General features: G+C 46.0%; 1 protein-coding gene across 2 annotated transcripts; it reads left to right on the top strand.

Annotated features, from left to right (window-relative positions):
- The first annotated feature begins 261,153 nt into the window (after positions 1 to 261,153).
- MYOD1 (myogenic differentiation 1) lies at positions 261,154 to 575,470 on the top strand. 2 transcript variants are annotated; one of them, XM_077281843.1, is made up of 4 exons: positions 261,154 to 261,740; positions 432,901 to 432,979; positions 493,808 to 494,100; positions 575,445 to 575,470. In XM_077281843.1, the coding sequence occupies exons 1-3, from the start codon at positions 261,192 to 261,194 to the stop codon at positions 494,050 to 494,052; spliced, it is 873 nt and encodes a 290-aa protein (XP_077137958.1). In that variant the 5' UTR covers positions 261,154 to 261,191; the 3' UTR covers positions 494,053 to 494,100; positions 575,445 to 575,470. The 2 variants fall into 2 exon arrangements, with proteins under 2 accessions (XP_077137958.1, XP_077137957.1); XM_077281842.1 differs by lacking the exon at positions 575,445 to 575,470 and having other exon boundaries at positions 493,808 to 494,664.
- Positions 575,471 to 576,716: the final 1,246 nt, after the last annotated feature.

Below are 576,716 nucleotides of genomic sequence, written 5' to 3'. Positions count from 1 at the left end.
TTCCAGTTTCGAGTTATGCCATTCAGGATGAAGAATGCCCCGGCGACCTTCCAGAGGCTGGCTGACCGACTTCTGGATGGTCTCCAGGACTATGCTTGTGCCTACCTGGATGACATCGCCATCTACAGCGCGACATGGGAAGAGCATCTAAATCACCTAGAGACAGTATTAGACAGGATCCACAAGGCCGGAATCACCCTGAACCCAAACAAGTGTCACGTGGGCAAAGCAGAGGTTCAGTATTTAGGGCATTGGTTGGGAAGTGGGAAACAGAGACCAGAACCAGCCAAGATTGAGGCCATAGCCAAATGGCCCACCCCACGCACTAAAACCCAGGTCATGGCGTTTCTAGGGACAGCGGGGTATTACAGGAAATTCGTCCTCAATTACAGCAGCGTAGCCAAGCCCCTCACTGATCTGACCCGTAAGAACCAACCCCGCCAGGTAACCTGGACCCCAGAGTGTGAGGAAGCCTTCCGCCAGCTAAAGGACGCCCTCACCAATACCCCTGTATTGGCCGCACCCGATCCAACTAAACATTTCCTGGTTCACACAGACGCTTCTATGTTTGGATTGGGGGCAGTACTGAGCCAAGTAGGGCCGGATGGCCAAGAACACCCGGTAGCTTACCTGAGTCGGAAACTACTGCCCCGTGAAGTAAGCTATGCGGCCATCGAGAAGGAGTGCCTGGCAGTAGTATGGGCACTCAAAAAGTTACAACTATATTTGTATGGACGACAGTTTTCCCTCCTAACGGACCATAATCCCCTAGTCTGGCTTAATCGGGTCTCCGGAGACAACGCCAGCTTACTGCGGTGGAGTTTAGCCCTACAACCTCTGGACTTCACCATCCACTACAGACCCGGCAAACAAAACGGTAACGCCGATGGACTAAGTCGACAAACGGAACTTGTACCAACCCCATAAACTTCGGTCATCCCAAAACCGATCCGTTAAGGATCAGACTGTGTATGCCGATCGCGTCGCTGAAAGGGGGAGCCATGTTACAGAATCCCCCAGCACCCAGAATATGTTATGCGGTATATGTATGTATAATAGGTTCCATGTGAGATATATGTCCCTAATGCATCAGCCCACAGGCTGCGCCCCTGGGCAGAGGAGACAAGATATCCCCCTTCTGACCTCCCTCACCTTTGTAATTCCCACAGTAAATATCAGCAGGCTCCGGCCACCTGCGGCTATTGTAATGTATGTCTGGCCTGCCGCTTTTGAATGGGCCTGCCCTCTGTATCTGTTGTGATATATATTCTGTGTTCTGTGAATAAAGTGTTGTGAGACTGGAAATACGTGGAGAAGCAGTCAGCTTTTATATGCTCTCATGTAATCAAGGAATTCCAGCCAGCGTCCTTCATTCAGACTCCAGCCAAAGACAAAGTGGACCTCCTGAAACACGGAGTGGTACTGAAAGAGGTACCCCAGCTTGGTAGACCCCGTTACAGCAGTGTTCGTGACAAGACTGACCCCATCGACGGACATCTCCAGACCGCCAATCCAGAACAGGTTCGTGGAGGCGCAGCCACGGAAGACCTAGAAGGAATGGTGGAGAAAGATTCGGTAACACATAGAATGTAATTTTCTCCCTGTGGAGTGCTCCGAATAGAAGCTCCACCTTTTCGGTGATACCGATAATGGCATCTTTCAGGGGTCTACCATCTACGGAGGCGATGCGCCAGTACTGCTGCAGTGGAACAATTGGAATCCCGAACTGCCTGGCCACAGCTTGCTGGATGAAATTTCCACCAGATCCAGAGTCCAGATAGGCCGTCTCGGAGAACCGCACCTTCCCAAAGATCACCTGTATGGATATGGTTAGCGGGAGAGAAGAGTCATTCTCACCAAGGGAGGTCTCCCTTACCTGTCCTAGGCGGAAGAGTTCTTCTGACCTCTCAGTTCCACTGCATTGACCGGAAGTGGAGCGTCCACCATAACAATATAGATTCTTAGTGGAAATCTCCTTTTGCTGATTCCTCTTCACCTTCACGCTCCATGGGCTCATCCTCAAAGACCAGAGCAGGACAAAGCGGAAACCGAGGTTTCGGTGAAGAAGACGCTGGATGAGGAAATTGCTTCTCGAGAAGCCTCTCTCTGGAGCGCTGCTGAAGACGCAGGTCAATCCGAATTGGGAGGGATATGAGATCATCTAGGGTCTCAGGTAGGTCCCTGCCTGCCAATTCGTCCTTGACTCTTCCAGACAACCCTCGCCGGAAGACTCTGACCAGGGGCTCATTGGTCCACTGGAGCTACGAAGCTAAGGTGCGGAAACGGATGGCATACTGACCGACAGAGAGAGAGCCCTGTTGCAAATCAAAGAGAGACTCCTGTTGTGAATTCTGCTTTTGGGCTCCCTCCGGTGGTTGTAGGTGGTAATGCAGTTGCCCCTGAGTTGCAGCCCTGGTCAGGTGTATCTGCTGATTGCAGTTCTGACTGGGGTATTTAGGCGTGCAGGATTCATTTGTCCTTGCCAGTTGTCAATTGTTCTTGGGAGGCTATGGACCTCTGCCTGGTTCCTCCTGCCTTTCTGCCAAATCAGCAAAGATAAGTGTCTGGGTTTTTTTTCCTGTGGCACACATGCAGTGTGCTTCACAATTCAGTGCTATTCTTTGTGTTTTCTTGTCCAGCTTCGATTGTGTCAGTATTTTCTCAGTCTTGCTGGATTCTCTGGAGTGGCAGATATACATTCCATGTCTTTAGTTAGATTGTGGAACTTTTTGTATTATCTGCTGTGGATATTTTTGGAAGGGTTTTAATACTGACCGCCTAGTAATCTGTCCTATCTTTTCCTATTTAGCTAGAGTGGCCTCTTTTGCTAAATCCTGTTTCTACCTGCGTGTGTCTATTCTTCTCCTACTCACAGTCATTATTCATGGGGGGCTGCCTATCCTTTGGGGGGTCTGCTCTGAGGCAAGGTAGCATTCCTATTTACCTCTATAGGGGTATTTAGTCCTCCGGCTGTGTCGAGGTGTCTAGGTTCGTGTTAGGCACACCCCACGGCTACTTCTAGTTGCGGTGTTAGTTCAGGATTGCGGTCAGTACAGGTTCCACCGACTCCAGAGAAAGTTTCATGCGGCTCCAAGGTCACCGGATCATAACAGTACAACTGGCCAATAATGAGTTAAATGCATCTCAGAAGAAGGGAAGAAAGGTGTTGAGCCATTTTTTTTTCTGCAGTCTGTTTTGTCTTTTTTTCCCTCTTTATCTATGGGTGGCTGAGGAGTCTTGTGCCAGCATGGATGTTCAGGAACTAGCTTCTCGTGTAGATCAGCTTGCTGCTAGGGTACAGGGTATTTCTGATTATTTTGTTCAGACTCCTGCTTTAGAGCCGAAGATTCCTACCCCTGATTTGTTTTTTGGTGATAGGTCCAAATTTTTGGGTTTTAAAAACAATTGTAAACTGTTTTTTGCTCTGAGACCGCGATCCTCCGGTGATTCTATTCAGCAGGTTAAAATTGTCATCTCCCTGCTGCGTGGCGATCCTCAGGATTGGGCATTTTCCCTGGAATCTGGGAATCCTTCCTTGCTTAATGTAGATTCCTTTTTTCAGGCTTTAGGATTATTATATGAGGAACTGAATTCTATGGATCAAGCGGAGAAAACCTTGTTGGCCCTGTCTCAGGGTCAAGAGGCGGCAGAATTGTATTGTCAGAAATTTAGAAAATGGTCTGTGTTGACTAAATGGAATGATGATGCTTTGGCGGCAATTTTCAGAAAGGGTCTTTCTAAATCCATTAAAGATGTTATGGTGGGGTTTCCCACACCTTCCGGTCTGAGTGATTCTATGTCTCTGGCCATTCAGATTGATCGGCACTTGCGGGAGCGTCAAACTGTGCGCGCTGTGGCGTCGTCCTTAGAGCAAGGTCCTGAGCCAATGCAGTGTGATAGGATTTTGTCTAGAACGGAACGACAAGGATTCAGACGTCAGAATAGGTTGTGTTATTATTGTGGCGACGCTTCTCATGTCATTTCAGTCTGCCCTAAGCGGACAAAAAGGATCGCTAGTTCATTTACTATCAGTACTGTACAACCTAAATTTTTGTTATCGGTGTCCTTGATCTGCTCTTTGTCATCGTTTTCTGTCATGGCGTTTGTGGATTCAGGCGCCGCCTTGAACTTAATGGATTTTGAGTTTGCCAGGCGTTGTGGTTTTCCCTTGCAGCCTTTGCAGAACCCTATCCCTTTAAGGGGGATTGATGCTACACCTTTGGCTAAAAATAAGCCTCAGTTTTGGAAACAGGTGACCATGCACATGGCGCCAGCCCATCAGGAAGATTGTCGATTTCTGGTACTGCATAATTTGCATGATGTTATCGTGCTGGATTTCCCGTGGTTGCAGGTACATAATCCTGTGTTAAATTGGAAATCTATGTCTGTGACTAGTTGGGGTTGTCAGGGGGTTCATAATGATGTTCCTTTGATGTCAATCTCCTCTTCTTCCTCTTTTGAAATTCCAGAGTTTTTGTCTGATTTTCAGGATGTATTCGATGAGCCCAAGTCCAGTTCTCTTCCACCGCACAGGGACTGTGATTGTGCGATAGACTTGATTCCAGGCAGTAAGTTTCCTAAGGGCCGACTTTTCAACCTGTCTGTGCCTGAACATACCACCATGCGGAGTTATGTTAAGGGTCTTTGGAGAAAGGGCATATTCGGCCATCTTCTTCACCGTTGGGAGCGGGTTTTTTCTTTGTTGCTAAAAAGGATGGCTCCTTGAGACCTTGTATTGATTATCGCCTCTTGAATAAGATCACGGTCAAGTTTCAATACCCTTTACCTTTGCTTTCCGATTTGTTTGCTAGGATTAAGGGGGCTAGTTGGTTTACGAAGATTGACCTTCGGGGGGCATATAATCTTGTTCGTATTAAGCAGGGTGATGAATGGAAAACTGCGTTTAATATGCCCGAAGGCCATTTTGAATACCTTGTGATGCCATTCGGGCTCACTAACGCTCCATCTGTTTTTCAATCCTTCATGCATGATATCTTCCGGACTTATATTGATAAATTCTTGATTGTATATTTGGACGATATTTTGATTTTTTCCGATGATTGGAAGTCTCATGTGGAACAGGTCAGGATGGTATTTCAGATCCTTTGTGACAATGCTTTGTTTGTGAAAGGGTCTAAGTGTCTCTTTGGGGTGCAGAAGGTTTCTTTTTGGGGCTTTATTTTTTCTCCCTCATCTATGGAGATGGATCCTGTTAAGGTTCAGGCCATTCATGATTGGATTCAACCCACATCCGTGAAGAGCCTTCAGAAATTTTTGGGTTTTGCAAATTTGTATCGCCATTTCATTGCTAACTTCTCCAGCGTGGTTAAACCCTTGACTGATTTGACGAAAAAAGGCGCTGATGTGGCGAATTGGTCCACTGCGGCTGTCTCTGCCTTTCAGGAGCTTAAACGCCAATTTACTTCTGCTCCGATGTTGCGCCAACCAGATGTTTCTCTTCCGTTTCAGGTTGAGGTTGACGCTTCTGAGATTGGGGCATGGGCCGTTTTGTCTCAGAGGGATTCTGTTGGGTCTTTGATGAAACCGTGTGCCTTCTTCTCCCGCAAGTTTTCGCCTGCTGAACGCAATTATGATGTCGGCAATCGGGAGTTGTTGGCTATGAAGTGAGCGTTTGAGGAGTGGCGACATTGGCTTGAGGGAGCTAAGCACCGTATTGTGGTCCTGACCGATCATAAGAATTTGATTTACCTCGAGTCTGCCAAATGGCTGAGTCCTAGACAAGCTCGATGGTCCTTGTTTTTTTCCCGTTTTGATTTCGTGGTTTCGTATCTTCCGGGTTCTAAGAAAATTAAGGCTGATGCCCTTTCTAGGAGTTTTTTGCCTGATTCTCCTGAGGTCCTTGAACCGGTCGGCATTCTGAAAGAAGGGGTGGTACTTTCTGCCATTTCCCCTGATTTACGGCGGGTTCTTCAGGAATTTCAGGCTGATAGACCTGACCGCTGTCCTGTGGGGAAATTGTTTGTTCCTGACAGATGGACTAGTAGAGTTATTTCTGAGGTTCACTGTTCTGTGTTGGCTGGTCATCCTGGTATTTTGTATTTTTGGTACCAGAGATTTGGTTGGTAGGTCCTTTTTGGTGGCCTTCGTTGTCACGTGATGTGCGTTCTTTTGTGCAGTCCTGTGGGACTTGTGCGCGGGCCAAACCTTGCTGTTCCCGTGCTAGTGGGTTACTTTTGCCATTGCCGGTCCCTGAGAGGCCCTGGACGCATATTTCTATGGATTTTATTTCTGATCTTCCGGTTTCCCAGAGGATGTCGGTTATCTGGGTTGTTTGTGACCGGTTTTCTAAGATGGTTCATTTGGTGCCTTTGCCTAAATTGCCTTCCTCTTCAGAGTTGGTTCCTTTGTTTTTTCAGCATGTGGTTCGTTTGCATGGTATTCCGGAGAATATTGTGTCCGACAGAGGTTCCCAGTTTGTTTCTAGGTTTTGGCGGGCCTTTTGTGCTAGGCTGGGCATTGATTTGTCTTTTTCTTCTGCATTTCATCCTCAGACAAATGGCCAGACCGAGCGAACTAATCAGACTTTGGAGAGCTATTTGAGATGCTTTGTGTCTGCCGATCAGGATGATTGGGTGGCCTTTTTGCCATTGGCCGAGTTTGCCCTTAATAATCGGGCTAGTTCGGCTACTTTGGTTTCGCCTTTTTTTTGTAATTTTGGTTTTCATCCTCGTTTTTCTTCTGGGCAGGTTGAGCCTTCCGACTGTCCTGGTGTGGATTCTGTGGTTGACAGGTTGCAGCAGATTTGGGCTCATGTGGTGGACAATTTGGTGTTGTCTCAGGAGGAGGCTCAACATTTTGCTAACCGTCGTCGGTGTGTTGGTTCCCGGCTTCAGGTTGGGGATTTGGTTTGGTTGTCTTCCCGTCATGTTCCTATGAAGGTCTCTTCCCCTAAGTTTAAGCCTCGGTTTATTGGTCCTTATAGGATTTCTGAGATTATTAATCCGGTGTCTTTTCGATTGGCGCTTCCGGCCTCTTTTGCTATCCATAATGTCTTCCATAGATCTTTATTGCGGAAATATGTGGTGCCCGTTGTTCCCTCTGTTGATCCTCCGGCCCCTGTTTTGGTTGATGGGGAGTTGGAGTATGTGGTTGAGAAGATTTTGGATTCTCGTTTTTCGAGGCGGAGTGTCATGGTTCTCAATGGCAAGAGAACATAGTAAAGAATACAAAAAGGACTAGCTCTTGGAAGATGGGAACTCGAGCTGACTGTGAGCTAAACCTACCGCACAACTAACAGTGGCCGGGTAGCGTGCCTACGTTTTATCCCTAGACACCCAGCGCCAGCTGGAGAACTGACTGACCCTAGCAGAGGAAAATACAGACCTGGCTTACCTCTAGAGAAATTTTCCCCAAAAGGCAGACAGTAGCCCCCACATATATTGTCGGTGATTTCAGAGGAAATTGACATACGAAGTATGAAGATAGGTTTAGCAAATTGAGGTCCGCTTACTAGATAGTAGGAAGACAGAAAAGGAAACTTCACAGTCAGCTGAAAACCCTTTCAAAACACCATCCTGAAATTACTTTAAGACTCTAATATCAACTCATGACACCAGAGTGGCAATTTCAGCTCACAAGAGCTTCCAGCCTCAGAAATAATCAATCACAGAGAACTGGAACAAAAATGCAAAACAAACTTAGGACTACAAGTCCAACTTAGCTGATAGTAGTCTAGGAGCAGGAACATGCAACAGAAAGGCTTCTGGTAACATTGTTGGCCAGCATAGAAATGACTGAGGAGCAAGGTTAAATAGAAAACTCCCACATCCTGATGGAAACAGGTGAACAGAGGAGATGAAGCACACAAGTGCAGTACCACCAGAAACCACCGGGGGAGCCCAGAAACCAAATTCACAACAGTACCCCCCCTCAAGGAGGGGGCACCGAACCCTCACCAGAACCACCAGGGCGATCAGGATGAGCCCTATGAAAGGCACGGACCAAATCGGAGGCATGAACATCAGAGGCTGTCACCCAAGAGTTATCCTCCTGACCGTAGCCCTTCCACTTGACCAGATACTGAAGTCTCCATCTGGAAACACGGGAGTCCAAGATCTTCTCGACAACGTACTCCAACTCACCCTCAACCAACACCGGAGCAGGAGGCTCAACGGAAGGCACAACCGGTACCTCATACCTGCGCAACAATGACCGATGGAAGACATTATGAATAGAAAAAGATGCAGGGAGGTCCAAACGAAAGGACACAGGGTTAAGAATCTCCAATATCTTGTACCGGCCGATGAACCGAGGCTTAAACTTAGGAGAAGAAACCTTCATAGGGACAAAACGAGAAGATAACCACACCAAGTCCCCAACACAAAGACGAGGACCAACACGACGACGGCGGTTGGCAAAATGCTGAGTCTTCTCCTGGGACAACTTCAAATTGTCCACCACATGCCCCCAAATCTGATGCAACCTCTCCACCACAGCATCCACTCCAGGACAATCCGAAGACTCCACCTGACCGGAAGAGAAACGAGGATGAAACCCCGAATTACAGAAGAAAGGAGAAACCAAGGTGGCAGAACTAGCCCGATTATTGAGGGCAAACTCCGCCAAGGGCAAAAAGGCAACCCAATCATCCTGATCCGCAGACACAAAACACCTCAAATAAGTCTCCAAGGTCTGATTAGTTCGCTCGGTCTGGCCATTAGTCTGAGGGTGGAAAGCAGACGAAAAAGACAAATCAATGCCCATCCTAGCACAGAACGCTCGCCAAAATCTAGACACGAATTGGGTTCCCCTGTCAGAAACGATATTCTCCGGAATACCATGCAAGCGCACCACATTTTGAAAAAACAGAGGAACCAGCTCGGATGAGGAAGGCAATTTAGGCAAGGGAACCAAATGGACCATCTTAGAGAAACGGTCACACACCACCCAGATGACAGACATCTTCTGAGAAACAGGGAGATCAGAAATAAAATCCATGGAGATGTGAGTCCAAGGCCTCTTCGGAATAGGCAAGGATAACAACAATCCACTAGCCCGAGAACAACAAGGCTTGGCCCGAGCACAAACATCACAAGACTGCACAAAACCTCGCACATCTCGCGACAGGGAAGGCCACCAGAAGGACCTAGCCACCAAATCCCTGGTACCAAAGATTCCAGGATGACCTGCTAACGCAGAAGAATGGACCTCCGAGATGACTCTACTGGTCCAATCATCAGGAACAAACAATCTACCAGGCGGGCAACGATCAGGTCTATCCGCCTGAAACTCCTGCAAGACCCGTCGCAAATCTGGGGAAACAGCAGATAATATCACTCCATCCTTAAGGATACCTGTAGGTTCAGAATTACCAGGGGAATCAGGCTCAAAACTCCTAGAAAGGGCATCCGCCTTCTCATTTTTAGAACCCGGTAGGTAAGAAACCACAAAATTAAACCGAGAGAAAAATAACGACCAGCGCGCCTGTCTAGGATTCAGGCGTCTGGCGGACTCAAGATAAATCAAATTCTTGTGGTCGGTCAATACCACCACCTGATGTCTAGCCCCCTCAAGCCAATGACGCCACTCCTCAAAAGCCCACTTCATAGCCAAGAGCTCCCGATTACCAATATCATAATTTCGCTCAGCGGGCGAAAACTTACGAGAAAAGAACGCACAAGGTCTCATCACGGAGCAGTCGGAACTTTTCTGCGACAAAACCGCCCCAGCTCCGATTTCTGAAGCGTCGACCTCAATCTGAAAAGGAAGAGTAACATCAGGCTGACGCAATACAGGGGCGGAAGAAAAGCGGCGCTTAAGCTCCCGAAAGGCCTCCACAGCAGCAGGGGACCACTCAGCAACATCAGCACCCTTCTTAGTCAAATCAGTCAACGGTTTAGCGACATCAGAAAAACCAGTTATAAATCGACGATAAAAATTAGCAAAGCCCAAAAACTTCTGAAGGCTCTTAAGAGAAGAGGGTTGCGTCCAATCACAAATAGCCTGAACCTTGACAGGGTCCATCTCAATGGAAGAGGGGGAAAAAATGTACCCCAAAAACGAAATCTTTTGAACCCCAAAAACGCACTTAGAACCCTTTACACACAAGGAATTAGAGCGCAAAACCTGAAAAACCCTCCTGACCTGTTGGACATGAGAGTCCCAGTCATCCGAAAAAATCAAAATATCATCCAGATACACAATCAAAAATGTATCCAAATATTCACGGAAAATGTCATGCATAAAGGACTGAAAGACTGAAGGGGCATTTGAAAGACCAAAAGGCATTACTAAATACTCAAAATGGCCCTCAGGCGTATTAAATGCGGTTTTCCACTCATCCCCCTGCTTAATTCGCACTAAATTATACGCCCCACGAAGATCAATCTTAGAGAACCACTTGGCCCCCTTTATTCAAGCAAACAAATCAGTAAGCAGTGGCAAAGGATACTGATATTTAACCGTGATTTTATTCAAAAGCCGATAATCAATACACGGCCTCAAAGAGCCATCTTTTTTAGATACAAAGAAAAAACCGGCTCCTAAGGGAGATGACGAAGGACGAATATGTCCCTTTTCCAAGGACTCCTTAATATATTCCCGCATAGCAGCATGTTCAGGCACAGATAGATTAAATAAACGACCCTTTGGAAACTTACTGCCCGGAATCAGATCTATAGTACAATCGCACTCTCTGTGCGGAGGTAGTGAACCAATTTTAGGTTCCTCAAAAACGTCACGATAATCAGATAAAAATTCCGGAATCTCAGAGGGAATAGATGACGAAATGGAAACCAAAGGTACGTCCCCATGAGTCCCCTGACATCCCCAGCTTAACACAGACATTGCTTTCCAGTCGAGGACTGGGTTTTGAGATTGCAGCCATGGCAATCCAAGCACCAACACATCATGTAGATTATACAACACAAGGAAGCGAATAATCTCCTGGTGATCCGGATTAATACGCATATTTACTTGTGTCCAGTATTGTGGTTTACTACTAGCCAATGGCGTGGAGTCAATACCCTTCAGAGGTATAGGAACTTCCAGAGGCTCTAAATCAAACCCACAGCGTTTGGCAAAGGACCAATCCATAAGACTCAAAGCGGCGCCAGAGTCGACATAGGCGTCCGCGGTAATAGACGATAAAGAGCAAATCAGGGTCACAGATAGAATAAACTTAGACTGTAAAGTGCCAATTGAAACAGACTTATCAACCTTCTTAGTACGTTTAGAGCATGCTGATATAACATGAGTTGAATCACCACAATAGAAGCATAACCCATTTTTTCGCCTAAAATTCTGTCGTTCGCTTCTGGACAGAATTCTATCACATTGCATAATCTCTGGCGCCTTCTCAGTAGACACCGCCAAATGGTGCACAGGTTTGCGCTCCCGCAAACGCCGATCAATCTGAATAGCCATTGTCATGGACTCATTCAGACCTGTAGGCACAGGGAACCCCACCATAACATCCTTAATGGCATCAGAGAGACCCTCTCTGAAATTCGCCGCCAGGGCGCACTCATTCCACTGAGTAAGCACAGACCACTTACGAAATTTTTGGCAGTATATTTCAGCCTCATCTTGCCCTTGAGACAGGGCCATTAAGGCTTTTTCAGCCTGAATCTCTAAATGAGGTTCCTCATAAAGCAACCCCAAAGCCAGGAAAAACGCATCCACATTGAGCAACGCAGGATCCCCTGGTGCCAAAGCAAATGCCCAGTCCTGAGGGTCGCCCCGGAGCAAGGAAATTACAATCCTGACCTGCTGTGCAGGATCTCCAGCGGAGCGAGATCTCAGAGACAAAAATAATTTACAATTATGTTTGAAATTCTGGAAGCGAGATCCATCCCCGGAGAAAAATTCAGGTAAAGGAATTCTAGGTTCAGATATAGGAGCATGAATAACAAAATCCTGTAACCTTTGAACCTTCACAGTGAGATTATCCAAACCTGTAGCTAAACTCTGAGGATCCATATTAATCAGGTGAAATCAGAACCATTCAAGGATTAGAAGGAGAGAGAGACGAAGGCTGCAGTAAGCAGAGATGCAAGTGAATAAACTAATGAGCAAACTCAGGAAAAAAAAAAAAAAATTCTCTGCAGAGTTCTTTTCTCTCCTTTCTTCTGCCAATTATTTTAACCCTTGGCCGGCCAAACTGTCATGGTTCTCAATGGCAAGAGAACATAGTAAAGAATACAAAAAGGACTAGCTCTTGGAAGATGGGAACTCGAGCTGACTGTGAGCTAAACCTACCGCACAACTAACAGTGGCCGGGTAGCGTGCCTACGTTTTATCCCTAGACGCCCAGCGCCAGCCGGAGAACTGACTGACCCTAGCAGAGGAAAATACAGACCTGGCTTACCTCTAGAGAAATTTTCCCCAAAAGGCAGACAGTAGCCCCCACATATATTGTCGGTGATTTCAGAGGAAATTGACATACGAAGTATGAAGATAGGTTTAGCAAATTGAGGTCCGCTTACTAGATAGTAGGAAGACAGAAAAGGAAACTTCACAGTCAGCTGAAAACCCTTTCAAAACACCATCCTGAAATTACTTTAAGACTCTAATATCAACTCAGGACACCAGAGTGGCAATTTCAGCTCACAAGAGCTTCCAGCCTCAGAAATAATCAATCACAGAGAACTGGAACAAAAATGCAAAACAAACTTAGGACTACAAGTCCAACTTAGCTGATAGTAGTCTAGGAGCAGGAACATGCAACAGAAAGGCTTCTGGTAACATTGTTGGCCGGCATAGAAATGACTGAGGAGCAAGGCTAAATAGAAAACTCCCACATACTGATGGAAACAGGTGAACAGAGGAGATGAAGCACACAAGTGCAGTACCACCAGAAACCACCGGGGGAGCCCAGAAACCAAATTCACAACAGCGGAGGCTTCAGTACCTTGTCAAATGGAAGGGTTATGGCCAGGAGGATAATTCTTGGGTTTTTGCTTCTGATGTCCATGCTGCTGATTTGGTTCGTGCCTTTCATCTGGCTCATCCTGATCGGCCGGGGGGCGCTGGTGAGGGTTTGGTGACCCCTCCTCAAGGGGGGGGTACTGTTGTGAATTCTGCTTTTGGGCTCCCTCCGGTGGTTGTAGGTGGTAATGCAGTTGCCCCTGAGTTGCAGCCCTGGTCAGGTGTATCTGCTGATTGCAGTTCTGACTGGGGTATTTAGGCGTGCAGGATTCATTTGTCCTTGCCAGTTGTCAATTGTTCTTGGGAGGCTATGGACCTCTGCCTGGTTCCTCCTGCCTTTCTGCCAAATCAGCAAAGATAAGTGTCTGGGTTTTTTTTCCTGTGGCACACATGCAGTGTGCTTCACAATTCAGTGCTATTCTTTGTGTTTTCTTGTCCAGCTTCGATTGTGTCAGTATTTTCTCAGTCTTGCTGGATTCTCTGGAGTGGCAGATATACATTCCATGTCTTTAGTTAGATTGTGGAACTTTTTGTATTATCTGCTGTGGATATTTTTGGAAGGGTTTTAATACTGACCGCCTAGTAATCTGTCCTATCCTTTCCTATTTAGCTAGAGTGGCCTCTTTTGCTAAATCCTGTTTCTACCTGCGTGTGTCTATTCTTCTCCTACTCACAGTCATTATTCGTGGGGGGCTGCCTATCCTTTGGGGGTCTGCTCTGAGGCAAGGTAGCATTCCTATTTCCCTCTATAGGGGTATTTAGTCCTCCGGCTGTGTCGAGGTGTCTAGGTTTGTGTTAGGCACACCCCACGGCTACTTCTAGTTGCGGTGTTAGTTCAGGATTGCGGTCAGTACAGGTTCCACCGACTCCAGAGAAAGTTTCATGCGGCTCCAAGGTCACCGGATCATAACAGACTCCATGGCAGATGTGGCACGACCAGGCTCATCAAATATCTTGCGGAACGTGTCCAAGAATACCTGCAGATTAAACATGATGGGATCATTCCGCTCCATTAGGGGGTTGAACCAAGCTAAAGCCTCTCCCTCCAGATGAGAGGCAAGGAAAGCCACCTTGGCCATGTCTGTCTGAAAATGCTGAGGCAAAAAATGAAAATGCAGCAAGCATAGGTTGAGAAATCCTCTGCACAACTTGGGGTCATCATAGTAACGAGGAGGCTTGCAGAGACGAGGAAGACAGGGTCTCGTGGTGGGCTCAACCGTCGGATGCTGTACCTTAGTTAACCGGTCATCCACAGAGGTCATGTAGTCCAACAAGCGGGTCTGTGTCTCATGTTGGCGATTGAATTCCAGACAGAGCTCTGCTAGCTGGGTCACGTTGGTGGACTCGGCAGCCTGTAGAGTAGATAAGCGGGTATCCAGAGTTTGCATGAAGGCAACTAGCTGATCCTGGCTTTAACAAAGCACAGCTAGCTCTCTCTGGACTGAGAATCGAGTATCAGCAGAGTCCATGGCCTGGGCAAACTGTTACGCCCACAGGGTGTGACAAGGTAAAGTGGACTCCCTAGACCACTGATGGTGCAGTGGCGGCTGTATACCCGATACTCAAAAGACAGGAGAGTGGATCTCATAAACCAAAAGATATTTATTAACAAAGTAAAAACAAAAAGGAAACAGGTGTCAGAGGGAAAGAACCTCTGGATCACAACACTGTACCACGTAGTAGAGCACGGGGCAAGGTGTACCCCTATACAGGGATTCCCCCGTCACAACACCAGGTGGCCTGAATGCTACGAATCCAGGACCAGAGAACTCAGTAGAATACTTGGGCCTGCTGGTGGAGACAATCCCAGAAGCTCCATGAAATCCAGCAAGGTTGATCCCACTGGTAGCAGGGTCTGGAGGATTCCGTGAGGAGAGGCAAGACAACTTGGAGTGGGAACCGGAGAGACCAGAGGAGTCCAGAATGGGATTCGCCAGAAGAGGACTCTGTGAAAATAGAGACATAAGTAAAGTGCAGAGCACAGCAGACCGTGACCTGAAGCTGAGGCAACAATCCAAAGAATTAACACATTGCCCAGGCACCTCCCTTAAGGGGAGGGTGCTTTTTATGCACAGAGCATCATAACACAGACAGCCCTAATAGCGAACAGGTGTCCTGCTGTTTCAAGTATGTGCAGGAAGCGGGGCGCGGCTCCTAAGAGCATTTCCAGGAGACCTGCCAAGAGGATGCAGGTTCTTAGCAGAGAAAGAAGCCACTGATCGTCTGGAGCCACAGACAGGGTAAGTAAGGCTGTGTGATAGGCTCCGGTCTCCCTGCACAGCGGAGACCGGACCTGCGGCTGAGGGCATGACACCTGTCCTGGGCTCTCTGACTGCCTGGGCAATTTGGCAGGTGGTGAAGAGACAGATGGGTGCTCTTCAGTGCTCTGTGCCTGAGAGGATGTGGCACTAATTGAAGTCGATGCGTTAGCTGTCATCCATCCGACAACGGCTTCAAATTGTTAGTCCCGCAGCAGCGGGGCACGGCGAGCTTCTTCAAAGCTGCGCATGAAGGACTGTTCCCTGCTAAAACTGGGGGATGATGAGTCACCGGTGCCCGCAGCAGGTACAGAATCCCCACGTCCTCTCCCTGCTCCACCTCCACGCCCACGTGCCTTACTCCCTGCCTTCTTCATCTTGGTAGACTGATAAAGATAGGCAGAAAAGTACTAAGGGCTTAGTGTGCTTATTCCTGAACAGCTGCTAACAGGTATAAGGAACACTAATTTTATCAAGTGTGGACTAGACTTTAATATGAGCTAATGTGGCCTACACAACTCTAAAGTGGAGTGTTTGGTGAACTTTATAAACTGTTTGTTTTTTCCACAGAACAGACTACAGAGTGAGCTGCACTCACACAGAGACCGTGCAGACAGCCGTTAACAGCGCTGCAAGGCCAAAAAAAGCTCCTCTATGTAATCCTATATAGTGTTTTTCCACAATCTAGCAGGATACGGATGGAAAGCTACCTGCCATGTTTTGTCGACTTGGGCTACCAAAGGAGATCCTTACGGATCAGTGGACTCCTTTTATGTCCAAGGTGACCAAGGATCTATGCAAGCTGCTCCAGATCAAACAGCTACGCATGTCGGTGTACCACCCACAAACTAACAGGTTGGTAGAAAGGTTTAACAAGACTGTTGTGAATTTGGATTCTGGGCTCCCCCGGTGGCTACTGGTGGAATTGAACTGGTGTCTTCATCTTCTTTGTTCACCTGTTCCCATCAAGATGTGGGAGTCGCTATATAACCTTGCTGCTCTGTTAGTTTCTTGCCGGTCATCAATGTTATCAGAAGCCTCTCTGTGCTTGTTCCTGCTCCTAGACAACTACTAGATAAGTTGGACTCTTGTCCATGTTTGTTTTTGCATTTTTGTTCCAGTTCACAGCTGTAGTTTCGTTACTGTGTCTGGAAAGCTCTTGTGAACAGGAATTGCCACTCTGGTGTTATGAGTTAATGCCAGAGTTTTAAAGTAATTCCTGGATGGTGTTTTTGATAGGGTTTTCAGCTGACCATGAAAGTGTCCTTTCTGTCTTCTGCTATGTAGTAAGTGGACCTCAAATTTGCTAAACCTATTTTCATACTACGTTTGTTATTTCATCTCAACTCACCGCCAATACATGTGGGGGGCCTCTGTCTCCTTTCGGGGTATTTCTCTAGAGGTGAGCTAGGACTAATATTTTCCTCTGCTAGCTTTATTTAGTCCTCCGGCTGGTGCTGGGCATCTAGAATCAACGTAGGCATGCTACCCGGCCACTGCTAGTTGTGCGTTAGGTTTAGTTCATGGTCAGCTCAGTTCCCATCTTCCAAGAGCTAGTTCCTATATATGCTTATGCTATGTTCTCTTGCCATTGAGATCATGACAGTTTGACCGGCCCACAAAGTGTTAATTGTTTGGGCTGAAGCAGGAGAAAAAGAAGTGTTGAAGGGAAATTTTTTTTTTTTTTTTTTTTCCCTCAGAGTTTTGCTGCCTAGCCCTTAATTGCTGTCTAGCTGCTTCTTACCTCCTCTTAACCCTTGAATGGCTCTGTGTCCACCTGTTGTAATGGATCTTCAGAGTGTAACTGCAGGTTTGAATAATCTCGCCACGAAGGTGCAGAATTTGCAGGATTTTGTTTGTCATGCACCTGTATCTGAGCCGAGAATTCCTTTGCCGGAATTTTTCTCGGGGAATAGATCCGGGTTTCAGAATTTTCGAAATAATTGCAAATTATTTTTGTCCCTGAAATCTCGCTCTGCCGGAGACCCTGCACAGCAGGTCAGGATTGTGATTTCCTTGCTCCGGGGCGACCCTCAAGACTGGGCTTTTTCATTGACGCCAGGGGATCCTGCGTTGCTCGATGTGGATGCGTTTTTTCTGGCCTTGGGGTTGCTTTATGACGAACCTCATTTGGAGCTTCAGGCAGAAAAAACTTTGATGTCCCTATCTCAGGGGCAAGATGAAGCGGAAATTTACTGCCAAGGATTCCGTAAATGGTCTGTGCTTACTCAGTGGAATGAGTGCGCCCTGGCGGCGACTTTCAGAGAGGGTCTCTCTGATGCCATTAAGGATGTTATGGTGGGGTTCCCTGTGCCTGCGGGTCTGAATGAGTCCATGACAATGGCTATTCAGATCGATAGGCGTTTGCGGGAGCGCAAACCAGTGCACCATCTGGCGGTGTCCACTGAGAAGTCGCCAGAGAGTATGCAGTGTGATAGAATTCTGTCCCGAAGCGAGCGGCAGAATTTTAGACGGAAAAATGGGTTGTGTTTCTATTGTGGTGATTCTACTCATGTTATATCAGCATGCTCTAAGCGCACTAAAAAGCTTGGTAAATCTGTTTCCATTTGCACCTTACCGTCTAAATTTATTCTATCTGTGACCCTGATTTGCTCTTTGTCATCTATTACCACGGACGCCTATGTCGACTCTGGCGCCGCTTTGAGTCTTATGGATTGGTCCTTTGCCAAACGCTGTGGGTATGATTTAGAGCCTTTGGAGACTCCTATTCCTCTGAAGGGGATTGACTCCACCCCATTGGCTAATAATAAACCACAATACTGGACACAAGTAACTATGCGTATTAATCCGGATCACCAGGAGATTATTCGCTTTCTGGTGCTGTATAATCTACATGATGATTTGGTGCTAGGATTGCCTTGGCTGCAATCTCACAACCCAGTCCTCGACTGGAGAGCTATGTCTGTGTTGAGCTGGGGATGTGAGGGGGCTCATGGGGATGTACCTGTGGTTTCCATTTTATCATCCATTCCCTCTGAAATTCCTGAGTTCCTGTCTGACTATCGTGACGTCTTTGAAGAATCCAACCTTGGTTCGTTACCTCCGCACCGAGAGTGCGATTGTGCCATAGATTTAATTCCGGGTAGTAAATACCCAAAGGGTCGTTTATTTAATCTGTCTGTGCCTGAACATGCTGCTATGCGAGAATATATAAAGGAGTCCTTGGAAAAGGGACATATTCGTCCATCGTCATCTCCCTTAGGAGCCGGTTTTTTCTTTGTGTCAAAAAAAGACGGCTCTTTGAGACCATGTATTGATTATCGGCTTTTGAATAAAATCACTGTTAAATATCAATACCCATTGCCGTTGCTGACTGATTTGTTTGCTCGCATAAAGGGGGCCAAGTGGTTCTCTAAGATTGACCTTCGTGGGGCGTATAATTTGGTGCGAATCAGGCAGGGGGATGAGTGGAAAACCGCATTTAATACGCCCGAGGGCCACTTTGAGTATTTAGTGATGCCTTTTGGTCTTTCTAATGCTCCGTCAGTTTTCCAGTCCTTTATGCATGATATTTTTCGCGATTATTTGGATAAATTTATGATTGTGTATCTGGATGATATTCTGATTTTTTCGGATGACTGGGACTCTCATGTCCAGCAAGTCAGGAGGGTTTTTCAGGTTTTGCGGTCTAATTCTTTGTGTGTGAAGGGTTCTAAGTGTGTTTTTGGGGTACAGAGGATTTCCTTTTTGGGATATATTTTTTCCCCTTCTTCCATTGAAATGGATCTTGTCAAGGTTCAAGCTATTTGTGATTGGACGCAGCCCTCTTCTCTTAAGAGTCTTCAGAAATTTTTGGGCTTTGCTAACTTTTATCGTCGATTTATTGCTGGTTTTTCGGATATTGCTAAGCCATTGACCGATTTGACTAAGAAGGGTGCTGATGTTGCTGATTGGTCCCCTGATGCTGTGGAGGCCTTTCGGGAGCTTAAGCGCCGTTTTTCCTCTGCCCCTGTGTTGCGTCAGCCTGATGTTGCTCTACCTTTTCAGGTTGAGGTCGACGCTTCTGAGATCGGAGCTGGGGCAGTGTTGTCGCAGAAAAGTTCTGACTGCTCCGTGATGAGGCCTTGTGCCTTCTTTTCCCGTAAATTTTCGCCCGCTGAGCGGAATTATGATGTTGGGAATCGGGAGCTTTTGGCCATGAAGTGGGCTTTTGAGGAGTGGCGCCATTGGCTTGAGGGGGCCAGACATCAGGTGATGGTATTGACTGACCACAAAAATTTGATTTATCTTGAGACCGCCAGGCGCCTGAATCCTAGACAGGCGCGCTGGTCATTATTTTTCTCTCGGTTTAATTTTGTGGTGTCATACCTACCGGGTTCTAAGAATGTTAAGGCGGATGCCCTTTCTAGGAGTTTTGAGCCTGACTCGCCTGGTAACTCTGAGCCCACAGGTATCCTTAAGGATGGAGTGGTATTGTCAGCCGTTTCTCCAGACCTGCGGCGGGCCTTGCAGGAGTTTCAGGCGGATAGACCTGATCGTTGCCCACCTGATAAACTGTTTGTTCCTGATGATTGGACCAGTAGAGTCATCTCTGAGGTTCATTCTTCTGCGTTGGCAGGTCATCCTGGCATTTTTGGTACCAGGGATTTGGTGGCAAGGTCCTTCTGGTGGCCTTCCCTGTCACGAGATGTGCGAGGCTTTGTGCAGTCTTGTGACGTTTGTGCTCGGGCCAAGCCTTGTTGTTCTCGGGCTAGTGGATTATTGTTGCCCTTGCCTATTCCTAAGAGGCCTTGGACGCACATCTCGATGGATTTTATTTCAGATCTGCCTGTTTCTCAGAAGATGTCTGTCATCTGGGTGGTGTGTGACCGTTTTTCTAAGATGGTCCATTTGGTTCCTCTGCCCAAGTTACCTTCGTCTTCCGAGTTGGTTCCTCTGTTTTTTCAAAATGTTGTTCGTTTGCATGGTATTCCTGAGAATATCGTTTCTGACAGAGGGACCCAATTCGTGTCTAGATTTTGGCGGGCATTCTGTGCTAGGATGGGCATAGATTTATCTTTTTCGTCCGCTTTCCATCCTCAGACGAATGGCCAGACCGAGCGGATTAATCAGACCCTGGAGACATATCTGAGGTGTTTTGTGTCTGCTGACCAGGATGATTGGGTTGCTTTTTTGCCATTGGCGGAGTTCGCTCTCAATAATCGGGCCAGCTCTGCCACTTTGGTGTCCCCGTTTTTCTGTAATTCGGGGTTTCATCCTCGATTTTCCTCTGGTCAGGTGGAATCTTCGGATTGTCCTGGAGTGGATGCTGTGGTGGAGAGATTGCATCAGATCTGGGGGCAGGTGGTGGACAATTTGAGGTTGTCCCAGGAGAAGACTCAGCTTTTTGCCAACCGCAACCGTCGTGTTGGTCCTCGGCTTTCTGTTGGGGATTTGGTGTGGTTGTCTTCTCGTTTTGTCCCTATGAGGGTCTCTTCTCCTAAGTTTAAGCCTCGGTTTATCGGCCCGTATAAGATATTGGAGATTCTTAACCCTGTTTCCTTCCGTTTGGACCTCCCTGCATCCTTTTCTATTCATAACGTTTTTCATCGGTCATTATTGCGCAGGTATGAGGTACCGGTTGTGCCTTCCGTTGAGCCTCCTGCTCCGGTGTTGGTTGAGGGTGAGTTGGAGTACGTTGTGGAGAAAATCTTAGACTCTCGTGTTTCCAGACGGAGACTCCAGTATCTGGTCAAGTGGAAGGGATACGGCCAGGAGGATAATTCTTGGGTGAATGCATCTGATGTTCATGCCTCCGATCTGGTTCGTGCCTTTCATAGGGCCCATCCTGATCGCCCTGGTGGTTCTGGTGAGGGTTCGGTGCCCCCTCCTTGAGGGGGGGGTACTGTTGTGAATTTGGATTCTGGGCTCCCCCGGTGGCTACTGGTGGAATTGAACTGGTGTCTTCATCTTCTTTGTTCACCTGTTCCCATCAAGATGTGGGAGTCGCTATATAACCTTGCTGCTCTGTTAGTTTCTTGCCGGTCATCAATGTTATCAGAAGCCTCTCTGTGCTTGTTCCTGCTCCTAGACAACTACTAGATAAGTTGGACTCTTGTCCATGTTTGTTTTTGCATTTTTGTTCCAGTTCACAGCTGTAGTTTCGTTACTGTGTCTGGAAAGCTCTTGTGAACAGGAATTGCCACTCTGGTGTTATGAGTTAATGCCAGAGTTTTAAAGTAATTCCTGGATGGTGTTTTTGATAGGGTTTTCAGCTGACCATGAAAGTGTCCTTTCTGTCTTCTGCTATGTAGTAAGTGGACCTCAAATTTGCTAAACCTATTTTCATACTACGTTTGTTATTTCATCTCAACTCACCGCCAATACATGTGGGGGGCCTCTGTCTCCTTTCGGGGTATTTCTCTAGAGGTGAGCTAGGACTAATATTTTCCTCTGCTAGCTTTATTTAGTCCTCCGGCTGGTGCTGGGCATCTAGAATCAACGTAGGCATGCTACCCGGCCACTGCTAGTTGTGCGTTAGGTTTAGTTCATGGTCAGCTCAGTTCCCATCTTCCAAGAGCTAGTTCCTATATATGCTTATGCTATGTTCTCTTGCCATTGAGATCATGACACAAGACCCTCAAAGCCATGCTCAAGAAGCTGGTAGCCAAGAATGGGAGGGATTGGGACATGTTATTGCTCTATCTGATGTTTGCTACTCATGAGGTACCACAGGCGTCCACAGGTTTTTCTCTGTTTGAGCTATTGTTTGGCAGACATCCGAGGGGACTGCCTGACGTAGCTAAGAAGACGTGGAAACAGGAGCCAACTCCACATAGGAGCGTAACCGAGCATGAGGTGAGCATGCAGGACCAGATTGCTGCAGTACAGTCCATAGTAAAAGAGCATCTAATGGATGGCCAGGCCGTGCAGAGCAGCACGTACAATAAAAGAGACACAATCAGGACCTTTAAAGAAGGGGACCGGGTGTTGGTACTAGTGCCCACCCCAGAGATTAAACTCAAGGCCAAGTGGCAAGGGCCATATGAGATATGGGGGAAGGTGGGAGAAGTGAATTATAGAGTGTACCAACCCTGGAAAAGGAAACCCGAGCAACTATACCATGTCAACCTGCTAAAAGCCTGGAAAGACCAGGAATGTTTGGTCACGGAGGTGACTCCGGTCATACCAACAGGGATCCCTCTGGCACCGGCCAAGGACACAGCAGGTGGTCAGGTTAAAATAAATGATGCTCTCACCAAACAGCAGCGGCAGAAGGCACAGGCTCTGGTGCAGCAGAGTACAGAGGTATTCTCAGAGCTGCCGGGGTGGACCTCTGTGATACAACATTGTTACCGAGCCCCGGGTAGGGGTACGGATGAAACCGTACTAAGTGCCAGAGGCCGAAGGCAAGCCATCGCTGCTGAGGTGAAACAAATACTCCAGTTGGGAGTCATTGAGGAGTCCCGAAGTGAGTGGGCCAGCCCCGTTGTCCTAATTCCAAAACCAGATGTGTCATTACGCTTAGGGTTAAAATTTGACCTCTATCCCATGCCATGGGTGGACGAGCTAATTGAGAGACTTGGGGAGGCCCAGTACTTCACCACGCTCGACCTCACAAAAGGTTACTGGCAGGTCCAATTAGCAGAGTCAGCGAAAGAAAAGACCGCTTTTATAACACCAGAGGGTATCTATCAATATGTCGTCTTGCCTTTTGGGTTACATGGGGCTCCGGCTACATTCCAGAGTCTGATGGACATAGTGTTAGAACCCCATCGGAAATACGCATTGGCATATTTAGATGACAGTCATCTTTAGTGCAGGTTGGAACACCCACCTGTCCCAGGTACAAGCAGTACTGGAGTCTTCCTGGATCGCGGGGTTAACAGTGAACCCAAAGAAATGCACGGCAGGACTCACGGAAGCCCGGTACTTAGGTTACATGATCTGCCGTGGGGTTATCAAACCCCAGTTAAACAAGATCGAGGCCATCCAAAACTGGCTCAAGCCACTGAGTAACAAACAGTTGAGGGCATTTCTCAGCATCATTGGGTACTATTGCCAGTTTATACCCAAGACATAGGCACCCCTAACTGACCTGCTAAAAGGTAAGAAGTCAGTTATGGTCCGCTGGAATCCTCAAGTGGAAAAAGCATTCCAGTCCTTGAAGTCGGCGTTGTGTGGACAGCCGGTCCTCATCAGCTCCAACTTCAAGGAAATGTTTATTGTGCAGATGCCTCAGAGGTAGGTCTAGGAGTGGTGCTATCGCAAGAGGTGAATGGGGATTTGCATCCAGTCACCTACTTGAGCAGGAAACTGAACCCGGCGGAGAAAAATGATAGTGTAGTGGAGAAGGAGTGTTTGGCGATTAAATGGGCCTTGGAGTCCCTACGCTACTATTTACTTGGGCATCAATTTCGTTTTGTAACAGACCATTCACCCCTCGTCTTTATGAGAAATGCAAAAAAGAGGAATGCTCGAGTCACCAGATGGTTCATGTTCCTACAAAATTTTAGTTTCTCAGTAGAACATTGTGTGGGGAAGTCACAGGGAAATGCAGATGCCCTGTCATGGGCCCCTGTATGGTGACAAATGTTCAACCCCACAAGTTTGAACAGAGGGGGATATACAGTATGAGGCATTGACCGGTGTTATATGTGAGGGTCGCTATGTATCCCCCAGGATGTGCAAAGAAGCATATGGAGGCTGTGGGAGTGCATTGCAGTCACAGGCAAAGGTCACATGGACGGATTATTACATCTGATATCAGAAAGGGATTAATGGACGGTCCTAGGGAGATATAAGAAAACCTGTTCTGGGCTTTTTTCTGCGCTATCTGTCCCCCAGGATAAAGAATGTGTAAAGAATCATATGGAGGCCGTGGAAGTGCATTGCAATCACAGGCACAGCTCTGATTGCAATGCAATATAAAAGTGAGTATTGGTCTTGAGCATGCTATGTGTCCAGGGCAGATATAAGAAAACCTATTCTGGGCTTTTATTTTTGAAACGGACTACAGGATGGCAGTGGGGCAGTCCGTTTCCTTCGCGGCCCTGGGTTTTCCATGTGGCCGATGGCCACAGGTTCTTTTGTAAAAAACCCTGCAGCAGAGGGTTGGGAGTGTCAGTGTGGAGTTTGCAACAACCAGAGCAGACGGCTCTGCAAAAACTCAGCCTGTGTGAGGAAACACAGAGCCAAGCGGAGTGAACTCCTGGCACCCTGCTGTGTGATACAGTGGTGCAGTCACCCTCGGCAACTGGACGCACTTCTGGACTGTCTTGTTTCCCGTCTGCGTTTTGGATGATACCGTATGCTGTGCAGTGTGTGAGTTTGGACATTAAACACGTTTTGCTTTGAACTTTACTGGTAGTAGTGGTAATATCACTGCACAGCATGGATACCGCCGCACTACAAATGATAAAGCATTGTTTTTTGCCTTTTTTTATGGCGTTCACTAAAGGGGTTAACTAGTGGGACAGTTTTATAGGTCTGGTCGTTGTGGACAAAGCGATACCAAATATGTGTACTTTTATTGTTTTTTGTTTTTTTTTCATTCAAATATTTATTTGCAGATACAGTATCTTTTGATTTATTATTATTATTAGATTTTTTTTATATTTTTACAATTATTTAAAAATAATTTTTTAACTTTTTTTACGTTGTCCCACTATGGGACAATCATTTTTTGCAGGCTGGTCGCTTCTACAGCATGAAGATGAAACAGCATCTGCATGCTACAGAAACTGTCAGCTCTGCACTGACAATGAGACTTGCTGATCATGCATTGCACATGATCAGCATGTTTCCTAGCTCTGGTGACGTGGATGTCACCATGGCAATGATCAGGAGCCATTTGCCGGCACTCGGAATGCTGCGATCATGTTTGATCACAGCATTTCGAGGGTTAAAGTGTTGGGAGCGGTCTGTGACTGCTTCTGGCATTTAGTGCTGGGTGTCAGCTGTCAGAATCAGCTGACACCCAGCGGTGATTGCCTGCACACCACCTCTGCGAGCGGGTGATCACGCAGACTTAATTATCCATCCGTGGTCAAGTAGGTCACATGGACGGATTATTACATCTGATATCAGAAAGGGATTAATGGACGGTCCTAGGGAGGCAGTTTTGGTGTCATCGGATCTGACCGGGCCCCTGCTGTTCATTCAGACTTAACACAGCTTTGCTGTCTGGATCCTACTAGCCATTCTATGTATTTTCCCACCCTGGGGTGCTAGAAAGGAACAAGACCCTGGAAGGCATTCGGCCCATTCCAGAGATCTTGAAAATGTAACGGATGTGTGACTAGGAAGTACAATAAGTCCACGTTCTCCTTATGAAATCCTAGCTATCTGAACAAAGCAGTTACACTGCATAGAATCCATATTGCAAGCAAGCCTTTTGTCCTGAGCAAAGCTGCCTCAATGTGTGAGATTTGTCACTCACAGCCTTTTGAGGCTTGACCACTTGCGGAGCTAAGTGTCCTATTGCAGCTGCACAAAGGGAGGGGCTTTTACAATCCCATGCCAAATAGGATACCAATGATTGACATGAAATTATATCTCCAAAATTCTTCACATTGTCCCTCATGCCCACCCTCAATCCATAATTATTCGCTGTAACCCATCCCCCACCATCAATACATCAACATTTGCTGTCCCCAGTCCCCCACCATCAATTCATCATCATTTGCTCCTCATACAATATTTATTTGATAACAAAAAAAAGTTATGCATACTCACCTCTGATATGATACCCTGCAGCTCCACCTCTGGTATCCCCCTGGCGAGTGGCATCATTGCGTACACGCTGTCACTAGAGATGAGCGAGTATACTCGTTGCTCGGGTTTTCCCGAGCAAGCTCGGGTGGTTTCCAAGTGTTTGTAAGTAGGGTTGAGCGACTTTTACTTTTTCAGGATCGAGTCGGGTTTCGCGAAACCCGACTTTGTCAAAAGTCGGGTCGGGTGAAATCGGCCGATTATTGCGAAAAGACGGGGATCCGACTGAAACACGAAACCCAATGCAAGTCAATGGAGAATCAAAGTCGGCAGTGAGTGGAGGACTGGAAAACACCAACAGAGCCCATTTTAATGCCAAAAACATCAATTCTTGTTACTTAAGCTTGTCAATCTTAATTTACCTTATAATAATAGTTAGCCATTGAAAATTTGGGGGTCATTTGGCTAAAGTTGTGGGGGGTAGGGCTGGCTCAAGTTTTTCGTGGGCCCAGGAAACGCGGACTACTGTTGTGGATTCTGTTTGTGGGCCCCCTCTGGTGGTTACTGCTGGTACTGGGTGACTTTGGTGGGTTGCGGCCTTTGGTTTCCACCTGTCCATCAGAGGCTGGGTGTTTCCTATTTTACCTGGCCTTTCTGTCATTCCCTTGCCGGCTATCAATGTATTCAGATGTGCTCTGTTTGGTTCCTGCCTACCTGCTCCCAGATCTTTCAGGATAAGCTAAGTGCTGATTTTCAGTTGTTTGGTTTTTTGTCCAGCTTGCTTATTATGTCTCTATGCTAGCTGGTAGCTCTAGTGGACTGAGGTTCTCCCCATGTGCCATGAGTTGGCACATGGGTTCTTGTAATCTCAGGATGGTTTTTTTTGATTAGGGTTTTTTGCTGACCGCTCAGTCCCCTTTTGTATCGTTCTGCTTTCTAGTTTACAGCGGGCCTCAATTTGCTAAATCTATATATATCATCTCTATGTGTGTGCCTTCCTCTCATTTCACCGTCAATACATGTGAGGGGGCAACTATATCTTTTGGGGTTCATTCCTCTGGAGGCAAGTGAGGTCTTTATTTTCTCTGCAGTACTAGTTAGCTCTTAGGCTGGTGCGTGGCGTCTAGAACCAACGTAGGCACGCTCCCTGGCTATCTCTAGTTGCGTTTGTCAGGCGTAGGGCAGCGGTCAGCCCAGGTTCCATCACCCTAGAGCTCGTCCGTTATTTATTTGTACCTTGCTTGTCCTGTGCTATCCCTAGCCATTGGGGATTCATGACAGACTACGTCACGGCGGTGGAGCAGGGAGAGGTAAGTATTTCAACTTTTCAAGTGCTGTGATCATGAGCAAGCAGGGGGGGCACACTCGTTCGCATTGCCACTGGCACAGGGCCCCTCAAAGTACGGCGTTGTGATTGACGGCGGGGGCGCCTCCCACCGGCAGAGACACTTTTGCGTACTATGAGGGGCCCTTTGCCAGTGACGTCGCCAATGAGTATGCCCCCCCCCACCTGTTGAAGGAACCTGCACTTTCATCTGCACCTTCCTCTTTGTCCCCATGTAAGGTGGTATAATATGCGGGAAGGGGAACCTGAGTTTCAGCAGGGTCAAATTCAGGCTGTGTAGAGTGCAAGGGGAATGTAGTGGTCTGTGTCAATGTACCAGCAGACTCATCTAGCAGTGGCTGGGCAATGGGCAGGAATGAGGAGGAAACACAGATATAGGCCCAAAATAAAAAAGTAGGATAAAAGCTGTTAAAAATTGGCAACAGGAGTAAACAGGCGGCATTGGTTTGTTCAGTGGAGGAGAACAACAATCAGTGGCAGACACCGTTAGTAGGCCCAACCAAACAAGTAGGCCAAATGCAGTTTCATATTCTAAATATAGGCCGAAAGACTGAAGATTGAAGCTCAGCTTTGTGTAGTAGAGGAAAACAAGAGGCAGCAGCAGACAACGTTACTAGGCCCAAACCAAGAACTAGGCCAAATGTAGTTTCATATTGTTGTTACAGGCCGAAAGCCTGAAGCTTCAAGCTCAGCTTTGTTTAGTAGAGGAAAACAAGAGGCGGTAGCAGACAATGTTAGTAGGCCCAACCCAACAAGTAGGCCAAATGCAGTTTAATATAAAAAATATTTAAACGAAAGCCTGAAGATTGAAGCGCAAGAAAAATAAACCAGGAGAACACCAAGGAGCGGCAGACACCGTTAGTAGGCCCCAACCCAACAAGTAGGCCAAATGCAGTTTAATATTTGAAACGGGACAACAGTTGAAGTTCAGCTTTGTTCAGTGAAGGAAAAAAAAGAAGCAGCGGCATACACCGTTATTACGCCCAAATAATAAAGACAGTGGTAGTAGGCGCAAAGTATTAAATGGAGGCCAGGGCCCATGTATATTTTAACTATCATCTATCATTTCAAATAATTCGTATTGGCAGTGCCATTTAAGGTTTTAACCACACAGACTACACAGTGGTGGAGCTGGGAGAGGTAGTATTGCAAGTGGTAGAGCACTGTTCAAGCTGGGGGGGGGGGAACACTCTCTCGTGGGCGGCGGTACTGGCACAGGGCCCCTCATATTACGACGGTGTAATATGAGTTGTGGTTCAGTGTCTCCCCCAAAAAAATGAGGAAGTCTGGTGGAAGAGGCCGTGGGCGGGGGTTGCCAGCTGGTACTGATGGTGCTGGTGGTGCTGCATCTCGTGGTAGTGGCAAAAGCACAGTAGCACCTAAGGCTGAAGGTGTTCAGCCTGCGTCATCGTCTGGCTACACAAGGCCTCGAAGGCTCCCTTACCTGGGAGTAGGAAAACAGCTTTTAACCCCTTAATCCCATATGACGTACTATCCCGTCGAGGTGGGGTGGGCCTTAATTCCCACCGACTGGATAGTATGTCATAGCGATCGGCCACGCTCACGGGGGGAGCCTATCGCAGCTGACATCCGGCACTATGTGCCAGGAGCGGTCACGGACTGCCCCCGGCACATTAACCCCCGGCACACTGCGATCATGTTTGATCGCAGTGTGCCGGGGGTTAATGTGCCGGCGGTACAGGGAAGCATCGCGCAGGGAGGGGGCTCCCTGCGTGCTTCCCTGAGACGATCGGTACAAGGGAATGTACTCACCTTGTACCGAGCGTCTCCTCCCTGCAGGCCCCGGATCCAAAATGGCCACGGGGCTGCATCCGGGTCCTGGAGGGAGTACTTCCGGGTGCCGTACAGGCGCTGGTAACCCTGCAGCGATGTGAGTGAGATCGCCGATCTGATAGAGTGCTATGCAAACTATCAGATCGGCGATCTGTGATGTCCCCCCCTGGGACAAAGTAAAAAAGTAAAAAAAAAAATTTCCACATGTGTAAAAAAAAAAAAAAAAATCCTAAATAAAGAAGAAAAAAAAATATTATTCCCATAAATACATTTCTTTATAAAAAAAACCCAAAAAACAATAAAAGTACACATATTTAGTATCGCCGCGTCCGTAACGACCCAACCTATAAAACTGTCCCACTAGTTAACCCCTTCAGTGAACACCGTAAGAAAAAAAAAAACGAGCCAAAAAACAACGCTTTATTATCATACCGCCGAACAAAAAGTGGAATAACACTCGATCAAAAAGATGGGTATAAATAACCATGGTACTGCTGAAAACGTCATCTTGTCTCGCAAAAAACGAGCTGCCATATAGCATCATAACCAAAAAAATAAAAAAGTTATAGTCCTCAGAATAAAGCGATGCCAAAATAATTATTTTTTCTATAAAATAGCTTTTATCGTATAAAAGCGCCAAAACATAAAAAAATGATGTAAATGAGATATCGTTGTAATCGTACTGACCCGAGGAATAAAACTGCTTTATCAATTTTACCAACGAGGAACGGTATAAACGCCTCCCCCAAAAGAAATTCATGAATAGCTGGTTTTTGGTCATTCTGCCTCACAAAAATCGGAATAAAAAGTGATCAAAAACTGTCACATGTCCGAAAATGTTACCAATAAAAACGTCAACTCGTCCCGCAAAAAACAAGGCCTCAGATGACTCTGTGGACCAAAATACGGAAAAATTATAGGTCTCAAAATCTGGAGATGCAAAAACTTTTTTGCTATAAAAAGCGTCTTTTAGTGTGTGACAGCTGCCAATCATAAAAATCCGACATAAAAACGCTATAAAAGTAAATCAAACCCCCCTTCATCACCCCCTTAGTTAGGGAAAAATAATAAAATTAAAAAAATGTATTTATTTCCATTTTCCCATTGAGGCTAGGGTAAGGGTTAGGGTTAGGGCTAGGGTTAGGGCTAGGGTTAGGGCTAGGGTTAGGGTTAGGGCTAGGGTTAGAGCTAGGGTGAGGGCTAGGGTTAGGGCTAGGGTTAGAACTAGGGCTAGGGTTAGGGCTAGGATTAGGGCTAGGGTTAGGGTTAGGGCTAGGGTTAGGGCTAGGGTTGGAGCTAGGGTTGGAGCTAAAGTTAGGGTTGGGGCTAAAGTTAGGGATAGGGTTGGGGCTAAAGTTAGGGTTAGGGTTGGGGATAAAGTTAGGGTTAGGGTTGGCGATAAAGTTAGGGTTTGGATTACATTTACGGATGGGATTAGGCTTGGGAGTAGAATTAGGGGTGTGTCAGGGTTAGGGGTGTGGTTAGGGTTACAGTTGGGATTAGGGTTAGGGGTGTGTTTGGATTAGTTTCAGGTAGAATTGGGGAGTTTCCACTGTTCAGGCACATCAGGGGCTCTCCAAACGCGACATGGCGTCCGATCTCAATTCCAGACAATTCTGCGTTGAAAAAGTAAAACAGTGCTCCTTCCCTTCCAAGCTCTCCCGTGCGCCCAAACAGGGGTTTACCCCAACATATGGGATATCAGCGTACTCGGGACAAATTGGAAAACAACTTTTGGGGTCCAAGTTCTCTTGTTATCCTTGGGAAAATAAAAATTTGGGGGGCTAAAAATCATTTTTGTAGGAAAAAAAGGATTTTTTATTTTCACGGCACTGCATTGTAAACTGTAGTGAAACACTTGGGGGTTCAAAGTTCTCACAACACATCTAGATAAGTTCCTTGGGAGGTCTAGTTTCCAATATGGGGTCACTTGTGGGGAGTTTCTACTGTTTGGGTACATCAGGGGCTCTGCAAATGCAACGTGACGCCTGCAGACCAATCCATCTAAGTCTGCATTCCAAATGGCGCTCCTTCCTTTCCGAGCTCTGCCATGCGCCCAAACAGTGGTTCCCCCCCACATATGGGGTATCAGCGTACTCAGGACAAATTGGACAACAACTTTTGGAGTCCAATTTATCCTGTTACTCTTGAGAAAATACAAAACTGGGGGCTAAAAAATCATTTTTCTGAAAAAAAAATAATTTTAGTTTCACGGCTCTGCGTTATAAACTGTAGTGAAACACTTGGGGGTTCAAAGCTCTCAAAACACATCTATATAAGTTCCTTGGGAGGTCTAGTTTCCAATATGGGGTCACTTGTGGGGGGGTTGTACTGTTTGGGTACATCAGGGGCTCTGCAAATGCAACGTGACGCCTGCAGACCAATCCATCTAAGTCTGCATTCCAAATGGCGCTCCTTCACTTCCGAGCTCTGCCATGCGCCCAAACAGTGGTTCCCCCCCACATATGGGGTATCAGTGTACTCAGGACAAATTGGACAACAACTTTTGGGGTCCAAGTTCTCTTGTTATCCTTGGGAAAATAAAAATTTGGGGGGCTAAAAATCATTTTTGTGGGAAAAAAATGATTTTTTATTTTCACGGCACTGCGTTGTATACTGTAGTGAAACACTTGGGGGTTCAAAGTTCTCACAATCCATCTAGATAAGTTCATTGGGAGGTCTAGTTTCCAATATGGGGTCACTTGTGGGGGGTTTCTACTGTTTGGGTACATCAGGGGCTCTGCAAATGCAACGTGACGCCTGCAGACCAATCCATCTAAGTCTGCATTCCAAATGGCGCTCCTTCCTTTCCGAGCTCTGCCATGCGCCCAAACAGTGGTTCCCCCCACATATGGGGTATCAGCGTACTCAGGACAAATTGGACAACAACTTTTGGGGTCCAATTTATCCTGTTACCATTGTGAAAATACAAAACTGGGGGCTAAAAAATCATTTTTCTGAAAAAAAAAATAATTTTTAGTTTCACGGCTCTGCGTTATAAACTGTAGTGAAACACTTAGGGGTTCAAAGCTCTCAAAACACATCTAGATAAGTTCCTTGGGAGGTCTAGTTTCCAATATGGGGTCACTTGTGGGGGGGTTGTACTGTTTGGGTACATCAGGGGCTCTGCAAATGCAACGTGACGCCTGCAGACCAATCCACCTAAGTCTGCATTCCAAATGGCTCTCCTTCCCTTCCGAGCTCTGCCATGCGCCCAAACAGTAGTTCCCCCCCCACATATGGGGTATCAGCGTACTCAGGACAAATTGGACAACAACTTTTGGAGTCCAATTTATCCTGTTACCCTTGTGAAAATACAAAACTGGGGGCTAAAAAATCATTTTTCTAAAAAAAAAAAGGATTTTTATTTTCATGGCTCTGCGTTATAAACTGTAGTGAAACACTTGGGGGTTCAAAGCTCTCAAAACACATCAAGATAAGTTCCTTGGGAGGTCTAGTTTCCAATATGGGGTCACTTGTGGGGGGTTGTACTGTTTGGGTACATCAGGGGCTCTGCAAATGCAACGTGACACCTGCAGACCAATCCATCTAAGTCTGCATTCCAAATGGCGCTCCTTCCCTTCCGAGCTCTGCCATGTGCCCAAACAGTGGTTCCCCCCCACATATGGGGTATCAGCATACTCAGGACAAATTGGACAACAACGTTTGGAGTCCAATTTATCCTGTTGTGATAGAAATATATATATCATGTAGATCTCACTTGCATGTATACTCCTCTATAATCAAATATATACTTATATGCTCACAGCAAATATATACATTATAATCAATGGTTTAAAATGGCTGACATGAACTGAACTGATATAAGCCTGATATAACCCAGACAGATCATATGGGGTTTTCCACCCCTAAAAGCAGAACAGAGTCAGATGTTTGGTGACTGCTGGTCAGGTGTCTCCACTTTGTCCTAGACAGAGAACTCGAGTTTAGTTGCTTGATCAGCAGTCATATGAGCATTAATCACAATATTCCATATATGTTTAGATAACCAATGACAGAGGAGCTAGACAATATGATAATTAACTAACCACCCCTGACAACCCCTAACCACTCCTTTCTATGTGAAAATATAAAACTATGTATGTACAATAAAGTATCAGTATTGATGGAATGTTGTTCTGTCACAGTTGTGTACAGTCCATTCTTGATGAGCGCTCAAAATACTCAGTCTAATTGGGAGCGGCCACAGCACACACAGGGATATATTTATCCAACCCTAATATTTCCATAACAGAATGGCGCCCAACGGCTCGGATGAAACGCACGGGATCCTTCTAACCGGAGATACGGAAGTTGTAGCGTGGCCTGGCACAGGGGCAGGAGACTGCGCAGCTCCATAAGTAAGGTAAGAAAATGGTATCATCTTACCTGAAAGTCCCCTGTGCCCAGTCCTTGTCTATGCCTCTTGCCGGTCAGATGTGGTCACGAATTCCCAGGTAGTGTAAAAAATCCGTAGCCACGAATCCACCCTGGGAGGTGTCTGCTGTGGACCGTGTATATGTTTTGTGTAAAATCCGAGAGAGGAAGGAAAAGTGACTTTTGTTTGTGATTGCTGAGAAACAGACCGCAGGAGGTCAAATCGCTCGATAAGTTATTGCAGGATTCCCGTGCATAGGAGGAACACGCAGAGTTCCGGGGCAGGTAGTCCCATGTTCCAGGCACGGGTAGTGATAACTTAAGAGGGCTACTGCAGATTCCCGTAGTGCCGGCGATCCAGTCAGGACGTCCAGACCGGGGTGGTAGATTTCCCGCTTGTTGTGCTTCTCAAGCACTCAGGTGGCCCGGGCGCAGGTGCGTCCAGTGCGATTGGCAGTAGTCTGTTCCCAGCGCAACCTGCATGTGTCACAGAATTTAAAAGGGCATCTCTCGGATTGTCTATCTGTCTGTTTGTGTCATGTACTATTGCCGCTTTAAGAAGCAGAAATAGTTCTCTTGTCCGAACTTCCTCTTTCTCCGTGCTGTTTAGCAGAGAGATATGCATTGTAAATCAAACTGTCACATTTTTTTTTCCGGACTGTTTTCAGCTGCAATGCTGGGTATGTGTAGTTTTTTTTGTGAAGAAGTGAAATTTAAGTTGTATCTATCATTTTTTGATGTGACCTACGTGTTTTCAGAAAACGTGATTTTAGTGACATTTGATATTATTGCAATGGCATACGGAGTAAAAGAGGAAGTGTGTCTCTGACTGCATTTGAGCGCAGAGATTCTAAAGGAAAAAAAAAAAAAGAGAAAAGCCGTTTTAATTTTTAGTTTTTTTTACTCTCTTAAAGGGTCTTTCTTTTTGCGGCATTTTAAAGTTTTTTAATTAAGTTTTCCTCAATCTTCAATCTCTTTACCTTTTTATTTTTTATTTATTTATTTTTGAAAAAAGTTTTTTTTTCCTCTTGTATCAAAGTTTGGAGTTTTTGGTTGTGAACTAAGTTTTTGACGGTTTTTCTTATCGTTTTGGGTTTTTCTTAGAGTTTTATATACTCGTTTTTAGAAGTTTTTTTTTTAGTACTGTTTTCTTTTTTTTCATTTTTGTGTGTTTTTCATTTTCATTTTTTGCTTTTGCCATGGGGAATAGAGTGGCCGAGCAACAGGAAAGTCTTTTTACTTCCTGATGAGAAAACAGCCCCTAGATAGTGGCAGGACACGAAGGTATTAAGTATGTGAAGATTTTTGGAAGGTATAAAGTACGTGAAATTCATTAGAATGGCAGATTTCAAGCTGCGGAATGGCATAACGTAGAAAGGAAAATAAGGGAAGTTACAGTAGCTGATGTTAGATTGCTGAATACTAATACATGGTATGAAGTGGCAGCAGAGCTTACATCGTTTAGGTGGTACAGAAAGTTATGTGAGCAAACCAGGAAGTGATTTTTGTGGGTATGAGACGGGAGAATCTGCACAGTCTGCTTTTAGCAGAATCCATGGTGTAGGTAGTTATTTTTGCACAGTATGTGGTGCGCCCCGTCTCTCCCTACAGGGAGAAGGCATAATTGCTCCTCTCTATTATTCTTGTTGTTCTCATCTATCCTCTTTTTTTTTTTCTCTCTGTCAGTCTTTTTCTCTCCGCATTCTCTCTCCTTTCTCTCTCCTCTCTCTCCACATTCTCTCTCTCTCTCTCTTCCCCTCTCTATCTCTCTCCTCCATACCCTCCATCTTCTCCTCCCTCCTTCTCCACTCCCCCACACCTTTCTCCTTCTTTTCCTTCTCCACACCCATCTCTACTCCCTCTTCTCCTCACCCTCTTTCTCCCCTCCTTCCCACTCCTCTCTTCTCCTCCCTCTCTCTCCACATTCTCTCTCTCTCTCTCTCCCTTCCTACTATTCCTTTGTCTCACTCCTCAACCCCTCCCCCTTCTTCTTCCTCTTTTTTCCTCCATGTTGCCGGCTGGGCCAACGCCCAATTCAAACAATATGGTGCTTACAGCACAAGGTGTCCCTGGCACAGTCCAGCCATTGCCAGTTGTGATATCGGGGAAAGAAGGTGAAAGCCCCCCCTACAGTGGGCAGCCCCAGACATATCAGGCAGCAGTCAGCTCAGCCCTGGGTGCAGAGGGGGGAGGAATGATATCAGAACGAGCTCACTGACAGATCCTCCGTTACCTCATTTCACAGTCAACAATATTGTAACCCTTAAGGTTTTACATGAACTTTGATATCACCATGTATTGATAATGTACAGCTTCAGCACCGGTCAGAGCTGCCTACATCCACATTCACACCAACATGAAACTATAAGCCTAATCCATCATAGCTTCAGCAAGGGGGGAGACATCCTCACATAAAAAAGCAACTTCTAAGTCCAAAATCAGTCAGTGTATGACCCCAGTACATAGTAACATAGTAACATAGTAACATAGTTAGTACAAGCTATCACAACTATTCTTCTGATGAAGATGAAGAGGGAACATCATACATGCTGTCTAGTACTAGAAAAGAAACCCACAGGCACCAAGAATGCAAGGGCAGATAGAGGCACCGCCATTACACTATGTGCACTGCACTTCAAGTCAGGTGACAATCTTCCAGACCCAGGGATGCATCCCATGCCATTTTACCGAAGAAAGTAGCAGAAGCAGTAAACATATGCAGCCACCTGGAATGATCTCTGGGCCATGAATGAAAATAGAAGCAGGTGATGCACTCTGGCCAATCATGAAGGAACAATTCAAACTTCCAGCAGAATCAGACGTACATGCTTGGAAGTCAGGGCCACAGCTAATTGAACAACTCAGAGAGTGGGCCAAAGGCAGGCTGGCCGGACAGGCCCTCAGCTTACATGACATGAGCCAAGAAAAGACAGAGTCTGTAAAGAAGTTTCATTGCAGAGTAATGCAAGTATTCCAAGACTTGGGCTTCACCATTCATGACCAGATACACAGGCCTTTGGGCATGGACTGAGACAGCCAATCAGGAAACCACTGATAGTGGCTAGGCCTAGGAACAGGTCAATAGCAGTGGACTGACCCAGAAAAAATGTTTTATGTGCGCCTAGGAGACTGTTTATTGCCGATTGTCACCAAAACTGCCGCCATTATAGCACCACAAAGAGCGCGAAGAAGGAAACGGGTGCCGTGCTGCTGAGAACGCTGGAAGGGGAGCCAGAGGTGAAGACGCTGCAAAGTGCCGACCAACACACCAGAAGAACCGCTGCAGACTCCATAGAGGAGACACCGACCTCAATAAGGTTAGCAAAGGGGAGAAGCTATGTCAGACCAGGGGTAAGAAGTGACGGCAGATGCAGCCGCAGCCCCTGTAATGCCCCAAGACCTTGGGTTGGATGCAGCCGCCGGTCTCATGGCACCCCGGGCCTCGTCACGAATGCACCTGCAGGCCCCGTCTTACCACCGCAGCTTCAATCAGCAGGCCGGACCCCGCTGCCGCTACAGTACCCATCATGCCATTGTCCACAGTAGCCAAAAGGATTGAGTCTCAACCAGGGGTGCAGAAGACAGCCCCTCTCATGGTGACCACTGACCTGGAAGATCAACCACCCTACAAAGACAGAAGAAGTGTCAAGGGTTACATCTGTGGCAAGTTTGGCCATTTCCAGAACCAGTGCAAGGCACTCACGCCCCCGAAGAGACTGGACCCATGCAACTCAAGAGTTGGTCCAGAGAAACAGGTCAAGGAGGAAGTGCAGAAAGTAGTGAAGTACCCCGTCCATAGGACAGAGGCAAGCAAGCCAGGTCCGCAAGACACTACGCTCCTGACATGTAAAACTTCATCTGCAGGACCAATACCTCAAATTACCCTTAAAGTGGATGGCGTTGTCAGATCCAACGTGGTGCAGCCAGAAGTGTGATGACACCTGTGGAACTCGCTGATCCCACCTGCCTATCAGAATCCTCTGTGTCTCGCATGGGCATTGGTGGTCAAGTCAGACATTCTCAGCTTACAAAGCCACTGAGCGTGTGCACTCAGCCAGGACACTCTATCCTGTCCCAGTTTGTGGTGTAAAGGACCTGCCACTCAACCTGCTGGGAGCGAACCTACTGCAGAAGCTGAAGGCAACCACAGTGTTCCAGGAAGATGGGACAGTGACATTTTCTTCATCCCTGACCCGAGAAGAGTCATGCTGGCGGCCCTACAAGAACATTAAACAATCGATGAGGCCTACCCAAGGAGGTACTGGATGTAGTACCAGAAAGTCTATGGTCTAAGGGACCCCAGCACGTGAGAAAACCTCAAGTTGCCCCAGTACGGGTGTCACTCAAGCCATGTACCCCGTACCCTCGTAAGGCCCAGGCCAGGCCTAGAGTCAAGCTGCCTCTGACCAACTGAAGGTCTACCTGGAAATAGGAATCATTGTTCCTCGCACATCGCCTTGCAATACCCCACTTTTCCCCATCAAGAAAAAGACTGTAAAAGGAGAGCCAGCCAAGTTCAGAATGGTATATGACCTGAGAGCTGTGAATGACGCCACGGTGTTTGAAACTGCAATTATGCCGAATCCACACACTCTGCTCTCAAATGTGCCTGCCACAGCAAAAGTGTTCACAGTGAACAACCTGGCAAACATTTTCTCCAGTGTTCCAGTTCATCCGGAAGACCAGTTCCTGTTTGCCTTAATGCACCAGGGGGGACAACACACATGGACAGTGATGCCACAGTGGGCCCAGAACAGCCCTTCACGGTTCACCAAAGCAATGTCCACAGTCCTCACCAACTGGGTCGCAGAACATGCAGAAGTGACCCTGCTACAATACATGGACAATCTACTCCTTTGTGCAATTGACTTTGACACGTGTAAAGCCCATTCCTTGTATCTCCTACTCTACCTGGCGGAGCAGCACTGCAAGATCTCAAAGAACAAAGTCCAGTGGTGTCTGAAGCAAGTTACGTTCCAGAGACACTGTATTGCTCACCAGGCGAAACACCTGACAGATGACCGGAAGACCGCAGTGGAGAAGATGGTCCCTCCGACAACTCCAAAGGTGCTACAGGCCTTCCTTGGTCTAGTTTCATATTGCAGAGCCTGGATCCCTGATGCTTCCGTCCTAATGCAGCCTCTGTGTGAATACGTCAGCGTGACCCCTGTTCCTCCAGAGAGATGTGGCCTTCAGTTCGTTCAAGAAGTTAAAAGGCTCTGTAGTCTCTGCCAGCACTAGGCCTATCTGACTACGAGAAGCCATTCCGTCTCTACTTGATGAGAAAAGAAGGCCTTGCTACTGGAGTCCTGACACAGCTTCAGGGGGGAAAGCAGAGACTTTCGGACTACTTTTCAGCTTGCCTGGATCCAGTTGCAAGGGAAGCCTCTTCCTCCCGCATGAGAGCAGCAGTTGCAGCACACGCCCTCCTGGACAGGACTACTGACATCAGTGGAAAAACCATTGGAAATCCTGGCTCTGCATGACATCTCAGCAATCATCAACCAAACCCAGCTAAAACATCTCTCCACCGCCAGGCATCTTCGCCTCCAGTGCTCTCTACTCCTGCCCAACAATGTCACCATCTCCAGATGCACAGTCCTCAATCCGCCCACTCTACTCCCACTCCCAAGGGGGGATACAGATACGGATCCTCAGATAAAAAGTCTGATCAAAATCTGCATGATACCTTCTGCAGGGATCTGAATTTGCTCCGGACGGATGACCATGATTGCTTCAGCATCATGCAACAGGAAACAGCAGGACTACCCAAGGTGGCAGAAGAGCCACTGACCAACCCAGAGTTGATCCTCTATGTGGATGGCTCCAGATTTGCAGATGATGAAGGAAGATTCCACACGGGAGGTGCAGCGACCAGCAATCAAGAGATCCTGTGGTCCAGAAGTCTGCCGCCCAGTCTGTCAGCCCAGGAAGCAGAACTGATAGCGCTGATGAAGGCCTACCAGATGGCAGAAGACAAGACTGAGAAAATGTTTACCGATTCAAGGTACTTGCATGGCATAGCACACGACTTCGGACCCATCTGGGCTGCAAGGGACTTCCTCACAGCAAGCGGAACAACCGTGAAGCATCAATGGAGCCATTAAGGACCTGCTGAACACACTTCAACTTCCAAAAGTGGTGACAATGCTAAAAGTCAAAGCGCATGGAAAACTGAACACAGTAGGGGCACGAGGCAACAACATGGCGGATATGGCAGCCAAAGAAACAGTCAAGGAAAGACAATATGGACAAGTGGAAGAGGTCGTAGAGCCGGACGGCTACTACAGGACGGCTGAAGACAGGAAACCTGACAAGATGACATCCTGGGATCTGCTCAAAAAAGTTGCAAGAGCAAGCCCCAAAGGACAAGAAGGAATGCTGGATGCAGAAGTGAGCAACACATGAAGAAGGAAGGGTATACTAAATGGACTACAAACCCTGTTTACCCCGAAGCATGTACCCTATGGTGGTCCAGTGGGCACATGGGCCCACACACAGATTAAAGACACAGATGAATGATCCGATTGGTGCTTACTGGTTCACTCCAGAAATCTCCACCCTAAAAGCCAAGTTCATAAACAGCTGTCTGACCTGTGGCAAATGCAACCCTGGGAGAATGAAGAAAGTTCCCACACATCGTCTTGCCAGACCACTGTACCCCCTTCCAGAGGATCCAGATAGACCACATCCAGATGCCGCCAAGTGGAGGATTCGAATATGCCCTTGTGGTCGCGGACGTGTTCTCAGGATGGCCAGAAGCTTTCCCAGTGAGGAACCAGTCAGCAAAGACTACTGCAAAGAAGCTACTCTCAGAGACGAGATATGCAGCTATGGGGTCCCAGAAGTGATAGAGAGTGACCAGGGACCCACATTCACAGCAAACCTCACATGAGAGATCTAGTCAGCAGTAGGGTCAGACTTAGGCCTACACACTCCCAATCACACTACTCAGTGTTAGGCACACTTCCAGAGGCCCAGCAAAGCTGTCACTATATGAAATTTTGTTTGTGTCTAGTCCCAGGTTAGGGGTATCCTTTCCCTCAGCAGCTGATTATGTAATATGATACTTTGTCTGCTTTTGTAATTGAAATCACCAAGAAACTTGCTAACATCCATTCTCGAGTTTTTTTCTTCATTGCCAGATCCAGATTCAGTGTCCGGTATGCACTCCTAGAAGCCAGGAGACTGGGTGTTGGTGAAAAAGCTTGTAAGGAGAACACCACTCGATCCCAGATTTGATGATCCTGCTCAAGTGCTGCTGATGACACCAAACTCTGTGAAACTGGATGGAAGACCCACTTGGATCCACTCATCGCATGGCAAGAAAGCTCCCCTACCAGAAGATGACACCCAAGCCAGAATGATGTCGTGGATGCCCTGCCTGACCGAAGAGATGACCTACCTGATAAAGACTGCACATCGCTCACTACACATGCTATTGACTAAGAGACTGATTGCAACGAACCCCCGTTAGGGACAGATCTCCTGACCGCCCATTTGCGAAAAGTCTGTATGGAGTGGGGCACAGGCGTTAGGCTTGTGTCAGTTCGCCAACAGCACAAAAGAGTTGCAGCGCTTTGGGACAGGAGGCTAGGATTAGGGCAAGTGATATCTAAGGGGGGCTTGTGATAGAAATATATATATCATGTAGATCTCACTTGCATGTATACTCCTCTATAATCAAATATATACTTATATGCTCACAGCAAATATATACATTATAATCAATGGTTTAAAATGGCTGACACGAACTGAACTGATATAAGCCTGATATAACCCAGACAGATCATATGGGGTTTTCCACCCCTAAAAGCAGAACAGAGTCAGATGTTTGGTGACTGCTGGTCAGGTGTCTCCACTTTGTCCTAGACAGAGAACTCGAGTTTAGTTGCTTGATCAGCAGTCATATGAGCATTAATCACAATATTCCATATATGTTTAGATAACCAATGACAGAGGAGCTAGACAATATGATAATTAACTAACCACCCCTGACAACCCCTAACCACTCCTTTCTATGTGAAAATATAAAACTATGTATGTACAATAAAGTATCAGTATTGATGGAATGTTGTTCTGTCACAGTTGTGTACAGTCCATTCTTGATGAGCGCTCAAAATACTCAGTCTAATTGGGAGCGGCCACAGCACACACAGGGATATATTTATCCAACCCTAATATTTCCATAACACTGTTACCCTTGTGAAAATACAAAACTGGGGGCTAAAAAATCATTTTTCTGAAAAAAAAAAGAATTTTTATTTTCACGGCTCTGCGTTATAAACTGTAGTGAAACACTTGGGGGTTCAAAGCTCTCAAAACACATCAAGATAAGTTCCTTAGGGGGTCTACTTTCCAAAATGGTGTCACTTGTGGGGGTTTTAATGTTTAGGCACATCAGGGGCTCTCCAAACGCGACATGGTGTCCCATCTCAATTCCAGTCAATTTTGCATTGAAAAGTCAAATGGCGCTCCTTCCCTTCCGAGCTCTGCTATGCGCCCAAACAGTGGTTTACCCCCACATATAGGGTATCGTTGTACTCAGGACAAATTGCACAACAAGTTTTGTGGTCTAATTTCTTCTCTTACCCTTGGGAAAATAAAAAATTGGGGGCGAAATATCATTTTTGTGAAAAAATATGATTTTGTATTTTTACGGCTCTGCATTATAAACTTCTGTGAAGCACTTGTTGGGTCAAAGTGCTCACCACACATCTAGATAAGTTCCTTAAGGGGTCTACTTTCCAAAATGGTGTCACTTGTGGGGGGTTTCAATGTTTAAGCACATCAGGGGCTCTCCAAACGCAACATGGCGTCCCATCTCAATTCCAGTCAATTTTGGATTGAAAAGTCAAATGGCGCTCCTTCCCTTCCGAGCTCCGCCATGCACCCAAACAATGGTTTACACCCACATATGGGGTATCAACGTACTCAGGACAAATTGCACAACAATTTTTGGGGTCCAATTTCTTCTCTTACCCTTGGGAAAACAAAAAAATTGGGGGCGAAATATCATTTTTGTGAAAAAATATGATTTTGTATTTTTACGGCTCTGCATTATAAACTTCTGTGAAGCACTTGGTGGGTCAAAGTGCTCACCACACATCTAGATAGGTTCCTTAAGGGGTCTACTTTCCAAAATGGTGTCACTTGTGGGGGGTTTCAATGTTTAAGCACATCAGGGGCTCTCCAAATGCAACATGGCGTCCCATCTCAATTCCAGTCAATTTTGCATTGAAAAGTCAAATGGCGCTCCTTCGCTTCCGAGCTCTGTCATGTGCCCAAACAGTGGTTTACCCCCACATATGGGGTATCGGCGTACTCAGGACAAATTGTACAACATCTTTTGTGGTCCATTTTCTCCTGTTACCCTTGGTAAAATAAAACAAACTGGAGCTGAAGTAAATTTTGTGTGAAAAAAAGTTAAATGTTCATTTTTATTTAAACATTCCAAAAATTCCTGTGAAACACCTGAAGGGTTAATAAACTTCTTGAATGTGGTTTTGAGCACCTTGAGGGGTGCAGTTTTTAGAATGGTGTCACACTTGGGTATTTTCTATCATATAGACCCCTCAAAATGACTTCAAATGAGATGTGGTCCCTAAAAAAAAATGGTGTTGTAAAAATGAGAAATTGCTGGTCAACTTTTAACCCTTATAACTCCCTAACAAAAAAAAATTTTGGTTCCAAAATTGTGCTGATGTAAAGTAGACATGTGGGAAATGTTACTTATTAAGTATTTTGCGTGACATATCTCTGTGATTTAAGGGCATAAAAATTCAAATTTGGAAAATTGTGAAATTTTCAAAATTTTCGCCAATTTTCCATTTTTTTCACAAATAAACGCAAGTTATATCGAATAAATTTTACCACTAACATGAAGTACAATATCTCGCGAGAAAACAATGTCAGAATCGCCAAGATCCGTTGAAACGTTCCAGAGTTATAACCTCATAAAGGGACAGTGGTCAGAATTGTAAAAATTGGCCCGGTCATTAACGTGCAAACCACCCTCGGGGCTTAAGGGGTTAAAGCCGGAGAAGCAGGAAAAAGTGTTGTCTTTCCTTGCTGACTCACCCTCTAGCTCTTTCGCCTCCTCTTCCCAAAGTTCTAAATGTAAGAGCAGCCAGTCGTCAGTGGATGCTCCCGGTCAGGAAAAAGACGTTTCCTTGTGTCCTTCTCCCAAACCAAAAGTGAAGGATGCATCAGGCGACACTACAGGTTACTCCATGGAGCTCTTTACACATACCGTGCCTGGGTTAGAAAGGGAAATTGTACACTTCCAATTACAAGAAGAATCGGACATGGAGTGCACTGATGCACAGCCACAGCTAGATTGTGATGCTGCAAAAGAATACACCAGCGCTGCCTACCAAAGTCAATGAGCAGCAGGAACCAAGACAGAACAGAGGCTAAAACTGTCAGAGAAAAGGGTACAATATAAAGAAAAACTGGATCCGCGCTACAGTGCTGTAAAAACAACTCAAAATGTGCACCAAATAATAGGCTTAGACAATGCACAGTAAATAAAACAACAAAGGGATGATTGCTGTAGTGCCCAGTGTTACACACAACACCAAATATGTACAAATACCATGACCAGCATTAGAGAAGGGCCTGGAGAGCCGGTGAAAATTGCCACACTAACCGTTATTCCAGTACCCAGTAGATGATGGTGTATACGGGTCCAATAGAAGGTGGTGTCCGTTGGGCTGGTGTGCGGGCAGATTGGGCGAATGAGCAGGCTGCCGTGTGGAAGAGCTACACAGAGCCAGGGACCACTCCGGCCGGTAGCGTCCCTGGATGCGAGCGGGAAACAACCGAGGGAGGAGCTCGCTGGCGCAAGGCTCAGCGTGTGACGTCACTGAGCTAGGAGAGAGTACGGGGTGCCACAGGAATCAAACCGACGCGTTTCGAAGGAGCGGCGTCCTTCTTCATCAGGGTTACTGATCCCTGAAAATGCCCCGCTATTTAACCCCCCCAAGGTGTCACTCAAACTGCCCGGTCCGCCCCACAAGCCCGCTCCTAGGATGGTGTGCAATGGGAATACTGGTATATAAGAAATAGTGAGGGATATAAGAGGCATGAACCGCAAAATGGACCTAATAGAAGTTATAGCCTGTATGTGTTACACATATATAGTGCAGATGTGGGACAATGCTGCTGCAATAAATTAAGTGAAATGGATAAAAACAAATCTTTAATAAATACTAAATTAATATTAATTGTACTAGAAAACTAAAAAACTGATTATACTAAAAAACTGATTAAAACCCATAAAATGGGACAAATAGAGGGGGATGCCCATAAAGCCCATTAAAACCCATTGAATGGGACAAATAGAGGGGGATGCGAAATAAAACCAACCAAGGAACATGGGGATAATGCGCTCCCTAATACGATGGGAACCCCAAAAAAGGGGGAAAGAAAACACTGGTCTAAAAAGCAAATATTTCAAGCCCATGATTAAGGCCTTTCGGTGCAAGGCTGTTAAGGGAGAAAATCCAATGGGATTCGGCCCTGGACATGGCTTTTATCAGGTTGCCTCCTCTTAAATTTTGTTTAACTTTCTGAATACCCCAAAATACAATGCCCCTAGTGGATTTATCATGCCTCTCACTAAAGTGCCGGGAAAGTGGGTGGCCCAGGAAGCCTTTATGGATATTGGTGAAATGTTCCTTTATCCGGACCATCATGGGTCTCTTGGTGCGGCCTACGTAAAGTTTTCTGCACGGGCACTCAATGGCGTATATAACCATAGAAGAAGCACATGTAATGTTGTCTCTGATGGTATACTCATTCCTGTCATCCATATCCGAAAAAGTAGAACGGCATGTTTTCTGGAAGGATGTATGCCGGCACCCGTGACAGAATCCGCATGGTGTAAATCCTGTCTTAGTGTTAGTAGGAGCCTCCGATGTTTGTTTGTACTTAGAGGATTGTCTTGTGGTGGGGGCTATAATACTGCCCAGGGATTTTGCCTTCTTAAATATGAATCTTGGTAGAGGTGGCAAGAATTCCCCTATGATTTTGTCCCCCTGAAGTATAGTCCAATGTTTGTTAATGATGGACCTAAATTTGGTGTGCCCAGCGTGGAATTGAGTGATAAAGGGTAGCTGATGGATCTGGTCCTGTATATTCGTTGGCTGGTTGATAAATTTCACTCTATGTAATATGGCATCCCTGGGTGTCTCCATGATGTCTTTCTTGGCGCGCTCCAGTAATCCTCTAGGGTAACCCTTATCCAAAAATTGTTGGGTAAGGAGGGCAGAGTCTTTATTAAAATCTTCTAAGGTGGTGCAGTTCCGTCTGATTCTTGTGTACTGGCCCTTAGGCACATTAGTGAGCCAGACTGGGAGATGGCAGCTGGTCATACCAATAAAACTGTTAGAGTCCAACTCCTTGCGATAGCATTTGGTGAATATCTGGTTGTTCTCTATGAAAATGCTGAGGTCCAGAAAGTTTATACTTGTCGTGCTAGTAGTGGGTGTGAATTCCAACCCAAAGGTGTTGTTATTCAGATTAGATATGAAAAGATCCAGCTCGGCCTTAGGACCATTCCAGATGAAGAGCACGTCGTCAATAAAACGCCGCCAAAGAACCAGACCTGTACGGAGGTTACCGGATGGAAAAATACAGGACTCCTCCCACTTGGCTACAAAGAGGTTGGCATACGCGGGAGCAAACCGTGTACCCATTGCAGTACCACAGGTTTGCAGGAAGAAGTCACCTTCATACCAAAAATAGTTATGCTGTAAGATGAATTGGATGCACTCTTCAATAAAGGTGACCTGGGTACTCGGATATGTATCCAGAGTTTGAAGGTACTGCCCTGCAATTTGACAACCCATTTTTTGGTCGATCACTGTATAGAGTGATTTTATATCCAGGGTGCCTAGAAAGTAGTGAGGTTCCCATTTGACTTTTTCAAGGGTGCGAAGAATGTGGCCCGTATCCTTAAGGTAGGCCGGTATGAGTTGCATGCACTTCTGTAAGTGCATGTCCACATACCGGGACAGATTTGCTGTTAAGCTGTTAATCCCTGAAATAATAGGCCTACCCGGTGGGCATGTAGCATTCTTGTGAATCTTGGGGATATGGTAAAAGATGGCCAAACTGGGATCTTTATTGAATACAAAACCAAATTCCTTCTTGTTAAGTATGCCCAGAGATTGGCCTTTTAGACACAGCGATTTAAGTTTGTTAATAAACTGCGGTGTAGGGTCACCTTTCAGTTTCCTGTAGGTGGTAGTATCACTGAGTAGACGAATTGATTCATCGTGATACATGGCTTGATCCATAATAACAATACCTCCTCCCTTATCCGCAGGGCGAATAATAATGCTGTTATTACTCTGTATGTCTTTAATTGCTTTCTTCTCAGCATTGGTTAGGTTGCAAGGAACAAATCTGGGCTTCACTCTTTGTAATTTCCTGATGTCATTCGTGACCAGTTTGTCAAAAGTTGAAAATGCCTCAGAATGCTCATGTATAGGATTAAAGGAAGAGGGATTAGCCAGTGTAGTATGATTGTACGTATCAGGAATAGGGTTGGTGTTTCCTGTGGATATTTTTTCCTTTTTGAGGAAGAATTTTTTTTATAGCTAAATTCCTCAGATATTTTTTCATGCTTATATAGAGAGAAAAAGGTTTCCCCACAGAAGTAGGGGCGTATTTCAAACCTTTTTGGAGAAGGGATGTCTCATTATTAGTTAGTTTGTGGGAACTTAAATTAAATATTTTTTGTGGGTACTTGACCATAGGACTTATTTCAGTTTTGGTGAGTTTCCTCCCCCTCCTGCCCCTCTTAGTTTTGTAGACCTTACCCGGAAAAAATCCTGATTCACCGGTGGGAGGGTCTTAGACTTTGCGTGATGTTTCAATGTCGTGCCAGCACCCCTATTTCTGTTAAGGAGCGTAGACTTCTGTCCATTTTTAGAGGTAATGTTCCTAGTGGGTCCAGAGGACGAGTTGCCGGGCGTACTACCACTAGGTAAAGTGGTTGGACCCCCAGATTGTTTCTCTGCAGGTCTCATTTGAGTAGATGTAGATGTAACTCGATGGATGGCCTGTCGGGAGGTACGTTGATGTTCACCGTTATGCAAATTCTTGTGCATGGTACCAGAAGCTACGTCTCCTCCATTTGAAGATAGTGGGGAAAACCTGTTGGAAATACGTACGGGGGTGATAGGCCGTGAATAAATCTCATCATGCATATTGGAATTCCCATAGGTGGGTGTGATGGGGTATACCGAAACTTCCAAAGTATTGTCCTGGGTATGGGTTATGGCCTCTATTGACTCCGAAGGGAGCTTATTCCTAATTGACACTGGTGTATATTGTGTAGAGTTGGAATCCGCATATGTGGAAAATACCAGTGATATGTCTGCCATGTCCTGCTCGGTAGATAGATTGTATTCATCTATTACTACCAGTTCGTCGGGTTTTTGAGTGTCATTATTGAGTGTATCACCCAAACTTGCGTCCGGATGTTGGTTTATATAGAGTTCTTCTGGAATTCCATCCCTTTGGAATTTCCTGATCTTCTTGTCAATAATCTCTCTTTCTTTTTCTTTTAGTCTATATAAAATACTGTCAGATAGAGCTTGTATATCCTCACTAAGAATGCAATTGTTTAATTGCTCGAATGTCTGTTCAATAAGACGGCTTGTCTTGTTTATATTGGATAGCCGTTTGTCAATCACAAATTGCAGGATTTTTAAAGAAAAGGAGTTAAACATGCTGTCCCATTCACCCAGTGTGGCTGGATCACCAAAATCCCCCGCTAGTGTTTTATAAACAGTAAGGCCTTTTGGGACCAAGCGGGCTAGGGCATATTTTTCAAGGGAGGCCACCTCCCACATATCCCGCATTTCAGAAAGGAGTCATTTTTCCATGGACTTAAGTAAATCCCTAGCTCTAAGGGAATCGCTGCCTGAAGGGCCTTTAAATGAAAATCTCTCCCTAATAAACAATAACCTATGATCCCTATCCGTGCGTAGAGCATGGATAGCCATTGAGGAGCTGCTGTAGTGTATAAGCCCCTAGACAAAACAGAAGATAATGCAAAAGAATACACCAGCGCTGCCTACCAAAATTACCTCTAAAAATGGACAGAAGTCTACGCTCCTTAACAGAAATAGGGGTGCTGGCACGACATTGAAACATCACGCAAAGTCTAAGACCCTCCCACCGGTGAATCAGGATTTTTTCCGGGTAAGGTCTACAAAACTAAGAGGGGCAGGAGGGGGAGGAAACTCACCAAAACTGAAATAAGTCCTATGGTCAAGTACCCACAAAAAATATTTAATTTAAGTTCCCACAAACTAACTAATAATGAGACATCCCTTCTTCAAAAAGGTTTGAAATACGCCCCTACTTCTGTGGGGAAACCTTTTTCTCTCTATATAAGCATGAAAAAATATCTGAGGAATTTAGCTATAAAAAAATTCTTTCTCAAAAAGGAAAAAATATCCACAGGAAACACCAACCCTATTCCTGATACGTACAATCATACTACACTGGCTAATCCCTCTTCCTTTAATCCTATACATGAGCATTCTGAGGCATTTTCAACTTTTGACAAACTGGTCACGAATGACATCAGGAAATTACAAAGAGTGAAGCCCAGATTTGTTCCTTGCAACCTAACCAATGCTGAGAAGAAAGCAATTAAAGACATACAGAGTAATAACAGCATTATTATTCGCCCTGCGGATAAGGGAGGAGGTATTGTTATTATGGATCAAGCCATGTATCACGATGAATCAATTCGTCTACTCAGTGATACTACCACCTACAGGAAACTGAAAGGTGACCCTACACCGCAGTTTATTAACAAACTTAAATCGCTGTGTCTAAAAGGCCAATCTCTGGGCATACTTAACAAGAAGGAATTTGGTTTTGTATTCAATAAAGATCCCAGTTTGGCCATCTTTTACCATATCCCCAAGATTCACAAGAATGCTACATGCCCACCGGGTAGGCCTATTATCTCAGGGATTAACAGCTTAACAGCAAATCTGTCCCGGTATGTGGACATGCACTTACAGAAGTGCATGCAACTCATACCGGCCTACCTTAAGGATACGGGCCACATTCTTCGCACCCTTGAAAAAGTCAAATGGGAACCTCACTACTTTCTAGGCACCCTGGATATAAAATCACTCTATACAGTGATCGACCAAAAAATGGGTTGTCAAATTGCAGGGCAGTACCTTCAAACTCTGGATACATATCCGAGTACCCAGGTCACCTTTATTGAAGAGTGCATCCAATTCATCTTACAGCATAACTATTTTTGGTATGAAGGTGACTTCTTCCTGCAAACCTGTGGTACTGCAATGGGTACACGGTTTGCTCCCGCGTATGCCAACCTCTTTGTAGCCAAGTGGGAGGAGTCCTGTATTTTTCCATCCGGTAACCTCCGTACAGGTCTGGTTCTTTGGCGGCGTTTTATTGACGACGTGCTCTTCATCTGGAATGGTCCTAAGGCCGAGCTGGATCTTTTCATATCTAATCTGAATAACAACACCTTTGGGTTGGAATTCACACCCACTACTAGCACGACAAGTATAAACTTTCTGGACCTCAGCATTTTCATAGAGAACAACCAGTTATTCACCAAATGCTATCGCAAGGAGTTGGACTCTAACAGTTTTATTGGTATGACCAGCTGCCATCTCCCAGTCTGGCTCACTAATGTGCCTAAGGGCCAGTACACAAGAATCAGACGGAACTGCACCACCTTAGAAGATTTTAATAAAGACTCTGCCCTCCTTACCCAACAATTTTTGGATAAGGGTTACCCTAGAGGATTACTGGAGCGCGCCAAGAAAGACATCATGGAGACACCCAGGGATGCCATATTACATAGAGTGAAATTTATCAACCAGCCAACGAATATACAGGACCAGATCCATCAGCTACCCTTTATCACTCAATTCCACGCTGGGCACACCAAATTTAGGTCCATCATTAACAAACATTGGACTATACTTCAGGGGGACAAAATCATAGGGGAATTCTTGCCACCTCTACCAAGATTCATATTTAAGAAGGCAAAATCCCTGGGCAGTATTATAGCCCCCACCACAAGACAATCCTCTAAGTACAAACAAACATCGGAGGCTCCTACTAACACTAAGACAGGATTTACACCATGCGGATTCTGTCACGGGTGCCGGCATACATCCTTCCAGAAAACATGCCGTTCTACTTTTTCGGATATGGATGACAGGAATGAGTATACCATCAGAGACAACATTACATGTGCTTCTTCTATGGTTATATACGCCATTGAGTGCCCGTGCAGAAAACTTTACGTAGGCCGCACCAAGAGACCCATGATGGTCCGGATAAAGGAACATTTCACCAATATCCATAAAGGCTTCCTGGGCCACCCACTTTCCCGGCACTTTAGTGAGAGGCATGATAAATCCACTAGGGGCATTGTATTTTGGGGTATTCAGAAAGTTAAACAAAATTTAAGAGGAGGCAACCTGATAAAAGCCATGTCCAGGGCCGAATCCCATTGGATTTTCTCCCTTAACAGCCTTGCACCGAAAGGCCTTAATCATGGGCTTGAAATATTTGCTTTTTAGACCAGTGTTTTCTTTCCCCCTTTTTTGGGGTTCCCATCGTATTAGGGAGCGCATTATCCCCATGTTCCTTGGTTGGTTTTATTTCGCATCCCCCTCTATTTGTCCCATTCAATGGGTTTTAATGGGCTTTATGGGCATCCCCCTCTATTTGTCCCATTTTATGGGTTTTAATCAGTTTTTTAGTATAATCAGTTTTTTAGTTTTCTAGTACAATTAATTTTAATTTAGTATTTATTAAAGATTTGTTTTTATCCATTTCACTTAATTTATTGCAGCAGCATTGTCCCACATCTGCACTATATATGTGTAACACATACAGGCTATAACTTCTATTAGGTCCATTTTGCGGTTCATGCCTCTTATATCCCTCACTATTTCTTATATACCAGTATTCCCATTGCACACCATCCTAGGAGCGGGCTTGTGGGGCGGACCGGGCAGTTTGAGTGACACCTTGGGGGGGTTAAATAGCGGGGCATTTTCAGGGATCAGTAACCCTGATGAAGAAGGACGCCGCTCCTTCGAAACGCGTCGGTTTGATTCCTGTGGCACCCCGTACTCTCTCCTAGCTCAGTGACGTCACACGCTGAGCCTTGCGCCAGCGAGCTCCTCCCTCGGTTGTTTCCCGCTCGCATCCAGGGACGCTACCGGCCGGAGTGGTCCCTGGCTCTGTGTAGCTCTTCCACACGGCAGCCTGCTCATTCGCCCAATCTGCCCGCACACCAGCCCAACGGACACCACCTTCTATTGGACCCGTATACACAGGGCCGGCTCCAGGTTTTTGAGGGCCCCGGGCGAAAAAGTCTCAGTGGCCCCCCCCTTTAACACACACCACAATTCATGATGCACAGATACAGCAGAGAAATATAGGTATAGTACAATGCCAGAATTCACTTCTTACATGAATGATAGCTATTGTAAATTCTATAAAACCATACAGCAGAGGGGCTTTATATAAGTCAGCCCCTTATACATACCTCCCAACTTTTGAAGATGGGAAAGAGGGACAAAGTTTGCGGCGCGCGAAGCGCGTCGCGGCAAATTTTAGGCCACGCCTCTGACCACACCCATTCATAATTAGTCACACCCATATCCACGTCCCAAGCACACCCATTTAGCACTGCTGATCACACTGTTTCATATACAATAGTTATAAACAAAAAAATATGGCCACACAGTGCTCCATACTGTATAATGACCACACATGATGCCCCATACTGTATAATGGTCACACATGACGCTCCATACTGTATAATGAACACACATGACGCTCCATACTGTATAATGACCGCATGCATACTGTATAATGGCCGCACATGATGCTCCATACTGTATAATGACCGCACATGATGCTCCATACTGTATAATGACCGCACATGATGCTCCATATTGTATAATGACCGCACATGATGCTCCATACTGTATAATGACCGCACACACTCACACATATATACAAATACATATGATATATACACAGTAACACATATGTACACTCACCGGCCACTTTATTAGGTACACCTGTCCAACTTCTTGTTAACACTTAATTTCTAATCAGCCAATCACATGGTGGCAACTCAGTGCATTTAGGCATGTAGACATGGTCAAGACAATCTCCTGCAGTTCAAACCGAGCATCAGTATGGGGAAGAAAGGTGATTTGAGTGCCTTTGAACGTGGCATGGTTGTTGGTGCCAGAAGGGCTGGTCTGAGTATTTCAGAAACTGCTGATCTACTGGGATTTTCACGCACAACCATCTCTAGGGTTTACAGAGAATGGTCCAAAAAAGAAAAAAAATCCAGTGAGCGGCAGTTCTGTGGGCGGAAATGCCTTGTTGATGCCAGAGGTCAGAGGAGAATGGGCAGACTGGTTCGAGCTGATAGAAAGGCAACAGTGACTCAAATCGCCACCCGTTACAACCAAGGTAGGCCTAAGAGCATCTCTGAACGCACAGTGCGTCGAACTTTGAGGCAGATGGGCTACAGCAGCAGAAGACCACACCGGGTACCACTCCTTTCAGCTAAGAACAGGAAACTGAGGCTACAATTTGTACAAGCTCATCGAAATTGGACAGTAGAAGATTGGAAAAACGTTGCTTGGTCTGATGAGTCTCGATTTCTGCTGCGACATTCGGATGGTAGGGTCAGAATTTGGCGTAAACAACATGAAAGCATGGATCCATCCTGCCTTGTATGGAGCATCTTTGGGATGTGCAGCCGACAAATCTGCGGCAACTGTGTGATGCCATCATGTCAATATGGACCAAAATCTCTGAGGAATGCTTCCAGCACCTTGTTGAATCTATGCCACAAAGAATTGAGGCAGTTCTGAAGGCAAAAGGGGGTCCAACCCGTTACTAGCATGGTGTACCTAATAAAGTGGCCGGTGAGTGTATATACATAGTGGACGTTAATTGAGTACTTACTGGCTGCTGTCTGCTGGTTCTGGCGGGCAGGTGTGGTGACAGTGGTGTGCAGCGGGCCAGCGGCGGTGAACCTGCCGATACGAGGGGAGATGGGGAGATCGAGATGGGCAAGTGGACGGCCGACGGCCGTGGTCTGGAGCCGGTGGCTCTGTGACTGTGACACAGACAGAGCCACCTGTGTCCTGCGAGCCGGCGGGTTCTGCGTCCGGAATTCCGCCGGGGTGCAGCAGTGGCTCGCTTCCGGGTCCAGCAAGCAACGGCTGAAGGACGTTCCGCGTGGAGGGGCCGGGCAACATATGGCTGGGCGGGGCTTTCAGCGGGGACTCCGTCTCCTCCGTCCCCTCTGTCTCTGGATCGGCGAGTCGGCAGCCAGTCCCAAGTAAGAAAAAAAAAATAAAAAAAAATTGCCGTCGGATCCTGGGGGCCGGGGGGCACCCAGAAGTCAGGGGGCCCCGGCATCTGCCCGACCCTGCCGTCCGCTGACGCCGGCCCTGCGTATACACCATCATCTACTGGGTACTGGAATAACGGTTAGTGTGGCAATTTTCACCGGCTCTCCAGGCCCTTCTCTAATGCTGGTCATGGTATTTGTACATATTTGGTGTTGTGTGTAACACTGGGCACTACAGCAATCATCCCTTTGTTGTTTTATTTACTGTGCATTGTCTAAGCCTATTATTTGGTGCACATTTTGAGTTGTTTTTACAGCACTGTAGCGCGGATCCAGTTTTTCTTTAGATTGTGATGCTGTTCCATTGACTCTGATCATTACATTGCCCTCGCAGTTTACTGAGCCAGAAGGTGACCCAGATGAGACTATGGTGCCCTGTCCTGAATGCTATAGCACCTTACACGGTGACACTGAGGAAGGTGCACATGACATTGAGGAGGAGGTGATAGATGACCCAGTTGTTGACCCAGATTGGCAGCCATTGGGGGAAGAGGGTGCCGCTGCCACTAGCTCAGAAGCAGAGGAGGATGATCTGCAGCAGCCATCTACATTGCAACAGCTGTCATCTGGCAGGCCCGTATGAGGCCAAAAATGTTTGCGAAAAACAAAAACAGTTTTAGGAGAGCGTGGCCATTCGGTGAAAGTAGCACAGCGCACAATGCCTGAAAAGGTTTTCGATAGTAGGAAGAGTGTAGTGGGGCAATTTTTTAACCAAGATCCGAATGATCAGTCAAAAGTTATCTGTAAGAAATGCTCAAAGACCTTTAGCAGAGAGAAGAATCTTCAAAATTTAAATACAACGTGCATGCTTAGACATCTAACCAGCATGCACTTGCAAGCCTGGACTAACTACCAAACGTCCCATACCGTTGGTGCACCTGCTCGGAATGAAGGTAGTCAGCAATACTCCATTGCTTCCCTCACTGTAAGCCCACCGGTTAGGACACCAGCAGCATCAAATGTGGAGGTATCGTCGTAAGGCCAAAGCAGTCAGGGAATCACAAGGTTATTGGTAGGAAAGACTGTATGTAGGCCAACAACAAGAATACCATAACAAACTCTCTCTCAATCCTCCATGTCCACCACCACCACCGCTAGTTCCACCATATGCAGCTCTCCAGTCCAGCTCACCCTACAAGAGACTCTCGTTAGGAAAAGAAAGTACTCATCCTCTCATCCACGTACACAGGATTTGAACGCCCACATTGCTATACTAATCTCATTAGAGATGATGCCCTACCGTTTGGTTGAAAGTGAAGCTTTCAAAGACCTGATGGCCCACGCAGTACCACGCTATGACCTACCAAGTCGCCACTTCTTTGCGATAAAAGCCATCCCAGCCCTCCACCAGCATGTCAAAGACCGCATTGTCCATGCCTTGAGGCAATCAGTCAGTGGAAAGGTGCACCTCACAACAGATGCATGAACCAGTAGGCATGGTCGGGGACGTTACGTGTCCATCACGGCGCACTGGGTTAATGTGTAGGATGCAGGGTCCACAGGGGGCAGCCATAGTGGGACAGTTCAGCCTATCCCACAGTCTAAGGAAACAGTTGGCATAAGGCGTTCGCCACTCCTCCTCCTCCTCCAGAAGCGAAAGCTCGTGCACAGAGCGCAGTCGCCCTACCACTCCATCCGCAGCTGCCAGTGTTGCACACGGGGTGGCCCATTATCGAACAGCTAGTGGTAAGCGTCAGCAGGCTGTGTTTCAAATGAAGTGTTTGGGCGACAACAGACACACCGCGGAAGTACTGGTGGAGTACTTGCAGCAACAAACTCAGTCATGGCTGGGCAGTGTACATCTTGAGGCAGGCAAGGTATTCAGTGATAACGGAAGGAATTTTATGGCTGCCATAGCCCTTTCAGAACTGAAACACATACCTTGCCTGGCTCACACCTTTAACCTGGTGGTGCAGGGCTTCCTCAAAAATTATCCAAAGATACCAGACCTGCTCCTGAAGGTGCGAAGACTTTGTTCGCACATCTGCCGGATGCCCATACACTCCAGCCGTATGCTGAACCATCAGCGATTGCTGAATCTTCCCCAGCACCGCCTAATAATCGACGTTGCAACAAGGTGGAACTCCACACTGCACATGATTCAGAGGCTGTGCGAACAGAGGCGTGCTGTAATTAATTTGTGGGAGGATACACGGGCAGGCACTTGGATGGCAGACATGGAGTTGTCTGGTGTGCAGTGGTCGACGCCATCATAAACATTAACATCCCACTTATGCGTCTGCTGATGCAAAGTTTGATGCACATTAAGGAGCAGGCATCTGCAGCCGAGGAGGAGGGAAGCCTTGATGACAGTCAGCCATTGTCTGCTCAGTGAACTGTCCAGGACGAATTGGCGGACGAAGAGGATGAGGAGGAGGATGATGGGGATGAATATGTATGGGAGGAGGATGATTCTCAGGTGGCAATAGAAACTGGTGGCATTGCAAGGTCTGGTACAGGTTCATTGCAGGACACTTGTGATGTTGATTTGCAAGAAAGTGGTCCTCACCCCAGCAGAAACAGTTAATTGACACCTGGAACATTGGCCCACATGGCTGAGTATGCCTTGCGTATCCTAAAAAGGGACCCCCGCATTGTTAAAATGATGACCGATGACGACTAGGGTTGAGCGAAACCAGTCGTTCATTTTCAAAAGTCGCCGACTTTTGGCAAAGTCGACGTCTCATGAAACCGAGCCGATCCCAGCGTTGCATTGGCCATGCGGTACGCGACTTTCGCGCCAAAGTCGCGTTTCAATGACGCGAAAAGCGCCATTTCTCAGCCAATGAAGGTGAACGCAGAGTGTGGGCAGCGTGATGACATAGTGCCTGGTCCCCACCATCTTAGAGAAGGGCATTGCAGTGATTGGCTTGCTGTCTGCGGCGTCACAGGGGCTATAAAGGGGCGTTCCCGCCGACCGCCATCTCACTGCTGCTGATCTGAGCTTAGGGAGAGGTTGCTGCCGCTTCGTCACAAGCAGGGAGAGCGTTAGGCAGGGTCCATAAACCACCAAACCGCTTGTGCTGTAGCGATTTCCACTGTCCAACACCACCTTCGGTGTGCAGGGACAGTGGAAGCTACATTTTTTTATTTTTTCTCTCAGCGCTGTAGCTCATTGGGCTGCCCTAGAAGGCTCCCTGATAGCTGTATTGCTGTGTGTACGCCACTGTGGAAACCAACTGCTTTTTTCAAAGCACATATCCTCTTGTTCCTTCCTTTCTGCACAGCTATCTTTTTTGTTTGTCCACACTTTTTATTTAATTTGTGCATCAGTCCACTCCTTATTGCTGCCTGCCATACCTGGCTGAGATTACTGCAGGGAGATAGTAATTGTAGGACAGTCCCTGTTTTTTTTTTTTTTTTTTTTGGAGATTAAGATTGGCATTTCTGCTAGAGTGCCATCCGTGTGTGTGCCATCTCTCACTGAGTGGGCCATAGAAAGCCTATTTATTTTTTTCCATGATTTGGGTTCTAAAATCTACCTGAAAAAAAAACACTACATCAATCAGTGGTAGAAAAATATTGGCCTCAGTCAGGGCTTGTGTGCCACTCCTGACTCCTGTGTGTGCCATCTCTCACTCAGTGGGCCATAGAAAGCCTTTTTTTTTTTTTTATTATTATTATTTGGTTTCTAAAGTCTCCCTGAAAAAAAAAAAAAAATTAAAAAAACAGTGGGAGATTAATATTGCCCTTTCAGCTTGTGTGCCAGTCTTGACTCCTGGGTGTGCCACCTCTCTCTCTCAAATTGTGGGCCATAGAAAGCATATTTATTTTTTTGCTTGATTTGGGTTCTAAAATCTACCTTTAAAAAAATCACTACATCAATCAGTGGGAGAAAAATATTGGCCTCAGTCAGGGCTTGTGTGCCACTCCTGACCCCTGTGTGTGCCATCTCTCACTCAGTGGGCCATAGAAAGCCTATTTATTTTTTTGCTTGATTTGGGTTCTAAAATCTACCTGAAAAAAAATAAAACATCAATCAGTGGGAGATTAATATTGGCCTCAGGGCTTGTGTGCCACTCCTGACTCCTGTGTGTGCCATCTCTCACTCAGTGGGCCATAGAAAGCCTATTTATTTTTTTGCTTAATTTGGGTTCTAAAATCTACCAGAAAAAAATAAAACATCAATCAGTGGGGGATTAATATTGGCCTCAGGGCTTGTGTGCCACTCCTGACTCCTGTGTGTGCTATCTCTCACTCAGTGGGCCATAGAAAGCCTATTTATTTTTTTGCTTGATTTGGGTTCTAAAATCTACCTGAAAAAAAAAAAAAACATCAATCAGTGGGAGATTAATATTGGCCTCAGGGCTTGTGTGCCACTCCTGACTCCTGTGTGTGCCATCTCTCACTCAGTGGGCCATAGAAAGCCTATTTATTTTTTTGCTTGATTTGGGTTCTAAAATCTACCTGAAAAAAAAAAAAAAACATCAATCAGTGGGAGATTAATATTGGCCTCAGGGCTTGTGTGCCACTCCTGACTCATGTGTGTGCCATCTCTCACTCAGTGGGCCATAGAAAGCCTATTTATTTTTTTGCTTGATTTGGGTCCTAAAATCTACCAGAAAAAAAAATAAAACATCAATCAGTGGGAGATTAATATTGGCCTCAGGGCTTGTGTGCCACTCCTGACTCCTGTGTGTGCCATCTCTCACTCAGTGGGCCCTAGAAAGTCTTTTTATCTTTTTAGTATTTGGTTTCTAAATTGTCCCTGAAAGAAATCATTTGATCTTATTTGGTTTCTAAAGTCTCCCTGAGAAAAAAAAAAAAATTAAAAAAACAGTGGGAGATTAATATTGCCCTTTCAGCTTGTGTGCCAGTCTTGACTCCTGGGTGTGCCACCTCTCTCTCTCAAATTGTGGGCCATAGAAAGCCTATTTATTTTTTTGCTTGATTTGGGTTCTAAAATCTACCTGAAAAAAAAAATCACTACATCAATCAGTGGGAGAAAAATATTGGCCTCAGTCAGTGCTTGTGTGCCACTCCTGACTCCTGTGTGTGCCATCTCTCACTCAGTGGGCCATAGAAAGCTTATTATTTTTTTTTTATTATTATTTGGTTTCTAAAGTCTCCCTGAAAAAAAAAACAAAAAAAAAAACAGTGGGAGATTAATATTGCCCTTTCAGCTTGTGTGCCAGTCTTGACTCCTGGGTGTGCCACCTCTCTCTCTCAAATTGTGGGCCATAGAAAGCCTATTTATTTTTTTGCTTGATTTGGGTTCTAAAATCTACCTTTAAAAAAATCACTACATCAATTAGTGGGAGAAAAATATTGGCCTCAGTCAGGGCTTGTGTGCCACTCCTGACTCCTGTGTGTGCCATCTCTCACTCAGTGGGCCATAGAAAGCCTATTTATTTTTTTGCTTGATTTGGGTTCTAAAATCTACCAGAAAAAAAAATAAAACATCAATCAGTGGGAGATTAATATTGGCCTAAGGGCTTGTGTGCCACTCCTGACTCCTGTGTGTGCTATCTCTCACTCAGTGGGCCATAGAAAGCCTATTTATTTTTTTGCTTGATTTGGGTTCTAAAATCTACCTTTAAAAAAATCACTACATCAATCAGTGGTAGAAAAATATTGGCCTCAGTCAGGGCTTGTGTGCCACTCCTGACTCCTGTGTGTGCCATCTCTCACTCAGTGGGCCATAGAAAGCCTATTTATTTTTTTGCTTGATTTGGGTTCTAAAATCTACCAGAAAAAAAAATAAAACATCAATCAGTGGGAGATTAATATTGGCCTCAGGGCTTGTGTGCCACTCCTGACTCCTGTGTGTGCTATCTCTCACTCAGTGGGCCATAGAAAGCCTATTTATTTTTTTGGTTGATTTGGGTTCTAAAATCTACCTGAAAAAAAAAAAAACATCAATCAGTGGGAGATTAATATTGGCCTCACGGCTTGTGTGCCACTCCTGACTCCTGTGTGTGCCATCTCTCACTCAGTGGGCCATAGAAAGCCTATTTATTTTTTTGCTTGATTTGGGTTCTAAAATCTACCAGAAAAAAAAATAAAACATCAATCAGTGGGAGATTAATATTGGCCTCAGGGCTTGTGTGCCACTCCTGACTCCTGTGTGTGCTATCTCTCACTCAGTGGGCCATAGAAAGCCTATTTATTTTTTTGCTTGATTTGGGTTCTAAAATCTACCTTTAAAAAAATCACTACATCAATCAGTGGTAGAAAAATATTGGCCTCAGTCAGGGCTTGTGTGCCACTCCTGACTCCTGTGTGTGCCATCTCTCACTCAGTGGGCCATAGAAAGCCTATTTATTTTTTTGCTTGATTTGGGTTCTAAAATCTACCTGAAAAAAAAAAAAACATCAATCAGTGGGAGATTAATATTGGCCTCAGGGCTTGTGTGCCACTCCTGACTCCTGTGTGTGCCATCTCTCACTCAGTGGGCCATAGAAAGCCTATTTATTTTTTTGCTTGATTTGGGTTCTAAAATCTACCAGAAAAAAAAATAAAACATCAATCAGTGGGAGATTAATATTGGCCTCAGGGCTTGTGTGCCACTCCTGACTCCTGTGTGTGCTATCTCTCACTCAGTGGGCCATAGAAAGCCTATTTATTTTTGTGCTTGATTTGGGTTCTAAAATCTACCTGAAAAAAAAAAAAACATCAATCAGTGGGAGATTAATATTGGCCTCAGGGCTTGTGTGCCACTCCTGACTCCTGTGTGTGCCATCTCTCACTCAGTGGGCCATAGAAAGCCTATTTATTTTTTTGCTTGATTTGGGTTCTAAAATCTACCAGAAAAAAAAATAAAACATCAATCAGTGGGAGATTAATATTGGCCTCAGGGCTTGTGTGCCACTCCTGACTCCTGTGTGTGCCATCTCTCACTCAGTGGGCCCTAGAAAGTCTTTTTATTTTTTTAGTATTTGGTTTCTAAATTGTCCCTGAAAGAAATCATTTGATCTTATTTGGTTTCTAAAGTCTCCCTGAGAAAAAAAAAAAAAAAAAAGGTGTGAGATTAATATTGACATTTGTGCTTGAGTGACAGTCCTGCGCGTGTGGCATCTCTGTGATTTGGTGCCATAGAAAACAGTGTGTGTAACATTGTGCCTGATTTTCCTTGTGGTCTCAACAACCTGTTAAGGGATATTGAAATCATACTGAAGTTATAGCTCACCGTGTAAGTTGTTTGACAGCAACAAATAAAGTTACTTTGGTTACGTTTTTAAAACAATGAGGAAGTCTGGTGCAAGAGGTCGTGGCCGTGGGCGTTCATTGTCAGCTGGTAATGATGGTAGTGGTAGTGGAGCATCAGGTGGGCGTGGGGATAAAAATATTCCACCTAAGTCTGGAGCTGTGGAGCCAGTTTCGTCGTCTGGCTACACAAGGCCTCGAAAGCTCTCTTTTCTGGGAGTAGGAAAACCGCTTTTAAAGCCGGAGCACCAACAGCAAGTTTTGGCTTACATTGCAGACTCAGCCTCTAGCTCTTTTGCCTCCTCTTCTGAAACTGGTAAATGTAAAAGCAGCGCGTCGCTTGTGGATGTTCACGGTCAGGGACAAGTCGCTTCCTTGTCCTCTTCAGCAAAAACAACAACAAGAGAGAAGGATGCAGCAGGCGACACAACGGGTTACTCCATGGAGCTCTTTACACATACCATCCCTGGTTTAGAAAGTGAAACACTTAACAGGCCATGCCCATTACAAGTAGATTCTGACATGGAGTGCACTGATGCACAGCCACAGCCAGAGTACTATGCTGCTCCTTTGACTCAGACCACAACATTGCCCTCTCAGGGTACTGATCCGCAATCAGACCCTGATGAGACTATGTTGCCCCGCCACGAGCGCTATACCACCGACCGACACAGTGACACAGACGAAGTTGCACACGAGCTCGAAGAGGAGGTAATAGATGACCCAGTTGTTGACCCCGATTGGCAGCCATTGGGGGAACAGAGTGCAGGCGGCAGTAGTTCAGAAGCGGAGGTGGAGGAGGGGCCGCAGCAGGCATCAACATCGCAACAGGTTCCATCTGCCGGGCCCGTATCTGGCCCAAAACGCGTGTCAAAGCCAAAACCTGTTGGAGGACAGCGTGGCCATCCGGTTAAAGCTCAGTCTGCAATCCCTGAAAAGGGATCCGATGCTAGGAAGAGTGCAGTCTGGCATTTTTTTAAACAACATCCAATTGATCAGCGCAAAGTCATCTGTCAAAAATGTTCAACTAGCTTAAGCAGAGGTCAGAATCTGAAAAGTCTCAATACTAGTTGCATGCATAGACACTTAACCACCATGCATTTTCAAGCCTGGACTAACTACCAAACGTCCCTTAAGGTTGTAGCACCCTCGGCCAATGAAGCTAGTCAGCAACGCAACATCCCTTCCGTCACTGTAAGGCCACCATTTTCCGCACCACCGGCAGTATCTGTGCAGGTTTCTTTGCCAGCCAAAAGCAGTCAGGGTCAGGGAATCACCAGTTTTGTAGGAGGAAATATTGCATCTAGGGCACCGGCGGAAACAATACCGTCTCCAACCGTCTCTCAGTCTGCCATGTCCACTGGCACACCCGCAAGTTCCACGTTCTCCATCTCTCCAGTTCAGCTCACACTACATGAGACTCTGGTTAGGAAAAGGAAGTACTTATCCTCGCATCCGCGTACACAGGGTTTTAACGCCCACATAGCTAGACTAATCTCGTTAGAGATGATGCCCTACCGGTTAGTTGAAAGCGAAGCTTTCAAAGCCCTGATGGAGTACGCTGAACCACGATACGAGCTACCCAGTCGACACTTTTTTTCAAGAAAAGCCATCCCAGCCCTGCACCAGCATGTTAAACAGCGCATCGTCCATGCACTCAGGCAATCTGTGAGTACAAAGGTGCACCTGACTACAGATGCATGGACCAGTAGGCATGGCCAGGGACGTTATGTGTCCATCACGGCACACTGGGTGAATGTGGTGGATGCAGGGTCCACAGGGGACATCAATTTCGGGACAGTTGTGCCTAGCCCACGGTCTAGGAAACAGTTGGCTGTAGGCGTTCACACCCCCTCCTCCTCCTCGTCCTCCTGCAGAAGCTACAGCTCTTCCACAGACCGCAGTCGGCCAACCACTCCATCGGCAGATTACACTGTTGCACACCAGTTGTCCCATTATGGGCCAGCTACTGGCAAGCGTCAGCAGGCTGTATTGGCTATGAAGTGTTTGGGCAACAACAGACACACCGCGGAAGTTCTGTCCGAGTTCTTGCAACAAGAAACGCAGTCGTGGATGGGCACAGTAGATCTTGAGGCAGGCAAGGTAGTGAGTGATAACGGAAGGAATTTCATGGCTGCCATCTCCCTTTCCCAACTGAAACACATTCCTTGCCTGGCTCACACCTTAAACCTGGTGGTGCAGTGCTTATTGAAAACTTATCCTGGGTTCTCCGACCTGCTCCTCAAAGTGCGTGGACTTTGCTCACATATCCGACGTTCGCCTGTACACTCCAGCCGTATGCAGACCTATCAGCGGTCTTTGAACCTTCCCCAGCATCGCCTAATCATAGACGTTGCAACAAGGTGGAACTCAACACTGCACATGCTTCAGAGACTGCGCCAACAGAGGCGGGCTGTTATGTTTTTTGTGGGAGGATACACATACACGGGCAGGCAGTAGGATGGCAGACATGGAGTTGTCAGGTGTGCAGTGGTCCAAGATACAAGACATGTGTCAAGTCCTTCAGTGTTTTGAGGAATGCACACGGCTGGTTAGTGCAGACAACGCCGTAATAAGCATGAGCATCCCCCTAATGCGTCTGCTGATGCAAAGTTTGACGCACATAAAGGATCAGGCGTCTGCACCAGAGGAAGAGGAAAGCCTTGATGACAGTCAGCCATTGTCTGGTCAGGGCAGTGTACAGGACGAGGTAGCGGGCGAAGAGGAGGTGGAGGACGAGGAGGATGATGGGGATGAGTATATTTTTAATGCGGAAGCTTTCCCTGGGGCACTGGAAATTGGTTGCTTGGCAAGGCCGGGTTCTGGTTTTTTGAGGGACACAAGTGACGTAGATTTGCCTGAAACTGCCCCTCAACCAATCACAACCGGAGATTTGACAACTGGAACTTTGGCCCACATGGCGGATTATGCCTTACGTATCCTAAAAAGGGACACACGCATTACGAAAATGATGAACGATGACGATTACTGGTTGGCCTGCCTCCTTGATCCACGCTATAAAGGCAAATTGCAAAATATAATGCCACATGAGAACTTGGAACTAATATTAGCAACCAAACAATCAACTCTTGTTGACCGTTTGCTTCAGGCATTCCCAGCACACAGCGCACGTGATCGTTCTCACACGAGCTCCAGGGGGCAGCAGACTAGGAGTGTTAGGGGTGCACAGATCAGAAGTGACGTTGGACAGAGGGGTTTTCTGACCAGGTTGTGGAGTGATTTCGCAATGACCGCAGACAGGACAGGTACTGCTGCATCAATTGAAAGTGACAGGAGACAACATTTGTCCAGTATGGTTACTAACTATTTTTCATCCCTTATCGATGTTCTCCCTCAACCGTCATTCCCATTTGATTACTGGGCATCAAAATTAGACACCTGGCCAGAATTGGCAGAATATGCATTGCAGGAGCTTGCTTGCCCGGCAGCAAGTGTCCTATCAGAAAGAGTATTCAGTGCTGCAGGTTCAATATTAACCGAAAAAAGGACTCGTCTGGCTACCCAAAATGTTGACGATCTAACATTCATTAAAATGAACCACAACTGGATTTCAAAATCTTTTGCCCGGCCGACACCTAGCTTTCCTATGAAAAGCTCTTGCCTGTGAATTACTTTTCTAATGTCTAATTTGCTGCAGCTGATTGTACAGCATACGACATGTTTACACCTCCCTAAATGGCCAAACTCACCACACGGGGCCGTGGTATCGCGACTTGGCGCAAGCACCCGTGAGACTGCTGTTTGTCTGAAGAGGTGGGTGTGCTCGCTTTTGGTTGACGGCATTGCTACTGGGTCCCTCATAGTACAATGTAGTGTCTCTGGCGGTGGTGGTGCGCACCCAACGTCAGACACACCGTGGTATCATGAGGGGCCCTGGGGCGGTCCCGCCGGCCACAAGAGAGTTCCCCCCCCCAGCTCAAACTGTGCTCTACCACGTGCAAAATTATGTCGCACAGCTCCACCAATGTTTAGTCTATTCGCTGACATCATTCAATGTCTGGCACTGACAATACAAATTTGTAGACATCTATGATGCAACTTAAAGTAGTCTGTGTCAGTGTCCTATATTGGCACCATTAAATAGTTACTGCCAAATTACTATGTCAGAAACTCAGCAGATGAGCCCACCCCTGTACCTAAGTATGCCACCTTTTTTTTTTTTTTTTGGGTTGTTTTGCGAGACATTAACATCTATTTATATTTTGGGAGTACTGGGACAGACACTCCTTGCAATACTCCTCCACTGACCACAATGCTGCCTGTGTAACCATGTAACCGATGTAAAACTGCCATGAGCCTATTGTTTGCTATTTTAGGCCTTTGATAGCCTGTCTGCGGTCCCTACTTTAAATACTCCTCCATTGACAACAATGCTGCCTGTGTATCCATGTAACCTATTTTAAACTGCCTTGAGCCTATGTTTTGTTATTTTAGGCCTTTGATAGCCTGTCTGCGGTCCCTACTTTAAATACTCCTCCACTGACCACCAAGCTGCCTGTGTATCCATGTAACCGATGTAAAACTGCCATGAGCCTATTGTTTGCTATTTTAGGCCTTTGATAGCCTGTCTGCGGTCCCTACTTTAAATACTCCTCCACTGACCACCAAGCTGCCTGTGTATCCATGTAACCGATGTAAAACTGCCATGAGCCTATTGTTTGCTATTTTAGGCCTTTGATAGCCTGTCTGCGGTCCCTACTTTAAATACTCCTCCATTGACAACAATGCTGCCTGTGTATCCATGTAACCGATGTAAAACTGCCATGAGCCTATTGTTTGCTATTTTAGGCCTTTGATAGCCTGTCTGCGGTCCCTACTTTAAATACTCCTCCATTGACAACAATGCTGCCTGTGTATCCATGTAACCTATTTTAAACTGCCTTGAGCCTATGTTTTGTTATTTTAGGCCTTTGATAGCCTGTCTGCGGTCCCTACTTTAAATACTCCTCCACTGACCACCAAGCTGCCTGTGTATCCATGTAACCGATGTAAAACTGCCATAAGCCTATTTTTAGGTATTTTAGGCCTAGGAAGCCTGTCTGCAGTCCCTAATTCAAGTTGTCCTCAAATGAATAAAGCTGAGCTTCTACCTTCTGCCTCTCATTAACTGCTGTTTTTTTTAAAAAAAAAATGGTGTTTAGGGCCTACTAACGGTTTCTGCCCCTCCCTGGTGTTGCCCTCAACTGAATACAGCTGAGCTTCAACCTTCTGCCTCTCATTAACTGGTGTTTTTTTAAAATACAAAATGGTGTTTACGGCCTACTAACGGTTTCTGCCGCTCCCTGGTGTTGTCCTCAACTGTATAAAGCTGAGCTTCAGTCTTTAGGCTTTTGGCCTATAGTAGCAGATATTAAACTGCATTTGGCCTACTAGTGTGGTTGGGCCCTTAAAACAATGTCTGCTGCTCCTGGGTTTGCTACTCCACTGAACAAAGCAATGCCGCCTGTTTAGTCCTGTTACCAATTTTGAACTGCATTTAGCCCACTTTATTCTTTGGGCCCATATCTGTTTCCCCCTCATCCTGCCCACTGCCCAGCCAGTGATAGATGAGTCTGCTGGTACATTGACCCATAATGCAACATTCCCCGTGCACGCTACACTGCAAGATTGTGACCCTGCTGAAAGTCAGGTCCCCCTTCCCGCATAAAATACCACCTTACACGGGGACAAAGAGGAAGGTGCAGATGAAGGTGCAGGTTCCTTCATCAGGTGGGGGGAGGAATACTCGTTGGTGACGTCACTGCCACAGGGCCCCTCATAGTACGCAAAAGTGTTGCTACCGGTGGGAGGCGCCCCCGCCGTGCAAACACACCGCTGTACTTTGATCGGTGACTACCCAGATAACGGTGCAGCTACGACACTTAAGTAAGCCCACCACGAAGTCCATCCCAACCATCTCCCAGGGCCTGTCTGCCACTGGCAGGGGGTAAAGTAGCCCAGCAGGCCGTTGCCGAGTAGACCGATTCTTGGCGCAGGAGACACATGCCCGAATATTATCCCCGACATCACGAGCCATATGCGGCCACCAGTATGTTCTCGCCAGAAGCTCAAATGTCCTCTTGATCCCGAAATGTGTACCCTCCTTGGACAAAGGAGCCCAACAGAGAAACTCCGGTCGCAAATTTGATGGTACAAAAGGCTTGCCCGGGGGAACAGACTCTAGTGAATCCGGAGCCACGGTTCTCAGGCTCTCAGAAGGGACAATAAGCCAAGGCTCCTCCTCCTCTGATGACACTACGGAGCGGGAGAGAGCGTCGGCACGAATGTTCTTCAACCTGGAGAAAAAAGTTAGGGTGAAATGGAACCGGGAGAAGAACAGGGACCATCTGGCCTGGCGAGAATTTTGCCGCTGGGCTGTCTGTTAGTACACAAAATTTTTTGGGTCTGTAAAAACTTTAGGAGGTGTCTCCACTCTGAGAAAGCCAACTTCATGGCTAGCAACTCCCTGTCCACGATGGAATAATTCCTCTCCGCTGGTGAGAAGGTCTTGGAGAAGAAGCAAGGATGCTTCCGACCTTGAGCATCCTTTTGGAAGAGGACTGCTCCAGCACCAACGGATGAGGCATCCACCTCTATTATAAATGCCTTATCTACATCGGGGCGATGTAGGATGGGAGCGCTAGCGAAGTGTGACTTAATAGTGAGTAGGGCCTTGGAGACCTCCTCCGACCACAACTTGGGATTTGCTCCCTTCTTGGTGAGGGCAACCAAGGGAGCTACCAAAGATGAGAAGTGTGGGATGAACTGGCGATAGTAATTAATGAACCTCATAAAGCGCTGCACTGCTTTAAGAGAATGGGGTTCTTGCCAGTCCATTACAGCCTGTAGCTTGGCAGGATCCATAGCCAATCCCTGGTCAGAGATGATATAGCCAAGGAAAGGCAAAGACTCCTGCTCAAACACACACTTCAGTTTGCCCGTAAGAGGTCAAAAACTTTGCAAACATCTCTCTGATTGGAGTCAATATCTGGAGAGTAGATGAGAATATCATCCAGATAGACTACGACCGAGGTGGTGAGCATCACCCGGAAGATGTCGTTCACAAAGTCTTGGAAAACGGCTGGGGCATTACAGAGTCTATCAAAGAGCTCAGATATCAAGGGCAAAGGATACTTATTCTTAAGTGATGGCGTTAAGACCCCAGTAGTCTATGCATGGACGTAGTTCTCCCCATATTGACAGCAGCATCAGAGGGGCTAAACGCCCACGATCAATGCTAGCAGGGCGTCACCTCTGATATTGAGTTGACACCCACATTTGATCGTGACGGTGCTTTGTGTGAGCTCATATGATCCCACAGCACTGTACATATATGGCGCATGTTGGGAAGGGGTTAAGAAAGAAGTGTGTAAAGACAGAAGACACAACCTTCAAAGAAATCATGCATTTTGGAAATTAAGAAAAGTAAACACTGAATCAGAAGGCAAACATTTTAATAAAATTCACAATACTAATAACAATACCACACACAATACAATACAACCACTCACCGATTCATCAAACCTACATACTAAAGATGACCTGCTAATAGTTGTTATCACATTTTACTGTCTTTATAAGTATAACAGCAGCTCTAGAATGTTGTCTTTATGTTGTTTTTTTATCTATTTTGAAACACTACTGCTTTTGACAGAACAAACTTGACATTTAAGTCTGTCTTAAAATATTGTGCACAGGGCAACAAGCTCAGAGTACAAAACCAGCACTAAAACTACATATAAATTATGCAAAAGGAATCAATGAAGAAAGTAATGCAATAAAAGGAACAAATAATGTCATGTCAAATGCATACAGGTTGCTGGGGAGAGGATGTATGCCTACAAAAAAGTGCTAAATGATTGCCCACTGTCCTTAAAAGGTGATGATACCTATGGTGATAATTACAATCAGTTCCTTCTATAAAATCTTGCAATGGCTTTAAAATATAACACATTAAGTAGCAATGAAGAAAGTGTTTAAGTAGGAAAGATGGATATGCTTCTTAGACCAGCTAATTTTCCTTACTGCCCAGTTCACAGATCTGGGGGTATGACCTAGAATAATGGCCCAACAGACGGAACTTGATAACATTTCACCTGAGAAGAGCTGAGCTGACAAGTGTCCATTCAGTTTTTATTATATATAACAGTAAAGGCATAACAATCATTTCCAAACCATTAAATCTTTGAGATCTCTTAGAGCCACAATTACAAAAAATATATAATGTGACTCATTAGAAACACATATATAAGACACTTTATAAGCGTGTCCCGAGGAACACTCCGGTATAAAACATCAGAAAATATAAAAATAAGTATTTTGCTTATAAAAAAGAAAATACTGGAGAGATATCAAATGCAGACATTTTAACATTAAAAACAAAAACACATACAACAAAAAACTGGTACAGTACAAAAATTGGTCACCAGCTACAAAAACTTTCTCCTGCAAGTAGTTAACTGAAAGGTTTTTTTCAGTTGAAAACACAGATATGGCATCCACCGAGTGTTGTCCTGTCGCGTCTTCTTTATATTATTGCCAAGAAGCTGCAACTGAATAAAGCTGTGCTTCAACCTTATGGCTTTCGGCTTATAGTATCAGATATTAAACTGCATTTGGCCTTCAACGTTGGTTCCGGCCTACTAACGGTGTCTGCCCCTGCCTGGTGTTGTCCTCAACTGAATAAAGCTGAGCTTCCACCTTCTGGCTCTGATTAACTGCTGTTTTTTTAAAAATTGGCTGTTCTGGCCTACTAACGGTGTCTGCCCCTGCCTGGTGTTGTCCTCAACTGAATAAAGCTGAGCTTCCACCTTCTGGCTCTGATTAACTGCTGTTTTTTTAACCCCTTCATGACCCAGCCTATTTTGGCCTTAATGACCTTGCCGTTTTTTGAAATTCTGACCAGTGTCCCTTTATGAGGTAATAACTCAGGAACGCTTCAACGGATCCTAGCGATTCTGAGATTGTTTTTTCGTGACATATTGGGCTTCATGTTAGTGGTAAATTTAGGTCGATAATTTCTGAGTTTATTTGTGAAAAAAACGGAAATTTGGCAAAAAATTTGAAAATTTCGCAATTTTCACATTTTGAATTTTTATTCTGTTAAACCAGAGAGTTATGTGACACAAAATAGTTAATAAATAACGTTTCCCACATGTCTACTTTACATCAGCACAATTTTGGAAACATTTTTTTTTTTTGCTAGGAAGTTATAAGGGTTAAAATTTGACCAGTGATTTCTTATTTTTACAACAAAATTTACAAAACCATTTTTTTTAGGGACCACCTCACATTTGAAGTCATTTTGAGGGTTCTATATGGCTGAAAATACCCAAAAGTGACACCATTCTAAAAACTGCACCCCTCAAGGTGCTCAAAACCACATTCAAGAAGTTTATTAACCCTTCAGGTGTTTCACAGCAGCAGAAGCAACATGGAAGTAAAAAATGAACATTTAACTTTTTAGTCACAAAAATGATCTTTTAGCAACAATTTTTTTATTTTCCCAGCGGTAAAAGGAGAAACTGGACCACGGACGTTGTTGTCCAATTTGTCCTGAGTACGCTGATACCTCATATGTGGGGGTAAACCACTGTTTGGGCGCACGGCAGGGCTTGGAAGGGAAGGAGCGCCATTTGACTTTTTGAATGAAAAATTGGCTCCAATCTTTAGCCCACACCATGTCACGTTTGGAGAGCCCCTGTGTGCCTAAACATTGGAGCTCCCCCACAAGTGACCCCATTTTGGAAACTAGACCCCCCAAGGAACTTATCTAGAAGCATAGTGAGCACTTTAAGCCCCCAGGTGCTTCACAAATTGATCCGTAAAAATGAAAAAGTACTTTTTTTTCACAAAAAAATTATTTTAGCCTCAATTTTTTCATTTTCACATGGGCAACAGGATAAAATGGATCCTAAATTTTGTTGGGCAATTTCTCCTGAGTACACCAATACCTCACATGTGGGGGTAAACCACTGTTTGGGCACATGGTAAGGCTCGGAAGGGAAGGAGCGCCATTTGACTTTTTGAATGAAAAATTATCTCCATCGTTAGCGGACACCATGTCGCGTTTGGAAAGCCCCTGTGTGCCTAAACATTGGAGCTCCTCCACAAGTGACCCCATTTTGGAAACTAGACCCCCCAAGGAACTCATCTAGAGGCATAGTGAGCACTTTAAACCCCCAGGTGCTTCACAAATTGATCCGCAAAAATGAAAAAGTACTTTTTTTTCACACAAAATTTCTTTTAGCCTCAATTCTTTCATTTTCACATGGGCAACAGGATAAAATGGATCCTAAAATTTGTTGGGCAATTTCTCCTGAGTATGCCGATACCTCATATGTGGGGGTAAACCACTGTTTGGGTGCACGGCAAGGCTCGGAAAGGGAGGCGTGCCATTTGACTTTTTGAATGGAAAATTAGCTCCAATCGTTAGCGGACACCATGTCGCGTTTGGAGAGCCCCTGTGTGCCTAAACATTGGAGCTCCCCTACAAGTGACCCCATTTTAGAAACTAGACCCCCCAAGGAACTTATCTAGATGCATAGTGAGCACTTATAACCTCCAGGTGCTTCACAGAAGTTTATAACGCAGAGCCGTGAAAATAAAAAAATAATTTTTCTTTCCTCAAAAATGATTTTTAGCCCAGAATTTTTTATTTTCCCAAGGGTAATAGGAGAAATTGGATCCCAAATGTTGTTGTCCAGTTTGTCCTGAGTACGATGATACCCCATATGTGGGGGTAAACCACTGTTTGGGCGCACGGCAGGGCTCGGAAGGGAAGGCACGCCATTTGGCTTTTTGAATGGAAAATTAGCTCCAATCATTAGCGGACACCATGTCGCGTTTGGAGAGCCCCTGTGTGCCTAAACATTGGAGCTCCCGCACAAGTGACCCCATTTTGGAAACTAGACCTCCCAAGGAACTAATCTAGATGTGTGGTGAGCACTTTGAACCCCCAAGTGCTTCACAGAAGTTTATAACGCAGAGCCGTGAAAATAAAAAATGTGTTTCCTTTCCTCAAAAATATTTTTTTAGCCCAGAATTTTTTTATTTTTGCAAGAGTAACAGGAGAAATTGGACCCCAAAAGTTGTTGTCCAGTTTCTCCTGAGTACGCTGATACCCCATATGTGGGGGTAAACCACTGTTTTGGCACACGTCGGGGTTCGGAAGGGAAGTAGTGACGTTTTGAAATGCAGACTTTGATGGAATGCTCTGCGGGCATCATGTTGCGTTTGCAGAGCCCCTGATGTGCCTAAACAGTAGGAACTCCCCACAAGTGACTCCATTTTGGAAACTAGACCCCCAAGGGAACTTATCTAGATGTGTGGTGAGCACTTTGAACCCCCAAGTGCTTCACAGAAGTTTATAATGCAGAGCCGTGAAAATAATAAATGTGTTTCCTTTCCTCAAAAATATTTTTTTAGCCCAGAATTTTTTATTTTTGCAAGAGTAACAGGAGAAATTGGACCCCAAAAGTTGTTGTCCAGTTTCTCCTGAGTACGCTGATACCCCATATGTGGGGGTAAACCACTGTTTGGGCACATGCCGGGGCTCGGAAGGGAAGTAGTGACGTTTTGGAATGCAGACTTTGATGGAATGGTCTGCGGGCATCATGTTACGTTTGCAGAGCCCCTGATATGCCTAAACAGTAGAAACCCCCCACAAGTGACCCCATTTTGGAAACTAGACCCCCGAAGGAACTTATCTAGATGTGTGGTGAGCACTTTCAACCCCCAAGTGCTTCACAGAAGTTTATAACGCAGAGCCGTGAAAATAAAAAATAATTGTTCTTTCCTCAAAAATTATGTTTTAGCAAGTAATTTTTTATTTTTGCAAGGGTAACAGGAGAAATTGGACCCCAACAGTTGTTGCCCAGTTTGTCCTGAGTACGCTGGTACCCCAAATGTGGGGGTAAACCACTGTTTGGGCGCACGTCGGGGCTTGGAAGGGCGGGAGCACCATTTGACTTTTTGAACGCAAGATTGGCTGGAATCAATGGTGGCGCCATGTTGCGTTTGGCGACCCCTGATGTGCCTAAACAGTGGAAACCCCTCAATTCTAACTTCAACACTAACCCCAACACACCCCTAATCCTAATCCCAACTGTAGCCATAACCCTAATCACAACCCTAACCCCAACACACCCCTAACCACAACCCTAACCGCAACACACCCGTAACCCTAATTCCAACCCTAATCCTAACCCTAATCCCAACCGTAACCCTAATCCCAACCCTAACCACAACTGTAACCCCAACACACCCCTAACCCTATCCGTAACCCTAACCACAAGCCTAATCTTAACCCTATTTCAAACCCTAGCCCTAATTCCAACCCTAACTCTAATTCCAACCCTAACCCTAAGGCTATGTGCCCACGTTGCGGATTCGTGTGAGATTTTTCCGCACGATTTTTGAAAAATCTGCAGGTAAAAGGCACTGCGTTTTACCTGCGGATTTACAGCAGATTTCCAGTGTTTTTTTGTGCGGATTTCACCTGCGGATTCCTATTGAGGAACAGGTGTAAAACGCTGCGGAATCCGCACAAAGAATTGACATGCTGCGGAAAATACAACGCAGCGTTTCTGCACGGAATTTTCCGCACCATGGGCACAGCGGATTTGGTTTTCCTTAGGTGTACATGGTACTGTAAACCTGATGGAAAACTGCTTCGAATTCGCAGCGGCCAATCCGCTGCGGATCCGCGGCCAATCCGCTGCGGATCCGCGGCCAATCCGCTGCGGATCCGCTGCCAATCCGCTGCGGATCCGCGGCCAATCCGCTGCCAATCCGCTGCGGATCCGCGGCCAATCCGCTGCCAATCCGCTGCCGATCCGCTGCGGATCCGCTGCGGATCCGCGGCCGATCCGCTGCGGATCCGCGGCCGATCCGCTCTGTGTGCACATGCCATAACCCTACCCCTAACCCTACCCGTAACCCTAACCCTACCCCTAACCCTACCCCTAGTTCTAACCCTAGTTCTAACCCTAACCCTAGTGGGAAAAAAAAAAAAAAAAAATTCTTTATTTTATTATTGTCCCTATGGGGGTGATAAAGGGGGGGGGGGTTTATTTATTATTTTTTTATTTTGATCGCTGTGATAGAACCTACCACAGCGATCAAAATGTACCTGTAAGGAATCTGCCGACTGGCAGATTCGGCGGGCGCACTGAGCATGCGCCCGCCATTTTCCAAGATGGCGGCGCCCAGGGAGGAGACGGCCAGACACCGGGAGGATCGGTAAGTATGAAGGGGTGGTGGGGGGGTGGATCGGAGCACAGGGGGGGTGATCGGAGCACAGGGGGGGGGATCTGAGCAAGGAGGGAGCGGACAGCAGGACGGGGGAGCCGGCAGGCGGACGGAGGGGACCGGAGGACTAACGGAGCACTGGGGGGGCGATCGGTGGGTGTGGGGGGGGGGCACTTTAGTATTTCCAGCCATGGCCGATGTTATTGCAGCATCGGCCATGGCTGGATTGTAATATTTCACCAGTTTTTTAGGTGAAATATTACAAATCGCTCTGATTGGCAGTTTCACTTTCAACAGCCAATCAGAGCGATCGTAGCCACGGGGGGGTGAAGCCACCCCCCCTGGGCTGAAGCACCACTCCCCCTCTCCCTGCAGATCGGGTAAAATAGGAGTTAACCCCTTCACCCGATCTGCAGGGACGCGATCATTCCATGACGCATACGCTGCGTCATAGGTCGTTTTGGCACCGACTTTCATGACGCAGCGTATGCGTCAAAGGTCGTTAAGGGGTTAAAAATTGGCTGTTCCGGCCTACTAACGGTGTCTGCCCCTGCCTGGTGTTGTCCTCAACTGAATAAAGCTGAGCTTCCACCTTCTGGCTCTGATTAACTGCTGTTTTTTTAAAACTTTGGTTCCGGCCTACTAACGGTGTCTGCCCCTGCCTGGTGTTGTCCTCAACTGAATAAAGCTGAGCTTCCACCTTCTGGCTCTGATTAACTGCTGTTTTTTTAAAACTTTGGTTCCGGCCTACTAACGGTGTCTGCCCCTGCCTGGTGTTGTCCTCAACTGAATAAAGCTGAGCTTCCACCTTCTGGCTCTGATTAACTGCTGTTTTTTTAAAACTTTGGTTCCGGCCAACTAACGGTGTCTGCCCCTGCCTGGTGTTGTCCTCAACTGAATAAAGCTGAGCTTCCACCTTCTGGCTCTGATTAACTGCTGTTTTTTTAAAAATTGGCTGTTCCGGCCTACTAACGGTGTGTGCCCCTCCCTGGTGTTGTCCTTAACTGAATAAAGCTGGGCTTCAACCTTCTGGCTCTTATTAACTGCTGTTTTTTAAAAAATTGGCTGTTCCGGCCTACTAACGGTGTCTGCCCCTGCCTGGTGTTGTCCTCAACTGAATAAAGCTGAGCTTCCACCTTCTGGCTCTGATTAACTGCTGTTTTTTTAAAACTTTGGTTCCGGCCTACTAACGGTGTCTGCCCCTGCCTGGTGTTGTCCTCAACTGAATAAAGCTGAGCTTCCACCTTCTGGCTCTGATTAACTGCTGTTTTTTTAAAAATTGGCTGTTCCGGCCTACTAACGGTGTGTGCCCCTCCCTGGTGTTGTCCTCAACTGAATAAAGCTGGGCTTCAACCTTCTGGCTCTTATTAACTGCTGTTTTTTAAAAAATTGGCTGTTCCGGCCTACTAACGGTGTCTGCCCCTGCCTGGTGTTGTCCTCAACTGAATAAAGCTGAGCTTCCACCTTCTGGCTCTGATTAACTGCTGTTTTTTTAAAACTTTGGTTCCGGCCTACTAACGGTGTCTGCCCCTGCCTGGTGTTGTCCTCAACTGAATAAAGCTGAGCTTCCACCTTCTGGCTCTGATTAACTGCTGTTTTTTTAAAAATTGGCTGTTCCGGCCTACTAACGGTGTCTGCCCCTGCCTGGTGTTGTCCTCAACTGAATAAAGCTGAGCTTCCACCTTCTGGCTCTGATTAACTGCTGTTTTTTTAAAAATTGGCTGTTCCGGCCTACTAACGGTGTCTGCCCCTGCCTGGTGTTGTCCTCAACTGAATAAAGCTGAGCTTCCACCTTCTGGCTCTGATTAACTGCTGTTTTTTAAAAAATTGGCTGTTCCGGCCTACTAACGGTGTCTGCCCCTGCCTGGTGTTGTCCTCAACTGAATAAAGCTGAGCTTCCACCTTCTGGCTCTGATTAACTGCTGTTTTTTTAAAACTTTGGTTCCGGCCTACTAACGGTGTCTGCCCCTGCCTGTTGTTGTCCTCAACTGAATAAAGCTGAGCTTCCACCTTCTGGCTCTGATTAACTGCTGTTTTTTTAAAACTTTGGTTCCGGCCTACTAACGGTGTCTGCCCCTCCCTGGTGTTGTCCTCAACTGAATAAAGCTGGGCTTCAACCTTCTGGCTCTTATTAACTGCTGTTTTTTTAAAAAATGGCTGTTCCGGCCTACTAACGGTGTGTGCCCCTGCCTGGTGTTGTCCTCAACTGAACAAAGCTGAGCTTCCACATTCTGGCTTTCGGCCTATACTATCAGATATTAAACTGCATTTGGCCTACTAGTGTGGTTAGGCCCTTGAAACAGTGTCTGCTGCTCTTGGGTTTGCTACTCCACTGAACAAAGCAATGCCGCCTGTTTAGTCCTGTTACCAATTTTGAACTGCATTTAGCCTACTTTATTCTTTGGCCCTATATCTGTTTCCTCCTCATCCTGCCCATTGCCCAGCCACTGCTAGATGAGTCTGCTGGTACATTGACCTAGACCACTACATTCCCCTTGCACTCTACACAGCCAGAATCTGACCCTGCTGAAAGTAAGGTTCCCCTTCCCGCATGTTATACCACCCTACACAGGGACAAAGAGGAAGGTGCAGATGAAAGTGCAGGTTACTTCATCAGGTGGGGGGGGCATACTCGTTGGCGACGTCACTGGCACAGGGCCCCTCAGAGTACGCAAAAGTGTCGCTGCTGGTGGGAGGCGCCCCCGCCATGCAAACACACCGCCGTACTTTGAGGGGCCCTGTGCCAGTGCCAATGCGAACGAGTGGGGCCCCCCTGCTTGCTCAGGATCACAGCACTTGCAACGTTGAAATACTTACCTCTCCCTGCTCCACCACCGTGACGTAGTCCGCATTTCCTGGGCCCACGAAAAACTTGAGCCAGCCCTACTCCCCCCACAACTTTAGCCAAATGACCCCCAATTTCCTATGCCCAACTATTATTATAAAGTTAATTAAGATTGACAAGCTTCAGAAACAAGAATGGATGTTTTTGGCATTAAAATGGGCACTGTAGGTGTTTTCCTGGCCTCCACTCACTGCCGACTATGCTTCCCCATTGACTTGCATTGGGTTTCGTGTTTCGGTCGATCCCCGACTTTTAGCGATAATCGGCCGACTGCACTCGACTCGACTCTGGACAAAGTCGGGTTTCACAAAACCCGACTCGATCTTAAAAAAATGAAAGTCGCTCAACCCTAATGACGACAACTGGTTGGCCTGCCTCATGGATACAAGATATAAAGGAAAACTGCAAAATATCATGCCACATGAGAACCTAGATCAAATATTGGCTACCAAACAAGCAACTATTGTAGACCGTTTGGTTCAGGCATTCTCAGCACACAGCGGCGGTGATGGTTCTCACACAAGCTGCAGGGGGCAACATGGCAGAGGTGCTAGAGATGCAGAAATCCGAAGTGGCGTTGGACAGAGGGGTTTTATGACAAGGTTGTGGAATGATTTCGCAATGACCGCTGACACGACAGGGACAGCTGCATCGATTCAAAGTGACAGGAGACAGCATTTGTCCAGTATGGTTACAAACTACTTTTCCACCCTTATCGATGTTCTCCCTCACAGGTCATTCCCCTTTGATTACTGGGCATCTAAACTAGACACCTGGCCTGAATTGCCAGAATATGGATTACAGGACCTCGATTGCCCTGCTGTCAGTGTGCTTTCAGAAAGAGTGTTCAGTGCTGCTGGTTCAATACTGACCGAAAAAAGGACACGTCTAGCTACCAAAAATGTTGATTAGCTAACCTTCATTTAAATTAACCAATCATGGATTTCACATTCTTTTGCCCCACCTTCCCCTGCTGACACGTAGCTTGCCTGAAAGATGACTTGCTTTTGGGGGGAGACACTGAACCCCAACTCTGGCCCTGTGGTATAACACAACACTATGAATGTGGAAGAAAGTGTCTGCCTGATATACGACACACTAGCAGTACAGCAGAATATAAACTGTGTGAGAAATACTATCTCACTTTTGGGGGGAGACACTGAACCCCAACTCTGGCACAGTGGTATAACACAACACTATGAACGTGGCAGAAAGTGGCTGCCTGATATACGACGCACTAGCAGTACAGCTGAATATACACTGTGTGAGAATTTGAATCTCCATTTTTTGTGGGGAGACACAGAACCCTAACTCTGGCCCTGTGGTATAACACAACACTATGAACGTGGCAGAAAGTGGCTGCCTGATATACGACGCACTAGCAGTACAGCTGAATATACACTGTGTGAGAATTTGAATCTCCATATTTTGGGGGGAGACACAGAACCCTAACTCTGGCCCAGTGGTATAACACAACACTATGAACGTGGCAGAAAGTGGCTGCCTGATATACGACACACTAGCAGTACAGCAGAATATAAACTGTGTGAGAAATACTATCTCACTTTTGGGGGGGAGACACTGAACCACAACTCTGGCCCAGTGGTATAACACAACACTATGAACGTGGCAGAAAGTGGCTGCCTGATATACGACGCACTAGCAGTACAGCTGAATATAAACTGTGTGAGAATTACTATCTCACTTTTGGGGTGAGACACTGAACCACAACTCTGGCACAGTGGTATAACACAACACTATGAACGTGGCAGAAAGTGGCTGTAATTATTATAAAAAAAAAATAAAAAAAAATTACTGCAATAACACGCTCCCTAGTCCCTACAATGATCTCAGGACAAGTATGGCAGCAATAAAAAGGACTTCAGAACAAAAAAGTGTGGACAAATAAACAAGACAGGTAACTGTGCAGAAAGGAGCAACAGGAATTTTGCTTTGAAAAAAGCAGTTGGTTTGCCCAGCACTGTGCACACAGCTATGCAGCTGCTGCACTAAAATACGACCTCCACTGTCCCTGCACAAAAAGGTGGTGTGGGACAGTGAAAATCGCTCCAGCACAAGCGGTTTGGGGGTTTATAGTTCCTCCCTAACTCTGTCCCTGCTTCTGACTAACTGCAGCAACCTCTCCCTATGCTCAGATCGGCAGAAGTAAGATGGCGGTCGGCGTGCACGCCCCTTTACAGTATAGTCCCTGTGACGCCGCAGACAGCAAGCAAATCACTGCCATGCCCTTCTCTAAGATGGTGGGGACAGAGACCTATGTCATCACGCTGCCCACACTCTGCGTCCTCCTTCATTGGATGAAAAACGGCGGTGACAGCGTCATACGAAACGCGACTTTGGCGCTCTGATCGTGTACCGCATGGCCGATCCCACACTAGGATCGGTTCGGGTTTCATGAAACCCGACTTTGCCTAAAAGTCGGCGATTTCTGAAAATGACCGATCCGTTTCGCTCAACCCTATTTGTAAGTGCTTGGAGATTTAGTTTTTGCTGATGCAGCTGCATGATTTACAGCTGCTAGCCAGCCTGAGTACATGTGGGGGTTGCCTGGTTGCTAGGGAATCCCCACGTGTATTCAAGCTGTCCAGCAGTTGTAAATCATGCAGCTGAGGTGAGGAAAACTAAATCTCTGAGCACTCACAAATACTTGGAGATCACCAGAGCATGCTCGGTAAAACCCGAGCAACGAGTATACTCGCTCATCACTAGCTGTCACCAGTGTGTCCCATAAGAGGTGGGAGGACTCCCTTGGACTGCATGGCTGTTCTGAAGAGCTCTGGGAAGCCTCCCTGCGCGAGCCACGCAGACTGCATTATTATACCCTGGGGCCCAGTGGGCCGAGGTACATTATACTCTCTCCTCCACCCCCCCTCTTTACTCTGTCTCAATGGGCCCATACAACAGTAAGGGCAATAATGCTCTGATTGTGGCCTTGCCGGCCATACTTGTAATATAGTTCTCCAGAGGGGACAGAAAACATGAAAAGGATTCTTGCTGCCTGGACTGTAGTACTGAGCTGGGTTGTGGTGCTGTAACGTGAAGCAGTGGAGATAGAGAACGAATGACTAACAAGAAAGGAATTGGAACTGTCTGTTGAAAATGCTCCGTTTTCTGAAGGAAACATTCATAAACTTCTGTGCTCCCTATGTACTGTTTATAATCCCCACCAAATTGTCGGTCAGTAAAAAGTTTATTTTTGGCTGGTGGTCTCTCTCATTGAACTGTTAAACATCTGGGCCTGGCCAACCCAAGTCATTAGTTACATGTGGTCTGCACAGGCTTGGCATCACCATAGACCAAGTCCACACACCCAGCAAGGATCCCTACTCTTATGTAACATGCCAGGGACATGTAATTAGTACCTTGCACATGGATACTTACAAATCCATACAGGGGGACAAGGCGTCCTGACACACATGGTCTTTGCAATAGCAGGAGGCCTCTTGGATACACACAGTCCCGGTCTCAGGCGAGAGCTACAGACCTATCTGGACTGAGTTGCTGGAGCAAAGTCCAGTTCCTGGCATGTTGCATGCACTTGGCCTCTGGTCTGTAATACATTGCTCACTGTGCACGGTTAATCCCTGTAGAAGATAATTTGTGGTGCAGCTGTCATGATCCGAGAACTTGGTCAGATGCAAGAACAAACATGATTTGCAAATGAAAATACAAGATGTTAAATCACAGCCTCGTGGCTTGTTGGGGGGTTGGTATGGGGCACATGTGAGTTCAGTGACTGCCATTGTTCACTTTATTACATGGCTGTGTAGAGACCGCAGATAAAGAAGGATGCAGGGACAAAGAGGAGTCAGAAAGCAAATAACGTTTTTTTTTAACTTTCCTTTAACTTCCAACCCAACAAAGAATAACAACAGTTTTCCACGCAGGGAACTTAGGTACACGATCACAATTTCACAGTAAATTCTATCTACTATATAGGCGCCCTGAACTAAGCCCGCGAAACACGACAGCGCCTCACTAGTGACCCACTAACAAGAACAAGTCAACCAAGTTCACTTATCAGCGTTGTTTCAACGATGCAGTCCTGATGGTGAAGCTCCGTCAGCGGCGTAGTCCTGATGGTGAAGCTCCGTCAGCGACGTAGTCCTGATGGCGGGGGAAGGAGGTGTCCTCCGTTGACGGGCCCAGGTGTAGATTCGAGTCCAGAATGTCTTTTGCGGTGCTGCGTTACCTCCCACAGGCGGACGTTGATCCGGGGTAACAGTTTCCACGTCCAGAGAGGGGTCTTTTTGAGAAGAATTAACAGAATAATCGGTATCAGTAACAGCTAAGAAAAACCCAGGAGGGCCCGGAGCACTCTGTGGCAAGATGCTCCCGGGGAGCACGGTAATATTGTCCCTGAGCTGATCAGCGCTACCCCTCTGCCTGGGGGGTCGCTGACGACGAGTGCGCCTCTTTTTGGGGGCTCTGGTAATTGCCCGCAGTGTCTGTTGCACGTTCTCCCCCTGCTTCCAGCAAGTCTCACTGCGGCCTGCACACACACAACAACTGCGCTGCAGTTTCCTCTCCTCAGAGATTTCCTGCGCTTCTCTGTCCCTGCTTTCGCGCATTTTGCTTTTTATCCTCTCCTCTCCCTGCGTCACTCTGCCTCCTGTCACATGAGCCTGGCTTCCCATGCGCCCCTCAAATCCGTCCCCCGGAACCCCGACTCCCGGCAACAATGGTTCCACCCGTCTGCACAGCTCACCAGGTCCCTGTCCCCTACAGCTGCATGTGGGGATTTACTGTGTGACTGATGGCCAAGTGCTCTCACCATGCCATTGTAAGGGAAGAATAAGTGACACGTGCTGAGGTTCTGGTTCATGGAGCGGCTAATGTTCAGCTGCTAGAGGAGGATTATAAACTGCCATCCACAATACACAGGTCCAGTTGACATCTCACTTGTCGGTATTTCAAGGGTCAATCTATACATACAGTTATGGTTCCTACACAGAAGTAACACACCTCATTAACCGTAGCCTAGAAAGCCTCTAAGTCCCATGACATGTGTCATGCCATGAGATATATGGCACAATTTTGGCAAATATAGAGGATTTCACATGTGTGGATGAGGCTTATCATAGCTAAGAAACACAACATGGGATGAGGAGCAGCTATGAATCAGGTCAAATGGTTCCATACTCTGCATAATGTGAAGTTCCCCTTCTAGCATTACCATCACAGTTATAAAGGCATGGCTCTATAGAAGAGTAGGAGCAAGGAGAGACATCATGTCCCGCGGTGCTGGATCTTATCCTAGAGTGATGTTCAGCACCCCAGAGTCCTGGTCGTTGCAGTTCTGATGCTCCGCCGCTCAGGGGGGCTATGGTACGTCTGATGGCACTGAAGGAGTTCACCTGACCAGGTATCACAGACACCAATACACTTCACAGTCTGGCCTCCAGGGGGAGCTAAGGGCGCTATGTATTAGGCCACTCCTCACAGTCTGGTAAAACTGGGGGTTGGATAGGAAGTTAGAGAGAAAGCTGACTGGGTTGGAACCAGGCAACATCCTGTGGCAGAGGGTGTTGCAGGGGAAGATTCAGGGGGGTCCCTGTCAGGGGTGGGATCCTGACAGAGGCCTAGCGAACAGAGAGAACGTTACGGGACCGCGCCTGCACGATATAGCGGCGGTACCCCAAGAAAAGACAAGAAGCGAGGTTTATTGTGCTGATGCTGAGTGAGAAACGAGATCAACGCAACAAGGAGAAACACCAGTAGGAGTCGTGCTGTAAGACGAGGCAACATCCTACTGAGGCGCGCAGCCGGTGGCCGGAACGCCAAGGAAGTATAGAGCTCCAGGCCTAACTTCAAACCTACGGCAGGACAGTTATAGGTGGGCTGTCTCACCCAAATCACCTAAGAAGACATAGGGGGCAACAACAGGAGAGGGGCGACACTAGGGTCCAGGAAGAGCTCCGAGCCTACCCGTCATACGGGTGCGTCCTAGCCATATCATCTGGGGGACGAAGAAGAACATCATAATCGAGTTGTGAGGGAACTTCAGAAACAGACACAACAGTTGTGGGGACTATCCCGTAAGCACAGCAGGGGAGGACCACAACACACAAGCGCTAGAAGGTACACAAGCGCTAGAAGGTAGGCACAGATTTCCACCTGCAAAGGGAACTCTGGAGGTGCCATCGGACCGGCCGGACTTGCGCAGCCCGGTTAACTGTATTCCGGACTGAGGATCCTGAGGCCTTCAGTAAAGAGGTAAAGAGACTGCAACCTGGTGTTCTCGTTATTTACTGCGACCTGCATCGCACCATAACATCATCACCACCCACACCTTTCATTGGGCGCCCCTCAGCTGGGTCACGGACCGGGTCTAGCCACTGTGACAACCCCAGGACAGAGACTCAGAGGCCCGGTACTGGGTACCCCTCGGCCCTGCGGCAGTGGGGGCGCTACAACTTGGCGTCACGAACAGGATCTACTTAAGCCTGAAGAATCAGGTCATGTATGCCTTGGAATTGTGATTTATTGTGCTTGGACTGTGACTTGTTGCAAAGACTGTGGATTGCCATTTGCCGCCAAAACCAGCCGCCATTACAGCGCTGAGGAGAGCGCAGGAGGAGAAGAGGGGCGTGGAGTAGGCGTAGACAAGCTGAAGAGCGCGAAAGACAATGGCCGCCCAGTCTAAACATTTTTGCATTCTGAGGACGTGTCCGTCAGCAGCCGAGGTCCGCCTTCTCATCCTCTTTGGAGGGTGGAGACCATGAAGACGGGGCCGCCCACGGAAAAGACCGCGGGAAGAAGACACTGGAGAGGAAGCAAAGATGGCGACGCCGGGAGCACCGCGTGAGGACGACCCGACCCAGCATGAGGCTGCACCACCCAACACAGCCCCAGACGCGCCATCGTTGCAGGGACTGGCCCTTACGGAGCCACCGACGGGCGGACCCAACTGGCCGCCGTCTGAGGAGTGTGTGACCGCAGCCGAGGCCCGGCAGATAGCATGCCGCCGGGAGGCCGATGCTCGTGTGACCGCTCGGCTGGGCCAGCCCACGGAGGTCCGCCTAACTCCGGTGTCCCCTGCTTCCTCCACCCCGGCCGCAGCAGAGTGCGAGCTGCAGGCGCAGGGCCTGAGGATCCTGCCGGAGGCAGAACATCTGTGGCGCCTGATGACGGCATGGAGGAATAGACCCCAACCTGCGGCCCAGATCGATATGACGGAAGTCGAGGAGGTTCCCCCGTCACATTGGGGTGTGGTGGTGTTCTTCAACTCCCGGGAAGGACGGGGAGTTATACAAGAAATTGGAGAGCCACTGCGGGTCCGTGTGGATCGGGAAGAGGTGGAGCCCTGCGGGGGAAGGTACGGTCGCGACTTGGAGCCCGGAGACGCAGTGACTTACACTCGGTGGAGGAGGGAGGTTGGCTGGATAGCTCGGGGGGTCCAGCGGTGCGTCGCACTCCAGGCCGCTGCTGGAACGTCAGAAGACGAGTCTCCTGCAGGGAAGGTGCCGGAACCTGCCCCCGTGGAACCCCAGGGAATTCAGACCCACCGTGTCGCTACGGGTTGTGCGCACCCACGAATGAGGAAGGTGTCCCAACGAGGGATCCTATCGTTACTGGGACCGGTCTTTGCTACACCATCGCGACCCGTTTGTCCGGTGCGGCCCGGGAGGAGGCCGCCTCCTGCTCAGCCAGAAACTGAGTAAGCAAGAATGCTTCATAACATGTAAATAGTTAACTGTTTGTCCTTTTTGTGTTTTCTCTGCTGCTACAACCCGGCTAGGGTTAACTCTTAAAGGGATTCCTTCATTTACCCGGGATCCCTTCAGCTGCTTTTGTTTTTGTTTCTCATTTTATCATTGTTGAAAGAACTGCTGGATCATGAACACTGCATGATTACAAACTCATTGTAAATAGTTTGCACCTTCTTAAAGGTGCCCTCTACTGGTTTTACAAAAGAAAGGACTCTTTGCGAAGAAACTGTTCCTGGAAACAGCACCGGAGTCAGGGCCGTATTTGCCACTAGGCACTTGAGGGCACGTGCCTAGGGAGGTAAGATGCGGGGGGGCGGCACCTGAGCAAGGCAAGGTTTTTTTTCTTTTTTTTTTTTTTTTTAAATTGTCCGGGTCCGCCCTCCCTTCTCCCGCCCTCCCTTCTCCCTTCTCCCGCCCTCCTAAGTCTTATGGCTGCTGCGGGGGTGTCAGATACAGCGCGCCGCCCTCTTGTGTGCTGCACAGGGATCCGGAAACAAGTCACAGTGCAAGCCCTACCCCCTCCTCGCTGAGGCGCCAAGTTCAGTTTCTGCCTCATAGTCCTGTGTCGGGCCGCCCACCCACCTGTCTTCCGGCTGCTGTGGGAGTATCGGATCCCACCAGGGGCAGGCTGGGCTGGGGCGCAGGGTTCAGATGCCCCTGGGACGGTCCCCCAGCTTCTGGCTGCTTGCTGGGTTAAAGGCTGGGTGTCGGCAGCTGCATCCCTGCACTACAGACATGCCCACTCTGTGTGCAGTCAGTGTCTGCCGAACTCACCTGACTGGAAGGAGGAGATCCAGAGCGGCACAGCGCCCCCAGTCCAGATCGCAGCTGGCTAGGACGGTCCTGGGATCTGACAGGTAAGTGGAGAACACTGGGCCAGAGCGAGGCCTCGGTTTGAAGTGAGGCACTCATGCCGGCAAACTGCTGCGGGGTTATCCTGCTGAGGCTCTGCTCTACTGCTCACTGGAGACTGCTGGGCACTGGTGGCACTGGCTTGTGATGGGTGTGTGCAGTCTGTGTGTGTGCCTACTGTGTCCCCCTGTGCAGTCTGTGTGTGTGTGCCTACTGTGCCCCCCTGTGCAGTCTGTGTGTGTGCCTACTGTGCCCCACTGTGCAGTCTGTGTGTGTGCCTACTGTGCCCCCCTGTGCAGTCTGTGTGTGCGTACTGTGTCCCCCTGTGCAGTCTGTGTGTGCCTACTGTGTCCCCCTGTGCAGTCTGTGTGTGCCTACTGTGTCCCCCTGTGCAGTCTGTGTGTGTGCCTACTGTGTCCCCCTGTGCAGTCTGTGTGTGTGCCTACTGTGTCCCCCTGTGCAGTCTGTGTGTGCCTACTGTGTCCCCCTGTGCAGTCTGTGTGTGCCTACTGTGTCCCCCTGTGCAGTCTGTGTGTGCCTACTGTGTCCCCCTGTGCAGTCTGTGTGCCTACTGTGTCCCCCTGTGCAGTCTGTGTGTGCCTACTGTGTCCCCCTGTGCAGTCTGTGTGTGCCTACTGTGTCCCCCTGTGCAGTCTGTGTGCCTACTGTGTCCCCCTGTGCAGTCTGTGTGCCTACTGTGTCCCCCTGTGCAGTCTGTGTGCCTACTGTGTCCCCCTGTGCAGTCTGTGTGCCTACTGTGTCCCCCTGTGCAGTCTGTGTGTGTGTGTGCGCCTACTGTGCCCCCCCTGTGCAGTCTGTGTGCCTACTGTGTCCCCCTGTGCAGTCTGTGTGTGCCTACTGTGTCCCCCTGTGCAGTCTGTGTGTGCCTACTGTGTCCCCCTGTGCAGTCTGTGTGTGCCTACTGTGTCCCCCTGTGCAGTCTGTGTGTGCCTACTGTGTCCCCCTGTGCAGTCTGTGTGTGCCTACTGTGTCCCCCTGTGCAGTCTGTGTGTGCCTACTGTGTCCCCCTGTGCAGTCTGTGTGTGCGCCTACTGTGCCCCCCCTGTGCAGTCTGTGTGCCTACTGTGTCCCCCTGTGCAGTCTGTGTGTGCCTACTGTGCCCCCCTGTGCAGTCTGTGTGTGTGCCTACTGTGCCCCACTGTGCAGTCTGTGTGTGTGCCTACTATGCCCCCCTGTGCAGTCTGTGTGTGCCTACTGTGCCCCCCTGTGCAGTCTGTGTGTGCCTACTGTGTCCCCCTGTGCAGTCTGTGTGCCTACTGTGTCCCCCTGTGCAGTCTGTGTGTGTGTGCCTACTGTGTCCCCCTGTGCAGTCTGTGTGTGTGTGCCTACTGTGCCCCCCTGTGCAGTCTGTGTGTGCCTACTATGCCCCCCTGTGCAGTCTGTGTGTGCCTACTGTGTCCCCCTGTGCAGTCTGTGTGTGCGCCTACTGTGTCCCCCTGTGCAGTCTGTGTGTGTGTGCCTACTGTGCCCCCCTGTGCAGTCTGTGTGTGCCTACTGTGCCCCCCTGTGCAGTCTGTGTGTGCCTACTGTGTCCCCCTGTGCAGTCTGTGTGCCTACTGTGTCCCCCTGTGCAGTCTGTGTGCCTACTGTGTCCCCCTGTGCAGTCTGTGTGTGCCTACTGTGCCCCCCTGTGCAGTCTATGTGTGCCTACTGTGCCCCCCTGTGCAGTCTGTGTGCCTACTGTGTCCCCCTGTGCAGTCTGTGTGTGCGCCTACTGTGTCCCCCTGTGCAGTCTGTGTGTGTGTGCCTACTGTGCCCCCCTGTGCAGTCTGTGTGCCTACTGTGTCCCCCTGTGCAGTCTGTGTGCGCCTACTGTGTCCCCCTGTGCAGTCTGTGTGTGTGTGCCTACTGTGCCCCCCTGTGCAGTCTGTGTGCCTACTGTGTCCCCCTGTGCAGTCTGTGTGTGCCTACTGTGTCCCCCTGTGCAGTCTGTGTGTGCCTACTGTGTCCCCCTGTGCAGTCTGTGTGTGCGTACTGTGTCCCCCTGTGCAGTCTGTGTGTGCCTACTGTGTCCCCCTGTGCAGTCTGTGTGTGCCTACTGTGTCCCCCTGTGCAGTCTGTGTGTGTGTGTGTGTGCCTACTGTGCCCCCCTGTGCAGTCTGTGTGTGCCTACTGTGTCCCCCTGTGCAGTCTGTGTGTGTGTGTGCCTACTGTGCCCCCCTGTGCAGTCTGTGTGTGCCTACTGTGTCCCCCTGTGCAGTCTGTGTGTGCCTACTGTGTCCCCCTGTGCAGTCTGTGTGTGTGTGTGCCTACTGTGTCCCCCTGTGCAGTCTGTGTGTGTGTGCCTACTGTGTCCCCCTGTGCAGTCTGTGTGTGTGTGCCTACTGTGTCCCCCTGTGCAGTCTGTGTGTGCCTACTGTGTCCCCCTGTGCAGTCTGTGTGTGCCTACTGTGTCCCCCTGTGCAGTCTGTGTGTGCCTACTGTGTCCCCCTGTGCAGTCTGTGTGTGCCTACTGTGTCCCCCTGTGCAGTCTGTGTGTGTGCCTACTGTGTCCCCCTGTGCAGTCTGTGTGTGCCTACTGTGTCCCCCTGTGCAGTCTGTGTGTGCCTACTGTGTCCCCCTGTGCAGTCTGTGTGCGCCTACTGTGTCCCCCTGTGCAGTCTGTGTGTGTGTGCCTACTGTGCCCCCCTGTGCAGTCTGTGTGCCTACTGTGTCCCCCTGTGCAGTCTGTGTGTGCCTACTGTGTCCCCCTGTGCAGTCTGTGTGTGCCTACTGTGTCCCCCTGTGCAGTCTGTGTGTGCGTACTGTGTCCCCCTGTGCAGTCTGTGTGTGCCTACTGTGTCCCCCTGTGCAGTCTGTGTGTGCCTACTGTGTCCCCCTGTGCAGTCTGTGTGTGTGTGTGTGTGCCTACTGTGCCCCCCTGTGCAGTCTGTGTGTGCCTACTGTGTCCCCCTGTGCAGTCTGTGTGTGTGTGTGCCTACTGTGCCCCCCTGTGCAGTCTGTGTGTGCCTACTGTGTCCCCCTGTGCAGTCTGTGTGTGCCTACTGTGTCCCCCTGTGCAGTCTGTGTGTGTGTGTGCCTACTGTGTCCCCCTGTGCAGTCTGTGTGTGTGTGCCTACTGTGTCCCCCTGTGCAGTCTGTGTGTGTGTGCCTACTGTGTCCCCCTGTGCAGTCTGTGTGTGCCTACTGTGTCCCCCTGTGCAGTCTGTGTGTGCCTACTGTGTCCCCCTGTGCAGTCTGTGTGTGCCTACTGTGTCCCCCTGTGCAGTCTGTGTGTGCCTACTGTGTCCCCCTGTGCAGTCTGTGTGTGTGCACATACATACACATGACCCTGCCCTGTAATAGCGTCCCCGATCCAGTAATAGCGGTCTCCCGCCTTGTAAACAGGATCACAGGAGGCAGAGTCCCTTCCTCTGGAAGTCTGCAGTGGCAGAAGTGGAACAATGCAGCGGGCCCTGAATGGGAGGAGGGGGTGTCACATCCGTGCAATGCTGCGGGCCCAATGTTGGCGGTAAGAGCTAAGTGGAGTGCATTGCTTTCCTGCCGGCCATATTTCTGAAGCTGTGGGCCACCGAAGGTGGAGATTCGGATCTTGGTCCAGATGCGATCTTGGTCCAGATGCGATCTCAGTCTGCACATGCGCCGCCTGTGGCGGCCGTCTTCCTGAATCCCTCCACAGGGAAAACAATGCACTTACGCCGTAGCCTGGAGCCCTCATTATCGTAGGAATGTCAGTTAATAAATTGTTTTTCTAAGCTTTATAGTGTAGTTTTAGGTCAGAGAGGGATGCTAGGGATGAGCTAGCAAGGTGCAGGGTCAGGTAGTGATGTCTACTTGCGGACATGTGCGGCACTTGTGGTGATACAAAAAACACTGCTAGCAACTTTTCTTTCCATTGCTGCAAGTACCGCATTTTCCGGATCGCAAGTGCTGCACATGTCTGCAGGGCCATATTTAGAGTTTATGCTGCCCTAGGCACTTTTCGTGGTGCCTCCCCCATTGGTGAGTATGACTAATGCAGACCCTGTCGGCAGTGACTAAGGCTACTTTCACACTAGCGCCGTGCACTGCACGTCGCTATGCGTCGTTTTGCAGAAAAAACGCATCCTGCAAAAGTGCTTGCAGGATGCGTTTTTTCTCCATTGACTTGCATTAGTGACGCAGTGCGACGGTTGCGTCGCCACCAAAAAACGTTGCATGTAACGTTTTTTGGTGCGTCGAGAACATCTTTTCCGACCGGCCATGCGCGGCCGGAACTCTGCCCCTGCCTCCCCGCACCTCACAATTGGCCAGCGGATGCGATGAAAAACAGCATCCGCTGCCCCCGTTGTGCTGCGCTTTCAACGCTAGCGTCGGTGCGCCGCAACGACGCATAGCGACGTGCAGTGCACGACGCTAGTGTGAAAGTAGCCTTAGGCTACTTTCACATCAGCGATTTTTGCCATTTGCGGAAGATCTGGCAGTTTTTCTGCATCTGCCACATAGCAGATCACTTACGGCAACACTGTGTTCGGCCTCATTCATTCCCTATGGGACTTGCAGACATGTGCAGCACTTGCGATCCGGAAAATGCGGTACTTGCAGCAATGGAAAGAAAAGTTGCTAGCAGTGTTTTTTGTATCACCACAAGTGCCGCACATGTCCGCAAGTAGACATCACTACCTGACCCTGCACCTTGCTAGCTCATCCCTAGCATCCCTCTCTGACCTAAAACTACACTATAAAGCTTAGAAAAACAATTTATTAACTGACATTCCTACGATAATGAGGGCTCCAGGCTACGGCGTAAGTGCATTGTTTTCCCTGTGGAGGGATTCAGGAAGACGGCCGCCACAGGCGGCGCATGTGCAGACTGAGATCGCATCTGGACCAAGATCGCATCTGGACCAAGATCCGAATCTCCACCTTCGGTGGCCCACAGCTTCAGAAATATGGCCGGCAGGAAAGCAATGCACTTCACTTAGCTCTTACCGCCAACATTGGGCCCGCAGCATTGCACGGATGTGACACCCCCTCCTCCCATTCAGGGCCCGCTGCATTGTTCCACTTCTGCCACTGCAGACTTCCAGAGGAAGGGACTCTGCCTCCTGTGATCCTGTTTACAAGGCGGGAGACCGCTATTACTGGATCGGGGACGCTAATACAGGGCAGGGTCATGTGTATGTATGTGCACACACACAGACTGCACAGGGGGACACAGTAGGCACACACAGACTGCACAGGGGGACACAGTAGGCACACACACACAGACTGCACAGGGGGACACAGTAGGCACACACAGACTGCACAGGGGGACACAGTAGGCACACACAGACTGCACAGGGGGACACAGTAGGCACACACAGACTGCACAGGGGGACACAGTAGGCACACACAGACTGCACAGGGGGACACAGTAGGCACACACACACAGACTGCACAGGGGGACACAGTAGGCACACACACACAGACTGCACAGGGGGACAGAGTAGGCACACACACACACAGACTGCACAGGGGGACACAGTAGGCACACACAGACTGCACAGGGGGACACAGTAGGCACACACAGACTGCACAGGGGGGCACAGTAGGCACACACACACACAGACTGCACAGGGGGACACAGTAGGCACACACAGACTGCACAGGGGGGCACAGTAGGCACACACACACACACAGACTGCACAGGGGGACACAGTAGGCACACACAGACTGCACAGGGGGACACAGTAGGCACACACAGACTGCACAGGGGGACACAGTACGCACACACAGACTGCACAGGGGGACACAGTAGGCACACACAGACTGCACAGGGGGACACAGTAGGCACACACAGACTGCACAGGGGGACACAGTAGGCACACAGACTGCACAGGGGGGCACAGTAGGCACACACACACAGACTGCACAGGGGGACACAGTAGGCGCACACACAGACTGCACAGGGGGACACAGTAGGCACACAGACTGCACAGGGGGGCACAGTAGGCACACACACACAGACTGCACAGGGGGACACAGTAGGCGCACACACAGACTGCACAGGGGGACACAGTAGGCACACAGACTGCACAGGGGGGCACAGTAGGCACACACAGACTGCACAGGGGGGCACAGTAGGCACACACAGACTGCACAGGGGGACACAATAGGCACACAGACTGCACAGGGGGACACAGTAGGCACACAGACTGCACAGGGGGACACAGTAGGCACACACAGACTGCACAGGGGGGCACAGTAGGCACACACAGACTGCACAGGGGGGCACAGTAGGCACACACACACAGACTGCACAGGGGGACACAGTAGGCACACACACAGACTGCACAGGGGGACACAGTAGGCACACACAGACTGCACAGGGGGGCACAGTAGGCACACACAGACTGCACAGGGGGGCACAGTAGGCACACACACACAGACTGCACAGGGGGACACAGTAGGCACACACACACAGACTGCACAGGGGGACACAGTAGGCACACAGACTGCACAGGGGGACACAGTAGGCACACACAGACTGCACAGGGGGGCACAGTAGGCACACACAGACTGCACAGGGGGGCATAGTAGGCACACACACAGACTGCACAGTGGGGCACAGTAGGCACACACACAGACTGCACAGGGGGGCACAGTAGGCACACACAGACTGCACAGGGGGACACAGTAGGCACACACAGACTGCACAGGGGGACACAGTAGGCACACACAGACTGCATAGGGGGACACAGTAGGCACACACAGACTGCACAGGGGGACACAGTAGGCACACACAGACTGCACAGGGGGGCACAGTAGGCACACACACAGACTGCACAGTGCCGCTCTGGATCTCCTCCTTCCAGTCAGGTGAGTTCGGCAGACACTGACTGCACACAGAGTGGGCGTGTCTGTAGTGCAGGGATGCAGCTGCCGACACCCAGCCTTTAACCCAGCAAGCAGCCAGAAGCTGGGGGACCGTCCCAGGGGCATCTGAACCCTGCGCCCCAGCCCAGCCTGCCCCTGGTGGGATCCGATACTCCCACAGCAGCCGGAAGACAGGTGGGTGGGCGGCCCGACACAGGACTATGAGGCAGAAACTGAACTTGGCGCCTCAGCGAGGAGGGGGTAGGGCTTGCACTGTGACTTGTTTCCGGATCCCTGTGCAGCACACAAGAGGGCGGCGCGCTGTATCTGACACCCCCGCAGCAGCCATAAGACTTAGGAGGGCGGGAGAAGGGAGAAGGGAGGGCGGGAGAAGGGAGGGCGGACCCGGACAATTTAAAAAAAAAAAAAAAAAGAAAAAAAACCTTGCCTTGCTCAGGTGCCGCCCCCCCGCATCTTACCTCCCTAGGCACGTGCCCTCAAGTGCCTAGTGGCAAATACGGCCCTGCATGTCTGCAAGTCCCATAGGGAATGAATGAGGCCGAACACAGTGTTGCCGTAAGTGATCTGCTATGTGGCAGATGCAGAAAAACTGCCAGATCTTCCGCAAATGGCAAAAATCGCTGATGTGAAAGTAGCCTAAGGCTACTTTCACACTAGCGTCGTGCACTGCACGTCGCTATGCGTCGTTGCGGCGCACCGACGCTAGCGTTGAAAGCGCAGCACAACGGGGGCAGCGGATGCTGTTTTTCATCGCATCCGCTGGCCAATTGTGAGGTGCGGGGAGGCAGGGGCGGAGTTCCGGCCGCGCATGGCCGGTCGGAAAAGATGTTCTCGACGCACCAAAAAACGTTACATGCAACGTTTTTTGGTGGCGACGCAACCGTCGCACTGCGTCACTAATGCAAGTCAATGGAGAAAAAACGCATCCTGCAAGCACTTTTGCAGGATGCGTTTTTTCTGCAAAACGACGCATAGCGACGTGCAGTGCACGGCGCTAGTGTGAAAGTAGCCTTAGTCACTGCCGACAGGGTCTGCATTAGTCATACTCACCAATGGGGGAGGCACCACGAAAAGTGCCTAGGGCAGCATAAACTCTAAATATGGCCCTGACCGGAGTCCTTACTGCATACGGACTTGCAGCTTGAGAAATTGCACTACCTCATAGAGACTTGGTCCCTTCTTGAAGGGGACGTTCATTAATAGCACTTAGAGTATAATGATGCTTTAAAAGGAAGTATGGTACATCTGATGGCACTGAAGGAGTTCACCTGACCAGGTATCACAGACACCAATACACTTCACAGTCTGGCCTCCAGGGGGAGCTAAGGGCGCTATGTATTAGGCCACTCCTCACAGTCTGGTAAAACTGGGGGTTGGATAGGAAGAGAGAAAGCTGACTGGGTTGGAACCAGGCAACATCCTGTGGCAGAGGGTGTTGCAGGGGAAGATTCAGGGGGGGTCCCTGTCAGGGGTGGCATCCTGACAGAGGCCTAGCGAACAGAGAGAACGCCTGCACCTGATCGCGGCGGTACCCTAAGAAAGGACAAGAAGCGAGGTTTATTGTGCTGAGTGAGAAACAAGATCAACGCAACAAGGAGAAACACCAGTAGGAGTCGTGCTGTAAGACGAGGCAACATCCTACTGAGGCGCGCAGCCGGTGGCCGGAACGCCGAGGAAGTATAGAGCTCCAGGCCTAACTTCAAACCTATGGCAGGACAGTCAGTTATAGGTGGGCTGTCTCACCCAAATCACCTAAGAAGACATAGGGGGCAACAACAGGAGAGGGGCGACACTAGGGTCCAGGAAGAGCTCCGAGCCTACCCGTCATACGGGTGCGTCCTAGCCATATCATCTGGGGGACGAAGAAGAACATCATAATCGAGTTGTGAGGGAACTTCAGAAACAGACACAACAGTTGTGGGGACTATCCCGTAAGCACAGCAGGGGAGGACCACAACACACAAGCGCTAGAAGGTAGGCACAGATTTCCACCTGCAAAGGGAACTCTGGAGGTGCCATCGGACCGGCCGGACTTGCGCAGCCCGGTTAACCGTATTCCGGACTGAGGATCCTGAGGCCTTCAGTAAAGAGGTAAAGAGACTGCAACCTGGTGTCCTCGTTATTTACTGCGACCTGCACCGCACCATAACATCATCACCACCCACACCTTTCATTGGGCGCCCCTCAGCAGGGTCACGGACCGGGTCTAGTCACCGTGACAACCCCAGGACAGAGACTCAGAGGCCCGGTACCGGGTACCCCTCGGCCCTGCGGCAGTGGGGGCGCTACAGATGCAACATGCAACAGGGAGCAAAGTCAAAGAGCAAACCCGGATGACTGCCAACCACAAATCTGAACGTCAGCCTACAATTGAGAGAGAGGAGAATTCTGCTCCATGCTGACACTACCATGGGCTTACAATTTACAATGGCCACATGCACATTGGTCTTCTGCTGCTTAGGCTGTGTGCCCACCAGGAGTTTTATAAAGGCTGCATATAGCAGTTTCAGCAGAGTTGATGGATTTATCGAGATCTCTGCCCACTGCACTTCTTTTTTACTTATGATAAACTGACCTGCACTTTCCAAGTCCGCAACATGTCAGTTTCTTTTGCAGTTATGCTGACTGTTATGTGCAGATTTCTCTCATAGACTTGCATTAGATGCGGAATATCCGCAGGTACAAAAATGCAGATGAATCTGTAGGGGACGGGGATCTGTCGAGCCGTACAGACGGGTGGAACCATTGTTGCCGGGAGTCGGGGTTCCGGGGGACGGATTTGAAGGGCGGAGGAGAAGCCAGGCTGAGGTGACAGGAGACAGAGTGACGCAGGGAGAGGGAGGGATAAAAAGTAAAGCGCGCGAAAGCAGGGGCAGAGAAGCGCGGGAAAACTCTGAGGAGAGGGAACTGCAGCGCAGTTGTCGTGTGTGTGCAGGCCGCAGAGAGACTTGTTGGAAGCAGGGGGAGAACGTGCAGCAGACGCTGCGGGCAATTACCAGAGCCCCCAGAAAGCGGCGGATCCGTCGTCAGCGACCCCCAAAGCAGAGGGGTTGTGCTGATCATCTCAGAGACAGTATCACCGCGCTCCCTGGGAGTATCTTGCCAGAAAGTGCTCCGGTTCCTCCTGGGTTTGTCACAGCTGTCACTGATACGGATTACTCCGCCAATTCTCCTCGAAAAGACTCCTCTTTGGACTTGGAAACTGTTACCCCGGATCAACGTCCGCCTGCAGGGAGTGACGCAGCACCGCAACAGACATTCTGGACTCGAATTTGCACCTGGGCTCGTCGACAGAGGACACCTCCTTCCCCCGCCATCAGGACTACGTCGCTGACGGAGCCTCCCCATCAGGACTGCATCGCTGAAACAGCGCTGATAAGTGAACTTTGTTGACTTTTTACTGTTAGGGGGTCACTAGTGAAGCGCTGTCGCGTTCCGCGGGTATAGTTCAGGGCGCCTATATAGTAGATAGGATTTACTGTGAAATTGTGATCTTGTATTTAAGTTCCCTGCGTGGAAAACTGTTGTTATCTTTGTTGGGTTGGAAGTTAAAGGAAAGTTAAAAACGTTACTTGCTTTCTGGCTCCTTTTTGTCCCTGCATCCTTCTTTACCTGCGGTCTCTATATTTGGCGTAGTCGGCAGGATGCAGGATCCAAAGAGGGAGCCAGAAGATACGGAGGATGGGGCTGGGCCGAGAGCGTCTCTCTCATTGGGGGCCATGTTAAATAATCTGCCCAAGTTTAATGGGAGCAACATGTTGTTGTGGAGCTGGACTGAAAGGATGCGGGGGCTGCTGAGAATGCATCCTATGACCCCGGCCCTGGAAGCAGAGGTGGCCATTATGGCCTTAGACGGAGAGGCCCGGGATTCAGTGATGTTGAGACCCCCCACAGAGCGGAATACTTTTACCCGGGTGTTAAATGTGTTAGAGGGGACGCACGGGGATCCCACCGACGTGGGAGAGCTGCGGGCCCGGTTGTTTAGACGGCGACAAAAAGTGGGCGAGACTGTCACTCAGTACATGAATGCTCTGCAAGAGCTAAACATTGCAATCGTGCGGAAAGATGGTATGGGGATGGGACATGTTGACGTGACCCTGCGCGACCAGCTGGTGACGGGACTGAGAGATGAGTTGACCAAACAGGCTCTACGTGAACGAGTGCGGGTCGACCCGCGCCTGACTTTCTCCGACATAGGCAATGAGGCCCGCACCCGGGAGCAAGAGAGGGGGGTGACGGTCCCGACAGGAGAGACTCGGGTTATCCAGACCGCCGCCGCAGGAGAGGGTGAGCCGTCGTGGGTCCAAGAGATGCGGCAGGAGCTAAAACAAATCAGAGATGAACTGGCTGAAGTTAAAAAGGATGCGCGAAGCCCAAGGGAGTTACCCCGGGGGCAAGGGTCTGGGAGTCCAGCTCGTGGCGCTCATCCAGGATATTATCCGGTCCCCGGTGTTTGCTATGGTTGCGGGGAGGCCGGACATTTCGCACGGGAGTGCCCCCGGAGAGGGAGGGCCTCGTCTCTTCGGGCGTTAAACTAGAGGGCTCCGAGCTAAGGGGACGACGCTCGGAGCCAGAGTCCCCGCGGATGGGTGGTGAAAGTCCCGGAAATTTGGTTGCCAGCTGCCCCCTGGTTTGGGCAGAGTTTGAAGGGCGGGCTGTACGTTGTCTGGTGGACACCGGGTCCCAAGTCACGACTATGCCCGAGGCTTATTTTAGAAAACACTTTCCTTTGACAGTCAGACCCCAATGGGGTCCCGTAATTCGGTTACAGGCCACCAATCAGCTGCCCATCCCAGTGGAAGGGGTCACCTGGATGCAAATATCTTTATGTGGGAAGGACCTGGGCCGCCGGGGGGTTGTGTTAACACGGGGAGATCCCAGCCCACAACATACTGTGACCTTGGGGATGAACGTATTGAAAGATTTTGGCAGTTTTCTGTTAGGGGAGACTACGCAAGAGACACTCAATCAGTGGGGGACCAGTACACCTCAAGGCTCCGTGTTCAGACAGTTAGTGAGGGAAGTCCGGGTACAAGAGACCTGTCAGGAGGGAGACATACTAGGGAGAGTAATTACTTCCCCGACAGCAAAGGTGACGTTCCCCCCAGGACAGACTGTTATATCCCTGCCCATACGAGCTCGCATCCCTCTAGAAGGAGTACAAGTACAGATTGAGCCCACCTTTACATCCCCTTTGCCCACAGGACTGCTGGTGGCCCGATCTCTGGCTACTGTTAAAAATGGGGCCGTACCAGTGCGATGTGTGAACGTGGACGAACACGATGTCGTGCTACGGGTCCGAAGTGAGATGGCCAAAGTGTTACGACTAGGGTTGAGCAAAACGGGTCGATTATTTTCAAAAGTCGCTGACTTTTGGCTAAGTCGGCGTCTCATGAAACCCGATCCGACCCCTGTGCTTGTCGGCCATGCGGTACGCGACTTTCGCGCCAAAGTCGCGTTTCAATGACGCGAAAAGCGCCATTTCTCAGCCAATGAAGGTGAACGCAGAGTGTGGGCAGCGTGATGACATAGATCCTGGTCCCCACCATCTTAGAGAAGGGCATTGCAGTGATTGGCTTGCTGTCTGCGGCGTCACAGGGGCTATAAAGGGGCGTTCCCGCCGACCGCCATCTCACTGCTGCTGATCTGAGCTTAGGGAGAGGTTGCTGCCGCTTCGTCAGAAGCAGGGAGAGCGTTAGGCAGGGTCCACTAACCACCAAACCGCTTGTGCTGTAGCGATTTCCACTGTCCAACACCACCTTCGGTGTGCAGGGACTGTGGAAGCTATTTTTATTTTTTTTTCCCTCAGCGCTGTAGCTCATTGGGCTGCCCTAGAAGGCTCCGTGATAGCTGTATTGCTGTGTGTACGCCACTGTGCAAACCAACTGCTTTTTTCAAAGCACATATCCTCTTGTTCCTTCCTTTCTGCACAGCTATCTTTTTTGTTTGTCCACACTTTTTATTTAATTTGTGCATCAGTCCACTCCTATTGCTGCCTGCCATACCTGGCTTAGATTACTGCAGGGAGATAGTAATTGTAGGACAGTCCCTGTTTTTTTTTTTTTTTTTTTGTGGGAGATTAAGATTGGCATTTCTGCTACAGTGCCATCCCTGTGTGTGCCATCTCTCACTGAGTGGGCCATAGAAAGCCTATTTATTTTTTCCGTGATTTGTGTTCTAAATTCTACCTCAACACAAAAACACTACATCAATCAGTGGGAGAAAAATATTGGCCTCAGTCAGGGCTTGTGTGCCACTGCTGTGTGTGCTATCTCTTATTCAGTGGGCTATAGAAAGCCTATTTATTTATTTTTTTTTTTCTTATTATTTGGTTTCTAAAGTCTCCCTGAAAAAAAAAAAAATAAATAAAAAAACAGTGGGAGAGTAATATTGCCCTTTCAGCTTGTGTGCCAGTCTTGACTCCTGGGTGTGCCACCTCTCTCTCTAATTGTGGGCCATAGAAAGCCTATTTATTTATTTATTTTTTTTCTTATTATTTGGTTTCTAAAGTCTCCCTGAAAAAAAAAAAAATAAATAAAAAAACAGTGGGAGAGTAATATTGCCCTTTCAGCTTGTGTGCCAGTCTTGACTCCTGGGTGTGCCACCTCTCTCTCTCATTCAGTGGGCCATAGAAAGCCTTTTTTTTTTTTTTTTTTTAAATATTATTGGGTTTCTAAAGTCTCCCTTAAAAAACAAAAAATACATAAAAAAACAGTGGGAGAGTAATATTGCCCTTTCAGCTTGTGTGCCAGTCTTGACTCCTGGGTGTGCCACCTCTCTCTCTCATTCAGTGGGCCATAGAAAGGCTATTTATTTTTTTGGTTTTTTTAATATTATTTGGTTTCTAAAGTCTCCCTGAAAAAAAAAAAAACATAAAAAAACAGTGGGAGAGTAATATTGCCCTTTCAGCTTGTGTGCCAGTCTTGACTCCTGGGTGTGCCACCTCTCTCTCTCATTCAGTGGGCCATAGAAAGGCTATTTATTTTTTTGGTTTTTTTAATATTATTTGGTTTCTAAAGTCTCCCTGAAAAAAAAAAAAACATAAAAAAACAGTGGGAGAGTAATATTGCCCTTTCAGCTTGTGTGCCAGTCTTGACTCCTGGGTGTGCCACCTCTCTCTCTCATTCAGTGGGCCATAGAAAGGCTATTTATATATTTTTTTTTTTTAATATTATTTGGTTTCTAAAGTCTCCCTGAAAATAATAAAAAAAAAACTTAAAAAAACAGTGGGAGAGTAATATTGCCCTTTCAGCTTGTGCGCCAGTCTTGACTCCTGGGTGTGCCACCTCTCTCTCATTCAGTGGGCCATAGAAAGCCTTTTTTTTTTTTTTTTTTTTTTTTAATATTATTTGGTTTCTAAAGTCTCCCTTAAAAAACAAAAAATACATAAAAAAACAGTGGGAGAGTAATATTGCCCTTTCAGCTTGTGTGCCAGTCTTGACTCCTGGGTGTGCCACCTCTCTCTCTCAAATTGTGGGCCATAGAAAGGCTATTTATTTTTTTGGTTTTTTTAATATTATTTGGTTTCTAAAGTCTCCCTGAAAATAAAAAAAAAAAACTTAAAAAAACAGTGGGAGAGTAATATTGCCCTTTCAGCTTGTGTGCCAGTCTTGACTCCTGGGTGTGCCACCTCTCTCTCTCATTCAGTGGGCCATAGAAAGGCTATTTATTTTTTTGTTTTTTTTAATATTATTTGGTTTCTAAAGTCTCCCTGAAAACAATAAAAAAAAAACTTAAAAAAACAGTGGGAGAGTAATATTGCCCTTTCAGCTTGTGCGCCAGTCTTGACTCCTGGGTGTGCCACCTCTCTCTCTAATTGTGGGCCATAGAAAGCCTTTTTTTTTTTTTTTTTTTTAAATATTATTGGGTTTCTAAAGTCTCCCTTAGAAAACAAAAAATACATAAAAAAACAGTGGGAGAGTAATATTGCCCTTTCAGCTTGTGTGCCAGTCTTGACTCCTGGGTGTGCCACCTCTCTCTCTCATTCAGTGGGCCATAGAAAGGCTATTTATTTTTTTGGTTTTTTTAATATTATTTGGTTTCTAAAGTCTCCCTGAAAAAAAAAAAAAACATAAAAAAACAGTGGGAGAGTAATATTGCCCTTTCAGCTTGTGTGCCAGTCTTGACTCCTGGGTGTGCCACCTCTCTCTCTCATTCAGTGGGCCATAGAAAGGCTATTTATTTTTTTGGTTTTTTTAATATTATTTGGTTTCTAAAGTCTCCCTGAAAATAATAAAAAAAAAACTTAAAAAAACAGTGGGAGAGTAATATTGCCCTTTCAGCTTGTGCGCCAGTCTTGACTCCTGGGTGTGCCACCTCTCTCTCATTCAGTGGGCCATAGAAAGCCTTTTTTTTTTTTTTTTTTTTTTAATATTATTTGGTTTCTAAAGTCTCCCTGAAAATAATAAAAAAAAAACTTAAAAAAACAGTGGGAGAGTAATATTGCCCTTTCAGCTTGTGCGCCAGTCTTGACTCCTGGGTGTGCCACCTCTCTCTCATTCAGTGGGCCATAGAAAGCCTTTTTTTTTTTTTTTTTTTTTTTAATATTATTTGGTTTCTAAAGTCTCCCTTAAAAAACAAAAAATACATAAAAAAACAGTGGGAGAGTAATATTGCCCTTTCAGCTTGTGTGCCAGTCTTGACTCCTGGGTGTGCCACCTCTCTCCCTCTCATTCAGTGGGCCATAGAAAGCCTTTTTTTTTTTTTTTTTTTTAAATATTATTGGGTTTCTAAAGTCTCCCTTAAAAAACAAAAAATACATAAAAAAACAGTGGGAGAGTAATATTGCCCTTTCAGCTTGTGTGCCAGTCTTGACTCCTGGGTGTGCCACCTCTCTCTCTCATTCAGTGGGCCATAGAAAGGCTATTTATTTTTTTGGTTTTTTTAATATTATTTGGTTTCTAAAGTCTCCCTGAAAATAAAAAAAAAAAACTTAAAAAAACAGTGGGAGAGTAATATTGCCCTTTCAGCTTGTGCGCCAGTCTTGACTCCTGGGTGTGCCACCTCTCTCTCTCATTCAGTGGGCCATAGAAAGCCTTTTTTTTTTTTTTTTTTTAAATATTATTGGGTTTCTAAAGTCTCCCTTAAAAAACAAAAAATACATAAAAAAACAGTGGGAGAGTAATATTGCCCTTTCAGCTTGTGTGCCAGTCTTGACTCCTGGGTGTGCCACCTCTCTCTCTCATTCAGTGGGCCATAGAAAGCCTTTTTTTTTTTTTTTTTTTAAATATTATTGGGTTTCTAAAGTCTCCCTTAAAAAACAAAAAATACATAAAAAAACAGTGGGAGAGTAATATTGCCCTTTCAGCTTGTGTGCCAGTCTTGACTCCTGGGTGTGCCACCTCTCTCTCTCATTCAGTGGGCCATAGAAAGGCTATTTATTTTTTTGGTTTTTTTAATATTATTTGGTTTCTAAAGTCTCCCTGAAAATAAAAAAAAAAAAACTTAAAAAAACAGTGGGAGAGTAATATTGCCCTTTCAGCTTGTGCGCCAGTCTTGACTCCTGGGTGTGCCACCTCTCTCTCTCTAATTGTGGGCCATAGAAAGCCTTTTTTTTGTTGTTTTTTTTTTGTTTTTTTTTTTATATTATTTGGTTTCTAAAGTCTCCCTGAGAAAAAAAAAAAAATAAATTAGGTGGGAGATTAATATTGACATTAGTGCTTGAGTGACAGTCCTGCGTGTGTGTCATCTCTGTGATTTTGTGCCACAGAAAACAGAGTGTGTAACATTGTGCCTGATTTTCCTTGTGGTCTCACCAACCTGTTAAGGGATATTGAAATCATACTGAAGTTATAGCTCACCGTGTAAGTTGTTTGACAGCAACAAATAAAGTTACTTTGGTTAAGATTTTAAAACAATGAGGAAGTCTGGTGCAAGAGGTCGTCGTGGGCGTTCATTGTCAGCTGGTAATGATGGTAGTGGTAGTGGAGCATCAGGTGGTCGTGGGGATAAAAATATTCCACCTAAGTCTGGAGCTGTGGAGCCAGTTTCGTCGTCAGGCTACACAAGGCCTCGAACGCTCTCTTTTCTGGGAGTAGGAAAACCGCTTTTAAAGGCGGAGCAGCAACAGCAAGTTTTGGCTTACATTGCAGACTCAGCCTCTAGCTCTTTTGCCTCCTCTTCCGAAACTGGTAAATGTAAAAGCAGCGCGTCGCTTGTGGATGTTCACGGTCAGGGACAAGTCGCTTCCTTGTCCTCCTCAGCAAAAACTACAACAAGAGAGAAGGATGCAGCAGGCGACACAATGGGTCACTCCATGGAGCTCTTTACACATACCGTCCCTGGCTTAGAAAGTGAAACATTTAACAGGCCATGCCCATTACAAGTATATTCTGACATGGAGTGCACTGATGCACAGCCACAGCCAGAGTACTATGCTGCTCCTTTGACTCAGACCACCACATTGCCCTCTCAGGGTACAGATCCACAATCAGACCCTGATGAGACTATGTTGCCCCGCCACGAACGCTATACCACCGACCGACACAGTGACACAGACGAAGTTGCACACGAGCTCGAAGAGGAGGTAATAGATGACCCAGTTATTGACCCCGATTGGCAGCCATTGGGGGAACAGGGTGCAGGCGGCAGTAGTTCAGAAGCGGAGGTGGAGGAGGGGCCGCAGCAGGCATCAACATCGCAACAGGTTCCATCTGCCGGGCCCGTATCTGGCCCAAAACGCGTGTCAAAGCCAAAACCTGTTGGAGGACAGCGTGGCCATCCGGTTAAAGCTCAGTCTGCAATCCCTGAAAAGGGATCCGAGTCTAGGAAGAGTGCAGTCTGGCATTTTTTTAAACAACATCCAACTGATCAGCGCAAAGTCATCTGTCAAAAATGTTCAACTAGCTTAAGCAGAGGTCAGAATCTGAAAAGTCTAAATACTAGTTGCATGCATAGACACTTAACCACCATGCATTTTCAAGCCTGGACTAACTACCAAACGTCCCTTAAGGTTGTAGCACCCTCGGCCAATGAAGCTAGTCAGCAATGCAACATCCCTTCCGTCACTGTAAGGCCACCATTTTCCGCACCACCGGCAGTATCTGTGCAGGTTTCTTTGCCAGCCAAAAGCAGTCAGGGTCAGGGAACCACCAGTTTTGTAGGAGGAAATATTGCATCTAGGGCACCGGCGGAAACAATACCGTCTCCAACCGTCTCTCAGTCTGCCATGTACACCGGCACACCCGAAAGTTCCACGATCTCCAGCTCTCCAGTCCAGCTCACCCTACATGAGACTCTGGTTAGAAAAAGGAAGTACTTATCCTCGCATCCGCGTACACAGGGTTTTAACGCCCACATAGCTAGACTAATCTCGTTAGAGATGATGCCCTACCGGTTAGTTGAAAGCGAAGCTTTCAAAGCCCTGATGGAGTACGCTGAACCACGATACGAGCTACCCAGTCGACACTTTTTTTCCAGAAAAGCCATCCCAGCCCTGCACCAGCATGTTAAACAGCGCATCGTCCATGCACTCAGGCAATCTGTGAGTACAAAGGTGCACCTGACTACAGATGCATGGACCAGTAGGCATGGCCAGGGACGTTATGTGTCCATCACGGCACACTGGGTGAATGTGGTGGATGCAGGGTCCACAGGCGACATCAATTTAGGGACAGTTGTGCCTAGCCCACGGTCTAGGAAACAGTTGGCTGTAGGCGTTCGCACCCCCTCCTCCTCCTCCTCCTCGTCCTCCTGCAGAAGCTACAGCTCTTCCACAGAACGCAGTCTGCCAACCACTCCATCGGCAGATGACACTGTTGCACACCAGTTGTCCCATTATGGGCCAGCTACTGCCAAGCGTCAGCAGGCTGTATTGGCTATGAAGTGTTTGGGCGACAACAGACACACCGCGGAAGTTCTGTCCGAGTTCTTGCAACAAGAAACGCAGTCGTGGCTGGGCACAGTAGATCTTGAGGCAGGCAAGGTAGTGAGTGATAACGGAAGGAATTTCATGGCTGCCATCTCCCTTTCCCAACTGAAACACATTCCTTGCCTGGCTCACACCTTAAACCTGGTGGTGCAGTGCTTATTGAAAACTTATCCTGGGTTCTCCGACCTGCTCCTCAAAGTGCGTGCACTTTGCTCACATATCCGACGTTCGCCTGTACACGCCAGCCGTATGCAGACCTATCAGCGGTCTTTGAACCTTCCCCAGCATCGCCTCATCATAGATGTTGCAACAAGGTGGAACTCAACACTGCACATGCTTCAGAGACTGTGCGAACAGAGGCGTGCTGTTATTTATTTGTGGGAGGATACACGGGCAGGCAGTAGGATGGCAGACATGGAGATGTCAGGTGTGCAGTGGTCTAAGATACAAGACATGTGTCAAGTCCTTCAGTGTTTTGAGGAATGCACACGGCTGGTTAGTGCAGACAACGCCGTAATAAGCATGAGCATCCCCCTAATGCGTCTGCTGATGCAAAGTTTGACGCACATAAAGGAGCAGGCGTCTGCACCAGAGGAAGAGGAAAGCCTTGATGACAGTCAGCCATTGTCTGGTCAGGGCAGTGTACAGGACGAGGTAGCGGGCGAAGAGGAGGTGGAGGACGAGGAGGATGATGGGGATGAGTATATTTTTAATGCCGAACCTTTCCCGGGGGCACAGGAAATTGGTTGCGTGTCACGGCCGGGTTCTGGTTTTTTGAGGGACACAAGTGACGTAGATTTGCCTGCAACTGCCCCTCAACCAATCACAACCGGAGATTTGACAACTGGAACTTTGGCCCACATGGCGGATTATGCCTTACGTATCCTAAAAAAGGACACACGCATTACGAAAATGATGAACGATGACGATTACTGGTTGGCCTGCCTCCTTGATCCACGCTATAAAGGCAAATTGCAAAATATTATGCCACATGAGAACTTGGAACTAATATTAGCAACCAAACAATCAACTCTTGTTGACCGTTTGCTTCAGGCATTCCCAGCACACAGCGCACGTGATCGTTCTCACACGAGCTCCAGGGGGCAGCAGACTAGGAGTGTTAGGGGTGCACACATCAGAAGTGGCGTTGGACAGAGGGGTTTTCTGACCAGGTTGTGGAGTGATTTTGCTATGACCGCAGACAGGACAGGTACTGCTGCATCAATTGAAAGTGACAGGAGACAACATTTGTCCAGTATGGTTACTAACTATTTTTCATCCCTTATCGATGTTCTCCCTCAACCGTCATTCCCATTTGATTACTGGGCCTCCAAATTAGACACCTGGCCAGAATTGGCAGAATATGCATTGCAGGAGCTTGCTTGCCCGGCAGCAAGTGTCCTATCAGAAAGAGTATTCAGTGCTGCAGGTTCAATATTAACCGAAAAAACGACTCGTCTGGCTACCCAAAATGTTGACGATCTAACATTCATTAAAATGAACCACAACTGGATTTCGAAATCTTTTGCCCCACCTTGCCCGGCCGACACCTAGCTTTCCTATGAAAAGCTCTTGCCTGTGAATTACTTTTCTAATGTCTAATTTGCTGCAGCTGATTGTACAGCATACGACATGTTTACACCTCCCTAAATGGCCAAACTCCCCACACGGGGCCGTGGTATCGCGACTTGGCGCAAGCACCCGTGAGACTGCTGTTTGTCTGAAGAGGTGGGTGTGCTCGCTTTTGGTTGACGGCATTGCTACTGGGTCCCTCATAGTACAATGTAGTGTCTCTGGCGGTGGCAGTGCGCACCCAACGTCAGACACACCGTTGTAACATGAGGGGCCCTGGGGCGGTCCCGCCGGCCTCAAGAGAGTTCCCCCCTACCCCAGCTCAAAATGTGCTCTACCACGTGCAAAATTATGTCGCACAGCTCCACCAATCTTTAGTCTATTCGCTGACATCATTCAATGTCTGGCACTGACAATACAAATTTGTAGACATCTATGATGCAACTTAAAGTAGTCTGTGTCTGTGTCCTATATTGGCACCATTAAATAGTTACTGCCAAATTACTATGTCAGAAACTCAGTAGATGAGCCCACCCCTGTACCTAAGTATGCCACCTTTTTTTTTGTTTTGGTTGTTTTGCGAGACATTAACATCTATTTATATTTTGGGAGTACTGGGACAGACACTCCTTGCACTACTCCTCCACTCACCACCAAGCTGCCTGTGTATCCATGTAACCGCTGTAAAACTGCCATGAGCCTATTGTTTGTTATTTTAGGCCTTTGATAGCCTGTCTGCGGTCCCTACTTTAAATACTCCTCCACTCATCACCAGCTGCCTGCCCGTGTATCCATGTAACCGCTGAAAAACTGCCATGAGCCTATTGTTTGTTATTTTAGGCCTTTGATAGCCTGTCTGCGGCCCCTACTTTAAATACTCCTCCACTCACCACCAAGCTGCCTGTGTATCCATGTAACCGCTGTAAAACTGCCATGAGCCTATTGTTTGTTATTTTAGGCCTTTGATAGCCTGTCTGCGGTCCCTACTTTAAATACTCCTCCACTCACCACCAAGCTGCCTGTGTATCCATGTAACCGCTGTAAAACTGCCATGAGCCTATTGTTTGTTATTTTAGGCCTTTGATAGCCTGTCTGCGGTCCCTACTTTAAATACTCCTCCACTCACCACCAAGCTGCCTGTGTATCCATGTAACCGCTGTAAAACTGCCATGAGCCTATTGTTTGTTATTTTAGGCCTTTGATAGCCTGTCTGCGGTCCCTACTTTAAATACTCCTCCACTCATCACCAGCTGCCTGCCCGTGTATCCATGTAACCGCTGTAAAACTGCCATGAGCCTATTGTTTGTTATTTTAGGCCTTTGATAGCCTGTCTGCGGTCCCTACTTTAAATACTCCTCCACTCATCACCAAGCTGCCTGTGTATCCATGTAACCGCTGTAAAACTGCCATGAGCCTATTGTTTGTTATTTTAGGCCTTTGATAGCCTGTCTGCGGTCCCTACTTTAAATACTCCTCCACTCATCACCAGCTGCCTGCCCGTGTATCCATGTAACCGCTGTAAAACTGCCATGAGCCTATTGTTTGTTATTTTAGGCCTTTGATAGCCTGTCTGCGGTCCCTACTTTAAATACTCCTCCACTCACCACCAAGCTGCCTGTGTATCCATGTAACCGCTGTAAAACTGCCATGAGCCTATTGTTTGTTATTTTAGGCCTTTGATAGCCTGTCTGCGGTCCCTACTTTAAATACTCCTCCACTCATCACCAGCTGCCTGCCCGTGTATCCATGTAACCGCTGTAAAACTGCCATGAGCCTATTGTTTGTTATTTTAGGCCTTTGATAGCCTGTCTGCGGTCCCTACTTTAAATACTCCTCCACTCATCACCAGCTGCCCGTGTATCCATGTAACCGCTGTAAAACTGCCATGAGCCTATTGTTTGTTATTTTAGGCCTTTGATAGCCTGTCTGCGGTCCCTACTTTAAATACTCCTCCACTCATCACCAAGCTGCCTGTGTATCCATGTAACCGCTGTAAAGCTGCCATGAGCCTATTGTTTGTTATTTTAGGCCTTTGATAGCCTGTCTGCGGTCCCTACTTTAAATACTCCTCCACTCACCACCAAGCTGCCTGTGTATCCATGTAACCGCTGTAAAACTGCCATGAGCCTATTGTTTGTTATTTTAGGCCTTTGATAGCCTGTCTGCGGTCCCTACTTTAAATACTCCTCCACTCATCACCAGCTGCCTGCCCGTGTATCCATGTAACCGCTGTAAAACTGCCATGAGCCTATTGTTTGTTATTTTAGGCCTTTGATAGCCTGTCTGCGGTCCCTACTTTAAATACTCCTCCACTCATCACCAGCTGCCTGCCCGTGTATCCATGTAACCGCTGTAAAACTGCCATGAGCCTATTGTTTGTTATTTTAGGCCTTTGATAGCCTGTCTGCGGTCCCTACTTTAAATACTCCTCCACTCATCACCAGCTGCCTGCCCGTGTATCCATGTAACCGCTGTAAAACTGCCATGAGCCTATTGTTTGTTATTTTAGGCCTTTGATAGCCTGTCTGCGGTCCCTACTTTAAATACTCCTCCACTCATCACCAGCTGCCTGCCCGTGTATCCATGTAACCGCTGTAAAACTGCCATGAGCCTATTGTTTGTTATTTTAGGCCTTTGATAGCCTGTCTGCGGTCCCTACTTTAAATACTCCTCCACTCATCACCAGCTGCCTGCCCGTGTATCCATGTAACCGCTGTAAAACTGCCATGAGCCTATTGTTTGTTATTTTAGGCCTTTGATAGCCTGTCTGCGGTCCCTACTTTAAATACTCCTCCACTCACCACCAAGCTGCCTGTGTATCCATGTAACCGCTGTAAAACTGCCATGAGCCTATTGTTTGTTATTTTAGGCCTTTGATAGCCTGTCTGCGGTCCCTACTTTAAATACTCCTCCACTCATCACCAGCTGCCTGTGTATCCATGTAACCGCTGTAAAACTGCCATGAGCCTATTGTTTGTTATTTTAGGCCTTTGATAGCCTGTCTGCGGTCCCTACTTTAAATACTCCTCCACTCATCACCAGCTGCCTGTGTATCCATGTAACCGCTGTAAAGCTGCCATGAGCCTATTGTTTGTTATTTTAGGCCTTTGATAGCCTGTCTGCGGTCCCTACTTTAAATACTCCTCCACTCATCACCAGCTGCCTGTGTATCCATGTAACCGCTGTAAAACTGCCATGAGCCTATTGTTTGTTATTTTAGGCCTTTGATAGCCTGTCTGCGGTCCCTACTTTAAATACTCCTCCACTCACCACCAAGCTGCCTGTGTATCCATGTAACCGCTGTAAAACTGCCATGAGCCTATTGTTTGTTATTTTAGGCCTTTGATAGCCTGTCTGCGGTCCCTACTTTAAATACTCCTCCACTCACCACCAAGCTGCCTGTGTATCCATGTAACCGCTGTAAAACTGCCATGAGCCTATTGTTTGTTATTTTAGGCCTTTGATAGCCTGTCTGCGGTCCCTACTTTAAATACTCCTCCACTCACCACCAAGCTGCCTGTGTATCCATGTAACCGCTGTAAAACTGCCATGAGCCTATTGTTTGTTATTTTAGGCCTTTGATAGCCTGTCTGCGGTCCCTACTTTAAATACTCCTCCACTCATCACCAGCTGCCTGCCCGTGTATCCATGTAACCGCTGTAAAACTGCCATGAGCCTATTGTTTGTTATTTTAGGCCTTTGATAGCCTGTCTGCGGTCCCTACTTTAAATACTCCTCCACTCATCACCAGCTGCCTGTGTATCCATGTAACCGCTGTAAAACTGCCATGAGCCTATTGTTTGTTATTTTAGGCCTTTGATAGCCTGTCTGCGGTCCCTACTTTAAATACTCCTCCACTGACCACCAAGCTGCCTGCCCGTGTATCCATGTAACCGCTGTAAAACTGCCATGAGCCTATTGTTTGTTATTTTAGGCCTTTGATAGCCTGTCTGCGGTCCCTACTTTAAATACTCCTCCACTCATCACCAGCTGCCTGTGTATCCATGTAACCGCTGTAAAACTGCCATGAGCCTATTGTTTGTTATTTTAGGCCTTTGATAGCCTGTCTGCGGTCCCTACTTTAAATACTCCTCCACTCATCACCAGCTGCCTGCCCGTGTATCCATGTAACCGCTGTAAAACTGCCATGAGCCTATTGTTTGTTATTTTAGGCCTTTGATAGCCTGTCTGCGGTCCCTACTTTAAATACTCCTCCACTCATCACCAGCTGCCTGCCCGTGTATCCATGTAACCGCTGTAAAACTGCCATGAGCCTATTGTTTGTTATTTTAGGCCTTTGATAGCCTGTCTGCGGTCCCTACTTTAAATACTCCTCCACTCACCACCAAGCTGCCTGTGTATCCATGTAACCGCTGTAAAACTGCCATGAGCCTATTGTTTGTTATTTTAGGCCTTTGATAGCCTGTCTGCGGTCCCTACTTTAAATACTCCTCCACTCATCACCAGCTGCCTGCCCGTGTATCCATGTAACCGCTGTAAAACTGCCATGAGCCTATTGTTTGTTATTTTAGGCCTTTGATAGCCTGTCTGCGGTCCCTACTTTAAATACTCCTCCACTCATCACCAAGCTGCCTGTGTATCCATGTAACCGCTGTAAAACTGCCATGAGCCTATTGTTTGTTATTTTAGGCCTTTGATAGCCTGTATGCGGTCCCTACTTTAAATACTCCTCCACTCACCACCAAGCTGCCTGTGTATCCATGTAACCGCTGTAAAACTGCCATGAGCCTATTGTTTGTTATTTTAGGCCTTTGATAGCCTGTCTGCGGTCCCTACTTTAAATACTCCTCCACTCATCACCAGCTGCCTGCCCGTGTATCCATGTAACCGCTGTAAAACTGCCATGAGCCTATTGTTTGTTATTTTAGGCCTTTGATAGCCTGTCTGCGGTCCCTACTTTAAATACTCCTCCACTCATCACCAGCTGCCTGCCCGTGTATCCATGTAACCGCTGTAAAACTGCCATGAGCCTATTGTTTGTTATTTTAGGCCTTTGATAGCCTGTCTGCGGTCCCTACTTTAAATACTCCTCCACTCATCACCAGCTGCCTGCCCGTGTATCCATGTAACCGCTGTAAAGCTGCCATGAGCCTATTGTTTGTTATTTTAGGCCTTTGATAGCCTGTCTGCGGTCCCTACTTTAAATACTCCTCCACTCATCACCAGCTGCCTGCCCATGTATCCATGTAACCGCTGTAAAACTGCCATGAGCCTATTGTTTGTTATTTTAGGCCTTTGATAGCCTGTCTGCGGTCCCTACTTTAAATACTCCTCCACTCATCACCAGCTGCCTGCCCGTGTATCCATGTAACCGCTGTAAAACTGCCATGAGCCTATTGTTTGTTATTTTAGGCCTTTGATAGCCTGTCTGCGGTCCCTACTTTAAATACTCCTCCACTCACCACCAAGCTGCCTGTGTATCCATGTAACCGCTGTAAAACTGCCATGAGCCTATTGTTTGTTATTTTAGGCCTTTGATAGCCTGTCTGCGGTCCCTACTTTAAATACTCCTCCACTCATCACCAGCTGCCTGCCCGTGTATCCATGTAACCGCTGTAAAACTGCCATGAGCCTATTGTTTGTTATTTTAGGCCTTTGATAGCCTGTCTGCGGTCCCTACTTTAAATACTCCTCCACTCATCACCAGCTGCCTGTGTATCCATGTAACCGCTGTAAAACTGCCATGAGCCTATTGTTTGTTATTTTAGGCCTTTGATAGCCTGTCTGCGGTCCCTACTTTAAATACTCCTCCACTCATCACCAGCTGCCTGCCCGTGTATCCATGTAACCGCTGTAAAACTGCCATGAGCCTATTGTTTGTTATTTTAGGCCTTTGATAGCCTGTCTGCGGTCCCTACTTTAAATACTCCTCCACTCACCACCAAGCTGCCTGTGTATCCATGTAACCGCTGTAAAACTGCCATGAGCCTATTGTTTGTTATTTTAGGCCTTTGATAGCCTGTCTGCGGTCCCTACTTTAAACACTCCTCCACTCATCACCAGCTGCCTGCCCGTGTATCCATGTAACCGCTGTAAAACTGTCATGAGCCTATTGTTTGTTATTTTAGGCCTTTGATAGCCTGTCTGCGGTCCCTACTTTAAATACTCCTCCACTCATCACCAAGCTGCCTGTGTATCCATGTAACCGCTGTAAAACTGCCATGAGCCTATTGTTTGTTATTTTAGGCCTTTGATAGCCTGTCTGCGGTCCCTACTTTAAATACTCCTCCACTGACCACCAAGCTGCCTGCCCGTGTATCCATGTAACCGCTGTAAAACTGCCATGAGCCTATTGTTTGTTATTTTAGGCCTTTGATAGCCTGTCTGCGGTCCCTACTTTAAATACTCCTCCACTCATCACCAAGCTGCCTGTGTATCCATGTAACCGCTGTAAAACTGCCATGAGCCTATTGTTTGTTATTTTAGGCCTTTGATAGCCTGTCTGCGGTCCCTACTTTAAATACTCCTCCACTCACCACCAAGCTGCCTGTGTATCCATGTAACCGCTGTAAAACTGCCATGAGCCTATTGTTTGTTATTTTAGGCCTTTGATAGCCTGTCTGCGGTCCCTACTTTAAATACTCCTCCACTCATCACCAGCTGCCTGCCCGTGTATCCATGTAACCGCTGTAAAACTGCCATGAGCCTATTGTTTGTTATTTTAGGCCTTTGATAGCCTGTCTGCGGTCCCTACTTTAAATACTCCTCCACTCACCACCAAGCTGCCTGCCCGTGTATCCATGTAACCGCTGTAAAACTGCCATGAGCCTATTGTTTGTTATTTTAGGCCTTTGATAGCCTGTCTGCGGTCCCTACTTTAAATACTCCTCCACTCATCACCAGCTGCCTGCCCGTGTATCCATGTAACCGCTGTAAAACTGCCATGAGCCTATTGTTTGTTATTTTAGGCCTTTGATAGCCTGTCTGCGGTCCCTACTTTAAATACTCCTCCACTCATCACCAGCTGCCTGTGTATCTGCAGCGCCCCAGAGTTCTGGTCGTTGCAGTACTGTGGATCCGCCACTATGGGGAGCCATGGTGCGTTCGATGGCACTGAAGGAGTTCCTCCAATCAGGTATCACAGACACCAATATGTTTCACAGCTGGGCCTCCGGGGGGAGCTAAGGGTGCTATTCATTAGGCCACTCCCCACCATAGTGGGTAAACTGGGGGTCAGGCAGGAAGTTAGTGAAGAAAGCTGACTGGATCGAACGAAGCAACACCTAGTGAGAGAGGGTGTTGTGGAGGAAGAGACAGAAGGGTCTCTGCCAGGGGTGGGATCCTGGCAGAGGCTTGGCATTGAAAGAACGTAACGGGACCGTGCCTGCTCAGAATAGCGGCGGTGCCCTAAGAAAGGATTAGAAGCGAGATAGATTGTGCTGAGTGAGAAACGAAATCAAGCAGAAGGAGAATACCAGCAGGGGTTTTGTTGAAAGAGGCAGCACCTTGCTGAGGCGCATTACCGGTGGCCGGAACGCCGAGGGAGTGGAATAATATACAGCTTTAAGCCATACTCCAAACAGCGGCAGGACAGTCAGTCTCAGGCGGGCTGTCTACCACATATCACCTATGAAGTCTTGGGGGGCAATTGCGGGAGAGGGGCGTCTCTAGGGTCCCGGAAGAACTCCAGGCCTACCTGACAAACGGGTGCCGTTCTTACTGTAACATCAGGAAGGGACGGAAGATTAGCAGAAGATCAGTTAATCGAGTTGTGAGGGAACTTAAGAAACAGACACAACAGTTGTGGGGTACTTTCCGTAAGCACAGCAGGGAAGGACTACAACACAAAGCGCTAAGAAGGAAGGCACTGATTTCCACCTGTGAGGAGAACTCTGGAAGTGCCATTGGACCGGCCGGACTTGCGCAGCCTGGTGGACCGGATTCCGGACTGAGGACCGAGAGATCTCCAGTAAAGAGGTAAAGAGACTGCAACCTGGTGTCCTCGTTATTTACCGCGACCTGCACCCCACAACTGCACCGCTACACCACCGTTAACAGCACCTATTTGCAACGGACGTCCCCCACTGACAGACAGGGCCACGGACCGGGTCTAGCCACCGTGACAACCCCAGGACTGAGATCCCAGAGGCCCGGCTCCGGGTACCCCTCGGCCCTGCGGCGGTGTGGGGGCGCTCCATATCCATGTAACCGCTGTAAAACTGCCATGAGCCTATTGTTTGTTATTTTAGGCCTTTGATAGCCTGTCTGCGGTCCCTACTTTAAATACTCCTCCACTCATCACCAGCTGCGTGCCCGTGTATCCATGTAACCGCTGTAAAACTGCCATGAGCCTATTGTTTGTTATTTTAGGCCTTTGATAGCCTGTCTGCGGTCCCTACTTTAAATACTCCTCCACTCACCACCAAGCTGCCTGTGTATCCATGTAACCGCTGTAAAACTGCCATGAGCCTATTGTTTGTTATTTTAGGCCTTTGATAGCCTGTCTGCGGTCCCTACTTTAAATACTCCTCCACTCATCACCAGCTGCCTGCCCGTGTATCCATGTAACCGCTGTAAAACTGCCATGAGCCTATTCTTTGTTATTTTAGGCCTTTGATAGCCTGTCTGCGGTCCCTACTTTAAATACTCCTCCACTCATCACCAGCTGCCTGTGTATCCATGTAACCGCTGTAAAACTGCCATGAGCCTATTGTTTGTTATTTTAGGCCTTTGATAGCCTGTCTGCGGTCCCTACTTTAAATACTCCTCCACTCATCACCAGCTGCCTGCCCGTGTATCCATGTAACCGCTGTAAAACTGCCATGAGCCTATTGTTTGTTATTTTAGGCCTTTGATAGCCTGTCTGCGGTCCCTACTTTAAATACTCCTCCACTCACCACCAAGCTGCCTGTGTATCCATGTAACCGCTGTAAAACTGCCATGAGCCTATTGTTTGTTATTTTAGGCCTTTGATAGCCTGTCTGCGGTCCCTACTTTAAATACTCCTCCACTCATCACCAGCTGCCTGCCCATGTATCCATGTAACCGCTGTAAAACTGCCATGAGCCTATTGTTTGTTATTTTAGGCCTTTGATAGCCTGTCTGCGGTCCCTACTTTAAATACTCCTCCACTCATCACCAAGCTGCCTGTGTATCCATGTAACCGCTGTAAAACTGCCATGAGCCTATTGTTTGTTATTTTAGGCCTTTGATAGCCTGTCTGCGGTCCCTACTTTAAATACTCCTCCACTCATCACCAGCTGCCTGCCCGTGTATCCATGTAACCGCTGTAAAACTGCCATGAGCCTATTGTTTGTTATTTTAGGCCTTTGATAGCCTGTCTGCGGTCCCTACTTTAAATACTCCTCCACTCATCACCAGCTGCCTGTGTATCCATGTAACCGCTGTAAAACTGCCATGAGCCTATTGTTTGTTATTTTAGGCCTTTGATAGCCTGTCTGCGGTCCCTACTTTAAATACTCCTCCACTCATCACCAGCTGCCTGCCCGTGTATCCATGTAACCGCTGTAAAACTGCCATGAGCCTATTGTTTGTTATTTTAGGCCTTTGATAGCCTGTCTGCGGTCCCTACTTTAAATACTCCTCCACTCACCACCAAGCTGCCTGTGTATCCATGTAACCGCTGTAAAACTGCCATGAGCCTATTGTTTGTTATTTTAGGCCTTTGATAGCCTGTCTGCGGTCCCTACTTTAAATACTCCTCCACTCATCACCAGCTGCCTGCCCGTGTATCCATGTAACCGCTGTAAAACTGCCATGAGCCTATTGTTTGTTATTTTAGGCCTTTGATAGCCTGTCTGCGGTCCCTACTTTAAATACTCCTCCACTCATCACCAGCTGCCTGCCCGTGTATCCATGTAACCGCTGTAAAACTGCCATGAGCCTATTGTTTGTTATTTTAGGCCTTTGATAGCCTGTCTGCGGTCCCTCCTTCCACTAGGCCTCCACTGACCAGACCACTGCTGCCCGTGTACCCCTGGAACCAATTTTAAAGTGCCTACAGCCAGCCCATTTTATTGTGTTAGGCCTTCGAAGCCTGTCTGCGGTCCCTCCTTCCACTAGGCCTCCACTGACCAGACCACTGCTGCCCGTGTACCCCTGGAACCAATTTTAAAGTGCCTACAGCCAGCCCATTTTATTGAGTTAGGCCTTTGAAGCCTGTCTGCGGTCCCTCCTTCCAATAGGCCTACACTGACAAAGGTACACCTGACAACAGACACATGGACCTGTAGGCATGGCCACGGAAGGTTACGTGTCCTTTGTGGCTCAATGGGTTAATGTATTGGATGCATGGTCCACACAGGGGACAGCCTGCTAAGTCTGTATGCAGTCCCTAATTCAAGTTGTCCTCAACTGAATAAAGCTGAGCTTCTACCTTCTGGCTCTCATTAAGTGTTTTTTAAAAAACAAAATGGTGGTTCCGGCCTACTAACGGTGTCTGCCCCTGCCTGGTGTTGCCCTCAACTGAATAAAGCTGAGCTTCAACCTTCTGGCTCTCATTAAGTGTTTTTTAAAAAACAAAATGGTGGTTAGGGCCTACTAACGGCTTCTGCCCCTCCCTGGTGTTGCCCTCAACTGAATAAAGCTGAGCTTCTACCTTCCGGCTCTGATTAACTGCTGTTTTTAAACAAAATGGTGGTTCCGGCCTACTAACGGTGTCTGCCCCTGCCTGGTGTTGCCCTCAACTGAATAAAGCTGAGCTTCAACCTTCTGGCTCTCATTAAGTGTTTTTCAAAAAACAAAATGGTGGTTAGGGCCTACTAACGGCTTCTGCCCCTCCCTGGTGTTGCCCTCAACTGAATAAAGCTGAGCTTCTACCTTCCGGCTCTGATTAACTGCTGTTTTTAAACACATTGCTGGTTCCGGCCTACTAACGGTGTCTGCCCCTGCCTGGTGTTGCCCTCAACTGAATAAAGCTGAGCTTCAACCTTCTGGCTCTCATTAAGTGTTTTTTAAAAAACAAAATGGTGGTTAGGGCCTACTAACGGCTTCTGCCCCTCCCTGGTGTTGCCCTCAACTGAATAAAGCTGAGCTTCTACCTTCCGGCTCTGATTAACTGCTGTTTTTAAACAAAATGGTGGTTCCGGCCTACTAACGGTGTCTGCCCCTGCCTGGTGTTGCCCTCAACTGAATAAAGCTGAGCTTCAACCTTCTGGCTCTCATTAAGTGTTTTTTAAAAAACAAAATGGTGGTTAGGGCCTACTAACGGCTTCTGCCCCTCCCTGGTGTTGCCCTCAACTGAATAAAGCTGAGCTTCTACCTTCCGGCTCTGATTAACTGCTGTTTTTAAACACATTGCTGGTTCCGGCCTACTAACGGTGTCTGCCCCTGCCTGGTGTTGCCCTCAACTGAATAAAGCTGAGCTTCAACCTTCTGGCTCTCATTAAGTGTTTTTTAAAAAACAAAATGGTGGTTAGGGCCTACTAACGGCTTCTGCCCCTCCCTGGTGTTGCCCTCAACTGAATAAAGCTGAGCTTCTACCTTCCGGCTCTGATTAAGTGCTGTTTTTAAACACATTGCTGGTTCCGGCCTACTAACGGTGTCTGCCCCTGCCTGGTGTTGCCCTCAACTGAATAAAGCTGAGCTTCAACCTTCTGGCTCTCATTAAGTGTTTTTTAAAAAACAAAATGGTGGTTAGGGCCTACTAACGGCTTCTGCCCCTCCCTGGTGTTGCCCTCAACTGAATAAAGCTGAGCTTCTACCTTCCGGCTCTGATTAAGTGCTGTTTTTAAACACATTGCTGGTTCCGGCCTACTAACGGTGTCTGCCCCTGCCTGGTGTTGCCCTCAACTGAATAAAGCTGAGCTTCAACCTTCTGGCTCTCATTAAGTGTTTTTTAAAAAACAAAATGGTGGTTAGGGCCTACTAACGGCTTCTGCCCCTCCCTGGTGTTGCCCTCAACTGAATAAAGCTGAGCTTCTACCTTCCGGCTCTGATTAACTGCTGTTTTTAAACACATTGCTGGTTCCGGCCTACTAACGGTGTCTGCCCCTGCCTGGTGTTGCCCTCAACTGAATAAAGCTGAGCTTCAACCTTCTGGCTCTCATTAAGTGTTTTTTAAAAAACAAAATGGTGGTTCCGGCCTACTAACGGTGTCTGCCCCTGCCTGGTGTTGCCCTCAACTGAATAAAGCTGAGCTTCAACCTTCTGGCTCTCATTAAGTGTTTTTTAAAAAACAAAATGGTGGTTAGGGCCTACTAACGGCTTCTGCCCCTCCCTGGTGTTGCCCTCAACTGAATAAAGCTGAGCTTCTACCTTCCGGCTCTGATTAACTGCTGTTTTTAAACACATTGCTGGTTCCGGCCTACTAACGGTGTCTGCCCCTGCCTGGTGTTGCCCTCAACTGAATAAAGCTGAGCTTCAACCTTCTGGCTCTCATTAAGTGTTTTTTAAAAAACAAAATGGTGGTTCCGGCCTACTAACGGTGTCTGCCCCTGCCTGGTGTTGCCCTCAACTGAACAAAGCTGAGCTTCCACATTCTGGCTTTCGGCCTATACTATCAGATATTAAACTGCATTTGGCCTACTAGTGTGGTTAGGCCCTTGAAACAGTGTCTGCTGCTCTTGGGTTTGCTACTCCACTGAACAAAGCAATGCCGCCTGTTTAGTCCTGTTACCAATTTTGATCTGCATTTAGCCTACTTTATTCTTTGGCCCTATATCTGTTTCCTCATCATCCTGCCCATTGCCCAGCCACTGCTAGATGAGTCTGCTGGTACATTGACCTAGACCACTACATTCCCCTTGTACTCTACACAGCCAGAATCTGACCCTGCTGAAAGTAAGGTTCCCCTTCCCGCATATTATACCACCTTACACAGGGACAAAGAGGAAGGTGCAGATGAAAGTGCAGGTTCCTTCATCAGGTGGGGGGGGCATACTCGTTGGCGACGTCACTGGCACAGGGCCACTCAGAGTACGCAAAAGTGTCGCTGCTGGTGGGAGGCGCCCCCGCCATGCAAACACACCGCCGTACTTTGAGGGGCCCTGTGCCAGTGCCAATGCGAACGAGTGGGCCCCCCCTGCTTGCTCAGGATCACAGCACTTGCAACGTTGAAATACTTACCTCTCCCTGCTCCACCGCCATGACGTAGTCCATGTTTCCTGGGCCCACTAAAACCTTGAACCAGCCCTACCCCCACAACTTTTGCCAAATGACCCCCAATTTCCAGTGCCCAACTATTATTATAAAGTTAATTAAGATTGACAAGCTTCAGAAAACAAGAATGGATGTTTTTGGCAGTAAAATGTGCACTGTAGGTGTTTTCCTGGCCTCCACTCACTGCCGGCTATGCTTCCCCATTGACTTGCATTGGGTTTCGTGTTTCGGTCGATCCCCGACTTTTAGCGATAATCGGCCGACTTCACTCGACTCGACTCTGGACTAAATCGGGTTTCACAAAACCAGACTCGATCTTAAAAAAATGAAAGTCGCTCAACCCTAGTTACGACCTTTAGAAGTGATGCCTCCTCCAGATACTTTGCAGTTAAAGGTGGATTCCCCTGATCCCTGGATGGTCAGTGTCCGGTCTACGCAGGATCCTGAGCCGATAGCGTTTCGAAAGGGTCAAACTATTCTGGAGCACATGCGGACAGAATTATCGGGCCTGGATCCATCACAGATCTCACAAGTGCAGCGACTCCTTGGACATTATGCTAAAGTGTTCGCACAACATGAAGATGATTTTGGCTGTACCACGGCCATCGAACATGGAATTCCGACCGGGGATACAGTGCCCATCAGGGAGCGGTACAGACAGATTCCCCCACAGATGTACCAGGAAGTAAAGACGTTGTTAGGCCAGATGCTACAAAAAGGAGTGATCCGCGAGAGTCAGAGCCCGTGGGCTGCCCCGATCGTGCTGGTGCGGAAAAAGGACGGCACGCTCCGGTTCTGTGTGGACTACCGTAAGCTAAATGCATGCACCGTCCGAGACTCTTATCCACTTCCCCGTATTGAGGAGTCTCTCTCCGTGCTGGGTCGAGCCAAATATTTTTCCACCTTAGACCTAGCCAGCGGATACTGGCAGGTCCCGATGTCAGAAGCAGATCGTCCTAAGACAGCGTTTATCCTGCCCATGGGACTATTCGAGTTCAATCGAATGCCGTTTGGGCTGGCCAATGCTCCAGGCACCTTCCAACGACTAATGGAGCGGTGTCTGGGGGATTTGAACTTCGAGGCCACTCTCATTTATCTGGATGACATCATCATCTATGCCCCAACATTCGAGGAACATCTGTGCCGACTGGAGCAGGTACTAGACCGGTTACTGAAATACGGGCTTAAGGTGAAGCCCCAGAAGTGTCACTTGTTCCGGGAACAGATCGAGTACCTGGGGCATGTGGTGTCCGCCGAAGGAGTCCGGCCATCACAGGAGAAGATTGCCGCAATCCAGGAGTGGCCCACACCGGAGACCGCCAAGGATGTACGGGCGTTCTTGGGCCTCGCTGGGTACTACCGGCGCTTCGTGAAGAACTTTGCTCACCGCTCTCACAATCTACAAGTCCTGCTGAAAGGAAGCTCCCCCAAGGAACGGGGAAAGAAGATACCATGGCAGGAGCCACAAGAAGCAGCGTTCCGGGACTTGAAAACAGCTCTCATGGAGCCGCCGGTGTTGGCTTATGCGGACTTTTCGCAACCGTTCATCCTACACACCGACGGCAGCTCTCAGGGATTGGGGGCTGTGTTGTCTCAGATTCAGGATGGGCGGGAGAGAGTGATCGCCTATGCGAGTCGGTCTCTTCATGACTCTGAGTTGAACCCGGACAATTACAGTTCTTTCAAGGTGGAGCTGCTGGCCGTGGTGTGGGCTATGACGGAGCGGTTCGCTGAGTACCTGGCCGGTTCTGAGGTGCTGATACGCACGGATAACAACCCATTGGCACATCTGGAAAATGCGAAATTGGGTGCCCTGGAACAGCGCTGGGTAGCCCAGATGGCCAAGTACAGATACCGTATCCTCTACAAGTGAGGAGCGGAGAATGTGCATGCTGACGCATTATCTCGTCTGCGGAGGAACACCCCAAGAACTAACCGAGATGAGGAGCTGGAGGGAGAAGAAATCCCCTACGCCATCGGGAGCGCTGCTCGGACGGCTGTGAGCCGGGAGCAGACCGGGAACGGAACGGCTACAGGACTGTTGGTTCAGAGTCGGGACGAATGGATACGGCTGCAACAGGAAGACCAGGAACTAGCTCCATTGCGACAGTGGGTAACGAATGGTCTATTGCCCGTGAGAACTCCTGGACAAACCCTCCCGTCAGACCTGAACCTTCTTATGCGGCAATGGGAGCGCCTAACTCTTCAGGAAGGGCTCTTATGCCACTTAACCATGGCTCAGGCAGATTCCGGGCCGACGTGGCAGATGGTCTTACCAGGGCCCGTGGTGGCCGCAGTTGCTAAAGAAGCTCATGAGTCCGGGGCACACTTCGGAGTGAAGAGGACGTTTAAGTGGCTGCAAACTCGGTTCTATCATCCTCGGCTGCTCGCGGAAGTACAAACTGCCTGTAGGCAATGTCGACAATGTGAGTTAACCAAGTCACCGGAGGAAAGGGCGCCTGTGCAGAGCATCCTGACGTCTGCCCCATTTGAAGTATTGATGATAGACTACATCACCATTGGAGCAGCGCATCAAGGCTACGAACACTGCCTCGTTATGGTGGATCATTTTTCAAAGTTCGCAGTAGTCACCCCTACCCACGATCAGACAGCTGAGTCTGCGGCAAGCGCTGTCTGTAAGAACTTTATTCAAGTGTACGGCTGTCCGAGGCGAATACATTCGGATCAAGGAGCCTGTTTCTTGGGCAAAGTCATGGATGAGCTGCATCGCCTCTATGGCATTGATAAGTCACGCACCACACCGTATCACCCCCAAGGAAATGGGGCTTGTGAGCGGTTTAACCGGACTTTGCTTCAAATGTTGCGTGCGCTAGAACAAGATCAGAAAACCCGCTGGCCGGAGTATGTGTCTGACCTAGTGTGGGTCTACAACAATAGAGTTCATCAAGTCACAGGACGCACCCCGTATGAAGTGGTCTTTGGGCGCCCAGGGAAAGGCGTGACAGATCTGGAACTGTCTTCGGAGGAAGAAGGCCCCCGAGCAGGGATGGCTTCGTGGGTGCGTGATCATCGACATCGGCTGCAGACCTTACACCGGATGGTGCACACTCGAATTCGGGAAGTGGAGCATCGGAGCACCCCTACAGCAAAACCCCCAGAGTTCCGGCCAAGTGATCGAGTACTCGTTCGAGAGCAAAGACCCCAAAACAAGTTAGACCATCGTTGGGAAAAGACACCCTATCGGGTGCTTCGCCGTATAGATCCGCATGGACCTGTATATGAAGTGCGGTCTGAGGTCCCCGGAAGTACAGGTACTCGCATTCTCCATCGCAACATGCTCCGTTTGTGTCGCTCTGTTGACTCGGACACCCCGGAATCCGCAATCAGGGAAGAGCCACCTACGACTGAGTCCCCCAACAACCATTGGTGGGATGAAGAAGAAGAAGAAGAAGAACGGCGTCAAAGTACTCCCCCTATCTCGACTACTACACTACCCCTGATCAGTCGCCCCTCCGTTGACTGCATTCCCCCGACACCCCCTACACAAGGACCCGAGCTACGACGTTCTGAACGTTCTACTGCAGGTAGACCCCCAACTCGCTACAGTCCTGACTTACACGCTAGACAGACCCAAGTGTGGAACAATCCGTCAAGTGGGCGACCTGTCAGTTCGAAGACCTCGCCCAGGGACTGGCGAGCATACAGGGTGGGGGAATGTAGGGGACGGGGATCTGTCGAGCCGTACAGACGGGTGGAACCATTGTTGCCGGGAGTCGGGGTTCCGGGGGACGGATTTGAAGGGCGGAGGAGAAGCCAGGCTGAGGTGACAGGAGACAGAGTGACGCAGGGAGAGGGAGGGATAAAAAGTAAAGCGCGCGAAAGCAGGGGCAGAGAAGCGCGGGAAAACTCTGAGGAGAGGGAACTGCAGCGCAGTTGTCGTGTGTGTGCAGGCCGCAGAGAGACTTGTTGGAAGCAGGGGGAGAACGTGCAGCAGACGTTGCGGGCAATTACCAGAGCCCCCAGAAAGCGGCGGATCCGTCGTCAGCGACCCCCAAAGCAGAGGGGTTGTGCTGATCATCTCAGAGACAGTATCACCGCGCTCCCTGGGAGTATCTTGCCAGAAAGTGCTCCGGTTCCTCCTGGGTTTGTCACAGCTGTCACTGATACGGATTACTCCGCCAATTCTCCTCGAAAAGACTCCTCTTTGGACTTGGAAACTGTTACCCCGGATCAACGTCCGCCTGCAGGGAGTGACGCAGCACCGCAACAGACATTCTGGACTCGAATTTGCACCTGGGCTCGTCGACAGAGGACACCTCCTTCCCCCGCCATCAGGACTACGTCGCTGACGGAGCCTCCCCATCAGGACTGCATCGCTGAAACAGCGCTGATAAGTGAACTTTGTTGACTTTTTACTGTTAGGGGGTCACTAGTGAAGCGCTGTCGCGTTCCGCGGGTATAGTTCAGGGCGCCTATATAGTAGATAGGATTTACTGTGAAATTGTGATCTTGTATTTAAGTTCCCTGCGTGGAAAACTGTTGTTATCTTTGTTGGGTTGGAAGTTAAAGGAAAGTTAAAAACGTTACTTGCTTTCTGGCTCCTTTTTGTCCCTGCATCCTTCTTTACCTGCGGTCTCTATAAATCTTTAGTAAGTTTCCATAAAAAACACATGTAGTCCGCTAGAGCAATAACGTTTTGTCAAAGCCAAATACCAGAAAGTATCAAAAACAAAGCAGCTTTATTTAAAACATGATGACAGATCAAAAAGAGACAAAAATGTAACGTCAATAACGCAATAAAATGTATGTAAAAAATGCACACAAAAAAGCAATGAAAAAACACAAGTAACCTAATAAACTTAATAGGTGCAGAAAATCTGCAACATCAAAAACTCTCCGGAGGCTGATAGTGGGAACATAGCCTTATTTTGCTGTTATGAGAGATGCACATGTGGCGCCCCTGAGGTCCAGTCGCCACAGAGGTACTGCACCTCATCCAGAGGTGTGGGACTCCACTCTCAGTTAAGAAGGGGGGCACTGCCTGGGACCCTTACACGTGCATCCAACATCACATCACTTTAGCCTGGCAAGATGGGCAGACCCTAGAGAAAGGGGCGGGATCTCACTCAGGCAGGAGGAGTAGTGACAGTTGCAGGAAAAGTTAGTGGGGAGACGGTGAGAGGCAGTAGAAGGAGTGAGGCATGCAGAAAGGAGCCCCCAGAGAGAGGGAGCTAGGGAAAGATAAAGCTACAGAAAGAAGGGGTCCTAGGGGCACAAGTAGTGAGGAATCCATCCGTGGGGCCCACATCCACGCTGACCATCGCCAGGCGGAGGGACCAGGTCACAGTGGGGAAACGGCCCCCAAGACTAGTGGAGAACTTTACGGCTCAGCTAGCCAGCCGGAGGCTGTGGTATCTGTATGTGCCACAGCCACATCCACACACGTTCGCTGAAAAGGCAGCCACATAGGACCAGGGGACCAGAAAGATGTCGCCCGACAAGATCCGAGGCTGCTGGCTTGGGACACTGTATGTGCAGGCACAGGGCAGTAGAGGTGGGAGGCAGGGCAGCGAGACAGCCAGGAAACGAACATAAGAAGGGGGTCCTGGAAAAGTGCACCCAAATTACCGGAGAGCTGGCTGGACCACAGACCCGGAGAACACAGCACCCCGGCTGGGGACTGCATCTAAGAACTGTGACTAAAACCGTGAAAACTGCATCCTGCTGTGTCCTCTGAATTATTATTTGCGTCACCTGCCCTGCATTACTACATTCATCATCATAGACTTTAACTCCTTAACTGCCCTAGGACTAAGGCTACTTTCACACTTGCGTTTTTATCTGCATGCGTTTTTAAAAAAAACGCATGTGTGAAAAAACGCATGTAAACGCGGTAAAACGCATGCGTTTTTTAGACGCATGCGTTTTTATAGAAAAACACAAGAAAACACAAGAAAACACAAGAAAACACAAGAAAACACAAGAAAACACAAGAAAAAACAAGAAAACCCTAACCCTACCCCTACCCCTAACCCTAACCCTAAACGTGACTGAAATACGTGGCACTGAAATACGTGCAACTGAAATACGTGGTACTTAAATACGTGGCACTTAAATACGTGGCACGTGGCACTTAAATACGTGACACGTGGCACTTATATACGTGGCACGTGGCACTTAAATATGTGGTACTTAAATACGTGGCACTTAAATACGTGGCACGTGGCACTTTAATACGTGGCACGTGGCACTTAAATATGTGGCACGTGGCACTTAAATACGTGGCACGTGGCACTTTAATACGTGGCACGTGGCACTTAAATACGTGGCACGTGGCACTTTAATACGTGGCACGTGGCACTTTAATACGTGGCACTTAAATATGTGGCACGTGGCACTTAAATACGTGGCACGTGGCACTTTAATACGTGGCACGTGGCATACGTGGCACTGAAATACGTGATACGTGGCACTTAAATACGTGGCAATATGACTGTCAGAAAATGTTCATTAAACGGTTAGGGGTGAGGTTAGGGGTAGAGTTAGGGTTAGGGTTTGGATCCCTTTATCACCTTGATGGTGGTGGGTGGCTTTTCAGTGTGTTTTCTGGTTTTTTTCTATAAAAACGCATGCGTTTTTAGCGCAAACAAACGCATGTGCTTAAAAACGCATGCGTTTACATAGACAGCAATGCATTTTTTTGCCGCGAAAAAACGCATGCGTTTTTTCGCGGCAAAAAAACGCGCAAGAAAATACTGCAGGTAGCATTTTTGAAAATGAACGCATGCAGACAAAAAACGCATGCGTTTGAAAACGCGACCAAACGCATGTGCAAAAAAACGCATGCGTTTTCAATGTTAAATATAGGAAAAAAAAACGCATGCGTTTTTTGTGCAAAAAACGCTGCAGACAAAAACGCAAGTGTGAAACCAGCCTAAGGCTACGTTCACATTTGCGGTCAGCGCCGCAGCGTCGGGCGCCGCAGCGGCGCCGCATGCGTCATGCGCCCCTATACTTAACATGGGGGCGCATGGACATGCGTTGTGCTGCGTTTTGCGCCGCATGGCCGCAAGCGTTGGACGCAAGAAACGCTTCAAGTTGCATTTTTTTTGCATCCAACTTGCGGGCAAAAACGACGCATGCGGCGCAAAACGCAGCGTTTTAGCGTGCGTTTTGCCGCGTTTTTGTTTGCGTTGTGCGCTGCGGCGCCGACGCTGCGGCGCACAACGCAAATGTGAACGTAGCCTAAGCGCTACTTGTGGAGAGCTGTAACAACTCTGCTGCTTCACCATCAGCCCCAGCGGTTTCCTGAAGCAGCATACCACAGGTGGCGTCACAAATAATTCCCCTATAAATTTTAATTCCCCTTCAATTAATTGACTTTTACTGGATGCCCAAGGCCACGGACCGGGTCACTGCTGCCGTGACACATCCATGTAACCAGTTAACCCCCAAGGGTGGTTTGCACGCTAATGACCGTGCCAATTTTTACAATTCTGACCACTGTCCCTTTATGAGGTTATAACTCTGGAATGCTTCAACGGATCCTGATGATTCTGACACTGTTTTCTCGAGACTTATTGTACTTCATGATAGTGGTAAAATTTCATTACCTGCATTTATTTGAGAAAAAAAATGGAAATTTGGCGAAAATTATGAAAATTTCACAATTTTCCAACTTTGAATTTTTATGCCCTTAAATCATAGAGATATGTCACACAAAATACTTAATAAGTAACATTTCCCACATGTCTACATGTCAGCACAATCTTGTAACCAAAATTTTTTTGTTAGGGAGTTATAAGGGTTAAAAGTTGACCAGCAATTTCTCATTTTTACAACACCATTTTTTTAGGGACTACATCACATTTGAAGTAACTTTGAGGGGTCTATATGATAGAAAATACCCAAGTGTGACACCATTCTAAAAACTGCACCCCACAAGGTGCTCAAAACCACATTCAAGAAGTTTATTAACCCTTCAGGTGTTTCACAGAAATTTTTGGAATGTTTAAAAAAAAAAAAGAACATTTAACTTTTTTTCACAAAAAATTTACTTCAGCTCCAATTTGTTTTATTTTACCGAGGGTAACTGGAGAAATTGGACCCCAAAAGTTGTTGTCCAATTTGTCCTGAGTATGCTGATACCCCATATGTGGAGGTAAACCACTGTTTGGGCGTATGGCAAAGCTCGGAAGGGAAGGAGCACCGTTTGACTTTTCAATGCAAAATTTACTGGAATTGAGATAGGATGCCATGTCGCGTTTGGAGAGCCCCTGATATGCCTAAACATTGAAACCCCCCACAAGTGACACCATTTCGGAAAGTAGACCCCCTAAGGAACTTATCTAGATGTGTGGTGAGCACTTTGACCCACCAAGTGCTTCACAGAAGTTTATAATGTAGAGCTGTAAAAATAAAACATCATATTTTTTCACAAAAATGATTTTTCGCCCCCAATTTTTTATTTTCTGAAGGGTAACAGAAGAAATGGGACCTCAAAAGTTGTACAATTTGTCCTGAATGCGCTGATATCCCATATGTGGGGGTAAACCACTGTTTGGGCGCATGGCAGAGCTCGGAAGGGAAGGAGTGCTGTTTGACTTTTCAATGCAAAATTGACTAGAATTGAGATAGGACACTGTTGTGAATTAGACTTTTTTGGCTCCCTCTTGTGGTCACTAGTGATATTACTCTGGGATTGTCTTTCCTCAGTTTGGCACCCACCTGGGTCGTTAGTCCAGGGGTGTTGCTATATGAACTTCCTGAATTCTTAGTCTGGTGCCTGGCAACGTTGTAATCAGACCTTTCTGTTTCCGGGTTCTTGCAAAATTAAGCTAAGTCCTGCTTCCTTGTCTTTTGGTTATTTGCATTGCTCTTATTTTTTGTCCAGCTTGTACTAAATGTGATTCCTGATTTTGCTGGAAGCTCTAGGGGGCTGGTATTCTCCCCCCGGGCCGTTAGACGGTTCGGGAGTTCTTGAATATCCAGCGTGGATATTTTTTATAGGGTTTTTGCTGACCGTATAAGTCATCTTACTATATTCTGCTATTAGTCAGTGGGCCTCTCTTTGCTAAATACCTAGTTCATTCTTACGTTTGTCTTTTCTTCTTACCTCACCGTTATTATTTGTTGGGGGCTTGTATCCAACTTTTGGGGTCTTTTCTCTGGAGGCAAGAAAGGTCTATCTTTTCCCTTCTAGGGTTAGTTAGTTCTCCGGCTGGCGTGAGACGTCTAGAACCAACGTAGGCACGTTCCCCGGCTGCTGCTATTTGTGGTGTTAGGATTAGATATACGGTCAGCCCAGTTACCACTGCCCTATGAGCTGGTTTTTTTGTGTTTGCAGACTTGGTATTTATTTCTGAGACCCCCTGCCATTGGGGTCATAACAGTATGCCAGGCCAACATTGAATGTTTAATGCATTGCAGAAGTGGGATAATAAGAAAGGAAATTCTGAGTTTTTTTTTTTTTTTTTTTTCCTCTCTTTCTTCCTCCCCTTTACCTCTGAGTGGCTTATGCTTGCTGCAGACATGAATGTCCAGACCTTGATTACAAGTGTAGATCAGCTTGCTGCTCGTGTGCAGAGCATACAAGATTTTGTTACCAGTAGTCCAATGTCTGAACCTAAAATACCTATTCCTGAACTGTTCTCTGGAGACCGATTTAAGTTTAGGAATTTCAGGGATAATTGTAAATTGTTTCTATCTCTGAGACCCCGTTCGTCTGGAGACTCAGCTCAGCAAGTTAAAATTGTTATCTCTTTCTTGCGGGGCGACCCTCAGGATTGGGCTTTCTCGCTAGCGCCAGGAGATCCGGCATTGGCGAATATTGATGCGTTTTTTCTGGCGCTCGGATTGCTTTACGAGGAACCCAATCTTGAAATTCAGGCAGAAAAAGCCTTGCTGGCTATTTCTCAGGGCCAGGATGAAGCTGAAGTGTATTGCCAAAAATTTCGGAAATGGTCCGTGCTTACTCAGTGGAATGAGTGTGCTCTGGCCGCAAATTTCAGAAATGGCCTTTCTGAAGCCATTAAGAATGTGATGGTGGGTTTCTCCATTCCTACAAGTCTGAATGATTCCATGGCGCTGGCTATTCAAATTGATCGGCGTTTGCGGGAGCGCAAAACTGCTAATCCTCTGGTGGTGTTGTCTGAACAGACACCTGATTTAATGCAATTTGATAGAATTCAGACTAGAAATGAACGGAAAAATCATAGACGTCAGAATGGGTTGTGTTTTTACTGTGGTGATTCTACACATGTTATATCAGCATGCTCTAAACGCCTAACAAGGGTTGTTAGCCCTGTCGCCATTGGTAATTTGCAACCTAAATTTATTTTGTCTGTGACTTTAATTTGCTCATTGTCTTCCTACCCTGTTATGGCATTTGTGGATTCAGGTGCTGCCCTGAGTCTTATGGATCTGTCATTTGCCAGGCGCTGTGGTTTTGTTCTTGAGCCATTGGTAAATCCTATCCCTCTTAGAGGTATTGATGCTACGCCATTGGCGGAAAATAAACCGCAGTTTTGGACACAGGTAACCATGTGTATGACTCCTGAACATTGGGAGGTGATTCGTTTTCTTGTTCTGCATAAAATGCATGATTTGGTCGTTTTGGGTCTACCATGGTTACAGACCCATAATCCAGTCTTGGATTGGAAGGCAATGTCTGTGTCAAGTTGGGGCTGTCAGGGAATTCATGGTGATTCCCCGCCGGTGTCTATTGCTTCCTCTACTCCTTCGGAAGTTCCTGAGTATTTGTCTGATTTTCAGGATGTATTCAGCGAGTCCAGGTCCAGTGCTCTGCCTCCTCATAGGGACTGTGACTGCGCTATAGATTTGATTCCAGGTAGTAAATTTCCTAAGGGAAGACTATTTAATCTGTCTGTACCTGAGCATACCGCAATGCGTTCGTATATCAAGGAATCTCTGGAGAAGGGGCATATCCGTCCATCCTCTTCCCCTCTTGGTGCGGGATTCTTTTTTGTGGCCAAGAAGGACGGATCTTTGAGACCTTGTATTGACTATAGGCTTCTGAATAAAATCACTGTTAAATTTCAGTATCCTTTGCCTCTGTTGTCGGACTTGTTTGCCCGGATTAAAGGTGCCAAGTGGTTCACCAAGATTGATCTTCGTGGTGCATACAACCTTGTGCGCATTAAGCAGGGAGATGAATGGAAAACTGCATTTAATATGCCCGAAGGTCATTTTGAGTACTTGGTGATGCCTTTTGGGCTCTCTAATGCTCCTTCAGTGTTTCAGTCCTTTATGCATGATATTTTCCGGAAGTATCTGGATAAATTTATGATTGTTTATCTGGATGATATTCTGTTTTTTTCTGATGATTGGGACTCGCATGTAGAGCAGGTCAGGATGGTGTTTCAGGTCTTGCGTGAGAATGCTTTGTTTGTTAAGGGCTCAAAGTGTCTCTTTGGAGTACAGAAGGTTCCCTTTTTGGGTTTTATTTTTTCCCCTTCTGCGGTGGAGATGGACCCAGTCAAGGTCCGAGCTATTCATGATTGGACTCAACCCACGTCAGTTAAGAGTCTTCAGAAGTTCTTGGGTTTTGCTAACTTCTACCGTCGTTTTATCGCTAATTTTTCTAGCGTTGTTAAACCTTTGACTGATATGACCAAGAAAGGTTCTGATGTTGCTAACTGGGCTCCTGCAGCCGTGGAAGCTTTCCAAGAGTTGAAGCGCCGGTTTACTTCAGCGCCTGTTTTGTGCCAGCCTGATGTCTCACTTCCCTTTCAGGTTGAAGTGGATGCTTCTGAGATTGGGGCAGGGGCCGTTTTGTCGCAGAGAGGCCCTGGTTGCTCTGTAATGAGACCATGTGCTTTTTTCTCTAGGAAGTTTTCGCCTGCTGAGCGGAATTATGATGTTGGCAATCGGGAGTTGCTGGCCATGAAGTGGGCATTTGAGGAGTGGCGTCATTGGCTCGAGGGTGCTAAGCATCGTGTGGTGGTCTTGACTGATCACAAAAATCTGATGTATCTCGAGTCTGCTAAACGCCGGAATCCTAGACAGGCCCGTTGGTCATTGTTTTTTCCTGTTTTGACTTTGTGGTCTCGTATTTACCAGGTTCAAAGAATGTGAAGGCTGATGCTCTTTCAAGGAGCTTTGTGCCTGACTCTATTGGAGTCACAGAACCAGTTGGTATTCTTAAAGAGGGAGTAATCTTGTCAGCCATTTCTCTGGATTTGCGACGTGTGTTGCAGAGATTTCAGGCTGGTAGACCTGATTCTTGTCCACCTGACAGACTGTTTGTTCCTGATAAGTGGACCAGCAGAGTCATTTCCGAGGTTCATTCCTCGGTGTTGGCAGGGCATCCGGAAATTTTTGGCACCAGAGATTTGGTGGCTAGGTTCTTTTGGTGGCCTTCCTTGTCACGGGATGTACGGTCATTTGTGCAGTCCTGTGGGACGTGTGCTCGAGCTAAGCCTTGCTGTTCTCGTGCCAGCGGGTTGCTCTTGCCCTTGCCTGTCCCGAAGAGGCCCTGGACACACATTTCCATAGACTTCATTTCAGATCTTCCGGTGTCTCAGGGCATGTCTGTCATCTGGGTGGTATGTGATCGCTTTTCCAAGATGGTCCATTTGGTATCTTTGCCTAAGCTGCCTTCCTCTTCCAATCTGGTTCCTCTGTTCTTTCAGAATGTGGTTCGTTTGCATGGCATTCCTGAGAATATTGCAGCGCCCCAGAGTCCTGGTCGTTGCAGTACTGTGGCTCCGCCACTATGGGGAGCTATGGTGCGTCTGATGGCACTGAAGGAGTTCATCTGATCAGGTATCACAGACACCAATACATTTCACAGTCGGGCCTCCGGGGGGAGCTAAGGGTTCTATTCACTAGGCCACTCCCCACCATAGTGGGTAAACTGGGGGTCAGGCAGGAAGTTAGAGCAGAAAGCTGACTGGGTTGGAACCAGGCAACACCTTGTGGCAGAGGGTGTTGTGGGGGAAGATACAGTAGGGTCTCTGTCAGGGGTGGGATCCTGACAGAGGCTTGGCAACTTGAACGAACGTAACGGGACCGTGCCTGCTCCGGGTAGCGGCGGTGCCCAAGGAAGGATTAGAAGCGAGATAGATTGTGCTGAGTGAGAAACGAGATCACGCAAAAGGAGAAATACCAGTAGGAGTCGTGCTGTAAGACCGAAGCAACATCCTACTGAGGCTCACTACCGGTGGCCGGAACGCCGAGGGAGTATCATAACATTCAGCTTCAAGCAATACTCCAAACAGCGGCAGGACAGTCAGTCTAAGGCGGGCTGTCTAACTTAAATCACCTATGCAGTCTTGGGGGGCAACTTGTGGAGAGGGGCGACTCTAGGGTCCCGGAAGAGCTCCGAGCCTACCCGTCAAACGGGTGCCGTCCCAACCAGAACACCAGGGAGGGACGGAGGATTAGCAGAACATCATCTAATCGAGTTGTGAGGGAACTTAAGAAACAGACACAACAGTTGTGGGGACTTTCTGTAAGCACAGCAGGGAAGGACCACAACACCTAGCGCTAGAAGGAAGGCACAGATTTCCACCTGCTAGGAGAACTCCGGAGGTGCCATTGGGCCAGCCGGACTTGCGCAGCCTGGTTATCCGGATTCCGAACTGAGGACCCAGAGATCTTCAGTAAAGAGGTAAAGAGACTGCAACCTGGTGTCCTCGTTATTTACTGCACCGCACCACCACAGCCTCATCACTACCACCATCTATCATATAGTCTAAATATTTCTGCACCGTGAGGACGTGTCCTAATCCTCAATGGGGGGCGGAGACCGAGAAAACGACGCCGCCCACGAAGGAGAGAGCGGGAAAAAGACCAGGAAGTGACCCACGTGGAGGACGCTATGGCCAGCGGCTCCGAACCCGACAGTGGGGTTGAAGTGGAAATCTCCCCCAACTACCCGGATGAGCACAGAAGCCCGTTCTCCACAGACAGCACTGAACTTCTGCGGGTCGAGATGGAGAGCCTGATCGACCAACTCCTCCAACTGAGCATGAAGGCCCAGGCTCCGCACCAGGCAGCGCCGGAAGAAGGTCCTCAGGCGCCGGATCCTGTACCGTCACCGGAGCAGCCGCTGAGATCCTCGTCGACACCGCCGGAGGAATCTGCCGCAGAGGAGGCCCCTGCATCGGCTGGTGAGTCCGCCGACCCCGTCCCGCCGGCCGAGGGCTTACTAGTAGGCCCCGTTGCGGCACCCCCTCTCCCCGGGACCCATAGACTCCAACGCCTGTTACCCTGGGAGGAGGCCACGGGCATGGAACACCGCATGAAGGCCCCGATCGCGCCAACCACCCTGCTGTGTGAAGTCCGTGCAGAGCGCACAGTGTGCCGCTGGGTGAACCCAGGATCTAACCTTATGGGGTTCCCCGGGGTGAAGACCCAAGAGGGAGAGATGGTACAGGCCCTAAGCTGGGAGGAATACCGGGTCCAGCTAGAACAACAGTGGAAAGAGGAGGAGACAACATACCAGGCCGGGCTGGAGGCCCACCATCAAAGAGACTTGGCGGTCAAGGACCGGGCCCGCAAGGATCCCACTGCTCAGCAGGCCCCGCGCAGGCAGGGCACCGTCATTGACTTTAAGCTCCGTGGAGGCTGGGGCTTTATAAAGGAGCCGGGTCTATATGCCGAAGTTTTTGTTAACCGGCGGGATGTAGAGTCGCATCTTAGAGAGGGCCACCCGGGCCGGGATCTTTATCCAGGGGATGATGTCATTTACACCCGGCACCTTGGAGAGAAGGGGTGGTTTGCCCTGAACGTCCACAAGAGGCACCGTTCCATGACCCCCTTGCCTAGGGTGTCCGAAAAGTTGTCCCCCGTGGCCAGGGTGCCCCCTTGTGACCGGCCCACGGTTACCACTGAGACCACCGTGGTCACCCCAGCAGGCACAACTGTGAAAACCACGACTTGCCGCGTCATGACCTCCACCGCTGTCGTGGCCATGCAGGCACCTCCTCAGGTGAACAGCGTGTCTACTGCCCAAGGACTGAAGACCGTGGGTACACAGACCCCCAGATGGGACGACAGACCCCCTTATGCAGTACCCGGCGGATCGCAATACCCAAAGGGGTTGCCCCTGCCGGTGCTGCCTCCTGGGTGGTTTGAGTAGACGTTCTCGTATTCTGAATATGTACATAGTTTCTTAACTGTTTGTTTGTTTCCTGATTTTGCTGCTAAAACCCGTCCAGGGTTAACTCTTAAAGGGATCCCTTTGTTGACCCGGGATCCCTATTGTTTTGTTTGTTTTTCTGAGTTTTTTGTTGCACAAGTTTCTAGTTGAAAAGAACTGCCGCAATCATGAACAGTGCATGATACAAACTTTTTGTACATAGTTAGCACCTTATTAAAGGTGCTCCCTACTGGTTTTACTTCAAAAAGGACTCTTTGTGAAGATACCACACTGGAACCTTTGCTGAGTACGGACTGGTAACTTGAGAAGATATGCTAACCCATAGAGACTTGTTCCCCTCTTAAAGGGGATGTTCATCTGTTGCACTTGAATGGTGATATTGCTTTGAGACAGATAGCAATAATGTTTGATGAAAGAAAGTGATGATAATGTTTATATGAGAAAGTTTTATGTATCCAACCAGTTCATTGTAAAGAAATGCTGATGATGTTCTCTGAAAAGAAAAAGTAAAAGATAGAAGAAGGATGCAGTGGGCCCGTAGGGGTAGATGTGGTGTCCAGCATGTATGTTAGTGAGAAAGATAATGAGAAGGTTTAATGTTCGAAAAAAGAAACTGTTTTTGATAATGTTGATGGATAGTGGGGATAGAAGGTGAACCCTGAGTCCTCAGAGGAGTCAGGTAAAAAAAAAAAAAATGGCTCGGTGCTCTTAAACTGAAAGTAATGTTATGCTCTATACTGTGTATAGTAGTTGAAAAGGCAGTAGGCCCGGGCTGAACGGGGCGGTCCTGCATAGAAGGGAGAGGCAGTAGGTCTGGTGCCGTTAGGACAGGCGGTCCTGCAGATTTAAAGAAGGAGAATGAAAAAAAAAAAAAGTTAAATTACCTTATAATGTGATTATAAGAAGGTCTTTAGTGGATTCAGAGTGTATGTCCTTAAAGGCAATGTTAAATTATTGTTCAACAATTTTGCACTTAGTAGAATACCCGGTTGGGTAAGAAAAGTTATTTATAGCATGTTGCTATGATATCTAACCATGTTTGTAACGTTCAAGTGTCCTCACCTCCCATAAAGGGAAGCTCTGTTTAAGTATACTTAATGTTCTTGCACTCAACAAAACTGTATGTCTTTTTGCTAACCTGTATTGTTGTTTTCTTCTCAGTCCCGGAGTACTGTGTTTAACCAGGGGGGAGTGCAGCGCCCCAGAGTCCTGGTCGTTGCAGTACTGTGGCTCCGCCACTATGGGGAGCTATGGTGCGTCTGATGGCACTGAAGGAGTTCATCTGATCAGGTATCACAGACACCAATACATTTCACAGTCGGGCCTCCGGGGGGAGCTAAGGGTTCTATTCACTAGGCCACTCCCCACCATAGTGGGTAAACTGGGGGTCAGGCAGGAAGTTAGAGCAGAAAGCTGACTGGGTTGGAACCAGGCAACACCTTGTGGCAGAGGGTGTTGTGGGGGAAGATACAGTAGGGTCTCTGTCAGGGGTGGGATCCTGACAGAGGCTTGGCAACTTGAACGAACGTAACGGGACCGTGCCTGCTCCGGGTAGCGGCGGTGCCCAAGGAAGGATTAGAAGCGAGATAGATTGTGCTGAGTGAGAAACGAGATCACGCAACAGGAGAAATACCAGTAGGAGTCGTGCTGTAAGACCGAAGCAACATCCTACTGAGGCTCACTACCGGTGGCCGGAACGCCGAGGGAGTATCATAACATTCAGCTTCAAGCAATACTCCAAACAGCGGCAGGACAGTCAGTCTAAGGCGGGCTGTCTAACTTAAATCACCTATGCAGTCTTGGGGGGCAACTTGTGGAGAGGGGCGACTCTAGGGTCCCGGAAGAGCTCCGAGCCTACCCGTCAAACGGGTGCCGTCCCAACCAGAACACCAGGGAGGGACGGAGGATTAGCAGAACATCATCTAATCGAGTTGTGAGGGAACTTAAGAAACAGACACAACAGTTGTGGGGACTTTCTGTAAGCACAGCAGGGAAGGACCACAACACCTAGCGCTAGAAGGAAGGCACAGATTTCCACCTGCTAGGAGAACTCCGGAGGTGCCATTGGGCCAGCCGGACTTGCGCAGCCTGGTTATCCGGATTCCGGACTGAGGACCCAGAGATCTTCAGTAAAGAGGTAAAGAGACTGCAACCTGGTGTCCTCGTTATTTACTGCACCGCACCACCACAGCCTCATCACTACCACCATCTATCATATCGATCCACCACCTTTCACTGGACGCCCCTCAGCAGGGTCACGGACCGGGTCTAGCCACCGTGACAACCCCAGAGCAGAGACTCAGAGGCCCGGTATCGGGTACCCCCTCGGCCCTGCGGCAGTGGGGGCGCTCCAATATCGTGTCTGACAGAGGATCCCAGTTTGTTTCCAGGTTCTGGCGATCCTTTTGTGCTAAGATGGGCATTGATTTGTCATTTTCGTCTGCCTTTCATCCTCAGACTAATGGACAAACAGAACGAACTAATCAGACTCTGGAGGCTTATTTGAGGTGTTTTGTTTCTGCAGATCAGGATGATTGGGTGACCTTCTTGCCGTTGGCTGAGTTTGCCCTTAATAATCGGGCTAGCTCCGCTACTTTGGTTTCACCATTTTTCTGCAACTCTGGTTTCCATCCTCATTTTTCCTCGGGACATGTGGAGCCTTCTGACTGTCCTGGGGTAGATTCTGTGGTGGATAGGTTGCAGCAGATTTAGAATCATGTGGTGGACAACTTAAAGTTGTCACAGGAGAAGGCTCAGCGTTTTGCCAACCGCCGCCGCGGTGTGGGTCCCCGACTTCGTGTTGGGGATTTGGTATGGCTGTCTTCTCGATTTGTTCCTATGAAGGTTTCCTCTCCTAAATTTAAGCCTCGCTTCATCGGTCCTTACAAGATATTGGAAATCCTTAATCCTGTGTCCTTTTGCTTGGATCTTCCGGTGTCGTTTGCCATTCACAACGTGTTCCATAGGTCTTTGTTGCGGCGGTACGTTGTACCTGTGGTTCCTTCTGTTGAGCCTCCTGCTCCGGTGTTGGTTGAGGGCGAGTTGGAGTACGTGGTGGAGAAGATCTTGGATTCTCGTCTCTCCAGGCGGAGGCTTCAGTATCTGGTCAAGTGGAAGGGCTATGGTCAGGAGGATAATTCCTGGGTGGTTGCCTCTGATGTGCATGCGGCCGATTTAGTTCGTGCCTTTCACGCTGCTCATCCTGATCGCCCTGGTGGTCTTGGTGAGGGTTCGGTGACCCCTCCTTAAAGGGGGGGTACTGTTGTGAATTAGACTTTTTTGGCTCCCTCTTGTGGTCACTAGTGATATTACTCTGGGATTGTCTTTCCTCAGTTTGGCACCCATCTGGGTCGTTAGTCCAGGGGTGTTGCTATATGAACTTCCTGAATTCTTAGTCTGGTGCCTGGCAACGTTGTAATCAGACCTTTCTGTTTGCTCCAGTCTGCTGGTCCGGGTTCTTGCAAAATTAAGCTAAGTCCTGCTTCCTTGTCTTTTGGTTATTTGCATTGCTCTTATTTTTTGTCCAGCTTGTACTAAATGTGATTCCTGATTTTGCTGGAAGCTCTAGGGGGCTGGTACTCTCCCCCCGGGCCGTTAGACGGTTCGGGGGTTCTTGAATATCCAGCGTGGATATTTTTGATAGGGTTTTTGCTGACCGTATAAGTCATCTTACTATATTCTGCTATTAGTCAGTGGGCCTCTCTTTGCTAAATACCTAGTTCATTCTTACGTTTGTCTTTTCTTCTTACCTCACCATTATTATTTGTTGGGGGCTTGTATCCAACTTTTGGGGTCTTTTCTCTGGAGGCAAGAAAGGTCTATCTTTTCCCTTCTAGGGTTAGTTAGTTCTCCGGCTGGCGTGAGACGTCTAGAACCAACGTAGGCACGTTCCCCGGCTGCTGCTATTTGTGGTGTTAGGATTAGATATACGGTCAGCCCAGTTACCACTGCCCTATGAGCTGTTTTTTTTGTGTTTGCAGACTTGGTATTTATTTCTGAGACCCCCTGCCATTGGGGTCATAACAGGACACCATGTCGCGTTTGGAGAGCCCCTGGTGTGCCTAAAAATTGAAATCCCCAACAACTGACACTATTTTGGAAAGTAGACCCCCTACGGAACTTATCTAGATGTATGGTGAGCACTTTGACCCACCAAGTGCTTCACAGAAGTTTATAATGTAGAGCTAATACTCCATATGTGGGGGTAAACCACTGTTTGGGCGCATGGCAGAGCTCGGAAGGGAAGGAGTGCTGTTTGACTTTTCAATGCAAAATTGACTGGATATGAGATAGGACACCATGTCGCGTTTGGAGACCCCTGATGTGCCTAAACAAAATGCCACCATTTTGGAAAGTAGACCCCCTAAGGAACTTATCTAGATGTGTTGTGAGAACTTTGAACCCCCAAGTGTTTCACTACAGTTTATAACGTAGAGCCGTGAAAATAAAAATTATTTTTTTTCCCACAAAAATTATTTTTTAGCCCCAAATTTTTTATTTTCCCAAGGGTACGAAGAGAAATTGGACCCCAAAAGTTGTTGTCCAATTTGTCCTGAGTACACTGATACCCCATATGTGGGGGGAACCACTGTTTGGGCGCATGGCAGAGCTCGGAAGGGAAGGAGCGCCTTTTGGAATGCAGACTTAGATGGATTGGTCTGCAGGTATCACGTTGAATTTGCAGAGCCTGTGATGTACCTAAACAATAGAAACCCCCCACAAGTGACCCCATATTGGAAACTAGACCCCCCAATGAACTTATCTAGATGTGTTGTGAGAACTTTGAACCCACAAGTGTTTAGCTACATTTTATAACGCAGAGCCATGAAAATAAAAAATCATTTTTTTCCCACAAAAATGATTTTTTAGCCCTCAATTTTTTTTTTCCCAAGAGTAACAAAAGAAATTGGACCCCAAAAGTTGTTGTCCAATTTGTCCTGAGTACGCTGATATCCCATATGTTGGGGTAAACAACTGTTTGGGCGCACGGGAGAGCTCAGAAGGGAAGGAGCACTGTTTTACTTTTTCAACGCAGAATTGACTGGAATTGAGATCGGATGCCATGTCGCGTTTGGAGAGCCCCTGATGTGCCTAAACAGTGGAAACCCCTCAATTCTAACTCCAACCCTAACCCGAACACATCCCTAACCCTAATCCCAACCCTAACCATAACCCTAACCACACCCCTAACCCTAATCCCAACCCTAACCACACCCCAAACCCTAACACACCCCTAACCCCAACACGACACTAACCCTAATCCCAACCCTAACCACACCCCTAACTCTAACACACCCCTAACCCTAATCCCAACCATAACCCGAACCATACCCCTAACCCTGACACACCCCAACCCTGATCCCAACCCTAATCCCAACCGTAAATGTAATCCTAACCCTAACTTTAGCCCCAACCCTAACTCTAACTTTAGCCCCAACCCTAACTGTAGCCCCAACCCTAACTGTAGCACTAACCCTAACTTTAGCCCCAACCCTCACCCTAACTTTAGCCCCAACCCTAACTGTAGCCCTAACCCTAACTGTAGCCCCAACCGTAACTGTAGCTCCAACCCTAACTTTAGCCCCAACCCTAACTGTAGCCCTAACCCTAACTTTAGCCCCAACCCTAACCCTAACTGTAGCCCCAACCCTAAATGTAGCCCCAACCCTAACTGTAGCCCTAACCCTAACTTTAGCCCCAACCCTAACCCTAACTTTAGCCCCAACCCTAACTGTAGCCCTAACCCTAAATTTAGCCCCAACCTTAACCCTAACTTTAGCCCCAACCCTATCTTTAGCCCTAACCCTAACTTTAGCCCCAACCCTAACTGTAGCCCCAACCCTAACCCTAACTTTAGCCCCAACCCTAACCCGAACTTTAGCCCCAACCCTAACTATAGCCCCAACCCTAACCCTAACTTTAGCCCCAACCCTAACTTTAGCACTAACCCTAACTTTAGCCCCAACCCTAACTGTAGCCACAACCCTAACCCTAACTTTAGCCCCAACCCTAACCCGAACTTTAGCCCCAACCCTAACTGTAGCCCCAACCCTAACTGTAGCCCTAACCCTAACTTTAGCCTCAACCGTAACCCTAACTTTAGCCCCATCCCTAACCCTAACTGTAGCCCCAACCCCAACTGTAGCCCCAACCCTAACTGTAGCCCCAACCCTAACTTTAGCCCCAACCCTAACCCTAACTTTAGCCCCAACCCGTTTAACCCTAACTGTAGCCCCAACCCCAACTGTAGCCCCAACCCTAACTGTAGCCCCAACCCTAACTTTAGCCCCAACCCTAACGCTAACTTTAGCCCCAACCCTAACCCTTACTTTAGCCCCAACCTTAACCCAAACTTTAGCTCCAACCCTAACTGTAGCACTAACCCTAACTTTAGCCACAACCCTAACCCTAATGGGTACATTTTTAAAATGTTATTATTTTTCCCTAACTAAGGGGATGATGAAGGGGGGTTTGATTTACTATTTATAGCGAGTTTTTTTGCGGATTTTTATGATTGGCAGCTGTCACACACTAAAAGACGCTTTTTATTGCAAAAAATAGTTTTTGCGTCTCCACATTTTGAGAGCTATAATTTTTCCACATTTTGGTCCACAGAGTCATGTGAGGTCTTGTTTTTGTGGGACGAGTTGAAGTTTGTATTTGTACCATTTTCGGGCACGTGACTTTTTTGATCGCTTTTTATTCTGATTTTTGTGAGGCAGAATGTCTAAAAACCTGCAATTCATGAATTTCTTTATGGGGCGGTGGCGTTTATACCGTTCCGCGTTTAGTAAAATTGATAAAGCAGTTTTACTCTTTGGGTTAGTACGATTACAGTGATACCTCATTTATATCATTTTTTATGTTTTGGCGCTTTTATACGATAAAAACTATTTTATATAAAAAATAATTATTTTTGCATCGCTTTATTCTGAGGACTATAACTGTTTTATTTTTTCGCTGATGTTGCTGTATGGTGGCTCGTTATTTGCGGGGCAAGATGACGTTTTCAGCAGTACCATGGTTATTTATATCTGTCTTTTTGATAGCGTGTTATTCCACTTTTTGTTCGGCAGTATGATAATAAAGCGTTGTGTTTTTTTTGTTTTTTTTACGGTGTTCACTGAAGGGGTTAACTATTAACTAGTGGGACAGTTTTATAGGTCGGGTCGTTACGGCCGCGGCAATACTAAATATGTGTACTTTTATTGTTGTTTTTTTTATTTAGATAAAGAAATGTATTTATTGGAACAATATTTTTTTTCTTTATTTAGGAATTTATTTTTTTACACATGTAAATATTTTTTTTTTACTTTGTTACTTTGTCCCATGGGGGGACATCACAGTATAGTGACAGATCACTGATCTGACACTTTGCAAAGCACTGTGTCAGATCAGCGATCTGACAGGCAGTGCAGGAGGCTTGCCGGCGCCTGCTCTTAGCAGGCGCTTCCAAGCCACCTTTCTGCAGGACCTGGAAGGAGCCCCACGGCCATTTTGGATCGGGGGCCTTCAGGGAGGCGATCACATCGGGTTGTTCCGAGGGTCTCAGGGAAGCACGCAGGTAGCCCCCTCCCTGCGCGATGCTTCCCTATGCTGCCGGAACGCTGCGATCATGTTTGATCTCAGTGTTCCGGGGGTTAATGTGCCATAGTGCCTTATGTCAGCTTTAATAATCAGCTGACACCCGGCGGCGATCGGCCGCGCTCCCCCGTGACAGCGGCCGATCGCCTATGACGTACTATCCCATTTCTGGGAATTAAGTTCCAGGTCACCTCGATGGGATAATTGAGATGAGATTAAGGGGTTAAGGACCTTCCCGTTACCGAGTGTCCCCACGGCCCGGGCGGGCGCTCCACACACAACACTACAGATCATTTACAACCATTGCATGGCCAAGGGGAAATATTACAGTCTTTAAATCAGTGGCAAAATCCAAAGTAGCTGGAGGAATGAAGGGTTAATCTCTGGTAAAGGCTCAGAAACATGAGGGGCCACAGTCTGGTAACATATCACTTACTGACATCTGTTCCACCAGGCACCAGACCTAAGGCAGCCAGTACAGGGATTAAGGAAAGAAAGAACTGATGATGGCGCAGTGACAGTGTAATTATACTCTTATTCTGTGCCAGGAGGAAGAATCAACAGCTGAAGACCATCAACCATAAGGCAAGACTATGATCACTCACAAACATGACCTGGGTACATATATAACCACAGCCTAAGGACTCGTTCACATGTCAGTGTGTCTAGTACGTGTGCTGACAGTTTTCACACATAGAGGAGACACTTATACATGTAGACCCATTCAAGTGAATCGGTCTGCGCACATGTCAGTGGGTTTCCACGAACTGTGTGGCCGTGGGCAAAATACACTGACATGTCCCTTTTTTACCAGCAGCATGGGCTGCAAAACGTCCCGCACACTGATAACACATGGATGACACACGGATATATGTCATCAGTGTGACATGTATCGGAGCCTGGGAAGCAGTGGTACTGTTAGGCTTCTTTCACACTTCCGTCGGAAGGCGTCCGTCAGAATGCGTCACTGCGACGTATCGACGGATGTCTGAAAAATAGTTGAAAACAAATGCAACGCATCCTGTGTCGTGACGGATGCGTCTAATGAGAGACTGCTTGAATTTCAATGTATAAAATTCTGGAGAGAGAGAGATATTCCCCTGACTAGAAAACCCTTTCAGGCATGCTCAGAAGAGAAAAATGGGGTACGTCACTGGATTCTTGTTTTGGACGGTCAGCGACTGATCCTGCTCCTATAGGCATCCATTATAGCCGCCGACAGGAAGCGCAGGACCGTCGCTGAGTGATTTTCCAACGAGCAGAAAAAACGTTCCTTTGAACGTTTTCTCCGCCCGATGGACAGTTATTTTCCAACGGATCCAGTGCACGACGGATAAAACGGATGGCCATCCATCACAATCCGTCGCTAATACAAGTCTATGGGAAAAATCAGGATCCTGCAGAAAAATTTGCAGGATCCTGTTTTTTTCAAAGATCGACGGATTATGACGGGAGCTAAAAGACGGAAGTGTGAAAGAGGCCTTACCTGAAGACAGCTCACATCATTCTCCCCTTTTCTACGAGTGACCAGTGCGAGCAGGGGAGAATGTTGAGAGTTATATTCAACTGATAACAGCGAGAGCAGGCAACGGCTGATGGGAGTATTCATCAGCGCTATAAATGAATAAATAAATAAAAAAAGGTGTGGGTTCCACAGTATTCTTGATGACCAGCTAGGCAAAACTGACAGATGCAGTCTGCAACCCATTTTTGACAACCAGCCTTGCTAAAGCAGACAGCTGGGGCTGGTATTCTCAGACTCGTAAGGAGCCAAGGATATTGGCCCCCAGCCTAAAAATAACAGCCCTCAGCCACTAGAAAAGGCGCATCTATTAAATGTGTAAATTCTGGTGCTTTGCCCAGCTCTTCCCACTTGCCCTGTAGCGGTGGCAAGTGGAGTTCATATTTGTGGGGTTGATGTCATCTTTGCATTGTCTGGTGATATTACTCCCATGGCTTAGTCATGGAGAATCTATAAGAACTTATCCATTACTAATCTTATAGTGATATATGCCCTAACAGTAAAGATCCTCTTTATGTTGGTGGAAAAACTTTCTCTCCTCCTGACGCAGAAAATTCCCCTTGTGACCGTCACATTCCTTGGTATAAACAGATCCTCAGCAGCAGCATCTTTTACATCAACTTCTTCTTCACCTTATTCATCTTCTTCATCTTCTACCTATTATTCTTTTTTGTTACATTCTTCATATTCTTTTTATTCAACTATTATTCTTCTTCATATTCTACTTCTTCATCATATTCTTATTTGTGACAGGCATTCCTGTAGTTGTTATCTATAAAAGTTTGAAGATTACACCTTCCGTTCTGCCTGTCACAAAAGAGTTACAACAGGATTTGTCCGCGTTCAGTAAGGCCTGCAGCAGCAGGCTTTTTTCCAGGGGCACCATGAGGAGGAACGGACTCACCCCCATACACTGCTTAGTCCTCTTCTGCTTATAATTTAGATAATATCTTTTGCTCTGATATTTAGTCTTATGCTTAATGTTCTTCTGCTTTTTGTTCTGCAGCTTCTTGTTCTTCTGCTTCTCGATCTTCAGGGTCGTCGTCTCCGGGGTCGTCGTCTCCGGGGTCGTCGTCGTCTTCGGGGTGGTCTTCAGGGTCGTCGTCTCCAGGGTCTTCGTCTCAGGGGTTGTCACCTCTGAGGTCATCGTCATCTTAGGGGTGGTCTTCAGGGTCGTCGTCTTTAGGGTCTTGAACTTGGAAATGTAGCAGAAGGTACAAGAAGGCTGAGGAAATGCCGAGAACCAGCTAACAGTACTGGAACCCGGATGGCTACCCGAAGGTCCAAGAGCCAACGGAACTACCGAGGACCAGCTGACGGTACTGGAACCCGGTTACAAAGCAGGAGGTACCCGTGCCAGAAAGCACTACCAAGGACCACCTGACATTGGTGGAACTAGGATACCCAGTAGGAGGCACCTAAGCCAAAGGCTCTGCCCAGAACCAGCTGACGGTACTGGAACCAGGATGGGGAGCAGAAGGTATAAGAGCCAGAGACACTGCCGAGAACCAGCTGACGGTACTGGAACCCGGATTTGTAGCCGAAGGTACAAGAGCCAATGGAACTACCGAGGACCAGCTGACGTTACTGGAACCCAGTTACTAAGCAGGAGGTACCCATGCCAGAAAGCACTACCAAGGACCACCTGACGTTGGTGGAACACGGACACCCAGAAGGAGGCACCTAACCCAAAGGCTCTTCCCAGAACCAGCTGACGGTACTGGAACCAGGATGGGGAGCAGAAGGTACAAGAGCAAAAGACACTGCCGAGAACCAGCTGACAGTACAGGAACCCGGATGGGTTGCAGAAGGTAAAAGAGCCAATAGAACAACCGAGGACCAGCTGACGGTACTGGAACCCGGTTACTAAGCAGGAGGTACCCGTGCCAGAAAGCACTACCAAGGACCACCTGACGTTGGTGGAACTCGGATACCCAGAAGGAGGCACCTAAGCCAAAGGCTCTGCCCGGAACCAGCTGACGGTACTGGAACCAGGGGGACCTATTCAAGATTGTCTTCCTAAGAACCAGCTAATGGTGCTGGAACTCAGATAGGCAGAAGAAGGTCCACAGGAAAAACAAAAGTTGCTAGGCCGCGAGCCAGCCGTGGTTACTGAAAATCCACAGTCCTACAGGGGGAGCTTGTCCTATTGGCACTACCAAAGCAGCCTTGATTGCCAGTTCCCGCAGCCCACACAGGAAGCACTTAAACTGCAGGCACCATGGAGTCGGCTAACCCGACCTCAACCCGACAGGACAACGTATTGGAGGCCAAGTGACCTTGACACTACCCGGAAACAGCTGGTGTGCTGTAACCGGGCTGGGCAGGAGGGAGTACTTGTGCCAAAGACACTTCTGAGCAGCAACTAGCGGTGTTGGAGCCCAGGGACAGCAGGAGGAGCAGGGTAGAGTTATTGCCGTAACACAGCAGGGGCGCAGCTGGCGTTCCTGAACCCCACTAACACAGGAGCGAGCGTTTTTTTCTGTGCAGACAGCACTTCCGAGCAGCAACTAGTGGTGCTGGAGCCCAGGGACAGCAGGAGGAGCAGAGTGTAGGCCGAAGCCTGCACTCGAGGCAGTTTAATATCTGTTGTTGTGTCAGCATGGCGGTCGCAGGACACATTGCTGGATACACAGCTGGGGATCAGCTGATGTTACTGAAACCCAATAGCACGGCAGCAAGTGTTGACTGTGCAAACAGCACTTCCGAGCAGCAACTAGCGGTGTTGGAGCCCAGGGTCAGCAGGAGGAGCAGAGTGTAGGCCGAAGCCTGCACTCGAGGCAGTTTAATATCTGTTGTTGTGTCAGCGTGGCGGTCGCAGGACACATTGCCGGATACACAGCTGGGGATCAGCTGACGTTACTGAAACCCAATAACACGGCAGCAAGTGTTGACTGTGCAAACAGCACTTCCGAGCAGCAACTAGCGGTGTTGGAGCCCAGGGTCAGCAAGAGGAGCAGAGTGTAGGCCAAAGCCTGTACTTGAGGCAGTTTAATATCTGTTGTTGTGTCAGCGTGGCGGTCGCAGGACACATTGCCGGATACACAGCTGGGGATCAGCTGACGTTACTGAAACCCAATAACAGAGGAGCAACTGTTGACTGTGCAAACAGCACTTCCGAGCAGCAACTAGCGGTGTTGGAGCCCAGGGTCAGCAGGAGGAGCAGAGTGTAGGCCGAAGTCTGCACTCGAGGCAGTTTAATATCTGTTGTTGTGTCAGTGTGGCGGTCGCAGGACACATTGCCGGATACACAGCTGGGGATCAGATGACGTTACTGAACCCCAATAACAGAGAAGCAACTGTTGACTGTGCAGACAGCACTTCCGAGCAGCAACTGGTGGTGTTGGAGCCCAGGGACAGCAGGAGGAGCAGGGTAGAGTGATTGCCGCACACACAGCAGGGGAGCAGCTGGCGTTACTGAACCCCAGTAACAGAGGAGCGACTGTTGACTGTGCAGATGGAGCGGCCCCCAAGCTCAGGGCAGCGGGGTACTCGGAACCGGGTCTCTGGGTTCTGGGGATGTCACGGTGGCCTGACCCGGTCCGTGGCCCTGCTAAGGGGCGCCCAATTAAAGGTGTAGGTGAGAGTTTGTCAAGTGTTCGTGACGCCACCTGGTCCCCTTTACATAGAAGTCGGTTGTCACATCTGTTGCGGGACGGGGTCTTCACATTGTAACTGGTAAAGAAGACTTCAGTCGGCAGTCCCGGTTCCTGTATAGAGCCCCAAACCCGTTTCGGGTGAAAGGCTAGTACAGTCCCCTGTTTTACCTAGTTCTTCTTACCGCGTTCAGTCTTTAGTTCTTGTACTTTCAGTGGGTCAATTTGTTCTGTCTCTTTTCTGTTTTTCCAGTGTAGAATTAAGCATTGTTTATATTGTTCCCAAGTGAGCACAGCAATGCTGAGGCCCTCCTGCCTGGCCCCGTCTGGCCCAATCCTTGGGGTATCCCATTGGAAGATCACCCCCTCTGAGCTCACATCTAGTGGTTCCCCCATAGTTGTCGGTAACGGAGGCACCAGCTTCTCCATAGTGTCGGGGGTTATCACTACCAGCTCAGCGGCGGGGAATCGGTCATTGTCGGGGACGGGGAGCGGTCATGGGAGCAGGAGCGGTCGGTCGAGCAGGGGCGCTTGCCATACCTGCGTGTGATGTAGTTCCACTGATGCCGGTCCGTTCCATTGACAAGGACACTGGAGTCGGCAGCGGCTCGGACCTCGGTTCTTCCGATGCGACCCTCTGGGACAGCTCCAACTTCCATTGCTTCACATCGGCTGGCTCCGTGTCCAGGATAGCTTGACTCGGCTCCTCCGCCTGCGACTCCAAGAGGTTCGGATCCTCCAGCTGTGGTGGTTTCAGATCTGCCTCCGGTCGGTGGGGAGAGCCCTGGATCACTTCGCCGTCGTTCCGGGACTCGCTGGTCACCCTCGCTGTTAAGCGATCGGCAGCTGCACACACACATGGTTCCGCCATCTTCTGAGGGTGGAGCTACTTCTTGTCTTGGTTCCCGCCATTGCAAATCAGGGGGCGGTTGTCCTCTGCTTCGGGGCAGGTCGTCATCTTGCAGCAATAGTCGGAGGGGGCAGTCGCCACTTGGGTAGTTCCCTCCCATGGCACGCCCTTCTTCTTTCTCTGCGCTCCGCGTTGCGCTGTAATGGCGGCGGTTTTGGCAGGAATTTTTGGCGGCAAATAGCAATACACAGTCTTTGCAATAAATCACGGTTCAAGCGCAATTCAATCACAGTTCCAAGGCACACATGACCTGATTCTCAGGCTTAAGTAGATCCTGTTTGTGATGCCAAGTTTGGAGCGGCCCCCAAGCGCAGGGCAACAGGGTACTCGGTACTGGGTCTCTCGGTTCTGGGGATGTCACGGTGGCCTGACCCGGTCCGTGGCCCTGCTAAAAGGCGCCCAATTAAAGGTGTAGGTGAGAGTTTGTCAAGTGTTCGTGACGCCACCTGTGGTATTCGGTCAGGGTGACCGACGCTGCTAGGGGTCCGCTGGGGTGATGGAATGGCAGCTAGATGTTGTAACTTCCCACAGGTGAAGTATGTCCCCAGGGCTTCCCTTGATGAGTAGATGGTAATGGTGTAGGTCGCAGTAAATGACGAGGACACAGGGTTGCAGTCTCTTTACCTCTTTACTGAAGGCTTCAGCATCCATGATCCAGAGCACTGCTAACAGGGCTGGCTGAGACCGGCCGGTCCGAAGGCACATCCAGAGTTCCCTTTGCAGGTGGAAATCAGTAGCCTACCTACTAGCGCCTGGGTGTTGTAGTACTTCCCTGCTGAGCACCACGGGATAGTCCTCACAACTGTCGTGTATGTTTCTGTTCTTTCTCTCCGTCCCCCAGATGATATGGATAGGATGCACCAGTATGACGGGGTAGGCCTGGAGTTATTTTATAGGGACCCTAGAGATGCCCCTCTCCCACAATTGCCTCCGTTGTCTTCATTAGGTGTAAAAGGTGAGACAGCCAACCTAAAGTTAACTGCCCTGCCGTAGTTCAAAGTAATGCATAGAGTCTATTACTTCCTCGGCATTCCGGCTGCCGGCTACGCGCCTCAGAAGGATGTTGCCGATCTCGAGGCACGACTCCTTCTGGTTCTATCGCCTTTGTGCTGTGATCTTGTTTCTCACTTCTCCACAATATACTTCACTTCGTGTCCTTTCTTAAGATGCCGCCGCAATGAGGTACAGGCACGGCTCCGTAACGATCTGTCCTTTGCTAGGCCTCTGCCAGGATCCCACCCCTGACAGGGACCCCCCTGAATCCTCCCAAGTAACGCTCTCCTCTCACTAGATGTTACCTGGGCAAAACCCAGTCAACTTCTCCCTAACTTCCTATCCAACCCCAAGTTTTACCAGAGTGTGAGGAGTGGCCTAATACATAGAACCTTTTGCTCCCCCTGGTGGCCAGAGTGTGAAGTGTGAGCAGCTGGTGTTACTGAACCCCAATAACAGTGGAGCGACTGTTGACTGACCAGACAGCACTTCTGAGCAGCAACTGGCAGTGTTGGAGCCCAGGGACAGCAGGAGGCGCAGGCTAGAGTGATTGCCGCACACACAGCAGGGAAGCAGCTGGCGTTACTGAACCCCAATAACAGAGGAGTGACTGTTGACTGTGCAGACAGCACTTACGAGCAGCAACTGGCGGTGTTGGAGCCCAGGAACAGCAGGAGGAGCAGGCTAGAGTGATTGCTGCACACACAGCAGGGAAGCAGCTGGCGTTACTGAACCCCAATAACAGAAGAGCGACTGTTGACTGTGCAGACAGCACTTCCGAGCAGCAACTGGCGGTGTTGGAGCCCAGGGACAGCAGGAGGAGCAGGCTAGAGTGATTGCTGCACACACAGCAGGGGAGCAGCTGGTATTACTGAACCCCAATAACAGAGGAGAGACTGTTGACTTTGCAGACAGCACTTCCGAGCAGCAACTGGTGGTGTTGGAGCCCAGGGACAGCAGGAGGAGCAGGCTAGAGTGATTGCCGCACACACAGCAGGGGAGCATCTGGCGTTACTGAACCCCAATAACAGAGGAGCGACTGTTGACTGTGCAGACAGCACTTCCGAGCAGCAACTGGCGGTGTTGGAGCCCAGGGAATGCAGGAGGAGCAGAGTGTAGGCCGAGGCCTGCACTCGAGGCAGTTTAATATCTGATGGAGTGTCAGCGTGGCGGTCGCAGGACACATTGCCGGATACACAGCAGGGGAGCAGCTGACGTTACTGAACCCCACTAACACAGGAGCAAGTGTTTTTCTCTGTGCAAACAGCAGTTCCGGGAAGCAACTGGCGGTGTTGAAACCCAGGGAATGCAGGAGGAGCAGAGTGTAGGCCAAGGCCTAATTGGAGCAAGTTGAAAGGGAACCTTTAACCCCCCAAAGGCGTTAGTAACTGAAAGAGCCACCTTGTGCAGCACTAAGGCTGCACAGGGAAAAGGTGGCTCTTTTAATTATGCTCCTTGCAAACGCTGAAATAAACACTTATAAAATGTGTCCCCTGATACCGCGAAACCATCCCAGAGGTGGGACTTTCCTTCGTAATGAGACGCAACACAGCCGTCATTCCTACCCCCTTGGTGCCGTGCGCCGCCTCCTCATCGTTGTTTGAATCTGTCCCGGAGCCTGCGCTGTTATGTTCAACCTTGGCCATCCGCAGTTAGCGCTGTCCGTCTTCTGACATCATTTGGTGTCAGGCTGACTGTGCCTGTGCGGCCGTGCTGCCCGAGAACCCGCCTCGCAGTGTCTTCTGATTTAATCACACTGCGGGCCTGGGATTTATGGTCATGCACAGTGCATATCTTCGCCTTTCACTCATCTCCTTCCGCCTTCTTCAGACTGTGCGGCGTCACGGCCATGGCATGTGATTAGTGATTGTGATTAGTGTGGCACTAATTGAAGTCGTTGCGTTAGCTGTCATCCATCCGACAACGGCTTCAATTTGTTCGTCCCGCAGCAGCGGGGCACGGCGAGCTCCTACAAAGTTGTGCATGAAGGACTGTTCCCTGCTAAAACTGGGGGATGATGATTCACCGTTGCCCGCAGCAGGCACAGAATCCCCACGTCCTCTCCCTGCTCCACGCCCATGTGCCTTACTCCCTGCCTTCTTCATCTTGGTAGACTGATAAAGATAGGCAGAAAAGTACTAAGGGCTTAGTGTGCTTATTCCTGAACAGCTGCTAACAGGTATAAGGAACACTAATTTTATCAAGTGTGGACTAGACTTTAATATGAGCTAATGTGGCCTACACAACTGCAGCGCCCCAGAGTCCTGGTCGTTGCAGTACTGTTGATCCGCTGCTATGGGGGGCTATGGTACGTCTGATGGCACTGAAGGAGTTCATCTGACCAGGTATCACAGACACCAATACATTTCACAGTCTGGCCTCCAGGGGGAGCTAAGAGTTCTGTTGTGAATTAGACTTTTTTGGCTCCCTCTTGTGGTCACTAGTGATATGACTCTGGGATTGTCTTTCCTCAGTTTGGCACCCACCTGGGTCGTTAGTCCAGGGGTGTTGCTATATGAACTTCCTGAATTCTCAGTCTGGTGCCTGGCATCGTTGTAATCAGTTCTTTCTGTTTGCTCCTGTCTGCTGGTCTTGGTTCCTGCAAAATTAAGCTAAGTCTTGCTTCCTTGTTTTTTGGTTATTTGCATTGCTCTTATTTTCTGTCCAGCTTGTACTAAATGTGATTCCTGATTTTGCTGGAAGCTCTAGGGGGCTGGTATTCTCCCCCCGGGCCGTTAGACGGTTCGGGGGTTCTTGAATATCCAGCGTGGAAATTTCGATAGGGTTTTAGCTGACCGTATAAGTCATCTTACTATATTCTGCTATTAGTCAGTGGGCCTCTCTTTGCTAAATACCTAGTTCATTCTTACGTTTGTCTTTTCTTCTTACCTCACCGTTATTATTTGTTGGGGGCTTGTATCCAACTTTTGGGGTCTTTTCTCTGGAGGCAAGAAAGGTCTATCTTTTCCCTTCTAGGGTTAGTTAGTTCTCCGGCTGGCGCGAGACGTCTAGAACCAACGTAGGCACGTTCCCCGGCTGCTGCTATTTGTGGTGCTAGGATTAGATATACGGTCAGCCCAGTTACCACTGCCTTATGAGCTGGTTTTTTGTGTTTGCAGACTTGGTATTTATTTCTGAGACCCTCTGCCATTGGGGTCATAACAGGGTTCTATGTATTAGGCCACTCCTCACAATCTGGTAAAACTGGGGGTTAGGCAGGAAGTTAGATGAGAAAGCTGACTGGGAATCGAACAGGCAACACCCTGTGGCAGGGGGTGTTGCGGGGAGAGACTCAGAGGGGTCCCTGTCAGGGGTGGGATCCTGACAGAGGCCTAGCAACCAGAGAGAACGTTATGGGACCGCGCCTGCACGATATAGCGGCGGTACCCCAAGAAAGGATAAGAAGCGAGGTATATTGTGCTGAGTGAGAAACGAGATCAACGCAACAAGGAGAATACCAGTAGGAGTCGTGCTGTAAGACGAGGCAACATCCTACTGAGGCGCATAACCGGAGGCCGGAACCCCGAGGAAGTATTAGGCTCCAGGCAATACTTCAAACCTACGGCAGGACAGTCAGTTAGAGGTAGGCTGTCTCACCCGATTGACCCAGGAAGACACAGGGGGGGTAACAACAGGAGTGGGGCGACGCTAGAGTCCCGGAAGAGCTCCAAGCCTCCCCCGTCATACGGGTGCGTCCTAACCATAAGATCTGGGGGACGTAGAAGAACATCAGAATCGAGTTGTGAGGGAACACGAGAAACAGACACAACAGTTGTGAGGACTATCCCGTGGTGCTTAGCAGGGAAGGACTACAACACACAAGCGCTAGAAGGTAGGCACACATTTCCACTTGCAAGGGGAGCTCTGGATGTGCCATCGGACCGGCCAGGCATGCGCAGCCCGGTTAACCATATTCGGGATTGAGGATCCTGAAGCCTTCAGTAAAGAGGTAAAGACACTGCAACCTGGTGTCCTCGTTATTTACTGCAACCTGCACCGCACTACCACCACCATCCACACCTTTCATTGGGCGCCCCTCAGCAGGGTCACGGACCGGGTCTAGCCACCGTGACAACCCCAGAGCAGAGACTCAGAGGCCCGGTACCGGGTACCCCTCGGCCCTGCGGCAGTGGGGGCGCTACAATTTGGCGTCACGAACAGGATCTACTTAAGCCTGAAGAATCGGGTCATGTGTGCCTTGGAATTGTGATTTATTGTGCTTGGACTGTGACTTATTGCAAAGACTGTGTATTGCCACTTGCCGCCAGAAGTTCCCGCCAAAACCGCCGCCATTACAGTGCTAAGGAGAGCGCAGGAGAAGAAGAAGGGCATGGAGTGGGCGTAGACAAGCTGGAGAGCGCAAAAGACAATGGCCGCCCAGTCTAAATATTTCTGCCCCTTGAGGACGTGTCCGTCAGCAGCCGAGATCCGCCTCCTGATCCTCAATGGGGGGCGGAGACAATGAAAGCAAAACCGCCCACGAAGGAGAGAGCGGGAAAAGGACCAGGAAGAAGGAGTCAGCCACATGGAGGATGCCATGGCCAGCCGCCCGGAGCCGGAGCGTGGGGTCAGAGCCGAGGACTCCCCCAGCTACCCGGAGAGGCACCGCAGCCAGACCTCCACAGTTGATGCTGACCTCCTGCAGACCGGAGCGGACGAGCTGATCCACCAACTCCTGCGGACGCAGCTGAGCACTGAGGCCGGGTGGAAGAAGACCATCAACGGGAGCCTCACCAGACATCTGTCGGCAGCCTCGTCTGGTCCGGAGAAAGAAAGAAGTTCCAGCGCTCCAAAGCCAGAAAGCAGTGCCCTGCCGAAAAGCGAGATGCTGCGAACGGAGAGTACAACGCCGCAGCGCAAGGCCCTGCAACCAGCGTTCCAGATCCCAGCGGAGACGGAGCAAATCGGCACCGGAGGGACCGCATCTGAAGCAGGTATGAAGAACGACCCTGCCCCGCCAGCAGAGGACCTGCTGATAGGCCCCGTCGCGGCACCCCCTCTCCCTGGGACCTATAGACTCCGGCGCTTTACACCCTGGGATTGGGCCACGGGTATGGAGCACTTCTTAAAGGCCCCGATCTCGCCGATCACCTTGCCGAGCGAAGTCTATGCGGAGCTACGGCCGCCAGAGCGAGAGTAAACCTTGATGCCATGGATATGTAAATAGTTAACTGCTTGTTTCCCTGCTTTTTGCTGCTTTAAACCCGGCTAGGGTTAACTCTTAAAGGGATCCCTTCGTTTACCCGGGATCCCTTCTTCTGCTTTTTGTTTTTGTTTCCTGTTTATTCATCATTGAAAGAACTGCTGAATTATGAACAATGCATGATTACAAACTTTTTGTACATAGTTTGCACCTTCTTAAAGGTGCTCTCTACTGGTTTTACACAAGGAAAGGACTCTTTGTGAAGACACTGGTCTTGGAACCAGCACCGGAGTCCTTACTGCGAACAGACTTGCAGCTTGAGAAGTTGCACTACCTCATAGAGACTTGGTCCCCTCTTAAAGGGAATGTTCACATATTGCACTTATGAACAGTGTTGCCTTAAGATGGTTAAATGGCAATAATGTTTTGAAAGAAAAAGTTAAATGTAGCTAACTAGTTGATTGTAAGAAATGTTTAATGATGTTGATAGAAGAATGAGGACAGAAAGTGAACCCGTACGGGGTTAGTCAGTGAGTCCTCCTAGGAGCCATACAGAGATGGCTCAGTGATCTTGAACTGAAAGATGGATGATATGTTCTATACTGTGTATAGTAGTGGAAAGGCAGTAGGCCCGGGCGGAAAGGGGCGGTCCTGTAACAGAAAGGAGAGGCAGCAGGCCTGGAGCAGTTAGGACAGGCGGTCCTGCAGATGTAAAGAAGGAGAATGCAGAAAAGTTGATTAGCCTTATAATGTTTTATAAGAAGGTCTTTAGTGGATTCAGCGAGTACGTCCTTAAAGGCAATGTTAAATTATTGTTCAAAAATTTTGCACTTAGTAGAATACCCGGTTGGGTAAGAAAAGTATTTATAGTATGTTATTTAAAATATTTAACCATGTTTGTAATGTTCAAGTGTCCTCACCTCCCATAAAGGGAAGCTCTGTTAAAAAGTTTACTTGTACTTGCATTTTCAAAATTGTATGTCTTTTTGCTGACATGTATTGTTGTTTTCTTCCCAGTCCCGGAGTACTGGATTTAACCAGGGGGGAGTGCAGCGCCCCAGAGTCCTGGTCGTTGCAGTACTGTTGCTCCGCCGCTATGGGGGGCTATGGTACGTCTGATGGCACTGAAGGAGTTCATCTGACCAGGTATCACAGACACCAATACATTTCACAGTCTGGCCTCCAGGGGGAGCTAAGGGTTCTATGTATTAGGCCACTCATCACAATCTGGTAAAACTGGGGGTTAGGCAGGAAGTTAGATGAGAAAGCTGACTGGGAATCGAACAGGCAACACCCTGTGGCAGGGGGTGTTGCGGGGAGAGACTCAGAGGGGTCCCTGTCAGGGGTGGGATCCTGACAGAGGCCTAGCAACCAGAGAGAACGTTACGGGACCGCGCCTGCACGATATAGCGGCGGTACCCCAAGAAAGGATAAGAAGCGAGGTATATTGTGCTGAGTGAGAAACGAGATCAACGCAACAAGGAGAATACCAGTAGGAGTCGTGCTGTAAGACGAGGCAACATCCTACTGAGGCGCATAACCGGTGGCCGGAACGCCGAGGAAGTATTAGGCTCCAGGCAATACTTCAAACCTACGGCAGGACAGTCAGTTAGAGGCGGGCTGTCTCACCCGATTGACCCAGGAAGACACAGGGGGGGTAAAAACAGGAGTGGGGCGACGCTAGAGTCCCGGAAGAGCTCCGAGCCTCCCCCGTCATACGGGTGCGTCCTAACCATAAGATCTGGGGGACGTAGAAGAACATCAGAATCGAGTTGTGAGGGAACACGAGAAACAGACACAACAGTTGTGAGGACTATCCCGTGCTTAGCAGGGAAGGACTACAACACACAAGTGCTAGAAGGTAGGCACAGATTTCCACCTGCAAGGGGAGCTCTGGATGTGCCATCGGACCGGCCAGGCTTGCGCAGCCCGGTTAACCGTATTCCGGATTGAGGATCCTGAAGCCTTCAGTAAAGAGGTAAAGAGACTGCAACCTGGTGTCCTCGTTATTTACTGCAACCTGCACCGCACTACCACCACCATCCACACCTTTCATTGGGCGCCCCTCAGCAGGGTCACGGACCGGGTCTAGCCACCGTGACAACCCCAGAGCAGAGACTCAGAGGCCCGGTACCGGGTACCCCTCGGCCCTGCGGCAGTGGGGGCGCTACACAACTCTAAAGTGGAGTGTTTGGTGAACTTTATAAACTGTTTGTTTTTTCCGCAGAACAGAATACAGAGTGAGCTGCACTCACACAAAGACCGTGCAGACAGCTCTATGTAATCCTATATAGTGTTTTTCCACAATCTAGCAGGATACTGATGGAAAGCCACTAATAGGATAAATTTGAAAAAAATGTGCAGCAGGCTGCACTAATTGCAAAAAAGGACAATGGATTTAACAGTATGAGGCAGTGACGCACCCTGAGCTGACTACAACCGGCTGTGGCTGCGGACAGACTACAGAGTGAGCTGCACTCACACACACAGAGACCTTGCAGACAGCTGTGAACAGCGCTGCAAGGCAAAAGCAAGGTTCTCACACAGCGGTTGCTAAATTAGCCTGGGTAAAGCACAATGAAGCAAATCTCTATCTCTAAACTGGCCCTCAGGCAGAACACAGTGTCCTGTCCCTAACTGAATTCACTGCAGAGTGAGCCCAAAATAGCGTCGGCGACTTTTATAGTGCATCATGACATCATTTCAGCAGCCAATCACAGCCATGCCAGTAGTTGCATGCCTACCATGCAGAACAGGATGTGCCCACACTTCTAAACATTCCTCATTGGCTGAATTCTGGCTCTGAATTATGGGAACTTCCGATTCCGGTATTCGATATACTGAAAATATCGGAACTCGGTATCGGAATTCCGATACCGCAAATATCGGCCGATACCCGATACTTGCGGTATCGGAATGCTCAACACTACCCCTCAGTCATCTTTTTTCTAGACTAAATAATGCTAATCGCTCTGGGTATTGTAGTTCATCCATCCCCTTTATTAATTTTTTTACCCTCCTTTGTACTTGCTCTAGTTCCATTATATCCTTCCTGAGCACTGGTGCCCAAAACTGTACACAGTACTCCATGTGCGGTCTAACCAGGGATTTGTACAGAGGCAGTATAATGCTCTCATGATGTGTATCCAGACATCTTTTAATGCACCCCATGATCCTGTTTGCCTTGGCAGCCGCTGCCTGGCACTGGCTGCTCCAGGTAACCTTATCATTAACTAGGAACCCCAAGTCCTTCTCCATGTCAGATTTACCCAGTGGTTTCCCGTTCAGTGTGTAATGGTGATATTGATTCCTTCTTCCCATATTTGAATTAGACTTGAATTCCATGATGCATTTGGCCATTCATCACTGCTGTATTATCATCATCATAACCATCTGTATAGTCTAATCGAGTTGTTTCCTCTTTCCACAGGTATGCTTTATATTTACTCAGCTTTCCCTGGCATCTGACTGTCTATGTGCAGCGCATATAATCTTTTTCTGGTATGCTTTATATCTACTCAGCTTTCCCTGGCATCTGACTGTTTATGTGCAGCGCATATAATCTTTTTCTGGTATGCTTTATATCTACTCAGCTTTCCCTGGCATATGACTGTCTATGTGCAGCACACATAATCTTTTTATGGTATTCTTTACATCTACTCAGCTTTCCCTAGCATCTGACTGTCTAAGTGCAGGGCATATAATCTTTGTCACGTATGCTGATCCATCCTTACACCCAGAGAAAGAGAGTGAAGTACACGAAAGAGAGTGAAGTACAAGTAGTTAAGTAATTAAAAAGATGAGTACGGCTAATATAGAGGTCCTAAAAGCCTAGAGTCAAGTGCCCTATCAATATGAAGGCCTCCCAAACCCTGCGTTCCTTACCCATTTTGTGGTCTATCAGGATCCACACCATGCAGCACCAACGCGCGTTTCACGTCGGCTTCATCAGGGGGGCGGTGCACCTCTATATTAGCCATACTCACCACCCTGTCCTGGTGTTTTCTCCCATTTATTTACAAAGTACTAAGCACTTTATTGTATAATGTCATGTGGTATTTTCAGGATAACACACTGTTTTGTTTGACTTCTGCTCTTCTTGCTGAAGATGTAATTTTTTTATATTATATTTAACTTTACTCTTTGTCTGTGAGAAAATATGTAATAAACTTGCATCTTTTTAATTACTTTGGACTAGTACTCCACTCTCTTTCTCTGGGTGTAAGGATTCATCTTTTGGAGTGTCCTTATTGGTTTTGGTTGGTCTCTCGGCTATTAGCTCCCCCACTTGGTGTTGAGCATGTGTGAGAGATTACTATTTATGGTTTCCATTTTGGGTTGCCTTTATTTAGTCTGATTGATGTATCTTTCAAATTACATCTTTCAAAGTACAGATTTCGAAGTACTATACTTTGAATTAGACTTGAATTGGACTGGAATTGACTATAACGTAATGGGATAGAAAACCTCTACAATGATACGGTTTCTTTTCACTTTCACCCTCATACTACTTTACTTCTTTCAATCTCCTGCAATCCCTCCACCTTGTATAGAACTAGTCATTTCTCCTTCCATCGTCCCCAGCCATCTCACCTTCTCCTCAGAACTGTTCCTCCACACACAATCGTTTTTCTCCAGACACATACGGCCACATCATGTCCTATCCTGCTCCCTCCTTTTAATGCTCTCTCTCCTACTCTTCATTGCTGGCAACATATCCCCAAATCCTGGCCTTCCTCAACACATCCCTACTCTCATTTCTAGCTGCCTGCCATGAACCTCTACACATTTTTCGCAATGATGATAACCTCATACCCATTCATCCAGCCCCCACTCCCCCGGTCCCCCTACCTGGGGCACTATGGAATGCTCGCTCTGTCTACAACAAACTGTCTGCTATGACTGCAACCGCAGACGCGGCCTAGCTGACGCCTCCACGTCGCCAGATATGACGACGTGGGGCAAGCGTCCCTAGTTGGAACGGAATGTGGACCCACTGGACCACAAAGTGTAACCTGGACCTACTCAGACTTGGGAAGGGCAACGAGCAGTGTCTGTGGCAGCTGAGCATGTGAACAAGATGGCGATATGCAGAACTAGATTACACCGCACAACTTCAGGTATGAAGAAACAAAGTTTACTTAAATGAAAACACAGTACATAAACTAAACATAATGATGCCAGGATCCCGATTCCACACATCAAGGAAGGGTACACGTCTCAGGATAACAGACGAAGGCATGGGGCATACTAGGACGGCCTCTCTCAGGCGCAGCACAGGCTCAGCAGGAGAACAACAGACACGGACCTTGGACAGACTTCAGACGATGGCAGGGGTCATCACGGGTTGATGCAGTCCAAGGTCATCTGGCACGAGCTTACTAGGACATCTGGAGGCAGGTTGGACCTTAGGACATCGGACTCAGATTGGACATCAGGTCATCGGACACAGGCTGGTCATCTGGACAGAGGCTGGACCTCAGGATATCAGGACACAGGTTGGACATCAGAACATCGGACACACGCATGACATCAGGACACAGGCTGGACATCAGAACATCGGACAAAGGCAGGAAATCAAAACATCAGTCACAGGCAGGACATCAGGACACTGGAGGGACATCTGGGACACTGTCGTGGCAGCCCAGATCATCGGCTACATCAGGACATCAGGGATACCGGATAGACATCTGGGACACTGGCGTGACAGCCCAGGTCATCAGCTGAGACACGGATGGCACAGGACAAGGCAGCGGTGGTCATCAGGTTCCTAGCTACGGCCATCAGGCTCCGGGCATCAGACATAGGAAGGAACTCAAGCGGGATGGTGAAAGCACTGCCGGATTGGACTTGGGCCGAACAGAGTTAGCACCGCATGGCAGGCTGAGCACAGCATAGTAAAAGCTCAGCAAGAACACTGGACTCCATCTTTAAAAGATGAGAAAAGGAAGTTCACAGTCACTGGGTAAGGGGTGTCAGACACAAAAGGACTTCAGGAACATAACACCGAGGACACAGTTCAGACAGGGTCAGGTACTGGATATGCAGCCTCCAGGATAGGCGGATCTGGGTACTCTGCCCCTAGAACAGGCGAAAAACAAGATACTAACGGATCTGGGTAATCTGCCCCCAGAACAGGCAGAAAAACAGGTATCGGCTCTCCCACAACAACAGAAAAGAGAGCTGCCCCTCAACAATAGGCTGAGGAAGGCAACACAGGTGCACACGCTAGCCCTAATAAAAGCTGGGTAGGTGTGGCCACACGCATCCTAAGCACAAACAGAAACCGTTACAGCACAGTCAGCACAGGAACTGAGGCTTAGGGCACCTGGCAGCGACTGCAAGCCTGAACACATGTGGAAGTCATGCACCAGCTGTAGAGGACCTTGAAACCCGCGGATAGCTTCCACAGCAGCAGCCAGGGACCGCACATGCGGATGGTCATGCAGTGGAGCAAAGACATCACAACACATGTGCAGATACGCAGTGGAGCAGGGAACTGACAGGTAACAGACAACAGTATCCCTGCACATTAGGGGGAGAGGAGCAAGGGTTAAAGCAGAGACATGCAGAGTAATGCCGAAGAAACAAGGGGTTTATACCGGCGTTACACTGTCATATATCCATGACCTCTTTATCATTGTCACTGATCCCACCGGATACGTCAGGGATCCCAACAATCTGTCACAGTTCACAGGGAAGATACCTTTATCATCCCCACCAATTTGTCACAAACCGGGGTTGTTTGGTTACCCCTGGCTTCTTCTAAAGCGGATTTATCTATATCCCACTTCCCAGTTCCGGTTTGGAACTTGCAGCTATCTGGCACCCCCTTTACCCTCAGGTCAGTCAGGGTACTGCACCTAGGGTAATTAGTCACCAGAAAGGCTCCCTGCTATGTACTGGCTATTGGGCATGCTGCAGCGAGGGCGATATAACTACTCCCACTCAGGTGGGAACAATAATTCAATAATTATCAATGCTGCCAGTCGCTACAAAGACTCCCAGCCGCACAGTACAAATTCTGCTGCCACCAGCTCCGATTTTCCAAGTATTAACGGGTCCGGAGCCAACCCAATTCAGTAGCGTAATTCACTTCAGAGGGTGCGACAGTTCGTTATAGAACAAGGAGGGACAAGCTAGTAAATTGTATGTTTTACTCCAAAAAAAGGTAGGCAGTGTTTATGCAGCGCCCCAGAGTCCTGGTCGTTGCAGTACTGTTGCTCCGCCGCTAAGGGGGGATATGGTACGTCTGATGGCACTGAAGGAGTTCATCTGACCAGGTATCACAGACACCAATACATTTCACAGTCTGGCCTCCAGGGGGAGCTAAGGGCACAATGCATTAGGCCACTCCTCACAGTCTGGTAAAACTGGGGGTTGGATAGGAAGTTAGATCAGAAAGCTGACTGGGTTGGAACCAGGCAACACCTTGTGGCAGAGGGTGTTGTAGGGGAAGATTCGGAGGGGTCCCTGTCAGGGGTGGGATCCTGACAGAGGCCTAGCAACCAGAGAGAACGTTACGGGACCGCGCCTGCACTTGATCGCGGCGGTGCCCTAAGAAAGGACAAGAAGCGAGGTATATTGTGTTGAGTGAGAAATGAGATCAACGCAACAAGGAGAAACACCAGTAGGAGTCGTGCTGTAAGATCGAGGCAACATTCTACTGAGGCGCATAGCCGGTGGCCGGAACGCCGAGGAGGTATTAGGCTCCAAGCAATACTTCAAACCTACGGCAGGACAGTCAGCTATAGGCGGGCTGTCTCACACCAATCACCTATGAAGACATGGGGGGCACACTAGGAGAAGGGCGACACTAGGGTCCAGGAAGAGCTCCGAGCCTACCCGTCATATGGGTGCGTCCTAGCCATATCATCTGGGGGACGAAGAAGAAGAACATCAGAATCCAGTTGTGAGGGAACACGAGAAACAGACACAACAGTTGTGGGGACTATCCCGTAAGCACAGCAGGGGAGGACCACAACACACAAGCGATAGAAGGTAGGCACAGATTTCCACCTGCAAAGGGAACTCTGGAGGTGCCATCGGACCGGCCAGACTTGCGCAGCCTGGTTAACCGTATTCTGGACTGAGGATCCTGAAGCCTTCAGTAAAGAGGTAAAGAGACTGCAACCTGGTGTCCTCGTTATTGACCATGACCGGCACTACCACCACCATCCACACCTTTCATTGGGCGCCCCTCAGCAGGGTCACGGACCGGGTCTAGCCACCGTGACAACCCCAGAGCAGAGACTCAGAGGCCCGGTACCGGGTACCCCTCGGCCCTGCGGCAGTGGGGGCGCTGCAACTTGGCGTCACGAACAGGATCTACTTAAGCCTGAAGAATCAGGTCATGTGTGCCTTAGAACTGTGATTTATTGTACTTGGACTGTGACTTATTGCAAAGACTGTGTATTACCACTTGCCGCCAAAAGTTCCCGCCAAAACTGGCGCCATTCCACGCTAAGGAGAGCGCAGGAGAAGAAGAGGGGCGCGGAGTGGGCATAGACAAGCTGGAGAGCGCGAAGGACAATGGCCGCCCAGTCTAAATATTTCTGCACCGTGAGGACGTGTCCGTCAGCAGCCGAGATCCGCCTTCTGATCCTCAATGGTGGGCGGAGATAGAGAAAACGAAACCACCCACGAAGGAGAGAGCGGGAAAAAGACCAGGAAGCGACCCATGCGGAGGACGCCATGACGAGTCGCTCAGACCAGGAATGCGGGGTTGAAGCCGAAGACTCCCCCAGCCACCCGGACGAGCACAGTGGCCAGCTCTCCGTGATCGGGACCGGTCTCCTGCAAATGGAAAAGGAGGGCCTGATCGAACAACTCCTCCAGCTACGGACGGAGACGCCAGCGGAGGACCTTCTAACGCCGGACCCTACGTTGCTGCCGGAATCCCAGCCGACCGAGGAGGAAGGGCACACACCGACTGGTGAGTCCACCGACCCTGTCCCGCTGGCTGAGGGTCTGTTGATAGGCCCCGTCGCGGCACCCCCTCTCCCTGGGACCCATAGACTCCAGCGCTTGTTGCCGTGGGAGGAGGCAACAGGTATGGAACACCTCTTGAAGGCCCCGATTCTACCAATTACCCCGCTGAGTGAGGTCCCATGCGGAGCGTACAGTATGCCGCTTGGTGAACCTAGGACCCAACCTCATGGGGTTCCCCGGGGTGAAGACACAGGAAGGGGAGATGGTACAGGCCCTGAGCTGGGAGGAATACCAGGTCCAGCTGGAACAGCAGTGGGAGGAGAGAGAAAGGGCGTACCAGGTTGGGCTAGAGGCCTACCACCAAAAGGACTTGGCGGTCAAGGACCGGGCCCGCAAGGACCCCACCGCTCACCAGGCCCCGCGCAGGCAGGGCACCGTTGTCGCCTTCAAGTTCCGCGGAGGCTGGGGCTTTATCAAAGAGCCGGGCCTGTACGCCGAAGTCTTTGTTAACCGACGGGATGTGGAGTCTCATCTCAGAGAAGGCCACCCAGACCGAGATCTCTACCCGGGAGACGAAGTTATTTACACCAGGCACTTTGGGGAAAAGGGGTGGTTCGCCCTGAATGTCCACAAGAAGTAGAGCCCCGTGACACTCCCGACTAAGGTGCCAGTGAAGCTGACCCAGGCGGCGGGCAATATCCAAAGGGGTTGCCTCCGCCGGTGCTGCCCCCTGACTGGTTCAAGTAAATGTCCTGATCTTCTGAACATGTAAATAGTTAACTGTTTGTCTTTTCCTGCTACAACCCGTACGGGGTTAGTCAGTGAGTCCTCCTAGGAGCCATACAGAGATGGCTCAGTAATCCTGAACTGAAAGATGGATGATAAGTTCTATACCGTGTATAGTAGTAGAAAGGCAGTAGGCCCGGGCGGAAAGGGGCGGTCCTGTAACAGAAAGGAGAGGCAGTAGGCCTGGAGCAGATAGGACAGGCGGTCCTGCAGATGTAAAGAAGGAGAATGCAGAAAAGTTGATTAGCCTTATAATGTTTTATAAGAAGGTCTTTAGTGGATTCAGAGAGTACGTCCTTAAAGGCAAAGTTAAATTATTGTTCAAAAATTTGCACTTAGTAGAATGCCCGGTTGGGTAAAAGAAGTTATTTATAGTATGTTACTTAAATAATTAACCATGTTTGTAACGTTCAAGTGTCCTCACCTCCCATAAAGGGAAGCTCTGTTCAAGTATACTTATTGTTATTTGCATTTTCAAAATTGTATGTCTTTTTGCTGACATGTATTGTTGTTTTCTTCCCAGTCCAGGAGTACTGGATTTAACCAGGGGGGAGTGCAGCGCCCCAGAGTCCTGGTCGTTGCAGTACTGTTGCTCCGCCGCTAAGGGGGGCTATGGTACGTCTGATGGCACTGAAGGAGTTCATCTGACCAGGTATCACAGACACCAATACATTTCACAGTCTGGCCTCCATGGGGAGCTAAGGGCACTATGCATTAGGCCACTCCTCACAGTCTGGTAAAACTGGGGGTTGGATAGGAAGTTAGATCAGAAAGCTGACTGGGTTGGAACCAGGCAACACCTTGTGGCAGAGGATGTTGTAGGGGAAGATTCGGAGGGGTCCCTGTCAGGGGTGGGATCCTGACAGAGGCCTAGCAACCAGAGAGAACATTACGGGACCACGCCTGCACTTGATCGCGGCGGTGCCCTAAGAAAGGACAAGAAGCGAGGTATATTGTGTTGAGTGAGAAAAGAGATCAACGCAACAAGGAGAAACACCAGTAGGAGTCGTGCTGTAAGATCGAGGCAACATTCTACTGAGGCGCGCAGCCGGTGGCCGGAACGCCGAGGAGGTATTAGGCTCCAAGCAATACTTCAAACCTACGGCAGGACAGTCAGCTATAGGCGGGCTGTCTCACACCAATCACCTATGAAGACATGGGGGGCACACTAGGAGAAGGGCGACACTAGGGTCCAGGAAGAGCTTCGAGCCTACCCGTCATACGGGTGCGTCCTAGCCATATCATCTGGGGGACGAAGAAGAAGAACATCAGAATCCAGTTGTGAGGGAACACGAGAAACAGACACAACAGTTGTGGGGACTATCCCGTAAGCACAGCAGGGGAGGACCACAACACACAAGCGCTAGAAGGTAGGCACAGATTTCCACCTGCAAAGGGAACTCTGGAGGTGCCATCGGACCGGCCGGACTTGCGCAGCCTGGTTAACCGTATTCCGGACTGAGGATCCTGAAGCCTTCAGTAAAGAGGTAAAGAGACTGCAACCTGGTGTCCTCATTATTGACCGCGACCGGCACTACCACCACCATCCACACCTTTCATTGGGCGCCCCTCAGCAGGGTCACGGACCGGGTCTAGCCACCGTGACAACCCCAGAGCAGAGACTCAGAGGTCCGGTACCGGGTACCCCTCGGCCCTGCGGCAGTGGGGGCGCTGCATTTACAAAGTATGAAAAGATATTATAAAGAAGACAATCATGATATGTACAATACAATTACAAATATAAGTGGATTAAAGTTCAAAAAACACTTACATAGCGTTCAGATCATTTTATCTCCTGCTTGCCCATGTGCTCAGGAGACACATCAAGATGCATATCACATCTGTACAGCAGCTAGCCCCCGGACAAAAGACACTGAAGACTGCTTGCTTCACACAGTTATTCCTAGCCTAAAGCCAAAGCCTTCCCACTGTGGTGACCTCACTGAGAGGCTGAAACCTCCCATTTACTTGAATTATGAAAACTATCTTTTCCACATATCTCGCTGTAGGAACCTCGTATAAGAAAGACACGATGATCAGAATATGCACCACGTTGGGGCAATTCTTTTAGTGTAAATATGGCATAGTTATATGACCCGCTTACAGAGAAATCTACGCTTTGTACTCGTTGCGTTTAGCTTCTAGCGGTTTCAGGGGGTTATAGATCTATCGATGGACATCAGGAATATATCATCCTTATATCTCTAACCCAGATCGGTGCCCCTATATATCACTTTAATAGAACAATAGAAGCTCATGCAGTTTCGAAGTGGCTATACCAGTTTTGGCTTGCATTATTTGGGAGGAGGGAATGAATAGTTTTAGGGAGACTGGTCTGCCTGCAGCATAGAACCATAAAAATTCTTGTGGGAGGAGGGAAGAAAGAGTGGCTTAGAATTCACACACACACGGGCAGAGTAGGAAGGGGGGATTGGACAGGCCCGCAGCGTGTGTCCGAAAAGCCATGAAACTGTTAGGTGGATAATCAAACATGGCATATTCACATTATAGTGACACTAACAAACTCTCCTTCCTTGGCATCACTGAAACCTGGCTCACCCCCTCTGACTCAGCCTCACCAGCTGCACTTTCTTATGGCAGACTCAATCTCTCTCACACCCTTCACCCCAGCAACAAACGTGGTGGAGGAGTTGGCTTGATCCTATCTGATACCTGCTCCTTTACCCCAATTCCACTAGCACCTTCCGCTACTCTTCCCTCGTTTGAGGTGCACTCCGTCCACATCTACTCCCCTCCAACCTCCAGGTGGCTATCATCTACCATGCCCCAGAACTAGTCATCTCTACCTTTCTCGACCACTTCACCACCTGGCTACTTCATTTCCTTTCTGCTGACATCCCTACTATCATCACAGGTGACTTCAACATCCCCATTGACACTTCTGAGTCACCCGCCAGGGCCGTGGGGTACCGGGTCCAGTGTTTACAGGGGAATGTCACGGTGGCAACTCGCTCAGTGGCCCTGGGCGCCCGTGTAAAAGGGGAAATTGAATGAAGTTTATGTTTGTGATGCCACCTATGGTATTCGGTCAGTGGGGACTGACTCTGCTTTAAGGGGGTCCTCTGGAGTGATGTTATGGCAGCTAGATGGTATAACTTCCCACAGGTGAAGTATATCCCCAGGGCTTCCGGTGTGTAGATGGAAGATGGTGAATGGCGCAGTAAAGAACGAGGACACAGGTTTGTAGTCTCTTTGCCTGGTTTACTGAAGACTTCAGGCAGCCACAGTCCAGGGTACCAGATCACAGGGCAGGTGGGTCCGACCAGCTTGGAAGAGAATCCAGAGTCCCCTTTACCAGGTGGAGTTAAAAGCCTTCCTCTAGCGCGGTGGTGTTGTAGTAGTCCCTTACTGCCTATGGCTTCAGATAAGGTCCTCACAGTTCTCTCTGTCCCCCATATAGGATAGGACAATACCTGCATGACAGGTAACTCGAGCCTTTTTACAGGGACTCTAGCACGCCCCGGGCTCTATGTTACTGTTTCTTCAGGTGTGTGTGGCGGACAGGTAACTTGCAGTTCAGCTGTCCTGCCGGTTTCTGATGTAAGTCTCAGAGTCCCTTACAACCTCACTGGTCCGGCTACTGGTTATTTGCGCTTTGCCAGGGAGACAGTCTGCTCGCTGCTGTCCTCCCCCTGGTGTCACTCTCCTGTGCTTTGCTCTCCTGCATGCTCACTGAACAATGTTCGGCTTTCTGTATGTCCCTTTTTTAGGAGCTGTAGTACTTCAGACCACATGGCCCCTTCAGACCTTCTGACACTCTATGTTAGTCTGCTGTCTCCTGTCTCTCTGACAATCTAATCTCTCTTTCCCTCCAAACCACAATATATATAGGGGAGTCACCTAGGAATAGAATCAAAAGCTCCCCCTTGTGGCCTGGAGTGTGAACATGTTGTGTGTATTGTGATTACCTGATAAGTGTCAGGACTCTGAACATTTTTATTACCTTTTGTGCATTACTGCCCTTTTCCAAGATGGCGTCTTTGGTCTCATGCGCACTGTGTCTTCCTGCTATAAAACTCCACCCCAGCCATCAGTCTGTGCTAGAGTATTCTGCCTTGCATCCAGCTCCTGACTCTGGTGACTCCCTGGCTATATACCTGCTCCTGTGAACCTGTGTGGTGATCCTACTACTCTGCTCTGAGTTCCTGCTGCATACACCAGTTTCCAGTAATCCTCCTTCATCTGCTGCTCGTGTTTACTCCCATCTGCATTTGCTGGACATGTAAGCTGTTGCTGCTCTGCAAAAACCTGAGACTATTAACGAGGCCTCCATGGTTAAGCTAAGATATTATTTGAACTGCCTTATTAGCAGATCTATCTGTGTTTGGACTAAGACAAGGACGTGTCAAGTATCCTCAAGAATTACTGTGCTTCATAGACTTTCTGCTTGATTGCATTTTCCTCTGAAGTGTCCTATAGACTGTTAAGCTGCGTTTAATATTTACACCAAGTGTTGTGGACTTGAGTTTCTCTCTGCACCTGTTTGAATCACCGTGTGATAATATAGACTTTACCACTTATAAAACTGTGTCCTGTAGTTGTCTTGTTCCACGCAAAGAGTCTCCTGAGTTATTCCCTATAATTATTACAGGATACTCTAGCCAGAAAAGAGGAGACTGCTGGAACAATGACTGCAGAGCGCAGATTAAAGCAGGTGTTTTCCATAATTAGATCACTGCAGAAAGATGTGGAAGGTCTGCAAAAGAAGTTTGGAAGCTTTGAACACAATCAATAAGTGTTTGGACAAACTTTGCAGGACTTAAGCACCCGCATGGCAGCCCAGGAAAACAAACTTGCTGGCATAGAGTCCCAGTATGGACGGGCTTTTCAGGACATAAGCACGCAAATAGCTACACAAGTGACTTTACCCTCTGGGCAACCGCCACCAGCTAGCCCACCTAAGTTGCCCCCATTCAGATTTAATGGTGATCGCAACAAATTTCGTGGCTTTGTGAATCAATGTATGCTATATTTTGATGTGCATGCTGACCATTTTCCTACTGATAGATCCAAAGTATTGCGTGTAATAATGCTACTGACCTCACGAGCGCTCGCCTGGGCGAATCCGATGATTGAGTCTCGTGACCCACGGTTAAATAACTTGGATGATTTCTTGGCCGCTATGGCATTAATGTTTGATGATCCTAATCGCTGTGCAACTGCTGAATCTGCTTTATTGTCTTTACGCCAGGCTAAACGTTCTGTTATTGAGTATGCCACTGAATTCAGGAGATTAGCGGTAGATACCAATTGGGACAGTTATGCACAATTGCCTATTTTTAAAAGGGGTCTGTCTAATATTGTAAAAGATGAACTAGCTCGCTCTAAGTCACCACAAGAGCTAGAGACATTTATACAGCATTGTGTGCGCATAGACATTCGCCTTACTGAGCGTAGGCAGAAGTTTGCTGAATATAACCATATTTCTAACTTTTCCCTTCCTTCCAAAGAGCCTGAAGTTAAAACCTCTCGGGAGGTGGAGGAGGTGCCCATGCAAATTGATTCCGTTCAGAGGCGTGAGATTAATGAGTGCCGGGAGCATCGCCTTCGTGAAAGTCTATGTTTCTACTGCAGTCAGTCTAACCACTTTTTAATCAACTGTCCCAAGTGTCCCAAGAGGCCTAACAAGGCGCTAGCAGCGGTAGGAGAATATGACAACTGTGATGATGAATCTGACATCTCTGAATGTAGCCTGCCTTTAAACGCTGTATTCCATTCACTTTCTATGACTTCACCCCCCAAGGAGCTGAAGGAGAAGAACTCTCACTGTTCTCTCCCTATTAAGATCCTGTGTTCAGGACAGTGGATTTCCAGTGCAGCTATGATTGACTCTGGTGCAGGTGGCAACTTCATGGATATCGCATTTGCCAAGGAACATGGTATTGAAATTCTGCAAAGAGCCTCTCCAATTACCATGGAAACAGTGGATGGGTCACCTTTAATCTCTGGGCCTGTGGATCAGGAGACCGTACCCCTTGAAATTTTGTTGGAGCCTAATCATCAGGAGTAACTTTCTTTCTTGCTAATTTCTTCTCCTCATTTTCCTGTGATTTTAGGCATTCCTTGGTTGCGTTCTCAGAACCCAATTATCAACTGGGAGACCAAGGAGATTATCTTTCCAACAAGGAGCAACTCAGCGTTAACAGAAGCATTCCCTGAGTCCACGGCTACGGAACCACATGTACAGGTATTTACTTTACCTTCAGCATATAAAGAGTTCTCTGACATCTGTGACAATGCAGATCAGCTTCCTCCACACAGGCATTATGACTGTCCAATTGAGCTGCTTCCTGTGGCAGCCATTCCTTTTAGTTACGTATACCCTTTGGCGGCACCTGAGCTTCAAGCCTTAAAGGAGTATATTGATGAAAATCTGGCCAAAGGCTTCATACGTCCTTCTTCCTCACCAGCAGGGGCACCTATATTTTTTGTAAAAAAGAAGGATGGGACCCTGAAACCCTGTGTTGACTATCGGGAACTTAATAAGGTAACCATACGAAACCGTTACCCTTTGCCTCTGATTCCCGAATTACTGGAAAGAGTCTGCCATGCTAAGGTATTCTCTAAACTGGATCTTCGTGGGGCTTATAATTTGGTGCATATTCATCCAGGGGATGAGTGGAAGACAGCATTCAGATGCCGGTATGGACACTTTGAAAATCTTGTGATGCCCTTCAGGCTTTGTAACGACCCTGCAACATTTCAACACCTTGCTAATTACATTTTCAGAGATTTGTTGGACCAGTTTGTGGTGATCTATTTGGACGATATACTAATCTTTTCTGACTCTCTACAGGAACATGAAGAACATGTCAAAACTGTTTTAAGATGTCTGAAAGAGAACCATTTCTATATTAAGCCGGAGAAATGCGAGTTCCATCATTCTGAGATACAGTTCTTAGGTTATATCATCTCTCCCCAGGGGCTGAACATGGAATCTGGTAAGATTCAGGCTATACTTGACTGGCCGGTACCCAAGAACGTTAAGGAGGTCCAACGTTTTATTGGTTTTGCAAATTTCTACAGACGCTTCATTCGAAATTTTTCTGATATTGTCTGTCCCATTACTTCCTTGACAAAGAAGGAAAAGCCCTTTAAGTGGTCATCACAGGCTCAAGAAGCTTTTGATCAGCTTAAGATCTGTTTCACCTCAGCACCGCTGTTGATACCCCCAGATCCAACACTTTCTTTCATTGTGGAGGTGGATGCTTCTGATAATGCTTTGGGGGCTATTCTCTCCCAAAGAACTGGACAGATGGGTCTGCTACATCCTTGTGCTTTCTTTTCCCATAGACTAACCTCAGCAGAGAAGAATTACGACGTGGGAGACAAGGAATTGCTGGCTATTATTGCGTCTTTCAAAGAATGGAGGCATCATCTGCAAGGAGCTGCACAACAGATCATAGTGCCAACTGACCATCGCAATTTAGAGTTCCTTAGATCCGCTAGATATTTTTCTCCTCATCAGGCTCGTTGGAACTTATTTTTAAATCAATTCAACTTTGTTATCTCGTACCGTCCAGGTTCTCGTAATGGGAAGGCTGATGCTTTATCCCGAATCCATGCTGCGTATTCCGTACCTGGAGCCCCGTCCAAGACCATTCTATCTGATGCCAATTTCATCTGCGTTATCCACGATCAGGACTTGTGGAAGGAGTGCAGGGAGGCTTATGAAGGTGATGTATTTCTGGCCAACCCACCTGTGGATATTAATCTTGTCTCTAAGGGTGGCATGTGGTTCAGAGATCGACGTATCTACGTCCCTGAGGTCATCCGTCTGCAGATCCTCAAGTTGGTACATGACTCCAAGTTGGCTGGTCACAGGGGGGTACAGAAGATACAAGAGTTCCTGAGCCGATTCTTCTGGTGGCCAACTTGCCTGAAGGATATCAAGGACTATGTTCTCTCTTGCGAGGTATGTGCTCGTTACAAGACTCCTCATGTGGCACCTACTGATCTTCTACATCCATTACCTGTTCCGTCCCGCCCTTGGGGGTCTATATCAATGGACTTTATTGTGGAGCTGCCTATATCAGGGGGCATGAATACAATCATGGTGGTAGTTGATCGCCTGACTAAAGCTGCTCATTTTGTTCCGTGCACCGGCCTCCCCTCAGCTAAAGATACAGTGAACTTGGTTATACAGAATGTCTTTCGGTTGCATGGGGTCCCGGATGAGATCATCTCTGACCGTGGAGTACAGTTCACTTCAAGATTCTGGAAGGGTTTTGCTCTGCACTTAATATTAATGTCTGTCTCTCTTCCGCTTACGATCCCCAGACAAATGGTCAGACTGAGCGGACCAACCAGACGCTGGAACAATATCTAAGGTGTTATGTCAGCCATCTCCAGGATGATTGGCTGCAGTTGCTGCCGTTAGCCAAATCTTCATATAATAATTCTCAGAGCGCCTCCACTAAATTTACACCTTTCTTTGCCAATCTGGGTTATCATCCGTGTATCTTACCTAGGTCTCCAATTAATTCTCCGGTTCCGGCAGTGGAGGAAAGGCTGACTGCGATGAGGCAAAATCTGGAGGTTCTGAAGGAATCCCTGACCACAGCTCAAGAACGTTATAAGAGATCATAGTAACATAGTAACATAGTAACATAGTTAGTAAGGCCGAAAAAAGACATTTGTCCATCCAGTTCAGCCTATATTCCATCATAATAAATCCCCAGATCTACGTCCTTCTATAGAACCTAATAATTGTATGATACAATATTGTTCTGCTCCAGGAAGTCATCCAGGCCTCTCTTGAACCCCTCGACTGAGTTCGCCATCACCACCTCCTCAGGCAAGCAATTCCAGATTCTCACTGCCCTAACAGTAAAGAATCCTCTTCTATGTTGGTGGAAAAACCTTCTCTCCTCCAGACGCAAAGAATGCCCCCTTGTGCCCGTCACCTTCCTTGGTATAAACAGATCCTCAGCGAGATATTTGTATTGTCCCCTTATATACTTATACATGGTTATTAGATCGCCCCTCAGTCGTCTTTTTTCTAGACTAAATAATCCTAATTTCGCTAATCTATCTGGGTATTGTAGTTCTCCCATCCCCTTTATTAATTTTGTTGCCCTCCTTTGTACTCTCTCTAGTTCCATTATATCCTTCCTGAGCACCGGTGCCCAAAACTGGACACAGTACTCCATCGGCTGATAGATTCCATAAACCTGCACCCATGTTCAAGGTAGGAGATTCCGTGTGGTTAACAACTAAGAATCTGAAGTTAAACGTTCCTTCACAAAAACTTGGACAGAAATTCATTGGCCCTTTCAAGATCAACGGTATTGTGAGCTCTGTGGCCTGCCGGCTGAAGCTGCCTAGGACTATGAAGGTACACCCAGTTTTTCATCTATCTTTACCAAAGCCTGTATCTCCTAATACCTTCCAGGGACGTGTTGTGCCACCTCCGCAGGCTGTGGTGAGTGATGGGCAAGAACAATTTGTGGTGGAGGAAATTATTGATTCCAGTATTCACAGGAATCGGCTCCAATATCTGATAAGATGGCAGGGATATCCCCCTGAGGAAGACTCTTGGGAACCTGTGGAAAACATCAATGACCAACAGAAGATTTCTTGTTTTCATCAGAGATTCCCTGAGAAACCAGGTCCAGGATCGTCGTGAGGCCGCTTCTAAGGAGGGAGTAATGTCAGGACTCTTAACATTTTTATTACCTTTTGTGCATTACTGCCCTTTTCCAAGATGGTGTCTTTGGTCTCATGTACACTGTGTCTTCCTGCTATAAAACTCCACCCCAGCCTTCAGTCTGTGCTAGAGTATTCTACCTTGCATCCAGCTCCTGACTCTGGTGACTCCCTGGCTATATACCGTAATTTTCAGCATATAAGACGCACTTTTTCCCCCAAAAAATTGTGAGGAAAATGGGGGGTTCGTCTTATATTCGGAACGCAGGCTTACCGGCATTGTGGCGGCGACAGAGGTGCGGGCATGATGTGGCACGGTGAGCTGTATGGCGTGAGCAGGTCCCATCCATATTTGAGGTGAATCCGCGGCCCGGTATTGATGGAGAGCAGCAGCGCTGGTGAGTTACGGTATTTTCCGGTGGCGGCGGCCATCTTGCTGAGGCCGCGCGTGCGCAGATTCACTACTCTGCGTCCCAGGGCTTCAGGAAAATGGCCGTGGGAGGCCGCGCGTGCGCAGATGGAGATCGCGGCGGCCATTTTCCTGAAGCCCTGGGACGCAGAGTAGTGAATCTGCGCACGCGCGGCCTCAGCAACATGGCCACCGCCACCGGAAAATACCGTAACTCACCAGCGCTGCTGCTCTCCATCAATACTGGGCCACGGATTCACCTCAAATATGGATGTGACCTGCTCACGCCATACAGCTCACCGTGCCACATCATGCCCGCACCTCTGTCGCCGCCACAATGCCGGTAAGCCCGCCGCCACCAGGAAAACCACCCAGCTCTGCTGCTCTCCTTCACTACTGCTGTGGCGTCACCTCAAATGTGGAAGGGACCCTGGCCGCTGCCACCTGAGGAAGTGACCGCACGTCTGCCACCGCCACAGCAACCTCCCCATGGACACCAGGCCATGGCGTCGCCCACCTAAGCAGGATGGGACCCTGCTCAGGTGCACGCCGTTCCGCCCACCGCACCTCAGCATCACCTCACCTCTGCCACCACCATGCCTCCTGTGACCCTGCTCTGCCACTGCCTGCCCTCAGGTAAGAGATCTGAAATTCGGACAATAAGACGGACCCCCATCTTATAAAAAAATCTTTTTTTCTGCATTTTTCACCCCAAATTTGGGGTGCGTCTTATATTACGGTGCGTCTTATAGTCCGAAAAATACGGTACCTGCTCCTGTGAACCTGTGTGGTGATCCTGCTACTCAGCTCTGAGTTCCTGCTGCATACACCAGTTTCCAGTAATTCTCCTTCATCTGCTGCTCGTGTTTACTCCCATCTGCATTTGCTGGACATGTAAGCTGTTGCTGCTCTGCAAAAACCAGAGACTATTAACCAGGCCTCCCTGGTTGAGCTAAGATATTATTTGAACTGCCCTATAAGGATATCTATCTGTGTTTGGATTAAGACAAGGACTTATTTGTGTCAAGTATCCTCAAGAATTACTGTGCTTTATAGACTTTCTGCTTGATTGCATTTTCCTCTGAAGTGTCCTATAGATGGATAAGCTGCGTTTAATATTTACACCAAGTGTTGTGGAATTGAGTTTCTCTCTGCACCTGTTTGAATCACCGTGTGATAATATAGACTTTACCACTTATAAAACTGTGTCTTGTAGTTGTCTTGTTCCACGCAAAGAGTCTCCTGAGTTATCCCCTATAATTATTACAATAAGAGTTATCCTTCATCGTTTCCAAATGTAACATCACTCTCCCCGTGAGGAAAGCAATGCTACTGTGACGACCAGGACCCTGGAGCAGCACACTTCCTCCTCAGCTTCCTGTAAACTTTCATAACTGACTGCCTCCTTTGGTCTCATTCAGTGGTCCTCTGCGGCCTCTCACAAAGATGACCACACACTGGACTTTATCTTCACCCACCTCTGTTCGCTTACTAATGTCACTAACTCACCCTTCCCCCTGTCTGACCACAACCTACTGGCACTCTCTTCCCTCTCCTCTCCTAGTGCGCAACCCCCCACTCCACAAACTCACCCACCCTCGCAGAAATCTCAAACACCTCAATTTACAATCACTGCCTGAGTCCCTTCTCCCTCTTACAGACATAGCTTCCTTACATGACACAGATGCTGCTGCCACTTTATACAACACCACAATAAAAGCAGCACTTGATTCAGCCGCCCCCACGTACAGCAAAAATTGTACAATCAACAGGCAACCCTGGCTGATCAGTCGAGCCAAAGAATTGAGATGGGCTTCCAGGGTTGCTGAGCGGAGATGGAAGAGATCCCGTTCTGCAGAACACTTTATCACATACAAGGAGTCCCTCGCCAGCATCAAGTCCACGCTCACTGCCGCAAAACAAAATTACTTCTCATCTCTCATATTATCCCTGTCTCACAACCCTAAATAGCTTTTTAACACTTTCAATTCTCTACTCCATCCCCCAGCACCTCCTCTGTCTCCTCTCATTTCTGCTGAAGACTTTGCCTCTTTCTTTAAGCAGAAGATCGATAACATCAGAGAAAGCTTTGGCCCTCAGCCCCCGATGCCCCTCCACTTAACTGCTCAGCCCTGTTCTTTCAAAATCAGCTTCTCCACATAACAGAAGATCAGCTCTCCACCCTTCTGTCAAGATCACATCTCACCACTTGCACGCTTGACCTGCTCCCATCCCTAACCGCGCCAGTCTTCATCCCAACCCTAATAAATCTATTCAACCTTTTACTTGCAAATGGTGTCTTCCCCTAATCCTTCAAACATGCCTCAATCACACCCATCCTCAAATAGCCCTCCCTCAACCCATCCTCTGTGTCTAGCTATCATCACCCGATATCACTTCTCCATTATGCCTCAAAACTACTGGAACAACATGTACATCTTGAACTGTCCTCCCACCTCTCATCCTGCTCCCTCTTTGACCGGTTACAATCTGGCTTCCGTCCACATCACTCAGCTAAAACTGCCCTAACTACAGTAAAGCCACCAAAGACCTACTAACCGCCAAGAGCAAGCGACACTACTCTGTCCTCCTTCTCTGGGACCTGTCTTTTGCCTTTGACACTGTGGACCACTCCCTCCTGCTAAAGATTCTCTTATCTCTTGGCATCAAAGACTTGGCCCTATCATGGATCTCATCATATCTAACAGACTGGACATTCAGTGTCACCCTCTCCCACACCACCTCCTCACCTTGTCCCCTGTCTGTTGGTGTTCCCCAAGGCTCAGTCCTAGGACCCCTACTCTTCTCCATCTACACATTTGGCCTGGGACAGCTCATAGAATCCCAGGGTCTGCAATATCATCTCTACTCCGATGACACGCAGATCTACCTATCTGGACCTGACATCACCTCCTTACTGACCAAAATCCCACGTGTGTCCTCTATTTCATCTTTCTTTTCTACTCACTTTCTAAAACTGAACATGGACAAAACAGAATTCATCATCTTTCTGCCATCTCACTCTACCCCTCCACCAGACCTATCCATCAATGTTAATGGCTGCTCACTTTCCCAGTCTCGCATGCTTGGTGCCTCGGGGTGATCCTCGACTCTGCTCTCTTTCAAGCCACATATCCAAGCCCGTGCCTCCTCCTGCAGACTCCAACTCAAAAACATTTCCAGGATCCGTACATTCCTTGACCAAGAAACTACAAAAACGCTCGTGCACGCCCTCATTATCTCCCGCCTTGACTATTGCAACCTCCTACTCTCTGGCCTCCCCTCTAGCACTCTTGCACCACTCCAATCTATCCTAAACTCTGCTGCCCAACTAATCCACCTGTCTCGCCGTTATTCCCCAGCCTCTTCTCTCTGCTAAGCCCTTCAGTGGCTTCCTATTGTTCAGATTCTCCAATTCAAAACCCTAACTATGACATACAGAGTCATCCACAACCTGTCTCTTCCATACATCTGTGACATGGTCTCCCGATACTTACCTACAGGCAACCTTCGATCCTCTCAAGATCTCCTTCTCTTCTCCCCTCTAATCTCTTCTTCCCACAACTGCATACAAGACTTCTGTTGTGAATTCTGCTTTTGGGCTCCCTCCGGTGGTTGTAGGTGGTAATGCATTTGCCCCTGAGTTGCAGTCCTGGTCAGATGTATCTGCTGATTGCAGTTCTGACTGGGGTATTTAGACGTGCAGGATTCATTAGTCCTTGCCAGTTGTCAATTGTTGTTGGGAGGTGTAGGACCTCTGCCTGGTTCCTCCTGCCTTTCTGCCAAATCAGCAAAGATAAGTGTCTGTTTTTTTTCCTGTGGCACACATGTTGTGTGCTTCACAATTCAGTGCTATTCTTTGTGTTTTCTTGTCCAGCTTAGATTGTGTGAGTATTTTCTCAGTCTTCTTGGATTCTCTGGAGTGGCAGATATACATTCCATGTCTTTAGTTAGATTGTGGAACTTCTTGTATTATCTGCTGTGGATATTTTTGGAAGGGTTTTAATACTGACCGCCTAGTAATCTGTCCTATCCTTTTCTATTTATCTAGAGTGGCCTCTTTTGCTAAATCCTGTTTTCTACCTGCGTGTGTCTATTCTTCTCCTACTCACAGTCATTATTCGTGGGGGGCTGCCTATCCTTTGGGGGTCTGCTCTGAGGCAAGGTAGCATTCCTATTTCCATCTATAGGGGTATTTAGTCCTCCGGCTGTGTCGAGGTGTCTAGGGTATGTTAGGCACACCCCACAGCTACTTCTAGTTGCGGTGTTAGTTCAGGATCTGCGGTCAGTACAGGTTCCACTGACTCCAGAGAAAGTTTCATGCGGCTCCAAGGTCACCAGATCATAACAGTACAACTGGCCCATAATGAGTTAAATGCATCTCAGAAGAAGGGAACCATTTTTTTTTCTGCAGTCTGTTTTGTCTTTTTTTCCCTCTTTATTTATGGGTGGCTGAGGAGTCTTGTGCCAGCATGGATGTTCAGGAATTAGCTTTTCATGTAGAGCAGCTTGCTGCTAGGGTACAGGGTATTTCTGATTATATTGTTCAGACTCCTGCTTTGGAGCCGAAGATTCCTACTCCTGATTTGTTTTTTGGTGATAGGTCCAAATTTTTGGGTTTTAAAAATAATTGTAAACTGTTTTTTGCTCTGAGACCGAGATCCTCCGGTGATTCCATTCAGCAGGTTAAAATTGTCATCTCCCTGCTGCGTGGCGATCCACAGGATTGGGCATTTTCCCTGGAATCTGGGAATCCGGCCTTGCTTAATGTAGATTCCTTTTTTCAGGCTTTAGGATTATTCTATGATGAACCGAATTCTGTGGATCAAGCGGAGAAAACCTTGTTGGCCCTGTCTCAGGGTCAAGAGATGGCAGAATAGTTTTGTCAGAAATTTAGAAAATGGTCTGTGTTGACTAAATGGAATGATGATGCTTTGGCGGCAATTTTCAGAAAGGGTCTTTCTGAATCCATTAAAGATGTTATGGTGGGGTTTCCCACGCCTTCTGGTCTGAGTGATTCTATGTCTCTGGCCATTCAGATTGATCGGCACTTGCGGGAGCGTCAAACTGTGTGCGCTGTGGCGTCGTCCTTAGAGCAAAGTCATTGTGGCGACGCTTCGCATGTCATTTCAGTCTGCCCTAAGCGGACAAAAAGGATCGCTAGTTCATTTGCTATCAGTACTGTACAACCTAAATTTCTGTTATCGGTGTCCTTGATCTGCTCATTGTCATCATTTTCTGTCATGGCGTTTGTGGATTCAGGCGCCGCCTTGAACTTAATGGATTTTGAGTTTGCCAGGCCTTGTGGTTTTCCCTTGCAGCCTTTGCAGAACCCTATTCCTTTAAGGGGGATTGATGCTACACATTTGGCTAAAAATAAGCCCCAGTTTTGGACACAGGTGACCATGCACATGGCGCCAGCCCATCAGGAAGATTGTCGATTTCTGGTGTTGCATAATTTGCATGATGTTATCGTGCTGGGTTTTCCGTGGTTGCAGGTACATAATCCTGTGTTGGATTGGAAATCTATGTCTGTGACTAGTTGGGGTTGTCAGGTGGTTCATAATGATGTTCCTTTGATGTCAATCTCCTCTTCTTCCTCTTCTGAAATTCCAGAGTTTTTGTCTGATTTTCAGGATGTATTCGATGAGCCCAAGTCCAGTTCCCTTCCACCGCACAGGTACTGTGATTGTGCGATTGACTTGATTCCAGGCAGTAAGTTTCCTAAGGGCCGACTTTTCAACCTGTCTGTGCCTGAACATACCGCCATGCGGAGTTATGTTAAGGAGTCTTTGGAGAAAGGGCATATTCGGCCATCTTCTTCACCGTTGGGAGCAGGTTTTTTTTTGTTGCTAAGAAGGATGGCTCCTTGAGACCTTGTATTGATTATCGCCTCTTGAATAAGATCACGGTCAAGTTTCAATACCCTTTACCTTTGCTTTCCGATTTGTTTGCTAGGATTAAGGGGGCTAGTTGGTTTACGAAGATTGACCTTCGGGGGACATATAATCTTGTTCGTATTAAACAGGGTGATGAAAGGAAAACTGCGTTTAATACACCCGAAGGCCATTTTGAATACATTGTGATGCCATTCGGGCTTACTAACGCTCCATCTGTTTTTCAATCCTTCATGCATGATATCTTCCGGACTTATATTGATAAATTCTTGATTGTATATTTGGACGATATTTTGATTTTTTCCGATGATTGGAAGTCTCATGTGGAACAGGTCAGGATGGTATTTCAGATCCTTCGTGACAATGCTTTGTTTGTGAAGGGGTCTAAGTGTCTCTTTGGGGTGCAGAAGATCTCTTTTTTGGGCTTTATTACTTCTCCCTCATCTATGGAGATGGATCCTGTTAAGGTTCAGGCCATTCATGATTGGATTCAACCCACATCCGTGAAGAGCCTTCAGAAATTTTTGGGTTTTGCAAATTTTTATCGCTGTTTCATTGCTAACTTCTCCAGCGTGGTTAAACCCTTGACTGATTTGACGAAAAAAGGCGCTGATGTGGCGAATTGGTCCTCTGCGGCTGTCTTTGCCTTTCAGGAGCTTAAACGCCGATTTACTTCTGCTCCGGTGTTGCGCCAACCAGATGTTTCTCTTCCGTTTCAGGTTGAGATTGATGCTTCTGAGATTGGGGCAGGGGCCGTTTTGTCTCAGAGGGATTCTGTTTGTTCTTTGATGAAACCGTGTGCCTTCTTCTCCCGCAAGTTTTCGCCTGCTGAACGCAATTATGATGTCGGCAATCGGGAGTTGTTGGCTATGAAGTGGGCGTTTGAGGAGTGGCGACATTGGCTTGAGGGAGCTAAGCACCGTATTGTGGGCCTGACCGATCATAAGAATTTGATTTACCTCGAGTCTGCCAAACGGCTGAGTCCTAGACAGGCTTGATGGTCCTTGTTTTTTTCCCATTTTGATTTCGTGGTTTCGTATCTTCCGGGTTCTAAGAATATTAAGGCTGATGCCCTTTCTAGGAGTTTTTTGCCTTGTTATGGAAATATTAGGGTTGGATAAATATATCCCTGTGTGTGCTGTGGCCGCTCCCAATTAGACTGAGTATTTTGAGCGCTCATCAAGAATGGACTGTACACAACTGTGACAGAACAACATTCCATCAATACTGATACTTTATTGTACATACATAGTTTTATATTTTCACATAGAAAGGAGTGGTTAGGGGTTGTCAGGGGTGGTTAGTTAATTATCATATTGTCTAGCTCCTCTGTCATTGGTTATCTAAACATATATGGAATATTGTGATTAATGCTCATATGACTGCTGATCAAGCAACTAAACTCGAGTTCTCTGTCTAGGACAAAGTGGAGACACCTGACCAGCAGTCACCAAACATCTGACTCTCTTCTGCTTTTAGGGGTGGAAAACCCCATATGATCTGTCTGGGTTATATCAGGCTTATATCAGTTCAGTTCGTGTCAGCCATTTTAAACCATTGATTATAATATATATTAGCTGTGAGCATATAAGTATATATTTGATTATAGAGGAGTATACATGCAAGTGAGATCTACATGATATATATATTTCTATCACAAGCCCCCCTTAGATATCACTTGCCCTAATCCTAGCCTCCTGTCCCAAAGCGCTGCAACTCTTTTGTGCTGTTGGCGAACTGACACAAGCCTAACGCCTGTGCCCCACTCCATACAGACTTTTCGCAAATGGGCGGTCAGGAGATCTGTCCCTAACGGGGGTTCGTTGCAATCAGTCTCTTAGTCAATAGCATGTGTAGTGAGCGATGTGTAGTCTTTATCAGGTAGGTCATCTTTTCGGTCAGGCCGCAACATCATTCTGGCTTGGGTGTCATCTTCTGGTAGGGGAGCTTTCTTGCGATGCGATGAGTGGATCCAAGCGAGTCTTCCCTCCAGTTTCACAGAGTTTGGTGTCATCAGCAGCACTTGAACAGGACCATCAAATCTGGGATCGAGTGGTGTTCTCCTTACAAGCTTTTTCACCAACACCCAGTCTCCTGGCTTCTAGGAGTGCATACCGGACACTGAATCTGGATCTGGCAATGAAGAAAAAAACTCGAGAATGGATGTTAGCAAGTTTCTTGGTGATTTCAATTACATAAGCAGACAAAGTATCATATTGCATAATCAGCTGCTAAGGGAAAGGATACCCCTAACCTGGGACTAGACACAAACAAAATTTCATATGGTGACAGCTTTTCTGGGCCTCTGGGAGTGTGCCTAACACTGAGTAGTGTGATTGGGAGTGTGTAGGCCTAAGTCTGACCCTACTGCTGACTAGATCTCTCATGTGAGGTTTGCTGTGAATGTGGGTCCCTGGTCACTCTCTATCACTTCTGGGACCCCATAGCTGCATATCTCGTATCTGAGAGTAGCTTCTTTGCAGTAGTCTTTGCTGACCGGTTCTTCACTGGGAAAGCTTCTGGCTGTCATCCTGAGAACATGTCCATGGCCACAAGGGCATATTCGAATCCTCCACTTGGCGGCATCTTGATGTGGTCTATCTGGATCCTCTGGAAGGGGGTACAGTGGTCTGGCAAGTTGATGTGTGGGAACTTTCTTCATTCTTCCAGGGTTGCATTTGCCACAGGTCAGACAGCTGTTTATGAACTGGACTGTTAGGGTGGAGATTTCTGGAGTGAACCAGTAAGCACCAATCGGATCATTCATCTGTGTCTTTAATCTGTGTGTGGGCCCATGTGCCCACTGGACCACCATAGGGTACATGCTTCGGGGTAAACAGGGTTTGTAGTCCATTTAGTATACCCTTCCTTCTTCATGTGTTGCTCACTTCTGCATCCAGCATTCCTTCTTGTCCTTTGGGGCTTGCTCTTGCAACTTTTTTGAGCAGATCCCAGGATGTCATCTTGTCAGGTTTCCTGTCTTCAGCCGTCCTGTAGTAGCCGTCCGGCTCTACGACCTCTTCCACTTGTCCATATTGTCTTTCCTTGACTGTTTCTTTGGCTGCCATATCCGCCATGTTGTTGCCTCGTGCCCCTACTGTGTTCAGTTTTCCATGCGCTTTGACTTTTAGCATTGTCACCACTTTTGGAAGTTGAAGTGTGTTCAGCAGGTCCTTAATGGCTCCATTGATGCTTCACGGTTGTTCCGCTGGCTGTTATGAAGTCCCTTGCAGCCCAGATGGGTCCGAAGTCGTGTGCTATGCCATGCAAGTACCTTGAATCGGTATACATTTTCTCAGTCTTGTCTTCTGCCATCTGGTAGGCCTTCATCAGCGCTATCAGTTCTGCTTCCTGGGCTGACAGACTGAGCGGCAGACTTCTGGACCACAGGATCTCTTGATTGCTGGTCGCTGCACCTCCCGTGTGGAATCTTCCTTCATCATCTGCAAATCTGGAGCCATCCACATAGAGGATCAACTCTGGGTTGGTCAGTGGCTCTTCTGCCACCTTGGGTAGTCCTGCTGTTTCCTGTTGCATGATGCTGAAGCAATCATGGTCATCCGTCCGGAGCAAATTCAGATCCCTGCAGAAGGTATCATGCAGATTTTGATCAGACTTTTTATCTGAGGATCCGTATCTGTATCCCCCCTTGGGAGTGGGAGTAGAGTGGGCGAATTGAGGACTGTGCATTTGGAGATGGTGACATTGTTGGGCAGGAGTAGAGAGCACTGGAGGCGAAGATGCCTGGCGGTGGAGAGATGTTTTAGCTGGGTTTGGTTGAGGATTGCTGAGATGTCATGCAGAGCCAGGATTTCCAATGGTTTTTTCCACTGATGTCAGTAGTCCTGTCCAGGAGGGCGTGTGCTGCAACTGCTGCTCTCATGCGGGAGGAAGAGGCTCCCCTTGCAACTGGATCCAGGCAAGCTGAAAAGTAGTCCGAAAGTCTCTGTTTTCCCCCCTGAAGCTGTGTCAGGACTCCAGTAGCAAGGCCTTCTCTTCTCATCAAGTAGAGACGGAATGGCTTCTTGTAGTCAGATAGGCCTAGTGCTGGCGCTGAGACTACAGAGCCTTTTAACTTCTTGAACGAACTGAAGGCCACATCTGTCTGGAGGAACGGGGTCACGCTGTTTTATTCACACAGAGGCTGCATTAGGACGGAAGCATCAGGGATCCAGGCTCTGCAATATGAAACTAGACCAAGGAAGGCCTGTAGCACCTTTGGAGTTGTCGGAGGGACCATCTTCTCCACTGTGGTCTTCCGGTCATCTGTCAGGTGTTTCGCCTGGTGAGCAATACAGTGTCTCTGGAACGTAACTTGCTTCAGACACCACTGGACTTTGTTCTTTGAGATCTTGCAGTGCTGCTCCACCAGGTAGAGTAGGAGATACAAGGAATGGGCTTTACACGTGTCAAAGTCAACTGCACAAAGGAGTAGATTGTCCATGTATTGTAGCAGGGTTACTTCTGCTTGTTCTGTGACTCAGTTGGTGAGAACTGTGGACATTGCTTTGGTGAACTGTGAAGGGCTGTTCTGGGCCCACTGTGGCATCACTGTCCATGTGTGGTGTCCCCCCTGGTGCATTAAGGCAAACAGGAACTGGTCTTCCGGATGAGGGGGAACACTGAAGAAAACCTTAGCCAGGTCGGTCACTGTGAACACTTTTGCTGTGGCAGGCACATTCGAGAGCAGAGTGTGCGGATTCGGCATAATTGCAGTTTCAAACACTGTGGTGTCATTCACAGCTCTCAGGTTATATACCATTCTGAACTTGGCTGGCTCTCCTTTTACAGTCTTTTTCTTGACGGGGAAAAGTGGGGTATTGCAAGGCGATTTGCGAGGAACAATGATTCCTATTTCCAGGTAGACCTTCAGTTGGTCAGAGGCAGCTTGACTCTAGGCCTGGCCTGGGCCTTACGAGGGTACGGGGTACATGGCTTGAGTGACACCCGTACTGGGGCAACTTGAGGTTTTCTCACGTGCTGGGGTCCCTTAGACCATAGACTTTCTGGTACTATGTCCAGTACCTCCTTGAGTAGGCCTCATTGGTTGCTTAATGTTCTTGTAGGGCCGCCAGCATGACTCTTCTTGGGTCAGGGATGAAGAAAGTGTCACTGTCCCATCTTCCTGGAACACTGTGGTTGCCTTCAGCTTCTGCAGTAGGTTCGCTCCCAGCAGGTTGAGTGGCAGGTCCTTTACACCACAAACTGGGACAGGATAGAGTGTCCTGGCTGAGTGCACACGCTCAGTGGCTTTGTAAGCTGAGAATGTCTGACTTGACCATCAATGCCCATGCGAGACACAGAGGATTCTGATAGGCAGGTGGGATGAGCGAGTTCCACAGGTGTCATCACACTTCTGGCTGCACCACTTTGGATCTGACAACGCCATCCACTTTTAAAGGTAATTTGAGGTATTGGTCCTGCAGATGAAGTTTTACATGTCAGGAGCGTAGTGTCTTGCGGACCTGGCTTGCTTGCCTCTGTCCTATGGATGGGGTACTTCACTGCTTTCTGCACTTCCTCCTTGACCTGTTTCTCTGGACCAACTCTTGGGTTGCATGGGTCCAGTCTCTTCGGGGGCGTGAGTGCTTTGCACTGGTTCTGGAAATGGCCAAACTTGCCACAGATGTAACCCTTGACACTTCTTCTGTCTTTGTAGGGTGGTTGGGCTTCCAGGTCAGTGGTCACCATGAGAGGGGCTGTCTTCTGCACCCCTGGTTGTGACTCAATCCCTTGATGGGTACTGCAGCGGCAGCGGGGTCCGGCCTGCTGATTGAAGCTGCGGTGGTAAGACGGGGCCTGCAGGTGCATTCGTGACGAGGCCCGGGGTGCCATGAGACCGGCGGCTGCATCCAACCCAAGGTCTTGGGGCATTACAGGGGCTGCGGCTGCATCTGCCGTCACTTCTTACCCCTGGTCTGACATAGCTTCTCCTCTTTGCTAACCTTATTGAGGTCCGTGTCTCCTCTCTGGAGTCTGCAGCGGTTCTTCCGGTGTGTCGATCGGCACTTTGTAGCGTCTTCACCTCTGGCTCCCCTTCTGGTGTTCTCAGCAGCACGGCACCTGCTCCTTCTTCACGCTCTTTGTGGTGCTATAATAGCGGCAGTTTTGGTGACAATTGGCATTGAACAGTCTCCTAGGCGCACATAAAACATTTTTTTCTGGGTCAGTCCACTGCTATTGACCTGTTCTCAGGCCTAGCCACTATCAGTGGTTTCCTGATTGGCTGTCTCAGTCCATGCACAAAGGCCTGTGTATCTGGTCATCAATGGTGAAGCCCAAGTCTTGGAATACTTGCATTACTCTGCACTGAAACTTCTTTACAGACTCTGTCTTATCTTGGCTCATGTCATGGCTTCTCCTGCCAATCTGCCTTTGGCCCACTCTCTGAGTTGTTCAATTAGCTGTGGCCCTGACTCCCAAGCGTGTACGTCTGATTCTGCTGGAAGTTTGAATTGTTCCTTCATGATTGGCCAGAGTGCATCACCTGCTTCTATTTTCATTCATGGCCCAGAGATCATTGCAGCTGCCTGCATATGTTTGCTGCTTCTGCTACATTCTTCGGTAAAATGGCATGGGATGCATCCCTGGGTCTGGACTATTGTCACCTGACTTGAAGTGCAGTGCACATAGTGTAATGGTGGTGCCTCTATCTGCCCCTGCATTCTTGGTGCCTGTGGGTTTCTTTTCTAGTACTAGACAGCATGTATGATGTTCCCTCTTCATCTTCATCAGAGGAATAGTTGTGATAGCTTGTACTGGGGTCGTACACTGACTGATTTTGAACTTAGAAGTTGCTTTTTTATGTGAGGATGTCTCCCCCCTTGCTGAAGCTGTGATGGATTAGGATTATAGTTTCATGTTGGTGTGAATGTGGATGTAGGCAGCTCTGACCGGTGCAGAAGCTGTACATTATCAATACATGGTGATATCAAAGTTCATGTAAAACCTTAAGGGTTACAATATTGTTGACTGTGAAATGAGGTAACGGAGGATCTGTCAGTGAGCTCGTTCTGATATCATTCCTCCCCCCTCTGCACCCAGGGCTGAGCTGACTGCTGCCTGATATGTCTGGGGCTGCCCACTGTAGGGGGGGCTTTCACCTTCTTTCCCCGATATCACAACTGGCAATGGCTGGACTGTGCCAGGGACACCTTGTGCTGTAAGCACCATATTGTTTGAATTGGGCGTTGGCCCAGCCGGCAACACGGAGGAAAAAAGAGGAAGAAGAAGGGGGAGGGGTTGAGGAGTGAGACAAAGGAATAGTAGGAAGGGAGAGAGAGAGAGAGAGAGAGAGAGAGAATGCGGAGAGAAAAAGACTGACAGAGAAAAAAAAAAAAAGAAAGAGGATAGAGGAGAACAACAAGAATAATAGAGAGGAGCAATTATGCCTTCTCCCTGTAGGGAGAGACGGGGCGCACCACATACTGTGCAAAAATAACTACCTAAACCATGGATTCTGCTAAAAGCAGACTGCGCAGATTCTCCCGTCTCATACCCACAAAAATCACTTCCTGGTTTGCTCATATAACTTTCTGTACCACCTAAACGATGTAAGTTCTGCTGCCACTTCATATCATGTATTGGCATTGAGCAATCTAACATCAGCTACTGTAACTTCCCTTATTTTCCTTTCTACGTCATGCCACTCTGCAGCTTGAAATCTGCCATTCTAATGAATTTCACGTACTTTATACCTTCCAAAAATGTACACATACTTAATACCTTCGTGTTCTGTCACTATCTAGGGGCTGTTTTCTCATCAGGAAGTAAAAAGACTTTCCTGTTGCTCGGCCACTTTATTCCCCATAGCAAAAGCAAAAAAATGAAAATGAAAAACACACAAAAATGAGAAAAGAAAACAGTACTAAAAAAAACTTCTAAAAATGAGTATATAAAACACTAAGAAAAACTCAAAACGATAAGAAAAACCGTCAAAAACTTAGTTCACAACCAAAAACTCAAAACTTTGATACAAGAGAAAAAAAACTTTTTTTTTCAAAAATAAATAAATAAATAAAAAATAAAAAGGTAAAGAGATTGAAGATTGAGGAAAACTTAATTAAAAAACTTTAAAATGCCGCAAAAAGAAAAAGACCCTTTAAGAGAGTAAAAAAAAAAAAAATTAAAAATTAAAACGGCTTTTCTCTTTTTTTTTTTTTCCTTTAGAATCTCTGCGCTCAAATGCAGTCAGAGACACACTTCCTCTTAGATATCACGTATGCCATTGCAATAATATCAAATGTCACTAAAATCACATTTCTGAAAACACGTAGGTCACATCAAAAAATGATAGATACAACTTAAATTTCACTTCTTCACAAAAAAAACTACACATACCCAGCACTGCAGCTGAAAACAGTCTGGAAAAAAAAATGTGACAGTTTGATTTACAATGCATATCTCTCTGCTAAACAGCACGGAGAAAGAGGAAGTTCGGACAAGAGAACTATTTCTGCTTCTTAAAGCGGCAATAGTACATGACACAAACAGACAGATAGACAATCCGAGAGATGCCCTTTTAAATTCTGTGACACATGCAGGCTGCGCTGGGAACAGACTACTGCCAATCGCACTGGACGCACCTGCGCCCGGGCCACCTGAGTGCTTGAGAAGCACAACAAGCGGGAAATCTACCACCCCGGTCCGGACGTCCTGACTGGATCGCCGGCACTACGGGAATCTGTGGCAGCCCCTGTAATCTATCACCATCCGAGCCTGGATTCTGGAGCCACCTGCTCCGGAACTACCTGTTCCTTTCCTCTTGCACGGGAATCTGTGATAGCTTACTCAGCGATTTGACCTCCTGCGGTCTGTTTCTCAGCAACCACAAACAAAAGTCACTTTTTCCTTCTTCTCTCGGATTTTACACAAACACATACACGGTCCACAGCAGACACCTCCCAGGGTGGATTCGTGGCTACGGATTTTTTACACTACCTGGGAATTTGTGACCACATCTTACCGGCAAGAGGCATAGACAAGGACTGGGCACAGGGGACTTTCAGGTAAGATGATAACATTTTCTTACCTTACTTATGGAGCTGCGCAGTCTCCTGCCCCTGTGCCAGGCCACGCTACAGCTTCTGTATCTCCGGTTAGAAGGATCCCGTGCGTTTCATCCGAGCCGTTGGGCGCCATTCTGTTATGGAAATATTAGGGTTGGATAAATATATCCCTGTGTGTGCTGTGGCCACTCCCAATTAGACTGAGTATTTTGAGCGCTCATCAAGAATGGACTGTACACAACTGTGACAGAACAACATTCCATCAATACTGATACTTTATTGTACATACATAGTTTTATATTTTCACATAGAAAGGAGTGGTTAGGGGTTGTCAGGGGTGGTTAGTTAATTATCATATTGTCTAGCTCCTCTGTCATTGGTTATCTAAACATATATGGAATATTGTGATTAATGCTCATATGACTGCTGATCAAGCAACTAAACTCGAGTTCTCTGTCTAGGACAAAGTGGAGACACCTGACCAGCAGTCACCAAACATCTGACTCTCTTCTGCTTTTAGGGGTGGAAAACCCCATATGATCTGTCTGGGTTATATCAGGCTTATATCAGTTCAGTTCGTGTCAGCCATTTTAAACCATTGATTATAATATATATATTAGCTGTGAGCATATAAGTATATATTTGATTATAGAGGAGTATACATGCAAGTGAGATCTACATGATATATATATTTCTATCACAGCCTGATTCTCCTGAGGTCCTTGAACCGGTCGGCATTCTGAAAGAAGGGGTGGTCCTTTCTGCCATTTCCCCTGATTTATGGCGGGTTCTTCAGGAATTTCAGGCTGATAGACCTGACCGCTGTCCTGTGGGGAAATTGTTTGTTCCTGACAGATGGACTAGTAGAGTGATTTCTGAGGTTCACTGTTCTGTGTTGGCTGGTCATCCTGGTATTTTTGGTACCAGAGATTTGGTTGGTAGGTCCTTTTGGTGGCCTTCGTTGTCACGTGATGTGCGTTCTTTTGTGCAGTCCTGTGGGACTTGTGCACGGGCCAAGCCTTGTTGTTCCCGTGCTAGTGGGTTACTTTTGCCATTGCCGGTCCCTGAGAGGCCCTGGACGCATATTTCTATGGATTTTATTTCTGATCTTCCGGTTTCCCAGAGGATGTCGGTTATCTGGGTTGTTTGTGACCGGTTTTCTAAGATGGTTCATTTGGTGCCTTTGCCTAAATTGCCTTCCTCTTCAGAGTTGGTTCCGTTGTTTTTTCAGCATGTGGTTCGTTTGCATGGTATTCCGGAGAATATTGTGTCCGACAGAGGTTCCCAGTTTGTTTCTAGGTTTTGGCGGGCCTTTTGTGCTAGGCTGGGCATTGATTTGTCTTTTTCTTCTGCATTTCATCCTCAGACAAATGGCCAGACCGAGCGAACTAATCAGACTTTGGAGACTTATTTGAGATGCTTTGTGTCTGCCGATCAGGATGATTGGGTGGCCTTTTTGCCATTGGCGGAGTTTGCCCTTAATAATCGGGCTAGTTCGGCTACTTTGGTTTCGCCTTTTTTTTGTAATTTTGGTTTTAATCCTCGTTTTTCTTCTGGGCAGGTTGAGCCTTCTGACTGTCCTGGTGTGGATTCTGTGGTTGACAGGTTGCAGCAGATTTGGGCTCATGTGGTGGACAATTTGGTGTTGTCTCAGGAGGAGGCTCAACGTTTTGCTAACCGTCGTCGGTGTGTTGGTTCCCGGCTTCGGGTTGGGGATTTTGTTTGGTTGTCTTCCCATCATGTTCCTATGAAGGTTTCTTCCCCTAAGTTTAAGCCTCGGTTTATTGGTCCTTATAGGATTTCTGAGATTATTAATCCGGTGTCTTTTCGATTGGCGCTTCCTGCCTCTTTTGCTATCCATAATGTCTTCCATAGATCTTTATTACGGAAATATGTGGTGCCCGTTGTTCCCTCTGTTGATCCTCCGGCCCCTGTTTTGGTTGATGGGGAGTTGGAGTATGTGGTTGAGAAGATTTTGGATTCTCGTTTTTCGAGGCGGAGGCTTCAGTACCTTGTCAAATGGAAGGGTTATGGCCAGGAGGATAATTCTTGGGTTTTTGCTTCTGATGTCCATGCTGCTGATTTGGTTAATGCTTTTCATCTGGCTCATCCTGATCGGCCTGGGGGCTCTGGTGAGGGTTCGGTGACCCCTCCTCAAGGGGGAAGTACTGTTGTGAATTCTGCTTTTGGGCTCCCTCCGGTGGTTGTAGGTGGTAATGCAGTTGCCCCTCAGTTGCAGTCCTGGTCAGGTGTATCTGCTGATTGCAGTTCTGACTGGGGTATTTAGGCATGCAGGACTCATTTGTCCTTGCCAGTTGTCAATTGTTCTTGGGAGGCTATGGACCTCTGCCTGGTTCCTCCTGCCTTTCTGCCAAATCAGCAAAGATAAGTGTCTGGTTTTTTTTTCCTGTGGCACACATGTTGTGTGCTTCACAATTCAGTGCTATTCTTTGTGTTTTCTTGTCCAGCTTAGATTGTGTCAGTATTTTCTCAGTCTTGTTGGATTCTCTGGAGTGGCAGATATACATTCCATGTCTTTAGTTAGATTGTGGAACTTCTTGTATTATCTGCTGTGGATATTTTTGGAAGGGTTTTAATACTGACCGCCTAGTAATCTGTCCTATCCTTTCCTATTAAGCTAGAGTGGCCTCTTTTGCTAAATCCTGTTTTCTACCTGCGTGTGTCTATTCTTCTCCTACTCACAGTCATTATTCGTGGGGGGCTGCCTATCCTTTGGGGGTCTGCTCTGAGGCAAGGTAGCATTTCTTTTTCCATCTATAGGGGTATTTAGTCCTCCGGCTGTGTTGAGGTGTCTAGGGTATGTTAGGCACACCCCACGGCTACTTCTAGTTGCGGTGTTAGTTCAGGATTTGCGGTCAGTACAGGTTCCACCAACTCCAGAGAAAGTTTCATGCGGCTCCAAGGTCACCAGATCATAACATTCTCCCGTGCTTCCCCTATACTCTGGAACTCTCTACCCCAACACATCAGACGTTCGCCTACCACGGAAACTTTCAAAAGGAACCTGAAGACTCACCTCTTCCGACAAGCCTACAACCCGCAGTGATCATCAGTCTACTGAACCGCCGCACGACCAGCTCTACCCTCTCCTACTGTATCCTCACCCATCCCCTGTAGACTGTGAGCCCTCGCGGGCAGGGTCTTCTCTCCTTCTGTACTTGTGTGTGCCTTGTATTGCTCATGTTTATTGTACTTGTCTATGTATGCCCCCTTTTTTCACATGTAAAGCACCATGGAATAAATGGCACTATAAAAATGAATAAGAATAATAAATAAGAATAATGTGTATAACCTTACATTTATCATTGTTAACCCCTTCATGACCCAGCCTATTTTGGCCTTAATGACCTTGCCGTTTTTTGCAATTCTGACCAGTGTCCCTTTATGAGGTAATAACTCAGGAACGCTTCAACGGATCCTAGCGATTCTGAGATTGTTTTTTCGTGACATATTGGGCTTCATGTTAGTGGTAAATTTAGGTCGATAATTTCTGAGTTTATTTGTGAAAAAAATGGAAATTTGGCGAAAATTTTGAAAATTTCGCAATTTTCACATTTTGAATTTTTATTCTGTTAAACCAGAGAGTTATGTGACACAAAATAGTTAATAAATAACGTTTCCCACATGTCTACTTTACATCAGCACAATTTTGGAAACAATTTTTTTTTTTGCTAGGAAGTTATAAGGGTTAAAATTTGACCAGTGATTTCTCATTTTTACAACAAAATTTACAAGACCATTTTTTTTAGGGACCACCTCACATTTGAAGTCAGTTTGAGGGTTCTATATGGCTGAAAATACCCAAAAGTGACACCATTCTAAAAACTGCACCCCTCAAGGTGCTCAAAACCACATTCAAGAAGTTTATTAACCCTTCAGGTGTTTCACAGCAGCAGAAGCAACATGGAAGGAAAAAATGAACATTTAACTTTTTAGTCACAAAAATGATCTTTTAGCAACAATTTTTTTATTTTCCCAAGGGTAAAAGGAGAAACTGGACCATGGACGTTGTTGTCCAATTTGTCCTGAGTACGCTGATACCTCATATGTGGGGGTAAACCACTGTTTGGGCGCACGGCAGGGCTCGGAAGGGAAGGAGCGCCATTTGCTTTTTCAATGAAAAATTGGCTCCAATCTTTAGCGGACACCATGTCGCGTTTGGAGAGCCCCCGTGTGCCTAAACTTTGGAGCTCCCCCACAAGTGACCCCATTTTGGAAACTAGACCCCCAAAGGAACTTATCTAGAAGCATAGTGAGCACTTTAAACCCCCAGGTGCTTCACAAATTGTTCCGTAAAAATGAAAAAGTACTTTTTTTTCACAAAAAAATTATTTTAGCCTCAATTTTTTCATTTTCACATGGGCAACAGGATAAAATGGATCCTAAAATTTGTTGGACAATTTCTCCTGAGTACACCAATACCTCACATGTGGGGGTAAACCACTGTTTGGGCACATGGTAAGGCTCGGAAGGGAAGGAGCGCCATTTGACTTTTTGAATGAAAAATTATCTCCATCGTTAGCGGACACCATGTCGCGTTTGGAAAGCCCCTGTGTGCCTAAACATTGGAGCTCCTCCACAAGTGACCCCATTTTGGAAACTAGACCCCCCAAGGAACTTATCTAGAGGCATAGTGAGCACTTTAAACCCCCAGGTACTTCACAAATTGATCCGCAAAAATGAAAAAGTACTTTTTTTTCACACAAAATTTCTTTTAGCCTCAATTCTTTCATTTTCACATGGGCAACAGGATAAAATGGATCCTAAAATTTGTTGGGCAATTTCTCCTGAGTACGCCGATACCTCATATGTGGGGGTAAACCACTGTTTGGGTGCACGGCAAGGCTCGGAAGGGAAGGCGCGCCATTTGACTTTTTGAATGGAAAATTAGCTCCAATCGTTAGCGGACACCATGTCGCGTTTGGAGAGCCCCTGTGTGCCTAAACATTGGAGCTCCCCTACAAGTGACCCCATTTTGGAAACTAGACCCCCCAAGGAACTTATCTAGATGCATAGTGAGCACTTATAACCCCCAGGTGCTTCACAGAAGTTTATAACGCAGAGCCGTGAAAATAAAAAATAATTTTTCTTTCCTCAAAAATGATTTTTAGCCCAGAATTTTTTATTTTCCCAAGGGTAATAGGAGAAATTGGACCCCAAATGTTGTTGTCCAGTTTGTCCTGAGTACGATGATACCCCATATGTGGGGGTAAACCACTGTTTGGGCGCACGGCAGGGCTCGGAAGGGAAGGCACGCCATTTGGCTTTTTGAATGGAAAATTAACTCCAATCATTAGCGGACACCATGTCGCGTTTGGAGAGCCCCTGTGTGCCTAAACATTGGAGCTCCCGCACAAGTGACCCCATTTTGGAAACTAGACCTCCCAAGGAACTAATCTAGATGTGTGGTGAACACATTAAACCCCCAAGTGCTTCACAGAAGTTTATAACGCAGAGCCATGAAAATAAAAAATAATTTTTCTTTCCTCAAAAATGATTTTTTAGCCCACAATTTTTTATTTTCCCAAGGGTAACAGGAGAAATTGGACCCCAAAAGTTGTTGTCCAGTTTCTCCTGAGTATGCTGATACCCCATATGTGGGGGTAAACCACTGTTTTGGCACACGTCGGGGTTCGGAAGGGAAGTAGTGACGTTTTGAAATGCAGACTTTGATGGAATGCTCTGCGGGCGTCAGGTTGCGTTTGCAGAGCCCCTGATGTGCCTAAACAGTAGGAACTCCCCACAAGTGACTCCACTTTGGAAACTAGACCCCCAAGGGAACTTATCTAGATGTGTGGTGAGCACTTTGAACCCCCAAGTGCTTCACAGAAGTTTATAACGCAGAGCCGTGAAAATAATAAATGTGTTTCCTTTCCTCAAAAATATTTTTTAGCCCAGAATTTTTTATTTTTGCAAGAGTAACAGGAGAAATTGGACCCCAAAATTTGTTGTCCAGTTTCTCCTGAGTACGCTGATACCCCATATGTGGGGGTAAACCACTGTTTGGGCATATGCCGGGGCTCGGAAGGGAAGTAGTGACGTTTTGGAATGCAGACTTTGATGGAATGGTCTGCGGGCATCATGTTACGTTTGCAGAGCCCCTGATATGCCTAAACAGTAGAAACCCCCCACAATTGACCCCATTTAGGTAACTAGACCCCCCAAGGAACTTATCTAGATGTGTGGTGAGCACGTTCAACCCCCAAGTGCTTCACAGAAGTTTACAACGCAGAGCCATGAAAATAAAAAATCATTTTTCTTTCCTCAAAAAAGATGTTTTAGCAAGCAATTTTTTATTTTCACAAGGGTAACAGGAGAAATTGGACCCCAATATTTGTTGCCCAGTTTGTTGTGAGTACGCTGATACCCCATATGTGGGGGTAGACCACTGTTTGGGCATATGCCGGGGCTCGGAAGGGAAGTAGTGGCATTTGAAATGCAGACTTTGATGGAATGGTCTGCGGGCGTCACATTGCATTTGCAGAGCCCCTGATGTGCCTAAACAGTAGAAACACCCCACAAGTGACCCCATTTTGGAAACTAGACCCCCCAAGGAACTTATCTAGATGTGTGATGAGCACGTTCAACCCCCAAGTGCTTCACAGAAGTTTACAACGCAGAGCCGTGAAAATAAAAATTCATTTTTCTTTCCTCAAAAAAGATGTTTTAGCAAGCAATTTTTTATTTTCACAAGGGTAACAGGAGAAATTGGACCCCAATATTTGTTGCCCAGTTTGTTGTGAGTACGCTGATACCCCATATGTGGGGGTAAACCACTGTTTGGGAGCATGTCAGGGCTCGGAAGGAAGTAGTGACATTTGAAATGCAGACTTTGATGGAATGGTCTGCAGGCGTCACGTTGCATTTGCAGAGCCCCTGATGTGCCTAAACAGTAGAAACACCCCACAAGTGACCCCATTTTGGAAACTAGACCCCCGATGGAACTTATCTAGATGTGTGGTGAGCACTTTCAACCCCCAAGTGCTTCACAGAAGTTTATAACGCAGAGCCGTGAAAATAAAAAATAATTGTTCTTTCCTCAAAAATTATGTTTTAGCAAGTAATTTTTCATTTTTGCAAGGGTAACAGGAGAAATTGGACCCCAACAGTTGTTGCCCAGTTTGTCCTGAGTACGCTGGTACCCCAAATGTGGGGGTAAACCACTGTTTGGGCGCACGTTGGGGCTTGGAAGGGAGGGAGCACCATTTGACTTTTTGAACGCAAGATTGGCTGGAATCAATGGTGGCGCCATGTTGCGTTTGGAGACCCCTGATGTGCCTAAACAGTGGAAACCCCTCAATTCTAACTTCAACACTAACCCCAACACACCCCTAATCCTAATCCCAACTGTAGCCATAACCCTAATCACAACCCTAACCCCAACACACCCCTAACCACAACCCTAACCGCAACACACCCGTAACCCTAATTCCAACCCTAACCCTAATCCTAACCCTAATCCCAACCCTAACCCTAATCCCAACCCTAACCACAACTGTAACCCCAACACACCCCTAACCCTATCCGTAACCCTAACCACAAGCCTAATCTTAACCCTATTTCCAACCCTAGCCCTATTTCCAACCCTAACTCTAATTCCAACCCTAACCCTAAGGCTATGTGCCCACGTTGCGGATTCGTGTGAGATTTTTCCGCACGATTTTTGAAAAATCTGCAGGTAAAAGGCACTGCATTTTACCTGCAGATTTACAGCAGATTTACAGTGTTTTTTTGTGCGGATTTCACCTGCGGATTCTTATTGAGGAACAGGTGTAAAACGCTGCGGAATCCGCACAAAGAATTGACATGCTGCGGAAAATACAACGCAGCATTTCTGCACGGAATTTTCCGCACCATGGGCACAGCGGATTTGGTTTTCCATAGGTGTACATGGTACTGTAAACCTGATGGAAAACTGCTACGAATTCGCAGCGGCCAATCCGCAGCCAAATCCGCACTGTGTGCACATGCCGTAACCCTAACCCTACCCCTAACCCTACCCCTAACCCTACCCCTAACCCTAACCCTACCCCTAACCCTACCCCTAACCCTAACCCTACCCGTAACCCTAACCCTACCCCTAACCCTACCCCTAGTTCTAACCCTAACCCTAGTGGAGAACGAAAAAAAAAATATATATATTTTCTTTATTTTATTATTGTCCCTACCTGGGGGTGATAAAGGGGGGTTTATTTATTATTTTTTTATTTTGATCGCTGTGATAGAACCTACCACAGCGATCAAAATATACTTGTAAGGAATCTGCCGGCTGGCAGATTCGGCGGGCGCACTGAGCATGCGCCCGCCATTTTGGAAGATGGCGGCGCCCAGCGAGGAGACGTACGGACACCGGGAGGATCGGTAAGTATGAAGGGGTGGTGGGGGGGTGGATCGGAGCACAGGGGGGGTAATCGGACCACAGGGGGGTGAATCCAAACAAGGAGGGAGCGGACAGGAGGACGGGGGAGCCGGCAGGCGGACGGAGGGGACCGGACCCCATAACGGAGGACTGGGGGGGCGATCGGTGGGTGTGGGGGGGGGTGTCACTTTAGTATTTCCAGCCATGGCCGATGTTATTGCAGCATCGGCCATGGCTGGATTGTAATATTTCACCAGTTTTTTAGGTGAAATATTACAAATCGCTCTGATTGGCTGTTTCACTTTCAACAGCCAATCAGAGCGATCGTAGCCACGGGGGGGGGGGGGGTGAAGCCACCCCCCCTGGGCTGAAGCACCACTCCCCCTGTCTCTGCAGATCGGGTGAGATTGGAGTTAACCCTTTCACCCGATCTGCAGGAACGCGATCAAACCATGACGCATACGCTGCGTCATAGGTCGCATTGGCACCGACTTTCATGACGCAGCGTATGCGTCAAAGGTCGTGAAGGGGTTAAACCGCATCTGCCACCTTTCGGCCCATTCTGTACATGTAATAATCTGTACATGTAATACTGATAATCTGTACATGTAGCAATGAAGATAATCTGTACATGTACTGCTAATAATCTGTACATGTAGCAATGATAATAATCTGTACACATATTAATAATAATCTGCACATGCAATACTGATAATAGTTTGTACATGTAATACTGATAATCTGCACATGTAGTAATGATAATAATCTCTACATGTAAAAATATAGATCAGAGCAATAATAGTATTAAACAAAATCTGGCAATATTGGAAAAATTCAATATGCCAGTATGAAAGAAAAAACTCATGCAAAATTCGAATAATTTGTAGCCCAAAGAACTGTCTTCAAAGTGAATACAAAATTGCATTTATTAAATATCAATGTCACATAATATAGTGTAAAAAATATGAAAGTACAAATAGACACAAATAGAATTCAAATGGGTATCTAGAACAAGAAGGTAAATAAAGTCCAGAAAATCACACTGAAACAACAAAGTAAAGTCCGTCCAGAGAAATCAAATTCTTTAGGCTAATAGACCATCTATAATATAACATATAATATATGGGGTCCCGGACTGCCGTGTTGTGACTACCCATTTAGGTGTGTGCACTTGCACCCTATGTATACACTATGCCTATCCCTTTGTTTTAGGTTTAATAGCTAGACCATCTAAGCACAGCACTTGCACTTTATATTTACTTTTGCATTTATATGCTGGTCTAGTGTTTAATGACTAATCTGTTTAGCACAAGCACTTTTATTTTATTTATGTTTATCTAATTTATTTAGGATTTATTAGCGTCGTATTTTTACTGCCATCCTTAATATGGTGCACAGCACTTTATTTGGCATATGTATATATACATTTTTATTATTATGATGAAATTCCTTAATATTTTCTGCATAGCACTTTATGATTCAATCATGTATATGTCCATTTAATAATGTTTTTCACTTTATTATATTCATTTAAATATTTGGACTCTACACATTTTGTATTGATTAATGGTTGATGTATAGTTTGGATTTATTTACATGTTTGGTTTCACACCGTCGGCTACTCCTGTTTTTCATCTCCATTGTGCCTAAAAAGTTTTTTAAACAAATTCTTTGTTCATTATCAATAAACGTTATAAATTTTACTTTGGGCTCAGCACTTCTATTTTTTCTGGTAGGTTTTTTTATTTTTTTGAAGTTTGCCCTCACATATGTGTAGCCTCTTTTCTTGTTTCTAGGAATTATTATAATATAACGCTGGGAGCATCACTCTGTCCGAAGCCTTTATAGACTGCTCAAGCACTTGCGCAGTCTGGACCCCACCGAGTGACACAGCCCAGGAGATCGCGGTATGCGTAAGCACTGAACGCATACCGCAATCTCCGACGGAGAAGCAGGAACGTGCCAGGAGGGGATGAGTATGGTGGGGAGAGTGAGTATGCGATATTCACCTGTCCCCGGGCTCCGTCTTTTGCATCCTCTGGCTGATGTTCAGGTCAGAGGCAGAGGGTGCGATGACGTGGTTAGTGCGCGCCCCCTGCCTGAACGTCACAGCAGAGACCTGGAAGACACAGCCGTGTCCGGTGGTGGAATGGGGACAAGTGAATATTGCAAGTGCCGGGGACCTGACACCGCCAGTGTCCCCGCCTGCTCTGGCCCCCGGCACTCGGCGCCCAGCGACGAAAGATGAGTATGTCATTTTTTTTTATCGCAGCAGCAGCAAACAGGGCATATTATGCTATGGAGCATCTTATGGGGCCATTATTAACCTTTATGGAGCAGCATACAGGGCATATTATGCTATGGAGCAGCATATGGGGCATATTATGCTATGGAGCATCTTATGGGGCCATTATTAACCTTTATGGAGCAGCATACAGGGCATATTATGCTATGGAGCAGAATACGGGGCATATTATGCTATGGAGCATCTTATGGGGCCATTATTAACCTTTATGGAGCAGCATACAGGGCATATTATGACACTCAGATCTACCTCTCTGGCCCAGACGTCACCGCTCTGCTGTCCAGAATCCCAGAGTGCTTATCAGCTATATCCTCCTTCTTCTCCTCTCGCTTCCTCAAACTCAATGTGGACAAATCTGAACTCATCATCTTTCCTCCATCCCACAGATCTTCCTTACCTGACCTATCTATCGCAATCAATGACATCATGCTTTCCCCCGTACCGGAAGTCCGCTGCCTCGGAGTAACCTTCGACTCTGCCCTGTCCTTCAAACCGCACATCCAAGCTCTTTCCACCTCCTGTCGCCTCCAGCTCAAAAATATCTCCAGAATCCGTCCTTTCCTCAACCTTCAATCTACTAAAATGCTTGTGCATGCCCTCATCATCTCCTGCCTTGACTACTGCAACATCCTTTTCTGTGGCCTCCCTGCTAACACCCTTGCACCTCTCCAGTCCATCCTTAACTCTGCTGCCCGACTAATCCATCTCTCTCCTCACTACTCCTCCGCCTCCCCCCTCTGCAAATCTCTTCACTTGCTCCCATTCCCTCAGCGTATCCAGTTCAAATTACTAATACTGACCTACAAAGCCATCCACAACCTGTCTCCTCCACATATCTCTGAACTAATCTCCCGATATCTTCCCTCACGTAATCTCCGGTCCTCCCAAGACCTCCTTCTCTCCTCCACACTTATTCGCTCCTCATCCAATCGCCTCCAAGACTTCTCCCGAATATCCCCCATCCTCTGGCATTCTCTGCCCCAACACGTCCGGTTATCCACCACATTCGGATCCTTCAGACGGAACCTGAAAACTCATCTCTTCAGGAAAGTCTACAGCCTGCACTGACGCCGCTGCCTCCTCATCACCACCGAAGCTGCCGCCTCACCAACACCGGAGCTCCTGCAACCCCCAACCTATTGTCTCCTTCCCCATAATCCTGCAGAATGTAAGCCCGCAAGGGCAGGGTTCTCGCCCCTCTGTATCAGTCTGTCATTGTAAGTTTGTTTACTGTAAGTGATATCTGTAACTTGTATGTAACCCCTTCTCATGTACAGCACCATGGAATCAATGGTGCTTTATAAATAAATAATAATAATATTATGCTATGGAGCAGCATACAGGGCATATTATGCTATGGAGCATCTTATGGGGCCATTATTAACCTTTATGGAGCAGCATACGGAGCATATTATGCTATGGAGCAGCATACGGGGCATATTATGCTATGGAGCATCTTATGGGGCCATTATTAACCTTTAAGGAGCAGCATACGGAGCATATTATGCTATGGAGCAGCATACGGGGCATATTACGCAATGGAGCATCTTATGGGGCCATCAACCTTTATGGAGCAGCATGCAGAGCATATTATGCTATGGACAAGCATACGGGGCATATTATGCTATGGAGCATCTTATGGGGCCATCAACCTTTATCGAGCAGCATACGGAGCATATTATGCTATGGAGCATAATGCTAGTCTGCAGTGTGTATCCTAAAAGTGTATCATACAAGTGTGAAGATCAAAATTAATTCCAGAAGGATGTATACAGACTGTGCCCTGCTATCTGCCACCATCGCACTCTAACCAGCATGTCTATTCTCTCTACAGGTATGCTCAACCATCCAGCTTTCCTGCTTTGTCTGTCTATATGAAGTGCATATAATCCCCACCTGGTATGCTCATCCATCCAGCTTTCCTGCTTTGTCTGTCTATATGAAGTGCATATAATCCCCACCTGGTACGTCACCCAACTTTCCACACAGACTCTTACCTCTGCTTCTAGTTACTAGTATTAACATGGTATGTCTTTTAAATAACCCCTGCATTACCCCAGTGTTATTTATGACCTTGTTTACTTTGGCTTGATTATATGCATCTGGTCCACCCTTAATTCTCTGACCAAGATGAACAGAGACCACTCCTCTCTGCTTCACACCTGAATGCACTTTGTAGCACATATATTGCATAGCTCAAGTCTGCCAAGACTTTAGTCTGCAGTGTGTATCCTATAAGTGTATCATACAAGTGTGAAGATCAGAATTAATTCCAGAATTGAACCAGAAGGGAACTGAAGGTAACTGGCCAGTCACTGTAAACAATGTTTCTGTGTGTTTTCACTCTCATCCCTATAATCTTTCACTTTCTGCTAATTCCCCTAATCCCTACTCCTAGTAAGGAACTGCTCATCTCTTCCTCAGTCCTCCCCATCCATCTCACCTCCTCCTTTGAACTGTTCCTCAACATACAATCCTCTGTCTCCAAACACAGACAGCCACCTCATTCCTTCTCCTGCTCCCACCTGCTAACACTTTCTCTGCTCCTTCTCACTGCTGGTGATATCTCTCAAAATCCTGGTCCTCCTCACCACATCCCCACAGTCATTTCTACCTCCCATCCACGCTCTATCACAAATTTCCATAACCTCTCTAACGTTATACCCATTCGCCCAGCCTCCGCTTCCCAGTGCCACTAACAGGAGCTCTGTGGAACGCTCGCTCAGTTTGCAACAAGCTTTCCTATGTCCATGATCTTTTTGTTACTACCAAACTTTCCTTCCTCGCCATTACCGAAACCTGGCTCACCCCTTCTGACACAGCCTCTCCTGCTGCACTTTCGTATGGTGGATTCCACCTTTCTCACACACCCATGTGTTGTGAACTCTATTTTTGGGCTCCCTCTAGTGGTCACAAGCGGTACTGTGTAGTGTTGTCTTTCTGCAGGTTGGCAGCATCAGCTGGTTCGTTATCCTTGGTTGGTTTCCTATTTAGCTCACCTGGATACTCAGTTCCTGGCCTGCTACCAATGTATTCAGTGCTCTTCAGATTCCTTGTGACTACCTTGCTCCCAGTCTCTCCAAGACAAGCTAAGTTTTTGTTTGTTTATTTTTTGATTATCAGCATTCATCATGTTTCTTGTCCAGCTTGCTAAAATGTGATTTCCTCGCTTGCTGGTTGCTCTAGAGACTGAGTTTCTCCCCCCACACCGTTAGTTGGTGCGGGGGTTCTTGAAATCTCAGTGTGGATATTTTGTAAGGGTTTTTTACTGACCGCACAGACCCCTTTTCTATTTTCTGCTATCTAGTATTAGTGGGCCTCATTTGCTGAATCTGCTTTCACCCCTGTGTATGTGCCTTCCTCTTACCTCACCGTTATTATTTGTTGGGGGCTTCTATATCTTTGGGGATTATTTCTCTGGAGGCAAGTGAGGTCTTTCTTTCTCTCTAGGGGTAGTTAGTTCCTCAGGCTGGCTCGAGACGTCTAGGATTTTAGACACGTTCACCGGCTACCTTTAGTGTGTTGGATAGGTTCAGATTTGCGGTCAGTCCAGTTGCCACCTCTCTAGAGCTTGTCCTATGTTTGGTTACTTAGCTGGAGTATTTTGTGATCCTCAACCACTAAGGATCATAACAGTAGAGCAGGCCAAAAAGTGTTTAATGCATCGCAGAAGTGGGATAAAAAGAAGACCTGAGTACATTTTTTTTTTTTCCTCCCGCTTTTCCTTTGCTGCAGTCTGTTTAGCTTCTTTCATCCCCTTGAACTCTGGGTGGTTTTGAGCTCAGCTGCAGACATGAATGTTCAGACTCTGGCTTCTAGTGTGGATCATCTTGCTGCACGGGTGCAAAGTATTCAGGATTTTGTTATTCATAGCCCTATGTCTGAACCAAAAATACCCATCCCTGAGTTGTTTTCTGGAGATAGATCTAGGTTTCTAAATTTTAAGAATAATTGTAAGTTATTTCTATCTCTGAGACCTCGTTCCTCTGGTGATTCCGCTCAGCAGGTTAAAATTGCTATCTCCTTGTTACGTGGCGACCCTCAAGATTGGGCTTTCTCTCTGGCGCCAGGAGATCCTGCATTGCTTAATGTAGATGCATTTTTTCTGGCTCTTGGACTGCTTTATGAGGAGCCTAATCTTGAGAATCAGGCAGAAAAAGCGTTGCTGGCTATCTCTCAAGATCAGGATGAAGCAGAGGTGTATTGTCAAAAATTTCGGAAATGGTCGGTGCTTACTCAATGGAATGAGTGTGCCCTGGCTGCAAATTTCAGAGAAGGTCTTTCTGAGGCCGTTAAGAATGTTATGGTGGGGTTTCCCACCCCTACAAGTCTGAGTGATTCTATGGCTTTAGCCATTCAGGTTGATCGGCGTTTGCGGGAGCGCAAATCTGCTCATCCTTTGGCGGTATTTTCTGAACAGAGACCTGAGTCTATGCAATGTGACCGAACTCTGACCAGAATTGAGCGACAAAGTCATAGACGTCAAAATGGGTTGTGCTTTTACTGTGGTGATTCTACTCATGTTATCTCAGCATGCTCTAAACGCTTAAAAAAAATCGCTAAACCTGTCACCATTGGTACTATGCAGCCTAAATTTATTTTGTCTGTTACTTTGATTTGTTCTTTGTCGTCCTACCCGGTTATGGCTTTTGTGGATTCGGGTGCTGCCCTGAATCTGATGGATTTGTTGTTTGCCAGGCGCTGTGGTTTTGTCCTGGAGCCTTTGGAATTTCCCATTCCTCTGAGGGGAATTGATGCTACGCCATTGGCTGAGAATAAGCCTCAGTATTGGACGCAAATGACCATGTGCATGACTCCCGTACATCAGGAGATGATTCGCTTTCTTGTTCTGCATAATTTGCATGATGTTGTCGTTTTGGGTCTGCCATGGCTGCAAGCTCATAATCCAGTTTTAGATTGGAAAGCTATGTCTGTGTCAAGTTGGGGTTGTCAGGGAATTTATGGCGATGCTCCGTTGGTGTCTATTGCTTCTTCCACTCCTTCTGAGGTCCCTGAGTTTTTGTCTGACTACCAGGATGTATTTGATGAGCCCAGGTCCAGTGCCCTGCCCCCTCATAGGGATTGTGACTGTGCTATAAATTTAATTCCTGGTAGTAAATTCCCTAAGGGACGACTTTTTAATCTGTCTATACCAGAGCATGCCGCGATGCGGAGTTATATAAAGGAGTCTTTGGAGAAGGGACATATTCGCCCATCCTCTTCCCCTCTTGGTGCAGGATTTTTTTTTGTGGCCAAGAAGGACGGTTCTTTGAGACCTTGTATAGATTATCGTCTTCTGAATAAAATCACAGTCAAATTTCAGTATCCTTTACCACTATTGTCTGATTTGTTTGCTCGGATTAAGGGTGCCAGTTGGTTCACCAAGATAGATCTCCGTGGTGCGTATAACCTTGTGCGCATTAAGCAGGGAGATGAATGGAAAACAGCATTTAATACGCCCGAAGGCCATTTTGAGTACTTGGTGATGCCTTTTGGACTCTCTAATGCTCCTTCTGTGTTTCAGTCCTTCATGCATGACATCTTCCGAGAATATCTGGATAAAGTTATGATTGTTTATCTGGATGACATTTTGGTCTTTTCTGATGATTGGGAGTCCCATGTGAAGCAGGTCAGGATGGTGTTTCAGGTCCTGCGTGCTAATGCTTTATTTGTGAAGGGCTCAAAATGTCTCTTCGGAGTACAGAAGGTCTCCTTTTTGGGTTTTATTTTTTCTCCTTCTACTGTGGAGATGGACCCAGTCAAGGTCCAGGCTATTCATGACTGGACTCAGCCCACGTCTGTTAAGAGTCTTCAGAAATTCTTGGGTTTTGCTAATTTTTACCGTCGTTTCATCGCTAATTTTTCTAGCGTGGTTAAACCTTTGACGGATTTGACCAAGAAGGGTTCTGATGTTACTAATTGGTCTCCTGCGGCTGTGGAGGCCTTTCGGGAGCTGAAGCACCGGTTTTCTTCAGCTCCAGTCTTATGTCAGCCAGATGTCTCTCTCCCCTTCCAGGTCGAGGTTGATGCTTCTGAGATTGGAGCAGGGGCTGTTTTGTCGCAGAGAAGCTCTGATGGCTCTGTGATGAAGCCATGTGCTTTCTTTTCAAGAAAGTTTTCGCCTGCCGAGCGGAATTATGATGTTGGTAATCGGGAGTTGTTGGCTATGAAGTGGGCATTTGAGGAGTGGCGACATTGGCTCGAAGGAGCTAAACATCGCGTGGTGGTCTTGACTGATTACAAAAATCTGATTTACCTTGAATCTGCCAAGCGCCTGAATCCTAGACAGGCTCGTTGGTCGTTGTTTTTCTCCCGTTTCAACTTCGTGGTCTCATACCTGCCTGGTTCGAAGAACGTGAAAGCTGATGCACTTTCTTGGAGTTTTGTGCCTGACCCTCCGGGAGTTTCTGAGCCGGCTGGTATTCTCAGAGAGGGAGTGATTTTGTCTGCCATTTCCCCAGATTTGCGACGGGTGCTGCAGAAGTTTCAGGCGGATAGACCTGACCGTTGTCCACCAGAGAGACTGTTTGTCCCGGAGAGATGGACCAGCAGAGTTATTTCCGAGGTTCATTCTTCGGTGTTGGCGGGTCATCCTGGGATTTTTGGTACCAGAGATTTGGTGGCTAGGTCCTTCTGGTGGCCTTCCTTGTCGCGGGATGTGCGTTCCTTTGTGCAGTCTTGTGGGATTTGTGCTCGGGCTAAGCCTTGCTGTTCTCGTGCCAGCGGTTTGCTTTTGCCTTTGCCTATTCCGAAAAGGCCTTGGACGCACATTTCCATGGATTTTATTTCGGATCTTCCAGTATCTCAGAAAATGTCTGTCATCTGGGTGGTGTGTGATCGTTTTTCCAAGATGGTCCATTTGGTGCCCTTGCCTAAGTTGCCTTCTTCCTCCGATTTGGTTCCTCTATTTTTTCAGAATGTGGTTCGCTTGCACGGCATTCCTGAAAATATTGTGTCTGATAGAGGATCCCAGTTTGTGTCCAGGTTTTGGCGGACTTTTTGTGCTAAGATGGGCATTGATTTGTCTTTTTCGTCGGCCTTCCATCCTCAGACTAAAGGCCAAACCGAGCGAACTAATCAGACGTTGGAAACTTATTTGAGATGTTTTGTTTCTGCTGATCAGGATGATTGGGTGACTTTTTTGCCATTGGCCGAGTTTGCCCTTAATAATCGGGCTAGTTCTGCTACTTTGGTTTCGCCTTTTTTCTGCAATTCTGGTTTCCATCCTCGTTTTTCCTCGGGTCAGGTTGATCCTTCTGACTGTCCTGGGGTGGATTCTGTGGTGGATAGGTTGCAGCAGATTTGGAACCATGTGGTGGACAATTTGAGGTTGTCACAGGAGAAGGCTCAGCGCTTTGCCAACCGCCGCCGCGGTGTGGGTCCCCGACTTCGTGTTGGGGATTTGGTGTGGCTGTCTTCTCGGTATGTTCCTATGAAGGTCTCCTCTCCTAAATTCAAGCCTCGCTTCATCGGTCCTTATAAGATCTTGGAAATCCTTAACCCGGTGTCTTTTCGTTTGGATCTCCCAGCATCGTTTGCCATTCATAATGTGTTCCATAGGTCTTTGTTGCGGAGGTATGTGGTACCTGTGGTTCCTTCTGTTGAGCCTCCTGCTCCGGTGCTGGTCGAGGGCGAATTGGAGTACGTGGTGGAGAAGATTTTGGATTCTCGTATCTCTAGATGGAGGCTTCAGTATTTGGTTAAGTGGAAGGGCTATGGTCAGGAGGATAATTCCTGGGTTGTCGCCTCTGATGTTCATGCGGCCGATTTGGTTCATGCCTTCCACGCGGCTCATCCTGATCGCCCTGGGGGTCTTGATGAGGGTTCGGTGACCCCTCCTCAAGGGGGGGTACTGTTGTGAACTCTATTTTTGGGCTCCCTTTAGTGGTCACAAGCGGTACTGTGTAGTGTTGTCTTTCTGCAGGTTGGCAGCATCAGCTGGTTTGTTATCCTTGGTTGGTTTCCTATTTAGCTCACCTGGATACTCAGTTCCTGGCCTGCTACCAATGTATTCAGTGCTTTTCAGATTCCTTGTGACTACCTTGCTCCCAGTCTCTCCAAGACAAGCTAAGTTTTTGTTTGTTTATTTTTTGATTATCAGCATTCATCATGTTTCTTGTCCAGCTTGCTAAAATGTGATTTCCTCGCTTGCTGGTTGCTCTAGGGGACTGAGTTTCTCCCCCCACACCGTTAGTTGGTGCGGGGGTTCTTGAAATCTCAGTGTGGATATTTTGTAAGGGTTTTTTACTGACCGCACAGACCCCTTTTCTATTTTCTGCTATCTAGTATTAGTGGGCCTCATTTGCTGAATCTGCTTTCACCCCTGTGTATGTGCCTTCCTCTTACCTCACCGTTATTATTTGTTGGGGGCTTCTATATCTTTGGGGATTATTTCTCTGGAGGCAAGTGAGGTCTTTCTTTCTCTCTAGGGGTAGTTAGTTCCTCAGGCTGGCTCGAGATGTCTAGGATTTTAGACACGTTCACCGGCTACCTTTAGTGTGTTGGATAGGTTCAGATTTGCGGTCAGTCCAGTTGCCACCTCTCTAGAGCTTGTCCTATGTTTGGTTACTTAGCTGGAGTATTTTGTGATCCTCAACCACTAAGGATCATAACACCCATGCCCCAGCAGCAAGCATGGTGGAGGAGTTGGTTTTCTCCTGTCAGATAACTGCTCCTTCACCCCAATCCAATTAACACCCTCTATTACCCTCCCTTCCTTTGAGGTGCACTCTGTGCGCATCTACTCCCCCTCCAACTGGCTGTCATTTACCACCCCCCAGGGCCAGCCATCACCTTCTTTGACCACCTCACCACCTGGCTACTTCATTTCCTCTCTGCTGAGATCCCCACTATCATCTTGGGTGACTTCAACATCCCCATTGACACTTCCCTCTCAGCTGCCATTAAACTTCTATCTCTCACTTCCTCCTTCCACCTCACTCAATGGTCTTTTACAGCCACCTACAAAGATAACCACACACTGGACCTCATCTTCACCCACCTCTGCTCCCCATCTAACCTCTCTAACTCACCTCTTCCTCTTTCTGACAACAACCTATTCACATTCTCTTCCCTATCCACTCCTTGTCTACAATCCCCAAACCACAAACTTGCACACCCTCGCAGAAATCTTAAACACCGCGATCTACACTCACTCTCTGAATCCCTTCTCCCTCTTACAGAAATAAAATCCATACACAATGCGGATGCCGCTACCACTCTATATAACACCACAATGGCTGTAGATTTGGAATCTGTTGACCCTCTCACACATACCAAAGCTCGCAAAATCAACAGACAGCCTTGGCACACCAGCCTGACCAAAGAACTGAGGCGAGCTTCCAGGGTGGCTGAGCGGAGATGGAAAAGATCCCACTCCAACGAGCACTTCATTGCATTCAAACAGTCCCTCACTACTTTCAAGGCCACACTCGCCACAGCTAAAGAAACCTACTTCTCATCTCTCATATCCTCCCTGTCTCACAACCCTAAACAGTTATTCAACACCTTCAATTCTCTCCACAGTCCCCCAGCACCTCCTCCCACCCCACTCATCTCAGCTGAAGACTTTGCCTCATTTTTCAAGAAGAACATAGTAACATAGTAACATAGTTAGTAAGGTGTTATGACCCCAATGGCAGAGGGTCTCAGAAATAATTACTAAGTCTGCAAACACAAAAAACCAGCTCATAGGGCAGTGGTAACTGAGCTGACCATATATCTAATCCTAGCACCACAAATAGCAGCAGCCGGGGAACGTGCCTACGTTGGTTCTAGACGTCTCGCGCCAGCCGGAGAACTAACTAACCCTGGAAGGGAAAAGAAAGACCTTTCTTGCCTCCAGAGAAAAGACCCCAAAATTTGGATACAAGCCCCCAACAAATAATAACGGTGAGGTAAGAGGAAAAGACAAATGTAAGAATGAGCTAGGTATTTAGCAAAGAGAGGCCCACTAGCTAATAGCAGAATATAGTAAGATGACTTATATGGTCAGCAAAAACCCTATCAAAATATCCACGCTGGATATTCAAGAACCCCCGAACCATCTAACGGCCCGGGGGGAGAACACCAGCCCCCCTAGAGCTTCCAGCAAAGTCAGGAATCACATTTAGTACAAGCTGGACAAAAATAAGAGCAAAGCAATAACCAAAAAAACAAAGAAGCAGGACTTAGCTTAATTTTGCACGAACCAGGACAGCAGACAGGAGCAAACAGAAAGGATCTGATTACAACGATGCCAGGCACTAGACTAAGGATCCAGGAAGTTTATATAGCAACACCCCTGGGCTAACGACCCAGGTGGGTGCCAAACTGAGGAAAGACAATCCCAGAGTCATATCACTAGTAACCGCAAGAGGGAGCCAAAAGGTCTAATTCACAACAGTACCCCCCCCTTAAGGAGGGGTCACCGAACCCTCACCAAGACCACCAGGGCGATCAGGATGAGCAGCGTGAAAGGCACAAACTAAATCGGCCGCATGCACATCAGAAGCAACCACCCAGGAATTATCCTCCTGACCATAGCCCTTCCACTTGACCAGATACTGAAGCCTCCGTCTGGAGAGACAAGAATCCAAGATCTTCTCCACCACGTACTCCAACTCGCCCTCAACCAACACCGGAGCAGGAGGCTCAACAGAAGGAACCACAGGTACAACGTACCGCCGCAACAAAGACCTATGGAACACGTTGTGAATGGCAAACGACACCGGAAGATCCAAGCGAAAGGACACAGGATTAAGGATTTCCAATATCTTGTAAGGACCGATGAAGCGAGGCTTAAATTTAGGAGAGGAGACCTTTATAGGAACAAATCGAGAAGACAGCCATACCAAATCCCCAACACGAAGTCGGGGACCCACACCGCGGCGGCGGTTGGCAAAACGCTGAGCCTTCTCCTGTGACAACTTTAAGTTGTCCACCACATGATTCCAGATCTGCTGCAACCTATCCACCACAGAATCTACCCCAGGACAGTCAGAAGGCTCCACATGTCCCGAGGAAAAACGAGGATGGAAACCAGAGTTGCAGAAAAATGGCGAAACCAAAGTAGCGGAACTAGCCCGATTATTAAGGGCAAACTCAGCCAACGGCAAGAAGGTCACCCAATCATCCTGATCTGCCGAAACAAAACACCTCAAATAAGCCTCCAGAGTCTGATTAGTTCGCTCCGTTTGTCCATTAGTCTGAGGATGAAAGGCAGACGAAAACGACAAATCAATGCCCATCCTAGCACAAAAGGATCGCCAGAACCTGGAAACAAACTGGGATCCTCTGTCAGACACAATATTCTCAGGAATGCCGTGTAAACGAACCACATTCTGAAAGAACACAGGAACCAAATCGGAAGAGGAAGGCAGCTTAGGCAAAGGCACCAAATGGACCATTTTAGAAAAGCGATCACATACCACCCAGATGACAGACATGCCCTGAGACACCGGGAGATCTGAAATGAAATCCATGGAAATGTGTGTCCAAGGCCTCTTCAGGACAGGCAAGGGCAAGAGCAACCCGCTGGCACGAGAACAGCAAGGCTTAGCTCGAGCACAAGTCCCACAGGACTGCACAAATGACCGCACATCCCGTGACAAGGAAGGCCACCAAAAGGACCTAGCCACCAGATCTCTGGTGCCAAAAATTCCCGGATGCCCTGCCAACACCGAGGAATGAACCTCGGAAATGACTCTGCTGGTCCACTTATCAGGAACAAACAGTCTGTCAGGTGGACAAGAGTCAGGTCTACCAGCCTGAAATCTCTGCAACACACGTCGCAAATCAGGAGAAATGGCCGACAAGATAACTCCCTCTTTAAGAATACCAACTGGTTCTGCGACTCCAGGAGAGTCAGGCACAAAGCTCCTTGAAAGAGCATCAGCCTTCACATTCTTTGAACCTGGTAAATACGAGACCACAAAGTCAAAACGGGAGAAAAACAATGACCAGCGGGCCTGTCTAGGATTCAGGCGTTTAGCAGACTCGAGATACATCAAATTTTTGTGATCAGTCAAGACCACCACACGATGCTTAGCACCCTCGAGCCAATGACGCCACTCCTCAAATGCCCACTTCATGGCCAGCAACTCCCGATTGCCAACATCATAATTCCGCTCAGCAGGCGAAAACTTCCTAGAGAAGAAAGCACATGGTCTCATTACCGAGCAACCAGGGCCTCTCTGCGACAAAACGGCCCCTGCCCCAATCTCAGAAGCATCCACTTCGACCTGAAAGGGAAGTGAGACATCAGGCTGGCACAAAACAGGCGCCGAAGTAAACCGGCGCTTCAACTCTTGGAATGCCTCCACGGCTGCAGGAGCCCAGTTAGCAACATCAGAACCTTTCTTGGTCATATCCGTCAAAGGTTTAACAACGCTAGAAAAATTAGCGATAAAACGACGGTAGAAGTTAGCAAAACCCAAGAACTTCTGAAGACTCTTAACTGACGTGGGTTGAGTCCAATCATGAATAGCTCGTACCTTGACTGGGTCCATCTCCACAGCAGAAGGGGAAAAAATAAACCCCAAAAAGGGAACCTTCTGTACTCCAAAGAGACACTTTGAGCCCTTAACAAACAAAGCATTCGCACGCAAAACCTGAAACACCATCCTGACCTGCTCCACATGTGAGTCCCAATCTTCAGAGAAAACCAGAATATCATCCAGATAAACAATCATAAATTTATCCAGATACTTCCGGAAAATATCATGCATAAAGGACTGAAACACTGAGGGAGCATTAGAGAGCCCAAAAGGCATCACCAAGTACTCAAAATGACCTTCGGGCGTATTAAATGCTGTCTTCCATTCATCTCCTTGCTTAATGCGCACAAGGTTGTACGCACCACGAAGATCTATCTTGGTGAACCACTTGGCACCTTTAATCCGGGCAAACAAGTCCGACAATAGAGGCAAAGGATACTGAAATTTAACAGTGATTTTATTCAGAAGCCTATAGTCAATACAAGGTCTCAAAGATCCGTCCTTCTTGGCCACAAAAAAGAATCCCGCACCAAGAGGGGAAGAGGATGGACGGATATGCCCCTTCTCCAGAGACTCCTTGATATACGAACGCATTGCGGCATGCTCAGGTACAGACAGATTAAATAGTCTTCCCTTAGGAAATTTACTACCTGGAATCAAATCTATGGCGCAGTCACAGTCCCTATGAGGAGGCAGAGCACTGGACCTGGACTCGCTGAATACATCCTGATAATCAGACAAATACTCAGGAACTTCCGAAGGAGTAGAGGAAGCAATAGACACCGGGGGGAATCACCATGAATTCCCTGACAGCCCCAACTTGACACAGACATTGCCTTCCAATCCAAGACTGGATTGTGGGTCTGTAACCATGGCAGACCCAAAACGACCAAATCATGCATTTTATGCAGAACAAGAAAACGAATCACCTCCCGATGTTCAGGAGTCATGCACATGGTTACCTGCGTCCAAAACTGCGGTTTATTTTCCGCCAATGGCGTAGCATCAATACCTCTAAGAGGAATAGGATTTACCAACGGTTCAAGAACAAAACCACAGCGCTTGGCAAATGACAGATCCATAAGACTCAGGGCAGCACCTGAATCCACAAACGCCATAACAGGGTAAGAAGACAATGAGCAAATTAAAGTCACAGACAAAATAAATTTAGGTTGCAAATTACCAATGGCGACAGGACTAACAACCCTTGTTAGGCGTTTAGAGCATGCTGATATAACATGTGTAGAATCACCACAGTAAAAACACAACCCATTCTGACGTCTATGATTTTTCCGCTCATTTCTAGTCTGAATTCTATCACATTGCATTAAATCAGGTGTTTGTTCAGACAACACCACCAGAGGATTAGCGGTTTTGCGCTCCCGCAAACGCCGGTCAATTTGAATAGCCAGCGCCATGGAATCATTCAGACTTGTAGGAATGGGGAAACCCACCATCACATTCTTAATGGCTTCAGAAAGGCCATTTCTGAAATTTGCGGCCAGAGCACACTCATTCCACTGAGTAAGCACGGACCATTTCTGAAATTTTTGGCAATACACTTCAGCTTCATCCTGGCCCTGAGAAATAGCCAGCAAGGCTTTTTCTGCCTGAACTTCAAGATTGGGTTCCTCGTAAAGCAATCCGAGCGCCAGAAAAAACGCATCAATATTTGCCAATGCCGGATCTCCTGGCGCTAGCGAGAAAGCCCAATCCTGAGGGTCGCCCCGTAAAAAAGAGATAACAATTTTAACTTGCTGAGCTGAATCTCCAGATGAACGGGGTCTCAGAGATAGAAACAATTTACAATTATTCCTGAAATTCCTAAACTTAAATCGGTCTCCAGAAAACAGTTCAGGAATAGGTATTTTAGGTTCAGACATTGGACTACTGGTAACAAAATCTTGTATGCCCTGCACACGAGCAGCAAGCTGGTCTACACTTGTAATCAAGGTCTGGACATTCACGTCTGCAGCAAGCACAAGCCACTCAGAGGTAAAGGGGAGGAAGAGAGGAAAAAAACAAAACAAAAAAAACCTCAGAATTTCCTTTCTTATAATCCCACTTCTGCAATGCATTAAACATTCAATGTGGGCCTGGCATACTGTTATGACCCCAATGGCAGAGGGTCTCAGAAATAATTACTAAGTCTGCAAACACAATAAACCAGCTCATAGGGCAGTGGTAACTGAGCTGACCATATATCTAATCCTAGCACCACAAATAGCAGCAGCCGGGGAACGTGCCTACGTTGGTTCTAGACGTCTCGCGCCAGCCGGAGAACTAACTAACCCTGGAAGGGAAAAGAAAGACCTTTCTTGCCTCCAGAGAAAAGACCCCAAAATTTGGATACAAGCCCCCAACAAATAATAACGGTGAGGTAAGAGGAAAAGACAAACATAAGAATGAGCTAGGTATTTAGCAAAGAGAGGCCCACTAGCTAATAGCAGAATATAGTAAGATGACTTATATGGTCAGCAAAAACCCTATCAAAATATCCACGCTGGATATTCAAGAACCCCCGAACCGTCTAACGGCCCGGGGGGAGAACACCAGCCCCCCTAGAGCTTCCAGCAAAGTCAGGAATCACATTTAGTACAAGCTGGACAAAAATAAGAGCAAAGCAATAACCAAAAAAACAAAGAAGCAGGACTTAGCTTAATTTTGCACGAACCAGGACAGCAGACAGGAGCAAACAGAAAGGATCTGATTACAACGATGCCAGGCACTAGACTAAGGATCCAGGAAGTTTATATAGCAACACCCCTGGGCTAACGACCCAGGTGGGTGCCAAACTGAGGAAAGACAATCCCAGAGTCATATCACTAGTAACCGCAAGAGGGAGCCAAAAGGTCTAATTCACAACAGTAAGGCCGAAAAAAGACATTTGTCCATCCAGTTCAGCCTATATTCCTATATTCCATCATAATAAATCCCCAGATCTACATCCTTCTACAGAACCTAATAATTGTATGATACAATATTGTTCTGCTCCAGGAAGACATCCAGGCCTCTCTTGAACCCCTCGACTGAGTTCGCCATCACCACCTCCTCAGGCAAGCAATTCCAGATTCTCACTGCCCTAACAGTAAAGAATCCTCTTCTATGTTGGTGGAAAAACCTTTTCTCCTCCAGACGCAAAGAATGCCCCCTTGTGCCCGTCACCTTCCTTGGTATAAACAGATCCTCAGCGAGATATTTGTATTGTCCCCTTATATACTTATACATGGTTATTAGATCGCCCCTCAGTTGTCTTTTTTCTAGACTAAATAATCCTAATTTCGCTAATCTATCTGGGTATTGTAGTTCTCCCATCCCCTTTATTAACTTTGTTGCCCTCCTTTGTACTCTCTCTAGTTCCATTATATCCTTCCTGAGCACCGGTGCCCAAAACTGGACACAGTACTCCATGTGCGGTCTAACTAGGGATTTTGTACAGAGGCAGTATAATGCTCTCATCATGTGTATCCAGACCTCTTTTAATGCACACCATGATCCTGTTTGCCTTGGCAGCTGCTGCCTGGCACTGGCTGCTCCAGGTAAGTTTATCATTAACTAGGATCCCCAAGTCCTTCTCCCTGTCAGATTTACCCAGTGGTTTCCCGTTCAGTGTGTAATGGTGATATTGATTCCTTCTTCCCATGTGTATAACCTTACATTTATCATTGTTAAACCTCATCTGCCACCTTTCAGCCCAAGTTTCCAACTTATCCAGATCCATCTGTAGCAGAATACTATCTTCTCTTGTATTAACTGCTTTACATAGTTTTGTATCATCTGCAAATATCAATATTTTACTGTGTAAACCTTCTACCAGATCATTAATGAATATGTTGAAGAGAACAGGTCCCAATACCGACCCCTGCGGTACCCCACTGGTCACAGCGACCCAGTTAGAGACTATACCATTTATAACCACCCTCTGCTTTCTATCACTAAGCCAGTTACTAACCCATTTACACACATTTTCCCCCAGACCAAGCATTCTCATTTTGTGTACCAACCTCTTGTGCGGTACGGTATCAAACGCTTTGGAAAAATCGAGATATACCACGTCCAATGACTCACCGTGGTCTAGCCTATAGCTTACCTCTTCATAAAAACTGATTAGATTGGTTTGACATGAGCGATTTCTCATAAACCCATGCTGATATGGAGTTAAACAGTTATTCTCATTGAGATAATCCAGAATAACATCCTTCAGAAACCCTTCAAATATTTTACCAACAATAGAGGTTAGACTTACTGGCCTATAATTTCCAGGTTCACTTTTAGAGCCCTTTTTGAATATTGGCACCACATTTGCTATGCGCCAGTCCTGCAGAACAGACCCCGTCGCTATAGAGTCCCTAAAAATAAGAAATAATGGTTTATCTATTACATTACTTAGTTCTCTTAGTACTCGTGGGTGTATGCCATCCGGACCCGGAGATTTATCTATTTTAATCTTATTTAGCCGGTTTCGCACCTCTTCTTGGGTTAGATTGGTGACCCTTAATATAGGGTTTTCATTGTTTCTTGGGATTTCACCTAGCATTTCATTTTCCACCGTGAATACCGTGGAGAAGAAGGTGTTTAATATGTTAGCCTTTTCCTCGTCATCTACAACCATTCTTTCCTCACTATTTTTTAAGGGGCCTACATTTTCAGTTTTTATTCTTTTACTATTGATATAGCTGAAGAACAGTTTGGGATTAGTTTTACTCTCCTTAGCAATGTGCTTCTCTGTTTCCTTTTTGGCAGCTTTAATTAGTTTTTTAGATAAAGTATTTTTCTCCCTATAGTTTTTTAGAGCTTCAATGGTGCCATCCTGCTTTAGTAGTGACAATGCTTTCTTTTTACTGTTAATTGCCTGTCTTACTTCTTTGTTTAGCCACATTGGGTTTTTCCTATTTCTAGTCCTTTTATTCCCACAAGGTATAAACCGCTTACAGTGCCTATTTAGGATGTTTTTAAACATTTTCCATTTATTATCTGTATTCTTATTTCTGAGGATATTGTCCCAGTCTACCAGATTAAGGGCATCTCTAAGCTGGTCAAACTTTGCCTTCCTAAAGTTCAGTGTTTTTGTGAGTCCCTGACAAGTCCCCCTAGTGAAAGACAGGTGAAACTGTACAATATTGTGGTCGCTATTTCCTAGATGCCCGACCACCTGCAGATTCGTTATTCTGTCAGGTCTATTAGATAGGATTAGGTCTAAAAGTGCTGCTCCTCTGGTTGGATTCTGCACCAATTGTGAAAGATAATTTTTCTTGGTTATTAGCAGAAACCTGTTGCCTTTATGGGTTTCACAGGTTTCTGTTTCCCAGTTAATATCCGGGTAGTTAAAGTCCCCCATAACCAGGACCTCATTATGGGTTGCAGCTTCATCTATCTGCTTTAGAAGTAGACTTTCCATGATTTCTGTTATATTTGGGGGTTTGTAACAGACCCCAATGAGAATTTTGTTACCATTTTTCCCTCCATGAATTTCGACCCATATGGACTCGACATCCTCATTCCCTTCGCTAATATCCTCCCTTAAAGTGGACTTTAGACAAGACTTTACATAGAGACAAACCCCTCCTCCTCTCCGATTTTTACGATCCTTTCTAAACAGACTGTAACCCTGTAAGTTAACTGCCCAGTCATAGCTTTCATCTAACCATGTCTCGGTTATTCCCACTATGTCAAAGTTACCTGTAGATATTTCTGCTTCTAGTTCTTCCATCTTGTTTGTCAGGCTTCTGGCGTTTGCGAGCATGCAGTTTAGAGGATTTTGTTTTGTTCCAATCTCCTCGCTGTGGATTGTTTTAGAAATGTTCTTACCTCCCTTCTGAGTATGTTTTCCTGGGTCTTCTTTGTTCGAGTCTAATGTTTTTCTTCCCGTCCCCTCTTCTTCTAGCTTAACGCCCTCCACGTGAGCGGTCACATGAGCGGTCACGCGACCAAACACAAGCCACGACATCATCGAAGGTCCTAAACTCCTCATTCTTAGGAACGGAGGCTGCCGGTTACATCGGTAAGGTCCAGGGGCCTCCGGAGGGGTGAGTATATCCATATTTTTTATTTTAATTATTTATTTTTTACATGAATATGGATCCCGGGGCCTGAAGGAGAGTTTCCTCTCCTTCAGACCCTGGGAACCATCCAGGATACCTTCCGATACTTGTGTCCCATTGACTTGCATTGGTATCGGGTATCGGTATCGGCGATATCCGATATTTTTCGGATATCGGCTGATACCATCCGATACCGATACCTTTGAGTATCGGAAGGTATCGCTCAACACTAGTCGCAAGTGATTCTGGAGTCCAATAGCTTGTTGAATTTTATTGGGCCTTGGAGGAGTACGAGGGGGTTCATTACTTTGATGTACAGTGGTCTGATGGATATCTTTTTATTGAAACATCCGTTAAGGATAAAGGGTAAATGGATGGAAGACGTGGGTCCCTTGTCGGAGTCCCAGTGGGTGTCCAAACTTCAATACATCCCCAGGGCTTCCCTGAGTGAGGCAAAGAGGGTGTCGGGAGTTATACCTGGTGTATAGGGTGTGCAGGACCCCAGCATGGATGAGGAAGGCAGGACTGAGGGGTGACTCGGAATGCCCATGATGCGGTGAGGAAGGTGCTGATTTGCTACATATGATGTGGTCGTGTGCTCGTCTCCAACCCTTTTGGGTGAAGGTGCTTCATTTGATTCAGGAGGTGCAGGAGTAAATGTAGTGCGTAACCCACTGACGTGCCTTCTGGGCTGTATGGATGATATTGCTACGGATTAATGTGGAAGGTTGACTATTGCAAGATTTTTGTATGCTGCGAGGAAGCTTATTGCGGTGCATTGGTTAGATGAAAGACCACCAGGTAAAAAGGAATTTATTAACAAAATACATTTTATTGTCCTTATGGAAAGGAATATCTACATCAAGAGAGGTCAGAATACAAAATTTAAAAATGTGTGGTGCGGATGGATGGATTACCACCATTATGTTGGCGCTATATAAATAAAGATTATTATTATTACCAGACTTCTCCATGTACTGTTGTGCTTTTGTGAAAGCTTGGTATCATTTTTCAAGAGGTGATGTTGTCAGATGGTTTTATTGGATAATGGGGAGGAAAGATGGGAGAGGGGGGATTGGTTATGGGGTAAAGGTCCTGTTTTCGCAAAATAAAATGTATTAATAGGTTTTGTATTCATTGTACCTGTCTGGAAAATGTGTCAGACTGTGTAACTGCGTGTCATATGCTTTAATAAAAACTATTTGATTTAAAAAAGAATGTGGCGCAGGATGGGAGCAGCACATGACAGGATGGGCCTGTACAACAACAGTCGCACTCAATAAAGGAGTTTTTAGAATTTTCGTTAATCAAAAAAACGTGATTTCTTTATTGTGAACAAACACCAAAATCAGGGTATCACCGCAGTGTTTCAAAGTAGGTAACGTTTCGACCCACAGGGTCTTTCTCAAACCTTACTGAAACAAAACAAAACAAAAAGTACATGGTATCACAAAATCTGGACATAACTTATATTACAAGACATGTATTACAAAACAGTATTTACAAATACAAAGTCTCTATGTTGTAGAATTTTATGTTACGTCGCCATGGTAAAAGACAGGGCGGCAGGATTACAGGATACAATAAGTGGGATACATTGATTGGAGGTATCAAGGTTGTCGTAGGACGTAGTCTTGGCGGTGCAGCGCCCTAAGGACATCAGCGTGGCAAACTAGCCACAGACATGGGGTTCGCCATGGAAGCAATAGCATGGAGAGATATGGAGTCCCATAAAATTAGCCAGTATTTCAGATAAATAAGAACAATATCAGTTAAACAAAATCAGATAGGCAAAATGCCCTGATGCGAAATATATATATACTAGATGGCAGCCCGATTCTAAAGAATCGGGAGTCTAGAATCCATATATACTTTATTTATTCAAATGTAAGAATAATACAATTAATAAATAATAGTAAGAAAGAACAAAAAATGGCTGCACTCACCAGCTCTTGACAATTCTTGACAGTACGGCACATTTCTGATTGGTCGCTCGCGGCAGGCGGCAACCAATCAGAAAAGTGCCGCGCACCACGAAGGCATATATCTTTGTCCACCCTGAGCGGGTGTAGGACGCTGGTGACGTCACTTATCTCCGGACATTATCTCCGGACAAAGCCACGGAAGTTGGCACAAATTGCCGGAAGTAGTATTCTAGGCAATTATATATTAGATTTTAATGTTATCAGTGTTTACCTTTGAACGTTTATATTGTATTGTCCTGTCACCAGCCATGTGTACGATTATCGGCCGAAAGCCTCTCTGGAACCAATAATCACCCCATGTAAAGGTATCTTTATAAGTTAAAGATTCAGAATACTATGACTTTTATCATATCCTGAACAGTCAAGTTTTTTATGAACCGTTAAGGTTTTCTGGTTGAAGTAAAAAAAACTCTGAGTGTTTACAGTTTGAAACCATAAAATGTTGAAAAATTATGTCATTCTTGAGTATACTCAATGGTGCTCATAAACGTGTCAAATTTGATCTATAATATACTTTAATATACGTTACTTTAATCTTTAATATACTTAAGAACAGGGCCCCAGACATCACACAGGGGGTCTGAAACACCGCACAGTGGTCCAAAATATCGCTGTGCTCTGCCTGGGGCCCCATATGCTGCCTGGGGCCCCTGTGCTCTGCCTGGGGCCCCATATGCTGCCTGGGGCCCCTGTGCTCTGCCTGGGGCCCCATGTTCTGCCTGGGGCCCCTGTGCTCTGCCTGGAGCCACTGTGCTCTGCCTGGGGCCCCATATGCTGCCTGGGGCCCCTGTGCTCTGCCTGGGGCCCCTGTGCTCTGCCTGGGGCCCCATGTTCTGCCTGGGGCCACTGTGCTCTGCCTGGGGCCCCATAGGCTGCCTGGGGCCCCTGTGCTCTGCCTGGGACCACTGTGCTCTGCCTGGGGCCCCTGTGCTCTGCCTGGGGCCCCTGTGCTCTGCCTGGGGCCACTGTGCTCTGCCTGGGGCCCCATATGCTGCCTGGGGCCCCTGTGCTCTGCCTGGGGCCCCATATGCTGCCTGGGGCCCCTGTGCTCTGCCTGGGGCCCCATGTTCTGCCTGGGGCCCCTGTGCTCTGCCTGGGGCCACTGTGCTCTGCCTGGGGCCCCATGTTCTGCCTGGGGCCACTGTGCTCTGCCTGGGGCCCCATAAGCTGCCTGGGGCCCCTGTGCTCTGCCTGGGACCACTGTGCTCTGCCTGGGGCCCCATATGCTGCCTGGGGCCCCTGTGCTCTGCCTGGGGCCACTGTGCTCTGCCTGGGTCCCCATATGCTGCCTGGGGCCCCTGTGCTCTGCCTGGGGCCCCATATGCTGCCTGGGGCCCCTGTGCTCTGCCTGGGGCCCCATATGCTGCCTGGGGCCCCTGTGCTCTGCCTGGGGCCCTGTGCTCTGCCTGGGGCCCCATGTTCTGCCTGGGGCCCCTGTGCTCTGCCTGGGGCCACTGTGCTCTGCCTGGGGCCCCATATGCTGCCTGGGGCCCCTGTGCTCTGCCTGGGGCCCCATATGCTGCCTGGAGCCACTGTGCTCTGCCTGGGGCCCCATATGCTGCCTGGGGCCCCTGTGCTCTGCCTGGGGCCCCATATGCTGCCTGGGGCCCCTGTGCTCTGCCTGGGGCCCCTGTGCTCTGCCTGGGGCCCCTGTGCTCTGCCTGGGGCCCCATATTCTGCCTGGGGCCCCTGTGCTCTGCCTGGGGCCCCTGTGCTCTGCCTGGGGCCCCATATGCTGCCTGGGGCCCCTGTGCTCTGCCTGGGGCCCCCGTGCTCTGCCTGGGGCCCCATGTTCTGCCTGGGGCCCCTGTGCTCTGCCTGGGGCCACTGTGCTCTGCCTGGGGCCCCATATGCTGTCTGGGGCCCCTGTGCTCTGCCTGGGGCCACTGTGCTCTGCCTGGGGCCCCATAGGCTGCCTGGGGCCCCTGTGCTCTGCCTGGGACCACTGTGCTCTGCCTGGGGCCCCATATGTTGCCTGGGGCCCCTGTGCTCTGCCTGGGGCCACTGTGCTCTGCCTGGGGCCCCATATGCTGCCTGGGGCCCCTGTGCTCTGCCTGGGTGTAGGACACTGGTGACGTCACTTATCTCCGGACATTAGCTCCGGACATTATCTCCGGACATTAGCTCCGGACATTATCTCCGGACATTAGCTCCGGACAAAGCCACGGAAGTTGGCACAAATTGCAGGAAGTAGTATTCTAGGCAATTATATATTAGATGGGCATTTCCTGAAGGAAATACATGGTGCTTGAACAGCGCTACCAGCTTTACAGCAGCACTTTTCACACACGGGACTGGGGGGCGCGCTTACTTTTGCACCCGGGGCCGGGGGCGCGCTTACTTTTGCACCCGGGGGCGCACTTACTTTTGCACCCGGAGGCGCACTTACTTTTGCACCCGGGGGCGCACTTACTTTTGCACCCGGGGGCGCACTTACTTTTGCATCCGGGGGCGCACTTACTTTTGCACCCGGGGGCGCACTTACTTTTGCACCCGGGGGCGCACTTACTTTTGCACCCGGGGGCGCACTTACTTTTGCACCCGGGGGCACACTTACTTTTGGTGGGCGGGGCTCCTCGGCCTCCGATTCGGTTGGTGGGGCCCCTCGACCTCTGATTTGGTGGGTGGGGACCCTCGGCCTCCGATTTGGTGGGCGGGGACCCTCGGCCTCCAATTTGGTGGGCGGGGACCCTCGACCTCCGATTTGGTGGGCGGGGACCCACGGGCCTCCGCTTTGGTGGGCGGGGCCCCTCGGCCTCCGATTTGGTGGGCGGGGTCCCTCTGCCTCCGATTTGGTGGGCGGGGACCCTCGGCCTCCGCTTTGGTTGGCAGGGCCCCACGGCCTCCGATTTGGTGGGCAGGGTCCCTCTGCCTCCGCTTTGGTGGGCGGGGCCGCTCGGCCTTCGATTTGGTGGGCGGGGCTCCTCGGCCTCCGATTTGGTTGGTGGGGCCCCTCGGCCTCCGATTTGGTGGGCGGGGCCCCTTATCCTCCGATTTGGTGGGCGGGGACTCTCGGCCTCCGATTTGGTGGGCGGGGACCCTCAGCCTCCGATTTGGTGGGCGGGGACCCTCGGCCTCCGATTTGGTGGGCAGGGACCCTTGGCCTCCGATTTGGTGGTCGGGGACCCTCGGCCTCCGCTTTGGTGGGCGGGGCCCCTCGGCCTCCGATTTGGTGGGCGGGGTCCCTCTGCCTCCGATTTGGTGTGCGGGGACCCTCGGCCTCCGCTTTGGTGGGCGGGGCCCCTCGGCCTTCTATTTGGTGGGCGGGGCCCCTCGGCCTCCGATTTGGTTGGTGTGGACCCTCGGCCTCCGATTTGGTGGTCGGGGACCCTCGGCCTCCGCTTTGGTGGGCGGGGCCCCTCGGCCTCCGATTTGGTGGGCGGGGTCCCTCTGCCTCCGATTTGGTGTGCTGGGACCCTCGGCCTCCGCTTTGGTGGGCGGGGCCCCTCGGCCTCCGATTTGGTTGGTGTGGACCCTCGGCCTCCGATTTGGTGGGCGGGGACCCTCGGCCTCCGATTTGGTGGGCGGGGACCCTCGGCCTCCGATTTGGTGGGCGGGGACCCTCGGCCTCCGATGTGGTGGTCAGGGCCCCTCGGCCTCCGATGTGGTGGTCGGGGCCCCTCGGCCTCCGCTTTGGTGGGCGGGGCCGGGCCCCTCGGCCTCCGATTTGGTGGGCGGGGCCCCTCGGCCTTCGATTTGGTGGGCGGGGACCCTCGGCCTCCGATTTGGTGGGCGGGGACCCTCGGCCTCCGATTTGGTGGGCGTGGACCCTCGGCCTCCGATTTGGTGGGCGGGGACCCTCGGCCTCCGATTTGGTGGGCGGGGACCCTCGGCCTCCGATTTGGTGGGCGGGGACCCTCGGCCTCCGATGTGGTGGTCGGGGCCCCTCGGCCTCCGCTTTGGTGGGCGGGGCCGGGCCCCTCGGCCTCCGCTTTGGTGGGCGGGGCCGCTCGGCCTTCGATTTGTTGGGCGGGGCTCCTCGGCCTCCGATTTGGTTGGCGGGGCCCCTCGGCCTCCGATTTGGTTGGCGGGGCCCCTTATCCTCCGATTTGGTGGGCGGGGACTCTCGGCCTCCGATTTGGTGGGCGGGGACCCTCAGGCTCCGATTTGGTGGGCGGGGCCCCTCGGCCTCCGATTTGGTGGGCGGGGACCCTCGGCCTCCGATTTGGTGGGCGGGGACCCTCGGCCTCCGATTTGGTTGGTGGGGCCCCTCGGCCTCCGATTTGGTGGGCGGGGACCCTCGGCCTCCAATTTGGTGGGCGGGGACCCTCGGCCTCCAATTTGGTGGGCGGGGACCCTCGGCCTCCGATTTGGTGGGCGGGGACCCTCGGCCTCCGATTTGGTGGGCGGGGACCCTCGGCCTCCGATTTGGTGGGCGGGGCCCCTCTGCCTCCGATGTGGTGGGCGGGGCCCCTCGGCCTCCGCTTTGGTGGGCGGGGCCGCTCGGCCTTCGATTTGGTGGGCGGGGCTCCTCAGCCTCCGATTTGGTTGGCAAAGCCCCTCGGCCTCCGATTTGGTTGGCGGGGCCCCTCGGCCTCCGATTTGGTGGGCGGGGACTCTCGGCCTCTGATTTGGTGGGCGGGGACCCTCGGCCTCCGATTTGGTGGGCGGGGACCCTTGGCCTCCGATTTGGTGGGCAGGGACCCTCGGCCTCCGATTTGGTGGTCGGGGACCCTCGGCCTCCGCTTTGGTGGGCGGGGCCCCTCGGCCTCCGATTTGATGGGCGGGGTCCCTCTGCCTCCGATTTGGTGTGCGGGGACCCTCGGCCTCCGCTTTCGTGGGCGTGGCCCCTCGACCTTCGATTTGGTGGGCGGGGCTCCTCGGCCTCCAATTTGGTTGGTGGGGCCCCTCGGCCTCCAATTTGGTGGGCGGGGACCCTCGGCCTCCGATTTGGTGGGCGGGGACCCTCGGCCTCCGATTTGGTGGGCGGGGACCCTCGGCCTCCGCTTTGGTGGGTGGGGCCCGTCGGCCTCCGATTTGGTGGGCGGGGCCCCTCGGCCTCCGATTTGGATGGTGTGGACCCTCAGCCTCCGATTCGGTGGGCGGGGACCCTCGGCCTCCGATTTGGTGGGCGGGGACCCTCGGACTCCGATTTGGTGGGCGGGGCCCCTCGGCCTCCGATGTGGTGGGCGGGGACCCTCGGCCTCCGATTTGGTGGGCGGGGACCCTCGGCCTCCGATTTGGTGGGCGGGGCCCCTCGGCCTCTGATGTGGTGGGCGGGGCCCCTCGGCCTCCGCTTTGGTGGGCGGGGCCAGGCCCCTCGGCCTCCGCTTTGGTGGGCGGGGCCGCTCGGCCTTCGATTTGGTGGGCGGGGCTCCTCGGCCTCCGATTTGGTTGGCGAAGCCCCTCGGCCTCCGATTTGGTTGGCGGGGCCCCTCGGCCTCCAATTTGGTGGGCGGGGACCCTCGGCCTCCGATTTGGTGGTCGGGGACCCTCGGCCTCCGCTTTGGTGGGCGGGGACCCTCGGCCTCCGATTTGTTGGGCGGGGTCCCTCTGCCTCCGATTTGGTGTGCGGGGACCCTCGGCCTCTGCTTTCGTGGGTGGGGCCCCTCGACCTTCGATTTGGTGGGCGGGGCTCCTCGGCCTCCGATTTGGTTGGTGGGGCCCCTCGGCCTCCAATTTGGTGGGCGGGGACCCTCGGCCTCCGATTTGGTGGGCGGGGACCCTCGGCCTCCGATTTGGTGGGCGGGGACCCTCAGCCTCCGATTTGGTGGGCGGGGACCCTCGGCCTCCGATTTGGTGGGTGGGGCCCGTCGGCCTCCGATTTGGTGGGCGGGGCCCCTCGGCCTCCGATTTGGATGGTGTGGACCCTCGGCCTCCGATTTGGTGGGCGGGGACCCTCGGCCTCCGATTTGGTGGGCGGGGACCCTCGGCCTCCGATTTGGTGGGCGGGGCCCCTCGGCCTCCGATGTGGTGGGCGGGGCCCCTCGGCCTCCGATTTGGTGGGCGGGGACCCTCGGCCTCCGATTTGGTGGGCGGGGCCCCTCGGCCTCCGATGTGGTGGGCGGGGCCCCTCGGCCTCCGATTTGGAGGGCGGGGACCCCCGGCCTCCGATTTGGTGGGCGGGGACCCTCGGCCTCCGATTTGGTGGGCGGGGACCCTCGGCCTCCGATGTGGTGGTCGGGGCCCCTCGGCCTCCGATGTGGTGGTCAGGGCCCCTCGGCCTCCGCTTTGGTGGGCGGGGCCGGGCCCCTCGGCCTCCGCTTTGGTGGGCGGGGCCGCTCGGCCTTCGATTTGGTGGGCGGGGCTCCTCGGCCTCCGATTTGGTTGGCGGGGCCCCTCGGCCTCCGATTTGGTTGGCGGAGCCCCTCGGCCTCCGATTTGGTTGGCGGAGCCCCTCGGCCTCCGATTTGGTGTGTGCTCTGCCTGGGGCCACTGTACTCTGCCTGGGGCCACTGTGCTCTGCCTGGGGCCTCATAGGCTGCCTGGGGCCCCTGTGCTCTGCCTGGGACCACTGTGCTCTGCCTGAGGCCCCATATGCTGCCTGGGGCCCCTGTGCTCTGCTTGGGTGTAGGACACTGGTGACGTCACTTATCTCCAGACATTAGCTCCGGACATTAGCTCCTGACATTATCTCCGGACATTAGCTCCGGGCATTATCTCCGGACATTAGCTCCGGACAAAGCCACGGAAGTTGGCACAAATTGCAGGAAGTAGTATTCTAGGCAATTATATATTAGATATAAACACATGTGAGAATCTGAACTACCCAGGTGGTGGATGCTAGTAGGAGTAAGAGACTGACCTTTCAGTGGTAGATACCAAGAAGAGGGCATAAATCCCTGTAGAAATGCAGAAGTCCCGTTAGGGGCTATGAAAATTATTGTATCCTGTAATCCTGCCGCCCCGTCTTTTACCATGGCGACTAGTGTTGAGCATTCCGATACTGCAAGTATCGGGTATCGGCCGATACTTGCTGTATCGGAATTCCGATACCGAGATCCGATATTTTTGTGATATCGGGTATCGGTATCGAAACAACATTAATGTAAAAATGTGTAAAAGAGAGAATTAAAATAAAAAATATTGCTATACTCACCTCTCCGACGCAGCCTGCACCTTACCGAGGGAAGCGGCAGCGTTCTTTGTTTAAAATTCGCGCTTTTCTTTCCTTTACGTGAGTCCCGGCTTGTGATTGGTTGCGTGCCGCCCATGTGACCGGCACGCAACCAATCACAGCAAGCCGTGACGTAATTTCAGGTCCTTCAGGATTTTAAAATTACGTCCCGGCGTTGTGATTGGTTGCGTCGCAGTCACATGGGAGATGCAACCAATCACAGCAAGCCGTGACGTAATTTCAGGTCCTTAAGGATTTTAAAATTACGTCCCGGCTTTGTGATTGGTTGCGTCGCAGTCACATGGGAGACGCAACCAATCACAAGCCGTGACGTCACGGGAGGCTGGACACGCGCGCATTTTAAAATGGGCGCGTGTCCAGCCTCCCGTGACGTCCCGGCTTGTGATTGGTTGCGCCGCGGTCAACCAATCACAAGCCGGGAGGCTGGACACGCGCCCATTTTAAAATTTTAAAATGGGCGCGTGTCCAGCCTCCCGTGACGTCCCGGCTTGTGATTGGTTGCGCCGCGGTCAACCAATCACAAGCCGGGAGGCTGGACACGCGCCCATTTTAAAATTTTAAAATGCGCGCGTGTCCAGCCTCCCGGCTTGTGATTGGTTGACCGCGGCGCAACCAATCACAAGCCGGGACGTCACGGGAGGCTGGACATGCGCCCATTTTAAAAAGCGCGCGTGTCCAGCCTCCCGTGACGTCACGGCTTGTGATTGGTTAATGGCGGCCATGTTGCCGGGACGCGGACCAATCACAGCAAGCCGTGACGTAATTTCGTCACGGCTTGCTGTGATTGGTCCGCGTCCCGGCAACATGGCCGCCCTGACCAATCACAAGCCGGGACTTCACGTAACCAAGTAAAAGCGCGAATTTTAAACAAACAACGCTGCCGGTTCCCTCGCTGAGGTCCAGGCTGCGTCGGAGGGTGAGTATAGCGATATTTTTTATTTTAATTCTTTCTTTTACACATTTATACGGATCCCAGGGTCTGAAGGAGAGTTTCCTCTCCTTCAGACCCTGGGAACCATCAGGAATACCGTCCGATACTTGAGTCCCATTGACTTGTATTGGTATCGGGTATCGGATTGGATCCGATACTTTGCCGGTATCGGCCGATACTTTCCGATACCGATACTTTCAAGTATCGGACGGTATCGCTCAACACTAATGGCGACGTAACATAAAATTCTACAACATAGGGACTTTGTATTTGTAAATACTGTTTTGTAATACATGTCTTGTAATATAAGTTATGTCCAGATTTTGTGATACCATGTACTTTTTGTTTTGTTTTGTTTCAGTAAGGTTTGAGAAAGACCCTGTGGGTCGAAACGTTACCTACCTTGAAACACTGCGGTGATACCCTGATTTTGGTGTTTGTTCACAATAAAGAAATCACATTTTTTTGATTAACGAAAATTCTAAAAACTCCTTTATTGAGTGCGACTGTTGTTGTACAGGATTATAGTTTGGAGTATCCCTCCATGTTCAGTCTGCACCAGCACTAGCGAGAGTGCACGTCTTATCCTTCAACATGACAGGATGGGGGCGCAGGATGAGAGCAGCACATTACAGGATGGGGGCGCAGGATGGGAGCAGCACATTACAGGATGGGGGTGAAGGATGGGAGCAGCACATGACAGAATGGGGGTGCAGGATGGGAGCAGCACATTACAGGATGGGGGTGCAGGATGGGAGCAGCACATGAGAGGATGGGGGCGCAGGATGGGAGCAGTACATTACAGGATGGGGGCGCAGGATGGGAGCAGCACATGACAGGATGGGGGCAGCACATGACAGGATGGGAGTGCAGGATGGGAGCAGCACATGACAGGATGGGGGTGCAGGATGAGAGCAGCACATTACAGGATGGGGGCTGGGGCGCAGGATGGGAACATGTTGTGAATTTGGTTTCTGGGCTCCCCCGGTGGTTTCTGGTGGTACTGCACTTGTGTGCTTCATCTCCTCTGTTCACCTGTTTTCCATCTGGATGTGGGAGTTTTCTATTTAGCCTTGCTCCTCAGTCATTTCTATGCCGGCCAACAATGTTACCAGAAGCCTTTCTGTTGCATGTTCCTGCTCCTAGACAACTATCAGCTAAGTTGGACTTGTCCTAAGTTTGTTTTGCATTTTTGTTCCAGTTCTCTGTGATTGAATATTTCTGAGGCTGGAAGCTCTTGTGAGCTGAAATTGCCACTCTGGTGTCATGAGTTGATATTAGAGTCTTAAAGTAATTTCAGGATGGTATTTTGAAAGGGTTTTCAGCTGACCGTGAAGTTCCCTTTTCTGTCTTCCTACTATCTAGTAAGCGGACCTCAATTTGCTATACCTATCTTCATACTTCGTATGTCAATTTCCTCTAAAATCACCGCCAATATATGTGGGGGCTACTGTCTGCCTTTTGGGGAAAATTTCTCTAGAGGTAAGCCAGGTCTGTATTTTCCTCTGCTAGGGTCAGTCAGTTCTCCGGCTGGCGCTGGGCGTCTAGGGATAAAACGTAGGCACGCTACCCGGCCACTGTTAGTTGTGCGGTAGGTTTAGCTCATGGTCAGCTCGAGTTCCCATCTTCCAAGAGCTAGTCCTTTTGTATGCTTTATTACGTTCTCTTGCCATTGAGAACCATGACAGGAACAGCACATTAAAGGATGGGGGCGCAGGATGGGAGCACCACATGACAGGATGGGGGCGCAGGATGGGAGCAGCACATGACAGGATGGGGGCGCAGGATGGGATCAGCACATGACAGGATGGGGGCGCAAGATGGGAGCAGCACATTACAGGATGGGGGCGCAGGATGGGAGCAGCACATGACAGGAAGTGGGCGAAGGATGAGAGCAGTACATGATAGAATGGGGGCGCAGGATGGGAGCAGCACAAACAGGATGGGGGTGCTGGATGAGAGCGGCACATGACAGAATGGGGGCGCAGGATGGGAGCAGCACATTACAGGATGGGGTGCAGGATGGGAGCAGCACATGACAGGATGGGGGCGCAGGATGGGAGCAGCACATGACAGGAAGGGGGCGCAGGATGAGAGCAGTACATGACAGAATGGGGGCGCAGGATGGGAGCAGCACATGTCAGGATGGGGGCGCAGGATGGGAGCAGCACATGACAGGATGGGGGTGCAGGATGGGAGCAGCACATGACAGGATGGGGGTGCAGGATGAGAGCAGCACATGACAGAATGGGGGTGCAGGATGGGAGCAGCACATTACAGGATGGGGGCGCAGTATGGGAGCAGCACTTGACAGAATGGGGGCGCAGGATGGGAGCAGCACATGACAGAATGGGGGAGCAGGATGGGAGCAGCACATGACAGGATGTGGGCGCAGGATGGGTGCAGCACATTACAGAATGGGGGCGCATGATGGCTGCAGCACATGACAGAATGGGAGCGAAGGATGGGAGCACATGACAGGATTGGGGGGCAGGATGGGAGCACCACATGACAGGATTGGGGGGCAGGATGGGAGCACCACATGACAGGATGGGGGCGCAGGATGGGAGCAATGCATGACAGGATGGGGGCGCAGGATGAGAGAAGCACATGACAGGATGAGGGCGGAGGATGGGAGCAGCACATGACAGGAAGGGGGCGCAGGATGAGAGCAGTACATGACAGAATGGGGGCGCAGGATGAGAGCAGCACATGACAGAATGGGGGCACAGGATGGGAGCAGCACATGACAGGATGGGGGCAGAGGATGGGAGCAGCACATGACAGGATGGGGTGCAGGATGAGAGCAGCACATGACAGAATGGGGGTGCAGGATGGGAGCAGCACATTACAGGATGGGGCACAGGATGGGAGCAGCACATGACAGAATGGGGGCGAAGGATGGGAGCACATGACAGGATTGGTTGGCAGGATGGGAGCACCACATGACAGGATGGGGGCGCAGGATGAGAGCAGCACATGACAGGATGGGGGCGCAGGATGAGAGCAGCACATGACAGGATGGGGGCACAGGATGGGAGCAGCACATGACGGGATGTGGGTGCAGGATGGGAGCAGCACAAGACAGAATAGGGGCGCAGAATAGGAGCAGCACTTGACAGTATGGGGGTGCAGGATGGGAGCAGCATATGACAGGATGGGGGCGCAGGATGGGAGCAGCACATGACAGAATGGGGGCACAGGATGGGAGCAGCACATGACAGAATGGGGCGCAGCATGGGGTCAGCACATGACGGGATGTGGGTGGAGGATGGGAGCAGCACATGACAGAATAGGGGCGCAGAATAGGAGCAGCACATGACAGTATGGGGGTGCAGGATGGGAGCAGCACATTACAGGATGGGGCACAGGATGGGAGCAGCACATGACAGAATGGGGGTGCAGGATGGGAGCAGCACATTACAGGATGGGGGCGCAGTATGGGAGCAGCACTTGACAGAATGGGGGCGCAGGATGGGAGCAGCACATGACAGAATGGGGGAGCAGGATGGGAGCAGCACATGACAGGATGTGGGCGCAGGATGGGTGCAGCACATTACAGAATGGGGGCGCATGATGGCTGCAGCACATGACAGAATGGGAGCGAAGGATGGGAGCACATGACAGGATTGGGGGGCAGGATGGGAGCACCACATGACAGGATTGGGGGGCAGGATGGGAGCACCACATGACAGGATGGGGGCGCAGGATGGGAGCAATGCATGACAGGATGGGGGCGCAGGATGAGAGCAGTACATGACAGAATGGGGGCGCAGGATGGGAGCAGCACATGACAGGATGAGGGCGGAGGATGGGAGCAGCACATGACAGGAAGGGGGCGCAGGATGAGAGCAGTACATGACAGAATGGGGGCGCAGGATGAGAGCAGCACATGACAGAATGGGGGCACAGGATGGGAGCAGCACATGACAGGATGGGGGCAGAGGATGGGAGCAGCACATGACAGGATGGGGTGCAGGATGAGAGCAGCACATGACAGAATGGGGGTGCAGGATGGGAGCAGCACATTACAGGATGGGGCACAGGATGGGAGCAGCACATGACAGAATGGGGGCGAAGGATGGGAGCACATGACAGGATTGGTTGGCAGGATGGGAGCACCACATGACAGGATGGGGGCGCAGGATGAGAGCAGCACATGACAGGATGGGGGCGCAGGATGAGAGCAGCACATGACAGGATGGGGGCACAGGATGGGAGCAGCACATGACGGGATGTGGGTGCAGGATGGGAGCAGCACAAGACAGAATAGGGGCGCAGAATAGGAGCAGCACTTGACAGTATGGGGGTGCAGGATGGGAGCAGCATATGACAGGATGGGGGCGCAGGATGGGAGCAGCACATGACAGAATGGGGGCACAGGATGGGAGCAGCACATGACAGAATGGGGCGCAGCATGGGGTCAGCACATGACGGGATGTGGGTGGAGGATGGGAGCAGCACATGACAGAATAGGGGCGCAGAATAGGAGCAGCACGTGACAGTATGGGGGTGCAGGATGGGAGCAGCATATGACAGAATGGGGGCGCAGGATGGGAGCAGCACATGACAGAATGGGGGCACAGGATGGGAGCAGCACATGACAGAATGGGGCGCAGGATGGGGTCAGCACATGACGGGATGTGGGTGCAGGATGGGAGCAGCACATGACAGAATAGGGGCGCAGAATAGGAGCAGCACATGACAGTATGGGGGTGCAGGATGGGAGCAGCATATGACAGGATGGGGGCGCAGGATGGGAGCAGCACATGACAGAATGGGGCGCAGGATGGGAGCAGCACATAACAGGATGAAGGCACAGGAAGAGAGAAGCACATGACAAGATGGAGGTGCACAAAACAGGATGATGGCGCAGGATGGGAGCTGCACATGACAGGATGGGGGTGTAAGATGGTAGCAGCACATGACAAGATTAAGGTGCAGGATGGAAGCAGCACATACCAGGATGGAGACCATATACCAATATAAATGCTCGCCACCCGGGCGTAGAACGGGTTCAATAGCTAGTATACTATAATGTGTGTAGGTCTTTAAGAACAACTAATCAAATTGGCTAGCCAAAGATTGATCCTCACCCATATTGGTCGCACTCGCAGTGTGGAAGTGGACTGCTAGCCCCAAATAATCTGTACAGGTAGTAATGATAATAATCTGTACATATAATAATGATAACAATCTGTACATGTAGTAATGATAATAATCTGTACATGTAATAGTGATAATAATATGTACTTGTAATAGTGATAATAATCTGTACATGCAGTAATGATAATAATCTGTACATACAATCAATATCAACCAAACTAAAAGAACATGTATGACAACAAGTGTCAAACTGATTATGATTGGACCAGAACAAAAGTGGACACTCCACTAAACCTTCAACCTACAAGCACCATAGAGTACAAAAGTCCCAATGAATAAAAAATAATTATTTCTATTTCACAAGATTAATGTACTATTAATGTTTTAATGATAAACATACAGTCACAGAAAAAGCATAGGACAAGTGGCGCACGGTGTCAAAAATAAACCATTGTGCGGTTCCACACATTAAAAGTAACAGGAATGGGGTAGATCAAAACTCATTCCTAGTATTAAGTATAAAGTATCAACGTAAAGTTGCGCAGCAAAGTCAATTCAGTATACATATAAATGCACAGAAGGTAATCTCACCCATAATAGCCTCTGTGTGGTCACGTCTAACAATGGACGACAGCCCCAACGTGCGTTTCGCGTGGGCTTCCTCGGGGGGCCATGACATCATGTGTGCCCAGTCGATAATATAAAGGAGCAGATTTATCAGTTTAGTTGCCATCAGGTGTAACTTTACGGAGTAGGCAAGGAAATCGGCGCATGCGCGGTGCGAATCACCGCCACAGTGACGCTGCTTCCGTCCCTGAGTGACGTCATTTCCCGCAGGAGTCACAATCGAGCGTCGTAGGCAGCGCCAACAAACGTATGGCCACAGAGCACATGCGTCCGGCCTATACTCCATTATTGGGAAGAAACGAAGTCATGTGGTAACCTGGCAACAAGGTAAACACAGAATCGGCAAATCCTGACCACTGATACTGATAAACTATCTGACATGATCACAATCTAAATACAATAAAGTGACAGTGCAGAATGAACTCGTGTTACCAAATGGCAACTTAGCAATAAAATAAACATACTATCAGTGTCACCTAACCACTCATTTTTTTTATAAAACAGTATTACAAAATTGCAGTATACATACAATAAAGTGGCAGTGCAAATAGAAGCATATTATTTATAATAGTAAATAGTATATATTATCCCAACAGACAATAATAAATCATGAACATAAACAACAAACAAATATATAAGTGACTTAGTGACTAGGAAGAGATAAGTCATGTTATAAGTGAGAAGTTGATTTGCTGTTGCACAATACACAGTAGACTTTCTTTTCTTGTGTAATGATACAGGAATAACCGATTTTATATTCCTCTTGCTGATGAATAAACGCTCCAAAAGGATAAAAATGAAAAAAGACTAAAAAAAACAGTAAAAGACAAAAAGACACACAATGAAAATAAGGTCCAGGAGAATAGGGGCACACAAGCAGCTCAAGCACAGAAATTATAAAAAGGAGGAAAAGCTAAGTTGTTCATTTAATCCAGCTGGTGTCATAGTGCCAAGTAGAGTGATCCAACGGCACTCTAATTGCGCCAATTTTTTCTTCAGGTATCCCCCTCGAACCCCTCCTCTAATCCTATAAATCCCCCTCACTTTCAATTCTGCAGGATTGCAATGATGAAATAATTTAAAGTCGAGTGGGATTGTTTTTAATGTTGCAATATCCAAAACATCCTTTGCTGCCACTATGTCTCTGACATGCTTACGGATTCGTATCCGTAACTCCCGTGATGTGAGGCCTATGTAAATCAGATCGCAAGTACAGGTCCTTCTCAAAAAATTAGCATATAGTGTTAAATTTCATTATTTACCATAATGTAATGATTACAATTAAACTTTCATATATTATAGATTCATTATCCACCAACTGAAATTTGTCAGGTCTTTGATTGTTCTAATACTGATGATTTTGGCATACAACTCCTGATAACCCAAAAAACCTGTCTCAATAAATTAGCATATTTCACCCGACCAATCAAATAAAAGTGTTTTTTAATACCAAACAAAAAAACCATCAAATAATAATGTTCAGTTATGCACTCAATACTTGGTCGGGAATCCTTTGGCAGAAATGACTGCTTCAATGCGGCGTGGCATGGAGGCAATCAGCCTGTGACACTGCTGAGATGTTATGGAGGCCCAGGATGCTTCAATAGCGGCCTTAAGCTCATCCAGAGTGTTGGGTCTTCCGTCTCTCAACTTTCTCTTCAAACTATCCTACAGATTCTCTATGGGGTTCAGGTCAGGTTGTGGAGAAGGACCGATTCCAGACCTTGGGGAACCTGAGGAAGCAGTGGACTGAGTCTGGTGTGGAAACATCCAGAGCCACCGTGCACAGGCGTGTGCAGGAAATGGGCTACAGGTGCCGCATTCCCCAGGTAAAGCCACTTTTGAACCATAAACAGCGGCAGAAGCGCCTGACCTGGGCTACAGAGAAGCAGCACTGGACTGTTGCTAAGTGGTCCCAAGTACTTTTTTCTGATGAAAGCAAATTTTGCATGTCATTCGGAAATCAAGGTGCCAGAGTCTGGAGGAAGACTGGGGAGAAGGAAATGCCAAAATGCCTGAAGTCCAGTGTCAAGTACCCACAGTCAGTGATGGTGTGGGGTGCCATGTCAGCTGCTGGTGTTGGTCCACTGTGTTTCATCAAGGGCAGGGTCAATGCAGCTAGCTATCAGGAGATTTTGGAGCACTTCATGCTTCCATCGGCTGAAATGCTTTATGGAGATGAAGATTTCATTTTTCAGCACGACCTGGCACCTGCTCACAGTGCCAAAACCACTGGTAAATGGTTTACTGACCATGGTATTACTGTGCTCAATTGGCCTGCCAACTCTCCTGACCTGAACCCCATAGAGAATCTGTGGGATATTGTGAAGAGAAAGTTGAGAGACGCAAGACCCAACACTCTGGATGAGCTTAAGGCCGCTATTGAAGCATCCTGGGCCTCCATAACATCTCAGCAGTGTCACAGGCTGATTGCCTCCATGCCACGCCGCATTGAAGCAGTCATTTCTGCCAAAGGATTCCCGACCAAGTATTGAGTGCATAACTGAACATTATTATTTGATGGTTTTTTTGTTTGGTATTAAAAAACACTTTTATTTGATTGGTCGGGTGAAATATGCTAATTTATTGAGACAGGTTTTTTGGGTTATCAGGAGTTGTATGCCAAAATCATCAGTATTAAAACAATAAAAGACCTGACAAATTTCAGTTGGTGGATAATGAATCTATAATATATGAAAGTTTAATTGTAATCATTACATTATGGTAAATAATGAAATTTAACACTATATGCTAATTTTTTGAGAAGGACCTGTATATGTCGCATAGTACACAACATGGTCAGTACTGCACGAAATGTACTGCGTAATCTTATACTCCTTGTTGCGGTCAGATGAAAAGAAGTTGGTAGATCTTATCGTATTCCTACACGCCAAACAATCACTGCAGGGGAAAAAAAAAACATCTTTGTTGGCCTGCTCCAAAGGGGTTTCTAGATTTGCTAACATAGTGGCTATGGAAAAGGATGTCGCAGAGGTTCTTACTTCTCCTAGAGGTCATAGGGGGCACTTGGGGTAGAGACTTAGATAGAGTGGGTTCTGTGATCAGAACCGGCCAATGTCGATTAAAAATTTTACGCATTATCTCCCACTGGTGGTTATAAGTGGAGATAAAGCGTATTACATGATTTTCCTTCTTCTTATTTTTTGAAACAGCCAATAGATCAGCCCGTTTGTTCTCCTTAGCACGCTGATAACCCTTTTTAATGGATCTTTTACTATATCCCCTATCCGTTAATCTCCTCCCAAGGTCAGAGGCCTGCTGTTCAAATTCCAAATCGGATGAACAAATCCTCCTAGCTCGGGGAAATTGTCCAATTGGTATTGCTTTAATAGTAGAAGTGGGATGGGCTGAAGTGGCGTGCAACAAAGCATTAGTAGATGTCTCCTTGCGATGAAGAATTGTCTCTACATATCCATCCTCACGGACACTAAGGTGAATGTCTAAGAATGAGATCTCTTTTTGATGAAATGTATAAGTAAGATTGATGTTGGACTCATTGCGGTTCAGTGCCGACATAAATGTATATAAGTCTTGAATCGAACCTTGCCAAATAAACAAAATGTCGTCAATGTAGCGGTACCAGCCAACAATCTGGGGAGCGGAATGTGCATCCCGCTGGAAAATATCTCTCTCCCAGTACCCCATAAAGAGGTTTGCATATGAGGGCGCACATGCCGCCCCCATGGCGGTACCGCGACATTGTAGGAAAAAATGATCTTTAAACATAAAAAAATTGTGAGTCAGCACGAACCGCAACAAGACCAACACCAAATCACAGATCTCAGTCCAAATGTTACTTGGCCGTAGATAAAATGTAACAGCTTCAAGGCCAATGTCATGATCAATGGACATATACAATGACTCTAAGTCAGCAGTCACCAAGTACATATCAGATTCAAGATGTAGGCCATCCAAACGCCTCAGGACGTCCGTAGACATAGGAGGGCAATTTCTCCACCTGTGATTTCAAGTAATAATCTATGTATTTACAGACAGGATCACATAGCCCCCCATTCCAATAGACAATCAGACGCCCATGAGGTTTGGAGGCATCTTTATGTACCTTTGGGAGAAGTTAGAGGGTAGGAACCACAGGAAATTCAACAATGAGACCCTTAAAGATTTTTTTATCAATAGTCCCCTCATCTAAAGCTTTCCCCAGGATGCCTCTAAGTTCTGCTGAGAAAGCAGTTGTGGGGTTATGTGATAAAGATGTATATGTATCACGATTTTTCAATTGTCTAAAGGCCTCTTTTTCGTAGTTTTCCACCATCCAGACTACCACATTCCGCCCTTGTCTGCTGGCTTAATTACCACATCGTCCAATAGTTTAATTTCATCCAGTGCCTTCCTCAGTAAAGGGGTAAGATTATCAATCTTTCTCTTATTAATAATGGTCCGGAAATCTTCCGAGACCAATTTAGTAAATATCTGAACCTGAGGGCACAAAGACAAGGGGGGAAGGTGACACAGCGTGGAGTAATACCTGTGGAAGCTGTTTCTGACTCATTAGCCAGTTCAGGATGGGAGCAGCATATGACAGAATGGGGGCGCAGGATTGGAGCAGCATATGACAGGATGGGGGCGCAGGTTAGAGCAGCACATGACAGAATGGGGCACAGGATGGGAATTCCAAGAGTGGGTAAGTGGGGTCCTCTGCAACTTCTTCCCACGGTCTGCCTGGTCGAATTCTGGCATCTTCCTGCCGCCACCTCCACTCCAGGCAGCCTATGCCTCGGCAGCTACTGGTGCAGAAGTGCTCCATCGCTGCCAGTCCAAGATTACACGATGGTGCGGCGCAGCTGCACCCGGGTTTTCTTTCTAGGCCCCACCTATTTCCAGGTGGGAACGCCTTCGACAACTCCATCCATTTACTTGAATTCTGAAGGGGAGGGCGAGGCTTCCTTTCTTCATCTGCACCCACCAGGGGTGGACTGGGGGAATTGACAGGTGGATTTTGGCACCAATACTGTACTGAAACGCTCATGAAATGTATGGTCCAAGTTGTTGTCTTCCTCTTTGGCGCCATTTTCCACCATCTTCATGGCCGCCATCTTGGTCACATCTACATGGTCAGTCTTTTTCACAGTACAAGTCAAATCCAGTTTTTTAGTCACTTCCAGCATTTCCAAAGCATCCTCAAAATCTTCATGACTGCTTTCTCTAATCACAGCAGTTACATTAAAGTTACTTGTCATTTCCAGGGCATCCTTTCCTCTTGGATTCAAAGTTTCGGTCACGACTACGTTGTCTGCCACTTGCAGAACATCAATGCTTCTTTCTTTTGCAGTTTCAATCACATTGGCATCACCTGCTGCCTTCAACTAATCATTCACTTCTTTCTTCGTGGGTTCTCCGCATTGCGAGGTAGCCGCATACTGCTGCACTACTCCAAGTGTAAAGTTCTGGGACAGGGCTGTAGTCCTGGCCAAACACTCTGGTACATCAGTGCCCTGGCTCTTCTCACATGAAAATAATGTCTATTTGTCAGCATACCTGTGCCTTCAGGTCCAGCTCCTTCAAACTCCCTTTTCTGCTGTGGGAGATCTTCTCCAGATGAGTCAGGAGAAACTGATACACAGTCCAAGTAAACTTCAACAATAACATCTTTACTGATTCCGTTACACAGCACCTCCACAGACTTCACATTCTTGACAACGGGTTTCACAATACAACATTCCTTCTTTCCCTGCACTTCTCTCGTGATCACAAAGCGCGGGCCTGGGTTGGACCGGGACGGTCCCTCGGTATTTTCTCTTTGCAGCTCTGCTACGGGAATGCTTCCCTCGGCCTGTTTCGTCCCAGACACAAGATCATTAATCTCCGGAGTATAAAGCCATTGAAAGAGAGTACTGCCCTTCTGTTCTGCCTTCTGCCTATCACGGTTGAAGTTGAAAGTGACACTCACCGATGCGATTCTCCAGGGAAGACAGGACCTGGAGAGAGCCACAGGCTCTCAGGAACGCAGGGCAAGTGAGACTGGAGAGAGATTGCTTTAGGCCTGACAGGACCTGAATCACCAGACTGCTGGGGGGCATGGCCTAAGCTCCAGGGAGCTAGGAGCTGAAGGAAAACTCCTAGAAAGGTAACTAGAGGACAGTGCTACCAAGGGGCACAGACAGAGACATAAACAGATCAGGCTGGGGTCAGAGCACGGGATTGTGTCATGGTACCAAGGGACTAGACAGAAAGGATAGTATCTGCCAAGCAGAGGTCAATACCAAACGGACAGAGAAAGTACAGAGATGGAATCCAACAAACAGTATCCAAAGAACAGACCGAGTCAAAAACCAAGGAATCGGGCAAACCAGCACACAGCACAAAACACACTCAGGGGTCAACACACTTAGCCAAGGGTGGAAGTATCAATGACAAAGGAAACTCCCAGATGGAGGCTATAAAAAGTCCACCCAGGATCAGTGTGAGGCTACAGGAATTAACCCTAGAAGAACCAACCTAGACAAACCATAACAGTACCCCCCTCTCAATGGGGGGCCACTGGACCCCCAGGCTTACCAGGATACCTAGAATGAAATGCTCGAACCAAGCGATCTGCGAGCACCAAACAGGCCATAACCCAGGACCTGTCCTCCGGCCCATACCCCTTCCAATGAACCAGGTACTGTACCGTCTGCCGCACCAACCTGGAGTCCACGATGTGATCAATTTCATATTCCATGTGTCCCTCCACCAAAACAGGAGGAGCAGCGGACCTGGACTCCCCCCAAACTGCCTCAAAAGGTTTCAGTAGGGATTTATGGAAGATGTTAGGAATCTTGAATGAGACTCGTAGACACAACATATATGCTACTAGATTGATCTTTTCCACAATCTTGTAAGGGCCAATAAAGTTGGGGCCCAACTTGAGTGATGGAACCTTCAACTTAATGTTTCGCCTGGAGAGCCAAACTTTCTCCCCAACCCGAAACACAGGACCTGGGGTTCTTTTCCTGTCAGCGAAAAACTTATATCTCCCTTGTGACCTGGAGATATTCTGCTGGACCTCCGCCCACGTATTCTTTAATCTCTGAACAGAACCCTCAGCCCGGGACACCCAGAATCCAAACGAGAAAACTCACCGAAATGTGGAATAAATCCATAATTGATCATGAAGGGAGACATACTGGTAGCTTGGCTCACCCGACTATTGAAGGGGAACTCCGCCAACGGCAGTACATAACACCAGTCATTCTGTCTCGCAGAAGTCAGACATCTGTTCCATAGACTGATTAGTGCGTTCTGTCTGACCATTGCTCTCTGGGTGGTATGCAGATGAAAAGGACAGAGAAATCCCCAATTTCTTACAGAAATCATGCCAAAACTTTGCCACAAACTGCACCCCACGATCAGACACCACATTCAGGGGTACCCTATGCAACTGGATCACATGCTGCACAAACAATCTGGACAAAGTCTCAGCTGAGGGTAGTACAAAATGAGCCTGCTTCGAGAACCTGTCAACCACTACCCATACCACCATATTGCCCCTAGACAGGGGAAGACTGGTAATAAAGTTTGTCACAGGTTCCTTCTCCGGTACCACACAATCAACAGAGCCAGCGAAGAGTGAACAATCCCAAGACCATTATTTAGGCAAAAGTACGAAAGGTCCATATACGATCCACCACACAAAGGATAAAATATTCCAGAACACAAATGCAGTTCAGTTACAGAATAAAAGTCCAACAATCCAGCACAGAGGATAACAGTCCATATTCCCTTCTTTCTCTCTCTGATATGCTCTTCACTAGAGTTGAGCGACTTTTACTTTTTTAGGATCGAGTCGGGTTTCGCGAAACCCGACTTTCTCAAAAGTCGGGTCGGGTGAAATCGGCCGATTATTGCGTAAAGTCGGGGGCCGACCGAAACACGAAACCCAATGCAAGTCAATGGGGAATCAAAGTCGGCAGTGAGTGGAGGACAGGAAAACACCTACAGTGCCCATTTTAATGCCAAAAACAACAATTCTTGTTACTTAAGCTTGTCAATCTTAATTTACCTTATAATAATAGTTAGTCATTGAAAATTGGGGGTCATTTGGCTAAAGTTGTGGGGGGGTAGGGCTGGTTCAAGTTTTTTGTGGGCCCAGGAAACGCAGACTACGTCACGGCGGTGGAGCAGGGAGAGGTAAGTATTTAAACTTTGCAAGTGCTGTGATCCTGAGCAAGCAGGGGGGGCACTCATTCGCATTGGCACTGGCACAGGGCCCCTCAAAGTACGGCGGTGTGTTTGACGGCGGGGGCACGTCCCACCAGCAGAGACACTTTTGCATACTATGAGGGGCCCTGTGCCAGTGACGTCGCCACAAAGTATGCCCCCCCACCTGATGATGAAGGAACCTGCACTTTCATCTGCACCTTCCTCTTTGTCCCCGTGTAAGGTGGTATAGTATGCAGGAAGGGGAACCTGACTTTCAGCAGGGTCAGATTCTGGCTGTGTAGAGTGCAAGGGGAATGTAGTGGTCTGGGTCAATGTACCAGCAGACTCATCTAGCAGTGGCTGGGCAATGTGCAGAATGAGAAGGAAACACAGTTAGTAGGCCCAAATAATAAAGTAGGCTAAATGAAGTTCAAATGTGGTAACAGGACTAAACAGGCGGCATTTGATATGGACTGGTAATTTAGGAGCGACATGCGACTAGCTCTGAGCAGGTAGTAACTATACAGACCGCAGTTCCTGATCTTAACACAACACTAGCAGTAGCCGTGGGATGTTCCTGTCACTCCCTGGACACCTCGTCACAGCCGGAGAACTAGCTACCCCTAAAGGTAGAAATAGGAAAGCTATCTTGCCTCAGAGAAGATCCCCAAAGGATAGGACAGCTGTTATGATCCTAGTGGTAGAGGATCTCAGAAGTTACAGCTAAGTCCGCAAACACAAAAACCAGCTCATAGGGAGGTGGTAACTTGGCTGACCATATATCTAATCCTAGCACAACAACTAGAAGTAGCCGGGGAACGTACCTACGTTGATTCTAGACGTCTCGCACCAGCCGGAGAACTAACTAACCCTTTCAGAGAAAATAAGACCTCACTTGCCTCAAGAGAAAGGACCCCAAAGTTATAATACAAGCCCCCAACAAATAATAACGGTGAGGTAAGAAGAAAAGACAAACGTAAGAATGAACTAGATTTAGCAAAGAGAGGCCCACTAATTAATAGCAGAAAATAAGAAGGAGACTTATATGGTCAGCAAAAACCCTACAAAAATATCCACGCTGAAAATCCAAGAACCCCCGCACTGACTAACGGTGTGGGGGGAGAATATCAGCCCCCTAGAGCTTCCAGCAAAAATCAGGAATCACATTATGAACAAGCTGGAACAAAATAGAAGCAAAGCGAATAAACAAAAATAAGAAAGCAGGACTTAGCTTATCTTGCAAAGAACAGGAGACCAGGAGTCAGGAGCAAACAGACATAGACTGACTACATCGATTCCAGGCACTAGACTGAGTTTCCAGGAAGTCTAAATAGGAACACCCAAGGCCTAACGAACCAGGTGGGTACCAACCTGGAGAAAGATGATCCAAGTGTAATACCGCTAGTGACCACAAGAGGGAGCCAAGAAATATAGTTCACAACAGTACCCCCCCCTTTAAGGAGGGGTCACCGAACCCTCACCAAGACCACCTGGGCGATCAGGATGAGCAGCGTGAAAGGCACGCACCAAATCGGCCGCATGAACATCAGAGGCGACCACCCAGGAATTATCCTCCTGACCATAGCCCTTCCATTTGACCAGATACTGAAGCCTCCGTCTAGAGAGACGAGAATCCAAGATCTTCTCCACCACGTACTCCAACTCGCCCTCAACCAAGACCGGAGCCGGAGGGTCAACAGCAGGAACCACAGGCACAACGTACCGCCGTAACAGAGATCTATGGAACACATTGTGAATGGCAAATGACACCGGAAGATCCAAACGAAAAGACACCGGATTAAGGACTTCCAAAATTTTATAAGGACCAATAAAGCGAGGCTTAAACTTAGGAGAGGAAACCTTCAGAGGGACATACCGAGAAGATAACCAAACCAAATCCCCAACACGAAGTCGGGGACCCACACCGCGGCGGCGGTTGGCAAAACGCTGAGCCTTCTCCTGTGACAACTTCAAGTTGTCCACCACATGATTCCAAATCCGCTGCAACCTATCCACCACGGAATCCACCCCAGGACAGTCGGAAGGTTCAACATGACCCGAGGAAAAACGAGGATGAAAACCAGAGTTGCAGAAAAATGGCGAAACCAAAGTAGCGGAACTAGCCCGATTATTGAGGGCAAACTCAGCCAATGGCAAGAAGGTCACCCAATCAACCTGATCCGCAGAAACAAAACATCTCAAATAAGCCTCCAGCGTCTGATTGGTTCGCTCCGTTTGGCCATTAGTCTGAGGATGAAAGGCAGATGAAAACGACAAATCAATGCCCATCTTAGCACAAAAAGATCGCCAGAATCTGGACACAAACTGGGATCCTCTGTCAGACACGATATTCTCAGGAATGCCATGCAAGCGAACCACATTCTGAAAGAACAAAGGAACCAGATCAGAAGAGGAAGGCAACTTAGGCAAGGGCACCAAATGGACCATCTTGGAAAAGCGATCACACACCACCCAGATGACAGACATACCTTGAGACACCGGAAGATCTGAAATGAAATCCATGGAAATGTGTGTCCAGGGCCTCTTCGGGACGGGCAAGGGCAAAAGCAACCCGCTGGCACGAGAACAGCAAGGCTTAGCCCGAGCACAAATCCCACAGGACTGCACAAAAGAACGCACATCCCGCGACAAGGAAGGCCACCAAAAGGACCTAGCCACCAAATCTCTGGTACCAAAAATCCCAGGATGCCCCGCCAACACTGAGGAATGAACCTCGGAGATAACTCTGCTGGTCCATTTATCAGGAACAAACAGTCTATCAGGTGGGCAAGGGTCAGGTCTACCAGCCTGAAATCTCTGCAACACATGACGCAAATCAGGAGAAATGGCCGACAAGATTACTCCCTCTTTAAGAATACCAGCTGGCTCTGAGAGTCCCGGAGAGTCAGGCACAAAACTCCTAGAAAGAGCATCGGCCTTCATATTCTTCGAACCAGGCAGGTACGAGACCACAAAGTCAAAACGGGAGAAAAACAACGACCAACGAGCCTGTCTAGGATTCAGGCGCTTAGCAGACTCGAGATACATCAAATTTTTGTGATCCGTCAAGACCACCACACGATGCTTAGCTCCCTCGAGCCAATGACGCCACTCCTCAAATGCCCACTTCATGGCCAACAACTCCCGATTACCAACATCATAGTTCCGCTCCGCAGGCGAAAATTTCCTAGAAAAAAAAGCACAAGGTCTCATCACAGAGCAACCAGAGCCTTTCTGCGACAAAACAGCCCCTGCACCGATCTCAGAAGCGTCCACTTCAACCTGAAAGGGAAGTGAGACATCAGGCTGGCACAAAACAGGCGCCGAAGTAAACCGGCGCTTCAGCTCCTGGAAAGCCTCCACGGCTGCCGGAGCCCAATTAGCCACATCAGAACCTTTCTTGGTCATATCCGTCAAAGGTTTAACAACGCTAGAGAAATTAGCAATAAAACGACGGTAGAAATTAGCAAAACCCAAGAACTTCTGAAGACTCTTAACAGACGTGGGTTGAGTCCAATCATGAATAGCTCGGACCTTGACTGGGTCCATCTCTACTGTAGAAGGGGAGAAAATGAAACCCAGAAAGGAAACCTTCTGCACTCCAAAGAGACACTTTGAGCCCTTCACAAACAAAGCATTATCACGCAAAACCTGAAACACCATCCTGACCTGCTTTACATGAGAATCCCAATCATCAGAAAAAAACAGAATATCATCCAGATAAACAATCATAAATTTATCTAGATACTTCCGGAAGATGTCATGCATAAAAGACTGAAACACTGAAGGAGCATTAGAAAGCCCAAAAGGCATCACCAAGTACTCAAAATGACCTTCGGGCGTATTAAACGCAGTTTTCCATTCATCTCCCTGCTTAATGCGCACAAGGTTGTACGCACCAGGAAGATCTATCTTGGTGAACCACTTGGCACCCTTAATCCGAGCAAACAAGTCCGACAATAGTGGCAAAGGATACTGAAATTTGACCGTGATTTTATTCAGAAGCCGATAGTCTATACAAGGTCTCAAAGACCCGTCTTTCTTGGCTACAAAAAAGAATCCCGCACCAAGAGGGGAAGAGGATGGACGAATATGTCCCTTCTCCAAAGACTCCTTTATATAAGAACGCATTGTGGCATGCTCAGGTACAGACAAATTAAATAATCGTCCCTTAGGAAATTTACTACCAGGAATCAAATCTATAGCGCAGTCACAGTCCCTATGAGGAGGAAGGGCACTGGACCTGGACTCACTGAATACATCCTGATAGTCCAACAAATACTCCGGAACTTCAGAAGGAGTAGAAGAAGCAATAGACACCGACGGGGAATAGCAATGAATTCCCTGACAACCCCAACTTGACACAGACATTGCCTTCCAATCCAAAACTGGATTATGGGTCTGTAACCATGGCAGACCCAAAACGACCAAATCATGCATTTTATGCAGAACAAGAAAACGAATCACCTCCCGATGTTCAGGAGTCATACACATGGTCACTTGTGTCCAATACTGCGGTTTATTCTCCGCCAATGGCGTAGCATCAATTCCTCTAAGAGGAATAGGATTTTTCAAAGGCTCCAGGACAAAACCACAGCGCTTGGCAAACGACAAGTCCATAAGACTCAGGGCAGCACCTGAATCCACAAATGCCATTACAGGGTAGGAAGACAATGAGCAAATTAGAGTTACAGACAAAATAAACTTAGGATGCAAATTACCAATGGCGACAGGACTAACCATCTTTGTTAGGCGTTTAGAGCATGCTGAGATAACATGTGTAGAATCACCACAGTAAAAACACAACCCATTCTGACGTCTATGATTTCGTCGTTCAGTTCTAGTCTGAATTCTATCACATAGCATTGAGTCAGGTGTCCGTTCAGACAACACTGCCAGAGGATTAGCAGATTTACGCTCCCGCAAACGCCGATCTATCTGAATGGCCAGAGCCATAGAATCACTCAGATTTGTAGGAATGGGAAAACCCACCATCACATTCTTAATGGCTTCAAAAAGGCCATTTCTGAAATTTGCGGCCAGAGCACACTCATTCCATTGAGTAAGCACGGACCATTTCCGAAATTTTTGGCAATACACTTCAGCCTCATCTTGGCCCTGAGAGATAGCCAGCAACGCTTTTTCTGCCTGAATTTCAAGATTGGGCTCCTCATAAAGCAATCCGAGCGCCAGAAAAAACGCATCAATATTTGCCAATGCCGGATCTCCTGGCGCCAATGAAAAAGCCCAATCCTGAGGGTCGCCACGCAAGAAAGAGATAACAATTTTAACTTGCTGAGCTGAGTCTCCAGATGAACGCGGTCTCAAAGATAGAAACAATTTACAATTATTCCTAAAATTCCCAAATTTAAATCGATCACCAGAGAAAAGCTCAGGAATAGGTATCTTAGGCTCTGACATAGGACTACTAATAACAAAATCCTGAATGCCCTGCACTCGTGCAGCAAGCTGATCCACACTAGTAATCAGAGTCTGAACATTCATGTCTGCAGCAGAGCTTCAAGCCACTCAGAGGAAAAAGGGGAAGAAGAAAAAAAAAACAAAAAAAAAAACTCAGAACTTCTTTTCTTTTAATCCCGCTTCTGCAATGCAATAAATATTCACTTTCGGCCTGGAATACTGTTATGATCCTAGTGGTAGAGGATCTCAGAAGTTCCAGCTAAGTCCGCAAACACAAAAACCAGCTCATAGGGAGGCGGTAACTTGGCTGACCGTATATCTAATCCTAGCACAACAACTAGAAGTAGCCGGGGAACGTACCTACGTTGATTCTAGACGTCTCGCACCAGCCAGAGAACTAACTAACCCTTTCAGAGAAAATAAGACCTCACTTGCCTCAAGAGAAAGGACCCCAAAGTTATAATACAAGCCCCCAACAAATAATAACGGTGAGGTAAGAAGAAAAGACAAACGTAAGAATGAACTAGATTTAGCAAAGAGAGGCCCACTAATTAATAGCAGAAAATAGGAAGGAGACTTATACGGTCAGCAAAAACCCTACAAAAATATCCACGCTGAAAATCCAAGAACCCCCGCACCGACTAACGGTGTGGGGGGAGAATATCAGCCCCCTAGAGCTTCCAGCAAAAATCAGGAATCACATTATGAACAAGCTGGAACAAAATAGAAGCAAAGCGAATAAACAAAAATAAGAAAGCAGGACTTAGCTTATCTTGCAAAGAACAGGAGACCAGGAGTCAGGAGCAAACAGACATAGACTGACTACATCGATTCCAGGCACTAGACTGAGTTTCCAGGAAGTCTAAATAGGAACACCTAAGGCCTAACGAACCAGGTGGGTACCAACCTGGAGAAAGAAGATCCAAGTGTAATACCGCTAGTGACCACAAGAGGGAGCCAAGAAAAATAGTTCACAACACTTCCTAGAAGGACCAATGAGAGGCTGCCACAGAGCGTGAGCACCTACAGGACCTTCCTGAAGGACCAATGGCCTTAGCTGCAGTATCTGATCATGTGACCCTCGATCTCCAATGAGAGATCTTACTCTGGGCATGCTCAGAACGAGAAAAGCAGGACTTAGTCCCAGAAGCATCTGCTCGCCGCTGCCCAGCACTGACTTCCATGGCAGAAGCAGGAAAAGCAGCAGTAACTCTTTGTACAGAGTCAGACTGAGCGAGACGCTGGGACCGACGTCTCCGCTGAGCAGGCTCCACTTCGGCAGACTCTTTAAGCCCTTCTCCTTGCGGGTGGCAGTTGATTATCACCCTCCAGGCTCCTTCAGTCTGCTTCTAGACCACTTTGCCACCTGCCTTACTCACTTCCTATCCTGTGACATCCCCACCCTCATCATGGGAGACTTTAACATCCCCATCAATGATCCCCTCTCCCAATCTGCTTCTCATCTTCTTTCTCTAACTTCATTTGGCCTCTCACAGTTTACTAATTCTCCTATGCATGATGACGGGAATAATCTGGACATGGTTTTCTCCCATCCCGGATCGCTGCACGACTTTACTAACTCCCCTCTCCCGCTTTCGGACCACAACCTTCTTTCCTTCTCTGTCAAGAATTGTCTCGTCACTCGGGACACCCCCACTTACCACACTTATCGGAATACACGTTCCATTAATACCCAGCAGCGTATGGACAATCTCCACACATCTTTAGCCCCCATCTCCTCCCTCTCCTGTCCAGACTTAGCATTGTCACACTTCAATAATACACTGAAGAATGCCCTAGATGAAGTAGCACCTTCTACACGCAGAAAGACCCGACACAGACAACGGCAGCCCTGGCACACTATGCAAACACGCTTTCTTCAGCGTTGCTCAAGGTGTGCAGAGCGGCAGTGGAGAAAATCTCTCTTAGCAGAAGACTTCATCCACTATAAGTTCATGCTCAAAACCTATAACTCTGCCCTTTATCTGGCCAAACAATCCTACTTCACCACCCTCATCACCTCACAATCCACCAACCCAAAACGACTTTTTGAAACCTTAAACTCCCTCCTGAAACCTAAAGTACAGGCCTCCATCACCAACCTCAGTGGTGAGGATCTGGCCACTTACTTCCTAGAAAAAAATCAACCACATCCATCAGGATATCTCAGCCCAATCTCCTCAGTGCCTGGATCCCCTTCCCTGCTGCACCTCAAGCTCACTAGACATCTTTGAGCCTGTTTCAGAAGAAGAAGTTTCCAAGCTCCTCGCTTCTGCTCGGCCTACAACCTGCAACAGTGACCCCATTCCTTCACATCTCCTGCAGTCTCTCTCACCAGTGGTCACCACTCACCTGACTAAAATATTTAACCTCTCTCTTTCTTTAGGTATCTTTCCCTCCTCATTTAAACATGCCATCATAACCCCTTTACTTAAAAAGCCATCCCTGGACCAGAACTGCACTGCTAACTACAGACCTGTCTCTAACCTTTCCTTCATCTCTAAACTCCTGGAACGCTTGGTCCACTCCCATCTAAACGGCTATCTCTCGGATAACTCTCTTCTCGACCCCTTACAATCTGGTTTCCGCTCTTTACACTCCACTGAAACTGCCCTCACTAAAGTCTCTAATGATCTAATAACAGCTAAATCCAAAGGTCATTGCTCTCTGCTGATTCTCCTGGATCTCTCTGCTTCATTTGACACTGTGGATCACCAGCTCCTTCTCACTATGCTCCGCTCCATAGGCCTCAAGGACACAGCTCTCTCCGGGTTCTCCTCCTACCTCTCTGACCGCTCCTTCACTGTGTCCTTTGCCGACTCCTCTTCCTCTCCTCATCCCCTTACTATCAGGGTTCCGCAGGGCTCAGTCCTAGGCCCCCTCCTCTTCTCTCTATACCCGGCCCTATTGGACAAACAATCAGCAGATTTGGGTTCCAGTATCGTCTCTATACTGATGACACCCAATTATACACTTCTTCCCCTGACATCACCCCTACCCTAATTAAAAATATCAAGGATTGTCTGTCTGGTGACTGTGGAGGCCAGGTCATCTGGCGTAGCACCCCATCACTCTCCTTCTTCGTCAAATAGCCCTTACAGAGCCTGGAGGTGTGTGTGCGGTCATTGTCCTGTTGAAAATTAAATGATGGTCCAACTAAACGCAAACCGGATGGAATAGCATGCCGCTGCAAGATGCTGTGATAGCCATGCTGGTTCAGTATGCCTTCAATTTTGAATAAATCCCCAACAGTATCACCAGCAAAGCACCCCCACACCATCACACCTCCTCCTCCATGATTCATGGTGGGAACCAGGCATGTAGAGTCCATCCGTTCACCTTTTCTGGGTCGCTCAAAGACACGGTGGTTGGAACCAAAGATCTCAAATTTGGACTCATCAGACCAAAGCACAGATATCCACTGGTCTAATGTCCATTCCTTGTACTCTTTAGCCCAAACAAGTCTCTTCTTCTTGTTGCCTGTCCTTAGCAGTGGTTTCCTAGTAGCTATTTTACCATGAAGGCCTGCTGCATAAAGTCTCCTCTTAACAGTTGTTGTAAAGATGTGTCTGTTGCTAGAACTCTGTGTGGCATTGACCTGGTCTTTAACCTGCAATTTCTGAGGCTGGTGACTCGGATAAACTTATCCTCAGAAGCAGAGGTGACTCTTAGTCTTCCTTTCCTGAGGCGGTCCTCATGTGAGCCAGTTTCTTTGTAGCGCTTGATGGTTTTTGCCACTGCACTTGGAGACACTTTCAAAGTTTTCCCAATTTTTCGGACTGACTGGACTTCATTTCTTAAAGTAATGATGGCCACTCGTTTTTCATTTCTTAGCTGCTTTTTTCTTGCCATAATACAAATTCAAACAGTTTATTCAGTAAGTCTATCAGCTGTGTACCCCCCAGACTTCTGCACAACACAACTGATGGTCCCAACCCCATTTATAAGGCAAGAAATCCCACTTATTAAACCTGACAGGGCACACCTGTGAAGTGAAAACCATTCTTGGTGACTACCTCTTGAAGCTCATCAAGAGAATGCCCAGAGTGTGCAAAGCAGTCATCAAAGCAAAAGGTGGCTACTTTGAAGAACCTAGAATATAAAACATCATTTCAGTTGTTTCACACTTTTTGTTAAGTATATAATTCCACATGTGTTAATTCATAGTCTTGATGCCTTCAGTGTGAATGTACAATTTTCATAGTCATGAAAATACAGAAAAATCTTTAAATGAGAAGGTGTGTCCAAACTTTTGGTCTGTACTGTGTATATATATATATAGAATACATATATATGTATGTGTATATATATATATATGTATGTATATATATATATCTATTCTATCCTATTTTAACCTGTCACACTGTGATTTTACTAAATGCAGCAAATGAATTACCGGCTTTTACTCTATCTTTTACTGAATGTTACCGATTTTTTTTCCCCAATTTTTTTAAAAAATGCTTGTGTTACCAATCACGAATCCGAGTGTACAATATTTGTGCTGAATTTATGTTTGTCGATCGTTTTCTGAACATATTCGCTCATCTCTAGTGCCGATCTGTTCTCGGGGAGTCTGTGATACATCATATTGACTGTAATTTTGGCGCTGGTCTGTTATCAGGGAGTCTGTAGGGTGATGGCTCCAGTAACAGACAGTGATGAGTGTTATGATCTGGTGGCCTAAGAGCAGCATGAGACGTACTCTGGAGAAGGTGGTACCTGTACTGATCGCAGACCCTGAACTTAACACCGCAACTAGAAGTAGCCGTGGAATGTACCTATCACTCCCTAGACATCTCGACACAGCCGGAGGACTAATTACCCCTAGAGATAGAAAAGGGAAAACTATCTTGCCTCAGAGAAAATCCCCAAAGGATAGACAGCCCCCCACAAATATTGACTGTGAGAGGAGAGGGAAAAACATACACAGACTGAAATCAGAATTTAGCAAAGGAGGCCACTTCTAGCTAAATAGAAAGGATAGGACAGAGTACTATGCGGTCAGTATTAAAACACTAGAAAATATCCACCACAGAAAATACAAAATCTCCACAGCTAACTAAAGATATGGAGGGTATATCTGCATCTCCAGAGATACCAGCTTGGCAAAACAAATCCTTATACAGACCAAGCTGGAGAAGACAAAAACATGGAAAAGAACTGAACAATAAGGCCACAGCATGTGGACAGCAAAAATCAAGGCCAGAACTTATCTTTGTTGAAATGAACAGCAAAGCAGGAGAGACCAGCAGGGATGTGAATCCTCCAGGAACAATGGACAACTGGCACTGACTAAAGGGTCAAGCAAAACTAAATAGCCCAGTCAGAATTGCAAAAAGTGAACACACCTGACAAATGCTGCGACTCAGAGACAGCAGCGCTACCACTTACAACCACCGGAGGGAGCCCAAGAGCAGAATTCACAACAATACCCCTACCTTGAGGAGGGGTCACCGAACCCTCACCAGAGCCCCCAGGCCGATCCGGACGAGCCAAATGAAAGGCACGAACCAAATCCTCAGCATGAACATCGGAGGCAACAACCCAAGAATTATCCTCCTGGCCATAACCCTTCCATTTGACAAGATACTGAAACTTCCACCTCGAAAAACGAGAATCCAAAATCTTCTCAACCACATACTCCAACTCCCCATCAATCAACACCGGGGCACGAGGATCAACAGAGGGAACAACGGGCACCACATATTTCCGCAACAAAGATCTATGAAAAACATTATGGATGGAAAAAGAGGCTGGAAGGGCCAAACGAAAAGACACTGGATTGATAATCTCAGAAATCTTATAAGGGCCAATAAACCGAGGCTTAAACTTAGGGGAAGAAACCTTCATAGGAACATGACGGGAAGACAACCAGACCAAATCCCCAACCCGAAGCCGGGAACCAACACACCGACGACGGTTAGCAAAACGCTGAGCCCCTTCCTGAGACAACACCAAATTGTCAACAACATGAGCCCAAATTTGCTGCAACCTGTCAACCACAGAGTCCACCCCAGGACAATCAGAAGGCTCAACCTGCCCCGAAGAAAAACGAGGATGAAAACCAGAGTTACAAAAGAAGGGTGAAACCAAGGTAGCAGAACTAGCCCGATAATTAAGGGCAAACTCGGCCAATCGCAAGAAAGCCACCCAATCATCCTGATCAGCAGACACAAAGCATCTCAAATAAGTTTCCAAAGTCTGATTAGTTCGCTCGGTTTGGCCATTTGTCTGAGGATGATATGCGGAAGAAAAAGACAAATCAATGCCCAGCCTAGCACAAAAGGCCCGCCAAAACCTAGAAACAAACTGGGAACCTCTATTGGACACAATATTCTCCGGAATGCCATGCAAACGAACCACATGCTGAAAAAACAACGGAACCAAATCAGAAGAGGAAGGCAACTTAGGCAAAGGTACCAAATGAACCATCTTAGAAAACCGGTCACAAACCACCCAGATAACTGACATCCTCTGGGAAACCGGAAGATCCGAAATAAAATCCATAGAAATATGCGTCCAAGGCCTCTCAGGGACCGGCAAAGGCAAAAGCAACCCACTAGCATGGGAACAGCAAGGTTTGGCCCGCGCATAAGTCCCACAGGACTGCACAAAAGAACGCACATCACGTGACAAAGAAGGCCACCAAAAGGACCTACCAACCAAATCTCTGGTGCCAAAAATCCCAGGATGACCAGCCAACACAGAACAATGAACCTCCGAAATCACTTTACTAGTCCATCTGTCAGGAACAAACAATTTCCCCACTGGACAGCGGTCAGGTTTATCAGCCTGAAATTCCTGAAGAACCCTTCGTAAATCAGGGGAGATGGCAGAAAGAATCACCCCTTCCTTCAGAATGCCGACCGGCTCAAGGACCCCAGGAGAATCAGGCAAAAAGCTCCTAGAGAGGGCATCAGCCTTAACATTCTTAGAACCCAGAAGATACGAGACCACAAAATCAAAACGGGAGAAAAATAGGGACCATCGGGCTTGTCTAGGATTCAGCCGTTTGGCAGACTCGAGATAAATCAGATTCTTATGATCGGTCAAGACCACAATACGGTGCTTGGCCCCCTCAAGACAATGTCACCACTCCTCAAATGCCCACTTCATAGCCAACAACTCACGATTGCCGACATCATAATTGCGTTCCGCAGGCGAAAACTTTCGAGAAAAGAAGGCACACGGTTTTATCAAGGAACTATCAGAATTCCTCTGAGACAAAACGGCCCCTGCCCCAATCTCAGAAGCATCAACTTCAACCTGAAAAGGAAGAGAAACATCCGGCTGACGCAACACAGGGGCAGAAGTAAATCGGCGTTTAAGCTCCTGAAAAGCAGAAACAGCCGCAGAGGACCAATTCGTCACATGAGCGCCTTTCTTCGTCAAATCGGTCAGGGGTTTAACCACACTGGAGAAGTTGGCAATGAAACGGCGATAAAAATTAGCAAAGCCCAAAAATTTCTGAAGGCTCTTCACGGATGTGGGCTGGATCCAATCATGAATGGCCTGAACCTTAACCGGATCCATTTCTATAGATGAGGGAGAAAAAATGAAGCCCAAAAAAGAAATCTTCTGTACTCCAAAGAGGCACTTAGACCCCTTCACAAACAAGGCATTATCACGAAGGATCTGAAATACCATCCTGACTTGTTTCACATGAGACTCCCAATCATCTGAAAAAATCAAAATATCATCCAAATATACAATCATGAATTTATCAAGATAATTCCGAAATATATCATGCATGAAGGACTGAAACACAGATGGAGCATTAGAGAGTCTGAATGGCATCACAAGGTATTCAAAATGGCCTTCGGGCGTATTAAACGCAGTTTTCCATTCGTCACCCTGCTTAATACGAACAAAATTATATGCCCCTCGAAGGTCAATCTTAGTAAAACAACTAGCCCCCTTAATCCTAGCAAACAGATCAGAAAGCAAAGGCAAAGGGTATTGGAATTTGACCGTGATCTTATTCAAGAGGCGATAATCAATACAGGGTCTCAAAGAGCCATCTTTTTTGGCAACAAAAAAAAAACCTGCTCCCAATGGTGAAGAAGATGGCCGAATATGCCCCTTCTCCAAGGACTTCTTAACATAGGTCCGCATGGCGGTATGTTCTGGCACAGACAGGTTGAAAAGTCGGCCCTTAGGGAACTTACAGCCTGGAATCAAGTCAATAGCACAATCACAGTCCCTATGCGGTGGAAGGGAACTGGACTTGGGCTCATTGAATACATCCTGGAAATCTGACAAAAACTCAGGAATTTCAGAAGAGGGGGAGGAGGCAATTGACATCAAAGGAACGTCACCATGAACCCCCTGACAACCCCAACTAGTCACAGACATAGATTTCCAATCCAACACCGGATTATGCACCTGTAACCATGGGAAACCCAGCACAATAGCATCATGTAAATTATGCAACACCAGAAAACGACAATCTTCCTGATGGGCTGGCGCCATGCACATGGTCAGCTGTGTCCAAAACTGAGGTTTATTTTTAGCCAACGGTGTAGCATCAATGCCCCTCAAAGGAATAGGACTCTGCAAAGGCTGCAAGGGGAAACCACAACGTCTGGCAAATTCTAAGTCCATTAAGTTTAGAGCGGCGCCTGAATCCACAAATGCCATGACAGAAAATGACGATAATGAGCAGATCAGGGTCACAGATAACAGAAATTTAGGTTGTACAGTACTGATGGTAACAGAACTAGCGATTCTCTTGGTACGCTTAGGGCAATCAGAAATAACATGAGCAGAATCGCCGCAGTAAAAACACAACCTATTCTGACGTCTGAATCCTTGTCGTTCAGCTCTAGACACAATCCTATCACACTGCATAGGCTCAGGACTCCGCTCGGAAGACAATGCCATAGTGTGCACAACTCTGCGCTCGCGCAAGCGCCGATCAATCTGAATGGCCAGAGACATAGAATCACTCAAACCAGCAGGCGTGGGGAACCCCACCATAACATCTTTAACGGATTCAGGAAGAACCTTTCTGAAAATTGCCGCCAAGGCATCCTCATTCCATTTAGTCAGTACAGACCATTTTCTAAACTTCTGGCAATATGATTCTGCCGCTTCTTGACCCTGACACAGGGCCAACAAGGTCTTCTCAGCATGATCCACTGAATTAGGTTCCTCATACAATAACCCGAGTGCCTGAAAAAAGGTGTCTACATTAAGCAACGCCGGATTCCCAGGTTCCAGGGCAAATGCCCAATCCTGGGGGTCACCACGCAGCAGAGATATAACAATTTTAACCTGCTGGATGGGATCACCAGAGGAACGGGGTTTCAGAGCAAAAAACAGTTTACAGTTATTTTTAAAGCTCAAAAATTTGGACCTGTCCCCAGAAAACAAATACTGTTATGATCTGGTGGCCTAAGAGCAGCATGAGACGTACTCTGGAGAAGGTGGTACCTGTACTGACCGCAGACCCTGAACTTAACACCGCAACTAGAAGTAGCCGTGGAATGTACCTATCACTCCCTAGACATCTCGACACAGCCGGAGGACTAATTACCCCTAGAGATAGAAAAGGGAAAACTATCTTGCCTCAGAGAAAATCCCCAAAGGATAGACAGCCCCCCACAAATATTGACTGTGAGAGGAGAGGGAAAAAACATACACAGACTGAAATCAGAATTTAGCAAAGGAGGCCACTTCTAGCTAAATGGAAAGGATAGGACAGAGTACTATGCGGTCAGTATTAAAACACTAGAAAATATCCACCACAGAAAATACAAAATCTCCACAGCTAACTAAAGATATGGAAGGTATATCTGCATCTCCAGAGATACCAGCTTGGCAAAACAAATCCTTATACAGACCAAGCTGGAGAAGACAAAAACATGGAAAAGAACTGAACAATAAGGCCACAGCATGTGAACAGCAAAAATCAAGGCCAGAACTTATCTTTGTTGAAATGAACAGCAAAGCAGGAGAGACCAGCAGGGATGTGAATCCTCCAGGAACAATGGACAACTGGCACTGACTAAAGGGTCAAGCAAAACTAAATAGCCCAGTCAGAATTGCAAAAAGTGAACACACCTGACAAATGCTGCGACTCAGAGACAGCAGCGCTACCACTTACAACCACCGGAGGGAGCCCAAGAGCAGAATTCACAACAGATGAGACACCGTGGAGATCATTGTCTGGATTGTCGGAACAGAACACAAATATCTCCCAAATGCCAGTATGAAGGCATCCATGACAGGAACAGTCCAATCTCCCTGAGTATGCATACAGTGAGTCTCGGGTGATATCCGAGTGCAGTGCAATGTTTCACACGCACCCGTGGCCAGTGCTGTGGAGTCGGAGTCGTAGAGTCAGAGTCGGAGTTAGTTTTGGTTGGAGTTGGAGTCGGAGTCAGTATAAATGTACCGACTCCGACTCCAGCTTTAAAAAAATGTATTAATATTTCATAATTGAACTTTCATATGAATTTTATAAATGTTACTCAAATATATATGTTCTATCAAACTATGAACAACAGTGATAAGCAGTTCTGCTGGAGATAGATATATTTCTTACTTCTTGTGTGTCACTGTTCTCCACTGCCCTTATCTAATCTTGGTTAACCTCATGGTGCCCCAACCCCTCTACTTACAATGTATGAAACTGAAAGTGAAAATGTGTTGCAAATTCTTAGTAGTAAAGCTCCTCCTCTAGACTAGATGTTTACTAGGTGTGCGTCTTCCAAGCATCTCACAGCTGCTACTCAGAAGAGGAAGACTGTAAGAAGTATTATCCTTTCAACAAACTTTGCATCAGTTAACTGTGAGTACATGAGGAATAACAGTATTACTGACCACTATATCAGTTGTATGACCTGGCAATAATTTTGTACAATTGTTTTTAGAAAAAACAATTGTCATTTGGATTGTGAATGCAGAATTAAAAACCTGAGAATGTCAAAGAAGCGTCACATTAAATCAGCTGTATTTGAACATTTCACCATCACTCAAGATAGAAAACATTATGTCTGTCAGTGTATGACAAATGATCCAGACAAAAACAAATGCTGTGAAGCCAAGATCAGTGCATATTCAGGCAAAGATAAAAATGCTCCTACCAGAGCTTATAATCTAAAGAGACATTTACAGTGCTTTCATCCAGAAGTACTGAAAGCAGTGGATGAGAAAGACTGCATCCAAACCAATGAACCAGTGCCCAGCTCTTCCAGCCAAACAAAGGAGCAGAGAACTTTGCAGCCATCAGTTGCAAGATATTTTGTCAGTGACAAAGTTACTGTGACAATGACAGCAGATACATTTAAAAAACAGATCATAGAGCTTGTTGTAAAGGATAGTGTGCCTATTTCATTATTTTCACGACCAGTTTTTATGTGTCTGAATGGGGAAATGGCCCGCAAGCTGGGTGTTTCTCTGGAGAGAGAGAGTATTAGAAAATTAGTAATTGAAGAAGCTTTTAAACAAATGGAAGAACTTAAAAAAACTCTCAAGGGATGCTTTCTGTTTCTTAAAATGGATGCCTGCACACGTCACAGAGTGAACTATTTTTCCATCAATGTGCGATTTGTTTGTGACAAAAATGAAATGGTTACCAAGACATTGGCAGTAAAAGACACCAAAGCTCATCACACCAGTGAGTTTCTCCAGGTCTTGGTGGAAAAGGTTCTGCAAGATTATGAACTTAAAAATGAGCAAGTTCTTTCGGTCGTAACTGACAATGCTTCAAATATGATAAGTACTATTAAGCTAATGAATGAGAGTAATGATGGTTACCAGCAGCTAGAAGAACATTCTGGGTCCACAGACACAGAAATGTTGGAAATAGAGGAACACAGTATTGTAACTGAGGAGCAAACTGAAGTTGCTTCAGATGAACAGCAACATGATAGTTTAGATGATCTTGTTGAAACTGTGTCAATACGTTCTTTCATTCATCACATGCGCTGTGTTGTGCATACGCTACAGCTGGCTATAAGAGACAGTCTGCAAGAAGGACATGCTGCTGCACTGATTGGCAAGGTGAGAAAATTGGCTACTGTTGCCAGAACCCCTAAAGTTGACTCAATTTTGAAGAGACGTGCTGGAAAAGGGGCAATTATTGACCAAGCCACACGACGGGGCAATACTTACTTAATGATTCAGCGCTTGGTTGAACTGAAAACCTTTCTTGTAGACATGGCTAACCCTCAACTGACGCTAAGTGAAAGTCAGTGGAATCAGGTGACTGAGCTGGAAAAATTGCTAGAGCACCCATTTACAGTGACTAAAAAATTACAAGCAGAGGACTTAACTCCAGGTATTTTCTTAAAGGAGAGGAAGAACCTGATGTTTCGCCTGTCCCACAGAGGAGGGTTAATTGCAAGTGGCATTGCTACATCAATGAAACGGAGAGAGGAGCTACTATTACAAAATAACATTCTTTTGGCAGCTGTTTAAGTAGACCCAATGCATCGGATTCTTCTAGATGATCAACAGCTAACTAAAGGAAAAGAAGCTCTGTTTGAAATAGCAGTAAGGATGAAAGGGTTGCAGAGGAGGAACAAGAAGAATTAGGTCGTCCTGCCACATCTTCACCCTCATCAACTGATGAAGAATTTAATTTAGAAAAATATTTGGATCACAAGGACCGTGCAAAGCATTCCCGCATAGAAGAAGAGTCATCCCTATCAAAGAACACAGCCAGTACATTTCAGCAGAATTTTTCATGTGCACTAAAAGAAATTGAGAAATTTGACCGTTCATCAAAAATAACAGTGCAACAAGCGATTCCTCTGTATCCTGACATTGTCAGAGATGTTGCCCGAGTGGTTACTGCTTTGCCACCAACCCGAGTTAGTGTAGAGAGGTTGTTCTCTGCTCTCAAAATAATTAGATCAGATTTGAGGGCATCCATGAAGGAGGATCTGACAGAGGCAATACTTTTTTTGAGGACAAATTTATAGATTTCTTCTTATTAACTGCATAACAGTGTTTATTGCATATTTACTTACAAGAGTTTAGAAAAGTTTATAAAAGTTATTTGCTATATTCTAATTGTATTCTAATAAATATAGTTTTTGCTCTAAGTGGTCTGATTACTTATATGATGGTGAGAAACTGAATAAGCACGATGTTAATATTTTACAACAGTAAATTTATTGTTACGAATTGGCCATTTATGAAGGAGTCGGAGCCAGAGTCGGAGTCGGAGTCGGAACCTGATAAAATCCAGGAGTCAGAGTCGCAACTGTGGCTTACTGACTCCACAGCCCTGCCGTAGACTAGCATGGGTGCATGCGATCCGAGTTTCGCATGCAATCACAGCATGCTGTCGACTTTTTTCAGTCTGATCTTGATCCGATCGGAGATGAAAAAGAAACGCAGATGAGCACACAATCACAGAATAACATTGGTCCAAGTGCAATCCAATTTTTTATCGGTTTGCATTCGTTCAATTAATTCGCAAGTGTGAGCGAGCCCTTAGGGTATGTGCACACGTTCAGTTTTTTTCGCATTTTTTCGCGATAAAAACGCTATACAAAACTCATTAAAAATGCATACATTATGCATCCTATCATTTAGAATGCATTCAGCATGTTTTGTGCACATGGTGCATTTTTTTCCGCGAAAAAAACGCATAGCGGTAAAAAAAAGCAGCATGTTCATTAATTTTGCGGATTTTCTGCTTTTTTCCCGCAAGTCTATGCATTTGGAAAAAAACGCACAAAAAACGAGTCAAAAACGAATGAAAGAACATGAAAAAAACGCATGCGGATTTCTGGCAGAAATGTCCAGTTTTTGTCAGGAAAATTTCTGCTAGAAATCCTGACGTGTGCACATAGCCTTACTCTCAATATTGGGGAAATCCGTCCATGATGATTTCTCTCAGAACTGAGCTGATTAGATCCGTCCATGGTAGTTACTCTCAGCACTGGAAAGATTCCTTCAGATTTCCTAAACTTCTGGAGAGTTTAGAACTTTTCTCAGGGGATTTAAACCCTCTGCGAATCAGAGGACCTTCTGCTGCCACACCTTCGCCAGCTCAGATCAATAATTGGCTGATGATAAGACAAGTGTGACGTGAGTCCTCCCCGGAGACCCCTGTCCATATATAATACGGTTCAGCTGCTGATTTCAAGCACTTGTCCCTGGCTCTTCTTCTCCTGGATCCTCTGAGTCCTTCCAGCACTTGGGGCATTTCGTCTGGTGGTCTCCATGGCCTTGTTGTCACATTCTCTTCAAGACATGGAGATTCAGGCTGACACCTCCCTTTGCTCCTTCTCTGCTGCTGATGACTTCTATGACGACCCCTGCTTCAACACTTCAGACATGCAGTTTTTTGAAAACATGGACCCTAGGCTAGTGCATGTCACAATGCTGAAGCCTGAAAACCACCAGCACCATAATGAAGATGAGCATGTCCGAGCCCCCAATGGCCACCACCAGGCAGGAATGTGTCTACTTTGGGCTTGTAAGGCTTGCAAGAGGAAGACCACCAATGCAGACCGCAGAAAGGCGGCCACCATGAGGGAGAGGAGGCGACTCAGCAAAGTCAATGAGGCTTTTGAGACTCTGAAAAGGTGCACGTCCAACAACCCCAACCAAAGACTGCCCAAAGTGGAGATCCTACGCAATGCCATCCGCTACATCGAGAGTCTGCAGGCTTTGCTCCGAGACCAAGAGGACTCCTACTACCCGGTGATGGAGCATTTCCACGGGGAATCCGACGCATCCAGCCCCCGCTCCAACTGCTCAGACGGCATGGTAAGACGAAACCATCCCAAATTTCTGCTAGTACATGAAAGATTCCATGTGTAGGAAACAAAGCTTACACTCATGCTTGTATCTGAAGGGAAGAGTTTACATTGTGTCCGATAATCTGCACATGTAATCCTATCCTCATATCGGCTGCAATATTGGTGCTGATCTGTTATCCGATGTCTGTGATACAACATATCGGCTGTAATATTGGTGCTGATCTGTTATCCGATGTCTGTGATACAACATATCGGCTGTAATATTGGTGCTGATCTGTTATCCGGTGTCTGTGATACAACATATCGGCTGTAATAATGGTGATGATCTGTTATCGGGGATTCTGAGATACAACATATCGCTGTAATATTGGTGCTGATCTGTTATCGGAGAGTCTGAGATACAACATATCGGCTGTAATATTGGTGCTGATCTGTTATCGGGGAGTCTGTGATACAACATATAGGCTGTAATATTGGTGCTGATCTGTTATCGGGGAGTCTGTGATACAACATATCGGCTGTAATATTGGTGCTGATCTGTTATCGGAGAGTCTGAGATACAACATATCGGCTGTAATATTGGTGCTGATCTGTTATCGGGGAGTCTGTGATACAACATATAGGCTGTAATATTGGTGCTGATCTGTTATCGGGGAGTCTGTGATACAACATATCGGCTGTAATATTGGTGCTGATCTGTTATCGGAGAGTCTGAGATACAACATATCGGTTGTAATATTGGTGCTGATCTGTTATCGGGGAGTCTGTGATACAACATATAGGCTGTAATATTGGTGCTGATCTGTTATCGGGGAGTCTGTGATACAACATATCGGCTGTAATATTGGTGCTGATCTGTTATCGAGGAGTCTGAGATACAACATATCGGTTGTAATATTGGTGTTGATCTGTTATCGGGGAGTCTGAGATACAACATGTCGGCTGTAATATTGGTGCTGAACTGTTATCGGGGAGTCTGTGATACAACATATCGGCTGTAATATTGGTGCTGATCTGTTATCGGGGAGTCTGTGATACAACATATCGGCTGTAATATTGGTGCTGATCTGTTATCGGGGAGTCTGTGATACAACATATCGGCTGTAATATTGGTGATGATCTGTTATCGGGGAGTCTGTGATACAACATATCGGCTGTAATATTGGTGCTAATCTGTTATCGGGGAGTCTGATACAACATATCGGCTGTAATATTGGTGCTGATCTGTTATCGGGGAGTCTGTGATACAACATATCGGCTGTAATATTGGTGCTGATCTGTTATCGAGGAGTCTGAGATACAACATATCGGCTGTAATATTGGTGATGATCTGTTATCGGGGAGTCTGTGATACAACATATAGGCTGTAATATTGGTGCTGATCTGTTATCGAGGAGTCTGAGATACAACATATCGGCTGTAATATTGGTGATGATCTGTTATCGGGGAGTCTGTGATACAACATATAGGCTGTAATATTGGTGCTGATCTGTTATCGGGGAGTCTGTGATACAACATATCGGCTGTAATATTGGTGCTGATCTGTTATCGGGGAGTCTGTGATACAACATATCGGCTGTAATATTGGTGCTGATCTGTTATCGAGGAGTCTGTGATACAACATATCGGCTGTAATATTGGTGCTGATCTGTTATCGGGGAGTCTGTGATACAACATATCGGCTGTAATATTGCTGCTGATCAGTTATCGGGGAGTCTGTGATTCAACATATCGGCTGTAATATTGGTGCTGATCTGTTATCGAGGAGTCTGTGATACAACATATCGGCTGTAATATTGGTGCTGATCTGTTATCGGGGAGTCTGTGATACAACGTATCGGCTGTAATATTGGTGCTGATCTGTTATCGTGGAGTCTGTGATACAACATATCGGCTGTAATATTGGTGCTGATCTGTTATCGGGGAGTCTGTGATACAACGTATCGGCTGTAATATTGGTGCTGATCTGTTATTGAGGAGTCTGTGATACAACATATCAGCTGTAATATTGGTGTTGATCTGTTATCGAGGAGTCTGATGCAACATGTCGGCTGTAATATTGGTGCTGATCTGTTATCGGGGAGTCTGTGATACAATATATCGGTTGTAATATTGGTGCTGATCTGTTATCGGGGATTCTGTGATACAACATATCGGCTGTAATATTGGTGCTGATCTGTTATCGGGGATTCTGTGATACAACATATCGGCTGTAATATTGGTGCTGATCTGTTATCGGGGAGTCTGTGATACAACATATCGGCTGTAATATTGGTGCTGATCTGTTATCGGGGATTCTGTGATACAACGTATCGGTTGTAATATTGGTGCTGATCTGTTATCGGGGATTCTGTGATACAACATATCGGCTGTAATATTGGTGCTAATCTGTTATCGGGGAGTCTGATACAACATATCGGTTGTAATATTGGTGCTGATCTGTTATCGGGGAGTCTGTGATACAACATATCGGCTGTAATATTGGTGCTGATCTGTTATCGGGGATTCTGTGATACAACATATCAGCTGTAATATTGGTGCTGATCTGTTATCGGGGAGTCTGTGATACAACATATCGGCTGTAATATTGGTGCTGATCTGTTATCGGGGATTCTGTGATACAACGTATCGGTTGTAATATTGGTGCTGATCTGTTATCAGGGATTCTGTGATACAACATATCGGCTGTAATATTGGTGCTGATCTGGTATCGGGGATTCTGTGATACAACATATCGGTTGTAATATTGGTGCTGATCTGTTATCTGGGAGTCTGTGATACAACATATCGGCTTTAATATTGGTGCTGATCTGTTATCGAGGAGTCTGTGATACAACATATCGGCTTTAATATTGGTGCTGATCTGTTATCGAGGAGTCTGACACAACATACTGGCTGTAATATTGGTGCTGATCTGTTATCGGGGAGTCTGTGATACATCATATCGGCTGTAATATTGGTGCTAATCTGTTATCGGGGAGTCTGATACAACATGTCGGCTGTAATATTGGTGCTGATCTGTTATCGGGGATTCTGTGATACAACATATCGACTGTAATATTGGTGCTGATCTCTTTTCGAAGAGTCTGAGATACAACATATCGGCTGTAATATTGGTGCTGATCTGTTATTGTGGAGTCTGTGATACAACATATCGGCTGTAATATTGGTGCTGACCTGTTATCGAGGAGTCTGATACAACATACTGGCTGTAATATTGGTGCTGATCTGTTATCGGGGAGTCTGTGATACAACATATCGGCTGTAATATTGGTGCTGATCTGTTATCGAAGAGTCTGTGATACAACATGTCGGCTGTAATATTGGTGCTGATCTGTTATCGGGGAGTCTGTGATACAACATATCGGCTGTAATATTGGTACTGATCTGTTATCGAAGAGTCTGTGATACAACATGTCGGCTGTAATATTGGTGCTGATCTGTTATCGGGGAGTCTGTGATACAACATATCGGCTGTAATATTGGTGATGATCTGTTATCGGGGAGTCTGTGATACAACATATCGGCTGTAATATTGGTGCTGATCTGTTATCGGGGAGTCTGTGATACAACATATCGGCTGTAATATTGGTGCTGATCTGTTATCGGGGATTCTGTGATACAACATATCGCCTGTAATATTGGTGCTGATCTGTTATGGAGGAGTCTGTGATACAACATACTGGCTGTAATATTGGTGCTGATCTGTTATCGAGGAGTCTGTGATACAACATGTCGGCTGTAATATTGGTGCTGATCTGTTATGGAGGAGTCTGTGATACAACATATCGGCTGTAATATTGGTGATGATCTGTTATCGGGGAGTCTGTGATACAACATGTCGGCTGTAATATTGATGCTGATCTGTTATCGGGGAGTCTGTGATACAACATGTCGGCTGTAATATTGGTGCTGATCTGTTATCGGGGAGTCTGTGATACAACATATCGGCTGTAATATTGGTGCTGATCTGTTATGGAGGAGTCTGTGATACAACATATCGGCTGTAATATTGGTGATGATCTGTTATCGAGGAGTCTGTGATACAACATGTCGGCTGTAATATTGGTGCTGATCTGTTATCGGGGAGTCTGTGATACAACATATCGGCTGTAATATTGGTGCTGATCTGTTATCGAAGAGTCTGTGATACAACATATCGCCTGTAATATTGGTGCTGATCTGTTATGGGGGAGTCTGTGATACAACATGTCGGCTGTAATATTGGTGCTGATCTGTTATCGGGGAGTCTGTGATACAACATATCGGCTGTAATATTGGTGCTGATCTGTTATCGGGGATTCTGTGATACAACATATCGGCTGTAATATTGGTGCTGATCTGTTATCGAAGAGTCTGTGATACAACATATCGCCTGTAATATTGGTGCTGATCTGTTATGGGGGAGTCTGTGATACAACATACTGGCTGTAATATTGGTGCTGATCTGTTATCGAGGAGTCTGTGATACAACATGTCGGCTCTAATATTGCTGCTGATCTGTTATCGAGGAGTCTGTGATACAACATATCGGCTGTAATATTGGTGCTAATCTGTTATCGGGGAGTCTGTGATACAACATGTCGGCTGTAATATTGGTGCTGACCTGTTATCGGGGATTCTGTGATACAACATATCGGCTGTAATATTGGTGCTGATCTGTTATCGGGGAGTCTGTGATACAACATATCGGCTGTAATATTGGTGCTGACCTGTTATCGAGGAGTCTGATACAACATATCGGCTGTAATATTGGTGCTGATCTGTTATCGGGGAGTCTGTGATACAACATGTCGGCTCTAATATTGGTGCTGATCTGTTATCGAAGAGTCTGTGATACAACATGTCGGCTGTAATATTGGTGCTGATCTGTTATCGAGGAGTCTGTGATACAACATATAGGCTGTAATATTGGTGCTGATCTGTTATCGAGGAGTCTGTGATACAACATATAGGCTGTAATATTGTGCTGATCTGTTATCGGGGATTCTGTGATACAACATATCGGCTGTAATATTGGTGCTGGTCTGTTATCGGGGAGTCTTAGATACAACATATCGGCTGTAATATTGGTGCTGATCTGTTATCGAGGAGTCTGTGATACAACATATCGGCTGTAATATTGGTGCTGATCTGTTATCGGGGAGTCTGTGATACAACATATCGGCTGTAATATTGGTGCTGATCTGTTATCGGGGAGTCTGTGATACAACATGTTGGCTCTAATATTGGTGCTGACCTGTTATCGAGGAGTCTGTGATACAACATATCGGCTGTAATATTGGTGCTGATCTGTTATCGAAGAGTCTGTGATACAACATATCGGCTGTAATATTGGTGCTGATCTGTTATCGGGGAGTCTGTGATACAACATGTCGGCTGTAATATTGGTGCTGGTCTGTTATCGGGGAGTCTGTGATACAACATATAGGCTGTAATATTGTGCTGATCTGTTATCGGGGATTCTGTGATACAACATATCGGCTGTAATATTGGTGCTGGTCTGTTATCGGGGAGTCTTAGATACAACATATCGGCTGTAATATTGGTGCTGATCTGTTATCGAGGAGTCTGTGATACAACATATCGGCTGTAATATTGGTGCTGATCTGTTATCGGGGAGTCTGTGATACAACATATCGGCTGTAATATTGGTGCTGATCTGTTATCGGGGAGTCTGTGATACAACATGTTGGCTCTAATATTGGTGCTGACCTGTTATCGAGGAGTCTGTGATACAACATATCGGCTGTAATATTGGTGCTGATCTGTTATCGAAGAGTCTGTGATACAACATATCGGCTGTAATATTGGTGCTGATCTGTTATCGGGGAGTCTGTGATACAACATGTCGGCTGTAATATTGGTGCTGATCTGTTATCGGGGAGTCTGTGATACAACATATCGGCTGTAATATTGGTGCTGATCTGTTATCGAGGAGTCTGTGATACAACATATAGGCTGTAATATTGTGCTGATCTGTTATCGGGGATTCTGTGATACAACATGTCGGCTCTAATATTGCTGCTGATCTGTTATCGAGGAGTCTGTGATACAACATATCGGCTGTAATATTGGTGCTGATCTGTTATCGGGGAGTCTGTGATACAACATGTCGGCTGTAATATTGGTGCTAATCTGTTATCGGGGAGTCTGTGATACAACATGTCGGCTGTAATATTGGTGCTAATCTGTTATCGGGGAGTCTGTGATACAACATATCGGCTGTAATATTGGTGCTGACCTGTTATCGAGGAGTCTGATACAACATATCGGCTGTAATATTGGTGCTGATCTGTTATCGGGGAGTCTGTGATACAACATGTCGGCTCTAATATTGCTGCTGATCTGTTATCGAGGAGTCTGTGATACAACATATCGGCTGTAATATTGGTGCTAATCTGTTATCGGGGAGTCTGTGATACAACATGTCGGCTGTAATATTGGTGCTAATCTGTTATCGGGGAGTCTGTGATACAACATATCGGCTGTAATATTGGTGCTGACCTGTTATCGAGGAGTCTGATACAACATATCGGCTGTAATATTGGTGCTGATCTGTTATCGGGGAGTCTGTGATACAACATGTCGGCTCTAATATTGGTGCTGATCTGTTATCGAAGAGTCTGTGATACAACATGTCGGCTGTAATATTGGTGCTGATCTGTTATCGAGGAGTCTGTGATACAACATGTCGGCTCTAATATTGGTGCTGATCTGTTATCGAGGAGTCTGTGATACAACATACCAGCTGTAATATTGGTGCTGATCTGTTATCGAGGAGTCTGTGATACAACATATCGGCTGTAATATTGGTGCTGGTCTGTTATCGGGGATTCTGTGATACAACATATCGGCTGTAATATTGGTGCTGGTCTGTTATCGGGGAGTCTTAGATACAACATATCGGCTGTAATATTGGTGCTGATCTGTTATCGAGGAGTCTGTGATACAACATATCGGCTGTAATATTGGTGCTGATCTGTTATCGGGGAGTCTGTGATACAACATATCGGCTGTAATATTGGTGCTGATCTGTTATCGGGGAGTCTGTGATACAACATGTTGGCTCTAATATTGGTGCTGACCTGTTATCGAGGAGTCTGTGATACAACATATCGGCTGTAATATTGGTGCTGATCTGTTATCGAAGAGTCTGTGATACAACATGTCGGCTGTAATATTGGTGCTGATCTGTTATCGGGGAGTCTGTGATACAACATGTCGGCTCTAATATTGGTGCTGATCTGTTATCGAGGAGTCTGTGATACAACATATCGGCTGTAATATTGGTGCTGATCTGTTATCGAGGAGTCTGTGATACAACATACCAGCTGTAATATTGGTGCTGATCTGTTATCGGGGAGTCTGTGATACAACATGTCGGCTCTAATATTGGTGCTGATCTGTTATCGAGGAGTCTGTGATACAACATATCGGCTGTAATATTGGTGCTGATCTGTTATCGAGGAGTCTGTGATACAACATATCGGCTGTAATATTGGTGCTGATCTGTTATCGAGGAGTCTGTGATACAACATACCAGCTGTAATATTGGTGCTGATCTGTTATCGGGGAGTCTGTGATACAACATGTCGGCTCTAATATTGGTGCTGATCTGTTATCGAGGAGTCTGTGATACAACATATCGGCTGTAATATTGGTGCTGATCTGTTATCGAGGAGTCTGTGATACAACATATCGGCTGTAATATTGGTGCTGATCTGTTATCGGGGAGTCTGTGATACAACATACCAGCTGTAATATTGGTGCTGGTCTGTTATCGGGGAGTCTGTGATACAACATGTCGGCTGTAATATTGGTGCTGATCTGTTATCGAGGAGTCTGTGATACAACATGTCGGCTCTAATATTGGTGCTGATCTGTTATCGAAGAGTCTGTGATACAACATATAGGCTGTAATATTGGTGCTGGTCTGTTATCGGGGAGTCTTAGATACAACATATCGGCTGTAATATTGGTGCTAATCTGTTATCGGGGAGTCTGTGATACAACATATCGGCTGTAATATTGGTGCTGATCTGTTATCGGGGAGTCTGTGATACAACATGTTGGCTGTAATATTGGTGCTGATCTGTTATCGGAGAGTCTGTGATACAACATATCGGCTGTAATATTGGTGCTGATCTGTTATCGAGGAGTCTGTGATACAACATGTCGGCTGTAATATTGGTGCTGATCTGTTATCGGAGAGTCTGTGATACAACATATCGGCTGTAATATTGGTGCTGATCTGTTATCGAGGAGTCTGATACAACATATCGGCTGTAATATTGGTGCTGATCTGTTATCGAGGAGTCTGTGATACAACATGTCGGCTGTAATATTGGTGCTGATCTGTTATCGAAGAGTCTGTGATACAACATATAGGCTGTAATATTGGTGCTGGTCTGTTATCGGGGAGTCTTAGATACAACATATCGGCTGTAATATTGGTGCTAATCTGTTATCGGGGAGTCTGTGATACAACATATCGGCTGTAATATTGGTGCTGATCTGTTATCGGGGAGTCTGTGATACAACATATCGGCTGTAATATTGGTGCTGATCTGTTATCGGAGAGTCTGTGATACAACATATCGGTTGTAATATTGGTGCTGATCTGTTATCGGGGATTCTGTGATACAACATATCGACTGTAATATTGGTGCTGATCTGTTATCGGGGAGTCTGTGATACAACATATCGGCTGTAATATTGGTGCTGATCTGTTATCGAGGAGTCTGTGATACAACATGTCGGCTGTAATATTGGTGCTGATCTGTTATCGGAGAGTCTGTGATACAACATATCGGCTGTAATATTGGTGCTGATCTGTTATCGGGGAGTCTGATACAACATATCGGCTGTAATATTGGTGCTGATCTGTTATCGAGGAGTCTGTGATACAACATGTCGGCTGTAATATTGGTGCTGATCTGTTATCGAAGAGTCTGTGATACAACATGTCGGCTGTAATATTGGTGCTGATCTGTTATCGAGGAGTCTGTGATACAACATACCAGCTGTAATATTGGTGCTGGTCTGTTATCGGGGAGTCTTAGATACAACATATCGGCTGTAATATTGGTGCTGATCTGTTATCGAGGAGTCTGTGATACAATATATAGGCTGTAATATTGGTGCTAATCTGTTATCGGGGAGTCTGTGATACAACATATAGGCTGTAATATTGGTGCTGGTCTGTTATCGGGGAGTCTTAGATACAACATATCGGCTGTAATATTGGTGCTGATCTGTTATCGGGGAGTCTGTGATACAACATATCGGCTGTAATATTGGTGCTGATCTGTTATCGGGGAGTCTGTGATACAACATGTTGGCTGTAATATTGGTGCTGATCTGTTATCGGAGAGTCTGTGATACAACATATCGGTTGTAATATTGGTGCTGATCTGTTATCGGGGATTCTGTGATACAACATATCGACTGTAATATTGGTGCTGATCTGTTATCGGGGAGTCTGATACAACATATCGGCTGTAATATTGGTGCTGATCTGTTATCGAGGAGTCTGTGATACAACATATCGGCTGTAATATTGGTGCTGATCTGTTATCGAGGAGTCTGTGATACAATATATAGGCTGTAATATTGGTGCTAATCTGTTATCGGGGAGTCTGTGATACAACATATCGGCTGTAATATTGGTGCTGATCTGTTATCGAGGAGTCTGTGATACAATATATAGGCTGTAATATTGGTGCTAATCTGTTATCGGGGAGTCTGTGATACAACATGTTGGCTCTAATATTGGTGCTGATCTGTTATCGAAGAGTCTGTGATACAACATGTCGGCTGTAATATTGGTGCTGATCTGTTATCGAAGAGTCTGTGATACAACATATCGGCTGTAATATTGGTGCTGATCTGTTATCGGGGCGTATGTGATACAACATATCGGCTGTAATATTGGTGCTGATCTGTTATCGAAGAGTCTGTGATACAACATGTCGGCTGTAATATTGGTGCTGATCTGTTATCGAGGAGTCTGTGTTACAACATATCGGCTGTAATATTGGTGCTGATCTGTTATCGAGGAGTCTGTGATACAACATATCGGCTGTAATATTGGTGCTAATCTGTTATCGGGGAGTCTGATACAACATATCGGCTGTAATATTGTTGCTGATCTGTTATCGGGGAGTCTGTGATACAACATGTTGGCTCTAATATTGGTGCTGATCTGTTATCGGGGAGTCTGTGATACAACATGTTGGCTCTAATATTGGTGCTGATCTGTTATCGAAGAGTCTGTGATACAACATGTCGGCTGTAATATTGGTGCTGATCTGTTATCGAAGAGTCTGTGATACAACATGTCGGCTGTAATATTGGTGCTGATCTGTTATCGTGGAGTCTGTGATACAACATATCGGCTCTAATATTGGTGCTGATCTGTTATCGGGGAGTCTGTGATACAACATGTCGGCTGTAATATTGGTGCTGATCTGTTATCGAGGAGTCTGTGATACAACATATCGGCTGTAATATCGATGCTGATCTGTTATCGGGGATTCTGTGATACAACATATAGGCTGTAATATTGGTGCTGGTCTGTTATCGGGGAGTCTTAGATACAACATATCGGCTGTAATATTGGTGCTGATCTGTTATCGAGGAGTCTGTGATACAACATATCGGCTGTAATATTGGTGCTGATCTGTTATCGGGGAGTCTGTGATACAACATATCTGCTGTAATATTGGTGCTGATCTATTATCGGGGAGTCTGAGATACAACATATCGGCTGTAATATTGGTGCTGATCTGTTATCGGGGAGTCTGTGATACAACATATCGGCTCTAATATTGGTGCTGATCTGTTATCGGGGAGTCTGTGATACAACATATCTGCTGTAATATTGGTGCTGACCTGTTATCGAGGAGTCTGATACAACATATCGGCTGTAATATTGGTGCTGATCTGTTATCGGGGAGTCTGTGATACAACATATCGGCTGTAATATTGGTGCTGATCTGTTATCGAAGAGTCTGTGATACAACATGTCGGCTGTAATATTGGTGCTGATCTGTTATCGAGGAGTCTGTGATACAACATGTCGGCTCTAATATTGGTGCTGATCTGTTATCGAGGAGTCTGTGATACAACATACCAGCTGTAATATTGGTGCTGATCTGTTATCGAGGAGTCTGTGATACAACATATAGGCTGTAATATTGTGCTGATCTGTTATCGGGGATTCTGTGATACAACATATCGGCTGTAATATTGGTGCTGGTCTGTTATCGGGGAGTCTGTGATACAACATATCGGCTGTAATATTGGTGCTGATCTGTTATCGGGGAGTCTGTGATACAACATATCGGCTGTAATATTGGTGCTGATCTGTTATCGGGGAGTCTGTGATACAACATGTTGGCTCTAATATTGGTGCTGACCTGTTATCGAGGAGTCTGTGATACAACATATCGGCTGTAATATTGGTGCTGATCTGTTATCGAAGAGTCTGTGATACAACATGTCGGCTGTAATATTGGTGCTGATCTGTTATCGGGGAGTCTGTGATACAACATGTCGGCTCTAATATTGGTGCTGATCTGTTATCGAGGAGTCTGTGATACAACATATAGGCTGTAATATTGGTGCTGATCTGTTATCGAGGAGTCTGTGATACAACATATCGGCTGTAATATTGGTGCTGATCTGTTATCGAGGAGTCTGTGATACAACATACCAGCTGTAATATTGGTGCTGATCTGTTATCGGGGAGTCTGTGATACAACATGTCGGCTCTAATATTGGTGCTGATCTGTTATCGAGGAGTCTGTGATACAACATATCGGCTGTAATATTGGTGCTGATCTGTTATCGAGGAGTCTGTGATACAACATATCGGCTGTAATATTGGTGCTGATCTGTTATCGAGGAGTCTGTGATACAACATACCAGCTGTAATATTGGTGCTGGTCTGTTATCGGGGAGTCTGTGATACAACATGTCGGCTGTAATATTGGTGCTGATCTGTTATCGAGGAGTCTGTGATACAACATGTCGGCTCTAATATTGGTGCTGATCTGTTATCGGGGATTCTGTGATACAACATGTCGGCTCTAATATTGGTGCTGATCTGTTATCGAGGAGTCTGTGATACAACATGTCGGCTCTAATATTGGTGCTGATCTGTTATCGGGGATTCTGTGATACAACATGTCGGCTCTAATATTGGTGCTGATCTGTTATCGAAGAGTCTGTGATACAACATATAGGCTGTAATATTGGTGCTGGTCTGTTATCGGGGAGTCTTAGATACAACATATCGGCTGTAATATTGGTGCTAATCTGTTATCGGGGAGTCTGTGATACAACATATCGGCTGTAATATTGGTGCTGATCTGTTATCGGGGAGTCTGTGATACAACATATCGGCTGTAATATTGGTGCTGATCTGTTATCGGGGAGTCTGTGATACAACATATAGGCTGTAATATTGGTGTTGATCTGTTATCGAGGAGTCTGTGATACAACATATAGGCTGTAATATTGGTGCTGGTCTGTTATCGGGGAGTCTTAGATACAACATATCGGCTGTAATATTGGTGCTAATCTGTTATCGGGGAGTCTGTGATACAACATATCGGCTGTAATATTGGTGCTGATCTGTTATCGGGGAGTCTGTGATACAACATATCGGCTGTAATATTGGTGCTGATCTGTTATCGGAGAGTCTGTGATACAACATATCGGCTGTAATATTGGTGCTGATCTGTTATCGAGGAGTCTGATACAACATATCGGCTGTAATATTGGTGCTGATCTGTTATCGAGGAGTCTGTGATACAACATGTCGGCTGTAATATTGGTGCTGATCTGTTATCGAAGAGTCTGTGATACAACATATAGGCTGTAATATTGGTGCTAATCTGTTATCGGGGAGTCTGTGATACAACATATCGGCTGTAATATTGGTGCTGATCTGTTATCGGGGAGTCTGTGATACAACATATCGGCTGTAATATTGGTGCTGATCTGTTATCGGGGAGTCTGTGATACAACATATCGGCTGTAATATTGGTGCTGATCTGTTATCGGGGAGTCTGTGATACAACATGTTGGCTGTAATATTGGTGCTGATCTGTTATCGGGGAGTCTGTGATACAACATATCGGCTGTAATATTGGTGCTGATCTGTTATCGGGGAGTCTGTGATACAACATGTCGGCTGTAATATTGGTGCTGATCTGTTATCGGAGAGTCTGTGATACAACATATCGGCTGTAATATTGGTGCTGATCTGTTATCGGGGAGTCTGATACAACATATCGGCTGTAATATTGGTGCTGATCTGTTATCGAGGAGTCTGTGATACAACATGTCGGCTGTAATATTGGTGCTGATCTGTTATCGAAGAGTCTGTGATACAACATGTCGGCTGTAATATTGGTGCTGATCTGTTATCGAGGAGTCTGTGTTACAACATATCGGCTGTAATATTGGTGCTGATCTGTTATCGGGGAGTCTGTGATACAACATGTTGGCTCTAATATTGGTGCTGATCTGTTATCGGGGAGTCTGTGATACAACATGTTGGCTCTAATATTGGTGCTGATCTGTTATCGAAGAGTCTGTGATACAACATGTCGGCTGTAATATTGGTGCTGATCTGTTATCGAAGAGTCTGTGATACAACATGTCGGCTCTAATATTGGTGCTGATCTGTTATCGTGGAGTCTGTGATACAACATGTCGGCTGTAATATTGGTGCTGATCTGTTATCGAGGAGTCTGTGATACAACATATCGGCTGTAATATTGGTGCTGATCTGTTATCGGGGAGTCTGTGATACAACATATCGGCTGTAATATTGGTGCTGATCTGTTATCGGGGAGTCTATGATACAACATATCGGCTGTAATATTGGTGCTGATCTATTATCGGGGAGTCTGAGATACAACATATCGGCTGTAATATTGGTGCTGATCTGTTATCGGGGATTCTGTGATACAACATATCGGCTGTAATATTGGTGCTGATCTGTTATCGTGGAGTCTGAGATACAACATATCGGCTGTAATATTGGTGTTGATCTGTTATCGTGGAGTCTGTGATACAACATGTCGGCTGTAATATTGGTGCTGATCTGTTATCGGGGAGTCTGAGATACAACATATCGGCTGTAATATTGGTGCTGATCTGTTATCGGGGAGTCTGATACAACATATAGGCTGTAATATTGGTGCTGATCTGTTATCGAGGAGTCTGTGATACAACATGTCGGCTGTAATATTGGTGCTGATCTGTTATCGTGGCGTCTGTGATACAACATATCAGCTGTAATTTTGGTGCTGATCTGTTATCGGGGAGTCTGTGATACAACATATCGGCTGTAATATTGGTGCTGATCTGTTATCGGGGAGTCTGTGATACAACATATCGACTGTAATATTGGTGTTGATCTGTTATCGGGGAGTCTGTGATACAACATGTCGGCTGTAATATTGGTGCTGATCTGTTATCGGGGCGTATGTGATACAACATATCGGCTGTAATATTGGTGCTGATCTGTTATCTGGGAGTCTGTGATACAACATATCGGCTGTAATATTGGTGCTGATCTGTTATGGGGGAGTCTGTGATACAACATATCGGCTGTAATATTGGTGCTGATCTGTTATCGAAGAGTCTGTGATACAACATGTCGGCTGTAATATTGGTGCTGATCTGTTATCGGGAAGTCTGTGATACAACATATCGGCTGTAATATTGGTGCTGATCTGTTATCGAAGAGTCTGTGATACAACATGTCGGCTGTAATATTGGTGCTGATCTGTTATCGGGGAGTCTGTGATACAACATATCGACTGTAATATTGGTGTTGATCTGTTATCGGGGAGTCTGTGATACAACATATAGGCTGTAATATTGGTGCTGATCTGTTATCGGGGAGTCTGTGATACAACATATCGACTGTAATATTGGTGTTGATCTGTTATCGGGGAGTCTGTGATACAACATATCGGCTGTAATATTGGTGCTGATCTGTTATCTAGGAGTCTGAGATACAACATATCGGCTGTAATATTGGTGCTGATCTGTTATCCAGTGTCTGTGATACAACATATTGGTTGTAATATTGGTGCTGATCTGTTATCGAAGAGTCTGTGATACAACATATCGACTGTAATATTGGTGTTGATCTGTTATCGGGGAGTCTGTGATACAACATATCGGCTGTAATATTGGTGCTGATCTGTTATCTAGGAGTCTGAGATACAACATATCGGCTGTAATATTGGTGCTGATCTGTTATCCGGTGTCTGTGATACAACATATCGGCTGTAATATTGGTGCTGATCTGTTATCGAGGAGTCTGTGATACAACATATCGGCTGTAATATTGGTGCTGATCTGTTATCGAGGAGTCTGTGATACATCATATCGGCTGTAATATTGGTGCTAATCTGTTATCGGGGAGTCTGATACAACATGTCGGCTGTAATATTGGTGATGATCTGTTATCGGGGATTCTGTGATACAACATATCTGCTGTTATATTGGTGCTGATCTGTTATCGTGGAGTCTGTGATACAACGTATCGGCTGTAATATTGGTGCTGATCTATTATCGGGGAGTCTGAGATAAAACATATCGGCTGTAATATTGGTGCTGATCTGTTATCGAGGAGTCTGTGATACAACATGTCGGCTGTAATATTGGTGCTGATCTGTTATCCGGGATTCTGTGATACAACATATCGGCTGTAATATTGGTGCTGATCTGTTATCGGGGAGTCTGTGATACAACATATCGACTGTAATATTGGTGTTGATCTGTTATCGAAGAGTCTGTGATACAACATATCGGCTGTAATATTGGTGCTGATCTGTTATCTGGGAGTCTGTGATACAACATATCGGCTGTAATATTGGTGCTGATCTGTTATGGGGGAGTCTGTGATACAACATATCGGCTGTAATATTGGTGCTGATCTGTTATCGAAGAGTCTGTGATACAACATGTCGGCTGTAATATTGGTGCTGATCTGTTATCGGGAAGTCTGTGATACAACATATCGGCTGTAATATTGGTGCTGATCTGTTATCGAAGAGTCTGTGATACAACATGTCGGCTGTAATATTGGTGCTGATCTGTTATCGGGGAGTCTGTGATACAACATATCGACTGTAATATTGGTGTTGATCTGTTATCGGGGAGTCTGTGATACAACATATAGGCTGTAATATTGGTGCTGATCTGTTATCGGGGAGTCTGTGATACAACATATCGACTGTAATATTGGTGTTGATCTGTTATCGGGGAGTCTGTGATACAACATATCGGCTGTAATATTGGTGCTGATCTGTTATCGGGGAGTCTGTGATACAACATATCGACTGTAATATTGGTGTTGATCTGTTATCGGGGAGTCTGTGATACAACATATAGGCCGTAATATTGGTGCTGATCTGTTATCGGGGAGTCTGTGATACAACATATCGACTGTAATATTGGTGCTGATCTGTTATCTGGGAGTATGTGATACAACATATTGGTTGTAATATTGGTGCTGATCTGTTATCGAAGAGTCTGTGATACAACATATCGGCTGTAATATTGGTGCTGATCTGTTATCGAGGAGTCTGATGCAACATGTCGGCTGTAATATTGGTGCTGATCTGTTATCGGGGAGTCTGTGATACATCATATCGGCTGTAATATTGGTGCTAATCTGTTATCGGGGAGTCTGATACAACATGTCGGCTGTAATATTGGTGCTGATCTGTTATCGGGGAGTCTGTGATACAACATATCGGCTGTAATATTGGTGCTGATCTGTTATTGTGGAGTCTGTGATACAACATATCGGCTGTAATATTGGTGCTGACCTGTTATCGAGGAGTCTGATACAACATACTGGCTGTAATATTGGTGCTGATCTGTTATCGGGGAGTCTGAGATACAACATATCGGCTGTAATATTGGTGCTGATCTGTTATCGAGGAGTCTGATACAACATACTGGCTGTAATATTGGTGCTGATCTGTTATCGGGGAGTCTGTGATACAACATATCGACTGTAATATTGGTGCTGATCTCTTTTCGAAGAGTCTGAGATACAACATATCGACTGTAATATTGGTGCTGATCTGTTATTGTGGAGTCTGTGATACAACATATCGGCTGTAATATTGGTGCTGACCTGTTATCGAGGAGTCTGATACAACATATCGGCTGTAATATTGGTGCTGATCTGTTATCGGGGAGTCTGTGATACAACATATCGACTGTAATATTGGTGCTGATCTCTTTTCGAAGAGTCTGAGATACAACATATCGGCTGTAATATTGGTGCTGATCTGTTATCGAGGAGTCTGTGATACAACATATCGGCTGTAATATTGGTGCTGACCTGTTATCGAGGAGTCTGATACAACATACTGGCTGTAATATTGGTGCTGATCTGTTATCGGGGAGTCTGTGATACAACATGTCGGCTGTAATATTGGTGCTGATCTGTTATCGGGGAGTCTGTGATACAACATATCGGCTGTAATATTGGTGCTGATCTGTTATCGAGGATTCTGTGATACAACATATCGGCTGTAATATTGGTGCTGATCTGTTATCGAGGAGTCTGTGATACAACATATCGGCTGTAATATTGGTGCTGACCTGTTATCGAGGAGTCTGATACAACATACTGGCTGTAATATTGGTGCTGATCTGTTATCGGGGAGTCTGTGATACAACATGTCGGCTGTAATATTGGTGCTGATCTGTTATCGGGGAGTCTGTGATACAACATATCGGCTGTAATATTGGTGCTGATCTGTTATCGAGGATTCTGTGATACAACATATCGGCTGTAATATTGGTGCTGATCTGTTATCGAGGAGTCTGTGATACAACATATCGGCTGTAATATTGGTGCTGACCTGTTATCGAGGAGTCTGATACAACATATCGGCTGTAATATTGGTGCTGATCTGTTATCGGGGAGTCTGAGATACAACTGGAGCAGCCCCCAAACGCAGGGCAGCGGGGTACTCGGTCTCGGTTCTAGGGGTGTTACGGTGGCCTGACCCGGTCCGTGGCCCTGCTAAGGGGCGCCCAAATGAAGGTGTAGGTGAGAGTTTGTCAAGTGTTCGTGACGCCATCTGTGGTATTAGGTCAGGGTGACCGACGCTGCTAGGGGTCCGCTGGGATGATGGAATGGCAGCTAGATGGTGTAACTTCCCACAGGTGAAGTGTGTCCCCAGGGCTTCCCTTGATGAGTAGATGGTAATGGTGTAGGTCGCAGTAAATGACGAGGACACAGGGTTGCAGTCTCTTTACCTTTTAACTGAAGGCTTCGGCATCCACAATCCAGAGCACTGCTAACAGGGCTGGCTGAGACCGGCCGGTCCGAAGGCACATCCAGAGTTCCCTTTGCAGGTGGAAATCAGTAGCCTTCCCACTAGCGCCTGGGTGTTGTAGTACTTCCCTGCTGAGCACCACGGGATAGTCCTCACAACTGTCGTGTATGTTTCTGTTCTCTCTCTCCGTCCCCCAGATGGTTTGGATAGGACGCACCCGTATGACGGGGTAGGCCTGGAGTTATTTTATAAGGACCCTAGAGACGCCCCTCTCCCACAATTGCCTCCGTTGTCTTCATTAGGTATAAAGGCGAGACAGCCAACCTAGAGTTAACTGCCCTGCCGTAGTTCAAAGTAATGCGTAGAGCCTATTACTTCCTCGGCGTTCCGGCCGCCGGCTACGCACCTCAGAAGGATGTTGCCGATCTCGGGGCACGACTCCTTCTGGTTCTATCGCCTTTGTGCTGTGATCTCGTTTCTCACTTCTCCACAATATACTTTGCTTCGTGTCCTTACATATCGGCTGTAATATTGGTGCTGATCTGTTATCGAAGAGTCTGTGATACAACATGTCGGCTGTAATATTGGTGCTGATCTGTTATCGGGGAGTCTGTGAAACAACATATAGGCTGTAATATTGGTGTTGATCTGTTATCGGGGAGTCTGTGATACAACATGTCGGCTGTAATATTGGTGCTGATCTGTTATCGAAGAGTCTGTGATACAACATGTCGGCTGTAATATTGTTGCTGATCTGTTATCGGGGAGTCTGTGATACAACATGTCGGCTGTAATATTGGTGCTGATCTGTTATCGGGGAGTCTGTGATACAACATATCGGCTGTAATATTGGTGCTGATCTGTTATCGGGGAGTCTGTGATACAACATATAGGCTGTAATATTGGTGATGATCTGTTATCGGGGAGTCTGTGATACAACATATCGGCTGTAATATTGGTGCTGATCTGTTATCGAAGAGTCTGTGATGCAACATATAGGCTGTAATATTGGTGCTGATCTGTTATCGGGGAGTCTGTGATACAACATGTCGGCTGTAATATTGGTGTTGATCTGTTATCGGGGAGTCTGTGATACAACATGTCGGCTGTAATATTGGTGTTGATCTGTTATCGGGGAGTCTGTGATACAACATGTCGGCTGTAATATTGGTGCTGATCTGTTATCGAAGAGTCTGTGATGCAACATGTCGGCTGTAATATTGGTGCTGATCTGTTATCGGGGAGTCTGTGATACAACATATCGGCTGTAATATTGGTGCTGATCTGTTATCGGGGAGTCTGTGATACAACATATCGGCTGTAATATTGGTGCTGATCTGTTATCGGGGATTCTGTGATACAACATATCGCCTGTAATATTGGTGCTGATCTGTTATCGGGGATTCTGTGATACAACATATCGGCTGTAATATTGGTGCTAATCTGTTATCGGGGAGTCTGTGATACAACATATCGGCTGTAATATTGGTGCTGATCTGTTATCGGGGAGTCTGTGATACAACATGTCGGCTGTAATATTGGTGCTGATCTGTTATGGAGGAGTCTGTGATACAACATGTCGGCTGTAATATTGGTGCTGATCTGTTATCGGGGAGTCTGTGATACAACATATCGGCTGTAATATTGGTGATGATCTGTTATCGAGGAGTCTGTGATACAACATGTCGGCTGTAATATTGGTGCTGATCTGTTATCGGGGAGTCTGTGATACAACATATCGGCTGTAATATTGGTGCTGATCTGTTATCGGGGATTCTGTGATGCAACATGTCGGCTGTAATATTGGTGCTGATCTGTTATCGGGGATTCTGTGATACAACATATCGGCTGTAATATTGGTGCTGGTCTGTTTTCGGGGAGTCTGTGATACAACATATCGGCTGTAATATTGGTGCTGATCTGTTATGGAGGAGTCTGTGATACAACATATCGGCTGTAATATTGGTGATGATCTGTTATCGAGGAGTCTGTGATACAACATGTCGGCTGTAATATTGGTGCTGATCTGTTATCGGGGAGTCTGTGATACAACATATCGGCTGTAATATTGGTGCTGATCTGTTATCGGGGAGTCTGTGATACAACATATCGGCTGTAATATTGGTGCTGATCTGTTATCGAAGAGTCTGTGATACAACATATCGCCTGTAATATTGGTGCTGATCTGTTATGGGGGAGTCTGTGATACAACATGTCGGCTGTAATATTGGTGCTGATCTGTTATCGGGGAGTCTGTGATACAACATATCGGCTGTAATATTGGTGATGATCTGTTATCGAGGAGTCTGTGATACAACATATCGGCTGTAATATTGGTGCTGATCTGTTATCGGGGATTCTGTGATACAACATATCGCCTGTAATATTGGTGCTGATCTGTTATCGGGGCGTCTGTGATGCAACATATCGGCTGTAATATTGGTGCTGATCTGTTATCGGGGAGTCTGTGATACAACATATCGGCTGTAATATTGCTGCTGATCTGTTATCGAGGAGTCTGTGATACAACATATCGCCTGTAATATTGGTGCTGATCTGTTATCGGTGCGTCTGTGATACAACATGTCGGCTGTAATATTGGTGCTGATCTGTTCTCGAGTAGTCTGTGATACAACATGTCGGCTGTAATATTGGTGCTGATCTGTTATCGAGGAGTCTGTGATACAACATGTCGGCTCTAATATTGGTGCTGATCTGTTATCGAGGAGTCTGTGATACAACATATCGGCTGTAATATTGGTGCTGATCTGTTATCGAGGAGTCTGTGATACAACATACCAGCTGTAATATTGGTGCTGGTCTGTTATCGGGGAGTCTGTGATACAACATGTCGGCTGTAATATTGGTGCTGATCTGTTATCGGGGAGTCTGTGATACAACATATCGGCTGTAATATTGGTGCTGGTCTGTTATCGGGGAGTCTGTGATAGAACATGTCGGCTGTAATATTGGTGCTGATCTGTTATCGAGGAGTCTGTGATACAACATGTCGGCTGTAATATTGGTGCTGATCTGTTATCGGGGAGTCTGTGATACAACATGTCGGCTCTAATATTGGTGCTGATCTGTTATCGGGGATTCTGTGATACAACATGTCGGCTCTAATATTGGTGCTGATCTGTTATCGAAGAGTCTGAGATACAACATATAGGCTGTAATATTGGTGCTGGTCTGTTATCGGGGAGTCTTAGATACAACATATCGGCTGTAATATTGGTGCTAATCTGTTATCGGGGAGTCTGTGATACAACATATCGGCTGTAATATTGGTGCTGATCTGTTATCGAGGAGTCTGTGATACAACATGTCGGCTGTAATATTGGTGCTGATCTGTTATCGGAGAGTCTGTGATACAACATATCGACTGTAATATTGGTGCTGATCTGTTATCGAGGAGTCTGATACAACATATCGGCTGTAATATTGGTGCTGATCTGTTATCGAGGAGTCTGTGATACAACATGTCGGCTGTAATATTGGTGCTGATCTGTTATCGAAGAGTCTGTGATACAACATATAGGCTGTAATATTGGTGCTGATCTGTTATCGGGGAGTCTGTGATACAACATATAGGCTGTAATATTGGTGCTGGTCTGTTATCGGGGAGTCTGTGATACAACATATCGGTTGTAATATTGGTGCTGATCTGTTATCGGGGATTCTGTGATACAACATATCGACTGTAATATTGGTGCTGATCTGTTATCGGAGAGTCTGTGATACAACATGTCGGCTGTAATATTGGTGCTGATCTGTTATCGTGGAGTCTGTGATACAACATGTCGGCTGTAATATTGGTGCTGATCTGTTATCGGGGAGTCTGTGATACAACATATCGGCTGTAATATTGGTGCTCATCTGTTATCGAGGAGTCTGATACAACATATCGGCTGTAATATTGGTGCTGATCTGTTATCGGAGAGTCTGTGATACAACATGTCGGCTGTAATATTGGTGCTGATCTGTTATCGGAGAGTCTGTGATACAACATATCGGCTGTAATATTGGTGCTGATCTGTTATCGAGGAGTCTGATACAACATATCGGCTGTAATATTGGTGCTGATCTGTTATCGGGGAGTCTGTGATACAACATGTCGGCTGTAATATTGGTGCTGATCTGTTATCGGAGAGTCTGAGATACAACATATAGGCTGTAATATTGGTGCTGGTCTGTTATCGGGGAGTCTTAGATACAACATATCGGCTGTAATATTGGTGCTAATCTGTTATCGGGGAGTCTGTGATACAACATATCGGCTGTAATATTGGTGCTGATCTGTTATCGGGGAGTCTGTGATACAACATATCGGCTGTAATATTGGTGCTGATCTGTTATCGGGGAGTCTGTGATACAACATGTTGGCTGTAATATTGGTGCTGATCTGTTATCGGAGAGTCTGTGATACAACATATCGGTTGTAATATTGGTGCTGATCTGTTATCGGGGATTCTGTGATACAACATATCGGCTGTAATATTGGTGCTGATCTGTTATCGAGGAGTCTGTGATACAACATGTCGGCTGTAATATTGGTGCTGATCTGTTATAGAAGAGTCTGTGATACAACATATAGGCTGTAATATTGGTGCTGGTCTGTTATCGGGGAGTCTTAGATACAACATATCGGCTGTAATATTGGTGCTAATCTGTTATCGGGGAGTCTGTGATACAACATATCGGCTGTAATATTGGTGCTGATCTGTTATCGGGGAGTCTGTGATACAACATATCGGCTGTAATATTGGTGTTGATCTGTTATCGGGGAGTCTGTGATACAACATATCAGCTGTAATATTGGTGTTGATCTGTTATCGGGGAGTCTGTGATACAACATATCAGCTGTAATATTGGTGCTGATCTGTTATGGAGGAGTCTGTGATACAACATATCGGCTGTAATATTGGTGCTGATCTGTTATAGAGGAGTCTGTGATACAACATGTCGGCTGTAATATTGGTGCTGATCTGTTATCGGAGAGTCTGTGATACAACATATCGGCTGTAATATTGGTGCTGATCTGTTATCGAGGAGTCTGTGATACAACATATCGGCTGTAATATTGGTGCTGATCTGTTATCGAAGAGTCTGTGATACAACATGTCGGCTGTAATATTGGTGCTGATCTGTTATCGAGGAGTCTGTGATACAACATACCAGCTGTAATATTGGTGCTGGTCTGTTATCGGGGAGTCTTAGATACAACATATCGGCTGTAATATTGGTGCTGATCTGTTATCGAGGAGTCTGTGATACAATATATAGGCTGTAATATTGGTGCTAATCTGTTATCGGGGAGTCTGTGATACAACATGTCGGCTGTAATATTGGTGCTGATCTGTTATCGGGGAGTCTGAGATACAACATATCGGCTGTAATATTGGTGCTGATCTGTTATCGGGGAGTCTGTGATACAACATGTTGGCTCTAATATTGGTGCTGATCTGTTATCGGGGAGTCTGTGATACAACATGTCGGCTGTAATATTGGTGCTGATCTGTTATCGGGGATTCTGTGATACAACATATCGGCTGTAATATTGGTGCTGATCTGTTATCGAGGAGTCTGTGATACAACATATCGGCTGTAATATTGGTGCTGATCTGTTATCGAGGAGTCTGTGATACAACATATCGGCTGTAATATTGGTGCTGATCTGTTATCGAGGAGTCTGTGATACAACATATCGGCTGTAATATTGGTGCTGATCTGTTATCGAGGAGTCTGTGATACAACATACTGGCTGTAATATTGGTGCTGATCTGTTATCGGGGAGTCTGTGATACAACATATCGGCTGTAATATTGGTGCTGATCTGTTATCGGGGCGTATGTGATACAACATATAGGCTGTAATATTGGTGCTGATCTGTTATCGAAGAGTCTGTGATACAACATATCGGCTGTAATATTGGTGCTGATCTGTTATCTGGGAGTCTGTGATACAACATATCGGCTGTAATATTGGTGCTGATCTGTTATGGGGGAGTCTGTGATACAACATATAGGCTGTAATATTGGTGATGATCTGTTATCGGGGAGTCTGTGATACAACATGTCGGCTGTAATATTGGTGTTGATCTGTTATCGGGGAGTCTGTGATACAACATGTCGGCTGTAATATTGGTGTTGATCTGTTATCGGGGAGTCTGTGATACAACATGTCGGCTGTAATATTGGTGCTGATCTGTTATCGAAGAGTCTGTGATGCAACATGTCGGCTGTAATATTGGTGCTGATCTGTTATCGGGGAGTCTGTGATACAACATATCGGCTGTAATATTGGTGCTGATCTGTTATCGGGGAGTCTGTGATACAACATATCGGCTGTAATATTGGTGCTGATCTGTTATCGGGGATTCTGTGATACAACATATCGCCTGTAATATTGGTGCTGATCTGTTATCGGGGATTCTGTGATACAACATATCGGCTGTAATATTGGTGCTAATCTGTTATCGGGGAGTCTGTGATACAACATATCGGCTGTAATATTGGTGCTGATCTGTTATCGGGGAGTCTGTGATACAACATGTCGGCTGTAATATTGGTGCTGATCTGTTATGGAGGAGTCTGTGATACAACATGTCGGCTGTAATATTGGTGCTGATCTGTTATCGGGGAGTCTGTGATACAACATATCGGCTGTAATATTGGTGATGATCTGTTATCGAGGAGTCTGTGATACAACATGTCGGCTGTAATATTGGTGCTGATCTGTTATCGGGGAGTCTGTGATACAACATATCGGCTGTAATATTGGTGCTGATCTGTTATCGGGGATTCTGTGATGCAACATGTCGGCTGTAATATTGGTGCTGATCTGTTATCGGGGATTCTGTGATACAACATATCGGCTGTAATATTGGTGCTGGTCTGTTTTCGGGGAGTCTGTGATACAACATATCGGCTGTAATATTGGTGCTGATCTGTTATGGAGGAGTCTGTGATACAACATATCGGCTGTAATATTGGTGATGATCTGTTATCGAGGAGTCTGTGATACAACATGTCGGCTGTAATATTGGTGCTGATCTGTTATCGGGGAGTCTGTGATACAACATATCGGCTGTAATATTGGTGCTGATCTGTTATCGGGGAGTCTGTGATACAACATATCGGCTGTAATATTGGTGCTGATCTGTTATCGAAGAGTCTGTGATACAACATATCGCCTGTAATATTGGTGCTGATCTGTTATGGGGGAGTCTGTGATACAACATGTCGGCTGTAATATTGGTGCTGATCTGTTATCGGGGAGTCTGTGATACAACATATCGGCTGTAATATTGGTGATGATCTGTTATCGAGGAGTCTGTGATACAACATATCGGCTGTAATATTGGTGCTGATCTGTTATCGGGGATTCTGTGATACAACATATCGCCTGTAATATTGGTGCTGATCTGTTATCGGGGCGTCTGTGATGCAACATATCGGCTGTAATATTGGTGCTGATCTGTTATCGGGGAGTCTGTGATACAACATATCGGCTGTAATATTGCTGCTGATCTGTTATCGAGGAGTCTGTGATACAACATATCGCCTGTAATATTGGTGCTGATCTGTTATCGGTGCGTCTGTGATACAACATGTCGGCTGTAATATTGGTGCTGATCTGTTCTCGAGTAGTCTGTGATACAACATGTCGGCTGTAATATTGGTGCTGATCTGTTATCGAGGAGTCTGTGATACAACATGTCGGCTCTAATATTGGTGCTGATCTGTTATCGAGGAGTCTGTGATACAACATATCGGCTGTAATATTGGTGCTGATCTGTTATCGAGGAGTCTGTGATACAACATACCAGCTGTAATATTGGTGCTGGTCTGTTATCGGGGAGTCTGTGATACAACATGTCGGCTGTAATATTGGTGCTGATCTGTTATCGGGGAGTCTGTGATACAACATATCGGCTGTAATATTGGTGCTGGTCTGTTATCGGGGAGTCTGTGATAGAACATGTCGGCTGTAATATTGGTGCTGATCTGTTATCGAGGAGTCTGTGATACAACATGTCGGCTGTAATATTGGTGCTGATCTGTTATCGGGGAGTCTGTGATACAACATGTCGGCTCTAATATTGGTGCTGATCTGTTATCGGGGATTCTGTGATACAACATGTCGGCTCTAATATTGGTGCTGATCTGTTATCGAAGAGTCTGAGATACAACATATAGGCTGTAATATTGGTGCTGGTCTGTTATCGGGGAGTCTTAGATACAACATATCGGCTGTAATATTGGTGCTAATCTGTTATCGGGGAGTCTGTGATACAACATATCGGCTGTAATATTGGTGCTGATCTGTTATCGAGGAGTCTGTGATACAACATGTCGGCTGTAATATTGGTGCTGATCTGTTATCGGAGAGTCTGTGATACAACATATCGACTGTAATATTGGTGCTGATCTGTTATCGAGGAGTCTGATACAACATATCGGCTGTAATATTGGTGCTGATCTGTTATCGAGGAGTCTGTGATACAACATGTCGGCTGTAATATTGGTGCTGATCTGTTATCGAAGAGTCTGTGATACAACATATAGGCTGTAATATTGGTGCTGATCTGTTATCGGGGAGTCTGTGATACAACATATAGGCTGTAATATTGGTGCTGGTCTGTTATCGGGGAGTCTGTGATACAACATATCGGTTGTAATATTGGTGCTGATCTGTTATCGGGGATTCTGTGATACAACATATCGACTGTAATATTGGTGCTGATCTGTTATCGGAGAGTCTGTGATACAACATGTCGGCTGTAATATTGGTGCTGATCTGTTATCGTGGAGTCTGTGATACAACATGTCGGCTGTAATATTGGTGCTGATCTGTTATCGGGGAGTCTGTGATACAACATATCGGCTGTAATATTGGTGCTCATCTGTTATCGAGGAGTCTGATACAACATATCGGCTGTAATATTGGTGCTGATCTGTTATCGGAGAGTCTGTGATACAACATGTCGGCTGTAATATTGGTGCTGATCTGTTATCGGAGAGTCTGTGATACAACATATCGGCTGTAATATTGGTGCTGATCTGTTATCGAGGAGTCTGATACAACATATCGGCTGTAATATTGGTGCTGATCTGTTATCGGGGAGTCTGTGATACAACATGTCGGCTGTAATATTGGTGCTGATCTGTTATCGGAGAGTCTGAGATACAACATATAGGCTGTAATATTGGTGCTGGTCTGTTATCGGGGAGTCTTAGATACAACATATCGGCTGTAATATTGGTGCTAATCTGTTATCGGGGAGTCTGTGATACAACATATCGGCTGTAATATTGGTGCTGATCTGTTATCGGGGAGTCTGTGATACAACATATCAGCTGTAATATTGGTGTTGATCTGTTATCGGGGAGTCTGTGATACAACATGTTGGCTGTAATATTGGTGCTGATCTGTTATCGGAGAGTCTGTGATACAACATATCGGTTGTAATATTGGTGCTGATCTGTTATCGGGGATTCTGTGATACAACATATCGGCTGTAATATTGGTGCTGATCTGTTATCGAGGAGTCTGTGATACAACATGTCGGCTGTAATATTGGTGCTGATCTGTTATAGAAGAGTCTGTGATACAACATATAGGCTGTAATATTGGTGCTGGTCTGTTATCGGGGAGTCTTAGATACAACATATCGGCTGTAATATTGGTGCTAATCTGTTATCGGGGAGTCTGTGATACAACATATCGGCTGTAATATTGGTGCTGATCTGTTATCGGGGAGTCTGTGATACAACATATCGGCTGTAATATTGGTGTTGATCTGTTATCGGGGAGTCTGTGATACAACATATCAGCTGTAATATTGGTGTTGATCTGTTATCGGGGAGTCTGTGATACAACATATCAGCTGTAATATTGGTGCTGATCTGTTATGGAGGAGTCTGTGATACAACATATCGGCTGTAATATTGGTGCTGATCTGTTATAGAGGAGTCTGTGATACAACATGTCGGCTGTAATATTGGTGCTGATCTGTTATCGGAGAGTCTGTGATACAACATATCGGCTGTAATATTGGTGCTGATCTGTTATCGAAGAGTCTGTGATACAACATGTCGGCTGTAATATTGGTGCTGATCTGTTATCGAGGAGTCTGTGATACAACATATCGGCTGTAATATTGGTGCTGATCTGTTATCGAAGAGTCTGTGATACAACATGTCGGCTGTAATATTGGTGCTGATCTGTTATCGAGGAGTCTGTGATACAACATACCAGCTGTAATATTGGTGCTGGTCTGTTATCGGGGAGTCTTAGATACAACATATCGGCTGTAATATTGGTGCTGATCTGTTATCGAGGAGTCTGTGATACAATATATAGGCTGTAATATTGGTGCTAATCTGTTATCGGGGAGTCTGTGATACAACATGTCGGCTGTAATATTGGTGCTGATCTGTTATCGGGGAGTCTGAGATACAACATATCGGCTGTAATATTGGTGCTGATCTGTTATCGGGGAGTCTGTGATACAACATGTTGGCTCTAATATTGGTGCTGATCTGTTATCGGGGAGTCTGTGATACAACATGTCGGCTGTAATATTGGTGCTGATCTGTTATCGGGGATTCTGTGATACAACATATCGGCTGTAATATTGGTGCTGATCTGTTATCGAGGAGTCTGTGATACAACATATCGGCTGTAATATTGGTGCTGATCTGTTATCGAGGAGTCTGTGATACAACATATCGGCTGTAATATTGGTGCTGATCTGTTATCGAGGAGTCTGTGATACAACATATCGGCTGTAATATTGGTGCTGATCTGTTATCGAGGAGTCTGTGATACAACATACTGGCTGTAATATTGGTGCTGATCTGTTATCGGGGAGTCTGTGATACAACATATCGGCTGTAATATTGGTGCTGATCTGTTATCGGGGCGTATGTGATACAACATATAGGCTGTAATATTGGTGCTGATCTGTTATCGAAGAGTCTGTGATACAACATATCGGCTGTAATATTGGTGCTGATCTGTTATCTGGGAGTCTGTGATACAACATATCGGCTGTAATATTGGTGCTGATCTGTTATGGGGGAGTCTGTGATACAACATATAGGCTGTAATATTGGTGATGATCTGTTATCGGGGAGTCTGTGATACAACATGTCGGCTGTAATATTGGTGTTGATCTGTTATCGGGGAGTCTGTGATACAACATGTCGGCTGTAATATTGGTGTTGATCTGTTATCGGGGAGTCTGTGATACAACATGTCGGCTGTAATATTGGTGCTGATCTGTTATCGAAGAGTCTGTGATGCAACATGTCGGCTGTAATATTGGTGCTGATCTGTTATCGGGGAGTCTGTGATACAACATATCGGCTGTAATATTGGTGCTGATCTGTTATCGGGGAGTCTGTGATACAACATATCGGCTGTAATATTGGTGCTGATCTGTTATCGGGGATTCTGTGATACAACATATCGCCTGTAATATTGGTGCTGATCTGTTATCGGGGATTCTGTGATACAACATATCGGCTGTAATATTGGTGCTAATCTGTTATCGGGGAGTCTGTGATACAACATATCGGCTGTAATATTGGTGCTGATCTGTTATCGGGGAGTCTGTGATACAACATGTCGGCTGTAATATTGGTGCTGATCTGTTATGGAGGAGTCTGTGATACAACATGTCGGCTGTAATATTGGTGCTGATCTGTTATCGGGGAGTCTGTGATACAACATATCGGCTGTAATATTGGTGATGATCTGTTATCGAGGAGTCTGTGATACAACATGTCGGCTGTAATATTGGTGCTGATCTGTTATCGGGGAGTCTGTGATACAACATATCGGCTGTAATATTGGTGCTGATCTGTTATCGGGGATTCTGTGATGCAACATGTCGGCTGTAATATTGGTGCTGATCTGTTATCGGGGATTCTGTGATACAACATATCGGCTGTAATATTGGTGCTGGTCTGTTTTCGGGGAGTCTGTGATACAACATATCGGCTGTAATATTGGTGCTGATCTGTTATGGAGGAGTCTGTGATACAACATATCGGCTGTAATATTGGTGATGATCTGTTATCGAGGAGTCTGTGATACAACATGTCGGCTGTAATATTGGTGCTGATCTGTTATCGGGGAGTCTGTGATACAACATATCGGCTGTAATATTGGTGCTGATCTGTTATCGGGGAGTCTGTGATACAACATATCGGCTGTAATATTGGTGCTGATCTGTTATCGAAGAGTCTGTGATACAACATATCGCCTGTAATATTGGTGCTGATCTGTTATGGGGGAGTCTGTGATACAACATGTCGGCTGTAATATTGGTGCTGATCTGTTATCGGGGAGTCTGTGATACAACATATCGGCTGTAATATTGGTGATGATCTGTTATCGAGGAGTCTGTGATACAACATATCGGCTGTAATATTGGTGCTGATCTGTTATCGGGGATTCTGTGATACAACATATCGCCTGTAATATTGGTGCTGATCTGTTATCGGGGCGTCTGTGATGCAACATATCGGCTGTAATATTGGTGCTGATCTGTTATCGGGGAGTCTGTGATACAACATATCGGCTGTAATATTGCTGCTGATCTGTTATCGAGGAGTCTGTGATACAACATATCGGCTGTAATATTGGTGCTGATCTGTTATCGGTGCGTCTGTGATACAACATGTCGGCTGTAATATTGGTGCTGATCTGTTCTCGAGTAGTCTGTGATACAACATGTCGGCTGTAATATTGGTGCTGATCTGTTATCGAGGAGTCTGTGATACAACATGTCGGCTCTAATATTGGTGCTGATCTGTTATCGAGGAGTCTGTGATACAACATATCGGCTGTAATATTGGTGCTGATCTGTTATCGAGGAGTCTGTGATACAACATATCGGCTGTAATATTGGTGCTGATCTGTTATCGGGGAGTCTGTGATACAACATGTCGGCTGTAATATTGGTGCTGATCTGTTATCGTGGAGTCTGTGATACAACATATCGCCTGTAATATTGGTGCTGATCTGTTATCGAGGAGTCTGTGATACAACATGTCGGCTCTAATATTGGTGCTGATCTGTTATCGAGGAGTCTGTGATACAACATATCGGCTGTAATATTGGTGCTGATCTGTTATCGAGGAGTCTGTGATACAACATACCAGCTGTAATATTGGTGCTGGTCTGTTATCGGGGAGTCTGTGATACAACATGTCGGCTGTAATATTGGTGCTGATCTGTTATCGGGGAGTCTGTGATACAACATATCGGCTGTAATATTGGTGCTGGTCTGTTATCGGGGAGTCTGTGATAGAACATGTCGGCTGTAATATTGGTGCTGATCTGTTATCGAGGAGTCTGTGATACAACATGTCGGCTGTAATATTGGTGCTGATCTGTTATCGGGGAGTCTGTGATACAACATGTCGGCTCTAATATTGGTGCTGATCTGTTATCGGGGATTCTGTGATACAACATGTCGGCTCTAATATTGGTGCTGATCTGTTATCGAAGAGTCTGAGATACAACATATAGGCTGTAATATTGGTGCTGGTCTGTTATCGGGGAGTCTTAGATACAACATATCGGCTGTAATATTGGTGCTAATCTGTTATCGGGGAGTCTGTGATACAACATATCGGCTGTAATATTGGTGCTGATCTGTTATCGAGGAGTCTGTGATACAACATGTCGGCTGTAATATTGGTGCTGATCTGTTATCGGAGAGTCTGTGATACAACATATCGACTGTAATATTGGTGCTGATCTGTTATCGAGGAGTCTGATACAACATATCGGCTGTAATATTGGTGCTGATCTGTTATCGAAGAGTCTGTGATACAACATATAGGCTGTAATATTGGTGCTGATCTGTTATCGGGGAGTCTGTGATACAACATATAGGCTGTAATATTGGTGCTGGTCTGTTATCGGGGAGTCTGTGATACAACATATCGGTTGTAATATTGGTGCTGATCTGTTATCGGGGATTCTGTGATACAACATATCGACTGTAATATTGGTGCTGATCTGTTATCGGAGAGTCTGTGATACAACATGTCGGCTGTAATATTGGTGCTGATCTGTTATCGTGGAGTCTGTGATACAACATGTCGGCTGTAATATTGGTGCTGATCTGTTATCGGGGAGTCTGTGATACAACATATCGGCTGTAATATTGGTGCTCATCTGTTATCGAGGAGTCTGATACAACATATCGGCTGTAATATTGGTGCTGATCTGTTATCGGAGAGTCTGTGATACAACATGTCGGCTGTAATATTGGTGCTGATCTGTTATCGGAGAGTCTGTGATACAACATATCGGCTGTAATATTGGTGCTGATCTGTTATCGAGGAGTCTGATACAACATATCGGCTGTAATATTGGTGCTGATCTGTTATCGGGGAGTCTGTGATACAACATGTCGGCTGTAATATTGGTGCTGATCTGTTATCGGAGAGTCTGAGATACAACATATAGGCTGTAATATTGGTGCTGGTCTGTTATCGGGGAGTCTTAGATACAACATATCGGCTGTAATATTGGTGCTAATCTGTTATCGGGGAGTCTGTGATACAACATATCGGCTGTAATATTGGTGCTGATCTGTTATCGGGGAGTCTGTGATACAACATGTTGGCTGTAATATTGGTGCTGATCTGTTATCGGAGAGTCTGTGATACAACATATCGGTTGTAATATTGGTGCTGATCTGTTATCGGGGATTCTGTGATACAACATATCGGCTGTAATATTGGTGCTGATCTGTTATCGAGGAGTCTGTGATACAACATGTCGGCTGTAATATTGGTGCTGATCTGTTATAGAAGAGTCTGTGATACAACATATAGGCTGTAATATTGGTGCTGGTCTGTTATCGGGGAGTCTTAGATACAACATATCGGCTGTAATATTGGTGCTAATCTGTTATCGGGGAGTCTGTGATACAACATATCGGCTGTAATATTGGTGCTGATCTGTTATCGGGGAGTCTGTGATACAACATATCGGCTGTAATATTGGTGTTGATCTGTTATCGGGGAGTCTGTGATACAACATATCAGCTGTAATATTGGTGTTGATCTGTTATCGGGGAGTCTGTGATACAACATATCAGCTGTAATATTGGTGCTGATCTGTTATGGAGGAGTCTGTGATACAACATATCGGCTGTAATATTGGTGCTGATCTGTTATAGAGGAGTCTGTGATACAACATGTCGGCTGTAATATTGGTGCTGATCTGTTATCGGAGAGTCTGTGATACAACATGTCGGCTGTAATATTGGTGCTGATCTGTTATCGAGGAGTCTGTGATACAACATACCAGCTGTAATATTGGTGCTGGTCTGTTATCGGGGAGTCTTAGATACAACATATCGGCTGTAATATTGGTGCTGATCTGTTATCGAAGAGTCTGTGATACAACATGTCGGCTGTAATATTGGTGCTGATCTGTTATCGAGGAGTCTGTGATACAACATACCAGCTGTAATATTGGTGCTGGTCTGTTATCGGGGAGTCTTAGATACAACATATCGGCTGTAATATTGGTGCTGATCTGTTATCGAGGAGTCTGTGATACAATATATAGGCTGTAATATTGGTGCTAATCTGTTATCGGGGAGTCTGTGATACAACATGTCGGCTGTAATATTGGTGCTGATCTGTTATCGGGGAGTCTGAGATACAACATATCGGCTGTAATATTGGTGCTGATCTGTTATCGGGGAGTCTGTGATACAACATATCGGCTGTAATATTGGTGCTGATCTGTTATCGGGGAGTCTGTGATACAACATGTTGGCTCTAATATTGGTGCTGATCTGTTATCGGGGAGTCTGTGATACAACATGTCGGCTGTAATATTGGTGCTGATCTGTTATCGGGGATTCTGTGATACAACATATCGGCTGTAATATTGGTGCTGATCTGTTATCGAGGAGTCTGTGATACAACATATCGGCTGTAATATTGGTGCTGATCTGTTATCGAGGAGTCTGTGATACAACATATCGGCTGTAATATTGGTGCTGATCTGTTATCGAGGAGTCTGTGATACAACATACTGGCTGTAATATTGGTGCTGATCTGTTATCGGGGAGTCTGTGATACAACATATCGGCTGTAATATTGGTGCTGATCTGTTATCGGGGCGTATGTGATACAACATATAGGCTGTAATATTGGTGCTGATCTGTTATCGAAGAGTCTGTGATACAACATATCGGCTGTAATATTGGTGCTGATCTGTTATCTGGGAGTCTGTGATACAACATATCGGCTGTAATATTGTTGCTGATCTGTTATGGGGGAGTCTGTGATACAACATGTCGGCTGTAATATTGTTGCTGATCTGTTATCGGGAAGTCTGTGATACAACATATCGGCTGTAATATTGGTGCTGATCTGTTATCGAAGAGTCTGTGATACAACATGTCGGCTGTAATATTGGTGCTGATCTGTTATCGAAGAGTCTGTGATACAACATGTCGGCTGTAATATTGGTGCTGATCTGTTATCGAGGAGTCTGTGATACAACATATCGGCTGTAATATTGGTGCTGATCTGTTATCGAAGAGTCTGTGATACAACATGTCGGCTGTAATATTGGTGCTGATCTGTTATCGAGGAGTCTGTGATACAACATATCGGCTGTAATATTGGTGCTGATCTGTTATCGAAGAGTCTGTGATACAACATGTCGGCTGTAATATTGGTGCTGATCTGTTATCGAAGAGTCTGTGATACAACATGTCGGCTGTAATATTGGTGCTGACCTGTTATCGAGGAGTCTGTGATACAACATGTCGGCTGTAATATTGGTGCTGATCTGTTATCGAGGAGTCTGTGATACAACATATAGGCTGTAATATTGGTGCTGATCTGTTATCGAGGAGTCTGTGATACAACATATCGGCTGTAATATCGATGCTGATCTGTTATCGGGGATTCTGTGATACAACATATAGGCTGTAATATTGGTGCTGGTCTGTTATCGGGGAGTCTTAGATACAACATATCGGCTGTAATATTGGTGCTGATCTGTTATCGAGGAGTCTGTGATACAACATATCGGCTGTAATATCGATGCTGATCTGTTATCGGGGATTCTGTGATACAACATATCTGCTGTAATATTGGTGCTGATCTGTTATCGAGGAGTCTGTGATACAACATGTCGGCTGTAATATTGGTGCTGATCTGTTATCGAGGAGTCTGTGATACAACATGTCGGCTGTAATATTGGTGCTGATCTGTTATCGGGGAGTCTGTGATACAACATGTCGGCTCTAATATTGGTGCTGATCTGTTATCGGGGATTCTGTGATACAACATGTCGGCTCTAATATTGGTGCTGATCTGTTAACGAAGAGTCTGAGATACAACATATAGGCTGTAATATTGGTGCTGGTCTGTTATCGGGGAGTCTTAGATACAACATATCGGCTGTAATATTGGTGCTAATCTGTTATCGGGGAGTCTGTGATACAACATATCGGCTGTAATATTGGTGCTGATCTGTTATCGGGGAGTCTGTGATACAACATATCGGCTGTAATATTGGTGCTGATCTGTTATCGAGGAGTCTGTGATACAACATGTCGGCTGTAATATTGGTGCTGATCTGTTATCGGAGAGTCTGTGATACAACATATCGGCTGTAATATTGGTGCTGATCTGTTATCGAGGAGTCTGTGATACAACATGTCGGCTGTAATATTGGTGCTGATCTGTTATCGGAGAGTCTGTGATACAACATATCGACTGTAATATTGGTGCTGATCTGTTATCGAGGAGTCTGATACAACATATCGGCTGTAATATTGGTGCTGATCTGTTATCGAGGAGTCTGTGATACAACATGTCGGCTGTAATATTGGTGCTGATCTGTTATCGAAGAGTCTGTGATACAACATATAGGCTGTAATATTGGTGCTGATCTGTTATCGGGGAGTCTGTGATACAACATATAGGCTGTAATATTGGTGCTGGTCTGTTATCGGGGAGTCTGTGATACAACATATAGGCTGTAATATTGGTGCTGATCTGTTATCGAAGAGTCTGTGATACAACATATAGGCTGTAATATTGGTGCTGATCTGTTATCGGGGAGTCTGTGATACAACATATCGGTTGTAATATTGGTGCTGATCTGTTATCGGGGATTCTGTGATACAACATATAGGCTGTAATATTGGTGCTGATCTGTTATCGAAGAGTCTGTGATACAACAAATAGGCTGTAATATTGGTGCTGATCTGTTATCGGGGAGTCTGTGATACAACATATAGGCTGTAATATTGGTGCTGATCTGTTATCGGGGAGTCTGTGATACAACATATCGGCTGTAATATTGGTGCTGATCTGTTATCGGAGAGTCTGTGATACAACATGTCGGCTGTAATATTGGTGCTGATCTGTTATCGGAGAGTCTGTGATACAACATATCGGCTGTAATATTGGTGCTGATCTGTTATCGAGGAGTCTGATACAACATATCGGCTGTAATATTGGTGCTGATCTGTTATCGAGGAGTCTGTGATACAACATGTCGGCTGTAATATTGGTGCTGATCTGTTATAGAAGAGTCTGTGATACAACATATAGGCTGTAATATTGGTGCTGATCTGTTATCGGGGAGTCTTAGATACAACATATCGGCTGTAATATTGGTGCTAATCTGTTATCGGGGAGTCTGTGATACAACATATCGGCTGTAATATTGGTGCTGATCTGTTATCGGGGAGTCTGTGATACAACATATCGGCTGTAATATTGGTGCTGATCTGTTATCGGGGAGTCTGTGATACAACATGTTGGCTGTAATATTGGTGCTGATCTGTTATCGAGGAGTCTGTGATACAACATGTCGGCTGTAATATTGGTGCTGATCTGTTATCGGAGAGTCTGTGATACAACATATCGGCTGTAATATTGGTGCTGATCTGTTATCGAGGAGTCTGTGATACAACATGTCGGCTGTAATATTGGTGCTGATCTGTTATCGAAGAGTCTGTGATACAACATATCGGCTGTAATATTGGTGCTGATCTGTTATCGGGGAGTCTGTGATACAACATGTCGGCTGTAATATTGGTGCTGGTCTGTTATCGAGGAGTCTGTGATACAACATACCAGCTGTAATATTGGTGCTGGTCTGTTATCGGGGAGTCTTAGATACAACATATCGGCTGTAATATTGGTGCTGATCTGTTATCGAGGAGTCTGTGATACAATATATAGGCTGTAATATTGGTGCTAATCTGTTATCGGGGAGTCTGTGATACAACATGTCGGCTGTAATATTGGTGCTGATCTGTTATCGGGGAGTCTGAGATACAACATATAGGCTGTAATATTGGTGCTGATCTGTTATCGGGGAGTCTGTGATACAACATATCGGCTGTAATATTGGTGCTGATCTGTTATCGGGGAGTCTGTGATACAACATGTTGGCTCTAATATTGGTGCTGATCTGTTATCGGGGAGTCTGTGATACAACATGTCGGCTGTAATATTGGTGCTGATCTGTTATCGGGGCGTATGTGATACAACATATAGGCTGTAATATTGGTGCTGATCTGTTATCGAAGAGTCTGTGATACAACATATCGGCTGTAATATTGGTGCTGATCTGTTATCTGGGAGTCTGTGATACAACATATCGGCTGTAATATTGGTGCTGATCTGTTATGGGGGAGTCTGTGATACAACATGTCGGCTGTAATATTGGTGCTGATCTGTTATCGGGAAGTCTGTGATACAACATATCGGCTGTAATATTGGTGCTGATCTGTTATCGAAGAGTCTGTGATACAACATGTCGGCTGTAATATTGGTGCTGATCTGTTATCGAAGAGTCTGTGATACAACATGTCGGCTGTAATATTGGTGCTGACCTGTTATCGAGGAGTCTGTGATACAACATGTCGGCTGTAATATTGGTGCTGATCTGTTATCGAGGAGTCTGTGATACAACATATAGGCTGTAATATTGGTGCTGATCTGTTATCGAGGAGTCTGTGATACAACATATCGGCTGTAATATTGGTGCTGATCTGTTATCGGGGATTCTGTGATACAACATATAGGCTGTAATATTGGTGCTGGTCTGTTATCGGGGAGTCTTAGATACAACATATCGGCTGTAATATTGGTGCTGATCTGTTATCGAGGAGTCTGTGATACAACATATCGGCTGTAATATCGATGCTGATCTGTTATCGAGGAGTCTGTGATACAACATATCGGCTGTAATATTGGTGCTGATCTATTATCGGGGAGTCTGAGATACAACATATCGGCTGTAATATTGGTGCTGATCTGTTATCGGGGATTCTGTGATACAACATATCGGCTGTAATATTGGTGCTGATCTGTTATCGTGGAGTCTGAGATACAACATATCGGCTGTAATATTGGTGTTGATCTGTTATCGTGGAGTCTGTGATACAACATGTCGGCTGTAATATTGGTGCTGATCTGTTATCGGGGAGTCTGATACAACATATAGGCTGTAATATTGGTGCTGATCTGTTATCGAGGAGTCTGTGATACAACATGTCGGCTGTAATATTGGTGCTGATCTGTTATCGTGGCGTCTGTGATACAACATATCAGCTGTAATTTTGGTGCTGATCTGTTATCGGGGAGTCTGTGATACAACATATTGGCTGTAATATTGGTGCTGATCTGTTATCGGGGAGTCTGTGATACAACATATCGGCTGTAATATTGGCGCTGATCTGTTATCGGGGAGTCTGTGATACAACATATCGACTGTAATATTGGTGTTGATCTGTTATCGGGGAGTCTGTGATACAACATGTCGGCTGTAATATTGGTGCTGATCTGTTATCGGGGAGTCTGTGATACAACATATCGGCTGTAATATTGGCGCTGATCTGTTATCGGGGAGTCTGTGATACAACATATCGACTGTAATATTGGTGTTGATCTGTTATCGGGGAGTCTGTGATACAACATGTCGGCTGTAATATTGGCGCTGATCTGTTATCGGGGAGTCTGTGATACAACACATCGACTGTAATATTGGTGTTGATCTGTTATCGGGGAGTCTGTGATACAACATATTGGCTGTAATATTGGTGCTGATCTGTTATCGGGGAGTCTGTGATACAACATATCGGCTGTAATATTGGCGCTGATCTGTTATCGGGGAGTCTGTGATACAACATATCGACTGTAATATTGGTGTTGATCTGTTATCGGGGAGTCTGTGATACAACATGTCGGCTGTAATATTGGTGTTGATCTGTTATCGGGGAGTCTGTGATACAACATATCGGCTGTAATATTGGTGCTGATCTGTTATCGGGGAGTCTGTGATACAACATATCGGCTGTAATATTGGTGCTGATCTGTTATCGGGAAGTCTGTGATACAACATATCGGCTGTAATATTGGTGCTGATCTGTTATCGAAGAGTCTGTGATACAACATGTCGGCTGTAATATTGGTGCTGATCTGTTATCGGGGAGTCTGTGATACAACATATCGGCTGTAATATTGGTGCTGATCTGTTATCTAGGAGTCTGAGATACAACATATCGGCTGTAATATTGGTGCTGATCTGTTATCTGGGAGTATGTGATACAACATATTGGTTGTAATATTGGTGCTGATCTGTTATCGAAGAGTCTGTGATACAACATATCGGCTGTAATATTGGTGCTGATCTGTTATGGGGGAGTCTGTGATACAACATGTCGGCTGTAATATTGTTGCTGATCTGTTATCGGGGAGTCTGTGATACAACATATCGGCTGTAATATTGCTGCTGATCTGTTATCGAGGAGTCTGTGATACAACATATCGGCTGTAATATTGGTGTTGATCTGTTATCGAGGAGTCTGTGATACAACATATCGGCTGTAATATTGGTGCTGATCTGTTATCGAGGAGTCTGTGTTACAACATGTCGGCTGTAATATTGGTGATGATCTGTTATCGGGGAGTCTGTGATACAACATGTCGGCTGTAATATTGGTGATGATCTGTTATCGGGGAGTCTGTGATACAACATGTCGGCTGTAATATTGGTGCTGATCTGTTATCGGGGAGTCTGTGATACAACATGTCGGCTGTAATATTGGTGATGATCTGTTATCGAGGAGTCTGTGATACAACATATCGGCTGTAATATTGGTGTTGATCTGTTATCGAGGAGTCTGTGATACAACATATCGGCTGTAATATTGGTGTTGATCTGTTATCGAGGAGTCTGTGATACAACATATCGGCTGTAATATTGGTGTTGATCTGTTATCGGGGAGTCTGTGATACAACATGTCGGCTGTAATATTGGTGCTGATCTGTTATCGGGGAGTCTGTGATACAACATGTCGGCTGTAATATTGGTGATGATCTGTTATCGGGGAGTCTGTGATACAACATATCGGCTGTAATATTGGTGCTGATCTGTTATCGGGAAGTCTGTGAAACAACATATCGGCTGTAATATTGGTGCTGATCTGTTATCGAAGAGTCTGTGATACAACATGTCGGCTGTAATATTGGTGCTGATCTGTTATCGGGGAGTCTGTGATACAACATATCGACTGTAATATTGGTGCTGATCTGTTATCGGGGAGTCTGTGATACAACATGTCGGCTGTAATATTGGTGCTGATCTGTTATCGGGGAGTCTGTGATACAACATGTCGGCTGTAATATTGGTGCTGATCTGTTATCGTGGCGTCTGTGATACAACATATCTGCTGTAATATTGGTGCTGATCTGTTATCGGGGAGTCTGATACAACATATAGGCTGTAATATTGGTGCTGATCTGTTATCGAGGAGTCTGTGATACAACATGTCGGCTGTAATATTGGTGCTGATCTGTTATCGGGGATTCTGTGATACAACATATCGGCTGTAATATTGGTGCTGATCTGTTATCTTGGAGTCTGAGATACAACATGTCGGCTGTAATATTGGTGCTGATCTGTTATCGGGGAGTCTGTGATACAACATGTCGACTGTAATATTGGTGTTGATCTGTTATCGGGGATTCTGTGATACAACATATCGGCTGTAATATTGGTGCTGATCTGTTATCGGGAAGTCTGTGATACAACATATCGGCTGTAATATTGGTGATGATCTGTTATGGAGGAGTCTGAGATACAACATATCGGCTGTAATATTGGTGCTGATCTGTTATCGGGGATTCTGTGATACAACATATCGACTGTAATATTGGTGTTGATCTGTTATCGGGGAGTCTGAGATACAACATATCGGCTGTAATATTGGTACTGATCTGTTATCGGGGATTCTGAGATACAACATATCGGCTGTAATATTGGTGCTGATCTGTTATCGGAGAGTCTGTGATACAACATATCTGCTGTAATATTGGTGCTGATCTGTTATCGGAGAGTCTGTGATACAACATATCTGCTGTAATATTGGTGTTGATCTGTTATCGGGGAGTCTGTGATACAACATGTCGGCTGTAATATTGGTGCTGATCTGTTATCGAGGAGTCTGATACAACATATCGGCTGTAATATTGGTGCTGATCTGTTATCGAGGAGTCTGTGATACAACATGTCGGCTGTAATATTGGTGCTGATCTGTTATAGAAGAGTCTGTGATACAACATATAGGCTGTAATATTGGTGCTGATCTGTTATCGGGGAGTCTGAGATACAACATGTCGGCTGTAATATTGTTGCTGATCTGTTATCGGGAAGTCTGTGATACAACATATCGGCTGTAATATTGGTGTTGATCTGTTATCGAAGAGTCTGTGATACAACATGTCGGCTGTAATATTGGTGCTGATCTGTTATCGGGAAGTCTGTGATACAACATATCGGCTGTAATATTGGTGTTGATCTGTTATCGGGAAGTCTGTGATACAACATATCGGCTGTAATATTGGTGCTGATCTGTTATCGAAGAGTCTGTGATACAACATGTCGGCTGTAATATTGGTGCTGATCTGTTATCGAAGAGTCTGTGATACAACATGTCGGCTGTAATATTGGTGCTGATCTGTTATCAGGAAGTCTGTGATACAACATATCGGCTGTAATATTGGTGCTGATCTGTTATCGAAGAGTCTGTGATACAACATGTCGGCTGTAATATTGGTGCTGATCTGTTATCGAAGAGTCTGTGATACAACATGTCGGCTGTAATATTGGTGCTGATCTGTTATCAGGAAGTCTGTGATACAACATATCGGCTGTAATATTGGTGCTGATCTGTTATCGAAGAGTCTGTGATACAACATGTCGGCTGTAATATTGGTGCTGATCTGTTATCGAAGAGTCTGTGATACAACATGTCGGCTGTAATATTGGTGCTGACCTGTTATCGAGGAGTCTGTGATACAACATATAGGTTGTAATATTGGTGCTGATCTGTTATCGAGGAGTCTGTGATACAACATATCGGCTGTAATATTGGTGCTGATCTGTTATCGGGGATTCTGTGATACAACATATAGGCTGTAATATTGGTGCTGGTCTGTTATCGGGGAGTCTTAGATACAACATATCGGCTGTAATATTGGTGCTGATCTGTTATCGAGGAGTCTGTGATACAACATATCGGCTGTAATATCGATGCTGATCTGTTATCGAGGAGTCTGTGATACAACATATCGGCTGTAATATTGGTGCTGATCTATTATCGTGGAGTCTGAGATACAACATATCGGCTGTAATATTGGTGTTGATCTGTTATCGTGGAGTCTGTGATACAACATGTCGGCTGTAATATTGGTGCTGATCTGTTATCGGGGAGTCTGATACAACATATAGGCTGTAATATTGGTGCTGATCTGTTATCGAGGAGTCTGTGATACAACATGTCGGCTGTAATATTGGTGCTGATCTGTTATCGTGGCGTCTGTGATACAAAATATCAGCTGTAATTTTGGTGCTGATCTGTTATCGGGGAGTCTGTGATACAACATATTGGCTGTAATATTGGTGCTGATCTGTTATCGGGGAGTCTGTGATACAACATATCGGCTGTAATATTGGCGCTGATCTGTTATCGGGGATTCTGTGATACAACATATCGGCTGTAATATTGGTGCTGATCTGTTATCGAAGAGTCTGTGATACAACATATCGGCTGTAATATTGGTGCTGATCTGTTATCGAAGAGTCTGTGATACAACATATCGGCTGTAATATTGTTGCTGATCTGTTATCGGGGAGTCTGTGATACAACATATCGGCTGTAATATTGGTGCTGATCTGTTATCGGGAAGTCTGTGATACAACATATCGGCTGTAATATTGGTGCTGATCTGTTATCGAAGAGTCTGTGATACAACATGTCGGCTGTAATATTGGTGCTGATCTGTTATCGGGGAGTCTGTGATACAACATATCGACTGTAATATTGGTGTTGATCTGTTATCGGGGAGTCTGTGATACAACATATCGGCTGTAATATTGGTGCTGATCTGTTATCTGGGAGTATGTGATACAACATATCGACTGTAATATTGGTGCTGATCTGTTATCGAAGAGTCTGTGATACAACATATCGGCTGTAATATTGGTGCTGATCTGTTATGGGGGAGTCTGTGATACAACATGTCGGCTGTAATATTGTTGCTGATCTGTTATCGGGGAGTCTGTGATACAACATATCGGCTGTAATATTGCTGCTGATCTGTTATCGAGGAGTCTGTGATACAACATATCGGCTGTAATATTGGTGTTGATCTGTTATCGAGGAGTCTGTGATACAACATATCGGCTGTAATATTGGTGCTGATCTGTTATCGAGGAGTCTGTGTTACAACATGTCGGCTGTAATATTGGTGATGATCTGTTATCGGGGAGTCTGTGATACAACATGTCGGCTGTAATATTGGTGATGATCTGTTATCGGGGAGTCTGTGATACAACATGTCGGCTGTAATATTGGTGCTGATCTGTTATCGGGGAGTCTGTGATACAACATGTCGGCTGTAATATTGGTGATGATCTGTTATCGAGGAGTCTGTGATACAACATGTCGGCTGTAATATTGGTGCTGATCTGTTATCGGGGAGTCTGTGATACAACATATCAGCTGTAATATTGGTGCTGATCTGTTATCGAGGAGTCTGTGATACAACATGTCGGCTGTAATATTGGTGCTGATCTGTTATCGGGGATTCTGTGATACAACATGTCGGCTCTAATATTGGTGCTGATCTGTTATCGAAGAGTCTGAGATACAACATATAGGCTGTAATATTGGTGCTGGTCTGTTATCGGGGAGTCTTAGATACAACATATCGGCTGTAATATTGGTGCTAATCTGTTATCGGGGAGTCTGTGATACAACATATCAGCTGTAATATTGGTGCTGATCTGTTATCGAGGAGTCTGTGATACAACATGTCGGCTCTAATATTGGTGCTGATCTGTTATCGGGGATTCTGTGATACAACATGTCGGCTCTAATATTGGTGCTGATCTGTTATCGAAGAGTCTGAGATACAACATATAGGCTGTAATATTGGTGCTGGTCTGTTATCGGGGAGTCTTAGATACAACATATCGGCTGTAATATTGGTGCTAATCTGTTATCGGGGAGTCTGTGATACAACATATCGGCTGTAATATTGGTGCTGATCTGTTATCGGGGAGTCTGTGATACAACATATCGGCTGTAATATTGGTGCTGATCTGTTATCGAGGAGTCTGTGATACAACATGTCGGCTGTAATATTGGTGCTGATCTGTTATCGGAGAGTCTGTGATACAACATATCGGCTGTAATATTGGTGCTGATCTGTTATCGAGGAGTCTGTGATACAACATGTCGGCTGTAATATTGGTGCTGATCTGTTATCGGAGAGTCTGTGATACAACATATCGACTGTAATATTGGTGCTGATCTGTTATCGAGGAGTCTGATACAACATGTCGGCTGTAATATTGGTGCTGATCTGTTATCGAGGAGTCTGTGATACAACATGTCGGCTGTAATATTGGTGCTGATCTGTTATCGAAGAGTCTGTGATACAACATATAGGCTGTAATATTGGTGCTGGTCTGTTATCGGGGAGTCTGTGATACAACATATCGGTTGTAATATTGGTGCTGATCTGTTATCGGGGATTCTGTGATACAACATATCGACTGTAATATTGGTGCTGATCTGTTATCGGAGAGTCTGTGATACAACATGTCGGCTGTAATATTGGTGCTGATCTGTTATCGGAGAGTCTGTGATACAACATATCGGCTGTAATATTGGTGCTGATCTGTTATCGGGGAGTCTGTGATACAACATATCGGTTGTAATATTGGTGCTGATCTGTTATCGGGGATTCTGTGATACAACATATCGACTGTAATATTGGTGCTGATCTGTTATCGGAGAGTCTGTGATACAACATGTCGGCTGTAATATTGGTGCTGATCTGTTATCGGAGAGTCTGTGATACAACATATCGGCTGTAATATTGGTGCTGATCTGTTATCGAGGAGTCTGATACAACATATCGGCTGTAATATTGGTGCTGATCTGTTATCGAGGAGTCTGTGATACAACATGTCGGCTGTAATATTGGTGCTGATCTGTTATAGAAGAGTCTGTGATACAACATATAGGCTGTAATATTGGTGCTGGTCTGTTATCGGGGAGTCTTAGATACAACATATCGGCTGTAATATTGGTGCTAATCTGTTATCGGGGAGTCTGTGATACAACATATCGGCTGTAATATTGGTGCTGATCTGTTATCGGGGAGTCTGTGATACAACATATCGGCTGTAATATTGGTGCTGATCTGTTATCGGGGAGTCTGTGATACAACATGTTGGCTGTAATATTGGTGCTGATCTGTTATCGGAGAGTCTGTGATACAACATATCGGTTGTAATATTGGTGCTGATCTGTTATCGGGGATTCTGTGATACAACATATCGGCTGTAATATTGGTGCTGATCTGTTATCGAGGAGTCTGTGATACAACATGTCGGCTGTAATATTGGTGCTGATCTGTTATCGGAGAGTCTGTGATACAACATATCGGCTGTAATATTGGTGCTGATCTGTTATCGAGGAGTCTGTGATACAACATATCGGCTGTAATATTGGTGCTGATCTGTTATCGGGGAGTCTGTGATACAACATGTCGGCTGTAATATTGGTGCTGATCTGTTATCGAGGAGTCTGTGATACAACATACCAGCTGTAATATTGGTGCTGGTCTGTTATCGGGGAGTCTTAGACACAACATATCGGCTGTAATATTGGTGCTGATCTGTTATCGAGGAGTCTGTGATACAATATATAGGCTGTAATATTGGTGCTAATCTGTTATCGGGGAGTCTGTGATACAACATGTCGGCTGTAATATTGGTGCTGATCTGTTATCGGGGAGTCTGAGATACAACATATAGGCTGTAATATTGGTGCTGATCTGTTATCAGGAAGTCTGTGATACAACATATCGGCTGTAATATTGGTGCTGATCTGTTATCGAGGAGTCTGTGATACAATATATAGGCTGTAATATTGGTGCTGATCTGTTATCGAAGAGTCTGTGATACAACATGTCGGCTGTAATATTGGTGCTGATCTGTTATCGAAGAGTCTGTGATACAACATGTCGGCTGTAATATTGGTGCTGATCTGTTATCAGGAAGTCTGTGATACAACATATCGGCTGTAATATTGGTGCTGATCTGTTATCGAAGAGTCTGTGATACAACATGTCGGCTGTAATATTGGTGCTGATCTGTTATCGAAGAGTCTGTGATACAACATGTCGGCTGTAATATTGGTGCTGACCTGTTATCGAGGAGTCTGTGATACAACATATAGGTTGTAATATTGGTGCTGATCTGTTATCGAGGAGTCTGTGATACAACATATCGGCTGTAATATTGGTGCTGATCTGTTATCGGGGATTCTGTGATACAACATATAGGCTGTAATATTGGTGCTGGTCTGTTATCGGGGAGTCTTAGATACAACATATCGGCTGTAATATTGGTGCTGATCTGTTATCGAGGAGTCTGTGATACAACATATCGGCTGTAATATCGATGCTGATCTGTTATCGAGGAGTCTGTGATACAACATATCGGCTGTAATATTGGTGCTGATCTATTATCGTGGAGTCTGAGATACAACATATCGGCTGTAATATTGGTGTTGATCTGTTATCGTGGAGTCTGTGATACAACATGTCGGCTGTAATATTGGTGCTGATCTGTTATCGGGGAGTCTGATACAACATATAGGCTGTAATATTGGTGCTGATCTGTTATCGAGGAGTCTGTGATACAACATGTCGGCTGTAATATTGGTGCTGATCTGTTATCGTGGCGTCTGTGATACAAAATATCAGCTGTAATTTTGGTGCTGATCTGTTATCGGGGAGTCTGTGATACAACATATTGGCTGTAATATTGGTGCTGATCTGTTATCGGGGAGTCTGTGATACAACATATCGGCTGTAATATTGGCGCTGATCTGTTATCGGGGATTCTGTGATACAACATATCGGCTGTAATATTGGTGCTGATCTGTTATCGAAGAGTCTGTGATACAACATATCGGCTGTAATATTGGTGCTGATCTGTTATCGAAGAGTCTGTGATACAACATATCGGCTGTAATATTGTTGCTGATCTGTTATCGGGGAGTCTGTGATACAACATATCGGCTGTAATATTGGTGCTGATCTGTTATCGGGAAGTCTGTGATACAACATATCGGCTGTAATATTGGTGCTGATCTGTTATCGAAGAGTCTGTGATACAACATGTCGGCTGTAATATTGGTGCTGATCTGTTATCGGGGAGTCTGTGATACAACATATCGACTGTAATATTGGTGTTGATCTGTTATCGGGGAGTCTGTGATACAACATATCGGCTGTAATATTGGTGCTGATCTGTTATCTGGGAGTATGTGATACAACATATCGATTGTAATATTGGTGCTGATCTGTTATCGAAGAGTCTGTGATACAACATATCGGCTGTAATATTGGTGCTGATCTGTTATGGGGGAGTCTGTGATACAACATGTCGGCTGTAATATTGTTGCTGATCTGTTATCGGGGAGTCTGTGATACAACATATCGGCTGTAATATTGCTGCTGATCTGTTATCGAGGAGTCTGTGATACAACATATCGGCTGTAATATTGGTGTTGATCTGTTATCGAGGAGTCTGTGATACAACATATCGGCTGTAATATTGGTGCTGATCTGTTATCGAGGAGTCTGTGTTACAACATGTCGGCTGTAATATTGGTGATGATCTGTTATCGGGGAGTCTGTGATACAACATGTCGGCTGTAATATTGGTGATGATCTGTTATCGGGGAGTCTGTGATACAACATGTCGGCTGTAATATTGGTGCTGATCTGTTATCGGGGAGTCTGTGATACAACATGTCGGCTGTAATATTGGTGATGATCTGTTATCGAGGAGTCTGTGATACAACATGTCGGCTGTAATATTGGTGCTGATCTGTTATCGGGGAGTCTGTGATACAACATATCAGCTGTAATATTGGTGCTGATCTGTTATCGAGGAGTCTGTGATACAACATGTCGGCTGTAATATTGGTGCTGATCTGTTATCGGGGATTCTGTGATACAACATGTCGGCTCTAATATTGGTGCTGATCTGTTATCGAAGAGTCTGAGATACAACATATAGGCTGTAATATTGGTGCTGGTCTGTTATCGGGGAGTCTTAGATACAACATATCGGCTGTAATATTGGTGCTAATCTGTTATCGGGGAGTCTGTGATACAACATATCAGCTGTATTACATAGTTACATAGTTATTGAGGTTGAAGGAAGACTTTAAGTCCATCTAGTTCAACCCATAGCCTAACCTAACATGCCCTAACATGTTGATCCAGAGGAAGGCAAAAAAACCCCATGTGGCAAAGAGTAACTCCACCATGGGGAAAAAAATTCCTTCCCGACTCCACATACGGCAATCAGACTAGTTCCCTGGATCAACGCCTTATCAAGGAATCTAGTGTATATACCCTGTAATATTATACTTTTCCAGAAAGGTATCCAGTCCCCTCTTAAATTTAATTAATGAATCACTCATTACAACATCATACGGCAGAGAGTTCCATAGTCTCACTGCTCTTACAGTAAAGAATCCGCGTCTGTTATTATGCTTAAACCTTCTTTCCTCCAGACGTAGAGGATGCCCCCTTGTCCCTGTCTCAGGTCTATGATTAAAAAGATCATCAGAAAGGTCTTTGTACTGTCCCCTCATATATTTATACATTAAAATAAGATCACCCCTTAGTCTTCGTTTTTCCAAACTAAATAGCCCCAAGTGTAATAACCTATCTTGGTATTGCAGACCCCCCAGTCCTCTAATAACCTTGGTCGCTCTTCTCTGCACCCGCTCTAGTTCAGCTATGTCTTTCTTATACACCGGAGACCAGAACTGTGCACAGTATTCTAAGTGTGGTCGAACTAATGACTTGTATAGAGGTAAAATTATGTTCTCCTCATGAGCATCAATGCCTCTTTTAATACATCCCATTATTTTATTTGCCTTTGTAGCAGCTGCCTGACACTGGCCACTGAATATGAGTCTGTCATCCACCCATACACCCAGGTCTTTTTCATTGATGGTTTTGCCCAGAGTTTTAGAATTAAGCACATAGTTATACATCTTATTACTTCTACCCAAGTGCATGACCTTACATTTATCCCCATTAAAGCTCATTTGCCATTTATCAGCCCAAGCTTCTAGTTTACATAAATCATCCTGTAATATTGGTGCTGATCTGTTATCGAGGAGTCTGTGATACAACATGTCGGCTCTAATATTGGTGCTGATCTGTTATCGGGGATTCTGTGATACAACATGTCGGCTCTAATATTGGTGCTGATCTGTTATCGAAGAGTCTGAGATACAACATATAGGCTGTAATATTGGTGCTGGTCTGTTATCGGGGAGTCTTAGATACAACATATCGGCTGTAATATTGGTGCTAATCTGTTATCGGGGAGTCTGTGATACAACATATCGGCTGTAATATTGGTGCTGATCTGTTATCGGGGAGTCTGTGATACAACATATCGGCTGTAATATTGGTGCTGATCTGTTATCGAGGAGTCTGTGATACAACATGTCGGCTGTAATATTGGTGCTGATCTGTTATCGGAGAGTCTGTGATACAACATATCGGCTGTAATATTGGTGCTGATCTGTTATCGAGGAGTCTGTGATACAACATGTCGGCTGTAATATTGGTGCTGATCTGTTATCGGAGAGTCTGTGATACAACATATCGACTGTAATATTGGTGCTGATCTGTTATCGAGGAGTCTGATACAACATGTCGGCTGTAATATTGGTGCTGATCTGTTATCGAGGAGTCTGTGATACAACATGTCGGCTGTAATATTGGTGCTGATCTGTTATCGAAGAGTCTGTGATACAACATATAGGCTGTAATATTGGTGCTGGTCTGTTATCGGGGAGTCTGTGATACAACATATCGGTTGTAATATTGGTGCTGATCTGTTATCGGGGATTCTGTGATACAACATATCGACTGTAATATTGGTGCTGATCTGTTATCGGAGAGTCTGTGATACAACATGTCGGCTGTAATATTGGTGCTGATCTGTTATCGGAGAGTCTGTGATACAACATATCGGCTGTAATATTGGTGCTGATCTGTTATCGGGGAGTCTGTGATACAACATATCGGTTGTAATATTGGTGCTGATCTGTTATCGGGGATTCTGTGATACAACATATCGACTGTAATATTGGTGCTGATCTGTTATCGGAGAGTCTGTGATACAACATGTCGGCTGTAATATTGGTGCTGATCTGTTATCGGAGAGTCTGTGATACAACATATCGGCTGTAATATTGGTGCTGATCTGTTATCGAGGAGTCTGATACAACATATCGGCTGTAATATTGGTGCTGATCTGTTATCGAGGAGTCTGTGATACAACATGTCGGCTGTAATATTGGTGCTGATCTGTTATAGAAGAGTCTGTGATACAACATATAGGCTGTAATATTGGTGCTGGTCTGTTATCGGGGAGTCTTAGATACAACATATCGGCTGTAATATTGGTGCTAATCTGTTATCGGGGAGTCTGTGATACAACATATCGGCTGTAATATTGGTGCTGATCTGTTATCGGGGAGTCTGTGATACAACATATCGGCTGTAATATTGGTGCTGATCTGTTATCGGGGAGTCTGTGATACAACATGTTGGCTGTAATATTGGTGCTGATCTGTTATCGGAGAGTCTGTGATACAACATATCGGTTGTAATATTGGTGCTGATCTGTTATCGGGGATTCTGTGATACAACATATCGGCTGTAATATTGGTGCTGATCTGTTATCGAGGAGTCTGTGATACAACATGTCGGCTGTAATATTGGTGCTGATCTGTTATCGGAGAGTCTGTGATACAACATATCGGCTGTAATATTGGTGCTGATCTGTTATCGAGGAGTCTGTGATACAACATATCGGCTGTAATATTGGTGCTGATCTGTTATCGGGGAGTCTGTGATACAACATGTCGGCTGTAATATTGGTGCTGATCTGTTATCGAGGAGTCTGTGATACAACATACCAGCTGTAATATTGGTGCTGGTCTGTTATCGGGGAGTCTTAGACACAACATATCGGCTGTAATATTGGTGCTGATCTGTTATCGAGGAGTCTGTGATACAATATATAGGCTGTAATATTGGTGCTAATCTGTTATCGGGGAGTCTGTGATACAACATGTCGGCTGTAATATTGGTGCTGATCTGTTATCGGGGAGTCTGAGATACAACATATAGGCTGTAATATTGGTGCTGATCTGTTATCGGGGAGTCTGTGATACAACATATCGGCTGTAATATTGGTGCTGATCTGTTATCGGGGAGTCTGTGATACAACATGTTGGCTCTAATATTGGTGCTGATCTGTTATCGGGGAGTCTGTGATACAACATGTCGGCTGTAATATTGGTGCTGATCTGTTATCGGGGCGTATGTGATACAACATATAGGCTGTAATATTGGTGCTGATCTGTTATCGGGGATTCTGTGATACAACATATCGGCTGTAATATTGGTGCTGATCTGTTATCGAAGAGTCTGTGATACAACATATCGGCTGTAATATTGGTGCTGATCTGTTATCTGGGAGTCTGTGATACAACATATCGGCTGTAATATTGGTGCTGATCTGTTATGGGGGAGTCTGTGATACAACATGTCGGCTGTAATATTGGTGCTGATCTGTTATCGGGAAGTCTGTGATACAACATATCGGCTGTAATATTGGTGCTGATCTGTTATCGAAGAGTCTGTGATACAACATGTCGGCTGTAATATTGGTGCTGACCTGTTATCGAGGAGTCTGTGATACAACATGTCGGCTGTAATATTGGTGCTGATCTGTTATCGAGGAGTCTGTGATACAACATATAGGCTGTAATATTGGTGCTGATCTGTTATCGAGGAGTCTGTGATACAACATATCGGCTGTAATATTGGTGCTGATCTGTTATCGGGGATTCTGTGATACAACATATAGGCTGTAATATTGGTGCTGGTCTGTTATCGGGGAGTCTTAGATACAACATATCGGCTGTAATATTGGTGCTGATCTGTTATCGAGGAGTCTGTGATACAACATATCGGCTGTAATATCGATGCTGATCTGTTATCGAGGAGTCTGTGATACAACATATCGGCTGTAATATTGGTGCTGATCTATTATCGGGGAGTCTGAGATACAACATATCGGCTGTAATATTGGTGCTGATCTGTTATCGGGGATTCTGTGATACAACATATCGGCTGTAATATTGGTGCTGATCTGTTATCGTGGAGTCTGAGATACAACATATCGGCTGTAATATTGGTGTTGATCTGTTATCGTGGAGTCTGTGATACAACATGTCGGCTGTAATATTGGTGCTGATCTGTTATCGGGGAGTCTGATACAACATATAGGCTGTAATATTGGTGCTGATCTGTTATCGAGGAGTCTGTGATACAACATGTCGGCTGTAATATTGGTGCTGATCTGTTATCGTGGCGTCTGTGATACAACATATCAGCTGTAATTTTGGTGCTGATCTGTTATCGGGGAGTCTGTGATACAACATATTGGCTGTAATATTGGTGCTGATCTGTTATCGGGGAGTCTGTGATACAACATATCGGCTGTAATATTGGCGCTGATCTGTTATCGGGGATTCTGTGATACAACATGTCGGCTGTAATATTGGTGCTGATCTGTTATCGGGGAGTCTGTGATACAACATATCGACTGTAATATTGGTGTTGATCTGTTATCGGGGAGTCTGTGATACAACATATCGGCTGTAATATTGGTGCTGATCTGTTATCGAAGAGTCTGTGATACAACATATCGGCTGTAATATTGGTGCTGATCTGTTATCTGGGAGTCTGTGATACAACATATCGGCTGTAATATTGGTGCTGATCTGTTATCGGGGCGTATGTGATACAACATATCGGCTGTAATATTGGTGCTGATCTGTTATCGAAGAGTCTGTGATACAACATATCGGCTGTAATATTGGTGCTGATCTGTTATCTGGGAGTCTGTGATACAACATATCGGCTGTAATATTGGTGCTGATCTGTTATCGAAGAGTCTGTGATACAACATATCGGCTGTAATATTGTTGCTGATCTGTTATCGGGGAGTCTGTGATACAACATATCGGCTGTAATATTGGTGCTGATCTGTTATCGGGAAGTCTGTAATACAACATATCGGCTGTAATATTGGTGCTGATCTGTTATCGAAGAGTCTGTGATACAACATGTCGGCTGTAATATTGGTGCTGATCTGTTATCGGGGAGTCTGTGATACAACATATCGACTGTAATATTGGTGTTGATCTGTTATCGGGGAGTCTGTGATACAACATATCGGCTGTAATATTGGTGCTGATCTGTTATCTAGGAGTCTGAGATACAACATATCGGCTGTAATATTGGTGCTGATCTGTTATCTGGGAGTATGTGATACAACATATTGGTTGTAATATTGGTGCTGATCTGTTATCGAAGAGTCAGTGATACAACATATCGGCTGTAATATTGCTGCTGATCTGTTATCGAGGAGTCTGTGATACAACATGTCGGCTGTAATATTGTTGCTGATCTGTTATCGGGGAGTCTGTGATACAACATATCGCCTGTAATATTGGTGCTGATCTGTTATCGGGGAGTCTGTGATACAACATATCGGCTGTAATATTGCTGCTGATCTGTTATCGAGGAGTCTGTGATACAACATATCGGCTGTAATATTGGTGTTGATCTGTTATCGAGGAGTCTGTGATACAACATATCGGCTGTAATATTGGTGCTGATCTGTTATCGAGGAGTCTGTGTTACAACATGTCGGCTGTAATATTGGTGATGATCTGTTATCGGGGAGTCTGTGATACAACATGTCGGCTGTAATATTGGTGCTGATCTGTTATCGGGGAGTCTGTGATACAACATATCGGCTGTAATATTGCTGCTGATCTGTTATCGAGGAGTCTGTGATACAACATATCGGCTGTAATATTGGTGTTGATCTGTTATCGAGGAGTCTGTGATACAACATATCGGCTGTAATATTGGTGCTGATCTGTTATCGAGGAGTCTGTGTTACAACATGTCGGCTGTAATATTGGTGATGATCTGTTATCGGGGAGTCTGTGATACAACATGTCGGCTGTAATATTGGTGATGATCTGTTATCGGGGAGTCTGTGATACAACATGTCGGCTGTAATATTGGTGCTGATCTGTTATCGGGGAGTCTGTGATACAACATGTCGGCTGTAATATTGGTGATGATCTGTTATCGAGGAGTCTGTGATACAACATATCGGCTGTAATATTGGTGTTGATCTGTTATCGAGGAGTCTGTGATACAACATATCGGCTGTAATATTGGTGTTGATCTGTTATCGAGGAGTCTGTGATACAACATATCGGCTGTAATATTGGTGCTGATCTGTTATCGGGGAGTCTGTGATACAACATGTCGGCTGTAATATTGGTGATGATCTGTTATCGGGGAGTCTGTGATACAACATATCGGCTGTAATATTGGTGCTGATCTGTTATCGGGGAGTCTGATACAACATATAGGCTGTAATATTGGTGCTGATCTGTTATCGAGGAGTCTGTGATACAACATGTCGGCTGTAATATTGGTGCTGATCTGTTATCGTGGCGTCTGTGATACAACATATCAGCTGTAATATTGGTGCTGATCTGTTATCGAGGAGTCTGAGATACAACATATCGGCTGTAATATTGGTGCTGATCTGTTATCGGGGATTCTGTGATACAACATATAGGCTGTAATATTGGTGCTGATCTGTTATCGGGAAGTCTGTGAAACAACATATCGGCTGTAATATTGGTGCTGATCTGTTATCGAAGAGTCTGTGATACAACATGTCGGCTGTAATATTGGTGCTGATCTGTTATCGGGGAGTCTGTGATACAACATGTCGGCTGTAATATTGGTGCTGATCTGTTATCGGGGAGTCTGTGATACAACATGTCGGCTGTAATATTGGTGCTGATCTGTTATCGTGGCGTCTGTGATACAACATATCTGCTGTAATATTGGTGCTGATCTGTTATCGGGGAGTCTGATACAACATATAGGCTGTAATATTGGTGCTGATCTGTTATCGAGGAGTCTGTGATACAACATGTCGGCTGTAATATTGGTGCTGATCTGTTATCGGGGATTCTGTGATACAACATATCGGCTGTAATATTGGTGCTGATCTGTTATCTTGGAGTCTGAGATACAACATGTCGGCTGTAATATTGGTGCTGATCTGTTATCGGGGAGTCTGTGATACAACATGTCGACTGTAATATTGGTGTTGATCTGTTATCGGGGATTCTGTGATACAACATATCGGCTGTAATATTGGTGCTGATCTGTTATCGGGAAGTCTGTGATACAACATATCGGCTGTAATATTGGTGATGATCTGTTATGGAGGAGTCTGAGATACAACATATCGGCTGTAATATTGGTGCTGATCTGTTATCGGGGATTCTGTGATACAACATATCGGCTGTAATATTGGTGCTGATCTGTTATCGGGGAGTCTGTGATACAACATGTCGGCTGTAATATTGGTGCTGATCTGTTATCGGGGAGTCTGTGATACAACATGTCGACTGTAATATTGGTGTTGATCTGTTATCGGGGATTCTGTGATACAACATATCGGCTGTAATATTGGTGCTGATCTGTTATCGGGAAGTCTGTGATACAACATATCGGCTGTAATATTGGTGATGATCTGTTATGGAGGAGTCTGAGATACAACATATCGGCTGTAATATTGGTGCTGATCTGTTATCGGGGATTCTGTGATACAACATATCGGCTGTAATATTGGTGCTGATCTGTTATCGAGGAGTCTGTGATACAACATGTCGGCTGTAATATTGGTGCTGATCTGTTATCGGGGATTCTGAGATACAACATATCTGCTGTAATATTGGTGCTGATCTGTTATCGAGGAGTCTGTGATACAACATTTCGGCTGTAATATTGGTGCTGATCTGTTATCGGAGAGTCTGTGATACAACATGTCGGCTGTAATATTGGTGCTGATCTGTTATCGGAGAGTCTGTGATACAACATATCGGCTGTAATATTGGTGCTGATCTGTTATCGAGGAGTCTGATACAACATATCGGCTGTAATATTGGTGCTGATCTGTTATCGAGGAGTCTGTGATACAACATGTCGGCTGTAATATTGGTGCTGATCTGTTATAGAAGAGTCTGTGATACAACATATAGGCTGTAATATTGGTGCTGATCTGTTATCGGGGAGTCTGTGATACAACATATAGGCTGTAATATTGGTGCTGATCTGTTATTGAGGAGTCTGTGATACAACATGTCGGCTGTAATATTGGTGCTGATCTGTTATCGAAGAGTCTGTGATACAACATGTCGGCTGTAATATTGGTGCTGACCTGTTATCGAGGAGTCTGTGATACAACATGTCGGCTGTAATATTGGTGCTGATCTGTTATCGAGGAGTCTGTGATACAACATATAGGCTGTAATATTGGTGCTGATCTGTTATCGAGGAGTCTGTGATACAACATATCGGCTGTAATATTGGTGCTGATCTGTTATCGGGGATTCTGTGATACAACATATAGGCTGTAATATTGGTGCTGATCTGTTATCGGGAAGTCTGTGATACAACATATCGGCTGTAATATTGGTGCTGATCTGTTATCGAAGAGTCTGTGATACAACATGTCGGCTGTAATATTGGTGCTGATCTGTTATCGAAGAGTCTGTGATACAACATGTCGGCTGTAATATTGGTGCTGACCTGTTATCGAGGAGTCTGTGATACAACATGTCGGCTGTAATATTGGTGCTGATCTGTTATCGAGGAGTCTGTGATACAACATATCGGCTGTAATATTGGTGCTGATCTGTTATCGGGGAGTCTTAGATACAACATATCGGCTGTAATATTGGTGCTGATCTGTTATCGAGGAGTCTGTGATACAACATATCGGCTGTAATATCGATGCTGATCTGTTATCGAGGAGTCTGTGATACAACATATCGGCTGTAATATTGGTGCTGATCTATTATCGTGGAGTCTGAGATACAACATATCGGCTGTAATATTGGTGTTGATCTGTTATCGTGGAGTCTGTGATACAACATGTCGGCTGTAATATTGGTGCTGATCTGTTATCGGGGAGTCTGATACAACATATAGGCTGTAATATTGGTGCTGATCTGTTATCGAGGAGTCTGTGATACAACATGTCGGCTGTAATATTGGTGCTGATCTGTTATCGGGGAGTCTGTGATACAACATATTGGCTGTAATATTGGTGCTGATCTGTTATCGGGGAGTCTGTGATACAACATATCGGCTGTAATATTGGCGCTGATCTGTTATCGGGGATTCTGTGATACAACATATCGGCTGTAATATTGGTGCTGATCTGTTATCGAAGAGTCTGTGATACAACATATCGGCTGTAATATTGGTGCTGATCTGTTATCTGGGAGTCTGTGATACAACATATCGGCTGTAATATTGGTGCTGATCTGTTATCGAAGAGTCTGTGATACAACATATCGGCTGTAATATTGTTGCTGATCTGTTATCGGGGAGTCTGTGATACAACATATCGGCTGTAATATTGGTGCTGATCTGTTATCGGGAAGTCTGTGATACAACATATCGGCTGTAATATTGGTGCTGATCTGTTATCGAAGAGTCTGTGATACAACATGTCGGCTGTAATATTGGTGCTGATCTGTTATCGGGGAGTCTGTGATACAACATATCGACTGTAATATTGGTGTTGATCTGTTATCGGGGAGTCTGTGATACAACATATCGGCTGTAATATTGGTGCTGATCTGTTATCTGGGAGTATGTGATACAACATATTGGTTGTAATATTGGTGCTGATCTGTTATCGAAGAGTCTGTGATACAACATATCGGCTGTAATATTGGTGCTGATCTGTTATGGGGGAGTCTGTGATACAACATGTCGGCTGTAATATTGTTGCTGATCTGTTATCGGGGAGTCTGTGATACAACATATCGGCTGTAATATTGCTGCTGATCTGTTATCGAGGAGTCTGTGATACAACATATCGGCTGTAATATTGGTGTTGATCTGTTATCGAGGAGTCTGTGATACAACATATCGGCTGTAATATTGGTGCTGATCTGTTATCGAGGAGTCTGTGTTACAACATGTCGGCTGTAATATTGGTGATGATCTGTTATCGGGGAGTCTGTGATACAACATGTCGGCTGTAATATTGGTGATGATCTGTTATCGGGGAGTCTGTGATACAACATGTCGGCTGTAATATTGGTGCTGATCTGTTATCGGGGAGTCTGTGATACAACATGTCGGCTGTAATATTGGTGATGATCTGTTATCGGGGAGTCTGTGATACAACATATCGCTGTAATATTGGTGCTGATCTGTTATCGAGGAGTCTGTGATACAACATATCGGCTGTAATATTGGTGCTGATCTGTTATCGGGGAGTCTGTGATACAACATGTCGGCTGTAATATTGGTGATGATCTGTTATCGGGGAGTCTGTGATACAACATATCGCTGTAATATTGGTGCTGATCTGTTATCGAGGAGTCTGTGATACAACATATCGGCTGTAATATTGGTGCTGATCTGTTATCGAGGAGTCTGTGATACAACATATCGGCTGTAATATTGGTGCTGATCTGTTATCGAGGAGTCTGTGTTACAACATGTCGGCTGTAATATTGGTGATGATCTGTTATCGGGGAGTCTGTGATACAACATGTCGGCTGTAATATTGGTGATGATCTGTTATCGGGGAGTCTGTGATACAACATGTCGGCTGTAATATTGGTGATGATCTGTTATCGGGGAGTCTGTGATACAACATGTCGGCTGTAATATTGGTGCTGATCTGTTATCGGGGAGTCTGTGATACAACATGTCGGCTGTAATATTGGTGATGATCTGTTATCGGGGAGTCTGTGATACAACATATCGCTGTAATATTGGTGCTGATCTGTTATCGAGGAGTCTGTGATACAACATATCGGCTGTAATATTGGTGCTGATCTGTTATCGAGGAGTCTGTGATACAACATATCGGCTGTAATATTGGTGCTGATCTGTTATCGAGGAGTCTGTGTTACAACATGTCGGCTGTAATATTGGTGATGATCTGTTATCGGGGAGTCTGTGATACAACATGTCGGCTGTAATATTGGTGATGATCTGTTATCGGGGAGTCTGTGATACAACATGTCGGCTGTAATATTGGTGCTGATCTGTTATCGGGGAGTCTGTGATACAACATATAGGCTGTAATATTGGTGCTGATCTGTTATCGGGGAGTCTGTGATACAACATATAGGCTGTAATATTGGTGCTGATCTGTTATCGGGGAGTCTGTGACACAACATATCGGCTGTAATATTGGTGCTGATCTGTTATCGGGGAGTCTGTGATACAACATATCGCTGTAATATTGGTGCTGATCTGTTATCGAGGAGTCTGTGATACAACATATCGGCTGTAATATTGGTGTTGATCTGTTATCGAGGAGTCTGTGATACAACATATCGGCTGTAATATTGGTGTTGATCTGTTATCGAGGAGTCTGTGATACAACATATCGGCTGTAATATTGGTGTTGATCTGTTATCGGGGAGTCTGTGATACAACATGTCGGCTGTAATATTGGTGATGATCTGTTATCGAGGAGTCTGTGATACAACATGTCGGCTGTAATATTGGTGTTGATCTGTTATCGGGGAGTCTGTGATACAACATGTCGGCTGTAATATTGGTGATGATCTGTTATCGGGGAGTCTGTGATACAACATATCGGCTGTAATATTGGTGCTGATCTGTTATCGGGGAGTCTGATACAACATATAGGCTGTAATATTGGTGCTGATCTGTTATCGAGGAGTCTGTGATACAACATGTCGGCTTTAATATTGGTGCTGATCTGTTATCGTGGCGTCTGTGATACAACATATCAGCTGTAATATTGGTGCTGATCTGTTATCGGGGATTCTGTGATACAACATATAGGCTGTAATATTGGTGCTGATCTGTTATCGGGAAGTCTGTGAAACAACATATCGGCTGTAATATTGGTGTTGATCTGTTATCGGAGAGTCTGTGATACAAAATATCGGCTGTAATATTGGTGCTGATCTGTTATCGGAGAGTCTGTGATACAACATGTCGGCTGTAATATTGGTGCTGATCTGTTATCGAGGAGTCTGTGATACAACATATCGGCTGTAATATTGGTGTTGATCTGTTATCGAGGAGTCTGTGATACAACATATCGGCTGTAATATTGGTGTTGATCTGTTATCGGGGAGTCTGTGATACAACATGTCGGCTGTAATATTGGTGATGATCTGTTATCGAGGAGTCTGTGATACAACATGTCGGCTGTAATATTGGTGTTGATCTGTTATCGGGGAGTCTGTGATACAACATGTCGGCTGTAATATTGGTGATGATCTGTTATCGGGGAGTCTGTGATACAACATATCGGCTGTAATATTGGTGCTGATCTGTTATCGGGGAGTCTGATACAACATATAGGCTGTAATATTGGTGCTGATCTGTTATCGAGGAGTCTGTGATACAACATGTCGGCTTTAATATTGGTGCTGATCTGTTATCGTGGCGTCTGTGATACAACATATCAGCTGTAATATTGGTGCTGATCTGTTATCGGGGATTCTGTGATACAACATATCGACTGTAATATTGGTGCTGATCTGTTATCGGGGAGTCTGTGATACAACATATCGGCTGTAATATTGGTGCTGATCTGTTATCGGGGAGTCTGTGATACAACATGTCGGCTGTAATATTGGTGCTGATCTGTTATCGGGGAGTCTGTGATACAACATGTCGGCTGTAATATTGGTGCTGATCTGTTATCGTGGCGTCTGTGATACAACATATCTGCTGTAATATTGGTGCTGATCTGTTATCGGGGAGTCTGATACAACATATAGGCTGTAATATTGGTGCTGATCTGTTATCGAGGAGTCTGTGATACAACATGTCGGCTGTAATATTGGTGCTGATCTGTTATCGGGGATTCTGTGATACAACATATCGGCTGTAATATTGGTGCTGATCTGTTATCTTGGAGTCTGAGATACAACATGTCGGCTGTAATATTGGTGCTGATCTGTTATCGGGGAGTCTGTGATACAACATGTCGACTGTAATATTGGTGTTGATCTGTTATCGGGGAGTCTGAGATACAACATATCGGCTGTAATATTGGTGCTGATCTGTTATCGGGGATTCTGTGATACAACATATCGGCTGTAATATTGGTGCTGATCTGTTATCGGGGAGTCTGTGATACAACATATCGACTGTAATATTGGTGTTGATCTGTTATCGGGGAGTCTGAGATACAACATATCGGCTGTAATATTGGTACTGATCTGTTATCGGGGATTCTGAGATACAACATATCTGCTGTAATATTGGTGTTGATCTGTTATCGGGGAGTCTGTGATACAACATATCGGCTGTAATATTGGTGCTAATCTGTTATCGTGGAGTCTGTGATACAACATATCGGCTGTAATATTGGTGCTGATCTGTTATCGGGGAGTCTGTGATACAACATATCGGCTGTAATATTGGTGCTGATCTGTTATCGGGGAGTCTGTGATACAACATATCGGCTGTAATATTGGTGCTGATCTATTATCGGGGAGTCTGAGATACAACATATCGGCTGTAATATTGGTGCTGATCTGTTATCGGGGATTCTGTGATACAACATATCGGCTGTAATATTGGTGCTGATCTGTTATCGGGGAGTCTGTGATACAACATATCGGCTGTAATATTGGTGCTGATCTATTATCGGGGAGTCTGAGATACAACATATCGGCTGTAATATTGGTGCTGATCTGTTATCGGGGATTCTGTGATACAACATATCGGCTGTAATATTGGTGCTGATCTGTTATCGGGAAGTCTGTGATACAAAATATCGGCTGTAATATTGGTGCTGATCTGTTATCGAAGAGTCTGTGATACAACATGTCGGCTGTAATATTGGTGCTGATCTGTTATCGGGGAGTCTGATACAACATATCGGCTGTAATATTGGTGCTGATCTGTTATCGAGGAGACTGTGATACAACATATAGGCTGTAATATTGGTGCTGATCTGTTATCGTGGAGTCTGTGATACAACATATCGACTGTAATATTGGTGTTGATCTGTTATCGGGGAGTCTGTGATACAACATATCGGCTGTAATATTGGTGCTGATCTGTTATCTGGGAGTCTGTGATACAACATATCGGCTGTAATATTGGTGCTGATCTGTTATCGTGGAGTCTGTGATACAACATATCGGCTGTAATATTGGTGCTGATCTGTTATCGGGGAGTCTGTGATACAACATATCGGCTGTAATATTGGTGCTGATCTATTATCGGGGAGTCTGAGATACAACATATCGGCTGTAATATTGGTGCTGATCTGTTATCGGGGATTCTGTGATACAACATATCGGCTGTAATATTGGTGCTGATCTGTTATCGGGAAGTCTGTGATACAAAATATCGGCTGTAATATTGGTGCTGATCTGTTATCGAAGAGTCTGTGATACAACATGTCGGCTGTAATATTGGTGCTGATCTGTTATCGGGGAGTCTGATACAACATATCGGCTGTAATATTGGTGCTGATCTGTTATCGAGGAGACTGTGATACAACATATAGGCTGTAATATTGGTGCTGATCTGTTATCGTGGAGTCTGTGATACAACATATCGACTGTAATATTGGTGTTGATCTGTTATCGGGGAGTCTGTGATACAACATATCGGCTGTAATATTGGTGCTGATCTGTTATCTGTTAGTCTGTGATACAACATATCGGCTGTAATATTGGTGCTGATCTGTTATCGAGGAGTCTGTGATACAACATGTCGGCTGTAATATTGGTGCTGATCTGTTATCGAGGAGTCTGTGATACAACATATTGGTTGTAATATTGGTGCTGATCTGTTATCGAAGAGTCTGTGATACAACATATCGGCTGTAATATTGGTGCTGATCTGTTATCGGGGAGTCTGTGATACAACATGTCGGCTGTAATATTGGTGCTGATCTGTTATCGAGGAGTCTGTGATACAACATATTGGTTGTAATATTGGTGCTGATCTGTTATCGAAGAGTCTGTGATACAACATATCGGCTGTAATATTGGTGCTGATCTGTTATCTGGGAGTCTGTGATACAACATGTCGGCTGTAATATTGTTGCTGATCTGTTATCGGGGAGTCTGTGATACAACATATCGGCTGTAATATTGCTGCTGATCTGTTATCGAGGAGTCTGTGATACAACATATCGGCTGTAATATTGGTGTTGATCTGTTATCGAGGAGTCTGTGATACAACATATCGGCTGTAATATTGGTGCTGATCTGTTATCGGGGAGTCTGTGATACAACATATCGGCTGTAATATTGGTGCTGATCTGTTATCGAGGAGTCTGTGATACAACATGTCGGCTGTAATATTGGTGTTGATCTGTTATCGGGGATTCTGTGATACAACATATAGGCTGTAATATTGGTGCTGATCTGTTATCGAGGAGTCTGTGATACAACATGTCGGCTGTAATATTGGTGTTGATCTGTTATCGGGGAGTCTGTGATACAACATGTCGGCTGTAATATTGGTGATGATCTGTTATCGAGGAGTCTGTGATACAACATATCGGCTGTAATATTGGTGTTGATCTGTTATCGGGGATTCTGTGATACAACATATAGGCTGTAATATTGGTGTTGATCTGTTATCGGGGATTCTGTGATACAACATATCGGCTGTAATATTGGTGCTGATCTGTTATCGAGGAGTCTGTGATACAACATGTCGGCTGTAATATTGGTGATGATCTGTTATCGAGGAGTCTGTGATACAACATATCGGCTGTAATATTGGTGCTGATCTGTTATCGAGGAGTCTGTGTTACAACATGTCGGCTGTAATATTGGTGATGATCTGTTATCGGGGAGTCTGTGATACAACATGTCGGCTGTAATATTGGTGATGATCTGTTATCGGGGAGTCTGTGATACAACATGTCGGCTGTAATATTGGTGCTGATCTGTTATCGGGGAGTCTGTGATACAACATGTCGGCTGTAATATTGGTGATGATCTGTTATCGAGGAGTCTGTGATACAACATATCGGCTGTAATATTGGTGTTGATCTGTTATCGAGGAGTCTGTGATACAACATATCGGCTGTAATATTGGTGTTGATCTGTTATCGAGGAGTCTGTGATACAACATATCGGCTGTAATATTGGTGTTGATCTGTTATCGGGGAGTCTGTGATACAACATGTCGGCTGTAATATTGGTGATGATCTGTTATCGAGGAGTCTGTGATACAACATGTCGGCTGTAATATTGGTGTTGATCTGTTATCGGGGAGTCTGTGATACAACATGTCGGCTGTAATATTGGTGATGATCTGTTATCGGGGAGTCTGTGATACAACATATCGGCTGTAATATTGGTGCTGATCTGTTATCGGGGAGTCTGATACAACATATAGGCTGTAATATTGGTGCTGATCTGTTATCGAGGAGTCTGTGATACAACATGTCGGCTGTAATATTGGTGCTGATCTGTTATCGTGGCGTCTGTGATACAACATATCGGCTGTAATATTGGTGCTGATCTGTTATCGGGGAGTCTGATACAACATATCGGCTGTAATATTGGTGCTGATCTGTTATCGTGGAGTCTGTGATGCAACATATCGGCTGTAATATTGGTGCTGATCTGTTATCGTGGAGTCTGTGATACAACATATAGGCTGTAATATTGGTGCTGATCTGTTATCGGGGAGTCTGTGATACAACATGTCGGCTGTAATATTGGTGCTGATCTGTTATCGGGGAGTCTGATACAACATATCGGCTGTAATATTGGTGCTGATCTGTTATCGTGGAGTCTGTGATGCAACATATCGGCTGTAATATTGGTGCTGATCTGTTATCGGGGATTCTGTGATACAACATATAGGCTGTAATATTGGTGCTGATCTGTTATCGGGGAGTCTGTGATACAACATGTCGGCTGTAATATTGGTGCTGATCTGTTATCGGGGAGTCTGTGATACAACATATCGACTGTAATATTGGTGCTGATCTGTTATCGGGGAGTCTGTGATACAACATGTCGGCTGTAATATTGGTGCTGATCTGTTATCGGGGAGTCTGTGATACAACATGTCGGCTGTAATATTGGTGCTGATCTGTTATCGTGGCGTCTGTGATACAACATATCTGCTGTAATATTGGTGCTGATCTGTTATCGAGGAGTCTGTGATACAACATGTCGGCTGTAATATTGGTGCTGATCTGTTATCGGGGATTCTGTGATACAACATATCGGCTGTAATATTGCTGCTGATCTGTTATCGAGGAGTCTGTGATACAACATGTCGGCTGTAATATTGGTGCTGATCTGTTATCGGGGATTCTGTGATACAACATATCGGCTGTAATATTGGTGCTGATCTGTTATCTTGGAGTCTGAGATACAACATGTCGGCTGTAATATTGGTGCTGATCTGTTATCGGGGAGTCTGTGATACAACATGTCGACTGTAATATTGGTGTTGATCTGTTATCGGGGAGTCTGAGATACAACATATCGGCTGTAATATTGGTGCTGATCTGTTATCGGGGATTCTGTGATACAACATATCGGCTGTAATATTGGTGCTGATCTGTTATCGGGGAGTCTGTGATACAACATATCGACTGTAATATTGGTGTTGATCTGTTATCGGGGAGTCTGAGATACAACATATCGGCTGTAATATTGGTACTGATCTGTTATCGGGGATTCTGAGATACAACATATCTGCTGTAATATTGGTGTTGATCTGTTATCGGGGAGTCTGTGATACAACATATCGGCTGTAATATTGGTGCTGATCTATTATCGGGGAGTCTGAGATACAACATATCGGCTGTAATATTGGTGCTGATCTGTTATCGGGGATTCTGTGATACAACATATCGGCTGTAATATTGGTGCTGATCTGTTATCGGGAAGTCTGTGATACAAAATATCGGCTGTAATATTGGTGCTGATCTGTTATCGAAGAGTCTGTGATACAACATGTCGGCTGTAATATTGGTGCTGATCTGTTATCGGGGAGTCTGATACAACATATCGGCTGTAATATTGGTGCTGATCTGTTATCGAGGAGACTGTGATACAACATATAGGCTGTAATATTGGTGCTGATCTGTTATCGTGGAGTCTGTGATACAACATATCGACTGTAATATTGGTGTTGATCTGTTATCGGGGAGTCTGTGATACAACATATCGGCTGTAATATTGGTGCTGATCTGTTATCTGGGAGTCTGTGATACAACATATCGGCTGTAATATTGGTGCTGATCTGTTATCGAGGAGTCTGTGATACAACATGTCGGCTGTAATATTGGTGCTGATCTGTTATCGAGGAGTCTGTGATACAACATATTGGTTGTAATATTGGTGCTGATCTGTTATCGAAGAGTCTGTGATACAACATATCGGCTGTAATATTGGTGCTGATCTGTTATCGGGGAGTCTGTGATACAACATATCGGCTGTAATATTGGTGCTGATCTGTTATCTGGGAGTCTGTGATACAACATGTCGGCTGTAATATTGTTGCTGATCTGTTATCGGGGAGTCTGTGATACAACATATCGGCTGTAATATTGCTGCTGATCTGTTATCGAGGAGTCTGTGATACAACATATCGGCTGTAATATTGGTGTTGATCTGTTATCGAGGAGTCTGTGATACAACATATCGGCTGTAATATTGGTGCTGATCTGTTATCGGGGAGTCTGTGATACAACATATCGGCTGTAATATTGGTGCTGATCTGTTATCGAGGAGTCTGTGATACAACATGTCGGCTGTAATATTGGTGTTGATCTGTTATCGGGGATTCTGTGATACAACATATAGGCTGTAATATTGGTGTTGATCTGTTATCGGGGAGTCTGTGATACAACATATCGGCTGTAATATTGGTGTTGATCTGTTATCGGGGAGTCTGTGATACAACATGTCGGCTGTAATATTGGTGATGATCTGTTATCGAGGAGTCTGTGATACAACATATCGGCTGTAATATTGGTGTTGATCTGTTATCGGGGATTCTGTGATACAACATATAGGCTGTAATATTGGTGTTGATCTGTTATCGGGGATTCTGTGATACAACATATCGGCTGTAATATTGGTGCTGATCTGTTATCGAGGAGTCTGTGATACAACATGTCGGCTGTAATATTGGTGATGATCTGTTATCGGGGAGTCTGTGATACAACATGTCGGCTGTAATATTGGTGATGATCTGTTATCGAGGAGTCTGTGATACAACATATCGGCTGTAATATTGGTGCTGATCTGTTATCGGGGAGTCTGATACAACATATCGGCTGTAATATTGGTGCTGATCTGTTATCTTGGAGTCTGAGATACAACATATCGGCTGTAATATTGGTGTTGATCTGTTATCGGGGATTCTGTGATACAACATATCGGCTGTAATATTGGTGCTGATCTGTTATCGGGGAGTCTGTGATACAACATATCGACTGTAATATTGGTGTTGATCTGTTATCGGGGAGTCTGTGATACAACATATCGGCTGTAATATTGGTGCTGATCTGTTATCGAAGAGTCTGTGATACAACATATCGACTGTAATATTGGTGTTGATCTGTTATCGGGGAGTCTGTGATACAACATATAGGCTGTAATATTGGTGCTGGTCTGTTATCGTGGAGTCTGTGATACAACATATCGACTGTAATATTGGTGTTGATCTGTTATCGGGGAGTCTGTGATACAACATATCGGCTGTAATATTGGTGCTGATCTGTTATCGGGGAGTCTGTGATACAACATATCGGCTGTAATATTGGTGCTGATCTGTTATCTTGGAGTCTGAGATACAACATATCGGCTGTAATATTGGTGCTGATCTGTTATCTGGGAGTATGTGATACAACATATTGGTTGTAATATTGGTGCTGATCTGTTATCGAAGAGTCTGTGATACAACATGTCGGCTGTAATATTGGTGCTGATCTGTTATCGGGGAGTCTGTGATACAACATGTCGGCTGTAATATTGTTGCTGATCTGTTATCGGGGAGTCTGTGATACAACATATAGGCTGTAATATTGGTGCTGATCTGTTATCGGGGAGTCTGTGATACAACATATCGACTGTAATATTGGTGTTGATCTGTTATCGGGGAGTCTGTGATACAACATGTCGGCTGTAATATTGGTGCTGATCTGTTATCGGGGCGTATGTGATACAACATATAGGCTGTAATATTGGTGCTGATCTGTTATCGAAGAGTCTGTGATACAACATATCGGCTGTAATATTGGTGCTGATCTGTTATCTGGGAGTCTGTGATACAACATATCGGCTGTAATATTGGTGCTGATCTGTTATGGGGGAGTCTGTGATACAACATGTCGGCTGTAATATTGTTGCTGATCTGTTATCGGGGAGTCTGTGATACAACATATCGGCTGTAATATTGGTGCTGATCTGTTATCGGGAAGTCTGTGATACAACATATCGGCTGTAATATTGGTGCTGATCTGTTATCGAAGAGTCTGTGATACAACATGTCGGCTGTAATATTGGTGCTGATCTGTTATCGGGGAGTCTGTGATACAACATATCGACTGTAATATTGGTGTTGATCTGTTATCGGGGAGTCTGTGATACAACATATAGGCTGTAATATTGGTGCTGATCTGTTATCGTGGAGTCTGTGATACAACATATCGACTGTAATATTGGTGTTGATCTGTTATCGGGGAGTCTGTGATACAACATATCGGCTGTAATATTGGTGCTGATCTGTTATCTAGGAGTCTGAGATACAACATATCGGCTGTAATATTGGTGCTGATCTGTTATCTGGGAGTATGTGATACAACATATTGGTTGTAATATTGGTGCTGATCTGTTATCGAAGAGTCTGTGATACAACATATCGGCTGTAATATTGGTGCTGATCTGTTATCGGGGAGTCTGTGATACAACATGTCGGCTGTAATATTGGTGCTGATCTGTTATCGGGGCGTATGTGATACAACATATAGGCTGTAATATTGGTGCTGATCTGTTATCGAAGAGTCTGTGATACAACATATCGGCTGTAATATTGGTGCTGATCTGTTATCTGGGAGTCTGTGATACAACATATCGGCTGTAATATTGGTGCTGATCTGTTATGGGGGAGTCTGTGATACAACATATCGGCTGTAATATTGGTGCTGACCTGTTATCGGGGAGTCTGTGATACAACATGTCGGCTGTAATATTGTTGCTGATCTGTTATCGGGGAGTCTGTGTTACAACATGTCGGCTGTAATATTGGTGATGATCTGTTATCGGGGAGTCTGTGATACAACATGTCGGCTGTAATATTGGTGATGATCTGTTATCGGGGAGTCTGTGATACAACATGTCGGCTGTAATATTGTTGCTGATCTGTTATCGGGGAGTCTGTGATACAACATGTCGGCTGTAATATTGGTGATGATCTGTTATCGAGGAGTCTGTGATACAACATATCGGCTGTAATATTGGTGCTGATCTGTTATCGGGGATTCTGTGATACAATATATCGGTTGTAATATTGGTGCTGATCTGTTATCGGGGAGTCTGTGATACAACATATCGGCTGTAATATTGGTGTTGATCTGTTATCGAGGAGTCTGTGATACAACATATCGGCTGTAATATTGGTGTTGATCTGTTATCGATGAGTCTGTGATACAACATATCTGCTGTAATATTGGTGCTGATCTGTTATCGGGGAGTCTGTGATACAACATATCGGCTGTAATATTGGTGCTGATCTGTTATCGAGGAGTCTGTGATACAACATATCGGCTGTAATATTGGTGTTGATCTGTTATCGATGAGTCTGTGATACAACATATCTGCTGTAATATTGGTGCTGATCTGTTATCGGGGAGTCTGTGATACAACATATCGGCTGTAATATTGGTGCTGATCTGTTATCGAGGAGTCTGTGATACAACATGTCGGCTGTAATATTGGTGATGATCTGTTATGGGGGAGTCTGTGATACAACATGTCGGCTGTAATATTGGTGCTGATCTGTTATCGGGGAGTCTGTGATACAACATGTCGGCTGTAATATTGGTGCTGATCTGTTATCGGGGAGTCTGTGATACAACATATCAGCTGTAATATTGGTGCTGATCTGTTATCGGGGATTCTGTGATACAACATGTCGGCTGTAATATTGGTGCTGATCTGTTATCGAGGAGTCTGTGATACAACATGTCGGCTGTAATATTGGTGCTGATCTGTTATCGTGGCGTCTGTGATACAACATATCAGCTGTAATTTTGGTGCTGATCTGTTATCGGGGAGTCTGTGATACAACATATCGGCTGTAATATTGGCGCTGATCTGTTATCGGGGATTCTGTGATACAACATATCGGCTGTAATATTGGTGCTGATCTGTTATCGTGGCGTCTGTGATACAACATGTCGGCTGTAATATTGGTGCTGATCTGTTATCGGGGAGTCTGTGATACAACATATCGGCTGTAATATTGGCGCTGATCTGTTATCGGGGATTCTGTGATACAACATATCGGCTGTAATATTGGTGCTGATCTGTTATCGTGGCGTCTGTGATACAACATGTCGGCTGTAATATTGTTGCTGATCTGTTATCGGGAAGTCTGTGATACAACATATCGGCTGTAATATTGGTGCTGATCTGTTATCGGGGAGTCTGTGATACAACATATCGGCTGTAATATTGGTGCTGATCTGTTATCGGGAAGTCTGTGATACAACATATCGGCTGTAATATTGGTGCTGATCTGTTATCGGGGAGTCTGTGATACAACATGTCGGCTGTAATATTGGTGCTGATCTGTTATCGGGGAGGCTGTGATACAACATGTCGGCTGTAATATTGGTGCTGATCTGTTATCGGGGCGTATGTGATACAACATATAGGCTGTAATATTGGTGCTGATCTGTAATCGAAGAGTCTGTGATACAACATATCGGCTGTAATATTGGTGCTGATCTGTTATCTGGGAGTCTGTGATACAACATATCGGCTGTAATATTGGTGCTGATCTGTTATGGGGGAGTCTGTGATACAACATATCGGCTGTAATATTGGTGCTGATCTGTTATCGAGGAGTCTGTGATACAACATGTCGGCTGTAATATTGGTGATGATCTGTTATCGGGGAGTCTGTGATACAACATGTCGGCTGTAATATTGGTGATGATCTGTTATCGGGGAGTCTGTGATACAACATGTCGGCTGTAATATTGGTGCTGATCTGTTATCGGGGAGTCTGTGATACAACATGTCGGCTGTAATATTGGTGCTGACCTGTTATCGGGGATTCTGTGATACAACATGTCGGCTGTAATATTGGTGCTGATCTGTTATCGAGGAGTCTGTGATACAACATGTCGGCTGTAATATTGGTGCTGATGTGTTATCGTGGCGTCTGTGATACAACATATCAGCTGTAATTTTGGTGCTGATCTGTTATCGGGGAGTCTGTGATACAACATATTGGCTGTAATATTGGTGCTGATCTGTTATCGGGAAGTCTGTGATACAACATATCGGCTGTAATATTGGCGCTGATCTGTTATCGGGGATTCTGTGATACAACATATCGGCTGTAATATTGGTGCTGATCTGTTATCGTGGCGTCTGTGATACAACATGTCGGCTGTAATATTGGTGCTGATCTGTTATCGGGGAGTCTGTGATACAACATATCGACTGTAATATTGGTGTTGATCTGTTATCGGGGAGTCTGTGATACAACATATAGGCTGTAATATTGGTGCTGATCTGTTATCGAAGAGTCTGTGATACAACATATCGGCTGTAATATTGGTGCTGATCTGTTATCTGGGAGTCTGTGATACAACATATCGGCTGTAATATTGGTGCTGATCTGTTATGGGGGAGTCTGTGATACAACATGTCGGCTGTAATATTGTTGCTGATCTGTTATCGGGGAGTCTGTGATACAACATATCGGCTGTAATATTGGTGCTGATCTGTTATCGAAGAGTCTGTGATACAACATGTCGGCTGTAATATTGGTGCTGATCTGTTATCGGGGAGTCTGTGATACAACATATCGACTGTAATATTGGTGTTGATCTGTTATCGGGGAGTCTGTGATACAACATATAGGCTGTAATATTGGTGCTGATCTGTTATCGTGGAGTCTGTGATACAACATATCGACTGTAATATTGGTGTTGATCTGTTATCGGGGAGTCTGTGATACAACATATCGGCTGTAATATTGGTGCTGATCTGTTATCGGGAAGTCTGTGATACAACATATCGGCTGTAATATTGGTGCTGATCTGTTATCGAAGAGTCTGTGATACAACATGTCGGCTGTAATATTGGTGCTGATCTGTTATCGGGGAGTCTGTGATACAACATATCGACTGTAATATTGGTGTTGATCTGTTATCGGGGAGTCTGTGATACAACATATCGGCTGTAATATTGGTGCTGATCTGTTATCTAGGAGTCTGAGATACAACATATCGGCTGTAATATTGGTGCTGATCTGTTATCTGGGAGTCTGTGATACAACATGTCGGCTGTAATATTGGTGCTGATCTGTTATCGGGGAGTCTGTGATACAACATATCGACTGTAATATTGGTGTTGATCTGTTATCGGGGAGTCTGTGATACAACATGTTGGCTCTAATATTGGTGCTGATCTGTTATCGGGGAGTCTGTGATACAACATGTCGGCTGTAATATTGGTGCTGATCTGTTATCGGGGAGTCTGTGATACAACATATAGGCTGTAATATTGGTGCTGATCTGTTATCGAAGAGTCTGTGATACAACATATCGGCTGTAATATTGGTGCTGATCTGTTATCTGGGAGTCTGTGATACAACATATCGGCTGTAATATTGGTGCTGATCTGTTATCGAAGAGTCTGTGATACAACATATCGGCTGTAATATTGGTGCTGATCTGTTATCTGGGAGTCTGTGATACAACATATAGGCTGTAATATTGGTGCTGATCTATTATCGGGGAGTCTGTGATACAACATATAGGCTGTAATATTGGTGATGATCTGTTATCGAGGAGTCTGTGATACAACATATCGGCTGTAATATTGGTGTTGATCTGTTATCGAGGAGTCTGTGATACAACATATCGGCTGTAATATTGGTGTTGATCTGTTATCGGGAAGTCTGTGATACAACATGTCGGCTGTAATATTGGTGATGATCTGTTATCGGGGAGTCTGTGATACAACATGTCGGCTGTAATATTGGTGCTGATCTGTTATCGGGGAGTCTGTGATACAACATGTCGGCTGTAATATTGGTGATGATCTGTTATCGAGGAGTCTGTGATACAACATATCGGCTGTAATATTGGTGTTGATCTGTTATCGAGGAGTCTGTGATACAACATATCGGCTGTAATATTGGTGTTGATCTGTTATCGATGAGTCTGTGATACAACATATCGGCTGTAATATTGGTGCTGATCTGTTATCGAGGAGTCTGTGATACAACATATAGGCTGTAATATTGGTGCTGATCTGTTATCGGGGAGTCTGTGATACAACATATCGGCTGTAATATTGGTGCTGATCTGTTATCGAGGAGTCTGTGATACAACATGTCGGCTGTAATATTGGTGATGATCTGTTATCGGGGAGTCTGTGATACAACATTTCGGCTGTAATATTGGTGATGATCTGTTATCGGGGAGTCTGTGATACAACATGTCGGCTGTAATATTGGTGCTGATCTGTTATCGGGGAGTCTGTGATACAACATGTCGGCTGTAATATTGGTGATGATCTGTTATCGGGGAGTCTGTGATACAACATGTCGGCTGTAATATTGGTGATGATCTGTTATCGGGGAGTCTGTGATACAACATGTCGGCTGTAATATTGGTGATGATCTGTTATCGGGGAGTCTGATACAACATATAGGCTGTAATATTGGTGCTGATCTGTTATCGAGGAGTCTGTGATACAACATGTCGGCTGTAATATTGGTGCTGATCTGTTATCGTGGCGTCTGTGATACAACATATAGGCTGTAATATTGGTGCTGATCTGTTATCGAGGAGTCTGTGATACAACATATCGGCTGTAATATTGGTGCTGATCTGTTATCGAGGAGTCTGTGATACAACATATCAGCTGTAATATTGGTGCTGATCTGTTATCGAGGAGTCTGTGATACAACATGTCGGCTGTAATATTGGTGCTGATCTGTTATCGTGGCGTCTGTGATACAACATATCGGCAGTAATATTGGTGCTGATCTGTTATCTTGGAGTCTGAGATACAACATGTCGGCTGTAATATTGGTGCTGATCTGTTATCGGGGAGTCTGTGATACAACATGTCGACTGTAATATTGGTGTTGATCTGTTATCGGGGAGTCTGAGATACAACATATCGGCTGTAATATTGGTGCTGATCTGTTATCGGGGATTCTGTGATACAACATATCGGCTGTAATATTGGTGCTGATCTGTTATCGTGGCGTCTGTGATACAACATATCTGCTGTAATATTGGTGCTGATCTGTTATCGGGGAGTCTGATACAACATATAGGCTGTAATATTGGTGCTGATCTGTTATCGAGGAGTCTGTGATACAACATGTCGGCTGTAATATTGGTGCTGATCTGTTATCGGGGAGTCTGTGATACAACATATCGGCTGTAATATTGGTGCTGATCTGTTATCGAGGAGTCTGTGATACAACATGTCGGCTGTAATATTGGTGATGATCTGTTATCGGGGAGTCTGTGATACAACATGTCGGCTGTAATATTGGTGCTGATCTGTTATCGAGGAGTCTGTGATACAACATATAGGCTGTAATATTGGTGATGATCTGTTATCGGGGAGTCTGTGATACAACATGTCGGCTGTAATATTGGTGCTGATCTGTTATCGGGGAGTCTGTGATACAACAACATGTCGGCTGTAATATTGGTGATGATCTGTTATCGGGGAGTCTGTGATACAACATATCGGCTGTAATATTGGTGCTGATCTGTTATCGGGGAGTCTGATACAACATATAGGCTGTAATATTGGTGCTGATCTGTTATCGAGGAGTCTGTGATACAACATGTCGGCTGTAATATTGGTGCTGATCTGTTATCGTGGTGTCTGTGATACAACATATCAGCTGTAATATTGGTGCTGATCTGTTATCGGGGATTCTGTGATACAACATATCGGCTGTAATATTGGTGCTGATCTGTTATCGGGGAGTCTGTGATACAACATGTCGGCTGTAATATTGGTACTGATCTGTTATCGGGGATTCTGAGATACAACATATCGGCTGTAATATTGGTGTTGATCTGTTATCGGGGAGTCTGTGATACAACATATCGGCTGTAATATTGGTGCTGATCTGTTATCTTGGAGTCTGAGATACAACATATCGGCTGTAATATTGGTGCTGATCTGTTATCGGGGATTCTGTGATACAACATATCGGCTGTAATATTGGTGCTGATCTGTTATCGGGGAGTCTGTGATACAACATATCGACTGTAATATTGGTGTTGATCTGTTATCGGGGAGTCTGTGATACAACATATCGGCTGTAATATTGGTGCTGATCTGTTATCGTGGAGTCTGTGATACAACATATCGGCTGTAATATTGGTGCTGATCTGTTATCGGGGAGTCTGTGATACAACATATAGGCTGTAATATTGGTGCTGATCTGTTATCGGGGAGTCTATGATACAACATATCGACTGTAATATTGGTGTTGATCTGTTATCGGGGAGTCTGTGATACAACATATCGGCTGTAATATTGGTGCTGATCTGTTATCGTGGAGTCTATGATACAACATATCGGCTGTAATATTGGTGATGATCTGTTATCGGGGAGTCTGTGATACAACATAATGGCTGTAATATTGGTGCTGATCTGTTATCGGGGAGTCTGTGATACAACATATCGACTGTAATATTGGTGTTGATCTGTTATCGGGGAGTCTGTGATACAACATATCGGCTGTAATATTGGTGCTGATCTGTTATCGGGGAGTCTGTGATACAACATATCGGCTGTAATATTGGTGCTGATCTGTTATCGGGGAGTCTGTGATACAACATATCGGCTGTAATATTGGTGCTGATCTGTTATCGTGGAGTCTGTGATACAACATATCGGCTGTAATATTGGTGCTGATCTGTTATCGGGGAGTCTGTGATACAACATATAGGCTGTAATATTGGTGCTGATCTGTTATCGGGGAGTCTATGATACAACATATCGACTGTAATATTGGTGCTGATCTGTTATCGGGGATTCTGTGATACAACATATCGGCTGTAATATTGGTGCTGATCTGTTATCGGGGAGTCTGTGATACAACATATCGACTGTAATATTGGTGCTGATCTGTTATCGGGGAGTCTGTGATACAACATATCGGCTCTAATATTGGTGCTGATCTGTTATCGGGGAGTCTGTGATACAACATATCGGCTCTAATATTGGTGCTGATCTGTTATCGAGGAGTCTATGATACAACATATCGGCTGTAATATTGGTGCTGATCTGTTATCGGGGATTCTGTGATACAACATATCGGCTGTAATATTGGTGCTGATCTGTTATCGGGGAGTCTGTGATACAACATATCGGCTGTAATATTGGTGCTGATCTGTTATCGTGGAGTCTGTGATACAACATATCGGCTGTAATATTGGTGCTGATCTGTTATCGAGGAGTCTGTGATACAACATATCGGCTGTAATATTGGTGTTGATCTGTTAAAGGGGAGTCTGTGATACAACATATCGGCTGTAATATTGGTGCTGATCTGTTATCTTGGAGTCTGAGATACAACATATCGGCTGTAATATTGGTGCTGATCTGTTATCGGGGCGTCTGTGATACAACATATAGGCTGTAATATTGGTGCTGATCTGTTATCGGGGAGTCTGTGATACAACATATCGACTGTAATATTGGTGCTGATCTGTTATGGGGGAGTCTGTGATACAACATGTCGGCTGTAATATTGTTGCTGATCTGTTATGGGGGAGTCTGTGATACAACATATCGGCTGTAATATTGGTGTTGATCTGTTATCGGGGAGTATGTGATACAACATATTGGTTGTAATATTGGTGCTGATCTGTTATCGAAGAGTCTGTGATACAACATGTCGGCTGTAATATTGGTGCTGATCTGTTATCGGGGCGTCTGTGATACAACATATAGGCTGTAATATTGGTGCTGATCTGTTATCGGGGAGTCTGTGATACAACATATCGACTGTAATATTGGTGCTGATCTGTTATGGGGGAGTCTGTGATACAACATGTCGGCTGTAATATTGTTGCTGATCTGTTATCGGGGAGTCTGTGATACAACATATCGGCTGTAATATTGCTGCTGATCTGTTATCGAGGAGTCTGTGATACAACATATCGGCTGTAATATTGGTGCTGATCTGTTATCGAGGAGTCTGTGATACAACATATCGGCTGTAATATTGGTGTTGATCTGTTATCGGGGAGTCTGTGATACAACATGTCGGCTGTAATATTGGTGATGATCTGTTATCGGGGAGTCTGTGATACAACATGTCGGCTGTAATATTGGTGCTGATCTGTTATCGGGGAGTCTGTGATACAACATGTCGGCTGTAATATTGGTGATGATCTGTTATCGAGGAGTCTGTGATACAACATATCGGCTGTAATATTGGTGTTGATCTGTTATCGGGGAGTCTGTGATACAACATATCGGCTGTAATATTGGTGCTGATCTGTTATCGGGGAGTCTGTGATACAACATATCGGCTGTAATATTGGTGATGATCTGTTATCGAGGAGTCTGTGATACAACATATCGGCTGTAATATTGGTGCTGATCTGTTATCTGGGAGTATGTGATACAACATATTGGTTGTAATATTGGTGCTGATCTGTTATCGAAGAGTCTGTGATACAACATGTCGGCTGTAATATTGGTGCTGACCTGTTATCGGGGCGTCTGTGATACAACATATAGGCTGTAATATTGGTGCTGATCTGTTATCGGGGAGTCTGTGATACAACATATCGACTGTAATATTGGTGCTGATCTGTTATGGGGGAGTCTGTGATACAACATGTCGGCTGTAATATTGTTGCTGATCTGTTATCGGGGAGTCTGTGATACAACATATCGGCTGTAATATTGCTGCTGATCTGTTATCGAGGAGTCTGTGATACAACATATCGGCTGTAATATTGGTGCTGATCTGTTATCGAGGAGTCTGTGATACAACATATCGGCTGTAATATTGGTGTTGATCTGTTATCGGGGAGTCTGTGATACAACATGTCGGCTGTAATATTGGTGATGATCTGTTATCGGGGAGTCTGTGATACAACATGTCGGCTGTAATATTGGTGCTGATCTGTTATCGGGGAGTCTGTGATACAACATGTCGGCTGTAATATTGGTGATGATCTGTTATCGAGGAGTCTGTGATACAACATATCGGCTGTAATATTGGTGTTGATCTGTTATCGGGGAGTCTGTGATACAACATATCGGCTGTAATATTGGTGCTGATCTGTTATCGGGGAGTCTGTGATACAACATATCGGCTGTAATATTGGTGATGATCTGTTATCGAGGAGTCTGTGATACAACATATCGGCTGTAATATTGGTGATGATCTGTTATCGGGGAGTCTGTGATACAACATATCGGCTGTAATATTGGTGCTGATCTGTTATCGTGGCGTCTGTGATACAACATATCAGCTGTAATATTGGTGCTGATCTGTTATCGGGGATTCTGTGATACAACATGTCGGCTGTAATATTGGTGCTGATCTGTTATCGGGGAGTCTGTGATACAACATGTCGGCTGTAATATTGTGCTGATCTGTTATCGGGGAGTCTGTGATACAACATATAGGCTGTAATATTGTGCTGATCTGTTATCGGGGAGTCTGTGATACAACATATAGGCTGTAATATTGGTGCTGATCTGTTATCGGGGAGTCTGTGATACAACATATCGGCTGTAATATTGGTGCTGATCTGTTATCGAAGAGTCTGTGATACAACATATCGACTGTAATATTGGTGCTGATCTGTTATCGAGGAGTCTGTGATACAACATATCGGCTGTAATATTGGTGCTGATCTGTTATCGTGGCGTCTGTGATACAACATATCAGCTGTAATATTGGTGCTGATCTGTTATCGGGGATTCTGTGATACAACATGTCGGCTGTAATATTGGTGCTGATCTGTTATCGGGGAGTCTGTGATACAACATGTCGGCTGTAATATTGTGCTGATCTGTTATCGGGGAGTCTGTGATACAACATATAGGCTGTAATATTGTGCTGATCTGTTATCGGGGAGTCTGTGATACAACATATAGGCTGTAATATTGGTGCTGATCTGTTATCGGGGAGTCTGTGATACAACATATCGGCTGTAATATTGGTGCTGATCTGTTATCGAAGAGTCTGTGATACAACATATCGACTGTAATATTGGTGCTGATCTGTTATCGAGGAGTCTGTGATACAACATATCGGCTGTAATATTGGTGCTGATCTGTTATCGAAGAGTCTGTGATACAACATATCGACTGTAATATTGGTGCTGATCTGTTATCGAAGAGTCTGTGATACAACATATCGACTGTAATATTGGTGCTGATCTGTTATCGAAGAGTCTGTGATACAACATATCGGCTGTAATATTGGTGCTGATCTGTTATCGAAGAGTCTGTGATACAACATATCGACTGTAATATTGGTGCTGATCTGTTATCGGGGAGTCTGATACAACATATAGGCTGTAATATTGTGCTGATCTGTTATCGGGGAGTCTGTGATACAACATATAGGCTGTAATATTGTGCTGATCTGTTATCGGGGAGTCTGTGATACAACATATAGGCTGTAATATTGGTGCTGATCTGTTATCGAGGAGTCTGTGATACAACATATCTGCTGTAATATTGGTGCTGATCTGTTATCGAAGAGTCTGTGATACAACATATCGGCTGTAATATTGGTGCTGATCTGTTATCGAAGAGTCTGTGATACAACATATCGACTGTAATATTGGTGCTGATCTGTTATCGGGGAGTCTGATACAACATATAGGCTGTAATATTGTGCTGATCTGTTATCGGGGAGTCTGTGATACAACATATAGGCTGTAATATTGTGCTGATCTGTTATCGGGGAGTCTGTGATACAACATATCTGCTGTAATATTGGTGCTGATCTGTTATCGAGGAGTCTGTGATACAACATATCTGCTGTAATATTGGTGCTGATCTGTTATCGAGGAGTCTGTGATACAACATATCTGCTGTAATATTGGTGCTGATCTGTTATCGGGGATTCTGTGATACAACATATCGGCAGTAATATTGGTGCTGATCTGTTATTGAGGAGTCTGTGATACAACATATCTGCTGTAATATTGGTGTTGATCTGTTATCGGGGAGTCTGTGATACAACATGTCGGCTGTAATATTGGTGATGATCTGTTATCGGGGAGTCTGTGATACAACATGTCGGCTGTAATATTGGTGCTGATCTGTTATCGGGGAGTCTGTGATACAACATGTCGGCTGTAATATTGGTGATGATCTGTTATCGAGGAGTCTGTGATACAACATATCGGCTGTAATATTGGTGTTGATCTGTTATCGGGGAGTCTGTGATACAACATGTCGGCTGTAATATTGGTGATGATCTGTTATCGGGGAGTCTGTGATACAACATGTCGGCTGTAATATTGGTGCTGATCTGTTATCGGGGAGTCTGTGATACAACATGTCGGCTGTAATATTGGTGATGATCTGTTATCGAGGAGTCTGTGATACAACATATCGGCTGTAATATTGGTGTTGATCTGTTATCGGGGAGTCTGTGATACAACATATCGGCTGTAATATTGGTGCTGATCTGTTATCGGGGAGTCTGTGATACAACATATCGGCTGTAATATTGGTGATGATCTGTTATCGAGGAGTCTGTGATACAACATATCGGCTGTAATATTGGTGCTGATCTGTTATCTGGGAGTATGTGATACAACATATTGGTTGTAATATTGGTGCTGATCTGTTATCGAAGAGTCTGTGATACAACATGTCGGCTGTAATATTGGTGCTGACCTGTTATCGGGGCGTCTGTGATACAACATATAGGCTGTAATATTGGTGCTGATCTGTTATCGGGGAGTCTGTGATACAACATATCGACTGTAATATTGGTGCTGATCTGTTATGGGGGAGTCTGTGATACAACATGTCGGCTGTAATATTGTTGCTGATCTGTTATCGGGGAGTCTGTGATACAACATATCGGCTGTAATATTGCTGCTGATCTGTTATCGAGGAGTCTGTGATACAACATATCGGCTGTAATATTGGTGCTGATCTGTTATCGAGGAGTCTGTGATACAACATATCGGCTGTAATATTGGTGTTGATCTGTTATCGGGGAGTCTGTGATACAACATGTCGGCTGTAATATTGGTGATGATCTGTTATCGGGGAGTCTGTGATACAACATGTCGGCTGTAATATTGGTGCTGATCTGTTATCGGGGAGTCTGTGATACAACATGTCGGCTGTAATATTGGTGATGATCTGTTATCGAGGAGTCTGTGATACAACATATCGGCTGTAATATTGGTGTTGATCTGTTATCGGGGAGTCTGTGATACAACATATCGGCTGTAATATTGGTGCTGATCTGTTATCGGGGAGTCTGTGATACAACATATCGGCTGTAATATTGGTGATGATCTGTTATCGAGGAGTCTGTGATACAACATATCGGCTGTAATATTGGTGATGATCTGTTATCGGGGAGTCTGTGATACAACATATCGGCTGTAATATTGGTGCTGATCTGTTATCGTGGCGTCTGTGATACAACATATCAGCTGTAATATTGGTGCTGATCTGTTATCGGGGATTCTGTGATACAACATGTCGGCTGTAATATTGGTGCTGATCTGTTATCGGGGAGTCTGTGATACAACATGTCGGCTGTAATATTGTGCTGATCTGTTATCGGGGAGTCTGTGATACAACATATAGGCTGTAATATTGTGCTGATCTGTTATCGGGGAGTCTGTGATACAACATATAGGCTGTAATATTGGTGCTGATCTGTTATCGGGGAGTCTGTGATACAACATATCGGCTGTAATATTGGTGCTGATCTGTTATCGAAGAGTCTGTGATACAACATATCGACTGTAATATTGGTGCTGATCTGTTATCGAGGAGTCTGTGATACAACATATCGGCTGTAATATTGGTGCTGATCTGTTATCGTGGCGTCTGTGATACAACATATCAGCTGTAATATTGGTGCTGATCTGTTATCGGGGATTCTGTGATACAACATGTCGGCTGTAATATTGGTGCTGATCTGTTATCGGGGAGTCTGTGATACAACATGTCGGCTGTAATATTGTGCTGATCTGTTATCGGGGAGTCTGTGATACAACATATAGGCTGTAATATTGTGCTGATCTGTTATCGGGGAGTCTGTGATACAACATATAGGCTGTAATATTGGTGCTGATCTGTTATCGGGGAGTCTGTGATACAACATATCGGCTGTAATATTGGTGCTGATCTGTTATCGAAGAGTCTGTGATACAACATATCGACTGTAATATTGGTGCTGATCTGTTATCGAGGAGTCTGTGATACAACATATCGGCTGTAATATTGGTGCTGATCTGTTATCGAAGAGTCTGTGATACAACATATCGACTGTAATATTGGTGCTGATCTGTTATCGAAGAGTCTGTGATACAACATATCGACTGTAATATTGGTGCTGATCTGTTATCGAAGAGTCTGTGATACAACATATCGGCTGTAATATTGGTGCTGATCTGTTATCGAAGAGTCTGTGATACAACATATCGACTGTAATATTGGTGCTGATCTGTTATCGGGGAGTCTGATACAACATATAGGCTGTAATATTGTGCTGATCTGTTATCGGGGAGTCTGTGATACAACATATAGGCTGTAATATTGTGCTGATCTGTTATCGGGGAGTCTGTGATACAACATATAGGCTGTAATATTGGTGCTGATCTGTTATCGAGGAGTCTGTGATACAACATATCTGCTGTAATATTGGTGCTGATCTGTTATCGAAGAGTCTGTGATACAACATATCGGCTGTAATATTGGTGCTGATCTGTTATCGAAGAGTCTGTGATACAACATATCGACTGTAATATTGGTGCTGATCTGTTATCGGGGAGTCTGATACAACATATAGGCTGTAATATTGTGCTGATCTGTTATCGGGGAGTCTGTGATACAACATATAGGCTGTAATATTGTGCTGATCTGTTATCGGGGAGTCTGTGATACAACATATCTGCTGTAATATTGGTGCTGATCTGTTATCGAGGAGTCTGTGATACAACATATCTGCTGTAATATTGGTGCTGATCTGTTATCGAGGAGTCTGTGATACAACATATCTGCTGTAATATTGGTGCTGATCTGTTATCGGGGATTCTGTGATACAACATATCGGCAGTAATATTGGTGCTGATCTGTTATTGAGGAGTCTGTGATACAACATATCTGCTGTAATATTGGTGCTGATCTGTTATCGGGGATTCTGTGATACAACATATCGGCAGTAATATTGGTGCTGATCTGTTATTGAGGAGTCTGATACAACATGTCGGCTGTAATATTGGTGCTGATCTGTTATCGTGGCGTCTGTGATACAACATATCTGCTGTAATATTGGTGCTGATCTGTTATCGGGGAGTCTGATACAACATATAGGCTGTAATATTGGTGCTGATCTGTTATCGAAGAGTCTGTGATACAACATGTCGGCTGTAATATTGGTGCTGATCTGTTATCGGGGAGTCTGTGATACAACATATCGACTGTAATATTGGTGCTGATCTGTTATCGGGGAGTCTGATACAACATATAGGCTGTAATATTGGTGCTGATCTGTTATCGAGGAGTCTGTGATACAACATGTCGGCTGTAATATTGGTGCTGATCTGTTATCGAGGAGTCTGTGATACAACATGTCGGCTGTAATATTGGTGCTGATCTGTTATCGTGGCGTCTGTGATACAACATATCTGCTGTAATATTGGTGCTGATCTGTTATCGGGGATTCTGTGATACAACATATCGGCTGTAATATTGGTGCTGATCTGTTATCTTGGAGTCTGAGATACAACATGTCGGCTGTAATATTGGTGCTGATCTGTTATCGGGGAGTCTGTGATACAACATGTCGACTGTAATATTGGTGTTGATCTGTTATCGGGGAGTCTGAGATACAACATATCGGCTGTAATATTGGTGCTGATCTGTTATCGGGGATTCTGTGATACAACATATCGGCTGTAATATTGGTGCTGATCTGTTATCGTGGCGTCTGTGATACAACATATCTGCTGTAATATTGGTGCTGATCTGTTATCGGGGAGTCTGATACAACATATAGGCTGTAATATTGGTGCTGATCTGTTATCGAGGAGTCTGTGATACAACATGTCGGCTGTAATATTGGTGCTGATCTGTTATCGGGGAGTCTGTGATACAACATATCGGCTGTAATATTGGTGCTGATCTGTTATCGAGGAGTCTGTGATACAACATGTCGGCTGTAATATTGGTAATGATCTGTTATCGGGGAGTCTGTGATACAACATGTCGGCTGTAATATTGGTGCTGATCTGTTATCGAGGAGTCTGTGATACAACATATAGGCTGTAATATTGGTGATGATCTGTTATCGGGGAGTCTGTGATACAACATGTCGGCTGTAATATTGGTGCTGATCTGTTATCGGGGAGTCTGTGATACAACATGTCGGCTGTAATATTGGTGATGATCTGTTATCGGGGAGTCTGTGATACAACATATCGGCTGTAATATTGGTGCTGATCTGTTATCGGGGAGTCTGATACAACATATAGGCTGTAATATTGGTGCTGATCTGTTATCGAGGAGTCTGTGATACAACATGTCGGCTGTAATATTGGTGCTGATCTGTTATCGTGGCGTCTGTGATACAACATATCTGCTGTAATATTGGTGCTGATCTGTTATCGGGGAGTCTGATACAACATATAGGCTGTAATATTGGTGCTGATCTGTTATCGAGGAGTCTGTGATACAACATGTCGGCTGTAATATTGGTGCTGATCTGTTATCGTGGTGTCTGTGATACAACATATCAGCTGTAATATTGGTGCTGATCTGTTATCGGGGATTCTGTGATACAACATATCGGCTGTAATATTGGTGCTGATCTGTTATCGGGGAGTCTGTGATACAACATGTCGGCTGTAATATTGGTACTGATCTGTTATCGGGGATTCTGAGATACAACATATCTGCTGTAATATTGGTGTTGATCTGTTATCGGGGAGTCTGTGATACAACATATCGGCTGTAATATTGGTGCTGATCTGTTATCTTGGAGTCTGAGATACAACATATCGGCTGTAATATTGGTGCTGATCTGTTATCGGGGATTCTGTGATACAACATATCGGCTGTAATATTTGTGCTGATCTGTTATCGGGGAGTCTGTGATACAACATATCGACTGTAATATTGGTGTTGATCTGTTATCGGGGAGTCTGTGATACAACATATCGGCTGTAATATTGGTGCTGATCTGTTATCGTGGAGTCTGTGATACAACATATCGGCTGTAATATTGGTGCTGATCTGTTATCGGGGAGTCTGTGATACAACATATAGGCTGTAATATTGGTGCTGATCTGTTATCGGGGAGTCTATGATACAACATATCGACTGTAATATTGGTGTTGATCTGTTATCGGGGAGTCTGTGATACAACATATAGGCTGTAATATTGGTGCTGATCTGTTATCGTGGAGTCTATGATACAACATATCGGCTGTAATATTGGTGATGATCTGTTATCGGGGAGTCTGTGATACAACATAATGGCTGTAATATTGGTGCTGATCTGTTATCGGGGAGTCTGTGATACAACATATAGGCTGTAATATTGGTGCTGATCTGTTATCGGGGAGTCTATGATACAACATATCGACTGTAATATTGGTGCTGATCTGTTATCGGGGATTCTGTGATACAACATATCGGCTGTAATATTGGTGCTGATCTGTTATCGGGGAGTCTGTGATACAACATATCGACTGTAATATTGGTGCTGATCTGTTATCGGGGAGTCTGTGATACAACATATCGGCTGTAATATTGGTGTTGATCTGTTATCGAGGAGTCTGTGATACAACATATCGGCTCTAATATTGGTGCTGATCTGTTATCGGGGAGTCTGTGATACAACATATCGGCTCTAATATTGGTGCTGATCTGTTATCGGGGATTCTGTGATACAACATATCGGCTCTAATATTGGTGCTGATCTGTTATCGAGGAGTCTATGATACAACATATCGGCTGTAATATTGGTGCTGATCTGTTATCGGGGATTCTGTGATACAACATATCGGCTGTAATATTGGTGCTGATCTGTTATCGGGGAGTCTGTGATACAACATATCGACTGTAATATTGGTGTTGATCTGTTATCGGGGAGTCTGTGATACAACATATCGGCTGTAATATTGGTGCTGATCTGTTATCGTGGAGTCTGTGATACAACATATCGGCTGTAATATTGGTGCTGATCTGTTATCGAGGAGTCTGTGATACAACATATCGGCTGTAATATTGGTGCTGACCTGTTATCGGGGAGTCTGTGATACAACATATCGGCTGTAATATTGGTGCTGACCTGTTATCGGGGAGTCTGTGATACAACATATCGGCTGTAATATTGGTGTTGATCTGTTAAAGGGGAGTCTGTGATACAACATATCGGCTGTAATATTGGTGCTGATCTGTTATCTTGGAGTCTGAGATACAACATATCGGCTGTAATATTGGTGCTGATCTGTTATCTGGGAGTATGTGATACAACATATTGGTTGTAATATTGGTGCTGATCTGTTATCGAAGAGTCTGTGATACAACATGTCGGCTGTAATATTGGTGCTGATCTGTTATCGGGGCGTCTGTGATACAACATATAGGCTGTAATATTGGTGCTGATCTGTTATCGGGGAGTCTGTGATACAACATATCGACTGTAATATTGGTGCTGATCTGTTATGGGGGAGTCTGTGATACAACATGTCGGCTGTAATATTGTTGCTGATCTGTTATCGGGGAGTCTGTGATACAACATATCGGCTGTAATATTGCTGCTGATCTGTTATCGAGGAGTCTGTGATACAACATATCGGCTGTAATATTGGTGCTGATCTGTTATCGAGGAGTCTGTGATACAACATGTCGGCTGTAATATTTGTGATGATATGTTATCGGGGAGTCTGTGATACAACATGTCGGCTGTAATATTGGTGATGATCTGTTATCGGGGAGTCTGTGATACAACATGTCGGCTGTAATATTGGTGCTGATCTGTTATCGGGGAGTCTGTGATACAACATGTCGGCTGTAATATTGGTGATGATCTGTTATCGAGGAGTCTGTGATACAACATATCGGCTGTAATATTGGTGTTGATCTGTTATCGGGGAGTCTGTGATACAACATATCGGCTGTAATATTGGTGCTGATCTGTTATCGGGGAGTCTGTGATACAACATATCGGCTGTAATATTGGTGATGATCTGTTATCGAGGAGTCTGTGATACAACATATCGGCTGTAATATTGGTGATGATCTGTTATCGGGGAGTCTGTGATACAACATGTCGGCTGTAATATTGGTGCTGATCTGTTATCGGGGAGTCTGTGATACAACATATCTGCTGTAATATTGGTGCTGATCTGTTATCGAAGAGTCTGTGATACAACATATCGACTGTAATATTGGTGCTGATCTGTTATCGGGGAGTCTGATACAACATATAGGCTGTAATATTGTGCTGATCTGTTATCGGGGAGTCTGTGATACAACATATAGGCTGTAATATTGGTGCTGATCTGTTATCGGGGAGTCTGTGATACAACATATCGGCTGTAATATTGGTGCTGATCTGTTATCGAAGAGTCTGTGATACAACATATCGACTGTAATATTGGTGCTGATCTGTTATCGGGGAGTCTGTGATACAACATATAGGCTGTAATATTGTGCTGATCTGTTATCGGGGAGTCTGTGATACAACATATAGGCTGTAATATTGTGCTGATCTGTTATCGGGGAGTCTGTGATACAACATATAGGCTGTAATATTGGTGCTGATCTGTTATCGAGGAGTCTGTGATACAACATATCTGCTGTAATATTGGTGCTGATCTGTTATCGGGGAGTCTGATACAACATGTCGGCTGTAATATTGGTGCTGATCTCTTATCGTGGCGTCTGTGATACAACATATCTGCTGTAATATTGGTGCTGATCTGTTATCGGGGAGTCTGATACAACATATAGGCTGTAATATTGGTGCTGATCTGTTATCGAAGAGTCTGTGATACAACATGTCGGCTGTAATATTGGTGCTGATCTGTTATCGGGGAGTCTGTGATACAACATATCGACTGTAATATTGGTGCTGATCTGTTATCGGGGAGTCTGATACAACATATAGGCTGTAATATTGGTGCTGATCTGTTATCGGGGAGTCTGTGATACAACATATCGGCTGTAATATTGGTGCTGATCTGTTATCGAGGAGTCTGTGATACAACATGTCGGCTGTAATATTGGTGCTGATCTGTTATCGAGGAGTCTGTGATACAACATGTCGGCTGTAATATTGGTGCTGATCTGTTATCGTGGCGTCTGTGATACAACATATCTGCTGTAATATTGGTGCTGATCTGTTATCGAAGAGTCTGATACAACATATAGGCTGTAATATTGGTGCTGATCTGTTATCGAGGAGTCTGTGATACAACATATCGGCTGTAATATTGGTGCTGATCTGTTATCGAAGAGTCAGATACAACATATAGGCTGTAATATTGGTGCTGATCTGTTATCGGGGAGTCTGTGATACAACATGTCGGCTGTAATATTGGTGCTGATCTGTTATCGGGGAGTCTGTGATACAACATATAGGCTGTAATATTGGTGCTGATCTGTTATCGGGGAGTCTGTGATACAACATGTCGGCTGTAATATTGGTGCTGATCTGTTATCGGGGAGTCTGTGATACAACATATAGGCTGTAATATTGGTGCTGATCTGTTATCGGGGAGTCTGTGATACAACATGTCGGCTGTAATACTGGTGCTGATCTGTTATCGGGGAGTCTGTGATACAACATGTCGGCTGTAATATTGGTGCTGATCTGTTATCGGGGAGTCTGTGATACAACATGTCGGCTGTAATATTGGTGCTGATCTGTTATCGGGTGTCTGTGATACAAAATATCTGCTGTAATATTGGTGATGATCTGTTATCGGAGAGTCTGTGATACAACATATCGGCTGTAATATTGGTGCTGATCTGTTATCGAGGAGTCTGTGATACAACATATCTGCTGTAATATTGGTGCTGATCTGTTATCGGGGAGTCTGTGATACAACATATCGGCTGTAATATTGGTGCTGATCTGTTATCGAGGAGTCTGTGATACAACATATCGACTGTAATATTGGTGCTGATCTGTTATCGGGGAGTCTGTGATACAACATGTCGGCTGTAATATTGGTGCTGATCTGTTATCGAGGAGTCTGTGATACAACATATCGACTGTAATATTGGTGCTGATCTGTTATCGTGGCGTCTGTGATACAACATATCTGCTGTAATATTGGTGCTGATCTGTTATCGAGGAGTCTGTGATACAACATATCGGCTGTAATATTGGTGCTGATCTGTTATCGTGGCGTCTGTGATACAACATATCGGCTGTAATATTGGTGCTGATCTGTTATCGGGGAGTCTGTGATACAACATATCGACTGTAATATTGGTGTTGATCTGTTATCGGGGAGTCTGTGATACAACATATCGGCTGTAATATTGGTGCTGACCTGTTATCGGGGAGTCTGTGATACAACATATCGGCTGTAATATTGGTGCTGATCTGTTATCGTGGAGTCTGTGATACAACATATCGGCTGTAATATTGGTGCTGACCTGTTATCGGGGAGTCTGTGATACAACATATCGGCTGTAATATTGGTGCTGATCTGTTATCGTGGAGTCTGTGATACAACATATCGGCTGTAATATTGGTGCTGATCTGTTATCGGGGAGTCTGTGATACAACATATAGGCTGTAATATTGGTGCTGATCTGTTATCGGGGAGTCTATGATACAACATATCGACTGTAATATTGGTGTTGATCTGTTATCGGGGAGTCTGTGATACAACATATAGGCTGTAATATTGGTGCTGATCTGTTATCGTGGAGTCTATGATACAACATATCGGCTGTAATATTGGTGATGATCTGTTATCGGGGAGTCTGTGATACAACATAATGGCTGTAATATTGGTGCTGATCTGTTATCGGGGAGTCTGTGATACAACATATAGGCTGTAATATTGGTGCTGATCTGTTATCGGGGAGTCTATGATACAACATATCGACTGTAATATTGGTGCTGATCTGTTATCGGGGATTCTGTGATACAACATATCGGCTGTAATATTGGTGCTGATCTGTTATCGGGGAGTCTGTGATACAACATATCGACTGTAATATTGGTGCTGATCTGTTATCGGGGAGTCTGTGATACAACATATCGGCTCTAATATTGGTGCTGATCTGTTATCGGGGAGTCTGTGATACAACATATCGACTGTAATATTGGTGCTGATCTGTTATCGGGGAGTCTGTGATACAACATATCGGCTGTAATATTGGTGCTGATCTGTTATCGAGGAGTCTATGATACAACATATCGGCTGTAATATTGGTGCTGATCTGTTATCGGGGATTCTGTGATACAACATATCGGCTGTAATATTGGTGCTGATCTGTTATCGGGGAGTCTGTGATACAACATATCGACTGTAATATTGGTGTTGATCTGTTATCGGGGAGTCTGTGATACAACATATCGGCTGTAATATTGGTGCTGATCTGTTATCGTGGAGTCTGTGATACAACATATCGGCTGTAATATTGGTGCTGATCTGTTATCGAGGAGTCTGTGATACAACATATCGGCTGTAATATTGGTGCTGACCTGTTATCGGGGAGTCTGTGATACAACATATCGGCTGTAATATTGGTGCTGACCTGTTATCGGGGAGTCTGTGATACAACATATCGGCTGTAATATTGGTGTTGATCTGTTAAAGGGGAGTCTGTGATACAACATATCGGCTGTAATATTGGTGCTGATCTGTTATCTTGGAGTCTGAGATACAACATATCGGCTGTAATATTGGTGCTGATCTGTTATCTGGGAGTATGTGATACAACATATTGGTTGTAATATTGGTGCTGATCTGTTATCGAAGAGTCTGTGATACAACATGTCGGCTGTAATATTGGTGCTGATCTGTTATCGGGGCGTCTGTGATACAACATATAGGCTGTAATATTGGTGCTGATCTGTTATCGGGGAGTCTGTGATACAACATATCGACTGTAATATTGGTGCTGATCTGTTATGGGGGAGTCTGTGATACAACATGTCGGCTGTAATATTGTTGCTGATCTGTTATCGGGGAGTCTGTGATACAACATATCGGCTGTAATATTGCTGCTGATCTGTTATCGAGGAGTCTGTGATACAACATATCGGCTGTAATATTGGTGCTGATCTGTTATCGAGGAGTCTGTGATACAACATGTCGGCTGTAATATTGGTGATGATATGTTATCGGGGAGTCTGTGATACAACATGTCGGCTGTAATATTGGTGATGATCTGTTATCGGGGAGTCTGTGATACAACATGTCGGCTGTAATATTGGTGCTGATCTGTTATCGGGGAGTCTGTGATACAACATGTCGGCTGTAATATTGGTGATGATCTGTTATCGGGGAGTCTGTGATACAACATGTCGGCTGTAATATTGGTGCTGATCTGTTATCGGGGAGTCTGTGATACAACATGTCGGCTGTAATATTGGTGATGATCTGTTATCGGGGAGTCTGTGATACAACATGTCGGCTGTAATATTGGTGCTGATCTGTTATCGGGGAGTCTGTGATACAACATGTCGGCTGTAATATTGGTGCTGATCTGTTATCGGGGCGTCTGTGATACAACATATAGGCTGTAATATTGGTGCTGATCTGTTATCGGGGAGTCTGTGATACAACATATCGACTGTAATATTGGTGCTGATCTGTTATGGGGGAGTCTGTGATACAACATGTCGGCTGTAATATTGTTGCTGATCTGTTATTGGGGAGTCTGTGATACAACATATCGGCTGTAATATTGCTGCTGATCTGTTATCGAGGAGTCTGTGATACAACATATCGGCTGTAATATTGGTGCTGATCTGTTATCGAGGAGTCTGTGATACAACATGTCGGCTGTAATATTGGTGATGATATGTTATCGGGGAGTCTGTGATACAACATGTCGGCTGTAATATTGGTGATGATCTGTTATCGGGGAGTCTGTGATACAACATGTCGGCTGTAATATTGGTGCTGATCTGTTATCGGGGAGTCTGTGATACAACATGTCGGCTGTAATATTGGTGATGATATGTTATCGGGGAGTCTGTGATACAACATATCGGCTGTAATATTGGTGATGATCTGTTATCGGGGAGTCTGTGATACAACATATCGGCTGTAATATTGGTGTTGATCTGTTATCGGGGAGTCTGTGATACAACATATCGGCTGTAATATTGGTGCTGATCTGTTATCGGGGAGTCTGTGATACAACATATCGGCTGTAATATTGGTGATGATCTGTTATCGAGGAGTCTGTGATACAACATATCGGCTGTAATATTGGTGATGATCTGTTATCGGGGAGTCTGTGATACAACATGTCGGCTGTAATATTGGTGCTGATCTGTTATCGGGGAGTCTGTGATACAACATATCGGCTGTAATATTGGTGCTGATCTGTTATCGTGGAGTCTGTGATACAACATATAGGCTGTAATATTGTGCTGATCTGTTATCGGGGAGTCTGTGATACAACATATAGGCTGTAATATTGGTGCTGATCTGTTATCGGGGAGTCTGTGATACAACATATCGGCTGTAATATTGGTGCTGATCTGTTATCGAAGAGTCTGTGATACAACATATCGACTGTAATATTGGTGCTGATCTGTTATCGGGGAGTCTGATACAACATATCGGCTGTAATATTGGTGCTGATCTGTTATCGGGGAGTCTGTGATACAACATATAGGCTGTAATATTGTGCTGATCTGTTATCGGGGAGTCTGTGATACAACATATAGGCTGTAATATTGGTGCTGATCTGTTATCGAGGAGTCTGTGATACAACATATCTGCTGTAATATTGGTGCTGATCTGTTATCGGGGAGTCTGATATAACATGTCGGCTGTAATATTGGTGCTGATCTGTTATCGTGGCGTCTGTGATACAACATATCTGCTGTAATATTGGTGCTGATCTGTTATCGGGGAGTCTGATACAACATATAGGCTGTAATATTGGTGCTGATCTGTTATCGAAGAGTCTGTGATACAACATGTCGGCTGTAATATTGGTGCTGATCTGTTATCGGGGAGTCTGTGATACAACATATCGACTGTAATATTGGTGCTGATCTGTTATCGGGGAGTCTGATACAACATATAGGCTGTAATATTGGTGCTGATCTGTTATCGAGGAGTCTGTGATACAACATGTCGGCTGTAATATTGGTGCTGATCTGTTATCGAGGAGTCTGTGATACAACATGTCGGCTGTAATATTGGTGCTGATCTGTTATCGTGGCGTCTGTGATACAACATATCTGCTGTAATATTGGTGCTGATCTGTTATCGAAGAGTCTGATACAACATATAGGCTGTAATATTGGTGCTGATCTGTTATCGAGGAGTCTGTGATACAAAATATCGGCTGTAATATTGGTGCTGATCTGTTATCGAAGAGTCTGATACAACATATAGGCTGTAATATTGGTGCTGATCTGTTATCGGGGAGTCTGTGATACAACATGTCGGCTGTAATATTGGTGCTGATCTGTTATCGGGGAGTCTGTGATACAACATATAGGCTGTAATATTGGTGCTGATCTGTTATCGGGGAGTCTGTGATACAACATGTCGGCTGTAATACTGGTGCTGATCTGTTATCGGGGAGTCTGTGATACAACATGTCGGCTGTAATATTGGTGCTGATCTGTTATCGGGGAGTCTGTGATACAACATGTCGGCTGTAATATTGGTGCTGATCTGTTATCGGGTGTCTGTGATACAACATATCTGCTGTAATATTGGTGATGATCTGTTATCGGAGAGTCTGTGATACAACATATCGGCTGTAATATTGGTGCTGATCTGTTATCGGGGAGTCTGTGATACAACATATCGGCTGTAATATTGGTGCTGATCTGTTATCGAGGAGTCTGTGATACAACATATCGACTGTAATATTGGTGCTGATCTGTTATCGGGGAGTCTGTGATACAACATGTCGGCTGTAATATTGGTGCTGATCTGTTATCGGGGAGTCTGTGATACAACATATCTGCTGTAATATTGGTGATGATCTGTTATCGGAGAGTCTGTGATACAACATATCGGCTGTAATATTGGTGCTGATCTGTTATCGTGGCGTCTGTGATACAACATATCTGCTGTAATATTGGTGCTGATCTGTTATCGGGGAGTCTGATACAACATATAGGCTGTAATATTGGTGCTGATCTGTTATCGAGGAGTCTGTGATACAACATGTCGGCTGTAATATTGGTGCTGATCTGTTATCGTGGCGTCTGTGATACAACATATCAGCTGTAATATTGGTGCTGATCTGTTATCGAGGAGTCTGTGATACAACATGTCGGCTGTAATATTGGTGCTGATCTGTTATCGGGGAGTCTGTGATACAACATATCGGCTGTAATATTGGTGCTGATCTGTTATCGTGGCGTCTGTGATACAACATATCGACTGTAATATTGGTGCTGATCTGTTATCGAAGAGTCTGTGATACAACATGTCGGCTGTAATATTGGTGCTGATCTGTTATCGGGGAGTCTGTGATACAACATATCGGCTGTAATATTGGTACTGATCTGTTATCGAAGAGTCTGTGATACAACATGTCGGCTGTAATATTGGTGCTGATCTGTTATCGGGGAGTCTGTGATACAACATATCGACTGTAATATTGGTGCTGATCTGTTATCGTGGAGTCTGTGATACAACATATCGGCTGTAATATTGGTGCTGATCTGTTATCGGGGAGTCTGTGATACAACATATCGGCTGTAATATTGGTGCTGATCTGTTATCGGGGAGTCTGTGATACAACATATCGGCTGTAATATTGATGCTGATCTGTTATCGGGGAGTCTGTGATACAACATATCGGCTGTAATATTGTTGCTGATCTATTATCGTGGAGTCTGTGATAAAACATATCGGCTGTAATATTGGTGCTGATCTGTTATCTGGGAGTCTGTGATACAACATATTGGCTGTAATATTGGTGATGATCTGTTATCGGGGAGTATGTGATACAACATATCGGCTGTAATAGTGGTGCTGATCTGTTATCGGGGAGTCTGTGATACAACATGTCGGCTGTAATATTGGTGCTGATCTGTTATAGAGGAGTCTGTGATACAACATATCGGCTGTAATAGTGGTGCTGATCTGTTATCGGGGCGTCTGTGATGCAACATATCGGCTGTAATATTGGTGCTGATCTGTTATCGGGGAGTCTGTGATACAACATACTGGCTGTAATATTGGTGCTGATCTGTTATCGGGGAGTCTGTGATACAACATGTCGGCTGTAATATTGGTGCTGATCTGTTATCGGGGATTCTGTGATACAACATATCGGCTGTAATATTGGTGCTGATCTGTTATCGAGGAGTCTGTGATAAAACATATCGGCTGTAATATTGGTGCTGATCTGTTATCGGGGAGTCTGATACAACATGTCGGCTGTAATATTGGTGCTGATCTGTTATCGGGGAGTCTGTGATACAACATATAGGCTGTAATATTGGTGCTGGTCTGTTATCGGGGAGTCTGTGATACAACATACTGGCTGTAATATTGGTGCTGATCTGTTATCGGGGAGTCTGTGATACAACATATCGCTGTAATATTGGTGCTGATCTGTTATCGAGGAGTCTGTGATACAACATATAGGCTGTAATATTGGTGCTGGTCTGTTATCGGGGAGTCTGTGATACAACATACTGGCTGTAATATTGGTGCTGATCTGTTATCGGGGAGTCTGATACAACATATCGACTGTAATATTGGTGCTGATCTGTTATCGTGGCGTCTGTGATACAACATATCGGCTGTAATATTGGTGCTGATCTGTTATCGGGGAGTCTGTGATACAACATATCGACTGTAATATTGGTGTTGATCTGTTATCGGGGAGTCTGTGATACAACATATCGGCTGTAATATTGGTGCTGATCTGTTATCGTGGAGTCTGTGATACAACATATCGGCTGTAATATTGGTGCTGATCTGTTATCGGGGAGTCTGTGATACAACATATCGGCTGTAATATTGGTGCTGATCTGTTATCGGGGAGTCTATGATACAACATATCGACTGTAATATTGGTGTTGATCTGTTATCGGGGAGTCTGTGATACAACATATAGGCTGTAATATTGGTGCTGATCTGTTATCGTGGAGTCTATGATACAACATATCGGCTGTAATATTGGTGATGATCTGTTATCGGGGAGTCTGTGATACAACATAATGGCTGTAATATTGGTGCTGATCTGTTATCGGGGATTCTGTGATACAACATATCGGCTGTAATATTGGTGCTGATCTGTTATCGGGGAGTCTGTGATACAACATATCGACTGTAATATTGGTGCTGATCTGTTATCGGGGAGTCTGTGATACAACATATCGGCTCTAATATTGGTGCTGATCTGTTATCGGGGAGTCTGTGATACAACATATCGGCTCTAATATTGGTGCTGATCTGTTATCGGGGATTCTGTGATACAACATATCGGCTGTAATATTGGTGCTGATCTGTTATCGAGGAGTCTATGATACAACATATCGGCTGTAATATTGGTGCTGATCTGTTATCGGGGATTCTGTGATACAACATATCGGCTGTAATATTGGTGCTGATCTGTTATCGGGGAGTCTGTGATACAACATATCGACTGTAATATTGGTGTTGATCTGTTATCGGGGAGTCTGTGATACAACATATCGGCTGTAATATTGGTGCTGATCTGTTATCGAGGAGTCTGTGATACAACATATCGGCTGTAATATTGGTGCTGACCTGTTATCGGGGAGTCTGTGATACAACATATCGGCTGTAATATTGGTGCTGACCTGTTATCGGGGAGTCTGTGATACAACATATCGGCTGTAATATTGGTGTTGATCTGTTAAAGGGGAGTCTGTGATACAACATATCGGCTGTAATATTGGTGCTGATCTGTTATCTTGGAGTCTGAGATACAACATATCGGCTGTAATATTGGTGCTGATCTGTTATCTGGGAGTATGTGATACAACATATTGGTTGTAATATTGGTGCTGATCTGTTATCGAAGAGTCTGTGATACAACATGTCGGCTGTAATATTGGTGCTGATCTGTTATCGGGGCGTCTGTGATACAACATATAGGCTGTAATATTGGTGCTGATCTGTTATCGGGGAGTCTGTGATACAACATATCGACTGTAATATTGGTGCTGATCTGTTATGGGGGAGTCTGTGATACAACATGTCGGCTGTAATATTGTTGCTGATCTGTTATCGGGGAGTCTGTGATACAACATATCGGCTCTAATATTGGTGCTGATCTGTTATCGGGGATTCTGTGATACAACATATCGGCTGTAATATTGGTGCTGATCTGTTATCGAGGAGTCTATGATACAACATATCGGCTGTAATATTGGTGCTGATCTGTTATCGGGGATTCTGTGATACAACATATCGGCTGTAATATTGGTGCTGATCTGTTATCGGGGAGTCTGTGATACAACATATCGGCTGTAATATTGGTGATGATCTGTTATCGGGGAGTCTGTGATACAACATATCGGCTGTAATATTGGTGCTGATCTGTTATCGGGGAGTCTGTGATACAACATATCGGCTGTAATATTGGTGCTGATCTGTTATCGTGGAGTCTGTGATACAACATATCGGCTGTAATATTGGTGCTGATCTGTTATCGAGGAGTCTGTGATACAACATATCGGCTGTAATATTGGTGCTGACCTGTTATCGAGGAGTCTGTGATACAACATATCGGCTGTAATATTGGTGCTGACCTGTTATCGGGGAGTCTGTGATACAACATATCGGCTGTAATATTGGTGCTGATCTGTTATCGAGGAGTCTGTGATACAACATATCGGCTGTAATATTGGTGCTGACCTGTTATCGGGGAGTCTGTGATACAACATATCGGCTGTAATATTGGTGTTGATCTGTTAAAGGGGAGTCTGTGATACAACATATCGGCTGTAATATTGGTGCTGATCTGTTATCTTGGAGTCTGAGATACAACATATCGGCTGTAATATTGGTGCTGATCTGTTATCTGGGAGTATGTGATACAACATATTGGTTGTAATATTGGTGCTGATCTGTTATCGAAGAGTCTGTGATACAACATGTCGGCTGTAATATTGGTGCTGATCTGTTATCGGGGCGTCTGTGATACAACATGTCGGCTGTAATATTGGTGATGATATGTTATCGGGGAGTCTGTGATACAACATGTCGGCTGTAATATTGGTGATGATCTGTTATCGGGGAGTCTGTGATACAACATATCGACTGTAATATTGGTGCTGATCAGTTATGGGGGAGTCTGTGATACAACATGTCGGCTGTAATATTGTTGCTGATCTGTTATCGGGGAGTCTGTGATACAACATATCGGCTGTAATATTGCTGCTGATCTGTTATCGAGGAGTCTGTGATACAACATATCGGCTGTAATATTGGTGCTGATCTGTTATCGAGGAGTCTGTGATACAACATGTCGGCTGTAATATTGGTGATGATATGTTATCGGGGAGTCTGTGATACAACATGTCGGCTGTAATATTGGTGATGATCTGTTATCGGGGAGTCTGTGATACAACATGTCGGCTGTAATATTGGTGCTGATCTGTTATCGGGGAGTCTGTGATACAACATGTCGGCTGTAATATTGGTGATGATCTGTTATCGAGGAGTCTGTGATACAACATATCGGCTGTAATATTGGTGTTGATCTGTTATCGGGGAGTCTGTGATACAACATATCGGCTGTAATATTGGTGCTGATCTGTTATCGGGGAGTCTGTGATACAACATATAGGCTGTAATATTGGTGCTGATCTGTTATCGAGGAGTCTGTGATACAACATATCTGCTGTAATATTGGTGCTGATCTGTTATCGGGGAGTCTGATATAACATGTCGGCTGTAATATTGGTGCTGATCTGTTATCGTGGCGTCTGTGATACAACATATCTGCTGTAATATTGGTGCTGATCTGTTATCGGGGAGTCTGATACAACATATAGGCTGTAATATTGGTGCTGATCTGTTATCGAAGAGTCTGTGATACAACATGTCGGCTGTAATATTGGTGCTGATCTGTTATCGGGGAGTCTGTGATACAACATATCGACTGTAATATTGGTGCTGATCTGTTATCGGGGAGTCTGATACAACATATAGGCTGTAATATTGGTGCTGATCTGTTATCGAGGAGTCTGTGATACAACATGTCGGCTGTAATATTGGTGCTGATCTGTTATCGAGGAGTCTGTGATACAACATGTCGGCTGTAATATTGGTGCTGATCTGTTATCGTGGCGTCTGTGATACAACATATCTGCTGTAATATTGGTGCTGATCTGTTATCGAAGAGTCTGATACAACATATAGGCTGTAATATTGGTGCTGATCTGTTATCGAGGAGTCTGTGATACAAAATATCGGCTGTAATATTGGTGCTGATCTGTTATCGAAGAGTCTGATACAACATATAGGCTGTAATATTGGTGCTGATCTGTTATCGGGGAGTCTGTGATACAACATGTCGGCTGTAATATTGGTGCTGATCTGTTATCGGGGAGTCTGTGATACAACATATAGGCTGTAATATTGGTGCTGATCTGTTATCGGGGAGTCTGTGATACAACATATCGGCTGTAATACTGGTGCTGATCTGTTATCGGGTGTCTGTGATACAACATATCTGCTGTAATATTGGTGATGATCTGTTATCGGAGAGTCTGTGATACAACATATCGGCTGTAATATTGGTGCTGATCTGTTATCGGGGAGTCTGTGATACAACATATCGGCTGTAATATTGGTGCTGATCTGTTATCGAGGAGTCTGTGATACAACATATCGACTGTAATATTGGTGCTGATCTGTTATCGGGGAGTCTGTGATACAACATGTCGGCTGTAATATTGGTGCTGATCTGTTATCGGGGAGTCTGTGATACAACATATCTGCTGTAATATTGGTGATGATCTGTTATCGGAGAGTCTGTGATACAACATATCGGCTGTAATATTGGTGCTGATCTGTTATCGTGGCGTCTGTGATACAACATATCTGCTGTAATATTGGTGCTGATCTGTTATCGGGGAGTCTGATACAACATATAGGCTGTAATATTGGTGCTGATCTGTTATCGAGGAGTCTGTGATACAACATGTCGGCTGTAATATTGGTGCTGATCTGTTATCGTGGCGTCTGTGATACAACATATCAGCTGTAATATTGGTGCTGATCTGTTATCGAGGAGTCTGTGATACAACATGTCGGCTGTAATATTGGTGCTGATCTGTTATCGGGGAGTCTGTGATACAACATATCGGCTGTAATATTGGTGCTGATCTGTTATCGTGGCGTCTGTGATACAACATATCGACTGTAATATTGGTGCTGATCTGTTATCGAAGAGTCTGTGATACAACATGTCGGCTGTAATATTGGTGCTGATCTGTTATCGGGGAGTCTGTGATACAACATATCGGCTGTAATATTGGTACTGATCTGTTATCGAAGAGTCTGTGATACAACATGTCGGCTGTAATATTGGTGCTGATCTGTTATCGGGGAGTCTGTGATACAACATATCGACTGTAATATTGGTGCTGATCTGTTATCGTGGAGTCTGTGATACAACATATCGGCTGTAATATTGGTGCTGATCTGTTATCGGGGAGTCTGTGATACAACATATCGGCTGTAATATTGGTGCTGATCTGTTATCGGGGAGTCTGTGATACAACATATCGGCTGTAATATTGATGCTGATCTGTTATCGGGGAGTCTGTGATACAACATATCGGCTGTAATATTGTTGCTGATCTATTATCGTGGAGTCTGTGATAAAACATATCGGCTGTAATATTGGTGCTGATCTGTTATCTGGGAGTCTGTGATACAACATATTGGCTGTAATATTGGTGATGATCTGTTATCGGGGAGTATGTGATACAACATATCGGCTGTAATAGTGGTGCTGATCTGTTATCGGGGAGTCTGTGATACAACATGTCGGCTGTAATATTGGTGCTGATCTGTTATAGAGGAGTCTGTGATACAACATATCGGCTGTAATAGTGGTGCTGATCTGTTATCGGGGCGTCTGTGATGCAACATATCGGCTGTAATATTGGTGCTGATCTGTTATCGGGGAGTCTGTGATACAACATACTGGCTGTAATATTGGTGCTGATCTGTTATCGGGGAGTCTGTGATACAACATGTCGGCTGTAATATTGGTGCTGATCTGTTATCGGGGATTCTGTGATACAACATATCGGCTGTAATATTGGTGCTGATCTGTTATCGAGGAGTCTGTGATAAAACATATCGGCTGTAATATTGGTGCTGATCTGTTATCGGGGAGTCTGATACAACATGTCGGCTGTAATATTGGTGCTGATCTGTTATCGGGGAGTCTGTGATACAACATATAGGCTGTAATATTGGTGCTGGTCTGTTATCGGGGAGTCTGTGATACAACATACTGGCTGTAATATTGGTGCTGATCTGTTATCGGGGAGTCTGTGATACAACATATCGCTGTAATATTGGTGCTGATCTGTTATCGAGGAGTCTGTGATACAACATATAGGCTGTAATATTGGTGCTGGTCTGTTATCGGGGAGTCTGTGATACAACATACTGGCTGTAATATTGGTGCTGATCTGTTATCGGGGAGTCTGATACAACATATCGACTGTAATATTGGTGCTGATCTGTTATCGTGGCGTCTGTGATACAACATATCGGCTGTAATATTGGTGCTGATCTGTTATCGGGGAGTCTGTGATACAACATATCGACTGTAATATTGGTGTTGATCTGTTATCGGGGAGTCTGTGATACAACATATCGGCTGTAATATTGGTGCTGATCTGTTATCGTGGAGTCTGTGATACAACATATCGGCTGTAATATTGGTGCTGATCTGTTATCGGGGAGTCTGTGATACAACATATCGGCTGTAATATTGGTGCTGATCTGTTATCGGGGAGTCTATGATACAACATATCGACTGTAATATTGGTGTTGATCTGTTATCGGGGAGTCTGTGATACAACATATAGGCTGTAATATTGGTGCTGATCTGTTATCGTGGAGTCTATGATACAACATATCGGCTGTAATATTGGTGATGATCTGTTATCGGGGAGTCTGTGATACAACATAATGGCTGTAATATTGGTGCTGATCTGTTATCGGGGATTCTGTGATACAACATATCGGCTGTAATATTGGTGCTGATCTGTTATCGGGGAGTCTGTGATACAACATATCGACTGTAATATTGGTGCTGATCTGTTATCGGGGAGTCTGTGATACAACATATCGGCTCTAATATTGGTGCTGATCTGTTATCGGGGAGTCTGTGATACAACATATCGGCTCTAATATTGGTGCTGATCTGTTATCGGGGATTCTGTGATACAACATATCGGCTGTAATATTGGTGCTGATCTGTTATCGAGGAGTCTATGATACAACATATCGGCTGTAATATTGGTGCTGATCTGTTATCGGGGATTCTGTGATACAACATATCGGCTGTAATATTGGTGCTGATCTGTTATCGGGGAGTCTGTGATACAACATATCGACTGTAATATTGGTGTTGATCTGTTATCGGGGAGTCTGTGATACAACATATCGGCTGTAATATTGGTGCTGATCTGTTATCGAGGAGTCTGTGATACAACATATCGGCTGTAATATTGGTGCTGACCTGTTATCGGGGAGTCTGTGATACAACATATCGGCTGTAATATTGGTGCTGACCTGTTATCGGGGAGTCTGTGATACAACATATCGGCTGTAATATTGGTGTTGATCTGTTAAAGGGGAGTCTGTGATACAACATATCGGCTGTAATATTGGTGCTGATCTGTTATCTTGGAGTCTGAGATACAACATATCGGCTGTAATATTGGTGCTGATCTGTTATCTGGGAGTATGTGATACAACATATTGGTTGTAATATTGGTGCTGATCTGTTATCGAAGAGTCTGTGATACAACATGTCGGCTGTAATATTGGTGCTGATCTGTTATCGGGGCGTCTGTGATACAACATATAGGCTGTAATATTGGTGCTGATCTGTTATCGGGGAGTCTGTGATACAACATATCGACTGTAATATTGGTGCTGATCTGTTATGGGGGAGTCTGTGATACAACATGTCGGCTGTAATATTGTTGCTGATCTGTTATCGGGGAGTCTGTGATACAACATATCGGCTCTAATATTGGTGCTGATCTGTTATCGGGGATTCTGTGATACAACATATCGGCTGTAATATTGGTGCTGATCTGTTATCGAGGAGTCTATGATACAACATATCGGCTGTAATATTGGTGCTGATCTGTTATCGGGGATTCTGTGATACAACATATCGGCTGTAATATTGGTGCTGATCTGTTATCGGGGAGTCTGTGATACAACATATCGGCTGTAATATTGGTGATGATCTGTTATCGGGGAGTCTGTGATACAACATATCGGCTGTAATATTGGTGCTGATCTGTTATCGGGGAGTCTGTGATACAACATATCGGCTGTAATATTGGTGCTGATCTGTTATCGTGGAGTCTGTGATACAACATATCGGCTGTAATATTGGTGCTGATCTGTTATCGAGGAGTCTGTGATACAACATATCGGCTGTAATATTGGTGCTGACCTGTTATCGAGGAGTCTGTGATACAACATATCGGCTGTAATATTGGTGCTGACCTGTTATCGGGGAGTCTGTGATACAACATATCGGCTGTAATATTGGTGCTGATCTGTTATCGAGGAGTCTGTGATACAACATATCGGCTGTAATATTGGTGCTGACCTGTTATCGGGGAGTCTGTGATACAACATATCGGCTGTAATATTGGTGTTGATCTGTTAAAGGGGAGTCTGTGATACAACATATCGGCTGTAATATTGGTGCTGATCTGTTATCTTGGAGTCTGAGATACAACATATCGGCTGTAATATTGGTGCTGATCTGTTATCTGGGAGTATGTGATACAACATATTGGTTGTAATATTGGTGCTGATCTGTTATCGAAGAGTCTGTGATACAACATGTCGGCTGTAATATTGGTGCTGATCTGTTATCGGGGCGTCTGTGATACAACATGTCGGCTGTAATATTGGTGATGATATGTTATCGGGGAGTCTGTGATACAACATGTCGGCTGTAATATTGGTGATGATCTGTTATCGGGGAGTCTGTGATACAACATATCGACTGTAATATTGGTGCTGATCAGTTATGGGGGAGTCTGTGATACAACATGTCGGCTGTAATATTGTTGCTGATCTGTTATCGGGGAGTCTGTGATACAACATATCGGCTGTAATATTGCTGCTGATCTGTTATCGAGGAGTCTGTGATACAACATATCGGCTGTAATATTGGTGCTGATCTGTTATCGAGGAGTCTGTGATACAACATGTCGGCTGTAATATTGGTGATGATATGTTATCGGGGAGTCTGTGATACAACATGTCGGCTGTAATATTGGTGATGATCTGTTATCGGGGAGTCTGTGATACAACATGTCGGCTGTAATATTGGTGCTGATCTGTTATCGGGGAGTCTGTGATACAACATGTCGGCTGTAATATTGGTGATGATCTGTTATCGAGGAGTCTGTGATACAACATATCGGCTGTAATATTGGTGTTGATCTGTTATCGGGGAGTCTGTGATACAACATATCGGCTGTAATATTGGTGCTGATCTGTTATCGGGGAGTCTGTGATACAACATATCGGCTGTAATATTGGTGATGATCTGTTATCGAGGAGTCTGTGATACAACATATCGGCTGTAATATTGGTGATGATCTGTTATCGGGGAGTCTGTGATACAACATGTCGGCTGTAATATTGGTGCTGATCTGTTATCGGGGAGTCTGTGATACAACATGTCGGCTGTAATATTGTGCTGATCTGTTATCGGGGAGTCTGTGATACAACATATAGGCTGTAATATTGTGCTGATCTGTTATCGGGGAGTCTGTGATACAACATATAGGCTGTAATATTGGTGCTGATCTGTTATCGGGGAGTCTGTGATACAACATATCGGCTGTAATATTGGTGCTGATCTGTTATCGAAGAGTCTGTGATACAACATATCGACTGTAATATTGGTGCTGATCTGTTATCGGGGAGTCTGATACAACATATAGGCTGTAATATTGTGCTGATCTGTTATCGGGGAGTCTGTGATACAACATATAGGCTGTAATATTGTGCTGATCTGTTATCGGGGAGTCTGTGATACAACATATAGGCTTTAATATTGGTGCTGATCTGTTATCGAGGAGTCTGTGATACAACATATCTGCTGTAATATTGGTGCTGATCTGTTATCGGGGAGTCTGTGATACAACATATAGGCTGTAATATTGATGCTGATCTGTTATCGGGGAGTCTGTGATACAACATGTCAGCTGTAATATTGGTACTGATCTGTTATCGAAGAGTCTGTGATACAACATGTCGGCTGTAATATTGGTGCTGATCTGTTATCGGGGAGTCTGTGATACAACATGTCGACTGTAATATTGGTGCTGATCTGTTATCGGGGAGTCTGTGATACAACATATCGGCTGTAATATTGGTGCTGATCTGTTATCGGGGAGTCTGTGATACAACATAACGGCTGTAATATTGATGCTGATCTGTTATCGGGGAGTCTGTGATACAACATATCGGCTGTAATATTGATGCTGATCTGTTATCGGGGAGTCTGTGATACAACATATCGGCTGTAATATTGTTGCTGATCTATTATCGTGGAGTCTGTGATAAAACATATCGGCTGTAATATTGGTGCTGATCTGTTATCTGGGAGTCTGTGATACAACATATCGGCTGTAATATTGGTGCTGATCTGTTATCGTGGAGTCTGTGATACAACATATTGGCTGTAATATTGGTGATGATCTGTTATCGGGGAGTATGTGATACAACATATCGGCTGTAATAGTGGTGCTGATCTGTTATCGGGGAGTCTGTGATACAACATGTCGGCTGTAATATTGGTGCTGATCTGTTATAGAGGAGTCTGTGATACAACATATCGGCTGTAATAGTGGTGCTGATCTGTTATCGGGGCGTCTGTGATGCAACATATCGGCTGTAATATTGGTGCTGATCTGTTATCGGGGAGTCTGTGATACAACATACTGGCTGTAATATTGGTGCTGATCTGTTATCGGGGAGTCTGTGATACAACATATCAGCTGTAATATTGGTGCTGATCTGTTATCGGGGATTCTGTGATACAACATATCGGCTGTAATATTGGTGCTGATCTGTTATCGAGGAGTCTGTGATAAAACATATCGGCTGTAATATTGGTGCTGATCTGTTATCGGGGAGTCTGATACAACATGTCGGCTGTAATATTGGTGCTGATCTGTTATCGGGGAGTCTGTGATACAACATATAGGCTGTAATATTGGTGCTGGTCTGTTATCGGGGAGTCTGTGATACAACATACTGGCTGTAATATTGGTGCTGATCTGTTATCGGGGAGTCTGTGATACAACATATCGGCTGTAATATTGGTGCTGATCTGTTATCGGGGAGTCTGTGATACAACATATCGCTGTAATATTGGTGCTGATCTGTTATCGAGGAGTCTGTGATAAAACATATAGGCTGTAATATTGGTGCTGATCTGTTATCGGGGAGTCTGATACAACATATCGACTGTAATATTGGTGCTGATCTGTTATCGGGGAGTCTGTGATACAACATATCGCTGTAATATTGGTGCTGATCTGTTATCGAGGAGTCTGTGATACAACATATCGCTGTAATATTGGTGCTGATCTGTTATCGAGGAGTCTGTGATAAAACATATCGGCTGTAATATTGGTGCTGATCTGTTATCGGGGAGTCTGATACAACATGTCGGCTGTAATATTGGTGCTGATCTGTTATCGGGGAGTCTGTGATACAACATATAGGCTGTAATATTGGTGCTGATCTGTTATCGGGGAGTCTGTGATACAACATATTGGCTGTAATATTGGTGCTGATCTGTTATCGGGGAGTCTGAGATACAACATATCTGCTGTAATATTGGTGCTGATCTGTTATCGGGGAGTCCGATACAACATACTGGCTGTAATATTGGTGCTGATCTGTTATCGTGGAGTCTGTGATACAACATATCGACTGTAATATTGGTGCTGATCTGTTATCGTGGAGTCTGTGATACAACATATCGGCTGTAATATTGGTGCTGATCTGTTATCGAGGAGTCTGTGATAAAACATATCGGCTGTAATATTGGTGCTGATCTGTTATCGAGGAGTCTGTGATACAACATATCGGCTGTAATATTGGTGCTGATCTGTTATCGAGGAGTCTGTGATACAACATATCGGCTGTAATATTGGTGCTGATCTGTTATCGGGGAGTCTGTGATACAACATATCGGCTGTAATATTGGTGCTGATCTGTTATCGAGGAGTCTGTGATACAACATATCGCTGTAATATTGGTGCTGATCTGTTATCGAGGAGTCTGTGATAAAACATATCGGCTGTAATATTGGTGCTGATCTGTTATCGGGGAGTCTGATACAACATATCGACTGTAATATTGGTGCTGATCTGTTATCGGGGAGTCTGTGATACAACATATAGGCTGTAATATTGGTGCTGATCTGTTATCGGGGAGTCTGTGATACAACATATCAGCTGTAATATTGGTGCTGATCTGTTATCGGGGAGTCTGTGATACAACATACTGGCTGTAATATTGGTGCTGATCTGTTATCGTGGAGTCTGTGATACAACATATCGACTGTAATATTGGTGCTGATCTGTTATCGTGGAGTCTGTGATACAACATATCGGCTGTAATATTGGTGCTGATCTGTTATCGGGGAGTCTGTGATACAACATATCGGCTGTAATATTGGTGCTGATCTGTTATCGAGGAGTCTGTGATACAACATATAGGCTGTAATATTGGTGCTGATCTGTTATCGAAGAGTCTGTGATACAACATATAGGCTGTAATATTGGTGCTGATCTGTTATCGTGGAGTCTGTGATACAACATACTGGCTGTAATATTGGTGCTGATCTGTTATCGTGGAGTCTGTGATACAACATACTGGCTGTAATATTGGTGCTGATCTGTTATCGTGGAGTCTGTGATACAACATATCGACTGTAATATTGGTGCTGATCTGTTATCGTGGAGTCTGTGATACAACATACTGGCTGTAATATTGGTGCTGATCTGTTATCGAGGAGTCTGTGATACAACATACTGGCTGTAATATTGGTGCTGATCTGTTATCGTGGAGTCTGTGATACAACATACTGGCTGTAATATTGGTGCTGATCTGTTATCGTGGAGTCTGTGATACAACATATCGACTGTAATATTGGTGCTGATCTGTTATCGTGGAGTCTGTGATACAACATATCGGCTGTAATATTGGTGCTGATCTGTTATCGAGGAGTCTGTGATACAACATATCGCTGTAATATTGGTGCTGATCTGTTATCGAGGAGTCTGTGATAAAACATATCGGCTGTAATATTGGTGCTGATCTGTTATCGGGGAGTCTGATACAACATATCGACTGTAATATTGGTGCTGATCTGTTATCGGGGAGTCTGTGATACAACATATAGGCTGTAATATTGGTGCTGATCTGTTATCGGGGAGTCTGTGATACAACATATTGGCTGTAATATTGGTGCTGATCTGTTATCGAGGAGTCTGTGATACAACATATAGGCTGTAATATTGGTGCTGATCTGTTATCGTGGAGTCTGTGATACAACATATAGGCTGTAATATTGGTGCTGATCTGTTATCGAGGAGTCTGTGATACAACATATCGCTGTAATATTGGTGCTGATCTGTTATCGGGGAGTCTGATACAACATATCGACTGTAATATTGGTGCTGATCTGTTATCGGGGAGTCTGTGATACAACATATAGGCTGTAATATTGGTGCTGATCTGTTATCGGGGAGTCTGTGATACAACATATTGGCTGTAATATTGGTGCTGATCTGTTATCGTGGAGTCTGTGATACAACATACTGGCTGTAATATTGGTGCTGATCTGTTATCGTGGAGTCTGTGATACAACATATCGACTGTAATATTGGTGCTGATCTGTTATCGTGGAGTCTGTGATACAACATATCGGCTGTAATATTGGTGCTGATCTGTTATCGAGGAGTCTGTGATACAACATATCGGCTGTAATATTGGTGCTGATCTGTTATCGGGGAGTCTGTGATACAACATATCGGCTGTAATATTGGTGCTGATCTGTTATCGGGGATTCTGTGATACAACATATCGGCTGTAATATCGATGCTGATCTGTTATCGGGGAGTCTGATACAACATATCGCTGTAATATCGATGCTGATCTGTTATCGGGGAGTCTGTGATACAACATGTCGGCTGTAATGTTGGTGCTGATCTGTTATCGAGGAGTCTGTGATACAACATGTCGGCTGTAATATTGGTGCTGATCTGTTATCGAGGAGAGGAGTCTGTGATACAACATATCGGCTGTAATATTGGAGCTGATCTGTTATCGAGGAGTCTGTGATACAACATATCGGCTGTAATATTGGTGCTGATCTGTTATCGAGGAGTCTGAGATACAACATATCGGCTGTAATATTGGTGCTCATCTGTTAATGAGGAGTCTGTGATACAACATATCGACTGTAATATTGGTGCTGATCTGTTATCGGGGAGTCTGTGATACAACATATCGGCTGTAATATTGGTGCTGATCTGTTATCGGGGAGTCTGTGATACAACATATAGGCTGTAATATTGGTGCTGATCTGTTATCAAGGAGTCTGTGATACAACATATCGGCTGTAATATTGGTGCTGATCTGTTATCGGGGAGTCCGATACAACATACTGGCTGTAATATTGGTGCTGATCTGTTATCGTGGAGTCTGTGATACAACATATCGACTGTAATATTGGTGCTGATCTGTTATCGAGGAGTCTGTGATACAACATGTCGGCTGTAATATTGGTGCTGATCTGTTATCGGGGAGTCTGTGATACAACATATAGGCTGTAATATTGGTGCTGATCTGTTATCAAGGAGTCTGTGATACAACATATCGGCTGTAATATTGGTGCTGATCTGTTATCGGGGAGTCCGATACAACATACTGGCTGTAATATTGGTGCTGATCTGTTATCGTGGAGTCTGTGATACAACATATAGGCTGTAATATTGGTGCTGATCTGTTATCGTGGAGTCTGTGATACAACATATCGACTGTAATATTGGTGCTGATCTGTTATCGTGGAGTCTGTGATACAACATATCGACTGTAATATTGGTGCTGATCTGTTATCGAGGAGTCTGTGATACATCATGTCGGCTGTAATATTGGTGCTGATCTGTTATCGGGGAGTCTGTGATACAACATATCGGCTGTAATATTGGTGCTGATCTGTTATCGGGGAGTATGTGATACAACATATCGACTGTAATATTGGTGCTGATCTGTTATCGCGGAGTCTGTGATACAACATATAGGCTGTAATATTGGTGCTGATCTGTTATCGTGGAGTCTGTGATACAACATATAGGCTGTAATATTGGTGCTGATCTGTTATCGCGGAGTCTGTGATACAACATATAGGCTGTAATATTGGTGCTGATCTGTTATCGTGGAGTCTGTGATACAACATATCGACTGTAATATTGGTGCTGATCTGTTATCGTGGAGTCTGTGATACAACATATCGGCTGTAATATTGGTGCTGATCTGTTATCGAGGAGTCTGTGATACAACATATCGGCTGTAATATTGGTGCTGATCTATTATCGGGGAGTCTGAGATAAAACATATCGGCTGTAATATTGGTGCTGATCTGTTATCGGGGAGTCTGTGATACAACATATCGCTGTAATATTGGTGCTGATCTGTTATCGAGGAGTCTGTGATACAACATATCGGCTGTAATATTGGTGCTGATCTATTATCGGGGAGTCTGAGATAAAACATATCGGCTGTAATATTGGTGCTGATCTATTATCGGGGAGTCTGAGATAAAACATATCGGCTGTAATATTGGTGCTGATCTAATATCGGGGAGTCTGAGATAAAACATATCGGCTGTAATATTGGTGCTGATCTGTTATCGGGGAGTCTGTGATACAACATATCGGCTGTAATATTGGTGCTGATCTGTTATCGGGGAGTCTGAGATACAACATATCGGCTGTAATATTGGTGCTGATCTGTTATCGAGGAGTCTGTGATACAACATGTCGGCTGTAATATTGGTGTTGATCTGTTATCGGGGAGTCTGTGATACAACATATCGCTGTAATATTGGTGCTGATCTGTTATCTGGGAGTCTGTGATACAAAATATCATCTGTAATATTGGTGCTGATCTATTATCGGGGAGTCTGAGATAAAACATATCGGCTGTAATATTGGTGCTGATCTGTTATCGAGGAGTCTGTGGTACAACATATCGGCTGTACTATTGGTGCTGATCTGTTATCGAGGAGTCTGTGATGCAACATATCGGCTGTACTATTGGTGATGATCTGTTATCGAGGAGTCTGTGATACAATATATCGGCTGTAATATTGGTGCTGATCTGTTATGGGGGAGTCTGTGATACAACTTGTCGGCTGTAATATTGGTGCTGACCTGTTATCAAGGAGTCTGTGATACAACATGTCGGCTGTAATATTGGTGCTGATCTGTTATCGAGGAGTCTGATACAACATACTGGCTGTAATATTGGTGATGATCTGTTATTGTGGAGTCTGTGATACAACATATCGGCTGTAATGTTGGTGCTGATCTGTTATCGGGGAGTCTGTGAACATGTCGGCTGTAATATTGGTGCTGATCTGTTATCGGGGAGTCTGTGATACAACATATCGGCTGTAATATTGGTGATGATCTGTTATGGAGGAGTCTGTGATACAACATATCGGCTGTAATATTGGTGCTGACCTGTTATCGGGGAGTCTGTGATACAACATATCGGCTCTAATATTGGTGCTGATCTGTTATCGTGGAGTCTGTGATACAACATATCGGCTGTAATATTGGTGATGATCTGTTATTGTGGAGTCTGTGATACAACATATCGGCTCTAATATTGGTGCTGATCTGTTATCGGGGAGTCTGTGATACAACATATCGGCTCTAATATTGGTGCTGATCTGTTATCGTGGAGTCTGTGATACAACATGTCGGCTGTAATATTGGTGCTGATCTGTTATCGGGGAGTCTGAGATACAACATATCGGCTGTAATATTGGTGCTGATCTGTTATCGGGGAGTCTGTGATACAACATATCGGCTGTAATATTGGTGCTGGTCTGTTTTCGGGGAGTCTGTGATACAACATATCGGCTGTAATATTGGTGCTGATCTGTTATCGGGGAGTCTGTGATACAACATATCGGCTGTAATATTGGTGCTGATCTGTTATCGGGGAGTCTGTGATACAACATATCGGCTGTAATATTGGTGCTGATCTGTTATCGGGGAGTCTGTGATACAACATATCGGCTGTAATATTGGTGCTGACCTGTTATCGAGGAGTCTGATACAACATATCGGCTGTAATATTGGTGCTGATCTGTTATCGGGGATTCTGTGATACAACATATCGCCTGTAATATTGGTGCTGATCTGTTATCGGTGCGTCTGTGATGCAACATATCGGCTGTACTATTGGTGATGATCTGTTATCGAGGAGTCTGTGATACAACATATCGGTTGTAATATTGGTGTTGATCTGTTATCGGAGAGTCTGTGATACAACATATAGGCTGTAATATTGGTGCTGATCTGTTATCGGGGAGTCTGTGGTACAACATATCGGCTGTACTATTGGTGCTGATCTGTTATCGAGGAGTCTGTGATGCAACATATCGGCTGTACTATTGGTGATGATCTGTTATCGAGGAGTCTGTGATACAACTTGTCGGCTGTAATATTGGTGCTGACCTGTTATCAAGGAGTCTGTGATACAACATGTCGGCTGTAATATTGGTACTGATCTGTTATCGGGGAGTCTGTGATACAACATATCGGCTGTAATATTGGTGATGATCTGTTATGGAGGAGTCTGAGATACAACATATCGGCTCTAATATTGGTGCTGACCTGTTATCGGGGAGTCTGTGATACAACATATCGGCTGTAATATTGGTGATGATCTGTTATTGTGGAGTCTGTGATACAACATATCGGCTGTAATATTGGTGCTGACCTGTTATCGGGGAGTCTGAGATACAACATATCGGCTCTAATATTGGTGCTGATCTGTTATTGTGGAGTCTGTGATACAACATATCGGCTGTAATATTGGTGATGATCTGTTATTGAGGAGTCTGTGATACAACATATCGGCTGTAATATTGGTGCTGACCTGTTATCGGGGAGTCTGAGATACAACATATCGGCTGTAATATTGGTGCTGATCTGTTATCGGGGAGTCTGTGATGCAACATATCGGCTGTAATATTGGTGCTGGTCTGTTTTCGGGGAGTCTGTGATACAACATATCGGCTGTAATATTGGTGCTGATCTGTTATCGGGGAGTCTGTGATACAACATATCGGCTGTAATATTGGTGCTGATCTGTTATCGGGGAGTCTGTGATACAACATATCGGCTGTAATATTGGTGCTGATCTGTTATCGGGGAGTCTGTGATACAACATATCGGCTGTAATATTGGTGCTGACCTGTTATCGAGGAGTCTGATACAACATATCGGCTGTAATATTGGTGCTGATCTGTTATCGGGGATTCTGTGATACAACATATCGCCTGTAATATTGGTGCTGATCTGTTATCGGTGCGTCTGTGATGCAACATATCGGCTCTAATATTGGTGCTGATCTGTTATTGTGGAGTCTGTGATACAACATATCGGCTCTAATATTGGTGCTGATCTGTTATCGTGGAGTCTGTGATACAACATATCGGCTGTAATATTGGTGATGATCTGTTATGGAGGAGTCTGTGATACAACATATCGGCTGTAATATTGGTGCTGACCTGTTATCGGGGAGTCTGAGATACAACATATCGGCTGTAATATTGGTGCTGATCTGTTATCGGGGAGTCTGTGATACAACATATCGGCTGTAATATTGGTGCTGGTCTGTTTTCGGGGAGTCTGTGATACAACATATCGGCTGTAATATTGGTGCTGATCTGTTATCGGGGAGTCTGTGATACAACATATCGGCTGTAATATTGGTGCTGATCTGTTATCGGGGAGTCTGAGATACAACATATCGGCTGTAATATTGGTGCTGATCTGTTATCGGGGAGTCTGTGATACAACATATCGGCTGTAATATTGGTGCTGGTCTGTTTTCGGGGAGTCTGTGATACAACATATCGGCTGTAATATTGGTGCTGATCTGTTATCGGGGAGTCTGTGATACAACATATCGGCTGTAATATTGGTGCTGATCTGTTATCGGGGAGTCTGTGATACAACATATCGGCTGGAATATTGGTGCTGATCTGTTATCGGGGAGTCTGTGATACAACATATCGGCTGTAATATTGGTGCTGACCTGTTATCGAGGAGTCTGATACAACATATCGGCTGTAATATTGGTGCTGATCTGTTATCGGGGATTCTGTGATACAACATATCGGCTGTAATATTGGTGCTGATCTGTTATCGGTGCGTCTGTGATGCAACATATCGGCTGTACTATTGGTGATGATCTGTTATTACCTTTCACAACTGGTTCAGGACCCAACAAGAGGGGGCACTGCTAGACCTAATATTAACCAACAGGCCAGACCGCATATCAAATATAAGTGTTGGGGGTCACTTGGGGAATAGTGATCACAAAATAATAAGTTTTCATGTAACCTTTAATAAGATGGGTAGTAGGGGGGTGACAAGGACACTAAACTTCAGGAGGGCAAATTTCCAACGGATGAGAGAGGATCTTGGTGCAATTAACTGGGACGATATCCTGAGACACAAAAATACACAAAGAAAATGGGAGACGTTTATTAGCATCCTGGATAGGACCTGTGCACAGTATATACCGTATGGGAATAAACATACTAGAAATAGGAGGAAACCAATATGGCTAAATAGAGCTGTAAGGGGCGCAATAAGGGACAAAAAGAAAGCATTTAGAGAATTAAAGGAAGTAGGTAGTGAGGAGGCATTAAATAAATACAGAAAATTAAATACATTCTGTAAAAAGCAAATCAAGGCAGCAAAGATTGAGACAGAGAGACTCATTGCTAGAGAGAGCAAAAATAACCCCAAAATATTCTTTAACTATATAAATAGTAAGAAACTAAAAAATGACAGTGTTGGCCCCCTTAAAAATAGTCTGGGTGAAATGGTGGATGAGGATGAGGAAAAAGCCAATATGCTAAATGACTTTTTTTCATCAGTATTTACAAAAGAAAATCCCATGGCAGACAAAATGACTAGTGATAAAAATTCCCCATTAAATGTCACCTGCTTAACCCAGCAGGAAGTACAGCGGCGTCTAAAAATAACTAAAATTGACAAATCTCCGGGCCCGGATGGGATCCACCCCCGAGTACTGCAGGAACTAAGTACAGTCATTGATAGACCATTATTTTTAATCTTTAAAGACTCCATAATAACAGGGTCTGTACCACAGGACTGGCGTATAGCAAATGTGGTGCCAATATTCAAAAAAGGGGCAAAAACTGAACTCGGTAATTATAGGCCAGTAAGTTTAACCTCTACTGTGGGTAAAATCCTGGAGGGCATTCTAAGGGATGCTATGCTGGAGTATCTGAAGAGGAATAACCTCATGACCCAGTATCAGCACGGGTTTACTAGGGACCGTTCATGTCAGACTAATTTGATCAGCTTCTATGAAGAGGTAAGTTCAGGACTGGACCAAGGGAACCCAGTGGACGTAGTATATATGGACGTTTCCAAAGCTTTTGATACGGTGCCACACAAAAGGTTGTTACATAAAATGAGAGTAATGGGGATAGGGGAAAATATGTGTAAGTGGGTTGAGAGCTGGCTCAGGGATAGGAAACAAAGGGTGGTTATTAATGGAGCACACTCGGACTGGGTCGCGGTTAGCAGTGGGGTACCACAGGGGTCAGTATTGGGCCATCTTCTTTTTAACATATTTATTAATGACCTTGTAGGGGGCATTCAGAGTAGAATTTCAATATTTGCAGATGACACTAAACTCTGCAGGGTAATCAATACAGGGGAGGACAATTTTATATTACAGGATGATTTATGTAAACTAGAAGCTTGGGCTGATAAATGGCAAATGAGCTTTAATGGGGATAAATGTAAGGTCATGCACTTGGGTAGAAGTAATAAGATGTATAACTATGTGCTTAATTCTAAAACTCTGGGCAAAACCGTCAATGAAAAAGACCTGGGTGTATGGGTGGATGACAAACTCATATTCAGTGGCCAGTGTCAGGCAGCTGCTACAAAGGCAAATAAAATAATGGGATGCATTAAAAGAGGCATAGATGCTCATGAGGAGAACATAATTTTACCTCTATACAAGTCACTAGTGCGACCACACTTAGAATACTGTGCACAGTTCTGGTCTCCGGTGTATAAGAAAGACATAGCTGAACTGGAGCGGGTGCAGAGAAGAGCGACCAAGGTTATTAGAGGACTGGGGGGTCTGCAATACCAAGATAGGCTATTACACTTGGGGCTGTTTAGTTTGGAAAAACGAAGACTAAGGGGTGATCTTATGTTAATGTATAAATATATGAGGGGACAGTACAAAGACCTTTCTGATGATCTTTTTAATCATAGACCTGAGACAGGGACAAGGGGGCATCCTCTACGTCTGGAGGAAAGAAGGTTTAAGCATAATAACAGACGCGGATTCTTTACTGTAAGAGCAGTGAGACTATGGAACTCTCTGCCGTATGATGTTGTAATGAGTGATTCATTAATTAAATTTAAGAGGGGACTGGATACCTTTCTGGAAAAGTATAATGTTACAGGGTATATACACTAGATTCCTTGATAAGGCGTTGATCCAGGGAACTAGTCTGATTGCCGTATGTGGGGTCGGGAAGGAATTTTTTTCCCCATGGTGGAGTTACTCTTTGCCACATGGGGTTTTTTTGCCTTCCCCTGGATCAACATGTTAGGGCATGTTAGGTTAGGCTATGGGTTGAACTAGATGGACTTACAGTCTTCTTTCAACCTTAATAACTATGTAACTATGTAACTATGTTATCGAGGAGTCTGTGATACAACATATCGGCTGTAATATTGGTGCTGATCTGTTATCGGGGATTCTGAGATACAACATATCGGCTGTAATATTGGTGCTGATCTGTTATCGGGGAGTCTGTGATACAACATGTCGGCTGTAATATTGTGCTGATCTGTTATCGGGGAGTCTGTGATACAACATGTCGGCTGTAATATTGTGCTGATCTGTTATCGGGGAGTCTGTGATACAACATGTCGGCTGTAATATTGGTGCTGATCTGTTATCGTGGAGTCTGTGATACAACATGTCGGCTGTAATATTGGTGCTGATCTGTTATCGGGGAGTCTGTGATACAACATATCGCTGTAATATTGGTGCCGATCTGTTATCGAGGAGTCTGTGATACAACATATCAGCTGTAATATTGGTGCTGATCTGTTATCGGAGAGTCTGTGATACAACATGTCGGCTGTAATATTGGTGCTGATCTGTTATCGGAGAGTCTGTGATACAACATATCGGCTGTAATATTGGTGCTGATCTGTTATCGAGGAGTCTGTGATACAACATGTCGGCTGTAATATTGGTGCTGATCTGTTATCGTGGAGTCTGTGATACAACATGTCGGCTGTAATATTGGTGCTGATCTGTTATCGGAGAGTCTGTGATACAACATATCGGCTGTAATATTGGTGTTGATCTGTTATCGAGGAGTCTGTGATACAACATATCAGCTGTAATATTGGTGCTGATCTGTTATCGTGGCGTCTGTGATACAACATGTCGGCTGTAATATTGGTGCTGATCTGTTATCGAGGAGTCTGTGATACAACATATCGGCTGTAATATTGGTGCTGATCTGTTATCGGAGAGTCTGTGATACAACATATCGGCTGTAATATTGGTGTTGATCTGTTATCGTGGAGTCTGTGATACAACATATAGGCTGTAATATTGGTGCTGATCTGTTATCGAGGAGTCTGATACAACATATCAGCTGTAATATTGGTGCTGATCTGTTATCGTGGAGTCTGTGATACAACATGTCGGCTGTAATATTGGTGCTGATCTGTTATCGTGGAGTCTGTGATACAACATGTCGGCTGTAATATTGGTGCTGATCTGTTATTGGGGAGTCTGTGATACAACATGTCGGCTGTAATATTGGTGCTGATCTGTTATCGGAGAGTCTGTGATACAACATATCGGCTGTAATATTGGTGTTGATCTGTTATCGAGGAGTCTGTGATACAACATATCAGCTGTAATATTGGTGCTGATCTGTTATCGGAGAGTCTGTGATACAACATATCGGCTGTAATATTGGTGTTGATCTGTTATCGAGGAGTCTGTGATACAACATATAGGCTGTAATATTGGTGTTGATCTGTTATCGGGGAGTCTGTGATACAACATATCGGCTGTAATATTGGTGTTGATCTGTTATCGAGGAGTCTGTGATACAACATATAGGCTGTAATATTGGTGTTGATCTGTTATCGGGGAGTCTGTGATACAACATATCGGCTGTAATATTGGTGCTGATCTGTTATCGAGGAGTCTGTGATACAACATATCAGCTGTAATATTGGTGCTGATCTGTTATCGTGGCGTCTGTGATACAACATGTCGGCTGTAATATTGGTGCTGATCTGTTATCGAGGAGTCTGTGATACAACATATCGGCTGTAATATTGGTGCTGATCTGTTATCGGAGAGTCTGTGATACAACATATCGGCTGTAATATTGGTGTTGATCTGTTATCGTGGAGTCTGTGATACAACATATAGGCTGTAATATTGGTGCTGATCTGTTATCGAGGAGTCTGATACAACATATCAGCTGTAATATTGGTGCTGATCTGTTATCGTGGAGTCTGTGATACAACATGTCGGCTGTAATATTGGTGCTGATCTGTTATCGTGGAGTCTGTGATACAACATGTCGGCTGTAATATTGGTGCTGATCTGTTATTGGGGAGTCTGTGATACAACATATCGGCTGTAATATTGGTGCTGACCTGTTATCGGGGAGTCTGTGATACAACATATAGGCTGTAATATTGGTGCTGATCTGTTATCGAGGAGTCTGATACAACATATCAGCTGTAATATTGGTGCTGATCTGTTATCGTGGAGTCTGTGATACAACATGTCGGCTGTAATATTGGTGCTGATCTGTTATCATGGAGTCTGTGATACAACATGTCGGCTGTAATATTGGTGCTGATCTGTTATCGGGGAGTCTGTGATACAACATATCGGCTGTAATATTGGTGCTGATCTGTTATCGGGGATTCTGTGATACAACATATCGGCTGTAATATTGGTGCTGACCTGTTATCGGGGAGTCTGATACAACATATCAGCTGTAATATTGGTGCTGATCTGTTATCGTGGAGTCTGTGATACAACATGTCGGCTGTAATATTGGTGCTGATCTGTTATTGGGGATTCTGATACAACATATCAGCTGTAATATTGGTGCTGATCTGTTATCGTGGAGTCTGTGATACAACATATCGGCTGTAATATTGGTGCTGACCTGTTATCGGGGAGTCTGTGATACAACATATAGGCTGTAATATTGGTGCTGATCTGTTATCGGGGAGTCTGTGATACAACATATAGGCTGTAATATTGGTGCTGACCTGTTATCGGGGAGTCTGTGATACAACATATAGGCTGTAATATTGGTGCTGATCTGTTATCGAGGAGTCTGATACAACATATCAGCTGTAATATTGGTGCTGATCTGTTATCGTGGAGTCTGTGATACAACATGTCGGCTGTAATATTGGTGCTGATCTGTTATTGGGGAGTCTGTGATACAACATGTCGGCTGTAATATTGGTGCTGATCTGTTATCGGGGAGTCTGTGATACAACATGTCGGCTGTAATATTGGTGCTGATCTGTTATCGGGGAGTCTGTGATACAACATATAGGCTGTAATATTGGTGCTGATCTGTTATCGAGGAGTCTGATACAACATATCAGCTGTAATATTGGTGCTGATCTGTTATCGTGGAGTCTGTGATACAACATGTCGGCTGTAATATTGGTGCTGATCTGTTATTGGGGAGTCTGTGATACAACATATCGGCTGTAATATTTGTGCTGATCTGTTATCGAGGAGTCAGAAACCACCGGAGACTAGATGGAGGTGGACATGACTTGGGGATGGGTGGACCGAGAACTCCTGCAGCTTTTGTTTGTATTGCGGTGTAGATTTTAAACAAGAGTGTTGTTGCTTTAAGAGGAAGTTTAGATGTTTGTGCCTGGTGTATTACTGTGAGGAGGGTGGGGCTTATATAGGGGAGGCAACTCTGGCTCTCCCTCTCTCTCTCACAGGATGGACAGGAGGAAACATGTCTGCAGTTTCAGGGAGTATAATACTGGGGTTATCACCTCACATTATAGCTGATAGGAGCACATTCACCTCACACATCATGTATTAGTGTAGTATCTTCTCCTACATCATATATGGGATCAATTTTACCTCAGTAATTCATGTAGCCGCCATGTTCCCTCATGTGTACCTCCCTGCAGACATGGCTGATATACTACTCCACATTCATCATGTATTAGTGTAGTCTCAGCTCTTACATCTTATTTGGGAGCAATATTACCTCAGAGATTCATGTAGCTGCCATGTTCCTTCATGGGTCTGTTACAAGCTGCCTCACACACTGCAGAGACAGCTCATGTGTGACCTCCTTACAGACATGGCTGTTGTGTCACATTTCTGCTGTATTATACAGAGTCTTCATGAGTTTTGAGCATCTGTGTGATGGGTCAGAGCATTGACACATACAGTGTCTGCTATTGCTAGCGTGGAGCTGGGCAGTTACAGGGACTAGTCACTGGTGAGAGGGAGCAGTAATGGGATGGTGTGTATATATACCGTATATATATGAGGGTAAGAGGCTGCACTTCATGTCTGTGCATTGCATGCTGCTGTGTTCTGATTCCCCCCTTCCCATTTATGGAGTCTGGTGACCTGTATGTGACCTTATCTCTGTACAGTACAGTCTGATGGTGCTGGGTGTACAGATCCAGTGTGACAGGTTACTCTCACTATATATATGTGATATATGAGTAAAGGCTCCATCTCTGTGCAGCATGCTTATCATGTATACAGACTTTGAGTGCATGTTAGATCCTGGGTCTCCAGGTTACTTTCCTTGCTGCACATATAATTTGTGTATGACTTCCAAATCCGTGCTTTATTTCTGGAGATATGGCAGCCTTTAGTCCTATTATGTTGCATGCTGTCCTGCCTGATATATCCACCCCCCTTTTTCTATATATCTAAGATGGTGGATAGCACAAGCCTGAGTGCATTACCTGGAGCCTTACTATATATATATTATCAGGTGTCAATAAATATTCAGGGAGTAATTCAGCACATGGCGTGGTGGTGAGTGGGGCACTAATAATGCAGCATATGGCAGGCAGTGAGTGGACATAGCTCAGCACATGGCAGAGGCAGTGAGTGGGCACTAATAACTCAGCACATGTTGGGCAGTGAGTGGGCACTCCTAGTGTGATGCTGCACCTTGCTCTGGAGAACACATCATGGGCCCAGTTTTCATCTCTGTGTCTCGTCTATTGTATGTGGGTGGTGTGACTGACTGGGGACACAGACCTTGCAGTTTTCTGCACGTACACTTATGGCTGCAGGCAGCTTATACTAGACCTACATATTATATTTTCTTACGATATATGTGCAGCTGGTGATTAGAGAGCCTGTCTGTAACTGCTGTAGAGGAGCAGGCGGCTTCTTTATTGTTACAGCATATAACACAGCATTGCCCATCATCGAATTTATCTGACCTTATGATAGGACATTTTCCAGTATCAACCTGTAATATACCTTGGTTGTAAACTTACATGGTGTTTTCATCTTCACTTCTCCCACATCTTGTGCAGTTGGGGGGGTCCTTGAAGTTGGTTATAAATTGGTCTGGGGGATCCATTGGGATATGGATTCCTCTTTTTGGAATTTAATTTGGTTCTTGATCTGGTGAATGGTGGAGGGGATTTTCAGCAAGGGTTTGTTGAATCCTCAGGAAGTTCAAGTGAACATTGGAACCCTGTGGTTGTGGTGCTCCCGAGCTGGTGGGGTAACGGCTGGGAGTAATTGGTACATTTTATGTTCACTTTTTGTTTGGTAATCACCAGATCTTATGAGCTTCAAGGACTCCTCCCAGCATGTTAATGTTCTTTATGCTTTGATGTTTTATTGTATGCTGTTTTAATTCTTATATTGTCCCCTTCATATATTTGCAGGAATGGTGTATACCCACCGAGTGCTTAATTTTATATTACCTAAGATGGTGGATAGCACAGACTGAGTGGATTACCTGGAGCCGGGCAGTTGGGGGGGTCCTTGAAGTTGGTTGCAAATTGGTCTGGGGGATCCATTGGGATATGGATTCTTCCGTTTGGTATTAAATATGGTTCTGGATCTGGTGAAATGTGGAGGGGAGTTTCGGCAAGGGTTTGTCGGATCCTCAGGAAGTGCAAGTGAACATTGGAACCCTGTGGTTATGGTGCTCCCGAGCTGGTGGGGTAACGGCTGGGAGTAATTGTTGGTACATTTTATGTTCACTTTATGTTTGGTAATCGCCAGATCTTATGAGCTTCAAGGACTCCTCCCAGTGAGCTAAGGTTATTTATGCTTTGTTGGGTTATTGTATGTTTGTTTTTAATAAAGGTATTAAAAAAAAAAAAAAAAAAGCACTTATTTGTTTCTTTTTTAGTGGGTCCTTGAAGCTAATTATGATTTGGTCAGTAGGGGTAACCATCTCAGGTATGGACCCTCTGTTTAGGGGGGTATTCATCATAGTATGACCCTTTGTGTGGAGGAGTAAACATCTCGGGTATGACCCCTGGATGGAGGGGTGTACATCATAGTATGACCCCCTGGTATGGAGGGGTAGCCATCTTTGGTATGGCCCCCTGGTGTGGAGGAGTGACCATCACAGTATGGCCCCCTGGTCTCCAGAAGCATTTATATCCTACAAGACCCAGTTAGGGTAAAGTCCCTGTGGACATGGCAATCATATTCTACATGCCTACAAATTAAATTGGGTCCTATGAGCTAGGAACAATAGCTTAAAAAAAAAAAAAGGCATGCATTTCAATACAATCGTTAGCTTCAAGGACGCTCTCTTTTTTCATGTGACTTGAGAATGCTGAGGCACAGATTTTGACTGTTTATATTGACCAACTCTTGTTTCTTTCAAGGTTGTCCTCTGGACAATGCAGTAATCTGGGGAATTAAACTGAAGAGCAATGTACCTAATATGGGTGCCCTGGAGTCAGTGGGAGTGACTAAGGGAAAAGTAATAAAGTGCATCTCGATGCCCTTGAGCCAGTGGGAGCGGCTAAGGGTGAAGAAATCAAGCGCATTAACACGAAGGGCGATGTGCCTATTCCCAATGCCTTTGTCCCAGTTGGAGAGGGTTAATGGTATTTGTTATCAAATGCCTGTAAAGCAATTAACAATGGCGTGGCAAGGTTATTAATAATGCCTTTGTAGAATTTTCTGCTATAGGCTTATTTCATTTACTATGTCCAAATATTACAGAAATTGTTCAAATTATTTAATGATCGGTTATAATGTTGATATTATATTGTGTATGGCTTTTAATTTCTCCTTGTTTATAATATCTTTCTCTTTATATACACTCATCACTTTTTCGGTAGTAATAGTAAGTGGGTTTAAGAATTGGTTACTACACAGCCCAGCAACTGTATGTAATGGTGGTTTCTAGAACTAAAATCTGTGAATTAGTGAGTTATTAGAGCTGGCTACAATACATGCGGTATAATAGTTTTTGAGGCATGACAGATGTCATTATACAGGTAGTCAGACTGTGGCTACCCCTTTATTATGGTTTAGTTTCTGCATTACCCATTATAGGATCCACATTGCAGCATGTTTAGCGGCTGTTATTTTGCTGTAGTTACCGTATTATTGATCATAATTTGGTAGTGTTGCATTGTTAAAATTAATCTGTAGTCCTGGAATTTTGTTACTTATATGCACAGTCTTTCCATAGCATGCAGAACTCGTTGATGACTTTATTAGGCATGGGTGGTGGGGGTCGAGTCCATTCAAGGTGTCAAATGGCCTCGCTGGTGGCGGTTTAGGAGTCAGGTGGAAGTTGCAGACAAGTTAAGGTGGACTCATTTTAACTAATAGAGGATGTAAAACCTCATGGTGGTGAGCAGGCTCGGCTTTGGTGGCCAGCCTCAAGGACGTTGTAATGGTAACATCAATCAGGGGCGGGCACAGTGGTTAAGCACAGGAGTGAGGATAATAGGGTCATTGGTGCCCTGAAAGTTTACTGGCTCTGCTTGAATGGCAAGCCAGTGCGTGCCGCCCCTTTATGGCTGTCTGTCCTGGTGCTGTATGTCAGACAGATGGGGATATCGCAGTACTTGTGAATCCCAATGTACTAGCACTCCACCTGACTCCTACTGTGATTATTTAATCCTGTGATTTGAATAAAAGCTGTGGCCATTTTGACAACCAAAATAATATGTTTTGTGTATTTATTTTAGTACCTAGGTTTACAGTAGTTATGGTGGTTTTAAGAAGGAGTGGGGTCCATCCCATATCCAAAAGTCAAGAAACCACCGGAGACTAGATGGAGGTGGACATGACTTGGGGATGGGTGGACCGAGAACTCCTGCAGCTTTTGTTTGTATTGCGGTGTAGATTTTAAACAAGAGTGTTGTTGCTTTAAGAGGAAGTTTAGATGTTTGTGCCTGGTGTATTACTGTGAGGAGGGTGGGGCTTATATAGGGGAGGCAACTCTGGCTCTCCCTCTCTCTCTCACAGGATGGACAGGAGGAAACATTACCCGCCCTCCCGCCCTGTTTATAATCTTTGTCCTTAAACTTTTTAATTATTGCTTGTATAATGATAAATTTTTCATTGTATTTTTGAATTTGTCATTGTATATCTTGTACCATGTTCAATTGTATATTGGCTATAAAGAGTTATTATTTGTGGTAACCTTCTAAGCCCAAGGGAAGGGCAATCCTTCAGCCATGGTTCCCTGGAGGTTTCCTCCACAGGGGGTTTTTCCTCTCCTGAGCGCTGTAGGATGACTCTTTGTGAGTCGGGGGTTTGCCAAGTTTAGTCCCATTAATGCTTTTGCAGGGACTTCTAGTTTTTAAGTTTACAAAAATGATTTAATTATTTATTAAAAAAAAAAAAAAAAAAAAAAAGGTGTCAAATGAGACTTGGAATATTTAACCCGTCACGGCTTTGTGGTTTAGGAGTCAGGTGGAAGTTGCAGACAAGTTAAGGTGGACTCATTTTAACTAATAGAGGATGTAAAACCTCATGGTGGTGAGCAGGCTCGGCTTTGGTGGCCAGCCTCAAGGACGTTGTAATGGTAACATCAATCAGGGGCGGGCACAGTGGTTAAGCACAGGAGTGAGGATAATAGGGTCATTGGTGCCCTGAAAGTTTACTGGCTCTGCTTGAATGGCAAGCCAGTGCGTGCCGCCCCTTTATGGCTGTCTGTCCTGGTGCTGTATGTCAGACAGATGGGGATATCGCAGTACTTGTGAATCCCAATGTACTAGCACTCCACCTGACTCCTACTGTGATTATTTAATCCTGTGATTTGAATAAAAGCTGTGGCCATTTTGACAACCAAAATAATATGTTTTGTGTATTTATTTTAGTACCTAGGTTTACAGTAGTTATGGTGGTTTTAAGAAGGAGTGGGGTCCATCCCATATCCAAAAGTCATGTGATACAACATATCGGCTGTAATATTGGTGCTGATCTGTTATCGGGGATTCTGTGATACAACATATCGGCTGTAATATTGATGCTGATCTGTTATCGGGGATTCTGTGATACAACATGTCGGCTGTAATATTTGTGCTGATCTGTTATCGAGGAGTCTGTGATACAACATATCGGCTGTAATATTGGTGCTGATCTGTTATCGTGGAGTCTGTGATACAACATGTCGGCTGTAATATTTGTGCTGATCTGTTATCGAGGAGTCTGTGATACAACATATCGGCTGTAATATTGGTGCTGATCTGTTATCGGGGAGTCTGTGATACAACATATCGGCTGTAATATTGGTGCTGATCTGTTATCTGGGAGTCTGTGATACAACATATCATCTGTAATATTGGTGCTGATCTGTTATCGAGGATTCTGTGATACAACATATCGGCTGTAATATTGATGCTGATCTGTTATCGGGGAGTCTGTGATACAACATATCGGCTGTAATATTGGTGCTGATCTGTTATCGGGGAGTCTGTGATACAACATATCGGCTGTAATATTGGTGCTGATCTGTTATCTGGGAGTCTGTGATACAACATATCATCTGTAATATTGGTGCTGATCTGTTATCGAGGATTCTGTGATACAACATATCGGCTGTAATATTGATGCTGATCTGTTATCGGGGAGTCTGTGATACAACATATCGGCTGTAATATTGGTGCTGATCTATTATCGGGGAGTCTGTGATACAACATCTCGGCTGTAATATTGGTGCTGATCTGTTATCGAGGAGTCTGATACAACATATCGGCTGTAATATTGGTGCTGATCTGTTATCTGGGAGTCTGTGATACAACATATCATCTGTAATATTGGTGCTGATCTGTTATCGGGGAGTCTGTGATACAACATATCGACTGTAATATTGGTGCTGATCTGTTATCGGGGAGTCTGTGATACAACATATCGACTGTAATATTGGTGCTGATCTGTTATCGGGGAGTCTGTGATACAACATATCGGCTGTAATATTGGTGCTGATCTGTTATCGGGGATTCTGTGATACAACATGTCGGCTGTTATATTGGTGCTGATCTGTTATCGAGGAGTCTGATACAACATACTGGCTGTTATATTGGTGCTGATCTGTTATCGGGGAGTCTGTGATACAACATATCGGCTGTAATATTGGTGCTGATCTGTTATCTGGGAGTCTGTGATACAACATATCATCTGTAATATTGGTGCTGATCTGTTATCGGTGTGTCTGTGATGCAACATATCGGCTGTAATATTGGTGCTGATCTGTTATCGAGGAGTCTGTGATACAACATATCGGCTGTGATATTGGTGCTGATCTGTTATCGAGGAGTCTGTGATAGAACATATCGGCTGTAATATTGGTGCTGATCTGTTATGGAGGAGTCTGTGATACAACATATCGGCTGTAATATTGGTGCTGATCTGTTATCGAGGAGTCTGTGATACAACATATCGGCTGTAATATTGGTGCTGATCTGTTATCGAGGAGTCTGTGATACAACATATCGGCTGTAATATTGGTGCTGATCTGTTATGGAGGAGTCTGTGATACAACATATCGGCTGTAATATTGGTGCTGATCTGTTATCGAGGAGTCTGTGATACAACATATCGGCTGTAATATTGGTGCTGATCTGTTATGGAGGAGTCTGTGATACAACATATCGGCTGTAATATTGGTGTTGATCTGTTTTCGGGGAGTCTGTGATACAACGTATCGGCTGTAATATTGGTGCTGATCTGTTATCGAGGAGTCTGTGATACAACATGTCGGCTGTAATATTGGTGCTGATCTGTTATCGGGGAGTCTGTGATACAACATGTCGGCTGTAATATTGGTGCTGATCTGTTATCGAGGAGTCTGATACAACATACTGGCTGTAATATTGGTGCTGATCTGTTATCGGGGAGTCTGTGATACAACATGTCGGCTGTTATATTGGTGCTGATCTGTTATCGGGGAGTCTGTGATACAACATATCGGCTGTAATATTGGTGCTGATCTGTTATCGGGGATTCTGTGATACAACATACTGGCTGTAATATTGGTGCTGATTAGGGTTGAGCGAAACGGGTCGATCATTTTCAAAAGTCGCCGACTTTTGGCTAAGTCGGCGTCTCATGAAACCCGATCCGACCCCTGTGCTTGTCGGCCATGCGGTACGCGACTTTCGCGCCAAAGTCGCGTTTCAATGACGCGAAAAGCGCCATTTCTCAGCCAATGAAGGTGAACGCAGAGTGTGGGCAGCGTGATGACATAGATCCTGGTCCCCACCATCTTAGAGAAGGGCATTGCAGTGATTGGCTTGCTGTCTGCGGCGTCACAGGGGCTATAAAGGGGCGTTCCCGCCGACCGCCATCTTACTGCTGCTGATCTGAGCTTAGGGACAGGTTGCTGCCGCTTCGTCAGAAGCAGGGAGAGCGTTAGGCAGGGTCCACTAACCACCAAACCGCTTGTGCTGTAGCGATTTCCACTGTCCAACACCACCTTCGGTGTGCAGGGACTGTGGAAGCTATTTTTTTTTTTTTTTCTCTCAGCGCTGTAGCTCATTGGGCTGCCCTAGAAGGCTCCGTGATAGCTGTATTGCTGTGTGTACGCCACTGTGCAAACCAACTGCTTTTTTCAAAGCACATATCCTCTTGTTCCTTCCTTTCTGCACAGCTATCTTTTTTGTTTGTCCACACTTTTTATTTAATTTGTGCATCAGTCCACTCCTATTGCTGCCTGCCATACCTGGCTTACATTACTGCAGGGAGATAGTAATTGTAGGACAGTCCCTGTTTTTTTTTTTTTGTGGGAGATTAAGATTGGCATTTCTGCTACAGTGCCATCCCTGTGTGTGCCATCTCTCACTGAGTGGGCCATAGAAAGCCTATTTATTTTTTCCGTGATTTGTGTTCTAAATTCTACCTCAACACAAAAACACTACATCAATCAGTGGGAGAAAAATATTGGCCTCAGTCAGGGCTTGTGTGCCACTGCTGTGTGTGCTATCTCTCATTCAGTGGGCTATAGAAAGCCTATTTTTTTTTTTTTTTTTTTTAATATTATTTGGTTTCTAAAGTCTCCCTGAAAAAAAAAAAAAAACCTAAAAAAACAGTGGGAGAGTAATATTGCCCTTTCAGCTTGTGTGCCAGTCTTGACTCCTGGGTGTGCCACCTCTCTCCCTCTCATTCAGTGGGCCATAGAAAGCCTATTTATTTTTTTTTTTTAATATTATTGGGTTTCTAAAGTCTCCCTTAAAAAACAAAAAATACATAAAAAAACAGTGGGAGAGTAATATTGCCCTTTCAGCTTGTGTGCCAGGCTTGACTCCTGGGTGTGCCACCTCTCTCCCTCTCATTCAGTGGGCCATAGAAAGCCTATTTATTTTTTTTTTTAAATATTATTGGGTTTCTAAAGTCTCCCTTAAAAAACAAAAAATACATAAAAAAAACAGTGGGAGAGTAATATTGCCCTTTCAGCTTGTGTGCCAGTCTTGACTCCTGGGTGTGCCACCTCTCTCATTCAGTGGGCCATAGAAAGCATTTTTTTTTTTTTCCTTGATTTGTGTTCTAAAATCTACCTCAACACAAAAACACTACATCAATCAGTGGGAGAAAAATATTGGCCTCAGTCAGGGCTTGTGTGCCACTGCTGTGTGTGCTATCTCTCATTCAGTGGGCTATAGAAAGCCTATTTATTTATTTATTTTTTTTCTTATTATTTGGTTTCTAAACTCTCCCTGAAAAAAAAAAAAAAAACATAAAAAAACAGTGGGAGAGTAATATTGCCCTTTCAGCTTGTGTGCCAGTCTTGACTCCTGGGTGTGCCACCTCTCTCCCTCTCATTCAGTGGGCCATAGAAAGCCTATTTATTTTTTTAAAAAAATATTATTGGGTTTCTAAAGTCTCCCTTAAAAAACCAAAAATACATAAAAAAACAGTGGGAGAGTAATATTGCCCTTTCAGCTTGTGTGCCAGTCTTGACTCCTGGGTGTGCCACCTCTCTCCCTCTCATTCAGTGGGCCATAGAAAGCCTATTTATTTTTTTTTAAAATATTATTGGGTTTCTAAAGTCTCCCTTAAAAAACAAAAAATACATAAAAAAACAGTGGGAGAGTAATATTGCCCTTTCAGCTTGTGTGCCAGTCTTGACTCCTGGGTGTGCCACCTCTCTCCCTCTCATTCAGTGGGCCATAGAAAGCCTATTTATTTTTTTTTTTTAAATATTATTGGGTTTCTAAAGTCTCCCTTAAAAAACAAAAAATACATAAAAAAACAGTGGGAGAGTAATATTGCCCTTTCAGCTTGTGTGCCAGTCTTGACTCCTGGGTGTGCCACCTCTCTCTCATTCAGTGGGCCATAGAAAGCATTTTTTTTTTTTTTCCTTGATTTGTGTTCTAAAATCTACCTCAACACAAAAACACTACATCAATCAGTGGGAGAAAAATATTGGCCTCAGTCAGGGCTTGTGTGCCACTGCTGTGTGTGCTATCTCTCATTCAGTGGGCTATAGAAAGCCTATTTATTTATTTATTTTTTTTCTTATTATTTGGTTTCTAAACTCTCCCTGAAAAAAAAAAAAAAAACATAAAAAAACAGTGGGAGAGTAATATTGCCCTTTCAGCTTGTGTGCCAGTCTTGACTCCTGGGTGTGCCACCTCTCTCCCTCTCATTCAGTGGGCCATAGAAAGCCTATTTATTTATTTTTTTAAATATTATTGGGTTTCTAAAGTCTCCCTTAAAAAACCAAAAATACATAAAAAAACAGTGGGAGAGTAATATTGCCCTTTCAGCTTGTGTGCCAGTCTTGACTCCTGGGTGTGCCACCTCTCTCTCTCATTCAGTGGGCCATAGAAAGGCTTTTTTTTTTTTGGGTTTTTTTAATATTATTTGGTTTCTAAAGTCTCCCTGAAAAAAAAAAAAAACATAAAAAAACAGTGGGAGAGTAATATTGCCTTTTCAGCTTGTGTGCCAGTCTTGACTCCTGGGTGTGCCACCTCTCTCCCTCTCATTCAGTGGGCCATAGAAAGCCTATTTATTTATTTTTTTAAATATTATTGGGTTTCTAAAGTCTCCCTTAAAAAACAAAAAATACATAAAAAAACAGTGGGAGAGTAATATTGCCCTTTCAGCTTGTGTGCCAGGCTTGACTCCTGGGTGTGCCACCTCTCTCCCTCTCATTCAGTGGGCCATAGAAAGCCTATTTATTTATTTTTTTTAAATATTATTGGGTTTCTAAAGTCTCCCTTAAAAAACAAAAAATACATAAAAAAACAGTGGGAGAGTAATATTGCCCTTTCAGCTTGTGTGCCAGTCTTGACTCCTGGGTGTGCCACCTCTCTCCCTCTCATTCAGTGGGCCATAGAAAGCCTATTTATTTATTTTTTTAAATATTATTGGGTTTCTAAAGTCTCCCTTAAAAAAAAAAAAATACATAAAAAAACAGTGGGAGAGTAATATTGCCCTTTCAGCTTGTGTGCCAGGCTTGACTCCTGGGTGTGCCACCTCTCTCCCTCTCATTCAGTGGGCCATAGAAAGCCTATTTATTTTTTTTTTTAAATATTATTGGGTTTCTAAAGTCTCCCTTAAAAAACAAAAAATACATAAAAAAACAGTGGGAGAGTAATATTGCCCTTTCAGCTTGTGTGCCAGTCTTGACTCCTGGGTGTGCCACCTCTCTCCCTCTCATTCAGTGGGCCATAGAAAGCCTATTTATTTATTTTTTTAAATATTATTGGGTTTCTAAAGTCTCCCTTAAAAAACAAAAAATACATAAAAAAACAGTGGGAGAGTAATATTGCCCTTTCAGCTTGTGTGCCAGTCTTGACTCCTGGGTGTGCCACCTCTCTCCCTCTCATTCAGTGGGCCATAGAAAGCCTATTTTTTTTTTTAAAAAAATATTATTGGGTTTCTAAAGTCTCCCTTAAAAAACAAAAAATACATAAAAAAACAGTGGGAGAGTAATATTGCCCTTTCAGCTTGTGTGCCAGTCTTGACTCCTGGGTGTGCCACCTCTCTCTCATTCAGTGGGCCATAGAAAGCATTTTTTTTTTTTTTCCTTGATTTGTGTTCTAAAATCTACCTCAACACAAAAACACTACATCAATCAGTGGGAGAAAAATATTGGCCTCAGTCAGGGCTTGTGTGCCACTGCTGTGTGTGCTATCTCTCATTCAGTGGGCTATAGAAAGCCTATTTATTTATTTATTTTTTTTCTTATTATTTGGTTTCTAAACTCTCCCTGAAAAAAAAAAAAAAAACATAAAAAAACAGTGGGAGAGTAATATTGCCCTTTCAGCTTGTGTGCCAGTCTTGACTCCTGGGTGTGCCACCTCTCTCCCTCTCATTCAGTGGGCCATAGAAAGCCTATTTATTTTTTTTTTTAAATATTATTGGGTTTCTAAAGTCTCCCTTAAAAAACCAAAAATACATAAAAAAACAGTGGGAGAGTAATATTGCCCTTTCAGCTTGTGTGCCAGTCTTGACTCCTGGGTGTGCCACCTCTCTCCCTCTCATTCAGTGGGCCATAGAAAGCCTATTTATTTATTTTTTTAAATATTATTGGGTTTCTAAAGTCTCCCTTAAAAAACAAAAAATACATAAAAAAACAGTGGGAGAGTAATATTGCCCTTTCAGCTTGTGTGCCAGGCTTGACTCCTGGGTGTGCCACCTCTCTCCCTCTCATTCAGTGGGCCATAGAAAGCCTATTTATTTTTTTTTTTTAAATATTATTGGGTTTCTAAAGTCTCCCTTAAAAAACAAAAAATACATAAAAAAACAGTGGGAGAGTAATATTGCCCTTTCAGCTTGTGTGCCAGTCTTGACTCCTGGGTGTGCCACCTCTCTCCCTCTCATTCAGTGGGCCATAGAAAGCCTATTTATTTATTTTTTTAAATATTATTGGGTTTCTAAAGTCTCCCTTAAAAAAAAAAAAATACATAAAAAAACAGTGGGAGAGTAATATTGCCCTTTCAGCTTGTGTGCCAGGCTTGACTCCTGGGTGTGCCACCTCTCTCCCTCTCATTCAGTGGGCCATAGAAAGCCTATTTATTTTTTTTTTTAAATATTATTGGGTTTCTAAAGTCTCCCTTAAAAAACAAAAAATACATAAAAAAACAGTGGGAGAGTAATATTGCCCTTTCAGCTTGTGTGCCAGTCTTGACTCCTGGGTGTGCCACCTCTCTCCCTCTCATTCAGTGGGCCATAGAAAGCCTATTTATTTATTTTTTTAAATATTATTGGGTTTCTAAAGTCTCCCTTAAAAAACAAAAAATACATAAAAAAACAGTGGGAGAGTAATATTGCCCTTTCAGCTTGTGTGCCAGTCTTGACTCCTGGGTGTGCCACCTCTCTCCCTCTCATTCAGTGGGCCATAGAAAGCCTATTTATTTTTTTAAAAAAATATTATTGGGTTTCTAAAGTCTCCCTTAAAAAACAAAAAATACATAAAAAAACAGTGGGAGAGTAATATTGCCCTTTCAGCTTGTGTGCCAGTCTTGACTCCTGGGTGTGCCACCTCTCTCTCATTCAGTGGGCCATAGAAAGCATTTTTTTTTTTCCTTGATTTGTGTTCTAAAATCTACCTCAACACAAAAACACTACATCAATCAGTGGGAGAAAAATATTGGCCTCAGTCAGGGCTTGTGTGCCACTGCTGTGTGTGCTATCTCTCATTCAGTGGGCTATAGAAAGCCTATTTATTTATTTATTTTTTTTCTTATTATTTGGTTTCTAAAGTCTCCCTGAAAAAAAAAAAAAAACATAAAAAAACAGTGGGAGAGTAATATTGCCCTTTCAGCTTGTGTGCCAGTCTTGACTCCTGGGTGTGCCACCTCTCTCTCTCATTCAGTGGGCTATAGAAAGCCTTTTTTTTTTTTTTTTTTTTTTTAATATTATTTGGTTTCTAAAGTCTCCCTGAAATAAAAAAAAAACTTAAAAAAACAGTGGGAGAGTAATATTGCCCTTTCAGCTTGTGCGCCAGTCTTGACTCCTGGGTGTGCCACCTCTCTCTCTCTAATTGTGGGCCATAGAAAGCCTTTTTTTTTTTTTTTTTTTTTTTTTTAATATTATTTGGTTTCTAAAGTCTCCCTGAGAAAAAAAAATAAATAAATTAGGTGGGAGATTAATATTGACATTAGTGCTTGAGTGACAGTCCTGCGTGTGTGTCATCTCTGTGATTTTGTGCCACAGAAAACAGAGTGTGTAACATTGTGCCTGATTTTCCTTGTGGTCTCACCAACCTGTTAAGGGATATTGAAATCATACTGAAGTTATAGCTCACCGTGTAAGTTGTTTGACAGCAACAAATAAAGTTACTTTGGTTAAGATTTTAAAACAATGAGGAAGTCTGGTGCAAGAGGTCGTCGTGGGCGTTCATTGTCAGCTGGTAATGATGGTAGTGGTAGTGGAGCATCAGGTGGTCGTGGGGATAAAAATATTCCACCTAAGTCTGGAGCTGTGGAGCCAGTTTCGTCGTCAGGCTACACAAGGCCTCGAACGCTCTCTTTTCTGGGAGTAGGAAAACCGCTTTTAAAGGCGGAGCAGCAACAGCAAGTTTTGGCTTACATTGCAGACTCAGCCTCTAGCTCTTTTGCCTCCTCTTCCGAAACTGGTAAATGTAAAAGCAGCGCGTCGCTTGTGGATGTTCACGGTCAGGGACAAGTCGCTTCCTTGTCCTCCTCAGCAAAAACTACAACAAGAGAGAAGGATGCAGCAGGCGACACAACGGGTCACTCCATGGAGCTCTTTACACATACCGTCCCTGGCTTAGAAAGTGAAACATTTAACAGGCCATGCCCAATACAAGTATATTCTGACATGGAGTGCACTGATGCACAGCCACAGCCAGAGTACTATGCTGCTCCTTTGACTCAGACCACCACATTGCCCTCTCAGGGTACAGATCCACAATCAGACCCTGATGAGACTATGTTGCCCCGCCACGAACGCTATACCACCGACCGACACAGTGACACAGACGAAGTTGCACACGAGCTCGAAGAGGAGGTAATAGTTGACCCAGTTATTGACCCCGATTGGCAGCCATTGGGGGAACAGGGTGCAGGCGGCAGTAGTTCAGAAGCGGAGGTGGAGGAGGGGCCGCAGCAGGCATCAACATCGCAACAGGTTCCATCTGCCGGGCCCGTATCTGGCCCAAAACGCGTGTCAAAGCCAAAACCTGTTGGAGCACAGCGTTGCCATCCGGTTAAAGCTCAGTCTGCAATCCCTGAAAAGGGATCCGAGTCTAGGAAGAGTGCAGTCTGGCATTTTTTTAAACAACATCCAACTGATCAGCGCAAAGTCATCTGTCAAAAATGTTCAACTAGCTTAAGCAGAGGTCAGAATCTGAAAAGTCTAAATACTAGTTGCATGCATAGACACTTAACCACCATGCATTTTCAAGCCTGGACTAACTACCAAACGTCCCTCAAGGTTGTAGCACCCTCGGCCAATGAAGCTAGTCAGCAACGCAACATCCCTTCCGTCACTGTAAGGCCACCATTTTCCGCACCACCGGCAGTATCTGTGCAGGTTTCTTTGCCAGCCAAAAGCAGTCAGGGTCAGGGAATCACCAGTTTTGTAGGAGGAAATATTGCATCTAGGGCACCGGCGGAAACAATACCGTCTCCAACCGTCTCTCAGTCTGCCATGTACACCGGCACACCCGAAAGTTCCACGATCTCCAGCTCTCCAGTCCAGCTCACCCTACATGAGACTCTGGTTAGAAAAAGGAAGTACTTATCCTCGCATCCGCGTACACAGTGTTTTAACGCCCACATAGCTAGACTAATCTCGTTAGAGATGATGCCCTACCGGTTAGTTGAAAGCGAAGCTTTCAAAGCCCTGATGGAGTACGCTGAACCACGATACGAGCTACCCAGTCGACACTTTTTTTCCAGAAAAGCCATCCCAGCCCTGCACCAGCATGTTAAACAGCGCATCGTCCATGCACTCAGGCAATCTGTGAGTACAAAGGTGCACCTGACTACAGATGCATGGACCAGTAGGCATGGCCAGGGACGTTATGTGTCCATCACGGCACACTGGGTGAATGTGGTGGATGCAGGGTCCACAGGCGACATCAATTTAGGGACAGTTGTGCCTAGCCCACGGTCTAGGAAACAGTTGGCTGTAGGCGTTCGCACCCCCTCCTCCTCCTCCTCCTCGTCCTCCTGCAGAAGCTACAGCTCTTCCACAGAACGCAGTCTGCCAACCACTCCATCGGCAGATGACACTGTTGCACACCAGTTGTCCCATTATGGGCCAGCTACTGCCAAGCGTCAGCAGGCTGTATTGGCTATGAAGTGCTTGGGCGACAACAGACACACCGCGGAAGTTCTGTCCGAGTTCTTGCAACAAGAAACGCAGTCGTGGCTGGGCACAGTAGATCTTGAGGCAGGCAAGGTAGTGAGTGATAACGGAAGGAATTTCATGGCTGCCATCTCCCTTTCCCAACTGAAACACATTCCTTGCCTGGCTCACACCTTAAACCTGGTGGTGCAGTGCTTATTGAAAACTTATCCTGGGTTCTCCGACCTGCTCCTCAAAGTGCGTGCACTTTGCTCACATATCCGACGTTCGCCTGTACACGCCAGCCGTATGCAGACCTATCAGCGGTCTTTGAACCTTCCCCAGCATCGCCTAATCATAGACGTTGCAACAAGGTGGAACTCAACACTGCACATGCTTCAGAGACTGTGCGAACAGAGGCGTGCTGTTATTTATTTGTGGGAGGATACACGGGCAGGCAGTAGGATGGCAGACATGGAGTTGTCAGGTGTGCAGTGGTCTAAGATACAAGACATGTGTCAAGTCCTTAAATGTTTTGAGGAATGCACACGGCTGGTTAGTGCAGACAACGCCGTAATAAGCATGAGCATCCCCCTAATGCGTCTGCTGATGCAAAGTTTGACGCACATAAAGGAGCAGGCGTCTGCACCAGAGGAAGAGGAAAGCCTTGATGACAGTCAGCCATTGTCTGGTCAGGGCAGTGTACAGGACGAGGTAGCGGGCGAAGAGGAGGTGGAGGACGAGGAGGATGATGGGGATGAGTATATTTTTAATGCCGAACCTTTCCCGGGGGCACAGGAAATTGGTTGCGTGTCACGGCCGGGTTCTGGTTTTTTGAGGGACACAAGTGACGTAGATTTGCCTGCAACTGCCCCTCAACCAATCACAACCGGAGATTTGACAACTGGAACTTTGGCCCACATGGCGGATTATGCCTTACGTATCCTAAAAAGGGACACACGCATTACGAAAATGATGAACGATGACGATTACTGGTTGGCCTGCCTCCTTGATCCACGCTATAAAGGCAAATTGCAAAATATTATGCCACATGAGAACTTGGAACTAATATTAGCAACCAAACAATCAACTCTTGTTGACCGTTTGCTTCAGGCATTCCCAGCACACAGCGCACGTGATCGTTCTCACACGAGCTCCAGGGGGCAGCAGACTAGGAGTGTTAGGGGTGCACACATCAGAAGTGGCGTTGGACAGAGGGGTTTTCTGACCAGGTTGTGGAGTGATTTTGCTATGACCGCAGACAGGACAGGTACTGCTGCATCAATTGAAAGTGACAGGAGACAACATTTGTCCAGTATGGTTACTAACTATTTTTCATCCCTTATCGATGTTCTCCCTCAACCGTCATTCCCATTTGATTACTGGGCCTCCAAATTAGACACCTGGCCAGAATTGGCAGAATATGCATTGCAGGAGCTTGCTTGCCCGGCAGCAAGTGTCCTATCAGAAAGAGTATTCAGTGCTGCAGGTTCAATATTAACCGAAAAAAGGACTCGTCTGGCTACCCAAAATGTTGACGATCTAACATTCATTAAAATGAACCACAACTGGATTTCGAAATCTTTTGCCCCACCTTGCCCGGCCGACACCTAGCTTTCCTATGAAAGGCTCTTGCCTGTGAATTACTTTTCTAATGTCTAATTTGCTGCAGCTGATTGTACAGCATACGACATGTTTACACCTCCCTAAATGGCCAAACTCCCCACACGGGGCCGTGGTATCGCGACTTGGCGCAAGCACCCGTGAGACTGCTGTTTGTCTGAAGAGGTGGGTGTGCTCGCTTTTGGTTGACGGCATTGCTACTGGGTCCCTCATAGTACAATGTAGTGTCTCTGGCGGTGGTGGTGCGCACCCAACGTCAGACACACCGTTGTAACATGAGGGGCCCTGGGGCGGTCCCGCCGGCCTCTAGAGAGTTCCCCCCGTACCCCAGCTCAAAATGTGCTCTACCACATGCAAAATTATGTCGCACAGCTCCACCAATCTTTAGTCTATTCGCTGACATCATTCAATGTCTGGCACTGACAATACAAATTTGTAGACATCTATGATGCAACTTAAAGTAGTCTGTGTCTGTGTCCTATATTGGCACCATTAAATAGTTACTGCCAAATTACTATGTCAGAAACTCAGCAGATGAGCCCACCCCTGTACCTAAGTATGCCACCTTTTTTTTTGTTTTGGTTGTTTTGCGAGACATTAACATCTATTTATATTTTGGGAGTACTGGGACAGACACTCCTTGCACTACTCCTCCACTCACCACCAAGCTGCCTGTGTATCCATGTAACCGCTGTAAAGCTGCCATGAGCCTATTGTTTGTTATTTTAGGCCTTTGAAGCCTGTCTGCGGTCCCTCCTTCCACTAGTCCTCCACTGACCAGACCACTGCTGCCCGTGTACCCCTGGAACCAATTATAAAGTGCCTACAGCCAGCCCATTTTTTTATGTTAGGCCTTTGAAGCCTGTCTGCGGTCCCTACTTTAAATACTCCTCCACTGACCACCAAGCTGCCTGCCCGTGTATCCATGTAACCGCTGTAAAACTGCCATGAGCCTATTGTTTGTTATTTTAGGCCTTTGAAGCCTGTCTGCGGTCCCTCCTTCCACTAGTCCTCCACTGACCAGACCACTGCTGCCCGTGTACCCCTGGAACCAATTATAAAGTGCCTACAGCCAGCCCATTTTTTTATGTTAGGCCTTTGAAGCCTGTCTGCGGTCCCTACTTTAAATACTCCTCCACTGACCACCAAGCTGCCTGCCCGTGTATCCATGTAACCGCTGTAAAACTGCCATGAGCCTATTGTTTGTTATTTTAGGCCTTTGAAGCCTGTCTGCGGTCCCTCCTTCCACTAGTCCTCCACTGACCAGACCACTGCTGCCCGTGTACCCCTGGAACCAATTATAAAGTGCCTACAGCCAGCCCATTTTTTTATGTTAGGCCTTTGAAGCCTGTCTGCGGTCCCTACTTTAAATACTCCTCCACTGACCACCAAGCTGCCTGCCCGTGTATCCATGTAACCGCTGTAAAACTGCCATGAGCCTATTGTTTGTTATTTTAGGCCTTTGAAGCCTGTCTGCGGTCCCTCCTTCCACTAGTCCTCCACTGACCAGACCACTGCTGCCCGTGTACCCCTGGAACCAATTATAAAGTGCCTACAGCCAGCCCATTTTTTTATGTTAGGCCTTTGAAGCCTGTCTGCGGTCCCTACTTTAAATACTCCTCCACTGACCACCAAGCTGCCTGCCCGTGTATCCATGTAACCGCTGTAAAACTGCCATGAGCCTATTGTTTGTTATTTTAGGCCTTTGAAGCCTGTCTGCGGTCCCTCCTTCCACTAGTCCTCCACTGACCAGACCACTGCTGCCCATGTACCCCTGGAACCAATTATAAAGTGCCTACAGCCAGCCCATTTTCTTATGTTAGGCCTTTGAAGCCTGTCTGCGGTCCCTACTTTAAATACTCCTCCACTGACCACCAAGCTGCCTGCCCGTGTATCCATGTAACCGCTGTAAAACTGCCATGAGCCTATTGTTTGTTATGTTAGGCCTTTGATAGCCTGTCTGCGGTCCCTACTTTAAATACTCCTCCACTCATCACCAGCTGCCTGCCCGTCTATCCATGTAACCGCTGTAAAACTGCAATGAGCCTATTGTTTGTTATTTTAGGCCTTTGATAGCCTGTCTGCGGCCCCTACTTGCAATACTCCTCCACTGACCACAATGCTGCCTGGAGTGCCTGCCTGTGTATCCATGTAACCGATGTAAAACTGCCATGACTGCCTACTGTTTGTTATTTTAGGCCTTTGATAGCCTGTCTGCAGCCCCTACTTGCAATACTCCTCCACTGACCACACCAATGCTGCCCGTGTACCCCTGGAACCTATTTAAAAGTTCATAGAGCCTAGTTATATATTTTATTTACTATTAATAAGGCCATGATGGACTACGCTGTACCACGCTACAAGCTAACCAGTCGACACTTCTTTTGCGAGAAAAGCCATCCCAACCCTCCACCAGCATGTAGAAGACCGCATTGTCCATGCACTCTGGCAATCTGTGAGTACAAAGGTGCACCTGACAACAGACGCATGGACCTGTAGGCATGGCCACGGAAGATTACGTGTCCATTACGGCGCAATGGGTTAATGTGGTGGATGCATGGTCCACAGGGGACAGCCTACTAAGTCTGTCTGCAGTCCCTAATTCAAATTGTCCTCCACTGTCTAAATCGGAGCTTCCACCTTCTGGCTTTCGGCCTATAGTATCAGAAATTAAACTGCATTTGGCCTTCAACTTTGGTTAGGGCCTACTAACTGCTTCTGCCCCTCCCTGGTGTTGTCCTCAACTAAATAAAGCTGAGCTTCAACCTTCTGCTCCAAATTACCATTTTAAAAAATGCAATAGGCTTTTCCGGCCTACTAAAGGTGTCTGTCTGTGTGCCCCTGCCTGGTGTTGTTCTCAACTAAATAAAGCTGAGCTTCAACCTTCCGGCTCTCATTAAGTGGTTTTAAAAAAAAAAAATGGTGGTTAGGGCCTACTAACGGCTTCTGCCCCTCCCTGGTGTTGCCCTCAACTAAATAAAGCTGAGCTTCAACCTTCTGCTCCAAATTACCATTTTAAAAAATGCAATAGGCTTTTCCGGCCTACTAAAGGTGTCTGTCTGTGTGCCCCTGCCTGGTGTTGTCCTCAACTAAATAAAGCTGAGCTTCAACCTTCTGCTCCAAATTACCATTTTAAAAAATGCAATAGGCTTTTCCGGCCTACTAAAGGTGTCTGTCTGTGTGCCCCTGCCTGGTGTTGTCCTCAACTAAATAAAGCTGAGCTTCAACCTTCCGGCTCTCATTAAGTGGTTTTAAAAAAAAAAAATGGTGGTTAGGGCCTACTAACGGCTTCTGCCCCTCCCTGGTGTTGTCCTCAACTAAATAAAGCTGAGCTTCAACCTTCTGCTCCAAATTACCATTTTAAAAAATGCAATAGGCTTTTCCGGCCTACTAAAGGTGTCTGTCTGTGTGCCCCTGCCTGGTGTTGTCCTCAACTAAATAAAGCTGAGCTTCAACCTTCCGGCTCTCATTAAGTGGTTTTAAAAAAAAAAAATGGTGGTTAGGGCCTACTAACGGCTTCTGCCCCTCCCTGGTGTTGTCCTCAACTAAATAAAGCTGAGCTTCAACCTTCTGCTCCAAATTACCATTTTAAAAAATGCAATAGGCTTTTCCGGCCTACTAAAGGTGTCTGTCTGTGTGCCCCTGCCTGGTGTTGTCCTCAACTAAATAAAGCTGAGCTTCAACCTTCCGGCTCTCATTAAGTGGTTTTAAAAAAAAAAAATGGTGGTTAGGGCCTACTAACGGCTTCTGCCCCTCCCTGGTGTTGTCCTCAACTAAATAAAGCTGAGCTTCAACCTTCTGCTCCAAATTACCATTTTAAAAAATGCAATAGGCTTTTCCGGCCTACTAAAGGTGTCTGTCTGTGTGCCCCTGCCTGGTGTTGTCCTCAACTAAATAAAGCTGAGCTTCAACCTTCTGCTCCAAATTACCATTTTAAAAAATGCAATAGGCTTTTCCGGCCTACTAAAGGTGTCTGTCTGTGTGCCCCTGCCTGGTGTTGTCCTCAACTAAATAAAGCTGAGCTTCAACCTTCCGGCTCTCATTAAGTGGTTTAAAAAAAAAAAAATGGTGGTTAGGGCCTACTAACGGCTTCTGCCCCTGCCTGGTGTTGTCCTCAACTAAATAAAGCTGAGCTTCAACCTTCTGCTCCAAATTACCATTTTAAAAAATGCAATAGGCTTTTCCGGCCTACTAAAGGTGTCTGTCTGTGTGCCCCTGCCTGGTGTTGTCCTCAACTAAATAAAGCTGAGCTTCAACCTTCTGCTCCAAATTACCATTTTAAAAAATGCAATAGGCTTTTCCGGCCTACTAAAGGTGTCTGTCTGTGTGCCCCTGCCTGGTGTTGTCCTCAACTAAATAAAGCTGAGCTTCAACCTTCCGGCTCTCATTAAGTGGTTTTAAAAAAAAAAAATGGTGGTTAGGGCCTACTAACGGCTTCTGCCCCTCCCTGGTGTTGTCCTCAACTAAATAAAGCTGAGCTTCAACCTTCTGCTCCAAATTACCATTTTAAAAAATGCAATAGGCTTTTCCGGCCTACTAAAGGTGTCTGTCTGTGTGCCCCTGCCTGGTGTTGTCCTCAACTAAATAAAGCTGAGCTTCAACCTTCCGGCTCTCATTAAGTGGTTTTAAAAAAAAAAAATGGTGGTTAGGGCCTACTAACGGCTTCTGCCCCTGCCTGATGTTGTCCTCAACTAAATAAAGCTGAGCTTCAACCTTCTGCTCCAAATTACCATTTTAAAAAATGCAATAGGCTTTTCCGGCCTACTAAAGGTGTCTGTCTGTGTGCCCCTGCCTGGTGTTGTCCTCAACTAAATAAAGCTGAGCTTCAACCTTCCGGCTCTCATTAAGTGGTTTTAAAAAAAAAAAATGGTGGTTAGGGCCTACTAACGGCTTCTGCCCCTCCCTGGTGTTGTCCTCAACTAAATAAAGCTGAGCTTCAACCTTCTGCTCCAAATTACCATTTTAAAAAATGCAATAGGCTTTTCCGGCCTACTAAAGGTGTCTGTCTGTGTGCCCCTGCCTGGTGTTGTCCTCAACTAAATAAAGCTGAGCTTCAACCTTCCGGCTCTCATTAAGTGGTTTTAAAAAAAAAAAATGGTGGTTAGGGCCTACTAACGGCTTCTGCCCCTCCCTGGTGTTGCCCTCAACTAAATAAAGCTGAGCTTCAACCTTCTGCTCCAAATTACCATTTTAAAAAATGCAATAGGCTTTTCCGGCCTACTAAAGGTGTCTGTCTGTGTGCCCCTGCCTGGTGTTGTCCTCAACTAAATAAAGCTGAGCTTCAACCTTCTGCTCCAAATTACCATTTTAAAAAATGCAATAGGCTTTTCCGGCCTACTAAAGGTGTCTGTCTGTGTGCCCCTGCCTGGTGTTGTCCTCAACTAAATAAAGCTGAGCTTCAACCTTCCGGCTCTCATTAAGTGGTTTTAAAAAAAAAAAATGGTGGTTAGGGCCTACTAACGGCTTCTGCCCCTCCCTGGTGTTGTCCTCAACTAAATAAAGCTGAGCTTCAACCTTCTGCTCCAAATTACCATTTTAAAAAATGCAATAGGCTTTTCCGGCCTACTAAAGGTGTCTGTCTGTGTGCCCCTGCCTGGTGTTGTCCTCAACTAAATAAAGCTGAGCTTCAACCTTCCGGCTCTCATTAAGTGGTTTTAAAAAAAAAAAATGGTGGTTAGGGCCTACTAACGGCTTCTGCCCCTCCCTGGTGTTGCCCTCAACTAAATAAAGCTGAGCTTCAACCTTCTGCTCCAAATTACCATTTTAAAAAATGCAATAGGCTTTTCCGGCCTACTAAAGGTGTCTGTCTGTGTGCCCCTGCCTGGTGTTGTCCTCAACTAAATAAAGCTGAGCTTCAACCTTCCGGCTCTCATTAAGTGGTTTTAAAAAAAAAAAATGGTGGTTAGGGCCTACTAACGGCTTCTGCCCCTCCCTGGTGTTGCCCTCAACTAAATAAAGCTGAGCTTCAACCTTCTGCTCCAAATTACCATTTTAAAAAATGCAATAGGCTTTTCCGGCCTACTAAAGGTGTCTGTCTGTGTGCCCCTGCCTGGTGTTGCCCTCAACTAAATAAAGCTGAGCTTCAACCTTCTGCTCCAAATTACCATTTTAAAAAATGCAATAGGCTTTTCCGGCCTACTAAAGGTGTCTGTCTGTGTGCCCCTGCCTGGTGTTGTCCTCAACTAAATAAAGCTGAGCTTCAACCTTCTGCTCCAAATTACCATTTTAAAAAATGCAATAGGCTTTTCCGGCCTACTAAAGGTGTCTGCCCCTCCCTGGTGTTGTCCTCAACTGAACAAAGCTGAGCTTCCACATTCTGGCTTTCGCCCTATACTATCAGATATTAAACTGCATTTGGCCTACTAGTGTGGTTAGGCCCTTGAAACAGTGTCTGCTGCTCTTGGGTTTGCTACTCCACTGAACAAAGCAATGCCGCCTGTTTAGTCCTGTTACCAATTTTGAACTGCATGTAGCCTACTTTATTCTTTGGCCCTATATCTGTTTCCTCCTCATCCTGCCCATTGCCCAGCCACTGCTAAATGAGTCTGCTGGTACATTGACCTAGACCACTACATTCCCCTTGTACTCTACACAGCCAGAATCTGACCCTGCTGAAAGTAAGGTTCCCCTTCCCGCATGTTATACCACCTTACACAGGGACAAAGAGGAAGGTGCAGATGAAAGTGCAGGTTCCTTCATCAGGTGGGGGGGCATACTCGTTGGCGACGTCACTGGCACAGGGCCCCTCAGAGTACGCAAAAGTGTCGCTGCTGGTGGGAGGCGCCCCCGCCATGCAAACACACCGCCGTACTTTGAGGGGCCCTGTGCCAGTGGCAATGCGAACGAGTGGGCCCCCCCCTGCTTGCTCAGGATCACAGCACTTGCAACGTTTAAATACTTACCTTTCCCTGCAACACCGCCGTGACGTAGTCCGCATTTCCTGGGCCCACGAAAAACTTGAGCCAGCCCTACTCCCCCCACAACTTTCCCCCAATTCCCTATGCCCAACTATTATTATACAGTTAATTAAGATTGGCAAGCTTCAGAAACAAGAATGGATGTTTTTGGCATTAAAATGGGCACTGTAGGTGTTTTCCTGGCCTCCACTCACTGCCGACTATGCTTCCCCATTGACTTGCATTGGGTTTCGTGTTTCGGTCGATCCCCGACTTTTAGCGATAATCGGCCGACTGCACTCGACTCGACTCTGGACAAAATCGGGTTTCCCAAAACCCTACTCGATCTTAAAAAAATGAAAGTCGCTCAACCCTAGTGCTGATCTGTTATCGTGGAGTCTGTGATACAACATATCGACTGTAATATTGGTGCTGATCTGTTATCGGGGAGTCTGTGATACAACATATAGGCTGTAATATTGGTGCTGATCTGTTATCGGGGAGTCTGTGATACAACATATCGGCTGTAATATTGGTGCTGATCTGTTATCGAGGAGTCTGTGATACAACATATCGGCTGTAATATTGGTGCTGATCTGTTATCGAGGAGAGGAGTCTGTGATACAACATATCGGCTGTAATATTGGTGCTGATCTGTTATCGAGGAGTCTGTGATACAACATATCGGCTGTAATATTGGTGCTGATCTGTTATCGAGGAGTCTGAGATACAACATATCGGCTGTAATATTGGTGCTCATCTGTTATTGAGGAGTCTGTGATACAACATATCGACTGTAATATTGGTGCTGATCTGTTATCGAGGAGTCTGTGATACAACATATCGGCTGTAATATTGGTGCTGATCTGTTATCGAGGAGTCTGTGATACAACATATCGGCTGTAATATTGGTGCTGATCTGTTATCGGGGATTCTGTGATAAAACATATCGGCTGTAATATTGGTGCTGATCTATTATCGGGGAGTCTGAGATAAAACATATCGGCTGTAATATTGGTGCTGATCTGTTATCGGGGAGTCTGTGATACAACATATCGCTGTAATATTGGTGCTGATCTGTTATCGAGGAGTCTGTGATAAAACATATCGGCTGTAATATTGGTGCTGATCTGTTATCGGGGAGTCTGATACAACATGTCGGCTGTAATATTGGTGCTGATCTGTTATCGGGGAGTCTGTGATACAACATATAGGCTGTAATATTGGTGCTGATCTGTTATCGGGGAGTCTGTGATACAACATATAGGCTGTAATATTGGTGCTGGTCTGTTATCGGGGAGTCTGATACAACATATTGGCTGTAATATTGGTGCTGATCTGTTATCGGGGAGTCCGATACAACATACTGGCTGTAATATTGGTGCTGATCTGTTATCGTGGAGTCTGTGATACAACATATCGACTGTAATATTGGTGCTGATCTGTTATCGTGGAGTCTGTGATACAACATATCGACTGTAATATTGGTGCTGATCTGTTATCGAGGAGTCTGTGATACAACATATCGACTGTAATATTGGTGCTGATCTATTATCGGGGAGTCTGAGATACAACATATTGGCTGTAATATTGGTGCTGATCTGTTATCGGGGATTCTGTGATACAACATATCGCTGTAATGTTGGTGCTGATCTATTATCGGGGAGTCTGAGATAAAACATATCAGCTGTAATATTGGTGCTGATCTGTTATCGAGGAGTCTGTGATACAACATGTCGGCTGTAATATTGGTGCTGATCTGTTATCGAGGAGTCTGTGATACAACATATCGGCTGTAATATTGGTGCTGATCTGTTATCGAGGAGTCTGTGATACAACATATCGGCTGTAATATTGGTGCTGATCTGTTATCGAGGAGTCTGTGATACAACATATCGGCTGTAATATTGGTGCTGATCTGTTATCGAGGAGTCTGAGATACAACATATCGGCTGTAATATTGGTGCTGATCTGTTATCGGGGAGTCTGAGATACAACATATCGGCTGTAATATTGGTGCTCATCTGTTATTGAGGAGTCTGTGATACAACATATCGGCTGTAATATTGGTGGTGATCTGTTATCGGGGAGTCTGTGATACAACATATCGACTGTAATATTGGTGCTGATCTGTTATCGAGGAGTCTGTGATACAACATATCGGCTGTAATATTGGTGCTGATCTGTTATCGAGGAGTCTGTGATACAACATATCGGCTGTAATATTGGTGCTGATCTGTTATCGGGGATTCTGTGATAAAACATATCGGCTGTAATATTGGTGCTGATCTGTTATCGAGGAGTCTGTGATACAACATATCGCTGTAATATTGGTGCTGATCTGTTATCGAGGAGACTGTGATAAAACATATCGGCTGTAATATTGGTGCTGATCTGTTATCGGGGAGTCTGATACAACATGTCGGCTGTAATATTGGTGCTGATCTGTTATCGGGGAGTCTGTGATACAACATATAGGCTGTAATATTGGTGCTGATCTGTTATCGGGGAGTCTGTGATACAACATATAGGCTGTAATATTGGTGCTGATCTGTTATCAAGGAGTCTGTGATACAACATATCGGCTGTAATATTGGTGCTGATCTGTTATCGTGGAGTCTGTGATACAACATATCGACTGTAATATTGGTGCTGATCTGTTATCGAGGAGTCTGTGATACAACATATCGACTGTAATATTGGTGCTGATCTGTTATCGTGGAGTCTGTGATACAACATATCGACTGTAATATTGGTGCTGATCTGTTATCGTGGAGTCTGTGATACAACATATCGACTGTAATATTGGTGCTGATCTGTTATCGAGGAGTCTGTGATACAACATATCAGCTGTAATATTGGTGCTGATCTGTTATCGTGGAGTCTGTGATACAACATATCGGCTGTAATATTGGTGCTGATCTGTTATCGGGGAGTCTGTGATACAACATATCGCTGTAATATTGGTGCTGATCTGTTATCGAGGAGTCTGTGATACAACATATCGGCTGTAATATTGGTGCTGATCTATTATCGGGGAGTCTGAGATAAAACATATCGGCTGTAATATTGGTGCTGATCTATTATCGGGGAGTCTGAGATAAAACATATCGGCTGTAATATTGGTGCTGATCTGTTATCGGGGAGTCTGAGATACAACATATCGGCTGTAATATTGGTGCTGATCTGTTATCGAGGAGTCTGTGATACAACATATAGGCTGTAATATTGGTGCTGATCTGTTATCGTGGAGTCTGTGATACAACATATAGGCTGTAATATTGGTGCTGATCTGTTATCGGGGAGTCTGTGATACAACATATCGCTGTAATATTGGTGCTGATCTGTTATCGAGGAGTCTGTGATACAACATATCGGCTGTAATATTGGTGCTGATCTATTATCGGGGAGTCTGAGATAAAACATATCGGCTGTAATATTGGTGCTGATCTATTATCGGGGAGTCTGAGATAAAACATATCGGCTGTAATATTGGTGCTGATCTGTTATCGGGGAGTCTGAGATACAACATATCGGCTGTAATATTGGTGCTGATCTGTTATCGAGGAGTCTGTGATACAACATATAGGCTGTAATATTGGTGCTGATCTGTTATCGTGGAGTCTGTGATACAACATATCATCTGTAATATTGGTGCTGATCTGTTATCGAGGAGTCTGTGATACAACATATCGACTGTAATATTGGTGCTGATCTGTTATCGTGGAGTCTGTGATACAACATATCATCTGTAATATTGGTGCTGATCTGTTATCGAGGAGTCTGATACAACATATCGGCTGTAATATTGGTGCTGATCTGTTATCGGGGATTCTGTGATACAACATATCGCCTGTAATATTGGTGCTGATCTGTTATCGAGGAGTCTGATACAACATATCGGCTGTAATATTGGTGCTGATCTGTTATCGGTGCGTCTGTGATGCAACATATCGGCTGTACTATTGGTGCTGATCTGTTATCGAGGAGTCTGAGATACAACATATCGGCTGTAATATTGGTGCTGATCTGTTATCGGGGAGTCTGAGATACAACATATCGGCTGTAATATTGGTGCTCATCTGTTATTGAGGAGTCTGTGATACAACATATCGGCTGTAATATTGGTGCTGATCTGTTATCGTGGAGTCTGTGATACAACATATCGACTGTAATATTGGTGCTGATCTGTTATCGAGGAGTCTGTGATACAACATATCGGCTGTAATATTGGTGCTGATCTGTTATCGAGGAGTCTGTGATACAACATATCGGCTGTAATATTGGTGCTGATCTGTTATCAAGGAGTCTGTGATACAACATATCGCTGTAATATTGGTGCTGATCTGTTATCGAGGAGACTGTGATAAAACATATCGGCTGTAATATTGGTGCTGATCTGTTATCGGGGAGTCTGATACAACATGTCGGCTGTAATATTGGTGCTGATCTGTTATCGGGGAGTCTGTGATACAACATATAGGCTGTAATATTGGTGCTGATCTGTTATCGGGGAGTCTGTGATACAACATATAGGCTGTAATATTGGTGCTGATCTGTTATCAAGGAGTCTGTGATACAACATATCGGCTGTAATATTGGTGCTGATCTGTTATCGTGGAGTCTGTGATACAACATATCGACTGTAATATTGGTGCTGATCTGTTATCGAGGAGTCTGTGATACAACATATCGGCTGTAATATTGGTGCTGATCTGTTATCGAGGAGTCTGTGATACAACATATCGGCTGTAATATTGGTGCTGATCTGTTATCGGGGAGTCTGTGATACAACATGTCGGCTCTAATATTGGTGCTGATCTGTTATCGGGGAGTCTGTGATACAACATATCGACTGTAATATTGGTGCTGATCTGTTATCGAGGAGTCTGTGATACAACATATCAGCTGTAATATTGGTGCTGATCTGTTATCGTGGAGTCTGTGATACAACATATCGGCTGTAATATTGGTGCTGATCTGTTATCGGGGAGTCTGTGATACAACATATCGCTGTAATATTGGTGCTGATCTGTTATCGAGGAGTCTGTGATACAACATCTCGGCTGTAATATTGGTGCTGATCTGTTATCTGGGAGTCTGTGATACAACATATCGACTGTAATATTGGTGCTGATCTGTTATCGTGGAGTCTGAGATAAAACATATCGACTGTAATATTGGTGCTGATCTGTTATCGTGGAGTCTGAGATAAAACATATCGGCTGTAATATTGGTGCTGATCTATTATCGGGGAGTCTGAGATAAAACATATCGGCTGTAATATTGGTGCTGATCTGTTATCGGGGAGTCTGTGATACAACATATCGGCTGTAATATTGGTGCTGATCTGTTATCGAGGAGTCTGTGATACAACATCTCGGCTGTAATATTGGTGCTGATCTGTTATCTGGGAGTCTGTGATACAACATATCGACTGTAATATTGGTGCTGATCTGTTATCGTGGAGTCTGTGATACAACATATCATCTGTAATATTGGTGCTGATCTGTTATCGAGGAGTCTGATACAACATATCGGCTGTAATATTGGTGCTGATCTGTTATCGGGGATTCTGTGATACAACATATCGCCTGTAATATTGGTGCTGATCTGTTATCGAGGAGTCTGATACAACATATCGGCTGTAATATTGGTGCTGATCTGTTATCGGGGATTCTGTGATACAACATATCGCCTGTAATATTGGTGCTGATCTGTTATCGGTGCGTCTGTGATGCAACATATCGGCTGTACTATTGGTGATGATCTGTTATCGAGGAGTCTGTGATACAACATATCGGCTGTGATATTGGTGCTGATCTGTTATGGAGGAGTCTGTGATACAAAATATCATCTGTAATATTGGTGCTGATCTGTTATCGGGGAGTCTGTGGTACAACATATCGGCTGTACTATTGGTGCTGATCTGTTATCGAGGAGTCTGTGATGCAACATATCGGCTGTACTATTGGTGATGATCTGTTATCGAGGAGTCTGTGATACAACATATCGGCTGTAATATTGGTGCTGATCTGTTATGGGGGAGTCTGTGATACAACTTGTCGGCTGTAATATTGGTGCTGACCTGTTATCAAGGAGTCTGTGATACAACGTATCGGCTGTAATATTGGTGCTGATCTGTTATCGTGGAGTCTGTGATACAACGTATCGGCTGTAATATTGGTGCTGATCTGTTATCGAGGAGTCTGATACAACATACTGGCTGTAATATTGGTGATGATCTGTTATTGTGGAGTCTGTGATACAACATATCGGCTGTAATATTGGTGATGATCTGTTATGGAGGAGTCTGTGATACAACATATCGGCTGTAATATTGGTGCTGACCTGTTATCGGGGAGTCTGAGATACAACATATCGGCTCTAATATTGGTGCTGATCTGTTATTGTGGAGTCTGTGATACAACATATCGGCTCTAATATTGGTGCTGATCTGTTATCGTGGAGTCTGTGATACAACATATCGGCTCTAATATTGGTGCTGATCTGTTATCGTGGAGTCTGTGATACAACATATCGGCTCTAATATTGGTGCTGATCTGTTATCGTGGAGTCTGTGATACAACATATCGGCTGTAATATTGGTGATGATCTGTTATGGAGGAGTCTGTGATACAACTTATCGGCTGTAATATTGGTGCTGACCTGTTATCGGGGAGTCTGAGATACAACATATCGGCTGTAATATTGGTGCTGATCTGTTATCGGGGAGTCTGTGATACAACATATCGGCTCTAATATTGGTGCTGATCTGTTATTGTGGAGTCTGAGATACAACATATCGGCTGTAATATTGGTGCTGATCTGTTATCGGGGAGTCTGTGATAAAACATATCGGCTGTAATATTGGTGCTGATCTGTTATCGGGGAGTCTGTGATACAACATATCGGCTGTAATATTGGTGCTGATCTGTTATCGGGGAGTCTGTGATACAACATATCGGCTGTAATATTGGTGCTGACCTGTTATCGAGGAGTCTGATACAACATATCGGCTGTAATATTGGTGCTGATCTGTTATCGGGGATTCTGTGATACAACATATCGCCTGTAATATTGGTGCTGATCTGTTATCGGTGCGTCTGTGATGCAACATATCGGCTGTACTATTGGTGATGATCTGTTATTACCTTTCACAACTGGTTCAGGACCCAACAAGAAGGGGGCACTGCTAGACCTAATATTAACCAACAGGCCAGACCGCATATCAAATATAAGTGTTGGGGGTCACTTGGGGAATAGTGATCACAAAATAATAAGTTTTCATGTATCCTTTAATAAGATGGGTAGTAGGGGGGTGACAAGGACACTAAACTTCAGGAGGGCAAATTTCCAACGGATGAGAGAGGATCTTGGTGCAATTAACTGGGACGATATCCTGAGACACAAAAATACACAAAGAAAATGGGAGACGTTTATTAGCATCCTGGATAGGACCTGTGCACAGTATATACCGTATGGGAATAAACATACTAGAAATAGGAGGAAACCAATATGGCTAAATAGAGCTGTAAGGGGCGCAATAAGGGACAAAAAGAAAGCATTTAGAGAATTAAAGGAAGTAGGTAGTGAGGAGGCATTAAATAAATACATAAAATTAAATACATTCTGTAAAAAGCAAATCAAGGCAGCAAAGATTGATACAGAGAGACTCATTGCCAGAGAGAGTAAAAATAATCCCAAAATATTCTTTAACTATATAAATAGTAAGAAACTAAAAAATGACAGTGTTGGCCCCCTTAAAAATAGTCTGGGTGAAATGGTGGATGAGGATGAGGAAAAAGCCAATATGCTAAATGACTTTTTTTCATCAGTATTTACAAAAGAAAATCCCATGGCAGACAAAATGACTAGTGATAAAAATTCCCCATTAAATGTCACCTGCTTAACCCAGCAGGAAGTACAGCGGCGTCTAAAAATAACTAAAATTGACAAATCTCCGGGCCCGGATGGGATCCACCCCCGAGTACTGCAGGAACTAAGTACAGTCATTGATAGACCATTATTTTTAATCTTTAAAGACTCCATAATAACAGGGTCTGTACCACAGGACTGGCGTATAGCAAATGTGGTGCCAATATTCAAAAAAGGGGCAAAAACTGAACTCGGAAATTATAGGCCAGTAAGTTTAACCTCTACTGTGGGTAAAATCCTGGAGGGCATTCTAAGGGATGCTATGCTGGAGTATCTGAAGAGGAATAACCTCATGACCCAGTATCAGCACGGGTTTACTAGGGACCTGTCATGATTCTCAATGGCGAGAGAACATAGCCCAGCATATATAAGAACTAGCTCTTGGAAAATGGAATCTAAACTGACCATGAACTAAACCTGCTGCACAATTAACAGTGGCCGGGTAGCGTGCCTACGTTTTATCCCTAGACGCCCAGCGCCAGCCGGAGGACTAACTAATCCTAGCAGAGGAAAATACAGTCCTGGCTCACCTCTAGAGAAATTTCCCCAAAAGGCAGACAGAGGCCCCCACATATATTGGCGGTGATTTTAGATGAAATGACAAACGTAGTATGAAAATAGGTTTAGCAAAATCGAGGTCCGCTTACTAGATAGCAGGAAGACAGAAAGGGCACTTTCATGGTCAGCTGAAAACCCTATCAAAACACCATCCAGAAATTACTTTAAGACTCTAGTATTAACTCATAACACCAGAGTGGCAATTTCAGATCACAAGAGCTTTCCAGACACAGTAACGAAACAGCAGCTGTGAACTGGAACAAAATGCAAAAACAAACTAGGACGAAAGTCCAACTTAGCTGGGAGTTGTCTAGTAGCAGGAACATGCAAAGAAAGGCTTCTGATTACATTGTTGACCGGCATGAAACTGACAGAGGAGCAAGGTTATATAGAGACTCCCACATCCTGATGGGAACAGGTGAACAGAGAGGATGATGCACACAAGTTCAATTCCACCAGTGGCCACCGGGGGAGCCCAGAATCCAATTTCACAACAGTACCCCCCCCTCAAGGAGGGGGCACCGAACCCTCACCAGAACCACCAGGGCGATCAGGATGAGCCCTATGAAAGGCACGGACAAGATCGGAGGCATGAACATCAGAGGCAGTCACCCAAGAATTATCCTCCTGACCGTATCCCTTCCATTTGACCAGATACTGGAGTTTCCGTCTGGAAACACGGGAGTCTAAGATCTTTTCCACAACGTACTCCAACTCACCCTCAACCAACACCGGAGCAGGAGGCTCAACGGAAGGCACAACCGGTACCTCATACCTGCGCAATAATGACCGATGAAAAACATTATGAATAGAAAAAGATGCAGGGAGGTCCAAACGGAAGGACACAGGGTTAAGAATCTCCAATATCTTGTACGGGCCGATGAACCGAGGCTTAAACTTAGGAGAAGAAACCCTCATAGGGACAAAACGAGAAGACAACCACACCAAGTCCCCAACACAAAGCCGAGGACCAACACGACGACGGCGGTTGGCAAAAAGCTGAGTCTTCTCCTGGGACAACTTCAAATTGTCCACTACCTGCCCCCAAATCTGATGCAACCTCTCCACCACAGCATCCACTCCAGGACAATCCGAAGATTCCACCTGACCGGAGGAAAATCGAGGATGAAACCCCGAATTACAGAAAAACGGGGACACCAAGGTGGCAGAGCTGGCCCGATTATTGAGGGCGAACTCCGCCAATGGCAAAAAAGCAACCCAATCATCCTGATCCGCAGACACAAAACACCTCAAATATGTCTCCAAGGTCTGATTAGTCCGCTCGGTCTGGCCATTAGTCTGAGGATGGAAAGCAGACGAAAAAGACAAATCTATGCCCATCCTAGCACAGAATGCCCGCCAAAATCTAGACACGAATTGGGTCCCTCTGTCAGAAACGATATTCTCCGGAATACCATGCAAACGAACAACATTTTGAAAAAACAGAGGAACCAACTCGGAAGAAGAAGGCAACTTAGGCAAGGGAACCAAATGGACCATCTTAGAGAAACGGTCACACACCACCCAGATGACAGACATCTTCTGAGAAACAGGCAGATCCGAAATAAAATCCATCGAGATGTGCGTCCAAGGCCTCTTCGGAATAGGCAAGGGCAACAACAATCCACTAGCCCGAGAACAACAAGGCTTGGCCCGAGCACAAACGTCACAAGACTGCACAAAGCCTCGCACATCTCGTGACAGGGAAGGCCACCAGAAGGACCTTGCCACCAAATCCCTGGTACCAAAGATTCCAGGATGACCTGCCAACGCAGAAGAATGAACCTCAGAGATGACTCTACTGGTCCAATCATCAGGAACAAACAGTCTACCAGGTGGGCAACGATCCGGTCTATCCGCCTGAAACTCCTGCAAGGCCCGCCGCAGGTCTGGAGAAACGGCAGACAATATCACTCCATCCTTAAGGATACCTGTGGGCTCAGAATTACCAGGGGAGTCAGGCTCAAAACTCCTAGAAAGGGCATCCGCCTTAACATTCTTAGAACCCGGTAGGTATGACACCACAAAATTAAACCGAGAGAAAAACAACGACCAGCGCGCCTGTCTAGGATTCAGGCGCCTGGCAGACTCAAGGTAAATTAAATTTTTGTGGTCAGTCAATACCACCACCTGATGTCTGGCCCCCTCAAGCCAGTGACGCCACTCCTCAAAAGCCCACTTCATGGCCAAAAGCTCCCGATTCCCAATATCATAATTCCGCTCGGCGGGCGAAAATTTACGGGAAAAAAAAGCACAAGGTCTCATCACGGGGCAGTCGGAACTTCTCTGCGACAACACCGCCCCAGCTCCGATTTCAGAAGCGTCGACCTCAACCTGAAAAGGAAGAGCAACATCAAGCTGACGCAACACAGGGGCGGAAGAAAAGCGGTGCTTAAGCTCCCGAAAGGCCTCCACAGCATCAGGGGACCAATCAGCAACATCAGCACCCTTCTTAGTCAAATCACTCAATGGTTTAACAACATCAGAAAAACCAGCAATAAATCGACGATAAAAGTTAGCAAAGCCCAAAAATTTCTGAAGACTCTTAAGAGAAGAGGGTTGCGTCCAATCACAAATAGCCTGAACCTTGACAGGATCCATCTCGATGGAAGAGGGGGAAAAAATGTATCCCAAGAAGGAAATCTTTTGAACCCCAAAAACGCACTTAGAACCCTTCACACACAAGGAATTAGACCGCAAAACCTGAAAAACCCTCCTGACCTGCTGGACATGAGAGTCCCAGTCATCCGAAAAAATCAGAATATCATCCAGATACACAATCATAAATTTATCCAAATAATCGCGGAAAATGTCATGCATAAAGGACTGGAAGACTGAAGGGGCATTTGAAAGACCAAAAGGCATCACCAAATACTCAAAGTGGCCCTCGGGCGTATTAAATGCGGTTTTCCACTCATCCCCCTGCTTGATTCGCACCAAATTATACGCCCCACGGAGATCAATCTTAGAGAACCACTTGGCCCCCTTTATACGAGCAAACAAATCAGTCAGCAGTGGTAACGGATATTGATATTTAACCGTGATTTTATTCAAAAGCCGATAATCAATACACGGCCTCAAAGAGCCATCTTTCTTAGACACAAAGAAAAAACCGGCTCCTAAGGGAGATGACGAAGGACGAATATGTCCCTTTTCCAAGGACTCCTTTATATATTCTCGCATAGCAGCGCGTTCAGGCACAGACAGATTAAATAAACGACCCTTAGGGTATTTACTACCCGGGATCAAATCTATGGCACAATCGCACTCCCGGTGCGGAGGTAGTGAACCAAGCTTGGGTTCTTCAAAAACGTCACGATAGTCAGACAAGAATTCAGGAATCTCAGAGGGAATAGATGATGAAATGGAAACCAAAGGTACGTCCCCATGAGTCCCTTTACATCCCCAGCTTAACACAGACATAGCTTTCCAGTCGAGGACTGGGTTATGAGATTGCAGCCATGGCAATCCTAGCACCAAAACATCATGTAGATTATACAGCACCAGAAAGCGAATAATCTCCTGGTGATCCGGATTAATACGCATAGTTACTTGTGTCCAGTATTGTGGTTTATTACTAGCCAATGGGGTGGAGTCAATCCCCTTCAGAGGTATAGGAGCTTCCAAAGGCTCCAAATCATACCCACAGCGTTTGGCAAAGGACCAATCCATAAGACTCAAAGCGGCGCCAGAGTCGACATAGGCGTCCGCGGTAATAGATGATAAAGAACAAATCAGGGTCACAGATAGAATAAACTTAGACTGTAAAGTGCTAATTGAAACAGACTTGTCAAGCTTCTTAGTACGCTTAGAGCATGCTGATATAACATGAGTTGAATCACCACAATAGAAGCACAACCCATTTTTTCGTCTAAAATTCTGCCGCTCGCTTCTGGACAGAATTCTATCACATTGCATATTTTCTGGCGTCTTCTCAGTAGACACCGCCAAATGGTGCACAGGTTTGCGCTCCCGCAGACGCCTATCGATCTGAATAGCCATTGTCATGGACTCATTCAGACCCGCAGGCACAGGGAACCCCACCATAACATCCTTAATGGCATCAGAGAGACCTTCTCTGAAAATCGCCGCCAGGGCGCACTCATTCCACTGAGTAAGCACAGACCATTTACGGAATTTTTGGCAGTATATTTCAGCTTCATCTTGCCCCTGAGATAGGGACATCAAAGCTTTTTCCGCCTGAAGCTCTAAATGAGGTTCCTCATAAAGCAACCCCAAGGCCAGAAAAAACGCATCCACATTGAGCAACGCAGGATCCCCTGGTGTCAATGCAAAAGCCCAATCTTGAGGGTCGCCCCGGAGCAAGGAAATTACAATCCTGACCTGCTGTGCAGGATCTCCGACAGAGCGAGACTTCTGGGACAAAAACAATTTGCAATTATTTTTAAAATTTTGAAAGCAAGATCTATTCCCTGAAAAAAATTCAGGCAAAGGAATTCTAGGTTCAGACATAGGTGCATGAACAACAAAATCTTGCAAATTTTGTACCTTCGTGGCGAGATTATTCAAACCTGTAGCTACACTCTGAAGATCCATTTCAAACAGGTGAACACAGAGCCATTCAAGGATTAGAAGGAGAGAAAGAGAGGAAGGCTGCAGTATAGGCAGACTAGCAAGTAATTCAATTATGAGCACACTCAGAACTAGAGAAAAAAAAAAAAAAATTTTCAGCAGACTTCTTTTTTCTCTCCTTTCTCAGCCAATAATTTAACCCTTTTGGGCCGGTCAAACTGTCATGATTCTCAATGGCGAGAGAACATAGCCCAGCATATATAAGAACTAGCTCTTGGAAAATGGAATCTAAACTGACCATGAACTAAACCTGCCGCACAATTAACAGTGGCCGGGTAGCGTGCCTACGTTTTATCCCTAGACGCCCAGCGCCAGCCGGAGGACTAACTAATCCTAGCAGAGGAAAATACAGTCCTGGCTCACCTCTAGAGAAATTTCCCCAAAAGGCAGACAGAGGCCCCCACATATATTGGCGGTGATTTTAGATGAAATGACAAACGTAGTATGAAAATAGGTTTAGCAAAATCGAGGTCCGCTTACTAGATAGCAGGAAGACAGAAAGGGCACTTTCATGGTCAGCTGAAAACCCTATCAAAACACCATCCAGAAATTACTTTAAGACTCTAGTATTAACTCATAACACCAGAGTGGCAATTTCAGATCACAAGAGCTTTCCAGACACAGTAACGAAACAGCAGCTGTGAACTGGAACAAAATGCAAAAACAAACTAGGACGAAAGTCCAACTTAGCTGGGAGTTGTCTAGTAGCAGGAACATGCAAAGAAAGGCTTCTGATTACATTGTTGACCGGCATGAAACTGACAGAGGAGCAAGGTTATATAGAGACTCCCACATCCTGATGGGAACAGGTGAACAGAGAGGATGATGCACACAAGTTCAATTCCACCAGTGGCCACCGGGGGAGCCCAGAATCCAATTTCACAACAGGGACCGTTCATGTCAGACTAATTTGATCAGCTTCTATGAAGAGGTAAGTTCAGGACTGGACCAAGGGAACCCAGTGGACGTAGTATATATGGACTTTTCCAAAGCTTTTGATACGGTGCCACACAAAAGGTTGTTACATAAAATGAGAGTAATGGGGATAGGGGAAAATATGTGTAAGTGGGTTGAGAGCTGGCTCAGGGATAGGAAACAAAGGGTGGTTATTAATGGAGCACACTCGGACTGGGTCGCGGTTAGCAGTGGGGTACCACAGGGGTCAGTATTGGGCCCTCTTCTTTTTAACATATTTATTAATGACCTTGTAGGGGGCATTCAGAGTAGAATTTCAATATTTGCAGATGACACTAAACTCTGCAGGGTAATCAATACAGGGGAGGACAATTTTATATTACAGGATGATTTATGTAAACTAGAAGCTTGGGCTGATAAATGGCAAATGAGCTTTAATGGGGATAAATGTAAGGTCATGCACTTGGGTAGAAGTAATAAGATGTATAACTATGTGCTTAATTCTAAAACTCTGGGCAAAACCGTCAATGAAAAAGACCTGGGTGTATGGGTGGATGACAAACTCATATTCAGTGGCCAGTGTCAGGCAGCTGCTACAAAGGCAAATAAAATAATGGGATGTATTAAAAGAGGCATAGATGATCATGAGGAGAACATAATTTTACCTCTATACAAGTCACTAGTGCGACCACACTTAGAATACTGTGCACAGTTCTGGTCTCCGGTGTATAAGAAAGACATAGCTGAACTGGAGCGGGTGCAGAGAAGAGTGACCAAGGTTATTAGAGGACTGGGGGGTCTGCAATACCAAGATAGGTTATTACACTTGGGGCTGTTTAGTTTGGAAAAACGAAGACTAAGGGGTGATCTTATGTTAATGTATAAATATATGAGGGGACAGTACAAAGACCTTTCTGATGATCTTTTTAATCATAGACCTGAGACAGGGACAAGGGGGCATCCTCTACGTCTGGAGGAAAGAAGGTTTAAGCATAATAACAGACGCGGATTCTTTACTGTAAGAGCAGTGAGACTATGGAACTCTCTGCCGTATGATGTTGTAATGAGTGATTCATTAATTAAATTTAAGAGGGGACTGGATACCTTTCTGGAAAAGTATAATGTTACAGGGTATATACACTAGATTCCTTGATAAGGCGTTGATCCAGGGAACTAGTCTGATTGCCGTATGTGGGGTCGGGAAGGAATTTTTTTCCCCATGGTGGAGTTACTCTTTGCCACATGGGGTTTTTTTGCCTTCCCCTGGATCAACATGTTAGGGCATGTTAGGTTAGGCTATGGGTTGAACTAGATGGACTTACAGTCTTCTTTCAACCTTAATAACTATGTAACTATGTAACTATGTTATCGAGGAGTCTGTGATACAACATATCGGCTGTAATATTGGTGCTGATCTGTTATCGTGGAGTCTGTGATACAACATATCGGCTGTGATATTGGTGCTGATCTGTTATCGTGTAATCTGATACAACATATCGGCTGTAATATTGGTGCTGATCTTTTATGGAGGAGTCTGTGATACAACATATCGCTGTAATATTGGTGCTGATCTGTTATCGGGGAGTCTGTGATACAACATATCGGCTGTAATATTGGTGCTGATCTGTTATCGGTGCGTCTGTGATGCAACATATCGGCTGTAATATTGGTGCTGATCTGTTTTCGGGGAGTCTGATGCAACATACTGGCTGTAATATTGGTGCTGATCTGTTATAGGGGAGTCTGATACAACATGTCGGCTGTAATATTGGTGCTGATCTGTTATCAAGGAGTCTGTGATACAACATGTCGGCTGTAATATTGGTGCTGATCTGTTATCGAGGAGTCTGTGATACAACGTATCGGCTGTAATATTGGTGCTGATCTGTTATCGAGGAGTCTGATGCAACATACTGGCTGTAATATTGGTGCTGATCTGTTATTGAGGAGTCTGTGATACAACATATCGGCTGTAATATTGGTGATGATCTGTTATCGTGGAGTCTGAGATACAACATATCGGCTCTAATATTGGTGCTGATCTGTTATCGTGGAGTCTGTGATACAACATATCGGCTGTAATATTGGTGCTGATCTCTTTTCGAAGAGTCTGAGATACAACATATCGGCTGTAATATTGGTGCTGACCTGTTATCGAGGAGTCTGTGATACAACATATCGGCTGTAATATTGGTGCTGATCTGTTATCGTGGAGTCTGTGATACAACATATCGGCTGTAATATTGGTGCTGACCTGTTATCGAGGAGTCTGTGATACAACGTATCGGCTGTAATATTGGTGCTGATCTGTTATCGAGGAGTCTGATACAACATACTGGCTGTAATATTGGTGCTGATCTGTTATTGAGGAGTCTGTGATACAACATATCGGCTGTAATATTGGTGATGATCTGTTATCGGGGAGTCTGAGATACAACATATCGGCTCTAATATTGGTGCTGATCTGTTATCGTGGAGTCTGTGATAAAACATGTCGGCTGTAATATTGGTGCTGATCTCTTTTCGAAGAGTCTGAGATACAACATATCGGCTGTAATATTGGTGATGATCTGTTATCGGGGAGTCTGAGATACAACATATCGGCTCTAATATTGGTGCTGATCTGTTATCGTGGAGTCTGTGATACAACATATCGGCTGTAATATTGGTGCTGATCTGTTATCGTGGAGTCTGTGATAAAACATGTCGGCTGTAATATTGGTGCTGATCTCTTTTCGAAGAGTCTGAGATACAACATATCGGCTGTAATATTGGTGATGATCTGTTATCGGGGAGTCTGAGATACAACATATCGGCTGTAATATTGGTGCTGACCTGTTATCGAGGAGTCTGTGATACAACATATCGGCTGTAATATTGGTGCTGATCTGTTATCGTGGAGTCTGTGATACAACATATCGGCTGTAATATTGGTGCTGACCTGTTATCGAGGAGTCTGATACAACATATCGGCTGTAATATTGGTGCTGATCTGTTATCGTGGAGTCTGTGATACAACATATCGGCTGTAATATTGGTGCTGACCTGTTATCGGGGAGTCTGAGATACAACATATCGGCTGTAATATTGGCCTCCTTACCTTGACAAGCCAGAGATGGTATGTCACTCTCCATAAGGAGAAAAGATACCCCTTAGACCCCAGTCCAGAGCCTCTCACCTAGCCAAATCAGTTCTCATGCTTCGCACTGACGAGGGCCAACAGCCCGAAACACCGTGTCTGCGAATTGAGATACTGATTTGGCTTTTATCCTAAGTCATATTGCACGACTCGTTAGAGGGTTGATTGTGACTTGTAGGATCGCTACTTCCAACAGGTGGCGCTATAGAGTTAAGCCCTCTTTTTCTCAGAAGAGGCAATTTGCATATTTAATTTCCCAGAGGAGCATTGTACGGCAAATAAGCCTCCTTACCTTGACAAGCCAGAGATGGTATGTCACTCTCCATAAGGAGAAACGATACCCCTTAGACCCCAGTAAAACACCAGGCACACATACTGTGCTCCTTCGTCGTAAGCAACATACTCTTGCAAAATTGCAGGAGTTAAAAGGTCCACCCCTCCCAAAGTCATGTCCTTCTCTGCTTAGTGCTCCGGTGGTTTCTTTCCTGCACGGAGTTTGTCAAAAGTTGTGATAAGTTTATATCTCCTTACATCCCTCTGAAATTTGAAGTTACCTTTTAACAAGTAATTTCATGTCCATGGTGCTGTGATCAGGGATACAAAAATGTTTGTCCACAGGTAGAGCTGTTCTTTTTCTTTTATTGTGTGGCAATGAGAATTCATCCTTCTTCTAAGTTTTTGCCCTGTCTCCCCTATATACAGGCCACCAGCTGGACATTTGCTATGTATATAATTAAGTACACCTTAGATGTTGTGCAGCTGAAAGTACTCAGGATCCTGCAGTCCTGATGTGAGTTTGGGATCTTTATCTTGTCCGTGGTTGTTACGGAACCCCCCAGTACCCAGAATATGTTGTGCAGTTATATGTATGTATAATAGGTTCCATGTGAGATGCATGTCCCTAATGCATCTGCGCCCCTGGGCAGAGGGGACAAGATATCCCCCTTCTGACCTCCCCCACCTTTGTAATTCCCACAGTAAATATCGTCAAGCTCTGGCCACCTGCGGCTATTGTAAAGTATGTCTGGCCTGCCGCTTTTCAATTGGCCTGCCCTCTGTATCTGTGTGATATATTCTGTGTCCTGTGAGTAAAGCGTTGTCACACTGGAAATACGTAGAGAAGCAGTGATCTTTTATATGCGCCCATGTAACCAAGCAATTCCAGCCAGCGTCCTTCATTCAGACTCCAGCCAAAGCAGAGTGCACCTCCTGAAACAAGGGGTGGTACTGAAAGAGGTACTCCAGCACGGTAGACCCCGTTACACTGGTGGCAGACAGCGGGATGTGATACCCCTTCTACAGCAGGAAAGGAATGAATGGAAAACAACTACCAGAAGTTAAAGAGGACTACATTAAAAGATCTGGTGGAAGCCCGAGGGTTAATCGCCAGCCACAAAACAAAAGCGGATTTGATAGCAGCCATCATGGAACACGACAGTGCAGCGCCCCCCAATGTGAACGTGGAGGAGACTGAATTCCAGAGGGAGGTAAAGAACAGACTGGCGTTCTATGGCCCAAACCCTGCAGTAGAGATCATACGAGAGGGTGATGGCTGATGTGCGTACTGATCTGAAGGAAAAGATGGCATAGCAGACCAGGATAGAGCTAGCCAAGATGGAGATGGCAGAGCGGACCAAAGTGGAGCTGGCCAAGATGGAGATGGCAGAGCGGAGAGAGGAGAGTCAGCGAGCAGGGGGAGCTCTGGCCTCCGCCCAGGTACCTTCAACAGTAAACCACAAAAAGATCCAGTATAATGCTTTCCGACAGTTGGGGGAGGCAGAGGAAGACATTGATGGCTTTCTGCAGTACTTTGAGCGGCAGTGCACCCTTCATCAAGTGAAGCCGGAGGATCGGGTTCAGATTCTGGCCAGCAAGCTGACAGGCCGGGCAGTGGACGCCTATCGCACGGTACCTGATGAGGACTGTATGGACTATGAGCGGATCAAAGAAGTGATCTTGGCCCGGTATGCGCTGACACCAGAGGCATACTGCCAAAGGTTCCGCGGACTTATAAAATGCGTAACACATTCCCATGCTGAATGGGCCTGTAAATTACGGTGGTCACTGCTACAGTGGGTACAAGGATGCCAAGCAACCACTAAGGAGGACGTCCTCCAGCTCTTCTTGTTAGAACGATTCTTTAATGGACTAACCCCCGAGACACAGGAATGGCTTCGGGACAGGCGGCCAACGACTCTTGAGGAGGCCGCTCATCTGGCCGATGAACATCATGATGCCAGGAGGCCTCAGTTGTCCGGATCAAAGATGGTCACTAGGGGTCCGCCCATGGACCTGGAGGCCCCCAAACCACAGAAGATTGTAGGGGGACCAGCTAAAAACCCGGCCTACCACAGTCCCCCTGGGGCGCGATGCCACACCTGCCATCAGCTGGGCCACCTGCAAAGACAATGTCCCAACCGGACTCACCATACCCAGTGGCCAAAGGTGGGAGCAGCTACCTTCAGCCGGGCCGCTGTACACTGCTACCAAGACGAAGCTGACCCAGCATTGGGTTCTACGACTAACCAGGGGGTGGAAGAGATGGAGGAAGTGCTGCATGAAGTAGACCCTGTGCAGGCAGCCCGGGCAGATAATCGACAACAGCATCGCCAGGTCGTGTGGGTTAATGGGAAACGTATGCAGGGACTAAGAGATTCCGGGGCAACTTGGACCCTTCTGAAGCCTCATCTTGTCCGGGACCAAGAGAAGACGGACCGGATAGTGGCAGTCCGTGTAGTAGGGGGAGCCATACATCGACTGCCAGGATTCACCTGAACTGGGGAGTCGGGGATGGCCTTGTTGAGGTCAGCTTGATGGAGGATATGCCTGCAGACGTTTTGCTGGGAAATGACTTGGGGCCCATGTTGTCTGCCTTCTCGGTTGCCCCTCTGGCTGAGACATATCCTGTGACCACCCGGAGACAAGCTCGAGCTGCGGAGGCGGAATCACACTCAGAGGAGGCCCAGGTAAAACATCCCAGCCCTACACGTATTCCCATAGCCAGACACATTTCTTGGGCCACCCCAACTGAATTTAAGAGGGAGTTACTTGAGGATCCTTCATTGGAGGGATATCGTGGGAAGGCACAGGAGGGAAGAGGGGTACTGGAAGGGGAACAGATTGTATGGAAGCAGGGACTCCTCTACCGGATCACAGAGCAGCACCACACAGGAACGAACCCCACTATAAAACGACAGCTGGTAGTTCCCAAGAAGTATAGGCAGGAGTTACTGCGAATCTCTCATGACATACCCTTGGCCAGGCACTTCGGCGTCAGTTGCACCAGGCATCGTCTGACACAAAACTTCTTTTGGCCGGGGGTAACCTATGATGTTCATCAGTACTGCCAGACCTGTGACAGTTGCCAGAGCATTGGCAAGAGGGGAGATCGATTCAAGGCCAAATTACGCCCCCTCCCCATTGTGGAGGAACCATTTAGCCGAGTAGCGGTCGATCTGATAGGGCCGTTAGCCAAACCCAGTCCGTCAGGGAAAATATATATATTGACAGTGGTAGATTATGCCACACGGTATCCAGAGGTGGTTGCGTTACCTAACATACTGGCAGAGACGTTGGCGGCTGCCCTGCTCCAGGTTTTCTCACGGGTTGGATTTCCCCGGGAGATTATCTCGGACCAGGGTACCCAGTTTACAGCAGAGGTGACCCAACAACTGTGGAAGCTGTGCGGCGTAAAGTCCATTAGAAGCGCCCCGTACCACCCGCAAACCAATGGGTTGTGTGAACGCTTTAACGGGAAGTTAAAACAACTCATTGGGACTTTTACCAGGACCTACAGGGACTGGGAGAAATTCTTGCCACACCTCCTGTTTGCCTATCGGGAGGTGCCCCAAGAATCCACGGGGTTCTCCCAGTTCGAACTGGTATACGGGAGGCGGGTAAGGGGACCCATAGACTTAGTGCTAGAACACTGGGAAGGGGAGGGCATCATAGAAGGGGTACCTATTGTACCCTATGTGCTAGAATTCCAGGACTGCCTACAGGAGCTGACCCAGACTGTACGTGGGAACATGCAGGTCCAGCGGCGCCAGCACGTATGGTATGATCGGAGGGCCAGAGAACGCACCTTGGAAATAGGACAGAAGGTCCTGGTGTTAGAGCCCACTAGGCAGATAAAGTTCCAAGCTGCATGGCAGGTGCCCTACCAAGTAGTGGGGAAAATAGCCGACACCACCTATAATGTCGCCGATTGTGACGACCCCAGGGTTATTCGCATGTTCCACGTGAATATGCTGAAGCCCTACCGGGAGCGCCCTGAAGAGGTAGTGGCCATCTGTGCACCTGAAGCAGAGGATTTAGCTGGACTTCCCTTGCCTGATGTCTTAGGGGAAAGCACTCAGTCCAAAACATGGGACCAGGTGCACTTGGGAGAAGACCTAGGTCAGCAGGCGGAGGCGTTGTTGAGGCAGCGACAGAGGATGTTTTCGGGGAGACCAGGGTACACTCGCCCGGCACAACACAAGGTTGAGACCCAGGATCAGACCCCCCTGCGACAACCCCCTTCCGCGTCCCTGAGTCTGTACGAGAAGGGATGCAACAAGAGATACAAGAGATGTTGCGTTTAGGGGTCATTGAAGAGTCAGATAGTCCCTGGGCATCCCCCGTAGTGTTAGTGCCCAAGAAGGATGGGGCTACACGGTTTTGTGTAGACTATCGTAAGCTCAATGAGGAAACGGTGACGGATGCGTATCCCATGCTGCGTGTGGATGAGCTGTTTGACCGGCTGGCGGGGGCAAAGTATTTGACCACCATCGATCTATGCAAAGGCTACTGGCAGATTCCCCTTAGTCCTGATTCTATTCCCAAGTTGGCATTTGTCACCCCGTTCGGCTTTTTCCAGTTTAGAGTTATGCCATTCGGGATGAAGAATGCCCCGGCGACCTTCCAGAGGCTGGCTGACCGGCTTCTGGATGGTCTCCAGGACTATGCTTGTTGCTTGTGCCTACCTGGATGACATCGCCATCTACAGCGCGACATGGGAAGAGCATCTAAATCACCTAGAGACAGTATTGGACAGGATCCACAAGGCCGGAATCACCCTGAACCCAAACAAGTGTCACGTGGGCAAAGCAGAGGTTCAGTATTTAGGGCATTGGGTGGGAAGTGGGAAACAGCGACCAGAACCAGCCAAGATTGAGGCCATAGTCAAATGGCCCACCCCACGCACTAAAACCCAGGTCATGGCGTTTCTAGGGACAGCGGGGTATTACAGGAAATTCGTTCCCAATTACAGCAGCGTAGCCAAGCCCCTCACTGATCTGACCCGTAAGAACCAACCCCGCCAGATAACCTGGACCCCAGAGTGTGAGGAAGCCTTTCGCCAGCTAAAGGACGCCCTCACCAATACCCCTGTATTGGCCGCACCCGATCCAACTAAACGTTTCCTTGTTCAAACAGACGCTTCTATGTTTGGATTGGGGGCAGTACTGAGCTAAGTCGGGCCAGACGGCCAAGAACACCCGGTAGCTTACCTTAGTCGGAAACTACTGCCCCGTGAAGTAAGCTATGCGGCCATGGAGAAGGAGTGCCTGGCGGTAGTATGGGCAATCAAAAAGTTGCAACCATATTTGTATCTGGCTTAATCGGGTCTCCGGAGACAATGCCAGATTACTGCGGTGGAGTTTAGCCCTACAACCTCTGGACTTCACCATCCACTACAGACCCGGCAAACAAAATGGTAACGCCGATGGACTAAGTCGACAAACAGAACTTGTACCAACCCCATAAACTTCGGTCATCCCCAAACCGATCCGTTAAGGATCAGACTGTGTATGCTGATCTCGTCGCTGAAAAGGGGAGCCGTGTTACGGAACCCCCCAGTACCCAGAATATGTTGTGCAGTTATATGTATGTATAATAGGTTCCATGTGAGATGCATGTCCCTAATGCATCAGCCCACAGGCTGCGCCCCTGGGCAGAGGGGACAAGATATCCCCCTTCTGACCTCCCCCACCTTTGTAATTCCCACAGTAAATATCGTCAAGCTCCGGCCACCTGCGGCTATTGTAATGTATGTCTGGCCTGCCGCTTTTCAATTGGCCTGCCCTCTGTATCTGTGTGATATATTCTGTGTCCTGTGAGTAAAGCATTGTCACACTGGAAATACGTGGAGAAGCAGTGATCTTTTATATGCGCCCATGTAACCAACCAATTCCAGCCAGCGTCCTTCATTCAGACTCCAGCCAAAGCAGAGTGCACCTCCTGAAACAAGGGGTGGTACTGAAAGAGGTACTCCAGCACGGTAGACCCCTTTACAGTGGTCATTATAAATGGACAGGCTTTCTTTTTTTTCTGGCTGCAGAGAAAGGTTCCTGTAGCTGTTGGAGAGGACAATGAGCTTCTAACAATGATATAAGGTAAAAATGTATCAACCACTGAGGACTTTCAAAACTTTATATTTTTGTATCTACTGGCTAACACAGTACAAAGATATACAGCTCTGGCAAAATTTAAGAGACCACCACATCAAATCCCTGTCATGGCCGCCCAATCTCCAGACCTGAACCCCATTGAAAACCTCTGGAATGTAATCAGGAGGAAGATGGATAGTCACAAGCCATCAAACAAAGAAGAACGGCTGACATTATTGTACCAGGAGCGGCATAAGGTCACCCAGGAGCAGTGTGAGAGACTGGTGGAAAGCTGCCAAGACGCATGAAAGCTGAGATTAACAATCATGGTTATTCCACAAAATATTGATTTCTGAACTCTTCCTGAGGTATTGTTGTTTCTAAATGATTCTGCACTTGTTTTCATTGCATTATTTGAGGTCTGAAAGCACTGTTTCTTTTTATTATTATTATTTTGACCATTATTTTTGTCAGAAAAAATTGCAAAATGTATTGCTTGGATCTTCGGAGACATGTTGTCAGTAGTTTATAGAATAAAAGAACAATTTACATTTTACTCAAAAATATAAAGAGAAAAATCAGACAAACAGAACATTTTGCAGTGGTCTCTTCATTTTTGCCAGAGCTGTATATTTCCTGTATCACTTGTGTAAAGAGGCATTCAAAATAAAAGCTGACCAATCAGCAGTTGTGTTGTGCCGCTGGTCAGACCCTATAACAGAGCCTTAGGGTTAGGTTTTATTGGCAGATAATGGATTATATATTTTCTGGTTGTAACAGCGCGTTGAAATGATTACGTAGTATCTCGTTTTATCAATGCAGTGAAGAGGTTATATAGTGTCTGGTTATATTTGATGTGAACATTGTACATTTCAGTTTGTGATCCCTCTGGTAGAATATGAAATATTTGAATGTTATGTAGCCTTATAATCAAGAGATATGACACTAAGCCTTTTGTTCACAGATAGATTACACTGGATCTACCTGCAACACTCGAAGACCGAACAATCATCACAACAACTATTACTCCCAGGTATCAAATGGTGAGTTTCTGTCTGTATTTATGCAAATTGTCTTTTCAGAGAGGAAGAGGACTAGAACTCTAGTGCCACCTATTGGAAGTAGCAATCCTACAAGTCAATGTCGACCCTTTAACGAGCCTTGTCACATGACTTAGGATAATACTCAAACCAGAATCTCAATTTGTCTGTATTTAGTAACTCTCTCTCTCGTATCTTCTTCTCTTCCATCACTTTCCCATCTCTCTTTATCCCTCTCACCCATCTCTCACTTCTATCTTCCTAACTCTTTCCCATCTCTCTTTATCCCTCTCGCCCATCTCTCACTTCCATCTTTCTCTTTCCCATCTCTCTTATTCCAAACCCCTCCCTCCCACATCTTTCTCTTCCATCTGTCTCATATCTCTCTCTGTCTATCTCCTATTTTTCTCTTTCCTTTGTTTCTCTTTTACAGTACCTCTCTCTCATAATGTGTGGTATTTATGGCCCGTACCCTTCCAAGCCTGCTGCAAGTGATACTGGCAGATACAGTGGCATGTAAAAGATTGGGCACCCCCTGGGAATGTGAACAGTTAAGCAAGTTGAAGATGAAATGGTCTCTAAATAGCCCAAAGTTACAGATGACACATGTACTTTGCATTTTAGAAAATAAAATTATATTGTATATACCGTATATACTAGAGTATAAGCCGAGATTTTCAGCCCCATTTTTTGGGCTGAAAGTTCCCCTCTCGGCTTATACTCGAGTCATGGTCGGCGGCAGGGTCGGCGGGTGAGGGGGAGAGCATACTCACCTGCTCCTGGCGCTGTCCCTGCACGTCCCATGGTCTCCAGGCGCCCGCAGCTCTTCCTTTGTTCAGCGGTCACGTGGTACCGCTCATTAAAGTAATGAATATGGACTCCACTCCCATAGGGGTGGAGCCGCATATTCATTACTGTGCCGGAGATCATCTGTCCGGGAGAAGCTGCCAGGGACCGCATCGGGAGCAGGTGAGTATTTCATATCGGAGCGGAGAGACAGGACGCTGAGGAGCAGTGGGCAGCGACGAGACGTGAGTATGTCACTTTTTTTTTTATTGCAGCAGCATTACATGGGGCATATTTTTATATGGAGCATCTTATGGGGTCATAATGAACTTGTAATGCAGCATTATATGTGGCACAGTTTTATATTGAGCATCTTATGGGGCTATAATGAACTGTATGGAGCATTACATGGGGCTCCTGATTCAATATGGATATTCAAAAACACTTAGCCTACTGATATCTCAATTAATTTTACTTTTATTGGTATCTATTTTTATTTTTGAAATTTACCAGTAGCTGCTGCATTTTCCACCCTAGACTTATACTCGAGTCATTAAGTTTTCCCAGTTTTTGTGGCAAAATTAGGGGGGTCGGCTTATACTCGAGTATATACGGTGTGCATATATATATATATATATGTATATGTATATATATATATATATATATATATATATATATATAATATACTGTACTAGCTGAAGAGCTAGTTGCCTGGGCATAGTAAATATCTGTGGTTAGTTATAGCACCTCACTTCTCTTATTTTCCCATCATGCCTCTCATTTTCCCCCTCACATCTTTCATTTTTCCCCTCACATCTTTCATTTTCTCCCTCACACCTCTCATTTTCCCCTTCACTCCTCTTATTTTCCCCCCTCACTCCTCTTATTTTCCCCCTCACTCCTCTCATTCCCCCCTAACACTTGTCATTGCGACCTCACATCTGTCATTTTCCGATCACTCCACTATTTTCCCTCACTCCTCTCATTTAGCACTCACACCTTTTCATTTTCACCTCACACCTCTCATTTTCACCTCATACCTCTCATTTTCCCCTCAGTATATACATGTTTGTCATCTCCCTTATATAGTATACACCTGTATGTCATCTCCTGTATATAGTATATACAGTACCTGTGTGTCATCTCCCCTGTATATAGTATATGCCTGTGTGTCATCTCCCCCGTAAATAGTATATACCTGCTGTATGTCATCTCCTCCTGTATATACCTGTATGTCATTTCTTCTGCATATAGTATATACCTGTATGTCATCTGCTCCTGTATATAGTATATACCTGTATGTCATCTCCTCCTGTATATAGTATATACCTGTATGTCATCTCCCCTGTATATAGCATATACCTGCTGTATGTCATCTCCTCTATATACCTATGTGTCATCTCCTCTTTTATATAGTATATACCTGTATGTCATCTCCTCCTGCATATAGTATATATGTGTGTCATCTCCTCCTGTATATAGTATATACCTGTATGTCATCTCCTATATATAGTATATACCTGTATTTCATCTACTATATATAGTATATACCTGTATGTTATCTCCTTCTGTATAAAGTATGTACCTGTGTGTCATCTCCTCCTCTATATAGTATATACCTGTATGTCATCTCCCCTGTATATAGTATATACCTGCTGTATGTCATCTCCTCCTCTATATACCTATGTGTCATCTCCTCTTTTATATAGTTTATACCTGTATGTCATCTCCTCCTGTATATAGTATATACGTGTGTCATCTCCTGTATATAGTATATACCTGTATGTCATCTCCTATATATAGTATATACCTGTGTGTCATCTCCTGTATATAGTATATACCTGTGTGTCATCTGCTCCTGTATATAGTATATACCTGTATGTCATCTCCTCCTGTATAAAGTATATACCTGTGTGTCATCTGCTCCTGTATATAGTATATACCTGTGTCATCTCCTCCTGTATATAGTATATACCTGTATGTCATCTCCTCCTGTATATAGTGTATACCTGTGTGTCATCTCCCGTATAAAGTATATACCTGTGTCATCTGCTCCTGTATATAGTATATACTTGTGTCATCTCCTCCTGTATATAGTATATACGTGTGTCATCTGTTCCTGTATATAGTGTATACTTGTGTGTCATCTCCTCCTGTATATAGTATATACCTGTGTGTCATCTCCTCCTGTATAAAGTATATACCTGTGTCATCTGCTCCTGTATATAGTATATACTTGTGTCATCTCCTCCTGTATATAGTATATACATGTGTCATCTGCTCCTGTATATAGTATATGTCTGTGTCATCTCCTCCTGTATATAGTATATACCTGTATGTCATCTTCTCCTGTATATAGTATATACCTGTGTGTCATCTGCTTCTGTATATAGTATATACTTGTGTGTCATTTCCTCCTGTATATAGTATATACCTGTGTGTCATCTGCTCCTGTATATAGTATATATCTGTGTGTTATCTCCTCCTGTATATAGTATATACCTGTATGTCATCTCCTCCTGTATATAGTATGTACCTGTGTGTCATCTGCTCCTGTATATAGTATATACGTGTCATCTCCTCCTGTATATAGTATATACCTGTGTGTCATCTCCTCCTGTATATAGTATATACCTGTGTGTCATCTCCCCTGTATATAGTATATACCTGTGTGTCATCTCCTCCTGTATATAGTATATACCTGTTTGCATCTGCTCCTGTATATAGTATATACCTGTGTGTCATCTCCTCCAGTATATAGTATGTACCTGTGTCATCTCCTCCTGTATATAGTATATACCTGTATGTCATCTCCTCCTGTATATAGTATATGCCTGTGTCATCTCCTCCTTTATATAGTATATACCTGTATGTCATCTCCCCTGTATATAGTATATACCTGTGTGTCATCTCCCCTGTATATAGTATATACCTGTGTGTCATCTCCTCATGTATATAGTATATACCTGTTTGTCATCTGCTCCTGTATATAGTATATACCTGTGTGTCATCTCCTCCTGTATAAAGTATATACCTGTGTGTCATCTGCTTCTGTATATAGTATATATCTGTGTGTCATCTCCTCCTGTATATAGTATATACCTGTGTGTCATCTCCCCTGTATATAGTATATACCTGTGTGTCATCTCCTCCTGTATATAGTATATACCTGTTTGCATCTGCTCCTGTATATAGTATATACCTGTGTGTCATCTCCTCCAGTATATAGTATGTACCTGTGTCATCTCCTCCTGTATATAGTATATACCTGTATGTCATCTCCTCCTGTATATAATATATGCCTGTGTCATCTCCTCCTTTATATAGTATATACCTGTATGTCATCTCCTCTGTATATAGTATATACCTGTGTGTCATCTCCTCTGTATATAGTATATACCTGTGTGTCATCTCCTCATGTATATAGTATATACCTGTTTGTCATCTGCTCCTGTATATAGTATATACCTGTGTGTCATCTCCTCCTGTATAAAGTATATACCTGTGTGTCATCTGCTTCTGTATATAGTATATACTTGTGTGTCATTTCCTCCTGTATATAGTATATACCTGTGTGTCATCTGCTCCTGTATATAGTATATATCTGTGTGTCATCTCCTCCTGTATATAGTATATACCTGTATGTCATCTCCTCCTGTATATAGTATGTACCTGTGTGTCATCTGCTCCTGTATATAGTATACTAGATGGTGGCCCGATTCTAACGCATCGGGTATTCTAGAATATGTATGCGTAGTGTATAGCACAGCCCACGTAGTATATTGCACAGCCACACAGTACATTGCGCAGCTCACGCAGTACATTGCGCAGCTCACGCAGTATATTGCGCAGCCCACGCAGTACATTGCGCAGCCCACGTAGTATATAGCACAGCCCACATTGTATATTGCGCAGCCCACGTTGTATATTGCGCAGCCCACGTAGTATATTGCCCAGCCACGTAGTATATAGCACAACCCATGTAGTATATTGCCCAGCCACGTAGTATATAGCACAGCCCATGTAGTATATTGCCCAGCCACGTAGTACATTGCACAGCCCATGAAGTATATTGCACAGCCTATGCAGTATATAGCAATGTGGGCATCATATCCCTGTTAAAAAAAGAAAAAGAATGAAAATAAAAAATTGTTATATACTCACCTTCCGGAGCCCCCGAATCCAAGCGAAGCGGTTACCGACGCTGCTCGTGCGCTCCGGTCTCAAGAGTGCATTGCGGTCTCGCGAGATGATAACGTAGTGGTCTCGCGAGACCGCTACGTTATCATCTCGCGAGATCGCAGCATGGACCTGTTACCGGAGCGTCGCGAGCGGGAAAGGCCTGTTGTCGATCCGGGGGCCAACGGACGGTGAGTATATAACGATTTTTTTTTTTTTTTAATTAATTTTAACATTAGATCGTTTTACTATTCATGCCGCATGGGCAGCATGAATAGTAAAAAGTTGGTCACACAGTGTTAATAGCAACGGTAACAGAGTGCATTACACCGCGGCATAACGCGGTCCGTTACCACTGCCATTAACCCTGTGTGAGGGCAGACTGGAGGGGAGTAAGGAGCGGGCACTGACTGCGGGGAGGAAGGAGCTGCCATTTTTCCACCGGACTGTGGCCGTCGCTGATTGGTCGTGGCTGTTTTGCCACGACCAATCAGCGACTTGGATTCCATGACAGACAGAGGCCGCGACCAATGAATATCCGTGACAGACAGACAGACAGAAAAACAGACAGAAAGACGGAAGTGACCCTTAGACAATTAGTAGATACATGTCATCTCCTCCTGTATATAGTATATACCTGTGTGTCATCTCCTCCTGTATATAGTATATACCAGTGTGTCACATCCCCTGTATATAGTATATATCTGAGTGTCATCTCCTCCTGTATATAGTATATACCTGTGTCATCTCCCCTGTATATAGTATAATACCTGTGTGTCATCTCCTCATGTATATAGTATATACCTGTTTGTCATTTGCTCCTGTATATAGTATATACCTGTGTGTCATCTCCTCCTGTATATAGTATATACCTGTATGTCATCTCCTCCTGTATATAGTATATGCCTGTGTCATCTCCTCCTGTATATAGTATATACCTGTATGTCATCTCCCCTGTATATAGTATATACCTGTGTGTCATCTCCCCTGTATATAGTATATACCTGTGTGTCATCTCCTCATGTATATAGTATATACCTGTGTGTCATCTCCTCCTGTATATAGTATATATCTGTGTGTCATCTGCTCCTGTATATAGTATATACCTGTGTGTCATCTCCTCCTGTATATAGTATATATCTGTGTCATCTGCTCCTGTATATAGTATATACCTATGTGTCATCTCCTCCTGTATATAGTATATATCTGTGTCATCTGCTCCTGTTTATATTATATACCTGTGTGTCATCTCCTGTATATAGTATGTACCTGTGTGTCATCTCCTCCTGTATTAGACCTCGTTCACACGTTATTTGGTCAGTATTTTTACCTCAGTATTTGTAAGCTAAATTAGCCGCCTGATAAATCCCCAGCCAACAGGACGCCCTCCCCCCAGCAGTATATATTAGCTCACACATAGTAGACAGGTCATGTGACTGACAGCTGCCGGATTTCCTATATGGTACATTTGTTGCTCTTGTAGTTTGTCTGCTTATTAATCAGATTTTTATTTTTGAAGGCTAATACCAGACTTGTGTGTGTTTTTGGGCGAGTTTCATGTGTCAAGTTGTGTGTGTTGAGTTGCGTGTGGCGACATGCATGTAGCGACTTTTGTGAGATGAGTTTTGTGTGGCGACATGCATGTAGCAACTTTTTGTGTCGAGTTGCATGTGACAGGTTAGTGTAGCAAGTTGTGTGCAGCAAGTTTTGCGCATGGCGAGTTTTGCACGTGGCGAGTTTTATGTGTGGTGCGTTTTGAGTATGTGCAAGTTTTGTGTTGCAACTTTTGTGCATGTGGCAATTTTTCTGCATGTGCAAGTTTTGCTTGTGGCGAGTTTTCCATGAGGTGAGTTTTGCACGTGTGGCGAGTTTTGCGTGAGCCTAGTTTTGCGTGAGCCTAGTTTTGCATGTGGTGAGTTTTCCATGTGGCGAATTTTGCGCGTGGCAAGTTTTGAGCGGTGACTTTTGTGTTTGGACTTTTATGTGGCGAGGTTGGTGTATGTGTGGTGAAATGTGTGCTGAGGGTGATATATGTGTTCAAGCACGCGGTAGTGTGTGGCGCATTGTGTGTTCATATCCCCGTGTGTGGTGAGTATCCCATGTCGGGGCCCCACCTTAGCAGTTGTACGGTATATACTCTTTGGCGCCATCGCTCTCATTCTTTAAGTCCCCCTTGTTCACATCTGGCAGCTGTCAATTTGCCTCCAACACTTTTCCTTTCACTTTTTTCCCATTCTGTAGATAGGGGCAAAATTGTTGGGTGAATTGGAACGCGCGGGGTTACAATTTCGCCTCACAACATAGCCTATGACGCTCTCGGGGTCCAGACGTGTGGATTTGTCCCAATCCATTTTCCGTGCGAATTGTAACCACAGGTTGGATGTACTCCTACTTCTTCAAAGCGGTAAGCTGGCTTTGCCAAAAACTTATATATATATATATATATATATATATATATATATATATATATATATATACACTGTTCCAAATTATTCTGCACAAAGAGTTTAGGAGTGAATTGGTTAGAATTTTTTTGTTTGTCATTTAAACCCATTGCTGGTGATGTGTGTCAGGGCTCTTTATATCACTGAAAGCAATTGCAGAGACCTGTGCACATTAGTTTGGCCGGTGTGTCCAAATAAAGGCAAGACTACTTAAGAAGGCTGTCCCACATTATTAAGCAGCCTACATTTTTTGCCAAAATGGGAAAGAAAAAGGATGTGTCGGCTGCTGAGAAGCAACAAATTGTGGAGTATTTAGGTCAAGGCATGACTACAATCAACATTGCCAAGACACTTCATCGTGATCATCGCACAATCAAGAAGTATGTAGCTGATTCCCGGCACACACGTGTGCGTGCTGATAAGGACGAATTGAGGACTCTTTCCAACAGGCAATTGCGTAAGGTTAAAAGAGCAGCTGCAAAAATGCCTTGTCATAGCAGCAGACAAGTTTTTGAAGCTGCTGGTGCCTCCAACGTCCCCAGAATAACAAGATGCAGGGTCCTTCAGAGGTTTGCAGCTGTGCGTAAGCCATCCTGTCGACCACCTCTATCCACTGCACACAAGCGGTGGGCCAAACGATACATGAAGACTGACTTCCAAACTGTTTTGTTCACCGATGAGTGCCGTTCAACGCTCGATGGTCCAGATGGATGGAGTGGAGGATGGCTGGTTGATGGACACCCCATGAAAACACGGCTAAGGCGCCAACAAGGAGGAGGTGCAGTAATGTTTTGGGCTGGAATCATGGGGAGAGAGATTGTCGGCCCCTTTATGATCCCTGAAGGGGTAAAGATGAACTCCATAATCTATGTGGAGTTTCTAAAACAACACTTCGTGCCATGGTTCAAGAGGAAGAACCGTGCTTTCCGCAGCAAGATCATTTTCATGCATGATAATGCACCGTCTCATGCTGCAAAAAACACATCTGCATTTCTGGCTGCTATGGGCATAAAAGAGGGCAAACTTATGGTGTGGCCACCATCTTCCCCTGACCTCAACCCCATTGAGAACCTCTGGAGCATCATCAAAAGGAGTGTCTATGGCGGGAGGCAGTTCACATCTAAGCAACAGCTCTGGGAGGGTATTCTGTCCACATGCAAAACAATTGGAGCAGAAACCATCCAAAAACTGACAAATTCAATGGACGAGAGAGTTCAGAAGCTTCTTTCCAACAAGGGGTCCTATGTGCAAATGTAACATCACCTAGAATAAAGGTTTCACTTGAAAACTGTTTGATTTCATTTTGTAATAAGCTGATAATGCTTATAACTTCACAACTGACCATTTTTTTGTTCAAAATAAAAAAAAGGTTGAAAACTCTGCTGTGCATAAAAATTTGGAACATGCATTTTGAGTGTTTATTTTTTTTAAAAAAGATCCTGTTTTCATAGGCAGTTTGTTCCAAAACATTGCAATTATACTAGAATAGTAGATGACTGGAAAATAACAATGACTGCAATTCAGATAGGTAATTTAGAGAAAATAGGAGGAATTATTATTTGCATAATAATTTGGAACACAGTGTATAAATGTATATATATATATATATATATATATATATATATATATATATATATATATATATATATATATATATATATATATATATATATATATACAGTGTATATATATATATATATATATATATATATATATATATATATCATTTTTTACATTTTAAAACTTACAAAAGAGTAAAATGGGTCTATGCAAAAGTTTGGGCACCCTTGAGGATTTGTGTGCTCAGATAACTCTGACCGAGGTGTCATACCTTAATTATCCTGTTAGTCTATGTGTACACGTTGTGGATTTGCCTGTGGAATTTTCTGCGCGGATTCTTCGTCTCTTGGCAGAAAATGCAGTTGAAAATCCGTGCGGATTTGATGCGGATTTTCATGCGGATTTCTATCTGTTTTTGTAAGCTAAATATAGATATATTATTTAAAAAAAAAAGGATTGTGATGTAATTTCCTTGTCCAACCCCTTCTTTTACATACTCCATTGAAGAACAATGTTTACACACAGACAGATAGACAGATAGATAGATAATACCAAACCTGATGCTTAGTAATAAACATAATAAAATGGTACATAAAGAGTTAAGTAAAGACACTCACACACACAAAATTTGCGTTAGGCCGGGGTCACACTTGCGAGAAACTCACGCGAGTCTCGCACCTCATTACCCGGCACTCGGACTGGAGCTCTCAGTTGCATAGAAATACAGCCGCACACTCCGGTCCCGAGTGGCGGTGGCAGTGACGGCCGGGTAATGAGGTGTGAGACTCGTGTGAGTTTCTCGCAAGTGTGACCCCGGCCTTAAACGCAATATCTGTTTAAGTTAACAAAAATGGAAGAAAAAATGGCATGGGCTCAGCACAATTTTCAAAACCAGAGAAGGAAAGCCAGCGACTGGGGGCCGATGGTTACATGATCTGGGAATGTTTAGCTTGCAAAAAAGAAGACTGAGAGGAGACTTAGTAGCTGTCTACAAATATCTCAAGGGCTGTCACATTGTAGAAGGATCATCTTTATTCTCATTTGCACAAGGAAAGACTAGAAGCAATGGGATGAAACTGAAAAGGAGAAGATACAGATTAGATATTAGAAAAACTTTTTGACAGTTCGGGTGATCAATGAGTGGAACAGGCGGCCACGAGAGGTGGTGAATTCTCCTTCCATGGAAGTTTTCAAACAAAGGCTGGACAGACATCTGCCTGGGATGATTTAGTGAATCCTTCTTTGAGCAGGGGGTTGGACCATAGGAGGTCACTTCCAACTCTACCTTTCTATGTTTATAGCTCACAGCTGTATACTTAGCCTTTACTGGCTATTAAAATAGGAGAGCCCCCCAAAAAAATGACTTGGGGTCCCACTATAATAACCAGAAAAGGCTATGCAGATAGCTGCGGGCTGATACTAATAGCCTAGGAAGGAGCCATGGATATTGGCCCCCCTGACTACAAACACCAGCTCTCAGCCGCCCCAGAAATGGCGCATCTCTAAGATGCGCCAATTCCGGCACTTTGCCTCTCTCTTCCCACTGCCCTGTAGTGGTGGCATATGGGGTAATAAGGGGTTAATGTTACCTTTGTATTGTAAGGTGACATCAAGGCCGGCTTAGTAATGGTGAAACGTCAATAAGACACCTATCCATTACTAATTCTATAGTTGTTACATGTTAAATAAAGACACAGGCAGAATAAAGTATTTTAATAAAATAAAACACAACACAGTTTGCCATATTTTTTACCGTATATACTCGAGTTTAAGCCGATCCGAGTATAAGCCCCATCTACTTTTTCCACGGAAAACTGGGTAAGCTTTTTGACTCGAGTAAAAGCCGGATATGCATTGTCCCCTCATCCCTGTCCTGCTATGCATGGCTCCCCCTTCCCTGTCCTGGTATGAATGCCTCCCCATCCCTGTCCCTGTCTGCATGCCTTGGTATGAATGCCTCCCCATCCCTGTCCCTGTCTGCATGCCTTGGTATGAATGCCTCCCCATCCCTGTCTGCATGCCTTGGTATGAATACATCCCCATCCCTGTCCCTGTCTGCATGCCTTGGTATGAATGCCTCCCCATCCCTGTCTGCATGCCTTGGTATGAATGCCTCCCCATTCCTGTCCCTGTCTGCATGCCTTGGTATAAATGCCTCCCCATCCCTGTCCCTGTCTGCATGCCTTGGTATGAATGCCTCCCCATCCCTGTCCCTGTCTGCATGCCTTGGTATGAATGCCTCCCCATCCCTGTCTGCATGCCTTGGTATGAATACATCCCCATCCCTGTCCCTGTCTGCATGCCTTGGTATGAATACCTCCCCATCCCTGTCTGCATGCCTTGGTATGAATACCTCCCCATCCTTGTCTGCATGCCTTGGTATGAATACCTCCCCATCCCTGTCTGCATGCCTTGGTTTGAATGCCTCCCCATCCCTGTCCCTGTCTGCATGCCTTGGTATGAATGCCTCCCCATCCCTGTCTGCATGCCTTGGTATGAATACCTCCCCATCCCTGTCTGCATGCCTTGGTTTGAATGCCTCCCCATCCCTGTCCCTGTCTGCATGCCTTGGTATGACTGCCTCCCCATCCCTGTCCCTGTCTGCATGCCTTGGTATGAATAATAATAATAATAATAATAATTTTATTTATATAGCGCCAACATATTCCGCAGCGCTTTACAACTTATAGAGGGGACTTATACAGACAACAGACATTACAGCATAACAGAAATCACAGTTCAAAACAGATACCAGGAGGAATGAGGGCCCTGCTGCTCGCAAGCTTACAATCTATGAGGAAAAGGGGAGACACGAGAGGTGGATGGTAACAATTGCTTTAGTTATTTGGACCAGCCATAGTGTAAGGCTCGGGTGTTCATGTAAAGCTGCATGAACCAGTTAACTGCCTAAGTATGTAACAGTACAGACACAGAGGCTATTAACTGCATAAAGTGTATGAGAACATGATGGAGGAACGTGATTATGTTGTTGTTTTTTATTAATAGGCCACACAGGGATAATTAGGTTAATGCGTTGGGGCGGTAGGCCAATCTGAACAAATGAGTTTTTAGTGCACGCTTAAAACTGTGGGGATTGGGGATTAATTGTATTAACCTAGGTAGTGCATTCCAAAGAATCGGCGCCGCACGTGTAAAGTCTTGGAGACGGGAGTGGGAGGTTCTGATTATTGAGGATGCTAACCTGAGGTCATTAGCAGAGCGGAGGGCACGGGTAGGTTGGTAGACTGAGACCAGAGAGGAGATGTAGGGTGGTGCTGAGCCATGGAGTGCTTTGTGGATGAGGGTAGTAATTTTGTACTGGATTCTGGATTGGATGGGTAGCCAGTGTAATGACTGGCACAAGGTAGAGGCATCGGTGTAACGGTTGGCGAGGAATATGATCCTGGCAGCAGCATTCAGGACAGATTGGAGCGGGGAGAGTCTGGTAAAAGGTAGGCCAATTAGTAGAGAGTTACAATAGTCCAGACGAGAATGAATAAGTGAGACAGTAAGAGTTTTTGCAGAGTCGAAAGTAAGAAAAGGGCGAATTCTGGAAATGTTTTTGAGATGCAGATAGATGAATGCCTCCCCATCCCTGTCTGCATGCCTTGGTATGAATGCCTCCCCATCCCTGTCTGCATGCCTTGGTTTGAATGCCTCCCCATCCCTGTCTGCATGCCTTGGTATGAATGCCTCCCCATCCCTGTCCCTGTCTGCATGCCTTGGTATGAATGCCTCCCCATCCCTGTCCCTGTCTGCATGCCTTGGTATGAATGCCTCCCCATCCCTGTCCCTGTCTGCATGCCTTGGTATGAATACCTCCCCATCCCTGTCTCTGTCTGCATGCCTTGGTATGAATGCCTCCCCATCCCTGTCCCTGTCTGCATGCCTTGGAATTAATGCCTCCCCATCCCTGTCCCTGTCTGCATGCCTTGGTATGAATGCCTCCCCATCCCTGTCTGCATGCCTTGGTATGAATGCCTCCCCATCCCTGTCCCTATCTGCTGCATGCCTTGGAATTAATGCCTCCCCATCCCTGTCCCTGTCTGCATGCCTTGGTATGAATACCTCCCAATCCCTGTCTGCATGTCTTGGTATGAATGCCTCCCTGTCCCTGTCTGCATGCCTTGGTATGAATGCCTCCCCATCCCTGTCCCTGTCTGCATGCTTTGGTATGAATGCCTCCCCATCCCTGTCTGCATGCCTTGGTATGAATGCCTCCCCATCCCTGTCCCTGTCTGCATGCCTTGGTATGAATGCCTCCCCATCCCTGTCTGCATGCCTTGGTATGAATGCCTCCCCATCCCTGTCCCTGTCTGCATGCCTTGGTATGAATGCCTTCCCATCCCTGTCCCTGTCTGCATGCCTTGGTATGAATGCCTCCCCATCCCTGTCTGCATGCCTTGGTATGAATACCTCCCCATCCCTGTCCCTGTCTGCATGCCTTGGTATGAATGCCTCCCCATCCCTGTCTGCATGCCTTGGTATGAATGCCTCCCCATCCCTGTCCCTGTCTGCATGCCTTGGTATGAATGCCTCCCCATCCCTGTCTGCATGCCTTGGTATGAATACCTCCCCATCCCTGTCTGCATGCCTTGGAATGAATGCCTCCCCATCCCTGTCCCTGTCTGCATGCCTTGGTATGAATGCCTCCCCATCCCTGTCCTTGTCTGCATGCCTTGGTATGAATGCCTCCCATCCCTGTCCCTGTCTGCATGCCTTGGTATGAATGCCTCCCCATCCCTGTCCCTGTCTGCATGCCTTGGTATGAATGCCTCCCATACCTGTCCCTGTCTGCATGCCTTGGTATGAATGCCTCCCCATCCCTGTCTGCATGCCTTGGAATGAATGCCTCCCCATCCCTGTCCGCATGCCTTGGAATGAATGCCTCCCCATCCCTGTCCCTGTCTGCATGCCTTGGTATGAATGCCTCCCATCCCTGTCCCTGTCTGCATGCCTTGGTATGAATGCCTCCCCATCCCTGTCTGCATGCCTTGGAATGAATGCCTCCCCATCCCTGTCCCTGTCTGCATGCCTTGGAATGAATGCCTCCCCATCCCTGTCCCTGTCTGCATGCCTTGGTATGAATGCCTCCCCATCCCTGTCCCTGTCTGCATGCCTTGGTATGAATGCCTCCCCATCCCTGTCCGCATGCCTTGGAATGAATGCCTCCCCATCCCTGTCCCTGTCTGCATGCCTTGGTATGAATGCCTCCCCATCCCTGTCCGCATGCCTTGGAATGAATGCCTCCCCATCCCTGTCCCTGTCTGCATGCCTTGGTATGAATGCCTCCCCATCCCTGTCCCTGTCTGCATGCCTTGGTATGAATGCCTCCCCATCCCTGTCTGCATGCCTTGGTATGAATGCCTCCCCATCCCTGTCCCTGTCTGCATGCCTTGGTATGAATGCCTCCCCATCCCTGTCCCTGTCTGCATGCCTTGGAATGAATGCCTCCCCATCCCGGTCCCTGTCTGCATGCCTTGGTATGAATGCCTCCCCATCCCTGTCCCTGTCTGCATGCCTTGGTATGAACGCCTCCCCATCCCGGTCCCTGTCTGCATGCCTTGGTATGAATGCCTCCCCATCCCTGTCCCTGTCTGCATGCCTTGGTATGAATGCCTCCCCATCCCTGTCTGCATGCCTTGGTATGAATGCCTCCCCATCCCTGTCCCTGTCTGCATGCCTTGGTATGAATGCCTCCCCATCCCTGTCCGCATGCCTTGGAATGAATGCCTCCCCATCCCTGTCCCTGTCTGCATGCCTTGGTATGAATACCTCCCCATCCCTGTCTGCATGCCTTGGTATGAATGCCTCCCCATCCCTGTCCCTGTCTGCATGCCTTGGTATGAATGCCTCCCCATCCCTGTCCCTGTCTGCATGCCTTGGTATGAATGCCTCCCCATCCCTGTCCGCATGCCTTGGAATGAATGCCTCCCCATCCCGGTCCCTGTCTGCATGCCTTGGTATGAATGCCTCCCCATCCCTGTCCCTGTCTGCATGCCTTGGTATGAATGCCTCCCCATCCCTGTCTGCATGCCTTGGAATGAATGCCTCCCCATCCCTGTCTGCATGCCTTGGAATGAATGCCTCCCCATCCCGGTCCCTGTCTGCATGCCTTGGTATGAATGCCTCCCCATCCCTGTCCCTGTCTGCATGCCTTGGTATGAATGCCTCCCCATCCCTGTCTGCATGCCTTGGAATGAATGCCTCCCCATCCCTGTCTGCATGCCTTGGAATGAATGCCTCCCCATCCCGGTCCCTGTCTGCATGCCTTGGTATGAATGCCTCCCCATCCCTGTCCCTGTCATTGCATGCATGCCTCCCCTGTCCCTCTCCTGGTATGAATGCCTCCCCCGTTCCGTCCCTGTATGCATGCCTCCCCGTTCTGTCCCTGTATACATGCCTCCTTATCCCCTATCCCTAGGGGTGTGCATGTTTCCTATTGAAAAACAAACCACATCATACTCACCTACCTGGGAGTGGAGACGCGTCCATATTCATCACCTTAATTAGTGGTGCCACGTGACTGCTGAGCTCGCGCATCCAAAAACGCTGCGAATCTGCAACGTGTGCACATAGCCTTAGGGTTAGAGTTTGTTCATTGTCAACGTTAGGGAAGGTGATGCAAGTTTCCCAGCTTTATAAAAACCCAGCCTCCTCTAACCCTGTGCCAAAATATAGCAGCCATGGGATCTTCTAAGCAGCTACCGAGCACTCTAACATTTTTGGAGGCCCACAAAGCAGGAGAAGGCTATGAGAAGAGAGCAAAGCCTTTTCATGTTGCCTTTTCCTCAATTCGAAATGTAATTAAATAATCCATGGGTTGTTAGTTGCCTATGAGTAATCAGCCCTGGATCCATGTTATCATGCCCCTGTAGGCGTGGTAACATAATTTTACAAGAGCTGTGGTCATCGCCAGCCCCTGTAAATCTCACGTGTGAGTCGCACACTTTGGCAGCGTCACGGAGACTATACAGCCAGTTGTACACTTCCTGGCTTCAGAGGCACACTGCACATGACTGGAAGCCATCTTCTGAACTTCTGATCATGCGCAGCGCGCCTCTGAACCCTGTGATAGCATGGAAAGAGGGCTAACTAGTCAGGGGCAACTAAGACTCGACTAGTTAAAGCCCTCATTAGCATAGCACATGGGGACAATCTAAATGCTTTTTTTGAACCTCAGTTTTACAGACACATTTGAGGCTGGTTTCACATTTGCGTTTAAAAAAAACCCGCAGGTGGTGAAAAAACGCATGTAAACGCGTGCAAACGCTGCGTTTTTTAGACGCATGCGTTTTTGCATGCGGTAAAAAAAACGCATGCGTTTTTAATGTTAAACATAGGGGAAAAAACGCATGCGTTTTTTTCTGTACAAACGCTGCAGATCAAAACGCAAGTGTGAAACCAGCCTGATACACAGCTGGTAAGGCATGGATTTTACTCATAAATAAATGAATGCTGCTGGGTTGGAGGGCATGGGGAACCTAACAAGTTTCCTTTGCGTCCCTCATCCTGGCCCCCTTGGTCCCCTGGCCCTGGCTGTGCCGCCTATGTCCCTTGGTCCTGATTGTGCCCCCTAGGTCCCTTGACCTAGTCCAAGCATCAAGCTGCATCCACAGTGACAGAAGGGGGAAAGAGGAAAAAAAGAATAAGGTCCCTCTTACCTGCCTAAGCTTCCGGTGCCAAGCAGCGTTCTCCTTTTATAGATCAGGCGTGCTCATGTTAAAATGGCCGCTGACCTAGCAGAGGCCTGTGGCTGATGTGAGAGCGCGTGAACAAGCACGTGTGTGCGGACACAGGGGTCACCTAACACCTAGTGATTATCATATAAATAATTATCTGTCCAACAGGACAATATAGAGAAAAGTATGGCTAAATATATACACTTGTCTGATGTCACAGACCATGAATCAAACAAAATGAGCTTCTCAAGGGTGACATGAAAGTAGATCTATATACGGCTATTAGTAAATGACCAGATATAATGAAAGTATACCTATCGAGAAGCTGCACAGGTGTAGGGGCTCCCAAGGGTCCGCGCACACACCCCAACGCACGTTTCGGATGATCTCCTTCCTCAGGGGGACCAACCATGCAGGGTGCCCAAATGTTCCATCTGCCCATTTTCCTTTTGCAATTATTTTTAATTAATACATGTCTATATATATATATATATATATATATATATATATATATATATATATAATTATCAAAAAAGAAGGCAGCACTCCATTATTTCCAAAAAGGTGTAGGATTTATTTAAATCCACATATCAGTGAGACGTTTCAGCTCTACTGAGCTTTTCTCAAGCAGTGGATACAGCGTTGTCTGTGCATATATATACGGTATCAATCATCCTTAATTAGTGCCATTTGTGTTAAATTACATACTTATGTTACAACATATCTAATAAAGTGCATCTGTGCATATTTGTGCTTTACATGTGTATAAACCGTGTTGTTCTTACAGCTGATAGAGCCTGTTAGTAATGGAGGACGCCATTCTGCCTGTCGGCGTTCTTAGACATCTAGTGCGCATGTCTATTACATCATATCCCTTATGCTGAATTGCAGGCCATTGGTTGAGATCGGCGCATGCGCAGTAGCACCAAAATCCGCCATCTTTTTGGTGGCATAATTCTTTTAGGGCTGTACAGATATATGAGCAGGCGCAGAGGCGACTAATCGCTCCATTTTGCTCAATGAAGATATATATGCAGGCGCAGCCACAACAAATAACACCTTTAATCCAGGCTATGCGCAGCCTATGTCACCACCACTCCATATGCATATTAAGCTACCAATACTAACTGCACTGCCAATAAATTGCAGTTCGCATCGCTGTATATATAGTTCGCCAAAGGGAACACAATAACACTGCCCTGATACTGCGATTACCGCCTTCAGCAGGCCATATCCCACAGTTCACACAGCGTCCAACTATGTGCAAGTCAACCCATACGGTTAAATCGCCCACAGTCCGAACTGCTGTATAGCAGTGAAAAAGTCCCGGCATATAACTAATGTTATTTTTTATTTTTTCAATGATGTAACGAATAATGTAACATTCTTTTATCCTGCTTTATTCAATTGGCCTCAGTTCAGCATAGTACATAATTATAGACAATATTGCATAATCTTGCTAAATTTTTTCAAAGATATTTTATTTGTTTTCATATATGTGTCCTCCATGTTCACAAGGTCCTTCCAGACAGTATTTCAACTCAGTCCAATTCTTATCTGAACAGAAGATAAAATTAGGAAAATACATTAATGACAATTCCTAAATTAAAAACAGTATAGCAATGGCATGGGACTATAAAACCATACAATCTTAGGCTGGAGTCACACTTGGCGTAAGACAATACGCCACGTATTATACGTCCGTACTACGCATTGAATACGCCAAAATGTCTCCGTAAGCGACTTCCGTAGTTCCTGCGTTGCTTAGGTGTGGTCACGTATTTTGCGCATGTGCTTGTGCGTGTGTAATCCGTATGTGATCCGTATGGCGTATTTTTCACGCACCATCACAAAATGGACATTTAACGGTTTTCAGGCCTGCAAATCATTTAAACCATCATTAACCACACTATTTAAGCCCTCTACAACAGGTGGAGCCCTCCCATCTGCCCTATATGTTCTCTAGCATATTTTGGCTGTGGTGCTTGGAGATTACAAACATGTCTGGCCCTGTGTATTTAAGCACAACTCAGCGGGTGTTGCTTCACTGGGTGTTGTCTCGTCGCTTTGGCCAGCCATATCCGGTCAATGTGGATCCGCGAAGGAGGAGACGAAGATTGTGGGTACATCCTCTATTGACCCAACGCCAGAGTAAAGGCCATTTCCAGAGACTATATTCAGCTTTGAGGGCACATCCAGAGAAGTTTTACCAGTATACTCGCATGTCCATCCGGACTTTTGACATGTTGTTGGAGATCTTACGTCCTGGGCTCACCTTTCAGGACACCTGGATGAGAAAAGCCATCTCTGCTGAGGAGCGTCTGCTCCTAACCTTACGGTATGTATTCCACATTTTCAAATACTGTTTGGTTTTTTGGGATTCTTTCCAAATGTGTGGTGTCCTACTAGGTTTAATTAACTTCACTTTGACATGAAGCCACAAGCACATATCAAAGAATGTTGTCAATATTCTAGTCTATTTAGTTTGTCAACTGTAAATTTGTATACTGTAAATAATGTAATAATAAATGAAATATACCCTTTGGCTTATTCCTTTGTTCATCGTCCTCATGTTTTGTTCTTTTCCCTTTTTGTTGTATTGCAGCTTCCTGTCGACAGGATTGTCCTATGCGGGTCTACACCTGGAGTTTCTGATTGGGCGGTCGACCATTTCAGGCATTGTTAGGACAACCTGTTCCCAAATCTGGCAGAAACTACATGAAGCTGTGTTGCCGGAGCCAAAACAGGACGATTGGATTAAAATCGCCGCAGGTTTCAGAAATAATTGTGACTTCCCTAATTGCATTGGAGCTGTGGATGGGAAACATATCAGGGTGCGTAAGCCGCCGAACTCTGGTTCCCAATTCTACAATTACAAGCAGTTTTTCTCTGTAGTTCTGTTAGCAGTTGCTGACAGTAACTACAGGTTTGTAATTGTAGACATTGGGGCCTATGGGCGAACTGGAGACTCTAGGGTCTTCAATTCGTCCATAATGGGTCGGCGGCTACGTGACAACCAGTTGAACCTCCCACCACCACAACAACTCCCAGGCTCCAATGCGGAAGTAGTGCCTTTTGTTTTGGTTGGAGATGAGGCCTTCCAACTGTCGAGGCACGTCATGAGGCCTTACCCCAGGCGCAACCTTGACCACCGGCGGAGGGTGTTTAATTTGAGACTTGCCAGGGCACGGAGACTGGTTGAGTGCGCCTTTGGGATTCTTGTGGCCAAATGGCGTGTTCTTCAGTCTGCCATCCAGCTGAGTGAGGCTACAATCAATGAGGTGATCAAAGCCTGTGTCATTCTACATCATTTCACAAGAATACATGATTGTTCCTCTCCAAATTTGGAAGATAACCTCATGAACAGTGTTCCTAGGCCTACCCCATATGTCCCTCCTCCGCGTCGTCCACTTTCTGGACTGAGAGTTCGTGATATCTTTAAAAATTATTTTCTGACTCCTCAAGGTGCTATTCCCTGGCAAGACTATGCCTTTTTGCATGTGTAATTAATTAGCTCTATAAAGTATGTGTTAATCAAGTTTCCAACTGTGTGTGTTGTATTTTCTTATTTCACATATGGTTATCAGCATATCGTGTGTGCGATGGAAGAATGAATCCAGCGCATACAGACGGTGATTGGTAGTAATAAAACGTTTTACTAAATAACTTTTTTTACTGTCTAGGTTCTGTTTTTTTCAGAACCTTTTTTTGGCCTTATAAAGGCCTATTTTTTTTTTTTAGCCAAAACTTGCGCAAACAACCACAAGAAAACATGCTCTGTAGTGACAATACAATAATTTAGTGACCCTAAATATTGTATCCAAATCATATTAAAAACAAAATAACAAAAGTTTAAAGAAACATAAAAAAAAAAAAAAAAAAATTACAAGTCCTGGTAGGTTGGGGCAGGAGAAGTAGCTTGCTCATTGTCTGCATCAGGTGGCATTTGTAGGGCCAATTGTCCAGCACCCTGTGCAGATGTTGTAGTGGCCTGAGGGACATTTGCCAAGCTATGATGCTGGGAACTTGGAAGAGTGGGGCGAGGATTTGGTAGATACCCCTGCTGGTGATAACCATATTGCCGGGAATCATAACCCAACCCAAAATGACCATATTGTCCATACCCAGGTTGGGACCAGCCTCCAGCACTGGGTGTGGACAAGTGGCCATATTGGGATGGTTGAAGATATCCCGCCATATGTTGCTGAGGTGGCCATTGTGTGTTTGATGGGGGTTGGGGCTGAGGTGTTGGCTGTCGTGGAGGGGGTGCTTCAGATCCTTGTTGAGCTGCCAGGCCTTGTAATCTCTGAGGCCGCAGAACATTTTCAGGTGACATCTGCCACTGTTCAATCATATGCATGAGATTGTATGGGTTATTTGGGGGGGTGCATGCGTCAACAAGGATCTGAAAACACCCTCTCACACGAAGCCTTAACTCACGCTCTAGGGACCTTAAGTAATGGGCCATGCTCCTGGTAAATCCCTCCTCCCCATCATCGTCTCGAACACGGGCCAAGTAGCTCAGGACCCCAGCATCCACGTTTTGGCGCCTTTGGAGCAATTCTCTTCTGCGGCGTGCACGCTGTGGTCTGCCTGCAGCCTGTGGGGATGGAGCCAGGGCAACAGTTGGGCTGCTGCTATTTCCAGGGTCATCCTGGCTAGGTGGTGGTGCTGCTGATGAGGCTGCTGCAGAATAGGCAAAATGTGGGTCCTCAGGGTGTGGGACGGAGGCAGATGGAGCTGCCTGACCAGATGAGGATCCAGGAGGGATGGAGCCAGAGGGAGCAGCAGATGGACCAGCCACCTCTTCAACTTCCCCAACTGGGTCAATGACAAGTTCCGAGTCAGACCCTGTCTCCCTGTCAGTGAGGTTAGACTGAGTTCTGAAAAAGAAAAAATGTTTTAGGTACACAAATAATACAAAAACCAAAAAAAAAAAAAAAATTAGATTAGTACTTACGGCCTGAGGTCCATGCTGGGATTCAGAAAGTTGAGCCGGTCAAAATATATGTACTTCTTTTTTTTGGGAGGTGCCCCGGCTCCACTTCTCTCCCGCTGCTGCCTCTCCCTCCTGTACTGGTCGCGGATACTCTGCCACCTTGTTGTAACATCACCCACTGAAACAACAAAAAATACACACATTCTTTAGGCCATTAATCAGTGAGCTCACAAAAGGTGGAACTGACTACAGAGATTTAAGTGTAGCATCCAAATAGGCCTTTGGGGAGAAGATTTAATCTTAAATATACCAAAAAAACACAATTAGCAAGCAAAGCCACAAGGACAGAGTCCACTAACCTCTATCACAGAAAGGACAAATAATGGGAAACACTGTTAGTAAGTAAAAGGGACACCTATTCTAAACATTAATGAAATCCGTTTCTCATGTACAACACCATGTATCTACTGGTGGGCTTTCTAGTTCCTTCATGACTATTTACTAAATTCGTGAAGAGAAATTCAAAGTAGTAAGGGCCTGATAATTCACAAGGACATTACATTTCAAACATGGGTGTACTTATCTGTCGCTGTGCCTGACGTGGCTGCTGGTCATAATGTGGGAAGAGGGCCACACACATGCTGCCTCTTTTTGTGCCCTGTTGGCATAATTTGGGTCTCTTTGGTCCCAGAGGACAGGCCTCTCTTGGACCAAAATTATGAGCATGTCCGCGTTGACAATGTTTGCCATGCTGAATATCACTCCGTGGAGGCGTGCAGCAGACTTCCGGGTTCACTGTCTGGCTTTTTCAGCTAATTAGCATGTCTCACCAGCCTGATTGAGGCCTTTGGACGTTTCAGGACATCTGCCAGTAAATCCGTATTTCGCGCAAGGCACACGCATGGTCCGTAAGCATTCCGTATTATACGCTCTCCCATAGACTTGCATTGGCGTATTTTTTGCGCGATACGCTGACAAACGCAGCATGCTGCGATTTTCTGCGCCCGTACAACTCCGTAAATTACGGATCCGTAATATACGCCTTATAGGACTAGACCCATTGAGAAGCATTGTGCCATATGTAATGCGAGTTTTACGTACGTAGTTTCTGCAGTCTTACGTACGTAAAACACGCATGTGTGACCCCGGCCTTATATTTTTTCTCAAATAACAGTGTGCATTTTAAAATCAGCATTAAGTCCCCCAGGTCTTAGGGTATTGAGTTCGTATATCCACATTAGTTCTCTTTTTTTGAGGATTAATTCTCTGTCTCCCCCTCTCCTCTGTACCGGGACAGTATCAATAATTTTGAACCTTAGGTCCTTTTCAGTATGTTTATAATCAATAAAGTGCTTGGGGACCGGAAGATCAGTAATGTTTTTTCTTATAGTATATCTGTAGTGAGCTGGCCGGCTGTGGCTGTTCCGTTATCATTGACATAGAATCTGTGACAGACACTGCCCCCGTGTGGCCAGAAGTTATACCTATGCCGAATGTGATTACAGAGAAACAAACTGTATTGGCTAAACTCCCCCCTGTTATGTCATGTAAACAGGAAGGGGAGGGAGAAGAGAAAGAGCCCGGGAAACCAGTCGGTGCAGAGAGAGGTCTGTGTGTGTTGGCGTCCTCCTGTAGATGCGATATAGAAGATTGCCTGGATTACCCCTCTCTCTTGGAAGCTGACATCCAGATTGTTCCCAGCTCCCACACTGCGGAGCACTCAGCGGTGACATCTTCACAGATCCTGGAGCTCATGAACTGTAAGCGGGTCCTCTGTTGAGAGGCCGAACATTCCACCCCTATCTGCTGAACCCCAAGGACTACAGTCTGGACCTGAGAGACAAAGTTTTGTTTAATTCCTTTTTTCTCTTCGGCTGGAGCGTCTCCCTGCTGTGACCGACAGGCCTGCGACGTGGGAAGATAACCTCTTGGAGCAAAGGAACTGGTAACGTGTGGATAGGGACAGTGAGGGATAGTTTGTTATTACACGTTATTTCTGTGAATAGGCATACTTTGTACTGTCTATTATTGTGTTCTGCTGTGTTAAGAAAAATGTATAACAGTAAAGATACGTTTGTTAAGATGGAATCTGAGTGTGGAGGTTTTGCTGGGCCAGATCATGGATATGCATGGGCGGCCTTGCCCTCGGACACTTCATATCTAAGCTGGTTCATTCTTGTTTTGAATTCACAAGTTGTTTCCCCAACATACCATAGATGACAAGGGCATATAAGGACATATATAACGTAATCTGAACTACAGGTCAAAAAATGTTTAATTTTATATATTTTGTCCGTCGATGGATGTTTGAACGTAGATCCTTTGCTCATGTATGTGCAATTTATGCAATTCAAGCAGGGGAAGCACCCATTCCTTTTAGACCCTGTCAAGGACATCTGGGTGCTTTTCCTCATAGGGCCAATATCTGACCTAACAAGCATATCTTTAATATTCCTACTTCTCTTGTACGAATACAGTGGAGGCATTTTGAACTCTTGGATGTTGGGGAGACACCTCCCCAGCATTGTCCAATGTTTCTTAATGATGTTAGCTATTTTGTCACTTTCTTCAGTATACATGGAAACAAAAGGGACCCTTTTAGACATTTTTCTAAATTTTACATTTGAGCCCTTATTAATTAGTTGTAATCTATCTTCTTTCATTATCGCATTTTTTGTCTGTTCGAGTAATCCCTTAGGGTATCCCCTATCCAGAAATTTCTTAATCAATAGATCTACTGTTGAGTCAGCTTTATCTTCCTCTTTCACTATTCGTCTAACTCTAAGTAGTTGGCTCAGTGGGATTGATCTTTTGATGGATCTTGCGTGTTGACTATCATATAGGAGCAGATTGTTCTTATACGTATTCTTTACAAATAGGGTGGTATTAATTTGGCCATTATTTAATTCAACTAAGACATCCAAGAATTGGATCTCTGTTTTAGATTTTACCAATGTGAACTTAATCGTTTGGTCTATCGTGTTAAGGAACGCATGAAACTCGTTCAATTCATCCACTGTACCTGTCCAAAGGAGGAAGACGTCGTCTATGTATCGCCACCACACCAGCACATGTTGGAAGTGGTGGGACACATAGACGAGGTCCTCCTCCAGGACCTCCATGACCAGGTTAGCATATGAAGGGGCCATATTGGCCCCCATAGCTGTACTCTGTTTTTGCACGTAAAACGCGTCACCAAAAAGAAAATAATTATGTCTTAATATGATCTCCAACAATCTCAGGAGGAAGGCTTTGCCCTCAGTTGTATATTTCTTTGAGTCCAGCATTTTACTGATGGCTTCTAGGCCTCTCGTGTGATCAATGGAAGTATAGAGCGACACTACATCGAAGGAGGCTAACAACACCTCCCCCTCCAATTGTAGTGTCTCCAACTTCCCTAAAAAGTCTGTGGTGTCCTTTATATATGATCTACATTTTTTTGTAATAGGATTCAGTATTCTATCAAGGAAGATCCCTATTTTGTTAAAAATAGACCCAACTCCTGAGACTATAGGTCGCCCCGGAGGGTCGACCAAACTTTTATGTATCTTTGGTGTTATATATAGCACCGGAGTGCGTGGGTTTTCTTCCAATAGGTAATTGTATAGCTCTTGGTCTATTACAGACGCCTGCATTGCTTCATTAAGACATTTTTTAATTTCTTCCTGGATACTAAACTTTGGATCTCTCTCTAATTTCCCATAGACATAAGCATACTTATATAAGGGAAGTAATGAGACAACTAAATGATGAAGATTATGCAATATTGTCTATAATTATGTACTATGCTGAACTGAGGCCAATTGAATAAAGCAGGATAAAAGAATGTTACAGTATTCGTTACATCATTGAAAAAAGAAAAAATAACATTAGTTATACGCCGGGACTTTTTCACTGCTATACAGCAGTTCGGACTGTGGGCGATTTAACCGTATGGGTTGACTTGCACATAGTTGGACGCTGTGTGAACTGTGGGATATGGCCTGCTGAAGGCGGTAATCACAGTATCAGGGCAGTGTTATTGTGTTCCCTTTGGCGAACTATATATACAGCGATGCGAACTGCAATTTATTGGCAGTGCAGTTAGTATTGGTAGCTTAATATGCATATGGAGTGGTGGTGACATAGGCTGCGCATAGCCTGGATTAAAGGTGTTATTTGTTGTGGCTGCGCCTGCATATATATCTTCATTGAGCAAAATGGAGCGATTAGTCACCTCTGCGCCTGCTCATATATCTGCACAGCCCTAAAAGAATTATGCCACCAAAAAGATGGCGGATTTTGGCGCTACTGCGCATGCGCCGATCTCAACCAATGGCCTGCAATTCAGCATAAGGGATATGATGTAATAGACATGCGCACTAGATGTCTAAGAACGCCGACAGGCAGAATGGCGTCCTCCATTACTAACAGGCTCTATCAGCTGTAAGAACAACACGGTTTATATACATGTAAAGCACAAATATGCACAGATGCACTTTATTAGATATATTGTAACATAAGTATGTAATTTAACACAAATGGCACTAATTAAGGATGATTGATACCGTATATATATGCACAGACAACGCTGTATCCACTGCTTGAGAAAAGCTCAGTAGAGCTGAAACGTCGCACTGATATGTGGATTTAAATAAATCCTACACCTTTTTGGAAATAATGGAGTGCTGCCTTTTTTGATATTTATGGAAAGTGGATGACCAGTGGACAGGTTGCCTGGAGGCTTTGCACCCGGAGATAAGTAATATTGTTGTGCTGTTCCTTTTTTATGAATATATATATATATATATATATATATATATATATATATATATATATACACACTGCTCAAAAGGGAACACTAAAATACCACGTCCTAGATATCTCTGAATGAAATATTCCAGTTGCAAATTTTTATTCATTGCATAGTGGAATGTGTTCATAACAATAAAACATAACAATTATGAATGTAAATCAAAATAAATATCCCATGGAAGTCTGGATTTGGAATGATACTCAAAATCAAAGTGGAAAATCAAATTACAGGCTGATCAAACTTCAGTGGAAATGCCTCATGACAAGGAAAAGATGCTCAGTATTGTGTGTGGCCTCCATGTACCTGTATGACCTCTCTACTGTACTACGCCTGGGTATGCTCCTGATGAGGCTTCGGATGGTCTCCTGAAGGATCTCCTCCCAGACCTGGACTAAAGCATCCACCAACTCCTGGACAGTCTGTGGTGCAACGTGACATTGGTGAATGGAGCGAGACATGATGTCCCAGATGTACTCAATCGGATTCAGGTCTGGGGAGCGGGCGGGCCAGTCACAAGCTTCAATGCCTTCATCTTGCAGGAACTGCTGAGACACAGTCATGTTCAAACAAGCAAAAACTGTTTATCTCCTTTGCCAGGGTAGCTCTGGACGGCTGTTACTCCCTGACTGGAAAAACTCTGGACCATACCGGCCTACTTGTATGGCATACCAGGGCCTGCTGGCTGGTTCCACCACTGGTATCTGGGTGGACTGGTGGCATTTGGTAGTTGGCCCAGCCTGGCCTGCTGGTGCTCCTGCAGGGACTGAGATTGGTACATATCTCCTACAGTCCAGAGCATACCACCCTTTGTCGCCGATATGGCAGGTATAAGTCACTCTGTCACTGGGATTCAGGTCCCTGTCCGGGTGACCTTCTATAAGGTGCGATTCAATGTCTCTGCATTTGACAAATATCTCATTTATCATGCTTTGTTCTTTAATGAAGCCCCAGCCTATCCTCTGATTGAAGACCATTACTTCCCCCTGTCGCAGTGGTCCCCTTTCTGCCCAAGGGATCTTATGTGTTCTTTTCCTACCAAGTTCCTTTCCTCAAATGCTGCTTTCCGGGCCAAAGATTCCTGTCGCTCTATCTCCTCCGGCTGCCTGCAATGCGCCTGCCAGGTTATCATGGGGATCTCCCCATGGAGCGCAATCATGTCCTCCTCCGCGGGTCCCTCTGCGAACACCATGGGTTTCGGGGAGATAATCTGGGGCCCACAGGTTGGTATAAGCGGGGCTGCCATCTGACCCAGGTCGTTGTCCTCCCGGTCCCGGTGTAGCCGATAGCGTACTCCCCCAGGCTTTGGAGTCGGCGGGGTCGGTAGGGCGCCCACCAGGGTGTCATCTAGCTCAGGAGTTACTGGTGGCTGGGGTACCCTCGGTGTACGGTGACATTTCACCGAGGTACTGAAAACCCTGGTTGGGTGTATACAGTGGTGGAGGCGAGTCGGGCCTAGCCGTCGGGTCTTTCGCCCCTTACCTCTGCTTCCGAAGCGCCGAATCTTCTTTTCTGCTCCGGTTGGTAAGGTTGCTGGCGGTCGTCCGGTAAGGCTCCCAATGAAGGCCTCCTTCTACCCGGTCACTGCCTCCAGCTGCATCCGCATGAGCTGCCGGGTGAGTTCTTCTACCTCTCTCTGCAGGAGGTCCGGATCCAGTTTCGGTGATGGGTACAGTTCTTGCAAAGTCCAGCTGGGGGAGTCCTCCTGCTCCACCCTACGCTCCGATGCTCGCTCACCTCCCTCTGCCATGTTGCTTTCCGGCACTTCCTCCTCGGTCTGTTTAACTCGGTTTCACTCCACCACACCCGTCTTCGTGGGCGGTTCTTTTTCTTCTAACTGGCATTCCAGACTATGAGGCGGACCTCTCTTGTTGATGGCCATACTTCTCTCACATACTGGTGAGGGGCGCCCAGGGTCGGATTGGGGTGTCTGGGGCCCACCAGGGGAATGGACTCTAGGGGCCCACCCTACAGCTATATGCAAATATCTGTCATTATAGCGGAGCATCAGCTATATAACACAGGCGGCTGCTGCTACTTTGCGCCCCAATAACTGGGATGTATAATCACGATAGTTTACATTAATGGGGTTCTTGGTTAAAACAAGTTATCACCCATCCATGGGCTCCACAGGATAGGTGATCGCTTAGGTCTGACCATTAGAAACTGCACCGATCAGAAGAATGGGGAAGTTTTATCCCTGACAGGACACTTTTATCCCTATTTTAAAATGCAGCGGCAGGTGGGATGTCTGACCGCAGCTCCATTCATTCTCTTTGGGGCTTCCAGAAAAAAACAAGTGCAGCCACTGAGGGAATGAATGGATCAGTGATCTAGTTGGATATGTCACTCCAGTCTAATAGGGATAAAAAGTTCCACATTTTGCTGAATGGGTCCAAGCAGTCAGACCCCCACCAATCAATACGTTATCACATTATCCTGTGAAGAGGTGATTACTTTTTTCCACAGGAAACCCCTGTAAGTGCATCTCCGCCGCTGTGTACAAAGCATTAAAACTCTAATGCAAATAAAGAATCTTCTCCTAATTAATATCAGAGAGAACAAATGACCGCCATACACAACACAATCCACTATACCAAGACCAACATTACCACATACAGGAAGAAATACCACCACACCATGACCAGACCACATAGTGACCGAATAATACTACATACAAGGGACAAATACCGCCACACCATGACCAGATCACATATTACCACCACATAGTGACCGAATAATATGACATATTATATGACTTATATATGACTTTATGACTTATATATGACTTCCTTTTTGGAAGTGCATCTGAACAGCAAGGTGGATTGCTGTTGAGGGGAGATAGAGAGGAAAAAAAAAAATCTATAAATCTTCAGCAAAGCGAGTGTGAGCGAGCTGAGTGTGACCTGAGCGTAAGTGTGAACGGCGGTAAGTGTGTGACTTGTGATTCAGTGAGGAGGTATTTGGAAGGCCTTTAACAAATTCCTGTGTGAGTTGCTGAATTGGGAGTAGCTATATTCATAAGGAGTTAACTTAGGGTGGGGGCTCATAATTAAGGGGATATAAGGGGCAGCTGTTTGGGGCTCAAGTCCTTTTTGGAAGTGCATCTGAACAGCAAGGTGGATTGCTGTTGAGGGGAGATAGAGAGAAAAAAAAAAATCTATAAATCTTCAGCACAGCGAGTGTGAGCGAGCTGAGTGTGACCTGAGCGTAAGTGTGAACGGCGGTAAGTGTGTGACTTGTGATTCAGTGACTTTGGAATCAGGGAGTTTCCAAGGGAGGAATTGCTTCTGTTTTTTTTTTTTTTTCGTTTAATTAATACTTTGTATTTATTTTTAATTAACGTTTCTGTGTGGTGCAATCCCCATTAGGAAATGTGCTCCACAATTGTTAATGCCATCCAGTGTACATCTTGCCACATGTATGCAGTCCTTGACCAGCCGGTCGAGGGTGCATACTGCTGTGCGAGATGTGAGCACATTGTGCATTTGGAAGCCCAGATACTGGATCTAAATGTGCAGCTGGCAACACTGAGATCCATAGACAATATGGAGAGGAGTCTTCTGCTCACAGAGCAGACGCTCAATGGGATAGATGAGGAGGGGGATGGTAGGATGGAGCTGCAGGACAGTGTGGCAGTTAGCTGGGTGACAGATAGAAGGCGGGGTAGAGGGAAGAGTGCCAGGGAGGCTAGTCCTGATCTGGCACACCCCAATAAGTTTGCTAAGTTGGCAGATGAGGGGGGTGCCAGTACAGGGGTAGCACTGCTGCAGCCAGGCATGTCCTCTGAAAGCCGGAGGAGTGACTGCTCCAGTAAGGAGGGAAATAGGAGAGCAGGGCAGGCCAGACAGGTGCTGGTAGTGGGGGACTCAATTATTAGGGGAACAGATAGGGCAATCTGTCACAAAGACAGGGATCGTCGGACGGTGTGCTGCCTACCTGGCGCTCGAGTCCGACACATCGCTGATCGGGTGGACAGATTACTGGGAGGGGCTGGTGAGGACCCAGCGGTCATGGTGCACATTGGCACAAATGACAAAGTTACAGGTAGGTGGAAGGTCCTTAAAGATGATTTCAGGGAATTAGGCTGCAAGCTGAAAGCAAGGACCTCCAACGTGGTATTTTCCGAAATACTGCCTGTACCACGTGCCACGCCAGAGAGGCAACGGGAGATTAGGGAGGTTAATAAGTGGCTCAAGAATTGGTGTAGGAAGGAGGGGTTTGGGTTCCTGCAGAACTGGGCTGACTTCTCAGTTGGCTACAGGCTCTACGCTAGGGACGGGCTGCACCTCAATGGGGAAGATGCAGCTGTGCTGGGGGAGAAAATGGTTAGAAGGTTGGAGGAGTGTTTAAACTAGGGATTGGGGGGGAGGGTATTCAGTTTATAGGAGGGGAAGATAGTGCAGATAGAGACCTGGGCACAAATAAGGAAGTTGGGGGTGGTGGTGGCATGGGGGGTGGGGTTAGAACAGTTAATAATTTAAGAAAGAACAGAGGTACAGAGAGGAACATCAAGTGCATGTATACTAATGCCAGAAGCCTCGCCAACAACATGGACGAATTAGAATTAATGTTGTTGGAGCATAATTATGACATGGTGGGGATATCTGAGACGTGGCTGGATGAGAGCCATGACTGGGCTGTTAACTTGCAGTGCTATAGTCTGTTCAGAAATGACCATACAGATAAGCGAGGGGGAGGGGTGTGTCTATATGTAAAATCTTCCTTAAAACCCATCCTGCGTGATAATATAGGTGAATTTAATGAAAATGTAGAGTCCCTGTGGGTGGAGATAAGGGGAGGGGGAAAAAATAATAAATTACTGATAGGGGTTTGTTATAAATCTCCAAAAATAATGGAAGCAATGGAGAATATCCTCGTAAAGCAAATAGATGAAGCTGCGACTCAAGGAGAAGCCATTATTATGGGGGACTTCAACTACCCTGAAATAGATTGGGGAACAGAAACCTGCAGTTCCAGCAAAGGTAATCGGTTTTTTACAACTATGAGAGACAATTACCTCTGACAACTGGTTCAGGACCCAACAAGAAGGGGGCACTGCTAGACCTAATATTAACCAACAGGCCAGACCGCATAGCAAATATAAGGGTTGGGGGTCACTTGGGGAATAGTGATCACAAAATAATAAGTTTTCATGTAACCTTTAATAAGATGGGTAGTAGGGGGGTGACAAGGACACTAAACTTCAGGAGGGCAAATTTCCAACGGATGAGAGAGGATCTTGGTGCAATTAACTGGGACGATATCCTGAGACACAAAAATACACAAAGAAAATGGGAGACGTTTATTAGCATCCTGGATAGGACCTGTGCACAGTATATACCGTATGGGAATAAACATACTAGAAATAGGAGGAAACCAATATGGCTAAATAGAGCTGTAAGGGGCGCAATAAGTGACAAAAAGAAAGCATTTAGAGAATTAAAGGAAGTAGGTAGTGAGGAGGCATTAAATAAATACAGAAAATTAAATAAATTCTGTAAAAAGCAAATCAAGGCAGCAAAGATTGAGACAGAGAGACTCATTGCCAGAGAGAGTAAAAATAATCCCAAAATATTCTTTAACTATATAAATAGTAAGAAACTAAAAAATGACAGTGTTGGCCCCCTTAAAAATAGTCTGGGTGAAATGGTGGATGAGGATGAGGAAAAAGCCAATATGCTAAATGACTTTTTTTCATCAGTATTTACAAAAGAAAATCCCATGGCAGACAAAATGACTGGTGATAAAAATTCCCCATTAAATGTCACCTGCTTAACCCAGCAGGAAGTACGGCGGTGTCTAAAAATCACTAAAATTGACAAATCTCCGGGCCCGGATGGGATCCACCCCCGAGTACTGCAGGAACTAAGTACAGTCATTGATAGACCATTATTTTTAATCTTTAAAGACTCCATAATAACAGGGTCTGTACCACAGGACTGGCGTATAGCAAATGTGGTGCCAATATTCAAAAAAGGGGCAAAAACTGAACTCGGTAATTATAGGCCAGTAAGCTTAACCTCTACTGTGGGTAAAATCCTGGAGGGCATTCTAAGGGATGCTATGCTGGAGTATCTGAAGAGGAATAACCTCATGACCCAGTATCAGCACGGGTTTACTAGGGACCGTTCATGTCAGACTAATTTGATCAGCTTCTATGAAGAGGTAAGTTCCGGACTGGACCAAGGGAACCCAGTAGTGTATATGGACTTTTCCAAAGCTTTTGATACGGTGCCACACAAAAGGTTGTTACATAAAATGAGAGTAATGGGGATAGGGGAAAATATGTGTAAGTGGGTTGAGAGCTGGCTCAGGGATAGGAAACAAAGGGTGGTTATTAATGGAGCACACTCGGACTGGGTCGCGGTTAGCAGTGGGGTACCACAGGGGTCAGTATTGGGCCCTCTTCTTTTTAACATATTTATTAATGACCTTGTAGGGGGCATTCAGAGTAGAATTTCAATATTTGCAGATGACACTAAACTCTGCAGGGTAATCAATACAGGGGAGGACAATTTTATATTACAGGATGATTTATGTAAACTAGAAGCTTGGGCTGATAAATGGCAAATGAGCTTTAATGGGGATAAATGTAAGGTCATGCACTTGGGTAGAAGTAATAAGATGTATAACTATGTGCTTAATTCTAAAACTCTGGGCAAAACCGTCAATGAAAAAGACCTGGGTGTATGGGTGGATGACAAACTCATATTCAGTGGACAGTGTCAGGCAGCTGCTACAAAGGCAAATAAAATAATGGGATGCATTAAAAGAGGCATAGATGCTCATGAGGAGAACATAATTTTACCTCTATACAAGTCATTAGTTCGACCACACTTAGAATACTGTGCACAGTTCTGGTCTCCGGTGTATAAGAAAGACATAGCTGAACTGGAGCGGGTGCAGAGAAGAGCGACCAAGGTTATTAGAGGACTGGGGGGTCTGCAATACCAAGATAGGTTATTACACTTGGGGCTATTTAGTTTGGAAAAACGAAGACTAAGGGGTGATCTTATGTTAATGTATAAATATATGAGGGGACAGTACAAAGACCTTTCTGATGATCTTTTTAATCATAGACATGAGACAGGGACAAGGGGGCATCCTCTACGTCTGGAGGAAAGAAGGTTTAAGCATAATAACAGACGCGGATTCTTTACTGTAAGAGCAGTGAGACTATGGAACTCTCTGCCGTATGATGTTGTAATGAGTGATTAATTAATTAAATTTAAGAGGGGACTGGATGCCTTTCTGGAAAAGTATAATGTTACAGGGTATATACACTAGATTCCTTGATAAGGCGTTGATCCAGGGAACTATGCAAATGCATGTAGGATAGCTGCGGAGACACCATCACGTGTTTCTCAACACAAGCAGTGAATAGCCAGGCCTTTCCCCGGGAAGGAACAACCACGGGAAGGGCAGCATCCAATAAAGGAAAACATCCAATACAGGAAAACCACCTATGCCAAGCATGGTATCCATCCACAGACAGCTGTTTCGGGGTGTTTGCCCCTCATCAGTGTGGAGTAGGAGTCTGGCTATTAGGAGCAGTGCCTAGTAAAAGGCTGTAAAGGCACAGATGATTGGCCTCGGGGAGACCAAAACATCCAACACCGCGGAGACACCATCACGTGTTTCTCAACGCAGTGATCCAGAACACTGCCCCCATCCCTTATGGGAAATATGCAAATGCATGTAGGATAGCTGCGGAGACACCATCACGTGTTTCTCAACGCAAGCAGTGAATAGCCAGGCCTTTCCCCGGGAAGGAACAACCACGGGAAGGGCAGCATCCAATAAAGGAAAACATCCAATACAGGAAAACCACCTATGCCAAGCATGGTATCCATCCACAGACAGCTGTTTCGGGGTGTTTGCCCCTCATCAGTGTGGAGTAGGAGTCTGGCTATTAGGAGCAGTGCCTAGTAAAAGGCTGTAAAGGCACAGATGATTGGCCTCGGGGAGACCAAAACATCCAACACCGCGGAGACACCATCACGTGTTTCTCAACGCAGTGATCCAGAACACTGCCCCCATCCCTTATGGGAAATATGCAAATGCATGTAGGATAGCTGCGGAGACACCATCACATGTTTCTCAACTGCGTTGAGAAACACGTGATGGTGTCTCCGCGGTGTTGGATGTTTTGGTCTCCCCGAGGCCAATCATTGTGCCTTTACAGCCTTTTACTAGGCACTGCTCCTAATAGCCAGACTCCTACTCCACACTGATGAGGGGCAAACACCCCGAATCAGTTGTCTGTGGGTAGGAGTGCCTCTCGGCCTTTTGGCTGCGATCTTGTGTCGCAGTCAGAGGGTGCGAGTGTTTCTTTGCAGCGTGCTGCTAATTTTCGTCTGCGATATTCGTATCGGCAGTGAAGACTGAAGATGTTTGTCAAGAATACGATTCGTTTGGTCGTGGAGGATGGTGCCAAAAACAACGTGGTGTATGTGGTTCGTGACCTGCTGGAGGGAAAGGCTGGAGCTCATCGGACTGACATTTTCAGTGTGAATGAATTTCACAACCAAGGTATATATGACGTAACCTTTGTGAGTGAGCCTTGCTGTCTAACGGTCTTCGAGTGGTTAAGAAGCCATGATGGTGACCCCTGCCTGGGGGGAGTGCGGGTGGAGCCTTTGTTTGGGCTCATGGAGAAAGTAGTGACTGTAACCGTGTACAATCCTTACACAGAAGTAAGGCTGCTGGAGCAGTTCCTGGCTCGGTACTGCGAATATGTGAAAAGTGGAGAGAAACAGAGAAATTGTTTGGGCATTTTTAATTGTAAATATGTGTTTCGTGTGAAACTGAGGAAAGACCCAAGCTGTTTGGGAGGCTTTACCCATCCCCCGGCGAACTTTTCAGTGGCGGGTCATAGGGGCTTTCTGTCGTATGCAGGGCAGCCTCTATACTGCAGGAAGTGTTTTCAATTTGGGCACTTACAGAACACATGTGAGAAGAGCATGGTTTGTCGTAACTGCAAGCAAGAAGGCCATACAGCGGCTCAGTGTCCGATGCCACGTGAATGTGACCAGTGTGGTAATACAGGGCACCTGTATAAGGACTGTCCATATGGTGTGCCAAGGAGGCCAACTAGAGAGGAGGAGAGGCGGGAGGAGGAAGAAAAGAAACGTAGGGAGGAGCGGAGGCAGGAGGAGGAAAAAAAGAGAGAGGAGGAGGTTAAGAAACGGGAGGAGGAGAGGAAGCGGGAGGAAAGCGAGGCATCTGCGCAGCAAAGCGCTGAGGTAATTCCGCCCTCCATGGTTGAGAGACGGCGGGATAGACGGCAGGAGGACAAGGAGGCTGAAAGGAGGAAGGAGGAGCTGGAGGACAAGTTATTCTGGAGAGCTGCAAAGCAAGAAGAGCGTGCTATGGTTAAAAAGAAAAAGAAAAAAAAGGAGGCCCCGGTTACCAAAGATGAGGAGTTGGGTGGTTTGATGGATTTTGACACTTCTGGGGCGGAGGAGATGGCTGCGTCATTGATTGTTGATTCTGATCCAGAAAGCATTGGCGTTTTTTCCTCAGAAGAGGAGCCTGGAGGTCGAAAGTGTCCCAGGGAGGGTGGTGGGGAAATCTGTGATGAAGGTGGAGGGCCCCAGAGGAAGGCTGGGCAGAAGAAGGCGCGTGTGGAGGAGTGTATGGAGGTCAGCGGCTCTGAAAGCTGCTCAGCGCAGATGGTGGAGGAGGACAGTGGCGGTGCTGTGTAGATATGTGCTATTATTTCAGTAGCTAGGTGATTTTGTATATAGCATTTGCCTTTAAATTTTTATTTTTATTTTTTATTTTTATTTTTTTTTTAAATTTTATTTTCCTTTTGGTTTGTTTTTCATGTAAGTTGAGTAATGTCATGTTCGTAGGTTGGTTTTTTTAGTATTTTTTTGTGTATGTGATGGGTTTTGTACTCATATCACAAAATGTGAGGGTCTTTAAAAGCAGGTGGCGGCGGGCAGCCATTTTGGATTTTTTTGCAACCCAGAATGCAGGAATTTTTTGTCTGCAGGAGTGTGGGATTGTGGATGGTGTGAAGGGGAGTGAATGGCCTCATGGTGCGTCTGTGTGGTCAGGGAGTGCCTGTCATAAAAATGATGGTGTGGGTTTTTTGGTGAAGGGAAATGATGTGAGTTTGTGTGACTACATGGTGATTGAGGTTGGAAGGTGTGTGTTGGCTAATTTTGAGTTTAGAAATGTTCGTTTTTGCGTTATTAATGTATATGCGCCTGTGGATAAACAGGAGCGTAGAGTTTTATTTGAAAAAATTAAGTTTTTTATTCCAGGAAGAGTGCCTGTTGTGATAGTGGGTGATATGAACTGTGATGTGGGAAGTGTGAATGTCGATGCATCAGGGAAAGTGTTAATGGATATGGTGAGTGATTTTGGTTTAAAAGATATGCAGCGGGCATGCAAGATAACTCCATTGTTAAATACGTTTTTTTCTGACAGTGGGAGGGTGGAGTCTAGATTGGACTCCACCCTCTGATTCCCGTTAGTTATGCACAGGAGAGGGTGTTTTTTTCGGATCATGTGTGTATGAAGTGTGAATTGGATCTGCATGTTAATGAGGTGACTGGGAAAGGTGTGTGGAAGTTGAATGTGAGTTTGCTGGAAGGAGGGGGGGTGAGAGAGGAGTATGAAAGACATTATGCAGAGTGGTGTGGGTGCAGAAGTGATTTCAGAAATGTGTGTGAATGGTGGGATTGGGTTAAATGGAAAACCAAGAGTTTTTTTAAAAAACTCGGGTACAAGTGTGCGGCTGCAAAGAGAGAAAGGTTTGTTTTTTTAAATGCAAGATTGAGTTTGTTGTATAAGTTGAGGGCGGGAGGGATGGATGTGAGTGAAGATTTAGTGAAAGTGAAAAAAGAAGTGAATGATTTTTTGTTAGAAAGAGGGAGGAGTATTGTGTATAGGGCCAAATTAGAGAATTTGGAGAAGAATGAGAAGTGTTCGCGGTTTTTCTTTAAGAAAGTTTTTGGGAAGAGACAGAGTATGAGTGTTTTGAATGGGATGGATGGAAATGAAGTTAGTGGCGCGGACTTGTGTGAGGAAGTGGCAAAGTTTTATGATGATTTGTATGCTGTGAAATGGAGGGATGAAGGTTTGGAGGGTGAGGTGTTGAGTGTTTTGGAAAATAGTTTGAATAGGATAGAAAGGGAAAGTTTGATGGGTGAGGTGACGGGTGAAGAAGTATGGAAGGTGGTGTGCAGTATGGCGCTGAATAAAACGCCGGGGGAGGATGGTCTACCGGTGGAATTTTATCGTGTGATGTGGGATGTGATTGGGAAGGATTTTGTGGATGTATGTAAGTATATGTGGGCGAATGCAGAGGTGGCAAATGGTATGCGTGCAGGGGTGGTTGTGTTATTGCCAAAAAAAGGTGATTTGAAAAATCTAAAAAATTGGAGGCCGATCACATTGCTGAATTGTGATTATAAGATTTATGCGAAACTTTTGGCTAACAGGATGCGTGGCGTGGTTGGGAGTGTGGTGGGTGAGGAGCAATGTTGTGCGGTACCTGGAAGACGAATACATGGAAGTTTGTGTATGTTGAGAGATTGTTTGTGGGACTGCATGAATCGTAAGAAAGGGGTGTATGTGTTGAGTTTGGATTTTGAGAAGGCGTATGATAGATTGGCGCATGGTTTTTTGTTTAGTGTGTTGGTGAAGATGGGTTTTCCTTCTGAGTTTGTTGAGAGAGTGAGAAGTTTGTATAAGAATATTTACAGTTGTGTGTTGTTGAATGGAAATGTGGGGAGGAGAGTAAATGTATTTTCGGGTGTTCGGCAGGGGTGTCCTTTGTCCCCTATCGTTTTTATTTGCGCAATTGAGCCTTTGTTATGTTTGTTAAGAAAAGATAAGGTGATTCGGGGTGTGCAAGTACCCGGGGGTGGGGGGAGAGAATGGAAGATGAGTGGCTATATGGATGATGTGTGTGTGCTGTGTGATTCAGAGTGTTCAGTACGGCGTGTGAAGTTGTTGGTTTCTATTTTTTGTGGAGCATCTGCTTTTAAAGTGAATTGGGAGAAGAGTGAGTGTAAGAATTTTGGGGGAAGGAGTCTGAGCGATGATGTTGGAGTGAATGTGGTGAGTGGATCGATAAAGGTTTTGGGTGTGAAATTTTCAGAGAAATTGGATGGAGAGGAAAGCTGGGTGGATGTGAGAGAGAGAGTGGAGCGTAAGTTAAATTTTTGGAGTTTGAGGGATCTTATGTTTTTTGGTAAAATTTTAGTTATTAAGAGTGTTGTGTTACCTATTTTTTTGTATGTTGCGATGGTGTTTCCACCAAGCCACATGTGTATTAGAAGATTAAATAGGGTTTTGTTTGTCTTTTTTTGGGGTTCATGTATGGAGCGTGCGAGGAGAGAGATTGTTATGAAGAGTTTGGATAAGGGGGGACTGGGTTTCCCAAATTTGAATGTTTTTTTCGGCGTGAATATTATGGTGTTTGTACTAGGTGTGATTAGGATGGATGGGAAGTATGCATGTATGTGCAGGTTTTTGTTTGGAAATTTCTTGTTTCGTTTGAAATGGCGTGAAAGAGATCTTAGGAGCCCAGTGGCTTTTGAGGTTCCTGTGTGGTATGTGTGGGTTTACAAATTTCTAGTGAAGTATGAACTTTGTGATGTGGATGTGAGATTGTTAGAAAAGAAGAAAGCTGTATATAAGATGATTGAGTGTAGAGAGATGGAATGTGACATTATTGTAGGACGAGCCCATAGGCTGTTCTTGCCAGATTTTAAAATGGTAAGAGGGGATGATGTGCAGAAAGTATGGAAGAAGGTACGTGTGAATGGTATGACAAATAGGCAGAGTGAGATTGTATGGCAGTCATTGCATGGGGTGTTGCCGGTGAGGAGTGAGAGGTGTCCGAGGAGTGGATGTGGTGGGAGTGAGAGTGTGGTGCATTTGTTTTGGAATTGTCAGTATGCTAGAAGTGTGATTGCAGGTCTGGGTCGTTTGTGTAAGGAGCTGTGTGAGGTGAATCTGTTGTCTTTTGAGCTCTTTATGTTTGGATTGGGTATGTGTGGGGAGAAGGAGAGAGTATTGTGGTTGATGATGACATGTATAAAAGAGGTTTTGTGGGATGTGAGGAATGTGTATGTGTTTAAAAGGAAGGATATTGAGGTTAAAAACTGTATAAAAATTATTTTGGGAAAATTGTATTTTTGCTTTGTGTGTGATCAGAGGAGGAGAGGGGAGGTGGATGCAGAGGGAATTTGGAAGACTAAAAAGTGGAAACATTTTGTTAATGTATCTTGAAGTGGTTTTTGGTTGTTAATTAAAACATTTTTTGTGTGTTTTCCAATGATGATGGGAATGGCGGTGGCACTAAGTGTGTGGCACGCTGTTTTGGGAGATGAGTTCCTTATAGTTTTGGTTACCTGACTGTGGAACTTCCCATCTGAGGGAAAAAAAAAAAAGCTGTCTGTGGATGGATACCATGATTGGCATAGGTGGTTTTCCTGTATTGGATGTTTTCCTTTATTGGATGCTGCCCTTCCCGTGGTTGTTCCTTCCCGGGGAAAGGCCTGGCTATTCACTGCTTGCGTTGAGAAACACGTGATGGTGTCTCCGCAGCTATCCTACATGCATTTGCATATTTCCCATAAGGGATGGGGGCAGTGTTCTGGATCACTGCGTTGAGAAACACGTGATGGTGTCTCCGCGGTGTTGGATGTTTTGGTCTCCCCGAGGCCAATCATCTGTGCCTTTAGATCCAGGGAACTAGTCTGATTGCCGTATGTGGAGTCGGGAAGGAATTTTTTTCCCCATGGTGGAGTTAGGCTACGTTCACATTTGCGTTGTGCGCCGCAGCGTCGTCACCGCAACAAAACGCATGCGTCGTGCGGCCCTATCTTTAACATTGGGGCCGCATGGCGCCGCATGTACATGCGTTGTCATGCGTTTTGGTGCGTCGTACGCCGCATGCGGCGTTAGGGCGCACCTGTCAGGGCGCGGCAAACGCAACATGTTGCATTTTTTTTGCGGCGCTGATTTTTAAAAAAACGCATGCGTCGTGTTTGCGTCGCTTTTGCGTCGTCGATGCGCCTTTTTTACCATTGATTTGTATTGACAACGCAGACGACGCAAGTACTTGCGTCGTGGTGCGTTGTACGACGCATGCGTTTTCCAATAAATATGCAAAACATTGTATAGATTTTGGGGGGCGCATGCGGCGCAAAACGCAGCGTTTTTTGTTCAAAACGCAACTGCGTTTTTGTTTGCGTTGTGCGTTGCGGCGCCGACGCTGCGGCGCACAACGCAAATGTGAACGTAGCCTTACTCTTTGCCACATGGGTTTTTTTTGCCTTCCTCTGGATCAACATGTTAGGACATGTTAGGTTAGGCTATGGGTTGAACTAGATGGACTTACAGTCTTCCTTCAACCTTAATAACTATGTAACTATATGTGTTGTGAATTTGGATTCTGGGCTCCCCCGGTGGCCGCTTGTGGAATTGGACTTGTCATCCTCTTTCCTGTTTCACCTGATTCCATCAGTAGTGGGTGTCGCTATTTAAGCTCATTTCTCTGGTGGTTTCTTGCCGGTCAACAATGTTATCTGATGCCTCTCAGTGCTTGTTCCTGCTTCAAGACTACTACTAGATAAGTTGGACTTTTGTCCATGTTTTGTTTTGCCTATTTGTTCCAGTTCACAGCTGAAGTTTTGTTACTGTGTCTGGAAAGCTCTCGTTGATCAGGGATTGCTACTCTGGCGTTATGAGTTAATGCCAGAGTTTAAGGTAATCTCTGGATGGTGTTTTGTTAGTGTTTTTCTGCTGACCATGAAAGTATACTATCTGTCTTCTGCTATCTAGTAAGCGGACCTCAAATTTGCTAAGACTATTTTCCTGCTGCGTTTGTTGTTTCATCTGAACTCACCGTCATTATATGTGGGGGGCTACTGTCTTCTTTGGAATATTTCTCTAGAGGTGAGCCAGGTCTTATATTTCCCTCTGCTAGCTATTTAGGTCTTAGGCCAGAGCTGGGCATCTAGCGATAAATAGGAAATGCTACCTGGCTATTTCTAGTTGCGCGGCAGGCTTAGTTCATGGTCAGTATAGTTCCATCTTCCGAGAGCTTGTCCCTCTATAGGCTTGCTATGATCTCTGCCTGCAGAGATCATGACAGTTTGACCGGCCAGTAAAGTGTTAAAGACCCAGGTTGAGAAAGGAGAGCTATAAGAAGTCTGCTGAAATTTTTTTTTTTTTTTCCTCCAGTCTGCCTTGCTGCAGTCTTTTCTCTCTCTCTCCTCCTAATCTCTGTATGCTCTGTGTGCACCTGACAATAATGGATCTCCAGAGTGTAACTGCGGGTTTGAATAATCTCATCACGAAAGTACAAAATTTACAAGATTTTGTGGTACATGCTCCGGTATCTGAGCCGAGAATTCCTTTGCCGGAGTTCTTCACAGGGAATAGAGCTAGCTTCCAGAATTTCCGAAATAATTGTAAGCTTTATTTGTCCCTGAAGTCTCGTTCAGCTGGAGACCCTGCTCAGCAGGTTAGGATTGTGATTTCCTTGCTCAGGGGTGACCCTCAAGATTGGGCCTTCTCATTGCCAGCAGGGGATCCTGCGTTACGCGATGTGGATGCGTTTTTTCTGGCCTTGGGCTTGCTTTATGAGGAACCTCATTTGGAACTTCAGGCAGAAAAAACTTTGATGGCACTATCTCAGGGGCAAGACGAAGCTGAAGTTTTCTGCCAAAAATTCCGTAAATGGTCTGTGCTTACTCAGTGGAATGAGTGCGCCTTGGCGGCAACTTTCAGAGAAGGTCTCTCTGATGCCGTTAAGGATGTTATGGTGGGGTTCCCTTTGCCTGCAGGTCTGAATGAGTCCATGACAATGGCTATTCAGATTGATAGGCGTCTGCGGGAGCGCAAACCGGTGCACCATCTGACGGTGTCTATGGAAAAGACGCCAGAAAGTATGCAGTGTGATAGAATTCTGTCCAGGAGCGAGCGACAGAATTTTAGACGGAAGAATGGATTGTGTTTCTATTGTGGGGATTCTACTCATGTTATATCAGCATGCTCTAGACGTACAAAGAAGCTTGATAAGTCTGTTTCCATTAGCACCATTCAGTCTAAGTTTATTTTGTCTGTAACCCTGATTTGCTCTTTGTCATCCATTGCCACGGACGCCTATGTTGACTCTGGCGCCGCTCTGAGTCTTATGGATTGGTCCTTTGCCAATCGTTGTGGTTTTGATTTAGAGCCTTTGGAGACTCTTATTCCTCTGAAGGGGATTGACTCCACCCCATTGGCTAATAATAAACCACAATACTGGACACAAGTAACCATGCGTATCAATCCGGATCACCAGGAGATTATTCGTTTCCTGGTGCTGTATAATTTACATGACGATTTGGTACTGGGATTGCCATGGTTGCAGTCTCACAACCCAGTCTTGGACTGGAGAGCAATGTCTGTGTTGAGCTGGGGATGTAAGGGTATTCATGGGGACGTACCTTTGGTTTCTATTTCGTCGTCCATTCCCTCTGAAGTCCCTGAGTTCCTCTCTGATTATCAAGACGTCTTTGACGAACCCAAGCTTGGGTCGTTACCTCCGCACCGTGAGTGCGATTGTGCCATAGATTTGATACCGGGTTGTAAATATCCAAAGGGTCGTTTGTTTAATTTGTCTGTGCCGGAACATGCTGCTATGCGGGAATATATAAAGGAGTCTTTGGAAAAGGGACATATTCGTCCATCTTCTTCTCCCTTGGGAGCTGGGTTTTTCTTTGTCTCAAAAAAAGACGGCTCTTTGAGACCATGTATTGATTATCGGCTTCTGAATAAGATCACTGTTAAGTATCAATACCCATTGCCATTGCTTACTGATTTGTTTGCTCGTATAGAGGGTGCTAAGTGGTTCTCTAAAATTGATCTTCGTGGGGCGTATAATTTGGTGCGGATCAGGCAGGGGGATGAGTGGAAGACCGCATTTAATACGCCCGAGGGCCACTTTGAGTATTTGGTCATGCCTTTTGGTCTTTCTAATGCCCCTTCAGTTTTCCAGTCTTTTATGCATGATATTTTCCGCGATTTTCTGGATAAATTTATGATAATATATCTGGATGATATTCTGATTTTTTCTGATGACTGGGACTCTCATGTCCAGCAGGTCAGGAGAGTTTTTCAGGTTCTGCGGTCTAATTCTTTATGTGTGAAGGGGTCTAAGTGCGTTTTTGGGGTCCAGAAAATTTCCTTTTTGGGGTATATTTTTTCTCCCTCTTCCATTGAGATGGATCCCGTCAAGGTGCAAGCTATTTGTGACTGGACTCAGCCCTCCTCTCTTAAGGGTCTTCAGAGATTTTTGGGCTTTGCCAACTTTTACCGCCGATTTATTGCTGGTTTTTCGGATGTCGTTAAACCACTGACTGATTTGACCAGACAAGGCGCTGATGTTGCTAATTGGTCCCCTCATGCTGTAGAGGCCTTTCAGGAGCTTAAGCGCCGTTTTGCCTCTGCCCCTGTGTTGCGTCAGCCTGATGTGAATCTGCCTTTTCAGGTTGAGGTTGACGCTTCGGAGATCGGAGCTGGGGCAGTGTTGTCGCAGAAAGGTTCCGACTGCTCCGTCATTAGGCCTTGTGCCTTCTTTTCTCGCAAATTTTCGCCCGCAGAGCGGAATTATGATGTTGGGAATCGGGAGCTTTTGGCCATGAAGTGGGCGTTTGAGGAGTGGCGCCATTGGCTCGAGGGGGCTAGACATCAGGTGGTGGTATTGACTGACCACAAAAATTTGATTTATCTTGAGACTGCCAGACGCCTGAATCCTAGACAGGCGCGCTGGTCTTTATTTTTTTCTCGCTTTAATTTTGTGGTGTCATACCTACCGGGTTCTAAGAATGTTAAGGCAGATGCCCTTTCTAGGAGTTTTGACCCGGACTCTCCTGGTAATTCTGAACCCACAGGTATCCTTAGGGAGGGAGTAATTTTGTCGGCCGTTTCTCCTGATCTGCGGCGGTCCTTGCAAGAGTTTCAGGCGGATAGACCGGATCGTTGTCCGCCTGATAGACTGTTTGTTCCGGATGATTGGACCAGCAGAGTCATCTCTGAGGTACATTCTTCTGCATTGGCAGGTCATCCCGGAATTTTTGGTACCAGGGATTTGGTGGCAAGATCCTTCTGGTGGCCTTCTCTGTCACGAGATGTGCGAGTCTTTGTGCAGTCATGTGACGTTTGTGCTCGGGCCAAGTCTTGTAGTTCTCGGGCTAGCGGACTGCTGTTGCCCTTGCCTATTCCTAAGAGGCCTTGGACACACATCTCGATGGATTTTATTTCAGATCTGCCTGTTTCCCAGAAGATGTCTGTCATCTGGGTGGTCTGTGACCGTTTCTCTAAAATGGTCCATTTGGTTCCTCTGCCCAAGTTGCCTTCTTCTTCTGAGTTGGTTCCTCTGTTTTTTCAGAATGTTGTCCGATTGCACGGTATTCCTGAGAATATTGTTTCTGACAGAGGTACCCAATTTGTGTCTAGATTTTGGCGGGCATTCTGTGCTAGGATGGGCATAGATTTGTCTTTTTCGTCTGCTTTTCACCCTCAGACTAATGGCCAGACCGAGCGGACTAATCAGACCCTTGAGACATATCTGAGGTGTTTTGTCTCTGCTGACCAGGATGATTGGGTTGCTTTTTTGCCATTGGCAGAGTTCGCCCTCAATAATCGGGCCAGTTCTTCCACCTTGGTGTCCCCGTTTTTCTGTAATTCGGGGTTTCACCCTCGATTTTCCTCCGGTCAGGTGGAATCCTCGGATTGTCCTGGAGTGGATGCGGTGGTAGAGAGATTGCATCACATTTGGGGGCAGGTTATGGACAATTTGAAGTTGTCCCAGGAGAAGACTCAGCGTTTTGCCAACCGTCATCGTCGTGTTGGTTCTCGGCTTTGTGTTGGAGATTTAGTGTGGTTGTCTTCTCGTTTTGTCCCTATGAGGGTCTCTTCTCCTAAGTTTAAACCTCGGTTCATCGGCCCTTATAGAATATTGGAGATTCTTAATCCTGTTTCTTTCCGTTTGGACCTCCCTGCGTCCTTTTCCATTCATAACGTTTTTCATCGGTCGTTATTGCGCAGGTATGAGGTACCTGTTGTACCTTCAGTTGAGCCTCCTGCTCCGGTGTTGGTTGAGGGTGAGTTGGAGTACGTTGTGGAGAAAATTTTGGACTCTCGTGTTTCCAGACGGAAACTCCAGTATCTGGTCAACTGGAAGGGTTACGGCCAGGAGGATAATTCTTGGGTCAATGCATCTGATGTTCATGCTTCTGATCTTGTTCGTGCCTTCCATAGGGCTCATCCTGGTCGCCCTGGTGGATCTGGTGAGGGTTCGGTGCCCCCTCCTTGAGGGGGGGGTACTGTTGTGAATTTGGATTCTGGGCTCCCCCGGTGGCCGCTTGTGGAATTGGACTTGTCATCCTCTTTCCTGTTTCACCTGATTCCATCAGTAGTGGGTGTCGCTATTTAAGCTCATTTCTCTGGTGGTTTCTTGCCGGTCAACAATGTTATCTGATGCCTCTCAGTGCTTGTTCCTGCTTCAAGACTACTACTAGATAAGTTGGACTTTTGTCCATGTTTTGTTTTGCCTATTTGTTCCAGTTCACAGCTGAAGTTTTGTTACTGTGTCTGGAAAGCTCTCGTTGATCAGGGATTGCTACTCTGGCGTTATGAGTTAATGCCAGAGTTTAAGGTAATCTCTGGATGGTGTTTTGTTAGTGTTTTTCTGCTGACCATGAAAGTATACTATCTGTCTTCTGCTATCTAGTAAGCGGACCTCAAATTTGCTAAGACTATTTTCCTGCTGCGTTTGTTGTTTCATCTGAACTCACCGTCATTATATGTGGGGGGCTACTGTCTTCTTTGGAATATTTCTCTAGAGGTGAGCCAGGTCTTATATTTCCCTCTGCTAGCTATTTAGGTCTTAGGCCAGAGCTGGGCATCTAGCGATAAATAGGAAATGCTACCTGGCTATTTCTAGTTGCGCGGCAGGCTTAGTTCATGGTCAGTATAGTTCCATCTTCCGAGAGCTTGTCCCTCTATAGGCTTGCTATGATCTCTGCCTGCAGAGATCATGACATATATGTAACTATGTAACTATATTAGGGCAGCACGGTTCAGAGGTTAGCACTGCAGCCTTGCAGCGCTGGGGTCCTGGGTTCAAATCCCACCAAGGACAACATCTGCAATGTATGTTCTACCCATGTTTGCGTGGGTTTCCTCCAGGTACTCTGGTTTCCTCCCACATTTACAAAGACATACTGCTAGGGAATCTAGATTGTGAGCCCCATCGGGGACAGTGGCAATAATGTCTGTAAAGCACTGTAAAATTAATAGCGCTATATAAATGAGTGAAAATAAAAATAAATATTACCAGCATATAGGGACCAAATGATACCACATACAAGGAGAAATACTGCCACGCCGTGACCAGACCACAAATAAACACATAGTGCCCGAATACTACAATATTGATTATGCATACAAACTACAATACTAACAACACTGTTATTACCACCAGTGATAATGAACACAGTACCTCTGTATACAGTGTCAGTGTACAGGTAATACAGTGATCACCAGTGACATTATACACAGGAGCTCTGTATATAGTGTATAGTGTACAGGTAATACAGTGATCACCAGTGACATTATAAACAGGAGATCTGTATATAGTGTCAGTGTACAGGTAATACAGTGATCACCAGTGACAGTATACACAGGAGCTCTGTATATGGTGTATAGTGTACAGGTAATACAGTGACCACCAGTGACATTATACACAGGAGCTCTGTATATAGTGTACATGTAATACAGTGATCACCATCATTATACACAGGAGCTATGTATATAGTGTCAGTGTACAGGTAATGCAGTGATCACCAGTGACATTATACACAGGAGCTCTGTATATGGTGTATAGTTTACAGGTAATACAGGGATCACCGGTGACATTATACACAGGAGCTCTGTATATAGTGTCAGTGTACATATAATAGAGTGATCACCGATGACATTATACACAGGAGCTCTGTATATGGTGTATAGTGTACCGGTAATACAGTGATCAGCAATGACATTATACACAGGAGCTCTGTATATAGTGTCAGTGTACAGGTAATACAGGGATCACCAGTGACATTATACACAGGAGCTCTGTATATGGGGTCAGTGTACATATAATACAGTGACCACCAGTGACATTATACACAGGAGCTCTGTATATAGTGTATATGTAATACAGTGATCACCATCATTATACACAGGAGCTCTGTATATAGTGTCAGTGTACAGGTAATACAGTGATCACCAGAGACAGTATACACAGGAGCTCTGTATATGGTGTATAGTGTACAGGTAATACAGTGACCACCAGTGACATTATACACAGAAGCTCTGTATATAGTGTACATGTAATACAGTGATCACCATCATTATACACAGGAGCTATGTATATAGTGTCAGTGTACAGGTAATGCAGTGATCACCAGTGACATTATACACAGGAGCTCTGTATATGGTGTATAGTTTACAGGTAATACAGGGATCACCGGTGACATTATACACAGGAGCTCTGTATATAGTGTCAGTGTACATATAATACAGTGATCACCGATGACATTATACACAGGAGCTCTGTATATGGTGTATAGTGTACCGGTAATACAGTGATCAGCAATGACATTATACACAGGAGCTCTGTATATAGTGTCAGTGTACAGGTAATACAGGGATCACCAGTGACATTATACACAGGAGCTCTGTATATGGGGTCAGTGTACATATAATACAGTGATCACCAGTGACATTATACACAGGAGCTCTGTATATGGTGTATAGTGTACCGGTAATACAGTGATCAGCAATGACATTATACACAGGAGTTCTGTATATAGTGTATAGGTAATACAGTGATCACCAATGACATTATACACAGGAGCTCTGTATATAGTGTACAGGTAATACAGTGAGCACCGGTGACATTATACACAGGAGCTCTGTATATAGTGTATAGTGTATGGGTAATACAGTGATCACCGGTGACATTATACACAGGAGCTCTGTATACAGTTTATAGTGTACAGGTAATACAGTGATCACCAGTGACATTATACACAGGAGCTCTGTATATAGTGTCAGTGTACACATAATAGTGATCACCAGTGACATTATACAAAGGAGCTCTGTACGCAGTATACAGTTTATATTGTAAAAAAAAAAATCCGATAAGAAAAATGTACACAAGAACCAAAAATATAAAAAATGCAAATTTTATTGAAGAAAAAACACAAAAACAAAATTGCAAACATAATAGGCATTAAAAAGTAGGAAACCAAAATTTGGCGCAGGAACCCACCATGCTAACAAAAGAGGTACTACAAATAACCAAACGAACCAATATAATGCACATGATTAATCTATAAGTTTAATATAAAACATCTCTAAACATGGAAATACTCTGAAAAAGAGTTACCAATATAATGTGCAAATAGTTACCTCTGGTGGGTGCCAACGCCTGCCCCTACGCACGTTTTGGCAAATAGCCTTCTTCTTTTTTTCTTCTGTTTGCCGAAACGTGCGTAGGGGCGCTTGGTTTGCCACTTTTTAATGCCTATTATGTTTGCAATTTTGTTTTTGTGTTTTTTCTTCAATAAAATTAGCATTTTTTATATTTTTGGTTCTTGTGTACATTTTTCTTATCGGATTTTTTATGTGTTTTTGTACTGAACTGTTACTACGTCAATTGGTGGTTAAATAGGTTTTGGTATCATTTTGTATAATTAGATTTTTGTTTGGTATATGGATACCCCTATTTTATTGATTCAACCTTTTTGTCTTCAGTATATAGTGTAAGTGTACAAGCAACACACTGACTCACCGGTAACATCTGTAGTTGAAGTCTTTTTTCTTCATCCAGTGCAGACCGTCATTACTTCTTCCAGCAAAGACTCGTCTCTGCAGAAAATAACACAGTTAGCTATAGCTGATCGCTTCCAGAGCACATTCCCCACTATTTTCCTCAACTTCTATACTATGTCAGATGAAGAAAAAAAGACATAGTGCCACCCTGCACACTAGCAGGACCCCCTTTTGTTCTCCCCATGGAAGACAGTAAGCTCAAAAGTAAATTACAGCAGTAATAATGTCCCCTGATTGGCCCCTACAGTAATTATGTCCCCATTTGCCACCATAAACCAATAATGTATGTTCCTCATCCTGACCTCAATACAGAAATTATGTCACCTCAGTAATAATGTCCTCATCCTGGGCCCCTTTATTTAATGTCTCCATCTTGGACCCCAATATCCACCTTAATAAGGTCCCTATCATGGGCTCCTTCCACTAATAATGTCCTCATCCTGGGCCCCTTTATTTAATGTACCCTCCCTGGGCCCCTATGTCCGTCCTTATGGCCACTAGCTTGCTCAACTACAGAGGGGGGATTCTTCTCACCTTCTTGCGCTCCCCGGCATCCTCTTGTGGCTTCATATTCGGCGTGGTCGTTACAATGGCTGCTGACTGCAGCTGTGACAGGGCGCTCTGCTCTGTGACAGGCCGCGCGGTGACATCACATAGCAGTAACATTGAAAGGCCGCCGGCCTAACAGAGGCTGCAGGAGTCATTTAACAAAACTGCTATGTGACTTCAACACACGGCCTGTCACAGAGCAGAGCGCCCTGTCACAGCTGCAGCCGGCATTTATCTTGACATGCGTTGTCGCCAGGGTTGGCTCCCGGTTTTCATGGGCCTCGGGCGAAAGAGTATCAGTGGGCCCCTTTAACACATGTCATGATTCCTGGTGCACAGATAAAAAAACAGATATAGTTCAATATATAGGCCCCACACAGTGCGCCATACAGTATTATGGTCAACACATACTCCGCCATACTGTATTATGGCCAACCACATAGTCCACCATGCAGTATTATTGCCCCATATAATGCTCCTCCATACAGTATTTTTGGCCCCATATAATGCTCCTCAATACAGTATTATTGGCCCCATATAATGCTGCTTCATACAGTATTATGGGCACCTCATAGTCCTCCATACAGTATTATGGCCAACCACATAGTCCTCCATAAAGTATTATGGGCCCCATATAATGCTCCTCCATACAGCACATCATGGGCCCCCTGCTCCTACATACAGTATTGTGGGCCCCGTGCTCCTCCACACAGTATCATGGGCCCCGCTCCTCCATACAGTATTATGGGACCCCATTCCTTCACACAGTATTATGCCCCCTCCGCTCCTCCATACAGTATTATGGGACCCCCTGCTCCTTCCCACAGTATTATGGCCCCCCGCTCCTCCATACAGTATCATGGGAGCCCACTCCTCCACACAGTATCATGGGACCCCGCTCCTCCACACAGTATTATGGGACGTCGCTCCTCCACACAGTATTATGAACCCCGCTCCTCCACACAGTGCTGTGGGTCCCCCGCTCCTCCACACAGTATTATGGGATGCCGCACCGCTCCTCCACACAGTATTATGCCCCCCGCTCCTCCATACAGTATTATGCCCTCCGCTCCTCCATACAGTATTATGGGTCCCCCGCTCCTCTACACAGTATTACGCCCCCCAGCTCCTCCACACAGTATTATGCCCCCCGCTCCTCCACACAGTGCTGTGGGTCCCCCGCTCCTCCACACAGTATTATGGGATGCCGCACCGCTCCTCCACACAGTATTATGCCCCCCGCTCCTCCATAAAGTATTATGCCCTCCGCTCCTCCATACAGTATTATGGGTCCCCCGCTCCTCTACACAGTATTACGCCCCCCAGCTCCTCCACACAGTATTATGCCCCCCGCACAGTATTATGCCCCCTGCACAGTATTATGCCCCCCCCGCACAGTATTATGCCCCCCGCACAGTATTATGCCCCCCCGCACAGTATTATACCCCCCCGCACAGTATTATGCTTCCCCCCTGCTCCTCCATACATTACTATGGGCCCCATTCATAAAAAAAAGTAAAATCCTCACCTCTCCCGTTCCCACCGCAGGTCCGGTGCACTCAGCGTCTCTCCGGCTCTGCAACGCTCAGGACAGAGAGGCACAGAGAGACGTCACAGAGTCAGAGGACGCTGAAGACACTGCAGCTGCCACTGGAACGAGGAGAGGTGAGTATTAGAAGGGGGGCCTGATGCTGGCGCCGGGGAAGGGGCCCTGGTCGTGGCGGCGGTCGGCGCTGCCACGAGATTTAAAGGACCCACGTTTTTTTTTTTTCTTTTCTTCCTTCTCTCTGGGGCGGGGCCCACCGGGCATTTCACCGGTGTCCCGGTGGGCCAGTCCAACCCTGGGGGCGGCCATGGTTTTTGAGCCGTTCCTCAAGGTGCCTCCCATGACAAAACACCCTTCTCCTCCTGAACGCCACATGGTGCTATAATGGTGGCAGTTTTGGCGTCAGTTAGCAATTTAACAGTCTCTCAATAAAGCACAGTCTCTTAGGTGCACAAGACCCACTTCAATGGGTCGGTCCAACCTGTTCATGATGCCAAGTTGTAACACCCGCCAGGGCCGTGGGGTACTCGGTCCCGAGTCCGGTCACTATTAAAGGGGTAGTCATGGTGGCTGCGACCCAGTCCGTGGCCCTGGGTGCCCAAGTGAAAGCAAAAGTCTTTAAGAGGGATTTGGAGAAAGTTTGTGTTCGTGACGCCACGTGTGGTATTCGGTCAGAGGGGACCGACGCTGCTAAAAGGGGTCCTCTGGGATGATGTTATGGCAACTAAGATGGTATTACTTCCCACAGGTGAAGTGGGGTCCCCAGGGCTCCCGGTGTATAGATGAAGGTGGGGAGTGGTGTAGTAGCAAACAGAGGACACAGGTTTGCAGTCTCTTTACCTGGTTTACTGAAGACTTTAGGTAGCCGCAGTCCAGGGCACCAGATCAGGGGTACAGGCAGGGTCCGGCCGGCTTGGAAGCGAGTTCAGACTCCCCTTTACCAGATGTGCTTGATAAAGGTTTATACCGAAACGTCGCCGCAGTTGGCAGATTAAAGCTGTAAGTTTTTTCTTATCACTGACCGTTGTGGCGCTGTCCTCTTTTTTACATTATGGATTGGACTTTTTAGCTGGGCTGACCCCCTGGCAAGGACTTGCGTCCACAGGCCTAGGAAGGCTATAAGGGACATAGGGTGCGGTTTAACCTATTTTTTGGATTTGTTTAGTTAGCCGCAGTCCAGGGCACCAGATCAGGGGTACAGGCAGGGTCCGGCCGGCTTGGAAGCGAGTTCAGACTCCCCTTTACCAGATGGAGATAGAAGCCTTCCTATCAGCGCTGTGGTGTAGTCCCTTACTGCCTGCGGCTTCTGTAAAGGTCCTCACTGTTCTCTCTGTCCTCCTTAAAGGTGGGACACCAACCCGTATAACAGGTAGTATAAGCCTTTTTACAGGGTCTCTATCATGACCCGGGCTCTATGCGCCACTGTGTCTTCAGGTGTTATGGCGGACAGGTGACGTGTAGTCCAGCTGTCCTGCCAGTTTCTGCTGTGCCACTTGGAGTACGACGCAACCCGGTCTTCCGGCCACCGGTATCTGCGCTCTGCAAGGAGGTAGCTCAGACGCAGCTATTCTCCCCAGTTGTCACTCTCCTGTGCTCCCCTCTCCTGCAAACTCACTACAATGTGTTCTTCTTTCTGTGTTATCTCTATCCAGGAGCTGCATCACCCTCGTGGCTGCACGGCCCCTAACTTTCATTTCTGCCTCAGACTGCTCCAGTCTGCTGTCTGGCATTCTCTGACTAATTTTCTCTCCAGACCAGAATATACAGTTATATGAAAAAGTTTGGGCACCCCTATTAATCTTAAGCTTAATGTTTTATAAAAATTATTTTTTTTGCAACAGCTATTTCAGTTTCATATATCTAATAACTGTTCGACACAGTAATGTTTCTGCCTTGAAATGAGGTTTATTGTACTAACAGAAAATGTGCAATCTGCATTCAAACAAAATTTGACAGGTGCATAAGTATGGGCACCTCACCAGAAAAGTGACATTAATATTTAGTAGATCCTCCTTTTGCAAAAATAACAGCCTCTAGTCGCTCCCTGTAGCTTTTACTGAGTTCCTGGATCCTGGATGAAGGTATTTTTGACCATTCCTCTTTACAAAACAATTCCAGTTCAGTTAAGTGATGGTTGCCGAGCTGTTATGATCCCAGTGGTAGAGGATCTCTGATATTCCGGCAAGATAGCAAAAACATAAATACTGCTCTAGGGAGGTGGAAACTGGGCTAACCGCATACCTGATCCTAACACACACAACTAGAAGCAGCCAGTGAACGTGCCTACGTTGGTTCTAGACGTCTCGAGCCAGCCGGAGAACTGACTACCCCTAGAGGGAAAATAAGACCTCACTTGCCTCCAGAGAAATTGAACCCCAAAGATATAGAAAGCCCCCAACAAATAATAATGGTGAGGCAAGAGGAAAACACAAACGTAGAGATGAGCTAGATTCAGCAAAGTGAGGCCCACTAGTCTAGATAGACAGAAAATAGATAGTGGACTATGCGGTCAGCAGAAAACCCTACAAAAACATCCACGCTGAACATTCAAGAACCCCCACACCGACTGATGGTGCGGAGGGAGAATATCAGCCCCCTAGAGCTTCCAGCGAGCTAGAAAATAAAATATTAAGCAAGCTGGACAAAGACACAGAAAAATGCAAACGATCCAAATTATACAAAACGGACTTAGCTTTTCTTGCATGAGACAGACTGAAAGGAATCCGGAGGAGACCATATAGGTCTGGATACAACGATGCCAGGCAAGAGACTGAGTCCGGAGGAGACTTAAATAGGGAACACCCGCTGCTTAACGACACAGCTGGAGCTCAGGCCTGCAACAAGACATGCCTAACACAATACCGTTAGTGACCATCAGAGGGAGCCCAGAAACACAGTTCACAACAGTACCCCCCCCCTTGAGGAGGGGTCACCGAACCCTCACCAAGACCCCCAGGGCGATCAGGATGAGCAGCGTGAAAGGCATGAACCAAATCAGCCGCATGAACATCAGAGGCGACAACCCAGGAATTATCCTCCTGACCATAGCCTTTCCACTTAACTAAATACTGGAGTTTCCGTCTAGAGATACGAGAATCCAGAATCTTCTCCACCACGTACTCCAACTCGCCCTCAACCAAAACCGGGGCAGGAGGCTCAACAGCAGGAACCATAGGCACCACGTACCGCCGCAACAAGGACCTATGGAACACATTATGAATAGCAAATGACGCTGGAAGGTCCAAGCGAAAAGACACCGGGTTAAGGATTTCCAAAATCTTATAAGGACCGATAAAGCGAGGCTTGAACTTAGGAGAGGAGACTTTCAAAGGAACATGCCGAGAAGACAACCAAACCAAATCCCCAACACGAAGTCGGGGACCCACACCGCGGCGGCGGTTGGCAAAACGCTGGGCCTTGTCTTGTGACAATTTCAAATTGTCCACCACATGGTTCCACATCCGCTGCAATCTATCCACCACAGAATCAACCCCAGGACAGTCAGAAGGTTCAACCTGGCCCGAGGAGAAACGAGGATGAAAACCAGAGTTGCAGAAAAAGGGTGAAACCAAAGTGGCAGAACTAGCCCGATTATTAAGGGCAAACTCGGCCAGTGGCAAAAAGGTAACCCAGTCGTCCTGATCAGCAGAAACAAAACATCTCAAATAAGTCTCCAATGTCTGATTAGTTCGCTCGGTCTGGCCATTAGTCTGAGGATGAAAAGCCGACGAAAAAGACAAATCAATACCCATCTTAGAACAAAAGGATCGCCAGAATCTGGACACAAACTGGGATCCTCTGTCAGACACAATATTCTCAGGGATGCCGTGCAAACGAACCACATTCTGGAAGAACAAAGGGACCAAATCAGAGGATGAAGGCAACTTAGGCAAGGGCACCAAATGGACCATTTTAGAAAAATGATCGCACACCACCCAGATGACAGACATCTTCCGAGATACCGGAAGATCCGAAATGAAATCCATGGAAATGTGCGTCCAAGGCCTCTTCGGGATAGGCAAGGGCAAAAGCAACCCGCTGGCACGAGAACAGCAAGGCTTAGCCCGAGCACAAATCCCACAGGACTGCACAAAAGAACGCACATCCCGCGACAAGGAAGGCCACCAAAAGGACCTAGCCACCAAATCTCTGGTACCGAAAATCCCAGGATGTCCCGCCAACACTGAAGAATGAACCTCAGAAAAAACTCTGCTGGTCCATCTGTCAGGGACAAACAGTCTCTCTGGTGGGCAACGATCAGGCCTATCAGCCTGAAATTTCTGCAGCACTCGTCGCAAATCTGGGGAAATGGCAGACAAAATCACTCCCTCTCTGAGAATACCAGCCGGCTCCGAGACTCCCGGAGAGTCAGGCACAAAACTCCTAGAAAGTGCATCAGCCTTCACGTTCTTCGAACCAGGCAGGTACGAGACCACAAAGTCAAAACGGGAGAAAAACAACGACCAACAAGCCTGTCTAGGATTCAGGCGCTTGGCAGACTCGAGGTAAATCAGATTTTTATGATCAGTCAAGACCACCACACGATGTCTAGCTCCCTCGAGCCAATGTCGCCACTCCTCAAATGCCCACTTCATAGCCAACAACTCCCGATTACCAACATCATAGTTCCGCTCAGCAGGCGAAAATTTTCTTGAAAAGAAGGCGCATGGCTTCATCACGGAGCCATCAGAACTTTTTTGCGACAAAACAGCCCCTGCACCAATCTCAGAAGCATCAACTTCAACCTGGAAGGGAAGAGAGACATCCGGCTGGCACAAGACTGGCGCTGAAGTAAACCGACGCTTCAGCTCCCGAAAGGCCTCCACGGCCGCAGGAGACCAATTAGCAACATCAGAACCCTTCTTGGTCATATCCGTCAAAGGTTTAACCACGCTGGAAAAATTAGCGATAAAACGACGGTAAAAATTAGCAAAGCCCAAGAACTTCTGCAGGCTCTTAACAGACGTGGGCTGAGTCCAGTCATGAATGGCACGGACCTTGACTGGGTCCATCTCCACAGTAGAAGGGGAAAAAATAAAACCCAAAAAAGAAACCTTCTGTACCCCAAAGATACATTTTGAGCCCTTCACAAATAGAGCATTCTCCCGCAGAACCTGAAACACCATCCTGACCTGGTTCACATGGGACTCCCAATCATCAGAAAAAACCAAAATATCATCCAGATAAATAATCATAAATTTATCCAGATATTTCCGGAAGATGTCATGCATGAAGGACTGAAACACAGAAGGGGCATTCGATAATCCAAAAGGCATCACCAGGTACTCAAAATGACCCTCGGGCGTATTAAATGCCGTTTTCCATTCATCTCCCTGCTTTATGCGCACAAGGTTATACGCACCACGAAGATCTATCTTGGTGAACCAACTGGATCCCTTAATCCGAGCAAACAAATCAGACAACAATGGCAAAGGATACTGAAATTTAACCGTGATATCCCAGTGGTAGAGGATCTCTGATATTCCGGCAAGATAGCAAAAACATAAATACTGCTCTAGGGAGGTGGAAACTGGGCTAACCGCATACCTGATCCTAACACACACAACTAGAAGCAGCCGGTGAACGTGCCTACGTTGGTTCTAGACGTCTCGAGCCAGCCGGAGAACTGACTACCCCTAGAGGGAAAATAAGACCTCACTTGCCTCCAGAGAAATTGAACCCCAAAGATATAAAAAGCCCCCAACAAATAATAACGGTGAGGCAAGAGGAAAACACAAACGTAGAGATGAGCTAGATTCAGCAAAGTGAGGCCCACTAGTCTAGATAGACAGAAAATAGATAGTGGACTATGCGGTCAGCAGAAAACCCTACAAAAACATCCACGCTGAACATTCAAGAACCCCCACACCGACTGACGGTGCGGAGGGAGAATATCAGCCCCCTAGAGCTTCCAGCGAGCCAGAAAATCAAATATTAAGCAAGCTGGACAAAGACACAGAAAAATGCAAACGATCCAAATTATGCAAAACGGACTTAGCTTTTCTTGCATGAGACAGACTGAAAGGAATCCGGAGGAGACCATATAGGTCTGGATACAACGATGCCAGGCAAGAGACTGAGTCCGGAGGAGACTTAAATAGGGAACACCCGCTGCTTAACGACACAGCTGGAGCTCAGGCCTGCAACAAGACATGCCTAATACAATACTGTTAGTGACCACCAGAGGGAGCCCAGAAACACAGTTCACAACACCGAGCATGGACAGCCCTCTTCAAATGATCCCACAGATGTTCAATGATATTCAGGTCTGGGGACTGGGATGGCCATTCCAGAACAGTGTAATTGTTCCTCTGCATGAATGCCTGACTAGATTTGGAGCGGTGTTTTGGATCATTGTCTTGCTGAAAGATCCATCCCCTGCGAAACTTCAACTTTGTCACTGATTCATGAACATTATTGTCAAGAATCTGCTGATACTGAGAGGAATCCATGCATCCCTCAACCTTAACAAGATTCCCGGTGCCGGCATTGGCCACACAGCCCCAAAGCATGATGTAACCTCCACCAAATTTTACTGTGGGTAGCAAGTGTTCTTCTTGGAATGCTGTGTTTTTTGGCCGCCATGCATAACGCCTTTTTGTATGACCAAACAACTCAATCTTGGTTTCATCAGTCCACAGGACCTTCTTCCAAAAAGAAATTGGCTTCTCCAAATGTGCTTTTGCATACCTCAGCCGACTCTGTTTGTGGCGTGCTTGCAGAAACGGCTTCTTTCGCATCACTCTCCCATACAGCTTCTCCTTGTGCAAAGTGCGTTGTATAGTTGACCGATGCACAGTGACACCATCTGCAGCAAGTTGATGCTGCAGCTCTCTGAAGGTGGTCTGAGGATTGTCCTTGACTGATCTCACCATTCTTCTTCTCTGCCTTTCTGATGTTTTTCTTGGCCTGCCACTTCTGACCTTAACAAGAACTGTACCGGTGTTCTTCCATTTCCTTACTATGTTCCTCACAGTGGAAATTGACAGGTTAAATCTCTGAGACAGCTTTTTGTATCCTTCCCCTGAACAACTATGTTGAATTATCTTTGTTTTCAGATCATTTGACAGTTGTTTTGAGGAGCCCATGATGCCACTCTTCAGAGGAGATTCAAACAGGAGAACAACTTGCAAGTGGCCACTTTAAGTAGCTTTTCTCATGATTGCATACACCTGGCTATGAAGTTCAAAGCTCAATGAGGTGACAAAACAAAAAAAAGTGCTTTAGTAAGTCAGTAAAAAGTAGGTAGGAGTATTTAAAACAAGAAAATGATAAGGGTGCCCATACTTATGCACCTGTCAAATTTTGTTTGAACGCAGATTGCACATTTTCTGTTAGTACAAATAAACCTCATTTCAAGGCAGAAACATTACTGTGTCCAACAGTTATTAGATATATGAAACTGAAATAGCTGTTGCAAAAAAAAACTATTTTTATAAAATATTAAGCTTAAGATTAATAGGGGTGCCAAAACTTTTTCATATAACTGTATATAGGGGAGCCACTCATAAGCTGGATCAGAGCTCCCCCTTCTGGCCTGGAGTGTGAACATGTTGTATGCTCGTGTTTACCTGGCAAAGAAGATCTTCCCTCGCTTCCAAGCATGACATCACTCTCCCCGTGAGGAAAGCAATGCCACTGTGACAACCAGGACCCTGGGGTGTCACACTACCACGAGTGTGAAAGCATAACCAACATTCAAAAGTGACCAAAACATCTGCCAGAAAGCATTGGTACTGAGATGTGGTCTGTGGTCCCCACCTGCAGAACCACTCCTTTATTGAGGGTGTCTTGATAATTGCCAATAATTTCCATCTGTTGTCTATTCCATTTGTCTAACAGCATGTGAAATTGATTGTCAATCAGTGTTGCTTCCTAAGTTGACAGTTTGATTTCACAGAAGTTTGATTTACTTGGAGTTATATTCTGTTGTTTAAGTGTTCCCTTTATTTTTTTGAGAAGAGTATATTTATTTACCTAAAATACAGAGTAAATGTGTCGTCTGTAACTTTAACCCCTTTCTGACCTCGGACGGAATAGTACGTCCGAGGTCAGATCCCCCGTTTTGATGCAGGGCTCCGGCGGTGAGCCCGCATCAAAGCCGGGACGTGTCAGCTGTTTTGAACAGCTGACATGTGCCCGCAATAGCAGCGGGTGAAATCGCAATTCACCCACCGCTATTAACTAGTTAAATGCCGCTGTCAAACACTGACAGCGGCATTTAACCGGCGCTTCCGGCCGGAAATGATCGCATCGCCGACCCCCGTCACATGATCGGGGGTCGGCGATGCTTCAGTATTGTAACCATAGAGGTCCTGGAGACCTCTGTGGTTACTGATCCTGGATAGCTGTGAGCGCCCCCCTGCGGTCGGCGCTCATAGCACACCTGCAATTCTGCTGCATAGCAGCGATCTGATGATCGCTGCTATGTAGCTGGGCCGATCGCGTTGTGCCAGCTTCTAGCCTCCCATGGAGGCTATTGAAGCATGGCAAAAGTAACAAAAAAAAGTTGAAAAAAATGTGAAAAAAATAAAAAAAATATAAAAGTTTAAATCACCCCCCTTTCGCCCCGTTCAAAATAAATCAATAAAAAAATAATCAAACCTACACATATTTAGTATCGCCGCTTTCAGAATTGCCCGATCTATCAATAAAAAAAAGCATTAACCTGATCGCTAAACAGCGTAGCGAGAAAAAAAATTTGAAACCCCAGAATTACGATTCTTTGGTCGCCGCGACATTGCATTAAAATGCAATAACGGGCGATCAAAAGAATGTATCTGCACCGAAATGGTATCATTAAAAACGCCAGCTCAGCACGCAAAAAATAAGCCCTCACCCAACCCCAGATCACGAAAAATGGAGACGCTACGGGTATCGGAATATGGCACAATTTTTTTACTTTTTTTTTTAGCAAAGTTTGGAATTGTTTTTCACCACTTAGATAACAAATAACCTAGACATGTTAGGTGTCTATGAACTCGTAATGACCTGGAGAATCATAATGGCAGTTTTAGCATTTAGTGAACCTAGCAAAAAAGCCAAACAAAAAACAAGTGTGGGACTGCACTTTTTTTTGCAATTTCACCGCACTTGGAATTTTTTTCCTGTTTTCTAGTACACGACATGGTAAAACCAATGATGTCGTTCAAAAGTACAACTCGTCCCACAAAAAATAAGCCCTCACATGGCCATATGGACTGAAGAATAAAAAGTTATGGCTCTGGGAAGGAGGGGAGCGAAAAACGAACACGGAAAAGCAGAAAATCCCAAGGTCATGAAGGGGTTAAGCAAGTTGATGTTGAAATGATATCTTAAAAAACCTACTGTTCACAATATCAGTAATTTTGACCAGGGGTGCCCAGACTTTTACAGTGGCACATTGTATGTATAGGAGCAGTGAATGCAGGTTGTATTTCTCTGTGATATGACACTTTCTGTTCCCATAGGTACCCGACCAGGAAAGAATGCTGTTGTCTCCAGTTTAGACTGCCTGTCCAGCATTGTGGAGAGAATCTCTACAGAAAATCTTAACTGTTCTGTAGTCCCTGCTCTGGAAATGGGATCTGAAGGTAGTCCATGCTCTCCTCTCGATGGGGAGACGCTAAGCGACACGACAGTCAGCATTCCCTCCCCAAATGGTTGCACTCAGATACTTGCAGACAGAAGCACGTCAATCTACCAGACCTTATAAGACTAGAGAAGACCAAGGATTGTGGGCGCCATCACTATTACTTTTCAGGTTTGTGTTGATTTTCAGTTGATGGTGACATGAACTTTCTCATCCTTCTGGTTCTAGTCTGGTAGGATCACAAGAAACGATGGACTTTTCAGGGGCCAAGGCCCCTGTCATGTTCTCCAGCTTTTACCCTGCTTCTGTCTGCACTGTGGGGGGACATAGCACTGAGCAAGGCCACAGACATGTGTGGACCACTTTTATAACATTTTCTATTTGTAATGTACATAAGAGTTGTCTCCAGATATTTAATGTCTCCGAATTGTGTCGAGTTACATATGTGTTATATATTTATATGGTGTGAATGCCGCGGACGTTTCCAATACTGTTCTAAATAAAGATCCCTATTTATACACCATGGAATGTCCGTACAAAGCGCGACCATAACAAGCTGATGGATGAAATCCTATCCAACCGCACAGGGACGTTTGTCACAAATCATGTATCCAGCAGACAAAACGTGAAAGATCCAGAAATAAGGTGATGGATTATGAGTAGAGATGGGTGGACCCCTGGATGTTCAGGTCCGGCTGGTTCAGCTGAACAATTAAAAAAAAAAGACAGCCACGGTTCCCCTGTATTTTTGATAACCAGCCAGCAAAACTGACAGCTGCGGGCTACAACCCTCAGCTGTCAGCTTTAGCAAGGTTGGTTATCAAGAATTGAGGGGTCCCCACACGATTTATTTAAATTAGAGATGATGAGGGCATGGACTAGGGTTTTTGCAGATTCTTGGTTGAGGAATGAACGGATTCGTGAAATATTTTTGAGTTGAAGTCGGCAGGAAGTGGAAAGGGCTTGGATATGTGGTTTGAAGGAGAGATCAGCGTCAAGGATTACCCCGAGGCAGCGAGCTTGTGGGACTGGGGAGAGTGGGCAGCCATTTACTGTAATGGATAGGTTCGTTGGGGGGGTCGCGTGAGATGGGGGAAAGATGATGAATTCTGTTTTGTCCATGTTAAGTTTGAGAAATCGAGCGGAGAAGAAGGATGAAATAGTGGACAGACATTGAGGGATTCTGGTTAGTAGGGAGGTGATATCTGGTCCAGAGATGTAGATCTGTGTGTCGTCATCATAAAGGTGATACTGAAAGCCATGAGATTCTATGAGCTGTCCCAGGCCAAAGGTGTAAATGGAGAAGAGCAGGGGCCCAAGGACTGAGCCTTGTGGGACTCCGACAGATAGGGGGGCGAGGTGAGGAGGTGGTGTGTGAGTGGGAGACGCTGAATGTCCGGTCTGTTAGGTATGATGAGATCCAGGATAGGGCCAAGTCTGTGATGCCAAGGGATGAGAGCGTCTGTAATAATAGGGAATGGTCCACAGTGTCAAAGGCAGCCGACAGGTCGAGGAGGAGGAGAACGGAGTAGTGTCGCTTGCTCTTGGCGGTTAAGAGGTCATTGGTGACCTTAGTTAGGGCAGTTTCAGTGGAATGGTGTGACCGGAAGCCAGATTGTAAGCGGTCAAAGAGGGAGCAAGAAGAGAGATGGGAGGACAGTTCAAGGTAGACGTGTTGTTCCAGTAGTTTGGAGGCATAGGGGAGAAGTGATATAGGGCGATAGCTAGATACAGAGGATGGGTCAAGAGAGGGCTTTTTGAGGATAGGTGTGATGGAGGCATGTTTAATGCTTGAGGGGAAAACACCAGTTGTTAGTGATAGGTTGAAGAGATGGGTTAGGGTTGGGATGAAGATTGTGGTGAGGTTTGGGATGAGGTGGGATGGGAGCGGGTCAAGTGCACAGGTGGTGAGATGCGATCTTGAGAGTAGAGTGGCGAGTTGATCTTCTGTAATAGTGGAGAAGTTGGTTTTGGAGGTGGAGGGTAGGGAAGTTGGGAGGAAGGGCTCTGGGGCTTGTTGACCAAAACTGTCTCTGATGTTATCAATCTTCTGCTTGAAGAATGAGGCAAAGTCTTCAGCGGAGATAAGTGGGGAGGGAGGAGGTGCTGGGGGACGGAGGAGAGAATTGAAGGTGCTGAAGGGTTGTGAGACAGGGAGCATATGAGAGATGAGAAGTAGGTTTGTTTTGCTGTGGCGAGTGTGGTCTTGAAAGTAGTGAGGGACTGTTTGAATGCGATGAAGTGGTCGTTGGAGTGGGATCTTTTCCATCTGCGCTCAGCAGCCCTGGAAGCTCGCCTCAGTTCTTTGGTCAGGCTGGTGTGCCAGGGCTGTCTGTTGATTTTGCGAGCTTTGGTATGTGTAAGTGGGGCAGCAGATTCCAAAGCTATAGCTATTGTGGTGTTATATAGAGTGGCAGCGTCATCCGCATTGTGTATGGAACTTATGTCTGTGAGAGGGAGGAGGGATTCAGAGAATGAATGTAGGTCAAGATGTTTAAGATTTCTGCGAGGGTGTGAAAGTTTGTGGGGTGGGGATTGTAGACATGGAGTGGAGAGAGATGAGAATGTGAGAAGGTTGTATTATCAGCTGATTTAGGGAGATTGTCACGAACTTAGTCAAGAACTTGCAGCTCTGTGGCGCCATCTTACCCTTCTGGCCAATAAGGGTATTGACAGAGGATAAGAAAATGAGCGCAGCTGCTCTAATTTATGTTGAATATTGCGGCATGTAATGTATATACCACCGGTTTCTGATAGGAACATATATATTCCCCGATTCAGTCACCCTCAAGTCCCCAATACCACATAAATATGAAAATAATGCTGCCACCACCGACCTCTTATAGGTGGATCAGACACTCATTTAGTAGCATAAAGAATTTGCTCGGAGTACGTAGCGGATCGCTCATAGAACAAGAAGAACGAAGCTGGCAAATTTATAATTTTACTCTGGAAGAATCATCAGTGTTTACAAAAGATACAAATGATATTACAAAAGACACAAAATACAAATATGTACAAACAGTTATGAAATAAAATGGGATAAAAATAAGAAACTCACTAAATCTCAGTCACAGGTTGTTAGGGCTAGCGGAACGCACCGAGTAAAAATAGATGTTTATTATAAATGGTGCGTTCGCAGCCCGGGGACCACCGTGCAGGAGAACCTGCTGCTAGTGAATGGTGGCACTGTTTCGCGGTATAGACTAGCTCTGTTACCTCACAGAGCAGCCGTGAGAGGAAAGCAGTGCGCCCTGTTAGCCTCACAGGAGCGCAAGCTTGCTGGCGAACTGATAGCAGTCAGTGGTTATGCACATGCAGCGCCCCAGAGTCCTGGTCGTTGCAGTACTGTTGCTCCGCCGCTAAGGGGGGCTATGGTACGTCTGATGGCACTGAAGGAGTTCATCTGACCAGGTATCACAGACACCAATACATTTCACAGACTGGCCTCCAGGGGGAGCTAAGGGCACTATGCATTAGGCCACTCCTCACAATCTGGTAAAACTGGGGGTTGGATAGAAAGTGAGATCAGAAAGCTGACTGGGTTGGAACCAGGCAACACCTTGTGGCAGAGGGTGTTGTAGGGGAAGATTCGGAGGGGTCCCTGTCAGGGGTGGGATCCTGACAGAGGCCTAGCAACCAGAGAGAACGTTACGGGACCGCGCCTGCACTTGATCGCGGCAGTGCCCTAAGAAAGGACAAGAAGCGAGGTATATTGTGCTGAGTGAGAAACGAGATCAACGCAACAAGGAGAAACACCAGTAGGAGTCGTGCTGTAAGATCGAGGCAACATTCTACTGAGGCGCATAGCCGGTGGCCGGAACGCCGAGGAGGTATTAGGCTCCAAGCAATACTTCAAACCTACGGCAGGACAGTCAGCTATAGGCGGGCTGTCTCACACCAATCACCTATGAAGACATGGGGGGCACACTAGGAGAAGGGCGACACTAGGGTCCAGGAAGAGCTCCGAGCCTACCCGTCATACGGGTGCGTCCTAGCCATATCATCTGGGGGACGAAGAAGAAGAACATCAGAATCCAGTTGTGAGGGAACACGAGAAACAGACACAACAGTTGTGGGGACTATCCCGTAAGCACAGCAGGGGAGGACCACAACACACAAGCGCTAGAAGGTAGGCACAGATTTCCACCTGCAAAGGGAACTCTGGAGGTGCCATCGGACCGGCCGGACTTGCGCAGCCTGGTTAACCGTATTCCGGACTGAGGATCCTGAAGCCTTCAGTAAAGAGGTAAAGAGACTGCAACCTGGTGTCCTCGTTATTGACCGCGACCGGCACTACCACCACCATCCACACCTTTCATTGGGCGCCCCTCAGCAGGGTCACGGACCGGGTCTAGCCACCGTTACAACCCCAGAGCAGAGACTCAGAGGCCCGGTACCGGGTACCCCTCGGCCCTGCGGCAGTGGGGGCGCTACACACACATACAATCTCCTCACCGGAGAAGCCGGTATTCTAGGGGCTTATTTCAGCCGGGTCCCTGAACACATTCATGCATAACCATACTGGCGCAAAGCACATATTTGAATTGATACTAGCACATGGCCGTGCGGCCATGCGAGCCTTTTATAGCTGAAGCACGAACAAGACCTTCCTAGAAGGACCAATGAGAAGCTGCCACAAAGCCTGAGCACTTTCAGGACCTTCCAGGAGAACCAATGGCCTTTGCTGCAGTATCTAAGCATGTGACCCTGGATCTCCAATGAGAGATCTTACCCTGGGCATGCTCAGAAGGAGAAAAGCGGGACTTGGTCTCAAAAGCGTCTGCTCGCCGCTGCCCAGCACTGGCTTCAATGGCAGAAGCTGGAAAAGCAGCAGTAACTCTTTGCACAGAGTCAGACTGAGCGAGACACTGGGACCGACGTCTCCACTGAGCAGACTCCACTGCGGCAGGAGAAGAATGGGAGACCGCAGTGGAGATGGACCGAGATTCCCCATGTGCAGAGGCGGGAACTCGACCCCTAACACCCCCCCAGTAGGGCCCCCCCTCCTTGGACCTCACTACGCTCGAAGGCAGCAATGAGCTGCGGAGCCCGAATGTGCTCAGCAGGCTCCCAGGACCTGTCCTCAGGACCATAACCCTTCCAGTCCACCAAATAAAATTTTTTGCCACGTACCACCTTGTAGCCCAAAATAGTGTTCACCTCGTAATCGTCCGTAGACGAACCCGATGTCCCGGCAGATGACTCTGAAAACCGAGACATGTATACGGGTTTCAAGAGGAACACATGAAAGGTGTCGGTGATACCCAAGCGTGGTGGAAGGGCTAAACGGTAGACCACAGGGTTAACCTGTTCGAGGACCTTGAAGGGACCCAAGTAGCGAGGTGCAAGCTTACTGGACTCAACTCGCAGCCTGATGTTACGGGCGGAGAGCCACACCAAGTCGCCAGGAGCAAAAGTCGGAGCGGGGCGCCGATGTGCAATCGGCGGAGGACCTCATTCTCTCCTTGGAGGCCCGAATGGCATCCTGAGTGCAGTCCCAAATATCCCGTGCCTCCACAGCCCAGTCTGCGACCCTGGAGTCAGCGGAAGACACGGGCATAGGCACAGGTACCCACGGATGCTGACCATAGTTAAGGAGGAATGGGGTTTGTCCAGTGGAATCGGCTACGGCGTTGTTCAGCGCAAACTCCGCCCACGGTAGCAAGGATGCCCAGTCATCCTGCCTGGCTGAAACAAAATGTCGCAGATATGTGACCAAGGTCTGGTTGGCCCTCTCTACCAACCCATTCGTCTCGGGATGATATGCTGAAGAGAGATTCAACTCAATGCTGAGAAGACGACAGAGCTCTCTCCAGAACCGAGACGCAAACTGGGGACCCCGGTCACTGACAGTTTTGTTCGGCATACCGTGTAGGCGGAAAATGTGCTTAATAAACAATGCTGCCAAGGCCCGTGCAGAAGGTAGCTGTGGAAGCGGCACCAAATGCACCATCTTAGAAAAATGATCGGTGATAACCCAAATGATGGTACAGCCACGAGACTTGGGCAAACCCACCACAAAGTCCATCACGACCATCTCCCAGGGCCTGTCCGCCACCGGCAAGGGATAGAGTAACCCAGCTGACCGTTGTCGAGGAGACTTATTTTTGGCGCAGGAGACACATGCCCAAACATAATCTCCGACGTCACGGACCATATGTGGCCACCAGTACGTCGTAGCCAGCAGTTCAGATGTCCTCTTTGTCCCAAAGTGTCCACCCACTCTGGACGAATGAGCCCAAGAGAGAACCTCCGGTCGCAAATTGATAGGAACAAAAGTCTTGCCCGGAGGCACAGACTCTAGCGAAACCGGAGCTACGGTTCTCAGACTCTCTGAAGGGACAATAAGCCGAGGCTCCTCTTCCTCCTCCTCAGTTGACACAATGGAGCGAGAGAGAGCGTCAGCACGAATGTTTTCTCCCCGGCGAGATAATGGAGAGTGAAGTGGAACCGGGAGAAGAACAAGGACCATCTGGCCTGACGAGAATTCAGCCGCTGAGCTGTACGCAAATAAACCAAATTTTTGTGGTCCGTGAAGACTTGGAAGGGAAACCGAGCTCCCTCCAAGAGATGTCTCCACTCCGAAAAGGCCAACTTCATTGCTAGCAACTCCCTATCCCCGATGGAATAATTTCTCTCCGCTGGTGTGAAGGTCTTTGAGAAGAAGAAGCATGGATGCTTCGGACCTTGAGCATCCTTTTGATAGAGGACTGCTCTGGCACCAACGGATGAGGCATCCACCTCCATTAAGAATGGCTTATCCACATCGGGACGATGTAAGACGGGAGCGCTTGCAAAATTAGTCTTTATAGAAGTGAAGGCCTTGGAGACCTCTTCCGACCACAATTTGGGATTCGCCCCCTTCTTGGTGAGGGATACCAAGGGAGCTACCAAAGTTGAGAAGTGGGGAATGAACTGGCGATAGTAATTTATGAACCCCATAAAGCGCTGCACCGCTTTAAGAGAATGGGGTCCTTGCCAGTCCATCACAGCCTGTAGTTTGGCAGGATCCATAGCCAATCCCTGGGCGGAGATGATATAGCCCAGGAAAGGTAAAGACTCCTGCTCAAACACACACTTCTCCAACTTTGCATAGAGGGAATTCGCCCGTAAGAGTTCGAAGACTCTGCCAACATCTCTCCGGTGGGAGTCAATATCTGGAGAGAAGATGAGAATATCATCCATATAGACTACGACCGAGGTGGAAAGCATATCCCGGAAGATATCGTTGACAAAGTCCTGAAAAACGGCCGGGGCATTACAGAGCCCGAAGGGCATCACCAGATATTCATAGTGCCCATCCCTGGTATAAAAAGCCATTTTCCATTCGTCCCCCTCACGGATGCGAATCAGGTTGTAGGCACCCCGCAGATCTAGTTTGGTGAATACCCTTGCTCCCCTTAACCTGTCAAAGAGCTCAGAAATCAGGGGCAACGGGTACTTATTTTTAATGGTGATGGCATTAAGAGACCCCTGTAATCGATGCAAGGACGTAATTCCCCATTCTTCTGTACGAAGAAGAATCCCGCCCCTGCAGGAGACACTGACTTCCTAATGAACCCTCTTGCCAAATTCTCCTGGATGTATTGAGACATAGCCTCTGTCTCAGGGAGAGAGAGGGGATATACCCTTCCCAGAGGAGGTTCAGCTCCAGGCAAGAGATCAATAGGACAGTCATAGGGGCTATGAGGTGGAAGAGTTTCTGCAGCCCTTTTGGAGAAAACATCAGCATAGCACCAATAGCACTTGGGAAGAGAAGAAAGATCTGCGGGTATCTCAGTGGTGGAAACCTGAACGCACTCTTTCGCACATCTGCCCTTACATGATTCACTCCAACCCAATATCCTCCCAGAGGTCCACTCAATATCTGGGGAGTGGAAACGGAGCCAGGGTATTCCCAGCAGAATTTCGTCCATTCCCTCGGGAAGGACAAGAAGGGAAATAACCTCCTGGTGGGAAGGGGACATGGATAACGTGAAAGGGACAGTCTGGTGTGTGATTTGTGTGGGAAGTGTTGACCCATTCACTACTCTAACAGTCACCAGTTTGGCGAGAATCACCTGAGGTACTGCATGGCGCAGAGCAAAAGCAGAGGACATGAAATTCCCCTCCACTCCTGAGTCCACACAAAGCTCGACTCTGAGAGAATATGAGCCTAACGTGATTGTCCCTTTAAAGGACAACTTGGAGGAAAATGCCGCTGTATCTAGTGAACCTCCTCCAATGGTTACTAGACGCGATTGTTCTCCTGACCGCCGTGGACATTTATTGGCATAATGTCCTATTTGTTGGCAATTTTTACAAACCACGGGTACCCGAGCGGCCCGGGACTTAGGTCCCGCTCGAGAAACCTCCATGGCCTCATGGGAGTCGGACACCTGAACGGAAGTTTCTAGAGGTCTGGCGAAGGTGGGAGCCAGCCGAAACCTCTGCCTACACTGGGTCCGCTCTAACGTCCGCTCGTTAAAACGGAGGTCGATGCGGGTAGACATAGTAATGAGCTCCTCCAGTGTGGTGGGAATCTCCCTGGTGGCCAAGGCGTCCTTCACATGGTCTGCCAGTCCTTTCCAAAATACCGGAATAAGGACTTTATCCGGCCACTCCAGCTCTGAGACCAGAGTCCGGAATTGGACAGCGAACTGACTGACCATGGACGCACCCTGTGTTATTGCCAACAATTGGAGCGCGGTATCGTGGGTGACACGAGGTCCCAAAAAGACCTGTTTCAGAGAGCGTCCAGGAAGAGAGGAGCACTCTGCACCACACGATCATTACGCTCCCATAGCGGCGTTGCCCACTCCAACGCCCTGCCCGACAAAAGGTATAAAATAAATCCCACTTTCGCCCGTTCCATAGGAAAACGTGCAGCCAGAAGCTCAAGATGTATGGAGCACTGACTCACGAATCCCCGACATAGTTTACTGTCACCAGCAAACTTGTCTGGAAGTGGGAGACAGGATAAAGTTGGAGCAGGGGTGGCCGAGGACAAACTGGCTGCAGCTACACTTGCAGCCTGAACAGCGAATGCGGTAACATCCACAGCTGAGGTTGTGCGCTCAAGAGCCACCAACCTACCCTCCAGCTGCTGGATGTACTGCTGTAAACGCTGATCATCCGCCATTTACTAGCCAGACCCTGGCGCTAGTATTATGTTAGGGCTAGCGGAACTCACCGAGTAAAAATAGATGTTTATTATAAATGGTGCGTTCGCAGCCCGGGGTCCACCGTGCAGGAGAACCTGCTGCTAGTGAATGGTGGCACTGTTTGGCGGTATAGACTAGCTCTGTTACCTCACAGAGCAGCCGTGAGAGGAAAGCACTGCGCCCTGTTAGCCTCACAGGAGCGCAAGCTTGCTGCCGAACTGATAGCAGTCAGTGGTTATGCACACACACAATCTCCTCACCGGAGGAGCCGGTATTCTAGGGGCTTATTTCAGCCGGGTCCCTGAATACAAACACACAATCTCCTCACCGGAGAAGCCGGTATTCTAGGGGCTTATTTCAGCTGGGTCCCTGAACACATTCATGCATAACCATACTGGCGCAAAGCACATATTTGAATTGATACTAGCACATGGCCGTGCGGCCATGCGAGCCTTTTATAGCTGAAGCACGAACAAGACCTTCCTAGAAGGACCAATGAGAAGCTGCCACAAAGCCTGAGCACCTTCAGGACCTTCCAGGAGAACCAATGGCCTTTGCTGCAGTATCTAAGCATGTGACCCTCGATCTCCAATGAGAGATCTTACCCTGGGCATGCTCAGAAGGAGAAAAGCGGGACTTAGTCCCAAAAGCATCTGCTCGCCGCTGCCCAGCACTGGCTTCAATGGCAGAAGCTGGAAAAGCAGCAGTAACTCTTTAGACAGAGTCAGACTGAGCGAGATGCTGGGACCGACGTCTCCGCTGAGCAGACTCCACTGCGGCAGGAGAAGAATAGGAGACCGCAGTGGAGATGGCCCAAGATTCCCCCTGTGCAGAGGCGGGAACTCGACCCCTAACACAGGTATGACGTTTCGATAAAGGGCAGGAGAGATCCTAAAGAAATGATCCAGTACCACAGCAAGGTGTCTGAATGCATGCCAAAGATGAACATTCTTGTTTTATGCTTCGGCCATAAAACTAAGAACTCCCGCATTGCTGACCTCAGATATGGGGTAATCCCTTAATCCCATATGACGTACTATCCTGTCGAGGTGGGGTGGGCCTTAATTCCCACCAACGGGATAGTACGTCATATGCAATCGGCCGCGCTCACGGGGGGAGCGCGACCGATCGCGGCCGGGTGTCAGCTGACTATCGCAGCTGACATCCGGCACTATGTGCCAGGAGCGGTCACGGACCGCCCCCGGCACATTAACCCCCGGCACACTGCGATCAAACATGATCGAAGTGTTCCGGCGGTATAGGGAAGCATCGCGCAGGGAGGGGGCTCCATGCAGGCTTCCCTGAGACCCTCGGAGCAACGCGATGTGATCGCGTTGCTCCGAGCGTCTCTTACCTCCTCTCCCTGCAGTCCCCGGATCCAAAATGGCCGCGGGGCTGCATCCAGGTCCTGCTGGGAGGTGGCTTACCAAGCGCCTGCTCAGTGCAGGCGCTGGTAAGCCAGGAGCGCTGTTAAGTCAGATCGCCGATCTGACAAGAGTGCTGTGCAAATTGTCAGATCAGCGATCTGTGATGTCCCCCCCTGGGACAAAGTAAAAAAGTTAAAAAAAAAAAATTCAACATGTGTAAAGAAAAATAAAATAAAAAATTGCTAAATAAAGAAAAAAAAAATATTTATTATTCCCATAAATACATTTCTTCAGCTAAATAAAAAAAAAAAACAATAAAAGTACACATATTTAGTATCGCCGCGTCCGTAACGACCCAACCTATAAAACTGTCCCACTAGTTAACCCCTTCAGTGAACACCGTAAGAAAAAAAAAAACGAGGCAAAAAACAACGCTTTATTATCATACCGCCGAACAAAAAGTGGAATAACACGCGATCAAAAAGACGGATATAAATAACCATGGTACCGCTGAAAACGTCATCTTGTCCCGCAAAAAACGAGCTGCCATACAGCATCATAAGCAAAAAAATATGAATCAGAATAAAGTGATGCCAAAATAATTATTTTTTCTATAAAATAGCTTTTATCGTATAAAAGAGCCAAAACATAAAAAAATGATATAAATGAGATATCGCTGTAATCGTACTGACCCGAAGAATAAAAGTGCTTTATCAATTTTACCAAACGTGGAACGGTATAAACGCCTCCCCCAAAAGAAATTCATGAATAGCTGGTTTTTGGTCATTTTGCCTCACAAAAATCGGAATAAAAAGCGATCAAAAACTGTCACGTGTCCGAAAATGTTACCAATAAAAACGTCAACTCGTCCCGCAAAAAACAAGACCTCACATGACTCTGTGGACCAAAATATGGAAAAATTATAGGTCTCAAAATGTGGAGACGCAAAAACTTTTTTGCTATAAAAAGCATCTTTTAGTGTGTGACAGCTGCCAATCATAAAAATCCACTATAAAAAACGCTATAAAAGTAAATCAAACCCCCCTTCATCACCCCCTTAGTTAGGGAAAAATAATAAAATTAAAAAAATGTATTTATTTCCATTTTCCCATTAGGGTTAGGGTTAGGGCTAGGGTTAGGGCTAGGGTTAGGGCTAGGGCTAGGGTTAGGGTTAGGGCTAGGAATAGGGTTAGGGTTGGGGCTAGGTTTGGAGCTAAAGTTAGGGTTAGGGTTGGCGCTAAAGTTAGGGTTGGGGCTAAAGTTAGGGTTGGGGTTGGGGCTAAAGTTAGGGTTAGGGTTTGGATTACATTTACGGTTGGTATTAGGGTTGGGATTAGAGTTAGGGGTGTGTCAGGGTTAGGGGTGTGGTTAGGGTTACCGTTGGGATTAGGATTAGGGGTGTGTTTGGATTAGAGTTTCAAGTAGAATTGGGGAGTTTCCACTGTTCAGGCACATCAGGGGCTCTCCAAACGCGACATGGCGTTCGATCTCAATTCCAGCCAATTCTGTGTTGAAAAAGTAAAACAGTGCTCCTTCCCTTCCGAACTCTCCCGTGCGCCCAAACAGGGGTTTACCCCAACATATGGGTTATCAGCGTACTCGGGACAAATTGGACAACAACTTTTGGGGTCCAAGTTCTCTTGTTATCCTTGGGAAAATAAAAATTTGGGGGGCTAAAAATCATTTTTGTGGGAAAAAAAAGGATTTTTTATTTTCACGGCTCTGCGTTGTAAACTGTAGTGAAACACTTGGGGGTTCAAAGTTCTCACAACACATCTAGATAAGTTCCTTGGGAGGTCTAGTTTCCAATATGGGGTCACTTGTGGGGGGTTTCTACTGTTTGGGTACATCAGGGGCTCTGCAAATGCAACGTGATGCCTGCAGACCAATCCATCTAAGTCTGCATTCCAAATGGCACTCCTTCCCTTCCGAGCTCTGCCATGCACCCAAACAGTGGTTCCCCCCACATTTGGGGTATCAGCATACTCAGGACAAATGGGACAACAACGTTTGGGGTCCAATTTATCCTGTTACCCTTGTGAAAATACAAAACTGGGGGCTAAAAAATCATTTTTGTGAAAAAAAAAGGAATTTTTATTTTCACGGCTCTGCGTTATAAACTGTAATGAAACACTTGGGGGTTCAAAGTTCTCACAACACATCTAGATACGGTTCATTGGGAGGTCTAGTTTCCAATATGGGGTCACTTGTGGGGGGCTTGTACTGTTTGGGTACATCAGGGGCTCTGCAAATGCAACGTGACGCCTGCAGACCAATCCATCTAAGTCTGCATTCCAAATGGCGCTCCTTCCCTTCCGACCTCTGCCATGCGCCCAAACAGTGGTTCCCCCCCACATACGGGGTATCAGCGTACTCAGGACAAATGGGACAACAACTTTTGGGGTCCAATTTCTCCTGTTACCCTTGGGAAAATAAAAACTGGGGGCTAAAAAATAATTTTTGTGGAAAAAAAAATATTTTTTATTTTCACGGCTCTGCGTTATAAACTGTAGTGAAACACTTGGGGGTTCAAAGTTCTCACAACACATCTACATAAGTTCCTTGGGAGGTCTAGTTTCCAATATGGGGTCACTTGTTGGGGGTTTCTACTGTTTGGGTACATCAGGGGCTCTGCAAATGCAACGTGATGCCTGCAGACCAATCCATCTAAGTCTGCATTCCAAATGGCACTCCTTCCCTTCCGAGCTCTGCCATGCGCCCAAACAGTAGTTCCCCCCCACATATGGGGTATTAGCGTACTCAGGACAAATTGGACAACAACTATTGGGGTCCAATTTATCCTGTTACCCTTGTGAAAATACAAAACTGGGGGCTAAAAAAATCATTTTTGTGGAAAAAAAAAAATTTCACGGCTCTGCGTTATAAACTGTAGTGAAACACTTGGGGGTTCAAAGCTCTCAAAACGCATCTAGATAAGTTCCTTAGGGGGTCTACTTTCCAAAATGGTGTCACTTGTGGGGGGTTTTAATGTTTAGGCACATCAGGAGCTCTCCAAATGCTACATGGTGTCCCATCTCAATTCCAGTCAATTTTGCATTGAAAAGTCAAACGGCGCTACTTCCCTTCCGAGCTCTGCCATGCGCCCAAACAGTCGTTTACCCCCACATATGGGGTATCAGCGTACTCAGGACAAATTGCACAACAACTTTTGGGGTCCAATTTCTTCTCTTACCCTTGGAAAAATAAAAAACTGGGGGCGATAAGATCATTTTTGTGAAAAAATATGATTTTTTATTTTTATGGCTCTGCATTATAAACTTCTGTGAAGCACTTGTTGGGTCAAAGTGCTCACGACACATCTAGATAAGTTCCTTAAGGGGTCTACTTTCCAAAATGGTGTCACTTGTGGGGGGTTTCAATGTTTAGGCACATCAGAGGCTCTCCAAACGCAACATGGCGTCCCATCTTAATTCCAGTCAATTTTGCATTGAAAAGTAAAATGGCGCTCCTTCCCTTCCGAGCTCTGCTATGCCTCCAAACAGTGGTTTACACCCACATATGGGGTATCGTTGTACTCAGGACAAACTGCACAACAACTTTTGTGGTCTAATTTCTTCTCTTACCCTTGGAAAAATAAAAAATTGGGGGCGAAAAGATCATTTTTGTGAAAAAATATGATTTTTTATTTTTACGGCTCTGCTTTATAAACTTCTGTGAAGCACTTGTTGGGTCAAAGTGCTCACCACACATCTAGATAAGTTCCTTAAGGGGTCTACTTTCCAAAATGGTGTCACTTGTGGGGGATTTCAATGCTTACGCACATCAGGGGCTCTCCAAACACAACATGGCGTCCCATCTCAATTCCAGTCAATTTTGCATTGAAAAGTAAAATGGTGCTCCTTTCCTTCCGAGCGCTGCCATGCGCCCAAACAGTGGTTTACCCCCACATATGGGGTATCAGTGTACTCAGGACAAATTGTACAACAACTTTTGGGGTCCATTTTCTCCTTTTACCCTTTGTAAAATTAAACAAATTGGAGCTGAAATAAATTTTGTGTGAAAAAAAGTTAAATGTTCATTTTTATTTAAACATTCCAAAAATTCCTGTGAAACACCTGAAGGGTTAATAAACTTCTTGAATGTGGTTTTGAGCACCTTGAGGGGTGCAGTTTTTAGAATGGTGTCACACTTGGGTATTTTCTATCATATATACCCCTCAAAATGACTTCAAATGAGATGTGTTCCCTAAAAAAAAATGGTGTTGTAAAAATGAGAAATTTCTGGTCAACTTTTAACCCTTATAACTCCCTAACAAAAAAAAATGTTGATTCCAAAATTGTGCTGATGTAAAGTAGACATGTGGGAAATGTTACTTATTAAGTATTTTGCATGACATATCTCTGTGATTTAAGGGCATAAAAATTCAAAGTTGGAAAATTGTGAAATTTTCAAAATTTTTGCCAAATTTCCGTTTTTTTCACAAATAAACGCAAGTTATATTGAAGAAATTTTACCACTATTATGAAGTACAATATGTCACGAGAAAACAGAATCGCTAAGATCTGTTGAAGCGTTCCAGAGTTATAACCTCATAAAGGGACAGTGGTCAGAATTGTAAAAATTGGCCCGGTCATTAACGTGCAAACCACCCTCGGGGCTTAAGGGGTTAATGTGCATTATTGAATTTGACTTTAAGCGTTTTGCTTAGAAGACAAAGGTTTTTTTAGGGAAAACGTATTCAGCTCTGCTTGTCCTAACAGGCAATAAAACTCGCATTTCAGATGACCATTATTTGAAGGGAGGGGGGAGGGTGTAAATTCACAGAGAGAAGGGCTGTGTGTAGGATTTGGTCCTACAGAAACCAATGGTGGGAGGAGTAGTAGGTCAGCTCTGGTTGTGTCCCCCACAACAATGGAAAATAATTCCTATTTTCCTGACAGAGATGAATTAGGGAGATACACTTTGGGATTTGATGACAGTGACTAAACGAAATGGGATGTTATGGACCATACACATAAAACTATGAAGGCCTTGCAACACCCCAGGTAACCGGTTGTTGCAGTGATGTGCCTTCCTTTCGGGGAGGGTGATATCACGCTTGGAGGCAAGGGAGATTCTTTCTATCAGGTAAGGCACTCGTATTCAACACAATCTGAATCCAGGCCAGGAGGGGGAGCTCAGGACCCAGATTCAGGGGAGCTTCCTTACACTGAGGGAGACATTTGGTCTCCAGGAGTGAGAAGGACGTCTGGAGCATATGGAGCGCCCCCACACCGCCTCAGGGCCGAGGGGTACCCGGAGCCGGGCCTCTAGGTCTCAGTCCTGGGGTTGTCACGGTGGCTAGACCCGGTCCGTGGCCCTGTCTGTCAGTGGGGGACGTCCGGTGCAATAAGTGATGTTGTAGCGGTGCAGTTGTGGGGTGCAGGTCGCGGTAAATAACGAGGACACCAGGTTGCAGTCTCTTTACCTCTTTACTGAAGCTCTCTGGGTCCTCAGTCCGGAATACGGCTCACCAGGCTGCGCAAGTCCGGCCGGTCCAATGGCACTTCCAGAGCTCTCCTTGCAGGTGGAAATCGGTGCCTTCCTTCTAGCGCTATGTGTTGCAGTCCTTCCCTGCTGTGCTTACGGAAAGTACCCCACAACTGTTGTGTCTGTTTCTCGTGTTCCCTCACAACAACTTAATTCGCAATGATCTTCCTCGTCCCTCCAGATACTATGGTAGGAACGCACCCGTATGACGGGGAGGCTCGGAGATCTTCCGGGACTCTATCTGCGCCCCTCTCCTGTTGGTACCCCCCTTTGCCTTCCTGGGTGATGCGTGAGACAGTCCGCCTCAAGCTAACTGCCCTGCCGTAGGTCTGAGGTATGGCTTGAAACTCTTTACCTCCTCGGCGTTCCGGCCACCGGTAGTGCGCCTCAGTAAGGTGCTGCCTCTTTCAGCACAACCCTCACTGGTATCTCCTTTCGCTTGATTTCGTTTCTCACTCAGCACAATCTATCTCGCTTCTTAGTCCTTCCTTGGGCACCGCCGCTATGCTGAGCAGGCACGGTCCCTTTACGTTCTTTCCATGCCAAGCCTCTGCCAGGATCCCACCCCTGGCAGAGACCCTACAGTCTCTCCCTTCACAACACCCTCTGCCACCAGGTGTTGCTCCGTTCAATCCCGTCAGCGTTCTCCCTAACTTCCTGCCTGACCCCCAGTTTACCCACTATGGTGGGGAGTGGCCTAATGAATAGCACCCTTAGCTCCCCCCGGAGGCCCAGCTGTGAAATGTATTGGTGACTGTGATACCTGCTCAGAGAACTCCTTCCGTGCCATCGAACGCAGCATGGCCCCCCTTAGTGGCTGACCCATGCTACTGCAACGACCAGGACTCTGGGGCGCTGCACTCCCCCCTGGTTAAACACAGTACTCCGGGACTGGGAAGAAAAACAACAATACAGGTTAGCAAAAAGACATACAATTTTGTTGAGTGCAAATAACAATAAGTATACTTAAGTAGGCTTCCCTTTATGGGAGGTGAGGACACTTGTAACGTTACAAACATAATTAACCTTATAATTTACAGAGTATAAATAACTTCTGTTACCCAACCGGGTATTCTATTTAGTGCAATTTTTGAAATAATAACTTAACATTGCCTTTAAGAAACTCACACTCTTAGTCTATCAAAGGCCTTCCTATAATCACATTATAAGGCATTTCAACTTTACATTCTCCTTCTTGTGAACCTGCAGGACCGCCTGTCCCTACGGCACCAGACCTACTGCCTCTCCTTTCTTCTACAGGACCGCCCTGTTCAGCCAGGGCCTACTGCCTTTCGCTACTATACACAGTATAGACATAACATTCCTTTCGGTTGAAGAACTCTGAGCCAGCTCTACTCGGCCCCTTTAAGGACTCACTCTCTAACCCCTACGGGTTCACTCTCTGTCCTTAGCAATAAAGTAACTTTTCAATGGGGACGCAGGGTTTACCTTCTATCCTCACCCTCATTATTACTTCTCTTACTTTCAACTATGCAGACCTCTACTTCTACCCCTACGGGCTCTCTGCATCTTTCCTGTCTTCAAAACATTATTCAAATTTCACATTTTAACAAATTCAACACATATAACTCGGCATGTAAAACAGTTACATTTTCTTTTTAAGGCATCATTACCACATTACTGTTCTGTAACAGTATCGCTTTCAAGTACAATTCTTCAAATCCCTTTAAGAGGGGACCAGGTCTCTCTGAGGTAGCTCGTCTTCTCAGCCTACCAGTCTCATGCAAAGTTCCGGTCCGGTATCTTCACAAAGTGTCTTTAACTAGGACCAGTAGGAACGGTTTCTTCGCAAAGTGTCTTTTGACTAAAACCAGTAGGGAGCACCTTTAAGAAAGTGCAAACTATTTACAAGGGAAAGTTTGAATCATGCGCAGTTCATGATTTCTGCAGTTCTCTTTTTTTAAAACTGTATAAACTTCAGGAAAACAACAGTGACCCCGGATCAACAAAGGGGTCACCTTTAACCCTAGACGGGTTTAGCAGCAAACAGGAACAGTTAAAGGAATGAACAGTTAACTATTTACATTTTCCATCCAATGATAGCACTTTCAAAACTTTCCACGAGGCGCCACCCGGCAGGTGGATCCCTGCAGTTCAGGGTTCAGATCCACTCCTACTGCCAGGTACACCCCATGTGTTCGGGTCTGTTGTATGACCAGATCGTGCGCAGCGATGAAGGTCTGGGTTCCCGGGAGAGGCGGTGCTGCTACAGGACCCACTAACACACCCTCGGCTGGTGGGGCAGGACCGGGGGACTCACCCACCGGTACGAATCCACTTCCCGCAACAGGTCCCGCTGGTTCCTCCGATGTCCGGGAACCCGCTGCCGGCACCGCCTGATGCGGGGCCTGGACTCTCACATTCAGTTGGAGGAGCCGGGTATATAAATCCTCCATCTCGGCTCTCAGGAATTTGGTGTTATCCACAGAGGACAGGCTGCTGGGCTCGTCCGGGTAGTCAGGGGAGACTTCCACTTCAACCCCGCTGTCGGGTTCGGAGCTGCTGGCCATAGCGTCCTCCACGTGGGTCGCTTCCTGGTCTTTTTCCCGCTCTCTCCTGCGTGAGCAGTTTCGTTTTCTCTGCCTCCGCCCCCCATTAAGGATCAGGAGGCGGATCTCTGCTGCTGACGGACACGTCCTCACTGCACAGAAATATTTAGACTGGGCGGCCATTATTCTTCGCGCTCTCCAGCTTGTCTACGCCCACTCCACGCCCTTCTTCTCTTCCTGCGCTCTCCTCAGCGCTGCAATGGCGGCGGATTTTGGCGGCAACTGGCACAGCACACAGTCTTGCAATAAAGTTCAGTCCACACACAATAAATCACAGTCTCTAGGCACACATGACCTGATTCTTCAGGCTTAAGTAGATCCTGTTCGTGACGCCAAGTTGGAGCGCCCCCACACCGCCTCAGGGCCGAGGGGTACCCGGAGCCGGGCCTCTAGGTCTCAGTCCTGGGGTTGTCACGGTGGCTAGACCCGGTCCGTGGCCCTGTCTGTCAGTGGGGGACGTCCGGTGCAATAAGTGATGTTGTAGCGGTGCAGTTGTGGGGTGCAGGTCGCGGTAAATAACGAGGACACCAGGTTGCAGTCTCTTTACCTCTTTACTGAAGCTCTCTGGGTCCTCAGTCCGGAATACGGCTCACCAGGCTGCGCAAGTCCGGCCGGTCCAATGGCACTTCCAGAGCTCTCCTTGCAGGTGGAAATCGGTGCCTTCCTTCTAGCGCTATGTGTTGCAGTCCTTCCCTGCTGTGCTTACGGAAAGTACCCCACAACTGTTGTGTCTGTTTCTCGTGTTCCCTCACAACAACTTAATTCGCAATGATCTTCCTCGTCCCTCCAGATACTATGGTAGGAACGCACCCGTATGACGGGGAGGCTCGGAGATCTTCCGGGACTCTATCTGCGCCCCTCTCCTGTTGGTACCCCCCTTTGCCTTCCTGGGTGATGCGTGAGACAGTCCGCCTCAAGCTAACTGCCCTGCCGTAGGTCTGAGGTATGGCTTGAAACTCTTTACCTCCTCGGCGTTCCGGCCACCGGTAGTGCGCCTCAGTAAGGTGCTGCCTCTTTCAGCACAACCCTCACTGGTATCTCCTTTCGCTTGATTTCGTTTCTCACTCAGCACAATCTATCTCGCTTCTTAGTCCTTCCTTGGGCACCGCCGCTATGCTGAGCAGGCACGGTCCCTTTACGTTCTTTCCATGCCAAGCCTCTGCCAGGATCCCACCCCTGGCAGAGACCCTACAGTCTCTCCCTTCACAACACCCTCTGCCACCAGGTGTTGCTCCGTTCAATCCCGTCAGCGTTCTCCCTAACTTCCTGCCTGACCCCCAGTTTACCCACTATGGTGGGGAGTGGCCTAATGAATAGCACCCTTAGCTCCCCCCGGAGGCCCAGCTGTGAAATGTATTGGTGACTGTGATACCTGCTCAGAGAACTCCTTCCGTGCCATCGAACGCAGCATGGCCCCCCTTAGTGGCTGACCCATGCTACTGCAACGACCAGGACTCTGGGGCGCTGCACATACGCAGGGGCCGAGCAGCCATGAGGGAGCTGCTACCCCTGGAAAGAGTGAGAAGCAGAAGGAGAGTTGAATTGTGGAGGAGCTTAGAGGGAAGAAGCACAGAGGAGGAAGAGGCTCAGCAAGGGAACAGCAGAAGGACACCCTGGAAGCCAGAGGCTATAGTGGGACTCTAGGACACTTAGCAGAACCGGAGGGCATAGGACTGTATGTCAATTGCCTGCATCAAGTCTGAGGTGAAGCAGTAACTTTAGAGCCTGGGGCATGATAGAGTCCCTATAAACAGTCTCGAACTGCCTATCGTACAGAAATCTGTCTTAGGACAGGAGAGAGGGGACTTGCACTGAGCTTCAAGTGGCAGGGACCTAACCAACTAAACTGCGCAAGTAGGAAAGGCTTACGGACCTCACTTGGGAGTGGGATCTCCTATTGCCTCCAATCGGCTGGACCACAGCTACCCTGCACTTGGTACCCTGGACTGAGGACTACTACCATCAGTAAACCAGGTAAAGACTGCAAACCTGTCTCCTCGTTCTTTATGCATTCATCGGCTTACACCATCTTGCCATACACCTGGGAAGCCCTGGGGGCCCCGCTTCACCTGTGGGAAGCGTTACCATCTAACCGCCCTACCATCACCCCTTTAAGCGGCGTCGATCCTTACTGACCGAGAACCACAGGTGGCGTCACGAACAATAGACTCTTACAATATTCCCTTTAAGGACCTCTCCCTTTAATTGGGTACCCAGGGCCACATAATGTGTCACAGCCACATGACATCCCCTTTAAGTACCAGACCCGGTACCGAGTACCCCACAGCCCAGGCAGGCGCTCCAACTTGGCATCACGAACAGGATGGACTGACCCAGCAAACTCAGAGACTGATTTGCTGAGAGATTGTGCACTATAAATTGCACCAAAACTGCCACCATTATAGCGGCATGTGGTGTGCAGGAGGAAATGGGTGCGTTGTCGTGGGCAGCACCTGGAGGAACGGCGCAAAAACCATGGCCGCTCCTCATTAGTATTACTATGTCCGAGAAATGCCCATCAACTAGAGAGGGCCACTTCCTGATATGGGATGGCGGGGAAAAGAAAAGGAACCGCCCATGAAGACAGGCGTGGTACTGTGAAACCGTGGGAAGCAATGACGAGGAGGCAGAACCGGTAATCAATATGGAGGGAGGTGAGCGGACCTCGGAGCGTGGGATGGAGAAGAGGACTCTCCCAGCCGGGACCCACAAGAACTGCACCTGTTGCCGACGATGAACCCAGACCTGCGGAGAGAAGTGGAGGAACTGAACTTACGCGGTTGCAGCGGGAAACCATGGCTGGGTGGAGAGAGGCCTTGATCGGAAGTCTTTCCGGACGCCTGCTAACTACCCTGACCGGTCCAGAGCTGAAGAGGCGTTCCGGTGGTCCGGAGGCAGAGGTAAGGGGCATGACCCTGACGGCGAAAGGCCCCAGTGACTTCCCAAACTCACCTCCCCCGCTGTACACACCCGGCCAGGGTGATGAGGCCCTCGACGACACACCACCGTACCTAGAGGATATCCCGGCCGGCAGCTCGACACCATCTTCACGACACTCTGCTAGGCCCCTTTCCGATCCTGCCGACATCACCGGGCGGACAGACATGTCTCTGGATACCGTGGAACACCAACGAACTGAGACAGCTGACAGTGCCACTGATCCCCATTAGTGGGCCCCAGGCTAGCTCCCCAGAGCCCATGATTTTTGCAGAGGGCCCTGCGGAGGAGGATATGATAGTGCTCCAGAGTGAGATCCCCATGATCACCTGGCGGGAGCACTGCAGCCGCTGGGAGGAGAGGGAGCGACAGGAATCCTTAGCTTGTGCAGCAGCATTTAAGGAAACGAATCTTGCAGGAAAGTCCCGAATGCGACAGGCACCACGGTCAGAGAGAGGACCACTGCGGCTGGGGGAAGTCATAATCTTTAATAAACAGCGAGGCTGGGGCTTTATAAAGGAAGCTGGCATGATAAACAAAATTTTAGTCACCCGCAGGGATGTGGAGTCACACCTAATTGTGGGACACCCTGATAGGGACCTGAATATTGGCGACCGTGTGACCTACACCCGTCACATTGGAGAAAAGGGATGGTATGCCTTAGACTGCAAAAAGCGTGTACCACCTTCAGCCCCTGTAAAAGTTACAGCCCAGACCAGGCCAACGCCCAAACATGACCAGTCTACACAGACTCCAGTAGTGGAACTAGCCAACAGACCTTGGTGTGCAGTACCCATGGAGAAATATGATCCAGAGTATTCCCGACCAGGAAGTGGCAATCCTTCCCAGTTACTCTGGAAAAAGAAATAGACAGTTTTTCTAAAGTTTGATTAATGACTGCAAAAGTTTAACCTTTAAAGTTCCAGTTGAAGTGTTTTGTTGAACCCGATCAGGTTCTTGATTTGAAAGTTCAGTTATTTGTTTAAATGGACATCAGAATCATGGATAGTGAATGATTCAAAAACTTTCTTGTAAATAGTTGGCACCTCCTTAGGTGCTTCCTACTGGTTTTACATAGAACTTTTAAGAAAACTGTTCCAAAGTTGGCTTTAATTGTTAATATGTTTACATAGAGACCAGAAGCAAAACCCGTTGGCGCGGCAGAACCCTGGGTCTGGATACGCCTTGTAGCCCTCCGTAGGCCTACGTTGGGAGTTGATAACGGGTCCCTCGCATCGTTGCTGCTGTTCAAGAATATTGTTGTTGGACTTGAATATTAATTTAGATGAAACGATTGCACTACCTCAGTTTTGAGAGCCGTTAGAATTAATTTTGATATGTTAGAGAATTAGCTAGAGAGAGTTTTGCACTTTTGAAATAAAATAATATATATGTGAGATAGTATACCTGAAAAGGTAGTTGATAGACACGTGAAGTAAAGCACTTTAGTTGAGATGATAGTGTACCCTTAGAGGGTAATTGCATTGCATAGTTCATGATAGTATGTTTATATTTCTGAAAGTTAATTTATAGGTTCAAAAATGTTTGCAATGGTCAAATATTAATTCCTCCCATAAAGGGAAGCTCAAGTTTATATTAATTCGTTTAAAAGCATTCTAAAAATGTTTTGCATGTCTCATTGTAACCTGTTGTTTATGTTTCCTTTTTCCCAGTCTGGGAGTACTGGAGTTAACAGGTAGGGGAGGGGGGGAGTGCAACACCCCAGGTAACAGGTTGTTGCAGTGATGTTGCCTTCCTTTCGGGGAGGGTGATATCACGCTTGGAGGCAATGGAGATTCTATCAGGTATGGCACTCGCATTCAACACAATCTGAATCCAGGCCAGGAGGGGGAGCTTAGGACTCAGATTCAGGGTAGCTCCCTTACACTTTATCTATCCTGGTCTGGAGGAGGAGCCAGTCAGTCTTAGTGAGTCTGAGGGAGACAGTTGGTCTCTGGGAGTGAAGGATGTCTGGAGCAGACGTAGGGGCCGAGCAGCCATGAGGGAGCTGCTACCCCTGGAAAGAGTGAGAAGCAGAAGGAGAGTTGAATTGTGGAGGAGCTTAGATGGAAGAAGCACAGAGGAGGAAGAGGCTCAGCAGGGGAACAGCGAAAGGACACCCTGGGAGCCAGAGCGCAGAACCGGGTACCGGGAGCTCGAGGCTATAGTGGGACTCTAGGACACTTAGCAGAACCGGAGGGCATAGCACTGTATGTCAATTGCCTGCATCAAGTCTGAGGTAAAGCAGTAACTTTAGAGCCCGGGGCATGATAGAGTCCCTATAAACTGGCTCGAACTGCATACCATACAGACATTTGTCTTAGGACAGGAGAGAGGGGACTTGCACTGAGCTTCAAGCGGCAGGGACCTAACCAACTACACTGCGCAGGTAGGAAAGGCTTACGGACCTCACCTGGGAGAGAGATCTCCTATTGCCTCCAAGCCGGCCAGACCACAGCTACCCTGCACTTGATTCCCTGGACTGAGGACTACTACCATCAGTAAACCAGGTAAAGACTGCAAACCTGTCTCCTTGTTCTTTGTGCATTCATCGGCTTACACCATCTTGCCATACACCTGGGAAGCCCTGGGGACCCCGCTTCACCTGTGGGAAGCGTTACCGTCTAGCCGCCCTACCAGAGGACCCCTTTAAGGTGCACACTTGGAGTAAACCTTCGTGCATATCTTGGCAGGAAAACGCAACTGCAAAACGATTGTTTTTGGTGCATTTTTTCCTGCGTTTCTGATTGAACTGAGTGAAATGAGGGTAAGTGCCCATGATCTGGATTTGCTGCGGGTTGGACACTGCGTACTTATGCAGTGTAAAAGCGGCAGTGGCCAGATGTTACAGCATAGTTGTCACGACTTAGCTGTCTGGTGACCCAGAACAAGAGGCTCCTTCCCTGTCCCTAACGCTAGGAGGCGCCCTAGCTCGCCCTATTCCCCAGGATACTTCTCAAGGTGAAGATGCCGGGGCCTCCACCCTTGCCTTATCTGATGAATCAGCCCTCGTCTGTTCCCTTCCCCCATCCAGCGAAGAGGGGAGCAGCTGTGCACCGCAGTACACCAACCTGACAAACAAGGCAACACGAACAAGGGCAACTGAAAATACCAGGCATACAAATATTCACGCACATGTAACAGAGGAATGCATCGGGGAGTGGAGGACAGGGAAGAACCAACATAAGAGGAGGGAAGGGAATTATCACACTTACAAACCACGCAACAGTCACAGATAACTCCAAATTCCTTCTCATATAACCACCAAAACACCTCTCCCAGCCATGCAGCATAAGCTATCTCTGAGAATGTGTTTCAGTCAGGGACCAAATTATATAGGGATAGTTGTGGCTAACCATGCTCAGCTAGGAGCTCAGACTCCCAGAGCTCCCAAAATGGCCGATTAACCCTGTTCTGCCAAAAGAACTTAACACCACTTAAAAAGAAGGTGAAGTGCTTCTTTTCAGCGCAGGAGTAGGAGCAATCAGTGACCATAGTGGATGGATTTCTGGAAATTCCATGTCCACTAAGAGTCCACAGATGCCCACAGATCACCAGCGGAGATGGATATGCGGCGCACCTTTCCAGACTACAGCATGTCAATTGTCTGCAGAAGACGTTAGTCTCCACAAGAGAAATGTCCCCAATAGAATGTATTGGACGTGGTGAATCCGCATGGTTCAGTAATCACAGAGGAGTCACCTGCATTCAATAGATGGCATCAGACATGTGCTGAGTCCAAAGCACTGCTAGTTAAAGACCGTGGGCACCCGGCCTGAATGGTGAAAAACCCAGGCACAAATGAACAGACAATTGACGCTGCAGATTATTTTCTGCACCAAATTTGCAAAAAACTTGTTCAAAAATTTAGGCTGTATGCACACATAGCAGATTTGGTGCATTTTTATCTCATTTGTTTGCACAGATGTGACAAAACCTGAAGCAAAACCTTATGCCAGCAAAGTGAATGAGAAACCTGAAGTGTCATGCACATGTTGAGTATTTTTACCCACTCTCAGTCCAGCATTCAACCTCTGTCCTATGCTGTAATGGGAGCATAAATCACACACTGACCCAGGCCACACACCCGCTCATACACGCTGCCACCACTCAACTCAAACACACGGGCGAGGAGTCCCAGAAATATTAATACTAATGTCTACCACTCATAAGGCTCACACACCTTAGGCTATGGATTCTTTTAGAACATTCAAGGTTCAACTTGTTAAAGTTTTATACTTTAATACAAAAAGGTTCAGTGCTTACAGTAAGAAAAGGTATAAAAATATGATAATAAAAAATTATACAACTTATGCAAAGCAGTATAAAAATAAACAGGAGAAAACTTACAGAAATCATCTAACTGGTAGTTTGCTTTCTGCTCCCTAAGGGGGGGTGAATGGAGTTGGTGGAACACATCAGCGTCTCAGACTGCCCTCACATGTGAACACGTTTCTCTGTATACAGGTCTAATTTATAGCTTTGGTCTGGAGGTCAGGTTTCTAGACCAGCCCCTCAAGTTAATATAATTGCTTGTTTTTTGATTGGACCACGGCCACGCCCCCAATGAATATATTATTTTCTCTTGAGATCCTTTGTGTAAAAGTTCTCACAGAGACACTATCAGGCCGTAATTAACATCTCTCTTCCAAGAGCTAAAGGAAAGGAAGACCAAGAGTCACCTCTGCTTCTGAGGATAAGTTTATCCGAGTCACCAGCCTCAGAAATCATAGGTTAACAGCAGCTCAGATTAGAGACAAAGTCAATGCCACACAGAGTTCTAGCAGCAGACACATCTCTACAACAACTGTTAAGAGGAGACTTTGTGCAGCAGGCCTTCATGGTAAAATAGCTGCTAGGAAACCACTGCTAAGGACAGGCAACAAGCAGAAGAGACTTGTTTGGGCTAAATAACATAAGGAATGGACATTAGACCAGTGGAAATCTGTACTTTGGTCTGATGAGTCCAAATTTGAGATCTTTGGTTCCAACCACCGTGTCTTTGTGTGATGCAGAAAAGGTGAACGGATGGACTCTACATGCCTGGTTCCCACCGTGAAGCATGGAGGAGGAGGTGTGATGGTGTGGGGGTGCTTTGCTGGTGACACTGTTGGGGATTTATTCAAAATTGAAGGCATACTGAACCAGCATGGCTACCACAGCATCTTGCAGCGGCATGAAATTCCATCCGGTTTGCGTTTAGTTGGACCATCTTTTATTTTTCAACAGGACAATGACCCCAAACACACCTCCAGGCTGTGTAAGGGCTATTTGACCAAGAAGGAGAGTGATGGGGTGCTACGCCAGATGACCTGGCCTCCACAGTCACCAGACCTGAACCCAATCAAGATGGTTTGGGGTGAGCTGGACCGCAGAGTGAAGGCAAAAGGGCCAACAAGTGCTAAGCATCTCTGGGAACTCCTTCAAGATTGTTGAAAGACCATTCCCGGTGACTACCTCTTGAAGCTCATCAAGAGTGTGCAAAGCAGTCATCAAAGCAAAAGGTGGCTACTTTGAAGAACCTAGAATATAAGACATTTTCAGTTGTTTCACACTTTTTTGTTAAGTATATAATATCACATGTGTTAATTCATAGTTTTGATGCCTTCAATGTGAATGTACAATTTTCATAGTCATGAAGGTGTGTCCAAACTTTTGGGCTGTACTGTATATATACACATATTTCACCACACCTCCCTCCTTATGAACGTGTGCGGGGGTTGACTTACAGGTCAGCTCCTGAGCACGTATCTGGTTCTGCCCCACCTTGGCCCCCACCTTCGCGAGATAGGCCATCAGCATTGCCATGATCGACTCCCTTATGCTGAATTGTGAAATCATATTGCTGTAATATCAAACTCCATCTAACAATTTCCCGTTGTCCCCAACTACTCTGTTGAGCCAACTCAATGAGTTATGATCTGTGATCATGGTGAAGTTGCGACCATAGAGATATGGTTGCAGCTTCTGCAGAGCCCACACAATTGCCAAACATTCCTTTTCAATAGTGGCATAAGCCACTTCTCAGGGCCGGAGTTTCCTGCTTAGGTAAAGAATTGGGTGCTCCTTGCCTTGGTTCACCTGGCTGAAAACCGCATCTAGCCCATAGGTGCTGGCATCTGTCAGTGCAGCGCCCCAGAGTCCTGGTCGTTGCAGTACTGTCGCTCCGCCACTAAGGGGAGTGATGGTACGTCTGATGGCACTAAAGGAGTTCACCTGACCAGGTATCACAGTCACACATTACACTTCACACTCCGGCCACCAGGGGGAGAAAAGGGTTCTATGTATTAGGCCACTCCTCACACTCTGGTAAAACTGGGGGTTGGATAGGAAGTTAGGAAGAAGCTGACTGGGTTTTGCCCAGGTAACATCTAGTGAGAGAAGAGCGTTGCTTGGGAAGATCCAGGGGGGTCCCTGTCAGGGGTGGGATCCTGACAGAGGCCTAGCGAAAGGACAGATCGTTACGGAGCCGCGCCTGCACTTCATTGCGGCGGCATCTTAAGAAAGGACACGAAGCGAAGTATATTGTGGAGAAGTGAGAAACGAGATCACAGCACAAAGGCGATAGAACCAGTAGGAGTCGTGCCCCGAGATCGGCAACATCCTACTGAGGTGCGTAGCCGGTGGCCGGAACACCGAGGAAGTATTGGGCTCTACGCATTACTTCAAACCAACGGCAGGGCAGTTAATTTTAGGTTGGCTGCCTCACCTTAATCACCTAATGAAGACAACGGAGGCAATTGTGGGAGAGGGGCGTCTCTAGGGTCCCTATAAAATAACTCCAGGCCTACCCCGTCATACGGGTGCGTCCTATCCATATCATCTGGGGGACGGAGAGAAAGAACAGAAACATACATGACAGTTGTGAGGACTATCCCGTGGTGCTCAGCAGGGAAGTACTACAACACCCAGGCGCTAGTAGGTAGGCAACTGATTTCCACCTGCAAAGGGAACTCTGGATGTGCCTTCAGACCGGCCGGTCTCAGCCAGCCCGGTTAGCAGTGCTCTGGATTGCGGATGCCGAAGCCTTCAGTAAAGAGGTAAAGAGACTGCAACCCTGTGTCCTCATTATTTACTGCGACCTACACCACCACCTACACCTTTTATTGGGCGCCCCTTAGCAGGACCACGGACCGGGTCAGGCCACCGTGACATCCTCAGAACCGAGAGACCCAGATCCGAGTACCCCGCTGTCCTGCGTCTGGGGGCCGCTCCAACTTGGCGTCACGAACAGGATCTACTTAAGCCTGAAGAATCAGGTCATGTGTGCCTTGGAATTGTGACTGAATTGTGCTTGAACTGTGATTTATTGCAAAGACTGTGTAGTGCTATTTGCTGCCAAAGATTCCCGCCAAAACCGTCGCCATTATAGCGCCACGAGGAGCGCAGAGAAAGAAGGGCGTGCCATGGGGGGAGACTATCAAAGCGGCGCTAAAAGTGGCGACTGCCCTCTCCGACTATTGCTGCAAGATGACGACCTGCCCCGAAGCAGAGGAGAACCGCCCCGATTTGCAACGGCGGGAACCAAGACAAGGAGCCCCACCCTGGGAAGATGGCGGAACCATGTGTGTGTGCAGCTGCCGACTGCGAGACAGCGGGAGTGACCAGCGAGTACCGGAACAATGGTGAAGTGATCCCGGGCTCTCCCCACCGACCGGAGGCAGAGCCGAACCCACCGCAGCTGGAGGATCTGAACCTCTTGGAGCCGCAGGCGGAGGAGTCGAGTCCACCTATCCAGAACACGGAGCCAGCAGATGTGAAGCAATGGAAGTCGGAGCCATTCTGGAGAGACGCCTTGGAGGAACCACGTTCCGAGCCGCTGCCGACTCCAGTGTCCTCATCAGTGGAACAGATCAGCATCAGTGGAACCACATCAGACGCAGGTATGGAAAGCCCCCCTGCTCTCCCGACCAATCCTGCTCCCGTGACCGCTCCCCGTCCCGACAGTGACCGATTCCTCTCCGCCGAGCTGGTAGTGGTAACCCCCGATACTATGGAGAAGCTGGGGCCTCCGTTACCGACAACTATGGGAGAACCGCTAGATGTGAGCTCGGAGGGGGTGATCTTCCAATGGGATACCCCGAGGATTGGACCAGACGGGGCCAGACAAGAGGGCCTCAGCATTGCTGTGCTCACTTGGGAAAACTATAAACAATGCTTAATTCTACACTGGAAAAATCAAAAAGAGACAGAACAAAGTGAACCACCGAAAGTACAAAACCCAAAGACTGCACGCGGTAAGAAGGACTTGGTAAAACAGGGGACTGTACTAGCCTTTCACCCGAAACGGGGTTGGGGCTCTATACAAGAACCGGGACTGCCGACTGAAATCTTCTTTACCAGCTACAATGTGAAGACCCCGTTCCGCAACAGATGTGACGATCCACTACTATGTAAAGGGGACCAGGTGACCTACACTCGCCATCGGAGTGCACAGGGATGGTGCGCTCGGTACGTCCAACGATGCGAGCCTGCAGTGGCGCCACCTGCTGTCCTGACTACGACTAACCCGGACCTGACAAATTCTGCTACCATCAGCACTGTGTGCATTTTAGCTGCTACTGAACTTGCAACCAAAGCTGACATTCGAATCCAGACACCGGGTGGTCTGACCGCGCCTGAGAGACGAACCACTGATACTGACACCGCATCAGCCGGGAACAAGGAACCGGAGCTTCCCCGGTCAGGAAGTGTTCGCTACCGGCTGGTGTCTTGCAACCTACTATGAGGATAAACCTTGGAACAACGAAACTGTAAATAGTTAACTGTGTGTTTTCCTGCTGTTTTGCTGCTTTGAACCTGACCAGGGTTATTCTTAAAGGGATCCCTTTGTTTACCCGGGATTCTATTGTTTTATGTTTGCACAAAATTTATCACTGTTTTGAAAGACTGCCGAATCATGGACGGTGAATGATTCACAAACTGTTGCTGTAAATAGTTTCACCTTCTTAAAGGTGCCCCCTACTGGTTTTACAAAGGAAAGAGCTTTTTGAAGAGATTGTCCCTGGATACAGCGCAGAAGTTCTTGTTTACCGCAGACTTGCAACTTGAGAGTTGCACTACCTCAAAGAGACTTGAGATGTCCCTCTTAAAGGGAATGTTCATTGTTGCAATTAGCCGAGATATGTTGTTTTAAGAAAGTTGGATAGTAATAATGTTTTACATAGTAGTATGTAGATAGAAAGATAGTAATAAGGAATAGAAATGTTGATAATGATATGTGAATAAAATTGAAGTTAAAATGATTATCGGAACTAATAATAGAGAGCCAAGAAAAGATGCAGTAGGCCCGTGGGGGTAGACAAGAGAGTCCTGCATATGAGAAAGAGAGCTCAGGAAAATGTTGATTTGCACTTTTAGTATGCCTTTAGTGGGTACCTGCCTTACGCCCTTAAAGGAAAAGTTAAATTATTGTTCAGATTTTGCACTTAGTAGATAGAATGCCCAGCTGGGTAATAATGGTTATTTATAGTCAGTTATTTAATGAGTGTTATTTAAAATCTTAAGCACTATGTAAATATGTTTTTGTTTGTAACGTTCAAGTGTCCTTACCTCCCATAAAGGGAAGCACTGTTAAATTTACTTGTTTATTGCATTTCAAAATATTGTATGTCTTTTGCTAACATGTATTGTTGTTCTTTCCCAGTCCGGGAGTACTGGATTTAACCGGGAGGGGGGGGGGGGGTGCAGCGCCCCAGAGTCCTGGTCGTTGCAGTACTGTCGCTCCGCCACTAAGGGGAGTGATGGTACGTCTGATGACACTAAAGGAGTTCACCTGACCAGGTATCACAGTCACACATTACACTTCACACTCCGGCCACCAGGGGGAGAAAAGGGTTCTATGTATTAGGCCACTCTTCACACTCTGGTAAAACTGGGGGTTGGATAGGAAGTTAGGAATCTGACTGGGCTTTGCCCAGGTAACATCTAGTGAGAGAAGAGCGTTGCTTGGGAAGATCCAGGGGGGTCCCTATCAGGGGTGGGATCCTGACAGAGGCCTAGCAAAAGGACAGATCGTTACGGAGCCACGCCTGCAGTTCATTGCGGCGACATCTTAAGAAAGGACACGAAGCAAAGTATATTGTGGAGAAGTGAGAAACGAGATCACAGCACAAAGGCGATAGAAACAGTAGGAGTCGTGCCCCGAGATCGGCAACATCCTACTGAGGTGCGTAGCCGGTGGCCGGAACGCCGAGGAAGTATTGGGCTCTACGCATTACTTCAAACCAACGGCAGGGCAGTTAATTTTAGGTTGGCTGCCTCACCTTAATCACCTAATGAAGACAACGGAGGCAATTGTGGGAGAGGGGCGTCTCTAGGGTCCCTATAAAATAACTCCAGGCCTACCCCATCATACGGGTGCGTCCTATCCATATCATCTGGGGGACGGAGAGAAAGAACAGAAACATACACGACAGTTGTGAGGACTATCCTGTGGTGCTCAGCAGGGAAGTACTACAACACCCAGTCGCTAGTAGGTAGGCAACTGATTTCCACCTGCAAAGGGAACTCTGGATGTGCCTTCGGACCGGCCGGTCTCAGCCAGCCCGGTTAGCAGTGCTCTGCATTGTGGATGCAGAAGCCTTCAGTAAAGAGGTAAAGAGAGTGCAACCCTGTGTCCTCGTTATTTACTGCGACCTACACCATCACCTACACCTTTTATTGGGCGCCCCTTAGTAGGACCACGGACCGGGTCGGGCCACCGTGACATCCTCAGAACCGAGAGACCCGGATCCGAGTACCCCGCTGTCCTGCGTCTGGGGGCCGCTCCATCTGCACTACAAACCGGCGAGTGAAATCTGGACCGGTGAACTAACCAGTGCCGACTTTAGGGCAGAAAATGATTCCTCACACTGAGGACTCAAGGAGACAATTTTGGGAAGTTTCTTCCTGGTCAGATCAGTTAACGGTTTGGCCAGAGCACTGCAGTTTGGTACAAACCTCCTATAGTAGCCAGCCGTACCCAGGAAGGACAGTACCTGCTTCTTGGTTCGTGGGGTGGCCCAGGCTGTAATGGCTTCTACCTTCCCTGGCTCAGGCTTTAGCAGTCCTCCCCCAACGCGGTGTCCTAGGTATTGTACTTCCAGCATGTCTACCTGACACTTTCCTGGCTTAAGAGTAAGACCTGCACTTTTAAGCCTTTGCAACACCTGAGAAAGATGTTCGAGGTGTTCCTCCCAAGAATTACTAAAAATGGCTATCACCAGAAACTCAAACAGCCCGAATGGTATTATAAAAGCAGACCTCTCCTGAGCGTCTCTGGTCAGGGGTATCTGCCAGTATCCCCTACTTAGGTCCATGATGGTGAGGTGCGATGCTTTAGCTAGCTGCTCTAACAGCTCGTCTATCCTCGTCATGGGGTAGACCTCACATGTAGTCAGTAGATTTAATTTCCTGTAGTCTACACAGAACCGGGTATGGTCCTTTTTTGGGACAAGAACCACAGGTGAGGCCTAGGCACTCTGGGATTTTTGTATCACCTTGAGGTTCAGCATCTCCTCTACCTGTTCCCTTATGTGTGCCTTCACCTCTGCTGACACCCGGTATGCAGACTGCCATTCTGAGGAATTGGTACCAGTGTCCACATGGTGAGCTGCTAAGTGTGTCCTCCCAGGCTCCCCTGTGAAGACTTCGGTGAACTCACTGAGCGCCCCCATCAGCTCAGACCTCTGACTGTGGGATAGCTCAGGGTTAAACTCTGCTGACTCCAGGGACTCCATGTACTGAGTCCCAGCCCCCACATATGGGAACATATACTAGTAACACGTCAGCCTCCCCCTCTTCAGGCAGGCTACAGAGAGGTAAGACACAGGTCTTCCTGTCATGATGAACCTTCAGCATATTCACATGAAATACTTTCTGATGCTTTGCATGCTCATCCAAAGACATACTGATAGGGAATTTAGATTGTGAGCCCCAACGGGGACAGCGACGATAATGTATGCAACCTGTAAAGCGCTGCGGAATATGTTAGCGCTATATAAAAAAATAAATAAAAATAAATAATAAAAAATAAAAATCTAGTGTCACCACATAATTAACATTATTTAGCCGCTTGTGTATAGTGGTGACCAGAAAAATGCCCACAGGAAAATTGCCCACAGGAAAATTGCCCACAGGAAAAATGCCCACAGGAAAATTGCCCACACGGAAAATTCCCCACACAGAAAATTCCCCACACGGAAAATTGCCAATTACAGCATCACAAAAGTTTCAGATCTATGATATTTCAGGTGCAAGGTGAGGATGTTCACATAATATGTGATCAACTTGTGATATACAGTTGACCTAGTGCAAAACTGCAAAAATGATGATCTGTGGTTTGCAGCAGTCTGTAATTCTCAGCAATAGATAGATCTAGTCTGCTCTCATCTCTCACTGATTCTGCCTTACTCCTCCCACCAGCCCAAAACAGCAGCACATGCAGAACCAGCAGCAGTGTGATCCAGAGGAGCCATCACTGCTATCAGTACCCACAAAAGAATCACTGCTGCTGGCAGAGATATTTGGTGTTATGACCCCAATGGCAGAGGGTCTCAGAAATAATTACTAAGTCTGCAAACACAAAAAAACAGCTCATAGGGCAGTGGTAACTGAGCTGACCATATATCTAATCCTAGCACCACAAATAGCAGCAGCCGGGGAACGTGCCTACGTTGGTTCTAGACGTCTCGCGCCAGCCGGAGAACTAACTAACCCTAGAAGGGAAAAGAAAGACCTTTCTTGCCTCCAGAGAAAAGACCCCAAAAGTTGGATACAAGCCCCCAACAAATAATAACGGTGAGGTAAGAGGAAAAGACAAACGTAAGAATGAGCTAGGTATTTAGCAAAGAGAGGCCCACTAGCTAATAGCAGAATAAGTAAGATGACTTATATGGTCAGCAAAAACCCTATCAAAATATCCACGCTGGATATTCAAGAACCCCCGAACCGTCTAACGGCCTGGGGGAGAACACCAGCCCCCTAGAGCTTCCAGCAAAGTCAGGAATCACATTTAGTACAAGCTGGACAAAAAATAAGAGCAAAGCAAATAACAAAAAAACAAAGAAGCAGGACTTAGCTTAATTTAGCATGAACCAAGACCAGCAGACAGGAGCAAACAGAAAGGATCTGATTACAACGATGCCAGGCACTGGACTAAGGATCCAGGAAGCTTATATAGCAACACCCCTGGACTAACGACCCAGGTGGGTGCCAAACTGAGGAAAGACAATCCCAGAGTCATATCACAAGTAACCACAAGAGGGAGCCAAAAAGTCTAATTCACAACAGTACCCCCCTTAAGGAGGGGTCACCGAACCCTCACCAAGACCACCAGGGCGATCAGGATGAGCAGCGTGAAAGGCACGAACTAAATCGGCCGCATGCACATCAGAAGCAACCACCCAGGAAGTATCCTCCTGACCATAGCCCTTCCACTTGACCAGATACTGAAGCCTCCGTCTGGAGAGACGAGAATCCAAGATCTTCTCCACCACGTACTCCAACTCGCCCTCAACCAACACCGGAGCAGGAGGCTCAACAGAAGGAACCACAGGTACAACGTACCGCCGCAACAAAGACCTATGGAACACGTTGTGAATGGCAAACGACACCGGAAGATCCAAGCGAAAGGACACAGGATTAAGGATTTCCAATATCTTGTAAGGACCAATGAAGCGAGGCTTAAATTTAGGAGAGGAGACCTTCATAGGAACAAATCGAGAAGACAGCCATACCAAATCCCCAACATGAAGTCGGGGACCCACACCGCGGCGGTGGTTGGCAAAACGCTGAGCCTTCTCCTGTGACAACTTTAAGTTGTCCACCACATGATTCCAGATCTGCTGCAACCTATCCACCACAGAATCTACCCCAGGACAGTCAGAAGGCTCCACATGTCCCGAGGAAAAACAAGGATGGAAACCAGAGTTGCAGAAAAATGGCGAAACCAAAGTAGCGGAACTAGCCCGATTATTAAGGGCAAACTCAGCCAACGGCAAGAAGGTCACCCAATCATCCTGATCTGCCGAAACAAAACACCTCAAATAAGCCTCCAGAGTCTGATTAGTTCGCTCCGTTTGTCCATTAGTCTGAGGATGAAAGGCAGACGAAAACGACAAATCAATGCCCATCCTAGCACAAAAGGATCGCCAGAACCTGGAAACAAACTGGGATCCTCTGTCAGACACAATATTCTCAGGAATGCCGTGTAAACGAACCACATTCTGAAAGAACACAGGAACCAGATCGGAAGAGGAAGGCAGCTTAGGCAAAGGCACCAAATGGACCATTTTAGAAAAGCGATCACATACCACCCAGATGACAGACATGCCCTGAGACACCGGGAGATCTGAAATGAAATCCATGGAAATGTGTGTCCAAGGCCTCTTCGGGACAGGCAAGGGCAAGAGCAACCCGCTGGCACGAGAACAGCAAGGCTTAGCTCGAGCACAAGTCCCACAGGACTGCACAAATGACCGCACATCCCGTGACAAGGAAGGCCACCAAAAGGACCTAGCCACCAGATCTCTGGTGCCAAAAATTCCCGGATGCCCTGCCAACACCGAGGAATGAACCTCAGAAATGACTCTGCTGGTCCACTTATCAGGAACAAACAGTCTGTCAGGTGGACAAGAGTCAGGTCTACCAGCCTGAAATCTCTGCAAAACACGTCGCAAATCAGGAGAAATGGCCGACAAGATAACTCCCTCTTTAAGAATACCAACTGGTTCTGCGACTCCAGGAGAGTCAGGCACAAAGCTCCTTGAAAGAGCATCAGCCTTCACATTCTTTGAACCTGGTAAATACGAGACCACAAAGTCAAAACGGGAGAAAAACAATGACCAGCGGGCCTGTCTAGGATTCAGGCGTTTAGCAGACTCGAGATACATCAAATTTTTGTGATCAGTCAAGACCACAACACGATGCTTAGCACCCTCGAGCCAATGACGCCACTCCTCAAATGCCCACTTCATGGCCAGCAACTCCCGATTGCCAACATCATAATTCCACCCAGCAGGCGAAAACTTCCTAGAGAAGAAAGCACATGGTCTCATTACCGAGCAACCAGGGCCTCTCTGCAACAAAACAGCCCCTGCCCCAATCTCAGAAGCATCCACTTCGACCTGAAAGGGAAGTGAGACATCAGGCTGGCACAAAACAGGCGCCGAAGTAAACCGGCGCTTCAACTCTTGGAACGCCTCCACGGCTGCAGGAGCCCAGTTAGCAACATCAGAACCTTTCTTGGTCATATCCGTCAAAGGTTTAACAACGCTAGAAAAATTAGCGATAAAACGACGGTAGAAGTTAGCAAAACCCAAGAACTTCTGAAGACTCTTAACTGACGTGGGTTGAGTCCAATCATGAATAGCTCGGACCTTGACTGGGTCCATCTCCACAGCAGAAGGGGAAAAAATAAACCCCAAAAAGGGAACCTTCTGTACTCCAAAGAGACACTTTGAGCCCTTAACAAACAAAGCATTCTCACGCAAAACCTGAAACACCATCCTGACCTGCTCCACATGTGAGTCCCAATCTTCAGAGAAAACCAGAATATGATCCAGATAAACAATCATAAATTTATCCAGATACTTCCGGAAAATATCATGCATAAAGGACTGAAACACTGAGGGAGCATTAGAGAGCCCAAAAGGCATCACCAAGTACTCAAAATGACCTTCGGGCGTATTAAATGCTGTCTTCCATTCATCTCCTTGCTTAATGCGCACAAGGTTGTACGCACCACGAAGATCTATCTTGGTGAACCACTTGGCACCTTTAATCCGGGCAAACAAGTCCGACAACAGAGGCAAAGGATACTGAAATTTAACAGTGATTTTATTCAGAAGCCGATAGTCAATACAAGGTCTCAAAGATCCGTCCTTCTTGGCCACAAAAAAGAATCCCGCACCAAGAGGGGAAGAGGATGGACGGATATGCCCCTTCTCCAGAGACTCCTTGATATACGAACGCATTGCGGCATGCTCAGGTACAGACAGATTAAACAGTCTTCCCTTAGGAAATTTACTACCTGGAATCAAATCTATGGCGCAGTCACAGTCCCTATGAGGAGGCAGAGCACTGGACCTGGACTCGCTGAATACATCCTGATAATCAGACAAATACTCAGGAACTTCCGAAGGAGTAGAGGAAGCAATAGACACCGGCGGGGAATCAGCATGAATTCCCTGACAGCCCCAACTTGACACAGACATTGCCTTCCAATCCAAGACTGGATTGTGGGTCTGTAACCATGGCAGACCCAAAACGACCAAATCATGCATTTTATGCAGAACAAGAAAACGAATCACCTCCCGATGTTCAGGAGTCATGCACATGGTTACCTGCGTCCAAAACTGCGGTTTATTTTCCGCCAATGGCGTAGCATCAATACCTCTAAGAGGAATAGGATTTACCAACGGTTCAAGAACAAAACCACAGTGCTTGGCAAATGACAGATCCATAAGACTCAGGGCAGCACCTGAATCCACAAACGCCATAACAGGGTAAGAAGACAATGAGCAAATTAAAGTCACAGACAAAATAAATTTAGGTTGCAAATTACCAATGGCGACAGGACTAACAACCCTTGTTAGGCGTTTAGAGCATGCTGATATAACATGTGTAGAATCACCACAGTAAAAACACAACCCATTCTGACGTCTATGATTTTTTCGCTCATTTCTAGTCTGAATTCTATCACATTGCATTAAATCAGGTGTTTGTTCAGACAACACCACCAGAGGATTAGCGGTTTTGCGCTCCCGCAAACGCCGGTCAATTTGAATAGCCAGCGCCATGGAATCATTCAGACTTGTAGGAATGGGGAAACCCACCATCACATTCTTAATGGCTTCCGAAAGGCCATTTCTGAAATTTGCGGCCAGAGCACACTCATTCCACTGAGTAAGCACGGACCATTTCCGAAATTTTTGGCAATACACTTCAGCTTCATCCTGGCCCTGAGAAATAGCCAGCAAGGCTTTTTCTGCCTGAACTTCAAGATTGGGTTTCTCGTAAAGCAATCCGAGCGCCAGAAAAAACGCATCAATATTTGCCAATGCCGGATCTCCTGGCGCTAGCGAGAAAGCCCAATCCTGAGGGTCGCCCCGTAAAAAAGAGATAACAATTTTAACTTGCTGAGCTGAATCTCCAGATGAACGGGGTCTCAGAGATAGAAACAATTTACAATTATTCCTAAAATTCCTAAACTTAAATCGGTCTCCAGAAAACAGTTCAGGAATAGGTATTTTAGGTTCAGACATTGGACTACTGGTAACAAAATCTTGTATGCCCTGCACACGAGCAGCAAGCTGGTCTACACTTGTAATCAAGGTCTGGACATTCATGTCTGCAGCAAGCACAAGCCACTCAGAGATAAAGGGGAGGAAGAGAGTAAAAAAAAAAAAAAAAACTCAGAATTTCCTTTCTTATTATCCCACTTCTGCAATGCATTAAACATTCAATGTTGGGCCTGGCATACTGTTATGACCCCAATGGCAGAGGGTCTCAGAAATAATTACTAAGTCTGCAAACACAAAAAACCAGCTCATAGGGCAGTGGTAACTGAGCTGACCATATATCTAATCCTAGCACCACAAATAGCAGCAGCTGGGGAACGTGCCTACGTTGGTTCTAGACGTCTCGCGCCAGCCGGAGAACTAACTAACCCTAGAAGGGAAAAGAAAGACCTTTCTTGCCTCCAGAGAAAAGACCCCAAAAGTTGGATACAAGCCCCCAACAAATAATAACGGTGAGGTAAGAGGAAAAGACAAACGTAAGAATGAGCTAGGTATTTAGCAAAGAGAGGCCCACTAGCTAATAGCAGAATAAGTAAGATGACTTATATGGTCAGCAAAAACCCTATCAAAATATCCACGCTGGATATTCAAGAACCCCCGAACCGTCTAACGGCCTGGGGGAGAACACCAGCCCCCTAGAGCTTCCAGCAAAGTCAGGAATCACATTTAGTACAAGCTGGACAAAAAATAAGAGCAAAGCAAATAACCAAAAAACAAAGAAGCAGGACTTAGCTTAATTTAGCACGAACCAAGACCAGCAGACAGGAGCAAACAGAAAGGATCTGATTACAACGATGCCAGGCACTGGACTAAGGATCCAGGAAGCTTATATAGCAACACCCCTGGACTAACGACCCAGGTGGGTGCCAAACTGAGGAAAGACAATCCCAGAGTCATATCACAAGTAACCACAAGAGGGAGCCAAAAAGTCTAATTCACAACAATTTGGTCCTTGAAGCCCAGAAGGCATCATTTTTGCAGTTTTGCACTAGGTCAACTGTAAATCACAAGTTGATCACATATTATGTGAACATCCTCACCTTGCACCTGAAATATCATAGATCTGAAAACTTTTGTGATGCTGTAATTGGCAATTTTCCGTGTGGGGAATTTTCCATGTGGGGAATTTTCCGTGTGGGCAATTTTCCTGTGGGCATTTTTCCTGTGTGCATTTTTCATGTGGGCAATTTTCCTGTGGGCAATTTTCCTGTGGGCATTTTTCAGGGAACCGTGTATAGTGTATGGTCCCTCCCATGCGGCCTGTAATTTTTTCTATAACACAGGGACCAACACCCAAACTTTCTGTCCCTCCTCGTAGGCCCTCAGTCTGGCATTACGGTCGTACCAGACCTTCTGGTTGATTTGGGCCTGCGTCACGTTCTCATGGGCCAGGTTGCTCAGTTTTTGCATTCTCTCTCTCTGAGCCGCAGTACATATTCGACCACTGTTACTCCAGTAGTTCTGGGGTTGTCCTCCCAACAGTCCTTAATCAAATCAAGTGGCCCCCTGACCCTCCTCCCATAAACCAGTTCAAAGGGGGAGAATCCAGTAGATGCCTGGGGTACCTCTCTGTAGGCAAACAACAGATGGGGGAGGTACCGCTCCCAGTCTCCCTTCAGTCTCCACCAGCATTTTGAGCATTTGCTTTAATGTTCCGTTACAACGCTCGCAGAGTCCGTTGGTTTGGGAATGATAGGCGCTGGCCACAACATGCTGTACTTGTATCTTTACGCAGAGGCTTTCCATCAGCTCGGACATGAACTGGTTTCCCTGATCGGTTAACATTTCCCTGGGGAAACCCACACGAGAGAACACAGTCAGTAAAGCATCCGCCACTTTGTCTGCTCGGATGGAGGATAGTGCCACAGCTTCCGGGTATCGTGTAGCATAATCCACAACCGTGAGGATGTACTTTTTGCCAGAGCTGCTAGGGATCATCGATCACAGGCAGTGGTATCAATGGAGCTTTATGTATATTCCCGGACTTTCCAACTCTCTGACAAACTAAACATGATCGACAGTAATTGGCAATATCTGTCCCCATCTTGGGCCAATAGAAGTTATGTGTCAGGCGAGCTTTAGTCTTTTGTATTCCAAGGTGTCTGGCCAAAGGAATTTCATGGGCAATTCTCAATAATTGTTCCCTAAATGGATAAGGGACGATCAGCCGCCTTTCAGAGTCCCAAGATTCTGTAGCATCCGTGGGGAGTGTCTCTTTATACAGTCTGCCCTGGTCCCAGAATACTCTCTTCTTGCCAGAAACAGCAGGGGGTTGGTGTGCAAGACATCTGAGCTCTTTCAGACTGACATCTGTCCGCAGGGCCTCCTGGAAGCTCTCACTGTCAACCTGCAGGCCCTGGCCTAGTGTGACTGCCAGGCTCTGGTCTGAAGCTGAGTCTTTAGTGTCGGTTATCAAGGACCTTGGTGGGCCTGCCATGTAAGGAGGCTGTGGGAACACAGTATGGGCCTCCTGTCCTGGCAGTTCTGTCTGAGACTCATCCTCTAATCTCTGGGCCTGAGTCTGAGCCGCAGCCTGACTCCGGGTCACAGCTGCCACATATTTACAGTCCTGTGCATTGGGACATTTTCCCTCGCAGGGGATCTCAGGTAGGTCACTTTCTTCCACCTTCGCTGTATCATTTACTTGCAAGGGAGAAACATAGTGGTACACCATCCTCCTCAGGTCCGTGCCTAGCAACACATTGGTGGGAGTAGCCTCTGATACTCCCACTTCTCTCAGTCCTTTCCCTGCTCCCCAGTCCAGGAACACACGGGCCATGGGCACAGCAGGGCTGACCCCTCCAATCCCGGTTATAGACATAGTCTTTCCTGGTATATCGGCAGGGGTTATCATGGCTGGACGCACCAGGGTCAACTCTGCCCCAGTGTCCCTGAGACCAATGGTGACTTTATTGCCAACAGTGACAGATTGACAGTTCTCATTAGCCCTCGCATCAGAGCCGGCCACAAAGAGGACAGACGGTGGGGACTCAGACGGCTCTGTGGTTGTATTTGGGCGTTTCTCCCTATCAGGGCAGACAGCGCTGTCCCACTTTGTTGCAGGAGAAGGACCAGCGTGGATTGTGTTGTGAACTCTGTTCTGGAACTCCCTCCTGTGGTCAGGAATGGTATTTCTGTGAGTTCTGTCCATGGGTTCCCTCTGGTGGCTGAAAGTGGAGCTGCTGGTCTGGAGGTGGCTTCCTCAGCTGCATCGTTTAAGACTGGGCTGGTTCCTCTTTAACTCTGCTCAGATCGTTACCTGATGCCAGTTGTCAATGTATCTGTACTGGTTCAGATCTCACTTGGATCTCCTGATGACCTGTCTACTTCAGCAGAAGCTAAGTCCCTGTTAAGCTCATTTGTTGTTCATTTGTGTGCTGAATATATTTCTGAGTACCTGCTAAGTTTTGTCCAGCTGGCTATCATGATATTGTCTCGCTAGCTGGAAGCTCTGGGTTGCAGAGTGGCACCTACCGCGCCGTGAGTCGGCGCGGGGGGTTTCTTGCTTACTCTGCGTGGCTTTTTGTAGTTTTTTGTGCTGACCGCAAAGATCCCTTTATCTATCTTCTGTCTATTTAGTAAGTCGGGCCTCCTTTGCTGAAACCTGTCTCATTCCTATGTTTGTGCCTTCCTCTTAACTCACAGTCAATATATGTGGGGGGCTGCTCTTTTCCTTTGGGGAATTTCTCTGAGGCAAGGTGAGGCTATATTTCTCTTTAGGGGAAGTTACCTCTCAGGCTGTGAAGAGTTGTCTAGGCAGAGTCAGGTACGATCCACGGCTAATTCTAGTGTGAGTGATAATAGATTAGGGCTGCGGTCAGCAGAGCTCCCACTTCCCAGAGCTCGCTCTATTTTGCAGTTTTGACTATCAGGTCATTCCCGCTGCTCCTTACCACCAGGTCCAGCCATAACAGTACAACTGGCCAGAAAGTGTTAATGCATCTCAATAGAGGGATAAGAGAAGTTCTGAGACCATTTTTTTTTCTCTGCAGTGTGTTTAGTCTTTTTTTTCCCCTAAACCTCTGGGTGGTTCAGGACTCAGGTGTAGATATGGACATTCAAGGTCTGTCCTCTTGTGTGGATAATCTCACTGCAAGGGTACAAGGCATTCAGGATTATATAGTTCAGAATCCTATGTTAGAGCCTAGAATCCCAATTCCTGATTTGTTTTCTGGGGATAGATCAAAGTTTCTGAATTTCAAGAATAATTGTAAACTGTTTCTTGCCCTGAAACCTCGCTCCTCTGGTGACCCTAGTCAGCAAGTAAAAATCATTATTTCCTTGTTGCGTGGTGACCCTCAAGACTGGGCATTCTCCCTTGCGCCAGGAGATCCTGCATTGCTTAATGTAGATGCGTTTTTTCTGGTGCTTGGATTGCTCTATGACGAACCAAATTCTGTTGATCAGGCAGAGAAAATCTTGCTGGCTCTATGTCAGGGTCAGGATGATGCTGAAATGTATTGTCAGAAGTTTAGAAAGTGGTCTGTGCTTACTCAATGGAATGAGTGTGCTCTGGCAGCGATTTTCAGAAAGGGTCTTTCTGAGGGCCTTAAGGATGTTATGGTGGGGTTCCCCACGCCTGCTGGTCTGAATGAATCAATGTCCTTGGCTATTCAGATCGATCGGCGTTTGCGGGAGCGGAAAGTTGTGCACCATATGGCGGTGTCCTCTGAGAGAGGCCTGAGCCTATGCAATGTGATAGGACTTTGACCAGAACTGAACGGCAAGAGCACAGACGTCAGAATGGGCTGTGTTTTTACTGTGGTGACTCCACTCATGCTATCTCTGATTGTCCTAAGCGCACTAAGCGGTCCGCTAGGTCTGTCACCATTGGTACTATACAGCCTAAATTTCTTTTGTCCGTTACTTTGATTTGCTCTTTGTCATCCTACTCTGTTATGGCGTTTGTGGATTCAGGCGCAGCCCTGAATTTGATGGACTTAGAGTATGCCAGGCGCTGTGGTTTTTTCTTGAAGCCCTTGCAGCATCCTATTCCATTAAGGGGAATTGATGCTACGCCTTTGGCCAAGAATAAGCCTCAGTACTGGACCCAGTTGACCATGTGCATGGCTCGTGCACATCGGGAAGATATTCGCTTTTTGGTGTTGCATAATTTGCATGATGTGGTCATGTTGGGTTTGCCATGGCTACAGGTCCATAATCCAGTATTGGACTGGAAATCTATGTCTGTGTCCAGTTGGGGTTGTCAAGGGGCCCATGGTGATGTTCCAGCATTGTCAATTTCTTCTTCCACTCCTTCTGAAGTACCTGAGTTTTTGTCGGATTACCAGGATGTATTTGATGAGCCCAAGCCCAGTGCCCTGCCTCCTCATAGGGATTATGATTGTGCTATTAATTTGATTCCTGGTAGTAAGTTTCCTAAAGGCCGACTTTTCAATTTATCTGTGCCAGAACACGCCGCTATGCGGAGCTATATAAAGGAGTCCTTGGAGAAAGGGCATATTCGCCCGTCGTCGTCACCGTTGGGAGCAGGGTTCTTTTTTGTGGCCAAGAAGGATGGTTCTCTGAGACCTTGTATAGATTACCGCCTTCTTAATAAAATCACAGTCAAATTTCAGTACCCTTTGCCCCTATTGTCTGATTTGTTTGCTCGGATTAAGGGGGCTAGTTGGTTTACCAAGATAGATCTTCAAGGAGCGTATAATCTTGTGCGTATTAAGCGGGGCGATGAATGGAAAACCGCATTTAATACGCCCGAGGGCCATTTTGAGTATCTGGTGATGCCATTCGGGCTTTCTAATGCGCCATCTGTATTCCAGTCCTTTATGCATGACATCTTCCTAAAGTATCTGGATAGATTCATGATAGTATGTTTGGATGATATTTTGGTCTTTTCAGATGATTGGGAGTCTCATGTGAAGCAGGTCAGAATGGTGTTTCAAGTCCTTCGTGCTAATTCCTTGTTTGTGAAGGGGTCTAAGTGTCTCTTCGGAGTTCAGAAGGTTTCCTTTTTGGGCTTCATTTTTTCCCCTTCTACTATTGAGATGGATCCAGTTAAAGTCTAGGCCATTTATGATTGGACTCAGCCTACATCTGTAAAGAGCCTTCAGAAATTCCTGGGCTTTGCGAATTTTTACCGTCGCTTTATCGCTAATTTTTCTAGTGTTGTCAAACCACTGACTGATTTGACCAAGAAAGGTGCGGATGTGGTGAATTGGTCCTCTGCGGCCGTTGAGGCGTTTCAGGAGCTGAAACGTCATTTTTCTTTGGCTCCTGTGTTGTGTCAGCCAGATGTTTCGCTCCCTTTTCAGGTCGAGGTTGATGCTTCTGAGATTGGAGCAGGGGCTGTTTTGTCTCAGAGAGGTTCTGATGGCTCTGTGATGAAGCCATGTGCTTTCTTTTCGAGAAAGTTTTCGCCTGCTGAGCGTAATTATGATGTTGGCAATCGGGAGTTGTTGGCCATGAAGTGGGCATTCGAGGAGTGGCGACATTGGCTTGAGGGCGCCAAGCATCGCGTGGTGGTCTTGACGGATCACAAGAATTTGACTTATCTCGAGTCTGCCAAGCGGTTGAACCCTAGACAGGCTCGATGGTCACTGTTTTTCTCCCGTTTCGATTTCGTGGTTTCATACCTTCCGGGTTCTAAGAATGTGAAGGCTGATGCCCTTTCAAGGAGTTTTGTGCCTGATTCTCCGGGAGTTTCTGAGCCGGCTGGTATTCTCAAAGAGGGGGTGATTTTGTCTGCCATCTCCCCTGATTTGCGGCGGGTTCTGCAGGAGTTTCAGGCGGATAGACCTGACCGCTGTCCTGCAGAGAGACTGTTTGTCCCTGATAGATGGACTAGTAGGGTTATCTCGGAGGTTCATTGTTCGGTGTTGGCTGGTCATCCTGGAATTTTTGGTACCAGAGATTTGGTGGCTAGGTCCTTTTGGTGGCCTTCCTTGTCCCGGGATGTGCGTGCTTTTGTGCAGTCCTGTGGGACTTGTGCTCGGGCGAAGCCCTGCTGTTCTCATGCCAGTGGGTTACTTTTGCCCTTGCCGGTCCCGAAGAGGCCCTGGACGCATGTTTCCATGGATTTTATTTCAGATCTCCCTGTCTCTCAAAGGATGTCGGTCATCTGGGTGGTTTGTGATCGCTTCTCTAAGATGGTCCATTTGGTACCCTTGCCTAAGTTGCCTTCATCCTCTGATTTGGTTCCGTTGTTTTTCCAGCATGTGGTTCGTTTGCATGGCATTCCGGAGAACATTGTGTCGGACAGAGGTTCCCAGTTTGTTTCGAGGTTTTGGCGGTCCTTTTGTGCTAAGATGGGCATTGATTTGTCTTTTTCTTCTGCTTTCCATCGTCAGACAAATGGCCAAACTGAGCGAACCAATCAGACTTTGGAGACCTATCTGAGATGCTTTGTTTCTGCTGATCAGGATGATTGGGTGACCTTCTTGCCATTGGCTGAGTTCGCCCTTAATAATCAGGCCAGTTCGGCTACTTTGGTTTCACCTTTTTATTGTAATTCTGGTTTTCATCCTCGTTTTTCTTCAGGGCAGGTTGAGCCTTCGGACTGTCCTGGTGTGGATTCTGTGGTGGACAGGTTGCAGCAAATTTGGACTCATGTGGTGGACAATTTGACATTGTCACAGGAGAAGGCTCAACGTTTCGCTAACCGCCGTCGCCGTGTTGGTCCTCGACTTCGTGTTGGGGATCTGGTTTGGCTGTCATCTCGTTATGTTCCTATGAAGGTTTCTTCTCCTAAGTTTAAGCCTCGTTTTATTGGGCCTTATAAGATTTCTGAAATCCTCAATCCTGTGTCATTTTGTTTGGACCTTCCAGCTTCTTTTGCCATCCATAATGTGTTCCATAGGTCGTTGTTACAGAGATATGTGGCGCCTATGGTTCCTTCCGTTGACCCTCCTGCTCCGGTGTTGGTCGAGGGAGAATTGGAGTATGTGGTGGAGAAGATTTTAGATTCTCGTATCTCGAGACGGAAACTTCAGTATCTGGTCAAATGGAAGGGCTATGGTCAGGAAGATAATTCCTGGGTTCTTGCCTCCGATGTCCATGCTGCCGATTTGGTTCGTGCCTTTCATTTGGCTCGTCCTAATCGGCTGGGGGGTTCTGGTGAGGGTTCGGTGACCCCTCCTCAAGGGGGGGGTACTGTTGTGAACTCTGTTCTGGAACTCCCTCCTGTGGTCAGGAATGGTATTTCTGTGAGTTCTGTCCGTGGGTTCCCTCTGGTGGCTGAAAGTGGAGCTGCTGGTCTGGAGGTGGCTTCCTCAGCTGCATCGTTTAAGACTGGGCTGGTTCCTCTATTTAACTCTGCTCAGATCGTTACCTGATGCCAGTTGTCAATGTATCTGTACTGGTTCAGATCTCACTTGGATCTCCTGATGACCTGTCTACTTCAGCAGAAGCTAAGTCCCTGTTAAGCTCATTTGTTGTTCATTTGTGTGCTGAATATATTTCTGAGTACCTGCTAAGTTTTGTCCAGCTGGCTATCATGATATTGTCTCGCTAGCTGGAAGCTCTGGGTTGCAGAGTGGCACCTACCACGCCGTGAGTCGGCGCGGGGGGTTTCTTGCTTACTCTGCGTGGCTTTTTGTAGTTTTTTGTGCTGACCGCAAAGATCCCTTTATCTATCTTCTGTCTATTTAGTAAGTCGGGCCTCCTTTGCTGAAACCTGTCTCATTCCTATGTTTGTGCCTTCCTCTTAACTCACAGTCAATATATGTGGGGGGCTGCTCTTTTCCTTTGGGGAATTTCTCTGAGGCAAGGTGAGGCTATATTTCTCTTTAGGGGAAGTTACCTCTCAGGCTGTGAAGAGTCGTCTAGGCAGAGTCAGGTACGATCCACGGCTAATTCTAGTGTGTGTGATAATAGATTAGGGCTGCGGTCAGCAGAGCTCCCACTTCCCAGAGCTCGCTCTATTTTGCAGTTTTGACTATCAGGTCATTCCCGCTGCTCCTAACCACCAGGTCCAGCCATAACAGCATTGTCTAGAGAATGTCTATTCCCCGGGACCCCATAGAAGGTGGGCTTGGACAGCACTGGTAATCGGCTGGCAGGGGGAGAAGGGTCCCTGTTTGGCTTACCTCCCCTCCAGCTGAATCCCGATGGCTTCCGCACCTCAGGCATCCTGTTAGCCACATAGCAGTCCGCAGTCTTTGCAGCCTGATCCGCAGTTTGTGGCTCCCGATCACACACAAATTGTCGAACATCCGTGGGTCACATGTGAAGAAATTGATCCTTGACCATAAGATCCGTTAAGTCCTCAAAACTGTTAACAGAAAGTCCCCTGATCCATTGGTGGAACGTGGTCCTCAAGGTGCTCACAACATCCGCATAGCTGTCAGTTGATCCACGTTGTAGGTTACGGAACTTTCTCCGATTCACTTCTGGTGTTAGGTTGTATTTCCTGATCAGAGCCTCTTTTATGGCCTCATAGTTCCCATCTAGTTCTGGTGGGAGGCTAGCAAAAACTTCCAGGGTATTGCCTCTCAACCCTGGGGTTAGATACTGCACCCACTGCTCATGGGCTAGATGGTACTGCCTGCAGTTTTTTTCAAACCCCCGAAGGAAAGTATCTAAGTCCGTATCCTTCTCCATCACAGGGAACTTTTCCAGACGTGGTCTCCTAGGATGTATGTCCTCGGATGGGGTTAGCTGAGGACTGATACCCTCTATATTTGAGCCATCTGAAGCTGGAAAGCTCTGTCCTCCCAACGTTCTGCAGCCTCTCTCTCGGCCTGTTGGTACTGTAGAATAAGCTGCATGCGCAGATTGGGATCACTTGTTCCCAGCTGTTGTAAGTCCATTTGTAAAGTACAGTCCATAGGCTCCTGAGCACTGGCATTTCCATCAAGTACCGTATTTTTCGGACTATAAGACGCACCGTACCATAAGACGCACCCCAAATTTGGGGTGAAAATTGCAGAAAAAAATATTTTTTATAAGATGGGTGTCCGTCTTATTGTCCGAATTTAAGATCTCTTACCTGAGGGCAGGCAGTGGCAGAGCAGGGTCACAGGAAGCATGGTGGTGGCAGAGGTGAGGTGATGCTGAGGTGCGGTGGGCGGAACGGCGTGCACCTGAGCAGGGTCCCATCCTGCTTAGGTGGGCGACGCCATGGCTTGGTGTCCATGGGGAGGTTGTGGCAGTGCTGTGGTGGCGGCAGATGTGCGGTCACTTCCACAGGTGGTGGCGGCCAGGGTCCCTTCCACATTTGAGGTGATGCCGCGGCCCGGTATTGAAGGAGAGCAGCAGAGCTGGGTGTGTCACGGTTTTCCCAGTGGCGCAGATTCAGTACTCTGCTTCCCAGGGCTTCAGGAAAATGGCCGCTGGAGGCCGCGCGTGCGCAAATGGAGATCGCGGCTGCCATTTTCCTGAAGCCCAGATCTCAATCTGCGAACTCGACTTCAGGAAAATGGCCATTTTCCTGAAGCCCCAGGAAGCAGAAAACTCAATCTGCGCACTCTCCCTCAATACCGGGCCACGGCGTCACCGCAAATGTGGAAGGGACCCTGCTCACGCCATACCGCTCACCGCGCCACATCATCCCCGCACCTCTGTCGCTGGCACAATGCCGGTAAGCCTGCATTCCAACTATAAGACGCACCCCCCATTTTCCTCACAATTTTTTTGGGGAAAAAATGCGTCTTATAGTCAGAAAAATACGGTATCTAGGTACAAGAGCTGGCATTGCTGGGTCTCTGAGGTGGGCTCTCTCCTTGCCCAGATGTTCCAGCACTTAGCTCTATGTCCTGCTCGACCAAGGTGTGTATCAGCAGCTCCCTGGATCTGTCGGCCGTCTCTATTCCTCTCTGCTCACAGAGGCCGGACAGAACCTCTTTGCTCTGCTTCTTTTACCGGGCTGCCATATCGATGAACAGCCTTTGCCAAATAAAATATAGAAAAGAAAAACGGGGAGGGGAAACTGTTTGCAAGTATGTCTACATAAGCACTGAGTTGAACCTTGTAGAACTGGTGCACTCCTCGCAAGGATACCAATTCTTTAGTACAGGGAATAATTGCTTAACCCCTTCACCCCGATGCTTTTTTCGTTTTTGTTTTTCGCTCCCCTCCTTCCCAGAGCCATAACTTTTTTATTTTTCCATCAATATGGCCATGTGAGGGCTTATTTTTTGCGGGACGAGATGTACTTTTGAACAATACCATTGGTTTTACCATGCCGTGTAACAGAAAACGGGAAAAAAATTCCAAGTGCGATGAAATTGCAAAAAAAGTGCAATCTCACACTTGTTTTTTGTTTGGCTTTTTTGTTAGGTTCACCAAATGCTAAAATTAACCTGCCAGTATGATTCTCCAGGTCATTACAAGTTCATAGACACCAAACATGTATAGGTTCTCTTTTATATAAGTGGTAAAAAAAATTCCAAAGTTTGCTAAAAAAAAAAATTGAGCCATATTCCGATACCCGTAGCGTCTCCACTGTTCGTGATCTCGGGTTGGGTGAGGGCTTATTTTTGGCGTGCCGAGCTGGCGTTTTTAATCATACCATTTTGGTGCAGATACGTTCTTTTATTGCATTTTAATGCAATGTCGCGGCGACCAAAAAACGTAATTTTGGCATTTTGATTTTTTTTCTCGCTACGCCATTTAGCGATCAGGTTAATCCTTTGTTTTTATTGATAGATCGCGCGATTCTGAACGCGGCAATACCAAATATGTGTAGGTTTGATTTTTTTGTTAATTGTTTTATTTTAATTGGGGCGAAAGGGGGGCGATTTGAACTTTTATATATATATATTTTTTTTTAATATTTTTAAACACTTTTTTTTTTTTAATTTTGGTATGCTTCAATAGCCTCCATAGGAGGCTAGAAGCATGCACTACAAGATCGGCTCTGCTACATAGAGGTGAAGCACAGATCACCTCTATGTAGCAGAAATGCAGGGTTGCTTTGAACGCCGACCACAGGGTGGCGCACAAAGCAATCGGCCATCAACAACCATAGAGGTCTCAAGGAGACCTCTGGTTGTTATGGCAATGCACCGATGACCCCCGATCATGTGACGGGGGTCAGCGATGCGAGCACTTCCGGCCGCGCGGCCTGGAGCACTAGTTAAATGCCGCTGTCGGCGTTTGACGGCAGCATTTAACTAGTTAATGGGCGCGGGCGGATCGCGATTCCGCTCGTGCTCATTGCTCGTACATGTCAGCTGTACAAAACAGCTGACATGTCGCGGCTTTGAGGTGGGCTCACCGCCGGAGCCCACCTCAAAGCAGGGGATCTGCCAGCTGATGTACTATTCCGTCAGCTGGCAGAAAGGGGTTAAACCATGCACTAATGCTTTAATAGAAAAAATTCTATCCCACCGCTCTGCCACCAATTGTCACGGATCCATACTCCGTGGTGTCACTAATTCGTCACGTGCTCGCTCTCAGCACGTGATTTGGGTTGTGCCTGCAAGGGTTAATCTATCTAACCACTCTCAGTCAAGCATCCAACCTCTGTCCTATGCTGTAATGGGAGCATAACTCACACACTGACCCGGGCTACACACCCGCTCATACACGCTGCCACCAATCATCGAATACACGGAAGATGAGTCACGGAAATATTAATACTAATAATGTCTACCACTCAAGGCTCACACACCTTAGGCTATGGATTCTTTTATAACATTCAAGGTTCAACTTGTTAAAGTTTTATACTTTAATACAAAAATGTTCAGTGCTTACAGTAAGAAAAGGTATAAAAATATGATAATAAAAAGGCATACAACTTATGCAAAACAGTATAAAAATAAACAGGAGAAAACTTACAGAAATCATCTAACTGGTAGTTTGCTCAGTCTCAGTCTCAGACTGCCCTCACATGTGAACACATTTCTCATACAGGTCTAATTTATAGCTTTGGTCTGGAGGTCAGGTTTCTAGACCAGCCCTTCAGGTTGATATCATAATTGCTTGTTTTTTAATTGGACCACGGCTGTGATCCCCAATGAATATATTATTTTCTCTTGAGATCCTTTGTGTAAAAGTTCTCACAGAGATACTATCAGGCCGTAATTAACATCTCTCTTCCAAGAGCTAGGAGGTGTCAAATGTTACCTTTCTTCTTGGCTTCCAGCAGGAACCCCTGGTGAGATTGGAGACAGAAGTCTACTTGTCTCAGGAAAATACATATTAACACCTGGGTGCGACCTGCAGCCTTTCAAGACAGATGTTACATTATTGCAAGTGACACAATAAATCTATACATAGTCCACTGCACACACACACATATATATGTATATATATACACACATATTTCACCACAGAAGGGTGAGTGTCCCTATGTAAAGGTCTGGAGTAGAAGACTCATTTTTATTGATCCTAATTTAAACTTTTGCCCAGGGCCCCACTTTGTCTGAATTGTGCCCTGCACCCTGGACTCAACCATAGGGGGTGGCAAAGACATATTCCCAGACTCCAACTAAGACAGCTGCAAAGGGCCTATCTGGTGGCAAAGGCATAACCCCGGACTCCAGTTAAGAGAGTGGCAAAGGGCCTATCTGGCGGCAGAGACATATCCATGGACTCCACCTAAGACATTGGCAAAGGGCTTACCTGGCAGCAGAGATGTAACCATGGACTCTACCTAAGACAGTGGCAAAGGGCCTATCCAGCGGCAGACATAACACCAGACTCCAACTAAGACAGCTGCAAAGGGCCTATCTGGTGTCAAAGGCATAACCCCGGACTCCAGCTAAGAGGAAGGCAAAGGGCCTATCTTGTGGCAGAGTCATAAGACTGGACTCCACTAAGACATTTGTAAAGGGTCTATCTGGTGGCAGAGACATAATACCGGACTCCACCTAACACAATGGCAAAGAGACTATGTGACGGCAAAGACATAACCTCGGAATCTAGCTAAAAGAGCGGCAAAGGGCCTATCTAGCAGTAGACACATATCCCCGGACTCCATCTAAGACAGCGGCAAAGGGCCTATCTCATGGCAAAGACATATCCCCGGACTCCAGCTAAGACAGCGGCAAAGGGCCTATCTAGCGACACAAATATTAAAGTAAGACCGTTAGCACTACTGTAGTTAGCACTACAAGTAGGTTCCCAAACCGTAATATAGTAGTAAACAGAATTGGAACTCAAGAGATGATGCAAAATAAAAAATTTAATGCAGTCCACATAAAGATAGTGTAAGCAGGCTGGCAGATGCAGTGACAGATGGGAGGCAGATCAAGGGTTAACAGGTTTTAATAAAACAGGGAGTTACTCCACGCAGGGAGATAGGAAAAACGTGAGGTAAAATGCAGGCAGAATAGGGAATAAAGGGGTTTGGTTAGGGCAAAATCAATGCAGGAATAACAAAGAAAGTCGTTCTCAAAGAAGTCACTTAACCATCGGGTGTCTTCCTGACAGAAACGGTCCTGAAGTAGGTAATGGCGCCAACAGCCGACGGCACTACGTGGATCCGGTGTGGTGCTGAAGAAGGCGCTGATAAGTTCCTGGCTGGCATCGTTGAGTCTTTGAAATGCCCCGTGGAGTCCTCAGTGGACTCCGGTGGCCGGCAATGTATAGGCCACAGTACTTTCAAAATCAAGCAAAGCTCGACGAATATGCATCGGGGATTCAGGAAGAGGTACCCAGTCCATGTCTCAGTCTCTATCAGGTGGCACACACGCAGCACTGACCATTATAGAGCAATTGGCACCTCGATGTCTGAGAGCCAACCTGCAAACGGCGGGCTTCTCATCAGAGTCTCTGCGGTAGATTACTCTCACAGCCGGGCGTGCATCTCCGCTGCTATCGGTCCTTGAAGAAGGAGCTCTCACTCTCCTTAGCAGCGCACTGTGCCTTGCCGCCAACTCAGTCTATTCCCGTGTGCTGCGCTGCCCCTGGTAATGCTTAGCCACTCCCCCTGTCAGCCAGTGCAAAGATCGGTCCGGTTGACAAATAAATTGATCTTGATTGTATCGGTTGGGGGGTATTCCAGCTGTTGCGCATTCAGTGAGTCGTAAGTCAGAATGAGTAAAAGAATCTTGGGTGGTGGAGTCAGGAAGAACGGGCGAAGATGGGGATGATTCCAAATCCAGTGGAACAGGCAATTCAGGAGCCTCGGCCCCCTGTTCCTCATCTAGGTCAGCATGGGGTAAATCTAGAAATTCTTCATCAGAATCGACAACTACAGGCGGAATCGGTTCAGGGGTACTTGGTGATTCTTCTACTTGGTCAGGATCCATTGAGAGGCATGGACGTAGAATGTTCTGATGTACCACCCGAGTGGGGGCGTCTTCTTTACCTTCAAGCTGAATCTCATAAACTGGACCCTCAGAGCTGATCCTTTGCTTCACCCGGTATGGTGTCTTCTCCCACCGGTACTCCAACTTGCCTCGGGACGTTTATCTCGGACTAGCACACGATCTCCGACCTTGAGATCTGTCCCTCATAGAGGAGCTATCTCCGAGTGTTCCAGCTCCCGAAACTTGGCCTGCACAAGTTGATGTAGTGTTTGCAAATGTGCAAATGGTGACAATAGTCTCAGTCCATGGGTAGTCCTCCTCTGAGTCCAACTCCAGCTCAGCGATCTCTAGTCCTGGTCAGCCGAATAGCAGGGTGTAAGGTGTGTACCCAGTGGTACGATGTACTCGATAATTGTACACCCAAACCAGTTCAGCCACAAACTCAGGCCAGCATACTTTTCTGTCTTCCTTTAACGTCTTCAACATCTGGATCAAGGCTCGACTGAAATGTTCACAGGCTCCATTTCCCTGGGGGTGATAAGGCATCATTTCTCAGTTTGGTAGATGCGATATAGTTCTTCCATCACTCGCCCCTGAGAGCAAGCACCTTGATCAGAGTGAATTCTCTTTGGACAGCCATAAACTTGGATGAAATCCCTACAAATGGCCTGAGCCGCTGATTCAGCAGTCTGATCCCGGGTCGGAGTTACCACGGCAAATTTAGTGAAGTCATCCATCATCACCAGACAATGTTCGTATCCACGATAGGCTGGGCCTATAGTTAATCTATCATCAGTACCTCCAGGGGAACAGAAGTTATGATGGTTTGCGTGGGAGCTCTTTGTTCAGGAGGTTTCGCTAACTCACAGCTCCTACACTGCCGACAGGCTTCCTCTACAGCGGCTTTCAATCGAGGATGATAAACTACCTTTTGTAGGCACTGAAATGTCTTCTCTTGTCCAAAGTGAGCCCCTTTTTCATGGGCCTCCATGGCTACCTTGTGGAGCAATGTTTTGGGGAGCACCACTTGCCAAGTGATCTCCAGCTTTCGACTTAGCCGAATCTGCTATTAAGCAGTTGGAATCTTTAACACTGTCAAAGGATCTGCAGAGTTCCTGTAGACAGGGTGTCTTTCTCTTTTTTATGGGGAAGCTGTTTCAGGGCCACCCACTGTCTTCTTTGAGTTGAGTCGTACCCATTCACCATGGGATCGCCCCAAGGTGCATTCTCGCAGCCCTCGTCCTGGCTGAGTGTCAGATCTCAGGGATTTCTTCAGCCTCCAGTTCTTCCTCCCTGTTGGGGCCAGGTCGCTCATGTGTCACTCTGCATAAAGCGTCTGCGTGTGTGTTCTGAGCTCCTTTCTGATAGACAATTTTATACTGATATTTTGCCATCTGATCACCCAACTCTGCTCCAGAGCCCCTAATTTCGTATTCTCCAGGTGGGATAAAGGATTATTGTCAGTGCGCACTAGAACTTCAGACCCAGGCATATATTCAGCACACTTCTCAGTCATGGCCCACATATACTCCAGCAATTTTAGTTTAAAAGAGCTGTAATTATCCGGATGTTGTTCAGAGTCGTGGAGAGACCGACTCGCGTAAGTGATCACTCCCTCTTTTCCGCCCTGTATTTGAGACAGCACAGCTCCTAGTCCTTGTAGACTTCCATCAGTGTGGAAGATAAATGGTTTGGAAAAATCTGCGTAGGCTAGTACAGGTGCCTCGGTTAGTGCCATCTTTAAGGCTCGAAATGCCTCCTCCTGATGTTCTCTCCATGGAATGGTCCTGTTCTTTGCACCTGACGGTATTCCTTTCAACAATTCTAATAGGGGATTGACAATGCGAGTGAAATCTTTGACAAATCGTCAGTAGTATTCTGTGAGCCCTAAGAAAGCCTGAACGTCTTTTACAGTCTTTGGAGTGAGCCAATCCTGTACTGCTTCAATTTTTTTCACGAGACGGCCTCACTCTTTCTGCAGAGACGACATGTCCTAGATATTCAATTTGAGTGCGAAAAAGATGACACTTTTGAGGCGTCACTTTCAGACCATGTTTTTGCAGACGACTCAATACTTATTTCAGTTCTGTAGATTTTCTTTGAACTTGGCTGCGTATGATGATGTAATCTATATATATAAGGGTGGCTTCGAAGTTTAAATTTCCCAGACATCTCTCCATCAATTGCTGGAAGGTTCCAGGGGCATTAGCCAGGCCGAACGGCATCCGGTTGAATTCAAACAACCCCATAGGCAATATGAAGGCTGTCTTTGCTCGATCTTGCTCAGCCATTGGAACTTGCCAGTATCCACTGGCTAAATCAAATGAGGAGAAGTATTTTGCGTTTCCTGGAGCAGACAAGGATTCTTCAATTCTGGGTAGAGGATACGAATCTCACACAGGCGTTCAATTTCCGATAGTCTACACAGAAACGCAGAGTCCCGTCCTTCTTTTGCACAAGTACAATGGGGGCTGCCCATGGGCTTTGGCTTTCTCTTATCACTCCACTCTGCAACATTTGTCTCAGCATTCCCTTCACTTCTTGATACATTTGTGGAGGAATCTGTCGTAGTGTTCTCGGATGGGTGTAGCCTTCCCGGTCGGGATTTCATGAGTAATTGCAGTGGTACACCCGAAATCATCATCATGGAGGGCAAAAACATCTTGATATCGGCTGAGCAAAGCTTCCACATGATGCACCTGTTGTGAAGTGAGTTCCATAAGTTCAGCTCGCATCTGTATGGCGTCCCTCCTGGAGAAGTTTGGGCTCCGGCTCAGAAGACACCTTTACGGCAGCAGATGTACGGCCTTTGCTGGTATCAGTTCTTCGGGCATGCCCAGGATCTGCACTGCTTCACTTTTGGGTGGAAGCATCTCCGAGATTAATACATCACACTGGAACATTTCCGTCCTGGACAGTGGCTAGCGCCCATGCAACGAGGAGCCCTGGAGGTAGCTGTTCCATAAAAGCTGGCTCTATCTGAATGTTGACCCCTTCCAGGGGGGTACAGCCTCGGATGGGCAGAGCGAGCATGGTTTGACTTGGTGGTAAGATAATGTTGGCTGCGGCTGGGATGATCACTTTTGCTAAAGAATTTCCTTGAGGTCTCTTGGGCCTGCGCCACCCTGATCAATTGTTGAAACACACTCCCTTGGGGAGTGCAAGGGCTCCACTGCTTCAAAAACAAGTCTGTCGGCTCATTAATCAAAAGATTTCCGAGTTCTTTTAGCATATTCATCCCTAGAGTCACAGTTGGGCCATGGCCAGAGTCTCCTGCGGTCAACACGACTCATTTCCGATCCACATTCTTACCGCACACGGTGATCAGCATCCAGACTACCCCTGCGACTGGGATGGGCAACTGGTTAGCAGCGGTTAACTTGATCACTGGGCCCCATTCAGGCCACATCATCTTAGAGAAATGTCTTCTGAAGTATGACTCCGGCATCGTGGTTACTTTAGAGCTGGTGTCCATTTCGGTCCAAACGAGGGGACACGAGGAAACTAAACTTGTGGGACTTCTAGCTCACCTCACTGGCTGTTCAGGCTCCAGGCGGCATTGAAGGGGTCGCCAGTGCTAGAGATACCTCCCAGCTCCAGACCTTCACCGCCGGGACTGTCATCCCCTGCTCCTGCCCGCATGAGCGCACCTCGGCCCTAGCTTCCAGAAAGGTCATGTGCGGATTCAACAGCAAGCGCTCTTGCAAGACCTGTTTCAACAGCGTATCCCTCAAGCCTGCCTCTAACTGATCTTGCAGCACTATATCAGAGGGCCCTACGCCTACACTAATAGGCTTCACAATTATAGCATGGATCTCTTGTAGCACCTTCATGTATTGAGTTACGGTCTCCCCTTCCCTTTGTATACAGCTAAATAACCGCATGTGCAATTCTCCGTCAGTAGGGTCTATGTGCATCTCCTCCAGTATTCGTAGAACCTTGCCGAAGGTATCCCGTTCAGTGAGGGGCCGGAGCATGACAGTGCTCCTCACCTCCCCATCTAAAGCCATCACAGCAACCTCTGCCTCTAATGCCGGGGTCATGGGGTGCATTCTCAACATACCCCTGACCCGCTCAGTCCAGTCCCACAAGAGTGTTGCTGCCAGTAAATTTGGGGAGGCTACTCAACATTGCCCCTAAGGATATGTTGGATCTCGGGGCACCCCCAACCACTTGGTCTGCCGCCTCTGTGCCCGTAGACTGCATCCTGCTGACTACACCAAATGTGAGCAGGCTGGCAGATGCAGTGACAGACCGGAGGCATATCAAGGGTTAACAGGTTTTAAAAAAACGGAGTTACTCCACGCAGGGAGATAGGAAAAACATGAGGTAAAATGCAGGCAGAATAGGGAATAAAGGGGTTTGGTTAGGGCAAAATCAACACATGAATAACCTAGAAAGTCGTTCTCAAAGAAGTCACTTATCTATAATGGCGCCAACAGCCGACGGCACGACGTAGCTCCGATGTGGTACTGAAGAAGGCGATGATAAGTTCCGACTGGCAACGATGAGTCTTTGAAAAGTCCAGTGGAGTCCTCAGCAAGGAGACTCCGGTGGCCGGCAATGTACAACAGGCCACAGTCCTGTCAAAATTAAGCAAAGCTCAACGAACATGCATCGGGGAATCAGGAAGCGGTACCCAGTCCACGTCTCAGTCTCTGTCACGCGGCACACGTGCAGCACTGACCATTATAGAGCGATTGGCACCTCGATGTCTGGGAGCCAACCTGCAAACAGCAGGATTCTCGTCAGAGTCTCTGCGGTAGATTACTCTCACGGCCTGGCGTGTATCTCCGCTGCTAACGGTCCCTGAAGCAGGAACTCTCACTCTCCTTAGCAGCGCACTGAGCCTTCTCGTTAACTCAGTCTGTTCCTGCATGCTGCACTGCCACTGGTAACGCTTAGCCAGCCAGTGCAAAGATCGGTCCAGTTGCCTAAACTTTCCCCTGGACAACAGAGGAGACAGCCCCAACAGTTCCAGACCCAGCACAAGAAAGGCACCCTGTCATGAACCGGGGGTGTTTGGTTGCCCCAGTTCTTTCTTCAGGAATTTATTTATATCTCACTTCCCAGTTCCAGTTTGGAACTTGCAGCTCTCTTGCGCACCCCTTACCCTCAGGTCAGTCAGAGAACTGCACCTAGGGTAATTAGTTGCCAGACAAGCTGCCTTGCTATGTACTGGCTATTGGGCCCACTGCAGCGAGGGCGATATAACTACTCCTGCTCAGGCAGGAATTATAATTACAAACGCCGTCCATCGCTGCAAGTTTTTCGACAAGCTCAGAATACTTTGCTGCCTACAGCCCCTATTTCTATGACTAATAGCGGGTCAGGAGCCAACCCAATCAGTAGCGTAATTTACTTCAGAGGATGTTGGAGGTATGTTTTAGAGCAAGGAAAACGAAGCCAGTAAATATTATAACTTTTACTCCAAAAAGATTAGGCAGTGTTTACAGAAGGTATAAAAAACTATATTACAAGATGAGACAATTATAGTATGTACATAACGATTACAAATAAAAAGGGCTTAAAGTTGAAAAAACACTTACAGCTCTCTCATATCATGGCTGGCCATGCGGCTGGGAGGAAGGGCGACATATTCCAATGCATCAGAGCAGATTGCAGAGTTTTTGTTTGCTGACCTCCTGGGCAAAAAGCTGCTCCTAAAATGAGGTCCAATATCTTATACCCTCTGTTAATGACCTCACTGAGTGGACGGAGCTATGGGATGCACTCCCATTCTGGAAGTTATGAAAAACCTTCTAAAAACTCATAGCCATCATAACTCGGTCTGTGAGCCTTGTAGATGGACGACCAAATTATCATTTTTATCAGCAGGACATTGGCATTCATTTAAGTCCAAACACGACTTGGCTATGTGCCTCGGGTAAGCAGTAATGCGTTTCTCAAATTCTGCTACTGTTGAAGCTTAGAAAAAGCACTGTGTGATGGCCTGGCTGATGCAGAGGCCAAAAATGTATTTGTCCTGCTTCCAGACATAATCGCGATTATATACCAGTTTAAGAGAACAAAGGGAATGCCCCCCAACCATGTGCTTTTTTTTTGTACACCGCATAGACCTGCTCACATTCTTGAGGGAGGGGGAAAGGAACTCACACACTGGAGTCTCACGTTACAGCAATATTGTCAGCAGGGTGAAGAGAAAATCTGGGGGAAAGAGAGGGGGGGTCAAATCTGCTGCCTGTGTCTGGGCTGGCATGTTACTTACAAAGGCAGGAAGATGCAGCAGCCCTGAATGTGGCAGGCAGCAGCCCTGAACCCTTTACACAGACCTAATGGGTGTAGCAGAGCTGTGTATACTCATGACACACCCCCAGCCCGGTTTCTCTTCTTACACTGGTATAAAATACAGACGTTTCAGTCTGAATGACCTTCCTCAGTGTACTACAACAGAGACACAAAATAAATGCATAAGGGAACAACAAAGTAAATACATCCATAGCAAGTAAATATTCATGATTCAATATTCCATACAGTTGTGCGGATTTTCCAACATTATAGATCAAAGGTAACAAACTCCTTAAACAGGGTGAGCAAAAATGATATATACTGTATAAAAAATGAAACCATTCTAATGGTGGAGAGGATGGCGGTTAAAAAGTAAGGAAGGAGACCTACCTTACTGCTGTGTGAATAATTGATGCAAGTATTTTTGGACACAGTGCCCAACAGGACTATGACCTGTTAGATAGATGGAGTCTTGCGACACTTATTGTTGTATTAGTTTAGTTAATGCCTTCCCGTGGAATTGTCGATATGGTCGCTGACCCTATGGGTGCAGTATCAGCTCTAGTTCTGGACCCATAAGAATGCCTATAGACAGGTTAGGGCTAGGGTATATTAATATAATACAGTACAATAGAAACTGTCCCCTAAATGCAAAGTGCCTACCTGTATGAGGACTGATGCAGGGTCTCGCCACAGCGCGGTATCCACTGCTTGTTGTCGGGAAAGATACAGCCCTAATGCCAGGTATATAACAGTTGAAGGCAGGACTAGAGTCTAGCCGCACTTACCATCTATCGATACCATTAGTGGAACGCATATTGTGCACCATTTCGCGCACCTACTTGTGCACCGACTACAGTTGTGCTAACGGTCTTACTTTAAGGCTGCTGTTACATTAGCAGTATTTGGTCAGTATTTTACATCAGTATTTGTAGCCAAAACCAGGTGTGGAACAAACAGAGGAAAAGTATAACAGAAACATATGCACCACTTCTGTATTTATCACCCACTCCTGGTTTTGGCTTACAAATACTGATGTAAAATACTGACCAAATACTGCTAGTGTGACGGCAGCCTAATACTTTAGCCAATACGTTGAGCACACTGATTAGGTCATGATCATGACCTCTCTTACATTTTCCTATAATGCAGAAGAAACATTCAACAATATCGCTCAATCTTACATATCTAGTGAATTTCTAAAAGCTCCCCCTAAGGAAACCCGAGGCAGGGACCTGGAACGGGAACTATGCCATCACAACAATATCGAACTCCATTGTGCCACTTTGACAGAATACCTCTGAGTAGTGTTGAGCATTCTGATACTGCAAATATCGGGTATCGGCCGATATTCGCTGTATCGGAATTCCGATACCGAGTTCCGATATTTCTGCGATATCGGAAATCGGAATCGGAAGTTCCCACAGTGCAAAAATGCAGTCTAATTGAGTGTGGGCGGTGCGTGGGCAGAGACTGCATCTCTGTGCGAGCGGGGTCTGTGCGGGACCGTGGGTGGTCTGTGCGTGCCTGCCGGGGGGTCTGTACGGCCTCCCTGGGGTCTGTGCAGCCTCTCCGGGGTCTGTGCGGCCTCTCCGGGGTCTGTACGGCCTGCCGGGGGGTCTGTGCGGCCTCTCCGGGGTCTGTGCGGCTTGCCGGGGGGTCTGTGCGGCCTGCCGGGGGTCTTTGTGTCTGTGCAGGCATCGTCCGATGGGACTACAAGTCCCATCGGACGATGCCTGCTACAATGACAATGATTGACACATTAGCCAATGATGGGACAGTAGTAGTCCCATCATCCGGCTAATGTGTTGAATGTAAAAAAAAAAAATACTCCATACATGCTACATACATGCTACATACATGCTACATACATACTGTACATACATACATGCTACATACATGCTACATACACCTCCCCCCCACCTCTGCGATACATACCGTCCATCAATCACATGACCAGTCGCTATGCTACAATACATACATACTCCATACATACATACTGCATACATACATACTGCATACATACATACTACATACATACATGCTACATACATGCTACATACATGCTACATACATACTACATACATGCTACATACATGCTACATACATACTACATACATACATGCTACATACATGCTACATACATGCTACATACATGCATGCTACATACACGCTACATACTACATACATAACATGCTACATACATGATACATGCTACATACATACATACATGCTACATACATGCTACATACATGCTACATACATACAGTACAGACCAAAAGTTTGGACACACCTTCTCATTTAAAGATTTTTCTGTATTTTCATGACTATGAATATTGTAAATTCACACTGAAGGCATCAAAACTATGAATTAACACATGTGGAATTATATACTTAACAAAAAAGTGTGAAACAACTGGAATTATGTCTTATATTCTAGGTTCTTCAGAGTAGCCACCTTTTGCTATGATGACTGCTTTGCACACTCTTGGCATTCTCTTGATGAGCTTCAAGAGGTAGTCACTGGGAATGGTTTTCACTTCACAGGTGTGCCCTGTCAGGTTTAATAAGTGGGATTTCTTGCCTTATAAATGGGGTTGGGACCATCAGTTGTGTTGTGCAGAAGTCTGGTGGATACACAGCTGATAGTCCTACTGAATAGACTGTTAGAATTTGTATTATGGCAAGAAAAAAACAGCTAAGTAAAGAAAAACGAGTGGCCATCATTACTTTAAGAAATGAAGGTCAGTCAGTCTGAAAAATTGGGAAAACTTTGAAAGTGTCCCCAAGTGCAGTTGCAAAAACCATCAAGCACTACAAAGAAACTGTGTCACATGAGGACCGGCCTAGGAAAGGAAGACCAAGAGTCACCTCTGCTTCTGAGGATAAGTTAATCCGAGTCACCAGCCTCAGAAATCGCAGGTTATCAGCAGCTCAGATTAGAGACCAGGTCAATGCCACACAGAGTTCTAGCAGCAGACACATCTCTACAACAACTGTTAAGAGGAGACTTTGTACAGCAGGCCTTCATGGTAAAATAGCTGCTAGGAAACCACTGCTAAGGACAGGCAAGAAGCAGAAGAGACTTGTTTGGGCTAAAGAACACAAGGAATGGACATTAGACAAGTGGAAATCTGTGCTTTGGTCTGATGAGTCCAAATTTGAAATCTTTGGTTCCAACCACCCTGTCTTTGTGCGATGCAGAAAAGGTGAACGGATGGACTCTACATGCCTGGTTCCCACCATGAAGCATGGAGGAGGAGGTGTGATGGTGTGGGGGTGCTTTGCTGGTGACATTGTTGGGGATTTATTGAAAATTGAAGGCACACTGAACCAGCATGGCTACCACAGCATCTTGCAGCGGCATGCTATTCCATCCAGTTTGCGTTTAGTTGGACCATCATTTATTTTTCAACAGGACAATGACCCCAAACACACCTCCATGCTGTGTAAGGGCTATTTGACCAAGAAGGAGAGTGATGGGGTGCTACGCCAGATGACCTGGCCTCCACAGTCACCAGACCTGAACCCAATCGAGATGGTTTGGGGTGAGCTGGACCGCAGAGTGAAGGCAAAAGGGCCAACAAGTGCTAAGCATCTCTGGGAACTCCTTCTCTGGGACCATTCCCGGTGACTACCTCTTGAAGCTCATCAAGAGAATGCCAAGAGTGTGCAAAGCAGTCATCAAAGCAAACGGTGGCTACTTTGAAGAACCTAGAATATAAGACATCATTTCAGTTGTTTCACACTTTTTTGTTAAGTATATAATTCCACATGTGTTAATTCATAGTTTTGATGCCTTCAGTGTGAATTTACAATATTCATAGTCATGAAAATACATAAAATCTTTAAATGAGGTGTGTCCAAACTTTTGGTCTGTACTGTACATACTACATACATACATACATGCTACATACATGCTACATGCATGCTACATACATGCTGCATACATACATGCTACATATATGCTACATACATGCTACAAACTACATACATGCTACATACATGCTACATACATACATACTACATACATACATACAACATACATACTGCATACATACTACATACATGCTACATACATATTACGTACATACTGTAGCATTTCACCCGCTACGGGTCTAGGGGACACTCGCTTAGGTGCGGCAGATGACACTCAGGAGACACGTTTCCTTAAAAGTTCACAGGGTTTATTGCTCCATAAACCACATTGCAACAGGAACAACAGGTAAACAGTCTTACTTCAGACAGATGATTCCTCAATGTCCATAATAGAGCTCCGCTCTCTCTCACGTCTGTGGGCACACAGACCGTGCTATGACCAGCACACAGGCTCTCCAGCCTAAAGATGGTACCTGTGTGCTGTTCAGGACGTCTGTCCCCACATGGAACCATCCAACACACAGGCCACTCTGCAGTGTCTGGCCAGGACACATGGAAGTGTGTCCACCCTGACACACACCCACACACTCCCACCATGTGCTACACACACCTCCTTACATAGGTGTAACCACACCCAGGTACCTGTCACATGGCTAGTCAGGTGAGCGTGACATCACCACAGGTCCTTACACACAAAACCATCTTGCAATCCGGCGCTAATACAACTCTGAGAAAAAAACGGATCTGGCGGAAAAAAATGGATCCGGCGGAAAAAAATGAATCCGGTGGAAAAAAACGGATCTGGCGGAGAAAAACGGATCCGGTGGAAAAAACGGATCTGGTGGAAAAAAACAGATCCTGCAAATGTGCTCGCAGGATGCGTTTTTTCCCATAGACTTGTATTAGCGACAGATCGCAACGGATGGCCACACGTCGCGTCCGTCGTGCAACGGATCCGTCGTGTTTTGGCAGACCGTCGGCATGAAAAAACGTTCAAGTGAACTTTTTTTGCCCATCTCGTCCACCATTTTCTACCGCACATGCGCGGCAGAAGCTCTGCCCCCTCCACCCCGCACTTCAGAATGGGCAGCAGATGCGTTGAAAAACTGCATCCGTTGCCCACGTCGTGCACAAATTTCACAACGTGCGTCGGTACGTCGGCCCGACGCATAGCGACGGACCCGTACCGACGCAAGTGTGAAACAGGCCTTTATGAGCATTGAATTAAAAAAAAAAAACGGCGCAATTTTCTGCGCCAGAGGGGGAAAGCCGATGGCAGGGGGCCAATATTTGTAGCCTGCCATGAATATCAGCCCGCAGCTGTCTGCGTAGCCTTTACTGGCTATTAACCCCTTCCCGACCTGTGACGCCATGTAGGCGTCATGAAAGTCGGTGCCAATCCGACCTGTGAAGCCTATGTGGCGTCATGGAATGATCGCGTCCCTGCAGATCGGGTGAAAGGGTTAACTCTAATTTCACCCAATCTGCAGGGACAGGGGGAGTGGTACTTCAGCCCAGGGAGGGTGGCTTCACCCCCTTGTGGCTACGATCGCTCTGATTGGCTGTTGAAAGTGAAACAGCCAATCAGAGCGATTTGTAATATTTCACCTATGAAAATGGTGAAATATTACAATCCAGCCATGGCCGATGCTGCAATATCATCGGCCATGGCTGGAAACTCTGATCTGAACCCCCCACCGCCACCGATCTCCTCCCCAGTCCTCCGTCCGGTGCTCCGATCCCCTCCGTCGTCCTGTCCGCTCCCCCCTGTGCTCCGATCCCACCCCTCCCATGCTCCGATCCCCCCCCGGTGCTCCGATCTCCCCCCCTCATACTTACCGAGCCTCCCGGTGTCCGTCCGTCTTCTCCATGGGCTCCGCCATCTTCCAAAATGGCGGGCGCATGCGCAGTGCAGTGATCAAAATAAAAAAAATAGTAAATGAACCCCCCTTTATAACCCCCATAGGTAGGGACAATAATAAAATAAAGAAAATATATTTTCTTTTATTTTTCCACTAGGGTTAGGGTTAGAACTAGGGTTAGGGTTAGAACTAGGGTTAGGGTTAGGTGTTGTGTATCCGCTTTTTGGGCTCCCCTGGTGGTTGCTGGTGGTACTGGTGACTTGTTTGCACTTTGCTGCTTCTGTTCACCTGCTTCCATCAGCGTTTGGGAGTTTCCTATTTAGCCTTGCTCTCCAGTCATTTCCTTGCCGGTCATCATTGTAACCAGAGCCTTCGGTTGCATGTTCCTGCTACTAGTCTGCTGATCAGCTAAGTGGACCTTGTCCTTTTGTTTTGTACCTTTTGTCCAGTTTGCAGTTTTTGTAATTCTCTGTAGCTGGAAGCTCTTGCGGGCTGAAATTGCCACTCCTGTGTCATGAGTTGACACAGGAGTCTTAAAGTAATTTCAGGATGGTTTTTGAAAGGGTTTTCAGTTGACCGTGAAGTCCTCTTTTGTATCCTTCTGCTATCTAGTAAGTGGACCTCTCTTTGCTAAATCTACTTTCATACTGTGTATGTCTTTTCCTCTTAATTCACCGTTATTACATGTGGGGGGCTGCTATCATCTTTTGGGGTATTTCCCTAGAGGTAAGCCAGGTCTGTTTCTTCCTCTACCAGGCGTAGTTAGTCCTCCGGCTGGCGCGTGGCATATAGGAAGCCGTAGGTATGCTCCCTGGCTACTATTAGTTGTGTGGTAGATTTAGCTCACGGTCAACTCGAGTTTCCATCACCCGAGAGCTCGTTCGTTATTTATATGTTTCTTACGTTCCCTTGCCATTGGGAACCATGACAGTATGACCGGCCAGTGTTAAACTTATTGGCAGAAGAAAGGAGAGAAAAAAGAAGTCTGTACATTTTTTTTTTCTCTCTTTTTCCCCTATGCTTGCTCCATAGTTGGATCAGTTGTATTTCAGCTCTAATTACAGCCTTTGCCTTTCTCTCCTTATAATCCTTGAATGGCTCTGAGCTCACCTGTTTAAAGATGGATCCTCAGAGTTTGGCTGCAGGTTTAAATAATCTTGCTACGAAGGTTCAAAATTTACAAGATTTTGTTATACATGCTCCTATTTCTGAACCTAAAATCCCTACACCAGAGGTGTTTTCCGGAGATAGATCTCGGTTTTTGAATTTCAAATATAATTGTAAATTATTCCTTTCTCTCAGACCTCACTCCTCAGGAGATCCTGTCCAGCAGGTTAAGATTGTAATCTCTTTGCTGCGAGGTGACCCTCAAAATTGGGCATTTTCATTGGCACCAGGGGATCCTGCGTTGCTCAATGTGGATGCGTTTTTCCTGGCTTTAGGGTTGCTTTATGAGGAACCTAATTTGGAGATTCAAGCTGAAAAAGCTTTGATAGCCCTATCTCAAGGGCAAGATGAAGCGGAGATATACTGCCAAAAATTTCGTAAATGGTCTGTGCTTACTCAGTGGAATGAGTGCGCCTTAGCGGCAAATTTCAGAGAGGGTCTTTCTGATGCCGTTAAAGATGTTATGGTCGGGTTCCCTGCGCCTACAGGTCTGAATGAGTCCATGACAATGGCAATTCAGATTGATCGGCGTTTGCGGGAGCGCAAACCCGTGCACCATTTGGCGGTATCTTCTGAAGAGACGCCAGAGAAAATGCAATGTGACAGAGTTATGTCCAGAAGCGAGCGGCAGAATTATAGGCGTAAAAATGGGTTATGCTTCTATTGTGGTGATTCTGCTCATGTTATATCGGCATGCTCTAAACGTACTAGGAAGGTTGACAAGTCCATTTCAATTGGCACTTTACAGTCCAAATTTATTTTGTCTGTAACCTTGATTTGTTCATTAACAGTTATTACCGTGGATGCCTATGTGGACTCTGGCGCCGCTCTGAGTCTTATGGACTGGTCCTTTGCCAGGCGCTGTGGGTTTGATTTAGAGCCTCTGGAAGTCCCTATACCTCTGAAGGGTATTGATTCTACACCTTTGGCTTGTAATAAACCACAGTTCTGGACGCAAGTGACTATGCGTATGACTCCAGACCATCAGGAGGTGATTCGCTTCCTTGTGTTGTACAATTTACATGATGTTTTGGTGCTTGGATTACCATGGTTACAGTCTCATAACCCAGTCCTTGACTGGAAAGCTATGTCTGTGTTAAGCTGGGGATGTCGGGGGGCTCATGGGGACACTCCTTTGGTGTCCATTTCGTCATCTATTCCATCTGAGATTCCGGCATTTTTGTCTGATTATCGTGATATTTTTGAAGAGCCTAAGATTGGTTCACTCCCTCCTCACAGGGATTGTGATTGCGCCATAGATCTGATTCCTGGCAGTAAATTTCCAAAGGGTCGTTTGTTTAACCTATCTGTACCTGAACATGCTGCTATGCGCGAGTATATTAAGGAGTCCCTGGAAAAGGGACATATTCGTCCTTCTTCATCACCTTTAGGAGCCGGTTTTTTCTTTGTCTCTAAAAAGGATGGCTCTCTGAGGCCTTGTATTGATTATCGACTCCTGAATAAAATTACAGTCAAATATCAGTATCCATTGCCTTTGCTGACTGATTTGTTTGCTCGCATAAGGGGGGCTAAGTGGTTCTCTAAGATTGATCTTCGTGGGGCGTATAATTTGGTGCGAATTAAGCAGGGGGATGAGTGGAAAACCGCATTTAATACGCCTGAGGGCCATTTTGAGTATTTGGTAATGCCTTTCGGCCTTTCTAGTGCTCCTTCGGTCTTTCAGTCCTTGATGCATGATATTTTCCGTGAATATTTGGATACATTTTTGATTGTTTACTTGGATGATATTTTGATTTTTTCTGATGACTGGGAGCCTCATGTTCAGCAGGTCAGGAGGGTTTTTCAGGTTTTGCGGGAGAATTCTTTGTGTGTAAAGGGTTCAAAGTGTGTTTTTGGGGTTCAAAAAATTTCCTTTTTGGGGTACATTTTTTCCCCTTCTTCTATTGAGATGGACCCTGTCAAGGTTTGGGCTATTTACGACTGGACGCAGCCTACTTCTCTGAAGAGTCTCCAGAAATTCTTGGGCTTTGCTAATTTTTATCGTCGATTTATAGCTGGTTTTTCTGGCGTTGCTAAACCTCTGACGGATTTGACTAAAAAGGGTGCTGATGTTGCCAATTGGTCCCCTGCTGCCGTGGAGGCCTTTCGGGAGCTTAAGCGCCGCTTTTTGTCTGCCCCTGTGTTGCGCCAGCCTGATGTTTCTCTTCCCTTTCAGGTTGAGGTCGATGCTTCCGAGATCGGAGCGGGGGCGGTTTTGTCGCAGAAAAGTTCCGACTGCTCGGTGATGAGACCTTGTGCGTTCTTTTCGCGAAAATTTTCGGCCGCCGAGCGAAACTATGATGTTGGTAATCGGGAGCTTTTGGCCATGAAGTGGGCATTTGAGGAGTGGCGTCATTGGCTTGAGGGTGCCAGACATCAGGTGGTAGTTTTGACTGATCACAAGAATTTAATTTATTTGGTGTCTGCCAGGCGCCTGAATCCTAGACAGGCACGTTGGTCGTTGTTCTTTTCCCGGTTTAATTTTGTGGTCTCGTACTTACCGGGTTCTAGGAATGTGAAGGCAGATGCTCTTTCTAGGAGTTTTGAGCCTGACTCTCCTGGGAATTCTGAACCTGCTGGTGTCCTTAAGGATGGAGTGGTTTTGTCTGCTGTCTCTCCAGATTTGCGACGTGCTTTGCAAGAATTTCAGGCGGATAGACCTGATCGTTGTCCGTCTGGTAGACTGTTTGTTCCTGACGAGTGGACCACTAGAGTCATCTCGGAAGTTCATTCTTCTACTCTGGCAGGTCATCCGGGAATTTTTGGCACCAGAGATTTGGTGGCTAGATCCTTCTGGTGGCCTTCCTTGTCTCGAGATGTGCGTGTTTTTGTGCAGTCTTGCGATGTGTGTGCTCGGGCCAAGCCTTGTTGTTCTAGGGCTAGTGGGTTGTTGTTGCCCTTGCCTATTCCGAAGAGGCCTTGGACGCACATCTCTATGGACTTTATCTCGGACCTCCCTGTTTCTCAGAAGATGTCTGTCATCTGGGTGGTGTGTGACCGTTTTTCTAAAATGGTTCATTTGGTGCCATTGCCTAAGTTGCCTTCCTCATCTGAGTTGGTCCCTCTGTTTTTTCAAAATGTGGTTCGCTTGCATGGTATTCCGGAAAACATCGTTTCTGACAGGGGTACCCAGTTCGTGTCTAGATTTTGGCGGGCAGTCTGTGCCAGGTTGGGCATTGATTTGTCTTTTTCGTCTGCATTCCATCCTCAGACCAATGGCCAGACGGAACGAACTAATCAAACTTTGGAGACTTATTTGAGGTGTTTTGTGTCTGCGGATCAGGATGATTGGGTTGCCTTTCTGCCGTTGGCGGAGTTTGCTCTTAATAATCGGGCTAGTTCTGCCACCTTGGTTTCTTCTTTCTTTTGCAATTCAGGGTTTCATCCGCGTTTTTCATCTGGTCAGGTTGAATCTTCGGATTGTCCTGGAGTGGATGTGGTAGTGGAGCGGTTGCATCAGATTTGGGGACAAGTGGTGGATAATTTGGAATTGTCCCAGGAGAGGACTCAGCAGTTTGCTAACCGCCGTCGTCGTGTTGGCCCCCACCTTCGTGTTGGGGACTTGGTGTGGTTGTCTTCCCGTTTTGTCCCTATGAGGGTTTCTTCTCCTAAATTTAAGCCTCGGTTCATCGGTCCTTATAGGATTTTGGAGATTCTTAACCCTGTTTCCTTTCGTTTGGACCTCCCGGCATCTTTCGCTATCCATAATGTGTTCCATCGGTCGTTGTTGCGGAGATATGAGGTACCGGTGGTTCCTTCTACTGAACCTCCTGCTCCTGTGCTGGTGGAGGGTGAATTGGAGTACATGGTAGAAAAGATCTTGGACTCCCGTATTTCCAGACGGAGACTTCAATATCTGGTTAAATGGAAGGGCTATGGTCAGGAAGATAATTCTTGGGTAACTGCCTCTGATGTTCATGCCTCGGATTTGGTTCGTGCCTTTCATAGGGCTCATCCAGATCGCCCTGGCGGTTCTTGTGAGGGTTCGGTGCCCCCTCCTTAAGGGGAGGGTACTGTTGTGTATCCGCTTTTTGGGCTCCCCTGGTGGTTGCTGGTGGTACTGGTGACTTGTTTGCACTTTGCTGCTTCTGTTCACCTGCTTCCATCAGCGTTTGGGAGTTTCCTATTTAGCCTTGCTCTCCAGTCATTTCCTTGCCGGTCATCATTGTAACCAGAGCCTTCGGTTGCATGTTCCTGCTACTAGTCTGCTGATCAGCTAAGTGGACCTTGTCCTTTTGTTTTGTACCTTTTGTCCAGTTTGCAGTTTTTGTAATTCTCTGTAGCTGGAAGCTCTTGCGGGCTGAAATTACCACTCCTGTGTCATGAGTTGACACAGGAGTCTTAAAGTAATTTCAGGATGGTTTTTGAAAGGGTTTTCAGTTGACCGTGAAGTCCTCTTTTGTATCCTTCTGCTATCTAGTAAGTGGACCTCTCTTTGCTAAATCTACTTTCATACTGTGTATGTCTTTTCCTCTTAATTCACCGTTATTACATGTGGGGGGCTGCTATCATCTTTTGGGGTATTTCCCTAGAGGTAAGCCAGGTCTGTTTCTTCCTCTACCAGGCGTAGTTAGTCCTCCGGCTGGCGCGTGGCATATAGGAAGCCGTAGGTATGCTCCCTGGCTACTATTAGTTGTGTGGTAGATTTAGCTCACGGTCAACTCGAGTTTCCATCACCCGAGAGCTCGTTCGTTATTTATATGTTTCTTACGTTCCCTTGCCATTGGGAACCATGACAGTTAGGGTTAGGGCTAGGGTTAGGGCTAGGGTTAGGGTTAGAGCTAGGGTTAGAATTAGGCTATGTGTACACGGTGCAGATTTGGCTGCGGATCCGCAGCGGATTGGCCACTGCGGATTCGTAGCAGTGTTCCATCAGGTTTACAGTGCCATGTAAACCTATGGAAAACCAAATCTGCTGTGCCCATGGTGCGGAAAATACCACGCAGAAATACTGTGTTGTATTTTCCGCAGCATGTCAATTCTTTGTGCGGATTCCGCAGTGTTTTACACCTCTTCCAAAATAAGAATCCGCAGGTGAAATCCACACAAAAAAACACTGGAAATCCGTGGTAAACCCGCAGGTAAAACGCAGTGGCTTTTACCTGTGGATTTTTCAAAAATGGTGCGGAAAAATCTCACACGAATCCGCAACGTGGGCATATAGCCTTAGGGTTAGGGTTGGAATTAGTTAGGGTTGGAATTAGGGCTAGGGTTGGAAGTAGGGTTAAAATTAGGCTTGTGGTTAGGGTTGTGGTTAGGGGTGTGTTGGGGTTAAAGTTGTGGTTAGGGTTGGGATTAGGGTTAGGATTAGGGTTGGGATTAGGGTTAGGGGTGTGTTGGGGTTAGTGTTGTGGTTAGGGGTGTGTTGGGGTTAGGGTTGTGATTAGGGTTATGGCTAGAGTTGGGATTAGGGTTAGGGGTGTGTTGGGGTTAGAATTGAGGGGTTTCCACTGTTTAGGCACATCAGGGGTCTCCAAACGCAACATGGCACCACCATTGATTCCAGCCAATCTTGCGTTCAAAAAGTTAAATGGTGCTCCCTCCCTTGCGAGCCCTGACGTACGCCCAAACAGTGGTTCCCCCCACATATGGGGTATCTGCGTACTCAGGACAAACTGGGCAACAACTATTGGGGTCCAATATCTCTTGTTACCCTTGTGAAAATAAAAAATTGCTTGCTAAAACATCATTTTTGAGGAAAGAAAAATGATTTTTTATTTTCACGGCTCTGCGTTGTAAACTTCTGTGAAGCACTTGGGGGTTCAAAGCGCTCACCACATATCTAGATAAGTTCCTTGGGGGGTCTGGTTTCCAAAATGGGGTCACTTATGGGGGGTTTCTACTGTTTAGGCACATCAGGGGCTCCACAAATGCAACGTGACGCCCGCAGACCATTCCATCAAAGTCTGCATTCCAAAACGTTACTACTTCCCTTCCGAGCCCTGATGTGTGCCCAAACAGTGGTTCCCCCCCACATATGGGGTATCAGCGTACTCAGGACAAACTGAGCAACAACTATTGGGGTCCAATTTCTCCTGTTACCCTTGTGAAAATAAAAAATTGCTTGCTAAAACATCATTTTTGAGGAAAGAAAAATGATTTTTTATTTTCACGGCTCTGCGTTGTAAACTTCTGTGAAGCACTTGGGGGTTCAAAGTGCTCACCACATATCTAGATAAGTTCCTTGGGGGGTCTAGTTTCCAAAATGGGGTCACTTATGGGGGGTTTCTACTGTTTAGGCACATCAGGGGCTCTGCAAATGCAACGTGACGCCCGCAGACCATTCCATCAAAGTCTGCATTCCAAAACGTTACTACTTCCCTACCGAGCCCCGACGTGTTGCCAAACAGTGGCTCCCCCCCGCATATGGGGTATCAGCGTACTCAGGACAAACTGGACAACAACGTTTGAGGTCCAATTTCTCCTGTTACTCTTGTGAAAATAAAAAATTGCAGGCTAAAAAATAATTTTTGAGGAAAGAAAAATGATTTTTTTATTTTCACGGCTCTGCGTTATAAACTTCTGTGAAGCACTTGGGGGTTTAAAGTGGTCACCGCACATCTAGATTAGTTCCATGGGAGGTCTAGTTTCCAAAATGGGAAACTCCAATGTTTAGGCACACAGGGGCTCTCCAAACGCGACATGGTGTCCGCTAACGATTGGAGCTTTATCCCATTTTGCCCATGTGGAAATGAACAAATTGAGGCTAAAAGAAATTTTTTGTGAGAAAAAAAGTACTTTTTCATTTTTACGGATCAATTTGTGAAGCACCTGGGGGTTCAAAGTGCTCACTATGCATCTAGATAAGTTCCTTGGGGGGGTCTTGTTTCCAAAATGGGGTCACATGTGGGGGAGCTCCAATGTTTAGGCACACAGGGGCTCTCCAAACGCGACATGGTGTCGGCTAACGATTGGAGCTAATTTTTCATTCAAAAGTCAAATGGCGCTCCTTCCCTTCCGAGCCTTCTTGTGTGCACAAACAGTGGTTTGTGACCACATATGAGGTATCGGTGTACTCAGGAGAAATTGCCCAACACATTTTAGGATCCATTTTATCCTGTTGCCCATGTGAAAATGAAAAAATTGAGGCTAAAATAATTTTTTTGTGAAAAAAAAAAAGTACTTTTTAATTTTTATGGATCAACCTGGGGGTTCAAAGTGCTCACTGTGCATCTAGATAAGTTCCTTGGGGGGGTCTAGTTTCCAAAATGGGGTCACTTGTGGGGGAGCTCCAATGTTTAGGCACACAGGGGCTTTCCAAACGCGACATGGTGTCCGCTAAAGATTGGAACCAATTTTTCATTGAAAAAGTCAAATGGCGCTCCTTCCCTTCCGAGCTCTGTCGTGCGCCCACAGTGGTTCCCCCCCACATATGGGGTATTAGCGTACTCAGGACAAATTGTACACTCACTTTTGGGGTCCAGTTTCTCTTTTTACCTTTGGGAAAATAAAAAAATTGTTGCTAAAAGATCATTTTTGTGACTAAAAAGTTAAATGTTCATTTTTTCCTTCCATGTTGCTTCTGCTGCTGTGAAGCACCTGAAGGGTTAATAAACTTATTGAATGTGGTTTTGAGTACCTTGAGGGTTGCAGATTTTAGAATGGTGTCACTTTTGGGTATTTTCAGCCATATAGACCCCTCAAATTGACTTCAAATGTGAGGTGGTCCCTAAAAAAAATGGTTTTGTAAATTTCGTTGTAAAAATGAGAAATCACTGGTCAAAAAAAATGACGTGGGGTCCCCTATATTTTATAGCCAGAAAGGCTACGCAGACAGCTGCGGGCTGATATTCATAGCCTAGAGAGGGGCCATGGATATTGCCCCCCCCCCCGGTTACAAATACCAGTCCGCAGCCGCCCCGGAAATGGCGCATCTGTAAGATGTGCCAATTCTGGCACTTAGCCCCTCTCTTCCCACTCCCGTGTAGCGGTGGGATATGGGGTAATAAGGGGTTAATGTCACCTTGCTATTGTAAGGTGACATTAAGCCGGGTTAATAACAGAGAGGAGTCAATAAGACGCCTATCCGTTATTAATCCAATAGTAAGAAAGGGTTAATAAAACACGCACACATTAGGAAAAAGTATTTTAATATTCTTCATTTCACCATACTTACCATACTTCAGCGCCTGCAAAAAACTGTAAAATAATAAACCGTATACTACCTGTCCGCCGTAGTCCAATTAATAACGAGTGTCCCACGACGGTCTCCCCTATAGAACAGTGACATCAGGTGATGTCACTGCTCTGTAGGACCCTCAGTGACACACTGACAGGAGACAATGGCTCCTGCAGTGCATCACTGAGGTTACCTGAGTTCAAAGTCTCACTTTATGGCAATTGCTGCCTGGGAAAATTTCTCATACAGCAATGTGTTATGATCCTTAGTGGCTGAGGATCACAGAATGAACTAGCTAAGTTACTGAACATAGAACGAGCTCTAGGGAGGTGGTAACTGGACTGACAGCAAATCTGATCCTAACCAAACACACTGAAGGTAGCCGGTGAACGTGCCTAAATTCCTGGACGTCTCAACGCAGCCTGAGAAACTTGCTACCCCTATAGAGAAAGTAAGACCTCACTTGCCTCAGAGAAATGACCCCAAAGATATAGGAAGCCCCCAACAAATAATAACGGTGAGGTAAGGGGAAAATACAAAACGTAGAAATGAAAACAGATTCAGCAAATGAGGCCCACTAATACTAGATAGCAGAAGACAGGCAGGAAACTGTGCGGTCAGTAAAAAACCCTATACAAAATATCCACGCTGAGAATTCAAGAACCCCCACACCAACTAACGGTGTGAGGGGAGAAACTCAGCCCCCTAGAGCTACCAGCAAGCAAGGAAATCACATATTAGCAAGCTGGACAAGGACAAATAAATAACCAAGGAACATATTGAACACTGATGATCAAAAAATGAACAAACAGAAAACTTAGCTTCTCTTGGAGAGACTGGTAACAAAGGTAGGCAGGAGAGATCAAAATAGCACTGAATACATTGACAGCAGGCAACAACTGATAGTCCAGGTGAGCTAAATAGGAAACCAGCTAACATAACGAGACAGCGGATCCAGCCTCAGACCTGCAGAATGACACAAAGAGCCACCAGAGGGAGCCCAAAGACAGCACTCACACAGTACCACTTGTGACCACAAGAGGGAGCCCAAAAACAGAGTTCACAACAGTACCCCCCCCTTGAGGAGGGGTCACCGAACCCTCATCAAAACCCCCAGGGCGATCAGGATGAGCAACACGGAAGGCATGAACCAAATCGGCCGCATGAACATCAGAGGCGACAACCCAGGAATTATCCTCCTGACCATAGCCCTTCCACTTAACCAAATATTGAAGCCTCCGTCTAGAAATACGAGAATCCAAGATCTTCTCCACCACGTACTCCAATTCGCCCTCAACCAGCACCGGGGCAGGGGGCTCAACAGAAGGAACCACAGGCACCACATACCTCCGCAAGAAAGACCTATGGAACACGTTATGAATGGCAAACGACGATGGGAGGTCCAGACAAAATGACACCGGGTTAAGGATTTCCAAAATCTTATAAGGACCGATGAAGTGAGGCTTGAATTTAGGAGAGGAGACCTTCATAGGAACATACCGAGAAGACAGCCATACCAAATCCCCAACATGAAGTCGGGGACCCATACCGCGACGGCGGTTGGCAAAGCGCTGAGCCTTCTCCTGTGACAACTTCAAATTGTCCACCACATGGTTCCAAATCTGCTGCAACCTATCCACCACAGAATCCACCCCAGGACAGTCAGAAGGCTCAACCTGACCCGAGGAAAAACGAGGATGAAAACCAGAATTGCAGAAAAAAGGCGAAACCAAAGTAGCAGAACTAGCCCGATTATTAAGGGCAAACTCGGCCAATGGCAAAAAAGTCACCCAATCATCCTGATCAGCAGAAACAAAACATCTTAAATAAGTTTCCAAGGTCTGATTAGTTCGCTCGGTTTGGCCATTCGTCTGAGGATGGAAGGCCGACGAAAAAGACAAATCAATGCCCATTTTAGCACAAAAGATCCGCCAAAATCTGGACACGAACTGGGATCCTCTGTCAGACACAATATTTTCAGGGATGCCGTGCAAGCGGACCACATTCTGAAAAAATAGAGGAACCAAATCGGAGGAGGAAGGCAACTTAGGCAAGGGCACCAAATGGACCATTTTGGAAAAACGATCACACACCACCCAGATGACAGACATTCTCTGAGAGACTGGAAGATCCGAAATAAAATCCATGGAAATGTGCGTCCAAGGCCTCTTCGGGACAGGCAAAGGCAAACCGCTGGCATGAGAACAGCAAGGCTTAGCTTGAGCACAAATCCCACAGGACTGCACAAAGGAACGCACATCCCGCAACAAGGAAGGCCACCAGAAGGACCTAGCCACCAAATCTCTGGTACCAAAAATCCCAGGATGGCCTGCCAACACCGAAGAATGAACCTCGGAAATAACTTTGCTGGTCCATCTATCTGGGACAAACAGTCTCTCTGGTGGGCAACGGTCAGGTCTATCCGCCTGAAATTTCTGCAGCACTCGTCGCAAATCTGGGGAAATGGCAGACAAAATCACTCCCTCTCTGAGGATACCAGCCGGCTCTGAAACTCCCGGAGAGTCAGGCACAAAACTCCTAGAAAGCGCATCAGCCTTCACGTTCTTCGAACCAGGCAGGTACGAGACCACGAAATCGAAACGGGAGAAAAACAACGACCAACGAGCCTGTCTAGGATTCAGCCGCTTGGCAGACTCGAGATAAATCAGATTTTTGTGATCAGTCAAGACCACCACACGATGCTTAGCTCCCTCGAGCCAATGTCGCCACTCCTCAAATGCCCTTTTCATAGCCAACAACTCCCGATTACCAACATCATAATTCCGCTCGGCAGGCGAAAACTTTCTCGAAAAGAAAGCACAAGGCTTCATCACAGAGCAATCAGAGCTTCTCTGCGACAAAACAGCCCCTGCTCCAATCTCAGAAGCATCAACCTCGACCTGAAAAGGAAGAGAGACATCAGGCTGACACAAAACTGGAGCCGAAGAAAACCGGCGCTTCAGCTCCCGAAAGGCCTCCACGGCCGCAGGAGACCAATTAGTCACATCAGAACCCTTCTTGGTCAAATCCGTCAAGGGTTTAACCACGCCAGAAAAATTAGCAATGAAGCGACGGTAAAAATTAGCAAAACCCAAGAACTTCTGAAGACTCTTAACAGATGTAGGCTGAGTCCAGTCATGAATAGCCTGAACCTTGACTGGGTCCATCTCAATAGTAGAAGGAGAAAAAATAAAACCCAAAAAGGAAACCTTCTGTACTCCGAAGAGACATTTTGAGCCCTTCACAAATAAGGCATTAGCACGTAGGACCTGAAATACCATCCTGACCTGCTTCACATGGGACTCCCAGTCCTCAGAAAAGACCAAAATGTCATCCAGATACACAATCATAAATGTATCCAGATATTCTCGGAAGATGTCATGCATGAAGGACTGGAACACAGAAGGAGCATTAGAGAGTCCAAAAGGCATCACCAAGTACTCAAAATGGCCTTCGGGCGTATTAAATGCTGTTTTCCATTCATCCCCCTGCTTAATACGCACAAGGTTATACGCATCACGAAGATCTATCTTGGTGAACCAACTGGACCCCTTAATCCGAGCAAACAGATCAGATAATAATGGCAAAGGATATTGAAATTTCACCGTGATTTTATTTAGAAGACGATAATCAATACAAGGTCTCAGAGAACCATCCTTCTTGGCCACAAAAAAGAATCCTGCACCAAGAGGGGAGGAGGACGGGCGAATATGTCCCTTCTCTAAAGACTCCTTTATATAGCTCCGCACGCGGCATGTTCTGGTACAGACAAATTAAAAAGTCGTCCCTTAGGGAACTTACTACCAGGAATCAAATTTATAGCACAATCACAATCCCTATGAGGAGGTAGGGCACCGGATCTGGGCTCATCAAATACATCCTGGTAGTCCGACAAAAACTCAGGGACCTCAGAAGGAGTGGAAGAGGCAATTGACACCAAAGGAGCATCGCCATGAATCCCCTGGCAACCCCAACTTGAAACAGACATAGCTTTCCAATCCAGCACTGGATTATGAGCCTGCAGCCATGGCAGACCCAAAACGACAACATCATGCAAATTATGCAGCACAAGAAAGCGAATCACCTCCTGATGTACAGGAGTCATGCACATGGTCACTTGAGTCCAATACTGAGGCTTATTCTCAGCCAATGGTGTAGCATCAATTCCCCTCAGTGGAATAGGGAATTCTAAAGGCTCCAGGACAAAACCACAGCGCCTGGCAAACGACAAATCCATCAGGTTCAGGGCAGCACCTGAATCCACAAAAGCCATAACCGAGTAAGATGACAGAGAACAAATTAAAGTAACAGACAAAATTAATTTAGGCTGTATAGTACCAACGGTGACAGTTTTAGCGATTTTTTTAAGCGCTTAGAGCATGCTGAGATAACATGAGTTGAATCACCACAGTAAAAGCACAACCCATTTTGACGTCTATGATTTTGCCGCTCAACTCTGGTCAGAATTTGGTCACATTGCATAGACTCAGGTCTCTGTTCAGAAAACACCGCCAGATGGTGCGCAGATTTGCGCTCCCGCAAACGCCGATCAATCTGAATGGCCAAAGCCATTGAGTCATTCAGACTTGCAGGCGTGGGGAACCCCACCATAACATTTTTAATGGCTTCAGAAAGACCTTCTCTGAAATTTGCAGCCAGGGCACACTCATTCCATTGAGTAAGCACCGACCATTTCCGAAATTTTTGACAATACACCTCGGCTTCATCCTGGCCCTGAGAGAGAGCCAGCAAGGCCTTTTCTGCCTGGTTCTCAAGATTACGTTCCTCATAAAGCAATCCAAGCGCCAGAAAAAACGCATCCACATTCAGCAATGCAGGATCTCCTGGCGCCAGGGAGAAAGCCCAATCTTGAGGGTCGCCACGTAACAGGGAGATAACAATTCTAACTTGCTGAGCGGAATCACCAGAGGAACGAGGTCTCAAAGAAAGAAATAATTTACAATTATTCTTAAAATTCAGAAACCTTGATCGATCTCCAGAAAACAACTCAGGAATAGGTACTTTTGGCTCAGACATAGGACTGTGAACAACAAAATCCTGAATGCTTTGCACCCTTGCAGCAAGATGATCCACACTAGAAGTCAGACTCTGAATATCCATGTCTGCAGCTGAACTCAAAGCCACCCAGAGATTAAGGGGATGAGAGAAGCTGGACAGACTGCAGCAAAGGGAGAGGAAAAAAAAAAAAAATTGTACTCAGGGCTTCTCTTATCCCACTTCTGCGATGCATTAAACACTTTTTGGCCTGCTGTACTGTTATGATCCTTAGTGGCTGAGGATCACAGAATGAACTAGCTAAGTTACTGAACATAGAACGAGCTCTAGGGAGGTGGTAACTGGACTGACCGCAAATCTGATCCTAACCAAACACACTGAAGGTAGCCGGTGAACGTGCCTAAATTCCTGGACGTCTCAACGCAGCCTGAGAAACTTGCTACCCCTATAGAGAAAGTAAGACCTCACTTGCCTCAGAGAAATGACCCCAAAGATATAGGAAGCCCCCAACAAATAATAACGGTGAGGTAAGGGGAAAATACAAAACGTAGAAATGAAAACAGATTCAGCAAATGAGGCCCACTAATACTAGATAGCAGAAGACAGGCAGGAAACTGTGCGGTCAGTAAAAAACCCTATACAAAATATCCACGCTGAGAATTCAAGAACCCCCACACCAACTAACAGTGTGAGGGGAGAAACTCAGCCCCCTAGAGCTACCATCAAGCAAGGAAATCACATATTAGCAAGCTGGACAAGGACAAATAAATAACCAAGGAACATATTGAACACCAATGATCAAAAAATGAACAAACAGAAAACTTAGCTTCTCTTGGAGAGACTGGTAACAAAGGTAGGCAGGAGAGATCAAAATAGCACTGAATACATTGACAGCAGGCAACAACTGATAGTCCAGGTGAGCTAAATAGGAAACCAGCTAACATAACGAGACAGCTGATCCAGCCTCAGACCTGCAGAATGACACAAAGAGCCACCAGAGGGAGCCCAAAGACAGCACTCACACAGTACCACTTGTGACCACAAGAGGGAGCCCAAAAAGAGAGTTCACAACAGCAATGCCATAAAGTGAGACTAGGGACTTTTTTTTACAGCGGCGGAGGAATACCTTCCTCCGGTCATTGTGTTCCTGGGGCCCCTGGAGAGCGGTTGCAACCGCTGTTGCTGCCGTTCTCCACGGGAGATCATCGTGGGACACTCGTGGATTTCTGCGGACAGGGAGTATATTGGTTGTTTGTTTTTTTCATATTTTTTACAGATGACACTGGCTTCGGGGATCAAAATGACAAGTAATGGTGAGTATGTAATCTATGTTTAATGTACTGTATGTCTATATGTATGTCATGTATGTAATGTATGAATGTATTGTATGTAGTATGTATGTATGTATGTAGTATGTATGTAGTATGTATGTATGCAGTATGTATGTATGTAGTATGTATGTATGTAGCATGTATGTAGCATGTATGTAGCACGTATGTAGCATGTAGCATGCATGTAGCATGTATGTGGCATGTAGCATGTATGTAGCATGTAGCATGTATGTAGCATGTATGTAGCATTTAGTATGTAGCATGTATGTAGCATGTATGTAGCATGTAGCATGTATGTAGCATGTATGTAGCATGCATGTAGCATGTATGTAGCATGTAACATAGTAACATAGTAACATAGTTAGTAAGGCCGAAAAAAGACATTTGTCCATCCAGTTCAGCCTATATTCCTATATTCCATCATAATAAATCCCCAGATCTACATCCTTCTACAGAACCTAATAATTGTATGATACAATATTGTTCTGCTCCAGGAAGACATCCAGGCCTCTCTTGAACCCCTCGACTGAGTTCGCCATCACCACCTCCTCAGGCAAGCAATTCCAGATTCTCACTGCCCTAACAGTAAAGAATCCTCTTCTATGTTGATGGAAAAACCTTCTCTCCTCCAGACGCAAAGAATGCCCCCTTGTGCCCGTCACCTTCCTTGGTATAAACAGATCCTCAGCGAGATATTTGTATTGTCCCCTTATATACTTATACATGGTTATTAGATCGCCCCTCAGTCGTCTTTTTTCTAGACTAAATAATCCTAATTTCGCTAATCTATCTGGGTATTGTAGTTCTCCCATCCCCTTTATTAACTTTGTTGCCTTCCTTTGTACTCTCTCTAGTTCCATTATATCCTTCCTGAGCACCGGTGCCCAAAACTGGACATGTAGTATGTAGCATGTATGTAGCATGTATGTAGCATGTAGCATGTATGTAGCATGTATGTAGCATGTATGTATGTATGTAGCATGTATGTATGTAGCATGTATGTAGCATGTATGTAGCATGTATGTAGTATGTATGTATGGAGTTTTTTCTTTTTTTTACATTCAACACATTAGCCGGATGATGGGACTACTACTGTCCCATCATTGGCTGATGTGTCAATCACTGTCAGTGTAGCAGGCATCGTCTGATGGGACTTGTAGTCCTATCGGACGATGCCTGCACACACGCACAGAGCCCCAGCACGCCGCAGAGACTCC

The sequence above is a fragment of the Ranitomeya variabilis genome, chromosome 2 (genome assembly GCF_051348905.1).
Source record: "Ranitomeya variabilis isolate aRanVar5 chromosome 2, aRanVar5.hap1, whole genome shotgun sequence".
NCBI lineage: Eukaryota > Metazoa > Chordata > Amphibia > Anura > Dendrobatidae > Ranitomeya > Ranitomeya variabilis.
The sequence above is the reverse complement of the archived record's forward strand: the minus strand, read 5'-3'. Positions and strand labels throughout refer to the sequence as shown.

What these genes read in the sequence shown, in the direction of transcription:
- MYOD1 (XM_077281843.1), top strand. Translation starts at nt 261,192, where the DNA reads ATGGCCTTGTTGTCACATTCTCTTCAAGACATGGAGATTCAGGCTGAC. An exon ending in CCAACTGCTCAGACGGCATG is followed by an intron (nt 261,741 to 432,900) that starts GTAAGACGAAAC and finishes TTTTGTTCACAG; the next exon opens with ATAGATTACACTGGATCTAC. An exon ending in TTACTCCCAGGTATCAAATG is followed by an intron (nt 432,980 to 493,807) that starts GTGAGTTTCTGT and finishes CTGTTCCCATAG; the next exon opens with GTACCCGACCAGGAAAGAAT.